Source organism: Chiloscyllium punctatum, chromosome 33, assembly GCF_047496795.1.
Source record: "Chiloscyllium punctatum isolate Juve2018m chromosome 33, sChiPun1.3, whole genome shotgun sequence".
Taxonomy (NCBI): Eukaryota; Metazoa; Chordata; class Chondrichthyes; order Orectolobiformes; family Hemiscylliidae; genus Chiloscyllium; species Chiloscyllium punctatum.
The window spans coordinates 12,821,196-13,322,480 of record NC_092771.1 but is presented as its reverse complement, the minus strand read 5'-3'; the positions used below and the strand labels follow the sequence as shown (position 1 = coordinate 13,322,480).

The following is a 501,285-nucleotide window of genomic DNA, read 5'->3' as shown; positions in this document are numbered from 1 at the left end:
ATGACCCTCTCTCACTAGAATCCTTACATACAGATAAGGAAGGACACCATTTCGACTGGGACAACACATCCATCCTAGGACAAGCCAAACAGAGGCATACACGAAAATTCCTAGAAGCATGGCATTCCAACCAGAACTCTATCAACAAACACATCGGGTTAGAGCCCATCTACCACCCCCTGAGAAAAATACCAGAAATGACATGAGCCACAGGAAATGATGTCACCAATCCAAGAAAACCTAAACACATAAATAGAAAGCGGGTCATGCCTCCAGTGCTTCGTCCGGAGGCTTACTGAAGATGTTACTCAGTATGGTGACGAAACTTCTGAAAATGAACCTTCCAGCTCAGTGAGCAAACCTACATCCAAACCCTTAACCTGAGCAGAACCTTAAATCTTCTCAAAATTCGCTATGTTCTCCCTGTGTCTGCATGGGTTTCCTCCCACTGTCCAAAGGTGTGCGGGTTAGCCCCTGGAGAGAGGATAATCTTGTGACGATGCCTCCCATGGTGCAGTAGTGCCACGAACTCTCACTGTGAAGACTCACAGCTGAGTGTTGGCCACTGGGAAAAGAGTGAGAGAACCTGTCCTGGAGGTATGACACTCAGCAATAGCTTGACAAGAAAGGACAGGGCGAGAGAAACATTGCAAATCTCAGAGGAGGAAGACATTCCCTTCCCTATCAAAAAAAAAGACATTCTCTTCAAGAAAGGAATTAAGATATTTTCTAGCTGGAATTTGTCCTTCAAAGCAGTGAAGTTAGTTTACGTACATGTACTTTCTTAAAGGTGACACAAGGGGGCTGTATTAGCTCTGCATGTTAGCTATAGTAAGTGTCAAGCATTTGAGCTATTTTTCCCAGCATGCCTTTCACCCTGAGAGCTCTGAACTTGTCCTTGTGTTGGGTATCATGGCAATGGCTGCAAAATGAAATAAGACCAGAAATGAAACTCCTCTAATTCACATAAATGAATGGAAACTAAAACAGTGTCATTGAAACCGAATAATGCATCTTCCATTCCATAATATCAAAACATCCTTGCTGTCAAGGCAATAGGAAGCTTGAAAGATTAGATTAGATACAGTGTGGAAACAGGCCCTTCGGCCCAACCAGTCCACACGACCCTCCGAAGAGGACCCAATTCCCTCTGAATGATGCACCTAACCCTACGGGCAATTTAGCATGGCCAATTCACCTAACCTGCATATCTTTGGACTGTGGGAGGAAACTGGAGCACCCAGAGGAAACCCACACAGACACAGGGAGAATGTGCAAACTCCTTGCAGACAGTTGCCTGAGGCTGGAATTGAACAGGGGCCTTGGGTACTATGAGGCAGCAATGCTAGCCACTGAGCCACCGTGCCGAACAGAATTAGGCCATTTGACCATCAAGTATGGCTGCTAGGTTTCTCAACCCCACTCCCCATAACCCTTGATCCCCTTACTAATACAGAATTACAGTTTGTGTTTTATTGGAAGTCACTGCTTTCTCTCCTGGCTGAGTTACAACTTCTGTTTCTCTCATATCGAGCTCCATGTGATGCAGCCCTGCACCCATGTCTTGTTCTACTGGACTTGAGGCTGTTAATCCTCTGGGATTCCTCTGGAGCTTCCTGGACTTGAAAACTAATCCCTGAACCACCCTTGTTCTTTCCCATTAACCCAGGGGTTACGCCTTTAATAAAATCTTCGCTAACGTAAGCAGAAATCTTCTGAGAATGATTAAACGCGACTAAGATTAACTTTCCCCTGATTTTACTCACAGGCAGTGTCCCAGAAAGTAGCATCGATTGATGGAAAAACCACATCTGGTTCACTAATGTCCTTTAGGGAAGGAAACTGCTATCCTTACCTGGTCTGGCCTACATGTGACTCCAGACTCACAGCAATGTGGTTGACTTTCAACTGCCCTCTGGGCAATTAGGGATGGACAACAAATGCTGGTCACACACCTCTTATCAATTAAGTTAAAAAAGCCCCTCAATTCAAGAGCAATTCAGGCATGACAACAAGGGTGGCACAGTGGCTCAGTGGTTAGTGCTGCCGCCTCACAGCACCAGGGGTTCGATTCCAGCCTCAGGTGACTGTGTGGAGTTTCTGTGTGTTTCCGTTCACAGTCTAAAGATACACAGTTAAGTGCATTAGCCCATGGTAAATGCAGGGTTATAGGAATAAGGTAGGGGGTTGGGTCTGTATGGGTTGCTCTTCGGAGCGTTGGTGTGGACTCAATGGGCCGAATGGCCTGCTTCCACACTGTAGGGATTCCATGGTAAAAAATGGATGAAAATGTCAATGAGTGGGTTAGTAAGTTTGCAGACAATATGAAAGTCGATGGAGTTGTGGATAGTGGAGAAGGTTGCTCATGGATGCAGCGCGATATAGTTCAGTTGCAGCTCTAAGCAGCGAAATAGCAGATGGAGTTTAATCCGGGTAAGTGTGAGGTGCTGCACTTTGGGAGATCAAATATTAAGGAAAAGAATACAGTTACTGGCAGAATCCTGAGTAGCATCGATGTACAGAGGGATCTTGGGGTTCAAATCCATAACTCCCTGAAAGTGGTCACACCTGTAGTTAGGGTGGTAAAGAAGGTGTATGGCATGCTTGCCTTTATTGGTCGGGAAATTGAGTACAAGGGTCAGGATGTCATGTTGCAGCTTTATAAGACTTTGGATAGGCCGCACTTAAGAGTATTGTATTCAATTCTGGTCGCCACATTACAGAAAGGATGTGGAGGCTTTGGAGAGGGTGCAGAGTAGGTTTACCAGGATGCTGCCTGGATTAAAGGGTATGAGTTATAAGGAGAGGCTGGTAAAGCTCAGGTTATTTTCTCTGGAGCGGCAAAAAACTGAGGGGAGATTTGAGAGCAGTCTATTAAATTATGAGATACATAGATAGAGTTGACAGTCAGAATCTTTTTTCCCGGAGTTGAAATGTCTAATAGTAGGGGGGCATGCATTTAATTTGAGAGGGGGAAAGTTCAAAGGAGATGGGGAGGTGGGGGGGGGCAAGTCTTTTACACAGAGAGTGATAGGATTCTGGAATGCACTGCCAGGGGGTGGTGGAGGAGGCTGGTACGGTCGAGCTGCGGAAGGGGCTTTTAGATAAGGACATGAATACGCAAGGAAGGCAGGGATATGGACCATGTGCAGGCAGGAGGGGTTGGTTTAATTTGGCATCATGTTCAGCACAAGATTGTGGTCAGAAGGGACCACTCCTGTGCTGTACTGACCTACATTCTAAGTTCTAAATGCTGGCCCTCTCATTGACGCCCACATGCCACGAAAGAGGTGGAGGGACAAAGGAGGGGGAAGATGGGGGTGATGGAGGGGTAGATAGAAGGTTGAAAGAGTTGGAAATGGGATAAGCTCAACATCCCCTCCCCCTACCCCTTTCCCCTCTGAACAACTGTTGCAGCCCTGCTCCCCCAAACCTTCACCCTGGGGTCACACAGAATTTGAGGCATTAAAGTGGAAGGGGGGGGGGGGGGGGGGCGAGGGGCTGACACTGGGGATCACATGGTGGAAATCAAAACTGAAAGGGATCGGAAGGCGTGCAGGAAACCAGATACACGCCTCTCCGCAAGCAGCAGCTCTTCACAATATCCTCTTCCAAGCCCCGTGAGGGAACCGAAACAAACGTCAGAGCGAGGGCAGTTTGTTTGCAAAATGCTCGTGGATTGTCCATGACTTTCAGTTTGATCAATGGGCTGTTCTGTGCCACTTTCAACAGTCTGAATGTCTCTGCCTCAGGAAAAGCCAGTGGAGTCCCAAAATATTCATAAAGGACAACAGAAATTGTTGGAAAAGCACAGCAGGTCTGGCAGCATCTGTGGAGAGAAATCAGAGTTAACGTTTCAGGTCGAGTGACCCTTCTTCAGAATGCAATCCCAAAAATACCCATGCTTGTCGAGGTGATCTTCAGGTGATTTTTTTTTTATCTCCAGTTCACATGTTTCTCATGTCTGGAAGATCAAACTTCCTAAACGTCAGTGGCAGTATTGTCGAAGAGAGCTGCGCACCACAATTGTACCAGACTCCAGGTCAGCTGTCTGATTGGAGGTGGTTTAACTTGATTGTCACTGCACCTCAGGCAAGAGGAGAGATTGAGAAGGAGAATTTGCCAAGGTGGCTTCCACTGGTGTAGGAATTGAACCAACACTGTCGCCATCACTCTGCATTGCAAACCAGCCAGTCAGCCAATAGAGCTACCCAACCTGACCCAACATAGAGTGGCATGGTGGCTCAGTGGTTAGCACTGCTGCCTCACAGTGCCCAAACAAAGGACTCTCCTTCTCAACATCTCCGCTTGCCAAATGTGCTGGGTGCCAAAGTTGCCAAGTTCCTTTTGGAGACAAGTTTTGTAATTGTGTTATTTTTCTTTGCAAGTGTGGAGCTGCCGCTCTGTTTTTGACCTGGTGAATCAATGACAACTCACACTTCCAATAGTCTGAGTGAGCAACCCAGCTATAGTTGTAGCCTGGACTGGGTGACAGTAAGTGCCCCCCCTCATCGTTTGCAGTTCATCTCCGCAACGTGCTCACATCTGCCTTTCCCCAGAAAGTAGGAAGCCTCTTGAATGTTTGTTCCAAGTTGGTGTAATGGATTTCCTTCCAGAGAAAGCTGGGCTGGTTGGGACAGAGATAGCCTCTCATAGCAGGAAGCCAACATCATGATGTGCAGGGAGTAACCATTGACCAAAGCCTAGCTAGCCTAGTTGCAAACACAGCATAGCTACAACAGCGGCTCACAGGCCTGAGATTCTGCAATGACTAATTGACTCCCCAATCCATGTCCATCATCTACAAGACACAAATCTGGAGTGTGATGGGGTACTTGCCATTTGCCAGGATGTGTGTATCTCAAACAACACTCCAGAGTCTCAGTGCCATCCAGGATAAAGCAGCCCACTTGACTGGCACCACATCCACCACCTTAAATGTTCACTCCTTCAAATCACCAACAGACAGCAGCAAGTCTGTATTCCATCTACAATGCTCACTGCATTAACTCACCAAGGCTCATTAGACAGCACCTTCCAATCCCTACCATCTAAAAGGAGAAGGGCAGAAAGGGAACACTATCAAGTTCCCCTCCAAGCCACTCACCACCTTGATCTGGAAATATATCACTGTTCCTTCACTGTCACTGGGTCAGAATCTTGGAACTCCATCTCTAACAGTATTGTGGATTAACCTGCAGCACATGGACTGCAGTAATTCAAGAAGGCAGCTCACCACCACCTTCTCAAGGGCATTTCAGGATGGGTAATAAATGCTGGCTTTGTCAGGATTGCACACATCCTGGTGAAACAAATGCATTGTCATGAATCAAGGTAAAGTCACCACAATTGTTCCAGACTTCAGGTCAGTTCTCTGATTGGAGATGGTTTAATTTGATTGTCACTGCACCTCAGGCAAGAGGAGAGATTGAGAAGGAGAGTTTGCCAAGGTGACTTCCACTGGTGTAGGAATTGAACCAATGCTGTCACCATCACTCTGCATTGTAAAGCAGTGAGTCAGCCAATGGAGCTACCCAACCCAACCAGATGTAGAGTGGTATAGCTCCTCACAGCAACAGCAGCCTGGGTTCAATCCCATCCTCGGGCGACTGTCTGTATGGAGTTTGCACTTTCCCCGTGTCTGCATGGGCTTCCTCCAGGTGCTCCAGTTTCCTCCACAGTCCAAAGATGTGCAGGTTAGGGTGAATTGGCCACGCTAGATTGCCCCATAGTGTCCAGGGATGTGTAGGTTAGGTGCATTAGTCAGGGGAAATGTAGAGTAATAGGGTGGAGGAATGGGTCTGGGTGAGACCCTCTTCTGAGGGTTGGTGTGGACTTGTTGGGCTGAAGGTTCTGTTTCTATGATTGATGAATCCCAGCTGTATTTGTGTTCAGGACTATGAGCAGTGACAACACATTGGTACCTCATAAAACTAATATTGACCCCATCCTGCTCCAGTGTGTAATTTGTAGTCAGAGGTTAGTGCTACTCACTCAGTTGAAGAACTCTTTTCCAAATTGATCATCCCATTAAAAAAATTATACAATTCATAACGTGAGATTGCTCAAAATGGAATGTTTTAATAATGCTTTTAAGGAAACAGGTATTTTGGACTTCTAATGTGTTTTTGAGAACTGGGTGTACCTACTCTCCAAAACTCAATGTATTCTTAGTTTGAAGTTTCATGCAGTCTGTCCCTACCCTCTACATTCACACCTAGCCAGCACTCACCTACCAGTCATCTCCTTACACTCGAACGGAGTGCAAGTCCCTCGCCTGAGATTGTTGTCCATTCTTAAGGCTCAACCCATAAGCATTTCTCACGAGTCTATGGATTGTAAAGCAGATGCTAAACAATCATGAGTGTGTCTATAGCTACGCTAATAACCCATAGATGATAATCAATTGAGATTGTAATACAGCTCATTCAGGGGAGGCAATGGCTTAGTGGTATCATAACTAGAATATTAATCCAGAAACCCAGGGAATATTCTGGGAACAAGGATTTGAATCCCACCATACCTAATGATAGAATTTGCATTCACTAAAAATCTGGAGCCAAGAGTTCATAGAATCCCTAAAGTATGGGAGCAAGCCATTCAGCCCACTGAGTCCATACTGACCCTCTGAAGTGCAGCTCACCCCCTATCCTAATCCCTGCATTTCTCATGGCCAATCTACCTAACCTGCACATCTTTGGATTGTGGGAGGCATCTAGAGGGAACCCCTGGAGACATGGGAAGAATGTGTAAACTCCACACGGATAGTCACCTGAGGCTGGAATCGAACCCAGGGCCTGTGAGACAGCCGTACTAACCACTGAGCCATTGCTCCACCCAATGTATTGCACATCCTTAATTGTACCTTGAAGTGAGTGGCTTTCTAGGTCACTTAGACGGTCAGTGAATAGTCAACTCCATTGCTGTGGGTCTGCAGTCACATGTCGGCCAGACCAGGTAAGCATGGCAAATTTCCGTCCCTGAAAGACATTATTGAGCCAGATGGGTTTTTACACCACTTGACAATCAATGATGGCTTCCTGAAGAAGGGTTTATGCCTGAAACGTCGATTCTCCTGCTCCTTGGATGCTGCCTGACCTGCTGCGCTTTTCCAGCAACACATTTTCAGCTTCATTGCCACCTTGACTGGGACAGGTTAATTGAATTTAAAATCCACTCTGGTTGGGTTGGTGGGATTTGAGCTCATGTTCCTGGAGCATTAAACTGGGTCTCTGGCTTCGTAATCCAATGCTTCCCCCTAATTGGAATACGGCAGTTTAAAGAGAGACTTCACAGAATTACAGAGCTGGTCCAGTGTACAGTAGGAGGCCACTCAGCCCATCGCGTCTGCCCTGTCTCACCAAATGGGCGTCATGAGTTAGTGACATCTGAAAAAGTGTTCTAAATCATGTCAGAGTTAGACAGAGCAAACAGGAAGAAAGTGGAAAGAGTCTTATTAACTACAGGTGACAGATAGATGGTAGTTGGTCACTCAGCAGAGAGAGGAGAATTCCTACACACTTTCTGGAATGTGCTGCCTAAAAGGGCAGTGAAGCAGTTTCAATAATGACAGTTTCAAAGAGGTGTCAGAAGGGGATAAAGCAATGAAGTGGGACTAATTGGATATTCCACCATTCACATAAGATGTTAAATCAAACCGGGTCTCTCAGGTCAGCAGAAGTGAGGGCTGCAGATGCTGGAAACCAGAGTCTAGATTAGAGTGGTGCTGGAAAAGCACAGCCGGTCAGGCAGCATCCGAGGAGCAGGAAAATCGACGTTTCAGGCAAAAGCCCTTCATCAGGAATACCATATGAAATCCCATGGTACTGCTTTCAGGAAGAACGAGAAATCCTCCGTCATCTCCTGCATGTCCCTTTATCGGCATCAGTGAGAACCAGATTGTCTCGTCATTATCACATTGCTGTCTGTGAGAGGCTGTGTGCAAGTTGACTGTGGAGTTTCCTACATTACAATATTAGCACTCTTGCCTGAGTCATGAGATTCTGGATTCAAATTTAGAACACTCCAGGACTTGAGCACAAAAGTCAAGACTGTTCCTTCCACAGCAGCACAAGGGAGTGCTGCACTGTCAGGGAAACCATCTTTCAAAGGAGCTATTAAACCAAGGCTTCATCTGTCTGCAAAGGGGTTCCCAAGACAGGATTTGGAAAAAGGATCTCCTGGCTAATATTCATCCTTGAATTGACATCACAAAGAGATAATCTGGACGACATCACGTCATTATTAGTGGGATCTTGCTGTGCACATATTTGACACCACGATTCCGACACGATACAACAATGACTGTGCTTGATTCCAGATTTTCAAAAAATTGAATTCAAATTCCACCATTAGCTGAGTTTCTGGATTAATAGTCTAACAATAATACCATTAGGCCATCAGCTCCCCCTTAATATGGGTGCTGACTGTCGGGAGGATTTTCCTTCAAACATAAAATGTCAGAGAGTCCCCGCCAGACAGTGACATAATCTAATGTGTATCTGGGACATTGTCTGTGAGTCTGACTATGGCAGGCTGTTGCTTAGTCTGTGAGACAGCTCTCCCACTGCCTGTAAAACATGTTGAGATGTCCTGAAGTCATAATAAGATGCTGTAAAAAGTGCAGCTCCTCCAGTATCTCAAAGAGCTAGCACAGGTATGATGGGCTGAGTTAACTCCCCGTGTGCTGTTAGCTTACAGATACTTTCTAATCGAAGTGTTCAGCGATGTGACAACGCAGCTCCAGAGCAGGTGGGACTTGAAGCCAGTCCGTGCAATTTGATTGCAAAATTCTTAGAATGAGCACCTCAGGACAGAAACAGGAGAAAATTGTAAATTAAGAGAGGGGAGGAAAAAACAACAGGCTTGGTGAGTCATTTGCCACTGGCAGAGGTTTCTGGCATCAATTACTGCTCTGTGTTACACTAAAACCTTTATAGTTCGCCCACAGTGAGCTGTCATCTTGTACACATTCATCACAATTCCATTGAACAATCAAGCACATTAATAGACAGGAAATGGCTTGAACTGCCATGGAGACCACTGTGAATGACATCAATGCTTAAAGATCTTGCTGGGGAAGCATGTCATAAACTGATTGGAATTAATGAGCCCTTGTTACTGCATTAGCAGAGCAAGGGAGATTCACAGAGCGTTAGCCCTACTGCATCAGGGCTCTTGATTGAGCTGTCAATGTTCTATCCATTTGTTCGTTTCAACACATTACTGGGTTCAAATTCATTTCAATTACTTTGTAGCATGCTATGTTTGTCTGCGTCTTGCCTCTTGGCACTGTCCAAGCAGACAGCAAAAGTATTGGAAGTACCAAAGTATTGAAGGAGGAAGTCTTTTGAGCAATGATAATGTCTCAAGATGCAGACTGCAATAAACAGGTCAATACTTTGCATCCTGGTTCTATTCAGAAGCAAATCAATAAAGGGAAACTTCAGTAACTGATAGCATTAGCATCAACACGTCTTTATTGATGTGTGTATATGTGTATGTGTATATGTGTGTGCTACTGTGATCCCAACTCATTAATAGACCAGACAAATCAGACCCCACAATATATTCCATTTAATATGATGGCCAGTCATTGAAACATCGTCACACAAGGCTGCAGAAGCTCCTTTAACACCAGGACAGAAGTCATTACATTTTTAAAAAAAAACAAAATTAAAACAAAAACAAGCTATCTAAAAACACAACACAATTCAGAAAAAAATAAGAATATACTGAAGAACCACCTGATGAAGGAGCAGCGCTCCAAAAGCTAGTGCTTCCAATTAAATCTGTTGGACTATAACCTGGTGTTGTGTGATTTTTAACCGAAGATCAAAGGTTTCCATCTTTTCCTAAGACCATTAAGTTATAGGTATACTTATCCAGAGGAAGTACATCACATCTCTCAATTCCTTAAGTTTTAAATTAACTTACTCCTGGACGGGTTGGACCGGAGGGTCTGTTTCCATGCTGTACATATCTATGACTCTATGACTCTATAACTCTGGGTCTATACTCAATGGAGTTCAGAAGGATGAGAGGGGGATCTAATTGAAAATTACAATGGTCTGGACAGGGAGGATGTTGGGAAGGTGTTTCCATTGATAGGAGAGACTAGGACCTGAGTAGAGTAAAAGGAACACCTTTTAGAATGGAGATAAGGAGAAATGTCTTCAGCCAGAGAGTGGTGAATCTATGGAATTCACTGTCACAGAAGGCTGTGGAGGCCAGGTCATTGAGTATATTTAAGATGGAGATAGATAGGTTCTGGAGTATCAAGGGGATCAAGGGTTACGGGGAGAATAGGGTTGAGAAACTTATCAGCCATGATTGAATGGCAGAGAAGACTCAATGGGCTAATGGCCTAATTTCAGCTCCTATGTCTTATAGTCTTCTGGTCTTAATTTCTTAGCTATGGACTGTGGAGACAATTTAATGGGTCTTTTGCCATCAACTCTTCCACAAATCTGAAAGCCTAAGCTTTCTCAGTTATAAATCACCTGCAGATTTTGAAACAAACTCTCCAGGTTTGGAGGTTTCACAAACTACCTTCTGTGGGGCTGACTATTTTCCTGTATTAGATTAAATTAGATTACTTACAGTGTGGAAACAGGCCCTTCGGCCCAACAAGTCCACACCGCCCCGCCGAAGCGCAACCCACCCAGACCCCTACATTTACCCCTTACCTAACACTATGGGCAATTTAGAATGGCCAATTCACCCTAACCTGCACATCTTTGGACTGTGGGAGGAAACCGGAGCACCCGGAGGAAACCCACGCAGACACGGGGAGAACGTGCAAACTCCACACAGTCAGTCGCCTGAGGTGGGAATTGAGCCCAGGTCTCTGGCGCTGTGAGGCAGCAGTGCTAACCACTGTGCCACCATGCCGCAAAAGTATTGTATTACTTTTAACTGTCCTACACTGTTGTAAGGAGAAAAAGCTTTGAACATCCCCAGTCAGGTCACCTCCAAACTGCTCTAAACCTTACAATCTCTGGGTTTTCTAAACAAAAATCACTGATTGTATTGTACTTAAAGCAAGCACTGTCTTCTCGATCAGTCAGAAATCCCATAATATTTAAACTATATTTCATGGACATTTCAGGGATGTGCTATCACCTGACAAACTTTGGATTCTGTTCTGATCCAGGAAGGAATCTCTTACATGTTATTTTTAAAGAAAATCCTTCATGTAGTCAACACCCATATGCCACTATTTTGAAATCGAAATTCAGAAATTATATCAGTATGCATTGGAAATTATACAGCTTTCATCACATTTCCCGCCAAAGAATGGAAATTGGTGAATGAACAAGATCCATTTCCATTTCCCATCGAAAAGTTATTTTTAACACTTCTTTACATGCTGCATCAGATCCAACCAGGGATCAGACTATTTTGGATCCAGTAGTGTGGCTTAATAAACGATGATGTGGAGGTGCCAGTGTTGGACTGGGGTGGACAAAGTTAAAAATCACACAACACCAGGTTATAGTCCTACAGGTTTATTTGGAAGCACTAGCTTTCGGAGCGCTGCTCCTTCATCAGGTAACTAGTGGGGCAGGATCATAAGGCACAGAATTTAGAGCAAAAAATTGCATGACAATGTAATCTTTTTCTATAAATTCTATGTCTTATGATCCTGTACCACCGGTTACCTGGTGAAGGAGCAGCGCTCTGAAAGCTAGTACATTACTTTCAAATAAACCTGTTGGACTATAACCTGGTGTTGTGTGATTTTTAATGTAATAAATGATCTCAGAGTTAAGGATCCAAAAAGGTACAGTGACAATAACATAGCTGAATTTAGAAGTTAGTTTTTGAGCAGGAGAAACCTGGGGTCAGAAACAACTATGTTCAACTTAAATAAGATGAATTATAAAAGATTGAGGGTAAAAAAGACTGGAGTGAACTGGGAAAGACAGTAGAGGAACACTAACTATCTAAAATAGGAAAGAAGGACTCTGGGAAGACAATAAATGAATCATAGTTGAAGGGAGGTTGAGTAGGTTAGGTTTATTTTCACTAGAAAAAAGGAGTTTGAGGGGGTACCTGATTGGGGTTTACAAATAATGAAGGGTATAGACAGGGTGGATAGAGACAAGCTTTTTCCCAGGGTGAAGGATTCAACAACCAGAGGTCATGCTTTCAAGGTGAGGGGTGGAAAGTTCAAGGGGGATACACGCCGCAAGTACTTCTCACAGAGGGTGGTGGGCGTTTGGAACACGTTGCCAGCAGAGGTGGTAGAGGCAGGCACGGCAGATTCATTTAAGGTGCATCTGGACAGATGTATGAGTAGGTAGGGAGCAGAGGGATACAAATGCTTAGGAATTGACCAACAGGTTTAGACAGTACATTTGGATCGGCTCAAGCTTGAAGGGCCGAAGGGCCTGTTCCTGGGCTGTAAACTTGCTTTGTTCTAGTTAACAAGGGAAATTAAGGATAATATCAAGTTAAAATAAAAAGGCATACAGTGGAGCAAAACTTAGTGGAAAACCCGGAGACTTGGGAAGTTTTAAAAAGGTGATTAAAAACATAACCAAGAAGGAGAAAATAAGCTATAAGGGTAAAATAGCAAGGAATGTAGAAACAAACAGTAAGTGCTTCTTTAAATTTCTAAAAAGGGAGTGAGAGGCCAAAGTAACAAAAGCATCTTTGAGTTTGAGATTTAGGAATTAGTAAGGGGGAAACATGAACAGAAGTTGAATAAGATACAAAATAATCAAAGGGCTAACGTGGGAGGTGAAAAAACATTAGGGAAATGAATTAGACTAAAGACTGATAAGTCTCTTAGACATGATAGATTACATCTTAATATTTTAAAGAAAATAGCTGCAGAGATAATGCATGTACTGGTAGTAATCTTTTGAGAATCCTTCATTGCTGGGAAAGTTCCAGAGGATTGGAAAACAGCCAAAATACTCCCTTTATTTAGAAATGGAAGGAGACAGAAATCAGGTAAGTCTAGGCCATTTAGCTTAGAATCCTTCATTAGGAAAATGTTGGAGACTGTTATAAAAGGATGTTATGGCAGAGCATTTAGAAATATGCATTCATTTTTTTTTCTGAAGAATAACTGACAGGTCATTTATTTCACTTGCTTGTAGTAAAGCAGCACTCACACAGATATTACTGAGATAGACAGCTAATTTGAATGAACTATGAGTAGTTTGTTGGTGTTTGCACAGCCTTCAAGTTATCAAGTGCATTCTAATTCTTAGGTTCATTCAAATTTTTTGCATTTATCTAATTGATCAAAGGAGCCATTACAGTGCTGAAATTATCAACAAACTTCCAACAATAATCATGCATGATAACATTTGCATAAAATGTTTAAGTTTCGCCTTTAGGGTTGGGAAAAATCCAGAACAGCCCTTGCTTTCGCTGGTTGCAATTATTTCACCTTGTCCCACAATGTGGCCCAAAGGAGTCACTTTTTTTTTGGAAAACACACTTTTAGCTGGTTTGTAATCAAATTAGCTCCTTTTCACAAGTTTAGATGATGGAAAGGCTCTTATTAGGCTTGGCTGAACATAGCCAAGTAATTGATGTAAACCATGGAGTTATATAGTTCCTCGTTGACTTTAGTGATTACTGTTGCTGATGCATTTTTCATTCCAAACAGCACAACTTTGCAACTAGTGTTACAAATGCTGATACTACACTGGCTCTATCAGTCAATGAAATTTTCCAATATCCCTTCAACAAGTTAATTTTGGTGATCATGTCCACTTCGGTAAATTCAGTCTTCATCATGGAATACAATAATACGTTTTTCCTGATTTTCTCACTCTGTATTTAGAACATAGAACAATACAATGCAGAACAGTCCCTTCAGCCCTTGATGTTATGCCGACCTGTGAACCAATCTAAGCCCATCCCCCTACACTATCCCATCATCATCCATGTGCTTATCTAAGGACTGTTTAAATGTCCCTAATGTGGCTGAGTTAACTACTTTGGCAGGCAGGGTATTTTTTGACTGTGTTGACTTTGTAATAATCATTACAGAATTTATTTGATTTCTGCACATTCATGATAGGTGAGCATCAGTGACTATGACTCAGTTTAATAATTAAATTGTGCATCATAAACTTAATCTTGTCCTTCACCTGAGCTAATCTCTCTGAATTGAGTTAGTAAGGATGTTGTTTTACAGGTAATGCATCCCTTACATTTGCATCATGAGCAGCCAAAGAAATTTATCTGTGTCTACTCCCACCAATTGATTTATGAGTCTGTAAGAGTCTTAGTCACTTGTACAGGCATCTGGAAGATAAAATATCATATATTTTAAGCATCTCTATATTATCTAATCCAAATGCTGGAAGATCAGAAATTTAGTTTTCAATTTCTCCAATTATTCCCTATTTAATTTCACTCCCTATCTTCTCCAGTTCCATAAATATGGTTCTCTCTTGGCATTATAATACATATGTAAATATATGCGTAAGCCTAGGTAGGTTTGATGGAAGATTAACAAAAACCTGGTACCTGTGAGATTTTCCTAGGTTCTACAACAATGTTATGACATAGGATGAAGGAAGAGCATGCATTTGTATAGCACCTTTTAAGGCCATTTTTTTTTTCCAAAGTATTATTGCAGCAGTTTATAGAAAGTGTGGTACCCAATGTGTGCACAGCAAGTGTCTACAAACTTCAATCTGACTCATTGTTAAGATGAGCAGGAAGAGTTGGTGAATAGACAAAGTAAGATAGCAATCACAGTAAAAAAGATGTTCTAGTTTCCTTTTTGCATAGTTTGGGCCAAGATTTACAGGCCCTTCTTTCAGATAAGGATCATAAATCAATATATGTAGAATCTACAGTACAGGAACAGACCATTCAGCCCAACAGTTCCATGTCAGTATTTGTGTTCCACACAAACCTCCCCTCAGCTTATGTCATCTCATTCCATTGACATTTTCTTCAAATCCAGTTTCCCTCATATTCTTACCGAGCTTCTCCTTAAGACACCTATTTAATTTCCTCAACCATTCCTTCTAGTAGCAAATTCCAAATTCTAACCATTTTCTTAGCAAAGAAGTTTTTCCTGAATTTCTCACTCTGGATTTAGAACATAGAACAATACAGTGCAGAACAGTCCCTTCGGCTCTTGATGTTGTGAACCAATCTAAGCCCATCCCCCCACACTATCCCATCATTGTGTGCTTATCCAAGGACTGTTTAAATGCCCCTAATGTACCTGATTTAACTACTTTGGCTGGCACAACATCCCACATCCTTACCAATCTCTGAGTAAAGAACCTGCCTCTGACATCTGTCTTAAATCTATCACCCCTCAAATTGCAGCTATGCCCCCTCATACAAGCCGACGTCATCATCCTAGGAAAAAGACTCTCACTGTCCACCCTATCTAATCCTCTGATCATCTTGTACGTCTCTATTAAATGCCCTCATAGCCGTCTTCTCTCCAATAAGAACAGACTCAAGTCCCTCAGCCTTTCCTCATAAGACCTTCGCTCCAGACCAGGCAATATCCTGGTAAACCTTCTCTGCATCTTTTCCAATGCTTCCACACCCTTCCTGAAATGGGACGACCAGAATTGTACACAATACTCCAAGTGAGGCCACGCTAATTTATTTATCAGTGACTAACGTAAATTTGTGGTCCCTAAGTGCTAACATCTCTCGAGCTCAAACCTGTCAAACCCGTTCATAATTTTAATGTGGTCTACAGGATTACCCTTCATCATTCTCTTTCCTAAAGAAAAACATGCCCCAGATATTTCATCCGCTCCGAATAGTTCAAAACCTTTCATTTCTAGCATTGTTCTGGTGGCTCAATGGTAAGTTCTGCTGCCTCACAGCACCAGGGATCCGGGTTCAATTCCACCCTTGGGTGACTGTTTGTGTGAAGTTTGCAAGTTCTCTCTGTGTCTGCGTGGGTATCTGCTGGTATGCCAGTTTCCTCCCACAGCCCAAACTTGCTAAATTGCCCATAGTGTTCAGAGGTGTGTAGGTTAGATGGATTAGCCATAGTCAAAAAGTGTGATGCTGGAAAAACACAGCAGGTCAGGCAGCATCCAAGGAGCAGGGGAATCAATGTTTTGGGCATAAGCCTTTCATCAGGAATGCGCCATAGGAATTAGAAATTTTCGGTTTAGCCATAGGAAATGTATGCTTACAGGATAAAGGGAAGGGTCCAGTCAAGGATAGTAGTGGGAAGTTGCGTGTGGATGCTGAAGAGATTGGGGAGACACTGAATGAATACTTTTCGTCAGTATTCACTCAGGAACAGGACATTGTTGCTGATGTGAATATTGAGTCACAATTAATTAGAATGGACGGCTTTGAGGTATGTAGGGAAGAGGTGTTGGAAATTCTGGAAAGGGTGAAAATAGATAAGTCCCCTGGGCCTGATGGCATTTATCCTAGGATTCTCTGGGAAGCAAGGGAGAAGATTGCAGAGCCATTGGCCTTGATTTTTATGTCCTCGTTGTCTACAGGAATAGTGCCAGAAGACTGGAGGATAGCAAATGTGGTTCCCTTGTTCAAGAAGGGGAGTAGGGATAACCCTAGTAACTATAGGCTGGTGAGTCTCACTTCTGTTGTGGGCAAAGTCTTAGAGAGAATTGTAAGGGATAGGATTTATGAACGTCTGGATAGGAATAATGTGATCAAGGATAGTCAGCATGGTTTTGTGAAGGGCAGGTCGTGCCTCACAAACCTTATTGAATTCTTTGAGAAGGTGACTAAGGAGGTGGACGAGGGTAAAGCAGTAGATGTGGTGTATATGGATTTTAGTAAGGCGTTTGATAAGGTTCCCCATGGTATGCAACTGCAATAAATACGGAGGTATGGCATTGAGGTGGGTTGGAGGTTTGGATTAGGAATTGGCTGGCTGGAAGAAGAAAGAGGGTAGTAGTTGATGGTAAAGGTTCATCTTGGAGTCCAGTTACTAGCGGTGTTTCGCAAGGATCTGTTTTGGGACCATTGCTGTTTGTCATTTTTATAAATGACCTGGAAGAGGGGCTAGAAGGTTGGGTGAGCAAGTTTGCGGATGATACGAAAGTCGGTGGAGTTGTTGACAGTGAGGAAGAATGTGGCAGGTTACAGCGGGATATAGATAAGCTGCAGAGCTGGGCAGAAAGGTGGCAAATGGAGTTCAATGTAGGTAAGTGCGAAGTGATTTACTTTGGTAAGAGTAACAAGAAGATGGGGTACTGGGCTAATGGTCGGATACTTGGTAGTGTGGATGAGCAGAGGGATCTTGGTGTCCATGTACACAGATCTCTGAAAGTTGCCATCCAGGTAAACAGTGCTGTGAAGAAGGCATATGGTGTACTGGCTTTTATTGGTAGAGGAATTGAGTTCCGGAGTCCTGAGGTCATGTTGCAGTTGTATAAGACTCTGGTGCGGCCGCACCTGGAGTATTGTGTGCAGTTTTGGTCGCCATACTATAGGAAGGATGTGGAGGCACTGGAACAGGTGCAGAGGAGGTTTACCAGGATGTTACCTGGTATGGTAGGAAGATCGTATGAGGAAAGGCTGAGGCACTTGGGGCTGTTTTCATTGGAGAAAAGAAGGTTTGGGGTGACTTGATAGAGGTGTACAAGATGATTAGGGGTTTAGATAGGGTTGACCATGAGAACCTTTTTCTACGTATGGAGTCAGCTATTACGAGGGGGCTTTAAATTAAGGGGTGGTAGGTATAGGACAGATGTTAGGGGTAGATTCTTTACTCAGCAAGTCGTGAGTTCATGGAATGCCCTGCCAGTAGCAGTGGTGGACTCTCCCTCTTTATGGGCATTTAAACGGGCAGTGGATAGGCATATGGATGATAGTGGGCTAGTGTAGGTTAGGTGGGCTTGGATCGGTGCAACATCGAGGGCCAAAGGGCCTGTACTGAGCTGTATGTTTCTATGTTCTATGTTCTATGGTCCAGGTGAGATGCTGTTCGGAGGGCTGATGTGGGCTTGTTGGGTCGAATGGCCTGATTTCATGTATGGATTCTATTCAATGGAAAATAGGACGAAACTGAACTAGTCAAGACATATAAGTACAAATAGTTACATGTCTAAGACTGGGAATTCTGCAGTGAGTGACTCACCTCTTAATGGCCCAAAGCCTCTCCACCATCTATAAGGAGCAAGAAAAGAGTGTGATACAATGCTTTCCACTTACCTGGATAAGTGTAACTCCAATAGCATTCTAAGAGCTCAACACCATGCAAGACAAAGGAAGTCCTGAGAGTTGAAGTTGGAAATCCTTGCACACCATGGTGTGAAAACAGTTGTATAAAGTCTCTGGGACCCGAGAGCGACTTTACAGTGATATCAGAGAGCTGCTCTCCACTGGCCATAAATGGCACAGTGTGGGCGGAGTTAAAAGTTTCTGTGAGATTGATTGACAGAACGCTATGAGATCATGCTCTTCCAACAATGTAAGATTACGTTAAGTTTTGAGAGCTTGGTGTATCTCAGATTAACATTATTTACGATCCATATGCAGGTTGTAAAGAAACCTAAAGGTGAGGACACTTCTTAACTTACCTTGTCCTTGACCATTCGGTCTTGAACACCCACTTGTGGATGTGAGCTTAAAACCACACAACAAAGCATGGTCAGGATCCACTGAAGAGACAAACCTGGCAGTAGTGAGATTCAAAAACAAACCTGAAATCATTTGCAAATGAGAAGAACTCAAAACCATTTTCCCCAAAAACGAATCGTTGGTTCAGCTTTATGACTAGCCAGAAGAACCCCAAAGCTGAACAGCTCCTGAGAAGGGAACACTATGAACAGATAAAGCGTGCAAGGAAATAATAAAAGATAGCGTAAGTCAGAAAACGCTTTTGTTTAACAGCCAGTAATAGGGGAAGTAAATTTTTAAAGGTAAAGGAAAAACAGTGGGAGCAGTAAAACATCCACCTGCAGGGAACAAGCACCCACAAAAAGAAGCAGATTACTAGATACTCAAAGCCGATCTAATTCTTGAGGGGAAAATGTTTAAAGAAAAACTTAGACTGAAACAAAGTTAAGCCTTGCCATTTAGCAGTTTAGACAAATTACTTGATGGTAAATTTGTCAACAATTAAGTTAAGAAAATTCTTCAGAATCAGGTTTCAGGAACACTGGGTGGGGAAAAATTGCATAAGAAACGTTTTGTTTGGAATTGCATATTTCAAACCTCTAACTGTAACGTTAGTTAAGTCTTTAATATTTTGACTGTTTAGAATTCTGAGTTCTGAAGAACTATGATGGACTCAAGACATTATATCTGTTTCTGTCTCCACAGATGATGCTGGACCTGCTGAGTTTCTCCAGTAGTCTCTGTGCTTGTTCCTGATCTCCAGCTTTGCAATATATTGTCCTTTATAATGACTTGTGTGCATGTGTAAACATGTTTGTGCATACATTTGTGGGCATATTTGTGTGCATGTGCATTTGTACAGGATTGAGCATGTATACTTGTAGATGCATGTGTGCACAAAGGTGTGTACTAGTATGTGTTGTTGAGTAGATATATATATATATATATATATACACACACATATGTATATACACGCAAGTGTATACATGCAGGCTGGGGGGAAGACTGGTCTATAGAACACATGTAGGGGCAGCATGGTGGCTCAGTAGTTAGCACTGCTGCCTCACAGCAGCAGGGACATGGGTTCAATTCCACCCTCAGGCGACTGTATAGACTTTGCACATTCTCTCCTATTTCTGCATGGGTTCCCTCTGAGTGCTCTAGTTTCCTTCCATAGTCCAAAGATGTGCAGGTCAGGTGGATTAGCCATGCTAAATTGTCCACAGTATGCAGACTGGGTGGGTTAGCCATGGGAATACAGGTGGAGGGTGGGTCTGGGGGGATGCTCTTCGGAGTGTGGGCGTGGCCTCAATGGGCCAAATGGCCTGCGCCACACTGTGGGGATTCTAGGACACAGCGCGTTAACCACTTCTCTCAATACCTGACAACAATGAGGTGTCTGGTGGAATATAAGTTATGTGTGAAGAGGAAGGACACTGGGTCTATCTCGACTTCTTTACCCAACATACACCCTGTGGAGATTGAAATGAAAATCTGAATGTGCAGCGAAAGGAAAGACAAAGTTAGAATTCCAAATTCCAATGCAGCCCACTTTATATGAACTGTAATTCTAACACACTTCCTTTTCGAATGCTTTCATCCCTGTTTTGTATATCCATCATTTTCTATTTTATGCGCAGCCTCAGGCTACCTTTTTCTACAAAGAGTCCAAAGCCACCTGATTAACAAACACCTCTTGGACCAGCGTACCAAGCTGAAACCCTTTGTAGACAGCCTTCTGCAAAGGGGCAGGAGATAAAGGTGTGATGAATTGAGGTTAGAAAATTCATTCCTAGGAGGGATAAGTGAATGTGGTAGAGAAGCTGCTTCCTCTTCTACTTTCTGGCCCCTACTTTTCCCCTCGGAGTGTTTCCTCTGAGCAAAGGAGAGAATGGGTCGGGGAGAGGGTGAATCATACTTTGCTGTTTATCTAAACCTCCCACAGGTTTCTCCAAATCCCTGCTGTAAAAAGCCACTGAATGAAAATCAATTGGACACAGTCAGGCCACAACACCATGGTGATCGGAGGCACTCGCTTCTTTTGAGTTTGCCTCTGATACAGCAAAGATACATTTACTCAGGGAAGCAGAGGTGGATGTCTCCATGGACTGGTTACCCCACCCCACCCAAGCCTTCGCTGAGACTGCGACTTTTCCTTTTACATTGCATCAACTCCTGCTCAATTGAAAGCTGGAAGATTGAAGTTCAGTTTAATTGCAGCAGCTCCTTTGCATCAATGATGAGTAAGTACCTGAACTTAGATTTCTGCTGGCATGTGCCTTAACTGAAACAACTGAATTTTAAAATTCTGACAGATTTGTAATGACAGCTTGGGACCGACAACAAGCTAGAATTTCCATAACTTATTTGAGTTTAAACACATGTTAGCTGCAGTTCATGTGTATAGGGACATCGCTTTCTGCAGTAGCGACTATGTGGAATGTATGCATAATTATTAACCAATTGTGTGTCCTCCATAATAATCTATCTGCTGCTTCACAATATCTGTTGCAAAGTCCTGCATATTTAACTTTGCATATTTGAGCAGAATTACAAGACTCAGTAAATTATGCATTATATTTCTAGTAATAGCTTTTAAGCCTGCATCTCAGAGGTGACTTTTTTTCATAGAAGTGCAGTGTTTAACTCTTTCACTGACATCCTTTTTTACTTAGGCATTGTATTTAACTCTTACACCCATTTGGCTTAGTTTTTTTTGCTGTTGTCATTCACCTTAACTTAAGGTGAAAATTTCCTGTTTGAACAAAGGCATTTGACCTGCTACAGGATAGCTGTTGTGAAACTTGAAAGGGTTCAGAAAAGATTCACAAGAATGTGGCCACGGTCAGAGGGTTTGAGCTACAGGGAGACGCTGTATAGGCTGGGGTGTCAGAGGCTGAGGGGTGACCTTATAGAGGTTTATAAAATCACGAGGGGCATGGCTAGGTTGAGTAGCCAAAGTCTTTTTTTCCCACCGTAAAAGATCCAAAACTAGAGGGCATAGGTTAAGGTGAAGGGGAAGGATTTAAAAGGGACCTGAGGGGTAACTTTTTCACACAGAAGGTGGTGCGTGTCTGGAATGAGCTGCCAGAGGAAGTGATGGAGGCTGGTACAATTACAACATTTAAAAGGCATGTGCATGGGTATATGAAAAGCAAGGATTTGGAGAGATATGGGCCAACAAAAGCAAATGGGACTGGTTAAGTTTGGAATACCCGAACTCCGTGGACAAGTAGGACTGAAGGGTCTGTTTCCATGCTGCATGACTCTGATTCCATGATTACCAGGTGCCAATTTCTGGACATTAAAAAAACGCTATGCATTAAGAGTTGGAATAAATTTAACCATCAGCATTTGAAAGGAAAATGTGGGTTTGAAGGAAGGGGGCTGATATCTCTGATGGCGAAAGGGAGGGACGTCGTGCTAAGTGTCCATTACAAGCATGCAATCTCCAAAAGATCAATGGTATTTTCAGGAATGGCATTAAGAAACATGTAAAACTAATAATATGTCAATTTTAAAAATCATGTGTCTGGGTGGCTTGATACATAATACTTTAACATGCAGCAAGTGATCAGAAAGGAAACGAGAACGTTGGCATTTATTGCAAGGGGACTTGAGTGTAAACATAGGGAAGTGCTGCTACAGCAATCCAGAACTTTGATGAGACCACATCTGGAATATTGTTCACAGTTTTGCTCTCGTTATTTAAGGAAGAATATAATTGCATTGGAAGCAATTTATACAGGGTTTAGGCAATTGTTTCCTGGCATTTAAGAGTTAATTTATGACCAGAGATTAAGGAGGTTGGGCTTATCAGTACTGGAGTTAGGAAGAATGAGAGATGTTCTGAGTGAACCATAAAAGATGCTGAATGGGGGTTGACAGGACAGATGTTGACAGGATGTTTCCCATTTTGGGACAGTCTAGAACTAGGAGACATTGTTTAAAAATTCGGGTCTCCTATTTGAGACTGAGGTGACAAGAATTCGTTTCTCCAAGTCAGTAATCGGTGGATTTCACTTTCCCAGACAGAAGTCGAGTCTGGTTCATTGAGTTCCTTCATGGTGAAGGCAGGGTCAATCGAGCCAAAAGAGAATCAGATGGTTACATGAAAAGGAGCAATGTGAAGGGTTACAGCAGGAAAGTGGCCCAAGGTGAGATGTTCATTCAGGCAGCCGGTTTAGACACGATGGGCTGAAGGGATGTTGTCTGCTCTGTAACAATAGGCAGCCTGGTGGCTCAGTGGTTAGCACTGCTGCTTCATGGGACCTGGGTTCGATTCCAGCCTCATGTGACTGGCTGTGTGGAGTTTGCACATTCTCCCCATGTCTGCGTGAGTTTCCTCCAGGTGCTCTGGCTTCCTCTGCAGGAATTGATGGATTGGCCACAGCAATTTTAGCCAGTCCAATTTTCTGTGTCCTAACCCAGTGTGACCACAGCGACCTGACTCCCCACATTAAGATCACCAGCTATAGAAAAGTGAGAACCTCGCTTTACATTCACTCGGACTGTAGCAGATTACAATGTGGCGTGGAACAATATAGCATAGAAAGATGTCATTCAGCCCATCATGTGCATCTGTGCCAGCTCTTTGAAAATGTTACCTTATTTATCCCACTCCCCTGCCCTCTCTCCACCAGTCTGCTGAGTGAACCCAATCCTTTTTCAAAAAACTATTAAGTCATGGATATGTGCATGCCTGGCCAGGCCAGCATTTATTGCCAATCTCTAATTGTCCAGAGGGTAGTTAAGAGACAAGCACATAGCTGTGGGTCCAGAGTCATATGAAGTTTTAGATTATAAGAGAATGGAAGTGATAATGCAGCTCTACAAAACTCTAGTTATCCCACAGTTGGAGTACTGTGTGCAGTTCTGGTCACCAAACTATAGGGAGATGTGATTGCACTGGGGTGGGTGCAGAGGAAATTCACCAGGATGTTGCCTGGGATGGAACATTTTAGCTTTGGAGAAAGGCTGGATAAACTCAGATCAGTTTTTATTGTAGCAGAGAAAGTTGAGAGGGGACCTGATAGCGGTGTGTGTGAGGGCAGGCACAGTGTGGACTGGAAACTGATCCCCTTAATTAAAGGGTAATTAGAGGGCATAATTGTAACAGAGGGGATTTGAGAAAAAAAATCATACCACAAGAGAAGGTGAAGGGAATCATGAATCAAGAGAATAAGAGTTCGGAAACTTCACAATCTTTAAAAAAATAAATCCATAGATGAGCATTTGAAATGTCATAACGTTCAAGGGTATGGGTGGAACACTGAATGAGTGTGGATAGATGCAGAAAGGGCAGACTCATTGCATGGAAGGGTCTCTTCTCTGCTGTATGATTAGGTAAGGATTGCTGATTTCCTTCCTTAGAGAACGTTACTGAACCAGATGGGTTTTTACAGCAATTGGTTAGATGGATGTCGTGAGGCCAGATTTTTATTCCTCAGTTTTTAAACTGAATTCAAACTTCACCATCAGTTATAGTGAGTTTCGGAACCCAGGTCTCCAGAACATTAGCCTGGGGTTCTGGATTTCCTGTTCAGTGATGTTACCATTTCATCGGTACCTTCCCTCTTGCATACTGCTATTAAATGGTGTCTTTCAGGCAATGCATTCCAAACCATAAGCTGGCAGTAAAAAACACTATTCTCTGAACGTAGAGGCTAATTTCAAATTTGGAGGCTTTGTTTTAGCGGCTTTGACGTGAGCCTTATGGTAAAATTAGTGTGCTTTTATACATTTCACCCCTTATTGGAGCGAGAGTCTTTTAGAGAAATGAATGAAGGAAATGTCAGAGGATAATTAGTAATTAGTTACAGAAAGCACACACCTTTGTGAGATGGAAATATCAAGCATTAAGGGATACGAGAATGGCTTTCTAAAAATAGACTCTATTCAGAAAGACATGTTTTTCCAATTGTTCCCATCGATTATTGTAAAAACAGAGGCAGCTGTCAGAAGCTAAATTCCAAGGAAAGGTTTCTGAAGTTCTGGCTTTTTTCTTTTTGGAACAAGATATTGTGTGGTTCAAGTTAAAAACTGTGAAGGAAATTTCTTTTGTTATGTGGTTTAATGCCAACACTGAGGAGTTTAGATCCAAGACAGACTGATCAAAGAGAAGGCAAGAACTGTCTTCAGACTTGAGCTTATTTCTAACACTTTCCATAGAATCCCTGCAGTGTGGAAACAGGTCATTTGGCCCAACGATTCCACACCGACCTTCCAAAGAGCATCCCATCCAGACCCATCCCCATCTCACTATCCCATGCCTGTAACCCTGCATTTCCCATGGCTAACGTACCTAACCTACACATCCGTGGGCACTATGGGCAATTTAGCATGGACAATCCACTAAACTTGCAAGTCTTTGGACTCTGGGAGGAAAGGGGAGCACCTGGAGGAAACCCACACAGACATGGGGAGAATGTGCAAACTCCACACAGACAGACACCCGAGGCTGTGATCCCACAAGCTGCTGGACAAAGGGCATATATGAATGTTAGACTTGATTCATCTTCTCCGTTATGCTCACTTGTCAAGATAACGGATCCTCTGCTGAGTAGCCTGAGCACTAGGAAGGGAACAACCCTTTCAAGGAAGGAGAAATGTAACAAGGGTAAGATTATTCTTAAATGTAAGAAGTCACCATTGTTCCACTGAACCATGAGGCTCCTGTCTCATCAGAGAGAAGCAACTGATGGTGGTTTAGCCTGAGGGTCACCACACTACAGGTGAGGGGAGAGGTTGAGAAGGTGGGGACCTTCAGGTTAACCTCAGCCAGTGCGGGGAATTGAACCCAGGCTGTTGGCATCACTCTGCATCACAAACTAACCATTCAAGCCACAATCCCCCTTGTTTAAAGATAAGCCGTAGGAAGTTATTGTTTAATGACAGCAAACGATAACATTATTATGGAATGGATATAGGTTTGCTCGTTGCACTGGAAAGTTCATTTTCAGATGTTTCATGAAGGTCCCCACCTTCTCAACCTCTCCCTTCACCCGTAGTGTGGTGACCCTCAGGCTAAACCACCATCAGTTGCTTCCCTCTGATGAGACAGGAGCCTCATGGTTCAGTGGAACAATGGTAACTTTTTAAATTTAAGAATAATCTTACTAGATAACATCTTCAGTGAGCCTCCGGATGAAGCACACAATGGTGTAGCCTGCTTTCTATTTATGTGTTTGGGTTTCCTTGGGTTGATTATGTCATTTCCTGTGGTGACATCATTTCCGGTTATTTTTCTCAGGGCGTGGTAAATGGGATCCAAGTCAATGTGTTTGTTGATAGAATTCCAGTTGGAATGCTATTCTTCTAGGAATTCTCGTGCGTGTCTCTGGCTTGGCCTAAGATGGATGTGTTGTCCCAATTGAAATGGTGTCCTTCCTTATCTGTATGTAAGGATACTATTGAGAGTGGGTCATGTCTTTTTGTGGCTAGTTGGTGTTCATGTATCCTGGTGGCTAGTTTTTCTGCCTGTTTGTCCAATGTAGTGTTTGTTACAGTTCTTGCAAGGTATTTTTTTAAATGACATTAGTTTTGCAAACTAAAGTGTAAAAGTGTAACTTCTCTGTCCAACTGACTGCTGTACCTTCATTGCTCCAGTATGTTAACCTATTAAACAGCTTGAAGTCAATGCTTTATAAGCAGTTAATCGGGTCTTGCTCAGCTTAAATGTATATTTGCTCCTGGCTGCACCTTTTCGCTGTCTGGTCAGTTCTGGTCTCCATCTTATATAATAGATTAGATTAGATTAGATTATTTACAGTGTGGAAACAGGCCCTTCGGCCCAACAAGTCCACACCGCCCCGCCGAAGCGTAACCCACCCATACCCCTACATTTACCCCTTACCTAACACTACGGGCAATTTAGCGTGGCCAATTCCCCTGACCTGCACATCTTTGGACTGTGGGAGAAAACCGGAGCACCTGGAGGAAACCCACGCAGACACGGGGAGAATGTGCAAACTCCACACAGTCAGTCGCCTGAGGCGGGAATTGAACCCAGGTCTCTGGTGCTGTGAGGCAGCAGTGCTAACCACTGTGCCACCGTGCCGCCGTAGATACAGAGTCATTAGGGAAGATGTGGGAAAAAAGAACAGATACACAAGGATGATCTTGGAAATGAATGGATGTACTTACTAGGAAAGACTGAACTGAGAATTTCAGCCAGTTGGTGCATTGAAGAGTAGGTACAGAGCATAATCACAGAAACATCGAATAGAATCCCTACAGTATAGAAGCAGACCATTCCATCCATCCCAATCCTCCAAAGAGCACCCCATCCAAAGCCTACTCTATCCCTGTCACCCTACATTTCCTCATGGCCAATCCACCTAACCTGCACATCTTTGGACTGTGGGAGGAAACTAGATTAGCTCCAGAGAGAATGTGCAAACTCCACACAGACAGTCACCCAAGGTTGGATTTGAACCCAGGTCCCTGGTGCTGTGAAGCAGCAGTGCTAACCAGTGAGTCACCTTGCCACCCTAAAAACTGCTGCTCTAAAAATTAGAACCATATAAGAATGGATTGCTTGGTGACATTGGGCTTGTTTTTAAGAATCAGAATGAGTTTTGAAGAATCAGAGGTGATTTAGTTGAAACATAGAAGATCCTGAGGGGACATGACCAGGAGGATGTGGAATGGATGTTTCCTCTTGTGGGAGAATCTAGAACGAAATTGTTTAAGAACAAAGTGTCACCGAATTTAAGACAGAGATGAGGAAGCTCTCAGAGAGGTGAGAGCCTTTGGGATTCCCTTCCCCATAAAGGAGTGAAATCTTTAAATAGTCTTAGGGCAGGGGTAGATAAATTCTTGATGACCAAGGTTATGAAAGATTAATGGGGATATGCAGGACAGAAGAGTTGAGGGTAAAATCATGATCTTGTCGAATGGGGCAGGAGGGTTGAAGGGCCAAGTGGCCTACTCTTGCTTCTTGTTCTTTCAAGATCAAAGTCAGGAAAAATTCCCATCCACAAAGCTCAGTGGTGGTCTGGAACTCTCTTTTGAAAATTAGTGATGTTAAATCAATTTTAAATGTAAGACCAATAGATTGTCATTATCCATAATTATTAAGGGCTATCGGGCAAAAGCAGGGCTCTCGACAGAGTTTGGACATCAGCCATGTGAATAGACAACTCCTACCTTCCCATCTGATCTGACAATGGACAAGTTACTGAATCGAGTCGTGTCAATTAAGGGACCGTTGTTATCCCTGGATGTCAGGGGGAGAACTCTATTGCCTTTCTTTGATGCAGTACCATGTCATCTTGTATCTTCATAAGAGCAAACTAACATAATCAGCACCAAGCTAAATAAACAGTGGCTTCAGTTGTTATCATCAAATCAGGACAAAACATGTGAGTAAATGGAGACACTGTGGGTAGCATGGTAGCTCAGTGGTCAGCACTACTGCCTCATAGAGCGAGGTTTGATTTCACACTTGAAATAGGTTTTCACGTTCTCCCTGTGTTTTTATGGGTTTCCTCCGGGTGCTCCGATTTCCTACCACAGTCCAAAGATGTACAGGTCAGGTGCACAGGCTGTGGGAAATTGCCCTGTCCAGGCAGTCCTTCCAATAACACAATGATTGTGTTCTTGTACAAACCTTCGCTACATAAAAATGGCACTTAAGATATTGATGATGCAGTTGCGTTATAGCCAACACCTGTTTTAAAAGTTAGAAACAGCATCCCCTATTCGTCAATCGCCTTCGAGCAAATTTGCATTGACGTAATGTGTGTTACAACAGAATGGCCTGTAGTGGTTTAGCCATGGGAAATGCAGGATTATAGAGAGGGAGAGGGTCACCAGAGAGTGAGTGTGGTCTTGATGGGCTGAATGGCCTGCTTCCACTCTGTAGGGCTGCTATGATTCACATTCGTGGGTGGGTGTGTCACGAATGGGTGGGGAACTGTATGTTTGTACTGCTGGCTTACCTGCACATTGGCTCAAATGCATAATTTAGAGACATTACCTCAACAATCATTAGCTGACCACATATCAATTGTTTCAATCAGCTCCTGTTACTGATATAGATCATGGCATTTATTTACAAGCTGCAGTTATAGCTCCTTTACGTTCAATCTCTGGTCACTAAAACTTCTAAAAGTAATTCACTGTAACAGTGTTAATGCTACCGCAATCCTACACATGACAAAATACACAGAGATTGCAATAGTGCTACTCAAGCCCATGACAACAAAACACCCACTAAAGTTAATTAATTTTGAACATCGGAAGTGTGCAATCGTTTCAGATTCTGTATAAATCCGAGTACAAATCATTTCTTACCTTCCAGTTGCAAAGCAGAATTATCTATAATTCAATGCTCTCCATCCATTTGCATGAAGAATGGGTTCTGAATAAAGGTCATTGGACCTAAAACATTAACTCTGATTTATGTTTACAGAGGTTGCCAGACCTGCTGAGTTTCTCTGGTAATTTTTGTTTTTGTTTCTGATTTGCAGCATCCGCAGTCCATTTTTTTTTCTTGTTTACGCATATTTATGACCTGGTTCTTTGAATTACCCCTGAGTTATGATATGATTGTCTGTAGAGCCTCGAAACTTCTACATTAACAAATAATGCCCTTGATTAATTGATGATCTCGAATGTTGTTTTTGGCTCTTTCTGCCCTTCTCCAGTTGATGAATCAATTGTTTTCTGAGCAGATTGCTGACAGATGCATTTCTTCCTTGACTTTTTGGAATGCGAGCCATCCTCTTGGTCTCTTCCAGAACTTGGTTTTATTCTTGATGTTTAAATTGGCACTGCTGGCAGAACAATAATAATCAATTTGCTTCACCGTCATGTTGGCTTTAGTAGTAACAGCAAGGAGGTACTGGGCAGATGGTAGTGTACTCTGGAGGACTTTGCTGTCTGCAGTAATTTGTTTCTGCATTATAATGATAACTACACTTCAAAAATGCTATAAACTGATATCCAGCACAGTTGGATAAATGCAAGTTTTCCTTCTTTTCCTATATAGTCATAGAGATGTACAGCATGGAAACAGACCCTTTGGTCTGACTCGTCCATGCCGACCAGATATCCAAGATTAATCTAGTCCAATTTGCCAACTCAGTCCATATCCCTCTAAACCCTTCCTATTCACATTAATCTCATTCCATTTGCCAGCATGTAGTCCATATGCTTCTAAACCCTTCCTATTCATACGCCCATCCAGATGCCTTTTAAATGTTGTAATTGTACCAGCCTCCACCACTTCCCTTGGCAGCTCATTCCAAGCATGCACCACCCTCTGTGTGAAAAAATTGCCCCTTAGGTCTCTTTTAAATGTTTCCCCTCTCACCTCAAACTTATGTCCTCTGGTTCTGGACTTACCCACCCCAGGGGAAAGACCTTAACTATTCACCCTATCCATGCCCCTCATAATTTTATAAACCTCTATAATGTCACCCCTCAGCTTCTGCCACTGCAGGGAACATAGCCCCAACCTATTCAGCCTCTCTCTATAGCTCCAAACCTCCAACCCTGGCAGCATCCTTTTCTCAACCCTTTCATGTTTTACCACATCCTCCCTACAGCAAGGAGACCAGAACTGCACAGTATTCCAAAAGTGGCCTAACCAATGTCCTGTACAGCCATAACATGACCTCTCAACCCCTATACTTAACGCACTGACCAATTGTTACCTATGCATTAGCAATTTATGAAGAGGTGAATTCCCTGTGGGTGATAATGTGCCTAACACTGTGACAGTTCTAATGGAGAATCATCCAGATCCAAAATGTTAGCTTGCTCTGTCTCTATGGATACTGCTTGACCCACTGTGATTTCCAACATTTTTTGTTTTCAGTACATTATTCAGTTTTTCACTGACTTAAAAACCTATATTCCAGACAGGGAAGGGATAGTAGGATGATTCCCTCTTCCTTCCACCTCTTAACCAACCACAGAAACATGCATTTAAAAATGAAATTTTGAACCCTCGGGTGCTGTGACTCAAAGGAACAAATACAAGACAGGTCTTCTCATTAGATGTTTTTAGAAAGAAAGAATGTATCTTTATTTCTAAACACCCGAACATATTTCCCACAGCACCTACTCACACTTGCATATGAGACATATGCACATAAGAGTGGTTAGCACTGCTGCCTCACAGCACCAGAGACCCAAGTCTGATTCCAGCCTCGGGCGACTGTGTGCGTGTGGGGAGTTTGCACATCTTCCCCCTGTCTGTGTAGGTATCCTCCAAGTGCTCCGGTTTCCTTCCACAAACCAAAGATGTGCAGGTTTGGTGGATTGGCCATGCTAAATTGCCCATAGTGTTAGGTGCATTAGTCAGAGGGAAGTGGGTCTGGGTGGGTTACTCTTCAGAGGGTCGGTGTGGGCCAAAAGGGCCTGTTTCCACTCTGTAGGGAATCTATTCTAATCAAATCAAAAAGAAAAAGGTGATGACAAAAGAAATAACATGCAATGAAGTTTTCTGAATTAAAAAAGTCCTGTAAGTTCAGCCACAAGTTGCAAACATTGCAGGCCCAATAATTCACCTGGCTAACTGAGGATTGGTGGTGACGGATACGATTGGCTTGTTCCTTGCAGCGGTCGGTTTCAATGTTGCTCCAGTCGATAGAAAGTTATCCCCGAGATGGTGGCAGAGCAGGGGACAGTTCCACTGGAGTTTGTCAGCTCCATCCGCTCCAATTCATCCCTTTCTTCTCTTCTTTTCCTCCTCTTCTCTTGTCTTCTCTGTACTTTTTCCCTCCATTCTATAATTTATTCCTGAATCTGTAATGCTGGACTTTTCTAACTTCTCTGTTTTTTCCAAGAACTGTAACTAAACAAGTTGTGCCTGGGGAACTTTGTATTTAAGATGGTGCTATAAGTGGCAACTTGCACACTTCTCACTGCACCCATTTGAGACAATAAAGCTAATTCATTAATTGTGATGATTTGGCTCGGTTCTTCAAATTGGTAAGTAAATAATTAGCCCCACTTCCCTCCTGTCAGTGGATTCTGCAGAGAGTTATTCATGTGGTGCAAATGATCAATGGCCCCATGATTCCATGGCCCCCTTTTCTGCCAGACTGACTCACATGGGTTTCTGTAAAAGAAAATCTTAATAAATGCTGTTGTTAAAAGATTCAGAAAAGATCTACAAGGCTGTTCCCATGATTTGAGGGTTTGAGCTTTAGAGAGTCTGAATAGGCTTGGTCCCTGGAACATCAGAGGTTGAGGGGTGACCTTACAGAAGTTTATAAAATCATGGAGGTGAATAGGGTGAATAGTCAGGGTCTTTTCCCCAGAGTAGGGGAGTCCAAAACGAGAGGGCACAGGTTTAAGGTGAAAGGGGAAAAAATTAAAAGGGACCTAAGGGGCAAACTTTTCACGCAGAAGGTGGTGCGTGTATGGAACGAGCTGTCAGAGGAAGTGGTGGGGACTGGTACAATTACAACATTTGGATGGGGAATGAATAGGAAAGGTTTAGAGGGATAAGAGCCAAATGGGACTAGATTAATTTCAGATACCTAGTCAGTATGGATGAGTTGAACTGAAGGGTCTGTTTCGGTGCTGTGTATCTCTATGACTTGAAATGGCTCTCATCACAAGTTGATTTGGTGATCATAATTATTGGTGTTTCCATTGTCTAATGCAAGGTCATCATGTTAGGATAAGGGGTAGCAGATTTAGCGATAAGGAGAAGTTACACCTCTTAAAGGGTTGTGAATCTGTGGAATGCACTACCCAGGGTGTGGCAGATGCTGGGATATTGAATAAATTTAAGGAGGAGATAGACTTTTTTAAAATTAGTAATGGGCTCAAGGGTCATGAGGAGAGGGTAGGAAAGTGGTGTTGAGGCCGAGATGAGATCAGCCATGATTGTGTCAAATATTAAAGCAGTCTCAACGGTAACAAGTTTTTATCACAGCAAGTCAGGCAGCATCCCTGGAGAGAGCAGGCCAGTGTTTTTCATCAAAGCTGTGATGAGGAGTCATCCAGACTTGAAACATTAACCTGCTCTCTCTCTCCAGGAATGTTGCCTGACCCACTGTGATATCCAGCACTTTTTTTTCTTTTCAGTAACGATTCCAGCATCTGCAGAAATTTGCTCCTCCAAGTTCTTATGTTGTAATGTTCCAATAATGTGAGCATTGAGACACATGGGGTTTGAACCTAGACTATTGCAGCACAGTGGCTCAGTGGTTAGCACTGCACCCTCACAGTACCAGGGACCTGGGTTCAATTCCAACCTCGGGTAACTGTCTGTGTAGAGCTTGTACGTTCTTAAATTAGATTCCCTACAGTATGGAAACAGGCCCTTCGGCCCAACCAGTCCACACCGACCCTCCGAAGAGGAGCCCACCCAGACCCATTTTCCTCTGACTAATGCACCTGACACTATGGGCAATTTAGCACGACCAATTCACCTGACCCGTACATCTTTGTGACTGTGGGAGGAAACTGGAGCAAACCCACGCAGACACGGGGAGAATGTGCACACTTCACACAGACAGTTGTCTGAGGCTGGAATCGAACCCTGGTGCTGTGAGGCAGCAGTGCTAACCACTGAGTTCTTCTCTTGTCCGTGTGGGTTTCCTCTGGGTGTTCTGGGGTTTCCTCCCACAGTTCAAAGATGTGCAGGTTAGGTGGATTGACTACACTAAATTGCCTTTTAGGAAATTCAGCCTCTTGTCTGACCACAAAGCGAGACACCCCGGTACCGATGGGTCAGACGGAGCATTACCCTCGCAGATGAAAGGGTGTGAGAGCACACGCCAGCCGAAACCAGCCGTGTGCGCGAGCTCAGAGGAGAGAGTGGGGGCTCCACCACTAAATTACCCATAGTGTGCAGAGATGTGTAGGTTAGGTGGATTGACGACACTAAATTGCCCATAATGTGCAGATATGTGTAGGTTAGGTGCATTATTAGGGGGAAATGTAGAGTAAAAGGGTAGGTGAATGGGTCTAGGTGGGTTATTCTTGAGAGGGTAGGTGTGGACTTGTTGGGCCAAATGGCCTGATTCCACACTGTAGGAGTTCTATTGCATCTCCTTGTGATAGAACAGCTTTTCCTCATGCCCATGTTTTGGAATTTCATTCTGTGGCCACCGACATCATTGCGCCATGTGTACATTTGGTACATTGGCAGCCAATAAATCCATGGGTGACATCGCCTTGTTGCATTTTTAACATTTTCTCTCAATGTTTCAAAAGGTAATTTATAATTTAAGGTCCAACCAGATCAGCAGGTTCGTTCCTGCCTCAGGGAGATTGCTATACATCGACATTAGAACTGTCTGACTTTAAATAATCCTGACTGTGCTAATGTTGATTGTGACTAGAGCAAGTCCTGTGTGATGTAACTTTTGTACCTCTTTCTAAATGTTTTTCATCCTATGATCTGTATGTCCTTGCTTATTATGACCTGCCTGTACTGCTTGTAAACAAAGCTTTTCACTGTACTTAGGTACGCATGGCAATAATAAATCAAATCAAATATTTTTCATTCTGCATAGATAAAAGCAAAATACTGCAGATGCTGGAAATCAGGAACAAGCACAAAAAAATGCCGGAGAAAGTCTTGATCAGTTTTCATGTTATTTTTAACTCAAGAAATGTTCACAGATAAACCTGGCTGGATGAGACACCTATCAGTGACTTCCTATCTACAATCAATTTGTCAACAGTTCTGTTTAGAAGGAATTAAATAACAAAAGTTACTCAGCCAGATTATTTGGAAAAAAAAACCCACAAAAGTGCTGGGAACTCCTGTTCTGAGGAAGGGTCACTGGACCCGAAAACATTAACTCTGATTTCTCTCCGCAGATGTTGCCAGACTTGCTGAGCTTTTCCAGGAATTTCTGTTTGTGTTTCTGGACAAACTCAATGGGTCAGGCATCATCTGTTGACAGGGAAGCAATTAATGCTTTGAGTCTGAGAAGTCTCTTTATTGGAACTTGAGTTGAGACCCCAGCTTTCTCACAATATTTTTCATTTATTAAAATGTGAACAAATTGATTTCCTACAGGGACAAACATTAAGCAATCAATGATAGTGAGTTTGCTTTAGTTACTCAACAGAACTGTGGCAGTTCAGAGAAGGCTATTCCTGGCAAAGAATTAATATTTACAGGGAATTGACAAGAGCATGCTAATGTTAACTGGAAGCATTTGAAAGAAAGTTAATATTTGAAGGTGTACTCTAGACAGGTGTTAATATTTAGAGGAAGTTCTGGAGAATTTGAGAATATTTGCAACTGGTTTTTGGGAGTATATGTTTGCAGTAAAGACAAATATTGGTCGGTACCCTGGGATCAGTACCTCAATTTTGCAAAATCATTCCATGAAACCTTTCTTGCCCTCCTCAGATTATAAGTAGGGCCCCAATGTAAAGTTTTATCTGAAAGATGGCACCTCTGATAATGCAGCACTTCTTTGGTCCTGCACTGGATTGGGGCTTGAACCCTCTAACTCAGTAGCAAATGTTCAGCACGATGAATTCCAGTTAACACGATAATCCTTTCAGCTTTGTCAATCTGCTTTACTACACAGAGACTTCTTCAATTTCCCTGTCAGAGAACTCCTAAACAGTCACTCCTTCATTAATACAATGCAATTTATAGCAACTACTTTATCTATGGCGCTGCATTATATTTTGAGTTTGGAAAGTTCAGTTGGATTGTAATGTGGAGTAGCACAAACAGCAATGGGTTCAATTCCCACACTGGCTGAGGTTACTATGAAAGATGCCCCTTTTCAACTTCTCTCTTGTCTGAGACATAACCTCAGGTTAACAACTACCAGTCGTTTCTCTCGAATAAATAAAGGGAAGACCCTTTAGAACAGAGATAAGGAGAAACTCCTTCAGCCAGAGAGTGGTGAATCTGTGGAATTCACTGCTACAGAAGGCTGTGGAGGCCAGGTCATTAAGGTAGGTAGAAAGATAGGTTCTAGATTGTCAAGGAGATCAAGGGTCACAAGTAGAAAGCAGGAGACTGGGGTTGAGAAACTTATCAGGGAGGAGAAAGTGAGGACTGCAGACGCTGGAGATCAGAGTCGAGAATGTGGTGCTGGAAAAGCACAGCAAGTCAGGCAATATCCAAGGAGCAAGAGAATCGACTTTTTGGTCATAAGCCCTTCATCATGCCTGGCCTGCTGTGCTTTTCCAGCACCACACTCTCGACTGAGAAACTCATCAGCCATAATTGAATGGCCGAGCAGACTCGATAGGCTGAATGGCCTAATTTCTGCTCCTATGTCTTATCGTCTTATGAGCGAGCAGCCCAATAGTCCAGTAAGACTACAGTGACCTTACTTTTAATATAATAAAACATCGAAGACATTTCACAGGTGCATGAGCAAAGTCCAATCCTGAGCCATATGCTGAGAAATTAAGTCAGATGACCAATAGTTTGATTGAAGAGATAGGTTTTAACGAGTGTTTTGAAGATGGAGAGAGGGGACTCCAGAGCTTTGGGCCCAAGCAGCTAATGGTGTGGCCGACCATGGTGGAATGATTAAAACAGGGATTTCACAAGAGTCAGAAACAGAGGAGCACAGAGATTTCAAAGCCCCACCATCAAGAAACTGGGCCTTCATTAGATGTGAACAGAAACTGGACATAGGACCCAAACAAATGCTGTACTCTTGCAATATCTACCTCACGACACACAGTGCCATTTTTCATTAGTCTTACTTTTGCCCAGATGGAAAGAATAAAGACAAGAACAGGGTCTAGGTGAAGAGAACCCTGTCTCCTGCTCTGTTATCACCCTGTCTCAAGTATCCCTTTCTTTCCAGTTGATGTCCCATTCATATTGTGCACCTTATGCACCCCTTTGAACAATTCGTTCTGATTACTATATAAACGCTGCAGTGTCGGATTTAAATAGGGTCTTCTCTCAGCTCTGTAGGACTTGGAGTGATGCAAGATTGAGAAGTGTGTGGTCCAAACCCAGCGAAACCACTAACCTACGAACCAAATGGCTTGTGCAAGAAAATAACCTTTCATCGACAACTGAATAGAAGGTGCACCATCAATTACAACAAAGCCCTTGTGGCTGACTTTAACTACGGAATAACTGATTGAAATAAAAATATATAAACAGTTGTTAAAACAAATCGATGGGTAATGGAAATGACAGAATGACGTAAATGTGATAAGGTAATTTACTCCTATTAGGGATGGTTTTGATTGTTTGTAATCGGCATGTTTGCACTAAGTTGGCCAAAATAGTTCTGATTGTTTGAAGACTGCAATTCCTTTCCATTTACAGACAATCATGACGACCATTTTTACGGCACCTCTTCCTTGCAGGACTTTCAGAGTACAAAAACAGTGGAGTTTATTGCTCGGGGGATTATACATAAAAGCAAGTGTTGCGACAGCATTATGATCAGCCTCTGACGTAAGCTGTAACCTCAGTTGTCATGAGAGAGAACGACTGTGGGGAAAATGGATCTAAAGAGCTTACAACAGAAATATCCGCTGCAAAATCCCGATGTAGGGTAAAGTTGCCATAGCCTTACTGGGGCGTGGGGCAGACTGGTGGAGGTTTGACCTGGAGGACACCATACCTCAAGCAACAGAGAGAGACTGAGAAAGAGACACCTTTATAGCAACCTCACTTGGTGTGAGAATTGAACCCACATTGTTAGCATTACTCTACATTAAAAATTCTTCATTGCTAGAGGGATGGAGTTTAAAAACAGGGAGGTTATGCTGCAGTTGTATAGGGTGCTGGCGAAGTCACACCTGGAGTACTGCATCGTTTTACTCTCCTTACTTGGCAAAGGATGTACTGGCATTGGAGGGGGTGCAGAGGAGATGGAATATGAGCCAAATGCTGGCAAATGGGACCAGATTGAGGGGATGCAGAGGTTCACTAGATTGATTCTGGCGTTGAGAGCATTGGCTTTTGATCTGAACAGCCGAACCCAATCTGCTGGAAGGATAATTATGAACAGTATAGTTAAACATGGCATGTTTGAGAAAGGCAACAAAGTTGATGAGCCTCTGTGACCAGCAATGGGGTTAAGTGGAGCAAGCAGCAGTGAAGAAAACTAGAGAATAAAATGATGCCTTTGTATATTCACTCCATCCTGTGTACACCAATGCATGTCACACTAGTGTGCACCATCTACACTGCAGAAGGCTCCTTAGGCAGCACCTTCCAAACGCACAACCTGTGCCCTCAGAGGGACAACCTAGCACTTCCAAATAAACCTGTTGGACTATAACCTGGTGATTTTTAACTAAGAGGGACAAGGGCAGCAGATACATGGGAACACCACTTGCTGCAAGTTCCCTTCTAAGCCACTCACCATTCTAATTGGAAAAATTATCATCATTCCTCCAGTGTCACCAGGTCAAAATCCTGGAACTCCCTCCATGACAGCCCTATGAATGTACCTGCACCAAATGGACTTCAGTGGCTCAAAAATGCAGCTTGCCTCTGCCAGCTCAGTTGGCTGAAAGGCTGGCTTGGAACGCAACATGATGTCAAGAGCATGGGTTCAATTCTTTCACGTAGAGGGCAAATAGTCAAGGTCTTTTCCACAAGACAGGGGAGTCCAAAACTAGAGGGCATAAGGTTAAGGTGAGAGGGGAAAGAGATAAGATGGACCTAAGGGGCAATCTTTTCACACAGAGGGTGGCGCATGTATGGAATAAGCTGCCAGAGGAAGTGGTGGAGGCTGATACAATTACAGCATTTAAAAGACATCTGGATTGGTATATGAATAGGAAGGGTTTAGAGGGATATGGGCCAAGTGCTGGCAAATGGGACTAGGTTAATTTAGGATATCTGGTCAGCATGGATGGATTGGACCGAAGGGTCTGTTTCTGTGTTGTACATGTATGACACTGAATGACCCCTGCATTGGTTGATGTTACTGTGAAGGTACTGCCTTCTCAACTTTGTCAGAAGTGTATTGAGCCTCGGGTTAAATTCACTGCCAGACCATCTCACTGATGACAGTGTGGAACTGTGACAGTACCTACCATCGCAGCAGTTTTAAACAATTCGAATTGATAAAAACTAAACTTAGAAAAACTGTAGCTATTTGTTTACCCATTTGCAGTGAAATCCATTTGGCTAAGCTGTAGAAGAATATTTGTAAAGAGATGAGAGGATGCAGTATCTAATGAAGAATCTCACCCATCCGATGAAAGACACGTTAACAATAATTTGTTTTATATTTAGCTTCTGCAGGATTCTGAAAAATTGGGATTTGATCCAAGGCTGAACTTTCCGTAAGAGATATGAGAAAGAAGGCAAACTTTGAAACCAAAAAGATCATGGGCTCATTGTTAAGTACTTGATTCTTATACAGCCTGTACTTTATGTAAAATTACTGTTTTAAAACAGCCGGCCTGAAATAATCTAGATCTCACAATCTATGACTTTAGATGCATTACAGAAAGATGATGTTTCCTTTTCCTGTCCAACTTTCTCCCATTTCCAGAGCACCCTGACACAGTGCCAAATGGGCCATTCTTTATCAGTGAATTCAGTGATTCAGCCTTCATCCAGGCAATGTCTATTCTGACCTCTCATTATAGTTCCAGGTGGAGGATAATGTTGGCACTTCTCTCTGCTTTATGTTGCAGAGCTGGCTCTCTCTCTCTCCACCTCCAAGCCATCTGAGGTGCTGCTTTGTCATCCTGTGTTTGTGGTGGGAGGGAGCTGAGCCTGTTGTCTGGTTCCTTACACTGGTTGCACACAGCAGGACACAGTTGCCACTCGCTCTAACCAGAGCCCCTTATTAAATTACCTGCGGATACCGAGTCATTCAGGACACTGTTCCAACTCTCAAGTTTCTGAAAATGCGTCATCCGGAGGCTGGCTTGTCCTATAAATCTGGAGAGTTTTTTTTCTCCACCTGATGTGTAAAATCGGGAACTCCGTGCATCCAGTCTGCTCCCCGCTTTTCTGAGATTCCTTTCAGATGAGGATAATTCTGCAGAACCTTCTGCGTGCGACAGTAAGTCTAACTCTCACTTTTACCTCGCTATCCTTCTTCAGGGCATTATCTGACTGTTTTTCCTTAAAGGGATTAATACCTTACAGCTTGACAGAGATGTACACCAGAGAAAGAGGGCATTCAGCCCATCCTGGCTGTGATATCCACCTGCCACCTCATCCCACTTGGCTCCTTACCCTTGTAGCTTTCTCTTCGTTAAATATCCCTGGACCTTTTTTCTTTTCGCCCAAAAGTTTATTGCCTCCACCAACCTTTCAGACAGCTCCCTGCCATCCTCAAATCTTACAGTCTAAATCCGTGTGTGATATCAGGGTCTGATATTGGGGATGGCACTTTCTAAAATATAATCCTTGTTGTAAATCTCTAAAAGCTGGTGGATCCTCATAGGTCTGTCGAGACGGTGCAGTTCTTTCAATGAACACGCCCCGTGGTCCAGGATAATCGGTACAACCCAAGTTAGGAAGTTTCCGACGCTCCATGGGCACTGCCCGAAGGTGGACCCTCTCACCCAGACCCTATTCCCTCAGTCTGAAGTCGTCCTTACCTGATTGGCTGGCCAGGAAATGATGGAAAAGTTCAAATCGAGTCTAACTCCTGCGTAACTGCGGAATTCAGTCCCCTTAGCAGATGCGTTTCCTTCCTTTAAGTTTTTTTTTTCTGCTTGAGAATTGGTGTCTAGTTTATGCAAAGCTGCGAGAAAGGGAATTAAAGGGGAGATTATGACGATCAGAGGACAGGGACTGTTTGGCCCATGGAATCCCTACTGCGCAGAAAGATGTCTTTAGGTCCATCAAGTCTATATCAACGTCCCCAAAGAGCACCCCAGCCAGATCCCCCATGCTTGTACCTGGCACTTGCCATGGCTAATCCACCTAGCCTATACATCCCTGCACACTCTGGGTAATTTAGCATGACCAAACCACCCTAACATGCACATCTTTGAACTGTGGGAGGAAACTGGAGCACCCAGAGGAAGCTCATGTAGACACAGAGAGAACATGCAAACTCCATATAGTCTGCCAAGGGTGGAATCAAACCCACGTCCCCTGGTGCTGTGAGGCCATGGTGCTAATTACTGAATCACTGCACTGTCCACCTGGATGATGCTTCCAATGAGTTTCATGGGCAACAAAAGATTATTCAAACTGCCTATTAAACTATCTTACTTTTCTTTGCCTTCACCACCCTTATGGAGAAGGCTATGAGCTAGTAACTGGCTCAGTTGGTAGAGCTCTCACCTTTGAACTCCAATGCTAGTGAGAACAAGTACAAAGTAAAGGTTAGCATTGCAGTGTAGTACTGAGGCTATTCTGGATAAGATCTTAAACTGAGACCTTGCCTGCTCTCCCTGGTAGGTGTACAAGATTCCATAGCATTATTTTCAAGAAGAGAAATTGTACTCAATATTTATTTGTCAGTCAACATGGCAAATGTTTGAACTTTCAACTTATATTTCATTATTTTTCTACTTAAAACTAAGAAGGTCTGCAAATTTAACCTTATTTTGTATGTTTTACACTATACGATAATTACTGCAACGTTTAACTTTTAACTTTGTTCTTCCTTGTACCTGCAATGGTGCCTTGTGTGGGACATTATACATTTTTCACCAGACTCCTGTACTTGAGTAGAAAGTGAGGACTGCAGATGCTGGAGATCAGAGCTGAAAATGTGTTGCTGGAAAAGCGCAGCAGGTCAGGCAGCATCCAAGGAGCAGGAGAATCGACGTTTCGGGCATAAGCCCTGCTTCAGGAAACAGAGCATAAGCCCTTCCTGAAGAAGCCCTTCCTGAAGAAGCCCTTCCTGAAGCAGGGCTTATGCCCGAAACGTCGATTCTCCTGTTCCTTGGATGCTGCCTGACCTGCTGCGCTTTTCCAGCAACACATTTTCAGCTCCTGTACTTGAGTACATGTTACAATAGAATCTAAATCAAATCAATCGATCAATCAAACAGATGAGACAAAAAACAGAAATTGTTGGAAAAGCTCAACAGGTCTGGCAGCATCTGTGGAGAGAAATTAACATTTCGGCCGAGTGATCCTTCCTTTGAAGGAACTGAGGAAGGGTCTGCATTCTGAGGAAGGGTCGCTGGACCTGAAACATTAACTCTTGCTTTCTCTCCATAGATGCTGCCAGACCTGCTGAGATTTTGTGACAATTCCTACTTTTATCTCTGATTTACAGCTGCCGCAGTTCAATTGGTTTTTAATCAAACAGATGATGTGGTAATTATATTGTTGTTTTGTGTGGTCCTCCTGTCTATAAATTGGCAGACTCTGGTTCCCATCTTACAACACTTCAGCAATAGTTTGTTTTGGCTGTGTAGTTCTGTCAGGTGTCCTGAGGTTGTGAAAGGTGCTGCATTAATATAAATAATTGCTTGCTTTTTTACCCAAATATCTCAACAATCAAATGTAATAAATATTTTGAACCAGTGGGTGGATCTCTCCAGATAATGCTGTGTGTAATCAGGTAATTTTAGCCTTGTGTGTTATTTGTGTACACAGCACACAAATATAAGGAAATCATAATGCAGTCAGTGAGCAGTTTATGTGCTCAAAGGTACCCTGCCAGTGTAAAAGACTGTTCGACCTTTACAAAAGTATAACAGGGAAGCTCCCGCACTCATTCGTTCATATGTTGAAGTCAACATTCTGTACAACGTTCCAAAGAAGCTGGACTCAAAAATTTAACTCTGTTTCTCTCTGCACAGATGCTGCCAGACTTGCTGAGTTTCTCCTGCATGTTCCATTATTATTTCAGTTTTCCGGCATCTGCAGTATTTTATGTTTATTCCACATACCGTCTCCCTCTCTAACATCACTTCCCAGGAACTCCAAAATGTAGAATTCCATACCTCCTCCAGTCTGCCTCTCATCCTGGATATGGTGAAATACCAGGGAAAGGGGCTGGCCAACCCAACAAAACCTCCCCCCTTCCAACCATCAAACCGACTGTACGCTGTCCATTTGAAGACTCAGTCTCCTAGTGGGTTTAGTTATGACTATCTCTTGAAAGCAACAACACCAACATTGTCTGATCTCTATGAATGCTCTACACACCACAGAATCCTTACAATGTGAAGCAGGCCATTTGGCCCATCAGATCGACACTGACCCTCCAGAGAGCATCCCCACAGAGACCCAACCCCCTAAACTTTTCTTGTAACCCTGCATTTCCTACAGCTAACCCGTCCAGTCTGCCCATTTTTGGATCACATGAGGAAACCCACGCAGATGCAGGGAGAATGTGCAAACTCTATAGAGACAGTCGCCCGAGGGTAGAATCAAACCCATGTCCCTAGTGCTGTGAGGCAGCAATTCTAACCACCGTGCCACCACAGAGACAAATAATACATCACCTCCCTTCATGTAGGTCACTAAGTCAAAACCTGGAACAATTAGGAAGAGCTCTGAGGGCCAAAGGCATCAAAGGGTATGGGAACAATGTGGGAGTAGGGGCTGAACAGGATAATAGCCATAATCCTATTCAGTCCTCAAGGATCCATTGGCTTGATCTTGCTGCTATTTTCTATGTTTCCTATGCTCCTGACTCCCTTAGTGACAGCCTTGTCAGTGTTAGCCACATCAACTGGACTGAGTTGATTCAAGAAGGTGGATCACCTCCTCAAGGACAATGAGGCCCAGCTGGTCTAGCCAGGGACACTATCCAATTGTTTAAAACATCTCTAACAGACAAGTTTTGACCAGCAACTTTCAGAATACATTCAATATTTTAACACCACATTCAACTGTTGTTATAGAAGACAATGGCTTCAGGACCATAAATAGAAGCTCAGTGAATGGCAGCTAGATAAATGCGAGGTGCTGCATTTTGGAAAAGCAAATCAGAGTAGGACTTATTCACTTAATGATAAGGTCCTGGAGAGTGTTGCTGAACAAATAGACTTTGGAGTGCAGGTTTCATAGTTCCTTGAAAGTAGAGTTGCAGGTAGATAGTGAAGAAGGTGTTTGGTATGCTTTCCTTTATTGGTCAGTGCATTGAGTACAAGAGTTGGGAGGTCATGTTGTAGCTGTACAGGACATTAGTTAGGCCACTTTTGGTATATTGTGTGCAATTCTGGTCTCCCTCTTTTAGGAAGGATGTTGTTAAACTTGAAAGGGTTAAGAAAAGATTTACAAGGATGTTGCCAGGGTTGGAGGGTTTGAGCTATAGGGAGAGGTTGAACAGGCTAGGGCTGTTTACCCTGGAGCTTCAGAGGCTGAGGGGTGACCATGAGGGGCATGGATAGGGTAAATAATCAAGGTCTTTCCCCTTCGGGTGGGAGAGTCCAGAACTTGAGGGCATAGGTTTAGGGGGAGAGGGGAAAGATATAAAAGGGACCTAAGGGGCAACTTTTTCACTCAGAGGGCGGTGCGTGCATGGAATGAGCTGCCAGAGGAAGTGGTGGAGGCTGATACAATTGCAACATTTAAAAGGCATCTGGATGGATATATGAATAGGAAGGGTTTGGAGGGATATAGGCCAAGTGCTGGCAAATGGGACGAGATTAGGTTGGGATATCTGGTCGGCAAGGACAAGTTGGACGGAAGGGTCTGTTTCTGTGCTGTACATCTCTATGACTCTATGACTCAATGACTTCCTCACAAAAATTATCTGATTTCCAGTGACATTTGCAGCATGCTTACTGTCCATTCCTAATAGAGAAAGTCTTAGAGGTGAACACAGAAACAGACCCTCCAGTCCAACTTGTTCATGCCAACCAGATATCCTAAATTAATCTAGTGCCATTTTCTTAAATATCTCCATATTTAAAAAAGGATATATCAGCATAGGGGGAAATTCAAAAGAGATTCACTAGACTGATTCCTGGGGTGAAGAGGGTGATTTATCAAGAATGGCTAAACTGGTTAGACCTTTATTCGTTAGCATTTAGAAGAATGAGTGGTAATCCTATTGAAACATAGAAGATTCTGAGGGGGGTGTTGGGATAGATATTAGTCAGGGACATGAAACTATGGGATGTAGCTACTCAATGTGCGGGCACTCAGTTAGCACAAAGATACAAAGAAATGTCTCCTCCCAGATGTCATTGAATATCCGCAGAGTTGAGAAATTACATTCTGTATGGAAATAGGTGGATAAGAAAATTCCAGGCAACTTTTCTGGAAGATCAGAAGAAAGACCTCAGCCAGTCATTAGAATTTTAGGAATAGGAGCAGTGTAAGACATTCAGCCCCTCTATTGTGCTCTGCTAGCCAAAACGATTATGGTCGATCTGATTAACTCAACTGTCACTCTTGTCTCCCCTCCATGTTTGAGTCCCTTGTCAATCCAAAATCTGACCGCCTCCTCTATGAATATATTCAATGACTTAGCCTCCACTTCTGCCCAGAGGGAAATAATTCTGAAGATTAGATTAGGTTCTCTACAGCATAGATACAGCCTATTTGGCCCAACAAGTCCACACCAACTCTCTGAAGAATAACCCGCCCAGACCCATTTCCTTCTGAATAATGCACCGAACACTATGTGCAATTTAGCATGGCCAATTCACCTGGCCTGCAACTCACCTGGCCTGCAACTCACCTGGCCTGCGGGAGGAAACCGGAGCAAACCCATGCAGACACGGGGAGAATGTGCAAACTGCACACAGACAGTTGCCCGAGGCTGAAATTGAACCCAGGTCCCTAGCACTGTGAGACAGCAGTGCTAACCACTGAACCACCAAACCATTGTGCCACCTCTAATTAACTAGTAACCACTGGAAGACAAGAAATTCCTCCTCATCTTTGTCTTAAAAGGGAGGTCCCTTATTTTGAAAGGCTACAAGAACGGATTTGCAAGAGATGAATAAAGCACAGGGTTATCCGATGTACCAACAACACACAGCCCATAAAATCCCTGCTTTTGTTTTGACAGCTAATGCAGCAACAGTGAGGGTTGACTCACATCCAATACATTAATTAATAACCCTGCAATGACATTTCTCTTTAATGCTGGCCAGAATTGCTAATTGCATTGGAATAGCTCGTCAGTGAAGCATTCAGGAGAAAACTCAAAGAGGAGCAACCTTTGATTTCGAGTGAGGAGATAACACATTCAGAGAGATGAATCGAGTTGACATGAAAGACAATTGGTGCAGCTGATGATGTGGCCCAACACATGATGTGCAGGTGTAACATTTGCTCATCTTATTATTGCGTATCAGAAACGTTTGATCATCCTGCCACAGATTCAGATTGACACCCATCCCCACATTTAACACTTTAAGTGCCAGTGTCGCTTTCCTTTCAAGATAGAAAATGGTAAAGATTCAAGTAATAACAGAGAAAGTTCCGCATTTATGTAGCCCGAAAAGTGTGGCGCTGGAAAAGCACAGCAGGTCAGGCAGCATCTGAGGAGCAGGAGAATTGACATTTTGGGCATCAGCCCTTCATCAGGAAGTTTTCCTGCTCCTCGGATGCTGCCTGACCTGATGTGCTTTTCCAGCGCCACACTTTTCGACCCTGATCTCCAGTCCTCACTTTCTCGTAGTTGCATTTATTTAGCACCTCTAATTGAGGTATGTGAGACACTCATGGGGATTGAATTGAATTTATTGTCGCGTGTACCGAGGCACAGTGAAAAGCTTTGTCTTGTGAGCAATATAGGCAGATCACAGAATTAGGTAGCAGATAGTAAATAATAGGTAAGCAGCGGAAGAAACACAGGTAAGGGCAAATGTTTAAGAGTTTCAGAGTCCAATCAGTATTCTAACAACAGTAGGGTAGAAATTGTTTTGAAACCAGCTGGTGCATGTGTTCAGGTTTCTGTACCTTCTCCCCGATGGCAGAGGTTGTAGAAAAACATTGCCAGGGTGGGATGGATCTTTGAGAATGCTGGCGGCCTTCCTTGACAGCGGGCCTGGTAGATGGGAGGTTGGCCTTTGTGATTGTCCAGGTCGAGTTCACCACTCTCTGTAACCCTCTCTGATCTTGAATGGTACAGTTGCCATACCAGGTAGTGATATATCCAGACAGAATGCTCTCAATGCCGCACCTATGAAAGTTGGCAAGGGTATTCGCCATTCTGCCAAATTTCCTCAGCTGCCTGAGGAAGAAGAGACGTTGTTGGGCCTTTGTAACCAGTGCAACCACATGAAGAGTCCAAGAATGCTTGTTGTGGATGACCACTCCCAGGAGCTTGACACTCTCCACTCGTTCCACCTCTGTACTGTTAATGTGTAGGGGGCATGAGTAACATCCCGCCGAAAGTCAATAATGATTGACAAAGTAGATGTAGAGAGGATGTTTTCACTTATGGGGCAATATGGAACGAGAGGTCATAGTTTGAGGAGAAGGGTTAGCAAAGGTCAGGATGAGTTCCTGTCTCCAAGGGTAGAAATCACTGCCCCAGAGCGCGGTGGATGCCAGATCATTGAGTAAATTTATGGAGGAGATGGGCAGATAGTAATGGCAGGTGGAAGGGATATGGAGAGCGGGCAGGAAGGTGGGGTTGAGGCCAGGATGAAATTGGCCATGATCGTGCTGAGTGGAGGAGCTAGAGGGGCTGTATTACCTCCTCCTGCTTCTAATTCTTCTGTCCTTATGTTCTGTGTTTCACACGTTACCCAGCCCACAGGCACGCTGGCATGCAAGCTGCGTGGGAGATGCTGGTTGAGTTGCCAACTCTTACTGTCACCCCCCCCCCACCCCCAACAGCTTGGCAAATGCATGGGAATTATGGCAGAAATTAGAATCTTAACTATGACTAACAGCAATCTTTCACAACTGGAATAGAAGCCGTCAAACAAGACTTACCTGACGTAGGGTGAAAGCGAAATACTGCGATTGCTGAAGATCAGAAATAAAAACGGGAAGTGCTACAGAAACACAGGATACTCGGACTCTGTTCCTCCCTCAGGCCTTTCTTCAGCACTTTCTGTTTATGCTAACTTACTGAGGATCCAACTTTCTGAACTATTCAACTCTGAATTAACATCTTTTTCGGATCTCTTGTTTCCCACTTGGCTGTGGGAAACAACAGCGGCACCTCCTAGTTATTTTCTCCATCTGTTTTAAGCCCATTCTGTCACCCATATGCTGCTGCTGCCAATTGCAACCATTTCCCTCTTGATCCATGATGATGTTTCATGCTTTATTCCTGGTAGGGCTGTGTTTGACTCTGTGCATCAACATGTAGTAGGTGCCATGGACTCTTGTGACATAATGGTAATGGAGGTCTGTATTCGAGTCCAGAGGTGTGCCATGTTCGAACAGGTTGGTGCACAATATTGAAAGTAGCTGTCAGTGAATTATAGAGTCACAGAGATGTACGACATGGAAACAGACCCCCTTGGTCCAACTCGTCCATGCTGATCAGATATCCGAAATTAATCTAGTCCCATTTGCCAGCATTTGGCCCATATCCCTCTGAACCCTTCCTATTCATGTCCCCATCCAGATGCCATTTAAATGCTGTAATTGTACCAGCCTCCACCACTTCCTCTGGCTGCTCATTCCAGACACGCACCACCCTCCGTGTGAAAAAGTTTCCCCTTACTTTCACTTTACGTCTTTTCCCTCTCCCCCTTAAACCTATGCCGCCTAGTTTTGGACATCCCTATCCTGGGACAAATACCTTGTCTATTCACACTATCCATGCCCCTCATGGTTTTATAACCTCTGTAAGGTCACCCCTCAGCCTCCAGTGCTTCAGGGAAAATAGTCCCAGCCTATTCAGCCTCCCAAGTCCTCCAACTTGGCAACATCCTTGTAAATCCTTTCTGAACCATTTTAGGTTTCACAGCATCTTTCCTATAGCAGGGAGCCCAGAATTGAACGTGGTATTCCAATAGTGGCCTAACTAATATCCTATACAGCCACAACATAACCTCCCAATTCTTATGCTCAGTTTGGCAGTGCATTTTCTATCACAATCCACTTGTATATTTATTAACTTGGACATGACATATGGAAGGAATGTACATTAGGTTGCCTACTCACCCTCAACCACTTTATATTATTGGACAGCACCAAAATATACTTGAGTACTCTCTCTCTCTCTCTCTTCCACACTGCTATTTACTCCTCCAGGGTTCCCAAGCTCCAAATTCTGCTGCCCATCCTTTTCCTGCGTTTGCCCAGTGAGAAAAATCAGGGATGAGTCTGGAAGGTGAGTTAGAACATAGAACATAGAACATAGAACATAGAATGCAGACCAGTACAGCTCAGGAACTTAGTCCATGATGTTGTATCAAACATAAGCTAATCAGTTCTGCCTACCCTTGATCCATATCCTTCCATTAGGTTTATATTCATGTGCTTATCAAGAAGTCCCTTAAATGCCCCTCCACCACCACCCTCCTGGCAGTGTGTTCCAGAGTCCTAATGCTCTCTGTGTAAAAAAATTGGCCCTCACATCTCCTTTGAAGTTTCCCCCTCTCACCTTAAATGCATGCCCCCTACTATTAGACGTTTCAACTCAAGGGAAAAGATTCTGTCTGTCAACCCTTATCTCTGCATTTCATCATTGTACCAAGTCTCCCCTCAGCCTCTGCTGCTCCAGAGAACACAACCCAAGTTTTTCTAGCCTCTCGTATACCCCATACCCTCTAACCTGTCTCCTGAGATTCTAATCACCAGACGTTCATTCATTTTCAACCTTTGGTATTTTTCATCTCAGAAAGCAAACAATGATTATTCTAACAGATGCAGCCACAGCAATACATCCCTGAGTGCAACTGTTTAAAAGTGGCTGCTTTTTTTCTCCTCTGGCCCCACCAAGACACTCCTCCCCAAACGTACAAAAATGCTGTAAATGATGGTCAATTTGAGGTCACCCAAAATTCTGCTGCCCACATTCCAACTCACACCAAGAGCCCATTCATCCTCCTGAGCGTGTTGATCTACATTCACCCCTGATTAAACTTCTCCTCTCTTTCTCTCTTGTGCCTGCTTTGAAATCTATTTCTTTGACCTAGCCTTAATATGGCTTCAGTGGCTCAGTACTATGTTCTGTTTTATAATGCACCTGTGGAGAGCTGTGGGATCAAAGGCACTACATAAATACAAGTTTTTGTTGTTTCTTGTATGCGATTATAAAGTTAAATATGGTACAGTGCTTTCCAAATACGTTTACAATTCTATCCTGTTTCAAAAGTAAACATTACTTGGGTATGAGTTACTGCCCTCAAGTAACCTGTGCTCCAATATAAATGGACAAGACCCAACAAATTATGAACATTGGCAAGACTCTACTGTCTTAGTCTTTAACTTAACTGTGAGAAATAGCTGGTGTGCAGTGGAGTCTGCTCTCCTCCTTGCAAACAGTGTAATGCCTTTCTTGTTTTAACTAACAGAAAGGGATTATATCACCATAGTATCTGGTCAAACTGTTCTCGTTTTTCCGCCAGTCATAGGCTGAAGGTGTGTTTAATTGTCCACTTTAGCAAACAAACAACTGTCAAGCAACTAATGCAATCATTGTCATGTGGCAAGTTGGCAGGAATTTCTGATTTCCCAATCCGTTTATGAGTTGATCTTAAAAGTGTCTCAGAGCTGAACGGCCAATTAAATAATATTGTGACCGTAAAGCACAGCGCTGGCAAATTGATAACAGTGAGAGTTGTATTTGTCTTTGAAGGCAATGCTGTAATTCCAGGTTTGAGTCAGAGGAAAGGGTACCTCAGGTTGTCAGGCATCTCTGACTGTTAACACCTCAAACTGCCATGTATAAGGTGTCATCTGTGGACGAATAGATAGTACTTTGGCTTGAGTCAGGAGGTTGTGCGTTCAAACCCCATTCTCCATAATTAAAACAGATCATCTGTGATAATCTGTGCAATACTGTCAGTGGTGCTGTCTTTTAGATGAGTGCTTGAGCCAAGTCCATGCTTTTACCTGTGGGTCCTGTGACAATGTTTTGAAGTCACGTTATAGTCCAAAAGGTTTACTTGCAATCATAAGTTTTCTGAGCGCTGCCCTTTCATCAGGTGAAGTAATTTGGACAGTGACTGCATTTCCTTTTTTTAAGGAAACAGGATTTTTTTCATTCATTCACAGCATGTGGGCCTGGCCAATGTTTATTGCCCAGAGGGAGGTTAAGAATTGACAACATTTCTGTAGGCAACACCAGGTAAGGATGACAGTTTCCTTCCCTAAAGGAAATTAATAAACCAGATGTTTTTTTCCTGACAATTGGCAATCGATTCATAGTCATCATTATACTCTTAATTCCAGATTTTCATAGAATTCAAATTCCACCATTTGCCCCATTGGGATTTGAACCCAGGTCCCCAAAGCATTGGCCTGGGCATTGGATTAACAATCCAGCGATAATAACACTGGGCCAGTGCCAGTCCAAGGATTGCACCCATGAATGTAATTCCAGTGAGATGGGGCATTGGAGAGTATTCACAACAGGAAACCAGTTCCTACAGTCAGGAACACCAACCCACCTGAAAGGTTTTGAGAAATGAGCAGCAAAATTTAAATTGCCATTGGGAAGCTGCATTTGTGCCTTCCACTCAATCAAGATCACACTGCTCCCTTCCCCCACTCCCGCCACTCGCATTCTGCCAGCTCCAGAGAGGCCTGGTCAATTCCCCCAGTACTCCTGATCACCTTTCCATGTTGCAGTGTAGATAAACCCTCTGCTGAATCTCCTTTGTTATTCTCCCATGTTCCACCTCTATCATTCCTGCTCAAAGGGGCAGGTTTGCCTGTTTCCTAAGCAGGGATGTAAAGAGTGCAGTTATAAATGATGGAGACCAATGTTACGCAAATCTTCAGAGTCATAATAAATCAGCTATTCGTGGGAATTCATCAACTCATTGTGTAACTCACCCACACCTTCGGCACACAGGCTGTTTGGTTTGGTACTAGTTGCATGCAAGAAACCAAACAAAGCTTGGAGTGGGCTGCAGCTGGAAGCGTTTGCAAATAAGGTTGAGTGGCCATCACTTTGGGAGCCATGTTGCAGATGCGAGGAGACTGCCTATGATGTTACAGCATTACAGGGGGGGGCTGCAATATATATTGTGATAAAGGTCACTGCAGTCTTACCAGACTGTAGAGTAACTGTCTGATTGGAGAAAGAGATGACTACTGGTGGTTTAAACTGAGGGTCCCCACATTATCAGGTGAGGAGTGAGGTTACCTTTATGGTAACCTTAGCCGATGCAGGAATTGAACCCCTCACACTACATCACAAACCAGCCATGCGAGCTAACTGACCTCCCAGTATGCTGTGTCACATTCACTTCATTGACTTTTTGAGGAACTAAATGTAAAATCTCTTCACACTCATGTTGTTTTTGATTCAGTTCAGTTTAGTGTACAGCTTGTAATTCTCATCTGGACCGCCATCTCAGCATCTAGCCCCAGTATCCTGTCTGATGCTTCAGAGTCACATTGTGTCATCTGAGACTGTTCATAGCAGGGGTGTGTGTGTGTGCATTGTGTTGTACGGTACAATACACGTATAGCACATATTTTAGTCGCTGGGTATGAAACACAACATTTCCCTAAGTCACAGGCCCTATCCCTATACAGTCATAGAGTCACAGCACGGAAACAGACCCTTCGGTCCAACCAGTCCACAATCCCAAACTAAACTAGTCCCACCTGCTTCCTCTTGGCCCACATCCCACCAAACATTTCTTATTCACATACTTATCCAAATGTCTTTTAAATGTTGTAACTGTACCTGCGTCCATCACTTCCTCTGGAAGTTCATTCCACACACGAGCCACTGTCTGGGTAAAAGAGTTGCCCCTCAAGTCTTCTTTAAATCTTTTTCCTCTCACCTTAAAAATATGTCCCCTCATCTTGAAATCCCCCACCCTAGGAAAAAGACAATACCATTCACTTTACCAAACTTTTCTATTTTATTCCATTGTTTTGCACAGCAGAAATTGCCCCAGTGTGAGACACTGTAATGCTTTTACTGTCGACATTCCCTCATATCAACATTATTCTTATGAGTAAAAGGTCCACATATAAGTTGTTTTGATATAAGTTGCATTTTTCTGGGAAATAACCACATAGTTTATCAATAGCCCCCTGTATAATGTGGAGACAGTGTTCTACAAGTGATGTTACTGGATTACTAATCCAAAGGACGAGCAGCCACTGAGGTGTGAGAATTGTGCCCAGCAGTGTATTCATTCCCTGATCTGGTATGTTCACACAAAAATTAGACATGGGTAATGTGATATTGAAAGATTCAACAGATGTTTGTTATGGCTGCTGGTACATGCCTAGATTACAGACACTTCACTGTCTTGGTTAAAACTAAGATATTTGCTTATAAACAGCAGTATGCCACACTTGTAGTGGCCCCAGTTAAAATGAAGTTTGAGATCTTACCACTCTCAGATCACAGTGTATGACACAGTGATAGTATCATGAATATGTCTCTTAATGGGATATTGGTATGAGCCACAGACAGGGTCCCAGAGGACTCGAAAATCGCTAATGGAACACCCCTGTTTAAAAAGGGAGTAAGGCAAAAGAAAGGAAATTACAGGCTGGTTAGTCTGACCTCAGTCACCGGTAAGATTATGGAGTCCATTGTGAAGGATGAGATTTCTGAATACTTGGAAGTGCATGGTAAAATAGAGCAAAATCAGCATAGTTTCAGCATCAAAGAGAGGTCATGCCTGATAAATCTGTTAGAATCCATTGAGGAAGTAACGAGCAGGTTAGACCAAGGAGAGCCAATGGATGTGATCTACCTGGAATTCAAGAAGGCCTTTGACAAGACGCCACACAGGAGGCTACTGGGTAAGATAAGGGGCCATGGTATTCGAGGCCAGGTAATGGATAGAAGCCTGGCTGTCTGGCAGAAAGCGGAGAGTGGGGATAAAAGGGTTCTCCTCAGGTTGAAGTCGGTGACTGGGGATGCTCCACAACTTTTCACTTTATACGTTAATCATCTTGAAAGAGGATTTTGAGATTTGAAAGGGGTATTCAAAATTCACGAGGGTTTCGATTGAGTAAATTAGGAGAATTTTTATTAAGATGTTGGTAACTAGAGGATACCAGTTTAAGATAATGGGTAAAAAAAAAACTAGAGAGTGCTGAAAAGAGATTTCCAGTTAAATCTTGATGTTGAGAGGGTGAATATCATTCTGTTTTTAGCTTCAATTGGTAGAATCATCATTTGCAACTCAAGTTCTGTTAGAATCAGCAATTTGAGGTATTTGCAAATTGACAAGACAAGATTTAAGCGTCATACTGTCTCACTATGAGACCACCATCAGTGTATCTAAGACGGTGGTAGCAGTAGACTACAAATTGACAGGGTAATGGGGAAAAACATAGGACAAGGGATTAATTCAGTAGCCTTTTGAAAGAGCTGACACAACCACAATGGGGTCAAATTGCTGTGAGATTCTATGATTAGCACAATTTAATTGATCTAAAGGTAAAATATTGATGTTGACTCATCTTGAAGGCACTACAGTGTTCATTGAGCACATCTTATTTGTTAAGTGAGTCACTAGTATTAGAATCTATTTATTTTCCATCTTTCATCTTCACACAATGGGAGTCACTTTAAGTGCTAACCTGGTGATTTTTAAAACATCTTTCCACAAGATGTTTCCACATCTTTCCAGGTCGGATTTTATTGTCCAGCTCTAATTGCCCTGGAGAGCTAGTGAGATGCTTCTTGAACCGCTGCAGTTCTCATGTGGTGTGGGTACATTCTGCCCGTGCTAGTAGGGAGAGCATTCCAGGACTTGGACCCAGCAATAGTGAAGGAACAGTGATACACTTTCAAGTCAGGATGTTATGAGACTTGAAGGCGAACTGGCAGGTGGTGGTGCTTTTCTGCGTGTACTGCCCTTCCCCTTCTATGAGGGAGAGGGTGTGGGTTTGTAAGGTGCTGCTGGAGGAGCGTTGGCAAGTTGCTGCAGTGGACCTTGTAGATTATACATGGTACTGTTGCTCAGCATCAGTGATGAAGGGAGTGAATGCAGAAGCTAGCAAGCAGGATGTTTTGTCCTGGCTGGTGTCGAGCTTCTTGAGTGTTCCCGGTGCTGCACTAATCCAGGCAAATGGGGAATATCCCCTCACACTCCTCTCTTGTGCCTTGTGGTTGGCGAACAGGCTTTGGAGAGTGAGAGGTGAGTTACTCATCACAGAATTCCCAGCCTCTGACTTGTTCTTGGTATTTGCAATATCGTTTCCGGTCAATAATAACTTGCTGAAAGTTGGCAGATTCAGCAATGATAATGGTTTTGGCTTCTGTAGAAACAGATTGTAACCCTGTTCAGTCTAAAGCCAGATGTATGTACACACTTCATATGTAGAAGCCAGCAATGAATAGAACAAGCAACAGTGACTTCCATTTTAATAGCCTCTTTACTGTAAGGAAACACTACAGAGCATTTCACATGAGCATACTTCAACTAAATCTGATATCAACGCCACAGGAGCAATCTAAGACAGCGAGCTTTGTCATTGAGGGGGTTTTAAGGAGAATCCTACAAAAGGAGAAAGTCATAGGTGGAAAATGCAAATCTGTAGCACCTGTCATAGAATCAGGTCATGATTAGAGTGGTGCTGGAAAAGCACAGCAGGTCAGGCAGCATCTGAGGAGCAGAAAAAAAAATCGATGTTTCAGGCAAAAGCCCTTCATCAGGAATGAGGCTAGGGGCCTCCCCATTCCCGATGAAGGGCTTTTGCCCAAAACATCGATTTTTCCTGCTCCTTGGATGCTGCCTGACCTGCTGTGCTTTTCCAGCAGCACTCTAATCTTGACTCTAATCTCCAGCATCTGCAGTACCCACTTCTGCATAGAATCAGGCCATACCAAGAACCTTCTGAAACACGGGCATGGTTGTAATGCCACCAGGTAATGTAGTCAGTTTTCACCGTGCAGAAGATGATGGCCCAGTGGTATTATGGCTAGACTATTAATCCAGCGACACAGGTAATGTTCCAGGGAATGGTGTGCCGATCCCACCAAGTCATGGAATTTGAGTTCAATACATTAAAAACAATCTAAAGACAGCCAAGAAACCAAGTGTTGGGGAAAAGCCCACCTGGTTCACTAATGTCCTTCAAGGGAAGGAAATCAACCACCCATATCTGGTCTGGCCTACATGTGACTCCAAGCACACAGGAATGTGGCCAACTCTTAACTGTCTGCTGGGCAATGAATAATAAATGCTGACCTAGCCAGTGGTGCCCACATCCTGTGAATGAATGAAAATAAAATGGTATTGACAGGAATAGGATCCAGTCTGGTGGAGCGGTCCCTCCAACCCAATGTGGCGGTCTGTTGGCGGCCCGGAATGGCCTCAGCATGGGCCTCCAGCCTCGAGGTGATTCCAGCATGGTCTCCAGGCCTCGTGAGCCTCGGGGTAGAGTCTGGCACGGTCTGGAGCCAAGGCCTGGTGTGGACTGGGTTAGATGGACCGTTGGTCTGAACGTTTTACTTCGCATTTTCTAATATATTCCTATGACCTGTAATGCTGGGCTACTTATGTCTTTATTTTTCTAAGTTCTTTTCCTGAAGAACTTTTACTTAAGAATTTGCACCCAAGTACTTTGTACCTGAGATGGGAACAGTGAGTGGCCATTTATAAATTTTTCACTGTACTCATTTGAGTACATGTGACATTAAAGCTCATTCTAATTCTAAATAGATATTAATTGGAAACCAGACCAGCACACACTGGGAAATCTTCCCTCTCAGAAATAACAGCCCTTGGAACTGTGAGGGCAGACTTGGTTCAATACCTCATTTAAACAGCTGGCACCTCTGACAATGCAGCACTCCCCTGGTATGCTGCAGGGAGCATCATTTTTCAGGCAGTCTCTGGGTGGGATTGGTGCTCCTGGTGTGCTGTCTCAGAGCCAAGTGCCAACTTGACTTGCCGACAGCTGGCCAATTCCGAAAGACTCTGATGAACCCAGTGGCTCTGGGTTACTTGTGAAAAGGTTTAGGGAGGGAGTTCGAGAACCTTAGCAGCTGAAGCCATCACTGTCAACAGTGGAGTGATTAGGAGCAGAGCCAAGCTAGAACCCAAGAAAACGTAGATATTCGGAAGGATGCAGGACTAAAGGTGATTATGGCAGTAGGGAGTGGTGAGACCATGGAGGACATTGAAGGCAATGTAGAGAATTTGAACCTGGAGTATGTGCCAGAGCTGAGCTCTCACACACTCAACCATCAATGGAACTAATAAATTTAAGCATTTGAAATTAGTTTACCTTAGATTTGATCTGTAAATATTAACACTCTGTTTTATGGACACAATTACATAATAGAATGATAGTCATATTTATCATGTGCATGTCAAAAAAAGGTCAAAGCTGTATAAGAACCTCCTCCAGCTTTCATTTCTCTCTCAAATCAGAAGAGAAAATATAAATTCACGTTCATTGTTCATTTCAGTCAAATACAGCAACAGGTACCCAGAGCATGTTCCTTTGAACCGCAGTTATACTTAAATGCGTTTTCCTTTTTGTTTTATTTCCTGAGATTGTCAGTGGAATGTGTTTCCAAAGGCTGTGCTGATATGAACAATATTCAGGAGTAACAGCTGAAGATTTTCACAGGAGCTGCTGATGTAATGGCAGGTTAGTGTGTGAGCGGTTTGCCATTAGCTAAGGTTTCCTTCAGTCTCATCGGCCCACATCCCTGCCACTTGTACTTGCTCTCCTGCACTACGAGACCGCAAGGTGATGGAAGACACAGTGTACCTTAACACTGCAGGTAGGAGATTGAGTGACCACATATTTCTGTGCTTAGGAGCTCAGGAGGTATCACTTCTTCAGTACGCTGATCAGTTTTTAAGATATGAGTTCATTTTCATTTTGTACTTACCAAAAATGCTATGGGTCCAATCCCTACTCCAAACGGAGCACAAAACTCAAGTCTGGGCTGCACTGTTAGACGTTCCCTCTTTTAAATGCGATGCTACTTGAGTGCGTTTGAACCACTTGTGGTGCTACTTCAATGAAGGGCAAGGGATGTATCCCCAATGTCTTGGTTAATATTTATCCCTCAGCCAACATCAGGTTATTTGGTTAGTACTTTTTTATGGGAGTTTGCTGTGCCCAAATTGGCTGCAACGTTCCCTACATGGAGTGAAGGTTCTTGACAGTGGAGTTCCATGTAGACAAGGTGATGAAGAAGGCATTTGATACACTTGCCTTTATTGGTCAGTGCAATGAGTAGGTTATGTTGTGGCTATACAGGATATCGATTAAGCCATTTTTGGAATACTGCATTCAGTTCTGGTCTCTCTCCTATAGGAAAGATGTTGGGAAACTTGAAAGGGTTCAGAAAAGATTTATAAGGATGTTGCCAGTGTTGGAGGGTTTGAGCTATAGGGAGAGGCTTGTTCGATTAGCTGGAGCATCAGAGACTGAGGGGTGACCTTCTAGAAGTTTATAAAACCATGAGGAGCATGGATAAGGTGAATATCCAAGATCTTTTCCCAAGAAAGAGGAGCCAAAACCAGATGGCAAAGGTTTAAGATGAGAGGGGAAACATTTAAAAGGCACCTATGGGACTTTTTATGCAGAGGGTGGTGTGTGTATGGAATGAGCTGCCAGAGGAAGTGGTGGAGGCTGGTACAATTACAGCATTTAAAAGGCATCTGGATAGAGACATGAATAGGAACGGTTTGGAGGATATGGGCTAAGTGCTGGCAAATTAATTTAGGATATCTGGTCGGCATGGACATGTTTGACCGAAGAGTTTTATTAAAACAGTATACAATAGCATACACTTCAAAAGTACTTCATTGGTTATAAAACACTGTGAGACGGATATGGTCAGAAAAAGCACTATTTAGATGTAAGTTTTTTTTGGTTTCTTCATTTAATTAGTGAATAAAATGAAAACATTTACAGCAACTTTAAGGAAGAAAATTACATGGGGAAACACTTTATGGAAAACACGTCCAGAGAAAATGGGTGCCAAGAGCAAAGAAGGCGATGAGGGTTGGTCAGAGAATAGATGGAGTCTGATTTAAGGATGGCCCTAAAGGCAATAGAGAGGGTTAAGGGAAAAATCTATATCCACAAAGCCTAGGCAAAAAAAGGCAAGGGCATTAAAGATAGGGTAAAAGAAAACCTGAAGAGGTCGTGTTTGGAGGGATGGTGGGAAGGCTACAGAAATAAGGAGGTTTGAGTTTGGAAGGGAATATGTAAGGCTGGAAATTTTACAGTGAAGGTGTCAGGAAAGTGGGGGTTGATGTGGAAGGGGTGGGGTGGTGGGATGGCAAGTGAGCGGACATTGGTCCAGACAAGACTGTGAACAGCAGAAATGGAATGGACAAAACTTGGAGAGAGACTGGGGATAATGCCCAAGCCCCACTGAGTTGATTCTGCAATCAGCAGCAAGGTGGACTGTCAGACATGACAGGGGGAGACAATGGCCTGGTAGTATTATTCCCTCGTGGACGGGTAGCGATAAGGTGAATGGCAGGTGTCTTTTCACAAGGGTAGGGGATTTTGAGATTTCAAGACTAGGGGGCATACTTTTAAGGTGAAAGGAGAAAAATTTTAAGAAGACATGGGGGCAATTTATTTTATACATAGAGTGATTCATGTGTGAAATGTACTCCCAGAGGAAGTGGCGGATGCAGGTGCAATTGTAATATTAAAAGACATTTAGGTAAGCACATGAATTAGAATTATTTGGAGGGATATGGGCCTAGGCGGGACTAGTTTAGTTTGCGATTATGGTTGGCATGGACTGGTTGGACCGAAGGATCTGTTTCTATGCTCTATGACTCTAGATTGTAATTCTCCTGGCTATTGTAAGAGCATAGGAACAGGAGGCCATTCAGCCCCTCAAACCTCTTCTGCCATTCAATGACTGGGTCTGGATGAAACTCCTCAGTAGATATTCCCGCAGCTTGAAGAGAATAGCAATTGGATTTACTGAGTATTGGAGGCACATGATTAGATGTGACAATTTCAGTTTTACTGATATGTAAAAATTCATTAGGATAGGAAAGCATGCAAATTGGTGGTTTAGGAAGGAGGTTGGTCAGCTCAGATGGATGGTTTGTAATGCAGAGTGACACCAAGAGTATGGGTTCAATCCCCACCACTGGCTGAGGTTAAAGTGAAGGACCCATCTTCTCAACCTCTCTCCTTCCCTGAGGCAAGGTGGTCCTTAGGTTAAACCACCACTAGTCGTCTCTCTCTCTCTCTCTAATGAAATGGCAGGCACCTTTGTACAAAGAGTGTAAAATCCAAAATCTAAATAAATTTCAAAAAGGTAACCAATTATTATTTACACGGGAGAATCCAATATTCAAATTTTACCCATTACAGATCCAAGAATCTAACAGAGAGGAAAGAATCTCCAATGAACATTCAGCAGATTCCTGAAAATGTGAGGAATCGCTCAATTCTGAATAAATCTTAAGGGATTAACTCCAAATTATTCAAGTTATTTTGTGACATTTAGCATGGATTTGTTTGGTGTTGTGTCACTAATTAAATACTTAGTACATAAAATTAATCAACAACCAATTAATAAAATTGACAGTGCGATTGTACTGGGGAGGGTAACAGAGGAGATTTCCCAGAATGCTGCCTGGGTTGGCGGGTCTCAGATTGAAGATTGGATAGACTAGGGTTGTTGTCCTTGGAAGGCAAACAGAGATGTTTAAAGCTATGACAGACACAGATAGAATGGGTAGGAAGTTACATTTTCCCCTTGGAGGTAGTCAATAACTAGAGAGCATTGATTTAAGTCAAAAGGCAGAGGTTAAGAGGAGAGTTGAGAAGTCATTTTGTCACTCACAGGGTATCAGGAGACTGGAAATCCCCTTTATCCATGAGTAGAGGGGTAAATACAGAGGCATAGACTTATGGTGAGAGGTAGAAGACATATTGAAGAGATTTTCCACGCATGTGGAGGTGTGAGTCTGGAACTCACTGCTTGAAAGGGTGGTTGAAGCAGAAATTCTTGCGACATTGAAGCAGTATTTGGATTGGCATAACCTCCAGGGCAATTGGCCAAAAGCTATAAAATGTGATTAGTGTAATCAGACCGCCACTGTCCGGCCGAATGTCCATCCTCCTTCTCTTCTGTAAACATCCATGAGCTATAAAAGGTGGTGTGCAAAATAATCTTTCAAGCCACAAACAGAGACATAGTGAAAATTAAGCTTGTTTTACAGATCTTTTACCAACATTAACATTCCCTTTATCTTTTGCTCTGGGCAGCATCACAATCTGTTCTTCCTCCCTCTCTCTGTCAAAAGCATAAAAAGCATAATTTTCCAGCTCATTTAATAGAGACATAGAGTCATAAAGATGTACAGCATGGAAACAGACCTTCTGTCCAACTCACCCATGCCAACCCAATCTAGTCCCAACTGCCAGCACTTGACCCATATCCCTCCAAACCCTTCCTATTCATATACCCATCGAAATGCCTTTTAAATGTTGCAGTTGTACCAGCTTCCATCACTTCCTTTGGCAGCTCATTCCATACATGTACCACCCTCTGCATGGAAAAGTTGCCCCTTAGGTCTTTTTTATATCTTTCCCCTCTCACCCTAAACCTATGCCCTCTGGTTCTGGACTCCCCAACCCCAGGGAAAAGACTTTGTCTATTTATCCTCTCCATGCCCCTCATAATTTTGTAAACCTCTATAAGGTCACCCCTCAGCCTCCGACACTTCAGGGAAAACAGCCCCAGCCTCTTCAACATCTCCCTATAGCTCAAATCCTGCAACCCTGGCAACATCCTTATAAATCTTTTCTGAACCCTTTCAAGTTACTTCCATCGGGGAGTCATATTGGACTCAAAGCGTTAACTTTCTTTCTGTTTCCACAGATGACCAGCTGAGCTTCTCCTGCACTTTCTGGTTTTATTTCAGATTTCCAGCACCCGCAATATTTTGGTTTTATTCCAGTATCGTACCTTTAGTGCAAAAGTCATTGTAAGAAAACCCAGGACGTTGCCCGTAATTTTTGTCGGCATCTTGATATTGTTGCAAAGAGGGCTGATTGTGTTATGCTTGCAAGCAACACGTAGCCTTTGTCGAAAACTGTGTTTGCTAAAGGTTTTGCTAAAAAGCAGCTTTGGAACTTGGTTTCGCCATCTCAATCCCTTTGGAACTTGGTTTCGCCATCTCAATCCCTTTTGCTTTCTTTGAACCTTACTTCTCGGACAGAGCGGGGGAAATTTCTAGATGGAATTTCAGAGCTTAGAGCCCAGGTTGCTAAAAATAATGCCAAAGGCAGCATTATTAAAATTGTTAATGATGGGGTGCTTGGAATTGGACGAGACATCTTCTGACAGATCAGGCTTACACATTTCAAAATTAGCTCTAACCTGCGATCTCCTCCAGGCATATAATCCTCCAGACTATCTGCAGTTCTCCCAGTCTGGTCTCCCGTCCTGCTCTAACTTGTCAATGGGGAGTGTGTTGTCACCTACCTGGGCCCAAAGCACTACAATTCCATCCCTAAACCTCTCCACCCATCTAACTCTCTCTTCTCCCTTTATGACACTCGATAAAGCTGACCTCCTGGCTTTAAGTTCCTGGTTGTCGGGCTGTAATGTGTCAAGACATTGTTTGCTGACATTCCACTGCAGCACTCCCTGTCTCTTTCCCCGCTGTGAGCCTCCTGTCAGGGGCTTATCACAGAATCCATATGCCATGGAAGTAGGCCATTCAGCCCATTGGCTGCACACTGACCTTCTGAGGAGCATCCCACCCAGACCCACTCCACCATCCTCTCCCACCCTATCCCTGCATTTCCCATGGCTAACACACCTAGCCTGCACATCCCTGCACGCTATAGGCAATTTCCCATGGCCAACCCACGCTAACCTCCACATCTTTGGACTGTGGGAGGAAACCGGAGAACCCGGAGAAAACGCACACAGACACAGGGTTCCCTGGCAATGTGCGGCAAGAGTGCTACCCACTGAGCCACCGTGCCGTCTTGTGGAATATATATTGTCGCAGCCCTTTGGAGAGCGATGGGGAAGATGGAGAACGGAAATCAAAGCAGGTAGGGAGGGGGTTAGTGTTGGCCATTGCTGATGTAGAGCCCAGGACCCCAGAGTATCAGATTGTGATCCAACTTCGAGAATCCCTGCATGACAGTGAAGCACCTTGAAACAGTTTACTGTGTTAAATGTGCTGACAGAATTGCAAAGGTAAAATCACCATGGCCTTACCAGACCATTGGGCTACTCTGTCATTCAAGAGTAAGAGATGACTGGTGGTGGTTTAATCTGAGGGTCACCAAGCCTCAGGGCGAGAGCAGACGTCAAGAAAGAAGGTCCCTCATGGTAACTTCAGCTGGTTTGGGCAATTCAACCCATCTGTGCATCACAAACCAGCCGTCCAAGCTAACCCACCCCAATGTAATTGCAACATGAGTCAAAGGCCAGGACTAGACCAGCATATCGAGGAGTACATTTAGGCCATTTGGCCCATCGGGTTTGGTCTGCCATTCAAATATGGCTTATATATTTCTCAACCCCATCCTCCTGCCTTCTTCCTATAACCTTTGATCCCCTTACCAATCAAGAACCTATCTATCTCCATCTTAAATGCACTCAATGACTTGACCACCACAGCTCTCTGCAGGAATGAGTTCCACAGATTCACCACCCTCTGGCTAAAGAAATTCCTCTTCATCTCAGTTCTAAAAGGTCATCCCTTCACTCTGAGGCTGTGCCCTCGGGTCCTGGTCTCTCCTACTGGTGGAAAGGTCTTCCCCGTGGTCCACTCTATCCGGGCCTCTCAACAAAATTGTTTCCAGTATTGGCGGATGCGGTAAAGGTTCCTTTTGAAATATGTGAAGCGCTTGGGATGTCTATGCTGCCATTTCTGTGTTGCCTAGCGCTGCCGTGTGAGCTATCTTTTGCGGTGCATTAACGTCTCGCTCTTGACTCAGTGCCTCTGCAGGTCCTCCTTGGAGTGGGTCTGGCCTTTCTCTGCTTCTGCCTGACACTTGGCTGCACCCTCTGCTGGCGGAAAAGGAAACGTCGGGGCGTCCCCTTTGGCAAGGACCCAGCCTCCGAGCGGATCATCATGGACCCCAGCTCACCTCTGCCAGGGGGCGCCAGTACGCCCATCAAGCAGCAGTACGAGGAGGTGCGCGGCTTGGTGCTGGACTACCCTACGGGCATTGTGACCTCTCTACCTGACAAAGAGCCTGACCCCGGCTACAAGCACAACCCCCACGGCAGAGCGTCGCTGCCCTTTATCCCCGTTGTGCCGAGAGCCAGCCTGGCCGGCCGAACCAAGAGGATCCTGGAGAGGCGCTGCACCGTCTCGGGCGACTGTTCCGTCTACAACGAGCACGGCGCCCACCCGAACCCAGGCGCCAGGCCCTCGGTCCCTAGCCTGATGGGCACCAACGCCCTCACTGCAGCGCCCGATGACACAGTGGGCGCCAAGTCCAAACCGAGACCCGTCCTGCGTTTCACGCTCTTCTACTTGCCGCGCGAGCTCACCTTGACGGTGACCGTTCTGGGCGTCTCTGGCCTGCCCAAGAAACTCGGCGGTGGCTGCGACTCCTTCGTGAAGGTCTACCTGCTGCCCAGGTTCATGGAGCCGCGGCAAACCAGCATCTGCAGGAAGAGCCTGAACCCCGAGTTCCGGGAGAGCTTTCAGTTCTCGGGCTACACCCTCGAGGAGATAAAATGCTTCACGCTCCGCTTCACCGCCTACACCAAGGAGTTCCACAACCTGAAGGACACCTTCGTTGGCGAGGTGCTGTTTGCCTGTGAGCAGGGTGACTGGCAGCCCCATTCACCCTCGGCTTATACAAGAGAGCTCACCACCACCAAGACGAAGCTCAAAAAGGTAAGAGGCTGGCGGGGCTAGGTTTTCAGGCTAACTCTTGAACGTCTGGGTGGAAGATCTCTGCTGTTTTCATAGAGTCATAGAGATGTACAGCATGTAAATAGACCCTTCGGTCCAACCCGTCCATGCCAACCAGATATCCCAACCCAATCTAGTCCCACCTGCCAGCACCCAGTCCATATCCCTCCAAACCCTTCCTATTCATATATCCATCCAGATGCCTCTTAAATGTTACAATTGTACCAGCCTCCACCACTTCCTCTGGCAGCTCATTCCATACATGGACCACCCTTTGCGTGAAAAAGTTGCCCCTTAGATTTCTTTTATATCTTTCCCCTCTCACCCTAAATCTATGCCCTCCAGTTCTGGACTCCTCAACTCCAAAGAAAATACCTTGTCTATTTATCCTGTCCATGTCCCTCAAGATTTTATAAACTTCTATAATCAGCTGGACTGAAGGGCTCTGATTTGAAATTTGGCATTCTTGCATTGGGTCCTGAAGACTGGAAGCAAAATGTTTCAACAAGTCTCTCTTTTCATGTCCTGTATTACCATGTGACTCTTGAGAAACATTATCTAGAACAATGGGGCGAACCTTCCTATGATTATTCAAGATAATACCGGAGAGGGGGGGATGGCAGGGTTAGGAGGTGGTCCGCTACACAAAATGAATGATACAGGCCTCACTCTTATGTCGCATTCTGAAAACATCACCTGTGACAGTGCGGTACTCTCTCATCAATTTAGAATGCACACTCAAGTCTTGGGAGTGAGATACAAACTATCAACGTGCAAACCAGAGAGGTAGTGATGCTAGTCCCAAGTGAGTCCTGATGGTTGTGTCGCGACCTCTGAATCAGGAGGCTTAGGTTCAAGTTCCACCTGCTCCCGACCTCTCTATACAGGCTGATTGGTAAATATACCACAGACTGTGCATACAGCCCATCCCCTTTTTATATCTAACCTTTCAGTTTACGACTAGAGCTCACTTGGAGCTAGCATTATTATCTCTCTGGTCAGCATGTAGCGAGGTCACATTCCACTTGAGTCTCTCTTCTCCGTCGATGTTCTCCATACTGTACTAAGAGAATGCCACACTGTCAGAGGTGATATTTTCAGAATTAGACATTAGAATGAACCATCTGTCCTTCATCTCAAACAACAGACCCCTCCCCTAGCTTGAAGGATCATAGGAACGTTCTCCCCATTGTCCTAATTAATGTTCCTCAATAGTCACTTGGTAAAACAGGACTTGAAGATTACTGAAAAGTGAGACATGTTTAAATATTTCATTTCCAATCATCAGGACAATTGCAAGAATGCCAAATTCCAAACAATCCCAACAATTAGTATTACAGGAGAAAATGGTGCTGTTTGGTTGGCAATATGTGTGAACAGTTTTCATCAGCAATTTTATGATGTTGCAACAGAAGTTGACCACATTAAGCTTGCAAGTTACCCTTGTCCAATTTTAATAAGCCAAGGCATTGCCATGGAGAATGTAGCAAGAGACTGTCACCTCACTGACTTCCTGCTAATTGATAAAAGGCACAAGGTGTGATCATATTCCTTTTGTTTATGGAGAACAGCGCCTACTATAATGTCATTTCCAGGAAGCGTAAATGGGTCACATCACAATACTAGGGTATAGGGAAGGGCACCCTGTCTGCCCTGTGCAGTACGAGTATAGGTAACAGAGCAACAATTCTCACTTACACCATTTTCCAAATGAGATAAGTACCTGACCAGCATTTAATAGGAGCATAATGGGCTGCACCTTGAGAAAATGGAAGTCAAGACATGATCAGTGAGTTGTTTTATGAGGATTTATAAAACCTACCCATCTCTTGACAGAATTCAAAATGAGTTCCTAAGAGTAGAGGAGCAAGTAGAACATTAGTGGAGGGCTCTGAGGAAGAATTCTGCACCAAGGATTTTGTCATTAATACTCTGAGAAAGAACAACTTTGGCTTTTTTGATCTCAGGATGTCCTCAAGCGCTTTACAAACAATTAAGTACTTTTGGAGGCATCATTATTGTTGTTGGAACAAACAATAAGAAATAGGAACAGGCCCCTCCAGCCATTTTGGCCCCTCCAGCCATTCAATAGAATTATGGCTAATCCGATATTCCTCAGTCCACTTTCCTGCTCTTTCCCTGTAACCCTTGATTCCTCAACTGATCAAGATTTTTCCATCTCAGCCTTAAATATACACAAGGACTCTGCCCCCACAGCTCTCAGTGGCAAAGAGTTCCAAAAACTCTCTGAGAGAAGAAATTCCTCCTCATCTCAGTCTTAAATTGGTGCCCCTTAATCTGAGACTATACCCTCAGCTCTTAAACTTTCCCATTTGGGTTAGGGTTAGCATTTACCTCTCAGCATTGACCCTGTCAAGCCCTTGAGAGTCTGATATGCTTTAATGAGGTCACCTCTCATGCACCTAAACTCCAGTAAGTAGAGCCCCAACCTATTTACCTTTGCTCAAAAGACAATACCTCCTCAGTCAAGGGATCATCCTAGAGAACCTTCTTTGAACTGCTGCCAATGGAAGAATATCTTTGCATTCAACAATGTAAGAAAAGCCTATTTGTGCACAGCAAGCTCTCACAAACAGCACTGTGATAATGCCAGCTGAACCACGTTAAATATTGAGATGCTCCATCTTAAACTGTGTCATGAAACTGTTTAGGTTTGATGTTAGACCAGACACAGAGTCGTGTTTCATCTGAGCAATGGGCCCCTGAAAGTCCAGCACTCAGGCAGTTCTGCACTCCCTCAGCACCGCACTAAAGGGCCCGCTTCTTCCCACAGGAACCTCAACCTTTCACCTCGGAGATGAGAGAGCTAACCCCTGAGCCACGCCTGAAAGTTGGCGAAGCTTAGCAAGAACTGTGTTTGCAGAAGCCATCTTAGAGGAAAACAAACAGAGGTTGTAAGAATGCAAGTGAGAGAGCAAACAACTTTCAAATTGACAGATTTGAAGGGCCAATTCTCTGATTAAATGACTATAAGACCATAAGATGTGGGAGAAAGGTAGGCCATTCAGCCCATCAAGTCTGCCATTCAATAAGATCATGGCTGCTCTGATAATCCTCACTCCTTCCTGCTCCCCACAGCCCCAATTCCCTTACTGGTTAAAAAACTGTCTATGTCCGCATGAATATATTTAATGTCTCAGTCTCAACAGTTCTCTGCAATGAAGAATTCCACAGATTTACCGTCCTCTGAGAGAAGGAATTCCTCCTCATCTCTGTCTTAAATGGGTGACCCTTTATTCGACCCTCTAGTCATAGACTCCCACACAAGGGAAGCAACTGCTCTGGATCTACCATACAAGTCCCCTATGCTTCAATAAGGTCACCTCTCATTCTTCTGTACTCCAATCAATACAGGCCCAACCTACTCAACATCATAAAGCAGCCGCTCCGTACCTGATGTCAACCCAGGAACCTTTCCTGGACAACCTCCATTAGCCCCCCAAAAAGAGAGAAGGCTTTCCGAGGAACTCCCATTGGGAGACCCTCAGTCTGGAGCTCATCATCCATTTTAAACAGACCAGGAGACAGCAATGCTCAGATGGGGAATCAGTTTGATGGCCCCAAGTTATAGAATGGACCTTAGGAAAGAATCGTTTCAATGTATATTCTGTTATTGGTCACCAGGTCTAACAATGTCTGTGTTCCACAAGCAGGGAAGTTGATTTGCAGATGTTCTGTCCCCCATCTAGGTGACATCTTCAGGGCCTCCTATGAAGTGCTGCATCTTCTGGAATTTATTTGGTTCCATTCCTGCTGCTTCTGGTTACTAGTTCTGGTTCATCGTTGTAGTGACCGGTCCAGATCTATGCGTTTGTTGATCGAGTCCATGGGTGAGTACCATGCTTCTAGGAATTCTCTGACGCTTCTCTGTTTAGCTTGTCCTATGATCATTGTGTTGCCCCAGTCAAATTTGTGGTCCCACTCATCTGTGTGTGTGGCTACTAGGGACAGCTGGTTGTGACAGTTAGTGGCTAGTTGGTTTTCATGGATGTGGATTGCTAGTTGTCTGCCTGTTTGTCCTATATAATGTAGCCACACACACAGATGACAGGGACCACAAATTTGACTGGGACAACACAATGATCATAGGAAAAGCTAAAGAGAGGACAACTTCAGAGAATTTCTAGAAGCATGGTACTCAGCCATGGACTCAATCAATAAACACAACAACCTGGACCCAATATACCGGCTACTACAACAACAAACCAGAACCAGGCAGGAACAGAACCAAATAAATTCCAGAAGACACAGTACAGCAGCACCTCATAGGAGGCTCCAAAGCCCTGAAGATGTCACCCAGCCGGGGGGGGGGGGGGGGGGGGGGGGGGGGGGGGGGAAGGTTTGCAAATCAACGTCCCAGCTCGGGGAACACACCCACAACCATGGCAACCAACACCCGAGCTGCAAATCTTTACACAAACCTCGAACAAGGTGTCATTTCCAGTCACCCAGGAACACCAACATTGAATCCATGTGTTCAACATACTGATTCATCAAACCCAACCTAACAATCTTACATCAAAAATAACTCGTATTTCAAGAAGATAGTAAAATTCCTTCATGCTTTGAGCCTTGAGTATAGGAGTTGGGAAGTCATGTTGAGGTCGTACGCAACATTACCTCTTCTGGAACACTACTTCCAGTTCTGGTTGCCCAGTTATAGGGAGGATATTATTAAACTGGAGATAGTTTGGAAGAGATTTAGCAGGTTATTGCTGGGTATGGAAGGTTTGAATTATAAAGGAAGGTTGAATAGGCTGGGACTATTTTTCACTGGGGCACAGATGGTCGTGAGGTGACCTTGTAGACGTTTATAATATAGTGAGCAGTAAAGATAGAGTTAATAGTTGTTGTCTTTTCCCGAGAACGGGGGGATTTCAAGACTAGGAGGCATTGTTAAGGTGAGAGGAGAGAGGTTTAAAAAGATATGAGGAGCAAAATTTTTACACAGAGGTGGTTTGTGTGTGGAATGAACTTCCTGCAGAAGCAGTGGATTTGGGTATATTTACAAAATTTAAAAGACATTTGGATAAGTACATGGATAGGAAAGGTTAGGAAGGATATGGGCCACAAGTGGGAAGGTGAGACTAGTTTAGTTTGGGATTATGTTCGGCATTGATTAGTTGGACCCAAAGGTTTGTATCTGTGTTGTTTGACTCTGAGTGGCATCAAACAGTGTTTGGCATGGAGATACGTAAGGCAATTTTGGAAGAGGATTTAAAAGTTCAGTCCAAGACGTCAGTCTTAAGGAGGTGAGAGTGAAGTTTACTGAGGGAGTCCAGGGCTAAAGACCCCAAACAGCTGAAGGCATGGCCATCAATAGTGGAGCGATGACAGTTTTTAATAGAAATATTTGTTTATGGAATGTGGGCTGCGAAGCCAACATTTGATGTCCATCCTTATTTACCCTTGAACTGATACACTTGCTGAGCCATTTCAGAGGGCATTTAAGAATCAAATACTTTGCTATAGGCCTAGAGTCTCACTTTGGCCAGACTAGGTAAATTCAGTAGATTTCCTTCCCCAAAGGAGCCAGATGTGTTTTTGTAACAATTAGCTGGGGTTACACGCTGACAATTGGACTACCCAATTTTTTCTTTAAATTCTGTTTAGTTCCACATTTTTATTAATTTAGAATTTGACCATCTGCCATGATGGGGATTCAAAACTACAGTCCCAGATTGTTAATCTAGTCTCATCACCACTACCATTACGTGACCCTAGCCCTAACCTTAAACACAACGCTAACCCTAAAACAATCCTAACCCTAATCCTCAACACAATCCTAACCCTAACCCCTAAACATAATCCTAACCATAACCCTAACTTAACCCTAATCTTAACCCTAACCTTAACCCTAACTCTAACTCTAACCCTAACCCTAACCCTAACCCAGACCCTGCAGGAATTGACAAAGGGGCAAGACCAAGGAAAGATTTGAACACCAGCTGAACAACATAAAAACTAAGTTTTCAACTGCCTATAATTTGCAGTTAAGTTACATGCTTGTCATTGATACCCTTGTTGACAGTGTTTGCAAGCAAACATTTAATGTTTATTTAAGCCACATTGTTCCCTTATTACATGCCACTCCACTGGGGCGAACAGGATCATAAGTGCGAACATAACATGAATTATTAGCCTCTGACCGGATATTTTTGGAAAGCACACACGTTATCTTTTATCAATTGACCTGAGTCATGCAGGCAGCAGTAAGTTGATAACAAGAAACATTATTTCTCATTTGTGACGCACTTGACTTGAACCCTGGTTGTGTTCCAATTCTGCTTCAATGCATTTGAATGGTCATTTATCTACGTTAATGTTGGAACTTATCAAAGTGATGGGCAATGCAATACTTGTTTTCCGGCACTCGGTATCAATCTGAAGTATTGTTATTGTCTTCGCTACAGCGTGGTCCAGGAAAGAGTTGAGTTTCCTGTATTCCACTGCAGCTATGCCGACCTCAATACTGGATTATTACTCAGATGCTCTGCTTCCTCCATCAGCCACCCTGCAGTCGCTAAGATTGTGGATTTTCATATTAAATTAGACAAGGTTTCGTTCATGTTTTAGGTTCAGGCCTTCTCGGCTCTGAATTGAAATTGAAGTAACATGTGGCATTGGCATTTATTGCCCACATGGGAATAGCTGTCTCTGTGCCTTTGTCCCTCTTGGCACTACAGGTCACGGGATTGGAAGGTCCAGTCACAGGTGTTTTGGTAAGTTGTAGCAGTGTGGCGTCTATATGGCACACCCTGGAGCCAGAGTACCAAAGTATGTGTTGACCCTGGAAAGAGTTTGAGTAGGGGGGATTAATGGCCTAGTGGCATTATCACTGGGTTATTAATCCAGAGACCCAGGTAATGCCCTGGGGACCTGGGTTCGAATCCCACCACAGCAGAGGGTAGAATTTGAATTCAATAAGCATCTGGAGTTAAGAGTCTAATGATGACCATGAGTCAATTGTCGGGGAAAAACCCATCTGATTCATTACTGCACTTTAGGGAAGGAAACTGCTATCCTTACCTGGTCTGGCCTACATGTAACTCCAGACCCATAGCAATGTGGTTGACTCTTAACTGCCCTCTGGGCAATTAGGGATGGGCAATAAATGCTGGCCTGGCCCATTAATGCATAATTTTAAAAAACTTCTGGGTGGCACAATGGCTCAGTTGTTAGCATTGCTGCCTCACAGCGCTAGTGATACAGGTTCGAGTCCAGACTTGGGTGACTGTATGGAGTTTGCACATTCTCCCCGTGTCCGTGTGTGTGTGTTCCTTCGGGTGCTCCGACTTCCTCCAACAGTCCAAAGATGTGCCGGTCAGGATGGATTGGCCATGGGAAATTGCCCATACTGCTCAGGGGTGATGTAGGTTAGGTGGATTAGCCGTGAGGAATGTAGGGTTACAGGTATAGGGTTGGGGGGCGCGGGTGGAGTCTGGATTGGATGTTGTTCAGAGATTTGATGTGGACTTGTTGGTCCAAATGGCCTGTTTCCACACTGTTGGGATTCTATATTTTTTTTAAATTTCGTTATTCTCTATGATATTTCTTCCTGGCAGAGTTTTAATATTCCCAGTTACATTAATACTCATATTCTATTTCTCTCCCTTCTCAGTTTTTTTCGTGGTCCTTTACTGGCTTCTAAGATACTTGCATCTGCAAAAAATTAAAGCTGTCCTTTTAACCCAGTGCAATCCTTAGCTTTCTTCTTTCTTGGTCATCTCTGTCCCACAGAAGATCAGAGGTGACCTAATAGTGTTTTGAGGATGGCAAGATGGTTTCATTGAGCAGATGAAGAAAAAAAATGTTTCCCCGTGATAACTGGGACAAAAACTTGAGGTCATGTATTTAAAATCATTGACAAAAGATCTGAAGGGGAATAAGGTGAAAAGATTATGCTTAATTGTTAGGATTTTGAACCTACCACCAAAAAAGGCAGTAGAAGCTCATTTGATAAATACATTTAGTAGTCAGTACTACTGAATGCAGCTGAACAAAGACATTTTATTGAAGCTTTTCATCCTGGAGTCATAGAACCCCTACAGTGTGGAATCAGGCCATTTGACCCATTGAGTTCACACTGACCCTCCGACGGGTATCTCAGCTAGACCCACTTCCCTACCCTATCCGTATGATCTCACATTTCCCGTTGCCAATCCATCTAACCTGCACATCTTTGGACTGCGGGCGAAAACCAGAGCACCCAAAAGAAACCCACACAAACACGGGGAGAACGTGCAAACTCTACACCGGCAGTTTCCCCAGGCTGGAATCAAACCCAGATCCCGGGCTGTGAGGTAGCAGTGCTAACTACGAAGCCACCCTACCACCTCCCGCAGACAAATTGTAAGACATTTCTGTGTAGATGGAAAAATACATGCACATACACTGCGTGTGTTTTAACTGAACACAATTATCTTATTTATTTCCCAAGCAAGTGCCTCAACCAATCAGAGTCAACCTATTTTGTATAAAATCTAAACAAGATTGGAAGTTAACTGTCAATTATTGTCAAACTGGTGCATTCTCCATGACAGCACTTTCGTCAATATTCATTATTGTGAACCAATCAGCACTCAACTCTCATACAGTATGAATGACATTTTCCCTTTACGTTGGTATTTCTTGCAAATTATCCTAAAGAGTGTAAGACAGAGTGCTTCAACACATGTGTCCTTTCTTACCCACGCAAAGTAATTTCACAAGCAACTTCAGAGGATGAGGGTAACAGACAACACATAGGTTTAAACATGCTGGATGTTTGAAGGACCCATCACAGGCACACAATGGGCCAAATGGCCTCCTTCCTTTAAGTTTCAATGCCTCTCTGATAACTAATCAGTCTTGCCTTATTTTCAGTGTCTCAGCTCCCAAGATGTGGTGGGACCCTCGAGCGGCACAGGTCAAGCCAAGCTGTTGGGCCAGCTCTTCATCCTGCTCCAGTATCAGACCCTGGCTAACCGGATCAAGGTGATGGTTCGAAAGGCTGAGTCTTTGGCCAGACTGACCCGCATGCCAGGGTCGCCAGGTGAGATGTCACAGGGAGATTTAACCATCGGGAGGGGTTGGGGGGGGTTTACATCCTTAGAGGTCGTCCATAACATTTCTCATTCCACACATCTACATGGGGAATTGTGAATTGTCATGAGTCCCATACGTGGAACTAGAACGAAAATCAGAGAAATGTTCTGGGCTGTTTGGCTTTGACTCACTTACACTCGCTTTTAAAATGTCGATGCTGTAAAATCCAAACCCCTTTGCCAGAAATCTGTCAGTCAATGGCCAGGAGCTGTGAGTGGCTCCCTGGTCTTAGGTCAAATGGATCAGAACAAACCCTTTCAAATATATCAAGGAGATAGCCTGGACCCTAACATTTATCATATTAACAGGCTGTATTCCAGATCTGATTTGACTGATCAAGTTATTAAGCTTTAAGCAAAATGCACTTTATATACAAACAAAAGAAAGAAGAATTGATCTACCTTTAACTCAAATGGAAAGTTTTACATAATTATAAATTACTTAGGTACTGTTCCAATATAGTAACACCGCATAAACATAATTCCCTGGCCCATCCTCCACATTTTTCACTCTGGGGACACAAGCAGAAAATGATCTACAAATTGGTGACTGAGGAAGGGTTGTCCTCTTCCTGACTTTGGGGCAACCCTTTGTTTTTGTCACAAAACATAACTCCTGCAATGCAAACCTCTCAGCAACGCGGACAGAATATCATGGAAGGTCATACCCTACTTCATGAATGTGAAAGGCAACTTAGTTCAGTCAAACATCCCAGGGACGTTTCACAGGAACGTTATCAAGCAAACTCTGAGCCTAAGGCACCTCGGGCTGTCTGAGGACTGCGCATGCAAATGTTTGGTATGAGGGTTAAGTCTTAAGGACAGGTCAGGTCTTAAGGAGAGGCCACAATAGCAAGAAATAAGCCCTTCCTATCCATTCTACCAAACCCTCAATGCAGTCAAATCTCCCCTCAGCCTCCTCTGTTCCAAGGAGAACAATCCCGATGTGTCTATTTTTCCTCAGAGCTGAAGTTTTCCAATCCCGGTAACATCCTTGTTCATTCCCTCTCTAGTGCAGTTACATCCTTTCTCTAATGAGGTGATTAGAACTGCACATAGGTCTCAAATTATGGGGCCTAGCTGCTAAATCATGCAACTCCAGCCTAACCTGCCATCACCTTAAACCTTTTATCATTCTATTCCAATTGCCACATCATCGACCTCTCCTGCCACATTCTAGCAGATGTGAACATTCACTCCAAGGCCCTTCGCTCCTTCCACATTTCTCAGTAATATCCCATTAATTATGTCTTCCCTCCATCTTCATCACTCTCATGTGCCCGTTCTCACATTTGCAGATCATTATGTCATTATAAGCCTCTACCAAGATGATAAAGTTCTCTCAACCAAGGAAACCAAGACATCAAGTGGCTATAACCCAGTGTGGAATGCACCATTTCTGTTTGATGTTCCTTCAGGAGATATTGAAAACCTACAGCTCTCTCTGGAATTTATAGTCATGCAGGTAAGGGCAGTGCAAACCTCGCACTTTTGACTACTGTTATAGACCAGGCCAGACCCCCTCAAAACGTTTTAAGAAGGTCGCGTTTGGTGCTGGAAAAGCACAGCAGGTCAGGTAGCATCTGAGGAGCGGGAGAATCAATGTTTCGGGTGTAAAGCCTTTCATCAGGATCTCTTCGGATGCAGCCTGACCTGCTGGGCTTTTCCAGCACCAAACTCTCAACTCTGATCTCCAGCACCTGAAGTCCTCAATTTCTTCCATTTTAAGAAGGTAGCCCAGTCCCTAACTTTACGAGTTGTTTTCAGAAGATGTAAGGTGAGTATTCCAGGAGTGACACAGCTGGTCACACCACTCCGCTTTAAACAAAACAGAATTTATTTACACACGAACAAAAGAAAACCAGATTTAGAATAACGTAACTATTTGAAAACCCAACCAACACAAAAGCGCAACTGAACAAAGAGCTGTTCCGATTTCCTGCAACTTCCCAGAAAAACGCCCCTGGAAAATTCAAATACAGGTTCTTACAGGAGAGAGAAGTCAGAGAGAGAGAGAGAGAGGATCAGCATAGAGCTGTTTCATTGAGTCCCCAGCTAAAAACTAACCCAAAACTAGAAAAATCCCTGAACTGGGAGAACTGGCCACTCCTCGTTCATTGTACAAGCATTTTAAAAAGAAACCTGAAAGCCTTTTCTGATGGTTAACTTAGACAGCATCTGTTAGCCATTCTTAAAGTCACGAGTTCAGACATTTCAGCACCTCTGCCTTTACAACCCCTATTGAAAAAAAACAAGGATAGAATAACCCTGGTAAAGGAGCAGCATTGTCACACACTTACTCATCACTTCCAACAGAGTCATACCCCATTACTAGGGCTTTACAGCAGACATGGAATGGTAGCCGAGGTGATCTGCTGAGGCCAAAGCACTTGACTCATTAGGGGGTACATGTAAAGGAGAGATGTTGAGCCTGACATTGTGAACCCCCCACACTCACGTTGACCCAATCTGCTTTTTGCAAAAGCCCGATGAGTGGAACCCTGCAACCAGCTCTTGCCCTTTCTCCATCTTAATATTACAATCTGATGCAGACTGGTTAGGGCTGAGAACTGAGTTCAGACATTTATCTTCAGAACGTGATTCTTGGTGAAATGGGAGATGGGTTGCTGAAGCTTTTACTCTTGCACTCATCAGGACAAATGACACATTTCTAATGGTCACAGCAATGTACTCGAGGGAGTAAAGGATGCTGATCAGACTCTGATTGAGGCAAGCAGGAGGCTGGAAGAACACAGCAAGCCAAGCAGCATCAGGAGGTGGAGAAGTTAATGTTTCAGTTCTGAAGGAGGGTTCTACCCAAAATGTTGACCTCTCCACCTTCTGATGCTGCCTGGCTCGCTGTGTTCTTCCAGGCCCCTGCTGGTCTGCCTTGGAATCCAGCATGAACAGTTTTTTTTTGTCTCTAACCAAGTTAATTCTGAATGGCTGAGCTATTGTCATAGAGAAAGCAACAGGCTCCCCAAGCTCCTGGGTAATTGAAAACGTTGCAAAATTCTCAACTTGTATTTACAAGGTTATGAATACATCCTCTTTTTTTTACATCCCTGGGATGTGGGCATTGCTGGCTTACCCATCCCTAATTGTCCAGAGGGCAATTCAACATCAGACACATTGCTGTAGGGCCTGGACCCAAATGTTTTCATGATTAATGAGTCTGGAGTTACGTGTAGGTCAGTCCAGGTGAGGATGGCAGCTTCTTTGCCTCATGGACATCAGTGAACCAGATGGGTTTTTCCCTGATAATTCGATCATCATTAGACATTAGTAGAGGAGGTGCACAGTGCCTCAGTGGTTAGCACTGCTGCCTTACAGCGACAGGGATTCAGGTTTGATTCTACCCTCGGGCGACTGCCTGTGTGGAGTTTGCACATTTCCCTCGTGTCTGTATGGGTTTCCTCCTGGTGCTCCACTTTCCTCCCACAGTCCAAAGATCTGCAGGTTAGTGTGGATTGGCCATGGAAACTTGCCCCGTATTGTCCAGGGATGTGCAGGCTAGGTGTGTTAGCCTGGGAAATGCAGGCATTAGGGTAGGGAATGGATCAGGCAGGGGCTGCACTTCAGGGGGTCAGTATGGTCGCAATGGGCTGAATGGCTTGCTTCCACACTGTGAAAATGAACTCTTGACTTCAGATTTTTCATTAAATGCTAACTACATCATTAGGCATGGTGGGATTTAAATCCTGGTTCCCAGAATATTCCCTGGGTCTCTGGATTAATAGTTTAGATATTATACCACGAAGCCATTGTCTCTCCGAATGAGCCATATTACAATCTCAATTGATTATCTTCCATGGGTTATTAGTGTAGCTATAGACACACTTCGGATTGTTTAGCATCTGCTGTGGAGCCAAAACCAATAGCTCACTAGCAATTAGTTCGGTATTGTCCTGTCTGTTCTGTTGAATGCAAGACAAAAAGCAATTGCAACACATCACGTTTCAGTAAGATTCAAACAGTGTTACCACATTACAATCCTGAAAGAGTAAAGGTCCTAGATGGCAGGACGCAGAATAGCTAATGTAATGGAATTATTTGGGGTGGCTCAGTGATTAGCATTGCTGCCTCATAGAACCAGGGACCCAGGTTCAATTTCCATCTTGGGTGACTGTCTGTGGAGTTTGCTCATTCTCCCTGTGGGCTTCTCCTGGGTGCTCCAGTTTCCTCCCACAATCCAAAGATGTGCAGGCCAGGTGAATTAGCCGTGCTAAATTGCCCATTAGTCAGGGGTAAATATGGGGTAGGGGAATGGGTCTGGGTGGGTTACTCTTCTGAGGGCCGGTGTGGACTTGTTGGGTTGACGGGCCTGTTTCCATACTGTAGGGAAGCTAATCTAATCTAATCCCATAATAGTGAATGAAAGATATAGGCTTTTCATTAGGAATCTGAAACAGTCAAGAAAGCGAGTCACAGCAGACACAGTTTGGTGGTTTCATATGGTCATTTTCCATTATGTATCAGATTATTCTTGACGGTGTATTACTGTACAGCTTGGAAACAGACTCTTTGGACCAACTCGTCTGTGCCCAACCAGATATCCTAAATTAATCTATTCCCCTTTGCCAGCATTTGGCCCATATCCCTCTAAACCCTTCCTATTCACATACCCATCCAGATGCCTTTTAAATGTTGTAATCATACCCTTCTCCACCACTTCCTCTAGCAGTTCATTCCAAACACGCACTACCCTCTGCGTGAAAAGTATGCCATGCAAGTGCCTTTTAAATCTTTCCCCTCTCATCTTAAACCTAAGCCCTCTAGTTTGGGACTCCCAGGGAAAAAGGTCTATTTATCCTATGCATTCCCCTCGTGATTTTTCTAAACCTCCAGAAAAGGTCACTGCTCAGCCTCCAATGCTCCAGGGAAAACAGCCCCAGCCTATTCAGCCTCTCCCTGTAGCTCAAACCCTCCAGCCCTGAAAACATCCTTGTAAATCTTTTCTGAATCCTTTCAAGTTTCCCTACATCTTTTCGACAGCACAGAGACCAGAAGTGGGCACAGCATTCCAAAAGTGGCACCACCAATATTCTGCACAGTTGCAACATGATCTCCCAACTCCTATACTCAATGCACTGACCAATGAATGTTGATGAATTTTGTTTTTAAATGTTCAGAGTCGCATTTACACCCGAAGTGGAGTCCTTGGCCGTGTGGTAATTGGGGCGAACGCTTCAGAGACGGGAAGAACACATTGGAGGGAGATGTCGAATCGAGGACATGTGGAATCTGCCAGGTGGCATACCATCCAACCAGACACTTTCTAGACACCCGCAAACACATCTGTTCTGTCGCTCCTCCCGCTGTCCCTTAACTGTTCAGTGAAATGTAATAAAGTGTACAAAAATCCCAGTGTCCTTTAGGAGCTTGGTGTTGCTGGAGCACAGTCAGTGGTCCCAGATATTACCCTCCCATTTCTGAGGCCTAGCACAAAAGGTAACCATTGTTTCACAGATGGCCTGTTGCTAAGGGATACATGATAAGTTGAGGTGGATTCAGCATTGATCCGAGACTCTCAGTGTGAGCCCATATACCTCACACTGGGACAAATCAAAGTTCCTGAGAACTGTTTAAAAAGACTTTTTAAATAGCGCGAACTACATATTCTTTCTACAACAAAGCTGCAGCAGCACAAACTGACTCAACTTATTAAAATATTTCAAGGGGCTTAATATGCAAGTATTATTAACCCACATTGACACCAAATCACAACTGGAGATATCAAGAAAGCTACAAACAGGTAGGTTTTTAGGAGTATCTTAAAGGAACAAAGCAAGGTGAAGAGGTTTAGGGAGGGAAATTCCAGAGTTTGGAGTTTACGTAACTCATAACCTGGTGAGATGATAAAAAATGAAGGGCTTTGGAAGTGTGGCAGGAGCATTTTATTGTCACTGTACCTAGGTACTGTGAAACATTTTGTTTTGCGTGCAGTACAGGTAGATCATGCCATACAATTGATACAATGTTGCGGCTGCAAAGGTGCACAGAGAGCAAGATCAACATTAGATTTGAAACTTGAGAGGTCCATTCGGAAGTCTAATAATATCGGGGAAGAAACTGTTCTCGAACCTGTTGGTTCCATTGACGTTGCCAGGTTTAGAGGGAGATACTAAATAGGCTGGGGCTGTTTTCGCTGGAACATCAGAGGCTGAGGGGTGACCTTTTAGAAGCTTTTGAAATCATGAAGGGCATGGATAGGTCAGATAGCCAAAATCTTTTCCCCAGGGTAGGGGAGTCCAAAACTAGAGGGCATAGGTTTAAGCTGAGAGAGAAAAGATTCTAAAGGGAAACTTTTTCACGCAGAGGATGGAGCATGTGTGGAATGAGCTGCCAGAGGAAGTGATGGAGGCTGGTACAATGACAGCATTTAAAAGGCATCTAGATGGGTACATGAATGATAAGGGTGTAGAGAGATATGGGACAAATGTGGGCAAATGGGACTAGATTAATTTAGGATACCTGGTCAGCATGGATGAGATAGATTTAGGGTCTGTTTGCATGCTATACAACTCTATGTCTCTATGATTTGGAGGTGCCGGTGTTGGACTGGGGTGTACAAAGTTAAAAGTCGCAAAACATCGGGTTATAGTCCAACAGAGTCATTTGGAAACAGTAGCTTTCGGACCACTGCTCCTAATTAACCACCCAGTGAAGGAGTAGCACTCCGTGCTTCCAAATACACCTGTTGGCCTATAACCTGGTGTTGTGCGATTTTTAACTATGACTCTATGGCTGTATGTCTTTAAACTTTTGTATCTTCTGCCTGATGGAAGAGGTCAGAGAAGAGATGATATGGGGTGGCAAATGGTGAGGATGACACAAAGAATCTGCAGAAGGATATAGACAAGTAATGGAAGTGGCCAAAAACTAGGCAGATAGAATATAAGAAAACGTGAGGTTATGCAATTTGACAGCAAGAGTAGAGAAGCTGTCTATTATTTAATTTAAGAAGAACTGCAGTAATTTGCAGCAAAGAGAGATATGGGCATCCTTGTACATAAGTACCAAAATGCTAGCATTGAAGTTCAAAGGTAAATGGGGCAGTTTGTATGGGGCCTTAATTTCAAAAGGAATGGAATGTTGAGTTAGAGAAGACTTATTAATGCTATACAAAGCACTAGCTAGACCGCACCTGTGAACAGTTCTATTTGTCTAAAGAAAGATATATTGGCATTGGAGGCAATTCCAGACAAAATTCACTAGTTCGATCCTGGGTATAGAGAGATTTTCTTATTAGGAGAGGTTGAGTCCGCACTCATTGGAATTTAGAAACATGTGGGCCAACCTTATTGAAATGTACAGGACACCTGCAAGGGTAGCTGCAGAAAAGCTGTTTCCCCTGCGGGAGAGTTTAGGATCAGAATGCATAATCTCAGGATGAGGGTTTCCCCTGTTCGAACAGAGGTGAGGAGGTATTTCTTCTCTGAGTGAATCTGTAGAATTCTTCACCACAAAGGGCAGTCCAGGTTGTCTCTTTAAGTAGATTCACAGATTTTTAATCAGGAGGGTTATAAGGAAAAGACAAGAAAGTTGAATTGAGGATTCAGATCAGGCATCATCTCATTGAATTGTGGGGCACACTCAGATTGAGTGACCAACTGCTTCTACATCTTTAGGATGTTCTGTTATAGGCTTAGAGGAGATTAGAGAGTCAGTGTTGTGGTAGGGGTGAACAAGCTATGGAGAATTGTGAATGTCAAAAGTAATATGAGGAATGGTTGAGGATTCTGGGTCTGTACTCGACGGAGCTTAAAAGGATATGGGGGAGATTTGATTGAACTTTACAGAATACTGTGAGCCTGGATGGACTGGACGTGGAGAAGATGTTTCCACTAATAGGAGAGACTAGGACCTGAGGGCACAGCTTCACAGTGAAGGGACGACCCTTTAGAACTGAGATGAGGAGACATTTCTTCAGCCAGAGGAAATCATTGCCATAGAGGGCTGTAGAAGCCTAGTCACCGGGTGTAGTTAAGACAGAGATAGGCAGGTTCTTCATTAGTAAGGGGTACAGGGAGAAGGCACAAGAATTGGTATGAGAGACATATCAGCCATGATCAAATGGCAAAGCAGTCTTGATGGGCTGAATGGCCTAATTCTGTTCTTATATCTTATGGTCTTATGGTGTTGTGGGAAAATAAATGTTTAATTTGAGGCATCGGGAGCCAATGTAGTTTAGCAAGAATGAGGGCAATGGGTGAGACTTGGTAGATTCACTCCAGTCACTGAACTCAATCTTACTTCGGGCAGAAACTGAGTGACCAGCCTGGGGATTGGCTCAACTTCCTGAGACTCATGCTGTGCCTGACCATAATCCCAACCCTATTGCAGGGAAAGAAGCCCCATTGAAAGATTAATGCCATTACAACAACAACAGGGAGGTAAAAGCCGAGTGGGATTATCACTGGACTGTTAATCCAGGGACCCATGTAATGTCCTGGGGACCTGGGTTTCAATCCCACCATGGCAGGTGGTGAAATTTGGATTCTCTTAAAATCTGAAATTAAGATTCAAATGATGAAACCAATGTCAGGAAAATCCATCTGGTTCACTAGTGTTCCTTAGGAAAGCAAACTGCAATGGTCTGGCCTACATGTGACTCCAGACCCACAACAATTACAGCATTTAGGGATGAGCAATAAATGTTGTCCTGCCTAGGGACAGCTTCATCCTGTGAATAAATTTTTAAAAAACTTTGACATGGGGGAGTGTTTCTTGGCTCTTCACAGAAGGGTTTCCTTTTATCACCTGATACCAGACTACATTATGTATCATACTACAGAGTGCAGGAGCAACGCACTCTTGTTTCAGTTGGATAGAACACTGGGGGTGAGACTGAACTTGGAGGGTTGTGTGTAGTTTTGGTCCTCTTGCCTATGGAAGGATGTACCTGCCCTAGAGGAGTACAGCTGAGGTTCAACAGATTGGTTCCTGGGACTACCCAGCAAGGCCAAATTCAGGAGACTGGGCCTATATTTGAAAGATGACAAACAACTTGATAGAATTCTACAAGAATCTTAAAAGGGGCAGACAAAGTGTAGTTTCCCCGGTTGTAGGATTTAGATCCAGTGGGAGACAACCTCAGAATAAAAGACTGAGACCGAATAAAAGTCAGTTAGGCCAGAGGCAAGAAGGAACATTTTCTCTCAGAGGATGGAATTCTCTACCCCTGGTAACTATAAAGACTCAATCACTGCATACGTTTAAGGCAGAGACTGAGAGATTTCTAGCTACTCGTGCCTTGAAGGGATATATGGCAATACAAGAACATGGCGTTGAGGTGGGTGATCATCCAGGATAAAGAATGACAGAGCAGGCTAGAGGGGCTGAATGGCCTGTTTGCTATGTCCAACTGACCCGAGATAAACACCCATTTTTATCAGAGATTGCACACACATCTGAGCATGGAATATCATTCTCTCAAATCTCAGCTTATAAACGAATGAGAACATTTTAAGGTTTTGTGTTGCAAGTGCAGGTGCACGTTTCCATCAATCTCTTCATTCCAAACGACGACATTTGGGTGGGTGTAAGTCCGTCATCAACTGTAGCAACTTAATCACATCAGTCAACATCACAACGGTGTGCCTTAGATACAGTGTTTACTACACTGGGGTTTGCTTGTGTTTGATGTGTGCCTCCTGTGCTATTTCAAGTGAGATCATGAGCCCTTTAAATTGGTGTCAGAAATTGAACACAAAAATGTTTCACAAAGTCAATAAAACCTTGTACTAATGGAAACATAAACAGACTTAACAGGAATATAGATACCAATACCAGCTCCAATTGCACTGTAAAGTTGCTATAGTCCAAAGTTGAAAGTCACAGGCTAACAGGTTATACTCCAACAGATTTATCTGAAATCACAAGCTTTCGGAGCACAGCCCCTTTGCCAGTAACCTTCCAACCCATCCCCCCCAGCCATCTTTCCAGCCCCACCTCCTCCCTTCCATTGCACCTGCCAACCCTTCCTTCCAGCTACCCATCGGATTCATCCCTCCCATGGACCAACCAGGTCTTACCCACTACCCATGTTCACCAATCACTACCTCACCATTCCGTTACTCTTTTCACCTCCCCTCCCCACTTTATCTGTAGCTCCCCTAGCCCCACATCCAGTCCTGAAGAAGGGTTATATCCAAAATGTTGACTTCTCTACCTTCTGATGCTGCCTGGCTTGCTGTGTTCGCCCAGCCTCCTGTTTGTCTACTTTGTATGGGCTGCATTCACAACTCTCTGAAACTGATGGTCGCTAATACCCTCCAAGTTAGTTCCATTGACATGAAAAAGGTGTATCAAGCAGATGGCATTACATTTGTATCTGTACTGATACTCCTGTTACTTTACCAGATGAAAATTCCATCATAAGCTGCCTCTGAGGCCCAGTTACATTAAATACAGAGACCTTTTTTGACAATGAGATAATGTGACCACATATTTACTGGAGGATGCATTGTCTGAAAGCATTTTTGGGAGGAGTTGATCGTATTACTGGACAGAGTCACAGAGAGTTCCTTGTATTCACAGCCTGCACCTTCGTCCACGTCTTTTAATACCAGTTACAGTGCAAGTGAAGTACTTGGTAATGTGCAAAGTTAATGATCTGTTCCACATTAGGCATAAACGACAGGCAATGCAATATCACGAGCTTTGCTAGCGCACAAACAGAAATACCTGCTGTGTTTTTGGTTAGACACTGATACCTAGGAGTCTTTCTTTGTGAACCTGAATATCTCAATTAATAAAGTGCATGGGTGTAATTGGTCTAAGTATGTACATATTTTTGGACTCTGGCTTATATATTGCTTTAAATTAATATTTGTGTAAATGTTGTCTCCTAAATAAATCTTTTGATTGCAAACTGATGCTGTAATCGTTTGTTTGTCCACAGAAGTCTCTGTGTAATTCTCGTTTCCTCTTCTCCAGGAGGTACTGAGTCACATTAGGAAGTAGGTCCATCATGATTATCTCTGTTCCTCTGTAAGCGGGTACATGGAAGTGAACATTAAACACAAGCTCATCACTGCTTGTGCTGGAGATGGATTGGGTGGTAGCATGGTAAGGACATTAATGGAGTAGGGACCAGAACTCAAGACTAATGCTCTGAGAGACAGATTCAAATCTCCACCATGGATCGTGATGAAATTTGAATTCAATAAGATTCTGGGATTAAAAGCTAGGCTAATGCCAACCATGTGGAAACTTATATGGTTCACCATTGCACTTTAGGGAAGGAAATCTGTCTTCTCACCTGGTCTGGCCTACATATAATCCACCAGTAATGTGGTTGATAGCCAATCAGCTACTCAGTTAAACAGCAATTAGTGGTGAGCTTGCCATGATTATTTTTTTTAAAAATGTCTTCCTGCAGAAACCATCTTCTATAAGGATGTGATATCACTAGAGGGGGTACAGAGGAGGTTCACTAGGATGTTGCCTGGGATGGAGAAATTCAAATTTAAGGAGAGACTAGATAGGCTTGGATTATTTTCATTCGAGAGGAGAAGACAGAGGTGGGGACAAGACTAAGGTCATAGAGTCATAGAGATGTACAGCATGGAAACAGACCCTTCGGCCCAACCCGTCCTTGCTGACCAGATATCCCAACCCAATCTAGTGCCACCTGCCAGTACCCAGCCCATATCCCTCCAAACCCTTCCTATTCATATACCCATCCAAATGCCTCTTAAATGTTGCAATTATACCAGCCTCCACTACTTCCTCTGGCAGCTCATTCCATACACGTACCACCCTCTGCATGAAAACATTGCCCCTTAGGTCTCTTTTATATCTTTTCTCTCTCACCCTAAACCTATGCCGTCTAGTTCTGGACTCCCCGACCCCAGGGAAAAGACTTTGTCTATTTATCCTCTCCATGCCCCTCATAATTTTGTAAACCTCTATAAGGTCACCCCTCAGCTTCCAACCCTCCAGGGAAAGCAGCCCCAGCCTGTTCAGCTTCTCCCTATAGCTCAAATCCTCCAACCCTGGCAACATCCTTGTAAATCTTTTCTGAACCCTTTCAAGTTTCACAACATCATAGGATGGAGACCAGAATTACACACAATATTCCAACAGTGGCCTAACCAATGTCCTGTACAGCCGCAACATGACCTCCCAACTCCTGTACTCAATCCTCTGACCAATAAAGGAAAGCATACCAAACACCTTCTTCATTATCCTATCTACCTGCGACTCCACTTTCAATGAGTTTTGAACCTGTACTCCAAGGTCTCTTTGTTCAGCAACACTTCCTAGGACCTTACCATTAAATGTGTAAGTCCTGCTAAGATTTGCTTTCCCAAAATGCAGCACCTCGCATTTATCTGAATTAAACTCCATCTGCCACTTCTCAGCCCATTGGCCCATCTGTTGAAATCTGAGGTAACCCTCTTCGCTGTTCACTACACCTCCAATTTTGGTGTCATCTGCAAACTTACTAACTGTACCTCTTATGCTCGCATCCAAATCATTTATGTAAATAACAAAAAATAGAGGACCCAGCACCGATCCTTGTGGCACTCCACTGGTCACAGGCCTCCAGTCTGAAAAACAACCCTCCACCACCACCCCCTGTCTTCTACCTTTGAGCCAGTCCTGTATCCAAATGGCTAGTTCTCCCAGTATTCCATGAGATCTAACCTTGCTAATCAGTCTCCCATGGGGAACCTTGTCGAATGCCTTACTGAAGTCCATACAGATCACATCTGCTGCTCTGTACTCATCAATCTTCTTTGTTACTTCTTCAAAAAACTCAATCAAGTTTGTGAGACATGATTTCCCATGCACAAAGCCATGTTGCATATCCCTAATCAGTCCTTGCCTTTCTAAATACATGTACATCCTGTCCCTCAGGATTCCCTCCAACAACTTGCCCTCCACTGAGGTCAGGCTCACCGGTCTATAGTTCCCTGGCTTGTCTTTACCGCCCTTCTTAAACAATGGCACCACGTTAGCCAACCTCCAGTCTTCCGACACCTCACCTGTGACTATCGATGATACAACTATCTCAGCAAGAGGCTCAGCAATCACTTCTCTAGCTTCCCACAGAGTTCTCGGGTACACCTGATCAGATCCTGGGGATTTATCCACCTTTACCCGTTTCAACACCTCCAGCACTTCCTCCTCTGTAATCTGGACATTTTGCAAGATGTCACCATCTATTTCCCAACAGTCTGTATCTTCCATATCTTTTTCCACAGTAAATACTGATGCAAAATATTTATTTAGTATCTCCCCCATTTTCTGCGGCTCCACACAAAGGCCACCTTGCTGATCTTTGAGGGGCCCTATTCTCTCCCTAGTTACCCTTTTGTCCTTAATATATTTGTAAAAACCTTTTGGATTCTCCTTAATTCTATTTGCCAAAGCTACCTCATGTCCCCTTTTTGCCCTCCTGATTTCCCTCTTAAGTGTACTCCAACTTTCTTTATACTCTTCAAAGGATTCACTCGATCTATCCTGTCTATACCTGACATATGCTTCCTTCTTTTTCTTAACCAAACCCTCAATTTCTTTAGTCATCCAGCATTCCCTATATCTACCAGCCTTCCCTTTTACCCTGACAGGAATATACTTTCTCTGGATTCTTGTTATCTCATTTCTGAAGGCTTCCCATTTTCCAGCCATCCCTTTACCTGCGAACATCTGCCTCCAATCAGTTTTTGAAAGTTCTTGCCTAATACCATCAAAATTGGCCTTTCTCCAATTTAGAACTTCAACTTTTAGATCTGGTCTATCCTTTTCCATCACTATTTTAAAACGAATAGAATTATGGTCGCTGGCCCCAAAGTGCTCCCCTACTGACACCTCAATCACCTGCTCTGCCTTATTTCCCAAGAGTAGATCAAGTTTTGCATCTTCTCGAGTAAGTACATCCACATACTGAATCAGAAAATTGTCTTGTACGCACTTAAGAAATTCCTCTCCATCTGAACCTTTAACACTATGGCAGTCCCAGTCGATGTTTGGAAAGTTAAAATCCCCTACCATAACCACCCTGTTATTCTTACAGATAGATGAGATCGCCTTACAAGTGTGTTTCTCAATTTCCCTCTAACTATTAAGGGGTCTATAATACAATCCCAATAAGGTGTTCATCCCTTTCTTATTTCTCAGTTCCACCCTGGATGTATTTCTGGGAATATCCTCCCTCAGCACAGCTGTAATGCTATCCCTTATCAAAAACGCCACTCCCCCTCCTCTCTTGCCTCCCTTTCTATCCTTCCTGTAGCATTTGTATCCTGGAACATTAAGTTGCCAGTCCTGTCAATCCCTGAGCCATGTTTCCATAATTGCTATGATATCCCCGTCCCATGTTCCAAACCATACCCCGAGTTCATCTGCTTTCCCTGTTAGGCCCCTTGCATTGAAATAAATGCAGTTTATTAATCATACCTTGTCCCTACCTGCCCTGACTGTTTGACTCACTTCTGTTCTCAACTGTACCAGTCTCAGATCGATCTCTTTCCTCACTATCTCCCTGGGTTCCCCCCCAGCCCCCCCCCCCCCCCCAGAAAATAACACCGTCTTATTCCTCTACAAACATTGCATCAGGTTAAATTAATAGCTATGGCTTATATTTTAAGTTTAATCAAGAGCCTTATCTCCAAAAACATATAATCAAGAAAGAACCCACTGTATTCACTAATACAGCCTTTCTCTTGGACAGAATTAAAACAACAATTAACTTATCTGATTCTGTGTTGTGAACTTCGCCCACACCAGTTCCTCCAAGATTAGTTGTGAAATTCACTGTTTGCTAAGTTTCCCAGATGCACTCCGATGTCCAGCGACACGTGAATTCAAAAAACAGCAAAGGCAGTAAATGTGCAGGTTCTCTCTTTCTCTCTCTCTCTCTCTCTCCTGCACTGTCCTCACCATGTGCTTCCGTTGTCTGCTCTTCTCCTTTTTAAACTGCTGTTGTTTTGACTTTCTTTTTCCAAAGTTCCAAAGCAATGCAACAGCATATAAAACAGTAATTGCTGCTTCTGGAATTCGAGGAAATCACCTCCAGCACCTAAAATACCCCCAAAAAAAAGGAGCAGCTCTTACAGCCAGAAATTTTTCCCGTCCTATATAAGATTATGAGGGGTATGGACAGGATGAACAGAGAGCAGCTATTCCCCTTGGTTGAGAGGTCAATCACGAGGGGGCACGGTTCTAGTCTAAGGAGCGGGAGATTCAGAGTGGATTTGTGGAAAAAGCTTTTTCACTCAGAGGGTAGTGGGAAACTGGAATGCACTGCCTGGGAAGTAGTGGATGCTGGAATCCTTACAACCATTAAAAAAGATTTGGATGAGCACTTGAAATATCATAAGATTCAAGGAACAAGTGCAGAAAAGTGGGATTTGAATGCATTTAGTGGTAGTTCAGTCAGTGCAGACTTAATTGGCTGAAGGGCCTTTTCTGCACTGTATGACTCTGTATAGGAAGCTGGAAGATGGTGGTATAGTGGATGTTAATAGAGTCATAATCCAGAGGCCATGCTCAGGGATGCAGATTCACTCTGCTCACAACTCCTCCCCCCCACACCCCCAATGACAGCTGGTGGTTTTAAATATAATGACTAAAACCTGAAATTTAAAGCTAGTCTCCCTAAGACCATCAGAAATTGGAACAAAGGACCAGGCCATTCAGCCTCTTGAGGCTGTTCCACTGAAGTCTCAGTAATAGTGACCATGATAACTATCACAAAACCATGGTGGTTCACTAATGTCTTTTAGGGAAGGGAATCAGCCATCATTAGTCATTCCGGCTACATGTAACTCCAGATCCACAGGAATACGATCGACTCTTAAATGCCCTTCAAAATGGCCAAGCAAGCCATTCAGTCCAAGGGCAGTTAGGGATGGGCAACAAAGGCTGGTCTTGCAAGTGATACCCACCTTCCATGGTAGAATAGTTGATATTATCTTTTCTTTTCCCCACCCCCTTTCTGGTGTCTATGTTAGCCTACATTCCCTTTCTCTACATCACCCCCCACCACCCCTCTGCCACCTTTACATCTCCACACTGTATAATACAGAGTTCTCACAACAAATTAGTGGATCAATCGGTATTTCGAGTACAGGTCAAAATGGATGCAGTCCACTGAGCCAGCCTTACACTGTAAAAGATTTGGAGTTGCCCACAGTTGGAAGTCTGATGAGGAATCATTGGACCACTGGGTGAGTTAGACAGCCAATCCCTTACCTGTACAATGCGTCTTGCCAACCAAGGCAGAAAACTGACAATTGTACCTCCTTTTCCAATATTGATTGGAACCTCATTTGAGCAGATTGTTTGGAAGGAGCTGTTTTTGTAAGGTGTGTTCAGGAGGGTTTCCTAACTCAGTACGTTGACAGGCCAACGAGGGGAGAGGCCATTTTGGATTTGGTGCTCAGCAATGAGCCTGGGCAGGTGTCAGATCTTGTGGTGGGAGAGCATTTTGGTGATAGTGACCACAACTACCTCACATTCTACATAGCTATGGAGAAGGAGTGAAGCAGGCACAATGGGAGGATATTCAACTGGGGAAAAGGAAACTATGATGTTATCAGACATGCATTGGAAAGCATGGACTGGGAGCAATTGTTCCATGGAAAGGGCACTATAGACATGTGGAGACTGTTTAAGGAACATTTGTTGTGAGTGATGCACAAATGTGTACCTCTGAGACAGGCAAGAAGGGATCTTGGATGATGGGAGCGGAGGAGCTTCTCGTCAAAAGAAACAAGGCAGCTTATGTAAGGTGGAGGAAGCAAGGATCTTGCTCAGCTCTAGAGGATTACAGGCAGGCGAGAAAGGAGCTCAAAAATGGTCTGAGGAGAGCCAGGAGGAGGGGCACAAAAAAGGCTTGGCAGGAAGGATTAGAGAGAATCCAAAGGCATTTTACATGTAGGTGAGGAATAAGAGAATGATCAAAGAAAGAGTAGGGCCGATCAGGGATAGCATAGGGAACTTGTGTATAGAGTCTGAGGAGGGACGGGAAGCCCTAAATGAGTTTTTTGCTTCTGTCTTTGCTAAAGAAAAGGACCTTGCAGTGAATGAAACCATTGAGGAGCAGGTAAACATGCTGGAACGGTTAGAGATTGAGGAAGCTGATGTGCTGAAAATTTTGACAAACATTAAGATTGACAAGTCGCCAGGCCCGGACCAGATTTGTCCTCAGGTGCTTTGGGAAGTGAGAAATGTGATTGCTTCGCTGCTAACGAAGATCTTTGCATCCTTCCTCTCCACTGGAGTCGTACCTGAGGACTGGAGGGAGACAAATGTAATTCCTCTCTTCAAGAAAGGAAATAGGGAAATCCCCGGCAATTACAGACCAGTCAGTCTCATGTCGGTCATCTGCAAGGTGTTAGAAAGGATTCTGAGGGATAGGATTTATGACCATTTGGGAGAACATGGCTTGATCAAATGCAGTCAGCATGGCTTTGTGAGGTGCAGGTCATGCCTCACAAATCTTATTCAGTTCTTTGAGGATGTTACTAGACAAGTTGATGAGGGTCGAGCGGTTGATGTGGTGTATATTGACTTCAGCAAGGCATTTGATAAGGTTCCCCAGGGTAGGCTCATTCAGAAGGTCAGGAGGAATGGGATACAGGGAAATTTAGCTGCCTGGATACAGAATTGACTGGTCGACAGAAGACAGCGAGTGGTAGTGGAAGGAAAATATTCTGCCTGGAAGTCAGTGGTGAGTGGTGTTCCACAGGGCTCTGTTCTTGGGCCTCTACTCTTAGTAATTTTTATTAATGACTTGGATGAGGAGATTGAAGGATGGGTTAGCAAGTTTGCAGACTACACAAAGGTTGGAGGTGTCGTTGACAGTATAGAGGACTGTTGTAGGCTGCAGCGGGACATTGACAGGAAGTAGAGATGGGCTGAGAGGTGGCAGATGGAGTTCAACCTGGATAAATGTGAGGTGATGCATTGTGGAAGGTCGAACTTGAAAGTTGAGTACAGGATTAAAGACAGGATTCTTGCCAGTGTGGAGGAACAGAGTGATCTTGGTGTGCTTGCACATAGATCCCTTAAAATGGCCACCCAAGTGGACAGGGTTTTTAAGAAAGCATATGGAGTTTTTGCTTTCATTAACATGGGATTGAGTTTAAGAGCCATGAGACCTTGTTGCAGCTCTATAAAACTTTGATTAGACCGCACTTGGAATACTGTGTCCAGTTCTGGTCGCCCTATTATAGGAAAGATGTGGAGGCTTTGGAGAGGGTTCAGAGGAGGTTTACCAGGATGCTGCCTGGAATGGAGGGCTTATCTTACGAAGAGAGGTTGACTGAGCTCAGACATTTTTCATTGGAAAAAAGAAGGAAGAGAAGGGACCTAACTGAGGTGTACAAGATAATGAGAGGCATAGATTGAGTTGATAGCCAGAGACTTTTTCCCAGGGCAGAAATTGTTAACACGAGGGGTCATAGTTTTAAGCTATTTGGCGAAAAGTATAGAGGGGATGTCAGAGGTGGGGTCTTTCCGCAGAGAGTTGAGAGAGCATGGAATGCGTTGCCAGCAGCAGTTGTGGAAGCAAGGTCATTGGGGATATTTAAGAGACTGCTGGACATGCATATGGTCACAAACATTTGAGGGTTCGTACATTAGGTTTACCTCACATGAGGGTCAATGGCCAGCACAACATCGTGGGCTGAAGGGCCTGTTCTGTGCTGTACTGTCCTACGTTCTTTCAAACCTCCAGTTCCAACCTCAAATGTATTGATCACAATAAAATCCCACATCTTTTATTATTGCCTCTGTGGCACACATCAAATAATTTACTTTATGAATGGAAGCAATTCAGGATTGTACTTGAATTTTGTCACCTAAATCATAGAATCCCTACGATGTAGAAAGAGGCCATTTGGCCGATTGGGTATACACCCAATCCTGGCACCCCATCCAATTCCTGTATTTCCTATGGCTAATCCACCTAGCCTACGCATTCTTTGACACTATGGGCAAGTTAGCATGGCACATCTTTCAGGCTATGGGAGGAATCCGGAGCACCCAGAGGAAACCCACACTGACACAGGGAGAATGTGCAAACTCCACACAGACAGTCGCCCGAGGGTGGAACTGAATCCAGGTCCCTGGCATGTGAGGCAGCAGTGCTAATCACTGAGCCACCCATCACATAGTCACTGTCACATAAACCAAGGTACAGAGAGAAGTCACAGCAATGAGGTCACATCAAATGCATCAAAATCATTGAAAACTGGAGAAACGTGAGCTGTTTCCACATGGAGGTGGAGGGAGGGGCATACAATGTATTAAATGGAATAGAGGAGGCACAACTAGGAAATCCCTGACACTTCAGTATAGATTACCCTCCATTGCACCTCAGATCCAAGAGGAGAAATAACAGTTTGGAGAATTCCTCTTTGACACACACCTCTTTGGTCATCTCAGTCCATCCAGGAGATGACAAAGATGCACCTTCCATGCTCTTGCTCTGAAATGTCTCATGTCAGTGAAAAGCCTTGAGGTGTTTAGTTTTCCACAGCAATGTTGTAACTTGTGATTCCACACGGAATCAATGTGTGAGGACTGCACTGGTCTAGATATATCCAACTCACCATGATATAACGGAAACATTCAACATCTGGCATCTGTTTCAGAGAAACATCACAACAATTAACCCAGGTACTGAAAAGATTGAAATACAAAACAGGAAATGAAATTGAGAAACCTGGGCTGTGTTAGTCTTGAAATGTAATGGCAGGAAGATGTTAGAGGATGTTGAGTGATACAGGAGGAGTAGGTTAACTTTAAAATAGAGAGACGTTGATTAAAGACCTTTTTCCATAAGATTACCCGACATGCACAAAACACAGAAACAAGTCCACAAGCCTCCTCTCAGCCCTCAACATTGACAGACCACAGGAGGAAATCTTAAAACAGAAAGTGAACAGGACAGTGAAATCAAACAACTGTACATCTCTAATTGTAGGTTTTAACCAAATGCTGACTTTCAGTCTTAAGCGTTACATGCCAAACACAAGACACTAGACAGTCACACTCCTTCCCCAGGAGAAAAGGGAAGTACAATGAAATTATTTGCATTTGAAAAGACAAAGTCTGGATGTTCTTTAGTATTTTATCATAAAAGAAACAGCATTCCAGCAAAACATAATTTGACACATCAATATAGATACAGCTCTGGTTATTATTGTTACATACATATCACAATCCGTAAAAGAATCTCATGCTAAATATGTATCTTTACAAAACTAGGAATCAAACACTATTAGTATGATTGTCGCAAACCATGATTTCTCATTAGTGGACAGAACATGCTTGAGGAGCTCAATGGTCAACTCCCATTCCTATTCTGCCAGTGTGTTTTGCAAAATACACAAGTGCAAACTCAGCACCAGACTGGGGTAAATTAAAATAAATTCATAATTCCTGATATTATGCTTTCCTCAGTGACAGTTCCCGCAGAGTGTATGCGCATATCATGATAATTCCTTTTCGATCAGAACTGAGAGACCCTTTATTTAGAAATAAAACTGACAAATTTCCAAACTCAGCACAACCTACATCTTTGGCACTGCACAAATATCGGCAACAAATTTCATTGGAAAATGCCCGATTATTCCTGGGACTTTTAACAAGCCTTTTAAGGAATTGCATGCTTTAGGACAAAGAATACTCTCAATATTATTAATATGCAGCTAATCACAGAGAAGAAGAAACACTGAACTTCCTTTTCCTGGCTGAGACGCTTCATCGCAATCTGTTAAATTGACCTCCACTGAATGTTCAAAACTAATATTGTCTATAAGGAAAGATGGTTAGGAAATTGTGGGAGGTGATGCATCCATAGTTTTGTCACTAGACTAGTAATCCAGGGGAACAAAATAGAAATTGCAGGAGAAATTCAGCAAGTCTGGCAGCATCTGTGGAGAGAAAGCAGAGTTAACAGTTCTAATCTGGTGACCCTTTGACAGAACTACTACTAATTCTGATGAAGGGTCACTGGACCCGAAACGTTGACATTACTTTCTCTCCCCAGATACTGCAAAACCTGCTGAGTTTCTCCAACAATTTCTGTTCTTGTTTCAGATTTCCAGTTTGTTTTAACGTCCTGGGGACCCAGGTTTAAATCTTTCCATGGCAGATGGTAGAATTTGAACATAATGAAAATTTGGAGTTAAAAGTCTAATGATGACCATGAAAGCATTGTTGGGAAAATGTACCTGGTTCGCTAATGGCCATTAGGGAAGAAATTTGTTGGGTCTGGACTAGTGTGATTTCAGATCAACAGCAACATGGTTGGCTCTTAATTGCCTCCTGGGTAATTAGGGAGGGGCATCAAATGTGATCTAACCAGATTGTTGATGAATTCAAAAAAAGTGAGATATTTTTAAGGTGGGAGGAGAAAGACTTTAAAAAGACACAAGAGGCTTTTTTTTAGACAGAGTGTGTGGTTCACGTGTGCAATGAATCGCCAGAGGAAGTGTTGAATGCAGATAGTTACAACATTAAAAGACAGTTAAATAAGTACATGAATAGAAAATATTTGGAGGGATGTGGGCCAAGCGCAGGCAGGTGGGACTAGTTTAGTTTGGGATTATGGTTGGCATGGAGTGATTGGACTGAAAGCTCTATTTCTGTGCTGTATGACTCTGACAGTGAAATTAAGAACTAACCATAATAATAGCCTTACAACAGCTGGGAAATCGGGAAGAAGAGGGCATCAGTTTAAGGTTAGAGGGGAAAGAATAAAAGGGAATCTAAGAGGGCAACTTTTTTTTTTACACAGAGGGCGGTACGCATATAGAATGAGCTGCCCAGAGATGTGGTTGATGGGGTAACATTAACAGCATTTAAAAGGCATTTGGACAAATATGTGGATAGGAAAGATTTAGAAGGATATGGGCCAAGTGCAGGGAAGTAGGGTAAGTGTGGATGGACATTTTCGTTGGCATGGATCAGTTTGGGCCAAAGAGCCAGTCTGTGTGCTGTAGGGCTCTATGACTCTAACAGTGACTGATCATTTGTACATGGAGCTGTACCATCATGCTGCTGTTGACACGAAACTGACACCTCGTGAAACCCAAGTCCCACCTGCTTATGCACACAGTTTGTAAGCAATGAATGTCAACAGTTCACACCAGCATAGTGCTTTGGAAATGTCTTTGGATATTTCCAGGTCCTAATGGCAGTTACTGGATTCTCTGAGGGGGTCAAGTCATATCCTGTCATTTATGATAAAGAAAACTGTAAGATTAAAATAGTTAGATATTTAGTTGGATGGTACAGTTTTTGACTGGGAGCTGAAATGTATGAAATTTAAAAAGCAATGCAGTAGGAATGAAAACTAGTTTAATAGACTGGAGCAACTAACAAGGTATAGTTGTTCAAAAAAATACAGTAACCTAAGCAGCATCAAGGTTGTCTAATCTCCCCTGCCAATCTATCCCTGGCACTGTGAGGCAGCAATGCCCACCATTGTGCGACCCATGTACACTAGTTCATGGCTCCCCTAGTAACAAAAATATCTTTTGAATACGTACCACTTGTCAAATCCCCTCATAACCTTGCATAGACAATCGAGGCCTAATCAAATACCTGCCCAATAGGAAGGCACTCAGGTAGTAACTAGGACCAGTCAATCAACTCAGAGTATAAGCAAAGTGCAATGCACCCAATGAAATCAGGAAAGCACAAAGTGTGCAGCAGACACTGCTCAGACAGATTTGGGGTATTGCTGGTAGCAGTATGCTTTATTTCACTTCAGGCTTCCCCCCTGCACAGTAGGAAGAAAGAGAAGTGTAAATTCTCTGCAGATTGCAGCCTTCTTTGATCCCAAAGCTAAGTGTTTAATCGTTTTTAAATAAATCATTTGCTTATTACTGTAATGGACTACACGTTGACAAAACTTCTTGACTTGCTCTCATCAGGGCCAATGCAAGAATGTCAAATTTGAAACATTTTATACTCCAGGAGAAAAAGGTTGGAACTTAAATAATTGGACGAAATTAATTTAGCATATAAAGTTCAGGAATTGTAAATGAGGAAAGCATGATATGTCTAATTACACATTGATTTTACCACAGTTTATAGGCTGCATGCACATACGATTGACACGCTGGCAATACATGAACGGGAAGAGGGCTCTAATGGTGCAGTGGTATTGTCTCTACCTCTGGGTCAAGAGGTCCAAGTTCAAATACAACCTGCTCCAGAGGTGAGTCCTAACATCGCTGAACAGGACGATTAGAAAATATCCATATGAACGGGAGGAGGCCATTCAGCCCCTCAAGCCTGATCCAATATTCACAGTTGATCTGTTTCTGAGCTCCCTCCAGCCAACTTGTCTCTCAGTTGGCTAGGCTAGCAAGAAAGCCATTGATAGGTAGGGCAACCTACACACCTATAGACTGCTACCATCCAGTCAGCTGGCATAAAAGTCACGTGTGAGGCAATCGCACTGACTTCACAGATATTATTACACAGAATCTTACAGCAGAGGAGGAGGCCACTCAGCCCACCGTACCTATCCAACTCGTCAACAGAGTTCAAGCATCTGCTAACTTCCCTTTCAAGGATTTATCCAGTTCCCATTTGGAGCCTCCTATTGTCTTGAGTCCACTTCCACCAAGATTTCAGGCAGCGCATTCTAAATCACATCAGCTCCTATACAAATCTGGTTCCCATCACCCACCCTCAGTGCATCTTCTAGATTGTACACACTGCTACTGAGCGTCACTGGTGGGGGAAGTGAGGGTTTGCGGATGTGGTGCCAATCAAGCAGACTGTCTTATCCTGGATGGTGTCAAGCTTTTTGACTGCAGTTGGGGCTGTACCCATCTAAGTGAAGAGTATTCCATCACACTCTTGACGTGCGGCTTGTAGGTGAGAGACAGGCTTTGGGGGAGACAGGACACGAGTTACCTGCAGTATTTCTAGCAGGAAGTGAGGACTGCAGATGCTGGAGATCAGAGTCGAGAGTGTGGTGCTGGGAAAGCACAGCAGGTCAGGCAGCATCCGAAGAGCAGGAGAACCGACGTTTCAAGCATGAGGATGAAGAGTTATGCCCGAAACGTCTGTTCTCCTGCTTCTCGGATGCTGCCTGACCAGCTGTGCTTTTCCAGCACCACACTCTCGACCGGTATTTCTAGCGTCTGACCTGCTCTTGTCACCACTGCGTTTACTGTATATGGCGAGTCCAGGTGAGTTTCTGGTCAATGGAAACCCTATGTAAATCTATAATTGTAACTGAGGGATTGTCTGGCATTAATTTAGTCATCAACTCCTATTTCTTGTACTTTGGAGATCTGTTCTCATCAGGAAGTGCATTCCTGCTCCTTGCAATGCATCATGGGGAAGCGGACATGATCAGGAGCAAGCACCAAGAATCAGGCTGTGCTCCCTAAAATGAAATCTCGTGCAAGTTTTTATTGGGAAGGAAGGGTAAACTTGCATTTCTATAGTGCCTTTCATGTCCTCGGGACATCATTTCACAACGTATCCAACTTTCCCCATCACAAACATACAATGAAAGTACCTTCTGTTCACGAGAAGTCCGTCGTGGATGCGTCTTTAAATTTATTCAAGATTGAGTTAGAATGGTGGAGCAGGCTTGATGGGCCGAATGGCCTGCTTTTGTCACTCAGTCCTATATAAGGTCCAGGTAAGTTAAAAGGCAAAGGAACCAATTAATGGAAAGGATGGGGAAAACTATACAGAACATTTGGTGGACAGATGGGAAAAGTGCTTTGGGGTTTTCATGTCCATCTGAACAGGGTAACTACAAATGGTACTGATATACCTTCAGAAAACAGCTATGCCCCTTATATCTTTGCATAGAGTTACTCAAAATGTGGGGAAATAATTATACCCTTTTCGGATGATGGGGAGGGTGGGAATATTAAACATATCCGTTTTATTCATATTGGACTGGTCATGTTTGTTCTCAACTCATCTATCCATAACCAGTTATTACATTGAGAATGACTATTCAGAAGTGACAAAGATTCATCAATTAATAAGGAATTGAGCAACCATGCATTTAACATTGTAAAACCATTATTCCACCCATTGGCACCGCCCTCTGCATTGCCAAATTTTGCAAAAGAAGCCATTTTGAGATAAAGAGAAAAGACCTTTTCCACACGGTGAGTGGTCCCAGTTTGAACTGCGCTGCCCGGAAGCGAGGTGGAGACAGGATCAGCCGAGGCGTTCAAGAGGAGGCATTGGGTGATTATTTCAATGGAAACAGGGAGATGGGAAATGGGAAGGAATTTGGCACAAAGTCAAAATGCTCAGAGAGAGTTGGTGCAGGACTGAATGGTCTGAGATTCTGCGAACATGCAATTTATCAAAGGTCGAGCAACCGAGATGGAGGAACATTTCCCAAGTCTGTCTCACTCATAAACCAACCAACTTGCAGCACACTGATGTGTGGAGCCATTCATAATTGTGTCCTTAAACATGAGCAATCCTTTCCAAAACAAAATATTCCAGCACATTAACGCCACATAATATGACACGAAGGCAGTGCCCCCTTTAAGAGTATTGAGTTCCGATCATTTTTGGTTCTTAAAAGGATGCAAAGGTTTGTCGATTTAAAAATAATTTGGTTCTTCACCAAAGGATGTCATTTTTTATTCCTGTTCGACCTGTGCAATCTAAAAGGCCGAGGGGATAGCAGAAGCGAACACTTCATTGCAGGAGTCATCACTGTTCCCTGCGACTTCTCGTCCTCACTCTGAGCTTCTGAGGAGAAATCACGCAGTGACTTGCTAGTATTCGGCGGTGCATCTGGACAGTTGGGTCTGGGAGGAGATGGAGTCCTGCTCTGGGTCATAGCAGGAGATGACCAGTCTGGCGAGCCAGCCCGTCTTGAATGTTTGTTGAACCTTGTCGACATACCACTGAGCCAGGTCTCAGCGCGGGTTGCACCGGCTGAGGTGCAACCCACGTGCCGTTGCTCACCCTTGTCACTAGGGGTCACTGTGGGCGAGATCGAGCCCCCCATCCGACAGGGAGATGGCTCCCTCACTCCTTGGTTACCGGGTTGGAGGTCCTGAAACAAGTGCATCGCCCAAGGGTTGCAGTGCTGCCCATCGGATGGCCTCGGAACTGCCCCCAGGATGGCGGTGATCAATGAGTCATGACTTTGCTCCCTCAAGCCCTGGACCTGTTGCCAATCCTTCATGTTTGCTGTTGGGGAAGGGGGTTAGGGATAAGGAGGATAGCGTCAGAGATCAGCACAAGCCTTGAAAGGAACGGCAGCAATGGAAGAGAATAGAGCGGCTTTACCTGTCATGAGACATTCATTCTTGTGTCTTAGCGCCTCCATTTCACAAGCCATGGCAGCCATCTGCGATGCAATTATGACAAGTGTTAAGCAAGTCAAGAAGCGAACTTAACAGAATCACTTAACAGAACTGGAAGAAGAAACATTTTTTAATCGATGGAATCTTTTGCTTACTATGGCGAAAGTGCAGAAAGAGGCCATTCGGCCTGTCGAGGCTGCACCAATCCTCTACAAAGCATCCCAAGCAGACCCATTCCCTCCCCCAAAAAATCCTTGTAACCCCATATGGGGGTTTTTACTGTGGCTAATCCACATAACCTGCACATCCCTGGACACTATACAGCAATTTAGCATGACCAATCCACTTAACCTACACAGCTTTGGACTATGTGAGTAAACTGGAGCACCCAGAGGGAACCCACAAAGACACAGGGAGAATGTGCAAACTCCACACAGACAGTCGCCCGAGGGTAGCATCAAACCCAGGTCCCTGGTGCTGTGAGGCAGCAGTGCTAACCACTGAGTCACCATGCTGTAGTGATACCATTGTAGCTTGGAGGCTAATGCTTATTCAGTCTGTAAATAAATGTCGGTAGAGTAAGTATTGATTCCAATACTGAATTTTTGGGTTATAACACCTATGTACATGAATTCTGAACTCCTGCCAAGATTTTCATATTTAAGTTCCTTAGTGAGAACTTTGTTAGGAAGATTCACACAGTTAACTCCCAGCAAGGACAGATTCTCTGTAAGAATTATACGCAACCTTCACTGATCGCAAGGCAAGCTGCTGAGATGGTTACCTTTTCCGTTTTCACATCCAGGTGTTGCTGCAAGCTCTGAATCTCTTTTTCCAGCTTCTGGAAGCTTTGAAAACCAGGGTCTTCCTTCAGCTTCCGATTCTCTTCCTCCAAGTGCAGTTTCTGATCCTCCTGGGACTTCACCATTTCAACCACGTTCTGTGACATGTAGACAGCGGCAGGTTAATCCAGTGAGATTTGCGCAGATCAGACAGACGCCAATCCTAATCGCTGTCACACTAACTCAATGACTCCTGGTAAAATACATGAGCCTGAGTGGCGTTGACAATTATTTTTCTCAGTTGTGATGCCTTGCACAGTTGAATAGCCCACAGTGAACAGGGATGAAGAATCAAAGGTTTTTTTTAAAACAATCCCTACAATGTGGAACCAGGCCCTTCAGCCCAACAAGGCCATACCGACCCTCAGAAGAGTAACCCAACCAGACCCATTCCCCTACCTCTGTATTTACCCCTGACCAATGCACCTAGTGTACACATCCCTGAACACTATGGGCAATTTAGCATAGCCAATTCACCTAACCTGCACATCTTTCGATTGTGGGAGAAAAGCAGAGCACCTAGAGGAAACCCATGTAGATGTGAGGAGAATGTGCAAACTCCACACAGACAGTCATCCGAGGCTGGAATCAAACCTGGGTCCCTGATGCTGTGAGGCAGCAGTGCTAACCACTGAGCCACCATGCTGCCCAATCGTTATGATCATCATGAAACAAGGGATAGATTCAAATGCTGTTGATAAAGAATAGGAGCCTATTTCTTGTCGTCAGGAGAATGAGTGGGTTATGACTGAACACCGGATGATTAGATTAGATTAGATTACTTACAGTGTGGAAACAGGCCCTTCGGCCCAACAAGTCCACACCGCCCCGCCGAAGCGCAACCCACCCATACCCCTACATCTACCCCTTACTTAACACTACGGGCAATTTAGCACAGCCAATTCACCTGACCTGCACATCTTTGGACTGTGGGAGGAAACCGGAGCACCCGGAGGAAACCCACACAGACACGGGGAGAATGTGCAAACTCCACACAGTCAGTCACCTGAGGCGGGAATTGAACCCAGGTCTCTGGCGCTGTGAGGCAGCAGTGCTAACCACTGTGCCACCGTGCCGCCCGAATCTTTTTGATGGACAAGTCAGAAGACCCGCAGCGGAATGATTGGAGAGGTAGTGAACATCATAAATTAAATGTGGATGGTTAATCCAGAACATTAGGTAAAAGAGATCCAAACTGGCAACTGTACCTTCTGGGCTGATATCAAGAGTTTATCACGATGCAGAGAACAAACACTGGACTTGAGTGTAGGTGAAAACCCTGGATGCATTTAACTACTAGAAACAATTTGATTTCATGGATCAAGCAGAAGCAAGCCTTTGGACACCACGTGTTTTATGTTTTTGTATCTAAATTAATCTTCATAGATCCTCTCGATTCCCCTCTCCCATCAAATGTTTTGATTTAATTAAATTTATTATTACCACATGTACCGAGGTACAGTGAAAAGTTTTGTCTTGCGTGCAGTACAGGCAGATCATACCATAAAAGATCAGAGGGTGACGCATCAGAGGGAGGAATACAAAGTTATGGCTGCACCAAAAGCAAGATCAACATTAAATTTGAAATTTGAGAGTTCCATTCCGCAGTCTAATAACAGCAAGGAAGAAGCTGTTCCTGAACCTGTTAGTATGGGTGGTTAAGCTTTTCTATCTTCTGCCTGACAGAAGAGGTTGGAAGAGATTATAACCGGGGTGGGACGGATCTATGATGACACTGGACGCCTTTCTGAGGCAGTGAGAAGTGTAGATGGATTCAATGGATGGAAAGTTGGCTTCCGTGATCGATTGAGCTGTGTTCACAGCTCTATGTAATTTCTTACAATCCTGGGCAGAGCAGTTGCCATCCCAAGCCATGATGCATCCAGATAGAATGCTTTTTATGGTGCATCCATAAAAGGGATCTTATGGCCATAAGAGTTGGAGAGGATGCTTATACATGCTGAATTCCCTAAGCCTCCTGGTAGTTGTAGAGGTGTTGTGCCTTCTTGAGCATTAAGTCAGCGTGGGTGGTCCAGGACAGATTGTAGATGATCGTCACTCCGAGGAACTTAACTTTCTTGAGCATCTTCACCTCAGCTCCATTGATGTGGATGGATGTGGGGGGGGGGGGGGGCGTTTCTTCTTCCTTTCTTTCTGAAGTTGATGACCAGCTCTTTAGTTTTGCTGACGTTGAAGGAGAGATCATTATCTTTACACCACAACACAAAGCACTCGATCTCATCTGTATGGCTTCACCTTAAATGTGTCCATATTCTTCACTGCGATTGGCAAATGAAGAAAGGCAAATGCAACAGTACCACTCATTTCCAGAAGGCTAGAATACAAGAGCAGAAATATACAGCAGCTGCATAAGGCCACTCGTCAGACCGCATTTGGAAAATTGAGAGCAGGTTTGGGCCCCGTATCTAAGGAAAGGGTGTGCTGACCTTGGAGGGGAGGCTTACAAGAACGGATGATGGTCTTGTCATGTGAGGAGCAGTTGAGGACTCTGGGTCTGTACTCGACGGAGGTTAGAAATTGAGTGGGAGGATGGGAATCTCACTGAATACTGAAAGGTCTGGAAACAGTGGACATGGAGAAGATGTTTCAACTAGTAGACAAGATTAAGACCTGAGGGCACAGCCTTAGAGAGAAGGGATGACCCGTCAGAACTGAGATGAGGAATTTCTTCAGCCTGACGGTGGTGAATCTGTGAAACTCATTGCCACAGAAGGCTGTGGAGACCAAGTCACTGAGTGTATTTAAGATAGAGATAGGTTGGTTCTTGGTTAGTAAGGGGATCAAAGATTACAGGAAGAAGGCAGGAGAATGGAGTTGAGAAACATATCAGCCATGGAGCAAACAGCGTAATTCAGCTCCTATATTGTACGGCCTTATGCTATAAAGGCTGAGACAGGACCCGCTGGAAGGGTATAGGGTTATGGGGTGCATGGACAGAGTGGATAATAAGCAATTGTTCCCCTTAGTTGAAGGTTTGATAACAAGGAAGCAATATTTTACAGTGAAGGGCAGGAGGTTCAGGGGGGTTTTGAGGAAAGGTTATTTCACCCAAAGAATGCTAGGAATCTGGAATGAGAGGGGAGTCAAGGCAGGAAACCTCACAACCTTTAAAAAGTATATGGACAATCACTCAAAATGTCATAAAATTTGAGGTCATGAGCAAGTGCTGGGATTAAAGTAGATAGGTCGGGGCAAGACATGATGGGCCGAAGAGCCTCTGCTGTGCTGTGCTGTGCTGTATGACTTTACGATTTCGCAAACACTAAAGGTGTGAAGAGAGGGAGAGAGCAGGTGTATGGCATTGAGATAGAGGATCAGTCATGATCATGTTGATGGCAGTGCAGGCTCAATGGGCCGAATGGCCTGCTCCTGTTTTTCTACACCTCAACAAGAGCTGGCGGTACCAGCTGGCCTTACAGATGCTACGTTGAGTCGCGCTGGAATTTGATCCATCCCAGTCCTGGGTAAACCTGAATTTGACAATAACTGGTTCAGGAGCCTTCACACAGTATTGTAAACCCATTAAAAGAATATTGAAGTTCCTGAGACAATGGGCAACTGTCTTCAGCCAACATCAGAATGTAATTTAGCCTCTCTGTCCTACTTGTTGCAAGCAAAGTGAGGCAAGTCATTGAGCTCGCACAGACTGTGCTAAACTCTCCGTTTGGTCATTTATCCTGCCGGTGGAACTAACGTACTCATTCACTTTTCAGGCACGCCATTCTGAAAGTGAGCTTTTCTTTTCAATTTACCGTCACGTTAGAATGCTCTTTGCTTAAATTCACTAAGAAATCATTATGAACATGTTTACCTGCACAAGGTGTGATCGGGGCACCCAGTAATCAACAGAGGCATTCCCTTTCCTGCTCTCTGGGAGCTTACTGTAAGCTTTTGTCAAATCTTCTTGCTCTTTTACCAGAGTGGCCAACTGTTGAAAGGCACAGAAATTATTACAGACTCCTGGTAATGTCCTCTTGAAAACAGATACAAAAGAATCAGTGTGCTCTCCCTCTACACAGAATGAAATAAAGACTTAATTACATCCTTGACTGATCGTTGTGCCCCTACACAATTGAATTGAATCTAGTTTGTCATGTTTATAACACTCTGAAGGTGGCCATTCATCCTGTTATGTCTGTTCTGGCTTGTTTCTGAAGCAAACAACAAAAATGTAAGACATAGGAGCAGCAGCAAGCCATTCGGTCCCTCGAAGCTGTTCTGCCACTCAGTGGCATCATGGTTGATCTGAAGGTAACCCTCCTGCCTGTCCCCTTGATTCCCTCGTAGATCAAAAATCATTCTGACTCAACCTTGAATCTATTCAATGACCCAGCCTGCATTGCTTGAGGAAGAGATCTACACCGTATGTAATATCCTGTGAGGAAGGAAATCTGGCATGCTTACCCTGTCTGGCCTACATGTGACATACCATGTGGTTATAATCAACTAGGATGTGGTTGACTATTAACTGTCTCCTGGGCAAGTAGGGACGGGCAGTAAATGCTGACTTAAGTCACCTTCACCCACATCCTTTGAGTGAATATCTTCCTAAATAATGAACAATAAAGACCACATTGGAAGAGCAACTTGGTCCTTTTACAATGTAAGAATGCAACTCCAGGCTTGCACACCTCCTACCTTAGTCTATCTTTGGAACAGTTCTCTCCATTACCATGCCTCTCGATTACAGAGTTACTTCTGCTATTTACCTTTCACCCTTTCCTTCAAAACCTCAATCTCCTGTTTCTTTGGCCTTCACCTGCTCTTTAGATTTTCACTCCCCCCACACCCCAAATCTCCACTTCTTCCCTTTCGGAAGGAAATGCGGAGGATTCTGACACAGGGGAGATCCACAGATGGAATGCAAGTTACCGAGGGAATGCTAACACAGCGTCTGCTCAGTCAAAGTTCACGCATTTCACCCGAGGGGGAGGTCGAGAAGGATCAATCGGCCTGGCAATATTCCCAGAATGCCCTACCTGTTCAGTCATTTCTTGGCTGCGTCTGCTGAAGCTATGGTTCTCCCTCTGAAGAGTTTGAGACAACTGGTGTTCAAGCTTCAACGTCTCCTGCAGTCCCTTCAAAACAGATGACTCCAGTTTATCATCATGTACCAATTAGTCAGAGGCTGAGGGGTGACCTTATAGTGGTTTATAAAATCACGAGGGGCATGGATAGGATAAATAGACAAAGTCTTTTCCCTGGGGTGGGGGGGGAGTCCAGAACTAGAGGGCATAAATTTAGGGTGACAGGGGAAAGATATAAAAGAGACCTAAGGGGCAACTTTTTCACGCAGAGGGTGGTATGTATATGGAATGAGCTGCCAGAGGATGTGGTGGAGGCTGGTACAATTGCAACATATAAGAGGCATGTGGATGGGTATATGAATAGGAAGGGTTTGGAGGGGCCGGGTGCTGGCAGGTGGGACTAGATTGGGTTGGGATATCTAGTCAGCATGGACGGGTTGGACCGAAAGATCTGTTTCTGTGCTGTACATGTCAATGACTCTATGATAATTGCTCACTCATAGAATATCCTAAATTATCCAAATTCAAAAGTTGAAAGTCACTTTTTATTTCATTGTCTTTTCAGTGCACTGTTCCTTTGCAATGTTTCATGGTGTACTTTCAAGGGAATGGCTTGTGGTCAGACTGTGCTGGAAAATCCACCTTGATTCATAGCCTGTCTACAGGAATATACAGGTATCCCTCACTATCCAAAAGTAGAGCGTTCCTATGAAACCTTTTTTAAGCTGAAATGGCGTAAATCAAAGAAGTATTAATTTACATGGGAGAAAATTTGCATTTTCTCATAAAAGCGAAAATCCTCATCGGATTTCTTTCGGTTAGCAAAAACAGGTACGAATATCGGTCTTTCGTAAAAGCAAAGTGGCATAAAGCAAACTTGCGAAAATAAGGGGATACCTGTACAATGCTTCCCCCGTGCAGGAGAGACTAGATCTAGGGAACACTGAATATAAAGGGATCACCCATTTACAATGTCAATGAGAACTGTTTTTCTCTCAAACAGTTGCCGGTCTGTGGAGTTCACTCCAGGATGAAGGACTTCCAAAAGCACAACTTTTGCCATCTAGACAAGCGGTGGGGGGGGGGGGGCAAAAGGTACATTTGCAAGCTCCCCTCCAAGACACTCACCATCTTGGGTTGGAAATAAGGAGCCGATCCTTCACTGTCACGGAGTCAAGCTCCCTCCCACTGCATGATGGGTAAACCTACACCAAATGGAATGTAGCTGTTCAGGGACTTCTCCAGGGGCAATTAGAGATGTACAAGAAATAGTGACATTCTTTACTGCAGAGGGCTGTTGATGTTGGGTTATTCAGTATATTCAAGGCTAAGACAGACAGCTTTTTAATCTATAAGGGAATCAAGGGGTATGCATAAAGATGGGAATGTGGAGTGGAGGATAATCAGGTCAGCCAAGATCTCATTGAATTCAGGAACAGACTTGATGGGCTGAATGGCCTACTTCTACATCTAATGGTCTATAAATGCTGGTCCAGTCAGTGACACCTACATCCCGCAAAAGGATAAAAAGAAATGAACAAGTTCAACTTCTCGACTCGCTCAAAGGGATAGGGCACCATGGTGGCTCAGTGGTGAGCACTGCTGCCTCTCAGCACCAGGGGCCTGGGTTCAATCCCACCCTTGGGTGAGTGTGCAAAATCCACACAGACATTCTCCCTGTGTCTGCATGGGTGTCATCTGGGTACTCCGGTATCTTCCCACTGTCTAAAGATGTGCAGGTCAGGTGGTTTGGCCCTGGGAAATGCAGGGTTACAGGGATAGGGTAGGTGGGAAGGCTCTGGGTGGGATGCTCTTCAGAGGAGCAGTGTAGACTCGATGGGTCTCTTTCCACACTGTACGGATTCCATCCTAGTGCCTAAAGTAAACTGGTCACAATGGCAGTGAACTGCAGGATTAAAAATAGGCAGCCAAAGCCAAGTGTCTCGCCTCTGGGACGCATCACTGAAATCAAACAACAGGTTAACCTTTCCAGGTACTCAATGTACTTTTGAAATTTGCACAATCACTAACGACTAAACAAAAAGCTTTGCCTTCACTGTGTAACTCAGTGACTTGGATCTGATCACTGAGGAGAAGTGATTAAAGTGGAGGAGTTCTCCACTGCTCGATGGGGAGCATGTGGATGCTCCACTGCTCCCTTGAAGTTAACAAATAAAAAGTTTGCCCAAGGCTTTAAGAACTTGAAAACCTGCTCCATGGATCATTTAATCTGAAACATGGCAATGAATATGGATAGCTCGATGTTCACTTTCTGGTAAATAATTGGAATTCAATTTGATTCTTTGAGTCATTGGGTGAGTACTTTGATGAGTCATTTGAATCAGCCCATACATCTCTCTAACAGACTGTCAATCTGTGAAGACACAATGCAATGACTAATTGCAGCAATTTATTCGTCAGATATTCAAAAAACATTACACACAACTATAAAGCTGCTCTGATGACCCAAGTTGGTGAAAGGATTATTTCCTGCTGAACTAAATCTGCTACAGGAAAGATGTTGCGAAACTTGAAAGGGTTCAGAAAAGATTTACAAGGATGTTGCCTGCGTTGGAGCTAGAGGCAGAGGCTGAATAGGCTGGGGCTGTTTTCCCTGGAGTGTCAGAGACTGACAGGGTGGCCTTATTGAGGTTTATAAAATCATGAGGGGCATGGAGAGGGTGATTGGTCAAGACCTTTTCCCCAGGACAGGTGAGTCAAAGCTGGAGGGCATAGGTTTAGGGTGAGAGGGGAAAGATATAAAAGGGATCTGAGGAGCAACTTTTTCACACTGAGGGTGGTGCATGTATGGAATGAGCTGCCAGAGGATGTGGTGGAGGGTGGTACAATTACAGCATTTAAAAAGCATCTGAATGGGTATATGAATAGGAAGGGTTTACAGGGATATGGGCCAAGGGCTAGCGAATGGGACTGGATTAATTTAGGATATCTGGTTGGCATGGACAAGTTGGACCAAAGAGTCTGTTTCTGTGCTGAACACCTCAATGACTCTATATTTACAGAAAGATTCCAGATTCAGCCTCGGGTTGAAATTTGGGTGAGCTTGCTCCACCTGAGAGGCTCAAATTGACATAATAGTCAATGCGAATGAAAATTAAAATTGATGCAGGAGTCCCTGTTGCAATGTGCAGGTAGAGGGTGTCCTCAGCGACCTGCTAAAATGGATCCTTAACAGAGTACAATCACTCAGTGGGTAGCAGACTCACAAGGTTCCGGGTCTAATCCTGTAGTCCAGGGTTCGAGCACAAAAGTCTCGGCTGACAGTCAAGCAACAACACTGGGGGTGTGCTGCGCTGTCAGAGACACTGTCTTTTAGATTCCCATCTGCCACTTGAGTGGATATAAAGCATCCCTCAGCACTATTTTGACAAAGAGTTATTATTCTGGGCAATACCCATCCATCAATCAACATGTCCAAAAAACAAACAGATTACCTAATCACTATCTCATTGTTGTTTCGGGGAGCTGACTGCGAGTAAATTGGTAGCTGCAATTCCTACATTATCACAGTGACCGCACTTCAAATGTGCCTTCCTGGTTATAAAGCATTTTGGGATGCTTTGTGGTTGTGAAAGGCGCTGTATAAATGCAAATAATTGCCCATTTAGCAGGATACTTCAAAAAAAAGGAGGGAGCTATAGATCAGGAATTGGGAGGCGATTGGAATAGATGGGTTTTCAGTGTCTTTTTGAAGATGGGGAACAACATGACAAGAGAGAGGAGTCTTGGAAGACAGTGCAAGGCAGTGATGGCTAAAGGTTTCAGAACAGACAACTGGGCAGAGGGAGAGTTGGTGGTAAACATGATCAAGCTTAGCATGTTACAGTCACATAGTCTGCACTCGATCACAGTGTAGGTGCAACCTTAGACTCTCATTTAGGGAAATAACTGCAGAAAAGCTAATGCCCATGGAGATCCATCGGGAGAGGCGGAAGGGACACTGCAAGTTGATGCGGATGAGGGAAATCATTTACAGCAGCTTTGACATACATTGAAATTCACTGCAGGTCACAGAACAGCAACATAAAATGTCTGAATGGTAAAAGTTCCTCCTGCCATCGCACAATAACTATACTAATTAACTGCAGTTAAACTTTTGCCATTTAATTTCCAGTTAGATTAGTGAATCAGTCAGGTCAAAAGAGGATTGAAATGTCAACATTCTCATTTACGATCACAAGACTCGGCTGCATTATTATAGCTGTCAGTGTGAATCCATTATCAAATCGCCCCCATGAGTCCAGAAGTTAAGCTAATATGCAAAACGTCTTCCACTGATGGTCTATACAACATAAGAACATAAAAACACAGACAGTAGAAGCAGGAACCCTTTGAACTTGCTCCACCATTCTCTATAATCAGGGCTGATCGTTCGCACTTTCTCCCCATACCCTTTGATCCCTTTAGCTCTTAGACTCCTTCTAGAAAGCTTTCAAAGTTTTGTTCTCAACTGCTTTCTGTGGCAGAGAATTGCACAGGGTCACCACTCGCTTGCGTGAAGAAATTTCTCCTCACTCAGTCCTAAATGGCCAACCCCGTATCCTCAATCTGTGACTCCTGGCTCTCCTCTCCCCAGTAATCAGGAACATCCGTCCTATGTTTACATTGTCCCGTTGCATTAGAACTTTCTAGGTTTCTAGGATATCCTCCTCTTTATTCTAAATGTCAGTGAACATTATCTGAACTGATTTCTTTCATACATCAGTTCTGCTCTCCCAGGAGAAATGAAACTTGCTCTCTAATTACCAATATAATGCTATTGTTGTTGTTTCCTGAAGCATCCCAATCTGAAATGACTATGACTGTTGTGATGAGCATTTTGCAGCATCATTGAAAGCCGCATTGGAATGATTAACCCATTCCATACGCAAGGCAAAAGTGAGGACTGCAGATGCTGGAAATCAGAGTCTAGATTAGAGTGGTGCTGGAAAAGGACAGTAGGTCAGGCAGCATCTGAGGAGCAAGAGAATCAATGTTTTGGGCAAAAGCCCTTCATTAGGAGCCGCTAAAGCCTTTGCTAAGGGGCACTGGAACAGTCTGGGTCCACACACACGGTACTGAGAACACGCTGAGAGAGGTCTACAGGGGCACCACTCAGACACAACCTCCAGTCTGAGCAGTCCCTCCAGGGCTAAAATAAAACAAAGAACTGCAGATGTTGAACATCTAAAACAAAAACAGAAATTGCTGGGGAATCTCAGCAGGTCTGGCAACATCTGTGGAGAGACAGAAACACACTTAACATTTCTTGCCTTCAGTGAACCTTCAGTTCTGAAGATGGGTCACTGGATTCCAAATGTTTCTCTCTCCACAGATGCTGCCAGAAATAGATGCTGTCAGCACTGAAATAAACCCTTCAGTCCAACTCATCCATGCCAACCAGACATCCCAGTCTCACCTAGTTCCATCTGCTAGCATTTTGCCCATATTCCTCCAAACCCTTCCTATTCGTATACCCATCCAGATGCCTTTTAAATGTTGCAATTGTACCAGCCTCCACTACCTCCACTGGCAGCTCATTCCAAGCACGCACGACCCTCTGTGTAAAAAAGTTATTCCTCCATTTCTTTTTAAATTTGTCCCCACTCATCTTAAACCTATGCCCTTTAGTTTTGGACTCCTCCAACCTTAGGATAAAGAGCTTGTCTAATTATCCTATCTATGCCCCTCATGATTTTATAAACCTCTGTAAGGTCACTCCTCAGCCTCCAACTATCCAGTGAAAACAACCCCAGCCTATTCAGCCTCTCCCAATAACTCAAACACTCTGGTTGCAGCAACATCCTTGTAAATCTTTTCTGAACCCTTTTCTGAACAGGAAGGATGTGGACGCTTTGGAGAGGGCGCAGAAGAGTTTTACCAGGATGCTGCCTGGATTGGAGGGTATGAGCTATAAGGAGAGGCTAGAAAAACCTGAGTTGTTTTCACTGGAGAGGTGGAGACTGAAGGGACAGTTGATAGGAATCTATAAAGTTATGAGATGCGTAAATGGGGTTGACAGTTGGAATCTTTTTCGAGTTGAAACGTCTAATAATAGGGGGTTTTCGTTTGATACGAGAGGGGGAAAGTTCAAAGGCGGTGTGAGGGGGAAGTGTTTTTACACAGAGAGTGGTTGGAGTCTGAAAGGCACTACACCAGGAGTGGTTGTGGAGGCAAGTATGATAGGGGTGTTCACGGGGCTTTTAGATAAGCAAGGAATGGAGAGATAGGGGCCAAGAGCATGCAGAAGGAATTCATTTAATTTGGCATCATGTTCAGCAGAACAACAAGGACTGAAGGGCCTGTTTCTGTGCTGTACTGTTCAAAGTTCTAAGCACCTAATGGGTTAAAAGTGGGATATAAGTAGCAAAGACTATCTGAGCTACAGTTGGAAGGACAGAGGCAGATTAAGAGCAATAGCAATGGCTAACCAGCGGGGTTATCATGCAAAAGGTCATATATCTGATCTGATTATTCAGCTTTAAGCATCTAGCTGACTGGACCTCCTCCAGTGGTTAGGAAACTTCATAAATTTATTGAAGCTTCGCATAAATTTCGAAGAACAGCAGGTGGAGAAAAATCGTCATCCATTCACTTGGGAGTACGAGACCAGGATATCTACTGGGTGTTTAAATTGTGAGGTACAGGCGTAGGAATTCAAAGTTAATCAGAAAATCTAATACACAGGACAAAATCTCCTCAGTCTAATGCTGAGTCACAAGCCAGGGTGTTAACAAGATCAAAAGCACAAGTTCCTCTTTAGTCAGTGCCTCAAACAATTTCATTACTTTGATCTCCTCCTTTTGTAACAAGTGGGAAGATATAAGCAAATGCACATTAAAGCCACTTTTAACTCAATCAAGAGAATATTCATCGCAAAACAGTGCAGGGACACAAAACAGTTTCCTTCAGATTTCTGTTGCTACCAATTTTACAATACCTTTGACTTTGGTACAGAGGATCTTAAGATGACAATAGCTAAGAGAGAACCAAAGCCAAGGGACTGGACTACAGTTTGTATTTTATATGGAACCTTTACAGGAATACAGAAAAGAAGACCAGGCGACACAGTCAAAAGCTTGATCGTGTGTGTGTGTGTGTGTGTGTGTGTGGAATGGTTTAAAGAGGTAGTGTTCTGTGGTGTTAATGATGTCAGGCCCAGTTTGTTCCTATTCTTTCAACGTCTCGTGTTTGCGAGAAGAAGGACAATCTTTGCCAAATGGAAGAGACAGGGACCTAAAACTTGGAGCCCAAAACACAGATCAATGGGTGCTACCATTGAACTCCCGTGTTCTGATGTATTTACAGCCTCCTTGGCTGATGGTATTGGCACAAGAATGGGTAGTTTCTTTCATTCACTTACAGAATGCTGGCTCAGTCAGCATTTATTGCCTATCTCTAGTTACCCTTGTCCTTGAGAAGGTAATAGAATCATCAAATCCCCACAGTATGGAATCAGGCCAGTTCGCCCATCAAGTCCTCGGAAGAACATCCCACCCAGTCTGAACCACCCACTCTCTCCTTGTAACCCTGCATTTCCCATGGCTGGTCCACCTACCCTTCATATCCCTGGACACTATGGACAATTTCACATGGCCAATCCACTTAACCTGCACATCCTTGGACTGTGGGGGAAGACCAGAGCACCCAGAGGAAACCCACGCAGACACAGGGAGAACGTGCAAACTCCACACAAACAATCGCCCGAGGCTGGAATCGAACACGGGTCTGTGTTGTGAGGCAGCAGTGCTAACCACTGAGCCACCGTGCCGCCCTGTGGTGGTGAGCTGCCTTTTGGAACTGCCGCAGTCCCTGCACTGTCGGTAAGCCACAATGCCATTAGGGATGGAGTTCCAGGATTTAGTGAAGGAATAGCCAAGTCAAGATGGTGAGAGACGTGGGAGTAGACATTGGAGGGAAGAGATCTGAGCCTTCTAGATGAGAGTGAGTCTACCCACCAGTATCTGTCAAGCAACAGTCTCATTGCTGGAACCACCGGTTTCTCTTGATGGCTGCTGGCCCTTACATAGAAGCAGGGCCATTTTAAACGGTTTGAGGTCTCCATTGAGGAGCTACAATGGAGTTCAACATACCTGGGTGAGGGCCTGCACCTCATTCAGTGAATTCAGGGCCGTGTCCCGCTGTTCCTGGAGCCCGCTGCTCCTGGCATTGTAATCTGAAGAGCAGAAACAACAACATCTGCTTTTAAAACTGAAACACTGATTCATGCACGACACATCCCTACTCCTGGCTGCAAGTGATGTGCACCCAGAATTTAGGTTGTAAATCTCTGGGGCTGGTGGAAGTGCAGACCTCCTACTGGATCTACAGACCTCAGCTACAAATTACTCATGCCACAGATTAAACCTCAGATAGATGACTCATGGTTAAACATTCATTTACCTGGCACTGACAGTCCTAGGCTCTATGCAGCAATGACCTACATCGATGTAACAGCTATAGGAACTGAGCATCCCAAGTCATTTCATAAGAGCATTATTGAAACAGATCTTAAAAACAGATAAGATGGAATGGACTGGGTCAAATAGCATCCTCCTAATAAACATTAGTTTTATGTCTCTGTTAAACATACAGATATCATACTGTTAAGAGTGTCAGTAATGCAAACCCTGCCAAATTAAACATACCTGCACAAACATTAACTAATGAAGGCACTATGGTCAGGAAAGCAAAACAATAAATCTACTTCCTCAGGAGGCTAGGGGAATGTGGCATCTCTGTAAAGACACTTGTCAACTTTAACTTTGTACACTCCAGTCCAACACCGGCATCTCCAAATCACAACTTTTACCGATGCACCACGGAAAGCATTCTATCTGGATACATCACGGTTTGATACGGCAACTGCTCTGCCCAGGACCATTAGAAACTGCAGAGAGTTGTGACCACAGCCCAGTCCATCACGCAAACCAACCTTCCAACCATTGACTCCATCTACACTTCTCATTGCCTCAGGAAGGCAGCTGACATCATCAAAGACCCCTCCCACCCCGGTTATAGTCTCTTCCAACCCCTTCTGTCAGGCAGAAGATACAAAAGTTTAAACACACATACCAACAGATTGAAGAACAGCTTCTTCCCCGCTGTTATCAGAGTTCAGAATAGACCTCTCAAATTTCAAATCTAATGGTGATCTTGCTCTTTGAGCACCTTCTCTGCGGCTGTAACATTGTATTCCTCACTCTCTTCTATTACTCTAATGCACTTTGTATGGTATGATTTGCCTGTACTGCACACCAAACTGAACTTTTGGCTCTACTTAGGTACAATAATAGATCAAATTTCACATTCTTGATATATCCTTGAAATTGCATCAGCCAGCAAAACTTCACTGTTAAGATCTCAAAGTGAAAGAAAAACTAACAAATCAGAAGGGAGAGAAAGGATTTGCATTTGTATAGTAACTTTCATAACCTCAGAATATCTCAAAGAACTTTATAAGCAATGATGCACTTTACTGGAGTAGCCGCTATCGCGTGTAGGAAAAGTGGCATCCGATTTGTGTGAGGTGTTTCTTCAATGCAGTGTTTAAGATATTTTTTAATCAACCTGTTCAGAGATGCTATGACACACTTCTGGATTAGGTGGGACTTGAACCCAGGCCTCCTGACTTAAAGTACAAACACTACCAGAATGACGAGAACAAGGGTAGGTCCGATCAAGGACAGTAGTGGGAGATTGTGTATTGAGTCGGAAGAGATAGGAGAGGTCTTGAACAAGTACTTCTCTTCAGTATTTACGAATGAGATGGACCGTATTGTTGAAGAGGAGAGGGTGAAACGGACTGGTAAGCTAGAAGAGATACTTGTTAGGAAGGAAGATGTGTTGGACATTTTGAACAACTTGAGGATAGACAAGTCCCCCGGGCCTGACGGGATATATCCTAGGATTATGTGGGAAGCAAGAGAGGAAATTGCAGTACCGTTGGCAATGATCTTCTCGTCTTCACTGTCAACAGGCGTGGTACCAGGGGACTGGAGAGTAGCGAATGTTGTGCCCCTGTTCAAAAAAGGGAATAGGGATAACCCCGGGAATTACAGGCCAGTTAGTCTTACTTCTGTGGTAGGCAAAGTAATGGAAAGGGTACTGAGGGATAGGATTTATGAGTATCTGGAAAGACACTGCTTGATTAGGGACAGCCATCACGGATTTGTGAAGGGTAGGTCTTGCCTTACAAGTCTTATTGAATTCTTCGAGGTGGTGACCAAGCATGTGGATGAGGGTAGAGCAGTGGATGTAGTGTACATGGATTTTAGTAAGGCATTTGATAAGGTTCCCCATGGTAGGCTTATGCAGAAAGTCAGGAGGCATGGGATAGAGGGAAATTTGGCCAATTGGATAGAAAACTGGCTAACCGGTCGAAGTCAGAGAGTAGTGGTAGATGGTAAATATTCAGCCTGGAGCCCAGTTACAAGTGGAGTTCCGCAGGGATCAGTTCTGGGTCCTCTGCTGTTTGTAATTTTTATTAATGACTTGGATGAGAGAGTCGAAGGGTGGGTCAGTAAATTTGCAGATGATACGAAGATAGGTGGAGTTGTGGACAGTGAGGAGAGCATTTGTCGTTTGCAAAGGGACTTAGATATGATGCAGAGCTGGGCTGAGGAGTGGCAGATGGAGTTCAACCCTGCCAAGTGTGAGGTTGTCCATTTTGGAAGAACAAATAAGAATGCGGAATACAGGGTTAATGGTAGGGTTCTTAGTCAGGTGGAGGAACAGAGGGATCTTGGGGTCTATGTACATAGATCTTTGAAAGTTGCCACTCAGGTGGATAGAGTTTGTAAGAAGGCCTATGGAGTATTATCGTTCATTAGCAGAGGGATTGAATTCAAGAGTCGTGAAGTGATGTTGCAGCTGTACAGGACTTTGGTTAGGCCACAGTTGGAGTACTGTGTGCAGTTCTGGTCGCCTCACTTTAGGAAAGATGTGGAAGCTTTGGAGAGGGTGCAGAGAAGATTTACCAGGATGTTGCCTGGAATGGAAAATAGGTCGTACGAGGATAGGTTGAGAGTTCTCGGCCTTTTCTCGTTGGAACAGCGAGGGGTGACTTGATAGAGGTTTATAAGATGATCAGAGGAATAGATAGAGTAGACAGTCAGAAACTTTTTCCCCGGGTACAACAGAGTGTTACAAGGGGACATAAGATGGCAGATAGATGGGTGACAGTGAGGGGGACTGGGAGAAAGCAGCCAGTGCAGGGACCCCCTGTGGTCGTTCCCCTCAAGAACAAGTATACCGTTTTGGATACTTGTGGGGGGGACGACTTACCAGGGGTAAGTAACGGGGCTCAGGCCTCTGGCATGGAGCCTGTCCCCGTTGCTCAGAAGGGAAGGGTGGAGAAGAGCAGAGCAATAATAATTGGGGACTCGATAGTTCGGGGCACAGATAGGCGGTTTTGTGGGAACGAGAGAGACTCACGTTTGGTATGTTGCCTCCCAGGTGCAAGGGTACGTGATGTCTCTGATCGTGTTTTCCGGGTCCTTAAGGGGGAGGGGGAGCAGCCTGAAGTCGTGGTCCATATTGGCACCAATGACATAGGTAGGAGTGCTGAGGATGTTAGACAGGCTTTTAGGGAGCTAGGTTGGAAGCTCAGAGTTAGAACGAACAGAGTTGTTGTCTCTGGTTTGTTACCCGTGCCACGTGATAGAGAGTCGAGGAATAGGGAGAGAGAACAGTTAAATGCGTGGCTACAGGGATGGTGCAGGAGGGAGGGATTTCGGTATTTGGATAACTGGGGTTCTTTCTGGGGAAGGTGGGACCTCTATAGACAGGATGGTCTGCACCTGAACCTGAGGGGCACCAGTATCCTTGGGGGGAGGTTTGCTAGTGCTCTTGGGGGGGGTTTAAACTAACTCTGCAGGGGCATGGGAACCCAGACTGTAACTTTAGGGTGCAGGACCTGGAGTGTAGGGAGGGTAGGAATATGGTATCAATCTTAAAGGATCGTGCCTGTAAACAGAAGAGTGGCTTGAAGTGTGTATACTTTAATGCCAGAAGTATACGAAATAAGGTAGGTGAACTCGCAGCGTGGGTTGGTACCTGGGACTTCGATGTTGTGGCTATTACGGAGAAATGGCTAGATCAGGGACAGGATTGGCTGTTGCAGGTTCCAGGGTTTAAATGTTTTAGTAGGGTCAGAGGTGGGGGTAAAAGAGGGGGGGGTGTGGCTTTGCTTGTCAAAGATAGTATTACAGCGGTGGAAAGGAAGATGGATGAAGATTTGCCATCTGAGGTAGTTTGGGTTGAGGTTAGGAATAGGAGAGGTGAGGTCACCCTGTTAGGAGTCTTTTACAGGCCTCCTAATAGTCCTAGAATCGTTGAAGAAAGGATTGCGAAGATGATTCAGGAGAAGAGTGACAGTAATAGGGTGATTGTTATGGGAGACTTTAACTTTCCTGATATTGATTGGGAAAGCTATAGCTCAAGTTCGTTAGATGGGTCAGTGTTTGTGCAATGTGTGCAGGAGAGTTTCCTGACACAATATGTAGATAAGCCAACAAGAGGTGAGGCCATACTGGATTTGGTTCTGGGTAACGAACCAGGCCAGGTATTAGAACTAGAGGTAGGTGAGCACTTTGGGGACAGTGACCACAATTCGGTGATTTTTAGTCTCGTGATGGGGAGGGATAAGTGTGTACTACAGGGCAAGAGTTATAGCTGGGGGCAGGGAAATTATGATGCGTTGAGGCATGACTTAGGATGTGTGGATTGGAAAAGTAGATTCCAAGGCAAGAGCGTAATTGATATGTGGAACTTGTTCAAGGAGCAACTATTGAGTGTCCTTGATAAGTACGTACCTATCAGGCAGGGAGGAAAGGGTCGTGTGAAGGAGCCGTGGTTTAATAAGGAGTTGGAATCCCTTGTTAAATGGAAGAGGGCGGCCTTTGTAAAGATGAGGCGTGAAGGTTCAATAGGGGCGATTGAGAGTTATAAGGTAGCCCGGAAGGACCTGAAGAGAGAGCTAAGAGCAGCAAGGAGGGGACATGAAAGGTCCTTAGTTGGTAGGATTAGGGAAAACCCTAAGGCTTTCTATAGGTATGTTAGGAATAAAAGAATGACTAGGGAAGGAATAGGTCCAATCAAGGATAGTAATGGGAAGTTGCGTGTGGAGGCTGAAGAGATTGGGGAGGCGCTGAATGAATACTTTTCGTCAGTATTCACTCAGGAACAGGACATTGTTGTCGATATGAATACTGAGGCACGAATAAGTAGAATGGATGGCTTTGAGATATGTAGAGAAGAGGTGTTGGAAATTCTGGCAAGGGTGAAAATAGATAAGTCCCCTGGGCCTGATTGCATTTATCCTAGGATTCTCTGGGAAGCAAGGGAGGAGATTGCAGAGCCATTGGCCTTGATTTTTGTGTCCTCTTTGTCTACAGGAGTAGTGCCAGAGGTCTGGAGGCTAGCAAACGTGGTTCCCTTGTTCAAGAAGGGGAGTAGGGATAATCCTAGTAACTATAGGCCAGTGAGTCTCACTTCTGTTGTGGGCAAAGTCTTAGAGAGAATTATAAGGGATAGGATTTATGCACATCTGGATAAGAATGATGTGATCAAGGATAGTCAGCATGGTTTTGTGAAGGGCAGGTCGTGCCTCACAAACCTTATTGAATTCTTTGAGAAGGTGACGAAGGAGGTAGATGAGGGGAAAGCGGTAGATGTAGTATATATGGATTTTAGTAAGGCGTTTGATAAGGTCCCCCATGGTAGGCTACTGCAGAAAATACAGAGATATGGCATTGAGGGTGAGTTGGAGGTTTGGATTAGGAATTGGCTCTCTGGAAGAAGACAGAGGGTAGTAGTTGATGGCAAAGATTCATCTTGGAGTGCCGTCACTAGTGGTGTTCCGCAAGGATCTGTTTTGGGACCATTGCTGTTTGTCATTTTTATAAATGACCTGGAGGAAGGGTTAGAAGGTTGGGTGAGCAAGTTTGCGGATGATACGAAAGTCGGAGGAGTTGTAGACAGTGAGGAAGGATATGGCAGGTTACAGCGGGATATAGAGAAGCTGCAGAGCTGGGCAGAAAGGTGGCAAATGGAGTTCAATGTAGCTAAGTGTGAAGTGATTCACTTTGGTAAGAGTAATAAAAAGATGGATTACTGGGCTAATGGTAGACTACTTGGTAGTGTGGAAGAGCAGAGGGATCTTGGTGTCCATGTACACAGATCTCTGAAAGTTGCCACCCAGGTAAATAGTGCAGTGAAGAAGGCATATGGCGTACTGGCTTTTATTGGTAGAGGAATTGAGTTCCGGAGTCCTGAGGTCATGCTGCAGTTGTATAAGACTCTGGTGCGGCCGCTTCTGGAATATTGTGTGCAGTTTTGGTCGCCATACTATAGGAAGGATGTGGAGGCACTGGAACGGGTGCAGAGGAAGTTTACCAGGATGTTGCCTGGTATGGTAGGAAGATCCTATGAGGAAAGGCTGAGGCACTTGGGGTTGTTTTCTTTGGAGAAAAGAAGGTTTAGGGGTGATTTGATAGAGGTGTACAAGATGATTAGGGGTTTAGATAGGGTTGACAGTGAGAACCTTTTTCCGCGTATGGAGTCAGCTATTACAAGGGGGCATAGCTTTAAATTAAGGGGGGGTAGATATAGGACTGATGTTAGGGGTAGGTTCTTCACTCAGCGAGTCGTAAGATCATGGAATGCCCTGCCAGTAGCAGTAGTGGACTCTCCCTCTTTATGGGTATTTAAGCGGGCATTGGATAGGTATATGGAGGATAGTGGGTTAGTGTAGGTTAGGTGGGCTTTGATCGGCGCAACATCGAGGGCCGAAGGGCCTGTACTGCGCTGTATTAAAAAAAAAAAAAAAAAAATAAGTTTAAGGTGAAGGGTGGAAGGTATAGGGGAGATGTCAGGGGTGGGTTCTTTACCCAGAGAGTGGTGGGGGGATGGAATGCGCTGCCAGTGGGAGTGGTAGAGTCAGAATCATTGGCGACCTTTAAGCGGCATTTGGATAGGTACATGGATGGGTGCTTAATCTAGGATAGAAGTTCGGCACAACATCGTGGGCCGAAGGGCCTGTTCTGTGCTGTATTGTTCTATGTTCTATGTACCAACTGTGCCACACTTCCCAGTGCAGTGTTCAATGCTTCTGCCCTTGATTATGTGAGTCTATTTACAATTGATGTGCACTGTGCTTGATTGGAGTGGACTGTGATGAAAGTAACCAAAGCTGTAGAGAGAACCAGAAGGGGGAGCAGTAGCATGGAACAGATATTGTGAGCCATTCTGACTAAAAACTATTACACACAGAGGCTGGAAAGTGAGACACTTATAGATTTAGTATACTTTTGGCCGAATAGACTTGATGGGCTATAGGGGCTTTTCTGTACTGTATGATTCTATATCAATCAATGTCATCTCTGTATTGCTATGTGACCTAAAACAGACACCATAATTTACCAGCAGGGTGGATAACCTGGGGAGGCAAAGGCCTAGCGGTATTATTGCTGGATTGTTAATCGAAGTAATGTTCCAGGCAACTAGGTTCAAATGATGCCATGGCAGATGGTAGAACTTTATTTCAACAAAAAATTTGGAACTAAGAATCTAATGTTGACCATGAAATCATTGCTGATTGATGGTGAAAGTCCATCTGGTTTATGAATGAAAGAAACTGCCATCCTTATCTGGTCTGGCCTACACATGACTCCAGACCTACAGCAATGTGGTTGACTCTTAAATGCCCTCTGGGCAATAAATGCTGGCCCAGCCAGTAACACTCATCCCGTGAATGAATTTTTAAAAAAATGAATAATCTACCATAACGTTGGAGGAAGGTACATGTCCTCACGTCATTTCATTGGCCTCTTACTCTGCTACTACAACATATTAAAACAGAATTCATGATGGAGGCACCCAGTAACAGGAACTATTGAGATTGTGATAGGATGGAAGTTAGCTACAGGTGAGAGACCGAAGCAGCCGATAAATTTAAGAAATAAAGACAGCAGGAAGGACAGGTGACCAAAATAAACAATGATCTGCAGGAACGAAACAGGAGATGAAGGAATAATGAAAGAAAGAGCGAGTGAGAAAACTAAAGGGAGAAAGAGAGCCGCAAGAAACATCAGGAATGAGAGAGGTGATTAACAATGGAAAAACCAAGAAAGGAGGGAGAGAGAGAAATAACAAAAAAAAATCAGGGAAAATAAAAAGACACAACCAAGGAAGGAGATAACAAGCATTCGGTAAGAAAGAGGTTTAAAAATGAACCAATAGCAGTGACTTAGGAACCACAACAATCAAGCATCACTATCATCTCTCATTGGCTGAAGGGTGATCTGTTCAGCCAATCTCATTCAAGGGAAGGAGGGACAACGATAAGAGATTACAACTTCGGGAATAAATCACACAGGGTGACCACAACAACACGGTGAACTGTACCTTGCAATTTGGAGCTTATTTCTTCCAGAAAGGAGTCACAACGAGCACATTTCCGAATGGGAGAACTGCAACAGAAGGGGAAACATTAATAGTTTCTGAAGAGCTACAGCCAGCGACATTACCAGACAAATGTTCTCATATCCAAATCCTTTTCACATCATTTCAATTGAAATTTGAATGTGGTTATTTAAGAGGGCAGTGCCCTTAATGTGTCTAATTGCATGTGTTACAGTTCAGGGGGAGCCTGTGTTGCACTTAACCCTGCATGTTGTAACCTGGAGCTGTGGATGATGAAGGTACAGAGGGTCCAACAATATTTTCATCTCATGGCTGACCAAGAATTCATCTGGCTCATACCATTTGCCACTAGCTTGTGTTGGAAGGATTTGCAGGATGCTCCGTAACCAAACAGGTTGAGTAGATAGTGATGTAGAGGGTGGCGCTGGAAACGCACAGCAGGTCAGGCAGCCATCAAAGAGCAGGGGAGTCAACACTTCAGGCAGAAACCCTTCATCAGCAATGTGATGAAGAGCTTATGTCCAAAACATCAACTCTCCTGCTCCTCTGAAGCTGCCTAACCAGCTGTGCTTTTCCAGCACCACACTTTTTGACTCTGATCTCCAGTATCTGCAGTCCTCACTTTCTCCTAGATAGTGATGTAGTGTGACAATACTGTGGCTTTAAAAGGTGTATTTATGGCGGCACAGTGGCTCAGTGGTTAGCACTGCTGCCTCACAGTACCAGGGTCCCAGGTTTGATTCCAGCCTCGGGCAACTGTCTGTGTGGAGTTTGCACATTCTGTGTGGGTTTCTTCCGGGTTTCCTCCGGCTTCCTCCCACAGTCCAAAGATGTGCAGGTCAGGTGAATTGGCCCTGCTAAATTACCCCACAGTCTTAGGTGCATCAGTCAGAGGGCAATGTGTCTAGGTGGGTTACTCTTCAGAGGGTTAGTGTGGACTGGTTGGGCTGAAGGGCCTGTTTCCACACTGTAGGGAATCTAATCTAATCTTATTCCTCGTTTTTTTTAAAGAGAGAGGTAACAAGCAGTCTACCAGAGTCATGAGAACATACAGCTTGTAAGACCATTTGTTTTAACGTTGGAACAACAGAAGCAGCCTGAATGGGTGGGGTCAAGCTCCCACAGAACCAGGAGTTTTAGTTTCGCTTTCCATAGTTGAAGAGATGGAAGCTTTATTTTCCCCCTCTCTCTCAATTACAGACAAAACCTGGGGGTCCCCTTCCTGCTGGGATTTGCATGTGAAACAATCTGTTTTCTGCATGTGGCTTCTTGCCAACAGTGTATTTATGGAATGTTGCTATGTTGGAACAGTTAATTAGCAATAGTTACTGTATTTATTATTCTGTTAAGTTTTCCAACAGAGTTAAATTATTCAAATTCTTTGTTTCTTTTGTTGTATTTTAACTATAGTGGATGAATAAACCGTGCTTTGCTTTAAAATTTGTTAAGTTGAAAAATCTGGAATGTAACACCTTATATTTACCTTTAAAATAAGAAAATGTTGGGGTCCAGGTTATCTTCTTAATATTTTGAGAGGCTTTGGTCTGGTCCATAACATATGGAGATAGGGGCACTGGACTGATAATCAAAAGGACTCAGTTGATGCTCTGGGAATATGGGCTTAAATCCCAGAGCAGCACTCGGTGAAATTTAAATTCCTGGAATGGAAAGCTAATCCTAAAACCCGATTTGGTTCATTCACATCCTTCAGGGAAGTGAACTGCCAACCTTAGCTAGTCTGGCTTACATGGGACTCCAGACCCACAGCAATGTGGTTGACTCTTAATTGCCCTCTGAGATGGCTGAGCAAGCGATTCAGTTCAAGGACACTTAGGGATGGGCAACAAATGCTGGCCTTGCTAGCGATGCCCACATCTCACAGAAGAATAAAAGGGAAACAAAAAGTTGGCAAATCAAATCCTGAATTGAGACTTGAAGCCAGAATGCCAGGCTGAGAAGCAGGAATATGATGAACTGTGTCCAGTGTATTTGTTTACATTTCCACATGAATGACAGTAAGGGAAGGTTGGATGAGCAATCTGGAGTTCAGATCTCATAATAGCAAAAACTAATCGTGATTATTGTCATAGAAACCCAACATCAGAAAAGGGAACCGCAGCTCTCGTTCCTAATCCAGCCTCCACATGCTTCTACTTCGGACAATCAGCTTGATTCCATAAAAGACAATCCTCTACAAATAGCACATACAGAGGGGAACTCAAACTACATCGTAGGCAGTTTGTTCCTTTGGAAGGATTTGCAGTCAAAACCCTGCAGCCATGAGGCAAGGTCAGGTTATGAAGGTTGAGGGAGAAACATGACGTAGAACACCAGGGAGAATTCCACCATTTTTCAAACAGTGCCACATACTATTTTGCATTCACCTGAGAAAGTGCAATGAGATGTTGGTGTAAGTGCCCATTGAAAGAAGGTACTCCAACAGCACAGCACATACTGACGGCTAAACTAAACTGGGAGTGGAGTTGAAAGTGCCAGGTAAAATGCATATTGAAGTGGCCTTGTGTCTCAGGACACAACTCGAACATTAGCAATAAATCCGGCTGTGCTACATGCCAGGTTAGGGTGATCTGCTCAAAGGGATGACGTGGTGGTGCAGTAGTTAGCACTGCTGCCTCACAGCGCCAAGGACCTGGGTTTGATTCCAGCCTCAGGTGACTGTCTGTGTGAAGTTTGCGCACGCTCCCAATGTCTGCGTGGGTTTCCTCCGGGTGCTCAATTTCCTCCCATAGTCCAAAGACGTGCAGGTTAGGTGGACTGGCCATGCTAAATTGCCTGAAGTGTCCAGGAATGGGCACGCTAGGTAGATTAGCTTAAGGATCTTGCGAAGAGTTGTAGCTTGGGTTGTGGAGGTGGTTGTAAGTTTGTTCGCTGAGCTGGTGGGTTGTCATGCAAACGTTTTGTCACCGTGTTAGGTAATATCATCGGTGTGATTTCCATGTAGTGATGATATTCTATTCTGCTTGATATCGAGATGTCCCAGTCTGTTAAGGTGGCTGATATCACTTCTGGTTTTCCTTTGTTGTGGTTTGTATATGGGGTCTATGTCAACATGCCTGTTGATGGCATTGCAGGTTGATAACTAGGCCTTAAGGAATTCCCGTGTATGTCTCTGTTTAGCTTGTCCTTTATGTTGTCCCAGTCAAATTGGTGGTCCTCTTTGTCTGCACATACTGAGATGAGGGAGATCTGGTTATGCCATTTTGCTGCTAGTTGGTGTTTGTGTATCCAGATTGCTAGTTTTCTTCCAGTCTGGCCAATGTAATGTTTGTGACAGTCATTATATGGGATTTTGTATATCATGTTGGTCCTGCCTGTTATGGGCATGGGATTTTTCATTCTTATGAGTAGTTGGCATAGTGCGGCTGTGGGTTGGTGTACTGTCATGATTCCTAGTAGTCTAGTTGTCATTTCTGATTAGACATAGGAAATGTGAGGTTATGGGGATAGAGTAAGAGGTGGGATTCTCTTTGGAGGGTCGGGGTGGGCTGAATGGCCTGCTCCCACACTGTAGGGATTCTAAGGTGGATGTCTTGGTTTATCAAGTCAAGAACAGACTTTATTTTTTCCACTTGCAAATTGTGTATCATGAATCAGTAATTGGTTCAGAGGTTATGGTTTCAAGACCAACTCCACAAATCTAAGTCAGCAGGAGCGAAACAAGCCATGAGGGAACAAGTGAAAGAGAGAGAACATTGCAGGAAGAGAATTGGAGTGAGAAAACTAAAGAGAATTGCAAGTGACATCAGGAATACGAGGGCTGTTTTATTTAGTCATTAGATGAAAGCATCGCTGGCAAGACCAGCAGTCATTACCCATCTCAGAAGGCAGTTAAGAGTCAATCACATTGCTGTGGGTCTGGAGTCACATGTAGGCCAGACTAGGTAAGGATGGCAGTTTCCTTCCCTCAAAGACATGGGTGAACCAGATGGCTTTTCTTAACAACGGATTCACTGTCACCATTACACTTTTTCTTTCAAAAACTGAATTCAAATTTCACCACCTGACTTGGTGGGATTCAACCCTGGTTTCCAGAACACTCCCTGATCTCTGGGTTAACAGTCCAGCAATAATACCACTAGGCCGAAGCCTGCTTGGGTGGTTAATAATGAAAGAAACCAAGAAAGGAGGGAGAAAGAGATAACAAATAAAATCAAGGAAAATAGAAAGTCACAACTAAGGATGAATATGACAAACACTGGGTATGACAGAGGTTTAAAAATGAATCAATCGAAGTGACTCAGGAACGACAACAATCAAGTACCACTCTCATCTTCAGGGCTGATACTGCGGTGCAATACTTGAGGGAGTGCTACACTGTCAGAAATACTGTTGCTCAAATGAGATGTCAAACTGAGATCTCCTCTACGTTCTCGGTTGGTGTAAAATAGCCCGGGGCACTTTTGCGAGGAAGATTTCACCAAACTGTCCTTGTCAACATGGATCCCTCAACCAGAAACAGCAAAAAGCTCTCATCTGTTCACGGTCCCATTGCAGGATCTTGCAGTGAACAAAATGGTTGCCAGGTTTCCTACAGCATTGGATCCTCGTCCAAGGGGTTATCAGTTACGACTCTCAGTCTCACCTCTGGTGCTTCTCGGATTCTTCACGCGTGCTCCTTTGCTGGTGAGGTTTTCCCAAAACTTCCATTTCGGCCAACTGCAAAACATCAACAAGAACAGAGGGACTGTATTCAGGACCATGGACCATCAACTACAACAACTCACATTGACATAGCACCCTGAACTTTGGAAAATCTCCAGGTGCTGCACAGAAACATAATTTCACATTGGCCCACGTAAGGAGATGTTAACAAAGGTGATCATTAGCTGGGTCACAGAGATCTATTTTGAGGAGTGTCTTAAAGGAGGAAAGGAAGAGAGATTCAAAAACTAAATTTCACAGCTTAGGTCCCAGACAGCTGAAGGCATGAGCACCAATGGTAGGCCCAACTTGGACATGTGCAGAGATTCCAGACTTAGAAATCTTCAAAGACCCCTAACACACCCAGTGAGAGTTACATTGTTCCTGGAGTAAGCCTTTCCCGTGAGCAGGAAGTTGATACTCCATGAAGAATGCTGATGGGATCCACCAATGAAGTTTTTTTTTACCTGGAATCACAAATTCTGTCCCAAATTCAGACAGTGATGTGTCAAGACTGGGATCCTGGGCTATAATTGTCACTGCCCTGTGGCCATATGCTTCATATACAATTAATTAATATTATCATTTTATACGTAAGGTTGCTCGCAGCAATTGGCCAATTCAGAGAGGTCTCACATTGGAGGCCTGTGATAGCAAATCCTTTTGTGTGTCAATAATGTTAGAGTGATAAGTTGAACTTGAATCACAGCACGTAGAAACTCGACAAGAGAGAGGAAGAAACCTTTAACCAACTAACCTTCAGTTCCAGTGACGAAATCTTAATTTCAAGTTCAGTCTTCTCGGTCTTTCGGAGCCTTTCAATTTGTCTTAATGCTTGTTCCCTGGAAACAGGCCCAGAAACAGTTAGGGGAGTCATAGCGATGTACAGCACGGAAACAGACTCTTCACTCCAACCCGTCCATCCTGACTAGATAACCTAAATTAATCTAGTCCCTTTTAGAGTTATAGAGATGTACAGCACTGAAACAGACCTTTTGGTCCAACCCGTCCATGCCAACCAGATAGCGCAACCTAATCTCGTTCCATTTGCCAGCACTCAGCCCATATCCCTCTCAACCTTTGCTAATCCTATACTCATCCAGATGCCTTTTAAATAATGCAATTGTACCAGCCTCCACCACCTCCTCTGGCAGCTCATCCCATACACAGACCACTCTCTGCATGAAAAAATTGCCCCAGAGGTCCCTTTTTAATCTTTTCCGCATCACCTTAAACCTGTGCCCTCTAGTTTGGACTCCTGACCCTGGGGAAAAGACCGTATCTATTTATCCTACCTACGCCCCTCATGATTTTATAAACTTCTATAAGATCTCCTCTCAGCCTCCGACTCTCCAAGGAAAATAGTCCTAGTCTATTCAGCCTCTCCCTACAGCTCAAACTCTCCAACCCTGGCAACATTCTTGTAAATCTTTTCTGAACCCTTTCATCTTTCCTATAGGAGGCAGTCCAGAACTGAATGCAGTATTTCAGAAGTGGCCTAACCAATGTCCTGTATAGCTGCAACATGACCTCCCAACAATCCTGGGGCAGTATAGCATCTCTTCAGATGTACCCGTGTCCCTCAAAACACTTTGGCCAAGGCAACAAACTAGTCCCAAGATGGTTAGCATATTTATTCTGGAGTGTGGGAGTCCCTGGTCTTTATTGCCCATCTCTAAAGGAGGCGATATTGTGCCAATTTTTCGTTGCATTCCTTGCACTGAATATCTCCCTGGAACTATCCGGCAGGCAGTTACAGGATTCTGACCCAGTGACGATGAAGTAACAGGCTGCCCAGGAGCACTCCAGTACTGAATGTTTCCTTCCATTTCTCCCTCGACCTGCCTATCAGAGACTTGAGTGTACTTAACGACCAAGCCTCTAAAGAATTCCACACATTAACTCCCCTTGGAGAGAAGGAATTCCGCCTCATCTCTCTTAAATGGGAGACCCCTGATTCTGAGATTGCCCCCTCAGATCCTCGACTCTCAAATAAGGCGAAACAACCTTTCCACATCTACCCTGTCCAGTCCCCGAAGAATGTTTTAATAAGGTCCCCCCCTTAATTTTCTAAACTCTGTGTTTAGTGAGTACAGGCACAACCCATTCAACCTCTCAAAAGAAAATTTTCCCATGAGCAGAGCCAACATGGAGAATCTTCTCTGGACTGCCTCCGATATATGTTCCCTGACATAATGGAACCAAAACTGTGGACAGCAGTCTGGGTTTGATCGGACTGGTGCCTTGTCTAATTTAAGCAAAATGTCCCAATTTTGCAGGGAATTCTTTCAGTGTGGAAAGAGGCCATTCAGCCCATCGAGTCCACACTGACCCTCCAAAAGAGCATCCCATCCAGACCTAGCCCACCCCACTACCCCATCCCTGTAGTCCCACTTTTACCAATGTTAACTCGCCTGGCCTGCGTGCCTCTGGAGACTATGGGTAATTTAGCATGGCAAATCCACCTAACCTGCACATCTTTGGACTGTGGGAGGAAATTGGAGCACCCGGAGGAAACCCACGCAGAATATGTGCAAACTCCTCACAGACAGTCACCCATTGAACCCAGGTCCCTGGTGCTGTGAGCCAGTTGTGCTAACCACTGAGTCACATACCACCCATTAATACTCCATTTCCTTTGGACTGCAGGCCAACAGTTTGTTTGCCTTCCCTTTTACGAAATGAATCTAGATGCCAACTCACTGTGATTCATACATAGGCACCTCCAGATCCCTGGGTGCTGCAGCTTTCTGCAATCCTTCCCCATTTTTCCCTCAAGAGGTTGTTAACATGTGGATATCTCTCCCCAGCGTAACTGTTGAGACTGGGTCATTGAATTGGATCAAGGTTGAGTTAGATTTTAATCAATAGGGAAGTCAACAGTTTTGGGGATCAGACAGATCAGTGGAGTTGAAGTCACAATCAAATCAGATCTCCTCGACAGACCAAGCAGGATCAGTGGGCCGAATGGCCTAATCTTGCCCTTAAATCTTGTGTCCCTGTAGATCACAGCAAGGCAGATAGAATGCCAATTTCTAAGTGTGCAACAGGTTTATTTATTGTGCTTTTAAAAAGTCACTACAAACACAAAATGTTTGTACTTATCACTATCTCAGTTTCAGTATCTGGCAGCTTCTGTGCTGTCTGATGACTTTGGTTCTGAGTCAACACCAAGTTTTAAGCAATCAAGCACCATGAACATTGGTTCTGAGAGTCTGGTCACTGATCTAACAGTGAACAAATGAATACCCAGACCTCTATATCACATCACATCTGTTGTACAACTAACCAACAATAAACAAGCTGGATAATGGATACCGCCCTGCCCCTTCCTCCTGCGAGACGTTTCAATCAGCCTGGTACTTAGAGCTAGATCACCCATTCTATCTGCCTTACTGTGATCTACAGGGACACAAGATTTAGGGGCAAGAGTAGGCCATTCGGCCCACTGATCCTGCTCGGTCTGTCGAGGAGATCTGATTTGATTGTGACTTCAACTCCACCGATCTGTCTGATCCCCAAAACTGTTGACTTTCCCTATTGATTAAAATTGGACATAATCCTGAAGGTTTAATTATACGTCCTCATGGCTCCAACCTCATAGAGTTAAAGAGGTTTACAGCATGGAATCACCCTTTGGCCCAATTTGTCCATGCTGTCCAGTTTCAGTTAATCTAATCCCATTTGCCTGCATTTGGTCCATATCTCTCCATACCTCCCTGTCAAAATGTTCCTTCAATGATGAAATTGTACTGGCCTCCACCACTACCTCTGGCATCATGTTTCAGATACTCACCACCCTCTTGTGAAACATTGCCCCTCTGAACCATTTTGTATCTCTCCCCTCTCACCTTAAACCTATGCCCTCTAGTTTTAGACTCCCCTATCCAGGGTAAAAGCTGTAGGCTTTCTACCTTATCTATGTCCCTCATGATTTTATAGACCTCAGTCTCCCATGCTCCAGGGAAAAGACTCCCAGCCGATCCAGCCTCTCCTTATAACTCAAACCTTCCAGTCCAGGTAGCATCCTAGTAAATCTTTCAGCACTCTTTATTCGGTTAATTATTATCCTTTGTATGGGAGAGTGGCCAGAACTGCACACAGTACAGGTAGACAATCCTTTATCCGAAATGCTCGGGACCAGCTGTTTTTCGGAATTCGGAACTTTTCGGTTTTCAAAATAAGTGGCAGTTTAATGGTGAAAGTTTTAAAATATCTTACCAGAGGAGCAGACTTCTAAGTAAGAATGTGCTTGGCCACACCCCAGCCCCATGTTGCATCTGAGTGACACGTATCAAGTGGGTGTCTACTCGGATTAACTGTTTGCAGGCCAAACTCCCTCTTTAATAAGAAAATACTTTTTAAAAAACTTCAGATTTCGAACCTTTTCGGTTTTTGTATGTTCGAGTAAAGGATCTTCTACCTGCATCCCAAATGTGGCCTCGCCAATGTCTTGTAGCCTCCCATTAAAACTACCGTTCACTCCATCTCCAATATTTTTGTTGACAACGAAATGTTGCCAAGAAATTGAAAGGGGTATTTTGTTTTTGTGCCATTAGATTAGATTCCCTACAGTGTGGAAACAGGCCATTCGGCCCAACCAGTCCACACTGACCCTCGGAAGAGTAACCCACCCAGATCCATTTCCCTCTAACTAATGTACCTAACACTATGGGCAATTCACCTGACCTGCACATCTTTGTGACGGTGGGAGGAAACCCACACAGACACGGGGAGAATATGCAAACTCCATGTAGACAGCTGCCCAAGGCTGGAATCCCACCTGGGACCCTGGTGCTGTGAGACTGCAGTGCTAACCACTGAGCCACCGTGCCACAAGTGATCGTTCTCTTGTATTTGCTCAATCACTCTGAGCAGGAGCTTAAAGTTAAGAATCTGGAGGAGCTGGGGCAACTCAAATCTTTACAGAGCTCCTGTATAGACACAGACCAGCCCATGGCTCAAACCCAAACTGCTTGCCACCAGAGATACAACTCCTGGAGAGCATTAGCAGTCTGCACTTTATCTACGTTGATCCCAATAATCCAACTCGATGGAATTAGAAAGAACTCAAGAATAGGAAAAGTGCTGTGGAAAATTACTGCAAGTAAGAAGGCCTTTCAACTCATCATGACCGTGCTGACGGACAATGAGACTTCAGCTGAATCCCGTTTTCCACCTCTTGGTCAGGAGCACTGTGGGTTATGTCACTTTAAGGGTTTTTCCAAGACTTCCTTCACTGTGTTGTGTCCTGCCTCTGCCACCCTTTGAGACAGTGAGCTCCACACCTCTCCTACCCTCTGGATTAAAGAACTTTCCCTTGAATCCTTTTGTCCTCAATCAGAATCTAACTTTCGTAAAAGGAAAGAACTGTAGGGGCTTGAAATATGAAACAAAGCCAGAAACTGCTGGAGAAACTCAGCATCTGTGCAGAGAGGAAGCAGAGTTAATGTTTCTAGTCCAGTGACCTTTCTTGAGACCCAGACACTGGTCACTGGACTCGAAACGTTAACTTTGTTTTCTCTCCACAGCTGCTGTCAGAACTGCTGAGTTGTTCCAGCAATTTCAAAATCAACACTGTTTAGTTGTGGAACCCTCAAAGAAGAGGAAACAGAATACTCATCTCCAACCCGTCTCAACCTGTTGTAATTTTATGGACTTTAATTCAATCCCCACTCAACCTCCTCAGTTCAAAAAACGACTCTTTATTCTGACAACTTAAAAGTCAGCCAGGTCAAACTGCAGTGATTCACTCACTGACATTATAAGAAACTGTTCCTAAAAGGAGACTATTGCCAAAGAAAAATGTCATTTCTCCATGACCTGTATTCATCTTTGTTTAAATCAACCCTTTTCAAAGTGGAAGACGACAGCACGATCCACTTGCTAATCACAATCACACAGCCTTATCTGAAAAAAAAACCTCAGTGCACTCTCCATTTAATGTATGGGCGATGGGGGTGGAAGGAGATGGTATGATTCACGCAACTTACTTTTCTGCAATTTCTTGCTTTAATGAACTGACCAGGAGTTCCAACCTTTGATTCTCCAAGCTACATTCAGAGTACTGTGGGAGAAAATGTGCACTGTTAAGTTGTGCAAGACGACGCAACACAGAGCCTGATACTTTGATCTTGAAGTGAATGCATGGTTTTAGCAAAATGAACTGTCTGTCACCTTCCCCTGCTGGTTTGATTTGGAGTCATAGAGCTATACAGCATGGAACCAGACCTTTCAGTCCAACTGGTCCATGCCAACCAGATATCCTAAATTAATCTAGTCCCATTTGCCAGCATTTGGCCCATATCCCTCTAAACCCTTCCTAGTCATCCCTTTTTTAAATTCATTTACAGGATGAGGGCATCTCTGGCTGGGCCAGCATTTATTGCCCATCCCTAATTACCCAGAGGGCAGTTAAGAGTTAGCTTGGCTGGCTGGTTTGCAATGCAATGCAGAGAGGTGCCAACAAGCATAGGTTCAATTTCTGCACTGGCTGCGGTTACTGTGAAAGATTCTCTTTTTTAACTACTCCTCTTGCCTGAGGTGTGGCGACCCTCATGTGAAACAACCACCAATCATCCCTCTCTCACTAATGAGAGAGTAGGCCTCTGGGACCATGGTAACACTAGCTTTTTGTTTTGTCGTAGCTTTATGAGTGATTAATTCAGCTCAAGGAACCTTGCTGAATCTAAATAGGTTCACGGTTGTAAATCTGGGAAAAGAACAGTTGGAGGTCTCAAGGCTTCAGAGAAAGGATGGAGCCCCCTGTCTGCAGTCATGACCTTTAACATTATCACTTAGGACCACCAAATTACATCACACACGCATTTGCAGACCTTCCTAAAATCACCAAATACTTTTTGCAAACTCTTCAGGAGCCAAAGTGCCTCAGCTCACCCATTTCCAAACTGATGATCACAAAACTTCCCGTGACTTTTAATTCACCACTGACCGAAGTGATTCACTGAATAAGCTGATGCAGTCCCCACAGTTCAGTGAGCAACCAAGGCAAATGTCCCAGCTGAATTGTAGATCGTAAATATGCAGTGGAATGACAAAATGATTCATTATGGATTTGATACATTAGAAATAAATGAATTGCAACCACACGGCACACAGTGCTCTGCATGTTAAGGGAATGACCGCAAGACATGCAATATCAAGTAAGGACAGAAGACAATATTAATTATTGGTACGTTGTCAGTGCTGATTGAAGGAAAAGGTGAGGGAAAGGAGAAAAATGGTGGAGAGGGTGAAGGAAAGGGAAGAGATAAATGGGAAAGAGTGGAGGAAAGTGAAAAAGAGCAAGAAAAAGTGAGAAGGAACAAGAAAAGGAGGGAAAGAGCAAGAAAAGGAGGGAAAGAGTGAAAAGGGAAAGAGGGAAAAAAGAAAGAGCAAGAAATGGAGGGAAAGAGTGGAGGGAAAAGAGGGGAGGAGTAGAGGGAAAGAGTGAGAAAAGAAGGGTAAGAGCGAGAAAAGGAAGGGAACAATGAGAACAGGAGGGAAAAAGTGAAGGCAAAGACTGAGAAAAGGAGTGTAAGAGTGGAGGGAAAGAGAGAGAAAAGAAAGGAAAGTACAGTGCAGATGAACAAAAAAAAGGGACAGAGAACGAATATGTTAAGACGCACATTGGAGTAACAATATTTTTAAACAAACTTTTCTTTGCACTACACTCAGTTCTGCTCCGATCAGAAAAATATTGGAGAAAAAAAAGAATTAAACACAACAGTAAAATTTCCTTAAACAAGTGTGTCGACTGAAGTATTTCCTCTGTAGTCTGAGGCAGAAAAAAGACGTTAAAATAGCAAACAGCCAACACTTCTGAACAGTTCAACATTTCCGGCAATATTTACACTGAAACAGAACCTGAAAAAATGACGAATTGCGTTTTCACCATCATCAATATATTTCAATAATAAAACGCTTGGCTCATGCATCTTGGTGATGGGGAATTGAAGTGGTTATAGCAAATGAGGAAATTATGAGGAGTTGAAGCCAGAAAGAGGAGTAAAGCAGGTTTTTTTGGGTGAGAACTGAAACGGCAGGAGTCCATGTTTGCTGTTAGTTTGGAATTCATGCAGCAGTTTGCGACTATAGCAGCAGAGTGGCTGCTTTTGACATTATGCTGGCATCACAGTGTAGGTTATAGAGAGTGAGAGTCAAAGAGCTTTACTATAATGGAATCTCACTGTGCACTGGGGGCCATTCCTGGCTGTCATCAATGGCCTCTTCACCAACCAAGAATCAACCTGATGAAGGAGACCAGACATGAGAGATGGAGTATTTTATTTCCTTGCCTCATTATTTTATCCTAATAGTGATATCATCAAAGAGCATTCAAGACATCATGGTGCATTGCCATGTGAAACCAGAACAGCTTATTGGTTAAATGCACCACACACCACCAAAACATTATAGAAGTTAAATTGAGAATGCTTTGGGCCCATGGAGTGAAATCTCAGTGAGCTTTCAGTGTATGGAAGCGAAGCGAATATCACAGCTATTACAGAGATATGCTGCAGCACTGGGACCTGAACTTTGAATGGAACTGGACACCTAGGAATGACAGGACACGAGGAAAAAGTTGAGGGGGGGGGTGCTCTGTAAGTTAATGATGGGTTTCACACAATGGAGAAGAATGACCTAGGTTCATAAAACCAAGAGGTGGAAACGGTTTGGAAACTGTGGTAACAGAAATGATGACGGCATGAGTCACTTGTGGGAGCGGTGTACAGGCTCCTAACAGTAACCACATGGTAGTTGGGAGCTTAAAGGAAGAAATTATGATAGCTTATCAAAAAGGCACAGCAGTAACCATGGGAGATTTTGATTTTTATAAAAGCTGGACAAATCCAATAGGTAAAGGTAGCCTAAATGAGGAGCAGATAGAATGGTGTCAGGATAGTTCTAGGCTTCCTGATGAAGGGCCTTTGCCCGAAATGTCAATTTTCCTGCTCCTCGGATGCTGTCTGATCTGCTGTGCTTTTCCAGCATCACTCTCATCTTACTCATAATTCTAGGCTTTACTGGAGACCACATTTGACCTGGTATTGTGTGATGAGTTAGGACTGATTAATTATCTCATCGTCAAGGTATTCCTAACCAGCAGCAAACAAAATATGATTGAATTTTATAGTCACTTTGAGGGAGAGAGGAGTGGATCTTATTTGCTTAAATTTAAACAGGAGGACATTAAAGCAGAGTTGGTCAAAGTGAATTGAGGTCAAAGGTCAGGTCAGTAAGAAGGCATCATAGTCCCACCAGACCATAGGGCTGCTCTCTCATTAGAGAGAGGCGACTGGTTGTAGTTTAACCTGAGGGTCACTGTGCCTCAGGTAAAGGGAGAGTTTGAGAAGGAGAGTCCTATGAGGTAACTTCAGCTGATGCAGAAATTGAACCCACGTCACTCTTGTGTTTAAGTGGGTATTAGAGAGTACACAGAATACATACACTCCAATGAGAAAGCATAGTTCCATCATCCATGATTGGCTAGAAATGTTAAAGATAGCATCGAACTGAAAGAAAAGACAGATCACCTTGCAATGGCAGGCAGCAGGTCAGACCATTGAGTTTTAAAGAAACCGCAAAGAACCACCAAAAAAATTAAGAAAGTGGGACAAATTAGACAATCCAGGGTAAGCTAGCCAGAAATATAAAAACAGACAGTAAGAGTTTCTATGATTATTTAAAAAAGAAAAGAGCTAATAAAATGAATGTTGATTCTACAGAAAGTGAGACTGGAGAATTAATCATGGAAAATAAAGAGTTGGCAGGAGAAATAAACAGGTATTTTGGCAGGAGAAATAAACAGGTATTTTGGCAGGAGAAATAAACAGGTATTTTGAATCAGTCTTCTCTACAATGGACACAAGTAATATCCTGGATCTATCTCAACTGCTCCTCATATGACAAGTCCTTTATCCCCAAACATCATTATTGTAAATCTCCTCCAATGCCAGCACATCCATCGTTAGGTACACGGCCCAAAACTGCTCACTATATTCCAAATGGAGTTTGACCAGAGCCTTATACAGCCTCAGCAGTACATCCCCGCACCTGTATTCTAGTCCTCTTGAAGTGAATGCTAACATTGCATTTGCCTTCCTAACTGCTATCTGAACCTGCATGTTAACCTTCAGGGAATCTTGAACTAGGGATTCCAAATTCTTTTGTGCTTCAGATTTCCAAAGCCTTTTCCCTAATTAGAAAATGGTCTACACCTCTGTTCTTCCTGCCAAAGTGTAAAACCTGAACATAGGAACAGGAGTAGGCCATTTGGCCCTTGAGCCTGTTCCACCATGCAATGAAACCATGGCTAAACTGTACTCTAAATCCATATATCTGCCATATATCCCTTAATATCTTATTATAGATCCAATATGTAAAACTAAAGATGATATATAAATGTGAGTAGGTGGTGAAAATAGGATCTCTCCTGGAATCCCAGTGAAACAGGATTCTGATGCACTTTGGAATCAATGTAAATTGCATTTGGATATCCGTCAGTCAGTCACTGACTGAGGCCAGCAGCACTGGCATTGTCGTAAGACCAGCCTGACCCTTCTGCAAACCTACAGAAGACCCAGGCTCGAGCCCAGCAATAAATGAGCCGCATGTCTCTAAATCTGTGGGCAAATGCGGGAAAGCAGCTGTGCAACATGTAACATAATCTGATCAAACAAAACCTCGCATCAAGAGGAAGCTGGTATAATGTATATCAATAAACACATTGGTGCTCCGCTCCCACAATTCATCCCTGTTTACACTGAGCTCAAAAGGAGCCCCTTCACGAAAGGAGAGAGAATAATGGCCATTCTGTAACATAATGTGCTTCACATCCCTTTATGTGCTGCTAATGTCGCTCAACCATTCAGCAAAAGCAACATTAAAACAGGTTTAGTCACGTCTGTTCCATGTATCTGTGATTTGGTCTTGGAGGTGTTTGCTCTGTATTATTACAAAATTATAAGAAAGCTGCTTAATTTTGTTTACCAGCTCACTGGCGAGTTGGGAGAGTAGGTTAATGCTTGAACTGACCACCATGTTGGTAAGTAGATTCAACAACCCCCCCCCCCCCCCCACCCCCACCCCGCCAATATCTGCTGCTCTGTCCTTTAAGAGGGCTGCTGTACAAGAGGTGATGGGAGTTATATGACTGTTACATAATGCTCTGATCAGACCCCATTGGAGGAACCGCTTTTAGTGCTGGACCCTACACCCTCGGATACAGAACTGGCTTAGTCATAGGAGACAGAGGGTAGCGGTGGAAGGAAGCTTTTCAGAATGGAGGGTTGTGGCGAGTGACGTCCCATAGGGATCAGTGCTGGGACCTCTGCTGTTCGTGATCTACATAAATGATTTGGAAGAAAATGTTGCTGGTCTAATTAGTAAGTTTGTGGATGATTGGTGGAGTTGCCGATAGTGAGGAGGATTGCCAGAGGGTACAGTAGGATATAGATCAGTTGGAAGCATGGGCAGAAACACAGCAGGTGGAGTTTAACTCGGACAAATGTGAGGTGATGCATTTTGGAAGGTCAAGTACAGGTGAAAATTATACAGTGAATGGCAGAACCCTTCGAAGTATTGATATGCAGAAGGATCTGGGTGTTCAGGACCACAGATCACTGAAGGTGACTGCACAGGTAGATCAGGCAGTACAAAAGGCCTATGGCATATTTGTCTTCATTGGAAGGGGCATTGAGTTTAAGGATAGACAAGTTACGCTGCAGCTTTATAGAACCACATTTGGAATATTGCATACAGTTCTGGTCACCACACTACCAGAAGGATATGGATGTTTTGGAGAGGGTACAGAAAAAGTTTACCAGGACGTTACATGGTATGGGGGATTTTAGCGATGAAGAAAGCTTGGATAGACTGGGTTTGTTTTCAGTGAAATGCACGAGGTTGAGAGAAGTTTGTCAGATTATGCGTGGCATGGATCGAGTTGGCAAGTGTGAGGCTTTTTTCAAGGGTGGATGGGGTCAATTACTAGGTTCAAGTTGCAAAGGGTGGGGATGGTGTAGTTTAAAAGAGATGTGTGAGGCAAGTTTTTCCACATAAAAAGTGTAGTGAGTGCCTGAAACACGCTGCCAGAGGAGGTGGAGGAAGCAGCATTCAAGAAGCACCTGGATGAATATAGGAATAGGAAGGGAATAGAGGGATACGGATCCTCTAAGGGAAGACAGTTTTAGTACAAAGGGCAAAGTGTGTCGGCATTGGCTTGGAGGGCCGAAGGTCCTGTTCCTGTGCTGTATCGTTCTTTGTTCTTGTAAAGGCCACTTTTCTTTATTTGTAGTGTAGGCTACAACATATAAAACCATACTGCTTTAGACCAAAGGAGAAGATGTTGCAATAAAAAACAACAAGTAAGCAGAACTTCTTGTGAGCTGCATTGACAACATTACCTTGTTCAAACAGTGGGGGAGGTGGCTACATATCGCAGTTCAGGGGCTAGACGTTGAGGGCAGATTTGCCCAGTGTTAGAACCCTCGCTGAATTTTTATTCATTTTACTTTTAATTATTTTACTGATTTTTGGTTTGGATTTGAAGATGTCTTGTGGATGTCGTGAAACAATTTGTGGGGAAAAATAAAAGAAGGGACCAAATAAGCTATAGTTTGTTTGACAAGTCAGGTTTAGAGGTGAATTGCAAGCAGTGCTTTGATAAAAAAAAGATTCTTACAGCCACAGCAACTCCAAAAATTGTGTTTAAACAGAAAGCAGAAGTTGGCATTGAATGACTCATTGCCTAGGAAATTGGTTCCAGCAAGTCTGGAAGAGACCCTATCTTCAAGCAGATGGCAGCTGTAGAATGGTAATTGAGGCTTTAGGAAGAGATGTTCAGTGGAATCACAATAGAAGTTGTCTTTTATTTAAACTATGTTTTCTGGGAGAGCACAGTGTGAAGATTTGAAAGCTTCCTGCCGAATGTACCATTTCAGCTTGTGAATGAGTAGAAAGCGGAGTTACAAGGAATCCTGCCTTAGCCTGGGGGAACTGAAAAGCTGACTCTAATCTGCAGTTTCAGGAAAGCAATCAACGAGTCCTTGGTTTATACCTATGATACAATGCATCACTAAAAGCATTTATGGAATGTGACCAGTTTTATTATTTTCTATTATTTATTCCCTAACTGTGTTTGTTTGTCTTTCTCTGTGACTAGGAGCTGAAAACAAATGTTTCGGGTTGAAAGTTTAGACATTAATTAGCCTCCCTTGTTATCCAATTTTTTTTCCTATGCTAAGGTTATTGTGCATTTAATAAATATTGAAGTCTTCTACAATGCCAGTGTGTGGACTTAATTATCCACAAAGTCTGAAATTGGTTCTCAAAAGTCTGCTTACGAACAACTGGTGGAATGCTTGGGGCTTTAGTTGTATGGGTGGTGAATACAGAGGTAGATAGGCTGACTTAGTTTGCTGCCTGCCCCGAGTCCTAACACCAGAGACAGACTTTGGATTTGTTGTCATCAAGGATAGTGAGAATGAGAGTGTGTGTGAGAAAGAGAGAGAGAGAGAGAGAGAGAGAGAGAGAGAGAGAGAGAGAGAGACAGTGAGAGTGGGAGTGAAATAGAGAAAGTGAGAGTGAGAGAGAGAGGTTGAGAGAGCGAGAGTGAGAGAGAATGTGAGAGAGTGAGGTAGAGAGAGTGAGATAGAGATAGAGAGAGAGAGGGAGAGTGAGAGAGAGAGAGAGAGACAGTGGGAATGAGAAAGTGTGTGCGTGTGTGAGAGAGAGAGAGAGAGAGAGAGCAAGGGTGAAAGAGAGAAAGTGAGAGAGAATGGGTGAGAGAGAGTGGTAATGGGAGAGTGTGAAAGAGAGAATGCGAGTGAAAGAGAGAAAGTCAGTGAGAGAGAGACTGAGACAATGCAATTGTGAGAGAGAGAGTGGGAGAGAGAGTGAGAGGGTGAGAGAGACTGGGTAAGAGTGAGAGTTGATGAGAGAGTGTGGGTGAGAGGGAGTGAGAGGGTAAGAGTGAGAGGGTGAGAGGGTGAGAGGGTGAGAGGGTGAGAGGGTGAGAGGGTGAGAGGGTGAGAGGGTGAGAGGGTGAGAGGGTGAGAGGGTGAGAGGGTGAGAGGGTGAGAGGGGGTGAGAAGGTGAGAGAGAGTGAGAGGGTGAGAGAGAGGGAGAGACAGTGAGAGTGAGACAGTGAGAGTGAGAGTGAAATAGAGAAAGTGAGAGTGAGAGAGAGAGACAGTGTGAGACAGTGAGAGAGTGAGATAGAGAGAGAGAGTCAGTGGGAATGAGAAAGTGTATGTATGTGAGAGAGAGAGAGCAAGGGTGAAAGAGAGAAAGAGTGGTAATGGGAGAGTGTGAAAGAGAGATAATGTGAGTGAAAGAGAGAAAGTGAGAGAGAGAGACTGAGAGAATGAGAGCGAGAGAGAGTGTGGGAGAGAGTGAGAGGGTGAGAGAGACTGGGTAAGAGTGAGAGTTGGTGAAAGAGTGAGAGTGAGAGGGTGAGAGTGAGAGTGAGAGTGAGAGTGAGAGGGTAAGAGAGAGTGAGAGAGTGGGTGAGAGTGGGTGAGAGTGGGTGAGAGTGAGAGGGTGAGAGAGAGTGAGAATGAGAGTGAGAGAGAGACAGTGAGGGTGAAACAGTGAGAGATGGTGAGAGTGTGAGAGTGTGAGAGTGTGAGAGTGTGAGAGTGTGAGAGTGTGAGAGTGTGAGAGGGTGAGAGGGTGAGAGGGTGAGAGGGTGAGAGGGTGAGAGGGTGAGAGGGTGAGAGGGTGAGAGGGTGAGAGGGTGAGAGGGTGAGAGGGTGAGAGTGGGCGAGGGTGAGAGTGGGCGAGAGTGAGAGTGGGCGAGAGAGAGAGTGGGCGAGAGAGAGAGTGGGCGAGAGAGAGAGTGGGCGAGAGAGAGAGTGGGCGAGAGAGAGAGTGGGCGAGAGAGAGAGTGGGCGAGAGAGAGAGTGGGCGAGAGAGAGAGTGGGCGAGAGAGAGAGTGGGCGAGAGAGAGAGTGGGCGAGAGAGAGAGTGGGCGAGAGAGAGAGTGGGCGAGAGAGAGAGTGGGCGAGAGAGAGAGTGGGCGAGAGAGAGAGTGGGCGAGAGAGAGAGTGGGCGAGAGAGAGAGTGGGCGAGAGAGAGAGTGGGCGAGAGAGAGAGTGGGCGAGAGAGAGAGTGGGCGAGAGAGAGAGCGGGGGCGAGAGAGAGAGAGCGGGTGCGAGAGGGAGAGAGCGGGTGCGAGAGGGAGAGCGGGTGCGAGAGGGAGAGCGGGTGCGAGAGGGAGAGCGGGTGCGAGAGGGAGAGCGGGTGCGAGAGGGAGAGCGGGTGCGAGAGGGAGAGTGGGAGAGAGGGAGAGTGGGAGAGAGGGAGAGTGGGAGAGAGAGAGTGTGGGAGAGAGAGAGAGAGTGGGAGAGAGGGAGAGTGGGAGAGAGAGAGTGTGGGAGAGAGAGAGTGTGGGAGAGAGAGAGTGTAGGTGAGAGAAAGTGGGTGAAAGGGTAAGAGAGAGAGAGAGAGAGAGATAGTGAGTGAGAGAAAGAGTGAAAGGGAGAATGTGAGAGAGAGTGTGAATGAGATTGGGAACGAGAGAGAGATAGAGAGTGTGAGAGTGACAGTGAAAGTGAGAAAGTGAGAGTGAGTGAGAAAGTGAGAGTGTGGGTGAGAGAGTGTGGGTGAGAGAGTGTGGGTGAGAGAGTGTGGGTGAGAGAGTGTGGGTGAGAGAGTGTGGGTGAGAGAGTGTGGGTGAGAGAGTGTGGGTGAGAGAGTGTGGGTGAGAGAGTGTGGGTGAGAGAGTGTGGGTGAGAGAGTGTGGGTGAGAGAGTGTGGGTGAGAGAGTGTGGGTGAGAGAGTGTGGGTGAGAGAGTGTGGGTGAGAGAGTGTGGGTGAGAGAGTGTGGGTGAGAGAGTGTGGGTGAGAGAGTGTGGGTGAGAGAGTGTGGGTGAGAGAGTGTGGGTGAGAGAGTGTGGGTGAGAGAGTGTGGGTGAGAGAGTGTGGGTGAGAGAGTGTGGGTGAGAGAGTGTGGGTGAGAGAGTGTGGGTGAGAGAGTGTGGGTGAGAGAGTGTGGGTGAGAGAGTGTGGGTGAGAGAGTGTGGGTGAGAGAGTGTGGGTGAGAGAGTGTGGGTGAGAGAGTGTGGGTGAGAGAGTGTGGGTGAGAGAGTGTGGGTGAGAGAGTGTGGGTGAGAGAGTGTGGGTGAGAGAGTGTGGGTGAGAGAGTGTGGGTGAGAGAGTGTGGGTGAGAGAGTGTGGGTGAGAGAGTGTGGGTGAGAGAGTGTGGGTGAGAGAGTGTGGGTGAGAGAGTGTGGGTGAGAGAGTGTGGGTGAGAGAGTGTGGGTGAGAGAGTGTGGGTGAGAGAGTGTGGGTGAGAGAGTGTGGGTGAGAGAGTGTGGGTGAGAGAGTGTGGGTGAGAGAGTGTGGGTGAGAGAGTGTGGGTGAGAGAGTGTGGGTGAGAGAGTGTGGGTGAGAGAGTGTGGGTGAGAGAGAGTCAGAGAATGAGAGTATGAGAGGGACAGTCGGAGAGAGAGAGCGTGTGAGAGGGTCAGGGTGAGTGTGAGAGAGAGAGACCGCGCAGGTGAGAGTGTGTGTGAGAGGGAGAGTGGATGAGAGAGAGAGTGAGAGTGAATGAGTGAGTGAGAAAGTGGGAGAGGGCGTGGGAGGGGGAGTGGGAGTGGGAGACACAGTGTGAGAGTGAGTGAGAGACAGTGAGAGTTAGAGTGAGAGATAGCGAGTGATAGAGAGTGAGTGAGAGACAAGAGAGAGAATGAGTGTGAGTGTGAGTGTGTGAGTGAGTGAGTGGGTGAGAAACAGAGTGGGTGAGAGTGTGAGATTGTGAGAGAGTGAGTGAGAATGTGAGAGAATGAGTGTGAGAGAGTCAGTGTGAGAGTGAGTGAGTGAGAGGGAGAGTGAGGGTATGAGAGTGTGTGAGAGAGTGAGCGTGTGAGAGAGAGTGTGAGAGAGTGAGAGTAAGTGTGAGTGTGAGCGAGAGAAAAAGAGCGAGAGCGAGACTGAGAAAGAGAGGAGCAGAGCACGTGCGTTTGTGTGTGAGTGTGTGAGAGAGAGTGTGTGAGAGTGTGAGTGTCGTGTGTGTGTGTGTGAGAGAGAGAGAGAGAGAGAGAGTGTGAGAGAGAGTGTGTGTGTGAGTGAAATTAATTGTATTCTTACCAGCAGAAGTCTGGGTTAGCTCAGTTGGCTGGATGGCTAGTTTGCAATGCAGAGTGACACCAACAACATGGGTTCAATTCCTGCACCACTCTCCTTCTCAACCTCTCCCCTCACCTGAGGCACGATGACCTTCAGATTAAACCAGCTGTCTCTCTCAAAGTAGTCTGGTAAGACCAAGGTGACTTTTTATTTGGAGGTCAACAGCTATCCTCTTCATTATCAACTATATAGTTGGTCATAATAGGGATTCAATGATTCTATTCTATGTGGAAACAGGCCATTTGGCCCAGCAATTCCACACTGACCATCTCACCCAGAACCATCTGTTACCCTATCCCTATAATCCTGCATTTCCCATGGCCAACCCACCCAACCTGCATATCCCTAGACACTATGGGAAATTTCCCATGGCCAATCCACCTGACCTGCACGTCTTTGGACTGTGGGAGGAAACCTGAGCACCCGGAGGAAACTTACGCAGACACAGGGAGAATGTGCAAACTCCACACAGTCACCCAAGAGTGGAATCAAACCCGGGTCCCTGATGGAGCGAGAGACAAGAAAACTGCAGGTACTGGAATCCAAAGTAAAGAAGCAAGAGGCTGGAAGACCACAGCAAGCCAGGCAGCACCAGGAATTGGAGAAGTCAACGTTTCGGATGCAATCCTTCTTCAGGAAGGAGAAGGGTTAGACCCAAAATATTAACTTCTCCACCTCCTGATGCTGCCTGGCTTGCTGTGGTCTTCCAGCCTCCTGTTGGTCTACCCTGGTGCTGTGAGGCAGCAGTGCCAACCACTGAGCCATCATGCTTCCCCACCTTTTGTTTTTTCTGCAAATTTCCCAATCACACCTACCATGTTTAACACTGAAATCATTAACATATGCTACAGAAAGCAACTGTGTGGAACGCCATAAGAAACTTCCTTCCATTTGCAAAAACATCCATTTCACCACCACCCTTTGTTTCCACCCTCCGAGCCAACTTTGGATTCAATTTCTCACCCTCCCCGACCAGCTTGAATTCTCTTGTCCAATTTGCCATGTGGAACCTTGGTCAATGCCTCATTCAGACCCATGTGGACAACTTCCACTTTAATGAATAAAATAATAAGACAGCATCCAGTAACTGGATTGGCAAAAAAAAACTCATCTGGTTCAGTAATGCCAGCATGATGACACAGTGGTTAGCACTGCTGCTTCACAGCGCCAGGGACCCGGGTTCGATCCCACCTTGGACGACTGTCTGTATTGAGTTTGCACATTATCTCTGTGACTACATGGGTTTCCTCCAGGCGCTCCGGTTTCCTCCCACAGTCCAAAGATGTGCAGTTCAGATGAATTGGCCATGCTAAATTGCCCTTAATGTTCGGGGATGGGTAGGTTAGGTGCATTAGTCAGGGGTAATGGTAGAGTATTGGGTAATGGGTTTGGGTGGGTTACTCTTCGGAGGGTCGGTGTGGACTTGTTGGGCCAAAGGGCCTGTTTCCACACTGTAGGATTCTATGATTCTAAAACAATGTCCTTGGACAAAGGGAATCTCCTGTCCCTACCTGTTCTGACTCCAAATCCACAGGGATGTGGCTCTTAACCACCCTCTGAAAGGGTGAGTAAGCCATTTAGGGGGCAAGTAGACTTGGCGTGTACTCGCCAGTAACATTCAGATTGTAAAAAGGGTTTTCTTTTTTAACAGAAGACATTGAAAGACTGAAGGGCCTCCTCCTTTTCCTATGGTTGTCTTTTTGCCACCTGTGCTAGAGGTTAGCTGAGAGCTCCATCCACTTTCAGGTTATATGTTCTCACCTGGCCTCTGGCAGACTCCAATTCCTGGTTTTGCTCCTCCAGCTCACTATTCCGAGTCTGCAGCATGTCCCAAACCTTCTGTAACTCCTCTCGCACCAGAAAGAGCTCACTATCCACTTCCTCCAGCGATGCCTGTTAATGTAATACAGCGTGCTGGGATTAGAATGTACGATCACAGGACCATAGCAGGCCATTCAACCCGCCCTGCCTGTCTCAGCTCATCACAAGTGCCATCCAATTAGTCGTGTTCTCTATCCCCAGTTTTTCCTTTTCAAATATTTATCTAATTTCCCTTCTGAGAGAAATGGTTGAATCCCTGTCAGAAAGTGACTGTCAGATTACAGCAACTCACTGCCCAGAACGACAGGCTCATATCTTTTAGATTTTGCCGTCTATCTTAAATTGATAATCTCCGGTCACCAAATCTCCGGCCTGCAGAGACGGATTCAACTCTTGGGAATTGAGAATGCTCAGCTGCAAATGGTTCTCGATTACTTTAGGATATCTGGTCAGCATGGACGAGTTGGGCCGAAGGATCTGTTTCCGTGCTGTACATCTCAATGGTGCTAAGTGCTTCCAAAAACTCTCCTGAACAGTCTGGCCCTAATTCTCAGACTATCCCCTAATTGTAGAATCCCCAAACAGTTTACCTTCACCTACCCTTAGGAATTGACCGACAGGTTTAGACATCACGTTTTGATCGGCTCAGGCTTGGAGGGCCGAAGGGCCTGTTCCTGGGCTGTAAATTTTCTTTATTCTTTACCTTATTTTTCCTGTTAATATCTTGAAGACAGTTTAATTAGATCACCCCTTAATCTTCTAAATTCCCTGCTTACCTGTAAAGTATTTATTTGCTAGCACACCCCAAATCACGCTGAGTTCAATATTTCAAACGGTGCTTGAGGAATTGGAACATGGAAACAGGCCACTTAGCCCATCATCTCTGTGTCAGCCTTTCCCTCAGTGCTAGCAATACAGCTGAGGATGGCCAATTGCAGGAAAATTAGCAGACTGATTAAAGATAATTATTTGAAACAAAAATGAACATGCAACTAATTTCTTTACTGCCCTGTGTCGTTTATGCAAGTTTCCAATGCTTAGAAGCAAGTTCAAAAATACTAATGTTGAGAGTGTGGTGCTGGAAAAGCACAGCCAGTCAGGCAGCATCCGAGGAGTAGGAGAATCGATGTTTCAGGAATAAGCCCTTCATCACCCTTCCTGATGAGGGGCTTATGCCCGAAACGTTGACTCTTCTGCTCCTCGGATGCTGACTGACTGGCCGTGCTTTTCCAGCACCACACTCTTGCCTCTAATCTCCAGCATCTGCAGTCCTCCCACTCTCTCCTCAAAAAAACTAGTGACCATTTAACTGTTGTCAATTAGAGTCATACAGCACGGAAACAGACTGTTCGGTCCAACTCATCCACACCGACCAAGTTTCCCAAACTAAACTAGTCCCATTTGCCTGTATTCTGCCCATATCCCTCTAAATACTCAATTGTTGGAAAAACGCATCTGGTTCACTAATGTCCTTCAGGGAAGGAAACTGCCATCCTTCCCTAGTCTGGCCTACACCAGGTGACTCGAGACCCACAGCAATGTGGTTAATTCTTAACTACCCTCTGGACTATTAGGGATGGGCAATAAACATTGGCCCAGCCAGTGACACCCACATTCCACAAGTGAATATAAATAATATTGCTTTGGTTTGCGCAAAAGCTAGGTTGGAAACCAAAACAAACTTATTTACCAGGTTTAGGGTGTAGGTTTGCTCGCTGAGCTGTAGGTTTGATATCCAGACGTTTCATTACCTGGTTTGTAATTTTTATCTGTTTGTAATTTTTATCTGATTGTAATTTTTATTAATGACTTAGATGAGGGAGTCGAAGGGTGGATTAGTAAATTTGCAGATGATACGAAGATAGGTGGAGTTGTGGACAGTGAGGAGGGCATTTGTCGTTTGCAAAGGGACTTAGATATGATGCAGAGCTGGGCTGAGGAGTGGCAGATGGAGTTCAACCCTGCCAAGTGTGAGGTTGTCCATTTTGGAAGAACAAATAAGAATGCGGAATACAGGGTTAATGGTAGGGTTCTTAGTCAGGTGGAGGAACAGAGGGATCTTGGGGTCTATGTACATAGATCTTTGAAAGTTGCCACTCAGGTGGATAGAGTTTGTAAGAAGGCCTATGGAATATTATCGTTCATTAGCAGAGGGATTGAATTCAAGAGTCGTGAAGTGATGTTGCAGCTGTACAGGACTTTGGTTAGGCCACAGTTGAAGTACTGTGTGCAGTTCTGGTCGCCTCACTTTAGGAAAGATGTGGAAGCTTTGGAGAGGGTGCAGAGAAGATTTACCAGGATGTTGCCTGGAATGGAGAGTAGGTCGTACGAGGATAGGTTGAGAGTTCTCGGCCTTTTCTCATTGGAACAGCGAAGGATGAGGGGTGACTTGATAGAGGTTTATAAGATGATCAGAGGAATAGATAGAGTAGACAGTCAGAAACTTTTTCCCCGGGTACAACAGAGTGTTACAAGGGGACATAAATTTAAGGTGAAGGGTGGAAGGTATAGGGGTGATGTCAGGGGTGGGTTCTTTACCCAGAGAGTGGTGGGGGCATGGAATGCGCTGCCCGTGGGAGTGGTAGAGTCAGAATCATTGGCGACCTTTAAGCGGCATTTGGATAGGTACATGGATGGGTGCTTAATCTAGGTTAGAAGTTTGGCACAACATCGTGGGCCGAAGGGCCTGTTCTGTGCTGTATTGTTCTATCTATGTTCTATGGTTAGGTGACATCATCAGTGGCGACCTCCAAGTGAAGCGAAGCTGTTGTCTCCTGCTTTCTATTTATATGTTTGTCCTGGATGGGTTCCTGGGGTTTGTGGTGATGTCATTTCCTGTTCGTTTTCTGAGGGGTTGATAGATGGTATCTAGATCTATGTGTTTGTTTATGGTGTTGTGGTTGGAGTGCCAGGCCTCTAGGAATTCTCTGGCTTGTCTTTGCTTAGCCTGTCCCAGGATAGATGTGTTGTCCCAATCGAAATGGTGGGTGTTTTTTAGGGGGATCTCCGCTATCAGGATTCGTAGCAGAAGTGGTAGTGCAAAGACAAACAGCCCAAGCAACCATCAAACCAAAAATCTGGATCCAATAAGTAGATGGCACCGTTGTCATCACAAAATGAAACAAGATAGAAGAGACATTTAACATCATCAACAACACCCTCACAGGCATAAAGTTCACCAAGGAGGAAGAAACTGACAAAACACTCGCATTCCTGGACAAAAGAAGGGACAATGGAGAACTACAAACCTGCGTATACAGAAAACCAACAAACACTGACCAAATACTTAACTACACCAGCAACCATCCCAACACACACAAACGAAGCTGTATCAGAACACTATTCCAACGAGCCACCTCTCACTACAGCACAGACGAACTTCGGAAAACAGAGGAGAATCACCTATGCGACGTATTCAAGAAGAACGGATCCTCAAAAAATACAGTCCGCAGATTCCTCAAGAACAAACCACGACAAGCAGACCAAACACAGCCAGAAACCCTAACCACCTTACCATACCTCAAAGAAGTTTCAGAAATGACAGCCAGACTACTAAGACCCCTCGGAATCCTAGTAGCACACAAACCCACCAGCACTCTCAAACAAAAACATACAAATTTAAAAGACCCAGTACAACCCATGGACAAAACCAACGTCATCTACAAAATTCCATGCAAGGACTGCCACAAACACTACGTAGGACAAACAGGAAGAAAGTTAGCCACCAGGATACACGGACACCAGCTAGCCACAAAAAGACACGACCCTAACTCCCTCATAGCCCTACATACGGAGGGAAAAAAAACCACCATTTCGACTGGAACAACACATCTATCCTGGGACAGGCTAAGCAAAGACAAGCCAGAGAATTCCTAGAGGCCTGGCACTCCAACCACAACGCCATAAACAAACACATAGATCTAGATACTATCTATCAACCCCTCAGAAAACGAACAGGAAATGACATCACCACAAACCCCAGGAACCCCATCCAGGACCAACATATAAATAGAAAGCAGGAGACAACAGCTTCGCTTCACTTGGAGGTCGCCACTGATGATGTTACCTAGCCAGGTAATGAAACATCTGAATATCAAACCTACAGCTCAGTGAGCAAACCTACACCCTAAACCTCAACCTGAGCTACAAACCTCCACAAACCTTGCAAAAATTATTTACAAGGTATTCCACATCTGAAATACCAGATTGTATTGCAACAAAGTATAAAAATCATGACTACTTTATAGGAGTCATGTGCATGCATATACACATATACCGTATGTATACCTGTATAGATTGATCTCACGTATAAGTCACCCCCTTATTTCGCCACAAATCTTGTATTTTCCATATACCTCATGTAAAAGTCAACCATAGTTTTTCACAGTCACAGATCAACATTTATGAGTCAATGTGCCTGCCCGTTGCGCTCCACTCCAGCTTTCCAGTCTGCTGGCTGTACTGCTCTGTTCCAGGTCTTCCAGTCTGCCAGCCATCATGCCCCACTCCAGGTTTTCAGAATTACTGTAATGGTTCAACTGTACAAGGCGACCACTGTATCCATGGAGTTGGTTTCAGTTACACACAGTTCACCGCGGCCTGAACATATTACAGGGAACGTTCCAGAACCAGGGAACGGGGGGCTACCAGGAAGGTAAATTTCCCATTTTACCTATTTTGTAGATAAATATTCATTCCCTCGAAAACAATACCTTGTGTATAAATCAATCCCCTAATTTCAGATTTTAAAAAGTCTTCAAAATTCGACCTATACACAAGTATATACGGTACGTGTGTGTGTGTGTGTGTGTGTGTGTGTGTGTGTGTGTGTGTGTGTGTGTGTGTGTGTGTGTGTGTGTGTGTGTGTGTATATACACACACAGTGCTTTGTCACTACAGCAAGACACAACCACAGAGGAAAAACAGCGTTAACGCTTCGAGTCCAGTGCACCTTCATCTTGAAGAGTTCCAAACAAGGGTCGCTGGACTCAAAACGTTAACTTTGTTCCTCTCTCTACCATTGCTTCTGGTCCACCTGAGTTTCTCCAACATTCTGAGGTGCAGATCTCCAGCATCCAGCTGGTCATTGTTTATTAGACAACTCCAGACATGGAAGGTAACCTCTCCCCACGGTTAATTGCCTATTGAAAACTTGCATATGTTTCGAGAATGAATTTGCCTGAAACAACATCTTACCTTAATTTCTCCTGGCTTGCTCAATTTGACTTCTTCAAGTTCCTGAAAAAACACAAGGCCAGAAGATAAATTGTTAAAAAATAATAAGCTCTCCAAAAGTTGCAGAGGAGCACCGACCTTCTCACCACAAGGTAACAACGTGAAATCTTGATTGACAGGGATCGTCCTGGTGAACTGCCTCCCAAGAAAGGAATCTTTCCTTAAATAAGGGGGTGAAAACTGCTCACACTGCTCCAAATGGGATCGCCTGTGCTTGCTTCACATTGCGCTTGTGGGATTCCTTATAGCCACCCATGAGGGTGGAGGGGCCCAGATTAAAATCTCAGCTGACAGATGGCACCTCCAGCTGGAGTCATAAAACGTGGCAGGAGAGAAATTAAATGAGTTCCTTGCTCCTGATCCTCCCTACCCAAGAGCATTCCCATTGGAAAGTGTGATGATGCCGTCACTTTAAAAGATTATTTTGTCCTTTTTTTTTTAAAAAGTGAGGTTGTAAGGTAGAGGTGAAGAACTGGCTACTGAGGACAATTTAAACAAACAACTTGCAATGCCTTGAGGTGAAACATTGGAAGCAGCCTGGATGTGGCCAGATCTCTCATACCACACTTTCTCGTTGCCTTTAGCTTTAGCAGCAGAAGCCGTTGTAGTCTCAAAAAAGTCAGAAGCTTCAGTGAATGTCTCTTGGTTGTAACACACTCCGAATATTCTCTTGATATTTCTTCCTCCTGGATTGGAGATCTGCATCTAAGGATATATGTCTGAATTTGCTTTTTTGCCAAGGGGTGTGTTTATGGGATGTTACTGTATTGGAACAGTTCATTAATAATAGCTCCTGTATCTATTATTCTGCTACATTTTCCAATTGTTGTTATTCTGAATTCCTCTTATGTTTGTTTGCATTTTAACTGCAGTTTTTAAATAAATTGTGTTTTGCTTAACATTTGGCAAGTGACATTGCATCTGGATCATTGCACTTCACATTTGCCTTCAAAATTAAAAAAAAATGTTAGGGTCTAAGCTATTTAGAGGGGGTTCTGGTCTGGTCCATAACAAAAGGCCATGGGCAAACTTCACATGGGTTTGGGGATATATTCAACTGTGATGCTCCCACACTGTTATCCTCTTAACTCATCATCCATACTTGTCAAGGAAAAATGGTATCCTGGATAAATTATCGCAAGATAACCCTGAACACCAACCCGAGTTAGAGTATTTTGAGGAGGTAATTGGAAGGCAAAGCAGTGAGGACCTGCTCTGAAGTCAACTCAATAGCAGCCTGCATTGTTTATTAGCCCATAGCAAGTGCATTCAGAAAACGCACTCACACAATGCTAATTCCCTTGGTGGGAACTTGGGATATATCATGAGAAAACGATTCATCTCCCTCAATGCTTCAATGGGAGTAGGATAGAGACCGTGCGAATGGGCATCCAGGAAAGCTGTCAAGGCTGGATGGACTGAATGGCCTGTAATTACTACGCATCCTGCTCTTTGAACTTCATGCAGCTAGGAGGATATTAAACTCTGTGGTTCTCATCTTCTAAATTAAACTTGGCAGGTTTCAGGGAAAGTTGCTACTTTTCAACAAGTTTGCATTTAGAGGAGAGAGCAGGAAAATGGCCAGGAAGCTGGAATCAAGCAGCTCACTGATAGTAGGTGAAAGTGAGGACCGCAGATGCTGGAAACCAGAGTCTAGATTAGAGTGGTGCTGGAAAAGCACAGAAGGGCAGGCAGCATCTGAGGAGCAGGAAAATCAATGTTTCGGGCAAAAGCCCTTTATCAGGAATTCCTGAAGGGCTTTTGCCCAAAACATCGATTTTCCTGCTCCCTGGATGCTGCTTGACCTGATGTGCTTTTCCAGCACCACTCTAATCTAAAGCTCACTGATAGTAACCAGCAGTTCCTGGGACATTGCTACACAACCTCTCCCTCAAAACCTGGAAAAGGCACCTTTGAGTCAAAAGGTGTGGTGCTGGAAAAGCACAGCTGGTCAGGCAGCATCCAAGGAGCAGGAGAGTTGACGTTTCGAGCATAAGCTCTTCATCAGGAATGGGTTCTGACTTTCCTCAAAGTCACCTTCGAGGTAACCCATCAACCAAATAAACCTCTCAAGGTGCAGCAAGGCTTCACTGATTCTTCCCACAGCCAACCCAACGCTCCTCATCCTCACAGTGAATACCACTATCAACTGGGGGCGGCATGGTGGCTCAGTGGTTAGCACTGCTGCCTCACAGCGCCAGGGACCCAGGTTCGATTCCAGCCTCAGATGACTGTCTGTGTGGGGTTTGAACATTCGCCCCGTGTCTGTGTGGGTTTCCTCCAGGTGCTTTGGTTTCCTCCCACCATCCAAAGATGTGCAGATCACATGAATTGGCCTTGGGAAATTGCCCAGTGTGTGCAGGGACGTGGAGGTTAGGTGCATTAGTCAGGGTATAAATGTAGGGGATTGGGTCTGGGTGGGTTACTTTTTGGAGGGTTGGTGTGGAGTTGTTGGGCTGAAGGGCCTGTTTCCACACTGTAGGGAATCTATGAACTGTATCAAAGAGGTCACCATCTCCTGGTCCATGAGTTTTCAGCTCATGAAGCATTCAGATCGATTAGTGCGATTCCACTCAACATGTGCTTGCCCTGTCTTGATGCGTCCAGGCTGATTGATTGGCCTTGGTTTGCTAGTCCCCGGGCTCTGTCTGCTTCACTTGTAGGCAGTCTGTCTGTCGTTCAGATACCAACAGTCCAACCTACACAATCAATACATCACTGCTCAAAACTCTGCCCTTGAATTAGCCACTCGCCCTACTGAAACAAATTCGACAAAACCTTTCTTCCAAGTGGCCGCTCTGAACTATGTTCATTATCAAAGTTTGTTCAGTTTATTCAGGCCGAGAGTGGCTCTACGGAGCAACATTGGAGGGGGCTTCTTGATCGCAAAGCAGCAGATAACTCTTGCTAGCTACTTATCTGCAGCAGTAGTAAGTACTAATGGCTTATCCCCCACTATGGGCGGCTCGGAGGCTCAGTGGTTAGCGCTACTGCCCTACAGGGCCAGGGATCCAGGTTCGATTCCTGCCTTGGGTGTCTGTCTGTGTGGAGTTTGCATATTCTCCCAGTCTCTGTGTGGGTTTCCTCTGGGTGCTCCGGTTTCCTCCCACAGTCCAAAAGATGTGCAGGTCAGGTGTACTGGCCATGCTAAATTGCCCATCGTGTTAGGCGTGTTAGTCAGGGGTAAATATAAGGATAGGGGAAATGGGTCTGGGTGGGCTACTCTTCAGAGGGTCGGTGTGGACTTGTTGGGCCAAAGGGCCTGTTTCCATACTGTGGGGAATCTAATCTAATCCGACCATAGAAGCTGAAGGAGGTAACTTCAATTTACAGTCAAACATAGAGTGACATTCACTCACAAACACACACTCACACAGACACAAAGACAAACTGACATGGACAGACACAGATAGACACACACACACTCACATAAACAGAGACAAATAATTTCCCACACACACAGACAGATACTTACACAGAGACAATACACACAGACAGGCACAGATGCGCACACACACACACACACACACACACCATTGAAGAAGTCATATCAGATTCGAAATGATGACTCTGTTTCTCTCTCCACCAATGCTACCAGACCTGCTGGAGTTTCTCCAACACTCTGTGTTTAACAGGCATCCTCTTAGCTTTTTCTCCCAAACCTACTGAAACACTGAGATGGTGGTGTGGTGATTACGTCCCTGGACTCTAGTAACCCAGAGACTCAGGCTAAGGTTTTGGGGACACGGGTTCAGATCCTCCCAGGGCAGCTGACAGAAATTAAATTCAAAAATTAAAGATTCATCCCCTGGTCTCTGCTGTGAGTTTACCAAGAATGACAGAACTACCTCCCTTTCAGTAACATTACTAGGTTTCTAAAGCCGATTTATACTGGACTCAAAACGTTAACTCTGTTTCTCTCTCCACACGTGCTGCCAGACCTGCTGAGTTTCTCCATCGCTGTCTGTCTTGGCTATTAGCCATCGGTTGGTCGGGGAGAAGGCTGTGAGAATAAATGAGTTGGCTGGAGAGGAGGAGTGATTCCATGGGCATTCCAATCAGAGCTGGAAAACCCCCAGCCAGTTCCTCTCCCCAGCCCCTGCCTCCAACATGGAGGTACTTACAGATCCTTGACCATACTCTGGCTGAGATCACATGACCCAGCATTGGTCAAGTGTCAAACCTGGACCCTTTCTCCTCTGGACACTCAAAACAAAATCAGGAGGTGTGACCACCCAAAGAGGTAAGGCCTGTGACTGTCTCAAACACCCACTATGTAAAGAAATGTAAAATAATACATTAATATTGAAAATGTACAGTGAATTGTCAAGGCTTTGATACTCCTTCACTTCAGAACTGGTGTGAGGAAACATCCTTTTACAAAGCAGTGATCAATCCATGAAGAGAAAGCCACAACCATTGGATTTCTTAATAATTAGTTAGCGAGTCTTTAACCCACTTAACCAAGAAGGCTCTGAGACCATCTTTCGTGCAGGTTTACAGAGCTTGAATGAAAGGGTCACTTAATATGCATTTTGTCAATCAGCCTGTTCAGAGATACCATTACACACCTCTGGAGCAGGTGGGACTTGATTCTCGGTCTCCTGCCTCAGAGGTATGGACACTTCCACAGCAGGGAAAAAAAGTGAGGACTGCAGATGCTGGAGATCAGAGTCGAGACTGTGGTGCTGGAAAAGTACAGGCGGTCAGGCAGCATCCAAGGAGCAGGTGAATTGACGTTTCGGGCATAAGCTCTTCCTCAGGGTTTAAGCCCGAAATGTCGATTCTCCTGCTCCTCGGATGTTGCCTGACAGGCTGTGCTTTTCCAGCACCACAGTCTCGACACTTACAGCACCACACCAGCGTCATTCAATATTATAACATGGAAAGAAATCTGTTCAATTGGAATTGGTTTCATATCACATTATTTAAAATTGAAGAGTCTCCCACTCAAAATATAGAGGAGGCAATTTTTGTTCTGTCTCAGAGGGCCGTTAGAGTGAGGAATTCACTTTCCCAGAAATCAGTGGGGGCTGGATGGTCAGATATATTCAAGGCTGAGATGGATAAACTTTCAATGGACGAGCAATCGCAGCAGGTTCCTGTGCAGGTACAGCAAGTAATCAGAAGAGCTAATAGAACGTGATGTTTTATTCTGAGGGGGACTGCGTACAGGAATAGGGAGCTGATATTTCAGTTCCACAGAACATTGGTGCGACCACATTCACCGCGACTGGATGCGGGTTTAGTTGGCTGGACGGCTGGTTTGCGTAGCACAGTGACAGCAACAGCATCGGTTCAATTCCCACACTGGCTGTGGTCAATATGAAGGCCCTACTCTCACCATCGCCCCCTACCTGAGGCACGGTGGCCTTCAAGTTAAACTCGACAACAGTCATCTCTCTTTCATGTGAATCGTCCACTGGGACTATGGAAACTTTCTCTTAGCTTTTCACAGTACCAGTCACTGTACTTACAGAGAGACATTAATGCATTGAAAGCAGTTCAGAGACAATTAATCCCTGGAATGAGTGGATTGTCTTGTTAGCCAAGGCTAAACCTATATCCACTGGAGTTTAGAAGAGTCAGAGATGGCTTAATTGAAACTTAAGTGGGTACTGCAGATGTTGGAGATTAGAGTCAAGACTAGAATGGTGCTGGAAAAGCACAGCAGGTCAGGCAGCATCCAAGGAGCAGGAAAATCGATGTTTCCTCTTATAGCAGAATCTAGAACGAGGGATTTAAAAACTAAGGGTTGCCCATATAAGACAGAGATGAGGAAATGTTTTCTGTCAGAGGGTTGAGAGTCTTTGGAATTCCCTTCCACAAAACGCAGTGGGCGCAGAACCCTTCAATAGTTTTAAACCAGGAGGTAGATAGATTCTTGATAAAAGATTATCGGCAACATGCAAGAATGCAGCCATTGAGGTTAAAATCAGATCAGGCACGATCTTAACGAATGAGACAGCAGGCTCAAAGGGCTGAGTGGCCACTCTCATTCCTTGTTTGTAGATTAACAGGGGGGGGGGGGGGGGGGGGGGGGGGAACAGGAAAGTGGACGGACAAACAGGTGAACCGAGGGGAGTAGGTCAATCAGACGCTCGGGCCTGCTCCCCATTCAATAAAACTTGTAGCCATCAGATCAACCAGGAGGGGCCAAATGGCCTACTCCTGCTCCTGGTCCTGGTCCTTGTGATCAGTCCATCAAGACAATTTGCAGAAAATGAAAATCTAAGGGTTGAGAGGGAGTGATGAAGATAGGAGATGCTGTTGTTGACTTAATCACTAGAAATAACTGGACATTTCTCAATCCTTTTGGCTTGCTTCTTTCATTTATGCTATATTTTTTATTCCAGTTTTGGAATCAAGTGTGTAACCAAGATGGCGGCAGTTACATCGGTGGAGACAAGATGGTGCCGAAGAGCAGTGACTTTGTTCCAGCGGCAGCGAAGGGGTCTCAGGCCTAGCCACCAGGCCCATGACAGAGCACTTAACGAGAACAACTTTAAAGCTGGACCCTTCTTCTATTTCTTCGTTTTTCTGCCTTTATTTTCTAACTTTTGGTTTCTTTTCTGTGTTTTAAGATGGCTCTGGAGAGTATCGTGTCACAAGATACACATGACAACGAACAACTCAAACCAAGAGTAGTCTGGATCACCGTATTTTCAATATTCCTGATGTCATGGACGTCCAGAACTAGGGGTCACAGTCCCAGAATAAAGGGTAAGCCTTTCGGGACTGAGATGAGGAAGAATTTCTTCACTCAGAGAGTTGTGATCCTGGGGAATTCTTTCCCACAGGAAGCTGTTGGGACCAGTTTGTTCAATATACCCAAGAGGGAGCTGGATGTGGTCCTTGTGGTTAAAGGGATCAAGCGATTTGGGGAGAAAGCAGGAGTGGGATCACAAGATTGCATGATCTCACAGAATGGTGGTACAGGCTTTAGAGACTGGATGGCCTACTCCCGTGCTTACTGTCTATGTTTCCATAAGAGGTACAGAAATGTTTCCCTCATAAGGTCTGTGCCAGTCCCTCTGACTGCCATCTCACTAAAACCACAACACCCATCCCTCACCAAAACCACAACACCCACCCCTCACCTCTCTCAGTCCCTGGATGATGGTATGTTGCTGTCGCTGAATGACCTTGGCATCTTTAAGCTCTTGCTGAAGTGACGATACTCGAGACTGCAGCTCCTGTGGCAAAAGCGAGGAGGGACTGCGAGAGACAAAATCATGAGTCACTCCTAGAAATATGACTTTGGTGCACTGGCAATGCCCAAATTTTTACAATCAATAACACCGGATTTCCATCAACAAAGCGCTCATTAAAGGTGGAGATACATCTGTTCCATTCAGACAGAAACTAGGTTTTATCATCGAGTTACACAGGGCTAGAGAAAGATAAATTGTCCAACAGAATTCTAGCTATAGGTTTCAGAGTATTTTCAAATGGGGTATCACTTTATGTCTGAGGGTGCAAGTGAGGAGTGCAGGGAATGTCAAAGTGTTACAGTGAGGGGTGTGGGGTATATCTGAGTGTTACAGTGAGGGTGTGGGGTATATCAGAGTGTTACAGTGAGGGGTGTGGGGTATATCAGAGTGTTGCAGTGAGGGGTGTGGGGTATATCTGAGTGTTACAGTGAGGGGTGTGGGGTATATCTGAGTGTTACAGTGAGGAGTGTGGGGTATATCAGAGTGTTACAGTGAGGGGTGTGGGGTATATCAGAGTGTTACAGTGAGGGGTGTGGGGTATATCAGAGTGTTACAGTGAGGGGTGTGGGGTATATCTGAGTGTTACAGTGAGGAGTGTGGGGTATATCAGAGTGTTACAGTGAGGGGTGTGGGGTATATCAGAGTGTTACAGTGAGGGGTGTGGGGTATATCAGAGTGTTACAGTGAGGGGTGTGGGGTATATCAGAGTGTTACAGTGAGGGGTGTGGGGTATATCAGAGTGTTACAGTGAGGGGTGTGGGGTATATCAGAATGTTGCAGTGAGGGGTGTGGGGTATATCAGAGTGTTGCAGTGAGGGGTGTGGGGTATATCAGAGTGTTACAGTGAGGGGTGTGGGATATATCAGAGTGTTACAGTGAGGGGTGTGGGGTATATCAGAGTGTTACAGTGAGGAGTGTGGGTATATCCGAGTGTTACAGTGAGGGTGTGGGGTATATCAGAGTGTTACAGTGAGGGGTGTGGGGTATATCCGAGTGTTACAGTGAGGGGTGTGGGGTATATCCGAGTGTTACAGTGAGGAGTGTGGGGTATATCAGAGTGTTGCAGTGAGGGGTGTGGGGTATATCTGAGTGTTGCAGTGAGGGGTGTGGGGTATATCAGTGTGTTACAGTGAGGGGTGTGGGGTATATCAGAGTGTTACAGTGAGGGGGTGTGGGGTATATCAGAGTGTTGCAGTGAGGGGTGTGGGGTATATCTGAGTGTTGCAGTGAGGGGTGTGGGGTATATCAGAGTGATACAGTGAGGGGTGTGGGGTAGATCAGTGTGTTACAGTGAGGGGTGTGGGGTATATCTGAGTGTTACAGTGAGGGTGTGGGGTATATCAGTGTGTTACATTGAGGGGTGTGGGGTATATCAGAGTGTTACAGTGAGGAGTGTGGGGTATATCAGAGTGTTGCAGTGAGGGGTGTGGGGTATATCCGAGTGTTGCAGTGAGGGGTGTGGGGTATATCCGAGTGTTGCAGTGAGGGGTGTGGGGTATATATCAGAGTGTTGCAGTGAGAGGTGTGGGGTATATTAGTGTGTTACAGTGAGGGGTGTGGGGTATATCAGAGTGTTACAGTGAGGAGTGTGGGGTATATTAGTGTGTTACAGTGAGGAGTGTGGGGTATATTAGTGTGTTACAGTGAGGGGTGTGGGGTATATTAGTGTGTTACAGTGAGGGGTGTGGGGTATATCAGAGTGTTACAGTGAGGAGTGTGGGGTATATCAGAGTGTTGCAGTGAGGGGTGTGGGGTATATCCGAGTGTTGCAGTGAGGGGTGTGGGGTATATATCAGAGTGTTGCAGTGAGAGGTGTGGGGTATATTAGTGTGTTACAGTGAGGGGTGTGGGGTATATCAGAGTGTTACAGTGAGGAGTGTGGGGTATATTAGTGTGTTACAGTGAGGAGTGTGGGGTATATCAGAGTGTTACAGTGAGGGGTGTGGGGTATATTAGTGTGTTACAGTGAGGGGTGTGGGGTATATCAGAGTGTTACAGTGAGGAGTGTGGGGTATATCAGAGTGTTGCAGTGAGGGGTGTGGGGTATATCCGAGTGTTGCAGTGAGGGGTGTGGGGTATATATCAGAGTGTTGCAGTGAGAGGTGTGGGGTATATTAGTGTGTTACAGTGAGGGGTGTGGGGTATATCAGAGTGTTACAGTGAGGGGTGTGGGGTATATATCAGAGTGTTGCAGTGAGAGGTGTGGGGTCTATTAGTGTGTTACAGTGAGGGGTGTGGGGTATATCCGAGTGTTGCAGTGAGGGGTGTGGGGTATATCAGAGTGTTGCAGTGAGAGGTGTGGGGTATATTAGTGTGTTACAGTGAGGGGTGTGGGGTATATTAGTGTGTTACAGTGAGGGGTGTGGGGTATATCCGAGTGTTGCAGTGAGGGGTGTGGGGTATATCCGAGTGTTGCAGTGAGGGGTGTGGGGTATATCCGAGTGTTGCAGTGAGGGGTGTGGGGTATATTAGTGTGTTACAGTGAGGGGTGTGGGGTATATTAGTGTGTTACAGTGAGGGGTGTGGGGTATATCCGAGTGTTGCAGTGAGGGGTGTGGGGTATATCCGAGTGTTGCAGTGAGGGGTGTGGGGTATATCCGAGTGTTGCAGTGAGGGGTGTGGGGTATATTAGTGTGTTACAGTGAGGGGTGTGGGGTATATTAGTGTGTTACAGTGAGGGGTGTGGGGTATATCCGAGTGTTGCAGTGAGGGGTGTGGGGTATATCAGTGTGTTACAGTGAGGGGTGTGGGGTATATTAGTGTGTTACAGTGAGGGGTGTGGGGTATATCCGAGTGTTGCAGTGAGGGGTGTGGGGTATATTAGTGTGTTACAGTGAGGGGTGTGGGGTATATCCGAGTGTTACAGTGAGGGGTGTGGGGTATATCCGAGTGTTACAGTGAGGGGTGTGGGGTATATCCGAGTGTTGCAGTGAGGGGTGTGGGGTATATCAGTGTGTTACAGTGAGGGGTGTGGGGTATATCCGAGTGTTGCAGTGAGGGGTGTGGGGTATATTAGTGTGTTACAGTGAGGGGTGTGGGGTATATCCGAGTGTTGCAGTGAGGGGTGTGGGGTATATCAGTGTGTTACAGTGAGGGGTGTGGGGTATATTAGTGTGTTACAGTGAGGGGTGTGGGGTATATCCGAGTGTTGCAGTGAGGGGTGTGGGGTATATCCGAGTGTTGCAGTGAGGGGTGTGGGGTATATCAGAGTGATCCCTCCTGCCTTTATTCCTGATGAAGGGCTTTTGCCCAAAATGTCGATTTCGAAGCTGCCCGAACTGCTGTACTCTTCCCGCATCACTAATCCAGAATCTGGTTTCCAGCATCTGCAGTCATTGTTTTTACCTTATATCAGAGTGTTGCAGCGAGGGGTGTGTGCTATATCAGAGTGTTGCAGTGAGGGTGCGGGGTAGATCAGAGTGTTACAGTGAGGGGTGTGGGATATATCTGAGTGTTACAGTGAGGGATGTGGGGAATATCAGAATGTTGCTGTGAGGGGTGGGGAGTATATCAGAATGTTGCTGTGAGGGGTGGGGAGTATATCAGAGTGTTGCTGTGAGGGGTGGGGAGTATATCAGAGTGTTGCAGTGAGGGGTGTGGGGTATATATCAGAGTGTTGCAGTGAGAGGTGTGGGGTATATTAGTGTGTTACAGTGAGGGGTGTGGGGTATATCAGAGTGTTACAGTGAGGAGTGTGGGGTATATTAGTGTGTTACAGTGAGGAGTGTGGGGTATATCAGAGTGTTACAGTGAGGGGTGTGGGGTATATCAGAGTGTTACAGTGAGGAGTGTGGGGTATATTAGTGTGTTACAGTGAGGAGTGTGGGGTATATCAGAGTGTTACAGTGAGGGGTGTGGGGTATATTAGTGTGTTACAGTGAGGGGTGTGGGGTATATCAGAGTGTTACAGTGAGGAGTGTGGGGTATATTAGTGTGTTACAGTGAGGAGTGTGGGGTATATCAGAGTGTTACAGTGAGGGGTGTGGGGTATATTAGTGTGTTACAGTGAGGGGTGTGGGGTATATCAGAGTGTTACAGTGAGGAGTGTGGGGTATATCAGAGTGTTGCAGTGAGGGGTGTGGGGTATATCCGAGTGTTGCAGTGAGGGGTGTGGGGTATATATCAGAGTGTTGCAGTGAGAGGTGTGGGGTATATTAGTGTGTTACAGTGAGGGGTGTGGGGTATATCAGAGTGTTACAGTGAGGGGTGTGGGGTATATATCAGAGTGTTGCAGTGAGAGGTGTGGGGTCTATTAGTGTGTTACAGTGAGGGGTGTGGGGTATATCCGAGTGTTGCAGTGAGGGGTGTGGGGTATATCAGAGTGTTGCAGTGAGAGGTGTGGGGTATATTAGTGTGTTACAGTGAGGGGTGTGGGGTATATTAGTGTGTTACAGTGAGGGGTGTGGGGTATATCCGAGTGTTGCAGTGAGGGGTGTGGGGTATATCCGAGTGTTGCAGTGAGGGGTGTGGGGTATATCCGAGTGTTGCAGTGAGGGGTGTGGGGTATATTAGTGTGTTACAGTGAGGGGTGTGGGGTATATTAGTGTGTTACAGTGAGGGGTGTGGGGTATATCCGAGTGTTGCAGTGAGGGGTGTGGGGTATATCAGTGTGTTACAGTGAGGGGTGTGGGGTATATTAGTGTGTTACAGTGAGGGGTGTGGGGTATATCCGAGTGTTACAGTGAGGGGTGTGGGGTATATCCGAGTGTTGCAGTGAGGGGTGTGGGGTATATCAGTGTGTTACAGTGAGGGGTGTGGGGTATATCCGAGTGTTGCAGTGAGGGGTGTGGGGTATATTAGTGTGTTACAGTGAGGGGTGTGGGGTATATCCGAGTGTTGCAGTGAGGGGTGTGGGGTATATCCGAGTGTTGCAGTGAGGGGTGTGGGGTATATCAGAGTGATCCCTCCTGCCTTTATTCCTGATGAAGGGCTTTTGCCCAAAATGTCGATTTCGAAGCTGCCCGAACTGCTGTACTCTTCCCGCATCACTAATCCAGAATCTGGTTTCCAGCATCTGCAGTCATTGTTTTTACCTTATATCAGAGTGTTGCAGCGAGGGGTGTGTGCTATATCAGAGTGTTGCAGTGAGGGTGCGGGGTAGATCAGAGTGTTACAGTGAGGGGTGTGGGATATATCTGAGTGTTACAGTGAGGGATGTGGGGAATATCAGAATGTTGCTGTGAGGGGTGGGGAGTATATCAGAATGTTGCTGTGAGGGGTGGGGAGTATATCAGAGTGTTGCTGTGAGGGGTGGGGAGTATATCAGAGTGTTGCAGTGAGAGGTGATGGAGTGTACTGTTCTGGGATTCCCTGTCTCACTGTAACTCTCTCTGAGTGAGCTCTGAAATATCAATATCCTCTTACCAGGTTTGATCAGGGTCTTTTGACTTACCTGTTTGTGATCTTTTGTTTGGAATGATGATTGACCAGCTCCCCATTATCTGCAAAACATGATAAAATGTGGAGATCAGATTGTAAACACATAGCATTCAGCAGGTAACATACATTAGAAATGGAGGAGGCTATTCAGCCCTTCAAGAATGCTCTGACACTGAACGAGATTGTGGCTAATCTGACATCTTACTCTACATATCCATCTTTGCTTCGTGTAACACACTTCCTTCATGTGAAGGAGTAAGTTTAATTTTCACTGAAAAATCTGACTCTAATAATTGACCCAGTCATGCTAGATTCCTCAGCTACTAGACATAGTTTCTCTCCATCCACCTCTCAACTCCTTTTAATATTTCTGAAATGTTGATACCAGGGTAAGAGCCCCAGTTTAACAGTGTGATTATTATAAATAGGAGGGGGAATAGGTCATTCGACCCCTTGAGACTGTCTGCCAATCAGTTAGACAGTTGCTGTTCCGAGATGCACTTACCCACAATTCCCTGCCTGTCTCCCTTAACCTTTGTCCCTTCCCATCCAACCGTCCCGTCCCCACTCCCACTCAGAAAGACTGTGTTGGACAATGACCCGGGTCCACTGCTTTCTGGGGAGGGTAAATCCACAGAGCAATAGACCTGTTAAGGAAAAAGCTTGTGCCTATGTGTATCTTATTTCATCAAGAGCGAACATCCTCTCAGCATCTGGCCCATCCAGAGCTCCAGAATCTTATACATTTCCACAGGATCACCTCCCTTTGAAACAAAGCAACATTTATGGGAGTTAACAGAAATTGCTTTCGTTAATAACGTGCATGAAAAGACAGTTAAATGTCAATAGATTGGAGAGGTTGCATAAAAGGAATTACAAGTTGATTTTCATAACTTGCTATTCTGACCCAGACAGTGAGCGTAGGTGTTTAAGCAGAGCTTTGTCACAACTCACAGTGACATGACCCTTCAACTGAGCTTGGTTCTGAAACCAAGGTCAGTGTTCATCACTGTGGGAGTAACACACCCACACACACACAGACACACCTACACAGACACACCAACACAGACACAGACAGTCATACCCACAGACACAAACACACGCATACACACACCTTCACACACAGACACACACATAAACACACACACACCCACAGACAGACATACCCACAGACACAAATACACACCCTCACACACAGACACAGACACACCCTCACACACAGACAGACACAAATGCACATAGACTCACTTTCACACACAGACACAAACGCACACAGACATACACAGACACACACTCACACACAGACATGCACAAACGCACACAGACATACACACATCCACACACAGTCACACAGACATAAACACACACAGACATTCTCACAGACAGACACAAATGCACACATAGACACTCCCTCACACACAGACAGACACACACATACATTCTTGCAGAAACACCTACATACACATCAGGTGCACCTTAGCACGAATCCACTGGCCTGGGGCCATACTGTTCTCAGCTGGAGAAAAAAAGTTGGTGTATGAACACACACCCCAGAATCCCATTGGTAAGGAAAAGAGGCGAATCAATTCAGGTTCCCACCACCAAGTCCTATTTGGCATTCCCTTCAGCAAGAGATGGTGAAAGAGGGAAGAAGTGAGACAGACAGAGAGGGGAGAGAGAGAGAGATTGGGTCATGTACCAGGAGTGGGGTTGAACTTGGAGGAAAATAAAACAGATTGTTGCACACAATTTAAAGATATCTTCAGATACCAGAACAGAACCAGATCGGAATTCTAATAAGAAAGCTGAAGTGAATGCAGGGAATTTTTTTTATATATACACACACACACACACCACTCTCTCCACTGTAATCTCCTGCATCTGCAGCCCTCACTTTCACCTCGATAGGGGAACTAACTCAAGAGATAGCTGAGCCAATGCTGCCACCCTGTGGCAATGTCATACAATAGCAGCAGTTTAACAGCAGCAAGTTCTGAGGCTCAGGAATAGAGTTGATAAAGTGCAAAAAGTAAAAGAAAGGAAACACAGGATCATGACCAAACAAACACGAAGATGAGGGACAGGAAGTTGCGAAGAAACCTTATCTTATCCAGTAATTCATTCATTGAAACAATGTCAATTCACTGAAAGGAATAATGGCTTCTTTTTATATTTTTCATGCCATCAAAATAATCTGAAGTGTTTTACATTCAGTGAGCTCCATTTCTTTGAGGTATGGAAACTGATGTGATGCAGCTGCCAATTTGCAAAGGACCAGCTCCCACAAACAGCAACATGGCAATAAGAAACACCCCAGGATGCTGGAGAAACTCAGCAAGGCCTGGCCAAATCCATGGAGTGAGAGTTAGCACTTTGAGTCTGGTAAAACTCATTCAGAATTGGAGGACAGATCAAAGAACAGTCTCTTCAGTTCCAAAGAACAGTCATTCTGGACTCAAAAGGTTAACTCGGTTTCTCTCTCTGCAGATGCTGCGAGACCTGCTGAGTTTCTCCAGCATTCTTGGTGCTTGTTTCAGATCTGCAGAACTTAGCCTTTACTTACAGATCATTATTGCTGCTGTAACAATCTTCCAGATGGATTTTCCTTCATTACCCCTGACTTAGAATCATAAAGGTGTACAACATGGAAACAGGCCCTTCGGTCCGACTGGTCTATGCCGACCAGACATCCTGAATTAATGAGTCCTATTTGCCCGCACTTGGCCCATATCCCTCTTCACCCTTCCAATTCATGTACCCATCCAGATGTCTCTTTAAATGTCTCTTCCTAGATTGCCTGTACTCCCAGCAGTGGCCACTACTCAAACCTGGCACTGTTGGGATGAATCAACAGCAGGACCTCCACAGAAAGAGACAAAAGCAAAAAGGTCTTGCCCCTGAGCCAATGGCCGCCTCTCTGAGCGTAAAATGACCATGGGTCAGCAAGCATTTTAGTAAGAGGACTCAATGCAGTCCTCTTGGCCAAGGTCGGGACCAGGAAACAGAGCACACTGTTAAATCCAACCCATTACCTGAGTATTGATCACATTGCTGTTTGCGGGAGCTTGCTGTGGCTCCTGTGCTATAACAGTGACTACATATCAAATATAACTCACTGGCTGTAAAGTACCTTGGAGTGCCACAAGGGGGTGAACTGTGCTATATAAATGCAAGTGTAATCTTTCAGCCTGTTATCATTACTTATTGTTCAAGAGTGTTCTGATGAGAAATGTTTAAAAATGGATCACCCCATCATCGGTGAAAGGATTTCCAGAGAAAACTAGAGGCAGTGTGGACATTTTAAAAGGGCAAATATATTTATTGCGGTCCTTCAAATCCCCCCCCCTTAATTAACCTTAGAGGTAAAATTCAGACACTTACCATCTGACCCTGAGGACAGCTGATCTTCAAATAGCATCCTGTCATCATCGTCATTGCAATGCTTATCGCTGGCAGGACAAGAGAACAAGCAGAGTGTCGGTGTGAATATGTATGAGATAACTGGATGCAGAAACAGCATAACAGAGAAAGAGGGAGACACTAAATCACAGGCAAATGTAAAGAAAAAAAGAAAGAGAGGGAAGGGCAAACAAGAGAGAGGGAGGTGAGATTCGTGGTGGAAAAAAAGAGAGAGAGAGACAGGAGTAGTAAGACAAACGAGGCATAGGAGTAGAGCTAGGCCATTTGGCCCATCGAGTCTGCTCTGCCATTGATCATGGCTGATATGCTTCTCAACCCCATTCTCCTGCCTTCTCCCCATAACTGTTCATCCCCTTTCTAATCAAGAATCTAAATTGAAAATGCTGGAAAAGCTCAGCAGGTCTGGCAGCATCTGTGGAGAGAAATCACTCTGAGGAAGGGACACTCGACCCAAAACGCTAACTCTGATTTCTCTCAGCTGATGCTGCCAGACCTGCTGAGCTTTTCCAGCATTTTCTATTTTTGTTTCTGATTTACAGCATCCGCGGTTCTTTTGGTTTTCAATCAAGAACCTATCTATCTCTAACTTTAATGCACTCAGTGACTCGGCCTCCACAGCCCTCTGGGGCAATGAGTCTGACAGAGTCACCACCCTCAGGCTGAAGAAATTCCTCCTCATCTCAGTGTAAAGGGCCCTCCCTTCACTCTGAGGCCATGTCCTTGAGTCTTAGTCTCTTCGGCTGATGGAAACATCTTCGCATCCATTCTATCCAGACCTCTGACTCCCCCCTCATCCTTCTAAACTCCACTGTGTACAGCGTCCTCACCCACTCTTCATATGACAAGCCCTTCATCCCCAGGATCACTCTTGTAAACCTTCTCTGGACCCCCTCTAAGGTCAGCATATCCTTCTTTAGATAACTGCTCACGATATCCCAAATAAAAAGAGGGAGATAAAATAAAACTGAAAAGGAAGAAAGAGAGATTGCAATAAATACAATTCTGATGAAGACGACAAATTAGACTGGAAATGGTCATTCTCCACAGATGCTGCTAGACCTGCTGAGATTCTCCAGCATTCTCTCTTCATTTCCCATTTTTAGCACCTATGGTATTTGGCTTTTATTTAAAGAGAGACCACATTCGGTTTGTGAAGGTTACCCTTTAATGCCTTGAAGTCCAATTCTTCAAATATTGGCCACAGATAACATGTGAAAGGCTGTCAAAGTGATAGACAATAGACAATAGACAATAGACAATAGATGCAGGAGTAGGCCATTCAGCCCTTCGAGCCTGCACCGCCATTCAATATGATCATGGCTGATCATTCCCAATCAGTATCCTGTTCCAGCCTTATCTCCATAACCTGCTGCTGCTCCACTAAAGCCCTGATGTTCAGGTGACAGACAGCGGTAGGCCACTCGCAATCGTTTCAAAGCACAAGGGTTGGAAAATGATAAAGGATGACCGACATAAAACCTTAACCCAGTCTCTCTCTCTCTCTCCAAAGACATTAGCTGCGTATTCCCAACATTTTTAGTTTTCCTTCTAGTAAAACACTTGACAATCCAGCATGGTCACAGACTCACCGAGCGGTGAATGTTGGTGAAGATATTGTTGATAAGGGCATAATAAATCTACCAGTTCAACAGTTGGATATCAAAAACTCACCAGATACAGTCTAACATTCGAAACAAAATAGAGTAACTATTCATTCACAGGGTGTTCATTGGAAAGATGGGCAGTTATTGCTACTTATGTCAAGAACAGGAAGGCAGATTACTATCTAAATGGAGTCAGGTTAGGTAAAGGGGAAGAACAAAGAGATCTGGGTGTTCTTGTACACCAGTCAATGAAGGCAAGCATGCAGGTACAGCAGGTAGTGAAGAAGGCTAATAGCATGCTGGCCTTCATAACAAGAGGGATTGAGTATAGAAGCAAAGAGGTTCTTCTGCAGCTATACAGGGCCCTGGGGAGACTGTACCTGGAGTATTGTGTGCAGTTTTGGTCTCCAAATTTGAGGAAGGACATTCTGGCTATTGAGGGATGCAGCGTAGGTTCATGTGGTCAATTCCCGAAATGGCGGGACTATCACATGTTGAAAGATTGGGCTTGTATACCCTTGAGTTTAGAAGATGTGAGGGGATCTGATTGAGATGTATAAGATTACTGAAGGATTGGACACTCTGGAGCCAGGAAACATGTTTCTGCTTATGGGTGAGTCCCGAACCAGAGGACAGAGTTTAAAAATGAGGGATAGGCCACTTAGAACAGAGTTGAGGAGAAACTTCTTCAGCCAGAGAGTGGTGGGTGTGTGGAATGCTCTGCCCCAGAAGATAGTGGAGGCCCAGTCTCTGGATACTTTCAAGAAAGAGATGCATACAGCTCTTAAAGATGGTGAAATCAAGGGTTATGGGGATAAGGCAGGAACAGGATACGGATTGTGGATGATCAGCCATGATCATAATGAATAGTGGTGTTAGCTCGAAGGGCAGAATGGCCTACTCCTGCACCTATTGTCTATTGCCTACCTCTAATTCCTTTTGAACTGAGCAGCTTGCTCGACCTATTTGATTTTCCCTGCTTTAGGAAGGATTTTGTGAAACTTGAAAGCGTTCAGAAAAGATTTACAAGGATATTGCCAGAGTTAGAGAGTTTGAGCTATTGGGAGAGGCTGGATAGGCTGGGGATGTTTCCACTGGGATCCATCCATCAGGGTTGAACCAGAAAAGGTGTCGCCCATCCAGCCCTTAGACCATGTTTCACCATTTAACCTAGTCTGTCATCCAACTCCCCACAGCTCATTCACCACCCTGGTATTCCTCAATATATTTTACTCACAAAGTTCTATCAATCTCATATGTCAAAATAGCAACTGATCAATTGAAATATGATTGGAAGGAGAGACACATTGCCAAGGTTTTTCGACTTGCTTTCATCAAGCTAAATGCAAGAATGCCGCATTTCAAACGATTCTGGTCTCCCTGCGATAGGAAAGATGCTGTTAAACCTGAAAGGGTGAAGAAACGACTTACAAGGATGTTGCCAGGGTTGGAAGGTTTGAGCTACAGGGAGAGGCTGAATAGGCTGGGGCTGTTTTCCCTGGAGCGTCAGAGGGTGAAGAGGTTTATAAAATCAGGAGGGGCATGGATAGGGTAAATAGACACGGTCTTATCCCTGAGGTGGGGGAATCCAAAACTAGAGGGGCGTAGTTCTAAGGTGAGAAGGGAAAGATATAAAATGAACCTAATGGGCATTTATTTTTCACACAGAGGGCGGTGCGTGTATGGAATGAGCTGCCAGAGGAAGTGGTGGAGGCTGGTACAATTACAGCACTTTAAAAGGCATCTGGATGGGTGTATGAATAGGAAGGGTTTAGAGGGATATGGGTAAACTGTGGTAAATCTAGTGATTAATCTAGTCCCATCTGGTCAGCAAGCACGAGTTGGACTGAAGAGTTTGTTTCCATGCTGTATGTATTTCAGAGTCAATCCCACTGCTTTAAATCTGGAGTCACATGGAGGTCAGACTAGGTAAAGACGACAGATTTCTTTCCCTCAAGGGCATTAATGAACCCAGTGGGTTTTTACAATAATTAGCAAATGGTTACATGGTAATCATTAGTTTTCAATTCCAGATTTTTAACTGAATTCATCCTTCTTTGACGACAGGATTCAAACCCTGAACATTCCTAGGGTCCCTAGGGAGTAGTCAGTCAGGAGCAATTGCATTGCCTCCCGTGTGGAAATAAAAACAGAAATTGCTGGAGAAACTCAGTTGGTCTGGAGAGAGAGACAGACAGAGTTAACATTACAAGTCCAGCACTCACTGATTTCATTGCTGATTTTCAGTGTCCATGTAATCTGGCTTTTACAGAATAATATTGGAGGGGAGTTAGAGCTGTTAACACACAATATTGGAACAGATGAATCAGAACTGGTGGTTTTTTTCTAGCTGAACATACCAATTGCAGTCTGGATCCAGGTCAGCAGAATTCCCTTCAGTCAGGGCAATTTGGCTCCGATAAAACGCTTGCATTCCTGTAGCCTGGGAGGAAATTCAAAGGGCAGTTAGAGAGGACTGCACCCATTCTGTTTATCAAAGAGATTATTCCAAATGCTAACAAGTTATCAGTTTTGCAGTTAACACGGCTTGCATTTATATAGTGCCTTTATCAGCCTCAGCGCATCCCAAAGCAGTTTGCAACCAGTGGGGTAGTTTCCGAAGTGAGGTGACTGTTGACTGGTAAGAAACACCATCACAATTATGATCAGAAAACTGACCATACCAGTGGCCAGAAACTGAACTGGACTCATTATATAAAAACAGTGGCCACAAGAGCAGGCCAGAGGCTGGGAATCCTGCAGTAGGTACTTCACCTCCTGACTCCCCCAAAGTCTATCCAGCATTTCGAAGGCAGAAGTCAGGGGTATGATGGAATACTCCCCTTTTGTCTGGAAAAGTGCAACAACACGCAAGAAGCCTGACACCATCCAGGACAAAGTAGCCCGCTTGATTGGAACCACATCCTCAAATATTCAGTGACTCCACTGCCAATGCTCAGTAGCAACAGTGTGTGCTATCTGCAAGATGCAATGGACAAATTTGTCAAAAATCCTTAGACCTTCAAAACCACAACCCACTTCCATCTAAAAGATCAAGGGCAGCAGAGACATGGAACACCACCTCCTGCAAATTCCCCTCCAAACCACACACCATCCTGAGCTGAAAATGTCACTGGGTCAAAATCCTGAAAATCTCTCCCTCATGTCATTATGGGTTTACCTTTGGCACATGGACTGCAGCGATTCAAGATGGCAGCTCACCCCCACCTTCTCAAGGGGCAGCTAGGGATGGGCAATAAATGCTGGCCTAGCCAGTGACACCCACATCCCACAAATGAATAAAAAACATAATCTACTGCAATGATGTTGATTTAAGGATCAAATATTGGTTCATAATATTGCAAGCTCAAAGTGAGAGTCCTACCAACTGAGCAACAATCTAAAGGTATATCAGGAACAAAAGAATGACTAGAGTAAGATTAAAGCCAATCAAGGATAGTAGTGTGAAGGTCTAAATGAATACTTTTCATCAGTATTCACACAGGAAAAAGACAATGTTGTCAAGGAGAACACTTTAGAAGGAGTAACAGGAATAAAGACTACTGGTAAGTTTCTTGGTAGTGTGGATGAGCAGAGAGATCTCGGTGTCCATGTACATAGAGCCCCGAAAGTTGCCATCCATGTTGATAGGGTTGTTAAGAAGGCATAAGGTGTGTTAGCTTTATTAGCAGAGGGATTGAGTATCGGAGCCAAGAGGTCATGTTGCAGCTGTACAAAACTCTGGTGCGGTCGCACTTGGAGTATTGCGTACAGTTCTGATCACTGCATTATAGGAAGGATGTGGAAGCTTTGGAAAGGGCTCAGAGGAAATTTACCAGGATGTTGCCTGGTATGGAGGGAAGGTTTTATGAGGAAAGGCTGAAGGACTTGACGTTTTCATTAGAGAGAGGAAAGCTGAGAGGTGACTTAATTGAGACACATAAAATAATCAGAGGGTTGGATAGGGTAGACAGTGAGAGCCTTTTTCCTCAAATGGTGATGGTGAAGAGACATAGCTTTAAATTGAGGGCTGATAGATACAGGACAGATGTCAGAGGGATGTGGAATGTGGACCTGGAATGCTCTGCCGCAACAGTTGTAGACTCGCCAACTTTCAGAGCATTTAGATGGTCATTGGATAAACATATGGACAAAAATGGAATAGTGTAGGTTAGATGGATTCAGATTGGTTTCACCGGTCGGTGCAATATTGAGGGCAGAAGGGCAGTACTGCACTGTAATGTTCTACGTTCTATGTAGCAGTTAACACCATGCAATAATATTACTGCACCTTACACATTATCTGAAGAGCACTTTAAACTGTACTACAAAACAAGATTTAAACATCCTTGGTATGATATCTGTGTTGCCCAGGGTGGGGTGTATTGTATTAGTCATGATGCCTGTGTCCCCACCTCAGAGTTCGGAGGCTGTGGATTCAGACATCACTGTCAAGACTCAAGCATTAAATCTTTTGTATAGCACCTTCAGAATCACTAATCCTGCTTTACTGCACTTTCAACTGTAAATGGACAATATTTATCCCCCAGCCAACATCCCAAAGAACAGAATCTACAAGGTATAGGAGCAGATTTGGTCCGTCCAGGCTTCTCTACTGTTCAATGAGATCTGACAATCCTTGACTCTACTTTCCCGCATTTTCTCTTACTAATTATCACATGGCTGCGTGTGGGAACTTGTAAATTGGCTGGAGGGGTTTCCCACGTTACAACTCTTCTTTGGCTGAAAAAGCATTCCAGGATATATAGTAGGCATGAAAAAGTATTATGTAATTGCCAGTCTTTCTGTCTTTTGGTTTAACTTCTTACAAGAACATACTTAACGAAAATTAAAGTTAGAGTTGCTGTCTCAGCATTTCCCCAGGTACAGACTCCCAAGAGTTCTCAGCGGCAGAGCGGGTACGTACTTGACTCGGCTGGTTCTGCTCCAGGAGCTCAGCGGTCCGTTTTAACGCGTAAACTTGATGCTGCAGTTTTTGCCTCCGGCTTTTCTCAAGCTCCAACTCCTGCTTGCAAGCATCAAGTTCCACCCGGGCTAGAGGGGGACTCTCTGACTGAAAACATCGAGAAATTTCATATTATTTACATCCATCTGGGCTGAACCAGAAAAGGTGTCACCTATCCAGCCCTTAGACTACGTTTCACCATTCAGCCTAATCTGTCATCCAACTCCCCACAGCTCATTCACCCCTTTACTCCTCAATATATTTTATTCACAAAGTTCGATCAATCTCATATTTCAAATTAGCAACTAATCAATTGAAATGTGACTGGAAGGAGAGACATGTTGCCAAGGTTTCTCGACTTGCTTTCATCAGGATAAATGCAAGAATGCCGCATCTCAAACGATTCTGGTCTCCCTGCGATAGGAAGAATGTTGTGAAACTTGAAAAGGTTCAGAAAAGATTTACAAGGATGTTGCCAGGGTTGGAGGGTTTGAGCTACAGGGAGAGGCTGAACAGGCTGGGGCTGTTTTCCCTGGAGCGTCGGAGGCTGAGGGGTGACCTTATAGAGGTTTATAAAATTATGAGGGGCATGGCCAGGGTGAATAGACAAAGTCTTTTCCCTGGGGTGAGGGAGTCTGAAACTAGAGGGCATAGGTTTAGGGTGAGAGGGGAAAGATATAAAAGGGGCAACTTTTTCACACAGAGGGTGGTGCGTGTACGGAACGAGCTGCCAGAGGAAGTGGTGGAGGCTGGTACAATTACAACATTTAAAAGGCAACTGAATGGGTATATGAATAGGGAGGGCTTAAAGGGATATGAGCCAAATGCTGGCAAATGCAACTAGGTTAGTTTAGGATATCTGATCAGCATGGATAAGTTGGACCAACGGTCTGTTTCCATGCTGTACACCTCTATTACTCTACATTAAGCCACAATTAAGAAAATAGTTGTGAACTTATGTGGCCACACATTCATGTGCATGGTCAGACACACACATACATAGTCACACATGATACACCCACATATATCCACCCAGGCTGAGAGAGCCCTATCCTTATAATGCTGAGTACTCACAGGGTCACAGCGGTTATGAGATTTGTTCCAAGTTTTAATTTGGAATAACACAAGTCACCGGTGGCAGTACCTTGAATTTCTTCAATTCCGTTTCCATCTCAGTCTTTTCTTTTTCAAGTTCGCATATCCTGTCACTGCGTAAAAATGAGAGGAACCGTAATGTCTTAGTTACCACCCTCTTCCACTGCTGGCTCACCCCACCTTCAATTCAACAGAGAAGCAGAGATGGAGGGATAGAGGAAGAAAGAGAGATGGAGGGAGAGAGAACGATGGAGGGAGAGAGGAAGAAAGAGAGAGGGAGGGAATGAGGGAGGGAGAGAGAGAGGGAGAGAGGGAGATGGTGAGAGAGATGGAGACAGAGTGATGGAGGGAGAGAGGAAGAAAGAGTGATGGAGGAAGAGAGAGAGAGAGAGGTGGAAGGAGAAAGACAGAGAGAGAGAGACGGAGGGATGGAGAGAGGTGGAGGGAGGGATAGAGAGAGAGAGAGTGAGCTGGAGAGGGAGCAGGAGAGGAAGAGGGGAAGAGAGAGAGATAATTGCCCAGGGTGGACTTAAGGAACTTACTGGCTCTTCTGGAGTTCAGAGTGGAGGCTCTCCAGGTTACTGGAAACCTTCAGAGAACCTTGCAGTGCCTGAAGGGAGAAAGACAACTGATGAGCCAGTGATCAGGTAAAACAGAACATTCTCAGAACCAGTGATGGTTTGGATGCGAGACACTTACAGAGTCACTGGCGATATCTCGCTGGAGCTGGAGGAGATGAATAATCCGCTCACTCTCCTCTTGTTGCTTTTTAAGCTGCACCTTTTCTGCTGTCATCCTAAAACCAGGAGGGAGAAGATCAGTCACTGCCAGACTTATATCCATGAACCGACTAATAAAAGCAGCAAAGACCCCACTGACAGTCACATTGGGTCGCAAAGTGCACCCACTAGTGACACTCTCCTCATTTGCACTCAGTATGAGTAAAGTAGATCGCTGCCTCTCTTACCTCCTCTTCCCAAAGTTAACAGCCACAGCTACCTGGGCCCTAAACTCCATAAATCGCTGTACTTTCTGAATGACGCTGCTGAAATCCTGTTTCGCTTTTGGCCATCTGTCTGAATATTATTATTTTTTGTAATCATTCACAGTCATCGCTGACTAGGCCACCATTTATTGCCCATCCCTAATTACCCAGAGGGCAGTTAAAAGTCAACCACATTGCTGTGGATCTGGAGTCACATGTAGGCCATACCAGGTAAGGATGGAAGATTTCCTTCCATAAAGGACATTAGTGAACCAGATGGATGCTCCTCCCAACAATAGTTTCATGGTCATCTTTAGACTTTTCAGATCATTAATCAGTGAGTACGTGGGACTTGCTACAATTTCAAGGGGTCATGGTGAATAGCACAGATGGTTTTACAGGGAAACAAGACAGACGCATGAGGGGGGAAATGATGGATCTGACATTTTCTACAAGTTGAGCAGAAATTCCTGAATTTTATCTCATCATAGCCCAAATTGAGGGTTAAAAACAGTTGTGACCCTACAACGGGCAACAGCAGGGTGAGGAAGAACATATTGTCATCGACCAGACCTGATCCCCTCAAAATATTTTAAAAAGGTAGCCTAGACACTAACACTTTCTTATTTTTAAAGGAAAATGTAAAGTGCTGTGTTCCAGATGCAATACAACTGGTCAAACTACTCAATGTTAAACAAAACACAATTTATTTAAACACTAGCAATACAATACAAATGAGAATAACTTAACTCAACTGGACAACTTAACAGAACAGTAGATACAGTACCTATTATTAATTAACTGTTCCAATACAGTAACATCCCATGAACACACCCCTTAGCAAAAAGGAAAATTCAGACACAGATTCTGACATGCAGTTCTCCCATCCAGGAGGAACAGAAAATTCAGAGAGCAGCAGCAACCAGGGCACATTCACTGAAGCTTCCAACTCTGTTGAGACCTCAATAGCTTCTGCTTAAAGCTAAACCAAAAAAAAACAGAACTCTTGATTGGTGAGAGCTGGCCACGCCCATTCCAGCTGCTTAAATAAACCCCAATGCCTCCCAAGCTGAATACTCCAGCAGTTCAGGTAGACTGGTTGGCGTTCGGCCCTACGACCACACTTCAAAGAAAAAAAATCAAGACATAAATAACTTCTGAACGTCACAGCATCGTCGCAATATCTTGATAGTAGCAGAAGTGGTGCTTGGGGGATAGGGAAGGTGGATATTACAAGTTCAGCTTCAGAGTTTGCAACCTCAGAAGTTGAGCTCGTGGCCTGACCCTCCCACTTCGGGAAGTCTTGGGTTAGAGGAGATAGGGTGGGAGAAGGCTAGTGGGGAGCTTAAGCACATTCACGCCTGGATACAGCAGGCTGTATCTTAGACAGGACCTTAAATTATTACAATTATTGTGCATTTGACGTTTTAATAATGGTTTAAAAATAGGTGATTACAGATTAACCTTGTCTGATAAATCAATGTGATGCAGTATTACTCACAAAGTCTTCTGGGCATGGTGAAATGTCCATGAGTGACAAAAACATGCATGTGCAAATACATGAACATACAGACATGTGCATACATACACAAACACACAAACACATGCATAGAAATACATACACACATACACATAGACACAAACACATGCACAAACACAGACACAAATATACATGTGCACACACAAATGCGTGCACACACACAGAATCACACAAACACACTCACAGAGACTAATAGACAGACACAGACAAACACACACAATTTATACCTGGTTAAAGTGGCCCTCAGCTCAAACAACTCCTCCAGATCAGCTGCAAAGCTCTCACAATCTCCCGGTGAATCGGCCTGCGGGGTGGGGAGGTGGGGAGGTGGGGGGAGGGAAGGAGCCAGCAGAAAGACAGCGATCAGTCTAACACAGCACCACACGGCCACTTCTGATTACTTCAAAACCAAAAACGTTCGGGGCAGAGCGAGTGAACTGACACTGGCCTGGTAACCCTCAACGCCAGTACATCGAGAGTAGGTGAGTCAGAGCTCCCAGCCTGGGAACTTGTAAAATGGAAATAAAATCATACGACATAGGAGCAGAAGGTAGGCCATTCAGCCCATCGAGTCTACTCTACCATTCAACAAGGTCATGGCTGATCTGCTTTTTTTTAAACTCATTTGTAGGCCATGTGTCGCTGGCTGGGCCCAGCATTTATTCCCCATCCCTAGCTGCCCCTTGAGAAGGTGGGGGTAAGCTGCTTTCTTGAACCGCTGCAGTCCACCTGCTGTGAGTTGACCCATAATGCCCTTAGGGAGGAGTTTCAGGCTTCTGACCCAGTGACACTGAAGAAACCGCAAAATATTTCCAAGTCAGGATGGTGAGTGGCTCGGAGGGGAACTTGAAGGGGGTGGTGATCCCATGTATCTGCTGCCGTTGTCCTTCTGGGTGGAAGTGGCCGTGGGTTTGGAAGGTGTTGTCTGAGGATCTGTGGTGAATTTCTGCAGTGTGTCTTGCAGATGGTACGCACCGCTGCTCCTGAGCGTTGGTGGTGGAGGGAGTGGATGTTTGTGGATGTGGTGTCAATCAACTGGGAGCTGCTTTGTCCTGGATGGTGTCAAGCTTCTTGCGTGTATTTGGAGCTGCCCCCATCCAGGCAAGTGAGGAGTATTCCATCACACTCCAGTCCTTTGCCTTGTAGATGGTGGACAGGCTTTTGGGTGGTGGGGTGGGGGGGGGGGGGGGGGGGAGGTGTGGGGGGTAGGTGTTCAGGAGGTGAGTTACCCTCTGCAAGATTCATAATCTCATGGCCTTCACATGGGGTACAACAGTTAGCCGTACAACAGGTTTTCATTATTGTTCCCTCTCACCCAGGCCAACCTTGAAAATAAGAGCTCCAGACCTTCTCATTCTTTTGTGAATGCTTCCCAATGACCAATCGGAGCTCTTTCTCCTTGGCATTCAGAGCTGTTGAGGCTTCTTGCCATTTTGCCTTCCAGTATTGAGCGATCTGATGCTGCTCCAGAGTCACAGCAGTCAGCTCTTCAGCCTTCTGCTGTAACTCGACCTCCAGGCGCCCCCTGTCTTCCTTCAGTTCAGCTTCCGAGGCCCTGAGGAACACAAGGACTGGGCGTAAATTGGAGAGAATTAGCATTGAGTACAGAGAACATGCGAGAGAGAGGGTGACAGCGAGAGAGTGGGAGAGAGATAGAGAGAGTGCACGACCATGAGAGATCCCGAGAGAGCCTGAGAGAGCACGAGAGCATCCAGGAGTGCGTGAGAGAACCCAAGAGCAAGAGACCGCAAGAGAGCCCAAGAGGGCACGAGAACACGTGAGAGAGCCCGAGAGAGCACAAGAGCAAGAGTGCGCGAGAGAGTGAGTTAGAGGGATAGAGCGAGAGCAAAAGAGTGAGACCAATAAGGCGTGAGAGAGACAGCGTGAGAGAGAGAGAGAGAGAGAGAGAGAGAGAGGGGCGGGTGAACAACTATTAACAGACCGTATGACAGAAAAGAGACATAGATGACCACGGGGCATCTCAAAGTGCTGAGCAGTTGATGAAGCACTTTACTATTACAATGCCAGAGATAGGGCAGCAAGCTCCCACAAACAACAATGTGATAAGGACCAGATTCGGCTGTTTCCTGGTGAGGTTGTTTGGAAGATAAATACTGGACAGAAATCCCCCTTGCTCCTCTTGTTCAGAAAGGGATCCTTTATGCCCACCCAAGCAAGCAGATGAATAAGTTACTCATGAGTTCCTTTCAAGTAGGTTCCCTCAGAATAGCCCTGGTCAATTAGTTATTTTTAACCCTCAAACCTCCAAGCTGACAGACGTTGTTTATAAACCACTATTTCCTTGTAAGATTGTGACTGATCGCTGTCTCGACTCCATTTCCCCACCTTACCACTCAATACATCAACAAGAACGGTTTCATCTCAGCCTCTGAATTTTCTATTTCTTCAACATATAAGCCTTGAGGAGCGTGAGTTCCAAATTTCCCACCTCTTTGTACGAAAATGTACCACATATTTCCACTCCTAAAGAGCCCAGCTCCGAGAGACGGGTTAAGTGCTGAAGTGCCACCTTCTCCCCCAGAGAAGATACTCTCTCAGTATCTCCCTCATTGAATCCTTTCAACATTTTACATGGCTTGAGCAGGTCAACTTTCCAATTTCTTTAAGTCAAGGGGAAACAAATTATGTTTATGCAGCCTCTCTTTGTAATTCAATATTGTGAACCCCGGCATATTTCCCGTGAATGCAGGCTACGCCTTGTCTGAAACCAATCTGTCCATCCTTAGGTACAGTGTGCTTAAGACCATGAAACATCAGAGCAGACTTAGGCCATTCAGCCCATCTAATCTGTTCTGCCATTCAATCATGGTTGACATGTTTCTCAAACCCATTCTCCTGCCGTCCTCCCCCAAACCATGATCCCCTGACTATTCAGGAACCTATCAATTTTGGCCTTGAAGACACTCAGTGACTTGGCCTCCACAGACTCACCTCCCTGCTGCTGAAGAGGTTCCTCCTCATCTCAGTCTAAAGGGTCATCCCTTCTCTCTGAAGCTGTGCCCTAGTGTTCTAATCTCGCTGGCTGGTGGAAACATCTTCCCCAAATCCACTATATCCAGGCCTCTCAGTATTCTGTGAGTTTCAGTCAGGTCCCCTGCCTCATCCTTCAAAGCACCATCAAGCACAGACACAGAACTCTCAACTGATACTCCTAATGACAAGCCCTTCATCCCCAGAATCATCCTCCTCTGGACCCCCTCTGAGGCCAGCACACCCTTCCTTAGATACCAGGCCCAAAACTGCTCAAAATGTCCCAGATGCCAATATTCTCAATGTCAGACACTGTCATAAGGACATCATATCTTACCAATTGCCTTTCACACACAGATACTAATGAATCTGCCAAAAAGCCAAGGTAAACTGAAACTCAAAATGTCACTCGAGTCACTTGCGTGATAAATGGGAACCCAGGCTGCTCGGCTGGAAAAAGTCCAATGATGCTCAAACACAATATTCAACTGTCAACAGATGTGGTGCTGGAAAAGCACAGTAGGTCAGACAGCATCTGAGGAGCAAGAAGGTCAACATTTCAGACTGAAACCCTTTATCAGGATTAATGAAAGGTTTCAACCTGAAACGTTGACTTTCCTGTTCCTCGGATGGTCTCTGGCCCTGCTGTGCTTTTCCAGCTCCACATCTATTGACTCTGACTTCCAGCGTCTGCAGTCCCCCACTGTCTCCAAGTCATATATTCAACTGTGTTCCTTACAGAATTCCAAATTTTCCCTTCTACAATCCTACAAACAAGTTCATTCCATTGGTTGATCACTCAATCTGTAAAGCCCTGGCACTGACATTAAGGAGCAAGAAGGTAAATGCTATGTTGGCCTTCAAAGCGAATGTATTAGAGTAGCAGAGCAGGGATGACTCACTGGATCTAGAATAGAGTGTACAGTTTCAATCTCCTTATCAGAGGAAGGACGGTCTGACTATGGAGGGAGCAAAACAAAGGTTTACCAGACTGATTCCTGGGAATAGCAGGACTGACGTATGAGGACTTAGAATTATGTTCATTGACATTTAGAAGAATGAGGGGGAATCTCATAGAAACCTATAAAATTCTAACAGGACTGGGCAACATTAACACAGGAAGGATTTTCTCAATAACTGGGGAGCATCAAACCAGGGATCACAGTTAGAGGGTATAAGGATTTAGGATTGAGATGATGGGAAATCCCTTCACCCAGAGAGTGGGGAATTCTCTGCCACAGAAAGTGGTTGAGGCCAAAACAATGAATGTTTTCCAGAAAGAGTTAAGATATAGTCCTCATGGCTAAAGGGGTCAAAGGGTATGGAGAGAAAGCAGGAACAGGGGACTGAGTTGGATGATCAGCCGTGATCACATTGAATGTCGAACAGGTTTGAAGGGCTGAATGGCCTATTCTTACCCCGATTTTCAATGTTTCTATGTTTCTAACCCCATGGAGTCGCATGGTGGCTCAGTGGTTAGCACTGCTGCCTCACTGCAACAGAGACCCAGGTTCGATTCTACCCTCGGGTGACTGACTGTGTGGGTTTGTACATTCTCCCTGTGTCTGCGTGGGTTTTCTCTGGGTGCTCCGGTTTCCTCCCACAGTCCTAAAATGTGCAGGTTAGGTGAATTGGCCATGCTAAATTGCCCATAGCATTCAAAGGTGTAAAGGTTAGGTGCATTAGTCAGGGTAATTGGAGAGTAATGAGGTAGGGGAATGGTTCTGGGTGGGTTACTCTTTGGAGGGTCGGTCTGGACTTGTTGGGCTGAAGGGCCTGTTCCCACACTGTAGGGATTCTATGATAAATGTGCCTCTCAAGTTTAAGATTGGAACACAGTCTCAGATTAAGGGGCAAAACATTTAACACTGAGGCATAGAGTCATACAGCAAGGAAACAAACTCTTCGGTCCAACCAGTCCATGCCAACCATGTTCCAAAAACTAAACCAGTCCCACTTCCCTGTGTTTCGCCTATATCCCTCCAAACCTTTCCTATTCATGAATTTATCCAAATGCCTTTTAAACATTGTAACTGTATCTGCATCCACCACTTTCTCGTTCCATATACAAACCACTCTCTGTGGAAAAATGTTGCCTCTCGTGTCTTTTTTAAAATCTTTCTCCTTTCACCTTAAAAATATGCCCCAGTTTTGAACTCCCCACCTTAAGGAAAAGACCTTTTCTATTCACCATATCTATGCCCCTCATGATTTTATGAGTCGAGAATGTGGTGCTGGAAAAGCACAGCAGGTCAGGCAGCATCCGAGGAGCAGGGGAAATCGACGTTTTGGGCATGAGCTGTTCATCAGGAATGAGAACATTCCTGAAGGGCTTATGCCCAAAACGTTGATTCTCCTGTTCCTCGAATGCTGCCTGACCTGCTGTGCTTTTCCAGCACCACATCCTCGACTCTGATCTTCATCATCTACAGTCCTCACTTTTTCCTCATGATCTTATAAACCTCTATAAGGTCACGCCTCAACCTCCTCTGCTCCAGTGAAAAAAATCCCAGACTATCCAGCTTCTTGTTATAACTCAAACCCTTCAGTTCCAGCAACATCCTGATGAATTTTTTCTGAACCCTCTCCACTTTAATAATATGCTTTCTATAACAGGATGACCAGAACTGTACACAGCACTCCAGAAGAGGCCTTACCAATATCCTTTAACAAGACATTGGGTGAGGCCACTTTTGGAGTACTGCGTTCAATTCCGGTCTCTCTGCTACAGGTAGGATGTTGTTAAACACGAAAGGGTGCAGAAAAGATTGACAAGGATGTTGCCGGGACTGCAGGGTCTGAGTTTGAAGGAGAAGTTGGGGATAGTCTGGGACTTTTCTCACTGGAGATTCGGAGCCTGAGGGGTGAGGGTTCCTCAGATCCCTTTCAAATTTTTCCCCTTTTCCCCTTAAACCTATGCCATGTAATTTCGAACTCACCCATCCTGGAGAAAGGTCCTTGGCTATTCACCTGACCTACACTCATGATTATACAAACTCCTCACCCCTCAGCCTCCTACACTCCAGGGGAACATAGGCTGACTATAGGCGGCACGGTGGCTCAGTGGTTAGCACTGCTGCCTCACAGCGTCAGGGACCCAGGTTCAATCCCTGCCTCAGCCAACTGTCTGTGTGGAGTTTGCACATTCTCCCCGTGTCTGTGTGGGTTTCCCCCGGGTGCTCCGGTTTCCTCCCACTGTCCAAAGATGTGCAGGTTAGTTGAATTGGCTACGCTAAATTGCCCATAGTGTTCAGAGATGTGTAGGTTAGGTGCATTAGTTAGGGGTAAATGTAGAGTAAAGGGTTGGGGAATGGGTTTGGGTGGGTGACTCTTTGGACGGTCAGTGTGGACTTGTTGGGCCAAAGGACCTGTTTCTGCACTGTAGGGTTTTGATTCTTTGATTCAAATGGTGATTGTAAAAGCCCATTGGGTTCACCAATGTCCTTTAGGGGAAGGGGATCTGACTCCACGTGACTCCAGACCCACCGCAATGAAATGGCTGGCACCACCAATCAGATTGAGAACGAGTAAAGATCGGCGGTAAACGCTGGCCCCACCCGCACCCCAGGGTAAACGAAGAGGAAAAGAATTCCACCAAAAGGCTGAGCAACCTTCCCGCGTTTACCGGAGCTCCTCGCAGTTTCGCCGCAAGGTCCGGAGCTCGTCCACCTGGGTCTGGTCATCCGCCTGGACGGCGGTCAGCAACATCTCCCTTTCGCTGACCAGGTGGCCGCGCTCCGTCTGCAGGGCCTCGATCTGGTTGCTGAAGATGGTCTTCTCGGCCTGGAGGTGGTGGAGCTGGTCCTGGCACAGCTCCAGCCTCTGCTGAGACTGGCCCAGCTCTGAGGTCAGCCTGTCGTTCACCTGAGGATGAAAGAGCACAGGGAGGGGGTGGGGGGGGGGGAGGGGGGTGAGACAGCACCTAGGGTCCCTCAGCCGCTGAAAGAGAAAACCGGAAGCTCCAGCTACACCTTGAGGAAAGGAATCTGGTCTGGCCTACATGTGACTCCAGACCCACAGCAATGGAGCTGACTCTTCACTCTGGGCAATATCGGTTGAGCAATGAATACTGGCCCCGACAGCAACACCCTCATCCCCTTGAGTGAGTAAATAAAACTTCCACTTCATCCACCTAATCCCTCAGTCCTGGTGTAAACCTTGCAGAAATTTTCTGCACCTTATCCATGTCCTTTTCAACAGATAACGACCAGAGCCAGGAGGCCAAGTATGGCCCAAGCTTTGGTTTCACAACTTCTCTGTTCAGCTCTATCTGACTAAAACAATTTGGTTGATTTGTGCTTAAATGTCGCTAATCCATTCTTTTTGTTTAAACATTACTTTTGTTACATTAAAAAAAAACCAAGGTAAAGCTGTTGTACCTGTTTGATGGTGGCTAGTTTTTCTTGCAGCAAGACCTTTTCCTGATCTTGTCTGTTGGCCTGAGATTTGGTGCTCACCAACTCTGTATGCAGGTCAGCAACTTGCTCATCGAAGCCCTCCTTCCCTCTCAGAGCACGCTCTAGCTCCAGAGTCAAGTGCCGGACCTGTTTGTGTAATTCCAGCTTCTCCTGTAAAACTCAGCCATGTTAGAATCAGACTCTCACATCGCCCTGGCATCACACCCTCCACTTCAAAAACCAAAGATCGCCAGATTTTCAGGTGATCATTCATCCCCCCCCCAATCTCACCCATCCTAATTTTTGGTTTCCTGAGAATATGGAAGATGTGGGAGGCTTCATGACGGCACCAGCTCTGTGAAAGAGCTATTGAATTAATCATAGGAATTTGGACCCTTTTCAAATATTTATCCCATCCCCTTTTCAAAGTCACGACTCAACCTGCTTCCAACACAGGCAATGCCTTCCAGCTCAGATCGCACCAACAGTTCTCCTCATTCTCCTGTGCTTCCTCTACCAATGACCCTCCATCTATGTCCTCTCGTTACTGCCAATGGGAACAGTCTCGCATTATATCTACAATATTTTCGGTGGTCAGTGAGTTCAGTTAGCTGAACGTGACGTGGAGTGAAGCCAATAGCACAGGTTCAATTCCCGCAGTGTTCCTTTCTCAACCTCTCCCCTCGCTTGAGATGTGACGACCCTCAGGTTAAAATAACCCCCAGTCATCTGTCTCTCTAGGGAGAGAGCAGCCCTCCAGTCCTCTGTCAACTTTACACTCATAGACCCTTGAACCATCACAGATTTTAGTCGTATTTCAATGATCACTATAAGCGCCACAGTATGCAAGACTACAAGCTAATTGCTGGACAGTGGAACGGTAGTAGATAGCTGCTGGATACTGGCGTGGACATAATGGACTGAAGGGTCTCTTTACAAAGCTATATGATTTTATGGCTCTAAGTAATCCAGAACAGATTACATTCACTATGGCTGTTACAATCTCACTTGGGTATCGACTTTGTGACAAACTCATGCTACAGCTGCTAAACCCTACTTATCTTTTGACCTGTTCTGGAATGGGGGCATTGCTGGCAAAGTTGGCATTTGCTGCCCATCCCCTATTGCCTTCGAACTGAATGGCTCAGTCAACCATTTCAGAGGGCAGTTGCAAGTCAACCGCACGGCCCTGGCTCTGGGGTCACTTTCCCGCAGTTACCAGACTGTTGAACAGACCTCGCAGATGTTAATTCTGATCTCTGACTCTCTGTGTGTTCTATGTGGCTGTAACACCATAATCTGCACTCTGTTCTGCCACCCTGATGCATTTTGTTTGGTATGATCTGCCTGCATGGCACACAAAACAATATTTTTCACTGTATCTCGGTGCACGTTACAACAATAAATCAATCAACGTGCAGGCCATTCTCCTACCAATGCCAGCAGCCTTGCCAGTGAACATGGGAAAGATACTTTATATTCTTAAGCATTTGCCAGATGTTGGAATACAATGATTGCATAAATTTAGAACAGATCAGTAATGAATGTCCAAAAACATGAGATTCTGAATCAAATTAATATCACATTGAAAGGTATCTAACAGGAGGCTTTATTGATGTTAAAATCTTGAAGGTATTAAAATCATACAGTGTGGCAGTAGGCCATTCAGCCCATTGAGTCCATACCAACCCTCTGAAGAGCATTCCACCCTGACCGAACCCGCTACCCTATCCCTGTAACTCTGCATTTCCCATGGGTAATCTGCGTAGTCTGCACATCAGTCTCCCGAGGGCAGAATCGAACCCGGGTCCCTGGTGCTGCGAGGCAGCAATGCTAACCACTGAGCCACCGTACCACCCCTTGATCAGAGCAAATGAGGAGAAACTCTTTCCACTAGCAGGAGAAGGAGTCACCAGAGGGGACAAACTCAAAAATAATTGTGAAAAGAGCTGAAGGGAAGACACAGACAAAATTATTTACATACAGTCTAACAAAGCAAAGGACTGCAGATGCTGGAAATCGGAGATGAAAACAGAAATTGCTGGAGCAACTCAGCAGGTCTGGCAGCACCTGTGGAGAGAGAGAGAGAGAGAGAGAGAGAGAGAGAGAGAAACAGAATTTTGAGTCCAAAATGACTCTACTTCAGAACCTTCTTCTGCTTGAAGAGTCACACTAAACTCAAAACATTAACTCTGATTTCTCTCCACAGATGCTGCTAGGCCTGCTGAGTAACTCCAGCCATGTCTGTTTTGGAATGGCTCTTTCATCTCTATCATTCCACAACTGGAGAAATTTGGGTTGACACACAACGAAAGAATATGGAACAACACCATCCTGCTAATTACCACTTTAAAACCAAGGAAGGGCACATTATATAAACACATGTGACAGATTCTCCACCTTGGCAGATTGGCGGATACAAGCTCTGTTGGGTGAACGGATCTGTCTTGACGAGGGACCTCATATTAATCAGAGCTTCCATCAGTTTGCAAACATTTCAAATGGCTGATGCCAATAGGGCTCAGGTTTTTCACTGAGGAACGTTGGAACACTCAGGAGGCCATTCAGCCCCTCGCATCTCTATGGCATGCAATGAAGTCATGGCTGACCAGGACGCTAACCACACCCCCCTATCCCCATCCAACTCCTTTGACTCAACACCTACAGATGCCTGGGTTAGCGCAATTCTATTGCTCTCATGATTATGGCTATTTAATGGTGTAAAACTATCCAAGACCGATCTTTGCATCACATCTACAAAACATGAAAAACCATCAAACATTTGGGAGGTGGGACAGGAGGAAAAGGAAGAGATGCTGAATTGTAAAGAGGGTGGAGATTGTTGCAAATGGCCAGTTGGTCAGAGTTTGACACCTTTGCTCAGATTTGATTAAACTCTGTGGTTTAAAGTCAGTACCTGCAGGAATCGATCTTTGTCTGCTGTTGCAGCTGCTAGTTGCGTTCTCAGGTTGGCCACGGTCTCTTCCAGTCTTACAGATTTTGAAGAGAGCACATCCCTCTCCTGCAAAGATGGACAAGGGGTTTTTAAAATAGGAGCCTGCCTTCCAGGACATTCCATCAAATACTTTCAAAATTGGAAAGCCCTATCTCAGGCCCCTCCTCAGCCTTCTCTTTGTAGGACGTAGAGGGGTCAGTGTTCGACTAGGGTGTACAAAGTTAAAAATCACAGAACACCAGGTTATAGTCCAACAGGTTTAGTTGGAAGCACTAGCTTTCAGAGCGCTGCTTCTTCATCAGGTAGCTAGTAGGGCAGGATCATACAACACAGAATTTATAAATACGGAAATTAATAAATTAATAAGTACGGAAATCCCAGAACTTCTTTCAAGGTTACATTCCTGAGATAACTTAAAGTTTTACGAAAAGTAGGTGACATCTCCGCTCAGACAACGTATTATTAATCAAAATCTGCAACTCCATTCTAAGTGATTAAAGACTTAATAGCAATCTAGGTTTGTTCAACACATCACATCAGTTGTATGACACTTTGATCTTTTACTATAAATCCTGCCCTACTAGCTACCTGATGAAGGAACGGCGCTCTGAAAGCTCGTACTTCCAAATTAACCTGTTGGCCTACACCTGGCGTTGTGTGATCTTTAAACTTTCCCTTTTCACAACAGTCGCTGTGCTCCGCATTGTGGGAAACGATGAGAGTTGGAGCAGGAAGTTAGAAAATGACAACAGTCGCCCGGACTGAAGGGAGACGGACAAAGGCAGGAAATCCTTGATCCCAGAAGGAAAACGTGTGCATGAGTCTTCTGCAGTGGGAGAGGACTCACGTCTTGGTGGCAATATCGTGCCCCCCCCCCCACAGGCGGATGATTTAACAACCAAGAGGAGGCGGCTTTCCTTACCTGGGTCAGCTTTGGCCACTCTGTAAGTAACATTTTGTGAGAGTGTAATTACCAAACTGGCTTCACTGTACTTGAGGCGCAGCTGATTCACCTCATCATGTAGATCTGTCTGTGCTCGCAAGGAATCAGTCAGTCGCTGGTTGGCCTGATTGGTCGTCATGAGTGCTGAGTGTTGAGCCTGAATGAAGGAAACTGGGGATATTACTGGGATAACAATGTTGCTTAAAAGTATTTTTACAGCTAACGTCAGTGTTAACACCCATCCAGTCCACTGAAGTCATTGAGGGAAGGAAACCTGTCACCCCTTACCTGGTCTGGACTCCAGACCCACAGCAATGAGGTGCACGGGGAACTGTCCTCTGAGACAGCCGTGGGGCCACTCAGTTGGGGCAAAGCCACTAACAGGTCTCAAAGGAGTAAAACCAGACGGACCACCCAGCCTGAACGTAGACATTGGGAATGACAACTGCAGAGGCAGCCCTGCTGCCAATCCTGCAAAACCCTCCTTCCCAGTAACGAGGGAGTTAGTGCCAAAACAGGGAGAGCTGTCTCACAAGACCGGCTTGATGCGATCATACTCACAGAATCAGACAGTGTCCCAGACTCCGCCAACACTATCTGGACAAGACTGAGGTTATTAAAGACAAGTTGCAAAAGTAGCAGAGTGGAGGGGAAGATTTTCTATTTGTAAATACACAGTGAGTTGTTGGGATTCAGAGCTCACCGATTGCTAAGTCATTGGGAGCAGATTTCGTAGTAACTTTCAATAGAGAATCAGCCATACATTTGAGAAGTAGGAAGGATAAATATTTGCAAGGGTATGAGGAAATTGGAAAGAAGCCAAAATAATTGAATGACTCTTTCAAAGGGCTGGCACAGGTGCGATGGGCTGAACTGGCTCCTTCTGTGTGCCATACCATTCCACGAAACTCAAAAGGACCCCGAGAGCAGGCGCCTGGTAAAGGTAGACCAACCTCCCGAAAGCTTCTCAAGTCTTCCCTGGCTTTATCGCACTCTTCCTCCAGGCTCCTCACCCGGTCTTGGTATACCTGGAGAGTCTCCCGCACAGACTGCAGCTCCCGTAACAAGCCGTCCTTCCCCCAGCAAGCCACCGGGTGAAGTCACCAAATCAGACAGCGAGAAAGGGGACCGGGGTGGGGTGGGGGGGGGAAGGGGGGAATAGGAGTTGAAGGGGGCACAAAACGAAAAGGCTAGTGAGCTTTATCTGATATTCAGATGCAGGAGATCGACGTGGAAGTGACAGAGGTGTACTTCATGAGCTACATCACGTTTCCCAGCCTTGGCTGTAAACAGGAGCTCAACAGGTCAGTCTCTTTGCAAAGGAACAAGCTCAAACATGCCTGGCTCTGAATAAATAGGCCGGCGTGCAAAGGGAGTACACAAAGCCCCCGCCAATTGTAAGGCAAGGCAGGATTGTCTGAGTGACAATGAATGACAGGAATGCAACCTTGGAGTCACTGCAGGAAAACAGGATGTTGTTCCATTTGGTTATCAAGCAGAGTTGAGCACCTTCGTTGACAATGAGCACATTTTCCCAGACTGGATTGATGCACGGTCTACCCTGCATTAATTTCAGACATGATGGCATTCGGGGTATTGTTACTGGCTTTGGCACTCAAACTAAGGAACAAAACCAAAACACTCAGATCTTTTAGAGTGTGTGTACGCAGTGGATAGAGTCATACAGCTGTACAGCACGAAACAGACCCTTCAGTCCAACATGCCCATGCCGATCAGATATCCTAAATGAATCTAGTCCCATTTACCAGCATTTGGCCCATATCCCTCTTAACCCTTCCTATTCATCTATCCATCCAGGTGCCTTTTAAACGTTGTAATTGTACCAGCCTCTACCACTTCCTCTGGCAGCTCATTCCATACACGTACCACCCTCTGGGTGAAAATGTTGCCCCTTAGGTCCCTTTTGAATCTTTTCCCTCTCACCTTAAACCAATGCCCTCTAGTTCTGGACACCCCCACCCCAGGGAAAAGACCTTGGAGATTCAGAACAAAAACTGCGTATGCTGTAAATCCAAAACAAAGAATGGAAATTTCCAGGAAAGCTCAGCAGGTCTGACAGCATCTATGGAGAGAAATCAGAGTTAGCATTTCAGCTCCAGTGCAGATATTCTGAGGTAGGGTGACTCAACCCGAAACATTAACTCCGATTAGCAAACAACAATACTACGAGAAATAGGAGCAGCAGCAGGCCATTCGGCCCCTCGAAGCTGTTCTGCCATTCAGTAGCATCATGGTTGATCTGAATGATTTGGAGGAGCCAGTGTTGGACTGGGGTGTACAAAGTTAAAAATCACACACATCATCAGGTTATAGTCCAACAGGTTCATTTGGAAGCATTAGCTTTCGGAGCACTGCTCCTCCTCAACCACCTGAGGAAGGAGTGGCACTCCGAAAGCTAGTGCTTCCAAATAAACCTGTAGGACTATGGTCTGGTGTTGTGTGATTTTTAAGGTTGATCTGAAGGTAGCCTTAACCCTACTTGCTGCCTGCCCCCTTGATTCCCTCATAGATTAAAGATCATTCTAACTCAACCTTGAATCTATTCATTGACACAGCCTAATGTGCTTGAGGAAGAGCACTATACAGAATAATGACCCTCTGGGAGAAGAAATTCCTCCTCATCCCTGTCTTTAATGGGAGATCTCATTCTTTTAAACCATGCCCCCATGATAGAGAACATTCTCTCAGCATCCACCCTGTCAAATCCCCTTAAATGGTTCAATAAGTCTGTCTCTCCTTTCTCTAACCTCCATTGGTATGCAGACCCAACCATTTTTCTTAAGATGAACCCCTTCATCCCAGGGATTAGCCCAGTGAACCTAGTCCAGTCTGCCTCCAATACAAGAACATCCCTCTTGAAGTAAAGGGCCTAAAACTGTACACAATATGGGCTGTTCATGTATAGCAAGGTCTTTGCCGGTCTCCGCAACACCCCCCTCCCCCCACTTTCTGTGCACATCAAACAAGGGACCTGAACTCACCATTATTTGGAAATAAGGAAGGTTACAGGGATATGACATCCCGCTAGTGCTCACCTGTTTCAGAGCTCCCTCCTCCAGTTTGGTGGAGAACAGCGGGACAGGGGGAGATGAAGAGCCATGGCTGCTGCTGAGAAGATCCAGGGACGATTTTGTCTTTGCCACTTCTGCCTCCAGATGCAAAACCCTGCGCAGAGCAACAACTGGTTCATCTCACAGAGCAACAGTACCATTCACGACCAGACGTTGAATGTCGCCCTGCTTTTTTGTCCCTGACTTAGCAGGTAGCTGTCTCATTTCCAAGTCAGACACTATTGGGCTCACGTTGCTCTGCAGAGGTATCTAACCAAGGCCAACTCTCTCTGCATGCAATACTGAGGGAGGGCTGGACTTTCCGAGGTGCTGCCTTTCTCATGAGATGTTAAACCAAGACTTTAACTGGTTTGTCCGTTAGGTGTGAAGACTCTATGCGGATACTTTGAAGAGAAAGCAGAGGACTTACCTCCATTGTCCTAGCCAGGAATTTACCCTCTGACAGAGAAGAATGTACAATCTGCTTCTTCTCACATTGTTATTGGTAGGACCCAGCTGTGAGCAAATGGACAGCTGTTGTATAAATTACAATATCGTGAAGTACAGAACTCTGACATCTGTTTTAGGGCACTTCAGTTTGTCCAGAGATCAGGAAAGTCTTTACTTAAATGACTATTCTTTCTTATAGGATATGGATAGGCTGAGAAATGGCCTGGTCGGGCTTAATTTGGACAAGCACAAAGTGATGTAAGGTCAAATACAGGCGGGAAGTATATAGTAAATGGCAGAAGCTTTGGTAGCATCAACATACAGAGGGATCTAGACAAACAGGTCCACAAATCCCTGAAAGCGACAACACAGTGGAAGTGATGAAAGCTGGTACAATTGCAACATTTAAGAGGCATTTGGATGGGTATATGAATAGGAAGGGTTTGGAGGTATATGGGCCGGGTGCTGGCAGGTGGGACTAGATTGGGTTGGGATATCTGGTCGGCATGGACAATTTAGACGAAGGGTCTGTTTCCATGCTGTACATCTCTATGGCTCTTTGACCAGTGGTTAAGGTGGTCATGAAGGCATATGATTTGGAGACACTGGTGTACAAAGTTACAAATCACACAACACCAGGTTATAGTTCAACACGTTTATTTAGAAGCACTAGCTTTTGGAGCACTGCTCCTTCATCAGGTGATTGTCCTGAATCACCTGATGAAGGGGCAGTGCTCTGAAAGCTAGTGCTTCCAGATAAACCTGTTGGACTATAACCCAGTGTTGTTTGATTTTTAACTATGAAGGCATATATCTGGCATTGCTTGCCATCATTGGTTGAACCACAGAGTATAAAATTGGCATGTCATGTTGCAGCTGGATAAAACTTTAATTAGTTGGGATATTGCGTTCGGTTCTGGTCACCGCACTACCAAAAGGATATGGAGTCTTCAGAGACCACACAGAAATGGTTTACTAGACGTTGCCTGGTTGGGGGGGGGGGGGGGGGGTATTAACAATGAGGAGAGATTGGACTAACTCGGTTTGTTTTCACTTGAACGTCAAAAGAAAAGCTGATAGAAATGTACAAAGTTATGAGAGGCATGGACAGAATGGAGATCTAATCCCAGGGTAGAAATTTCAGTTATTAGGGGCCATAGGGTTAAGATAAAAGGAAGTGAGTTCAAAGGAGATGTGAGAGGCAAGTTTTTCCTTTTACACAGATGGTGGTGAGTATCTGGAACGCACTGCCAGAAGGAGTGGTAGATACAAATACAACAGCAATGTTTCAGAGGCATCTTGTCAGAAATATGAATAGGCAGGGAATAGAGGGATTTGGACCATGTAGAGTCAAAAGGTTTTTAGTTTAGAATGGTGTCATGTGTTGCCCTGGTCTTGATGGGCCGAAGGATCTGTTCCTGTGCTGTGCTGATTTTTTATTCTTTATTCAGATCTCTAGTCCATGATGACACTAGGGATCCATCGATAAGGACAGAGAAGATAAAAGAGAAGATTTAATGGGGGAGATTTAAATCATGAGGTGTCTTCACAGACCAAATAAGATGGAACAATTTTCACTTGGGGGTGGATTCCAGTAACCGGAAGGCATGGATTTAAATGCAACAGAGGAGATTTGAGGAGAACTTTCCTTTTAAATAAACACCACGAATTGTTAGGGTCTGGACTGAGCGGTTTGAAAAGGGAGCAAAGTCAATAATAACTGGCAAAAAGGGTTTGGAAGAATGTTTGGAAAGGAAGACAGCTGCAGGGATTATTGGGGGAGAGCAGAGGGAGTGGGACAAATTGGAAGACACGTTATAGAGCCAGTACAGGCAGGATGGGCCAAATGCTACATCCTAAACCACTGGAAGAGTCAAAAAGTCAAACACTGGGCGGGGTGACCTGTTTCAGAGGGGGTCCAACAATAAGCAACATGGAGACAATGAGCCAAGTGTTAACCCAGTTCAAACCTACACCAAAGAGCCACATGGAACAACAAGCCAACTTACTTATCCTGCAGCACTCCACCTCTCATTTGATCTTCAAGTCGTGACATTTCCAGCATACTCTTCTCCCTTTCCAGTTGAGAAATTGAATTTTCCAATTGCTAAATAAAGTTAACAAAAAGAGAAATAACAAAAAAACCTCTGGGTAATGGACCCTCTCTTCTTTTCCTTCTGAGATACACAAGGAGATGGCTTTGAATTAAGAAAATTCATTTGGCGACAATGGGCATCGCTGGCAAGGCCAGCATTTACTGCCTGCCCCAGTTGCACTCAGGAGCCGATGGTGAGCTGTCTTCTAAAATTACTGTAGGCCTTGGGGATCCTCTATGTTGATGAGGAGAAATACCTTCATCCAGACTGTGGAATTCTCTCCCACAGCAAGCGGTTGATGCCATAACATTGTGTGTTTTCAAGGAGGAGATTGAGACAACGGGGATTTGGGGGACAGGGGGGGTTTAGGGTATTGAGCTCAGTCGCAATCATAATGAATGGCAGAACAGGCTCATGCAGCTGAATGGTCTACAGTTCCTATGTTTCTATGACCCAGCAACAATAAACAAACAACATGGCCAGCATGGTGGCACAGTGGTTAGCACTGCTGCCTCACAGTGCCAGAGACCCGGGTTCAAATCCCGCCTCGGGCAACTGTCTGTGTGGAGTTTGCACATTCTCCCCGTGTCTGTGTGGGTTTCCTCCGGGTGCTCTGGTTTCCTCCCACAGTCTAAAGATGTGCAGGTCAGGTGAATTGGCCCATGCTAAATTGCCTGTAGTGTTAGGTGAATGGGGTAAATGTTGGGGAATGGGTCTGGGTGGGTTGCTCTTCGGAGGGTCGGTGTGGACTTGTTGGGCCGAAGGGCCTGTTTCCACACTGTAAGTAATCTAATCTTAAAAAAAAAATTATTTCCAGTGATTTTGGGGGGCAGTGGCATGAACTTGCTGGTGGTGATTTGTTTCAGAGTTATAGAGTCATTCAGCACAGAAACAGACCCTTTGGTCCAACCAATCCATCCCAAACTAAGCCAGTCCCACCTGCCTGCTCCTGGCCCATATCCCTCCAAACCTTTCCTACTCATGGACTTGTCCAAATCTCTTTCAAACATTGTACCTGCATCCAGGAAGTTCATTTCGCACACAAACCACCCAGTGCAAAAGGTTTGTCCCTCATGTCTTTTTTAATTCTCTCTCCTCTCACTCTAAAATTGTTTACCCTAGTCTCAAAATCCCCCCACCCTAGGGAAAAGACAACTACCATTAACCCTTTGTTCTTCTACATGGTGGAAGTGATGGGTTTAAGACTTAGAGTTAGTTCATCCCCACAGCTTAACTTAAATTTGAAAAAGTGGAAGCAAGGACTGTAGGGGGCACATTCTTAAGGTGAGACAAGAGATTTTAAAAAGACATGAGGGGCAAATCTTTTTTTACACAGAGAGTAGTTCATGTGCCGAATGAATTTCCAGAGGAAGTGGTGGGTGTGGGTTCAGTTACAACATTTAAAAGACATTTGGATAAGTCCACGGATAAGAAATGTTTGTAGGGACATGGGCCAGGAGAAGGTGGGTGGGACTAGTTTAGTTTGGGATTATGGCCGGCATGGACTGGCTGGGGAAAAACAGTTTATTTCTGTGCCGTATGACTCAGAGTGAACAACAGGAGGCACCTCACTTACTTTCTGTTTGGCAGAGAGCAGCTCGATCTTGGCTTTGCTTTCCAACAGTTGGCTATCGCGTTTCCTCAGCTGCTCGGATTGCCCCTCCAAAAGCTGGTGTGCTTCCTTCAGGTGGTCCACCAGCTGTGCCCGCTTCTTCCCGCTGTCCAACAGGCGGGCTGCGAGGTTCACGTCAGACTGGCCCCATGCCAGCCCTGTGGGGGATGAACAGGGTGGTACCTCTGCTTGGCAGGCATCTGGGAGGTGAGATAAAGAGTGCGTCCTCCGGGCTTTCAATTGGTCGTAGGCCCCAAGGACCTCTTCACCATTGATGAGAGGAGAGCTAGCAGAGAAATGAGAAATGCACTGTATTGAATTGAATGATTTATTGTCACATACAGTGAGAAAACAGTAAAATGCAGTGAAAATCTGTTCCAGAGTCATCACAATCCAACGCTATTTTGAATAAATTAAGAATAAGGGGAGTGGGAAATAGAAAGGTAGAGGTTAAAGCGGGTTTGTCAGTCCTGAGGCAGCTCATCATCAACGCCGCCTGCATTGCCATTCCTCCTGCATCACCTCGGCGCTGTCTAAACTGGACCCAACCAACCATGAGGCTGTCGGCACCACCTTTCACCACCAGCCTTACCTCACCAATATCACCTCCGCTGATGTGGCAGCCGCCAATTCCAATGCCAGGTCCCCTGCTTGTCCCACAAAATAAGTAAGGGCTCACTCGAGGCACGCCACGCAAAAACAAGAAAAGAAGAGAAGAGGAAAAGGAAAGCAGCCAGACTGGCCAGGTTCTGGCTCAAGTGCCCAACTCTGCTGCCATACTGTGCCACCAGGTGATGACAGGGAATTGTCTCACTGTAACAACAGCAAATGATGGCTTCCTGCTCGAAACAATGCACTGATATGGTACATTGTACTGCGATCAGAGATCCCAAAGCCCTTTGCAACCAATTAAGTACTTCTCACGTGAAGTCCTGTTCAAGTCCAACACAACCACCTTGGTCTCATTTTCAACGCCCCTATTGATAAAATCAAATATATTTTTTAGATTAGACTCCCTACAGTACAGAAACAGGCCCTATGGCCCAACAAGTCCTCACCAAACCTCCAAAGAGTATTAACGGTTGCCTCACCCTGGGCTGCAACCATCAATGACACCCAGGTCTCTCTGCTCCTCGATTCCAATTACGGTCGTACCCTTTAGTTTATTTTATTTTGTTTTATCTCTCCACTTTCCTCCGATCAAAATGAACTTCAACTTACACCCACTCCACCCAAGTCCTTTCAGAGCTCTACACTGTCCTCCTCACAGGCCACAATACTTCCAGGTTCTGCATCCTCCACAAATGTTGGAGCTGTGTCCTTCACACCAATGTCTAAATCTTTAATACAGATCAGGAAAAGCAAGTGTTTCAGCGCTGATTTCTTGAGAAAGTGAGGACTGTAGATGCTGGAGATCAGAGCTTAAAAATGTGTTGCTGGAAAAGCGCAGCAGGTCAGGCAGCATCAAAGGAGCAGGAGAATCGACATTTCAAGCATAAGCCCTTCTTCAGGAATGAGGAGGATGTGCCAAGCAGGCTAAGATAAAAGGTAGGGAGGGGGGACTTGGGGGAGGGGACACCACTTGAGAACTCCATTAGAAAACCTCCTTCTAGCCCCAGAAAAATCCACAAAGCACCAATCGCCATTTCCTCTCACTTAGCGAATTTCCCACCCATGTTGCTGCCCCTTTAATTCCATGAGTGATAACTTTGGTCAGAAGTCTTTTGAACAGTAGTGCATTAAGTGGCCAGTCACATTACTGCAAAGCCACTGACTTGGCGCAATCTGCCTTTATTTTTGGAACCTTTTCAGCCCACGATCAAGATGCTTGCTTTGATAACCTATACAGGGGAACCTCGATTATCCGAGTGACACAGGTGGGAGTATTTTGCTCGGATAATCGAATATTTGGATCATCAAATGCCGAATAACACAGTTTAGCCAAGCATTGGGCACTTTGCGATCTTGGACGGATAATCCAAAGTTTGGATAATCGAGGTTCCTCTGTAGCAGAATGAGGCACTGCAACAGCGTGCAATAGTTAACTGATTGTTACAACTCAACTAGGTTTAATGCACTGACAGACATGTCCCACTGCTCCACAAACCGCCACAACTCTAGAAATACCACCTAGGTGATCAATTTGCCCAGCAGAATGCTATTCAGGAAATAAAATTCACACCAGGTTTCATCATTAACAAGAAACACCTATTTATTGCAAACAGACTTGTTCTTTAACAGGTGCTTCGGTCCTGGAAAGTGGAGTCACAGGTTGACAGGTTGGTGAAGAAGGCATTGGAATGCTTCCCTGCATTGGTCAGAACAGTGAGTATGGAAGTTGGGACATTATGTTATGGCTGTGTAGGACATAGGTGAGGCCACTTCTTAAATACTGCGTACAGGTCGGCTTGCTATAGGAAAGATATTGTTAAAGTTGAAAGAGCGCAGAAAAGATTTACAAGGATGTTGCCGGGATTGGAGAGGCTGAATAGGCTTGGGGATTTTACCCCCTAGAACATCGGAGGCCGAGGGGTGACCTTACCGAGGTATTTAAATCATGAGGGGGATGGCTATGGTTAGTAGACAAAGTATTTTTCTTGGGGTGGGGGAGTCCAAGACTATAGGTTTGAGGGGAAAGATTTGAGAAGGACCCGAGGGGTAACTTTTTCACACAGAGGGTGGTGTGTGTATGGAATGAGCTGCCTGAGGAAGTGGTGGAGGCTGGTAAAATTACAACATTTAAAAGGCATCTGGATGGGTACACAAATAATAAGAGTTCAGAGGGGTATGGGCCAAATGCTGGCAAATGGGATTAGCTCAGATTGGGATGTCTGGTCAGCGCAGTTGAGTTGGTTGAAAGGTCTGTATCCGTATTGTATGACCCTATGACTCTTAAGTGGTAGAGAAAACAAATAAACTACAATACAGCTTGAACTATATCTCATTAAACCCTCAACACACAAACACTGCCCAGAAAGATTCATCAGACTCCAGGTGTAGGTCTCCCTTATTTCGCCGTCAATTTGAATTTGCTGTCCCCGACAGCTCCTACATATCGAGGGCGAAGGACGACAGAAACCTTCGCTGTCAGGAAATACAAAAATGAAACAGACGGTTCAATGTATCTTGCAAATAACTTAATAAGGTAGTGGAGCTCAATGGTTATCTGGGTGACAACGTTGATTGACCAGTGAGACTAGAGAATCCACATTGATGGCAAAACAGGAAGTGAAAATCAGGAACTATTTGCCATTATGAAAGAATTGATATAAAAATCAGGGACATGCAAGTGGGTGATTAAAAGAGTAACAGAAATACAAAATCATCGAATTTACCCCACAAGGGGCTGGAATAGCACACAGGTAATATTCATTTTTTTCAGGGCCAGAGAGGATGTTCATTAGTAATTATGATGTGCTGTGTTGTTAAAATCATGGAGAATCCTGATTGTTTCAACCTCAAGCTTCATTGTTCTGACCCATGAAGGCAACCGTGCCCAATGCCACCTTCACCACCCTGTTGACCTGTGACTCCACTTTCAATCCTGATTGAAACAGCCTCCCATGTGATAACAGTGGGGAACTAGTTCATGTCTGAACAGTGATGTTTGCCCAAATTCCAGCTACAAAGGCTGTAATAGTGCAGCCCTGATAAGTGAAGTATATTGTGTATTTCAGTGTTTAACTGCATGTGGCATCTGCTGGTGTTAGCCCATCAGCTTGGTTTCCAACCACAGCCAGCAATGACAGCATAAGCATTTTAGCTATACCAGGTACTGGGCCATGGGTAAGGACAGAAGGATGTGGCTCTGATGCCTCACAATCTTCAACAACCCAGCAGCTGGCATTCACATGAAGAGGGATTTTGGGGTGTGTGTGTGTGTGTATGAGAGAGAGAGAGAGAGAGAGAGAGAGAGTGCATCTGTGTCTGTACGTGTGTGTGCGCGCATCTGTGTCTGTGTCTGTGTGTGTGTGCGTGCTTGTGCGCGGGGGGGGGGGGTGTTGCTCTGCAGAAATCTTAGGAGGAATAGGGAGAAACAAATTGACATTTCGGCATATTTCTCAAATTACATCATTAGTGTGTTAAGGACCAGAAATATTCGCAACCCGCAGTGCTAAAAGAGATGGTCTATTATTAAGAATAGAGGCAAATGATGACTTGTGATCCTGGGATGCTTTTCAGTTTTAATCACAGAGTGGGTGGACACACTGCCTCAGTAACACGCAGCTGAGTCATTGAATCGTTTACAAGAATTTGCACCAAGCATTTCCCCAAGTGGGAGGGTAGATTCCAAAGGAAAGTACGAGAACAAGGGACTATTCCAAGACAAAGGCAAAGCACTGCAGACGCAGAAAGTGCTGGAGAAACTCAGCAGGTCTGGCAATGTCTGTGGAGAGAGAAACAAAGTTAAACATTGCAAGCCCATTATGACTATTCTAGAGACCTCTCTGTCTTTCTAGCTGGGACTATCCACTGATAATCTTTGCAAACCTAACTCCCACTGCTATCTGAACAACACTTTCTCTTAAGGTGTTTCCTTTAAGAGTCCATTGTATTCTCCCAGTTTCTCCATTTCTCTCATTATCACAACACTGACAATGATGCCACCTTCCAGCAGAGGTACCTTTTACTTCCTCACTGTCCAAGGCTCCAAATGCTCCTTACAGGTGAAACAGTGATTTACCTGTACTTCTTGCAAATTAGGAAGCTGCGTTTGCTGCTCACTATGCCATCTCCTGGCAATGGGAAAACCCAATGTAAACAAAGTGACCGATTTGCAGACCACTTTTTCAAGCATGACCCAACCTTCTGGTCTCTCGCCATCTAATTACACTAATCTCCCCTCATGCCCACATTAGTGTCTTAGATTTCTGCAAGAAAGACTACCAGAAGCTGGGATAGCAGCATTTCATTTTCCCTTCAGTTACTTTACATCCTCCTGGACATCAGACCAAGAACTTTGCCCTCCATTTTGCCTACTTGCCTCAACATACTCCCTCTCCTCTCCCCCAACTATCTGCATTCCTCAGTTTTGCCTTCAATAGGGAGAGAGGTGACCTAATTGTTTTTTCTATTAACACCTACCCTGCATCTATATCACTTCTCAACACTATCACCACTCCTTTTGCCTTTTGTTCCATGACACCAGTGATCTCAGTTGCCTGCGGCTCCCCTACCTTCCCTTCTATTGGTTCCTCCACCTTTTCTTTCTACTGTATAAAAGCCATCTCTTTTCCACCTCTCTCTTCAGTTCTAAGGAGTCATATTGGGTTCACAATATTACATTCTGTTTCTGTCTCCACAGATGTTGCCAGAGCTGCCGAGTTTCCCCAGCACTTTCTATTTTTATTACAAGTTGGCTGCAAAATAACTGTTACATAAATAACTTGCAGCAAAATATTTCATTCCACACTGTGCTGCAGGAACACTTGCAGACCTACCAGGCTTTGAAGCAGTCTGGGAGCTGCTGTCTAGGTTCCCTGTACAGATGAGGATTTTAATGATCAGAAAGAGTACAGTTTCTTATCCATTGGCACCACTGAGCTAACCAGACAAACAAACACTTCATGTCACAATCCTCTACCCAGATCAACCTGTCCAATCCTGCCCTTGACTAATAAAATTTCATTTAATAGCTCATTCCACAATTAGGATGCCCCAAATTATTTTATTGCAAATAGAGAGTCATTGAGTTGGAAACAGCACGGAAACAAATCCTTCGGTCCAACTTGTCCATGCCAGTCAGATTCCCTAAGTTAATCTAGTTCCATTTCTTAGCATGTGACCTATTTCCCTCCAAACCCTTCCTATTCATATACCCATCCAGATGCCTTTTAAATGTTGCAATTGTACCAGCCTCCACCACATCCTCTGGCAGCTCATTCCATACACTCACCATCCTCTGAAAAGGTTGTCCCTTAGGTACCTTTTAAGTCTTTCCCCTCTTACCTTAAACACATACCCTCTAGCTTTGGACTCCCCTACCCTTGGAAAAGATCTTGACTATTCACCCTATCCACGTCCCTCCTGATTTTATAAGGTCGCCCCTCAGGCACTGACACTCCAGCGAAAATAGCCCCTGCCTATTCAGTCTTTCCCTATAGCTCAAATCCTCCAACCCTATTGTAATGATTGAAACTAGGTGGATTTTGTTGACCTGAGACCCTTGATCGGGGTTGTAAACCTGGGCCAATCAGGGAGCCCTGGCTGACAGATAAAAACAGGGAATGCAACTCAGGGACTGATTCTGAGCTAGCTGGCCACATGTAGATAAAGGGTGACTTGGTGAAGGGGGTATCAGCCTCTGGACAGTTATTTCAAAAGTCTTGTTCTCAGTATTGAGACCATTGTAATTCAGGAAACAAGGCAGCCACATTGTACATAGGAAGCTCCCAAAACAAAAAGCAGTGGGATAACTACCTCATCTCTGTGATGTTGAGTGAGGGACAGAGAACTGTCATGGCATTGGCAAGAATTACCTTGCTCTTTTTAAAACATAGTGCCATGGCATCTTTTAGGTTCGCTTGAAGGGGCAACTGGTCTAACATTGCATCAAGAAAACGGTCCTCCCAACAGTGAGGCTCCTCCTAAGAACTCCATTGCATGAGTCAGTTTGAATTTCTTTCCACAAAATGTCCCTTTCCAAGTTGTATGCCTTATGTTACATAACTGTTCAAATTTGATATTATGTAAAATGCAACACAGATCGCTTGTTGTCGATGCTGTGTGTGTGTGAGAGAGAGAGAGAGAGAGACAGAGTGTGTCTCGGTCAATGTGTGCCTGTGTGTATGTGCATGAATTTGTGTCAGTGTCTCACTGTGTGTGCATGCATATGGTTGTGTACATGTAAGTCTGTGTGTATGTATTTACATGTGTTTGCGTGTGCATGTAGGTGTTTATCTGTGTGCACGTGTTTGCATGTGTGTGTGTTTGCTTGCGTGTGTGTGCGTGTGCGTGTTCTGAGGTGCTCAAGCACGCTTGGAATTACAGGTTCCTTTGCAATATTCATTACATGTCAAGCACACAGCCCGAGAGGTGTTTACAGATGTTTCAGCCCCTCAGGGCTCTGTGTTGAGGGGACCCTAGGTTCTGGCTTTTCCCTGCCTAGCTTCTGCAGCTACACTTTCGGTACATCACTCAGCAAATAACCCTAGACCTTGGCCAGTCTACAGCACCAACAGCTCCAGAAGACGAGCAAGTGTCAGGGAGCCCAGAGCCTGCCTTTCACTGAGCTGCTCATCCTCCAGCCACAGCTGCTGATTGCTTCAGTGCGTCTCCCTGGGAACAGCCTGTGGAGCACAGCCTGTCCTACATCATGGAACTCGATAAAATCCCCTTTCCAGAACTGTGCCAACAGGATCCTAAACTTCTCTCTGCCTGCGTCACTGGAGCCCAGTGCAGCCAGTTTACACAAACCCGACTGATCCGAACCATCTCCTGCCCAATCCATCCTGGTTTCCATCAAATCTGTACCAGATCGGTCGGGCTTTTTATGATTATAGCAGCTCACAGGAGGGAAGAGATAAAAGAGAAAGATCAGGAATTTGAATGTGTTAATTCTCTCGGATACACTAAAGCAGGCGTGAGCACAAATACATTTTACTGAGATGGCAGATATCATCCAACAAATTCACGCTCCTACCTGCCACTGTCAGACAGATCATAGCAGCGCCTCCAAGCTAACCGCAGAGAGTTGTTTCGTGTCGCATTAACAGCTCCCGGACCGTTCACCGTGCAGCAGGGACCCGTCGGATCGAAGCATTTCAGGTCCTCGGGCAGAGAATCCTAAAGTGGTCGGAATGAAAAGGAGGGCTCAGGTCAGAAAGGAACCGTTCAGCACTCAACAGAGCTCCCTCCTCCACAATCTGAGAGTGAGGTGCTGTGGTTACTGTGCACACTATCAAGATGACAGCTTGCCAGCTTACTTAAAGCTGCACTGCTTATATAACGGGTTCAAAATGGTGAGGCAATTTAGGGCCCAATATCTGCCACTGAGTGAGTGTCAGGTTCGCACACATTCGATTGGGGTCCGCATTCTCGTCCTACACTGCACAGATGCCAGGAGTTGAATTGGACTTGGCACCAAGGGCATGGCCGACATTGTGAGTAGGGGTTTTGTTGGCGGATTGGAGCAGTGGCTGAGAGATGGTGGGGATGGAAGCGAGGGAGAGGAGGCGTGGGTGTGGGGTCAGTGAGGGCAGAATGGGGGGTTGGAATTGGGGCTGGGGGGGGGGGGGGGGAAAGTGGGTTTGGTGGGGGTAGGGACTGGGGAAGGTGTTGACGGGAAGTGGGGGTGCGGAGTGTGGCTTCAAGTGGGGAGTGGAGAGTGAGGTGGAGAGTGGGAGTCGGGTTGTGGGTGGGAGCTTGTGGGTGGGATTGGGGATTGGAGAGTGGGGGTGGCGGGTGTGGGGGTGAGGACGGGGTTTGTGGTTTGGGAACTGTGGGGCTGGAGAGTTGAGTGTGGAGTGGAAAGTGGGGGAGGGGATGTAGAGGTGGGGAGTGTGGAAGGTGTTGATGGGGAGTGACTGTAGTGTGGGTGGGGAAGGCTGTTAGAAGTTGGTGGAGAATGTGGTTGGGGAGTGAGGGGGGTGTGGTTGCGGAGAGAGGGGGGGTGTGGGTGGGGAGTGGTGGCGATGTAGGTGGGGAGTGAGGGCAGTGTGGGTGGAGAGTGAGGAGGGTATGGGGGCAGTGTGGGTGGGGAGTGAGGTTGGTGCAGATGGGGAATGAGAGGGGTGCGGGTGGGGAGAGAGGGCGGTGTGGGTGGGGAGTAAGAGGGGTGTGGGTGGGGAGAGAGGGGGGTGTGGGTGGGGAGTAAGGGTGGCGTGAGGGGGAATGGGAGGCGGTTTGGGCGGGGAGTGAGAGGGGTGTGGGGGGGGAGTGAGAGGGATGTGGGTGGGGAGTGGGGACGGTGTGGGCGGGGAGTGGGGGCAGTGTGGTTGGGGAATGAGGTGGTGCAGGTGGGGAGTGAGGGGGTGTGGGTGGGGAGTGAGGGGGTGTGGGTGGGGAGTGGGGGGTGTGGGTGGGGAGTGGGGGGTGTGGGTGGGGAGTGGGGGGTGTGGGTGGGAGTGGGGGCTGTGTAGTTGGGGAATGAGGTGGTGTGGGTGGGGAGTGAGGGGGTGTGGGTGGGGAGTGGGGAAGGTGTGGGTGGGGAGTGTGGGTGGGGAGTGAGGGTGGTGTGGGTGGGGAGTGAGGGTAGTGTGGGTGGAGAGTGGGGGTGTGTGAATGGGGAGTGAGGGCGGTGTGGGTGGGGAGTGAGGGCGGTGTGGGTGGGGAGTGAGGGTGGTGTGGGTGGGGAGTGAGGGTAGTGTGGGTGGGGAGTGAGGGTAGTGTGGGTGGGGAGTGAGGGTAGTGTGGGTGGGGAGTGGGGGTGTGTGAATGGGGAGTGAGGGCGGTGTGGGTGGGAAGTGAGGGCGGTGTGGGCGGGGAGTGAGGTGAGTGTGAGCGGGAAGTGAGAGGAGTGTGGGTGGAGAGTGAGAGGGGTGTGGGTGGGGCGTGGGGGCGGTGTGGGTGAGGAGTGAGAGGGGTGTGGGTGGAGAGTGAGAGGGGTGTGGGTGGGAATGGGGATGGTGTGGGTGGGGAGTGAGAGGGGTGTGGGTGGGGAGTGAGGCGGTGTGGGTAGGGAGTAATAGGGGTGTGGGTGGAGAGTGATAGGGATGTGGGAGGGGAATGTGGGCAGTGTGGGTGGGGCGTGGGGCAGTGTGGGTGGGGCGTGGGGGCAGTGTGGGTGTGGTTAGGGAATGAGGTGGTGTGGTTGGGGAGTGGGGACGGTGTGGGTGGGGAGTGGGGACGGTGTGGGTGGGGAGTGGGGACGGTGTGGGTGGAGAGTGAGTGGGGTTGTGGGCGGGGAGTGAGAGGGGTGCAGGCGGGGAGTGGGGACAGTGTGGGCGGGGAGTGAGGGGGTGTGGGTGGGGATTGAGGGCGGTGTGTGGGGGAGTGTGGGTGGGGAGTGAGAGGGGTGTGGGTGGGGAGTGAGAGGTGTGTGGGTGGGGAGTGGGGGTGGTGTGGGCGGGCAGTGGGAGGGGTGTGGGTGGGGAGTGAGGGGAGTTTGGGAGGGAAATGAGAGGGGTATGGGTGGAGAGTGAGTGGGGTGTGGGTAGAGAGTGAGGGCGGTGCGGGTGGGGAGTGAGGGGGCGTGGGTGGGGAGTGAGGAAGGTGTGGGTGGGGAGTGAGGGGGGTGCGGGCGATTAGTGAGAGGGGTGTGGGCGAGGAATGAGAGGGATGTGGGTGGGGAGTGGGGACGGTGTGGGTGGGGAGTGGGGGGTTTGTGGGTGGGAAGTGAGGGGGGAGGGACGGTGGTGAGGTCAGGGAGTGGGGACGGTGTGGGTGGGGAGTGGGGACGGTGTGGGTGGGGAGTGGGGACGGTGTGGGTGGGAAGTGAGGGGGGAGGGACAGTGGTGAGGTCAGGGAGTGGGGACGGTGTGGGCGGGGAGCGAGAGGGGTGTGGGCAGAGAGTGAGGCGGGTGTGGGCGGAGCGTGAGGGGGGTGTGGGTGGGGAGTAAGGGCAGTGTGGGCGGGGAGTGGGGACGGTGTGGGTGGGGAGTGGGGACGGTGTGGGTGGGGAGTGAGGGGAGTGTGGGCGGGGAGTGAGAGTGGTGTGGGTGGGGCGTGGGGACGGTGTGGGTGGGGAGTGAGAGGGGTGTGGGTGTGGGTGGGGAATGTGTGCAGTGTGGGTGGGGAGTGAGGCGGATGTGGGTGGGGAGTGGGGACGGTCTGGGTGGGGAGTAATAGGGGTGTGGGTGGAGAGTGATAGGGATGTGGGAGGGGAATGTGGGCAGTGTGGGTGGGGAGTGGGGGCTGTGTGGTTGGGGAATGAGGTGGTGTGGGTGGGGAGTGAGGGTGGTGTGGGTGGGGAGTGAGGGTGGTGTGGGTGGGGAGTGAGGGTGGTGTGGGTGGGGAGTGAGGGTGGTGTGGGTGGGGAGTGAGGGTGGTGTGGGTGGGGAGTGAGGGTGGTGTGGGTGGGGAGTGAGGGTGGTGTGGGTGGGGAGTGAGGGTGGTGTGGGTGGGGAGTGAGGGTGGTGTGGGTGGGGAGTGAGGGTGGTGTGGGTGGGGAGTGAGGGTGCTGTGGGTGGGGAGCGAAGGGGTGTGGGTGGGGAGCGAAGGGGTGTGGGTGGGGAGTGAGGGTGGTGTGGGTGGGGAGTGAGGGTGGTGTGGGTGGGGAGTGAGGGTGCTGTGGGTGGGGAGCGAAGGGGTGTGGGTGGGGAGCGAAGGGGTGTGGGTGGGGAGCGAAGGGGTGTGGGTGGGGGTGATTGCGGTGTGGGCGATGATTGAGGGGGTGTAGGTGGGGAGTGGGCATGGTGTGGGTGTGGAGTGAGAGGGGTGTGGGTGGGGAGTGAGAGGGGTGCGGGCGGGGAGTGAGAGGGGTGCGGGCGGGGAGTGAGAGGGGTGCGGGCGGGGAGTGAGAGGGGTGTGGGTGGGGAGTGAGGATGGTGTGGGCGGGGAGTGAGAGGGGTGCGGGCGGGGAGTGAGAGGGGTGCGGGCGGGGAGTGAGAGGGGTGTGGGTGGGGAGTGAGGATGGTGTGGGCGGGGAGTGAGAGGGGTGCGGGCGGGGAGTGAGAGGGGTGCGGGCGGGGAGTGAGAGGGGTGCGGGCGGGGAGTGAGAGGGGTGCGGGCGGGGAGTGAGAGGGGTGCGGGCGGGGAGTGAGAGGGGTGCGGGCGGGGAGTGAGAGGGGTGCGGGCGGGGAGTGGGGATGGTGTGGGCTGCGTGTGGGGACAGTGTAGGCGGGGAGTGATGGGGTGTGGGTGGGGAGTGAGGATGGTGTGGGTGGGGAGTGAGAGCGGTGTGGGTGGGGAGTGAGGGCGGTGTGGGTGGGGAGTGGGGGTGGTGTGGGCGGGGAGTGGGAGGGGTGTGGGCGGGGAGTGGGGGGAGTTTGGGAGGGAAGTGAGAGGGGTGTGGGTAGAGAGTGAGTGGGGTGTGGGTAGAGAGTGATGGCGGTGCGGGTGGGGAGTGAGGGGGCGTGGGTGGGGAGTGAGGGGGGTGTGGGCGAGGAATGAGAGGGATGTGGGTGGGGAGTGGGGGCGGTGTGGGTGGGGAGTGGGGGGTTTGTGGGTGGGAAGTGAGGGGGGAGGGACGGTGGTGAGGTCAGGGAGTGGGGACGGTGTGGGCGGGGAGCGAAAGGGGTGTGGGCAGAGAGTGAGGCGGGTGTGGGCAGAGCGTGAGGGGAGTGTGGGTGGGGAGTAAGGGCGGTGTGGGCGGTGTGGGCGGGGAGTGGGGGCGGTGTGGGTGGGGAGTGAGGGAGAGTGGGTCGGGAGTGAGTGGGAGTGGGTGGGGCGTGAGAGGGGTGTGGGTGGGGAGTGAGGGGGGTGTGGGTGGGGAGTGAGGGGGGTATGGGTGGGGAGTGAGGGGGGTGTGGGTGGGGAGTGAGGGGGGTGTGGGTGGGGAGTGAGGGGGGTGTGGGTGGGGAGTGAGGGGGGTGTGGGTGGGGAGTGAGGGGGGTGTGGGTGGGGAGTGAGGGGGGTGTGGGTGGGGAGTGAGGGGGGTGTGGGTGGGGAGTGAGGGGGGTGTGGGTGGGGAGTGAGGGGGGTGTGGGTGGGGAGTGAGGGGGGTGTGGGTGGGGAGTGAGGGGGGTGTGGGTGGGGAGTGAGGGGGGTGTGGGTGGGGAGTGAGGGGGGTGTGGGTGGGGAGTGAGGGGGGTGTGGGTGGGGAGTGAGGGGGGTGTGGGTGGGGAGTGAGGGGGGTGTGGGTGGGGAGTGAGGGGGGTGTGGGTGGGGAGTGAGGGGGGTGTGGGTGGGGAGTGAGGGGGGTGTGGGTGGGGAGTGAGGGGGGTGTGGGTGGGGAGTGGGGGCGGAGTGGGTGGGGAGTGAGAGGGGTGTGGGTGTGGGTGGGGAATGTGTGCAGTGTGGGTGGGGAGTGAGGCGGATGTGGGTGGGGAGTGGGGACGGTCTGGGTGGGGAGTAATAGGGGTGTGGGTGGAGAGTGATAGGGATGTGGGAGGGGAATGTGGGCAGTGTGGGTGGGGCGTGGGGCAGTGTGGGTGGAGAGTGGGGGCAGTGTGGTTGGGGAATGAGGTGGTGTGGGTGGGGAGTGAGGGCGGTCTGGGTGGGGAGTAATAGGGGTGTGGGAGGGGAATGTGGGCAGTGTGGGTGGGGCGTGGGGGCAGTGTGGGTGAGGAGTGGGCAGTGAGGGCGGTGTGGGTGGGGAGTGGAGGCCGTGTGGGTGGGGAATAGGGGCGGTGTGGGTGGGGAATGGGGCGGTGTGGGTGAAGAGTGTGGGCGGTGTGGGTGAAGAGTGTGGGCGGTGTGGGTGAAGAGTGTGGGCAGTGTGGGTGAAGAGTGTGGGCAGTGTGGGTGAAGAGTGTGGGCAGTGTGGGTGAAGAGTGTGGGCGGTGTGGGTGAAGAGTGTGGGCGGTGTGGGTGAAGAGTGTGGGCGGTGTGGGTGAAGAGTGTGGGCGGTGTGGGTGAAGAGTGTGGGCGGTGTGGGTGAAGAGTGTGGGCGGTGTGGGTGAAGAGTGTGGGCAGTGTGGGTGAAGAGTGTGGGCAGTGTGGGTGAAGAGTGTGGGCGGTGTGGGTGGGGAATGGGGGCAGGGAATGGGGTGGTGTGGGTGGGGAGTGTGGGTAGGGAATGGGGCGGTGTGGGTGGGGAGTGTGGGTAGGGAATGGGGCGGTGTGGGTGGGGAGTGTGGGCAGTGTGGGTGGAGAGTGTGGGTAGAGAATGGGGCGGTGTGGGTGGAGAGTGTGGGCGATGTGGGTGGGGAATAGGGGCGGTGTGGGTGGAGTGTGTGGACGGTGTGGGAGGGGAGTGAGGGCATTGTGCGTGGGGAGTGTGGGCAGTGTGGGTGGGGAATAGGGGCGGTGTGGGTGGGGAGTGTGGGCAGTGTGGGTGGAGAGTGTGGGTAGAGAATGGGGCGGTGTGGGTGGAGAGTGTGGGCGATGTGGGTGGGGAATAGGGGCGGTGTGGGTGGAGTGTGTGGACGGTGTGGGAGGGGAGTGAGGGCATTGTGCGTGGGGAGTGTGGGCAGTGTGGGTGGGGAATAGGGGCGGTGTGGGTGGAGTGTGTGGACGGTGTGGGAGGGGAGTGAGAGTTGAGGGGGAGGTGTGAGGGTGGGGAGTGAGGGCGGTGTGGGTGCAGAGTGAGAAGGGTGTGGTTGGGGAATGGGGCGGTGAGGGTGGGGAGTGAGGGTGGTGTTTGTGGGGAGTGTGGATGGAGTAGATGGGAAGTAAGGACTGTGTGGGTGGTGAGTGTGGGCGGTGTAGGTGGGGAGTGGAGGCAGTGTGGGTGGGGAGTGGAGGCAGTGTGGGTGGGGAGTGGAGGCAGTGTGGGTGGGGAGTGGAGGCAGTGTGGGTGGGGAGTGGGGAGTGAGGGCGGTGTGGGTGGGGAGTGGGGGCGGTGTGGGTGGGGAGTGGGGGCGGTGTGGGTGGGGAGTGGGAGGGGTGTGGGTGGGGAGTGGAGGCAGTGTGGGTGGGGAGTGGGGAGTGAGGGTGGTGTGGGTGGGGAGTGAGAGGGGTGTGGGTGGGGAGTAAGGGCGGTGTGGGTGGGGAGTGGGGGCGGTGTGGGTGGGGAGTGGGAGGGGTGTGGGTGGGGAGTGAGAGGGGTGTGGGTGGGGAGTGGGGGCGGTGTGGGTGGGGAGTGGGGGCGGTGTGGGTGGGGAGTGAGAGGGGTGTGGGTAGGGAGTGTGGGCAGGAATGAGAGGGGTGTTGGTGGGGAGTTAGAGGGGTGTGGTGGGGTGTGGGGGTGGTGGGGGTGGGGAATAGGTGTGTGGGTGAGGAGTGAGGGCGGTGTGGGTGGGGAGTGAGAGAGGTGTGGGTGGGGAATAGGTGTGGTGTGGGTGAGGAGTGAGGGCGGTGTGGGTGGGGAGTGAGAGAGGTGTGGGTGGGGAATAGGTGTGGTGTGGGTGAGGAGTGAGGGCGGTGTGGGTGGGGAGTGAGAGAGGTGTGGGTGGGGAATAGGTGTGGTGTGGGTGAGGAGTGAGGGCGGTGTGGGTGGGGAGTGAGAGTTGAGGGGGAGGTGTGTGGGTGGGGAGGGTGGGTTGGGGGGAGGTGTGTGGGTGGGGAGTGAGAGTTGAGGGGGCGGTGTGTGGGTGGGGAGTGAGGGCGGTGTGGGTGGGGAGTGAGGATTGGGGGGAGGTGTGTGGGTGGATAAGGCTGTTAGAGTTTGTATTCAGCCAGCAGCTGCTCCCATTCTGGAGGTGTGGGGGTCTGGGGGTGGACAGCACCCAGCCTGTGAGCAATGATGATGAGACTTCACTCACTCCACCCAATCCAATAGTGAGCAGAGATCACTCAGCGAGGGGTGGCCCGCTGTCCGAGCTGCCACACAGCTGCTGTCCTTTGCAGGTACCCCCCAGTTTGAATCTGGGCAATTAGCTGCTCATTCAGCTGCCTGTTTGCCACACGCAGGTGTGTGAGCTAGTTAGAGATGTTGCTCACAAATAAGGGATTTTAGGAGACACACAATGATACTAGTGAACAAGGCACAGCGGTTCACTCTCAAGCGGCTAAGTTTCAGGAGATTGTTCCTGGAGTTGTGGGGGGAGCAGAGTTTGGGTTGAATCAGCATGGCAGCCAGTAATCACAGCTTACTGATCACAGACAGTCTGTGAAGGGGAGAGAAGAAGTGTGTGGTGTATTAGCGTGCTCTGGATTTGACAGGGAGTTGGAAACCGTTTCAATCAGAACTTTCATCCGAGAGCGAGAGTGTATTTGGAAAGGATGCAGGAATGCAGCACTCTGGCAAGCAAACGGCACTAACTGGATAGCCCATCCCAAGAGACGGCACAGGCTTGATGGGCCAAATGGCTTCTTCGCGGACTATACAGTTGGAAGGTTGTATGGGCAATAGGGAGCTCAAATGTAACCAGGTCATAGTCCTCTGTCGCAACGATCTGATATTTCATTGATAGAGTCTCACACATCAGTTTACCATCAGTTGGTGGCTAAGTGGCTAGCACTGCTGCCTCACGGCACCAGGGACCCGGCCTGGTTCGATTCCAGCTTCAGGCGACTGTCTGTATGGAGTTTACACATTCTCCCCATGTCTGTGTCGGTTTCCTCCCATGTGCAGGCTAGATGAATTAGCCATGCTAAATTGCCCATAGTGCTCAGGAATATGCAAATTAGATGCATTATTCAGTGGAAATGGGGGGTGGGTTACTCTTCGGAGAGTCGGTGTGGACTTGTTGGGCCAAATGGCCTATTTCCACACAGTAGGGAGTTTATGACATTACAATGAGAGAATTCAGTCAATTGGCCTGTTCTTGTCTTTTATTTTCACGTGATTGATGTGTGGGCTCAAATGTGACTCAGTAACTTTCCAAACTTCTATCACCCAGAAGCACAAGGGCAACAGGCATACAGGGACACCACCGCACCCACCTTCAAGATCCCATCCATGCCCCTCAGTATCCTGACTCGGAAATATATCACTGTGGCTGGGTCAAAGTTCTGGATCTCCCTCCATTACAGCTCGGTAGGACAATCTACACCACATGGACGTCAGGGTCCAAGAACACAGCTCCCCACAACCTTCGAGGGTAATAAGGGATGGGTAATAAATAAATACTGCATTTGCTAGACATCTAGAATAAAAACTAATGATTGTTCTTCAGAATATTCTGAAGAACCATAAAGGACTCGACACATTAACTTTGCTTCTCTCTCCACAGATGCTGCCAGATCTAGAGTTTTGCCAACACTGGCTATTTTTATTATGGGCAATTAATATTGGCCCTGCCAGTGACTCCACAAACTGTGAAATGATATCCATGGATATCAGGACGAGGGAACATTTCTATCAGTGAATTGGTGATTTCTGTGGGGTTTTTCTTTTAATTCATTCACAGGATGAGGGCACTGCTGGCTTGGTCTGGACCTATTGCCCATGTCTAACTGCCAGAGGGCAGCTAAGGGTAAATCCCATTGCTGTGGTCTGGAGTCACATGTAGGCCAGACCAGGTAAGAATGGCAGATTTCCTTCCCAAAAGGACATTAGTGAACCAGATGGGGTTTTCTGACAATCAACAGATTCCAGGACATGACCTCAGTCTCTGGATTTAACAATCTAATGATAATACCACTGGACTGTCATCTCCTCGTATAGATATGGGGATAGGATATCTTTGCAGTGCTAGAGGTAGAGGTTTGCACTGCAAGCCACAGAATGGTGGCCCTGAAAGGATCCACAATACATTCAGCAAATGGAATATAATATTGTTATGACTGCGTGGGGTCTTAATAAGCACAAATGGATGTCTTTTCTCATTCAGATCACAAAGTGGTAAAGGGACAAATAATGGACATTAAAGGGCTAAGCATGAGAATTCAAATTCCTGTTAACACATTTACACCTGTAACAATGTTCATTGCTGGATTTAAATCATTGCCACACTGAGACAACTATGTCTGATATCCATTCAGTCTGCCAAACCTCTGAGGGGCTCCACTGTCAGAGACTTCATGGATCATTGCACCACATGGCGTTCCATTGTGTATCACATATGACAGAGGCTTCAGGGTTAATGGCATTAACTCACAGCAATGATAGCAATGGAATGCTCCAACCAAGCTCCAGGTTCCTGGACAAGGCTAGCCAAAATCCAGTCTCCTGCTCTTGATTGTCATCGCTGCTGGAGGGTATGAACATTCAGGATTGGGCCCTTGAAAGATTTTGATGAGAAGAAACTGGTTGTATTGGTCAGGTAGTATTGTGGAAGAATTACTCAATGTTCTATAAAAAAAAATTACCAGGAGACGCAGAAAGTCCTTCACAAACTTAAACTTTAATCTTGCAAAATCAAAGCTGTGGGAGCCAGCAAAACGTCTTCCCTGACTCCACATAAGCTCTTTTGTTCTCCTCCAATTTATACAATTTGTTGGTCCTGCGCTTATTGGATAACATTAGCATAGCCAATCATGCTGGCTTGCTTTGTCTTTCTAATCATCGTCTGTCACACTGTTGCCCTCCATCTCGTTTAACCTATCACATTATAACACCATCATCTTCAGAAGTAGCTTAACTCCTAGTGATTTAACTAACTTATCACAATGTGCCACCATTATCTAACATGATCCCAGGCATACGTTGCAATACTAAAGGTAGCTACATAACTGCCAGAGTAACCGCCATAGGAGCTTGGTAACAAAGAGGTTGAAGATAATTGATTAAGGAAACACAGAAGAAAAAGAATTGTCTTGGGCAGCAAGCGTTGGTCTAGAACCTTCTCCCACAGAGTGAAGCCAGTTCACTGTCAAACAGCCCCCAAACACCTACTGCCAGAGGTCAGACACAAAGATTGAATCGATGAAGTCAATGAGTCCATCCAAGCCTGACCCTTCAGATCATCCTGAAACATCCCAAAGAGACTGTAGGTGTTCATTACCAGTGAGAGTGGCCAATCATGTGTAATGGACTCCAATCTGGAAGGGATATCAACTAGAGATTTTTTTTTTAAACTTAAAAAAGCTGGATTGTTCAATCTTGGCTTTAAAAAATCATTTGGAATTTAATGACAGTTCCCTGAATCATCCAACTGGTTGTTATAGTAACCACTGTAACCAAAGCAACGCAGCTTTCGGAGGCTTTGCTCACCAAATCAACAATTAGTTTTGTGGAAGCAGAGTATTTCTTCAAATTTCAGTTCAGAATTGTCAGATTGTACAACTCCACCCCTCCCCTCCACCCCCCCCACCCCCAGCCACCCCGTAGGTTTTTGGAACTCTCCCAGGTTCACCCCTAACAACCCAGCTTCATACTCCTGCTTGTTGCTATGTCATCAGTGCCTCAAAATCACGACTTTTCACACAGTTCATCGCCCTGATCATGCATCTCCAGATTCTTAACCTTTTAATGGGGAGGAACTGCTTCCATTTGTCAGCTGTGTTACTAACCAGAGCACACAGATTGAGGATAATTGGCCAAAAAAAAAAACCACTGACAAAAAGGATGATCGGATCAGCCATGATCTCATTGAGTGGTGGAGCAGACTCAATGGGCTGAACAGCCTACGTCTGTTCCTAATCCTTCCAGCTTGCTTTTCACTGCGAGACCCGATATGGAATGCCCTGCCTGGAAAAAGGTAGCTCCACCAATAATTTTCAAAGAGGAAGCGGATTAAAGATTCGGGAAGGAAGGGCTGTGGGACCAATTGGATAGGTCTTTCAAACCAGGCACAATGGGACGAAAGTCTTCCTACTGCGCCATCAGATCTCAGGACAACACATGAGCTTACCCCTCCAGCAAATCTTCCCTTTTCCTATCACTTGATCATTAAGGCTCAAGACTTTTTGTTATCCAATTATCATTTCCCAGTTCATCTTATTTTCTCTCTGGACTGATGACATTGATGGTACCTTATGCTTTGAGGTGACGATGAACATGTCAAAAGGAGAGTGCGTGTTTTGGCTCAGGGTTGAGAGGGGATGCAAAACAACGGCTCTATGTTGCTACAGAGATGCTGACATTTGAGCGATGTCCCAGAGCATTTTAACATCAGCAAAGCATTGAACAGATCAATTCGTTCCATTGGGCAGTTGTGTTGCTAATCAGTGGACAGAAATTTAAGGTAATTGGTCAAAGAACCATGGACGAGAAGGATTATCAGATTTTCCTTGATCTCTTGATGGGCTGAATGGCCTATTTCTGATCCGACATCTTATAGAATTCATAGAATCCCTCCAGTGTGGAAACAGGCTATTTGGCCCAACAAGTCCACATTGTCCCTCCAATGAATAACCCAACCAGACCCACTCCCACTCCCACACCCCTACCCTATTACTGTACATATCCCCTGACTAATGCACCAAACCTACACATCCCTGAATACTATGGACAATTTAGCATAGCCAATCCACTTAACCTTCACACCTTTGGACTGTGGGAGGAAACCAGAGCACCTGGAGGAAACCCATGCAGATCCAGGGAGAATGTGCAAACTCCACACAGACAGTCGCCCAAGGCTGGAATCGAACCTGGGACCCTGGTGCTGAGGCAGCAATGCTAAACAGTGAGCCACATTTGCTTTTCAATGAGAGAGACTTAATCTGGAAAGCTGTGCCTGAAAATGCAGAAAAAGATCAGTAAACCAGAAGACTGTAGGAATAGAAGTAGGCCATTCAGCCCATCAAGTCTGCTCCACCACTCAGGAAGATCATGATAATCCTTCCTGTCTGTTGTTCAATGTGATCGTATTTGGGTTGGTTGCTGGATAAAAGTCCCTCAAAACAGCACAGAGAACTCCCCCACTTTTCTTTGAAAAAGTGCCATGGGATCTTGCACATTCACCCGACCTGAAGGGGTTGACTTGAAGACAGGGTTTAACTTTGCATGTGAAAGACAGCACCTTCGACAATGCAGCACGTCGTCCACTCCCATACTGAGGTGTCAGCCTCGTTCAGTGTGTTCGAGTCTCTCTGGAGTGAGACAAAAACCCCCAACCTTCTGTTTTGGAGGAGTGACTGCTAACACAGAGCCACTGAGGCTGACAGTTAATCAAGGGAAGAAAAATGTTTTAGCAATGCTGCAATATTCAAAAGTACAGATGCACCAACTTTATCACAGCGCATTTGAAGGAACACATCCCCATTGTGCTGTACCACGTGCTTCCACTAAAAAGCTGCTATTTCTTCAAAGATATAAGGGCAGTGCCAAATCAGAAACACTAAATAAGTATTTGCAAGGAACAATTTGGTCTTTGCAACAGTCCCTCCTATAAATTAGCATCAGTGATACGCTATTCATGTTTTGAAGATCTAAAACTTTGAACCATGATGGAATTATTACAAGGACCCCATGTGATTCAGAAGTGGCAGTCATGGTACTCAGTTCAGAAGATTATGTTCCACTTCGATCACTTAGCTCCAGACCTGATTATGGTCCTAGTCTAAAAGTGGATGCAAGAACTGAATGCCAGTAATGAAGTGAGAGTAGATTTATTTTCTTTATGAATCCATGGGAAATGGGAGCTGCTGATGAAGCCAGCACACACTGTCCTGGAGAAGGTGGTAGGGGCCTGCCTTCTTCTCCCACTGCATGCCTTTGTGGTGCAAGTACAAAGACTTTAGGGAGGGCATTCCAGAATTTTGGCCCTGTGTTGGTGAAGGAATGGCAAAACAGTTCCAAATCATGATGTGTGAGGCTTAAAGGGGAACTTAATGGAGATGGTATTCCTATATATTCACTAGCTTTGTCCTCCTGGGCTGGAGAGGTCAGAGGAGTGTTGGCGAGGCACTGTGACTCAATGGTCAGCATTGCTGCCTCATAGCATCAGGGACCTGGGTTCGATCCCAGCCTCAGGCGACTGTCCATGTGGAGTTTGCATATTCTCCCTGTGTCTGTGCGGGTTTCCTCCCACAATACAAAGATGTTAGGGTGGAGTGGCTGTGCTAAATTGCCCAGGGATGCACAGGCTGGGTGGGTTAGCTGTGGGAAATGCAGGGTCCCAGGAATGGGACGGGTCTGGGTAGAATGCTGTTTGGAGCGTAGATGGGCTGAATGGCCTGCTTCCACACTGTAAGGATTCTGTGGCATACACTGCTGCTACTGTCTATCAGTGGGTGGAGAGAGTGAATGTTTAAAATGATGGTTGGGGAGCCAGTCAAACAGGCTGCTTTATTCTGGATTGTGTTTTTGGAGCTGCACCCAGACAAGTAGAGAATATTCCACTGCACTGCTGACTTGTGCCTTGTAGATGGTGGGCTGGCAGAGGGTCAAAAATCCTGGAACTCACTCCCTAACAATATTGCAGCAATTCCTTTACCATGGGTACTGCAGTGACTCAATGTGGCAGCTCACTATCGCCTCCTCAAGGACTGGGGAGCCCAATGCATCAGTGGCAGGTTAGGCACAGCATTCAGACAATTATAAGGTCAGTATTCAAGAAGGCAGGAATTTGGGGAGTGTGAGCTGGATTGGTAATCAGACAGTCAAATTAGTGTCTGACAGAATCGTGCTGCTGGAGTGGTTTCACATCAGGGTCAAGAACAGCACAGGCAGCAGAACATCATGGTGCCCTTACCCAATGAAAGAGTTTCTCAGGAAGAGGCAACTAAAGTGCCTGCACTATAAAATTTAGGAGGCAGGCAGACGTTTAGGTGCAGTATTGCTTTTCATTGTCAAGGGAAAATGGCGAATCCTTGAAAAACAAGTAACATCAAAACCTACGTTTTTTTCCTAAATTTATATGTTTGCCTGAAGCGGGGCAGTGTTAAATAGTGATGTGCATATATTCAATGATTTAAAATGTTTATCAAAAGGGCTTGACTGGCATAGTGACCTGTATATAAAACAGACTAATTACCTGGAGTCAGAGCAAAGGAGCTAAGACTAAATACTGTAATCGTCAAAAGCAATAGAACATCCCTGTGCTCTTGGTTAAAAGGTTGGTTTCAGGCTTTGCTTGTGAATGGCTCATTGGTTAAATAAGCATTTTCCTGGTGGTGAAAATGTTGAATAAAGTTTATGCAGGTTAAACAAAAGGAAAAGATGTTGTTTCTAAAAGGAAAGTGAGACACTTCTGATTTACAATGAGACAGAGTTCAATGATGAGTTAAAATTGTCACAAAGCTGATGTTGTCGACTCATCTTCTAATGTAAATTGAAGACCTTTATTACAAACAAGTTGAATATCTTTTAAAAACAAAACTCATTAGTACTTGGAACATTGAGCAATAAATTATATCGCTGACAATGTCCTTGGGTTGGTGGGGAATTACCTTCCTGAATCATTGCAGCCCTTGTGCTACAGCAAGCAACACAACAGGCAGCAGTTCAGGTTTTAATTACAGCAAATGTGATGATAAAAAATTAAATTAAAGTTTCAATGCTCCATTTTAAAGATAATCAGCACATGGGCAACAAGACATCAATTCCACACAGAAACAGTTTTCAAAGTCCTATTCACTTTCCATTTTGGCAGAACACAAGCTATTGCCAACCTAATATATCCATCCAAATATATCATTGTATATACATATCAAGTTATCGATGCAATATGATTACAAAGGAAATAGGTTGAAGAGATCTGATATGGAGGTGAAATCCTACAAAAACTATTGACCACACATCTTGGACAGAGTCAACTGTTCTTAGCCAGGACACTGTTTGGGGCATTTTTTGAAGAGGTATGGTGACGATAAGTTCAAACTCCAGCTTCAGACTAAATAATCAACAGAATCTGTTTGTGTGTGCATGTGTGTGTGAGAAAGAGAGTGCAAGTGCATGTGTGTGTGAGAGAAAGAGAGAAAAAGAGAAAAAGAGAGAGAGAGCGCTTGCACGTGTGTGTGTGTGTGTGTGTGTAGCTTTGTGTACAGCAGGTGAGGATAAAATAGGGCTCAGTTGTAGTAAACTGGGCCAGAGAGAAAAGAGGAAAAAGGAACAGGGTTATGACTGAGGCTGGAAATGTGTACTCTCATTCTAGTCCCACAGCTTCATGAGCTATAACATAGAATCAAAAATAATATTTCCGCTTACCAACCTGACCAATAATATACCTTATCTATTTTTCAGGTTTGAAATAAAAAGATCAAACAGATTTCTTAATACTTCTTGTCAGATGTGGGAGTTTAAAGAGAGTATAAGGGTTACTGTGGATTATATCTGCCACAAATGCTGTTGGATGCGAATCTTATCAGATCGAGTGGTTCGGTGGGACAGACAGATAGAAGCGATGAGGAATTTGCAACAGCAACAATATGTGATGGATGGCAGTTATAGAAAGGGGGGAAAGTCTCAGATACAGTCACATAGACGGGTTAACTCCAGGAAGGGTGAGAGAGGTCGGCACCTAGGGCAGGAGTCTTTTGTGGATATACCCATTTCAAACAGGCACGCTGTTTGGAAAATGTAGGGGGTAATGGATTCTCAAGGGAATGCAGCACGAACATCAAGTTTCTGGTATTGAGACTGGCTCTAATGCAACGAGGGGTACGTTGGCTTCCAAGAGATCAATTGTGTTAGGGGATTCTGTAGTCAGAGGTACAGACAGATGTTTCTGTGGCCAGCAGAGAAAAAGCAGAATGGTGTGTTGTTTCCCTGGTGCCAGGATCAGAGAGGGTGCAGAATGTTCTCACGGGGGAGAGGGGCCAGCAGGAGGTCATTGTCCACATTGGAACCAACAACATAGGAAGGGAAAAGGTTGAGACTCTGAAGGGAGATTACAGACAGTTAGGCAGAAATTTAAAAAGGAGGTCCTAATTGGTAGTAATATCTGGATTACTCCCAGTGCTACGAGCTAGTGAGGGCAGGAATAGGAGGATAGAGCAGATGAATGCATGGCTGAGGAGCTGGTGTACGGGAGAAGGATTCACATTTTTGGATCATTGGAATCTCTTTTGGGGTAGAAGTGACCTGTACAAGAAGGACGGATTGCACCTAAATTGGAAGGGGACTAATATACTGGCAGGGAAATTTGCTAGAACTGCTTGGCAGGATTTAAACGAGTAAGGTGGGGGGTGGGACCCAGGGAGATAGTGAAGAAAGAGATCGATCTGAGACGTGTACAGCTGAGAACAGAAGTGAGTCAAACAGTCAGGGCAGGCAGGGACAAGGTAGGACTAATAAATTAAATTGCATTTACTTCAATGCAAGAGGCCTAACAGGGAAGGCAGATGAACTCAGGACATGGTTAGGAACATGGGACTGGGATATTATAGCAATTACAGAAACATGGCTCAGGGATTGACAGGACTGGCAGCTTAATGTACCAGGATACAAATGCTATAGGAAAGATAGAAAGGGAGGCAAGAAGCAGGGGGAGTGTCATTTTTGATAAGGGATAGCATTACAGCTGAGGGAGGATATTCCCAGAAATACATCCAGGGAAGTTATTTGGGTGGAACTGAGAAATAAGAAAGGGATGATCACCTTATTGGGATTATATTATAGACCCCCACAATAGTCAGAGGGAAATTGAGAAACAAACTTGTAAGGAGATCTCATCTATCTGTAAGAATAACAGGGTAGTTATGGTAGTTATGGTAGGGGATTTTAACTTTCCAAACATTGACTGGGACTGCCATAGTGTTAAAGGTTTAGATGGAGAGGAATTTCTTAAGTGTGTACAAGACAATTTTCTGATTCAGTATGTGGATGTACCTACTAGAGAAGGTGCAAAACTTGATCTACTCTTGGGAAATAAGGCAGGGCAGGTGACTGAGGTGTCAGTGGAGGAGCACTTTGGGGCCAGCGACCATAATTCTATTCGTTTTAAAATAGTGATGGAAAAGGATAGACCAGATCTAAAAGTTGAAGTTCTAAATTGGATAAAGGCCAATTTTGATGGTATTAGGCAAGAACTTTTGAAAGCTGATTGGAGGCAGATGTTCACAGGTAAAGGGACGGCTGGAAAATGGGAAGCCTTCAGAAATGAGATAACAAGAATCCAGAGAAAGTATATTCCTGTCAGGGTGAAAGGGAAGGCTGGTAAGTATAGGGAATGCTGGATGACTAAAGAAATTGAGCGTTTGGTTAAGAAAAAGAAGGAAGCATATGTCAGGTATAGACAGTATAGATCCTTAGAAGAGTATAAAGAAAGTACGAGTATACTTAAGAGGGAAATCAGGAAGGCAAAACGGGGACATGAGATAGCTTTGGCAAATAGAATTAAGGAGAATCCAAAGGGTCTTTACAAATATATTAAGGACAAAAGGGTAACTAGGGAGAGAATAGGGCCCCTCAAAGATCAGCAACGCGGCCTTTGTGTGGAGACACAGAAAATGGGGGAGATACTAAATGAATATTTTGCATCAGTATTTACTGTGGAAAAGGATATGGAAGATTTGGACTGGAGGGAAATAGATGGTGACATCTTGCAAAATGTCCAGATTACAGAGGAGGAAGTGCTGGATGTCTTGAAACGTTTAAAAGTGGATAAATCCCCAGGACCTGATCAGGTGTACCTGAGAACTCTGTGGGAATCTAGAGAAGTGATTGCTGGGCCTCTTTCTGAGATATTTGTATCATCGATAGTCACAGGTGAGGTGCTGGAAGATTGGAGGTTGGCAAATGTGGTGCCACTGTTTAAGAAGGGCAGTAAAGACAAGCCAGGGAACTATAGACCGGTGAGCCTGACCTCAGTGGTGGGCAAGTTGTTGGAGGGAATCCTGAGGGACAGGACGTACATGTATTTGGAAAGGCAAGGACTAATTCGGGATAGTCAACATGGCTTTGTGCGTGGGAAATCATGTCTCACAAATTTGATTGAGTTTTTTGAAGAAGTAACAATGAGGATTTATGAGGGCAGAGCAGTAGATGTGATCTATATGGACTTCAGTAAGGCGTTCGACAAGGTTCCCCATGGGAGACTGATTAGCAAGGTTAGATCTCATGGAATACAGGGAGAACTAGCCATTTGGATACAGAACTGGCTCAAAGGTAGAAGACTGAGGGTGGTGGTGGAGGGTTGTTTTTCAGACTGGAGGCCTGTGACCAGTGGAGTGCCACAAGGATCGGTGCTGGGTCCTCTATTTTTTGTTATTTACATAAATGATTTGGATGCAAACATAAGAGGTACAGTTAGTAAGTTTGCAGATGACACCAAAATTGGAGGTGTAGTGGACAGCGTAGAGGGTTACCTCAGATTACAACAGGATCTGGACCAGATGGGCCAATGGGCTGACAATTGGCAGATGGAGTTTAATTCAGATAAATGCGAGGTGCTGTATTTTGGGAAAGCAAATCTTAGCAAGACTTATACAGTTAATGGTAAGGTCCTAGAGAGTTTTGCTGAACAAAGAGACCTTGGAGTGCAGGTTCATAGCTCCTTGAAAGTGGAGTCGCAGGTAGATAGGATAGTGAAGAAGGCATTTGGTATGCTTTCCTTTATTGGTCAGTGTTGAGTACAGGAGTTGGGAGGTCATGTTGCAGCTGTACAGGACATTGGTTAGGCCACTGTTGGAATTTGCGTGCAATTCTGGTCTCCTTCCTATTGGAAAGATGTTGTGAAACTTGAAAGGGTTCAGAAAAGATTTACAAGGATGTTGCCAGGGTTGGAGGATCTGAGCTACAGGAGAGGCTGAACAGGCTGGGGCTGTTCTCCCTGGAGTGTCGGGGTGACCTTATAGAGGTTTACAAAATTATGAGGGGCATGGATAGGATAAATAGATAAAGTCTTTTCCCTGGGGTCAGGGAGTCCAGAACTAGAGGGCATAGGTTTAGGGTGAGAGGGGAAAGATATAAAAGAGACCTAAGGGGCAACTTTTTCATGCAGAGGGTGGTACGTGTATGGAATGAGCTGCCAGAGGATGTGGTGGAGGCTGGTACAATTGCAACATTTAAGAGGCATTTGGATGGGTATATGAATAGGAAGGGTTTGGAGGGATATGGGCTGGGTGCTGGTAGGTGGGACTAGTTTGGGTTGGGATATCTGGTCGGCATGGACGGGTTGGACCGAATGGTCTGTTTCCATGATGTACATCTCTATGACTCTATGAACCCCAATTATTGGTTTATCAGAACAAAACTCATGCAGTGCATTTACAATAATTGGATAACATACACAGTCACTAATCGAGAAGTATAAAATGTTTATCCCTCTAATTAGCCCCAAACCAAATCAGCCATCATACACGCATCATTCAGTAAAAAGAGAAAAAAGATTTCTCTGCAGAGATGGGCACTCTATGAAAAAAAAAGGGCTGTTGACTTATTTGAGAAGGCAAAAAGAATATAAATCAGAGAATGCTCTGAGGTTCAGGCATGAGTGGACTTCATTAACCTTGCACAGTTGTCTCTGAAGTCTTTGCAATCTGAAGCTTGCTTCACAAAATATGATACTGAGAAGCTTCTGCAATCATTCTTTCAGAAGAAAGAATAAGTTCCACCCTGAACTCAACCCTAAGGTTCTTTCAGAAATAGCAATCTCTCTTTGTAGTTTTAAACGCCTTTATCGAAAGAGTGGTGAGGAAGTGAAACACAACACCACAGATTGAAGTGAGCAACATGGATTCAGTTAAGAGGAAGCTTGTGAGGGAGAAGGGAAGGGGGCATTAGGCTGATAGACTGAGAGGTGAAAACGATAGAGGAGACTTAATTGCCACATAGACCAGTAAGGTCAAATGGCCTGTATATCTGTGCTGTGTATCTTATCTATGCCGTCCTATATATGTAACCCTTGGAGTGCAGACATCATTCTGATCAATCGATACTGCACTTCCTCCAAGGATAACACATCTTTCCTAAGGTGTGGTGACTGAGGAAGAAATCCCATGGCCCCAGTGTTGCTTCTGGCCAGGGCTCCCAAACTGACTACAGCAGTCTCAAACCCAACCCAAGCACATCCTGTCCTCTACATCCAGTGGTCCTGGCTATTGATTTGATTTGATTTGATTTATTATTGTCACGTGTACAGAGATACAGTGAAAAGTATTGTTTCATGAGCTATCCAGGTAAATCACACCTTACATATATATGTCAGGACGATAGAACAGAATGCAGCACATAGTGTTACAGCTCCAGTGAAGGTACAGAGAAAGATCAACTCTAATATATGAGAGGTCTGTTCACAAGTTGTTCAGAGTATTGAAGGAGGTAGCACCCATCTCTTAAAGAAAAAGCTGGAAAACATTCCAGAAACAGTGAGTTCCTGGAAGAGGGGGACATGGGCCTGATATCATTGAATGAGAATCAAATCATACAGGAACACACTGGAAAGGGTGGCATGATGGCACAGTGGCTAGCACTGCTGCCTCACAGCACCAGAGACTTGGACTCGATTCCACTGTTAGATGACTGTCTTATGTGGAGTTTGCACACTTTCTCTGCATCTGCGTGGATTTCCTTCTGCAGTTCAGGTGGGTAATGCAGGATTACAGGGATGGTATGGGCCTGGGTGGGACACGGTTTGGAATGTCAGTGCAGACCATGGGCCAAACAGCCTTTATCTGCACTCCAGGATTTCCACGATTCTTTATGAAATCTCTCAATACTTGCGATGGTCCTGTCTTTCATGTAAGTTCAGGGATCTGTAAAGAGAAACCAGTAGCTGGTGCAACAAAACTGCTGCCTGAAGGGCAGTGACATGGGGACTGACTGTGAGCAAGGAGTCTCTCACCCAGAAGGTTCAGATTTCTTTTCTCTATTGGCTACTGCAGGGTTTTTCCCATTGTTACACTCAATGGCAGTTATGCCAATGTAACACTGGACCTGCATCTACTATGGAAGCTTCAGGCACATCAGAATGAGGTGGTTCATGCCGGCGATGTTAGCTCCCATCCAGCTGTGTTTCAGATGCATGGTGACAGTTTCAGTTCCTTCCAATCGACGTCCTATCTCTCCACAAAGACTAGAAATAGAGCAGAACTATTACTCTGAGATGACACACCCCTGGGCGCATTGGTGCAAATTGTAAATTCGTTCAGCTTAATGTAAAGCAGAGAGCTCTGTTTCTTTTTTGCAGTCTTGCAGTAAGTGAGAGGAGGACTATGAAAAGTATAGTACTGTCTGGCTGAATGCCTGGTTCTGAGGATTGTACATGCTCCTAGCCTTTCAGAGACCTCATCTTAAAGGACTGAATCTGCTGTGTGTATATAAACATTGTGACTCGCCCTGATAGTTAACCTGCTTTGGATTTGGAGGCTGAAAACTGTTAGTCTGCTTCATAACTTATCGTGTTTTATTGTTTTAAATAAACTAGTCCACTGTGTTAATCAGTTCCTGACCAGCAATCATCAGACGATTATTTTTAACATGACACTGTACTGCAAAGACCTTGTTTGTCACATGATCATTGCATTTTCCTTTGACAACTACTTTCGCTTCATGGCACGGGGGCTCAGTGGTTAGCACTGCTGCCCCACAGTGCCAGGTACCCGGGTTTGATTCCACCCTTGGGCACCTGTCTGTGTGGAGTTTACATGTCCTCCTGTGTCTGCATGGCTTTCCTCCGAATGATTCATAGGATCCCTACAGTGTGGAAACAGGCCATTTGGCCCAACAAGTCCAAAGAGTAACTCGCCCAGCCCCATTCCCCGACCCTAATATTCTACATTTAGCCCTGACTAATGGACCTAACCTAGTTTCCTCCCACAGTCCAATAATGTGGTTACTAAATTGCCCATAGCGTCCGGGGATGTGCAGGTTAGGTGGATTAGCCATGGTAAATGCAGGGTTGCAGGGATAGGATAGGTGGTGGGATGTTCTCCGTAGGTTTGATGTGGATTCGATGGGCCAAATGGCCTGCTTCCACACTGTCGGGATTCTATGATTCTAAGTCGCCTCAAATAGAGGCGAGGGAATTATCAATGAAATAACTGGTGTGGGGCTGGACGAAGGCCAGTGAACTTTTCATGTAACTCCGGTATGAATCGGAGAAGTTTGTCAACTCCAGATTTAGTTACTAGCTCAGCATCAGCTCTCCCAGAGCACCATACACAGGGTTTCAGACCTTCAGATGTATGGTTACTTCCTGGCTTGGCTCCAATATCACTAAGCGCCACTTCCACAAAGTTACCTGCGGTGATAACGCTGTGTCAGAACAAACTTTTCATAAATACCTGAAATCGGAGCTGTGATCTTCGGGTCCTACGTAGTGCTTGTGAACCACTGTCCAGGTCAGACAGGGTGAGGGGTGGGGACTGCAACAGCCCGGAGCTCTGCCAGCTCCCGCTTACCCCCACCCTGCGGCGCCGGTCCCTCCGGCTGGCGGTGAAATCAACCATTTGCCAGTTACACACAGTGCCCGGGAGCCAGGCCGGGGAATCACATCACAAATCACATGCAGCACAACTGGGAGGGACCAGCCGGGGATAGAGTGCCCCAATCGCCGGCCACTTTCCCCAGGCACGCTGCAAAAGCGAGGCCGAGAAATCCAGCCACTCGCTGGCTGATCGTGTCACAAATCATTCTTTTGTTGTCACTCTGAAACAGCCCGCCTCCTGCATCCACAGTAACCAGAAACACACAGACAACAGTGACCAGCAACTCTCTTCGTCCTCTCTTCCCGACCCCCAGAATGTTTTCAGAGGGTGTTCTACTCCCTTCCCATTCAGTTACAATGTATCCCAGAGGCCGGATGCTTTGCCTGGAATCTGGCTACAATGTATCCATCTGGAAACAGTCACTTTCTGTTACAATGTATCCAGGGTCCTGTGATTTCAGGCAGACTGCGCCTGCGTGGCTGGCTCTGGCAGCGCGAGCAATCGCGGGAATTCCTCTTTGAATCAAAGGGCCTGGACGAATGAAGAGTTGCAGTTGTCTAGCGCCTTATAGGGGGCCTCCTTTCCACCGCCCCCCCCCCAAAAAAAACCCGACAGCCGCTGAATCACTGTTCTCCTGCAGAAGGCGGCAGCTCCCGCACCTCATGGGATGGTGATCAGAACCTCAGCTTTGTACGCAAACAGGATCCTTACAGCAGGCCATTCGGCCCATTGAGTCCAATCCGATCCTCCGAAGAGCATCCCATCCGGACCCAACCCACCTAGTCTGTCCATCCCTGGATGGGGATCCCAGGATACCTATGGGCAATTTAGCACGGCCAATTCACCCTAACTTGCACCTCTTTGGACTGTGGGAGGACACCCACGCAGACACGGGGAGAATGTGCAAACTCCACAGTTTCCCAAGGCTGGGATTGAACCTGGATCCCTGGTGCTGTGAGGCAGTAGTGCTAACCACTGAACTACCATGCCGTGATGTTAATTGAGCAATAGATATTATTCCCAGGGACTTGAATGGGTGTACTTATGGTACCGTGGTAGTGCTCCTACCTCGAGGCTGGATAGTCCAAGTTCAAGACGCACTTGCTCCAGAGGCGTGTCATAATATGTCTAAGCAAATTGACTGAAAAAAACTTGAAATAACAATGGGAGCTCGTCCAGTCTCGGGTGACTATTGACGTGGAGTTTGCACATTCTGCCCCTGTCTGCGTGGGTTTCCTCCCACAGTCCAAAGAGGTACAAGTTTGGGTGAATTGGCTATGCTAAATTGCTCATACTGTTCAAGGGTGTGTAGGTTAGGTATATTAGGCAGTAAATGCATAGTAAGAGGGTAGCGGAATGGCTCTGGGTGGGTTACTCTTCGGGAGGTCATTGTGGACTTGGTGGGCCGAAGGGCCTTTTTCCACAGGGTAGGGATTCTATGATTCTATTGTAGGTTAATATGGTTTCTTGTGGAGGTCAAATTAGCTCAGCTGATTGGTTTGCAAACCAATGTGATGCTGACAGCTTGGGTTAAATTCCTCCATGGATAAGGTGACCATGAAGAATGCTCCTTCTCAACCTCTCCCCTTGCCTGAGGTGGTGTGTAGGTACAGTAGATCCTCATCAGCGAACAGTAAAGATGATCAGAACAGGCCAAAGTCTCTCTCTCTCACAAAGAAGGCAGCTGCCACCTGCTGGAGCACTTGCACACAGACAGTTCCCAGTTGTAATTTGTTCTGGCCAACCCCTTCTTTCACATCGGCAAACTGCCCAGGGCGAGCAAACCAGTCTCAGGTTTTGGCTATGGAGAGAGTACCATAAAGTATTACCAGACTGATTGCTAGGATGACAGGACCAACTTTCGCAGAGAGACGGGATCAGTTAGGATTAAGGCAGAATTCCTCAAGGATTACTCCTACTGTCATTTACATAGAAATCATAGAGTGCCTATACTGTCAAAACAGGCCATTTGACTCCACACCGACTCTCCGAAGAGCTTCACACCAGACCCACCATAGCCCTGTAACCCTGCATTTCTCATGACTAACCCACCTAACCTGCATATCCCTGAACACTATGGGCAATTTGGTAAGGTAAATCCCCCTAACTTGGACATCTTTGAACTGAGAGGAACCCATACAGTCATAGGGAGAACATGCAAACTCCACCTGGACGCTCACCTGACGTTACGAGTCAAACTAATGCCCCTGGTGCTAAGGCAGCAGTGCTAACCACTGTGCCACTTTATGTTTTAACACTCTACTCTCTTCAAAATATTGTACACAGAAACATATTTTTAACCTTGAAAACTTAATTGACAATTATAAAGTTACTTACACTTCCCTAATCAACACCATCCTTTCAATTTACTACCTCTGAGGATTTCAGTATTTTCCAGTCATAAAATCATTGAGTCACAGAGCGTGCAAACAGACCCTGCAGTCCAACTCATCCATGCCTTCGTAAGTTAGGGAAATGTTAGTTCAACTCAATTAGTTTACAGCTTTCTACTCTCCAAAAAGATTGCGTAATTTCCAGCGATAGAGACCAGGGCATTTGGAAGGTGCAGAACGCTGCAGCAGACGGAACCACCTTCTCACTTCCGGCTTTCTCGGCTGGTTTAATTTTGTTAAACTGGAATGTGCTTTTGCAAAGCAAATCTGCAGACAGGTGCTTTTTTTTTTACTCTTGACTGAGGTAAAACATCGGAAATCAAGCCCCACTATTTCCAGAGTCATTATAAAGTTTAAAATCTTCTCAATTTATGCGAAGTCCCTAAGTTACCTGCTTGATGGATTCGGGTTAACAACTTCAACCACAGGACTGCAGATGCTGAAAACCAAATACTGGATTAGTGGTGCTGGAAAAGCACAGCAGTTCAGGCAGCATCCAACGAGCAGCGAAATCGACGACTTCAACCACGGCCCGAGCCCAAGCCAAAGGGCTGTATGGCCTATTCGGTTTTCTCGGTATTTATGTTTAACCTGTGTATTGAATCTTGTGAACAAATGCTGTTAAACTGTTTCTCCAATATTTTTCTCCACCATTCATAACACCTTTTTAGAAGGGATTTGGAGTTTGAACTGATAGACAGCTCTTCATAGCTTGCCCTTGGCGGAAAACTAGATCTATAATAAATAATAGTTCATGTTCATAGGACATTTTTTTAAAATATTAGAATAGATTAGATTACTTACAGCGTGGAAACAGGCCCTTCGGCCCAACAAGTCCACACCGCCCCGCCGAAGCGCAACCCACCCAGACCCCTACATTTACCCCTTACCTAACACTACGGGCAATTTAGCACGGCCAATTCACCTGACCTGCACATCTTTGGACTGTGGGAGGAAACCGGAGCACCCAGAGGAAACCCACGCAGACACGGGGAGAACGTGCAAACTCCACACAGTCAGTCGCCTGAGGCGGGAATTGAACCCGGATCTCTGGCGCTGTGAGATCTCTAACCACTGTACCACCGTGCCGCCCATCTTGTTTATGTTTGTTAATCTATCTTCCTATTGCTACAATAGTGGGTAACTTCTCATTTATCCCCATTATACTGCATCTACCATATATTTACCTATTCACTGGATTGTACACTAAAGCAACCCTGCATCCTCCTCGCAGTTCACCTTCCTATCCAGCTTTATGCTGTCTTCAAACTTGGAGATATGACATTTTGTTGGGGTCCAAGCATTGATCCCTGCAGTACCTCACTACTTACTGCCACGCAGAAAGTGATCTATTTATTTCCACTTTACTCCTGATTTGTCAATCAGTTCACTATTCATGGCCGTGCACTACCCGCAGTTTCATGCACTACTTTTACATAGGTTCCCACACAAGAAAAGTATCAAAAACCTTCCGAAATCCTTTGTAAATCACAGCCACTGGCTCCCCCTTATCAGCTCTACCAGTTACAGCCTTGAAACTTCCAGTAGCTTTGTCAAACGAGATTTCCTTTTTGTAAATCCGTGCACATCTGTCCAATCCTGTCACTGTCTTCCAAGTGCTCTATTTTAATCACGAACTCGAGCATTTTCCCTACTACTCCTCACACTAGCTAACCAGACTATAAATTCTTGCTAATTCTCTTTGTTAAATAATGGGGTCAATTAACTACCCATCAATTCACAGAAACTGTTCTCAAGGACATAGAATCTTTGAAGATTACCACCAATACATCCACTACTTCTCAGTCACTTCCTTAGGTACTTTGGATATAGATGACCAGGCCTGGGGGATCTATCAGCCTTTAATCTCCATTTCCCAATAGTCAATTCCCTATCAATATTGATTGCCTGCAGTTACTCTCTCATGACATTGTCACAAAATGATTGAAAAGCAATATTTTTGTGTCTGCCTTTGTGAAGGCAGAAACAAATTACATTTTTAATTGATCTACCCTTTGTTTCCATTTCAACTTCCCATCTCAGACTGTAAGAGATCTACATTGTCACTTTTTTTTCCACATTCCAAAAGAAGAGTTTACTAATACATTTGTATATCTGCCACAAGCTTGCTCTCGTCCTTTTTTTCCCCCCCCCACACCGCACCCCATCACACAATCCCTTTGTCCTCCTGTGCTAAAGACTAACCTACTCCCAAAGCTCAGCGCAGCTTTTTAGTTGATTTATATGCCCTGCCCTTGAATCCAACATGATCCCTAATTTCCTCAAGAGCAAGCCACGGTCAGTCCACCTTTCCCACTTTTTTTTAATGCCAGACAGGAAAGAATAATTGTTATAGCTTCACCATGTACTTTTTAAATGTTTGCCAATGCCTATCCACCATCATCCCTTTAAGTAATAATAGCAAGAGCTCATTTTGGTTTCTCAAATTATTCAGTTCTGAGTTTTTCCTTAAGGTTTGTTCACTTCTCAGGTGGCACAGAGCATGTGAGATAAAGTCTCAGATGATGGGCTCCTGATGCACAGTGGTAGTGCTCCTACCTCTTAGCTAGGAGAGCTGGGCTTCAAGTCTTACCTGATCCAAAGATGTGTCATAACATCTTGGAACAGGTTGGATTAGAAATCATCTGTGACTGAGATTGGAGGAGTGCATCATTGCTCCAGTCCCACTACTCCATGGCTCACAACACAAAAAAAAAATCAAGTTTCTGAATCATCAGCTAAAAGCAAGAAAAATAACTGACTTCTTTAGCTTCCAATATTTTACTGGAGACAGACAGATACCATCTCCCATTGTAATGGACCAGGCCAGACGCCCTCAAAGCATCTCAAGAAAGTATCCCAGACCTTAACTTTGCTGGTTGTTTTAAGCAGGATGTATACTAGATAGTCCAGGAGTGATGCAGCTGACCCAACCACTTAGTATTAAACAAAACAGAATCTATTTACAAGACGACGGAATGAAGCACAAACAAGAGAGAACAGAATACCGAATAACTTACCAATCCGAAAACCCAAATTATCCAAACTTCAATGTTGCTGTTCCCAATAATTGCAACAACCCCCATAAACACCCCTTGGCACAAAAGGTAAAATCAAACCCAGGGTCTTACAGGAGAGAAGTCAAAGAGAGATCAGCATGATCTTTGAGTCCAGCAGCTTTTACAACACTATCGCTAAAAGCAAAACAAAACCAGAGTAATGTTGAGCTGGGAGAACTGGCCATTCCCCATTCATTGTCCAAGTGCTGTTTTCAAAGACTTGAAAGCCTGTTGCCTGAGGCAGTATGTGTTAGCTATAATCAAACTGGCCCTAACACAAGACTTTTTGGAGTCTGTGTCTTTGACCACCTCTCTGGAAAAAAAAAGCCAAGGACAGCATAACCTTACTAATGGAGCAGCTTCGTCACACCATTCTGGAAGCTTCTCCTTGTAATCACTCTCAATCCACAAGCTGCTCAGCTCCCTTTGGCATGCACAACTGGTCACAGTTCCACAATCTAATCAGTAACTGGTTGACAGCCAAATCTCCCACTGTATACACATGCTAGCGGAAAGCTGTCTGCTTTTACACCTTCCTCCACTGCTTGCAAGACAACAGTGTTAAGCACACCCACAAATGAGTTTCATTAGCTTGTTTTATAAAAAGTACAGCAATTCCTTAATCCTTTGTTGTAAAACAGTCCCTTCCCAATTCAGTCCAGATTTAAAAACTTAAAATATAAAAAGCAATGAACCATTAATACCATGGGAGACTGGTTAGCAAGGTTAGATCTCATGGAATACAGTGACAACTAGCCATTTGGATACAGAACTGGATTGAAGATAGAAGAGAGAGGGTGGTGGTGGTGGAGGGTTGTTTTTAAGACTGGAGGCCTGTGACCAGTGGAGTGCCACAAGGATCAGTGCTGGGTCCACTACTTTTTGTCATTTATATAAATAATTTGGATAGGAACATAGGAGGCATAGTTATTTCAGTTTGCAGATAACACCAAAATTGGAGGTGTAGTGGATAGTGATGAAGGCTACCTCAGATTACAACGGAATCTTGACCAGATGGGCTGAAGAGTGGCAGATGAAGTTTAATTTACATAAATGCGAGGTGCTGCATTTTGGGAAAGCAAATCTTAGCAGGACTTATACACTTAATGGTAAGGTCCTAGGGAGTGTTGCTGAACAAAGAGACCTTGGAGTGCAGGTTCATAGCTTGAAAGTAGAGTTGCAGGTAGATAGGATAGTGAAGGCGGCGTTTGGTATACTTTCCTTTATTGGTCAGAGCATTGAGTACAGGAGTTGGGAGGTCATGTTGCGGCTGTACAGGACATTGGTTAGGCCACTGTTGGAATATTGTGTGCAATTCTGGTTGCCTTCCTATTGGAAGGATGTTGTGAAACCTGAAAGGGTTCAGAAAAAATTTCCAAAGATGTGGCCATGGTTGGAGGATTTCAGCAATAGGGAGAGGCTAAATATGTTCGGGCTGTTTTCCCTGGAGCGTCGGAGGCTGAGGGGTGACCTCACAGTGGTTTATAAAATCATACGGGACATGGATAGGATAAATGGACAAGGTCTTTTCCCTGGGGTGGGGGAGTCCAGAACTAGAGGGCATAGGTTTAGGGTGAGAGGGCAAAGATATAAAAAGGGAACTAAGGGGCAACTTTTTCACACAAAGGGTGGTCAGTGTATGGAATAAGCTGCTAGAGGAAGTGGTGGAGGATGGTACAATTGCAACATTTAAAAGGCATCTGGATAGGTTTGTGAATAGGAAGGGTTTAGAAGGATATGGGCCAAGTACTGGCAAATGGGACTAAATTAGATTGGGGATATTGGGTGGTATGGACGAGTTGGACTGAAGAATCTGTTTCAATGCTGTACATCTCTATGACTAAGTGCTGTGATTTGGGGCACAGTACCCTATGGTTCCAGGAAAGTGAATAGAAATCAACATCAATTCAGCGAAAGATGTTTCTGGATCAACTCGAAACTTGGACAACCACGTATTGCAGACTGCTGTGTAGGAGCTTGGGACAGCCACCACAGAGTCAAAACAGACTGAAGCCACACACGTAAGGAAATCCCTTCGACTATACGCATCTGATAACAAATGACATGAAAAGCAAGTGTATACTGGAAAAACACGTAATATTTAGCAAGTCATCTTATGCACTTAGTGAAAGAGAATAATCTGAATTGCACTACGCAGTGCAAATTTTATATAACGTACACTTTTATAAATTTCACAAATACAGTGTATCTTGGAAAAGTATTCAGCAACCAAGTATCATTTTATTGGCAATATCAACATTTCCTATACTTGGAATAACATTTGCATTATCACATTCAAAAGAAAAGAGAGCAATCAACAGAAATTTGTCTTTATTTAGATCTTTAGTTCCAGCAATGAGAAATCATGTACCTTCCAGAACACAGGACGGTATCTGCATCGAAAATTGAGACAACAGATTTACATTTTGTAAATGTCAGTCAACACCGAAACAAAAACACATCCACAAAAAACTTCTTGGTCACAATCACTTAGAACCTCATAACTACAATAAACTGGTACAGCACAAGGGTGATGTGTATTAGTTCTAGTGCTCAAGGTCCAGTGTTCAGGTAAACTGGACACCATGCAGGAAGTACAGACAGGAGATGCTGTGCAAATCAAAGTACATTGGTTTCAATACAATAAATTAACTACCACTAACAGCAGCCTGCTTTTGATTGTTATGGAAATTTTTGTTTATTCAAAAGATCACCACGTCACAATGTACCAGTCTATTTAAGTGTACAGTTTGAAAAGCAACTTTGAACAAACATTAAACAGTTGTTTTTCCAAGAGCCATCAGCAACTGCAATATTAAAGAAGCAGGGAGAGGAACAAAAGCAGTACTCGTGATCACTTGTACCTGCACAGTACAACATTTAACACTGCTGTAACACAAACTCCTCAAAGCTTGATTAATAGGAGCATTTCCACTGAGCACACGTGCAATTACCTGGAAAGAAGCTGGAGTTCCTGTTACCAATAAGTTTTTGGTGGTGCAGAGTGTGTCTGTAAGATTTGTAAACATAAAGGAAAATTATGCATTAATGCTGAAATACTATAAGAATCAAGTTTTGTAAGTTGTAGTGATCAAACAAGGCTTTTAGGGAAATGCTGGGGTCCACAGACCTATTATGTTCACTACTTGTTTCTACTTCTGAGCATGAATTTTGAAACTTATGTTCACAGTGAAGAGAGTTATTTTTTTCTTAAATAAAGGATGTTTCACGAGTAATTGGCCACTGTAAAGACGACTGCTAGCAGCATCTCCCACCAAATTACACTGATTGTGCCATTAAGGTGTGGAATCACTTATAAACCTCTCATGTTTCAGCAGAGGGTAGGATTGTCACCAAAACACAGACACCATTACTTCTGGTTGAACAAAACTTTTATAACTTGGTGAGCCACTTCCGATGGCTCTGCAGTCCGTCGAATAGTCATTCATTCCTCAGGAGCCTGCTGGAAAACAGCTGCCAATCTAGAATTCAAACTTGATCTCACTCATCATCCCACAGTAATTAGCAGAGGAGGGTAACTAGGAATTAGTCAGAAGGAGAAAACTGAAAACTTATGTCTTCCCTGATTTTCCTCTACCCACCTGAATTAGCGAAGGAGGTAGAGGGCAAAACAAAAAGGCAATTAGCCACAAGGTTATTCAAGAGAACAGCATATGGCACTGTTAAACAGTCACTGAAGATGCAATGCACAGTAGCACACCCTTTCTTCTTTGTACATTTCAGACAGCAGGGCCTCATGGGGGGAACCCAAACACTAGTGTGGAGATGAACCCCCCGGCCCCCCCACCCACACACCAAACTGAATAGATGGTGGGAACGAGTTAATGCATTTGAGTGCAAAAACAAAGTGAGACAAAGACCGAAATATCTGACAATACAAGTTGTTTGTTATCTCCTTTTAATGCTGATCTGATACTATTCACTAAAAATAACTATTTTGTTCACTTTCTAGATCTAAAATTACTGCTTCCAAACTTCCTGGCACCTCAAGTCAGTGCTGTCATAACACAAAATGACCTGAAAGGTTGAGGATTCCCAAATTCTATTCCGCTTGCCAGATTTATTATTTTGTTAAATAAGAAAAAAAAAAATCCAGGCTGGTCTTCTTCCTCTCATTCTGCAAGCAACTCCACCACAGGGACTTGTTAAAACCCCTGTCCAAGGGAAAAAAAACACAATTATGTCCATATACAGGGCCATTATGTTACTCTGGAACGGGGAAGAAAGGAAATTCAGTGCTGTGGCATTAGACCAGACAGCCAGTTAAAGTATAGGGTGGTATACATTGGAGAATGGCCCATGTTTTCTATCTGCCTGGAACAAAAGCACCAGGATGTTTGAATTCCGCTTGTCTGCTGTGAACAATCAGTAAAGGGTATGGAGGGCTCAGAGTTGTTGGAGTACTACTTAAAATAACATGATCGACCTGGCTTGCATTTTCACAGAGGCGGACACTAAGTTTGGTTATAGTCACTGCCATGTTGTAGAGTCTTTTTTTTTTAGCTTGTGGGAATCACTCTAGTGAAAATTAAATGGTTTGAACAATACATGATATTTGGCTTTTTCAAAAATGGATAGGATTGACAAAGGCAGCCCAATGCCCAAAGTCTAAATGGCACAACACTTACATGCAGAAGAAACTTTCCAGAAATACTACACATTTGTTGCATTGAAAGTACACCTCTAGCACTATCGTGGTAGTTTGTTTCAGATATTCAAATGCCACTGCATTGTCCAAGCCCAGCATGTATATTCTCACTCAGTATGTGTCCCGTTTTACAAGTGATAAATTCACTTCCTGACATTTGTAGAAATGTACTTTGTAAGCAATGCTTATCTACATTCTTTTGTCAATGAAAAATATGCACAAACTTTTTGTCCTTTTATACACTGCAGTCGTAATATTACACAATGACTGCATAAGACTGCATAAGATGCGCCTGCCATGGCCTGAAAGAAAACTCTATTGTTCAACTCGAAGCTCAAATAACATCACAACAGCAAGTAAATGTTCCTCAATGAGCCGAAACCCTGCAGTCACAAAGAATTGGATGCCCTGAAAAATGGGTATATTGCTGATGTTGCATCAAATCTGAACAAGAGAGTTAAATATCGCTGAAGCCAACTTAATCACATTAAACCAGGTCCTCCACCAAAGTGATCACAGCAGGGGTTCAATGTTAATTCAGGCCCTTTAGTGATGCCCAGCATCTAAACCCTTTGCCTTCATCTATATGCACTGCTTGAACAAAAACAGCCCTCCTCCAAAATGAAACCAAAAGGTACATCAAGTAAACAAAAAGTTAGAATTAGCTTAATTCTTTGCAATGGCTTGATTCAAGCTACTGAACAAATTTTACTGGCCACTATTGCTCAAAGCAGAGGGAAGCTTGCAAGACTGTAGATTCCATTAAAGAATTAAACTGTTTCAAAGCACTAACACATTGTGTAGGCAGCCAGACTCTTCGGAGTTGCACAAAAAATAATTTTTGCCTTATTCTAACAAACATCTGAGCAAATAGTAAAGCGCAGAGATCTGTCATGTACTATAGGAAGCAGCTTCCAGAGGCTTCAGTAGAACTTTAAATAATTACAGTTGAAGATAAATGCTTGCAAATTAAAAAATTATATTCAGCCTCTTCGAACAGTGATAAATGCATTATTGTCAACTCTCACCAACTGTGAGGAGCACTGCAGGGGGAAGACTAAAGGAGCATCTTCAAGGAAATATTCTAACTCTCTCATTACCAGAACATGGTCAGCAGTGAAGGTGCAATGTATTTCTGTCCCCAAAAAAGAATTTAAGCCATGGATGATCCTGCTGCAGTCACAAAACTGCATTTGAATAATGATCTCTAATCGATGGGCATGAGTAAACTGAGTTCTCCGCAATTACTGTCCTATCTCTAGCTCCAGTATTTTCCAGTGATCAAATAAGATTGTCCAAGCAATAAACAAGATGGGAAATGAAATACTGGGAGCTGAGGAACAAAGTATTTATCGACACAAGAACAGATACACATTTCAATTGGAACCTTGGACACTGTTTGACTGACCAACTCTGATCACATTGGAAAACCAAATGGCAGCCAAGTCAAAAATAATGATACCAACTTTGTCTATTATTCTAGAAAAGAATGGAACACAATATAACCAAAGCCTAAACTTGAGGGTTGGTGGCAGTGGATATCTCTACCAATTTTTTTTTTAAAAACAGGAGTGAAAATAACAAGCAAAACTCCCACCCCACTTTGGTCAGTTTAGTTCAAATGCTCATCTATGATACCAGAAAATATGTTTTCTACACTACTCTGGTCATGCATTATAAAGCAACTAGAAATACTTCAACACATCAGGAGTACAAGGAAGAGGGTGTTCATTCAGCTGGCTCCAGTTCACCACATATCCTAGCGAAAGCTTTTGGAGCTCAATTCCAAGCTAACCCAACATATTGAGGTTCTGCTCAACTTTCAATACAATATTGACACTCCTTTTTCACTATCTTACTTCTTCCCAGCGGTTGTATTTATCAGTCGGATCTTCGCCAGTGCTTTTGCTTGGAATACAAATATCCAGGTGCCAAAAGTTCCCAATTCACTACTGGCTTTAAAATAACAAAAAATCTACTGATCTAATGGTCCCCAATTGTTCTGCGAGCACATGAGATTATTTTAAATAATGAGGTTGGCAAACAAATCAAGAGCCCTACTTATTTCTTCAACTGGTAGGTTGAAGAACTTAATACTTGACAATATAAAACAAAAACATTCAGTGCAATGGACCCATCTAAAACTCAACATTAATAAGGCATACACCTTGCTCAATGTAAGACATGGCAGTCCATTCCATTCAGAACAGTATCACATTAAATAGAAATTTGAACCTAACATTGGCAAAATGGAGCTGACATATTGTTTGAAGCTCTTGTATTTATGGTTTTTTGAAGTGGGGTGGGGGGGGGGGTATGGAGCATGTCTATGGGAACTACTGAAACTGTCAGAACTTCAAGCATCCATCAGCCATTAAGTTCAGGAAAGCAGAAGGCCCTTTATAACTACCCAAATTGCGTCACCACAGGGGCTGCTCTTAAGCCTTGGCTGCACAAGGGGGCGCCATTAGTGCACGTTAAAGATCACAATTACAGGCATTTTGATATTCTGCAAATATTGCCTTTCACCACAAATAAACACATTTAAGCTTCATGAAAAACCACAAGGTTTGAAAACATTATCTTAAGCCGTCTGCTCGTGGGAAAAAAAACCCAAGAGTGATCATTTCTAAACGGTGCATAGAATTTAAAAGGAAACCACAAGTGTGATAGTTACTGCATTTCTTAATGAACATCTTCCTACTTCAAAGATCCTCTCAGCAGTTGCCACCCCCTCTCAGAAAAAAACTGGTTGAATAGTAAAATTACTATTCTACATGGGCAAACTCATTCATGAGTGGGTACCCATTTCAACCCTGCCTATAAAGAAAGTCTTGAATGTCACAAACAATACCATGCACAGCCTTCACAGTAAAGGCACAGTAATGCGCACGGGGACAAGGCAAAACTGCAAACCAGCAGTAACCTTTGGTGCTGTCACCCCTTAGCAGATCGTGGTACGGCACCAGTCGCAACAGGACACTTGTGATGCTTTCTCTGCTTCATAAACCATTTCCTGCAACTATATTATTGAAATCCAAGTGAGTTGTCCATTAAGGCTTGTAACACTTCTCCATATTCTTCTCCACAGGTTGCTGAGCTGTTTTACGGCCTGCACGGTTATCCTCTAGTGTATTAAGCCACCACTACGCACAGTGCAAAGGTATGACAAACTTGCAACCAAAAGGTGAGTGATAGGAGATTCCCACTTCCTGGAAAACCTTCTTTGGTATCCCAATATCACAGAGATACACCCTGCCAGCACTTTCCCCCAGTGGCAAAGGCAGGCCCACGGCTAGAGACCACTTGGCATCAATGACATGCTCCAATTCGCCCACAGGTGGGTCAATGCTCAACACCGGAGCTCGATTCTGGTTGGCCCATTCGACTGCTGCTCTGTACCATGGCTGCTCGCGAAGAAACGGGTTCTCGTGGCAGTCAAGACAATTGATCACCAAGTCAACAGGAGTGTCAGGCAAGTCTGGAAGTTTAGCAAGCAAAAAGAAAACGTTACTTGAGAAAGATACGGGAAATAATTTTGAATGCAAATACCACCTTGTGTCAAGTCTAAAATTTAATGTTGAAATCTGCTTCACTATATGTGGCAAAAAGTGGAAACTGGGAAATACCAACCAAGTTGATAGGTGCTGGATGAACAGGCAAGATAGATCTGGACCGAGAATCAAAGTAAATTTGGATCTAGTACCAAGGTCTAGCAATAATATAACTAGGCCATCATCTCCCCCTTCGCCTCTCTATTATAAAATAGACAGTGAGTGTAGAGTCATATAACTGTGTTGCAGTACGGCAGAGCCCCTCAGTGTGCAGTCTTCCACCTTAGATATCAATCCTCCGCCTGCACAGGTGAATGCACAAGATCCTACAGCATTACCTGAAGAATAGCAGGCAATTCTTTCCAGTGCCCTGGTCAATATTTATCTCCCAATCAGCATATAAGCATTTTTTAAAATTGGTGGTCATCAGATTGCTAATTAAAGGACTTTGGTATGTACAAACTGGCTGTCAGATTTCTCTAATATAATAGAAACATTTTAAAAAGCAGTCAATTTAGCTCGGAAGCACTTTGGCGTACCGGGAAAGTCAGAGCAGGCATGATATGGCTAATTTTCTTTCATTCTTCTCTGCAAAGGGTAGTTTCAGCTGACAATCATCTCATACATAACGTGCCCCAATTTAAACACAGTTGAAAATCTTACAGAGTGTGCAAATCACCAAGAAACTTTAAATGATAAGAGGTTTACATTGAAGGAACACTTAATAAAAAGTTCAAGCAATGGAGTTCCTCATCAAAAAAAATCCCTTTCCATTTCTAAGAACTGTATCCATGCCTTGGGGTATATACTGGTGTCAATCAGAAATGGAATCTATTTATGTGCCAAGCTATAAGCATTCGCAACAGGTGGGCAAAAAACTGTGCCAAAGGCAAGATTAATGTTTCTGATTAACATCTACTGATTGAGGGTTGCAATGCTTTTGAGATCTTAGCGTGAGAATGAAAGAGAGTTTAAGAGCCCTCAGGCGTGAGCAGTTGAGACTGTGGTTGAATGAAACTGCATTTGCTAGGAGCCAACACATTCTCCTCTCCCAGAATCCAAGCTGGAACATGACTTGGCCATCGTACCCTGATTGCATTCTTTAGAGAGCCATTTCCTAAATGACCTTAAACCGGAGGTGCAATTCTTTTAGGAACCAAGGGCATGATGTTATAAATGGCTTCCAAAACTTAAATCAATTTTAACCCTTTATGAATGTACAGAATATTTAGCAAAGCAACTCTTAAAAAGGAACAGCATAAAAATACTAAATGACTAATAGAAAAGACTTTCTCCTCTAGGCTCAAATCACATTAACAATGGCTATTTATGGTGAGGTGAAAAAATTATCAATGGTGCAAATGAGAAGATTGATTTTAAACAGGAGGAAAGAGAGCACTGGAAGAGGATGATACAAAGATTTGCAAGTGACAGTGTCTTTTCACTAGGGAGGGAGAAAAAAGCATCAAACTGGATCTCTATTCATTGTTGGGAGCTGTGAAGGGGGGTGGTGGTGGTGGTTGGGTGGAGGGTGGAGGAGAAACTGCAGAGATGCACCAGAAATGAGAAAAGGAAAATGCCAGCCCAACAGTAAACTGCCCACAGAGAAAACAGGAAATTAGATTAGATTCCCTACAGTACGGAAACAGGCCCTTCGGCCCAACAAGTCCACACCGACCCTCCGAAGAGTAACCCACCCAGACCCATTTTCCTCTGACAATGCACCTAGCACTATGGACAATTTAGCAGGGCCAATTCACCTAACCTGCACATCTTTGGACTGTGGGAGGAAACCGGAGCATCCAGAGGAAACCCACGCAGACACTGGGAGAATGTGCAAACTCCACACAGACAGTCGCCCGAGGCTGGAATTGACCCTAGTGCTGTGAGGCAGCAGTGAGAACCACTGAACCACCGTGCTGCCCATTATTCATAGATCTAAACAGCTGGTTAAATGAAGAGCAATGCTGAACCAGGATTTGACTGTTCTAGATAGGTTTCAGTGTAACTCAAAAGAAATCACTGTAATACAAGAGGTGGCTACTTAGCAACCAACAACGTTCTTGTCAAAAGTTTTTATTTTTTTTTTTAAGAACAGCACCGTTCAGAATGCCAACCTAAACCAATGGATCAGTCTTGAGATTATTTACAATATCTATTAATTACTTGGATGAGGAAAGTGAATGCACTTAGTCATGTTTGTGGATGACAGAAAGTAGGTGGAAAGGCAAATGGTGAGGATGACAGTTTGCAGAGGAATATACACAGGTTTAATGAAGAGGCAGAAACTTGTCAGATGACCTATAATGTGGGAAAATGGAAGTTTTCACTTTGGCAGGAAGAACAGAAGAGTTGGATATTATTGATACGGACAAGACTGCAGAAACTCAAAGCACAAAGAGATCTGGCAGCACTCATGCATACATAAAAAGCTAGAATCCAAATTTAGAAGAAAACAGGGAGGGAAAATGGAAAGTTGAAAATGGAATGTTTCAAAGGGAATGGAGTATAAACATGTAGAGGTTTTGCTTAATCTACACAAGGCACCAGTTAGATCACACCTGAAATACTGTGAACAGTTTTGGTCCCCCTATCCAATAGACTGTCACTGGAGGTAGTTCAGAGACGCTCACTGGGTTGATCCTGGCTATGGAGGAGTTGCCTGATCAGGAGATGTTGGGCATGCATTTATTGAGTTCACAGAAACGAGGGCTGACCTTATTGAAACATACAAGATTCTTAAGGAACTTGACAGGGTAGACATGGACAGGTTGTTTCCCTTTGTGGTACAATTGAAGACCAAAGGACATAATCTGCGCAAGGAGAAATCGATTTAAAACAGATGCGAAGAAATTTCTTCTAAGAGGGCAGTAAATCTGTGGAATTTTTTTTAATCATACAGGACTGTCACGACTGGGTTATTAAGCATAATCAGTAAGGAAATCAAGGGTTAATGAGGAAAAGGCAGGAAAGTGGAGTTCAGGATTATCAGATCAGCAATTATTAGATTGAATAATGGATCAGACTCAATGGGTTGAATTACCTACTTTTAATCCTAGGTCTTATGATCTTGTAATACTGATTAATTAACCCTCTACAGACATAACGGTACAGATTTTCTGATCGCCTGTCAATACTGCAGTGTAGTCGGGAGTTGCATATGGGAATACTGCAGAATCTCCATCAAAGCAGCCTGGCAACTGGATTTTCTGCTGGCAATTCCACTACACCTTGAATCCTCCAGGAGTCTCCATTTAAATCAGAGACTTGAGCTCAGCTGAAATTACTCAGGAAATGTTAAACTGTTGAATACATAGTCTAACTCCCAAGTATTCGACTGACCCCAAACTTACCTCCCTCTCACACCCCCACCCTCAAATATACATCCCCCAAATCATTTAACCCACCAATCAATCCCTAAACCAAAATCCCCGGCCCCATTTTGCACCCTATCGTCCCTACTCTCCCAGTACCCCAACCAGAGAAGAATTGTGAATCAGCAAGATTGGATGTATATTTTATACTGCCAGACCATTGATCTAGCATAGACAGCTCCTGAAATGTAAATCTGGGGGCAGAGACTAATATCCTGAAGAAATCTATCAATTTTTCTTTGGCGAAACCCACACATCCGGGATTGATGACGAAATAGTGCAGAGAGTTCAAGATAAAAGCAGCTACACTCTTAAGTGCTCAAATTTAGGACATTTTGAAGGTATGAAGTACATGTGTTAATTTATCCAAGCAAGCTCTGGAAACCTCTCATGCATCATTGGCACCAGTGAGCTGAGGGGACAATTACATCTGTAATTAGCTTAGTCCAACCAGCAGTGGTAGGCCTGCATTAGGCAAAAAAGTGAGGACTGCAGATGCTAGAAACCAGAGTCTAGATTAGAGTGGTGCTGGAAAAGCACAGCAGGTCAGGCAGCATCGGAGGAGCAGGAAAATCGGCGCATCGGGCAAAAGCCCGGTTTTGCCCGAAACATTTTCCTGCTCCTCGGCTGCTGCCTGACCTGCTGTGCTTTTCCAACACCACTCTAATCTAGGCCGTATTAGGTTGTATTTCACATGATCTGCAAATATTGCTAAGTGCTCTGGACAGATGCAGCTTGCGTTTGAGGATATTTAAGAGACATGCAATCATTAAAATTAAATATTAAAATATTTAATTTGAAAAGGCTAGTGATTAATGCTGTTGACACCAATTCAGAGAATACAATTGCACAGGGCTGACATTCAGTACGCGATTCTTCCAAACTTCAACATTTCAACTTCAGTTCACATTATAAAATTAATTACTTTGAAGCATAGGGGTTTGCTAATTGGGAAAAATGTAAGTTATTTTTCACACAGATTAATTCAACAAAGAGGCATCAAGTTAATGGTCAGTTAATCTTTTCCCTTCAGTTTCAACAATGTAGCACTTCCTCTGTACTATGCTGGGGTTTCAGGCGAGATTGCATACTCAAGTTCTGGAAAGGGACTTGAAGCAGCCATTTTGGCTGCTGCCAGAAGCAGACTCCAAAAACTAATTATAATTATCTTACATGTGCCTGGTGAATTTACTATCCAAACCACCAAAATAAAAGTTTAGAATTAAAATAAGTAGGACCTTAGCCAAGACCTGATTACTTATATGGCAGAAAGTAAATAGATGCAATCCTATGCTGTGAAGATCTCCAATTAGTGCATGCGCTTTGTAATAGGCTTCTCAAAAACTAAGTTCAAGGCTGGGCTGGTATTCAGTACCTTTACACACACAGATTCATGTACCACAATAAATAAATAGGGCAAAAAACAAAATTATACAAGCTTGATGACGACGCACCTTTCACACTGGCCACTTGTTTGCTTTCTGTCTTGCTGAAGAGTTGCAGCTCAGTGGTGATACACTCCAGCATCTTCACAAAGTTAGGCAGGAACAGGATAACTTGTACCTGGTGGTTGGCAAGGTGGCGGCCACAGCTGATCCCCTGAGCACCCTTCACATGTGGTCCACACAACAAAGCAACGGTTGGACGCTGGTGAACATTCTTGGGGTTTAACCTTGAATATAAATACCTTGATTTAACTTTTAAGCAAAACCACACTTGCAATCACATTAAAGTATTGCATGACATACAAAAAATGACAACTACTATCTGAAAAGAGAGTGTGAGAGAGAGAGAGAGAGAGAGAGAGAGAGAAAGAAAGAGAGAGAGAGAGAGAGAGAGAGAGAGAGAGAACGCACTTGGGGGTAGGGGAGAAGAAACAGAGGGACTGCTGGTAGGCTAACAATCCAACAAGCTAAAGGTCATGACCGACAGGATGACGCATATCGATTCAATGGTAACCATCAAAATGGGGGAATGGAACAAACAGCTGATGTAAATGATGACAGGGATATGTTGAAATGCTGTTTTCCGGACAGGGGAGAGCGACTGACTGAATTTATCAGAAAGCAGCCCAGACAGACTGGCCAATCTGAATGACCCCCTTTTGTGCTAAACTAACATACGCTTCTGTGTGTTTCAGGACCTCTACTTAACGAAGACCAAATATATCAAGGCCAAATGATTACAATGGATTCACGGAACTTGCACTGCAGCAGTAGTCCACTTTCCCCATGAAAGTCAGCAGCTTCAACCATTGCCATACAGGCAAGTGTTACTCTTTAAGAAAACACAAGGTTTACAGAGCTAATTCTGAAATTCACTGATGTATAAAAGATTGTATCTTTCGAATGTTCAAAATGTTCTAAATGTCAAAGCATTTGATAAACGTTCCACACATGTGCATAGTCTCAATAAAGGATCCAATGTTACTGAGTAGATTGAAGGGACCCCCAATGATGTACAAATAGACAAAAACAAGGCAGCAAAAAAAAAAGTCATTGATACTCCCAACCCCAAAAATTAATCATAAACTGACAGGATCTCCCATTATTTGGAATTCTGATATGTTCGAGTCCCACACCCAATGAGGAAATTGCCCATTAAAACATCCTGCACCATAAAAAATCATTTCCTTCAACCTAGTCCCAAAAGGCAGCAAATCACAATTGGAAGAAGTTAATATTTGCTAGTGCCAGCTCATGCCCTGCATTAAAAGAATTTGGAACATTAGTCCTGCCCCTTTTTCTTTTTTAAAATGTTTGGCATCAGAATCAGCACACAAATCTGAGATTGTGCTGTTTTTGTACTGGGTTTGGCGAAGGTGATCAACTAACTTCAAAAATACAGCTCTCATGCAGTCTTTTTGTCCCCTTGTGACCTAAACCAAGAAGGATTGCATGCTTGGGACCAGCGTAATGAGGGTTAAAGCTAAGGATGGTTGTATACAGAGTGCGCTGAACAGCTAGTGCGACAAGTATGTCACACACCACCAGGGACAATATCAGCATCTCATGTGGAAGCATAAACTAGAGATAGCATCAAGTGAAAAAGTTGGCCAGAAAGAAACCAAATGCAGTCATGCCAACTGAACAAGGTACTTCAAAGTGGAAGTAAGGTAATCCTTCACTGAGGCAAGGGCATCTGTAATGATCATTTTGAGGGTAGAAGGATTGAATTTATTTTTGGTATTTGTAATTTCACAGTGTCAAAATGTTTTTAAAAACAAAATGGTTTGTGTATTTTGTTTTATCATACGTAATAAATGTTGATATTCTTCTGATAAATGTACACTGGCAGCCTCTTATATGTTCAGTGATCAACCAGTACAGTAACAAAATGGCAAAATTAAACTGTCGGTCGATTAAGTCAGGTTTCACTCTGGAACATGACTTGTCCAGTATTACTATCAGCTGAGGTCACTATACAACCCTCAAAGTGATGGAGGGGTTATCAGCAAGTCACACTTAACAAATATCACTGCTGACGCTCAGGTTGGGTCCTGCCAAGACAACATTATAGCCTAGGTTCAAACTGCTCTTGACACAAAAGCTTTATTTAAACAGCATGAAACATCACAGAGCCCTAACAGTACTGAAGTCAATGGGAATAGGGGGAACTCTCTCTACTAGTTGGAATCACAGCACAAAGAAAGATCATTCTTGCCACTGGAGGTCAGTCATCTCAGCAGTAGTTCAAAGTAGCATCCTAAGCCCAAGCATCTTCAGCTGCTTCATTGAACTTCCATCTGTCATAAGATCAGACATGGGGGTATTCATTGACAATTGCTTAATATTCAATACCACCAGCAACTCATCAGATACAAAAGCAATCCACATCCAAGTTCAACAAAATTATGACAATATCCAGGTTTGGGCTGACAAGTGGCAATCAGGATTTTGGCCACATAAGAGCCAGACAATTATTGTATCAAACAGGAAAATACGACGTCGGCCCTTGACATTCAACCACATTACAATAGCTGAATTGCCCCACTAACAGCATGCTGGGTGAGGGGGAGAGGAGAGAGCGAGAGCGAGAGCAGAAGCAGGTTACCATTGACCAGAAACTGTACTAGACTAGCCATATAAGTACTATGGCTACAAGAGCAAATCACGGGTTAGAAATTCTGGACTCACTCACCTCCTGATTCCTCGAAGACTGTCCACCATCTATATGGCACAAATCAGACAAGTGATAGAATAGCCCCCCATTTGCCTGGATGAGTGCTTTGCCAAAACTCAAGGCGTGTGACATCTAAAACAAAGCAGACAGCTTGACTGGCCTCCCACATTCATTTACTTCAGCATACAATGGCAGCAGTGTGTACCATCCACAAGATGCACTACAATAACTCAAAACTCCTTCAACAGTACCTTCCAAACCTCAACCACCTATAATAGGGCAGCAATTATAATGGGAACTCTTCCAGCTGCTAGATCCTGTCCTCATCACACGCCATCTTGTCTTGGAAGTACATTGTTATTCTGGAACTCTCTTTAGAGAGAAGCTCTCTCTAATAACAGCACTGTGGATGTCTGCACACCACGTGGACTAAAGGAGTTCACAAATGTTAGGTCACCATATCTTCTCAATGGAGAAGATATGTTGGCCTAGATACCAATGCTCACATTACATGAATGAATCATTGAAATAAAAGAAGTAAATTTTCAAACCAAAGCAGACCACCACAGATTGTAAAGTATCAAACTTCTGAGAAAAACGGGTGGGAGAATGGTGAGACAAAAGGAGGACTTCTTGTAAAAGGAAGTTTAAAGGCACTTTATATTTTTTCACAAGATGTGAACATTATTGGCTACGACAGCATTTATTGATCATTTTTATAATCACCCTTTAGAGAGTGGTGGTGAGCTGTCTTTTTGAATAGCTGCAGTTCATTCAGCATTATGAAAGAAATCTCAGGATTTTGATCCAGCAATGGCAAAGGAAAGGCAATGTAGTTCCAACTCAGGACGGAGAATGGCTCAAAATAACTTGGCTGTGATGATGTCTCCATGTATTTGCTGCCCTTATCCTCCTTGGTAGTAGAGATGTTGCAGGTTTGGAAGTACTGTCAAGAGAGCTTTTGAGAGTTTTTACACAACCTCTCATACACTGCTGGCACTGTGTATCAGTGGTGGAGCAAGTGAATGTTCAAAGTGGTCGTGAATGGGATGCCAATCAGGGTTGCTTTGTCCTGTACAGAGTTGAGAGACTTGAATGATATCAGAGCTCATAACATCCTGGCCAATAGAGCATATTCCATTGCAATCTTAGTATATCACTTGCAGATAACTACTAGGCTTCAGGAAGTCACAGTGAGAACTTTCAGCCTCTCACCTCTTGTATTTACACTGGCCCAGCCCAACTCAAATAGTATATTCAAATAGCCAGCACAGGAAAGCTGAAGGGAGGTGCATAATTTTCTCTTTGCTTTGTGATGTTGCTGCTGCAAACTGGGTAATCCGTAGGTGCTGGCTGTTACTTTGAGGAAATGGGTTTGAATCTCACCATGACACCCAGTGATATTTAGAGCTTTATGAATTAAAAACTAGGATGAAACATAACCTCAGTACTGATGACCCTGAAACTATCCCAGCTGGTCATAAAGATCCATCCAGTTCACTACTATCCTTCAGGAAAGGGAATCTGCCATCATTACCTGGTCTGGACTACAAGTGGCTCCGCACCCAGATCAATGATGTTAACAGTTAATTGCCCTTCAAATGGCCTGGTAAGTCACTCAAGGCAGTCAGGGATTGACAAAAGCTCACCCTCATTTCAAGAATATCACAGTGGCTCAAGTGTGTATTTCAGACTAATGCTCATTAGGTAGAGACTCACTAAAACTGCTCATGCCAAATGAATGCAGCAATTGAAGTTTGCTGCTACCGCTAGAAACTCAAACCAACAGTGAAAGGGAAGGTCCATTTTTCCCAACAAGCACAGAAGTTTCTTGCTAAGACAAACTGACTGGATACAAAACAAAATGCGCATTAAAAAGAATGACAGCACTTTTCATAAGCCCTAGAGGTACCTGTTAGGTCCCCCAAGCAGTGTGAGTGTCATTTGGCTCGCACACACTCCAGCCATTTCCAGTCTGCGCTCCAGTGACAGGCCATGCCTTTCAGCAGTAGCCAGCAACTTCTTGTGCAAGTCATAAGAAATACTGGGGACAACCAATCCTGAATCTGGAAAACAAGCAAAAACAAGGTAATTGCAACATGTAATAAACATCACTACATTCCCTCAAACATCTTGGTAGTAGAAAGACAAATTTCAAATCATACTTTAAACAGTTAGAGAATTTTAATTTTTCATTTAAAATGTCAAAGCAAGTGACCATTTCAATATATAATAGGTGCAGGAGTAGGCCATTCAACCCGTCGAGCCAGCACCACCATTATGTTCATAGATGATTATAATGTTCATAGATGACCATAATGTTGGCCTAGATACCAATACTCATTACATGAATGAATCATTGAAATAAAAGTAGTAAATTTTCAAACCAAAGCAGACCACCACTGATTGTAAGAATTTCAAACTTCCATCTGAGAAAAAAGGGTGGGAGAATAGTGAGAGAAAAAGGAGGATTTCATGTGTCCTGTTCCTGCCTTATTCCCATAACCCTTGATTTCACCATCTTTAAGAACTGTATGCATCTCTTTCTTGAAAGTATCCAGAGACTTGGCCTCCACTGCCTTCTGGGGCAGAGTATTCCATATATCCACCACTCTCTGGGTGAAGAAGTTTCTCCTCAGCTCTGTTCTAAATGGCCTACCACTCATGTTTAAGCTGTGTCCTATGGTTCGGGACTCACCCATCAGCGGAAACGTGCTTCTTGCCTCCAGAGTGTCCAATCCTTTAATAATCTTATGCGCCTCAATCAGATCCCCTCTCATCCTTCTAAACTCAAGCATATACAAGCCCAGTCGTTCCAATCTTTCAACATATGATAGTCTCACCATTCTGGGAATTGACCTTGCGAACATACGCTGCACTCCCTCAATAGCCAGAATGCCCTTCCCCAAATTTGGAGACCAAAACTGCACACAATACTCCAGGTGTGGTCTCATCAGGGCCCTGTACAGCTGCAGGAGGACCTCTTGTTAGGAAGGCCAGCATGCCATTAGCTTTCTTCGCTGTCTGCTGTACCTGCATGCTTGTTTTCATTGATTGATGTACAAGAACACCTAGATTTTGAAAGACTCTTAAAAATCTACCTACTCTAGCAATAACTTTCAGGGAAGACGATCTGCTATCTGTACTTAGTCTGGCCTACGTGTGACTCCAGACCTACTGCAATGTGATTTCGAATGCCCTTTGAAATGGCCAATCAAACCACTCAGTCTTAACAACTAGGGGTAGATGGGGAATTCCAACCTTGTCAGCATTGCCCATGTTTTAAAAAGGATACTGCACGACAATGTCTGCAAATATTCACGCTTTCTGCAAAATTTCTTCAAGTTGTGCCCGTCAGTTCAAAACAATCCATTAACTGGTGTTCCAATTGTTACTTAATGCGAAGAAATCTTGTGAAATTGCAAATGGGCAAGATACCAAAATACAAAACATGCTTCACATCGGTCTCAAGCAAGACTCACTCGTAACGCAAGGTGAAAAGAATCAAAGATATGGTTGAGTATTAAGTTTACTTCACTGCCAATTGAGCTGCATCTGATGTATTGAGGGCCATTGATAACTGGAGCACTTTGTGGTTTGCAAAGTTAACTGGGCATGGTCAAGTCCAGAACCAATGGGTTCATTAGAATTCAAGCTTTATAAAAGCAGTTAGCCAACATTAGTTTCATCCAGGCATGTTACAATACAGTGAAATGTAAGTACAATGAACTCCTGCCCAAATTTATCATTTGGGCAGATAATCAATGGGGACTAACCATTTCCACCTGTTTCATATATATGTGGGAAAATAAACGTGTGTGTAGCACCTTTACTTGCATTAACTGCACAATACAAGTATTTAAAAGTTGTTGGACGTTTAACATATCACCTGAAATTGCAACAGTTCCATGAACAGCTGCATGCAATGAAACCAGGCATAGTTTTTTGGAGTGCAGAAAAAAATGCTTATATAATTGTAGAACCGAGTGAGGCACTGGGGAATCCTGGCAATTTAAATTGAAGCCAAATGCAGCATAAACTAAGTCGAGAATTGGAAATACTGGGGAGCAGATACAAACTGTTACACTTTTGATAGAACTATATTGTCGAAACATTTTTTCAAAGAAACTCCATGATATAAAAGGTAGAGTCTGGGATACATGCCTATAGTTCATAGCTGTAGAAGTACACATTGTGCTGAGACAGGGGAAAGAAAAGGCCAGACTTAAAAAGGACAAAACTTTGGAGAAAAAGAGAAAATCAATAGCAATGGCACAATCTGCTCAATCCTCACAGTCAAACAGCCACACCCCAAAGGTTAGGAGGAATTGCTGAGCAGAAAGCATGAACTACATCAGAAAAGCAGGAGAAAGAATGGATCATAGGACGTTTTTTTGGCGAGGTAGCTGGTGTGGAAGCAAGTCGCCAGTCAGCACCTTTGGCTGAACAGCAATTGCTTCACGGGTTGACGCGAGAGGAAATCTAATTCCAAAAAGGAATTACAGGGAATTAAATTGAAAAAAAAACCATGCTGATGGAATACATTACTGAAACATATCCAAAATTAAAATGCTTTACAGAAATGGCCCACTGTGGAGCCTGACGCCCCCGTAATGATGTGGAGTCCGCCAGCATAGTTTTCCAAAGCCTCAGATTCAATGTTAAATTTTATTGGTTATGTCAGCCCTTTGCAATGGATAAAAAGTGATGAGTTTCTAAATATGTTTCATTGTTATAACGAGCATTCCTTGGGAATTTGCTGCACCAAATTTGAGAAATTTACAGAAAGGAATGCTTAATTCCCAAAACTAAACCTGACTTTTTTTTCCTTCTTACATAAAACAGGAATGGAGGGAGGGATCATACACAATTGCTTTTAAGAAAACTAAATTTTACCAACACTCAAAACCTTTAAAAAGCTAACAGTTGCAACAGCATGCCACATTTTTGAACGATTGGATATCTCAGATATGACAGAAGGCACCTATTTCAAAAGTAAAATTTTAAGCTCATAACCGTACCTTTGTATTCGTATGTAACTTCCACTTTAACTGAAGGGGCAAGATATTAAGTGTGAAGGTAAAGTCACCATAGTACCAGAAGACCACAAGGCTGGTCTCCGATGAGAAGACAGTTTCACTGAAGAGTTTTCACACCCCAGCAAAGGGGGAGGTTGAAAAGATGGGACCTTCAGGATAACTTCACACGTGAATTGAACTGCAAACACACAATCCAGTCAACTGAGCAAATCGACCTCTAGGAAGAAGGTATCAGGGTTGTGGAAAAGTCATTGATCTAGCAATCCAGAGACCCAGACTAATGGTCTGGGAACACCAATTCAAATCGCATCACGAGTGCTGGTAGAATTCAACTTCAAATAATAAAGAATTTGAACTGAAAGCTAGCATTAATAATGGCAACCATGGAATATCCAATTGTAAAATGCCATCTGGTTTGCTAATATCCTTCAGGGAAGGAAGTTGCCATCCTTACAAGATTTGGCCTAAATGTAACTCCAGATCCGCAGCAATGTGACTGGTTCCCAACCACCTCTGAGAATTGGCCAAGCAGGACACACTAAGTCAAAGAATCACATACAACATGGAAACAGGCCCTTCGGGCCAACTCACCAAACTAATTCCAAACTATTCCAAACTAATCTAGTCCTATTTGCCAGCACTTGACCCATATCCCTCCAAATCCTTCCTATTCATGTATCCATCCAGATGCCTTTTAAATGTTGCAAATGAACCAGCCTCCACCACGTCCTCTGGCAGCACATTCCATACACCCACCACGCTATGTGAAAATGTTATCACTTAGGTCCCTTTTATATCTTTCCCCTCTCACCTTAAACTTTTGCCCTTTAGTTCTAGACTCTCCCACCCCAGGGAAAAGGCTATGTCTATTTACCCTATCCATGCCCCTCATGATTGTATAATCCGGAGGTCACCCTTCAGCCTCAGACACTCCAGGGAAAACAGCCCCAGCCTCTTCCGATAACTCAAATCCTCCAACCCTGGCAACATCCTTGTAAATCTTTTCTGACTCTTTCAAGTTTCACAACACCCTTCCAAGTAGGATGGAGACCAGAACTACACACAATATCCCAAAAGTGGCCTAACTAATGTCTTGTACAGCCGCAACATGACCTCCCAACTCCTGTAGTCAATACTCTGACCAATAAAGGAAAGCATGCCAAACACCACCTTCACTATCCTATTTACCTGCGACTCCACTTTCAAGGAGCTATGAACTGCACTCCAAGGTGTTTTTGTTCAGCAACATTCCCTAGGACCTTACCATTAAGGTATAAGTCCTGTTAAGATTTGCTTTTCCAAAGTGCAGCACCTTGCATTTATCTAAATTAAACTCCATCTGCCACGTCTCAGCCCATTGACCCATCTGATCAGGATCCCGTTGTAGTCTGAGGTAACCTTCTTCAATGTCTACTGCACCCTCAATGTTGGTGTCATCTGCAAACTTACTAACTATACCTATTATGTATACATCAAAATCATTCCTATAAATAACAAATAGTGGTGGACCTAACACCGATCCTTGTGGCACTCCACTGGTCACAGGCCTCCAGTCTGAAAAACAACCCTCCACCACCACCCTCTGTCTTCTACCTTTGAGCCAGTCCTGTATCCAAATGGCTAGTTCTCCCTGTATTCCATGAGATCTAACCTTGCTAACCAGTCTCCCACAGGGAACCTTGTTGAAGGCTTTACTGAAGTCCATATACATCACATCCACTGCTCTGCCCTCATCAATCCTCTGTTACTTCTTCAAACAAATATCAAGCTTGTGAGACATGATTTCCCATGCACAAAGCCATGTTGACGATCCCTAATCAGTCCTGGCCTTTCCAAATACCTGTTCATGTCAGGATTCCCTCCAACTTGCCCACCACCGACTTGCTTAGTGATCTATAGTTCCTTGGCTTGTCAGAGTGACACAATGCAAATAAGATGGAAAACAAACATTGATTTTGCCAGTGATCCTCTCGCCCCATGAAACAAGAAAAATCTTAGGATGCTCCCTCCCTTTTTGTGGCAAAGGATAAAAACACCATAAAAATTCAGTATGGCCTGAACACAAACTGATTGAAGTTCCATAACCCAAAACATTATTTCATTTGCCCAGTCAAAAAGGAAGGTAGCATGGAATTGGGAATATAATTAAATTGATATGTCCTATTTACAAGTGACATGTGTTAGAAGTAATGATATTTTCGCCACCTACAAATGAACCCCACCACCAGGAATATATTTCACTCCATGCCCCTATCCACTTTCCGCAAAGTCCATTCCGTCAGTGACTCTCTGGTCAGGTCCAACCCCCCAACAACCCGACCTCCCCTCCTGGCACCTTGCCCTGCCACCTCAGGAATTGCAAAACCTGCACCCACACCTTCCCCGTCACCTCCAAAGGCCCCAAAGGAGCATTCCGTATCCAAAGTTTCACCTGCACTTCCACAAATGTCATTTACTGCATTTGTTGCTCCCGATGCAGCCTCCTTTACACTGGGGAGACTGGACGCCTTCTCGCAAAGCGCTTCAACCTCACCACCCCATGGCAAATCATTTCAACTACACCTCCCACTCTGCCGAGGACATGCAGGTCCTGGGCCTCCTCCACTGCCACACTCTCACCACCCAAAGCCTGGAGGAAGAATGCCTCATCTTCCACCTCGGTACCCTTCAACCCCAGGGCATCAATGTGGACTTCACCAGTTTCCTCATTTCTCCTCCCTCCACCTTACCCCAGTTCCAAACTTCCAGTTCAGCACCATCCTCATGACCTGTCCCACCTGTCAAATCTTCCTTCCCACCTATCCACTTCACCCCTTCCTCCATTCACCTACCGCACTCTCAACTACCTTCTCCCCAGCCTCACCCCCGCCCATTAAATATTTCCACCCCCAAGGATCCCAGCCTCATTCCTGATGAAGGGCTCGTGCCAGCAACGTCGATTTTCCTGCTCCTCGGACACTGCCTGACCTGCTGTGCTTTTCCAGCACCATTCTAATCTTGACTCTAATCTCCAACATCTGCAGTGCTCACTTTCCCCTATGTAGTAGGGGTAGCTTTATGTCGTTTTTTGAAATACTTGCAGTAAAGGTTATGAGCTTATTAAATACTCAAAACTATTCACGCTATGGAGATTAAAATCTCAGTGCACTAGCTGGAATTTTTATTTAAAATCTTTTACCCAAGGTCCGATTTCCTGCCATCCTACTGAATGCATTGATTCCTTAACAAGAAAGATGGAGGCACACCATCACAATCATATACTCCTCCAGAATTCGATCTGGATCTGCAAATCTAGACAATAATGTGTCCAGGTACTGAACTGTGGAAGACGACATTATAGCAATCACAATCTTGTCCATAACCTATCAGAGCACATATCAAATCTTCCACCAATGCAGGCTGCAACTCTAACATCCCCTACACCTGTTCCACCTGAAAAGAGGAAGCAAATGTTCCTGATCTGATGGGTACACCCCTCAGTTTTAAGTAGCTACAAGAGTGGGCAAGTTACAGTTTATTCATTCAACTGAACTTATAAGCAATAATCAATAATACTCAAGGCAGCTTTTGAAGAACTTTTTGAAGGCTATGCTTTGATGTGACAGCCAACCAAAACGATTAACTTCAAATAGCATGAATCCCCTTCAAGTACCTGATGCTATAATTTAATTTCTCCCTGGACATACTTTGCCATAGCAACTTGTACTTTCCAACAGTTCTGGTATTTGCAAAAGTAACCCAAGAGATGATAGTAGTCACTTAAAGAGCATTAAGCCTTCAGGGATCGAAACAGTCTGATGGCTCCTGATACACACATTTAAATAGAACAAAAAATGTGTGTTGGTCAGTCAGGTGTATTTATATTGTTTGCCGCAGCCTGCTTGCACGCCACTGGAGAAATTCTGAACATGCAGCTCAAACTCAGCACATACCAATTACATAGCAACAAAACGAAAAGAATGAGGAAACTGCTACTGTTTATTTAAGTCTAAAATACACCGTTTTGTAAACTATGGGTTGCCAAGAAACAGTGATACTTAACACGCAACGAATTGGCACAGATGCTTTCCCTTCAGAAAAAGGAACAATATTTTTGAAGGTTCCTGTCACACAAATGTAGCCCACCACAAGATAGAGATCTGTAAAGTGGAGACTACGTGGTTATAATCAATTACATTAAAACAATGACACTTGGCACTTTGTGGCAAAGTGGATTTTCTATCAGCTCTGGAACCAGAGCTTTCATGCTCTAGAGAAACAGAAAACTTCAGGAATCAATCTGATATGCTACAAATTCAGAAATAAAATATATGCCCCTTACATCCAACTAAGCAGGACATGCTCATTTACCTCCAAATTTAAAAATAATTTACAAATAATTTATAATCTGGAGAACACAAGTGTGCAAATCATAATCCTGAGAGCACTTGTGGGTGAACTACCATGGCTGAATTTCAGAGCTCAGGTACTTGTATTGGTTTGAAAGCAATGACCATTTTGTTTTAACTCTCCCTGCTCATTAAGAACAGCCCAATCAGGAAAATTAACAATGAACCTTAAGTGCAAACATAGTTAATGCTGGCAACTGTAATAATCTTACACATTACAATACATAATATTAAATTCTGTAACAAAATGAATTAGTGGTGCCAACTAGTAAGTGTAATATATCATTTTATTATGGACACAGCCTCTTTGCAGGTTCTGAACAATGGATACTGGCCAGATATTAAACAAAGCAAATCGCGCTACATCTAAACTTGTGTGCCATAAGAAACACTTAGTAAAACAATACATCGGCTGTTGAATAGATCAAAGCTTCCCACTGCACTTGGCAAAAATCTTGATATGTGGTACAATGCAACCTAGCAATCGCTTTGAAACATGACAAGACTGCACCGGAGCAACAAACAACAAAAGAAAATTAGTTGAAAACATACATTTCCTGAAGCATATATAGAATCATAGAGATGTACAGCATTGAATCCTAAGGAGGAGAAAGAACGACATTAGTGTAGTCATTGTAGTGTAGCCATTGTAGTGGAGCCAGGTGGACGTCATAGGAGATGGGTTCAGTGCTTGGAGATGTTAATCTGGTCTGATCAGGGAGCCCTGACTGACAGATAAGAACAGGGGTGTCAGACATTCTGTCCGAGGGATCCAGATCAGTCTCACCTATAGCTTCAGGCAAAATTCAGTGATGGACTCCAACATGAAGTGCATATAATTAGAAGCTGGAATATTACCCAGGAGGTCAAGTAGCAAATGGAGATGCAATGATCTGCCTCCCACTGACAAAAACACCACTGGTAGTACTGCCACTGCAAGAGTCTGTAATGGCTTTACATTTTCTGGACACCCTTGCAGTTACAGCTGACAATATCAGACTTTGGATGCAGAATGATCTGGTGCTGGCAAAACAAACAGCTGGTAGTCATGGGGAATCCAACAGACTGTCACAACCAGAACTGCAGCCATTTTGGACCCAAAGAGACCAGATTACAGTACAGGATGGCATAATACTATGGGGAGCAAGAGAGATTGTTCCAAGCAAAGGTCATCACCAGATATTGGCTGACCTCCATAAGGGTCATCCAGGGGTTTCCAAAATGAAGACGTTGGCAAGAAGTAATGTCTAGTGGCCGTGACTGGATGCAGACATAGCCACATTGCAGGGGCAGTGTCCGAGTGCCAACAGGGATACAAATCGCCAATAGGCATCCAAATTACCACCAGCAACTCCCCCACATTCTTGGGAATTACTGGGTAAACCCAGTCTTGGTTACACATCGACTATGCAGGTCCTCTCGTGGGGGCTTAATGCTCTTAGTCACTGTAGATGTCTACTCAAAGTGGCTGGATGTGGATAGTGTTCAATTGTCAAACATGGGGACAACAGAAAACTGTACATATCTTTTGCAATACACATTCCCCCAGAAGTGTCAATCACAGATAATGGGCCATCATTTACCAGCAGGGAATGAGTATGCCTGAAGTTGAATGGTACCGGTCATAGAAGGACAGGTATATACCATCCAACGTCCAATGGTCTGACAGAAAGAGCAATCCAAACTTTGAAGGCAGGCAGGCTTAAAGGAACAGTCTACAGTTTCACTAAATCCCAAACAATCCTGGTTCCTATTTGATAATAGGACCACCCATGTAAACTACAGGGCTAGCTCCAGAGTTGCTAATGGGGAGAAGACACTGCACCAGGTTAAGTCTGATCTCTCTGGACCAGGGGGCAGAGGCGAAATGGCATCAGGAACCCTAATGCCAGACTCAAGACTCTGCTAAGCAAGAGAAACAGCTCACTTCAGGGGACAAAATTTGGCGTGGCAATGACAGGAATGACCCAGCACGGATAAGAGACATGATTGACACAAGGTCAGGTCCAGTTCTGATTGGTACGATGGTCCTGAGCAAGCACATGAACCATATGAAAGCTGTAAACTTGCAAACAGCGCAGGAGCAAAATGTGTCCGGCTCGTCGACAGCCTTTCAGACTATTCCTGAACCTATAGGTTCTCCCTTTCCATCACGCTTTGAAGATACCTTGGAACCTGCGATGGACACTCTCGATGTCACTGCCTCGACACCTTTGTTGCCTGAAGAGGGGAATGAATTCCTTCAGAGACGCTCCAGGCATAAGTAGTAAGTTACCGTGTGTTACATGCTGCCCATATCAAAAGGTAGAGTTGGAAGAACCTGACCCGATGCAAAAATGGCCCAGTAAGGGGTACAGAAACAAAAAACCAGTCCGTGCCCTTAAACTCAGAGGTGGAGGAATGTAGTGATTCTGTTAAGGTCAGCCTCAGAAGTGATTCCCTGATTGGGCCAGATTGGCCCCAATCAGGGAGCCCTGACTGACAAATGGGAACAGGACTGAGAGACATTCACTCAGTGAGCTGGCTCTAAGGGGGTTGGATCTGTGTCAAGGACTCGCCACGTTTAGATGCAGGGTGACTTGGTGCCAGGATACCTGCCTCTGTGGAGTTATTTCAAATCACCACTTACTGGAAGAAGGAGGGTATAATCTTGGAGGGGGTCATACAACACAGAGCACTTGTGGGGGTGATTAATTAGTTCATCATGGTGGTGGGCATCAGGGTTATACAGTATAATGGTCTGCAGTCATTTGTACCTCTGGGCAAGTCTGAGCCTTGCAAGTACTTCCCAAGTACCTGGTTCCAACAAAGCCAGAAGCATGGGAAGGGCCAGATACAAGTAACAATGTACTGCTGTAGCACCTGTTGGACAGCAAGTGGAATTTGAACAGTTTGGGTGAGGTGAGGTGAGGCATGTGCAATTAATTGTTTTAACATGGCCCTTGCACACTCTGTGCATAGTCTCAAAAGAATGATTGTTTCATTCAGCTTTCTTGGCACGTCAGCGAACAGCCAAGACCACAAAATGAAATGACCAGAATTCCTGCATGAACTCAAAAGAACATTTCTACCTGATTAAATGAGAGTACTGCTGCAAAGAACAAAATCCTCCAAATACTTCACCTCCAGAATCAGAAGAATGATGACTTATACTAACCTGTGCAATGCTTTCATTACTGCTTCTCTCAAGAATGGAAAGACTTGCATTTGTCTTATGAGACCTCAGGATGTGAAAATACACTTATAACCAATTAGGTATATTTGATATGCAATTACTATTGCAATTCAGCAACTAAATAAGCACAGCAAGGTCCTTCAAGCCATGAGATATGAGGGTCTGATATGATCCTTTTGTTTTTACAAGTTACACATTAGGCACAGGAAAAGAGCACCAGGCTGTTGGGTGGGAGTTCAAAGCAGCATTACAAATTGGACCGTCTACACATGGGCCGGACTGGAAACAATGTCTTGGGGGTGCTTTTGCTAACGCTGTTGGGAAGGGTTTAAACTAATGCGGCTGGGGAACAGAAACCAAATGAGTTGGTTAGTGGACAACAAGGAGAAAGTAACTACAGCCTGTAAGGAGCTAGATAATTAACTCAGTGTGATTAAGGGGAAAGGTAGGCAGGAGCGGATATTGAATGCAAAGACACAGGTGGTCTGAGGTGCACTTATTTTAATGCAAGTGTCGTAGGTAAGGCAGATGAACTTAGGACTTAGATTAGTACCTGGGAGTATGATGTCATTGCTATTACTGAGACTTCGTTGAGGGAAGGGCAAGTTTGGCAAATAAATTTCCCGGGATATAAATGCTTCAGGCAGGATAGAGAGGGAAGTAAACGGGGTGGAGGAGTTGCATCATTGGTCAGAGAGGATACCACAGCTGTGCTGAAGGAGGGTACAATGGAAGACCCAAGCAGTGAGGCAATATGGGCAGAGCTCAGAAATAGGAAGGGTGCGGTAACAAATGTTGGGGCTGCACGACAGGCCTCCCAACATCGAGTGTGAGATAGAGGTACAAATATGTAAACAGATTATAAAGATGTAGGAGCAACAGGGTAGTGGTGATAGGTGGTTTTAACTTTCCCAACATTGACTGGGATTCACTTAGTGTTAGGGGTCTAGATGGAGCAGAATTTGTAAGGAGCATCCACGAGGGTTTTCTGGAGCAGTATGTAAATAGTCCAACTCGGGAAGTGGCCATACTGGACTTGACATTGGAGAATGAGCCTGGCCAGGTGGTTGAAATTTCAGTCAGGGATTACTTTGAGAATAGTGGTCACAATTTCATAAGTTTTAGAATACTCATGGACAAAGACAAAAAAGTGGTCCTAAAAGAACAGCGCTAAATTGGGGGAAGGCCAACGATACCAAAATTCAACAGGAGCTGGGGAATGTGGATTGGGATCAGCTATTTGAAGGGAAACCCACATTTGGTATGTGGAGACTTTCAAAGAGAGAGGATGACCTACACAGGTACTGTGCCCCAACTCTTCCACCTTTACATTGATGACTGCATCAGTGCAGCATCCCGCACCCAGTTCATTGACTTCGCCTACAACTTCCACCCTGCCATCAAATTCTCCTTTCTTGACCTCACTAATTCCATCTCTGGCGACAGTCTCCAGACAGACTTTGACTACAAACCCACAGACTCAACAACCTGGACTACACCTCCTCCCAGCTAGTATCCTGCAAGAACTCATTCCCATTCTCCCAATTCCTCTGCCTCATCTATTCTGACAAGGAGGCATTCCACTTGCAAGCATCCCAAATGTCTACCTAATTTTCAATAATGTGCTTTTCCTCCTCCTGTCATTCAGACAGCCCTCCACCGCACTACCTCCATTCCCGGTTTCACTGCTGTAAACACTCCTCGCCTCCCAAACGCAATAAAGACAGAGCTCCCTTATCCTCACGTATCACCCCGCCAGTCACTGCATCCAACATATCATCCTTAAACACTTCTGCCAAGTTCAACTAGATCCCACCACCAAGAACATCTTCCCCTCCTGACCCCTCTGACAGTCCTTGATTTATGCCACTCTTCCCACTGATGCCCTGCACCCCCAGGGACTATCCCCAGCAATTGGAAAAGATGGAAAACCTGCTGGTACTCCCCTCAGCTCCATTTCAGGCCCCAAGCAGCCCATCTAGGTGAAAGAGGTTCACCTGCTGCTCTTCCAACCTAGTTTGCTGCATCTGTTGCTCCCGATGTGACCTTCACTACACTGGAGAGACCAAATGTAAACGCAGGAAATGGTTCACTGAGCACTGCAGCCAGGCCCGCAAGGGCTGACTGGACCTCCCAGTCACCGCCCATTTTATTCCCCTTCCCACTCCCTTTCCAACATGACCGTCCTTGGCCTCCACCATTGCCACAACCAACCAAGCACACCATAGATTGGAAGAAAAACACCTCATCTTCCACCTGGGCAGCCTTCAACCTGGAAGACTCAACACTGAGTTCTCCAATTTGATTAGATTACATTCCCTACAGTGTGGAAACAGGCCCTTTGGCCCAACTAGTCCACACCGACCCTCCGAAGAGTAACCCATCCAGATCCATTCCCCCTAACTAATGCACCTAACTATGGGCAAATTTAGCATGACCAATTCACCTGACCTGCACATCTTTCGACTGTGGGAGGAAACCGGAGCACCCAGAGGAAACCCACGCAGACACTGGGAGAATGTGCAAACTCTACACAGACAGTTGGAGGCTGGAATTGAACCCGGTTCCCTGGCGTGGTGAGGCAGCAGTGCTAACCACTGAGCCACCATGCCACCCAACTCAAATAACTTTGCCTCCTTGACTCCCTTCCCAGCCCCTCCCCCTCCCTTCCACTGTTTGATAAGGAGTCTTCATGATGGAGAACACAATCAGAGTCAACAAGTGGTTTGTGTGGAGAAAAACATGAATATTTGATGAGCTAAAATTGTCAATATTCCAGCACTGAAATGGACCGTCTTTTAGCAAGTTTTAGCACAAATGCCAACATGCAAGACTTTAACACAACTTTATTCTTCCAACAAGTACACTGTTGAAACTGCATGTGACTAAAATTCTCATGGACTTCTAGCTTTCTCAATAAAGGCACAAGTTAACAAATGCTTCCAGTTAAATTGCTGTGATTCAGCAACATAGAAAAATACATCTGTTCACCTTCACAATAGCAAGAGAAAGACCAGAAATAGATTCCAGTCTGGCAACTCTGCTTTCAATGCATCACCTTTCAAGGTGAGAAAATAGCATGTTACCACAGCTGAGTAATTGAAGGTAATTTTCTTTAAATCAGGGATATTTTAGAAAATGAAAATTATCTCAACTTTATCTGCTTTTATAATTAATTGGTGGTTTAAATTAGCTGGTAGGATTTTTTTTTTAAAAACAAATTCATGCACGGGATGTGAAAATCACTGGCTAAGCCAACATTTATTACCCACCCGTAATTGGCCAAAGGGCAATTATTAGTCAACAACATTGCTCTGCGTCTGGAGTCACATGTAGGCCATACCAAGGAAGGATGACAGTTTCCTTCCTTAAGGGAAAATAGACTAAAGGACTCATGGTCATTATTAGACTCTTAATTCCAGATTTTTATTGAATTAAAATTACATCTGCCATGATAGAGTTTGAAGCCAGATTCCCAGAACATGACCTAGGTCTGTGAATTAAGAGACCAGCAATAACAAAAGGCCATCAGCTCCCTGTCTTGCTGAAAAGCTTTGAATTCCACAGAGAAAGTCTGACACTGACAACTTAGTTGACACTTGTGTGACTGCTGGTGCATTATACAAACAATTTCAGAGAACCTAGATACTAAAAAAAATTTAAATACAATTACAAGAGCTCATTTTGCTAAATCTGCTGTAAAACACAAAACACATGACTGTGAGACCATCCAACTCATTACGCTTTTGCAGGAATTTCAGAGCATATCACATTAGATAAAAGCTCTTCGTTATTTCATACACTCCTCCTCCGGACTCCTATCTTGCTTCTGTACTTGCCCCATTTATTACCCTGGGTACAACCTAAGAGTTCCTATGTCATTTAACCTCTTCCATTCTATCACAGACCTCTACTTTTCGACTTCCAACCTCCCACATTTTACACACTTAAAGTTCAAAATGTTCTAACTTTTAAGTTAGACAGTAGGGCAGCAACGTTATTCTGAAATGTTTGTTTCTCTCCCCATAGATACTGATGGAGTATTTCTAACATCTTCTATTGTTTGAGTTACACACAGACTTGGGTAGACTATGTTAGGTATTTAAATTAGTCATATTTTCATGGATACAATATGGTTTCAACTTCATCACCTCACCTTTGAATTTCAAACCAAGTGTTTACAAATACGCTAACACATATATATATATATATATATATATATATATATATATATTACACATCTGTTGCTTAAGCAGGTTAAGTGAACCTGAATTAAATTTATTATCTGCACATGCTTGCCAATACTTGACAATTGACAATTCTTTGCTCCCTTAGCCAAAAAAGAGTGACAAGCAACTTGAAGTTCAAATTAAAATACAGGTAGCTACAAAGGTTATTAAAACGCAGAGATGCTTCCTCTGGCTTCCATTTTGGAAGAATGCGATGACAACAGTGGATTTCAAATATAGTTATTTTAATCTAAAGTGATAAATGTAAAATACTCATGTGATGGGAAGGGGTGTAAGAAAAATCATTCAAGGCTACCTCACACGTAAAAGTCACGGATATTTTTTAATGCCATTGGCCATGCGTCTTACAAAGCAAGGATTTGGTGAAATGCACCTTTCAGTTCATTTGTAAAACCACAACTAAAGCAAGTTATATTAAGAGAGATGTCAGGTCTGTGCCAAATATTTGATGCACCTTTAAATGTTAGCTTGTTTCCAATATATCCAGAATCTCTCTTTCACAGAGGCAACACTTTAAAATGGTTGTGTCAAGTCTGTCAATATACTACGATCATGACTCTACAACTACAGAAGCATAGAAATGTTGTAGCACAGAAGAGGTCAATCTGCCAATCCTGTCCATTCTGACCCAAAGATGCTCTTTATAATCCCATCTTCCGGGATGTGGCGTATGGTCTTTGCAGTTTACAGCATTTAAGGTGCTGATCCTGGTGCTTTTTAAAAGAAGAGTTTAATGTCTCTGCCTCCAACACAAACTCAGGCAGTGAATTCCAGCCAGCCACCAAACTCTCCATAACAAAAAGATTTTCCTTAAATCCTCTCTAATTTTTCTGCCACTTGGTTTGAATCTGTGACCCACGGTTTCTGAACCCTCTGCCAAGGGAAACTGGTATCTTGACCCCTTATAATTCTGTCTATCTCAATCATGTCACCCTTCTCTGCTCCAAAGAAAACAATCTCCATCTCTCCAATCTTTCCTCGTAGCTACAATTCTCCAGCCCTGGCAACATTCAAGGAAACCTTCTCTGCACTGTCCAGAGCAATTATGTTCTCCTTGTGATGTGCTGACCAGAACTGCACATAATACTACAGTTGTGGTCTCATCAGTATCTTATAAAGTTGCACTACATCCTTACTTTTGTATTCTATACCTCGGTCACTGCAGGAAAATATTCAATCTGCCTTCTTTACAACCTTAACTACCTGTACTGCTACCTTTAGCGATCTGTGCACTCATACACTAAGACTTGTCACTTCATCTCTATATATTCCCATTCATTGTATATTCCCTTTTACTGTGTGACCTCCCTAAATGCATTATACTCGAGTGCAACTCTTCTGACACTTTGCTGCCCACTCCACTAACCCATCAATCTCATTTTTGAGCTTACATTGTCTACACTATTCACAGCATGGCCAATTTTTGTGTTGCCTGCAAATTTCCCAATTGTGACACCCACATTCAAGTCCAAATCATTACTGTATTAAACAATAAGCAGGGGTCCTAACACTGAGCCCTGTGGAACAGTCCTTGAAAGAGCTTCCCATTCTTCAGGACAGCTATTGACCACTAAACTTTCCTGTCACTAAGCCAATTTTGGGAACAATTAAACACCATATCCCACAGGCATTTACTTTTTTGACCAGTATGCCATGTGGGACCTTGTCAAATGCCTTACGAAAACCCTTGCAGACAACATACACTGTGCTACCTGGTCAATCCATGTCACTTAGATCACAGAATCTCTGCAGTGTAGATACAGGCCATTTGGTCCCTTAAAGCTGCATCAACCTTCCGAACAGCAGCCCTCTGTAACCCCTGCATTCCCCATGACCACTTGACCTAACCTGCGCATCTTTGGATCATGGGAGGAAACCAGAGTACCCTATGGAAATTCATGCAGACGTGGAGAGAACTTGCAAACTCCTCAAATAAATCAAAATTTGTAAAGGCATTACTTTCTCTTAAAGCCATGCTGATGATCCCCTTCTAATCCATGCCGACATGACAGTCTGATCTCTCAGGATTGATTTTAACAATGAGCCCACCATCAAGGGAAGTCGAATTGGCCCATAATTGTCTGACTTGCTCTTTTTACACTTTTTAAACAATGAAACCACATTTGCATTTATCCAGTCCTCCATCAGTTCACCTCTGTCATGTGAAGATTGGAAATTAATACCCAGCATCTGCCAGTTCCTCCCTAACCTCCTTCAACATCCTGAGGAACAATTTACCCAGCCCTGGGAACTTATGCGTTTAAGGATTCCAACGGTTCTAACACGTTCTTTCTCGTCATGATTGTGCCCAATAAATCACACTGCTCCTCTTGGATTGCTATATCTACATCATCCCATTTCTTTGAGAGTACGGAGACAAAAATGTCATTTAAAATTCTTCCTATACCCTCTGCATCTACAAACAAGTTGCCTTCTTAAATCTCCGATAGGTCTCACTTTTCTCTTAGCTGCCCTTTAGCTGTTTAAATAATGGTAAATCATCTTTGCGTTTCCCTTCATCTTGCTTGGTAGTTTTTTTTCTAAAATTTGTTCCCTATACTTTCTACCCTCCTCTAGGTTATCTGCAGTGTTGAGTCATTTTGTGACTATCCAACTTAATATTCCCCTGCATTTTTCCAGTCAACTATGGGATTTAGAGGGGATAGAGCTGAAAATGTGTTGCTGGAAAAGCGCAGGTCATGGCAGCATCCAAGGAGCAGGGGTCATGCCCAAAACGTCGATTCTCCTGCTCCTTGGATGCTGCCTGACCTGCTGCGCTTTTCCAGCAATACATTTTCAGCGCTGATCTCCAGCATCTGCAGTCCTCACTTTCCCCTTTTAGAGGGGATATACCTGCTTTGTGCCTTAAGGATCTCACTCTTTAATGCCTCCCATTGGTTTACCACTGATTTGCCCTTTCGCAGTCCTGTCCAGTCCACCTCAGACAAATCACATGCCTGTACTGTAAAATTTGCCTCCCATTAAAAATTTTTATGCCTGATTCATCTGTGCTTTGCAATAATATTAAATCTAGCCAAATTGTGGTCACAAACGGTCACTTTTCCCATTAGCCCACCTTCATTTCCCAAACTAAGTCCAGAATTGCATCACCTCTCATTGGGCTTATCAGTTATATTTAAAAAGAAATTCCTGGATGTACATGTTGTTTTCATCCTCAAAGCCCTTTTTATTGTTCAAAATCTAGCTGATATGGGGATAGTTCAACTCTCCAACTATTGCGGCCTTATTCCTACAGGCAGAAATTTGTCTACATTTATGCCCATCTATCTCCCTCCCACTACAAGGATTATGGTATTGTACTAGTAGTGAGACTGCCCTTTCTTAATTCCTACGTTCAACCCATAATGCCTCAATTATTAAGCTGTTTAGTATATCATGCCTTCTCACAAATGTAATTGATTCTTTAACCAATACTGCTACCCCACGCCCCCTTTTTTGCCACCCACTCTATCCCCCTGAAAACTGAGCTGCCAATTCTGCCCCTCTTTTAGCCAGTTTTCTGTTATAGCAACAACATTGTGTTGCCATGTGGCTATCTACACCCTTAGTTCATCTGTCTTGTTTATAATAACCTTTGCATTGAAGAATAAGCAGCTTAACCCTATCAATTTTCATTGCTGGACATTTTTGGAAAATCCTCATTTCTTTTCATCTTTGAGTTGCTGACTACACCACTAAAGTTCCACCTCCTATTTCCTGATCTGAATCGGAACAATCTTGGTCTACAAACTGGTTCCCAACCACTACTATACTCATTTAAAAACCACACCAACGGAGCTAGCAAAAGTCCTTGCAAGGATGTTTGTCCCACATGGTAAACAGAAACAACTGTCTCCACTGTTCCGTCAAAAATCTCACAACCCTGAATTGGGAATAGATCAGTCTTCCTTCAAAATCATTGGGTCTGGAAATTTCCACCAACAGCACCTACACCAGTTGGACTAAAGTACTTCAAAGTGACTTGTGACTACCTTCTTGACTTTAAATAGGGTGGAAACATTTTGTCACTGTCACTGATACCTTCATTTCATCTTGTGTTGTGGGTAAGAGATGACAGATCTATACATCTTTCTCTCTGTAGTACAGAGCATAAATAGCACAAATATAACAAATCAACATTTGCTAAAAATAAATGCAATCTGATTCAGCTCATTTCTAAAAGGCCTTAAAGAAAAATTGAACAACAATTGCAAAGATATAACTGTTGGATATTGAATATGCAGCTCACTTCAACTTGAAAACTTAAATGTACACAAGTTTAAATCATTTAAGCAGAAAGGTAATAGTGAAGAATATAAACCAAGATTTCATTGCATTTTGCTACAATTCACTTTAAAGAGGAACACATTCTAAAAATTACTTTGAAGTTGGGACAGATCTTGTACATAGAAAAACTTTTGGTAAACTAAATGCAGACAATGTCAAAAGGTGGAGGCAAAAAATCAATTTTCAAACATTCACACACAAAAAAAAACGATCAAAGTGCTTCCCTTAAAAAAACAGGAGTAAATAGTTTAAATAATGTCAATATCAATACCCACTGAGGTTTTGTAGACTTTGACAATTATTTAGTACTGCCATATTGGCTTGTATTTCTCAGAATAGACACAGTTCCTGAGTTCAATACATATTATTGAACAGTTGATTGATGATAATCTAGCTGATGGTAATGCTCGATAATTGGCTCCCAGATAATCCAATATTTTTATTTCTTTTAGTTTAATATGGAGGTCAGTCATGTTGACAAAAGGTTGCCAACGTACTTTAAGCAGAAGAATGCGAAAGCTTATTATACAAAATCAAAACACAAATTAGTATGAATCAAAGAGTCTGGTGCTGGAAAAACACAGCCAGTCAGGCAGCATCAGAGGAGCAGGAGAGTCAACGTTTCGGGCATTAGCCCTTCAGCAGGGATGAGGCACGCGGGCCAAGGGGGCTGAGAGATAAATGGGCGGGGGGGGGGAGCTGGGAATTTGATTGGTAGATGAAGGTGGGGGTGAAGGTGATAGGTCAGAAGGGAGGGTGGAACACCTAGGTGGGAAGGAAGTTGAGAGAGGTAGGACCATTCAAGACGGTGGTGCCAAGTTGGGCAGTTGGGACTGGGATCAGGTGGGGAAGTGGAAATGGGGAAAGTGATGAAATCCACATTTATCCCGTGTGGTTGCAAGGTCCCAAGACAGAGATGATGCGTTCTTCTTCCAGGTGTCACGTGGCAAGGCTTTGATGAGGGAGGCAGACCAGGACCTGCCTGTCGTGGCGAGGTGGGAGGGGGAGATGAAGCGTTCTGCTACAGGGCAGTGGGGTTGGTTGGTGATGTCCCAGACATGTTCTCTGAAATGATCCACAAGTTGGCATCCTGTCTCCCCAATGTTGAGGAGACCACATCAGGTTTAATGGATGCAGATGACGACATGTGGAAGTACAGGTAAATTTCTCTTGTATGTGGAAAGATCCATTGGAGCTTTGGACGGAGGTGAGGGGGGAGGTGTGCACATAGATTTGGCAATTCCTAGGGTGGCAGGGGAGGGTGGGTCGATGGAGGGCATGGACCTGACAAGGGAGCTACTGAGGGAATGGTCTCTCCAAAACACAGATAGGAGTGGGGAAGGAAATACACCCCCACCTTCATCTACCTATTGCATTCCCAGCTACCTTCCCCTCAGCCTCACCCCCTCCCACTGATCTCTTAGCTCCCTTCGCCTACATTCCTAATGAAGGGCTTATACCCGAAACGTCGATTCTCTTGCTCTTCAGATGCTGCCTGACCTGCTGTGCTTTTCCAGCACCACACTGACTCTGATCTCCAACATCTGCAGTCCTCAGTTTCTCCATAAACTAATAGGAAACAAATTAATTTCAAAAATCATGAATATTCAACCTTTTTCCCCACTTACCTCCACTGCTCCCTCCCAAATAGTCTTAGAGACAATACCTCAGTGAAGAATCAGCCCACATCAATGCTCCTTGCTCTGCTAGCATAGCCGCAAATTATTTCCTTTTCAGCAGATTTCTTTGCATTCACTTGATGGGATATTCCTCTAATGTTTCTCCCTAAGCCTTTAGGCAAGCTTCAGATCACTATTGCTACATGACATGGGATCCTAAAACCTGTACCTTTGATTAAATTGTGGGATGGCTTCTGCTTACATCTCCAAAGTTTTCTACTGCTGACGTTTACTCCTGGGCAACTCAGGACTTCTCCCTAGCCTTGTCCTGTCTATTTTTGGAAACCATTATGAACTACGCTGATCATCAGCCTCTTCCCTCGAAATGAAGCCTTTTCAGGTCTCAATCAAGTCTGCCAACACCATAGTAACATTATCCCATGTGTCTGGCTATTAACTCAGTCAAAAATTAAATTTTTTTGAAAATGCTGTTTTAACTCATTTTTCAAAAAAAAAATCAGTCAAGCCTTCACAGAAGGAATAACATTTCTGCCATTTCAGGACCCAAATTCCCCCCCCAAAAATTGTGAACCTTCATCATAGGATAAATAAGACATCAGAAATTTATTACTTGTTTTGAAATTCAGATGAAAATAATTTTTTGAACAACAAATCTGAATATTGTTCTAATTTAATAAAAATTCACAATGTGTACGTTTGACTAAAAATTACATTTTAATGCAATGAGTGGCATGAGGATATATCTTGGAAAAGATTATGATGCAACACATTGGTGTCTCTGATGCTGTGTCACATTGCAATTGCACAGAGTTTGTAACAGGAGTAACACGCAAAAAGTAACACCAACATAGGTAGTAATGTTATCACAGTCTGAACTTCTATCAGAACAAGTGTCACATGCTATGACTGAGAAAACAAAAGAGTATATAGAAATTATTTCTCCTTCAAAAAACATGATTAGCATAATCATGATTCTCCTTATTTCTTCAAAGTATTCAAGAGATAGACAAAAAAATTAAATGGCCATCTTGATTGAGTAAACTGTCTTGGATCCCAAACACACCTTCAAGGTGAAGCAGAGAAATTTACTTGTATTTCTTTCAACAGTCCTCTGCATTCACTGCTCAGAGTATAATCTCCTCTGCATTAGAGAGACCAAATGCAGACAGGTTGACTGCTTTCCAGAACAATCCTGACCTTCTAGTTGCTAGTCATTTCAATACATCCTCTTGAACCCATACTAACATTTCTGTCCGAGGCCTGGTGCAATTTTCAAGCAAATAAACCGGTTGACCTATAACCTGGTGTCGTGTGACATCTGACTTCAGGATTCAATACCGACTTCAATCACTTCAGAAACTGTCCTTGAATCTGATTACACTCCTCCACTCCAGTACCTGGTTTGCTCTGAGCAAACCCAACCTATGTTCGACTTTCCACATCTATTTTCATCAAGGTCATTTCTTTACAACCATTAGCACTCCCTTATCATTTGCTCAGGGCAGCCTCACCAACTGTTACTAGTTACTTCTCCGCCCTCTTTGCCAACATAAATACCAGAATTTCACAGTCCTCTCTAGTTCTGAAGAGGAATCATCAGACTATATTAACTTTTCTCTCCACAGATATTGTCAGGCCTGCAGAGGTTTTTCCAACATTTTGTTTTTTGATTTAATTTCAAATGTCCAGTATCCGGTATCTTTTGCTTTTGTTTAACTCAATTAGCATTAAGTTGTGTCAGGAAATATTCTTTCAATTTGTTCAAGAAAAACAAATTGAAAAGGTAATTTTAATTACATAGTACAGTCAAACTTGGGTTTTAAGGAACCATCAGCCAAATTTTCATTTCAAACATTCGGAAGAATTCAAAGAGTTCCCGTTAGATGCACCCTAACATTACAAAGCAAGAATGCAACCCAGAGCAGATTTTCAAACAGAAAAAATTTGGCTAATACTTAGTAACAAGAAAATAAATAAAATCCTTCAACAATAAGTTGTTTCAAATGATCAGTTCTCCCTTCCAGTATGCTTGCGACTAAAGTTAACAGCTCTAAATAGTTGGCAGAACAGAGGTTAATTAGCCAAGCAAGTATCCAAAAATTTGTTGGAACAAGTTCTTAGTTGCACTGGTAATATCCGCAATAGCGATCCCTTGGAGCTAAGCTAGGACTTAATAAGTAATTAAAGTGAATTCCCAAATGCCACGAGAATTTTTCAAATTTAACCCTACAGACAATTGCTTCAGTATTATGATTGCAGCTCAAAGTAACACTGCACAAGTCTGACACCAGAAAGAAATGTGGCTTGATAGATCATGGCTTAATGTTTGCAGGTAGTCACTGAAACCTATTCAATGGAGGCCCATGTTTCTAAAAAGAAGAACATCAGTTTATTACACGAAGGAACTAATCAAACCCTCCCAGAATGGAAGCACCACTGGCTCAAGTAAAGCTTTTATTTCAAGGAAAGCAGTAAGTTCGCCTGCTAGTAGAAGTGTTTTACCTCTGTTCCTGTGCTATACTGTTCTATGTCGCATATTGAGACATTGAAATTTCCGTTCAGAGTCAAAACTAAGCCTGTGATTGGCACATATGAATATCACCACATGCTTTCCTGGACTGACGCATTTAGGTCACTATTCCAAAGGACTTTCTGACTAGTTGAACAAACCTTTCCTTCAAACTGACTCACATTCAATTGCCTCTATCACACTGTGGGACCCTGGTCAAACAATGACCGAAATCAGTGAGTGGCGAAAATAGCGTCTTTATTTTGCAAACCCAGCACAAGTTCGGGGCTGCAATAGAATCCAAAAACAGTTCCTGCAAGAGCCCCTTTATACACTGTTAGAGCCGTAGAGATATACAACATGGAAAAAGACCCTTCAGTCCAACCAGATATCCCAACCCAATTTCGTCCGACCTGCCAGCACTTGTCCCATATCCTTCCAAATCCTTCCTATTCATACTGAGGAAGTCAATCTGGGTGTTCCCCAACAAGAAACCCTGGATGAATCAGGACATACAGAACCTGCTAAAAACCGGGTGCAAGGCCTTCAGATCAGGAGACCCACTCAAATATAAAGGAATCCAAGTGTGACCTTCGCAGAGCCATTAAGACAGCCAAGAATTGATACCGATCCAAACTAGAGACCCAGACAGACAGCCGGCAACTACAGGACTGAATGACATCAAGTTCAAAAAAGAGACAGTGCAAGATAGCAGACGATGGCAAATCCTTCCCATATCGTCTCAACACCTTCTATGCTCGCTTTGAGAAGAATTTCTACGGAGAGGTAACACCTATCCCAACAGTCACTGCAGAGGTCAGATCAGTTTTCTTTCGTGTGAATCCAAGGAAAGCAATGGGACCAGACAGAGTAGCAGACCGTGCACTCAGAGCATGCGCAGATCAACTGGAAGAGGTCTTTTCAGACATTAGATTAGATTACTTACAGTGTGGAAACAGGCCCTTCGGCCCAACAAGTCCACACCGTCCCGCCGAAGCGTAACCCACCCATACCCCTACATCTACATTTACCCCTTACCTAACACTATGGGCAATTTAACATGGCCAATTCACCTGGCCTGCACATCTTTGGACTGTGGGAGGAAACCGGAGCACCCGGAGGAAACCCACGCAGACACGGGGAGAACGTGCAAACTCCACACAGTCAGTCGCCTGAGGCAGGAATTGAACCCGGGTCTCTCCCTGCAGCAGGCCACTGTCCCTGCCTGTTTCAAGAGGGCCAACATCCCTGTGCCTAAGGCAACTCATGCAGCATGTCTTAATGACTACTGCCCAGTGGCCCTAAGTTCAGTGGTCATGAAGTGCTTTAAAAGGCTGGTCATGGCATTAATCAACTCTGACCTCCCCGCTACTGTTGACCCATTCCAATTTGCATATCGAACCAACAGATTCACATCAATGACATATCACTTGCCCTTCACTCCTCCCTAGAACATCTTGACATCAAGAATAGCCACGTAAGAATTCTACTCATTGACTACAGTTCAGCCTTTAACACTATTATCCCCTCAAGACTGATGACTAAAGTTAGTGCTCTTGGACTAAGCCCCACTCTCTGCAACCTGGATCCTGAGTTTCCTGACCCACAGGGCACAGAGAAGATTGGGGACAATATTTAGAGTGAGAGAGATGTACAGCACGGAAACAGACCCTTTGGTCCAACCCGTCCATGCCAAACAGATATCCCAACCGAATCTAATCCTATCTGCCAGCACCCCGCCCATATCCCTCCATACCTTTCCTCTTCATATATCCATCCAGATGCTTTTTAAAATGCTGTAGTTGTACCAGCCTCCACCACTTCCTCTGGCAGCTCATCCCATATACGGTACCACCCTCTGTGTAAAAAAGTTGCCCCTTAGGTCTCTTTTATATTTTTCCCCTCACCCTAAATCTATGCCCTCTAGTTCTGGACATCCCCACTCCAGGGAAAAGACTTTGCCCATTTATCCTATCCGTGCTCCTCAATTTTGTAAACTTCTATAAGGTCACCGCTCAGTGTCCAAAGCTCCAGGGAAAACAGCCCCAGCCTGTTCAGCCTCTCCCTATAGCTCAAATCCTCCAACCCTGGCAACATCCTTGTCAATCTTTTCTGAACCCTTTCAAGTTTCACAACATCCTTCCGATAGGAAGGAGACCAGAATTGCATGCAATAATGCAACAGTGGCCGAACCAATGTCCTGTACAGCGCAACATGACCTCCCAATTCCAGTACTCAATACTCTGACCAATAAACGAAAGCATACCAAACACCTCCTTCACTGTTCTATTCACCTGCAAATCCACTTTCAAGGAGCTACGAACCTGCACTCCAAGGTCTCTTTGTTCAGCAACACTCTCTACGACCTTATCATTAAATGTATAAGTCCTGCTAAGATTTGCTTTCCCAAAATGCAGCATCTCACATTTATCCGAATTAAACTCCATCTGCCACTTCACAGTCCACTGGCCCATCTGATCAAGATCCCATTGTAACCAGAGATAACCTTCTTCACTGTCCATTACACCTGCAATTTTGGTCTCATCTGGAAACTTAGTAGCTATGCCTCTTATACTCACATCCAAATCATTTATATAAATGAAGAATCTATTCCAGTCTTAAATATACTTAATAGCCTGGCCTCCACAGCCTTGTGTGGCAGCGAATTCCATAGATTCACCACTCTCTGGCTAAGAAGTTTGTCTTTATCTTAGTTCGAAAAGGTCTTACTTTTACTCTAAGGCTGTGCTCTTGGCTCCTAGTCTCCCCTGCCAATGGAAACATCTTCCTAACATCCACTCTGTCTAGGCCATTCAGTATTCTGAAAGTTTCAATCAGATTCTCCATGCTGAACAGATCAGTTTCTGCTAAAGATGGACCTTGGAATGATAAAAACAGGAGGGAATATTGTTACCATCTACTGACACTTTAAACATTAAGATATGAAGATCTTCACATCACTTAATAAAAGTGAATACAATTATTTCAGCTTGATTGCATAATTTTAGCATTGCTCATTGTTGGGGTCAGTCAGCATTGCACAATCCTATTAAAATTAACTAGCACTATTATTTAACAATTGCTTTTATACTCCATTTCCAGCTTTACATTTTAAAAAGAAGTGACTGGTGGTTTCACAGTAGTGCTGATTGAAAGAAGCAGAAAACAAATTTGCGCATCTGCTTGCTCAACTCTAACCCAAATTTTCTTTAAAATGTCTCATGTTTATCATCTGTATCTCACCAGTAGTCAACATTCTGCCACTTGCTCTTTCAGTTTCATTAATTTCACTTGCAATTCTGAGTCTCTCAATAGTTTTCTCATTGCATATATTAAATCCTCAGTTGACGTGCAAAGCATTTTTGTACCCTTGTTTTTATCACATTACATTTTAGTATCCTTTTACGCATTGTGAACTACCTTCAAACTCAAGGTATCATGTACATAGTTGAAGTCACTAAAGTATTATTTCTTGTAGAGAACTGTAATATATTGAACAGTGTGAAAGTTCAAGACTTAAAACTGAGTAATGAAGCAAGCTACCTTTTAATATTGCACAGGGAACAGCAAAGTGGCATACTTCAAATTATAATGCTCTGCTAGAAAAATGTACTGATTAACATTTTCATAATGGATGCTACAAATATTTAAGTTGCAGCTACACAAAGCCATTGCTTTAGAGCTGGATTATTTTCAAATCCACTCCATCTTTCACAATGGGGATCAATATTTGAAACTCAGAACCAATCTGCAAGTACCTACCGCAGAAACAATATTCCTGGCTGAGTATAGCGCAGCACTGCTCAAAGTGAATGAATTTCGCAACTCTGGAGCAATGCTTTAGTTTGACTTGCAGGATTTTAATTGAACTGAACAGAATGAGTCATTTTAGAATGCAAGGAATGGTGAATAGAAGAAAAAGGAAGCCTTTCCTAAGGCTCAGCTTGAACTGGAGTCATTAGGGGTGAATATTAAGCAATGAGAAACTCAATTCCAGATGAAGCCATGTCATTGTCCACTGTAACAATGAGGTTAATTTTGTACGTCATTGCTAGGATAGTCACCAGCTCAGCATGTTATATCAATCACGGTAACAAGCACCTCATGCACTTAAAACAGCATGGGAGCTGACACACCAAGTCTTGCAATTTTCATGGTGCGCACTCAAAGGCAAAGCATTCCAACTTTCAGAACTTTTCTTCCACCTCAAACAAGCAGTATAAAAGAATAACCATTCCTATACAATGCCAGGTAGCATGCATACCTGAACACATTAGACACAGTACAATAAACATGTGGGAATAATTAAAAGTTAGTATGTTTGGAAAACTTGAGATTTCATTTCAAAGCAGCTGAAGAGGTGTCAAATATTACACAAACATTCAGAAAAATACCTTTCAGTTTTAATAATGTGTCGTGTTGAGGACATGTCTATCAGACCACAGGTAACTGACAACAACATAAACAGATTGGCTGTAAGGCACTTTTGGAAACTGAGGACATGAAAGGTACTCTATTAATACAAGTTCTTGCTTTCTCATTTTCTTGCATGGAACAAATTACCATATGTGTGAAATGTGGATTCGGAATTAACTTCATAATATTTATCTAAATAATTACTTAGGTAGATGTACGAATTGTAATTCGCGTGAATGTGCGTGATGCACCACAAATTGTGTCCGGTAAACAGGGCAAAAGCCTGTACAATTTAACCAAAAAGGAAACAGAGAAACAATGCACTTTGCTCTAATTGATAATGAATAGTCTGTCTGGATGGAGGTATTGGCTGCCAAGCCAACTTCCCGTCAAGTACACACGCAATGTATAACCTGCCCTGAGAGGTTATCGGTAGACTTGCAGCACAACCCTAAAACTGCAAGTATGATAAACTATAAAAGGAAAAGAATCAAGGTCATACCACAGCATGCATACAACAGTAACACTCCACCTCATTGAAGGAAATTTACTTGACTCAAAGCCAATAACAACTACAACTGGATTAGTGCTGTAAAGTTTTCACCTCACGAAAGATACTCATTGCATTTTCCATTACAGGACAAGTTTATCATATCATTTTGTAATAAAAACAAAATGCCTTGATAGTCCCAACTTCGTAAATGCAGCACAGAGCTGAACAATACAAACAGGGCATTCAAGGATTAGTGATTGGGGACAGAGTGCTGCAAAAAGCAAAACTTCTCTTTGCCAACAGGATTCAGCTTTGCATAGAGGTTTTGGACTCAGGGATAATGTCCTCTGTGATTAAATAACCCACCAAAATTCTATTTAAAAAACAGCCATTTGGACCAGGTATAAAAACACTGCTTTAAGGAGGCAAAGGGCAGAGAAGTGGAAGCAAATGTTCCACAAATAAATTTTGGTCATATACTAAAAGTTTATCAGCTTATGGAAGAAAAAGCAATATGCTTATTGGAGTACCTCAGATGCATTTTCAGTCATTTGTCTTTTAGTCATTCTGGACTTTGATGTGGAAACACCAAACAGCACTCATCAGAAAATGTTGGGCTTATATGATTATGAACTTTAAGCCAAACAATTAATTTGCGGTGCCACTAAAGGCACAACACTGATTTTGAAAAGGCAGAGGTAGAATGCAACTTAATATGGAAGAGATACAATGATCATAGTCTGCTTACACTGAAGATAATGGCAAGGCTTATTGTAGGAAACTGCACTCGCATTTTTGATGTTACGTTTCTCGTGAATCTAGACTTCAAACAGAAGAGACTTGATCCAAAGGAGCAGAAAGAAAGCTCTCCTCTTTCATTTACTATCTTCAGATTTATAGAGGGTTGAAGATCCATTACAAATGAACCTTTCATGCACAGCTTATATGCAGAAAGATATCTCAAACCACTTCACAGGATGAGATAGTGAAGCTTTGAAGGAGGTGATTTCGGAAACAATTGTCAAGTCTGGCAGGAAAGAGAAGCTTTGAGTTCACACAAAGGACTCAAGAAACTGCTACCAATGATTGCACGTTCCTCCACTGGGTGCATGGTTGAAATTCCCACAGGTGAAAAATCTCTAACATCCAGTTTGACGTGAACTTCCATTTTTACGTTATTACTCTTACTGTAAAAACCCTTGAAATCTACTTTGCAAAGTAATTTAAAACAAAAGAGAAGGATAATCAATGGTTTACATTTGCTTAACAGTTTCATTCATCTCTGTTGCTGGACAATCAAAGTTGAGGGTTTGATTAAGAAGAAGCAGCATGTGTCAGGTACAGACAGGATAGATCGAGTAAATCCTTAGAAGAGTATAAAGAAAGTAGGAGTATACATAAAAGGGAAATCAGGAGGGCACAACAGGGACATGAGATAGCTTTGGCAAATAGAATTAAGGAGAATCCAAAGGGTTTTTACAAATATATTAAGGACAAAAGGGTAACTAGGGAGAGAATAAGACCCTCAAAGATCAGCAAGGAAGCCTTTTGTATGGAGCCGCAGAAAATGGGGGAGATACTAAACAAATATTTTGCATCAGTATTTACTGTGGAAAAGGATATGGAAGACATAGACTGTAGGGAAATAGATGGTGACATCTTGCAAAACGTCCAGATTACAGAGGAGGAAGTGCCAGATGTCTTGAAATGGTTAAAGGTGGATAAATGCCCAGCACCTGATCAGGTGTACCAGAGAACTCTGTGGGAAGCTTGAGAAGTGATTGCTGGGCCTCTTGCGGAGATATTTATATCATCGATAGTCACAGGTGAGGTGCCGGAAGACTGGAGGTTGGCAAACGTGGTGCCACTGTTTAAGGGCGGGAAAGACAGGCCAGGGAACTATAGACAGGTGAGCCGGACCTCTGTGGTGGGCAAGTTGTTGGAGGGAATCCTGAGGGACAGGATGTACATGTACTTGGAAAGGCAAGGACTGATTCGTGATAGTCAACATGGCTTTGTGCATGGGAAATCATGTCTCACAAACTTGATTGAGTTTTTTGAAGAAGTAACAAAAGATTGATGAGGGCAGAGCAGTAGATTTAATCTATATGGACTTCAGTAAGGTGTTCGACAAGGTTCCCCATGGGAGACTGATTAGCAAGGTTAGATCTCATGGAATACAGGGAGAACTAGCCATTTGGATACAGAACTGGCTCAAAGGTAGAAGACAGAGGGTGGTGGTTGAGGGTTGTTTTTCAGACTGGAGGCCTGTGACCAGTGGAGTGCAACAAGAATCGGTACTGGACTCTCTACTTTTTGTCATTTACATAAATGATTTGGATGCAAGCATAAGAGGGACAATTAGTAAGTTTGCAGATGACACCAAAATTGGAGGTGTAGTGGACAGCGAAGAGGGTTACCTCAGATTACAACAGGATCTGGACCAGATGGGCCAATGGGCTGACAATTGGCAGATGGAGTTTAATTCAGATAAATACAAGGTGCTGCATTTTGGGAGTGTAAATCTTAGCAGGATTTATATACTTAATGGTAAGGTCCTAGGAGGTGCTGCTGAACAAAGGCCTTGGAGTGCAGGCTCATAGCTCCTTGAAAGTGGAGTCACAGGTAGATAGGATAGTGAAGGCGGTGTTTGGTATGCTTTCCTTTATTGATCAGATTGAGTACTGGAGTTGGGAGGTCATGTTGCGGCTGTACAGGACATTGGTTCGGCCACTGTTGCAATATTGCATGCAATTCTGGTCTCCTTCCTATCGGAAAGATGTTGTGAAACTTGAAACGGTTCAGAAAAGATTTACTAGGATGTTGCCAGGGTTGGAGGATCTGAGCTATAGGGAGAGGCTGAAAAGGCTGGGGCTGTTTTCCCAGGAGCGGAGGCTGAGGGGTGACCTTACACAGGTTTACAAAATTGAGGGGCATGGATAGGATAAATAGACATAGTCTTTTCCCTGGGATCAGAGAGTCCAGAACTAGAGGGCATAGGTTTAGGGTGAGGGGGGAAAGATATAAAAGAGCCCTGAGGGGCAACTTTTTCATGCAGAGGGTGGTAAGTGTATGGAATGAGCTGCCAGAGGATGTGGTGGAGTCTGGTACAATTGCAACATTTAAGAGGCATTTGGATGGGTATATGAATAGGAAGGGTTTGGAGGGATATGGGCCGGGCGATGGCAGGTGGGACTAGATTGGGTTGGCATATCTGGTCGGCAAGGACGGGTTGGACCGAAGGGTCTGTTTCCATGCTCTACATCTCTATGACTCTATCGTTCTAAGTAAAAGAGGAACTCTCACCAGAGTGAACTCTATAGTAATGACAGCCCAGCCTTTGAGGTCAGCAGTGATGACAGTTGCTTTGCTGCTGCCCACCAAAAACCATTAACTTTACATAGCTTCTAATTCTTCACCTAAAAGTAACTCCCAGTAAATCAATAGTAGCCACTGAAATAACTACCTTTTAAATGTTAGTCAAGTGCTAAATTTGGAAAGATAAAAAAAGCTGTATAGTTGCATATTTCACACTACCATGTTAAAACACACACAAATCATTATTTGTTAGCCAAAAAATGTGAATGAAAAATTGTATGTGGTATTGGTATGGCAAAGTTTCAGATTTCATATCACATTTTACCAAAGTCCCCATGACTATACTAATATAGGTACAAAGGGCAAATGAGCAAGTGAAGAGTTCAGCAAGGTTTTTTTTTAAAGCATCAAGGTAACTGAGAACTTTAATCCATAGATTAAAACAAATGCTGGAAATTCAAGTTCAACATTTCATTTTCTCCAATTGAATTTTGTTAAGAGTGGAACAATGTGATTACATATAGTACCTGAAGATGTAGGTTAGTGATAGAAAAGTAAAGATATACATGACCAACCTTCAGTAGCAAACTTTCACTAAAAATAAAATTAGCTTCTTTGGAATACCAGCTTCTCAATGAATTTCCACCGGCCACTATATTAAGCTAACACTCCATTACTATCTCTTGCCTTCCTCTATAGAAGACTTCAAGTTTGAAGTAATCATCTAACTAAAGTCCCCATACCAGAATTTCAAAATGGCGATTAGGAAAAAAAACTGTTTTGATGAGCCATGCTGCACTGTCCGTATCGCAAAAGTGAAGGTGTAATAACCACTTCACTGAACACTGCAGCTTCCAAAATTTAAACTCTGCAAGCTGAAAATTGTAAACAAGCCAGTCACTTTCAACATCATTTATCATACATTGGGCTCAGCAACCAGTGAAAGCTCACTCAGTCATTTAGAGTGAAGTTTCCCTCTTGATGTTTTCAACAATATGCAAGTCTGCAGTTCGGCTGTTGTTTCTCAGCACATCTTGGTGTCAGCTCATTTATTTACTTGCCCTAGTCTGGTCAACTTCATTTAATAAGCTTTAATGCTAGTTTGACTGGCTTAATTTTCAATGTTATCTGTAATATATAAAGGTTAATTTTCAAAAATATAATGATGGTAGCCATCCCCAAACTTTTCACCTCATCTTTCAAATTAGGAAACTTTCATTTTCCCTGCACGTCACTGATGTCACTCTTGCACAAATAAATGGATTCAATCCTTTGAAATCAGTTTTTTAAGCAAAACGGCATTGCAATATTTAATATTACATGGCACAAATATCAATGCAACACAAAACAAATGGTATTTTTAATAAGGAATAAAAGAATTTTTGGCTTTCATCAATGCCTTTTATTGACAAGACAACTTAGAAACTAACGTGCACCTTTCTTTCCTGTGGGATAAGCCAGTTGTGGTTTTAAGTCAGTATTCTTGCAGTTCTCATTATAAATGCAAGACTATAAACTTTGGCACCAGTTCTCGCTTTTCAGCAATATTAAAGATAAAATGGGGTTGGAATGAATTGACAAATACATGATAACGAGGTAAAAACAATGACTGCAAATGCTGAAATCCAGATACTGGATTAGTGGTGCTGGAAGAGCACAACAGTTCAGGCAGCATCCAAGGAGCAGCGAAATCGACGTTTCGGTCAAAAGCCCTTCATCAGCCCTTTCTGATGAAGGGCTTTTTCCCGAAACATCTATTTCGCTGCTCCTTGGATGCTGCCTGAACTACTGTGCTCTTCCAGCACCACTAATCCAGAATCCAAATACATGAAAATGGCTTGCTGAATATGTTGTTAGCACATGATAGGCATTTTTAATTAAAAAGAGTCAGAGGGGTCTTGTTGTTTAAGAGGTATTTTCTCTACCTCTGATTCAGAAAGCCCAGACTTAAGTTGCAGCTATTCCAGTGGTGTGGCTTGTCTGAGCAGCACCATTAAAAACACCAGTGATAGTGTGGCCAATTAATAAAGCATCCAACTTCTGTGGACAGTACTTTTAACAGAAGACTATGTCGAAATCTACAATTGTTTGGAAGCCTTGTGGTTTGAAAGCACATGTTTTATGAGCAAAGAGATCATGAGCTTGACTTTCAACAACACCACTATTGTTTCTAGGGTCTCCTGTGGTGCAGTGGTAATATGGAACAAAAGGTCAGAGTTCAAGTACTATCCAGGATGTGATGTGCAGAGGTATCCCACAACACATCCAGGCAGCTTCACCAGATAGATTGAGAAAAGAAATTCAAAGAGGGTCAGGTGCTCATGTGGCGCAGTGATAACAGTCAATGCTTCAGTTTAAGAGTGTCATGCAATGCAGTGGCAGTGACCCTACTTCTGGGTTGGAAGGTCCAGATTCAAGATTGGACCAAGTGCTCAAAAATGTGATCAGAATAGTTTTGTGGTCTTTTTGACTGACGTGGACACAAGGGCCTTTTTCTCAGTGCTGTCGATCTCAGTGACTAACATTCTCCCCTTTCCTCTCCTCCCTCAACAGGTTGATGAAACATTCTTGTAAAGAGTATCAATTTGGACACTGGATTTTAATTGCTCTATTTTAATTGCAGCGAGGGCAGATAGAACAAGGACCAGGACGCTGCCAAGAAAGTAAGCAAAACGTTTGAAAAGCTTCCCTTGGGAGTCTGCAGCCTCCATTTTAATTGCAGCGAGGGCAGAAAGGAGGACGACAATGGGGCTGTCAGGAAGGTAAACAAACCTTTAAAAAGCTGGTATATTTAGGCAGTAGCTGAATTAGAGACACTACCACCTACTCCCCCTCCTCTAATCAAAGAGGAGGTCTCTGTGGTGTGTTGACAAGGTAAGGATTTTGGCAAGTACAGGTAAGTTGATTAAAAAAAACTTTCCTTTTTCATAACTTCAGTCTCAACTTAGTTAAAGCTTACGAATAAAAATGGCAGGAGATCTCAGACCCATGTCATGCTCCCCTTGCTGAATGTGAGCACTCAGAGACACAGCTGGTGTCCCTGGCTCCTTCACGTGCAAGTAGTTTGTCCAGTTGCAGCTCTTGTTAGACCACATAATGGCTCTGGAGCTGCAGATGGACTCAGTTTGGAGTATACGTGATGCAGAGGGGGTCATGGACAGCACGTTTAGTGAACTGGTCACACCGCAAATTAGGACTGCTGAGGGAGAGGGGGAATGAATGACCAAAAGGCAGCGCACGTGTCCCCTGCAGTCATCTCCCTCCAAAACAGGTAGACCATTTTGGATACTATTGAGGGAGATGGCTCACCAGAGAAAGGCAGCAGTAGCCAAACTCAAGGCAACGTGGCTGGCTCTGCTGTTCAGAAGTGTGGGGGGAAAAAAGAAGTGGAAGGGCTATAGTCAATGGGAATTCATGTGTAAGGGGAATAGATAGGCGTTTCTGTGACTCCCAAATGAAATGTTGCCTCCCACGTGCAAGGCTCAGGGGTGTCTCCGATCACCTGCAGAAAATTCTCAGAGGGAGGGTGAACAGCCAGTTGTCATGGTGCATGTTGGCACCAGTGATATAGGTAAAAAAAACAGAAGTCCTACAAGCGGAATTTAGGGAGTTAGGAAACAAGTTAACAAGTAGGACTTCAGGAGGCAGTAATCTCAGGATTTCTACCAGTGCCACGTGCTAGTCAGAGTAGGAAGAATAGAATAACCAGGATGGATGTGTGGCCTGAGAGATGGTGCAGGAGGGAGGGATTCAGACTTTTGGAAATTTGGGACCAATTCTGGGGGAGGCGGGACTATTACAAATTTGATGGTCTACACCTGGACCAGTCTGGAACCAATCTTCTTGGGGGTGCTTTTGCTAATGCTATTGGGGAGGGTTTAAACTAACATGGCAGGGGAATGGGAATCAAATGAGGAGGTTGGACGACAGGAATGAGGCAGTAACTAGAGCCTGTAAGGAACAAGATAATGAAGTCAGCGTGACTAAGGAGAAAAGTAGGCAGGAAGTGGAGGATGAACACAGAGGGACAGGTGGTCTGAGGTGCATTTGTTTTAATGCAAGAATTATAGTAGGCAAGGCAGATTAATTTAGGACTTGGATTAGTACCTGCGAGTATGAGGTTATTGTTATTACTGAGATATAGATATAGATGCATCAAGTGGGATAGACAGGGAGGTAAAAAGGGGTGGAGGAGTTGCATTACTGCTCAAAGATATCACAGCTGTGCTGATGGAAGACTTGAGCAGTGAGGCAATATGGGCAGAGCTCAGAAATAGGAAGGGTGCGGTAACAATGTTGGGGCAGTACTACAGGCCTCCCAACAGCAAACATGAGATAGAGGTATAAATAGGTAGAGAGACTTAGGAGCAATGGGGTGGTGGTGATAGGAGATTTTAATATTAAAGGTCAAGATGGAGCGGAATTTTGTAAAGAGCATCCAGGAGAGTTTGAGAGCAGTATGTAAATAGTCCAACTTGGAAAGGGAACATACTGGACCTAGTTTTGGGAAATGAGCCTGGCCAGGCGATTGAAGTTTCAGTAGGGGATTACTTGGGGAAAGTGACAGAATTTCAAAAGTTTTAGAACACTTACGGACAAAGATGAGAGTGGCCCTAAAGGACGAGCGCTAAATTGGGGAAAGGCCAACTATACCAATATTTGGTAGGAGCTGGGGAATGTAGATTGGGATCAGCTGTTTGAAGGGAAATCTACATTCAATAAGTAGGAAAGATTTAAAGAAAGGTTGATTCGACTTCAGGAGAGAGATGTTCCTGTGAAAACGAGGGATAGAAGTGACAAGTCCTGGGGAAAATTAATGTATGGAGAGATCTAGGAGTTCTGGTCCATTGTTCCTTGAAGGTGGCACACAGGTCATTAGAGTGGTCAAGGCGGCACATGGCATGAATTCCTTCATCGGACAGGGCATTGAGTACAAGAGTTGACAAATGGCCACATTTGGAATACTGCGTACAGTTCTGGTCGCCACATTACCGAAAGAATGTGGATGCTTTGGGGAGGATGCAGAGGTGGTTCACCAGGATGTTGCCTGGTATGCAGGGTGCTGGTTAAGAGGAGAGGAAGAGTAGATTAGGATTATTTTCATTAGAAAGGAGGAGGATTGGGGGTGGCAGCGAACCTGATTGAGGCCTACAAAATCTTGTGAGGCGTAGATTGGGCAGATAGCTAGAAACTTTTTCCCAGGGGGAGAACTCAATTACTAAAGGTCACTAGGTTCAAAGTGAGAGGGGAAAAGTTTAGGTAAGATATACAGGGCAAGTCCTTCATGCAGAAGGTGGTGGGTGCCTGGAAACTGTTGCCAGTGGAGGTGATGGTGTGGGAATGATAACATCATTTAAAATGTATTGCGACAGATACATAAATAGGCTGGGAACAAAGGGATGCAGATCCTTAGAAAATAAGTGACAGATTTAGATAGAGGATCTGGATCGGCACAGGCTTGGAGGCCCTAAAGGCCTGTTCCTGTGCTGTAAGGTTCTTTGTTCTCTTTGTTCTTTACAGTAATAGTTAGGAGGCAAAAGATCTAGAAGACTGCAACTTGCAAAAATACCTACCAAGGAAAAGAATGGTCTTTTTTCAGACATCACCTTGCTTGGATCCATTTAACAAAGTATTCCCTAATAGAGAATTACCGACTGAAAATGTAGCATTTTGGAATTAAGGTAGAATCAAACATACTAGGAATTCTCTTGACAAATCAAAACTTTGAACTGAGAAGTTACCAAGACTGAAATCAAGCTGCCTTGAAGATGCTAACATATCAATCCACCAACACGTGGTGTTGCATCTGTACAAAGGGCTCAATACATTTTAGAAGCAAACAGTCACAACAAAACCTTGATCCCATCATTGGACATTAGACTTAAAATTTCCCTAGAATTTTAAGTAAACATTAAACATTAGCTTGCATGCTCAAGAGACAAACTTTGGTTTTGAATTCATGAATGCAAACCTAGTCAGCCAAATACAACAGCAACTAATTTAAATAGTTACATGCACACGCACTTACAAACTAGGAGCAGTAGGCCATTAGGCCCCCTCAAGCCTGCTCCACCATTTGAAACTATCAAATATTGCAGCAAGTTGAAATCTTACAAACATTCATGCTTTTATTTGACACCTACAGATCATTTTGCTTTTCCCGAAGTGAACAGAATACGTGAAGTCTTGGACAGCAGTTATCTATCAAAGCTAGAACGCTTTCAGTGTAGCACTGATACATTACTGGATTGCTGAGGATGATTTCAAGAAGGATGCCCCATCTGCCTGTTTCCCTGTTTTAGAACAATAAGCATTTCTATTCAAACTGACATTAGGTCTTACAGAACTAAAAATGGCTGAAAAAGACATTGCTTCAAATCTTTTCATTTTACACTCATCAGGACATTTTGCATGCAAACCTTTCAAGGGAAACATTTCCACTGCAGGAGAGGAAGTGCTGATTGACTGGCAGGGGCATTGACTGGTAGAGGCATCATCATGGAGAATGCACTAATTAATGGTGGTCATCAGTTAACTGCCAGAGTTTAAATTTTAAACTAGGCCATTGATCCTGTTTGGTCAGCGCATTGCCTAGGGAAATGAGCTATCAAATAACTCTACTACTTTCAGATAAAGCAGATGCAACAGGTGTAAATGCTATTTTTGTCTGTATATTACTATGCAGACATATCTCAATGTTGATTTTCCAAATACAGATGTGCAAGAGAGGGAACAGCTTTTACAGCAATACTCAAATTCTATGCAAGAGGGGGGAAAGGTATTCTCTATGGTCCTGCCTGGGCAACATTTACCATCTAGAAGTATCAAATCAAATTGGGATTCAACTAATATCCTGTTCTGTGATAACTCTGCAATGCATAAATTACTTCAGTCTGCTGAAGACGACAAATAACTAGATGTCGAAAGCAATCTTTTCAATGTGCAGCAGCTACAGATGTCCTGAGGGCACAAGGTGCCATTAAAACTGCAAATTGTTCCCAAAGATCAGCAGAACTCAAACATGAGTGATTTCAATCCCACTAGATACCAAGAGCTGTTTACCATTTAAAACAATGCCAGACTAATTACAGCACTACCTTTCTATAGTTATAGCCTCAACTTATACCATCATTTTTACTGTATAGCAGCTACATTGATCATAATATGTATATGATGCTTCAAAGCTCAGTCAACCTGTCAACATTATTGCCAGCCATGCATGAACTGTAACTGACCAGTCAATAATAGTCCACAAATGTAGCCTGAAACACAGCATCTTCTTTACGCTGTGCAAAAGTAGCAAACATTCATAATTTAAATACTTAAACCTGTATAGGTTTTCAATTTAAGGCTGGTATCTGATTGAAATGGATAGATTTATTCCATAATATAAAGAACCCACAGAACAAACAACGTTCACATCTCCTGAACTGAGAACATTCCACAAGCAAGGACAAAAACATTGTCTGACAGTTCAGCATTAACAGTTCAGCAAACATCCACAAGATTATCTTTTCTCACTCACTGGCAGTTCTTGAAAACAAAGACGGGGGAGAAACAAGGAAAGAGAGAAGACAGGAGGAACAAGGGGTTAAAAAGGGGAGGAGTGAGGATTTTTTTTTAGATTAGATTCCCTACAGCGTGGGAAACAGACCCTTCGGCCCAACAAGTCCACACTGACCCTCTGAAGAATAACCCACCCAGACCCATTTCCCTCTGACTAATGCTCCCTAAGACTATGGGCAATTTAGCATGACCAATTCACCTGACCTGCACATCTTTGGACTGCGGGAGGAAACCGGAGCACCCAGAGGAAACCCACGCAGACACGGGGATGTGCAAACTTCACACAGACAGTCACCAGAGGCTGGAATCGAACTTGGGTGCCTGCTGCTGAGAGGCAGAAGGGCTAACTACTGAGTTACCATGCCGCTCTCGAGCAAAGAGAAAAAAAACAAAGAAATCCTTCTTGGTCAAAAGCTAGAAACAGCAGGCATGGTTGATGGAATGAACAGCAAAATGGTAAACTAACAATAGTTTAGCATCATGAAGCATGCAATTAAAATCCTTATATCACATGCATCAGTTGCTGTGGTCTGCTAAGTTGATATGCATTCCCATGGGATCAATTTTTTTATAACAGGATATAGTACTGCTCCGAGCTGATCTGCTCTGTAGTCTGCAATTCTCAAATTTCAGACTACTAATTCCAAGCAGATTAATCTTTTACATAACATTCTAGATACCCAATTGGCTTTAACGTATATTCTGTAATTAAAAAGACATCTTAGTTGCCAATGCACACAGCTGCATTTGCCAGATGACTGTTCTATTTTGCTGATGGCAGGTGTCAGTAGTGGATCCTAATGAATGGCAAGCACCACTGATGAAATTAAAACTTTTAAATTAAAAATGCAAAGTCTTACTCTGCAGTAGGTTTGCCAGCAGAAACAGAGGAGTGGAAGTAAGGCCATTCGGCCCATCGAGTCCACTCTGCCATTCAATCATGGCTGATGGGCATTTTAACTCACCTTACCTGCATTCTTCCCATAGCCCTTAATTCCTTGTGACATCAAGAATTTATCAATTTCTGCCTTGAAGACATTTAGCATCCCGGCCTCCACTGAACTCTGCGGCAATCAATTCCACAGGCTCACCACTCTCTGTTCTGAATTTACCCCCTCTAATTCTAAGGCTGTGTCCATGGGTCCTAGTCTCCTCGCCTATTTCCTAGCGTCCACCCTTAAGATATGTCAAGAGCTTTGCTGACTATGAAGTGTCAATGGAAATGCAATATTGAATAAAGCCAAGGCTTTGTTTTAGAATGCTGCTGTGAAGTGCCTTTGAATTTGCTATATAAACACAAATTGCTGTTATAGAGTCAGAGAGACGTACTGCACGGAAACAGATCCTTTGATCCAACCTGTCCATGTCAACCAGATATCCGAACCTAATCAAGTTTCACCTGCTTTGAAGCACCCAGCCCATATCCCTACAAACCCTTCCGATTCATATACCTATCCAGATGCCTTTTAAATGTTGCAATTGCACTAGCATCCACCAGTTCCTCTGGCAGCTCATTTCATACACACACTACCCTCTACATGGAGAAGTTGCCCCTTAGGTCTCTTTTATATCTTTCCCCTCTCACTCTAAACCAATACCCTCTAGTTCTGGACTCACCCACCCCAGGGAAAATACCTTGTCTATTTATCCTATCCATGCTCATGATTTTATACACCTCTAAGGTCACCCCTTAGCCATCAACGCTCCTATCCTCCAATCCTGGCAACATCCTTGTAAGTCTTTTCTGAACCCTTTCAAGTTTCACAATATCCTTCAGATAGGAAGGAGACCACAATTGCAAGCAATATTCCAAAAGCGGCCTAATCAGTGTCCTGTACAGCCACATCACCACCTCCCACCTCCTGCACTCAATAGTCTGACCTCAGTGGTGGGAAAGATGCTGGAGTCAATTATAAAGGATGAAATTACGACACATCTGGATAGCAGTAACAGGATAGGTCAGAGTCAGCATGGATTTATGAAGGGGAAATCATGCTTGACTAATCTTCTGGAATTTTTTGAGGATGTAACTCTGAAGATGGACAAAGGAAATCCAGTGGATGTAGTGTACCTGGACTTTCAGAAAGCCTTTGATAAAGTCCCACATAGAAGGTTAGTGAGCAAAATTAGGGCACATGGTATTGAGGGCAAAGTACTGACTTGGATTGAAAATTGGTTGGCTGACAGGGAACAAAGTAGTGATAAACAGCTCCCTTTCGGAATGGCAGGCGGTAACTAGTGGGGTACCGCAGGGATCAGTGCCGGGACCACAGCTTTTTACAATGTATATTAATGATATAGAAGATGGTATCAATAGTAACATTCGCAAATTTGCTGATGATACAAAGCTGGGTGGCAGGGCGAAATGTGATGAGGATGTTAGGAGATTACAGGGTGACCTGGACAGGTTAGCTGAGTGGACAGGTGCATGACAGATGCAGTTTAATGTGGATAAATGTATGGTTATCCACTTTAGTGGCAAGAACTGGAAGGCAGATTACTACCTCAATGGAGTCAAGTTAGGTAAAGGGGCAGTACAAAGAGATCTGGGTGTTCTTGTACACCAGTCAATGAAGGCAAGCATGCAGGTACAGCAGGTAGTGAAGAAAGCTAATAGCATGCTGGCCTTCATAACAAGAGGGATTGAGTATAGAAGCAAAGAGGTTCTTCTGCAGCTGTACAGGGCCGTGTGGTGAGACTGCACCAGGAATACTATGTGCAGTTCTGGTCTCCAAATTTGAGGAAAGACATTCTGTCTATTGAGGGAGCGCAGCGTAGGTTCACGAAGTCAATTTCTGGAATAGCGGGAATATCTTATATTGAAAGATTGGAGCGACTGGGCTTGTATACCCTTGAGTTTAGAAGAATGAGGGGGGATCTGATTGAGACGTATAAGATTATTAAAGGATTGGACAGTCTGGAGGCAGGAAACATGTTTCCGCTGATGGGTGAGTCCCAAACCAGAGGACACAGCTTAAAAATAAGGGATAGGCCATTTGGGACAGAGATGAGGAGAAACTTCTTCACCCAGAGAGTGGTGGGTGTGTGGAATGCTCTGCCCCAGAATTCAGTGGAGGCCCAGTCTCTGGATTCGTTAAAGAAAGAGTTGGATAGAGCTCTCAAGGATAGTGGAATCACGGGTTATGGAGATAAGGCAGGAACAAGATACTGATTGAGGATGAGTAGCCATGATCATAATGAAAGGTGGTGCAGGCTCAAAGGGCAGAACGGCCTACTCCTGCACCTATTGTCTAACCAATGCAGGAAAGCATACCAAACGCCTTCTTCACTATCCTATCTACCTGCGACTCCACTTTCAATGAGCTATGAACCTGCACTCCAAGGTCTCTTTGTTCAGCAACAATCCCTAGGACCTTATCATTAAGTGTATAAGTCCTGCTAAGATAGGCTTTCCCAAAGTGCAACACCTTGCATTTATCCAAATCAAACTTCATCTGCCACTTCTCAGCCCATTGGCCTATCTGATCAAGATCCCTTTGTAATCCAAGGTAACCCTCTTCACTGTCCACTACACCACCAATTTTGGTGTCATCTGCAAACTTACTAACTACACCTCCTATGTTCACATCCAAATCATTTATATAAATGATGAAAAGTAGTGGACCCAGCACTGATTTTTGTTATACTCCACTGATCACAGGCATTCAGTCTGAAAAACAACCCTCCATCACCACCACCTTCTGTCTTCTACCTTCAAGCCAGTTCTGTATCCAAATGGCTCGTTCTCACTGTATTCTATGAGATTTAACCTTGCTAACCAGTCTCCCATGGGGAAGCTTGTCGAACTTTTTATTGAAGTCTATATAGATCACATCCACCGCTCTGCCCTCATCAATCCTCTTTGTTACTTCTTCAAAAAGCTCAATCAAGTTAATAAAACATGATTTCCCACGCACAAATCCAAACTGACTATCCCTAATCAGTCCTTGCCTTCCCAAATACATGTAAATCCTGTCCCTCAGGATTCCCTCCAACAACTTGCCCACCACCGACGTCAGACTCATCGGTCTATAGTTACCTGGCTTGTCCTTATCTCCTTTCTTAAATAGTGGCAGCATGTTAGCCAACCTCCAGTCTCCCGGCACTTCACCTTGTTGATTAATACTTTGTCAGTCAGCTCACGAAGACACAGCAAAACTGCAATAATACCTTTACAGATAGCAATGATCAAAAAAAAGGAAAATACGTAGAGAACAGCAGCAGTAGCCCATTCGTTGCTATGGTATGCTCTGCCATTAGACTATAAACACCATAAGAAATAGGAACAGAAGTCAACTACTTGGTCCCTCAATCTGAATGAATAGTGGATCAGGCTCATGGCTGATCAGACATTGTTCACGTCCAATTTCCTGCATTTTCTCTGAAACCCTCAACTTCCCTGTTATCAAGAATCTATCTCAACCTTAAATACACAAAAATTCTGCCCTACGGCTATGTGGCAAGGAGTTGCAAAGACACTCAACCCTCCAAAAAAATTTCTCCTCATTTCAGTCTTAAATTGGCACTCTTTTATTCGGAGGCCATCCCGTCTGGTTCCAGATTCTCCCACAAGGGAAAACATGTTCCCAGCATTTACCCTGTCAAGTCTCTTAAGAACCCTATATATTTCAATGAGATTATCTTTCTTCTAAACTGTAGTGAGTAGAGTCTTAATCTGTTTAGGCCTTGCTCATAAAACAATGCCTCCATAATAAGGATCATTCTACTGAAGGAGCAAATTATTGCAGATGCTAGTTTCCTTACTAAAAGCAACAAGTGCTGGTGATCATATCGGGTCAGAAAGCATCCAAGGAGAGTGAGCAAGTTAATGTCAAGTCTAGAGGGCTATATCTAATGGAAGAGCCATCCAGATTCTAAACATCAGCACATTCGAGTGAACCTTCTCTGAATTGCCTCCCATGAAATGTTACATCATTTGCTATTGGACTCTTTAATAGCCAATTGTTTTATGAGATATGGATAAGTGGAATAGCAAAGATCATTCCCCCAGGGTAGGAGAATTCAAAAATACAGAGCATAGTTTTAGTATGAAAGGGGAAAGATTTATAAAGGGACCAGAGGGGCAACGTTTTCCACACAAAGGGCGGTGCGTATATGAAATGAACTGCCACAGGAAGTGGTAGAGACCAATACAGTTACAATATTTAAAAGATATTTGGATAGGTATGAACAGGAGAGGTTTAGAGGGATATGAGCCAAATTCAGGCAAACGTAACTTGTTTGGTTTGGGAAATCTAGTCTGCATGGACGAGTTGGGCTGAAGGGTCTGTTTTCGGGCTGTACAACTCTATAACTAACTTTCTTTAAAACATTAAATTGTTTTGGCTTCGTGAGGCAGAGAATTCCACATGCTCACCACACTCTGGGTAAAACATGACCTGAAAAATCAAATGACTTGACTTATGAAGAAACAATCTGCATTGAAACCAGTTTCAGGAATTAAGATTTCACATAATGAACACAATGTGCTATATATGGATGTTTGCTGCCACTAGCTATGATCCGTAAACACGATGAGCAGAAAAGCTATTTGACACCAATAGACAGATTATACTAGTTTTAGTTACTTTATTCCTGTATGGGAAATCTGAAAACTGAGCTTGATGTCTTAGTGGACATCTCGAATTACCTGCCTCAGATTACAAACGCCTTGAAATTTGGCAGCTCAACTGTTAGCGTTCACTTAACAACAGTAGCACAGCAACAGTGTCACGAGGAAGGGACATCCTTTGGTCCATGGAGCCACCCAAGGCATCCATTTCTCAACCTCCACTGTCCACATTTTAAACAAAAGCAGGGAAGTATAACTTAAGCACTTTAATGATTCACATCTACTTCAGCATAAAAAAGGGTAAATAAAATGGCAGACAGGTAGAGTGAGCATTCACATGTTAAGATGCAAAGAGCTGACTTTCAAAGACAAATAAAAACTGCTGCAAAACCTAGGGCATAGTTCAGGAAATCTCACTGGGCATCAGAGGAAGCCAAGGCTGAATTTGGAGTTAAAGAGCATGATCAAATTAATATCGGAAACTCTGCCCTGCTCATGAAAACTGTTACAGAAATTTCAGTGGAAAAGAACTACATTTATTTGTACAGTAACCATGAAATGTCCTGAGCAGAAATTAAAACAGGCTAAATTATGAAGCAAAGTAACCCTAGGACAAAAGTCGGATTCCACTGCAATCTGATTTAGCAATATAATTACCAAGGGATTTATGACACTAGACTTGCCAATACTATTGCACAGTTATCATGTACTACAAGGAATTGTAAGTGAAAGGATTGGAAAACACAACTGTGAATCTTAGTCAACCACAAACATGGTAAGCGCACCATGTCAGATGGACAGCATCTGGTGCTCATTACACTGTTGCTAACAAGACAGAACTACCCACATGCAGTTGATTATTTTACCGATTGTTATAGGTATAAAAGCCATATTTAATCACTGATTTCTATGGTACACTAGGTGAAGGGAAAACAAATCCAGACATTGCTACCAGATTTTTTCCAGGGATAAGCTTTCAGCACAAAGTTAATTTCTTTTTTTCCTCTGAATGCAGATATGTCAAAACCTCAGATGTATCATTCATTACTTCTTTAGCAGAGGTTTAGTTTACAAATCTAGAGATTACTGGCTGCCAAATTTTCAAGACAGCTTGTGAAAAACGTATTTGTTCCCATCGAATTTTGGCAGCTAGTGCTTTCGGCATATTAAATTACAAGCACACTCAATTATCAGTGCACAAAATGCAGCTATATTGGGGTGCCACATAACACAAATACAGAGGACATTTCAGAATTCAGAGGTAGCTTTGGATTTGTTTCACTTGATACCGATCAGTTTGATAGAAAACTTTACATGATTTTATGAATAATGAACAGCTCCAGTTACCTAGAATTGGAGAAACACAGCATTCAATCTGGTTTTATGAAACATGAAAAAAAGGGAGAGAAAAGGCACTTTCAAAATACATTTCGGGAAATGTTTCACAAGAGACCAAAACTCTAGTCTTGCAGTGAATCTGAACAGAAGAGATTTCCCATTGGCTCCAAATTGGTTTAAAAAATGATTCCTGCACATGAAAATATAAAACACAAATTTCCCATTTGTGTTCAAAGAGCAAGTCTTTGCTGATATAAGTCATGTTCCAGAAAGGTTTATATTAAAAGTTCTATGCTGCATTTAGATGATCTGCTTCGTGGGAACAAGAGTCAGTGACTTAGCCTCTGGAGCATACTCAGAGATATTTAATGAGATCATGGATATCCACCAATCTAGTCCTGAAACCCCTCTGTGTATTAGTAGGAGTATAGTTGTTTTTAGGAACACTATTGCTACTAGAAATTTTCAAAAGCTGTTTCTGGAATACCATTAAAATTTCAATATTCTTTCAGGGATTAAAGTATGCTTGCAAGCCCAGCATGTGTTGCCAGTCCCTAATTGATCATCGAAAAATATATGCACACACTTGCTGTTTTGAAACACTGGTTTCTATGACACTATCTTTACCTTTTCTACTTTTAATTGACATCGCTAATTGGAATTCTGCATTACTAGGTCTCCAAAGTAGATGGTGCTGTTGCCTATTTATCGCCCAGAATCTGTCTCCACCCGAGAGGAAAGGCGGGGTCAAGACTTTCAAACAAGGTGATATAATTTAGAAGTCATTCTGAATGGTCTCCAGTTACCATTGTTCGTCATAATGATGATCCAATTTCGCTGTCATTAACCTGCTTTGCTGGCCCTCTCTCCTTCATCCAACCGTATTAAGAAATTGGCTTTAGAACAGGCAAATAAAAAGGGAGAAAGAGATTAGAGAGAGGCATTAGAAAAGAAAGCAGACAGGGTGGAGTGGTAGAAGAAAGGATGATGGTGAAGGATGAGATTGGGTTAAAGGTTTTCATTGAAATATTTTGAAAACAGGTGTTAGGATTCATTGCACAAAGCATCTAACTGCATAATTTGTGACAGTAAATTTTTACAGGTTAAATACAGGATGGCTTTTGACAACATGAAAAAATATCTAAACCATTCTTCAGAAAATTGTTAATAATAAAGTTCTGTGAACTCTATTTAAATAAAGCTGCCAAACCCTTGAGAGCAGTCAACAGGGCAGCTCTCACTACTTACAGGAAAACAATCATTCCTCTCCACAACACTGCAGCCCTACCCATAAGAAACATACGAATGAAACACTTGTATCATATGCATGAGACAAAACAAGTTTAGCCATTGCCTCAAACAAGCAAGGTGGCATAGTAGGAACCCTGAGGCAAACCTGAAGCAAAACTCCTCCAAGCAAATGGCCTCACAGGTGACAGAATATAGATCAAAAGGAGGGTGTAGGGAATCTCTTTAGAGTAACTCAGGATGAAGCCCTTCCCAGCAAGGTTATCAAGCAATAAATGTGCACACGATTTCCAAACGTACAGCACTGTTTCGTTGCTGTGACCAAACGAACACTGCATCTATATTGCATACAGTAGCCCTTTGGAGATTTGTGACGGCTTAACAGTTAGCAATACATAGCAAACTACTAAATCGTTCAGATTAAAGCAAGCTCCAAGTTTAATCCTCAGGCTTTGATTATCTCAACCAATAATTTGCATTTATACACAGCACTTTTAAATACTACAAAGAAAGAAGGTGCAGCCCAATCCTCAGATTTGAGAGTGTGCAAGGGCAGGGGTGATTGGCATTATCTATCATCTCGAAGCACTGGTAGGCAAGAATAGACATCGCTCTGAAACTTCCCAGAGGCAAATGGTCAACCACACAACAACTTAGGTTGGACACCTTAAATGCTTCCAAAAGTGGTCTGGAATGGGGAGAAAAGGGGGAGGGATGAGGGAAAGAGTAGGATACACTCGTCAGTACTGCTATTCTGTCACTTTTGTTTGGTGGCTTCCATGGAGACAAAAATATTTCAATGATGACCAATTGTACATCTTGCCTTTGCAACCAAATGAACATATCAAGAGCAGACCACAAAAGAATCAAATGCAAAAGTTGCTTGAGCAGCAACCACACACCACACCAAACTGGTTTTATGGAAATTCTCTCTCGTTAATATTCTCTAAATAGCTTGTGATTTTTCATTTGGCCCAAGGCGCCTGATGTTTTGCAGCAATGCCATTTTACACTGCATTATTTGTGAACCAGTTGTCACAGACCCCATTAAGCAGCAAAACCATAATATTTAAAAACAAATCTAGTCCAAATGAAACCATTGTTTTAGCAAATGTCATGAAGCAAACAAAAAAAAATCAGCCTGGAGGGCAAACAACTGTTCAAGGGAATTCCAAACCATTCCTCAGTTTAACAAGTAACTTTAGCGTTCCACCCTCTACTTAAGGTGCAAGGCAATAATGGGATGTGTTATCACGTGCCATCCTCCACATGCTGCATGGCAATTATTCATGCAAGAACCTGGACAAACACACTGGAGAACTATTTGTCTATGGCAAGCATGATACCCAATTCTGTTCTCATCCACATGTTCTACCAGGAAACTTGGGTTAGATTTTTAATCATATAAATCTAAACCAAGTCTCCACCCTCCTGAACAACAAGAGCAAAAACATCATTCATAAATTATCAGCAATTCTACCAGCAGAAATTAGCTAAATCATGATTCAAATTGAAAGACTATTGAACATGTGATTAAGTTCACAGAATAACAAGTGGATCATGTCACATCTCCTGAATTGAATTCTTCTAGGCCATGGGAACAGAGAAAGAGTGGGGAACACAGAAGACAGCACTGGTGAGTTAGTGGTTAATACTGCTGTCTCACAGGACCAAAGACTCAGGCTTGATACCACCCTTGGGCAACTGTTTCTGTCTGTGTGGAGTTTGCTCATTCTCCTGGTGTCTGCGTGGATTTCCTTCGGGTGCTCCAGTTCCCTCCCACAGTCCAAAGATGTGTAGATTGCATGGATTAGCCATGGTTAATGCAGAATTGCTGGCTTAGGATGGGGAGGCTGGATCTGGGTTTATTGCTGTTTGGAGGCTTCCTGCACACTCGATGGGCCAAATGGCCTCTTTCTGCACTGATTCTATGATAAGAATACGGTTTTGGATACTGTTGGAGGGGATGACCTACCAGGGGAAAGCCATTGTGGCCAGGTCTCTCACACTGAGCCAGGCTTGGAGACTCAGACAGGATGCAAGGAGAATAGAAAATCAGTGGTGGTGGGAGACTCAATTAGTTAAAGGAACAGTCAGGAGATTGTGCGGTCGCGAATGGGACTCCAGGAAGGTATGCTGCCTCCCAGGTGCCAAGGTCCAGGATATCTCTCATTGAGTCTACAAGATTCTGAAGGGGAGCGTGAGCAGCCAGAATTGGTGGTGCAAATTGGCGCCAATGACACTGCCAGGAAAAGAGATGAGGATCTAAAAAGTGATTCCAGGGAGTTAGGTTGGAATCTAAAAATCAGGATGAGGATTTAGGATTAGGATTAGGATTAGGATTAGGATTAGGATTACTAGGATTAGGATTAGGATTACTACCAGTGCCATGTTCTCTTGAAACGAGGAATAGGGAGCGAGTGCAGCTAAACGCATTCCTACAGGGCTGGTGCAGGAGGGAGGGCTTCGGATACATAGATCATTGGGGGTACCTTCTGGGGAAGGTGGGACCTGGACATGAAGGATGGGTTGCACTTAAACTGGAGGGGCACCAATGTCCTGGGCGAGAGATTTACTAGAGAGAACACAGTGGACCAGGTTAATAGGGTTGAACAGATTGATATTAAGGAAGTAGATGTACTGGAAATTCTGGGAAACATCAAGATAGACAAGTTCCCAGGGCCAGACTAAATACACAAGGTTATTACAGGAAGTGAGAAATGAGATTGCTGCACCTCTTTGCATCCTCACTCTCCACGGGAGTAGCACTGGATGATTGGGAGGGAGGCAAATTTTCTCCGTTCAAGTAAAGGAATAGCGAAACCCCTGGGAATTACAGACCAGTCAGTCTAGCATTTGTGATAAGCAAGGTACTGGAAAGGATCTGAGAGATGAGATTTAGGACTATTTGGAAAGAACTGTGTTTGATTAAAGATGGTCAGCATGGCTTTGAAAGGGGCAGGTCATGCATCACAAGCCTTATTCAATTCTTTGAGGCTCCGACGAGGCAGGTTAACAAAGGTCAAGCAGTGGATTTTGTGTATAAGAATTTCAATTAGGCATTTGAAAAGGTTCCCCATGGTAGGCTCATTCAGAAAGTTAGGAGGTATGTGATTCAGGGAAGCTTGGCTGTCTGGATACAGAATTGGCTGGCCGAAAGAAGACAGCGAGTGGTAGTGGATGGAAAGTATCCTGCCTGGAAGTATTCTGACCAGTAGTGGCCTGCAGGGATCTGTTCTTGGGCCTCTGCTCTTTGTAGTTTTTACAAGTGACTTGGATGAATCCCAACTATAAAGTTTGAATAATTTAGTCTCCGCAAGTTGTACTTCTAAAAGTTAAGAATGCACTTTTTGATACTGTATACCCACTACTAACCTCATACTTAACATGTGCCAGTCTGCCAAGAATTAAGGAAAAACAGGTGGGTTCAGCATTTCCAACCTAAGTATCTGAGAACAAGTTACCAAATACTTGTGTCAATCCCACAAAGACAAATTCAATTTACTCTCTCCCTTTAATTCCTAATTAAACAGCTTTAAAACTATTGATTCTCACCAGTGCAATATTCTTTGCCACTATGCTGTGGCACTGTGATTTGCCTGTAGACAATAGGCTCCGACTCCAGAATATTCTCATCATGGCGATATCTTGCCGGCTTCTCATTTGGTGTTCCTCGGGAGCGTGTTCCATTCCTCCTTTCAAACGTGTCTATCTCTTCAAAGACTGCTGCTTTGTCAAAGAGTGCTAGATTACCTTCAAAATCAAAGTCTGTGTCAAGGATTACTTCAATTCCATCCCCAAAGCACTCATCATCTTTACTTTTCATTGGTCCATTCTTGACTCCATTTTTCTTTGGCGTTGCTTGATTTGGAATCTTGCTACTTGAGGACCCTGGGAAAGGACAATATTGAGATTAATACATTGAAACAATGTATAGTATATTAAAACAATCGCAGTTTCCCTCCACCTTAAGAGCTTTGACTATTCTATCTATAAACGGTTGTATCTTTCTAAAAGGTAGTAGAAGAATGCAACTGCCCAAATAACGTTTTAAGGACATAAATAGAAACAGCAAGCTATGCTGTCTCTGGAGCCTCCTGCGCCTGCAGCATGATCAGGGCTGATACTTTACCTCAGTTCGACTGCCCCTCCACCTCTATTCCTGGATTCCCCTGCTAAATGTATGGAAGCTTGTAAAACCAGTTCAGTCTAAGTTTAAAATAATTTCTCTAGAGAACACAAATTAATCCAAATATAAGTGCTTCTATCATACCTCACTGAACTTTCAACTTTAATTTCTTCATTGCATGTGTATAAATTAACAATGACTTAATTATTAAAACACCACTGACAAACCAGGTGGATTGAAAAATTCCAGCAGAGACCAGAATCACCTGCTTTCCAAAATTGTGGGACAGGCCAGGTCTTCGAAGCCATTGCCATCACCCAGTGAAGGAATAATGTTAAAAAGTTACTCAAATACCCAACGACACTGCTCATAAGCAAAAAGATTTATCTTAATATATGGAAGCATATAGTCGAAAGTACATTTTGTTTGTGCTCATTGTCTTATTAGGATTCCAGTAATTTACTTTGATAATGACACTTTTAAAAAATTCAATGGTAGCACTGTATTACAATAAAAGGACAGCTGCAAAGTGCACATTTTCAATAATTCACTTTATCCTTAACATTCAAGATAATCTGGGGCTAATTACATTTGGCATATTTCCACTGTACTTCAGGAAAAGGATAGCATGAAAGATACGCTGGCATTCAAAGTCAAAATAAGAGAACCAGAGTTTGGAACATGAGCTGATCTGGGAAGATGCATATCAAAAGGGCAAACAACAGAGGAAGGACTCATGAGAGGTGCTTGTGGATTGAGCGGATACTACAAGTGTACATAGGACAACAGGCAGATGGAGAAGACACACAGCCAAAGGTCGTGAGGAAGGACTGTAGACTGTGCTGCAGCCTGGCAATAGGGGGGGGGAAATGAACTAAATTTCAGACTCTGGGTTTTGTCTGGAAAAAGTGGAAAATGAGCTTCTTTCCAATCCCTGCTCATCTCAGTATCCATATATTCTAGTATGTTACATCAGTCTAACAAAACAAGTGCATTTCAGGACATGCACTGTTATGGAGGCTGGATGATATCGTGACCTGGAGTTGTGTGTTTGCTTGGCTCAGGACTAGTCCTCAACTCGGCAGATTGCTTGAAGTACCAAGTGAGGCTGTACTGTAACTGGAGATGTTCCAGGCATCTACTTAAGTTGTATTTTGGGGTGGAGTTATTATACTAATCAGGATATGATTTAGGAAATTTAAAAAGGCACAAATTTATGTTTGAGTCATTACATTTCTGTAACTGAGTAGAATAGGAAGTTGTTGTGGTTCTGTTCGCCGAGCTGGGAATTTGTGTTGCAGACGTTTCGTCCCCTGTCTAGGTGACATCCTCAGTGCTTGGGAGCATCCTGTGAAGCGCTTCTGTGATCTTTGCTCCGCCATTTGTAGTGGTTTGAATCTGCCGCTTCCGGTTGTCAGTTCCAGCTGTCCGTTGCAGTTGCCGGTATATTGGGTCCAGGTCGATGTGCTCATCCACAGATTCAATCAATAAGCACATCGACCTGGACCCAATATACTGACCACTGCAACGGACAGCTGGAACTGACAACCGGAAGCAGCAGATTCAAACCACTACAAATGGCGGAGCAAAGATCACAGAAGCGCTTCACAGGAGGCCCCCAAGCACTGAGGATGTCACCTAGACAGGGGATGAAACGTCTGCAACACAAATTCCCAGCTCGGCGAACAGAACCACAACGAGCACCCGAGCTAAAAATCTTCTCACAAACTTTGAAGAATAGGAAGTAACCAAGTAGGGGAAAGAAGAACAAGTGTTAACACTTCAACAAGGTAGATCGACTAATAGTGCGACACAGATGTTTGAAGAATATTTTTTCTTTGGACAATTTGGACCCTGCTAATAGCAAAGAGTTGGAGTTAAAACAAATTGCAGGAATGCTAGTAGATTAGGCCAAAGTGCAGGCTGTTGGGAGGAAGCCATTGGGGGTTTCCATGGAGTACATTGCAATGAAACCAGCCCATAAATGGGGCATGTTCCAGAATCAGTGAAGGATGCTGAGTCACACTATTGTCCAATGCCAAATGGAGTGTTGAGAACATTCTTCAATTAAGTACATTCCTAATGAATGCTGCAGGGAGTTGAAGAGATGTGCCATGATGAATGATTCCCCAAATGTCCTGGTCAGATAAAGTTTCCAGCCAGTTATATGGCACCAGCACAAGTGAACTTCATATTATAAATAGTTACAACATTCCAAACAAAATCTCAGCACCAGTTTCTGGTCTCAGGAGAGAAAACATGGAGAAATGCTTAGGATAAGCTTTCAACTACCATTATGCCTCTGCAGAAATGTACATCAAATAAGTATTTCAGTTATACGTTTTGCAGTTTCTGCTCAACAAATAAATTAACATTCCAGAAGTGAAGGTATTTCAGTATATATTTTATAAATTAGAACTTTCGACTGCTAGGTTTCATTCAGTAGTGATTGTGCCTTTGTCTCAGAAAGCTGTGGTTTCATGTCCTTCTCCAGAGTCATAACATAAACAAAGCTGACATTCCCAGTGCAGTACACAGGAAAGATTGAGGTTCCTTTCTTTCAAAAGAGATTCTATTAGATGGAATCACTCCCATTTCACTGGTTCCAAGAATCAAACTCTGCTGTCCTTGCCAATATTCACCCCCTCAGCCAACGTCAGTCCAACAGACTTCTGGACATAGCTATGCACAGCTTGATGGTCATATTCCTAACATTACAACAGCGATTGGACTGAAGTATTTCATCTGTTGAAAAGCACTTTGGGATGCTCCAAACCTGAAGACAATATATCGAAACACACCTTTTATCTCCCCCAACTAAGTTTAAAGATTGAATTTAAAGCGGAGTTAAAATTCTGTCAGTTCTGTACTTTCCCACACAATTCTCATCAATACAGAAACATCTAAAGATTGATTTTAAAAAACCATGCACAAAAAGCTTGTGAAACAAAACTGAATTCTGATTTACATTTATATAACCTAATTTTAATGTTTTGAAATGAATAACTGGATTTAATTTTAAAAAAAGACTTCATTATGAGGACTTGCGTCATGTCTGTTGTTTTATACTTTCAACCATCTCAGGCCTCATTTGAAAGGGATAGAGCTTTATAAATCACAATTAGATACTGATTTCTTTTGCTTAAAAATTATTTGAAGATATTTATTGACTCACTCATCCACAGTGCAGAAAGGCACGATGAGGTTTTCTCTTCCCCCTACTCACTGATAAACCAGCTGGATATTTGTTTGTTGTGCTATGAATTATTCAATGCTTTGTATTGTGAAATTCTGATAAGCAATCAGTTTGGTTTCAAAAACCACACTGATTAGATACAAATACTATTAAAAAGGTGTCATATATGGAATGGAGAAAAACCAGGAGATGCAGAGCCACTTTCCACCAATGCAACGACCCACAATCAGCAAAGTATTGAGGAGATAAACCATACATGTCCTCCAAAGAGCTCCTGGCAGCAACAGGAATGTTCCAACCATCTTTGACCATAATCTTTAAATACAAATAAAAAGTTAATTTTATGATGCAAGTCGCATATTCTGTCCCCCCCACCCCTAAAGAATTTGTACTTAAGAATTCTAAAAAGGTATCTTTTATCTACGATGGTGCCATAAGTGGCGACTTGTAAACTTTTCATGGTACTCATTTGAGTACATGTAACAATAACGCTAATTCTAAGATTCTAATTCTAAATTACAAAATATGAACTATCATAAAAATTACAAAATTCAAAACGAAGTTCATCTGACACAATGCTAACTAAGTATGCTGAGGCGTTGCAGTTCAGCTCATGCAAAATAATTATTGAGGCAACATTCCGTTTACCAGCAATGACAAGCCCATGACCACTGCGACTATAATTCCACAAGGCATGGTTCAAATGGCTCACTCCAAATAAAATTTATAAAGTAAATCCTAAATGAGCTCCTGTGAAATTGAGCTCAAATGAACAAATGAAAACTGTTAAAGTCAATATAATTACTGGGCAGGGCCTCAAGGTGGAGGAAAACTCACCATAGCAATTTTATCCAGTAAGGTGGAGGAGGCACAGGATGCTCCAACCAGAGCTCCTCCTCCCTGCCAGTTCTTTTTCCCTCTCTATCCTACCTTGTTGTTGCGTCTGGAGCATATTCACCGTCATCCAGCTGCCCAGAGTGGGAGAGGGTATAGCGGCCCGGGTGCAGAACGCTGCAGCAACCAGCAGTCAGACAACAGGGAAGCCCTGTGTTAGTCTGCTGCAGGTATCCTTTGGAGAGGGACTGTGATATTTGTCTTTTTAACTTTACTTGCTTTTTCTGACCTATGGTCATACTATGAATAGCTGTAATTTAGTTTTATTTTCTCTTCTTTCCTCTATTCTGTAACTAAGGATTGTATCTAGGTACCCAAGATGGTGCTGTAAGCAGCAACTTATTATTTTACACTGTACTCATTTGAATACGTGGGTCTGGATTAGAGTGGTGCTGGACAAGCACAGCAGGTCAGGCAGTATCCAAGGAGCAGGAAAATCCATCTTTCTGGCAAAAAGCCCTTCATCAGGAACAGAGGCAGGGTGCCTGCAGGGTGGAGAGATAAATGAGAGGGGGGGGGGGGGGGGGGGGGGGGGGGGGTGGGATGGGGAGAAAGTAGCATAGAGTACAATAGGTGAATGGCGGTGGGGATGGAGGTGATAGGTCAGAGGGGCGGGTGGGGGAAGGTGGCAAAGAGTAGGAGCTTCAGGACAGAGGAGATGACCTGGGGGTTGCAGTGAGAGAGGGACTCGCTGAGATTCTTGTAGAGAGGAGGAGGAGAACTTCAAGGCAGGCATCCTTGCAAGAGGATTCACAGTAAAGTTAAAATCAACTAGGCAAAAACAAGGACTACAGATGGTGGAAACCAGAGTCTGGATTAGAGTGGTGCTGGAAAAAACACAGCAGGTCAGGCAGCATCTGAGCAGGAAAATCGACATTTCTGGCAAAGCCCTTCATCAGGAATAGAGGCAGGGAGTCTGCAGGATAGAACCCCACCCTCCTCTATGACCTTTCACCTATTGTACTCTATGCTATTTTCTCCCCACTCCCACCCCCCCTCTCTATCTCTCCACCCTGGAGGCTCCCTGCCTCTATTCCTAATGGAAGGGCTTTTGCCCAAAACGTCGATTTTCCTGCTTCTCAGATGCTGCCTGACCTGCTCAGCATTTCCAGCACCACTCTAAACCAGACTCTGGTTTCCAGCATCTGCAGTCCTCATTTGAATACGTGGCAAAGCTAACTCAACTCAAATATCAAACATTTTTTGGAATGGTTTTCAAAATCAACTAGTGCTGCTTTCCCCATATCGCAAAAATTCTATGTTCTGCTATTGACCTATTTCACATTTTGCATCTTTCATCACTTTCAACTGCAAGTTACTGTTACAGATATTCCACAAAATATTTTGCATGCTGAATTGTTGACAGATACAAATCGACTGCCAGTCTTGCTCATAACCAGTTACTGTACAAGGCAAATACCTACATTCAGTGAATTTTCACAAAACTTTGTGTTTTATAATCAATTTTGCAGTATTTTCCAGGTTCTTCTTGAAAGTCATCAACTTCCTCTCCCTTTGAAACAGATGCATTGGTTGCTCACAAATTAAATGTCTCCATTTCATGATTGCAAGCCAACAATGCAACACTAACAAAAGGCAATAATAATGTTGACATGGAAGGAAACATTGAAAATGCAGCATAGAATGTCTACAGAAAGGGAGCTCTATTAAATCAACAAAGCAGAAATGACCTGTTAACTTTGCCAAGTTCAATGGATCTTAGAAAGATACAGACCGCAGCACAACAGAAAATATCAGTAATATAAACTTCAGCAAGATGTTAGTGCAATGATAGAGATTCCTGGATACTTAATATAACAATAAACAAGTTCCACAACCGTTTCTGCTACTGATATATTTATTCCAGTATACTTGCAACATTTTTTCATAGCCCTCACTGCAAATACTGACAATCCCACTGATGATCCACAAAAGGCAGACAAACTCTCCAGAAGTTCAAGTCAAGCAGCTCAAAAATACAAAATCAAAGCAAAATAAAAAAAGTGAAGCACTGCTGTCACTGCAAAATTCATTTCCAATTAGAATTCAGCAAGAGTAGTTAATAGAGAAAATACAGTACAAAGCATGAGCTAATGCAGATATGATACAAGCCATTAACTGTGCTTCATGCTGTTCAAAGCAGTTTCCTCAGGCTGCCAGCAAAATGTCCACCTAGAGCTAGGCAGGAATGACAGACCTTACAAAACCTCCAGAGTGGATATATATATGACCTGCACATCAGAGAAACACATTTAGTCACAACTGAGCAGCAGAAATCTAAAGGAACGTAGACCCATTCTAGCTTTTTGTGGCATCTGCTAATGTTTCTGCACATCTTTATTTTCAGAATGACAACCTCAGAGTATTAGATGAAAGGTGAGCATGGGGAAGAGAAAAAAAAACAGGTGAAAAGATAACATGCTTCAGTTTATGGAGTCAGCAGTGAGACAATTCTGCTTGCAACTAACCTTCACAAAAGTTGTCCACAAAGATTTAAAACATTGTGGTATGTATTTCCCCCTTCTCAATGTCTGTTTTAATTTGTTGCTGGAATCTTCAGGAGTGCAGCAATAGCATTGAATAAGATAAAGAGCCAATTAATAGACGTATTTTAACAGATAGCAAACCAATTTTTAAAATACATTATTATTTTAAAATGAAAAAAAATCACTATTAAACCAATCAAGATACATACTCAGAATGAGAGTAAAATGCCAAACTTAAAATTAAAAAATGTAAATTTCAGATTTGGAGAAAACTGACATTCCACAGCTTAACTTTCCTTCCCCCAGTGATGGCAAGGTTGTTCAGTAATAGTCATAAAAGAAAACTTTTTGACCCAATTTTACACCAAATTCTGCAAAGATACAACAGCAAAATGACTGGTGTAAAGGACAAATGTGCATTAGTTTAGTGATTTCTCCCCAAATGTGATAGGAGTCCAGCACACTTACAGGCAGCAGTAAAATGACAAATTGAATACCTTTTAAAATTGTATTTGGCAAATGTGACAATTGTTCTTTTTTCATCTTTTTTCCAGTGATGTAACAGAACATTAAATTAGAATTCTAAATCACTGGCAAGTCACACTCTGACACAAGTCAGAGTTTTACAGCATGGAAAAGAAGCCCTTCAGCCCTGTGTCATGCCAGTCTTCAAGCACCTGTCTGCTTAAGTCCTCTTTTCCTGCATTTGGCTGATAATCTTGTATGCCATACTTTAAATGTTCAACCAAATATTTCAATGTTGCGATGGTTCCTGCATGAACTATCCTTTCAGCCAATGAATTCCAGATACCCGCTATCATTTGGGTGAAACAAGTTCTTTAAATCCCCTCTGAACCTCCTGCTCCTTACTTTAAATCTAAGCTCATTACGAATTCCCATACTAAGGGGAAAAGCTTCTCTCCAGCTCATGACGACCCTCGATTTTGCACACATCTATCAGGGTTCCTCTTCAGTCATCTCAGCTCTGAAGAAAGCAATCCAAGCCTATCCAGCTTCTCTTCATAGCTGAATCAGTCCAGCCCAGGTAATATCTTGGTGAATGTCTCCTGCACCATCTCTAGTGCAACCACATCCTTCCTATAGTATGGAAATCAGAAGACAATATATTCCAGTTGTGGCCTAGAAGCTCCATTACAACCTCCCTGCTCTTGTATTCAATGGCTCTACTAAAAGGCAAATATTCCATATGCTGCCTTAACCATTTTACCAACTTGTCCTGTTGTCTTCAAGGATCCATGGATATGTGCACCAAGGTCCCTCTGATCATCTGTGCTTCCTGTCATTGACCACGCACTCCCGTTGAAACGCATAAAGTGGATAAGTCCGCAGGACCTGATCAGGTGTATCCTAGAACTCTGTGGGAAGCTAGAGAAGTGATTGCTGGGCCTCTAGGTGAGATATTTGTAGCTTCGATAGTCACAGGTGAGGCGCCGGGAGAGTGGAGGTTGGCTAACGTGGTACCACTATTTAAGAAAGGTGTAAGGAAAAGCCAGGGAACCAAAGACCAGTGAGTCTGACGTCGATGGTGGGCATGTTATTGAAGGGAATCCAGAGGGACAGGAGGTACATATATTTGGAAAGGCAAGGACTGATTAGGGATGGTCAACATGACTTTGAGCATGGGAAATCATGTCTCACAAACTTGACTCATTTTTTTGAAAAAGTAACAATAAGGATTGATGAGGGCATTGCGGTAGACGTGATCCATTTAAACCTCAGTAAGGCGTTTGACAAGGTTCACCATGGGAGACAGGTTAGCAAGGTTAGATCTCATGGAATACAGGGAGAACTAGCCATTTAGATACAGAACTGGATTGAAGGTAGAAGACAGAACGTGGTGGTGGTTCAGACTGGAGGTCTGTGATCAGTGGAGTGCAACAAGGATTGGTGCTGGGTCCACCACTTTTCGTCATTTATATAAATGATTTGGATGTGAAGATAAGAGGTATAGTTAGTAAGTTTCCAGATGACACCAAAATTGGAGGTGTAGTGGACATAAAAGAAGGTTCTCTCTGATTACAACAGGATCTGGGCCAGATGAACCAATGGGCTGGTGAGTGGCAGATGGAGTTTAATTTAGATAAATGCGTGGTGCAGCATTTTGGGAAAGCAAATCTTAGCAGGACTTATACAGTTAATGGTAAGGCCCTAGGGAGTGTTGCTGAACAAAGACCTTGAAGTGCAGGTTCATAGCTCCTTGAAGGGAGAGTCACAAGTAGATAGGATACTGAAGGCGGCATTTGCTTTTGATTATGTGCCACAGCATTGAGTAGAGGAGTTGGGAGGTCATGTTGCAGCTGTACAGGGCACTGTTTAGGCCACTTTTGGAATATTGCGTGCAATTGTGGTCTCCTTCCTATCGGAAGGATGTTGTGAAACTTGAAAGGGTTCAGAAAAGATTTACAAGGATGTTGCCAGGCTTGGAGGGTTTGAGCTATAGGGAGAGGCTGAACAGGCTGGCTCTGTTTTCCCTGGAATGTCAGAGGCTGAGGGATGACCTCAGAGGTTTATAAAATCATGAGGGACATGGATAGGATAAATAGACAAGGTCTTTTCCCTGGGGTGGGGGGAGTCCAGAACTAGAGGGCATAGGTTTAGGGTGAGAGGGCAAAGATATAAAAGAGACTGAAGGGGCAACTTTTTCACGCAGAGGGTGGTACGTGTATGGAATGAGTTGCCAGAGGATGTGGTGGAGGCTAGTACAATTGCAACATTTAAGAGGCATCTGGATGGGTATATGAACAAGGAGGGATATGGGCCAGGTGCTGGCAGGTGGGGCTAGATTGGGTTGGGATATCTGATCGGCATGGACGAGTTGGACTGAAGGGTCAGTTTCTGTGCTGTACGTATCTATGACTCTGACTCTCGTACTTCCAAAAAGGCATCCTCTCTCACTTTTCAGGATTAAATTCCACTTGCCCTATTCTACCCATCAATATCACACTGCAGTTCGAGGCTTCTCACTACCTAACACATTATGAATTTTACAGTCATCTGCAAACTTACTGATTAAACCTCCTACATTCATTTCCAGATCATTTATGTATAATGCAAATAGCAAGGGACCCAACAACAAACCCAGTGTAAGACATTGGGCAAGTTTCCAGACTCAAAAATAAAAGGTCTGAACATTACCCTCTGCCTCCTGCCACTAAACCAATTTTGGATCTAATTTGCAAAGTTTTCCTGGATCCTTTTTGTCTCCCATGCAACATCTCAGCAGAAACAGTACTGAAGTCACACAGACATTAACTGCACTACCTTTATCTACACATGCTTACCTCCCCTAAAAATGCAAAAATCAAATCATATCAGATATGACACCCTGCGCTCCCTCAAACTGTCTTTCAAGTAGAGATTGTGCCCCTCAATTTTTTTTTGAGGTTTCCCTATTACTATGTTAAGCTCACTGGTCTGTAGTCCCATAAATGTTCTCCAGTCCTCAGACACCTCTCCTCTATCCATAGAGGATTTGAAAATTTGTCAGGCCCCCTGCAATCTCCTCCCTGTCTCTCAAAACAGCCTAGAATACATTTCAACTGTGTTTGGGAATTAATCCAATTTTAACCCTGCTAAAACCCCCTCCCTTCTCAGTTGTAATTTGTTCAAGTATATGACAGTCATCCTCTCCAATCATCGTTCTACTATATCATGAAGAGAGATGAAAAGTGTTCAATTAAAACCTCACCGTCTTCAAACTCTTCTCTGGGCTCTACTCACTCACTTGTTATTCCAAATACATTTTACATTTACAAAACACCTTTGTTAATCTGTTACATATTGGGATAGTTGAAATCCCCTATTACCAGACAATTATTTTTATACTTCGAATTCTAACTATCCTACTCTCTCTTCCTGGCTATCTGGTGGTTTCTTGTACACTCTCAAAACTGTGACAGCTCCCGTTTTGGTTTTTTTTAAAATTGTACCCACGTGACATCATTCTAGAAATCTTCAAAAACATAATCCCTCCTTACTGCTGTAATTCACTTGTTAATCAAAGGTTGCAAGACTACCTCCTCTTTTTCATTCCTCACCTCACCTGAAGATTCTAAATACCCCACAATATTGAGGAGCCAACGAGGCCTTCATGAAAACTTGACCATATCCCCACATTAATAAACACCTAACTCTTTCTTACAAGACTCCTTCCATCAAAATAATTGTCATCCAGCCTTGCCATGCTCTCATGTTTTAATTTAAATACAGATTTGCTGCATTCCAGGCTGACTTGGTGATTCTTCTTCCATTTTTATCTGTGCGCCACCAACTTCAGCACCTCCATTTCATACCCCATTCCCTACTAGAGGTTGAATAGCTACTAACAGCACTAGCAAAGGCAACATTCTTTCACAACTAGGGTCACAGACAACTAGTTAGCAGGAGTAAGTTTTAGAAACAAAATAATTAATAGATACTAGAAGATAGCATAGAGTTACAGAGATGCACAGCATGGAAACAAATCCTTCGGTGCAACTTGTCCATGCTGACCAGATATCTTTAAATAATCTAGTCGCATTTACCAGCTCTTGGCCCATGTCCCTCAACTCTTCCTAGTCACATACCCAACCAGATGCCTTTTAAATGTTGCAACTATATCAACCTGCATCACTTCCTCTGGCAGTTCATTCCACACACGTACCACCCTCTGCATGAAAAAGTTGCCTCTGAGGTCCCTTTTAAAGCAGTCCCCTCTCACCTTAAACCTATGCCCTCTAGTGTTGAACTCCCCTCCCCTCCCCTCAGGGAAAGACCTCGATTATTCACCCAATCCATGCCCCTCACGATTTTATAAACACTGCAAGGTCACCCCCTCAGCCTCCAAAACTCCAGGGGAAATTCTGCCAGCTTATTCAAACTCTCCAACCCTGGCAAGATCCTTGTAAACCTTTTCAAGTTTCACAACTTCCTTGCGAGAGCAAGGAGACCAAAACGGAATACAGTATTCCAAAAATGGCCTAACCAATGTCCTGTTCCACCACAACAAGACCTCCCAACTCCTATACTCAATGCTCTGACCAATGAAGGATATGTACAGAGATAAATAGGGGGGAGTGTGTGTGCGCGCGCGGACAGAGTGGAGGGCAGATTGGATAGGTGGAAAGGAAGATAGACAGGTAGAACATTCAAGTCCTGGGCCCCATCCACTGCCAAACCTAAGCCACCCAATGACTAGAGAAAGAACGCCTTATCTTCTGCCTTGGGACCCTTCAACCACATGGCATCAACATCAACTTCACTAGTTTTCTAATCTCCCCTCCTTCCATCTCATCCCAGATCCAAACCTCCAACTTGGCACCGCTCTCTCGAACTGTCCACCCTGTCCATCTACTTCACCCTCCTCTCCAACTTAACAATATCACACACACACCCCCCGCCCCACCCCCCCACCTATTCTACTGATCACATTCCCAGCTACTGTAATGTTAAAATATTTATTGTACTCTCTGTCTGGACACTAATGTAATGTGAAAGGATTAAACTGCGCTGTCTTTCTCCAAGAAGCTGAACAGTCCAGAAGTGAGTGGGGGCGACATTCTGTCTCACAAAACAGCCTGCAGGAATGTGGATAACTATCCATTGTAATTCACAATTCATTTGGGCAGCCATTTACTACCATTCTACTGCCATTATCAAATTAAACTCTCATTCAGTCCCTTCCATTCAGAAATGCTTTCATTGCAATCACCCTGAAGCTAGGACAGTCCACACCTACTTGTTTTGGGAATCACAGAATCAGGGAATCGTTTGCATACGATTCCTAGGATTAGGGCATTTACTTTTGCATTATCTCTGAGGATGACCTCATCCTACCATTATACCTGGGGTAATATGGGGCCAGAGCATTTGCGAGCATGACCAACTGACTTGTAGAAAGGGGATGTGTTTCCTTTGTTCGGGGCCTCTTCTGACTCAACTTTGCACACCTGCGAAGAGTGTCAAAGGCGGTCACCTGGCTTGTAGAAACTTTAATAAACTTTAGCTGCTTGCAGAAGTTGGTGTGCAAACTACATCCCATGTGACACCTTGGGAAAAGAACCAATAACTATCTCTCCTCCACCCCCACACCCAACCTCCAATTTATCTCTCAGCCCCCTTTCTCCTCCCACTGAAACATGGACTCTCCTGCTCCTTGGATGCTGTCTGACCTGCTGGGCTTGTCCAGCGCCACACTTTCAACATGACAGAAACCAGTCTCAATATATCTTTTCAAAAAACTTCTTCTGTAAATTCACAACATACAACTACTTTGCATGGAGATGTGGTGTAAGAAATGCAAAAAAAAACAACCAAGGAGAGAAATCACAATTCTGTCATTTCAACCTTTTTTTAAACAAAGTGTGATATGTAACATCACCACAACCATAAAAGGAAAAATAAAACTTCAATGTGACTTTTTAATAAACGAGTTTCCTAAAGCAGTCATACTGGAACATTGACCTACATTTGAAACACCTATAAAACTTACCTTTAAAAATACATATAAAAGGCAAATAAAGATTTTGTAAAAGAGACATCAAATTTGGTCAACTTTATGATTCAATGGTAGCTGAGTAATCTGTCACCCAACACAAATCAGAAACTAAACCCTTAAAGCATATATACCTTTTATTAGTGTTCACAAAGTCAATGAATTACCTTGGCTTTTCTCAGAGATACTATCTTGCTAGCACAAAGTCATACATGCTGTTTGCTTGGAACTTCAGAATTTTATATTAGGTCCATTATCCCACAAAAAATCCAGATAGCAATAAATTATTTGACAATTTTAAACATGTCAAGAATACTATCTCCTTAATTCAAAATTGATGACGGGCAACTCATATCCCAGCACAAGCACAATGGGCCAAATAGCTGCCTACTGTGCTGTGTCATTATTTTCTTCTCCTTTTTGTGGCTTTGTACAAGTCAGTTGTTCATTATCTTAGATAGTATTGATTCATTCAAAGTATGTTGCCAAGTGTCTGGTGTCATCATTACTTAATGAGAGCAGCAAATCAGAACACCAGGGTTCAAGTTCTGTTCTTGATACCTGAACACCTCACTGCAATACAGAGTGCATTCTCAAAGATACAGTCTTTTGTCTGTGAAGTTAATCAAAAAGATATTTATCTGGATTTTTAGACACATGTAAATGACCATATGGGCACTCGGCAAAAAAAAGCAGTGAAGTTTTCTTGTGTCTGATCAAGATGTATTACAATCAACACTACCACTGAGACAACTTCCTGAACAGGTAATACAGTGAAAATAGCTTTATCCAGAGAATGGCTCAAAAGTGGAATTTGCAGCCACACGGAGCACACAACCTTAAGGGAAAGTTAACTAAGTAGATAATGAAGAAAGGATACAAGACAAAGAATAAGGATATGCTCAAAGGGTGAGATGAAACAGCGCGAAGAGACAGCTCACGTGCTGGGGCATTCTCACCACCCTGGACCAAATAAGTTGCATGATCTATTTCAGCTCTTTAAATTCTGTAATAACCTAATTTCTTAACTCAGTGTTGTGCGTGGGACTTTGCTCTCCACATTTTGTTACCTTACTTTTAAAATGCAGCCACTGCTGTAATTCAATGGCTGAGAAGGATTTTAAGATGTTTTCAGGGCTTAAGAGATTAATATTGTTGGTCAACAGCCACCATCAAAATCTTAATCTTTCAAATACTGATAGACCCAATGCATGCAGCCCCTTATCCTTTCCACTTGTTCTGCAGTCATTTGAACCTACATACTGGCAAATTGGACATCTCAAAAGAAAAACAGTGCCATTCTCACGCATACGATGTCAGGCAAGAAACCTAAGTGAGCAGCAGACTTTAAATTATAGGTTGCACAAACCACGAGAAAACAAAACACGAATAATGCCAACAAATTCACTTGATTGGTTTAGATGACCTAAATAGAAGCCATAAAAATAGTTAACAAGTGGTCAAATCTACAGCTCTGTTGCCTTCCCCATCATAAACTTAACAGATTTCCCACAGATATATCACTTTATGGTTAAAACTATCTTTTCAAATCTTTTTCATGCGAGCAGCAAGCACACAGAGTGAGCAGGTCACGCAACCTGAGTAGTGTACAAACACAACCTTTGAAAAACTAAGTACATTCGCCCTCCAACACTCAGCAATGATCTTAACAGAACAGTAAGCAGCTTAACATGAAGCTTTTAATAAATAAGGCATTATCTATGTTGAGTTAATAAATACATCTAGTATTTATACTTTAATTACATTTTAGGAAAACTACAAATGTAATCAGAGCTATTGCCTCTAGGCTGCTTTTCCACAACTGCCAGTAGCGTGATAAATTAAGTGAAAGAACTGCATGAAACCCATGGTTACATAATTTGCTTTACTATACATTGTTTATTGATTTTTGTCACACAAGTATTACAAAGTAGAACTTTGGACTTCATGTGGCACGCTAAGGGACTTTGAGGTCAACAGCAGTAATTCTCATTTAACCAAAGATCTTGCATGAAAGACTGCATGCAACTGCAGGTTTTTACGACTTGCAAAAAAGGACTAGTCTTTCTTAGCAAATGAAACCACCAGTGTTTCATGAAACCCTCTGCATGACAGAACAATGTCTCCCATTTTAACACTCAATGATAAAAGAGTTTTTTGTGTTTATGGGATGAAAATGTTGCTTCTTCATTCATGGTTGTTCTAGGAAAGGTGGTAAGCTCCTTCTTGAACCACTGCAATCCACGTGACATAGGTACGTACTCAGCACTGCTGGGAAGGATTAACACCCTGCAACAATGACAGAACTATGACAGTTGCATTTGGAGAGAAACTTGCAGCTGGTGGTATTCCCACATTTGCTGTTGTTGTCCTCAGAATGGTAGAGGGTTAGCATTCAAAAAGCTGTTGAAAGAAAGTTGAGTTGGTGCAATACATCTTGAAGACGGTACACACAGTGCTACTGATGGAGTGAACATTTAAGATTGTGGATGAGGAGCTGACTAAGCAGGCTATTTCGCCTTGGTGTTGAGCCTGAGTGTTGGTGGAGCTGCATTCAACCAAGACAAGTGGAGTGGATTCCATCATACTCTAGGCCTGTACTTTATACATGTATCTGGGCAGCTATCTGATCACTCCTTAAAATAAGGTTAAGGGTAGGAAAGAAGCTTTTTGACTTTGAGAGGCGTTTCCGTGCTTCACGTGTGATACTCATACTCCAGGGTCTGCACTCTTCAACTCTGCTCTCCAGCATCTGCAGCCCTCACTTTATCCTAATTCCTTACATACTTGTTTAGGTTATAAGAGACAGCAGACTTGGATGTCACAGGCATTGCTTTTAGCAATCTTGCAAAGGCAGGCCACTGAATATCCATTGTCATTTAAACATCAGTTATTACAAAAACAAACAATAAGAGGAGCACCTATTAATAAAAGAAAGTGTGGAATACAAGATCCCCCAGAATAATGCACACCCACCATATTCCAAATCCTTAACCAACGAGATTTTATTGGTTGTACATGCAAGACATGATAAATATTATTGTTAGTGAGCTACAAGCTAATAAAGATTTAAAAGATTTGTATTGAACTAAGAACAGATTCAACAAATTACATTCTACTCAGCAGTAAGCTGTTACAGCAGGAAATGAGAGAAATCAGATGGCAAAGAAACCCATTTAAGTGCAGCTATTGCTGTAACAAACAGGCTCCTATCGAAGCAAACAGTGAACTGGTTTTGTTGTATGGAATACTCTAATCTGCTGAGCAGCACCACTGCTGTTGTGTTTATCCAGCACAATTAAAAAATAATCATTTCCAGATTCAGCTCTCTCTAAATACAAGATAAACTTGCTACAAATACTGGTCCCGAGATGAAAAATCTAGAGACCATGGTTCAAACACAGCTTTCTTCATCATTGAGTTTTTGCCCATTTTATTTGGGACACCAAAGTGCAGATTAATTACACTTCTCCATCTTTCAGTCTCCCATTCTTATTCCAAACCCACTACACTCCGGTCTCTTGCCACAACATCTTCAAATCTGGCACTTAGGCCTTCTCCTATTCTTCCTTCCTGATCTTTCATCTCTTCCATTGACCTCAATGCATTTCTTCCGACAAGAAATGACCAGATCACTTCAATACTAAATGTAAGCAGACATAGCTTGAGAAACTCAGCAGGTCTGGCAGCATCCGTGAAGACAAAGCAGAGTCCAGGTTTCGGGTCCAGTAACCCCTCTCCAGCTATTTCTGTTTTTGTTTCAGATTTCCATCATCCGCAGTTGCTTCAATCTCATCTTGGCTACTACCTTCAATGCTCCCACATCATTACTAACCCCAGAATGTGCTGGTTTCTGCTTTTGTCCTTTTTCATTACTCTACATACCCATCTTTAATGGATAAAGATAAAAACAGAAAATGCTCCAGCTAATATTGTATGCAATTCTGGTCTCCTTCCTATCGGAAAGATGTTGTGAAACTTGAAAGGATTCAGAAAAGATTTACAAGGATGTTGCCAGGATTGGAGGATCTGAGCTACAGGGAGAGGCTGAACAGGCTGGGGCTGTTTTCCCTGGAGCGTGGGAGGCTGAGGAGTGACCTTATGGAGGTTTACAAAATTATGAGGGACACGGATAGGATAAATAGGCAAAGTCTTTTCCCTGGGGTCGGGCAGTCCAGAACTAGAGGGTACACGTTTCGGGTGAGAGAGGAAAGATATAAAATGCACCTGAGGGGCAACTTTTTCACGCAGAAGACGGTACGTGTATGGAATGAGCTGCCAGAGGATGTGGTGGAGGTTGGTACAATTGCAACATTTCAGAGGCATTTGGATGGGTATATGAATAGGAAGGTTTGGTGGGTTATAGGCCAGGTGCTGGCAGGTAGGGCTAGATTGGGTTGGGATATCTGGTCGGCATGGACGGGTTGGACCGAAGGGTCTGTTTCCATGCTGTACATCTCTATGATTATGACAGACCTTCCTGTTTGTTCTTCTAGCCACACTCACTTGCTCAAAATCTATTACAAGCTTCCTTGACCTGAAATGTTAATTCTGTTCCTATTTGCTGCCTGACCACCAAAGTTGGACTAAAGAATCTGTTTCTGTGCTGTATAAATCTATGACTAAGTATTCCAGCATTTTCTATTCTTAGTTCAATTTTTGATAGCTGCTGTCCTTTTGGTTCATGAAGTATAGATCTCAAATGGACAGTCCAAGTTAATACATAAGAAATTACTTCAATGTTGCTACTACTGCTCAAGAATCCATTTCTCAAAGTGTAACAGCAAGTTTAGCATACCAACAGCTTATACGAAACCTCCCCCTCCACTTCATGCCTGGAAAAAAAGAATTATGGCATGGTAGGGCTCCAGTGATATGAACAAACTTGCAATAACTTGATCAAGTAATTTCCTTTTATATTTCAATAAAAAGGGCTTGGAAAGTGAGGTTGCCATTGTTATCAATTTTGTGGCTGACAGCATGCAGAAATACTCTTGATAGAGTTGAGTTCGCCCAGCATCAGCAAGCTGATCAAGCTAGTTTGTAAGGCTAGTCATTCACATCACTGTTTAAATACCTCTAGTTATGCCACCAAGGGAACCATAACCAAAAGTCTTGACAGGTAAGTCAACCTCTGCCAACTGCCTTCTAACAGACTTGCATTATTTAGCCATATGCTTCCAATATGATTTTCATTTGTTGAGGATAATTGCTTTCATTATGCATAAAAGCACTAGTTTAACAACATGCAAACAACTCCAGTAAATAAATTAATCTCACAAAGACACAATTAAAGGCACAAAATGGTTAAAACCAAAAAATGGAAAATGTACCACCCGGTTTCTTTATTCTTTTGTGGGCTTCACTGGCAAAGTCAACATTGGATGACCATCCCTTGAACAAAGTGGCTTGCTCAGACATTTCAGAAGATAGTCAGGAGTCAACCACTTGGCTGTGGAGGCCAGACCAGGTAAGGATAGTAGATTTTCTTCACTAAGTACATTAATGAAACAAATGGGTTTTTTTGTGGCGATCAACAATATGATGACCAATAACAAGACTAGCTTCCAATTCCATTTTATTAACTAAAAAGCACATTTCAATCAATTGTATGCTTGAACCTCTTCAATCAGGTTTTCACCACACCCACATCAAAATAGAGGAGCACTGAGAGAAGGACTCCAAAGTAGGCAGTCAGTATCACCTAGAACAGATGGAGTGAGAATCCACATGACAGGCAGAGACAAGACTAGACTGATTGAATGGATTAGAATTGGTTTTTGCTCCACTACAGAGAAAGGAACTAACTATTCAATGAGTCTCTGGTCAGTGGTCAAGGTCTTTTCTATTCTTAACTTGGCATCAAAATTAATGGTAAACTTAATATATAAAAAGGCAATGTTAGTATGTGCATAAAATAACTTAATAATTGAAATTCTAAGGATTGGAAGACAGGTGATGAGTCATGATTGCAGAATGTGGAAGCTCCTTGACACCATTTTGATCTAGGACACAATCGCTTTGGTTCAATAATGAGCTGAAGGCTGAACTACAGATGCTGTGATGCATGAGAGTAGAAGAGTTACCTTCATTCTTTGTACGAGGAAGCAGCCAAACTATTAGGTTGGGGTAATCTAATTTGATCGATGGTCAAGGACAGGAAGATGTATGAAGGTGGTAAGGGGACCAACAGGACACAAGTGTCAGCTTCGTCGGTTGTCCAATAAGTCTGGGGTTCTCTCAGCCTGTTTAGATAAAAGCATGGTGGATGAGAAAACTAACCTCAGCACTACGGTACAGAAAGCTTTTCAACTGCTGGGAGCAGCAAGGAATGTTCTAGTAGAGCAACATATAGTAAGGGGATTGGCATGTTCGCTGCAAAGAGCAAGAGTCCAGACAGTTGTGTTGCTTGCGTGGTGCCAGGGTTCAGGATATCAGCTCAGGGCTGGAAAGGAACTCAGTGCAAAGAGGAGGATCCAACACCGGTAAAACTAGCAAGAGGTTCTGCATAGGAGAGCTACAGAAGGTCCTAGATTTACATATAAATCGAATTAATCGCTTCTTCAGGAACAAAAGTGAAGCTTTTAATTCTCTTACATTTTAAACTTTTACTTCTATTATTTACCATTACTGCACTTTTAAATTTTTGGACAAGCTGACATCTGGAACAACACTTTATTACAACACAAGTCTCTTATTTGATGAAAAAGGTCATTCCACAACTGTGTCCAACATTCAGCATCAGAGGCATTCCTTACATACAATCAATAACAGCAAAAGATCAGTGTCTATTTCTTTAGAATTTCCCTTCCCGCTCAACACATAGACATGCCTAATATTCTTACTGCTGTGTATTTTAAATGATTACGCAATCCAAATTTTTTAAATGTAAGTGTTTTAAACACTTTCTCAACAAGGTTGAAAAGTAATTGCCATCATAATCAGCAGTTCTGGCATAGAGCAAGTCCGATAAGATTATACTGTCAAAACCTGTTGAACTTGTAGTGATCGTATTGTGCTGCCTTTAATTGCATGAAATGGGTAGACATTAAAGGGGCTTTTTAATCATAAAACAATTAACACTACTAATTACTTTATCAGGATAAATTACTGAGAGCTGATAGAATACACATTCATCAAATATTTGGACATTGGTTTCAGCGTACAATGAAGGACCTGCATAGTTGAGTAAATTACTGATCCTTCACTCATGGTACACTGGTCAGAAATCCAGTACATATTCATGACATGCAATCTTCTGTGCACTAACCACACAGACAGTTTGCAACAATTCTAGATTTCATTCAGTGACAAAGCACATGGTCACACATCATAATTTTGCTTTTAAGCTTACACTAAACTAACAAAGGGATAGTCCAGTGGATAAAGAAACTGAAAAATGGAAAATTGCAACACTTTAAGGAGAAGAATATTCTTCTGATGGGAGGGCTGAAGTAAATCTGTACAGCAGAAAAAAAAAAGGAGTGTTTAGTTCACTTAGCTACGATTAAAATCTGGGTTTGCTGGTTTGACAGGTTGTCTAAAATCAAAATGAACTCGAAACCACCACCTAACTTAAATACATTTAGCCCGGTATTCAGCCTTAGTAAAAGGAGCAAATATAAGCCAAAAAAAACCTTTCAATAATTCTGGCACAAATTAGACATAAAATCACCAATACGTAATATTCCAAAACTCTATTTTTCACGTATTAAATCAATTTCATTTTGTTCTGTGAATGAAGTTTGATGCTCTGTCAGTCATAAAATATAGATCTTCACATCAATTCCTCACTGCCATAACGAAACTAGTTTCTTAAAGTTTTTAAACCATGTATTTCCCAATTGAATACAGGAATGAGAGGAGATATGTAGAAGATACACAAGATAAATCCCAATTTTTAAGGAATTGGTGAAACTCTAGAGATTAAAAATACTACTTCCGAAATATCACTGGCAACTATTGCTTTATTCAAAGAAACTCTTGTTAAGAGATTTAGATTGCCTTTCAGAAAGCTCAATTATGAGACTCAAATCTAAAGATGAACTTCAAACCATAGTAAAGATACTCAGCAATAGGTAGGATTTCTAGTTTGAAGCTGACCTCGAAACTTTGATGAAATAGAAAAAGAGAGGCTGTGACAAAGAGCCCAAACCCATTCATTCTTCTGGACTTCCTCCTGAACTATAAATACACCATTCAGCAATCACTTACTCTCTGCAATCTCACTGTATTGAAATAATTGCATATTGAATTCTTGGAAACTTCAAGTTTCCCACAATCCATAAATATTTCAAAGTAGATGCAAACTTGTTTTTTTTTCCAAGTTTCAGTTCTTGGCTTTCAGGATCTTTGGGAAAAAAATTGGCTATGTCCCCCATGTTTCTTAGAAATAGGTGCTAAAGACCCATTTTGAAAAGGTTTTATATGGAAAATATTGAATTTAAGAAACAAAAAAGTGTGCACCAGATAATTTTACATCAGGTTACTTTCAAATAGTGGATGCGTAGAATGCTAGTAGTCCCATTTTAAGCTGCAGCAATAAAATTGTACCAGGTTATCACTGTTGAATACATCAAGGAATATGTCTGAATGAAGAGGGGGAAAAAAAACACAGTTGAGCTCTGTTTTACTGCCTCATGAATTCACATTTGTGCTCACACAAATTAGATTGCTGCCAAAGGTTCTGCAAGAATCAAATCAGTACAATTTCCTCAATTCCACCCAAGAAAGGACATACTGTCCCACTGAATAATTTAATTTGGGAAGACAGTCCCTGTTGCAATTCCATCTTTAAGAAAATAATTTTATATTCAGTGTAGCATGTAGCAAATCCCAGTATTTTGCACCATTAAATTAGACCATTTTATCGGATTTATATTTCTGCTACCAGAAAAAGGTGGCTTTAGAAGTGCAAAAGGAGCTGTACCGGACTTAGTATCCAAACTAAACAAGTGCCAGTCAAAAAACAGGCTGCAACTGTTCCACCATGATAAACTGCCATTAAAATAAATTAATAAAGGAAACAGAAAAGATGGAAGAAGCAGAATGAAGAGTCAAAAACAGGGATGATATATACATTCCCTTTGGGGAAACTAAATTAAAGTTCATTTCAAGGGGAGAACTGAGATTATACAACGTCAATTTGTATTAAGATTCAGGCCTGACTGGATCCTAATACTTCACTTTAAAATTAGTTTCCATATCTAATCCTGAAACGCTAGAATGGCATTGCGCACTTATGCACTGTAACATTCTAAATCCCAAAAACATCCTATGCATTACTAGCTGAGTTATTTAAAATTACTTGCAGAACAGCGTAAAAATTGAGCTCTTCACTGTATTAACCATTATTCAAACATGATTGGAGGTGCTGGTGTTGGACTGGGGTGGGCAAAGTTAAAAGTCACAACACCAGGTTATAGTCCAATGGGTTTGTATGGAAGCACTAGCTTTTGAGCCGCTGCCTTTTCATCAGTGGTTGTGGAACAGGACCATACAACACGGAATTTATAGCAAAAGGATTAAAGTGTCACAGAGCTGTAATGATATATTAAACAAATTTAGATTAGGTCTTTCATCTTTTAGAATGGGATTACTAGTTTTGGTTCTTTAATATGTAAATCTTGAGAATGTAACTTGAAAGGAGTTTGGTGATTTACATATTAACAAACCGAAACTAGTATATCCCATTCTAAAAGATGAAAGACCTAATCTAAACCAGTTTAATATATCATTACAGCTCCATGACACTGTAATCCTTTTGCTATAAATTGTGTCGTGAGTCCTGTTCTTCAATCACCTGATGAAGGGGCAGCACCTTGAAAGCTCGTGCTTCCAAGTAGACCTGTTGGACTATAACCTGGTGTTGAGTGACATTTAACATTATTAAAACACTTAGTTTTGGACATTTAGTTGGTTTCAAATCTACAACGATGAAGTATGTTGACTTTTCATTATGACTAAAATTATAAAATATTGATTCATAAAACCTATCTACAGCCAGGTGATTTAACACAATCAAAGACTAAAACCATGTTATATACAGTCCTGTTAAAAAGCAAAGTAGTACACTAACATCTATGAATACTCAGAGTTCCTCTGATACCAGATTCCAACAATAACACTGACATAAATCTTTCTTAAAACCAAAAGGAAGTACAAAATGGAAGAGCATATTAATGTCTGCAGACTACTTCCAGTCTGGTGGGAATTTTGCCTCCAAAAAGTCCTCAGCCAGATATCCTGTCTGATAGTGTCAGTCATACAGGACAAAAACAGATCCTTCGGTCCATCCACTCCATGCCGACCATAATCATAAACCAAACTAAACTAATCCCCACCAGTCTGCGTTTGGTCCATATCCCTCCAAACATTTCTTATTCATGTACTTATCCAAATGCATTTTAAACATAACTACCTGCATCCATCACTTCCTCACTCTACGCATGAACCACAGTTAAAAAAATTGCCCTCGTATCTTTAAGTATTATTCCCCTGATCTTAAAAGTATGCCCCCTAAAAATAATCCCCCATCCTAGAGAAAAAAACACCTGGCATTCACCTTATCTATGTCCCTCATGATCTTATAAGGTATAAGATAAGGTCACTCCAGTGAAAAGAACGCTGCACCTTTCCTTATAATTCAAACCTTCCATTTCCAGCAACATTCTGGTAAATCTCTTCTGAACCCTTTCCTGCTAATATTTTTCTTTTAACATGACAACCAGAACTGGACACAGCACTCCAGCCAATGCCTCACCAACATCCTGTACAACCTAAACATAACATTCCAACTCCTATACTGAAAGGTTTATGCAATGAATGCAAGCATGCTAAATGCATTCTTAGTCACCCTGTTTACATGTGATGCAAACTTCAAAGAATTATATACTTGAACCCCTAGGTGTCTCTGTTCTACAACACTACCTGAGGCCCTACTTAAGCAATTAAAACTCCTGCCCTTGATTGTACATTGTGGTAAATCATCGAACCATATTAAAAATTTCACATCTGGGATCCAAGACGACAGCGTCCTGTTAGGGTTGTATTTGCTGGGCTCCGTGCTGCAACACTGACCAGAGAGCCAGCACCCATCTCAAACATTTCAGGGAGAGTAAAAACACCACAAAAGGAGCCAGAAACCTGAAAAAAATTAACTTCCTTTGTCCGTGCAGCTGGAGAAAGCCTAAATAAGGAGGAAGCTCATACAGGACCGGGGCCATGGCCCAGCTTTCTGAAGCAGTGGGCTCCATTATTTACCAGACCCTGGTTGAGGAGGTGGCCAAATCTTGAGGCCCTGGGGAGGCAGATCCAGGGGGAAAAAAAAAAGAGGCCGGCTCCTGTGTCTGCTATGCTGCAAGACTTGGGAAGCACTGGGCTGCAGGGGTAGAGGCAAAGACTGACTCCTCCAAGTGCCAGATTGAAACCCTGGAGAAACAGGTCCGTGGTCCGCTGGACATGGAGGACAATCTCTAAAACAGGAGCATAAGAAAGGACCTACGTGTTGTTGGCATACTTGAGGGCATGGAAGGTGAACAGCTGGTGGGGTTTATCGAGAAGTGGTTCCCAGAATTCCTCGGTTTGGAGGCTGAGAAGGGAAGGATAACAATTGAAAGAGCCCACTGGATCACTGCACAAAAGCCAGGTCCGGATCAGCGGCCATTCCCTGTCCTGGTCAGGTTCTGGGATGGATAGAGTATTTAAGTTTAATCCCTAAGTTATGTCAGGGGATGGGTGATGTATTTATTTTTAGTTTACTTGACTACAGTACTAACCTTGATCTTGGTGGGTTCCTTTCTCTACTGGGCGGTCAATATAAGTGGCGCAACCCTAGCTGGAAGGAGTTGAGGGTGTTTGGGATGGTTCATAGGGTTGTAGGATGTGTAGGTACCCTCTTTGAATAGGTAGTAAATTAGTTCTATCGGTCCCTTTGGCAATTTTTTGTTTTTCTGTTTTTGCTGTATATAGTTTCTGCAAGCTTCTTAGATTTGTTGGCTGTAGTTATTTTAGTCTGTGCAGTTTTTGGGTTATGTGGATTCTTTTGCATTAAACCTCAGCGATCTGTGGTTCGGGTTCTTCCTCTCTGGAGTCTAAATGGTGCTATAGAAGGTTATGGCTAAGGATGTGTTTAAGTGGTGCTCCTGGAATATTAAGGGGAGTCTGTCACCTGTCAAGAGGAAGGAGGTACTTTCCAGCCTTAAAGGAGAGAGGGCGGATGTTGCCTTATTACAAGAAACACACTTGGATGATACAGAGCATTTGAAGCTACAACAGAATCGATATGACTGGGCTTATTTTTCATCTTTCAATACAAGGAGTAGAGGGGTAGTCATTTTAGTTAGAAAGAATCTCTCATTTAAGTTTTTAAGAGTGCATTAAAGACACATGGGAGATTTGTAATCGTTAAAGCTTTGATACGTGGGGAAGAATACAGGATCGGAAATGTTTACTGTTCCCTGGCCCACTCCCTTAAATTCTTGACAGATGCACTTTCTAGTCAAGATATTATAGTAGGAGGAGATTTCAATTGTCGCATAGACCCTATTGTAGACAGATTGCCCAAAGGCCCGCTGATATCTTCTTTGCGATCGAAACAATTAAGGGATTTGTGTAGATGTTTGGAGGCATCTTCACCCTACTGGCAGAGATTTCACATTCTTTTCAATCCCACATAAATGCTATACCAGGATTGATCTTTTTCTGACCCCCACAGCACATCTGTGCTCGGTCGCATCACGTGCAATTGGCAATATCACTTTTTCCGATCACGCCCCAGTGTATTTAATGGGAAGAATAAGGATACTGTGGTAGGCTCAAGGCATTGGCAACTGGACATCTTCATCCTCAAATATAGCAAGTTTATCGAATACTTTTCTACTGGGTTCAGGGCTTTTTTGGATATTAATTCAGGTTCAGCCAATAGCCCATCATTCTTTGGGAAATTGCTAAAGCCTATTGCTGGGGGTTGGTTATTTCCTATTCAGCCATTAAGAAGCGACTGACAGGTGAGCAACAATGCTTGCTCAAGACACGTCTGAAAGTAGCTGAAAAGACATTGCTTTTCACATTGGTTATTAACTGCTGGTGGAGGCAATACTTATGGATTACAACGTAACCACTCCAGAAGTGGAGATGAAGTCACATAAGATCGCATTGTATGCGGATGACATTCTTGTCTTCTTATCAAACCCAGCAGTGTCAGTGCTACATCTGATACAATGCATCAATCTATTTGGTGGCTTTTCGGGTTATAAGATCAACTTTGCAAAAGAGGCCATGTCCATGGGTGGTATCCCGAGAATGCCTGATCCTGAGGGTGGATCTCTGTTCCCCTTTAGATGGCCGCAGGAGGGCTTTCTCTACATGGGTATGTTTGTTACTCCTGTTTTTGATTGGCTATTTAAAGCCAATTTTATCCATTTATTTGACAAAATCAAGAAGGACCTTCGTAGATGGGAGACGCTTCCGATCTCTTGGTTAGGTTGGATAGCCCTCATAAAATGAGCATTCTGCCCCACCTATTGTATCCTATACGAATGCTTCTCTGCTTTACTAGGCAAATATTTAGAAGACTGAACGGCTGGTTCGGTTCTTTTATCTGGTATCGCAAGCGGCCCCTGATTAAATTTACTAAATTGCAGTTACCTTACAGACAGAGGAGTGAGCCTCCCAAATAGCAAAAGCTATCAATTAAGCTTGTTGCTATCTTACGTGAATGATTGGGCCTGGGGAGACCCTAATCACTTTGGTTGGACAACAAAGCATCTCAGGCAAGATGCTCCCTTATTAGCCTGAGAACAGTTCAGGAATATTGCCACAGCCCAAAAGTCATCAATTCTGTCAAGACGTTGACAGCAATATTGCCAAAATATAATTATTGACACCCATAGTTGGTATGCCAGGCTTTCAGCCAGAGATGATGGGTTTAAACTATGGGCAACTAGAGGTGTGTCTTGCCTGGGTGATTTATTCAAAGGGGACATATTGATGTCTTTGACCAGTTGGCCTGGAAATATGAATTGCCCAGTAGGGACCTTACATTTATTTCAAATTAGAAATTTCATACAAAAAGAGACCACACTTCTAGTTGTTCCTTTAGGTCTGACATGGAAAGGATGACATTGAGTACTGAGGGTACATCATCTGTTAGCAATGCTTATCGATTGGGAGGGGGTCCCTTGGATGAGGCCACACAGCTCTGTAAGGTACGGGAGAGGGAGTTGCATGTTGAGATCTCTGCTGAAATATGAGAGGATATCTGGGAAAATGCAAGAAGCATCTCGATTTGCAACAGAACTCGTGCCTTACAATTGAGGATTCTCCACAGGGTTCATTTGGCCCCAGACTGCCTTAGAGTATTTGAATTGTGCTACATAATGACCACTGATTAGTTTTTCACATGTACAAATATTGTTCAGATATTCCTTGATGCCACATATTACACAGTGGTTTCCCACATTGACCAAGTCACTACGAAAAAGACGCCAGTTAAAATTCCACGTAGGGGTAGTGCTGAAATCAGAAACTGCACCCTATCATGCAGTCAATCACTTACAACACAACGTACTGCCAATCACCTACAGACTCATCATCTAACCTCCCATGAATGAAAACAAGTTGACAAAAAAAGATGACCAAAACCTCAACCACCTAATAAAAATAGAAAAAAATGCAAGAGAGCATTGACAACAATGAAAGAAGTAATTTAACAGAATTTAACCCCTCCCTTCAACCAGAGATAAACACATTCAATTTTGTGCTATTGGGTAAAACCAGAGACACTTTTTTGCTCAGACAGAAAGTCTTGCCCAAATGATACAAGGATGAACTGAGTCTACAAAATTGGTGGTCAAGGTAAATTGCAACTCTTCACTTTGTACTTTATAATACAGAAAAACAGAGTAAAATGCAATTTTTTTTCAATAATACTTGCCTTCCCTGCAACTTTTCCTTTCAGATTTCCCATTGGCTATTGGTCTGTATATTACAGTGTAGTTCCTTAGCTGGAGCCTGACCTTTAACCTGATTCTGACTTTGAACCCTCAAACCTCCTGTTTCCAGTGTTGCAATGCTCTCATTAAACAAAAACGCTACCCCTGCTTAGTTTTATCTTTCCTATCTTTTCTGAACACCTTTGTAACCTTTGAATATTTAAAACCCAGACCTGCCCGTCCTTCAGCTACATCCTTGTTATTGTGGCAATATCATAATCCCACACCTATAACTTACCAATCTTATTAACTGTACTTCATATATTCACAAATACACAGTAGAGCTAATGTTTCACTTTATTACTTTTGCTTTTACTCTGACTCTGCCCACTAATTCACCATTCTCTATTTCAGTGCTACTTGCCTCTCCTCCATTTTGTGTACACTGATATTACTTTCTAATATTACCTCCTGGTTCCCAGACCCCAGAGAGTTAGTTTAAACCCTCCCCAACCATTGATAGGCTGCTAAGTGAACACGGGAAAAACTAGATCAACTCTAATGTTTATTGCATTGAGTAAAATTAACACATGCTAAATTGCACGTAGCCATTACGGAATTATCTTCATTTACGCATCCATTTGGATACAAAACCAACTTGAAGGTAAAAGACAGTGGTGATGGTGGTAGTAGTGGTGCTTTTCAGATTAGAGGCCTGTGACCAGCAGTGTGCCACAAAGATTGTGCTGGATCCATTGCTTTTTGTCAGTTATATAAGTGATTTGGGTGTGAATGCAAGAAGGTATGATTACAAAGTTTGCAGATGACACCAACGTTGGAGGTGTCGTGGACAGCGAAGGCTACCTCAGATTACAATGGGATCTTGGTCAGATGGGCAAATGGGCTGAGGAGTGGCAGATGGAGTTTAATTTAGATAAATGTGAGGTGGTGTATTTTGGAAAAGCAAATCAGAGCAGGACTTATACACTTAAATGGAAAGGTGCTGGGGTGTGTTGCTAAATGAGACCTTGGAGTGCACATTCATTGTTTCTTGAAAGTGGACTCCCAGATAGATGGGATAGTAAAGGCAGTGTTTGGTACGCTTGCCTTTACTGGTCAGCGCTTCAAGTATAGGAATAAGGGGATCATGTTGTGGCTGTACAGGACATTGGTTAGGTCACTTTTGGAATACTGCATGCAATCCAATCTCACTGCCAAAGGAAAGAAGTTGCGAAACTTGCAAGGGTTCAGAAAAGATTTACAAGGATGTTACCAGGGTTGAGCTATAGGGAGAGGCTGAACAGGCCGGGGCTATTTTCCCTGGAGCGTCAGAGGCTGAGGGGTGACCTTATAGAAGTTTATAAAATCATGAGGGGTGTGATTAGAGAGAATAGTGATGGTCTTTTTCTGAGGGCAGGGGAGTCCAAAACTAGGCAAGCCGAGGGTGGGGAGGGGATTTAAAAGGGACCAAAGGGGCAACATTTTTACGCAGAGGGTGGTCAGTGTAGTGAATGAGCTGCAAGAGGAAGTTGTGGGGATTCATACAATTACAACATTGAAAAAGGTATCTGGGTGGGTACCATAAAAGAGGAACGGTTGAGAGAGATACAGGCCAAATGGAACGAGACAAAAGGAGGCAATAACCTAGTGATATTATCGCTCAAATATTAATCCAGAAACCCAGAATAATGTTCTGGGAACCTGGTTCAAATCCTGCTACAGCAGATGGTGGAAGTCAAATTCAATTTTTAAAAAATCTGGAATTAAGAATCAAATGATCGTGAAACCATTATCAACTATCAGAAAAACCCATCTGGTTCACTATGTCCTTTAAAGGAAATCTGCCACCCTTACCTGGTCTGGTCTACATGTGACTCCAGAGCCACCATGGGGTTGACTCTCAACTACCATCTGAAATGGCCTAGCAAGCCACTCCGTTGTATCAATTGCCAGAAAGTCACAAAGAAAGAAACAAGATGGACCACTTGGCATTGACTTTGGAATCAGAAAAGACAATGGCAAAAACACAAACTGCCCTGTCGACCATGCAAAGTCCTGCTTAGCAACATCTGGCGGCTAGTGCTAAGATTGAGAAAGCTGTCCCACAGACTAGCCAAGCAACAGCCTGACACAGTCACTCTTACACCACCATTACAGATATGCCCTGCCGCACCGGAGGGATAGACCCAGCAGAGGTGTGGCACAGTGATGTATGAGAGCGAGGGAGTCGCCCTGACAGACTCCAGACCCCATGAAGTCTAATAGCTTCAGGTTAAACATGGGCAAGGAAACCTCTTACTGGTTACCACGTACCGTTCTCCTTTGGCTGAAGAATCAGTACTCCTTCATGTTGAACAACACTTGGAGGAAGCACAGAGCAGCAACAGCGCAAAATGTACTCTGGGTAGGGGATTTCAATGTCCAGCACCAAGAGTGGCTCAGCAGCAGCATTACTCATCGAGCTGGTCCCATCCTAAAGGGCATAACTGCTAGACTATGTCTACGGCAGGTGGTGAAAGAACCAAGAGGAAAAAAACGTGACCTCATCCTTAGCAATCTGCCAGCTGCAGAAGCATCTGTCCATGGCACTGTCAGTAAAAGTGACCACCTCATCATCCTTGTGAAGATGAAGCCCCACCTTCACATTGAGAATAACCTGCATTGTATTGCGTGGCACTATCGCCATGCTAAATAGGACAGACTTTGAACCAATTTACCAGCTCATGACAGGGCGTCAATGAGGTGCTGTGGGCCAAAGACGAGAATTGTACTCCAGCACAATCTGCCACCTTGTATCCTGGCATATCCCCCACGATCAACCATCACCATCAAGCCAAGGGATCAACCCTGGTTCAATGGAGAGGGCAGGAGAACATGGCCAGAAGCAGCACAAGGCATACCTAAAAATAAGTTGTCAACCAGGTGAAGCTACGAAACAGGTCTACTTGCATGCCAAACAGCATAAAGCAATCCCACAACCAACAGATCAGATCTAAGCTTTGCAGTCCTTCCACAGCCAGTTGTTAACATTGGTGCACAATTTAAAACAACTCACTGGAGGTGGCAGCTTCACAAATATCCACATTCTCAATGATGGAGGAGCCCAGCACATCAGTGCAAAAGATAAGGCTGATGCATTCGCAACAATCTTCAGTCAGAAGTGCTGCATGGATGATCCATCTCAGGATCTTCCAGAGGTCCCCAGCATCACAGCCAATTCGAATCACTCCATGAGATATCAAGAAACGGCTGTAGGCACTGGATACTGCAAAAGCAATGGGCCCCAATAACATTTCGCCATAGTACAGAAGACATGCTCCAGAACTTGTCGCTCCCCTGGCCAAGCTCTTCCAACGCAGTTACAACACTGGCAACTACCCGACAATGTGGAAAATTGCCCAGCTTTGTCCTGTACACAAAAAGCAGACAAATCCAACCTGGTCAATTACTGCCCAGTCTACTCTCCATCATCAGTAAAGTGATGGAAGGTGTCATCAACAGGGCTATCAAACAGCACCTGCTCAGCAACAACCTGCTCAGTGACACCCAGTTTGGGTTGCCAGGGTCGCTCAGCTCCTGACCTCATTGCAGCCTTGGTTCAAATGCAGACAAAAGAGCTGAATTCCAGAGGTGAAATTAGTGCGACAGTTTTTGACATCAAGGCCGCATTTGAGTATGGTATCATGGAGCCTTGGCAAAACAGGAATTAATGGGTATCGGGGGCAAACACTTCGCTGGTAAGAGTTATACCTGGCACAAAGGAAGATGATTGTGGTTCTGGAGGGTCTGTCATCTCAACTCCAGGTCATCTCGGCAAGAATCCCTCAGGGAAGTGTCCTAGGCCCAACAATCTTCGGTATCTTCATCAATGACCTCCCCTCTGTCATCAGGTCACAAGTGGAAATGTTCGCCGATGATTGCACATTGTTCAGCACCATTCACAACTCCTCAGATACTAAAACAGTCAGTGCTCAAATGCAACAAGATATGGACAATATCCAGGCTTGGGCTGACAACTGCTAAGTAACATTCCAGACAATGACCATTACCACTAAGAGACACTCTAGCCACCACATCTTGACATTCAATAGTATTACCATCACTGAATCTCCTGTCAACATCCTTGGGGCTACCAATAAACAGAAACTCAACTGGACAAGGGTTTTTGCCCGAAACATCAATTTTCCTGCTCCTCGGATGCTGCCTGACCTGCTGTGCTTTTCCAGCACCACTCTAATCTAGACTCATCACAAACACAGCGGCTACAAGAGCAGGTCAGAGACTAGGGATACTGTGGCGAGTAATTCACCTACTGACACCCTAAAGTCTATCCACCATCTACAGTGCACAAGTCAGGAGTGTGATGGAATACTCCCCACTTGCCTGGATGGGTGCAGCTCCAAAAGCAAAAGATGCTTGACACCATCCAGGACAAAACAACCCACTTGACTGGCACTACATCTACAAACATTCAATCCCTCCACCACCAGCATTCAGTAGTAGTGTATACTATCTACAAGATGCACTGCAGACATTCCCCAAAGATCCTCAGACCTCCCAAACCCATGACCATTTCCATCTAGAAGGACAAGGGCAGCAGATACATGGGAACACCATTTACAAGATCCCTTCCAAGCCACTCACCACCCTGACTTGGAAACATTTCACCACTCCTTTACAGTAGTTGCGTCAAAATTCTGGAATTCTCTCCCTACCGGCATCGTGGGTCAACCCAGAGCAGGTGGACTGCAGTGATTCCAGGAGGCAGCTCACCACCAGCTTCTCAAGGGCAAATACGGATGGACTATCAATGGTGGCTAGCCAGCGACACCCAAGTGCCACAAATTAATTTTTTATTAAAAAAGACTTATTTAGGATCTGGTTGGCATGGACAAGTTGGACCGTGCTGATTCTATAATTTTCCAGTTAGGTTTGAGTTAAATGCGAAACACAAAACTACTTTCAACCCAACTCTAAAGGGATGGAATACATTTCACCCATTATAGTCGGATCAATTATTCCACATTGAGGTACAAAGAAAGCGCAAAACAAAAGTAGTCCAAAACAAAAAAAAACTTCCTCACTGAGCTATCTGGGTTTAAAAAAAACCTCTACTGCCGCAGGAGTATAAAGCACTGTATACCATTCAACACCAAATGATCAAAGGAGTTTTTGTAAACTATCCAGTATTGAGGCAGATCTATTAAAGAACACACAAAGAAAAATTCCTTCTTAAAAAAAACAAAGACTAAGAGCAACTATAAACATTTTTTTTGATTCCTATAAACTAATTAAAACCTATGCTCCACCATTATAGATGCCAGTCTTGGTGCTGATTCACTCCATGGGATAGCAAGGCACAGTGGTCTGCAGTCATCACTATGGGTCCTGACAATACTCCCCCAATATTCTTACATTGAATACCTGTGATCCAGAAATTCTGCCCTCCAGCCAAATTGCTCCAGTAGATCTCCAATATTAGCATCGCCCCAATATACTCCTATCTGCACAAACAAAAGCCAATCCAAGCAATTCCTATCTGACCATCAGCAAAACGTATACACAACCATCAGCAAAACGATAGAAGGAAGTGTCAATGCTGCTACCAAGTGGCACTGACTCAACATTAAGTGTTACTGATGTTTAGGTCAGGTTCAGTAAGCTCCACTTTGAATCTAGAAATTGTGGGTGGAGGAGCAGTTTAAATACAAGGAGTCTCCCATTTAAGATCGAAATAGGCAGGGTTGTTAGTCTTTGAAATTCCCTTCTAGGGAAGCAGTGGAGGGTGGGCCAGTAAATGTATTCAGAATTGATTTAGACAGATTGTTGATTGACAAGGGGTTATTTTGGAAAGACAGGAAAATCAACCATCATCTTATCAAATGGCAGTGCTGGTTCAAGAGACCAACTGACTCTGGATAATCCAAGATGGAAAACGGGAAAAGATTGTAGCTGTAACAGCTGCTCCTTTTTGGAGGTAGTGTGTGTGTTGGAGGCGATTTCCTCAAATTCCAAGAGCAACAATTACTGTTTCATAAGCTGTTGCATTGTTTTGGAACTATGGGGGGGGAAAGAAAATCAAAACAATGACACTTTTAAAAGAAGAAAATCTGAAAAGGCAGTAATACATGGTCAGTGAAGGAGAGAGCAAAAGAAACCTACACTGCTAATTGACAGAGCAGTGAATCTGCAGTTACTGCCTTTGCTATTTGAGTTCATGTATCTCTGGACATCAGAGTGTGACTAGGAAACATTAACAAACAGCGAAATTCACAGCTGACCTTGGAGGAACTTGTGTGGGAGATCTCACAGCACAGGAACAGATAAGTGCAGTTTTTAACGTGTAACCTTGCCATAAGGCTACAGTAATGAGTAGAGTGGGTTCTTTCTTGATTATATGTTTTATATGCCTCGTTTAAATTTTAAAATTATAGACCATAAGCACTAAGTTAGCCTGGAGCACTGCCCTTAGAGCAAAAAGATGGTGCAATTTTCTGGGTCTGTAGATTGTGAAGGAGCAAAGAAGGCCTTTAATAGTATGATAAACTCTTCCTGTTGGACGTGCAGAGTGTTTTCAAAGGGGAGGGGGACCAGGAGGTCATTGTACACATTGGCGCTAATGACATAGGAAAGGAAAAGGATGAGATTCTGGTAGAATATGGAAACTTAGACAGGAATTTCAAAAAGAAGATCCTCGAGGGTCATAATATCTGGATTACTCCCGGTGCTATGAGCTAGTGAGGGTAGGAATAGGAGGATAGAGCAGATGAATGTGGGGTTGAAGAGCTAGTGCAGGGGAGAAAGGTTCACATTTTTGGATCATCAGAATCTCTTTTGGGGTAGAAGTAACCTGCACAAGAATGGGTTGCACCTGAATTGAAAGGGGACTAATATACTGGCAGGGAGATTTGCTGGAGCTGCTCAGGACAATTTAAACTAGTAAGGTGGGGGGATGGGTTGCCACCAGGGAGATATAGTGTGGAAAGAGATCAATCTGAGACTGGTAAAGTTGGGAAAGGAAGTGATTCAAACACTCAATGCAGACAGGAACAAAGCAGAGAACAAGGTAGGACTGATAAATTAAACTGCATTCACTTCAATGCAAGAGGCCTTTTAGGGAAGGCAGATGAATTCAGGGCATGGCTACGAACATGCGACTGGGATACCATAGCAATTACAGAAATGTGGCTTAGGGATGCACAGGACTGGCAGCTTAATTATCAAGGATACAAATGCTACAGGAAGGACAGAAAGGGAGGCAAGAGAGGAACGAAAGTGGCATTTTTCATAAGGGATAGCATTACTGCTGTACTTGGGGAGGATAGCCCTGGGTATACATCCAGGGAATTTCTTTGGGTGGAACTAAGAAATAAGAAAGGGATGACCCCCTTAGTGGGATTGTATTGTAGACCCCCAGTAGGTAGAGGGAAATTGAGAAACAAATTTGTAAGGAGATTTCTGTTATCCGTAAGACTTATAGGGTGGTTGTGATAGGGGATTTTAACTTTCCAAACAGACTGGGACTGCCATAGTGTTACGGGTTTAGGTGAAGAGGAATTTGTTAAACATGTACAAGAAAATTTTCTGATTCAGTATGAGAATGTACCTACTGGAGAAGGTGCAAAACTTGACCTACTCTTGGGAAATAATGCAAGGTAGGTGACTGATGTGTCAGTGGGAGTGTACTTTGGGGCCAGCGACCATTATTATATTAGATTTAAAATAGTGATGGAGAAGATCTAAAAAGTTTAAGTTCTAAATTGGAGGAAGGCTCATTTTGACGGTATTAGGCAAGAACTTTCAAAAGTTGACTGGGAGCAGGCATTTGCAGGTAAAAGGGACAGCTGGAAAATGGGAAGCCTTCAAAAATGAGAATGAGAATCCAGAGACAGTATATTCCTGTTAGGGTGAAAAGAAAGGCTGGTAGGTGTAGGGAATGCTGGACAACTACGGAAATTGAAGTTTTGATTAAGAAACAGAAGGAAGCATATGTCAGCTATAGACAGGAGAAATCTATTGAGTCCTTAGGAGAGTATAAAAGGGGACATGAGATAGTTTTGGCAAACAGAATTAAGGAGAATCCAAAGGGTTTTTATAAACACATTGAGGACAAAAGGATAACGAAGGAGAGAACAGGGCCCCTCAAAGATCAGCAAGGCAGTCAGCGTGTGGAGCCACAGGAGATGGGGGAGATACTAAACAAGTATTTTACATCAGTGTTTACTGTGGAGAACAACGTAGAAGATATAGAATGTGGGGAAATAGATGGAGACATCTTGTAAAATGTCCATATTCCAGAAGTGGTGGTGCTGGAGGTCTTGAAACACATACAAGTGGATAAATCCACAGGACCTGATCAGGTGTACTCTAGAACTCCGAGAAGCTCGGGAAATGATGCCGGGCCCATTTGCTGAGATACTTGTATCATCGATAGTCACAGGTGAGATGCCAGAAGACTAGAGGTGGGCTGACGTGCTACCACTATTTAAGAAAGGTGGTAAAGAAAAGCCAGGGAACTATACACCAGTGAGCCAGACATCAGTGGTGGTCCAGTTGTTGGAGGGAATCCTCAGGGACAGAATGTACATGTATTTGGAAAGGCAAGGAATAATTAGGGACAGTCAGCATGGCTTTGCACGTGGAAAATCATGTCTCACAAACTTGATTGAGTTTTTTGAAGAAATAACAGAAGATTGATCAAGGCAGAGCTGTTGACGTGATCTATTTGGACTTCAGTAAAGCCTTCGACAAGGTTCCTCATGGGAGACACTATAACAAGGTTAGATCTCATGCAATAAGGGAGAACTAGCCATTTGGATACAGAACTGGCTCAAAGGTAGAAGACAGAGGGTGGGTGGTGGAGGGTTGCTTTTCAGACTGGAGGCCTGTGACCAATGGTGTGCCACAAGGATCAGTGCTAGGTTCACTACTTTTCATCATTTATATAAACATTTCAGATGTGAACATATGAGGTAATAGTTAATAAGTTTGCAGAAGACACCAAAATTGGAGGTATAGTGGACAGTGAAGAAGGTTACCTCAGATTACAATGGGATCTTGATCAGATGGTCCAATGGGCTGAAGAGTGGCAGATGGAGTTTAATTTAGATAAATATGAGGTGCTATTCAGCCTCCCTATAGCTCAAATCCCCCAACTATGGCAACAGCCTTGTAAATCTTTTCTGAACTCTTTCAAGTTTCGCAACATCCTTCTGATAGGAAGGAGACCAGAATTGCACGTAATATTCCAGAAGTGGCCTCAACCAATGTACTGTACAGCCACAGCATGACCTCCAACTCCTGTTCTCAGTACTCTTGACTAATAAAAGGAAAATATGTCAAACACTTCCTTCACAATCCTATCTACCTGTGACTCTACTTTCAAGGAACGGTGAGCCTGCACTCCAAGATTTATTTTTCAGCAACACTTCCTAGGACCTTATCGTTAAATGTATAAGTCCTTCTGATTTGCCACCTAGACCCATTCCTCCACCCTCTATTTACCCCTAACTAATACACCCAACACTATGGGCAATTTAGCATAGCCAATTCATCTGATCTGCACACCTTTGGATTATGGGAGGAAACCCACACAGACACAGGGAGAATGTGCAAACTCCACACAGACAGTCACCCGAGGCAGGAATTGAACCCGGGTCCCTGGCGATGTGAGGCTGTAGCGCTAACTACTGAGCCAAAAGAGGGAGTCTCATCATTCTTCTGCGACATGCAGTCACATCACCATATCCTGCAAACATGCAGTAGCTCCCCAGTGAACAAAAGTTCAAATGGTCCAACCACAGATCGACAGTGGTGAACTCAGTCAGGTCGGATACTTGACAGGAAGTGACACAATCTCAGAACAGACGGGCACTAATTTAAGATGGGGATGTTGAGGAATTTCTTCAGAGGGCTAGATGTCTTCAGAAGTCCTTGTTATAGAAAGCTGTAGATATAGAATCCTTGTGTATATTTCACGCTGGGGTAGATAGATTCTTGATCAGTAGGGGGAATCAAATGTTACAGGGAGGGGGCAGGAAAGCAAATGGGAGGAATGATAAGTCAGCCATGATCCTATTGAAGGGGCCAAGCAGCCTACACCTGTTCCTATTTCTAATGGTGGCTCATTTTCTGAAATCTCAAAGTCACTCTTCAATCTTAAAGCATCCACACATCGTCACCATGATGACATAGTTACAGTGCCTGCAATTCAAAGGTTAGATTGCAGCAAGATTTCAAAAGCACATCTCTAATCCACAATATCTATCACCAGAGGGTTATGGGCTGCAAGATTGCAGGTCCTCAATCTCAGATATGGTAAAGTACCGTAAATCAGCAAAACAGTCAAACTTAAAGGGAACCACTTCCCTTGTGTCCCATCCAGCACCTAGGATTTCACAACAGTAGTCCCCTCAACTCTCCAAGATAAAGCAATTCACACTTGGATGTAGTTTGTAATATTTCATGTCTGATTGCATGATTACCTGTTCAATTATGTTGGTTTAAAAACTGTCTCATCAGCAACTTGGCAGCAGAAAATGCTAACATCACAATTCATTCAGCTTACTGGACAACAGGTGACATTGCATCATTCAGCAATAATTGAAAGTTGGTGGAGCAAAATGAGGCAAGAACAAATTGCAGACATTTGTACAAAAGTCTAAATTAACTAATGTTTCTTCATAATCCAGTGTGTTCATCTTTATAATGCAGTATGTTAAGAGCAAAACAGCAACGAGAGAGTAGGGTCCATTTTAAAAAAATCAAGTTGCATTGTGTTGAACCTCAGGAGAGATATTAAATGAATATTTTGTGTCAGTTTCACAGTCGAGAAAGAACAGAGGCAGAAGAACTCAGGGAAATAAACACTGATGTTTTTGAAACAAAGTGCTGGAGGTCTTATAAAGTATAATAGTGGATAAATCTCTGGAACTGGATCTACTGTATCCCAGGACATTGTACAAAGTTAAGTAGGAAATCGCAGGGCCCCTTGCAGAAATATTCGTATTTACTCTATAACTACGCGCGAGGTGCCAGACGGCTGGAGCAGGGATTTCAAGACAAAAGAGCGTATTTTAAAGGTGAGAGAAAGATTTTAAGAAGACATGAGGAAAAACTTCTTTTTAATACAAAGTACCTGGAATGAACTTCCACAGGAAGTGGAGGATGTGGGTACAGTTACAACATTTAAAAGACATTTGGATAAGTACATGAATAAGAGACATTTGGGGGGGATATGGGTCAAGTGTAGGCTGGTGGGACTAATTTAATTTGGGATTATGGTTACCATGAACTGGTTGGATGGAAGGGTCTATTTCCATGCTGCATCACTTTATGGCAGTTCTTTAAAATTCTAACTTATTCTAAGTCAGGGCCTAAACTAAGAAAGCAAGAAACTAAGATTCCTGATGCAAATTAAGTTTAAACAATTGCTTTTATTATACAAGTGTACTTATAGAGTCATAGAGACGTACAGCATGGAAACAGACCCTTTGGTCCAACCCGTCCATGCCGACCAGATATCCCAACCCAATCTTGTCCCACCTGCCAGCACCCGGCCCATATCCCTCCAAACCCTTCCTCTTCATATACCCATCCAAATGCCTCTTAAATATTGCAATTGTACCAGCCTCCACCACTTCCTCTGGCAGCTCATTCCATACACATACCACCCTCTGTGTGAAAACATTGCCCCGTAGGTCTCTTTTATATCTTTCCCCTCTTACCTTAAACCTATGCCCCCTAGTTCTGGACTCCCTGACACCAGGAAAAAGACTTTGTCTATTTACCCTATCCATGCCCCTCAATTTTGTAAACCTCTATAAGGTCACCTCTCAGCCTCCGACGCTCCAAGGTCCTTCAAATTCAGAATATGCACTTTGCAGTGTGACCCATGAGGCTTTCAATGCCTCGGAAATACTTATTTTTGGAGACATTGATATAGTATTCGTGACAACCACCCTGCAATCAAATTTCTGTGAATCCCTTCTGTACTATCGACTGGAAGTGATTTTTTTCTGTTAATGTCTAATAAATTCAATTTCTTGCCTTAATAAATCATGACCAGAATAGTGCTGTTAACATATTTAGTGGGGCAATCAATTAAAAATTACGAAGAATTTGGGCAATTGGCGACAGAAAAGCAAGAACATACTACTGAAAAGGAAAGTAAGAGTCTGGATGATAAGCCAAGAGAGACTGGGTTGGAAATGGGATGGCAGTGCTGGGAGTCACCCAGACCAAGAAAAACACAATGGGGACTGTGGGATGGAGGGTATTCACCTTATGAAGTTGTGGAATTCAAATATTGAGTCCTAAAGGCTGTAAGGTACCTCAACAGAAAAGGTGGTTTTCTTCCAGCTTCCATTGAGTCTTATTGGCGCATTTGCCATGATGCTGCTCCTTTAACAGGGTTATGCTGTCCTTTGCTTTTTTTTTTCCCCAGAGAGGTCATAAAAGAGACAGACTCCAAAAAGTCCAAGTTTGAAAGGTTTTAGGGCCAGTTTGATTATAGCTAACAGATTTTTGCCTCAGACAAAAGGCTTTCAAGTTTTTAAAAAAGGCACTTGCACAATAAAAGGGGAGTGGCCAGTTTTCCCAGCTCAGCTTTTCTCTGGTTTTTGCAGCCTGGCTATTCACTGAAACCAATCAGGCAGTTTTTGATGATGCTGGTCCAGATTGAGAGTAGTGAATATGGTAGAATAGATTGAATGAAGTGCAGGCAAATCACTGCTTCACTTGGAAGGTTTGTATGGGGACTTGGTTGGTGAGGAACAGGGTGGTAAATGAGCAGGTCTTGCACTGTTGGTGATTACATGGGAAAGTGGGGGTATAAGTGCAGTGAAGTTTCAGAAGTGGAGCAGAAGTGAAGAAGCATGCTCTGGAGGGAACAGTCTGTGCTCAAGGTGAACAAGGAGGGGATGGGAATGTGCACCCAGTGGCAGCATTCCACAACAGATAGTGGAAATAGTGGCCAATGATCTTTTGGACATGGAAGTTGGCAGCATGAACAGTAAGGACCAATAGGATTCTATCACTGTTCAAAATAAAATTGAGAATCTTTAAATATTGCAATGCAACTCTCAAATAAACTAATCCCAAGCTACTCACATGAATTATGCCTCCGACGAAATGCTTTAGATGGGGTAAGGGCAGAATCAATGTGACGGTCCACATAACTTTTTGAATGCTGTTGAGGAGACGTGACTAAGTCCTGAACCTTGAGTTCTGCGCGGCGTGGAATGGTTTGTGGGGCACTTCCTGAAGTGTTTAGTTTCTTTATACCCTTGCTGGCACCATTCGGAGATGAGTAAGTACTGTGCGGCAAACTGGTGGATGCGAACACAGAAGGCTGAACCAAGCCTGTGTTTATCTGTGTATGTGGGATGTCTAATATCTTCAGGTCCTTGATATCAATTGCGCTGGGAAAAACAAAAGAGAAAGTGGAGTTTAGGTCTTTGATATCAATTGTACTGGAAAGACAACAAAGTGGAATTGCACAAAACTAAACTTTGGCTCTAAAGCACTAATGTATGCCACTTCTATATGGTTGCAATGCTTTGAAAAATTACTGTGGCTTTCCTTGATAATATCCATGAAAATCACAAGATTGATTTATGTTCAGCAGTAGATCAAGATGAAGTTAAAAACACTCTGAACATAAAACAATAATTGTCTTTGCTAATTAACATTAAATACAGTTTCTGACAGCACAGACACTTTCTTGAAACCCAAATCATTCAAAGTATTTTCCTGCTGTACTGTTTCCTGGCTATGTAATAAAGCATTCTTATAAATGTTATATTAATGCATGCAAAGATTTCTCCTTCTATATTTTGGTTTGCCAATGCCAACAGCTGTTAAAACATAATATTACAGATAAAGCTTTGAAACTCTAGAGCTTGAGTTGAAAATAAAAATGCCAACCTACAAATAACTTGAATTTAAACATGAAGGGGTCACTGATCAAAGTTAGCAAAAAACTTCGACAAGACGTTTTGGGAGAACTGCAAATTTCAGTTCAAGAAATATCAAGGGTTTGCTTATCAGGCAAAGTCTGCACAGAATTTTAAAGTACTGCACTGTTTCTCTCGCGCACTATCCCCAATTTCTTTGCAAGTCACATCACTAATGCCATGATGATGCAAGCACAAATATGATCTGGAAACAGTCATACTACAATTGTTTCAGGTGCATTAAAAGCAAAATCTGCAGTAGAATTACAAATACAGCTGATCGAAAAAAATCAAATACAGACTGGAGAAAGCAATTTCTGCTGTATAACTCTGGAATAACATACTGATAGCTCTTATCAGCTAGGGCTGGCAGTAGCAAGTTGACAAAACCTACTTCCTGTTCACGGTTCTGTGTTGACTTTTTCATTAGAAATTTATAAGTCCATAATTATTGGAAAAAACTGTCACTCTTTTAAACCTGTCAACACTTAACAATGGAGTGGCTCAAGAGCACCACAATTTTCCATCTGCGAGCTCCTCAAGCTGCACAGCAGTGAAAATATCTGTGTCAACCAAGTTGCTCTTGAAGAAGTGTCAGAAATTTGGGTACTTACCTACAAATGGAAAAACATGATGAAAGTGAGGGGAAAGCATGAGAAACAGCAAGAGCAGAAGAAAGAGCGAAGAAAAAAAGACTTGGAGAGACAGAATGAGATAGGAAGAGGGGTGGGAAGGGAAAGAAAAGGATAAGCAGAGTGAGGGTGAGAGGACGAAAAGAGACAGAGGGCTAAGTCTCATCAACTTAAGATGTGGCTCAATGGTAGCCAATCTTGGTCAGAGTACAGGAGTCACAGGTGAACATGACTTGGTCCAAGACAAGACACAGGAAACAAACTGGAAGTTAAAATATTTTAAATTAATATGTTTTGCACACTGTAGTTAAGAGTATAAAATGAAGTCACAGAGGAATGGAGGCATTCAAAAGGGTACTGGATGATTATTTGGATATAAATAATGTGCAAGGGTATGGGAATAAAGCAGGAAATTGGTAGCAGGTAAATGAAGCTCATTTGAAGAGTTGGTGCAAACAGAATAAGTCAAATGCCCTACTGCACCATAACACTTGTGTGATTTTGCAAACTACTTGAATTAGTGACTGAAGTAGAAATCAGAGAAACACCTAACAATAGATTAGATAGAAAAGAGAATAAATGCATGTGAGAATATGACACCCACATCGAGGTCAGACATTTTGTGGAAGATAAACAATGGACTGGGTTGAGTCAAGCAGACTGTTTTCTTCGTGTTATTTATTTCAATGTAACCTGTTTTTCCAAGCACATAACCAGGATTTCTGCCAGCACAAAAAAGGTGTTACACAAACTTGGCCAAGCATCTGAACTAAATCAGATTTTCCATGTACCACATGGCTGCCATACAGCAGCCAATGTCTGAAACAATGCAGACAACTATCAATTGAAGAAGTTAAGTTTAATCACAATCTTTTATACACCAGGTAAAAAAGTCTGAAGGCATTAATTATGAAATCTTAATTCACAGGTGAGGGGCCTGGAGGCACAGGTGGCCATACAAACATTGTTACTGCATGCACTAAGAAAGCAGAGACAGTGAATTGCCCATCAAAAACTATGAAGCGATATCACTTAACTGCATGTGTTAATAACTTCAACAAGGATAAATGATTTGAGAATTAAACAGGAACATGAAGACATTCTATTACAGTACAATGAGATGCATTAGGTTCTTGCTTCACCTGATCATATTATTTACACTTAGGCTGAATAACTGGCTGAATTTTATAGAACTACACTTTTAACCCAAAACTTTCCATTCGCAGAACATGAAGGGCATTTTGGTAAAACCATCAGTTTTACTCTCTCAAATTGGTGACTTTAAAACAGTCTTAATCAAGCTAGTCTTGTGTGTTTGAATAAAAAAGTCTTGCTGAAAAGAGACATGCCATCTACGCAAACAAGAGGAATATGTTCAATTCCTGCACCCATTTTTAACCCAAGAGCTGGGGAAGCCTACAGTTCCCCATTGCTTTGTCTGTGTGAATATCTCAGCTAATTAAAGTTGACTTGCCAACCTACCAATCACCACCCTGTTCTCTTGTCAAAGAAACGTTTCTTATTGTTTATAGTTGAGCATCATATCTGTCTAATTAGTGTAAGAAAGAATTTCCGATATATGATCAAAGTGCATTCTGCTGAGCACAAGACTTGGATACGCAGACATGAAGGCTTCAATAAACACCAGAACGGTAGGAACTATGAACTGTTAAAACTAAATATATTTAGAATTACATAGCAATGGGTATTTTACTCCTGATTATACCACCAGTTAATGGTCTTGTCTTATTTCCTGCACTTCAAAATTATCTGAAAAGAAATTTATCATTCTGACAAAAATACATTTACATAGTTGTAAGGACTGTTCAGTGGATATTAACTCTTAAAATGGCTCAAATGAGCTCCAATTCAAACAAAATGAATGAAACTGCTTTCTCTTTTAACCTAACCAGCAAGATTTCAAACTAGAAAGCATTTGTTCAGCAAATTCCCAATTATCAGGAGACATACTTTAAAAAAAAGGTTGTAGCCCTCTTCCCATAGGATGGGGAAGGAAACTGCAGAGGATGGACACACTTGAAACGTTGAGTTCATTCAAGGAACAGATACTGCGGGTCCTTGATAAGTATATACCTATCAGGCAGGGAGACAGTTGTCAAGAGAAGGAGCCATGGTTTACTAAAGAGGTTGAAGCTCTTGTCAAGAGGAAGAGGAAGAGGAAGGCTTATGTGAGGATGAGGAGTGACGGCTCAGTAAGGCAGCTTGAGTGTTATAAGTTAGCCAGAAAAGATCTAAAGACAGGGCGAAGAGGAGCCAAGAGGCAACATGAGGGGTTGCTGGCTGACAGGATCAAGGAAAACCTTTCCATAGGTATATCAGGAATAAAAGAATGACTAGACTAGGAGTAGGCCCAATCAAAGATAGTAGTGGAAAGTTGTGCGTGGAATCTAAGGACATAGGGGAAGCGCTTAATGAATACTTTTCATCAGGATTCACAATGGAAAAGGGCGATGTTAGTGAGAATATGGAGATACAGGCTACAAGATTAGATAGGATTGAGGTTGTCAGAAGAGGTTTTATCCAATTTCACATCTTCCAAAATTGCAAAGACACCTGGGTCAGATGGGGAGGGGGGAGGATTGCAGAGTCTTTGGCTTCAATTTTTATGTCGTCATTGTCAACAGGAGTAGTGCCAGATGACTGGAAGACAGCAAACGTTGTTCCCTTGTTTAAGAAGGGGAGTCAGGACAACCCTGGTAACTACAGGCCAGTGAGCCTTCCTTCAGTTGTGGGTAAGGTGTTGGGAAAGATTATAAGAGATAGGATTTATAATCATCTGGAAAGGAATAGTTTGATTAGAGATAATCAACACGGTTGCGTGAAGGGTAGGTCGTGCCTCACTACCTTATGGAGCTCTTCAAAAAGGTGACAAAACAGATGGATGAAGATAAAGTGGTTGATATGGTGTATACAGACTTCAGTAAGGCAATTGACAAGGTTCTACATGGTAAACTATTGCACAAAATACAGAGTTTCTGGATTGAAGGTGATTTAGCGGTTTAGATCAGAAATTGGCTAGCTGAAAGATGACAGAGGATGGTGGTTGATGGGAAATGTTCACCCTGGAGCTCAAGTTACCAGTGGTGCACCGCAAGGATCTGTTTTGGGGCCACTGCTACTTGTCATTTTTATCAGAAGATCTGGATGTGGGCTAGAAGAATAGGTTAGTAAATTTGCGGATGACACTATGGTAGGCAGAGTTGTGGATAGTACGGAAGGATGTCGTGGGTCACAAAGGGAAATAGATAAGATGTAGAGCTGGTGTGAGAAGTGGCAATTGGAGTTTAATGTGGAAAAGTGAGAGTTAGTTCACTATGGAAGAAATAACAGGAATGTGGAGTACCGGGCTAATGGTAAAATTCTTGGCAGTGTAGATGAACAGAGATCTGTGTCCAGGTGCATAAATCTCTGAATGTTGCCAACCAGGTTGATAGGGTTGTTAAGAAGGCACATGGTGTGTTGGTGTTTATTGGAAGGGGGAGTGAATTTTGGAGCCACGAGGTCATGCTTCAGCTGTACAAGACACTGGTAAGACCGCACCCGGAGTATTGTGTGCAGTTCTGGTTACCACATTGTAGGAAGGATATGGAAGCTTTGGAAAGGTTTCAGGGGAGATTTACTAGGATGGTGCCTGATAAGGAAGGGAGGTCTTAAGAGGAAAGACTGCGGGAACCGAGGCGGTTTTCTTTGGAGAAGATGATGATGATTGAGAAGTGACGTATAAGATAATCGGGGGTTAGATAGGGTGGACAGAGAGCTTTTTTTCCCCGGATGGTAAAGGCTAACACAAGAGGACATAGCTTTAAATCAACGGGTGATGGATTTAGGACAGATATTAAGGGAAGCTTCTTGACTCAGTAGGAGGAGCGTGGAACGGCCTGCCTGCAACAGTAGTAGACTCACCGACGTTAAGGGCATTTAAATGGGCATTGGGTATACATATGGATAATAATGAAACGGTGTAGGTTAGATGGGCATCAGATTATTTTCACAGGTTGGCTGAAGGGCCTGTACTGCACTGTAATGTTCTATGTTCTTCATCCTGACACCTTCCAAGTGAGAACCAAGGGCAACAATTATAAGCCCCAGCTAAGATGACTGAGGCAGTTTTGGGGTGTGGTGCAACAGCAAAAACATTATCTCCATTCATTACCCTTGTCTGACGACAAGACCTGCAATTATACTGACTAGGTACCTTTGTCCAAGTATATGGTCGAGTACAAGTACATTAAATGGCTGCAATTAGTTGGCACTGAAGTCACTAAATTAAGAATACTTACCTAAACGTTAGCTCAGGAACTGAACATTTCACTCCATTGCGGAATGGTTGCGTTAGAGAGATTGTCTGACTGGTTTGATCCACTGCAGAAATTTTTCCCTGATATACTCCAAGTGTCTCGCCACAGTTAATAGAAACAAGGCTCCCAATCCAATTTACAGCCATCCTGTACAGCATAACTGGAAAACAAAAGTCAAGAAAGTAGTCATTTGTTTGATTCTGCACCTATCAGCTTTTATTTCCAAACTTATCCTCAAATTATCAGTACTACTATAATCAGGCAATGTAATCTGAATCAAGATATAAGTAGATAAGGTCAGTAGCAAAGGTCTTTTCCCTCTGGTAGAGGAGTTCGAAACCAGGGGACATATTTTTAAGGCAAGGTTTTCAAAAAAGGACATGAAAGGCGACTGTTTGTATACAGAGAATGGCTTGTCTGTGGAATAAACTTCCAGACGAAGTAGTGGATGTGGGCACAATTGCAATGTTTAAAAGATATTTGGGTAAGTACATGAATAGGAAAGATTTGGAGGGATATATGCCAAATGCAAGCAAGTAGGACTAGTTTAGTTTGGGAACATGGTCAGCGTGGACTAGTTGGGCTGAAGGGTCTGTTTCCATGCTGTATGACTATGACTCTGTATTGGTGCCATATCAAAATAAAGCAATTTCCTGTTCGACTGTATTAACTATTCTTTGTTTCCAGTTGAAAGTATGCCTTGGACATTTACCTTTTAAACTATTTAAGGAGGAAACACATTGTGGCATTTTATAGAACAGCATAATACCAGCTTTTAGTCAATAGTTCAAGTACATGTTCCAATTCCATGAGACAGCAATGTCAAATAATTAAAGCTAAGTTACAGAAGAGCAAAAAAACAATTTTTGAAAGTTGTTCTTTCAGCAACCACACATCATTTATCAAAAAAAATGCCTCATCAGGTCTGAAAGTTTGCTTACTCAGTAGCTGGACCACATACACTTCAAACCTCCAAGATTTAATGTGCAACCTGTGTTCAGTCAGTTCATGTTGCTGGGACAAAATGCTGGATTTCCATCCCAACAGCACTAGGATTGCAGCAGTTCAAGGACTACAGCTCACCACCACCTTCAAGGGAAACTAGGGGCAGACAATAAATGTTGGCCCAGCCAGTTATGCCCCACCTCAAGCGAGAAAGAAGAAATGAGAACTGGAGCGGTTTTTAAAATTACTATTAATATTATCAGGCATAATGTCCACAATTCTCATTTCGGAGCATGGTTCTTATTATCTACCTCAAGTGTAGACAATGAGCTAACCATGCAGCCAAATAGCTCTCTACCACATTGCATCAAACCTCATGATGAATGGATATTTGGATTGAACACAGACACAATTTTAAAGCCAATGCTTTCAAGGAGGACATTTTAAAAAAGGCAAAGGAGAAAACCTAAAAACAATACTGCTTTTAACTTTTAATTTCATTTCACTTCCAAAACTTAAATGAACTAAAAAAAACATTGCTCAAAACAATTAACATTCACCAAATTTTGGTGTACTTTTCCCACATTGCTTGTATGAAGATCAAAAAATATTGTCTCCTTTAGCTCCATACCAAGTATTGCTCAATTAAGGTAAGCAGGCAACTAGCCTACCCCTTCATGTTCCTCCTTAGGCAATCCCTCTAAAAGGAGCAAGATTTTCTTCCACTCCAACATTATGGGTCCTGAAATGACTGAACAGTTCAATGTCGGGTCTGCAAAATCTGTCACAGGTGGGTGCTCAGCGTTTTGCTCCTTCAGTTGCTTGGGACTGTCAGAGCCCTGCAAAAATTGATGCCGTCCAGATGTTTCATCTACAGGTTGGACAACCTTGAGCAAGAAATGCTCCATAAATTGACAGGGATATTGCATTTTCTTTCCAGTCATACTTTGGAACATTAGCACTCTAGTGAGTCTGGAGTTTAAAAATCATACTACACCAGATTATAGTCCAACACGTTTATTTGGAAGCACTAGCTTTCCGAGCACTGCTCCATTATCAGGTGGTTGTCAACCAGCATCTCCAAATCATTTAGTCTATACAGCCACTGAATCAAAAAGAGTGAACCCTGCCACAGGTGTGCTTGGCCTCCAGTGCTGGCCTCATCTAGTTTCTGCCCAGGGGGGAAGTCTTCAAACACATGCAGTTACTTATGCAGTGTACGGAACTATTTAACACCTTGAACTAGAAATATATTGTTTTAAAACAGTTTCCAGTAAACTATTGCAACAAGTCATTTAAGTAAAATTAGACTGCACAATTAATATCCCACAGTACCCATCTGTGAATGTCACTGATCCCTGAAGTTTCAGTAACCTTGAAAATTACTGCAATCTAATTCAAATGTTGAGTAATTAATGTAATTGTGAAAGGAAGTCTTCAAATTTATAAAGACCACAAGACATAGGAACAGAAATTAGGCCATTTAGTCCATCAAGACTGCTCTGCCATTCAGTCCAGGGTCAGGATATACTTCCTGAGATATTGGGCCCAAAATTGCACGCAATAGTCCAAATGTGGCCTGACCAGAGCCTAAGAGGTACATCCCTAATTTTATAATTCAAGTCCTCTTGAAATAAATGCCATCATTGCATTTGCCTTCCTAACTATTGACTCAACCAGCAAGTTTACTTTGAGACAATCATGGACTAGGACACTCAAGTCTCTTTGCACTTCAGAATTTACTCCCCATTTAGAAAACAGTCCATGCTTCTAATCCTCCTACCAAGGTGCATGACCTCATAACTTCCCATATTGTACTCCATCCACCATTCTTTGTCCAGTCTCCAAACCTGTCCAAATACATCCGCAGCACTCCCACCCCTGCCTCCTCAATGCCACCTGTCCCTCTACTTATCTTTGTATCATCTGCAAAGATTAGCCAAAATGCCCTCATTCGTTAATGTATAAGTGAAAAGTTGTGGTCCCAATGCTGAGTCCTGGGGAACACCACTTTTCACCAGCCACCAGCCACCACCCAGAGAAGGACCCTTTTACCCCCATTCTCTGCTTTCTGCCAGTGAGCCAAGCTTCCATCCATGCTAGCACCTTGCCTTTGGCACCATTGGCCTTTTTTGTACTCAGTAGCCTCCTCTGTGGCACGTTATCAAAGGCTTTATTGAAGTCCAGGTAGATAACATCCATTGGTTCTCCTTGGTCTAATCTGCTCATTACTTCCTAGCAGATTTGTCAGGCATGACCTCCCCTTGATGAAGCCATGCTGACTCTGCCCTATTTTACCATACACTTCCAAGTACTCAGAAATCTCATCCTTCATAATGGATTCCAGAATCTTACACTTGTCTGAGGTTAGGCTTTTCTGTAATTTTCCATCTTTTGCCTTACTCCCTTTTTAAACAGGGGTGTTATATTAGTAATTCACCAATCCTCTGGGACCCTCCCTGATTCTCAGGTGATTCCTGAAAAATTGCCACTAACGCCTCCACTACCTCTTCAGCTCCCTCCTTTAGAACTCTGGGGTGTAGTCCATATGGTCCAGGTGATTTATCCACCTTCAGGCTATTTTGTTTAGCACCTTCTCCTTGGTGATTGCCATTATACTCGGCTGTGCCCCCTCACTCTTGAAGTTTTGGGAAATTACTCATGTCTTTCACTGTGAAGACTGAAGCGAAGTCATTCTTCAATTCCTCACCCATTTCTTTGTTCCCCACAACTATCTCTCCTGCATAATTTTCCAGCAGCCCAATGTCCACTTTTGCCATTTAGATATCTAAAGCAGCTCTTACAGTCTTCCTTTGTGTTACTGGCCAGCTTAACCTCATATTTAATCTTCTCCCTCCTTACTTCTTTTTTGTTGCCCTCAGTTGGTCTTTATCAGCTTCCCAACCCTCTGGTTTCCACTTCCTCGCTACTTTATATACTTTCTCTCTTGCTTTTATGCTAAGCCTGAATTCCCCAGTCAGCCGTGGTTACCTCATCCTCCCTGGACCATGCTTCTTTTTCCTTGGGATTAGTCTCTACTGTGTCTCCTGAATTATTCCCAGAAACTCCTGCCAATGCTGTTCCATTGACTTTCTTGGTAGGCTCCTGTAGTCAATTTTGCCCAGCTCCTCACTCATACCTCTGCAGTTGCCTTTATTCAGGTGAAAAACCACTACCGCTGACTCCAACTTCTCTCTCTCAAATTGAAGAGTTAATTCAATCATATTATGATCATTGCTTCCTAAGGAGTTCCTTCACCTTAAGCTCCCTTATCAAGTTGACCTCAAATTTGCTCTGCACAAAACAAAATAACTCATTCAACACTTGTCAAAATTGGAAAAAAATTGACACTTAATTCAGATATGAACCATTCCTCCATACCATTTCAAAATTTTTAGAACTTACCACAAAATGCTCAATGACAAGCAATTTTATAATCAAAATATTACATTCCATCACTTCTCTCATCCACAAAATTTGTGGCATAAGGCACCAATATGAATGCTGAAACCATGCTACAAAATCTGGAGTAAAAAAATCATACAACCTCTATTAAAAATGCTACCACCTCCAAACAAACTATTACATCCTTACTTAGAATGCATTAGTACAGTATCACATTAAAAATTAGTACTCCTTGAAAAATTTACTTTTAAATTAAAGTACAGTATCAGTTTTAAGTCAACATTTCTGGCTCCTAATATCTAGTTTGTAACACAGCAAAACTCTAAAGCTGGTAAAGTTGCATACATCATAATTCAATATAAAATATGAATTGATCATTTCAAACTGAAAATACTAACAGCTAAAGACAGCATGCAGCATTGTGACTGTGATATACATTGTCTGTTCCAATGTTGAACCTGCACTCTCTCACTGAAGTGTAAGCACATAAATCCTAAAATGAGGATTCAGACACAGTAGTGCATGGATTTGTCTCTTCTCTCCCACCACAACCACAAGGTCAACAGAAACGTAGCGGGGAGTTGTCTACATTTGCCTGGTTTTGAGGGCTCTGCAATAGAGTAAAAAGGCAGAATATGGCAGTTGGAATGAATATTTGCAGTAGCTCTCTCCTAGTTATCCACATACTTACAGTCATTACCATTTTTATAGCAAGATTATAGTTGGGGAAGGAGATCAGTTTGAACTTTTGAAGTGGCAAAAGCACCAGTTGCTAGAGCTCCATGGTGATGAAAGAGGCTTGTAGAAGCACAAAGAAACCAACCAACCATAATTCTTTTCATTGAGATATGGGCATCATTGACAAGACCAATTTTTACTGTGTATTCCTAACCGCTCATAAACCAAGTCAATTAATAGGCCATCTGAAGGCAGTTATGAGTCAACAAGTGTAAACCAAAGCAGGGAAGGATGGCAAATTTATTTTCCTCATAAAACCAGGTGAATTTTTGAGAACATCTATGACAGTTGCCACGGACACCATTGAGATTAGCTTTATATCCCAAGTTTGGATAACTGAATAGGCATCCCACCTATTGGGAATTTTAACCCAAACCTTCAGAGCATTAACCAGGCTTGCTGGATTATCAGTCCATAGTGTCAATTTCATTATGCCTCCATACTCTTCCCTCACCATGACCGAAAGAATGGGCTGCTACAAAAAAAAAGGACCAGACAGTTGTTGCTGACTGGATTGAAGTGGATAGTAGGCCCAATCCAACTCCCAGGCCGAGCAGCATCCAATCTCCTCAAACACCCGTAACACTTTTTAAAAAATGACGCACGTTTCCCGTTAAACACATCCGTCACAAACTCGGCAGCATCCCTTACGTCGTGTTAAGAGAGGGGTACGATGCGAAAGTGGGCTAACCAGCGACCCTCACTGACGCTCAGCGACCACACATCGCTACGCCATTGCCCGTCTCGCTCCTGCGCTTGCGCGGGCCATGCCCTGACTTCACTTCCTCTTAGCGACCAGACTCCCTTCCGGTTCTCTCCTCCGTCCCCTGGCAACGGAGGGACACGCTCCATCGCGGGGAGGAGAGGTAACCCTGACTGCATTTCTTAATGAAAACCGCTTAGTCATCAAAATATTGTCGGATCAGCCTGTTCAGAGATGTCTCTTTATTGTACCCCTCTGGAATTTGAACCAGCGTCTCCTAGCTCAGAGGCAGAGACACTACACCACAAGAACTCGCAGAGCCTAGCTAGCCACTTCCAATCATCAGACCGCACTAATTGATCAGTGTGTAAGATATTTTATAATCATCTTGTTCAGAGATGTTATCGCACACCTCTGGAGCAGGTGGAACTTGAACCCAGGTCTACGGGTTCAAAGATAGGCTTTCTGCGACTGTACCCCAAGGGGCTTTGGTTAGTTATCAATCCTTAATTGCAAATTACTATTAATCATTCAAGTCGTTCATTCTCCGTTTAATTACTTCCAGCCCTTTAATGCAGTTATAGCAACTCTGTCACTTAATGAAAGTTGTCCGACCAGATACTTTAAGTTCATATATACAGTATATCTTCACAATTATGAAAGCTATAATGTTTAATCAATTCAGGCTGGTAAATGTCTTTTTAATGCAGTAGAACATCCAAAGAGGTGAAAATAAAACTGATGTTGAACCACATAATGGTATTTGGAAATGTAATTAAATGCTGAGTCAAGGAAATAGGTGTTAAGGAGCATTGTAAACAGGAGGGAGATGCAGAGAATATTGTGGAGGGAATTCCAAAGCTTAAAGCCCAGGTTCCTGAAGGAGGACATGTGAACAATACAATAATTAAAAAAAACTTGGAGTGCAAAAAAGGCTACAATATGGGAGGGTGCAGATATCTTGGAGGATTGTAGACCAAGCATAATGTCAAATTTAGGGATTTATTTGGAATTCATGTAGGATTTAGGGTAAGAATTATTTAAATGAACCATCAATCTTTAACCACAGAAAAGAACAAATGCTCATTTATATAATGAAATGACCTACTGAAAATGCAAAAATCAATGAAAAATTGTAACAGAAAATGCTGCAAATACACAGCAGATGAGTCAGCTTGATTACAAACTTGAATTTGGACTATTTATAATTTTAATGATAAGAAGATGAAGGGCAAAATTATAATGAACTAAAATAATAATGCACCTTATAATTCAGATTCACATGATTCACCACACTGCAGTAGCCACCGGACATGGATGATCTCCAACATACTGCGCACATTCATCTAGGACCATGGACAAGCCGACAGAAGAAAGGAGATCCAGAGAAACCACCCTCAGAAGCTATATCTGACCTGAAGTTTGAGCTGAACCATGAGATTTGACAAAGATAGCCAAAAGACCATGAACATGGGACTGTAGTGGACCAGAATCATAATAGATGCTGTGTTGACTTGCAACAAACTGCCAGCATCTTCAGACTATTATGGGTGGAAAAATTACATTTCTGTCATGCTTTGTAAAGTACAAGACATCCAAAGTAATTCACAATCAATGGAAGACTTTTGAAATGAAATTACAGCTTTTTTTGCATGGACAGTTCAGAAAAAATATATAAATGTTTTAGGAGTAAATATTGCCCAAGACAGGGTCACAGAAAGTTTTATGGACAACTGAGAGGGCACACAAGCGTTTCATTCAATAAATCATCAAGTTAATGTTCTGAAGAAGGTTCACTGGACTCAAAACGTTAACTCTTCTTTCTTTCCAGATGTTGCCAAACATACTGCACTTCTCCAGTAATTTCTGTTTCTGTTCAGATTTTCAGGATCCACATCTCTTTGCTTTATTTACATCAGTTTAATGTGTTGAGCTCTCTCACTAAAGTATCAATTTAGACAGTGCTAAAGTTTCCTACTTTCTGGTTCCATGATGCCACGGCTTATAGAGTCATAGAGATGTACAGCATCGAAACGCATCCTTCAGTCCAACTCATCCTTACCAACCTGATATCCCACCTCACCCTAGTTCTAAACTTCCAGCTCAGTAACTGTCCCCATGACTTGTCCGGACTTGTCCTACCTACCTATCTCCTTTTCCACCTATCCACTCCACCCTCTCCTCCCTGACCTATCACCTTCATCCCCTCCCCCACTCACCCATTGTACTCTATGCTACTTTCTCCCCACCCACACCCTCCTCTCGCTTATCTCTCCATGCTTCAGGCTCACTGCCTTTATTCCTGATAAAGGGCTTTTGCCCGAAACGTCAATTTCGAAGCTACTTGGATGCTGCCTGAACTGCTGTGCTCTTCCAGCACTACTAAACCAGATATCCCAACCTAATCTAGTCCCATTTGCCAGCACTTGGCACATATCCCTCTAAACTCTTCCTATTTATATACCCATCCAGGTGCCTTTTAAATGTTGCAATTGCAACGGCGCCATGAATTCTTCTGGCAGTTCATTCCACACATTCACAACTTTCTGTGTGAAAAAGTTGCCCCTTAGGTCCCTTTTATACCTTCCCCCTCTCACCATTAAAATATGCACTCCAGTTCTGGATTCCCCCACCTCAGAGAAAAGACTTTCTCTATCCTATCCATGCCCCTCATGATTTTATAAAGCAATATAAGGTCACCCCTCAGCCTCCAACGCTCCAGGAAAAACAGCCCCAGCCTATTCAGCCTCTCCCCATAGCTAAAATCCTCCAACCCTGGCAATATCCTTTTACATTTTTTCTGAACCCTTTCAAGTTTCACAATATCCTTCCATTAAGAAGGAGATCAGAATTGCACGCAATATTCCAAAAGTGGTCTAACCAACATCCTGTGCGCCGCAACATGACCTCCCAATTCCAAAACTCAATACTCTGACTAATAAAGAAACGCATGCCAAATGTCTTCTTCACTATCCTATCTACCTGCGACTCTACTTTAAAGGAACTATGAACCTGCAGTCCAAAGTGTCTTTGTTCAGCAACACTCCCTAGGACCTTACCATTAAGTGTATATGTCCTGCTAAGGTTTGCTTTTCCAAAATGCAGCACCTCACACTTATCTAAATTGAACTCCATCTGCCACTCCTCAGCCCATTGGTCCATTTGATCAAGATTCCATTGTACTCTGAGGTAATCCTCTTCGCTGTCCACGACACCTCAAATTTCAATGTAATCTGCAAACTTACTAACTATACCTCTTATGTTCACATCTAAATCATTTATGTAAATGATAAAAAGTAGTGGACCCTGCACCGATCCTTGTGGCACTTCACTGGTCATAGGCCTCCATTTTGAAAGCAACCCTCCATCATCACCCTCTATCTTCTACCTTTGAGCCTGTTCTATATCCAAATGGCTAGTTCTCCCTGTATTCCATGAGATCTAACCTTGCTAACCAGATGCAGTGGAGAGCATCATCGACCAAGTCGGAGGGGAAATTGCGGTCTTTAAAGAAGGAGGCCATTTGGGCTGTTCGGTAGGGGAATTGGTCCTCCTGGGAGCAGATGCGGCAGAAGCGAAGGAATTAGGAATATGGGATGGCGTTTTTACACGGGGAAGGGTGGAAGGAGGTATAATCTAGGTAGCTGTGGGAGTCAGTCGGTTTGTAGTAAATGTCTGTGTTGAGTCGGTCACCCGAGATAGAAATGGAGAGGTCTAGGAAGCGGAGGGAGGAGTCTGAGACGGTCCAGGTAAATTTGAGGTTGGGGTGGAAGGTGTTAGTAAAGTGGATGAACTGTTCAACCTCCTCGTGGGAGCACGAGGTAGCGCCAATACAATCATCGATGTGGCGGAGGAAAAGGTGGGGGGTGGTGCCAATGTAGCTGCAAAGATGGACTGTTCCACATATCCAACGAAGAGGCAGGCATAGCTGGGGCCCATGCGGGTGCCTATGGCTACTCCTTTGGTTTGAAGGAAGTGGAAGGATTGGGAGGAGAAGTTGTTAAGAGTGAGGACCAGTTCAGTCAGTGGAAGGACGGTATCAGTGGAAGGGTACTGGTTGGGTTGGCGGGAGAGAAAGAAGCGCATCTCCTCCACTTCCTGGAATTTCCTCTCCGACGAGGTCGACAACGCTCTCCACCGCATCTCCTCCACTTCCCGCATCTCTGCCCTTGAGCCCCGTCCCTCCAATCGTCACCAGGACAGAACCCCACTGGTCCTCACCTACCACCCCACCAACCTCCGGATACATCATATCATCCTCCATCATTTCCGCCACCTCCAAACAGACCCCACCACCAAGGATATATTTCCCTCCCCACCCCTATCAGCGTTCCAGAGAGACCACTCCCTCCGCAACTCCCTCATCAGGTCCACACCCCCCCACCAACCCAACCTCCACTCCCGGCACCTTCCCTTGCAACTGCAAGAAGTGCCCACACCTCCTCCCTCATCTCCCTCCATTGCCCCAATGGATCCTTCTATATCCATTGCAAATTCACCTGCACCTCCACACACATCATTTACTGTATCCGCTGCACCCGAGGTGGTCTCCTCTACATTGGGGAGACAGGCCGCCTACTTGCGGAACGTTTTGGGGAACACCTCTGGGACACCTGCACCAACCAACCCAACCGCCCCGTGGCTGAACACTTGAACTCCCCCTCCCACTCCGCCAAGGACATGCAGGTCCTTGGCCTCCTCCATCGCCAGACCCTGGTCACACGATGCCTGGAGGAAGAGCACCTCATCTTCCACCAAGGAATCTTCCAACCACACAGGATGAATGTAGATTTCTCCAGCTTCCTCATTTCCCCTCCCTCCACCTTATCTCAGTCCCAACCCTCAGACGCAGCACCGTCCTCTTGACCTGCAATCTTCTTCCTGACCTCTCCGCCCCCACCGCCTCTCCGGCCTATCACCCTCACCCTCACCTCCTTCCACCTATCGTATTCACAGCACCCCTCCCCCAAATTCCCTCCCCCATACCTTTTATCTCAGCCTGATTGGCAAACCAGCCTCATTCCTGAAGAAGGGCTTATGCCCGAAACGTCGATTCTCCTGCTCCTCGGAAGCTGCCTGGCCTGCTGCGCCTTTCCAGCACCACACTTTTCAACTCTGGTCTCCAGCATCTGCAGTCCTCACTTTCTCCTATTCCTAATCAGTCCTTGCCTTGCCTTTCCAAATACATGTAAACCCTGTCCCTCACGGTTCCCTCCAACAACTTGCCCACTACCAACATCAGGCTCACTGGTCTATAGTTCCCTAGGTTTTGCTTACCACCTTTCTTAAATAGTGATAACAGGTTAGCCAACCTCCAGTCTTTTGGCACCTCACCTGTGACTATCAATGATAGAAATATCTCAGTAAGAGGCCCAGGAATCACTTCCACAGCTTTCCACAGAGTTCTAGGATACATCTGATCAGATCCTGGGGATTTATCCACGTTTATGTGTTTCAAGACATCCAGCATTTCCTCCTCCTGAACATAGACATTTTTCAAGATGTCACCATCTATTTCCTCACATTCTGTATCTTCCATGTCCTTCTCTACAGTAAACACTGATGTAAAATACTCATTTAGTATCTTCCCCATCTTCTGCGGCTCTACATATGGGCTGCCTTACTGAACTATGAGGGGCCCTATTCTCTCCCTAGTTACCCTTTTGTCCTTAATGTATTTAGAAATACCCTAGGTGTAGCATTTAATTAAAGAACAGATTGCTTGAAGTCTCCATGATTTCTTTATGGATCATCAATGTATACACCCTAGTTACCCTTTTGTCCTTAATGTATTTAGAAATACCCTAGGTGTAGCATTTAATTAAAGAACAGATTGCTTGAAGTCTCCATGATTTCTTTATGGATCATCAATGTATACACCATGAGTCTTTCATGGCTGAGAAAGTTTAAACACATATCACCGTTAATTTGCACCTATTTTAAGTTCCTGACATTAACAGGCACCAGGAAGGCTCCTTTCCAAAGAGCGGAGCCAAGCTTTTAAACTATTTTAAAGAAGGGAAATTGATAACTAACTTTAGAAAAAGGAATGTTGAAAGATAAAGGGACTGATTTCAAGAGTGTGATTAGACTGTATGTCTCGCAGAAAGAAAACATTGGCATTGATTGGACAATTTCTATTATGATTCTGTGATAAAGGTTTTTTGGATTTCTTATCTTAGACAATCGTCTTATCTAACGATGAGTAGTAATGCTAAAGACAGCTTCATTAAAACCTCCAAGATTACAAACCAAAACTAGAATATGCAGTAAATAAAGAAAGAAAGACATTTATATCATGACTGACAGACATTCCAAAGCATTTCACACACTGAAGTAATTCTGAAGTGTGATTCCTGTTTTAACATAGGAAATACAGCAGCCAGTTTGCATACAGCAAGATCTCACAAACAGCAATGTGACAAGGGCGGCACGGTGGCACAGTGGTTAGCACTGCTGCCTCACAGCGCTAGAGACCCGGGTTCAATTCCTGCCTCAGGCGACTGACTGTGTGGAGTTTGCACGTTCTCCCCGTGTCTGCGTGGGTTTCCTCCGGGTGCTCCGGTTTCCTCCCACACTCCAAAGGTGTGCAGGTCAGGTGAATTGGCCATGCTAAATTGCCCCTAGTGTTAGGTAAGGGGTAGATGTAGACGTAGGGGTATGGGTGGGTTACGCTTCGGCGGGGCGGTGTGGACTTGTTGGGCCGAAGGGCTTGTTTCCACACTGTAAGTAATCTAAATCTAATCTAATCTAAAGGGCCAGTTACCCTGTTCATGATGTTGATTGAAAGATAAATATCAGCCAGTATCTCTTGTTCTTCCACAGAATACTTCCAAGTAGATAGGCATATCCTCAGTGTAACTGAAAGGCAGGCCCACAAACAGTGCAATTTTAACCTCAGTGCTGCAGAGGTCTATCAACCATGAGTTTTGTGTGGAAACCCTGGAATGAGACTTGAACCAGACCCTAATGGTACCAACTAATGAAATTAGAATTGAGTTGTGGTTAAAACAGAAAGAGCTGGAAATACTCAACTGATCTTGTAGCGTCTGTAGCGAGAGGAACATATTTTGTTTTGAGTCAAATATGCTTCTTTTGCTGAGCTGAAGAAAGCTAGAAATGTGATGGTTTAAGTGCCATTGAAAGGCAGGAGGGAGTGGATGAACAAAAGTGAAGGAGAATTGAAATAACAAAGTTGTTGTGAAACAAAGGCAAAGAGCATAGTAATGGTTATAGTGAAGAACAAAAGCATTGGTCCAGCCCAAATGAAAAAATAATGAGCAGCTGTCCAAGGGCAAAGCACAAAAAACAAAGAACAGCGCCTGACAAAAAAAAATCAGAATGGAGGAGCAGTGTTCATGGCCTGATATTGTTGAACACAGTATCAAGTCCAGAAGCCTGTAAAAAGTGCCTCATTAGAAGATGAGATGTTCCTCAAGCTCCACTGGAACAGTGCAACAGACAAAGGGCTGAGATATTAGCAAGATGAAATAAAATGACAAGAAACCAGAAGCTTATGGTTATCCTTTTGGACTGAGGCAAAAGCATTCCATAAAAGGGTCACTCATTCTGCATTTGGTCTCCCTAGTGTTAAAAATACCAGATTACAAGAGTGAATATAGCATTCTAAATTAAAAGTACGCCAGGTAAATTGCTGTGTCACCTTGAAAGAGCTGGGTCTTGGACAATGGTTGGGGGTGGGAGGTAAAAGGAAACGTGTTCCATCTCTTGTGACTGTTCGAGTATTTGCCATGGGAGAGATAATGGCTGTGATTTGAAGAGGGGATCAGTGTGTTTTAACAAAATAAAAGTCTCTTCAAAATACCCACACAAGAGGGGGAAGTGAGGGCAACATGGTGGCTCAGTGTTTAGCACTGCAGCCTCACAACGCCAGGGACCCGGGTTCAATTCCAGCCTCGGGCTGTCTGTGTGGAATTTGCACATTCTCCCCGTGACTGCGTGGGTTTCTTCCGGATGCTCCAGTTTCCTCCCACAATTCAAAGATGTGCGGGTTAGGTGAGGCCATATAAATTGTCCATAGTGTTCAGGGATGTGAAGGTTCGGGGTAAATGTAGAGTAATGGGGAATGGGTTTGGTTGGGATACACTTCAGAGGGTCGGTGTGGACTGAAGGGCCTTTAAATATAAGGATAAAATGATGCTAAATTAGTGCAAGGCGATAACTAGATTGCAGCTGGAGCATTGTGATTGTAAGAACATCAGACCATGAATGGTTACAGAATTATGACAAACAAAATGTTATAATTATACAACAAGCTTTGAAACAGTGGGCTTTTCCCCCCAGAAGAGTGAACATTAAATGGGATGTAATGGGTTTTCATAAGTATAAATAGTCTTGATGTGGTAAGTAATGAAACATTGTTTCAACTAGCTAGTGAATTAATAACAAGGGAGTGCACACTCAAACTTGCCATTACATGAACAAAATTAGACGTTGAATGAAGCATTTCACAGTTAGTAGACTATGAAATATTTTAGGAGACGGCACTGTTGATAATATAATAGAAATTTGGTTAAATGTTTGAAAAGAGGAGACTGCAGAAGGTCCAATGGAAATGATAAAGACATTGTTTTTGACTTGACAGTTCCAGTTCAGGATATAAGACAGGAACATAAATGTGAGACAGATAAGATGCACAATAATTTCTATATGAGTCATGAACATCAAATGACTTTAAAATATATTTCTATAGTAATTATCCTGTGCTAAACAAGAGTACACAAATAAGGTTCACACAACACCAGGTCATAGAGTCATAGAGATGTATAGCATGGAAACAGACCCTTCGGTCTAACCTGTCCATACCTACCAGACATCCCAACCCAATCTAGTCCCACCTGCCAGCACCCAGCCCATATCCCTCCAAACCCTTCCTATTCATATACCCATCCAAATGCCTCTTAAATGTTGCAATTGTACCAGCCTCTACCATATCCTCTGGCAGCTCATTCCATACATGCACCACCCTCTGCGTGGAAAACTTGCCCCTTAGGTCTCTTTTATGTTTTTTCCCTCTCACCGTAAACCTATGCCCTCTAGTTCTGGACTCCCCAACCCCAGGGAAAAGACTTTGTCTATTTATTCTGTCCATGCCCCTCATAATTTTGTAAACCTCTATCAGGTCACCCCTCAGACTCCAATGCTCCAGGGAAAACAGCCCCAGCCTGTTCAGCCTCTCCCTATAGCTCAAATCCTCCAACCCTGGCAACATCCTTGTAAATCTTTTCTGAACCCTTTCAAGTTTCACAACATCTTTCCGATAGGAAGGAGACCAGAATTGCACGCAATATTCCAACAGTGGCCTAACCAATATCCTGTACAGCTGCAACATGACCTCCCAACTCCTGTACTCAGTACTCTGACCAATAAAGGAAAGCATACCAAACGCCTTCTTCACTATCCTATCTACCTGTGACTCCACTTTCAAGGAGCTATGAACCTGCACTCCAAGGTCTCTTTGTTCAGCAACACTCCCTAGGACACTAACATTAAGTGTATAAATCCTGCTAAGATTTGCTTTCCCAAAGAGCAGCACCTCGCATTTATCTGAATTAAACTCTATCTGCCACTTCTCAGCCCATTGGCCCATCTGGTCCAGATCCTGTCGTAATCTGAGGTAACCCTCTTCGCTGTCCACTACACCTCCAATTTTGGTGTCATCTGCAAACTTACTAATTGTCCCTCTTATGCTCGCATCCAAATCATTTATGTAAATGACAAAAAGTAGAGGACACAGCACCGATCCTTGTGACACTGCACTGGTCACAGTCCCCAGTCTGAAAAACAACCCTCCACCACCACCCTCTGTCTTCTACCTTTGAGCCAGCTCTGTATCCAAATGGCTAGTTCTCCCTGTATTCCATGCGATCTAACCTTGCTAATCAATCTCCCATGGGGAACCTTGTCGAACACCTTACTGAAGTCCTTATAGATCACATCTACTGCTCTGCCCTCATCAATCTTCTTTGTTACTTCTTCATAAAACTCAATCAAGTTTGTGAGACATGATTTCCCACGCACAAAGCCATGTTGACTATTCCTAATCAGTCCTTGCCTTTCCAAATACATGTACATCCTGTCCCTCAGGATTCCCTCCAACAGCTTGCCCACCACTGAGGTCAGGCTCACCGGTCTATAGTTCCCTGGCTTGTCTTTACCGCCCTTCTTAAACAGTGACAGCATATTTGCCAACCTCCAAGTCTTCCGGCACTTCACCTGTGACTATCGATACAAATATCTCAGCAAGTCCAACAGGTTTATTTGGAAGCACTAGCTTTCGGAGCGCTGCTCCTTCATCAGGTGTGTAACCTGATGTTGTGTGCTTTTTAACTTTATCCACCCCAGTCCATCACCGGCACCTCCAAATCATGACAAATAGGATTGTTGATAAATAACCAGTTAATTAGTATCTCCATTGGTAGTATTTGAAGAAGGAACATTATCCAGGAGAGTTCTCTTTTTTTAAAGAAAATACTATGGAATCACCGTGGATTTTGCCAGCATTTGGGCCATATTCCCCTAAACCCTCCCTATACATATCGCCATCCAGATGCCTTTTCAATTTTGTAGTTGTACCAGTCTCAACCACTACCTCTGGCAGCTCGTTCCTTACATGCACTACCCTCTATGTGAAAAAGTTGCTCCTTAGGTTCCTTTTAAATCTTTCCCCTCTCACCTTAAATATCTGCCCTCTAATTTTTCCCTACCCTGGGGAAATGTCTGTGAATATTCACCTTATCATGCCTCTCAAGATTTTGTAAACTTCTGTAAGGTCACTCCTCAGCCTTCAATGTTCCAGGGGCAAAAACCGCAGCCTATTCAGCCTCTCCCTCTAGCTCAAACCCTCTAACCCTGGCAGCATCCTTGTAATTTTTTTCCGAGCTCTTTCAAGTTTCACAACATCTTTGTCATATCTGGGAGACCAGAATGGAATGTAGTGTTCCAAAAGTGGCCTAACCAATGTCCAGTATGGCTGCAGCATAATCTCCCAACTCTTATACTCAGTGCACTGAGCAATAAAGGCAAGCGTATCAAATGCCTTCTTCATTACCCTGTCTACCAGGGACTCAATTTTCATGGAACTGTGAATTCCAAGGTCTGTTTGTAAAATCACTATTTACAATGTTTAAAATAAGCTGAGACTGAAGGTTTGTTACGTCAAATGTTAACATTTCAAAATAAAGTAACGTCAATATAACTAATTTGTCAGACGGTCAATTGTCCCAAGCACTCTGATTGTTACATTTCTATCTGCTGCTGAAGCCCTCACCCATTCTCTGTTTCCTCCAGACTGGAGTTTGTCAATACCATCCTAGCAGGTCACACAAACATAAGATTATCCAACGCACTTAGTGAGTTTTGAGAAGATTTGTTGATCAGGTTGAGGTTCTGGGTGTAAGTTTGGTCGCTGAGCTGGAAGTTTCATTTCCAGACGGTTTGTCACCCTACTAGGTAACATCTTCAGTGGGCCTCTGGGCAAAGCACTGCTGATGATTCCTGCTTTCTATTTATATGTTGGGGTTTCTTTGGGTTGGTGATGTCAGTTCCTGTGGTGATGTCATTTCCTGTTCTTTTTCTCGGGGGTGGTAGATGGGGTCAAACCCGATGGGTTTGTTGATAGAGTTCTGGTTGGAATGCCATTCTTCTAGGAATTCTCATGTGTGTCTCTGTTTGGCTTGTTCTAGGATGGATGTGTTTCAGCAGTCAAAGTGATGTCCTTCCTTATCTGTATGTCAGGACACTAGTGAGAGAGAGAGACATGTCATTTTGTGGTTAGTTGATTTTCATGTATCCTGATGGATTCCAGAATTTTACCAACAACCAAGGTTAGGCTAGTTGGCCTATAATTTTCCATCTTTTGTTTTTATCCTATCTTGAACAAGGGGGTTACAACAGCAATTTTCCAATCATCTGTCTTTCCCTGACTCCAGTGACTTTTGAAAGATCACAACCAACACCTCTACTATTTCCTCAGCCACCTCCCTCAGAACTCTAGGATGTAACCCATCGGGACCAGGATATTTATCAATTTTTAGACCTTTTAACTTGTTCTAGCACTTTCTCTTTTGTAATGGCTACCATACTCAACTCTGGCCCCTGACTCTCCTTAACTGTTCGGATATTACTCATGTCTTCCACTGTGAAGACTGACACAAAGTACTTATTATGTTCTTCAGCTATTTCCTTATCTCCCATCACTAGCCTTCCAGCATCAGTTTGGAGCAGCCCAATGTCTACTTTTGCCTCTTGATTGTTTCTTTTGTATCGAAAAACTTTTCCTATCATTTCTAATATTACTGGCTAGCCTCTCCTTCCTTATTTCTCTCTTTGTTATCCTCTGTTTGTTTTGTCGCCTTCCCAATCTTCTGATTTCCAAGTGCTTTTGGCCACTTTCTAGGCCCTCTCTTTTTCTTTGATACATTTCCTGACTTCCTTCGTCAGCCATGGCTATCTAATTTCCCCCCCAGATAATCTTTCTTTTCTTTGGGATGAACCTCCGTACTGTGTCCTCAATTACACTCAGAAATTTCTGCCATTGTTGCTCTACTCTCTTCCCCACTAGGCTCTGCTTCCAGTCGATGTTCGTCAGTTCCTCTCTCATGCCCCTTTATTTAACTGTGCCACCATTACCTCCGATTTTTGCCTTCTCTCTTTCAAATTGCAGTCGGAACTTTACTATATTATGATTGCTGCCTCCTCCGCGTTCCCTTACTTTAAGCTCTTTTATAAAGTCCGGCTCATTACATAGCACTAAGTCCAGAATAGCCTGCTCCCTTCTGGGCTCGATCACAAGCTGTTCCAAGAAGCCATCCTGTAAACATTCCATGAATTCCCTTCCTTTGGGTCCACAGGCAACATTATTCACCCAGTCCACCTGCATATTGAAGTCCCCCATGATCACCGTGACCTTGCCTTTCTGACATGCCCTATTTTGCGCCCCTGGTCCTAACCACTGCTGGGAGGTCTGTATATAACTCCCATTATGTTTTTTTTACCCTTGTGGTTCCTCGACTCCACATCATCTGACCCTCTGTCATTCAGTGCCATAGATTTAATTTCATTCTTAATTAACAAGGCAACCCCGTCCCCTCTGCCCACCTCTCTGTCTTTTCGATAAATTGTAACTCCTTGGATGTTTAACTGGCAGTCCTGAATCCCCTGCAACCACGTCTCTGTGATGCCTTCCACATCATAATCATTCCCGATGATTTGTGTGTTAATTCATCTACTTTGTTACGAATGCTATGAGTACTCAGGTAAAGTCCTTAATGCTAACTTTCTTATCATTATCAAAGATATTGGAAATCATAAGACGTCCTAAGTTATCCTTCCTTTTTGCTGCATTCCTAGTCTGCATTGAGTTTAAAACCACCTGCACCTACACTATCCTGCTGCTTATCTTTCCATTTAACTCCATATTTCCTGTCACTTTCGCTTTTCCCTTCCCTCCAACTCGGAAGTTTAAAGTCCTCCTGACCACCCTATTAATCTTTCTCATGAGAACACTGGTTCCAGATTGGTTCAGGTGGAAACCATCCCAACAGTACAGATCCTCCCAGTTTCAAAACTGATGCCAATGCCCTGTGAAATGGAATCCCTCTTTCCCACACCAATTCCTTAGCCATGTGTTTACTTCCCTAACTTTCTTTTCCCTATGCCAATTGGCATGTGGTTTGAGCAATAATCTGGAGATTATGACCCTTGAGGACCTGTACTTCAATTTCCTTCCTCATGCTTGATAATCCCCAAACAGGTCCTCCACCCTAGCTTTGCCTATATTGTTAGTCCCAACGTGGATCACAACAACTCGATCCTTCCCCTCCTGCTCCAATATCCTTTCAAGCTGGTCGGAGATGTCCTGCACCCTGGCACCGGTCAGGTAACACACCATGCGGGACTCCCGAACCAGCTTGCATAAGATACTATCCGTCCCCCTAATTATAGAATCCTCTATAACAGCTACTTGTCTTTTTGCTCCCCCCTCTTGAATGGCCTTCTGTACGCTGGTGCCATGGTCAGCTGGCTCGTCCTGTCAACAGCCCTTTCCCTCATCCGTACAGAAAGCAAGAATCTCATACCTGTTGGACAAGGTCAAGGGCTGAAGCTCCTGCCCTCCTGAACTCAGAATCCCCCTACCTGCCTCACTTATAGTCACACCCTGTTGTCCCTGAACACTTACTGAATTTGAAATACTTAATCTACTGGGTTACCATTGACCAAAAACTGAACTAGATAAATAAATATTCTTGTTACAAGAAATCAAAGACTATGAACCCTGCAACAAGTCACTCATCTAACTTCCCAAAACCCATCCACCATCTACCAAGCACCAGTCAGGAAAGTGATGGAATATACCCCACTTATGTGGATGAGGGCAGCTCCAATAACTCTTGAGAAGCTCAATACCATCCAGGATAAAGTAGGTCACTTGATTGTATCTTCCCTTCTACCACCAAAACTCAGCAGCAGCAGTATGTACCATCAACAAGGTTCACTGCAGAAATTAACCAAGGCTCCTTAGACAACGCCTTCTGAATGTATGACCATTACCATCAAGAAGGAGAAGGGCAGCAGATACATGACCTCCTGCAAGTTCCTGTCCAAGCCGCTCCTCGTTCTGACTTGGAAATGTATCGCCGTTCCTTCTGTGTCACTGAGTCAAAGTTCTTAACTCCCAAACAGTATTGCCGATGTACTGGCACTGAATGGACTGCAGTGGTTCAAGGCAGCTCAGCACCACCTTCTAAAGGACAAATAGGAATGGGCAATAAATGCTGGACACCCATATCTGATTAATAGAATATTTAAAAAATTGATGACATTCTCTTGTAGTTATAGTTTTCGCTCTAAAAAGCAGAACCACTCTAATGAGTCAGGCTTATTTCCATGAAAATGGCCTTCCACAAACTATAAAATGTGGACTAAGATCTCCTGTGTATAAAAACAACCAGCAACCTCCCAGTGCCTCTAGTAAAAATTCACTGAACTTCCCCTGCTATGCAATCACTTTTACTTTTTTAGTTCACATCAAGGTCAAGCCTACCTCTTAAAGTGGCAGATCACAGAACAATCAAAAGCTTGGTTAAGGATGAATTTCTCCACATTGATTTGTAAAATGTGATCCTTTCAAATCAAGGAACTACAGGTACTGATTTTGTTGAAACACATTGTTGGGAATGCCGCCACTAATAAAAATGGAATGGAAAAGTGAAGGTTTGAGAAATGAAAAAGATAAAAATCAAATTGCATGGAGAGGATTTATTTCATCAGTAATGTTTTCAGTCATTCTAATCACCCTTGAGTCATTAATCTGCTACTATAAGAGTTGCAAACATCTTATACTTTTACAATGGGGATGAATAAATGAGATCCATATATTTGAGTAGTTAATTTGAAAAAATCAATCCTAGCTCTTATACACTGATCAGTGCTTGATCCTTTCCAGACCTCTGGAGAATGTTGAACAACATTTTGCTGTATTAAATCAGTAAGCGCCTTCAAGAGAATAAAGGGAAAAAAATTCAGAGAAAATATATGTCACTAAATGAATTGTAGAATTACTCTATGGTAAGACAATGTCGATGATTGAACGCACAAAATGAAATTGCCTGTATCTTTGCACTATGGCTATAAAGGGTGTATAAAATTTTGGTTCTTTTCTAAATGCAGTGTAATCTTTGAATACAGAAGGGTTTGCAATTGCAGCTTAATGAGAAACATATGCGTGCAGTGGAAATAGAGCAACAGGAACTACAGCAGCTAGCTTGAGGCGGTGACGTCCTGACATCGGTAAGAGAGACACGCAACAACCTGATAAAAAAAATTACTTCAGTTAAATCTACTCAGCAAAACTGATTAACTGACCTCATTTGTTATGGTTATTGCTACTACCATTTGACATTGTTCATTATGATGTCCGATAAAGATCTATATTTTAGCTGTAATACACAGGACATTCTGTATCCCTCTAACATATGAAAAGGAAATAATTTTACGTTTTACATGCAATATACTAGGGTTAGCAAGGTAAAAGAACGATAAGAGAAATGGGGTAAATTCTGGTCTCAGATGGTTTTCAGATGTCAACTTTGAGCTCTGTAGCCAGCTCACATCAGAACCTGGAAGGCCTTAACATCAATGGAAACTGAGCCTTGCACCTCCAAGGTATTTGTCCTAACAGGCATCGCAGCCAAATGAAGACTGTGATGGACTATCTGACTCATTGGCGGCAGACTTTGGGGAAGTCCCAGGAGCAAAGACCGGAGTGGGTGACAGCAGCACTTCCAGAACTGTGGGTCATGATCCTCAGTGGAATTTCAAGATACGATAAAAACCAAAAGAACTGCGGATACTGTAAATCAGAAACAAAGATAGAAATTGCTGGCAAAGCTCAGCAGGTCTGGCAGCATCTGTGGAGAGAAATTAGAGTTAACTGTTTTGAGTTGCGTTTTGATCCAGTTGTGAGGAAGGGACACCAGCCCCGAAATACTAACTCTGATTTCTCTCCACAGATGCTTACCAGACCTGTTGAGCTTTTCCATCAATTACTGCTTTTGTTGCAAGATATGATTTGGGGTTGCAAGCTCTGAGGCAGCAAGGGCTATTTGAAGCTCAGAGTGATTTCTGACAGCTGCAAGGTCCCTTGGAATATTTTGCATTTTCTTTGTTGATGGGTGTGACCTTAATAGTCTCCGTTTTGAGGTGTGATTGCTGCAGCTGCAAAAAAAGAGTGGGCAGGTGTTTGTGTTTTTCTGAAGAAGTCACTTCTTCCTCAACTCCTTTCACACTACAGTCCTCCTATTCTCCTAACCACCCCAGTCAAGAACTAAAGCCTAATCCCTCCCTTGCTCAACAACTGAAACCTTCCTCCACGTCTTATCATCCCAACCCAACCCAACAACTCTTTCACCTCCCAGCTTTTCATTCTGGGTCACACAAAGTCTGAGGCATTAAGGTGGGGTGATACTGGGAAAAGTTCAGAAAGCACTGGGCTACAGGTTAAGCCCATTGTGAGTTCCATTGAGTCACAGAAGTACACCTCCTCTTCCTGACTCCAGGGACTGAAGAAGAAAAAGTTAACTCGTCATTTTCAACAATTTTGACGATTAATTACTTGGATGGCACCTTTCAAAAGGTTTGAAAACAGTTTGAATTTCGACGCAGTTCTTTTGTATTAGCCAAGAATGTCTAAAAGGCAAAAGTGACGACTGCAGATGCTGGAAATTAGAGTCTAGATTAGAGTGGTGCTGAAAAACCTGGATCCATTAATTTTGTGGTAAGATCCAATCTTGTGCAAATTGGACACAGGCTGACCACTTTAAAGTTGGCACACATTGCATTCATTTCAGAACCCAAATCAGGAGTAACACATCCCAATTTCATCATCACAAAATGACAATTTAAAAAATCTAAATTCCTGGGGCATTAAATGTGTTTTAAGGCAAAACCGAGTCTGCAATTTCAGGGAAGTTAACTAGAGCTGTGTGGAGAATTTAATCTTGTGCAGCAGGGAAACAAAGGGAAAAATGATGTATCATTGGAAACTAAAGGAAACCTCATTTCATTATTTATACAAAAAGGAAAAAGAATTGAAAGAGGCTAAGCTGCCTAACCCCTGAAAAGTCCATTTGCAAAGATGTTCATTCTGAATCAAACCCACTTATTCATAAATCATCCATTTATAATCTTTCTCACATAGACTTGTTTTTTTAGCTGTCACTGAAGTGTGAGCAATGTATCCTGCATCTGTGAAAGGGAAATCTTGCTATGCTAATAGAAAGGTCATGTGACAGTAGGACAAAATTGATAAAAATCACACTACTTTAAACCACAATTCCATCCTGTCCTAAAGAAGTGATATTATCAACTTTTGATTATATCTAATGCCACAAGTTGAGTTGTCACACAGATAAACAATAAAATGTAAGACACAATCTTGATTTGTGGTGGCAAGTTATTCGAAGGTGAAATGTTGCTTTCAAAAAGGCCCATATATCTCTTGGGTGATTAATATTATCCCTTACATCAAAATTGGTTTAAGATTGTTAAATAGAGTGAGGACAAATTAACATAGGCAAAATTACATACACAGTTGCACAGTCATTTTCATGCTGATGTAAACTTGCATTTAAACATAAAAGGAAGGAAGTACATTTAAATAGCATCTTCACGACCTTAGGTATTGCAAACTGCTTTAAAGTTAATAAAGTATTTTTTGAAGTATTTAGTTACTGTTATATTATTGTAAATATAATTGCCAAATTACACATAGCAAGGTCCATAAACAGTCCTGAAATTAGTAACCAGATAAACTGTGTGTGGCATTGGCTAAGGGATAAATATTGGCCAGAACAGTAGGGAGTTCCCCCCCTCCCCCCACCACCTCCCCCCCCCCCCCCCCCAAGCTGTTCTTCAAATACTGCAATGGTGTCTTCAATATTTATCTGAGTCCAAAGATGGGACCTTAATTTAATGTCTGATCCAAAGCAAGATTTCCTCAGTACTGCACAGGAGTGCCAATCAGGCTTAATCAAAAAAAAAGAAAATGCAGAGGATACTCAGGACAGATAATATCAATCGAGAGAAAACAAAAGTAACATTTCAGCCAAAAAAGGTTACGGCAGCGCGATGGCACAGTGGTTAGCACTGCTGCCTCATAGCGCCAGAGACCCGGGCAACTGACTGTGTGGAGTTTGTACATTCTCCCTGTGTCTGCGTGGGTTTCCTCTGGGTGCTCCGGTTTCCTCCCGCTGTCCAATAATGTGCAGGTTAGGTGAATTGGGTGTTAGGTGAAGGGGTAAATGTAGGGGAATGGGTCTGGGTGGGTTGCTCTTCGGAGGGTTGGTGTGGACTTGCTGGGCCAAAGGGCCTGTTTCCACACTGTAAGTAATCTAATCTAATCATCAGAAATGGGAGAAGCTAGAGATGTAGTTGGTTTTAAGCAAGTGAAACATAGAAGGGAGAAATAGAATAAAAAGGAAAGTATGTGATAACGTGGAGAGGAGGTAGTTAAATGACAGAAGAGTTCATAATGTAATACAAAAGAGAGTGGAAATAGAACATTAAGAAACAGGATGTGCCTGGGGGGGAGGTGTGAGTGGCAGAATGTATAGCTGCCATCCTAAAGCAAAAACAAGTGAAAAATGAAAATAAAACTGATGTCTTCAATGAGAAAGATATCAAAATTGGATCAGAGATCATGGTTTAAGATTGTTGAACTCATTGTTGTGTTCAAATGCTGGAAAGTGCCAAATGAAAAGAGAGGATGCTGTTCTTTTTGCCAAAATAAATTATTTGTAGGCCGTGGGTGTTGTTAGCTTGACCAGCATTTAATGCCCCAGAGAATGTGGTGGTGAGATTACTTCTTGACCTGCTGCAGTCCGTTTGGTGTGGTTAACCCACAATGCCATTGTGGAAGGAGTTCCCGGATTTTGACCCACCAACACTGAAGACACGGTGATATATTTCCAAGTCGGGATGGTGTGCATCTTGGAAGGGAACTTGCAAGTGGTGCTCACATGAATCTACAGCTCTTGTCTTTCTTGATGGTAATTGTTATGTGCTAGGAAGATGTTCTGTCAAGAGCCCTGATGAATCTCTGCAATGCACCTTGTAGGTAGTCCACACTGCAACTGTTCAGCATCCATGGTGGAATGTTTTTGGATGTGATGCTATCATACAGTTAATCTTCTTGGATATGATTAGATTAGATTAGATTACTTACACACGCAGACACGGGGAGAATGTACAAACTCCACACAGACAGTTGCCTGAGGTGGGAATTGAACCCGGGTATTTGGCACTGTGAGGCAGCAGTGCTAGCCACTGTGCCACCGTGCTGGAGCTAAACTTATTCATGTGTTATGGACCAGACGAAACCACTTTCAAGTATTCAAGGAATTAGCCTACACCATAATTTTTATCTTATTTAAAGGCAAGTGTAAGGTGCTATGTTTCAGATGTGATTCACACTACTAAGCTTTAAACAAAACACACTTTATTCTTACCCCAGGTTAAAAAACACACAAAATAAAGTAGGATTGGTATAACATTAAATCTATTGGAAAACTTAACAGAATAACAGATTATTTAACTAGTAAACAGTAACTTTTCCAATGCAGTAGCATCCCATAAGCACATCATTGGTGAAGGCAAAGTCAGTAAAACAGATTGTCTCCCACTGGATTCTGGGCAGCAGAAAGAGACCCCAAATTTTTAGCTGTAAGAGAGAGAGAGAGAGAGACAGCTTCCACATCCAGCTTCAAAACTCCAGCAACTGCTGAAACTTAAACTAAATGAGAGCCTGACTCCACCCATTCATGCTCCTTCTGTTGTTCCAGGATCTTTAAAAATCTGCAAGACATCTTGAGCTATTTGCTTTATAAGCTTGGAAGAGACCACTCATTACCTATATCTCAATCTCTCTTTGTAAAAAAAAATCCAGAGGTCATGGTACATATTGGCACCAATGACTTGGCTAGGAAAAGGGATGAGGATCTAAAAAGTGATTCCGGGGAGTTAGGTTGGAAGCTAAAAAGCAGGACAAGCAGAGTAGTACTCTCACAATTACTACCGGTACTAGTAAGGTGAGGAACAGGGAGCTAGTGAGATGAGGAACAAGGAGCGAGTGCAGGTAAACACGTGGCTACCGGGCAGGTGCAGGAGAGAGGGCATAGATCATTGTGGTACCTTCTGGGAAGGTGGGACCTGTACATGAAGGATGGGTTGCACTTAAATTGGAGGGGCACCAATGTCCTGGGCAGGAGATTTGCTACAGCCTGTCAGGAGGATTTAAAATAGTTTAGCGGGGGGTGGGAACCAGAGCTGCAGATCAGAGAGGGTAGTTGTTGAACGGGCAGAAATAGAATGCAGAGAGTCTGTCAGGAAGGATACACAGTTGATAGGGCAAAGGGATGAGTTAAAGTGTTTCTGTTTTGATGCAAGGAGTGTCAGGAATAAGAGTAATGAACTTAGAGCATGGATCAGTACTTGGAACTACGATGTTCTGGCCATAACGGAGACATAGGTTTCACAGGGGCAGAAATGGTTGTTGGATGTTCCAGGGTTTAGATCTTTTAGAAAGAACAGGGAGTGGGGTAAAAGAAGATGTGGAGTAGCAATGTTAATTAGAGAGTGCATCACAGCTGCAGAAAAGAACGTTGTTGAGGAGGGTTTGTCGACTGTGTCAGTCTGTAACAGGAAAGGAGCAGTCACTTTCTTGGGTGTTTTCTAAAGATCCTCCAATAACAGCAGAGAGATGGAAGAACAAATTGGACAGCAGATCTTGGAAAGTGCAGATGTAACAGGGTTGTTGTTGTGGGTGACTTCAACTTGCCTAATATTGATTGGAACCTCCTTAGTGCAGATGGTCTGGATGGAGCCGATTTTGTCAAGAGTGTCCAGGAAGGATTCCTGACTCAATATGTAGATAGGCTGACTTGGGGGAGGCCATATTGGATTTGGTGCTAGGCAACGAGCCAGGTCAGATGTCAGATCTCTCAATGGGAAAGCATTTCGGTGACAATGACCACAACTGCCTCACCTTTACCATAACCATGGAGAGGGATAGGAACTGGATGTAGGTTTGCTCACTGAGCTGGAAGATTCATTTCCATACGTTTCGTCACCCTACTAGGTAACATCTTCAGTGGGTCTCCGGGCAAAACACTGTTGATAATTCCTGCTTTCTATTTATATGTTTGGGTTTCTTTGGGTTGGTGATGTCATTTCCTGTGGTGACATCATAGGAACAGACAGTATGGGATGGTATTTAATTGGTGGAGGGGAAATTATACTGCTATTAGATGAGCCGTGGAATATAAATTGGGAAAAGTTGTTCTACGGGAAATGCACAACAGAAACGTGGAGTCTGTTTAAGCTTCTGGTCAAGAGGAAGAAGGAAGCTTATTTAAGGTTGAGGAAGCAAGGATCTGGCACAGCTTTAGAGAATGGAAGGGTAGCTGGCAAAGAAATCAAAAATGGACTGAGGAGAGCTATGAGGGGACACGAAAATGTCTTGGGAAAACCAAAGGCATTCTATACTCACGTGAGGAATAAGAGAATGATCAGAGAGAGGGTAGGGCCAATCAGAGATAGTGAAAGGAACTTGTGCCTGGAGTCTGAAGAGGTAGGGGAGGCCCTTCAGTCTTCACCTGAGAGAGGGACCTTGTTGGTAATGAGAACACTGTGGAGCTGATTAGTAGGCTTGAACTGATTGATATTAAGAAAGTAGATGTGCCAGAAATTCTGGGAAGCATCAAGATGGATAAGTCCCCAGGGCTGGACCAGAGATATCCAAGGTTACTAAGGGAATCGAGAAATTAGATTCTTGCACCTCTTGTGATGATCTTTGCATCCTCACTTTCCATGGGAGTTGCACTGGATGATTAGAGGAAGGTGAATTTTATTCCTCTGTTCAAGAACGAACTAGGAAAATCCCTGGGAATTACATACCAGTCAGCCTTGCATTTGTGATAAGCAAGGTACTGCAAAGGATTCTGAGAGATAAGATTTATGACTATTTGGAAAGAACTGTGTTTGATTAAAGATTGTCAGCAAGGCTTTTGTAAGGGGCAGGACATACATCAGTATCCTTATTGAGTCCTTTGAGGATGTGACAAGACAAGTTGACAAAGGTCGAGCAGTGGATATAGTGTATATGGATTTCAGTAAGGCTTTTGATAAGGTTTCCCACAGTAGGCTCATTCAGAAAGTTAGGAAATATGGGATACAGGGAAATTTGGCTGCCGGATACAGAATTGGCTGGCTGAAAGAAGACAGCGAGTGGTAGTGGATGGAAAATATTCCACCTGAGATCAGTGACCAGTGGTGTCCCGCACGGTTCTGTTCTTGGGCCTCTGCTCTTTGTAGATTTTATTAGTGACTTGGATGAAGATGTGGAAGAGTGGGATAGTATGTTTGCCAATGACACAAAGGTCGGTGCTGTTGTAGATAGTGTTGAGGGCTGTTGCAGATGACAACAAGACATTGACAGGATGCAGAGCTGGGCTGGGAAGTGGCAGATGGAGTTCAATCTGCATAAACTTTGGACGGTCAAATTTCAATGCTGAAAAAGGGTTAAAATAGGATTCTAGGCAGTGTGGAGGAACAGCGGGATCTTGGGGTCCACGTACAAAAATCCCTCAAAGTTGCCACCCAAGTTGGTAGGGTTTTTAAGAAAGCTTATGGTGTTTTGGCTTTCATTAACGGGGGAGTGAGTTTAAGAGCCACGAGGTTTTGCTGCAGCTCTATAAAACCCTGATGAAACCACACTTGGAATATTGTGTCCAGTTATGGTCACCTCATTACAGGAAGGATGTAGATGCTTTAGAGTGAGTGCAGAGGAGATTTCCCAGGATGTTGCCTGGATTGGAGGGCATGTCTTATGAAGGGAGGTTGAGTGAGCTAGGGCTTTTCACACTGAAGAGAAGAAGGAAGAGTGGTGACTTGATAGAGGTGTACTCGGTAATGAGAGGCATAGATAGAGTAGGTTGCCACAGACTTTTCCCTAGGGCAGAAATGGCTGTCATGAGGGGTCATAATTTTAAGGTGATTGGAGGAAGGTATGGGGAGATGTCAGAGGTAGGTTCTTTACACAGACAGTGGTGGGTGTGTGGAATGCACTGACAGTGGTGGTAGTAGAGTCAGAGACATTAGGGACATTTAAGCAATTGCTGGGCAAGCACATGGACTGCAATAAATTGAGAGCTGTGTAGGTTAGGTTGATCTTAGATTAAGCTAAATGCTCAGTACAATATCATGGGCCGAAGGGCCTGTACTGTGCTGTACTGTTCTATGCCCTATGTTCGATGTATAAAGTTCACCTGTTAAAGCCTTAGTATTGTCACTTAGGCAAGTGGGAGTATTCCATCACACTTCCAACTTGAGCCTTGCAGATAGTGGGCAGACTTTGGAGTGTCAACAGGCAAGGTATTCACTGAAGGTTTCCCAGCCTCTGATCTGCTCTTGCAGCCACAGTATTTAATATAGCTCATCAGGTTTAGTTTCTGGCCAATGGTAAACCCCAAGCCATTGATACTCGGGGAATTAAGCAGTGGTAACCCTAGCTTATGTCATACTTTTTAAGAGCACTGCTTGAGGTTTTTGAAGAAGTAACAAAGAAGATTGATGAGGGCAGAGCAGTAGATGTGATCTATATGGAATTCAGTAAGGCGTTCGACAAGGTTCCCCATGAGAGACTGATTAGCAAGGTTAGATCTCATGGAATACAGGGAGAACTAGCCATTTGGATACAGAGCTGGCTCAAAGGTAGAAGACAGAGGGTGGTGATGGAGGGTTGTTTTTCAGACTGGGGACTGTGACCAGTGCAGTGCCACAAGGATTGGTGCTGGGTCCTCTACTTTTTATCATTTACATAAATGATTTGGATGCGAGCATAAGAGATACAGTTAGTAAGTTTGCAGATGACACTAAAATTGGAGGTGTAGTGGACAGCGAAGAGGGTTACCTCAGATTTCAACAGGATCTGGACCAGATGGGCCAATCAGCTGAGAAGTGGCAGTTGGAGTTTAATTCATAAATGTGAGGTGCTGCATTTTGGGAAAGCAAATCTTAGCAGGACGTATACACTTAATGGTAATGTCCTAGAGAGTGTTGCTTGGAGACCTTGGAGTGCAGGTTCATAGCTCCTTGAAAGTGGAGTCGCAGGTGGTTAGGGTAGTGAAGAAAGCGTTTGGTATGCTATCCTTTATTGGTCAGAGTATTGAGTACAGGAGTTGGGAGGTCATGTTGCGGCTGTACAGGATATTAGTTAGGCCACTGTTGGAATATTGCGTGCAATTCTGGTCTCCTTCCTATCAAAAAGATGTTGCGAAACTTGAAAGGGTTCAAAAAAGATCTACAAGGATGCTGCCAGGGTTGGAGGATTTGAGCTATAGGGAGAGGCTGAACAGGCTGGGGCTGTTTTCCCTGGAGCATCGGAGACTGAGGGGTGACCTTATAGATGTTTACAAAATTATGAGGGGCATGGATAGGATAAATAGACAAAGTCTTTTCCCTGGGGTTGGGGAGTCCAGAACTAGAGGGCATAGGTTTAGGGTGAGAGGACAAAGATATAAAAGAGACCTAAGGGGCAAGTTTTCCACGCAGAGGATGGTGCATGTATGGAATGAACTGCCAGAGGATGTGGTGGAGGCTGGTACAATTGCAACATTTCAGAGGCATTTGAATGGGTATATGAATAGGAAGGCTTTGGAGGGATATGGGCCGGGTGCTGGCAGGTGGGACTAGATTGGGTTGGGATATCTGGTTGGCATGGATGGGTTGAACTGAAGGGTCTGTTTCCATGCTGTACATCTCTATGACTCTATGACTCTAAGCTGTAGAGAGCGAAGTCAACGTGAAAGGAAGGTGAAAAACAATTAAAATAATAGACAAGTAAATACCTGGCATCACAGGTGCAGACTGTATTAAGCATTCTGTAAAGTGGTCAGCCAGTCTGAGTTTGTCTTTTCAGCTCAGAATAGATCACATTGTAACCAGTGAATATTACATGCCTTGTATAGTGAAGGGAGACCAAGCAAAGGACAGCTATCGAAATCTCTGTGATTGTATGGCGAAGTGCAATTGGCAGGGAGGAATCTTGGGGGAGTGACAGAAGGAGTATTCCCTTCAAAATGGTATGAAGGGAGAGGAGAAGGAGAAGAGAAGGAGATGGCATCAATGAAAGGTTATGGGCTCAAATCTCTGGAATGGGTCTTCAATCCACGACCTGCAAACAAAAGAACCACTCAATGAGCCACAACTGTCATATCATGTTAGGTGGAACAATGTTGCTTGAGTGTTAGATTCTAAACCTCACTCTTGAGAATGACAAGATTTGATAGAGGTGTTCAAAATTGTGAGGGGCCCAGACAATATAATGAAGGAGAAACTGTTCCTGCTGGCGGAAAGATCCAGAACCACAGCATGCCAATTTAAGGTGAGAAACAAAAATTCCCACAAACATGTGTTTTTGGCAACAAATTGTTTAAGATCTGTTTTACACTTGAGTATCATTGAGATAGATTCAAGGCCTTCAAAAGATAACTGAATAGCTATCTGTCAATAAGTTGTAGAAAAAAGTGAAAAAGTGGGAACTAGGGTGAGTTTCTCTTGCAAAGAGAGACACAGGCAACATGCTAAATGGTCTGCTACAGGTAGTTCTTGTATAAAGCATGTTTCAGCATTGCAGTTTGGCTATAACATCACTGAAGAATTAGGGACTGGTATTTTCGAAAATGCAGTCCTGGCAGTGAATATTTTGCATGCTTCATTTTGTGCATACGCTGATGTCAGCTGCCATCAGAGCATGTGAGAGGTTCTATACATTGAGCAGCTTCATCTCAAAAATTAAACCAATGAATGCTCATTGCTCTCCCTCTGAGACAAGAATATTCTTGACAGGGAAGTGGAAGTTAGCGATGAAAAAGTTCAAGTCCAGGATGCAGCACCACTTCTCTTTTGTCTTCTATCCTGAGCGAAACTGAGAGATAGTTGGAGGATGATTACAACAAAGAATGCAGCAGTGTAGAAGGTTCATTCAATAAGATATTAACTGGCACCCTATGAACAGCTTCTGAAGACAGAAGAAAAAGGGCAAAACAGCAAAAAACTGGATGTCTTTTTTAAACCAACCCCAAAGAAACATCAGAAGACAATGAACCACAGCCATCCACTTCTGCAATCATTACTGCTCCTGAAGTTCGTGATGATGACGACCTTCTGTCTCTGCATTAACAATATTTTTTTTCAGTGTACTGTGTTAAATTTACTTTTGTTTTGTTAAAAAAAAGTATGATTTAAACGTTCATTCAGGCTGTGCTATGCTTTGTTAGGCTTTTGGGTGATATTTGAGCGATCGTAAGTGATATTTTTTCCTGGCCTGCCCTAACCCCACTTTTCCCATAGGCCCCATCACTACTATTAAGTGGTTTTCTATTAAGGGAAATTTCACTGGAGTGGGAGAACTGCCAATATTTTGCATTAATAATTCTAGAAGGCAAAGACGATGTGGGACTCACTAACAGCTTTTTTTACAATGTTGCCCTACCCCACCAATTAGGAACTTGTAAAATTTTGTACAGAATCTGATCTTTTATTAAAGGGATGCACGTCCTTGCTACGTTCTCCTTGTATTGAAAAGAGGCAGAATGGAGTTTGCACTTTGCATAAGATCATAAGACATAGGATCAGAGATTAGGCCATTCAGCCTATTGAGTCTGCTCTGCCATTCAATGTGACTGATAAATTCCTGGAACCATTCCTGATTAAGAGCTTGTGCTCGAAACATCGATTTTCCTGCTCCTCGGATGCTGCCTGACCTGCTGTGCTTTTCCAGCACCACACTCTCGATTCTGAGCGCCAGCATCTGCAGTCCTCACTTTCTCCTCCCATTCTCCTGCTTTCTGTAATCCTTGATCCACTTTACAATCAGGAACCTATCTATCACCGTCTTAAATAAACTCAATGACCTGGCCTCCATAGCCTTCTGTGGCAATGAATTCCACAGATTCACCACTCTCTGGCTGAAGAAGTTTCTCTTTATCTCTGTTCTAAAAGGTCTTCCCTTTACTCTAAGGCTGTGCCCTCGGGTCCCAGTCTCTACTACCAGTGGAAACATCTTCCCAGTATCCACTCTGTCCAGGCCATTCAGTATTCTGTATATTTCAATTAGATATCCCCCATCCTTCTAAATGCCATCAAGTATTGATCCAAGTCTTCAAATGTTCTTCATATGTTAAGTTGTTCGTTCCTGGGACCGTTCTCATGAATCTCCTCTGAATATGCTCCAAGGCCAGTACATACTTCCTGAGATATGGAGCCCAAAACTGCACACAATACTCCAAATGTGGCCTGACCAGGGCTTTGTAGAGCCTTAGAAGTACATCCCTGCTTTCATATTCAAGTCCTCTCAAAATAAGTGCCATCATTGCATTTGCCTTCCCAACTACTGTTTCAACCTGCAAGTTTACTTTGAGAGAGTCCTGGACTAGAACTCCCAAATCTGTTTGCACTTCAGACTTCTGAATTTTTTCCCCATTTATAATGTAGTTCATGCTTCTAATCTTCCTACCAATGCGCATGACCTCACTTTCCCACGTTGTACTCCATCTGCCATTCTTTGCCCTCTCTCCTAACCTGTCCAAGTCTTTCTGCAGCCCCCTCCCCTGCCTCCTCAATGCTACCGTCCCTCTACTTTGTATCATCTGCAAACTTAGCCAGAATGCCCTCAGTTTCTTCATCTGGATCATTAATGTATAAGTGAAAAGTTGTAGTCCCAACACTGAGCCCTATGGAGCACCACTTTTCACCAGCTGCCACCCTGAGAAGGACCCTTTTCTGCTTTCTGCCAGATAGCCAAGCTTCTATCCATGCTAGCACCTTGCCTTTGACACCATTGGCCTTTTTTGTACTCAGTAGCCTCCTTTGTGGCACTTTTCCTGAAGTCCAGGTAGGTAACATCCATTGGTTCTCCTTGGTCGAATCTGCTCGTAACTTCCTCAAAGACTTCTTGCAGATTTGTCAGGCATGACCTCCCCTTGATTAAACCATGCTGACTCTGCCCTATTTTACCATACACTTGTAAGTATTTAGAAATCGCGTCCTTCATAATGGATTCCAGGATCTTACCCACGACTGAGGTAAGGCAATTGGTCTGTAATTTTCCATTTTCTGCCTTACTCTTTATGTTTGTGATTTTCCAGTCCTATGGGATCCTCCTTGCTTTCTCGCATGATTTCTGAAACATTACCACTTACACCCCCACCATCTCCTCACGTATCTCCCTTAGAATCTGGGGTGTAGTCCATCTCGTCCAGGTGATTTATCCACCTTCAGGACATTCTGTTTTTCTGATATCTCCTCCTTGGTGATAGCCACCATACTAAGCTGTCCCCTCTCACTCCCCTTCTCACTCCCTTGAATTTTTTGGAAATTATTTGGTTTTCCACTGTGAAATCTGATGTGAAGTAATTATTCAGTTCCTCAGCCATTTCTTTGTTCCCCACAACTATATCTTCAGCGTCATTTTCCAATAGCCCAGTGTCCACTTTTTTCCTCTCTTTTGCCCTTTATATATCTAAAGAAGCTCTTCCTTTATGTTACTGGCCATCTTACCCTCATATATAATTGTCTCCCTCCTTATTTCTTTTTTTTTGTTGCCCTGTGTTGGTCTTTGTAAGCTTCCCAATCCTCTAGTTTCCTACTGTTCTTTGCTACTTATGTGCTTTCTCTTTTGGTTTAATGCTGAATTCCCTAGTCAGCAATGGTTGCCTCATTCTCCCTGTACCATGCTTCTTTTTCCTCAGGAACAATCTCTGCTATGTCTCCTGAACTACTCCCAGAAACTCCTGCCATTGTTGTTCCACTGTCTTCCCTACTACACTCATCTCCTAGTCAATTCTGCCCAGCTCCTCCCTCATTCCTCTGCAGTTGCCTTTATTCAACTGAAATACCATTTCCTAAGATTCTATCTTCTATCTCTCAAAGTGCACAGTACAATACATCATGTTATGATCACTGCTTGCTAAGGGTTCCTTCACCTTAAGCTCCCTTATCAAGTCTGCCTCATTGCATAATACTAAATCCAGTATTGACTCGTGGGCTCCATCACAAGCTGTTCCTAAAAGCCATCTCGTAGACATTCCAGAAATTCCTTTACTTGCGACCCACTCCCAACCTGATTATCCCAGTCCACCTGCATATTGATATCGCCCATCATCACTGTAATTTTGCCTTTCCTACGCATCTTTTCTATCTGCTGGTTTATCTTGCACCCCAACTCCTGACTACTGTTTGGAGGCCTATACATGACTCCAACTGTGGTTGTTTTACCTTTTGTGGTTTTTCAATTCTTCCCACACAGATTCTACACCATCTGACCCTACATGGTTTCTTGCAGTTGATTTAATTTCATTTCTTGCTAATAGGGCATGTCCACAGGGGCGGCTTGGTGGCTGAGTGGTTGGCACTGCAGCCTTACAGCACCAGGGACCCAGGTTCAATTCCCACCATGGCAACTGTCTGAGTGGAGTTAGCACATTCTCCCTGTGTCTGCGTGGCTTTTTTCCGGGTGCTCCAGCTTCCTCCCACAATCAAAAGATGTGCAGCCAGGTGAATTAGTCATGCTAAATTACCCATAGTGTTAGCTGCATTGGTCAGGGGTAAATTTAGGGTGGGGAAATAGGTCTGGATAGATTACTCTTCAGAGGGTCGGTGCAGACTTGTTGGGCCGAAGGGCCTGTTTCCATACTGTAGGGAATCTAATCTAATCTCCCACTCCCTTCTGCCCACCTGCCTATCTTTTCAATAAGATGTATATCCTTGAATATTCAGCTCCCAGTCCTGATCCTCTTGCAGCCACGTCTCCGTGATGCCCACCACGTCATACCTGCCAATTTTGATCTGTGCCAAAAGCTCATTTACGTTGTTCCTTATACTGCTTGCATTCAGATAGAACACCTTGAGTCCTGTTTTAACCTTCCTTCTTTTCACTGTCATTCATTTGTCCAGTGTGCTTGAAGTTTGATTGCTAACCCTTTCCACACACTGTCCTATTTGTGTCTGTGCTGAAGATTTTAATAACATGTCTTGGGTTTTGCATTCTAACCTCCTGTTTTAATCAGGTTTTCTAATTTTCCCTGTATCTTAACATCCCCCCAGCCCCAATTTTATTTAAAGCCCTATGTCCAGATCTAGTTATGAAATTTGCTAGGACTCTGGTCCAAACACGGTTCATAAGAAGACCATACCATTGGAACAGATCCTTCTTCCCCAGTACTGGTGCTAATGCCCCATGAATTAGAACCCATTTCTCCCACACCAATCTTTGAGCCATGCATTTACCTGCTTAATCTTATTGACCTTGTGCCAATTAGATTAGATTAGTTTAGATGAGATTTCCTACAGTGTGCAAATGGCCCTTCGGCCCAACCAGTCCACACCGACCCTCCGAAGAGTAACCCACCCAGATCCATTTCCCTCTGACTAACACACCTAACCTATGGGCAACTTAGTATGGCCAATTCACTTGACCTGCACATCTTTGGACTGTGGGAGGAAACCAGAGCACCTGGAGGAAACCCATGCAGGCACGGGGAGAATGTGCAAACTCCACACAGACAGTCGCTCGGGGCTGGAATTGAACCTGGGATCCTGGTGCTGTGAGGCAGCAGTGCCAACCACTGAGCCACTATGCCACCCCTTAGCTTGTGGGTTAGTTTGTAATCCAGAGATTATTACTTTTTTGGTTCTAATTTAGCTCCTAACTGTTCATACTCCCTTAGTAAAACCTCTACCCTAGTTTTATCTATGTTGTTTGTACCTACAAGGTCCATGACCATTGCATCATTATCCTCCCATTCCAAGTTCCTCAGCAGCCCAGATGAAATATCCCAACCCAAGCACCAGGCAGACAGCACAAACTTCGTGACTCTTGATCCTGGCTCATAGAGAACAATGTCTATTGCCCTAACTGCATTATCCCCAATTACAACAACATTTGTCTTTTCTCTCCACACTTGAAAGCTCCCTGCACCACAGCTCATCCTCCCTGCAGTTCCCATTCCCATCCACATGGGGAGCAATGCTCATGAACGTGTTGGACAAGGAAAAGGCTGAAGCTCCTGCAACTCTTTGGAATGAACAAATTGTAACCAATAAATTAACAAGATTCAATTTAGCACAGATTCAAACTTAGTAGACCCCTTATTTGCCAATCAAATCACAGCCCTCTTGTAACATCACCTTTCTGTTTCCCACTCAGATTCAGAGACAGAATCACTTACCTTTCCAGGCTGATCTCCGTTCGGCTCCTCTTCCGAAGTAAAGGCCCCAAGTCCACATGGTAAGTTTTTATACCACTTACCTTCCTAGACTACTCTTTGCTCAGCCCAGAGTGAAGCTCCCAAGTCCATGCAGTAAATCTTTATACCACTGACCTTCCCAAGTTGCACTCCGCACAGCTCCTCTCCCAAATCATTGATCTTTCACTTAAAACATCCAAGCTAAATAGACAGGTTCTTTGCCCTAAGTAGGGAGAATCCAGAACTAGAGGGCATAGATTTAGTGTGCGAGGGGAAAGATTTGAAAGGAACCGAAGGGCAACTTTTTCACACAGAGGGTGGTGTGTGTATGGAAAGAGCTGCCAAGGGAAGTGGTGAAGGCTGGCACAAATGCAACATTTAAAAGGCATCCAGAGGGGTACATAAATGGGAAGAGTTGAGAGGGATATTGGGCCAAGTGCTGGCAAATGGGACTAGATTAATTTAGGATATCTGGTTGGCATGGACGGGTTGAATCAAAGGGTCTGTTTCTGTGCTGTATATCTCTATGACTCTATCTCTACCCCTGCATGGATACACTTATCGCCAACTCTACCTGGGAATCCCAGAAGTACTGATAATGAGCTGCCAGTGCAGTCTCCAAGTTAGTTTCCAAAAGCCACAGTAGATAATCTGCTCCTGTAACTTGCTGAAAACAAGGACTGTGTTAATGAATATACCGTGATTGTAAAAGGCAAAGAAGACACTCATTGCTTGGATTCAAGTGTAGAGGCTTGCCATGTGGATGAGGTCAGAGTTCTGCTGAAACCTAATGAAAAACTGCAATCCAGCACAAACCAATGTTCTCAAAAAAAACAGGAGGTTGCTCTTGGGAGAATAAGAAACACAATATAGAGAAAATCAGATATAATTTTCTTTGTTCCTGCTTATGATTTTGAGGAACTCCTTCCAAGACCAACTATAAATGACTCTTTAGATTATAAAATGCTGTCTAGGATTTTAGAAACTGATCTTAGTTAAACTTTGGAATCCAGGTGGGTTAGCACAGTAAATGTGAACTCACTACAGAAATAAGGATTGGAAGATCAAATATCATCAGTGCAAGATATTTAATTTCTGTTCATGCAATCTGATCCAAATGCCTTAAGTAAACAATTTAAATCCTATTGTGCTGTATAATCTGTCACAGTTTAAGAATTCCTTTACTGTACTCAAAGTCATGTAGAGGACAATTGAACAATGTATGTATTCCTTTGATTTCAGCATTGTGTGTTGAATCATTAATAATAGGTGAATGACTTGGATCCTTTTGTTTATGTTTAATGAAGTGAATCTTTCATATGTTGAAGATTAATTTATTGTTTTCAATCTATGGTCAGCACTGCTGAGCCCTTATTTATTACCCATCTCTAGTGCCCTGAGAAAGTGATGGTGCTTCTTATTGAAGAGGCAGTTTATTCTCTTCTCTGAAAGTTACTTGTGAACTAGTTGGTTTTTCTAACCTTGAACACAAATTTAAGGAAGCACATTGACTGAGCAGATTTACTGTGCTGAATTTCACAATTAACCATGGTTATCACCACAGTGGGATTCAAGCTCAATACTTGTAACCATTCAGTACGAAAGCCACGATACCCAGTGGACCTTCAAGAACTCTGTTACATATCTGAGCAGATTAAAGAAATGAATCTTTATAATAAATACTTTAAATTAAGCTCAATCTGCCAAAAGTGTATTCAAGTTGGAGCCTGTGGGCTACATGCAGTCCCTGAAGTCCAAGCAAGTTCATTTTTTTTTAGAATTAGATTAGATGGAAATGGGCCATTTGGCCCAACAAGTCCACACTGACCCTCAAGGGTAACCCACCCAGATCCATTCCCCTACTGTATATGTTTTTATTGGAATATTGCCTGCAATTCTGGTCTCCTTCTTATCGGAACGATGTTGAAAGGGTTCAGAAAAGATTCACAAAGATGTTGCCAGGGTTGGAGGATTTGAGCTATAGGGAGAGGCCGAACAGGCTGAGGCTGTTTTCCCTGGAGTGTCGGAGGCTGAGGGGCGACCTTATAGAGGTCGACAAAATTATGAGGGGCATGGATAGGATAAATAGGCAAAGTCTTTTCCCTGGTGTCGGAAGTCCAGAACTAGAGGGCATAGGTTTAAGGTGAGAGGGGAAAGATATAAAAGAGACCTAAGGGGCAACTTTTTCACACAGAGGGTGGTATGTGTATGGAATGAGCTGCCAGAGGAAGTGGTGGAGGCTGGTACAATTGCAACATTTAAAAGGGATTTGGATGGTATATGAATAGGAAGGGTTTGGAGGGATATGGGCTGTGTGCTGGCAGGTGGGACTAGATTGGGTAGGGATATCTGGTCGGCATGAATGGGTTGGACTGAAGGGAGTGTTTCCATGTTGTACATCTCTATGACTCTACCCCTGACTAATGCACCTAACACTGTGGGCAATTTAGCATGGCCACTTGCACATCTTTGGATTGTGGGAGGAAACAGGAGCACCCGGAGGAAGTGCATGCAGACACGGAGAGAACATGCAAACTCTACAAAATCAAACCTGGGACCCTGGTGCTGTGAGGCAGCAGTGCTAACCACTGAGCCACCGTGCCGCCCCAGTTTTGGTGGATGTTTCTTATTCTTTTGATCAACCCTATTAAATTTCATGAGTCTGAGGGTTTGTAAAGGGCATTGTAAATATTTGTATTGCTGTTGCATTCATATAAAACCCTACAAAGTTTCAGCTACATGTAAGTTAATGAGAATATTAATTTGAACTTTTGACATTGGCCGTAAAGTTCCATGCATCTACAATAACAGCTCATTCAGGCAAAATGCTCAGATAAATGTCTGCAAATATAGCTTTCAAATGCATGTTGCCACCAATTGCAGCCTCTGATAATTTGTTAGTAAATTTGTTTAAAATGTTACCATTGACTGGTTATTTCCCATTAAAAATACTCAGTTGGAAGTATTGGTTGTTTTAAAACAATATAGCAAAAACAATTTAAATTGACCAAAGATTATTCATTGATTTTGTAGAATAGTATCAAATCTCTTACAAACAAATACCTGATTTCTCACGGCCAAACCTTTCCAAAATTAGTAAACACTTGAAGCACCAATGGTAAACTCAGGATGTTTGTGTTAAGTACTTAGTACTAGGTGAAAGGAATGGACTGTCGTTGTTGGAAATCTGATTAATTAAGATTGTTAAAAATTTTTTTTTTGCTCACATGAGGTAACTGTTAGCTTTTTGTCACATCTACCGAAAGTACTTCTAAAATGTTCAATTACTGAAATATAGAACACACTTTTTAAATTATTGAAAATATCAACTTCGGTGAAAACAAACACAAGTTCCACTTGCTGTATAAATGCATCTTCAGGAGCTTAAAAAAAAGGTTCAATTACTGAATAAAATACTTGTGCATTTTAGTTCCATTTGTTTTTAATTTACCTGAGGATGCAGCATCCTCATTAGAGTTCAATTCTATTATACCCACCAGCCTTCCAATAGTGTTTGCAAATGGCTACCTGCTTATGTAAATCCAGATACTAAAATTATGGGTACGCTACTAGACCACAAAAACTCAAACTTATTCAGTCCTCACACCCGCAGTTTTCAAAAGGTCACTCGATAGCAACCTGGATCATAACTCCTTGTCAACTGCTCATCTCTTATTATGCCCCTATTCCCAATGCCAGCATCACCACAAGTTCAGTATCTCATAACTCATTGGCTGAGACTTAGACTTTAAAATGTGGAAAGAATCAAATCAAGTACCGCAAAAAAATTACAGAAATTTCACCGCGAGTGATTCAGGACCCTAACTACCTTATGTTGTGGTACCTCAAGGCTTTTAACCGAGTTCAACAGATCATTCCTCCAAAATTGTCTGTACTCATAAACCAGGCAGTCCCCTAAGTTGGAAAGTGGATATTATAATTGCACTGCTCCAGGCTGAGGGTAAGATTCATCGCTTTGTGCCAGAGTTCAGCAACTGTGGTCAAATGAAGACAATGTTGATCTTGTGACCAGTATCCAAACCTCTGATCAGGTTCACCAAATACAGCAATTAGCCTAAAAAGTAAGTCCAGTGGCATTAAATCAGCATTTTAAATCAGTCGCTTTCTGTGTATAGATTTTTAATAGTTTGCTACATGGGACAGAGGAGGGGGCATTTCTTTCTTCTGTACTTTTTATCTTTTCGCGTATAAGTATCCTGTTCCAGTCATGAATCTTTTTTTTCAAGTGTGCTGCTTCTTGGAAGATTTTATGTTTTAACACGAGTTTGTTCAGAACCTTATGGAAATGTGTTCGCTTTAGCAAAGCAGTGCAGGGCCAGCATTTCTTGGGTGTATTTTTCACACTGAGTTCTTTTGGAAACTCTAGGGCTATTCTTTAAGAATGTTTGGCTAAGAAATACGGCTTCAGAAACAACATGAGGAAAAAAGCAGACTGTTAAGGAAGCCTTCAACAAGGGAGGCAGCATATGTGTTCTGAAGTTAGGAATCCTGGGAGAATGGATTGCACAGTTCTGGGATGAAATCAGAATCTGAGTTTGATTTCTTGTTGTCACATGAATCAACATGTAGGGTTTTATATGAAGTGTTGTTTTACATGCTATACAGGCACATCATTCTATACAAAGTGCATCAGGGTAGCAGAACAAAGAGCAGAATGCAGTTTAGGGTGTAGGTTTGTTCGCTGAGCTGTAGGTTTGATATCCAGACGTTTCATTACCTGGCTAGGTAACATCATCAGTGGCGACCGCCAAGTGAAGCGAAACTGTTGTCTCCTGATTTCTATTTATATGTTTGTCCTGGATGGGGTTCCTGGGGTTTGTGGTGATGTCATTTCCTGTTCGCTTTCTGAGGGGTTGATAGATGGTATCTAGATCTATGTGTTTGTTTATGGCGTTGTGGTTGGAGTGCCAGGCCTCGAGGAATTCTCTGGCATGCCTTTGCTTAACCTGTGTTGAAACATGTGGTGCTGGAAAAACACAGCAGGCCAGGCAGCATCCAAGGAGCAGGAGAATCGATGTTTCAGGCATAAGCCCTTCTTCAGGAATGAGGCTGGTGTGCCAAGCGAGCTGAGATAAAAGGTAGGGGGGAGGGAATTTGGGGGAAGGGCGCTGGGAATACGATAGGTGGAAGGAGGTGAGGGTGAGGGTGATAGGCTGGAGAGAGGGTGGGGGCGGAGAGGTCGGGAAGAAGATCGCAGGTCAAGAAGGTGGTGCTGAATCAGAGGGTTGGGACTGAGATAAGGTGGGGGGAGGGAAAATAAGGAAGCTGGAGAAATCTACATTTATCCCATGTGGTTGGAGGGTTCCTAGGCAGAAGCTGAGGCGCTTTTGCTCCAGGGTCTGGCGATGGGGGAGGCCAAGGACCTGCATGTCCTTGGCGGAGTGGGAGGGGGAGTTAAAGTGTTCAGCCACGGGGCGGTTGGGTTGGTTGGTGCGAGTGTCCCAGAGGTGTTCCCTGAAACGTTCCACAAGTAGGCGGCCTGTCTCCCCAATGTAGAGGAGACCACATCGGGTGCAGTGGATACAGTAAATGATGTGTGTGGAGGTGCAGGCGAATTTGCGACGGATATAGAAGGATCCATTGGGGCAATGGAGGGAGATGAGGGAGGAGGTGTGGGCGCAAGTTTTGCACTTCTTGCGGTTGCAGGGGAAGGTGCCGGGAGTGGAGGTTGGGTTGGTGGGTGGTGTGGACCTGACGAGGGAGTCGTGGAGGGAGTGGTCTCTCTTGAATAGGGGTGGAGAGGGAAATATATCCCTGGTGGTGGGGTCTGTCTGGCGGTGGCGGAAATGACAGAGGATGATACGATGTATCCGGAAGTTGGTGGGGTGGAAGGTGAGGACCAGTGGGGTTCTGTCCTGGTGGCGATTGGAGGGGCGGGGTTCAAGGGCAGAGGTGCGGGAAGTGGAGGAGATGCGGTGGAGAGCATCGTCGATCACATCAGAGGGGAAATTGCGGTCTTTGAAGAAGGAGGCCATTTGAATTGTTCGGTAGTGGAATTGATCCTCCTGGGAGCATTCCGGAGGTTGGTGAGGTGGAAGCTGAGGACCAGTGGGGTTCTTTGCGCCATCTCCAGATAGATCGTATCATCTTCCTTGTCCTATGATAGTAGTGTTGTCCCAGTCGAATACGTGTTGCTTGTCACCTGCATGTGTCGTTTTGTGGTTAATTGACAACACTACAATTATAGGACAAGCCAAACAGAGAACAGCCAGGGAATTCCTAGAGGCATGGCACTCATCCACAGATTCAATCAATAAGCACATCGACCTGGACCCAATATACCGACCACTGCAGCAGACAGCTGGAACTGACAACCGGAAGTGGCAGATTCAAACCAATATAAATGCCGGAGGAAACATCACAGAAGCGCTTCACAGGAGCTCCCAAGCACTGAGGATGTTACCTAGACAGGGGACGAAACATCTGCAACACAAATTCCCAGCTCGGCAAACAGAACCACAACAATGATGTAGGTATCCTTGTTAACCAGATGTTCCAGGGATGAGTGGGGGGCCAGGGAGATGGCATCTGCAGAGTAACTGTTAGAATTAGTATTAGGTTTATTGTCATGTCTACTCAGGTGCAGGGATACAGGAATACATTGAAAATTTTAGTAAGTCACCATTCAGGGCACCATCTTAGGTACAAAGGTACCTAAGTACAAAATCTTACAAGAAAATAAATAAGTTAGAAGTTAAACATCACACTTCTTGTCAGTAAAAAGTGGTAAATAACAAATCAAGTTTAAAGTTCCAAATTACAGTCCTTGTTTAACCATGAGCCTGCAGTCACCCCATGCTGCGTTTCTCCCGGAAGGGCTTAGTCAAACTCCCATGCTGGGCTTGTTTTCTCTCCCATGCTGGGCTTGAGCTTTCGATCCCTGCACTTCCATGCTGCCATGTTGCCTCCAACTGCCATCCAGGCTCGCCACAGGCCGTCAGAATCCTACTCTGGTGTTGCTTCCACAATGCATTATTGGCCAGTCCACCAACTCTAAACAGTCCTATAGAAGACCTTCCGTTGACCAACATTGCATTACTTTCTGTACTGGGTCCACAGACATCAATTTCTGCTTGTAAACCAGAAGGAGGAACTCAGCATTGTGACCTGATTTTCCAAATTGCAGACCAAGAATGGAGCGGTAGGCATCTTTGGTTGAGTGACAATGGTCAAGGATGTTCCGAACCCCTGGTGGAACAGGAGATGTGTTGATGGTATTTTGGTAACTTACTCTTGAGGTTGGAAGTGTTCATTCGATTGTTAAGCAAATGCAGGCACTTGATGGCCCAGATGATTGTTTGCCATTGGTTAAATCATATCACAATGTAATTGTGATGAAGACATTGGTGATCTATGTGGTGATACCATTCAAGAAGCAAATTGAGATACTATATTTAGTTCTGAAGATCAGAATAAGGGTGACTTCTTATGGATTTTAAAATAAGATCTGTGCTCACCCTTCTTCTAATATGCTTTTCTGTATGATGAAGAAATTATACAAGTTTGTTCATATTATGGTTGCTTTTGATAAAATTGATGAATTTTGTTATTAGACAGAAATGAACGTCTGTCTCATGGAAGTTGTTATTAATAAAGGATTCAATAATAAAAATGCATTTGGCTCACTTTGTGCTATGTTTCATGCTGGGTTTGGCACGGACAGTCCCCAAACTGGCAACTCTGCAAAAGCAAGGTAATGGGAGCAATGGCATTTCAGCCACTACAAAATGTTAGATGCGTAAGAGTCAACCCCTTACTTCTTGAGTAGAAATTCAGTTTTGGAAACTTGACTTGTGTACGAATATATATGGTGTCTGAACACTGGCATATTGCAATTTTTGTATACAAAATTGATTGCCACATTTCCTGCAAAATAGCAGTGACTACATTGTTGTGGTTCTGTTCGCCGAGCTGAGAATTTGTCTTGCAAATGTTTCATCCCCTGTCTAGGTGACATCCTCAGTGCTTGGGAGCCTCCTGTGAAGCGCTTCTGTGCTGTTTCCTCCGGCATTTATAGTGGCCTGTCTCTGCCGCTTCCGGTTGTCAGTTCCAGCTGTCCGCTGTAGTGGCCGGTATATTGGGTTCAGGTCGATGTGTTTGTTGATAGGGTCTGTGGATGAGCGCAATGCCTCTAGGAATTCCCTGGCTGTTCTCTGTTTGGCTTGTCCTATAATGGTAGTGTTGTCCCAGTCGAATTCATGTTGCTTGTCATCTGTGTGTGTGGCTACTAAGGATAGCTGGTCGTGTCGTTTTGTGGCTAGTTGGTGTTCGTGTATACGGATCGTTAGCTGCCTTCCTGTTTATCCTATGTAGTGTTTTGTGCAGTCCTTGCATGGGATTTTGTACACTACATTGATTTTGCTCATGTTGGGTATCGGGTCCTTCATTCTGGTGAGTTGTTGTCTGAGAGTGGCTGTTGGTTTGTGTGCTGTTATGAGTCCTAGTGGTCGCAGTAGTCTGGCTGTCAGTTCGGAAATGCTCCTGATGTATGGTAGTGTGGCTAGTCCTTTGGGTTGTGGCATGTCCTCATTCCGTTGTCTCTCCCTTAGGCATCTGTTGATGAAATTGCGAGGGTATCCGTTTTTGGCAAATACCTTGTATAGGTGTTCTTCTTCCTCTTTTTGTAGTTCTGGTGTGCTGCAGTGTGTTATGGCCCTTTTGAATAGTGTCCTGATGCAACTTCGTTTGTGTGTGTTGGGGTGGTTGCTTTCATAGTTTAGGACTTGGTCTGTGTGTGTGGCTTTCCTGTAAAACACTACATAGGACAAACAGGAAGACAGCTAACGATCCGTATCCATGAACACCAACTAGCCACGAAACGACACAACCAGCTATCCTTAGTAGCCACACACACCGATGACAAGCAACATGAATTCGACTGGGACAACACTACCATTATAGGACAAGCCAAACAGAGAACAGCCAGGGAATTCCTAGAGGCATGGCACTCATCCACAGACTCTGTCAACAAACACACCGACCTGGACCCAATATACCGGCCACTACAGCGGACAGCTGGAACTGACAACCAGAAGTGGCAGAGACAGGCCACTATAAATGCCGGAAGAAACAGAACAGAAGCGCTTCGCAGGAGGCTCCCAAGCACACCTAGACAGGGGACGAAATGTTTGCAAGATAAATTCCCAGCTCGGCGAACAGAACCACAACAACGAGCACCCGAGCTACAAATCTTCTCCCAAACTTTGAGCAGTGACTACACTCAGAAATTTGCCATTCACTGTAAATCGCTTGTCATGATGAATGTGAATTGTGCTATAACAGTGTAAAAATTCTTTCTTTTGAACTTAACTGTTAATTTAATCACAGTGCAGAAGACCTTTTTATCTCATTATGCTTATGAGACTTTTGAAAGAACTACATTTAGTCCCATTTACTTGCTATTTCTCTAATGTTCTATAAAACTTTCCATTCATTGGTCAGAACATTGAATACAGTAGTTGGGAATGCCATGTTGCAGCCATACAGGAAAATTAGTGAGGGCACTTTAGTATACTGCATACAACTCTGGTCGCCTTTCTATAGGAAGGCTGTTGTTAATCTTGAGAGGATGCAGAAAACATATTGCCAGGATTAGAGAATTTGGGTAAGAGGGATATGGGCCAAATGCTGGCACATGGACAAGGTCACATTGTGATGTCTGATCGGCACAGATGAGTTGGACCGAAGGGTTTGTTTCCATGTGAATGACTCTAAGTACATAACAAACTGTCTTTCCAAAATAATGACAAAAGTCGGCTCCTGACAGCCTTTCTAACAATGCATTCCAGGCTATAACAATTTGTCTAGTGAAAAAAATTTTGCCCTGGCTTTTTGCCAATATATTAAATCCGTATCCTCTTGTTACCACTCCTCCTGCCGGACGAAACAGTTTCTTCCTATCTATGCTATTAAATCTCTTGACAATATTCAACACCTCTGTGAAATCACCCCATAAACTTCCCTCGTTATTAAGAGAAACCACAGTTTCTCCATTCTCTCCCTGTAACTCAATTCCCTCACTGTTGAGGAGTTGTATAGTCGACACAGTATTCCTGTCCTCTCCAGTTTTGAAGAAGGGTCTTTTCCTAAACAGTTAACGCATTTTTTCCATTTCAAATGCTGATGAACTTAATGGGTGTCGGTCTTTGGCCTAGTCCATGCATTTCTATAACTTTTCACATTTTGCTGTTCGAAGACCAGTAACTGCACTTCAATGTAATCTGTTGATTTTAAATTATTTCACAATGGGGTTAAGATATAGTAAGACATTCAAAAAATTCACATTCTTTTATTTGTTTATAACAAATTATTCTGTTGGATCTGACATTTCGTCAATATAAAAATTTTTACATGTTCCTTTATACAGTAAAAAGAAGCATGGCAAAAGTGAGGACTGCAGATGCTAGAAACCAGAGTTTAGATCACAGTGGTGCTGGAAAAGCACAGCAGGTCAGGCAGCATCTGAGGAGCAGCAACATTGACATTTCGGGTAAAAACCCTTCATCAGGAATAGATGAAGGGTTTTTGCCCAAAACGTCAATTTTCCTGCTCCTCAGATGCTGCCTGATCTGTGCTTTTCCAGCACCACTCTGGAGTAAAAAGAAGCAGTCTAATATCAGTCTAAAATAGTGAAATTTTTTATACTTTAAAAAATACATTGTTACATGAGTTACATTTGAACACAGCTTCTCAAACTTCATTTTCTTTGGCTCTGCTTATATGGTAAAATAATTCTTCATTGATATTTTAAATACAAGGCATCAGTGGCACAACAGCATAATACATTAATTATAACAGAACATACAATTTAAGGTATAACTATTACCTCATACCATTGGTATGTATTTGTAATCTACAAAAATATAGAGTTCACTTCTTTATTTAGCTCCTGCAGAATTAAGACACTGTCAGCTCATTCAGTAGCTGGGAAACGGTGCACCACTTGCACTTCACATCTCTTGTGTTTCATAGTCAATCCATACTGTGGGGTCATATCAATGTCCTGACCTGGCTTTTTCTCGAATTGCAGCTGTTGGACAAGAGCAGTGAAAAACAAGAAGATTTCTATGCGGCCAATGGATTCTCCAATACATCTCCTTTTTCCCATGCCAAACAGTAGCAACTTTTCACTTTCTGCTTTGTTGATGCTTTTTCCATCAGGGTTTAAGAACCGTTGTGGGCAGAAAGTAAATGGGTCTTTCCAGAGTGACCTAAAATACACAAGTGGGAAAAATGAATGAAATTTTCTATAACCTCAAGAGAAAATGGCATATGAGAGTTTGTTCATTTATTTCAGAGCTAAACATTATAAACGTTTGCTGGAATCAGACATCAAAAATAAAAGAACTGACAGATTTAATACTGAGAGCTGGAAGTTACAGAGATCTTCAAAGAACCTTTGTCCAAATGATGGCCTGTCATTTTATTTCAGACAGTCGAATTTGTTACACATTTCCAGTTGTCAGCTGTTGCAATTAACTTTAAAAAGCAATTCAATATTTTTGGTTTGGTTTTATTTGGTGAACATTTCTCTCACTTCATATCTAGCCCTTTTGCATGATTCATTGAAAAAAAATCTCACTTCCGACTCAACCAACCCTGCAGACCTTGTACACTCATTGTGGATCATTCAAATAATAGTGTGTAAAATTTGCTGTCAGACTGTTTCAGAAAGGAACACAAGAATTACACAAGAATTTATTTATTATTTACAGCATTGGGAAAATAAATTTCATCATGTTGTTTCACTTGACAAAATTAAAAGAAAACAACAATTTACATTGAAACCTAATATAGAATAGGCTATTGTCTGAAATTAACTCAGCACTCACCAAAACTAATTTCAACCTTGGGCTATGGTATTGTACGGGTAAAATGGAATTAGCTGGCCACTGTACACTATGCCCAATTCTATTAATGTCAATGGAAGGAAAAGTACTTGGATGTTAATATTGTCATCACCCATAGCTAAATTATTTCCATAATCCTTCCATTGTTTGTTTCTTCTTATCATTTCCTGACACATTGTGTCTTATTTGTCACATTATCATCTCTCCAAGCATTCTTTCAAACCTCATTTTGAGATGATGAAATATGGTAGTGAACAATAGAATATCACTACTGAATCTAATACATGTGTAATGTCAAAGAATGGAGAGGGGTGGAATCTCCACTAAAACAGCCTCTGGAAATGGAACTCTGCCAACTTAGGTTCCTGTGGGAATGGAGGTTGGCATATTTTAACTTTCATGTGACATTGCTGAGCAAGATAGGAATTAACATCTTATTTAGATTTCTTTTACACTAATGGATGTTTTTCCACAAATAAATAAAGTGAAAAAAATTGATTTGCATATCATCAATGAATTGGAAGTAGGTGGAGTATGATCATATTGATTTTGGGAACAGTGACAAAGTCAACAGTAGCTCCCAAACCTCCAGCCTATACCACCTAGAAGATTAAAGGTGACAGGCATCTGGAACACCATGATCTACAAGTTTCCTTTCAAGTGTCACACCATCCAGAGTTGAAACTTTCATGGATCAAAATCCTGGATTCCATCCATAACAGCACCATGGATACAGACATACCCCATAGACAAGAACAGTACAGGGTGATAGCTCACCACCCTCCACTCAAGGTTAATTAGGGATGGACACCAAATGCTGGCCTTACTAGTGACCCTGATCCCATGAATGAATTAAAATGTAAAATGCCCTGGATGGGACCAGAGATGTATCATCAGCTTGTGTTTTAGGGATTTTAAAAATAGCACTAAAGACTGCTCCGAGACTGTTTCAAAGAAGGACCATAAGGGCTGCAATAAATGTATCATTTACAGTAATGTTAAAAAAAACTCCTCGTTCTCAAGTTCTCATTAATTACAAAGTTGTAATAACAGACAAATAAGGCACTTTCGGAAGCCATTATTCATTCCTTTCTAGTCTTATAATTCTGTGCTGTTTTCCCATGTTAGAACAACATTTGTTTCAAAACTCAGTTGAAACAACTTCTAACCAGCAGTCAAACATCAAAGCCCAGCACCTAGAAGGGCCCCATGAAGGTTTGCTTTATTAAACCATCTTTGTAAGAAGGTAACTAGTATCTAATGCTGTAGGTTTTGCTGTGTATCTTACATGATTTGCACACATTCCGTGATCATAAGCCAGAGTGTATGTAGCTGCAGTGAAACACTGCTGAAGTTGTGCCAATTCTTTAGGAGGTACTTTCACACTGCCGATGATTATGCTTTCAGAGCTTTGATGCAATGTTGAACCACGAAGTGTGGGATTAAAAAAAACAGCTGCCAAGGCAGCCTACGTAAACAAATTAGGAAAAGAATACCTTGATTAACAACAAAGAAAAGAGGTGGTCATCTCTGGATACAATTACTGTACATTGCTGTGTTCTCTGAAGTTCAGGTCAAATAGTTCTGCGTAGGCACTCATGCTAAATGTAGCAGCACAATCTGGGAGTCAATTATAAAAATAGAAATTGCTGGAAAATCTCGGTTCTTCTTCAGTTCTGGGTCATTTGGCCCGAAACATTAACTGTGCTTTTTCCCTACAGATGCTGCTATACCTGCTGAGATTTTCCAGCAATTTCTGTTTTTGTTACTGACTTCCACATTCACAGTTCTTTTGGTCATTTTGTCTGAAAGTCAATTAGTTGAAGTATTCAAGTAGAAGTCTTCTAGGTCATCCAAAAAAAATTGAAGCAACAGGACTTTAAAAAGGCAGTGACCACATGGCAAGTGAATCAAATGGAGCAGAATAGCTGTCTGACCAGGCAGTAACCTGCACAGCGAACTACCTGTGCTGTTTGGTTTTAAGTATCTCTGGACAGAGTTCTTCTAAGAAAAATTAAACAGCAAAATTCACAACTGACCTTGGAGAAACCTATGTGCAGGCATTCACAGCAGGGGAGCAGCTAAGTGGCTAGTTTTTAAATGTAACTTTACTGTATTTTGTAAATTTGCAATAGTGAGTAGAGTGGGTTCTTTTTTGATTATATGTTTTTAATTGAGATCTGTCTCTTGTTTAAACTTTAAAAATATAAGGACGTAGGTGCTAAGCTAACCTGGAGCAGTGTCTTTAGAGCAACTAGACTGAGTTACTTTGTGCGCCTGTAGATTTTTAAGGTGCAAAAATGGCCTTTAGTGCTCTTCCTGTTGGGTTGAGGGATGAGGGAGAGTTTCCATCTTACTGATGATTATGTCTGCAGGAAGTGTGTTTGGTTGTGAATCCTATTGGATTGCATAGATCGGTTGGACTGGCAGTTAGAGGCAATGAGGAATTTATAGGAAGTAGGGCATGTGATGGAAGGGAGATAAACCAAAGATACAGTAAGGCATATGGTTTACCTCCAGGAAAGGTAGGAGAGGGAGGCAGGTAGTGCAAGAGTCTCCTGTGGCTATCCCCACCTCAAATAAGGATGCAGTTTTAGAAAATGTGGAGGGTAATGGGCTCTCAGGAAAATGTAGTACTGACAGCCATTTCTGGCACCAAGACTGGCTCTAATTTTATTGAAGGGTATGCCAGGTTCCGAGTGATCGGTTGTGAGAGGAAACTCTGTAGTCAGAGAGACAGATAGGTGTTTCTGCAGCCAGTGAAGCATCAGATGTCTCAGAGAGGATACAGAATATTCTCAAAGGGAAGAAGCACCAGCAAGAAGTTGTTGCACACATTGGAACTAACAACATAGGACAAGAAAAGGATGAGATTCGAGGAGAGAACATAGGAAGTTAGGCAAGAATTTAAAAAGGCAGATCTCAAGGGTAGTAACATCTGGATTACTCTAAGTGCCACGAGCTAGTGAGGGAAGGAATAGGAGAATAGACTAGATGAATGCATGGCTGAGGATCTGGAGCAGGATTAATATTTTTGGATCATTGGAACCTCTCTGGGGTAGAAGTGACCTGTACAAGAAGGATGGATTGCATCTGAATTGGAAAGGGGCTAATATACTGGCAGGGAGATTTGCTAGAGCTGCTCAGAAGGACTTAAACTAGTAGGCTGGGGGATGGTGAGGGTGGGAGCTGAGGAGATGGTGAGGAGAGCCATCAGTTTGAGACTGGTACAGTTGGAAAAAGGGTTAAGTCAAACAATCAGGGCAGGCAGGGACAAAGCAGAGAACAAGGTAGGATTGATAAATTAAACTGCATTTATTTCAATGCAAGAGGCCTAACAGATAAGGCAGATGAACTCAGGGCATTGTTGTGAACATGTTACTGGGCTATCATAGCAATTACAGAGATGTGGCTCAGGAATGGACAGGACTAGCAGCTCAATGTTTCAGGGTATAAATGCAATAGGAATGAAAGAAAGTGGGGGCAGGAGAGGAGGGGAATTGGTGTTTTTGATTAGGGATAACATTATGGCTGTAGTTAGGGACGATATTCCTGGCAATACGTCTAGGGAAATTATTTGGGTGGAACTGAGAAATAAGAAAGGGATGACCACCTTATTGGGATTATACATAGGCCTCCCATCAGTCAGAAGCAAATTTGTAAGTTATTTGTAAGATCTCCATTATCTGTGAAAATAATAGGGTGGTTATGGTGAGGGATTTTAACTTGCCAAACATAGACCAGGACTGCCATTGTGTTCACGGCTTGGATGGAGAGGAATTTGTTAAGTGTGTACAAGAGAAAGTTCTGATATAGTCTGCATATGTAGCTACTAGAGAATGTGCAACATTTGACCTATTCTTGGGAAATAAGGCAGAGGAGGTATCTGGGGTGTCATTGGAGGAGCACTTTGGGGCCAGAGACCATACTTCTATTAGTCTTAAAGTAGTGATGGGAAAGGATAGACCGGATCTAAAAGTTGAAGTTCTAAATTGAAGGAAGGCCAATTTTGACAATGTTAGGCAAGAACTTTCAGAAGTTAATTGGGGGCAGATGTTTGCAGGGAAAGGGATGGCTGGAAAATGGGAAGCCTTCAAAAATGAGATAATGAGAGTCCAGAGACAGTATATTCCTGGTAAGGTGAAGGGCTAGACTGGTAGTTTTAGGGAATGCTGGATGACTGGAGAAATTGAGATTTTGGTCAAGAATAAGAAGGAAGCATTTGTCAGGTATAGACAGCAGAGATCGAGTCAATACTTAAGAATATAAGGGCAGAAGGAATACACTTAACAGGGAAATCAGGCACAAAAAGGGAGCATGAGATAGCTTTGGCAAAAGGGGTTAAGGAGAATCCAAAGGGTTTTATAAATTCATTAAGGACAAAAGGGTAATGAGGGAAAGAATAGGACCCCTTAAAAATCTGCAACGCTGCCTTATGTATAGAACTGCAGGAGATGGGGGAGATACTAAATGAGTATTTTGCATTAGTACTTACTGTGGAAAAGGATTTGGAAGGTAGAGAACGTGGGGAAATAAATAGCAACATCTTGAAAAATGCCCATAATACAGAAGTGGGGATGCTGAATGTCTTAAAATGCATAAAGGTGGTTAAATCCCCAGTTTCTGATTACGTATACCATAGAACTCTGGGAAGCTAGGGAATGATTGCAGGGCCACTTGCTGAGATATTTGTATCATTGATAGCCACAGGTGAGGTGCCAGAAGATTGGAGATTGGTTAACGTGATGTCAGTACAGGTATTTCAGAAAGGTGGTAAGGATAAGCCAGGTAACTATAGACCGGTGAACCTGACATTGGTGGTGGGCAAGTTGCTGGAGGGAATCCTGAGGGACAGCATTTACATGCATTTGAAAAGGCAAGCACTGATCAGAGATAGTCAAGATGGCTTTATGCATTGAGAATCATTGGCTCACTAACTTGTTTTGAGTCTTTAAGAAGTAACGAAGAGGATCCATGAGGGCAGAGTGGTGGATGTGATCTTTATGGACTTCAGTAAGGCACTCAACAAGGTTCCTCATGATAGACTGATGAGCAAGGTTTGCAAGGAGAACCAGCCATTTGGATAGGGAACTGGCTCAAAGGTAGAAAGCAGAGCGTGGTGGTGGAGTGTTGCTTTTCAGACTGGAGACCTGTGACCAGTGGTGTGCTACAAGGATTGGTGTTGGGTCCACTGCTTTTTGTCATTTATGTAAAAGAGATAGCTTTGGCAAATGGGGTTAAGAAGAATCCAAAGGGTTTTTATAAATTCATTAATTCATTAGCAGAGGGATTGAATTCAAGAGTCGTGAAGTGATGTTGCAGCTGTACAGGACTTTGGTTAGGCTACAGTTGGAGTACTGTGTGCAGTTCTGGTCGCCTCACTTTAGGAAAGATGTGGAAGCTTTGGAGAGGGTGCAGAGAAGATTTACCAGGATGTTGCCTGGAATGGAGAGTAGGTCGTACGAGGATAGGTTGAGAGTTCTCGGCCTTTTCTCGTTGGAACGGCGAAGGATGAGGGGTGACTTGATAGAGGTTTATAAGATGATCAGAGGAATAGATAGAGTAGACAGTCAGAAACTTTTTCCCCGGGTACAACAGAGTGTTACAAGGGGACATAAATTTAAGGTGAAGGGTGGAAGGTATAGGGGAGATGTCAGGGGTGGGTTCTTTACCCAGAGAGTGGTGGGGGCATGGAATGCGCTGCCCGTGGGAGTGGTAGAGTCAGAATCATTGGCGACCTTTAAGCGGCATTTGGATAGGTACATGGATGGGTGCTTAATCTAGGTTAGAAGTTCGGCACAACATCGTGGGCCGAAGGGCCTGTTCTGTGCTGTATTGTTCTATGTTCTATGTAGAATTGGATGTGAACGTACAAGGTACAATTAGTAAGTCTGCAGATGACGCCAAAATTGGAGGTTTGGTGGACTGCGAAGAAAGTTGCCTCAGAGTACAATAGCAACTTGATCAGATGGGTCAGTGGGCCAAGGAGTGGCAGGCAGAGTTTAATTTAAATAAATCTGAGGTGCTGCATTTTGGGAAAGTAAACTTAGCAGGACTTATACACTTAATGGTAAGGTCCTAGGGAGTGTTGGTGAACAGAGACCTTGGAGTGCAGGTTCATAGCTCCTTGAAAGTGGAGGTGCAGGTAGATAGCATAATAAAAGAGGCATTTACTATGCTTGCCTTTATTGGTCAGTGCATTAGGAGGCCATGTTGAGGCTGTACAGGACATTGGTCAGGCCACTTTTGGAGTACTGCTCAATTCTAGTCTCCCTGCTGTAGAAATGATGTTGTGAAACTTGAAAATGTTCAGAAAAGATTTATAAGGATGTTACCATGGTTGGAGAGTTTGTGCTATAGGGAGAGGCTGAATAGGCTGGGGTAATCTTCTGGAATGTCAGAGGCTGAAGGGTGACCTTGGAGAGGTTTATAACATCATGAGGGGCATGGACAGGATGAAGAGTCAAGGTCTTTTCCTTGGTGTGGGAGAGCCCAAACCTAAAGAGCATAGGTTTAAGGTGAGAGGGGAGGTTTAAGAGGGACCTAAGGGGCAATATTTTCATGCAGAAAGTGGTGCGTAAATGGAATGAGCTGCCAGACTAATTTAGGATATCCGATATATCTAATTGGCATGGATGAGTTGGATCAAAGCGTCTGTTCCCATACTGTGCAACTCTATGATTCTATGACTCTTAAAAGGTTGATTTCACCCCATAGCTTTTGTCATCTGGGCACCTTATCATCTTATTTTTTTTCATGTCAGCACAGAGCTGATTTGTGCGTAAAGCACTATATTCTTAAGACATTCAGAATACCTTTATCAGTAATTTCAGGGCCAATAGTCAGCAATGTAACTGCAGTCTGAAGATTACATATTACACTCCATTGGAAACTGCAACATTGATTGAGGCCACAAAGCCAAACAATGAAAATTATAATGAGTAATTGGTCTAATTGAAGCAGTTGAAATGACTACCAAACTACGCATGCTGTCTGCTACATTCAGCCACATATATATATGTGTTGCAACATTAACACTGTCGTTACATTATGAGATTCTTGGAATCTTTTCAGTAGCATTTACTGCAAACAGAAACCATAATTTTACTCCCACCTTGCAAGAATGCCAATTAAACAACACAATAGCAGTATAATAATCCTATACATATAGTTACAGTGCAATTGTCATTGGTGTTTCAACAACTGGTTCCATGTTTCAACCATCAGAAGTAGCCGTACTATTAAAGGTAGGATTGTTTTGCTTTATTTGACCATTTTATAGGTAAAATTTATCAACACAAGCATATGTTTTCACTGCCCTCCAATGTGAACTAAAGAATAAAAGCTTTTCAAACCAACCATTCAACTGCTGCTGGAATTTTAACTAGAACTTCTCTTCCCACATCACATTGTTTTGTACATCAATTATCTGCCACCTTGTTTATATCAAGGCCAAAGCAGCCTTTACAGCAGTCTTGATTAGGGCTGTAGGCATCGTTGATAATTGAAAGTATGTTGCATTAATAAAGACCTATACAAGTTCATAGGAGTGCTCTTATGTTTAGGGAATCAGCTGAAAATCTCTTCAACAGTAGATTTTACAGGCTAACTTTTGGTGGCAGCAAATCCTAGCTAAAGTGAAATAGGTATTCAGGAAAGAAATCCAAATGCATATTGGAATGAGAAAGTTACCCAGATGTTGAAGTGACAGTAGTTGTTCTATAGTTCAGATTTCCAATCATTTTCTAGTCACAACATGGAGCTAATTGTAACAACCAATTCAAATCCCTGAACTTCAAGACTAAGAAAATCATACTTACGAGTCATGATTCACTTGCCACTGGTTCACAAAAACACATGTATTTTTAGGGATAAAATATCCATTCAGCGTTGTGTCTTTTGTTGTGCTGAAATTAAAAAAAGACGACTTAAGTACCATGTATTCACTTAACATCCTGCATCATAATAGACCACAAGCTTATCGGTGAGCACTGCATGTAAAGTCTGCAGGGAAATTTGGATGGTAGAGAGGAAAACAGCTGGAATGATACACCCCACAGCCCACACATCCAGGATTCATAGCAATTTTGACCAGACCCAGAAACAGAGCCATGAGGAGATCCTCTGAATGGATATGCTCACTCTCTACATACCCAATAAACCATGAGAGCGAGCGTTAGACAAAGATTCATCAGGAAGTTTAGAAGCAGTGATCTTTTAAAAGGATATTCAAGGGAGAAGTGCTGCAACCCTTATTATTTTAAATAAAAGTTAAAATACATTAGTTTCCAGGTCAAAGATTAGACCCACAACTTGGGTTTCTGGGAAATGGCTCGCTAAGTCATTGGAAACCACATCACAGTGCAGCTCCACGTCTCTAATCACACAGAAAAGGATCCCAAACATAGGAAACAAACACAGAAGATTCTGGAGAAGCTCAACATTTAGAGATTCTGAAGAACTCAACACATTAACTGTTTCTCTATCCAAGATGCTCCCAGATCTGTTGAGTTTCTCCAGTATTTTCTATGTATGTTTCAGATTTCCAGCATCTACAGTATTTTGCTGTCTAAATATAAGGGTTCACATTATTAAGAATTGTGAAGTTGGTCTGCACTGACTAAGAAACAATTTTGCCATGCTGTGCCCAAGTGAAAGACTGCAAAGAGGTGGTGAATCTGCAGTAACAGCATATTACAATTTCATCCATTTGCAATGTTCAACTTCAAGTAGGGAACCTCTCAAGAAAAAGAAAGACAGCTAGACGGACAGGTTAAAGGAAATATGCACACAACAATGTGCCACAATGACCAGGTCACCTGTTTGGTGATGTTGGTCAAAGGATAAAAATTGGTCAAGACACCAGTCAGAACTCTGCTGCTCTTAAGATGGTATCTAAGAAAGCAGACGGTATTTCAGAATATTCTCATATGGAAGACCAAAGACTCAAGTGGTCAGGTGAAGTTTCAAAAGGAGAGCTTTAGCTTGATGCTGGATAAAGCATAATGATTCTGTGCTTCATCCTCTTCTAGATTCCCAGCAGATTCAACCATCTGAATTTAATCTCTAGTATTGTTTTTGAAGGAATCTGTTGTTATCAAATGGAGTGCATCGTACCAAAAAAAGCAGTGGCAACATATTTAATTGTAACTTCAAACAAAAACTGCACAACGGTTTCTAATGTAAAAAGAAAGCAAGAAACATTAAAAAATGCTAGTTGGTTCTAACATTCTGTATCTGGGAAAATGCTAGATTCCAAGTAAAAAGTAGAAGGATACTTTGGATGTCATCATGTAGTCTACAAGATTTTGTGAAAGTAAAATAAAATTTAACAAATTTATTAGAATTCTTGGTGAATATGGAACAATCAGTAGAAGCAATGTATTTCAATTTTGAAAAGACATTACAAGAAGACAAAAGCAGCACATGAAAAGAAAGACAATAGCTCATGTTGTTGAAGTGTTCTATTCGCATGGAAGGAGGATTGGCTAATGTCAGAAACAGAATCAGAACAAATGGGTCTTTTCAATTCGGCAAACTGGGAGGCCACAGAGAAAAGGGCTGGGGTCTCAATTATTTACAATTGACATAAATGACATGGACATAGGAACATTCTGTGCTGTAGCCAAAATTTGCTCATGATACAACAACAGGAAAGCTAATTTTGAGAAGGTTATAAAGGTCTACAGTGATGGGTTGAATGAGTGGCCAAAAAAAATCCAGGAGATGGAAATAACACAACAAAGTGTGAGATTATCCAGTTTGGTGGGGAGCATTGAAAAATTTTATAATATAAATGGAGAGAGACTGCAGAATGCTTCAATATCGAGGAATATGAGTGTCCTTGTACATGAATCACAATAAGTTAGCATGTGGATACAGTAATTACCTGGGGTGGCAAATGGAATATTGGTCAGTATTGGAAGGGGAATGGAGTATAAACGTGGGTAGATCTTGCTACAGCTGCACACAGCATTTGGTGAGACCAAATCGGTGAGTACAGTTTTGGTTATTTGAGGGATATATGTACATTGGAAGGAGTCCAAAGAAGATTCATTTAGCTGGGCTCTGTTTTATAAGGAAATGATGAGTATAAGGGAGTTGAGAGCAATGAGAGCTGATCTGATTGAACATCTAATATACTTGGGAGTATTTGACAGGGAGATGCTGGGAGGATTTTCCTTTGGGTAGGGTGAACACAGAACGAGGGAGTCAAGAATAGAGTGGTGCTGGAAAAGCACAGCAGGTCAGGCAGCATCCGTAAAATTGACGTTTTGGGCAGGAACCCTTCATCAGGAATGAGGGAGTGCATGTTCAAAATGTGGAATCTCCTATTTAGGATGGAAATGGGAGGGATTTTCATGAGGATCTCTTCCATGGAGAGCAGTAGAGGCTGAGTCTTTAAATATATTCAAGATTGTATTCAACAGATGTTCAATTGACAAAGGAGTCAAGGGTAACAGGGAACTGGCAAGAAGATAGCCACAATCAGATCAGGCCTGGTTTTATTAAATAGTAGAGCAAGCTAGCGGGACTAAATCAACGACTCCTGTTCCTAATTCTCACAATTTTACAAAGTAATTACAGAGCCATGAGAAACAAAAGGTAAGGGTTGAGATTAATTGGATAGTTCTTTAAAAAGATTGCATAGGCAAGATGAGCTAAATGCCTTCTTTGGAGCTGGTTGATTGTGAACCTGAGCTGCCTTACCAATGAGGAATGGTGAATGGGACAAAGGATGAGTGGCGGAAGCTCTCCAATATGAAAGCTTCTGTATATGGCAGTAGTAACTTGTCCGATATCTGTGGGCTTCGAGCTCTGCCAATGTTTTCATCTGAAAAGAACAAAGGAAACACAAACAGAAGTCAGTCTTGGCAGTGACCAAAGCCAAGTTGAAAAATCGCAGCCCATTTTTATAAGAATAAAAGCTTTTACTTTTACTCCCCCTCTGCAATTAGACTCACCTATTTCCTCTTGCACTTTCTTCTGAATGTCAGGATATTTAACCAGGTACATAATGGTCCAGGACAGCCCTGTGGTTATGGTGTCAAAACCTTCAAAAAGAACAAAAACTCATCAGTACCACTGTGGAAAAGCCTTCTCCAATCTTCTGCATTATTCTTTCTGGGGAGGTGGGCTCACTGGCTCGGCCAGCATTCCTAACTTCCTTGAGAAAGTAGGTGAGCTGCCTTCTTGAACGGCTGCAATCCACTTGGTTTGAGGTGACCCACCCTGGCCGGACTGAGTCCCAGTCACGCTGGAGGAAAAGAGCGATTTGTTTCCAAATCAGGATAATGTTGGTGCATACAGGACGAGATGACTTTTTTTGTTTGGAAGAAAAACAACAAAGAAAAACAAAAGAACAAATGTCTTCCCTCAACAAGGGGAAAGAAAAACTCTCCTCCTCCAAAACAACAGCAGAAGCCAACAACAGCAGGAACGCACTGACTGTAGCACCAGCCAGCACAGAGTCAGTGCCCTAAACTGACATTCTAAATCTCCTGTTAATATTTCTTTCCCCCCACACTACCGCCTAATTGTGGTAGTGCTTATATTATCCCCAGCAACCATGTTGTGTGTGTGTGTGTGAGCAGGTGTGGGACACAGTGAAAGACACAAAGTGTACCAATCTTTATTCAGTTTCCACCACCAGGAAGAAAAGAAACATCTAAGTGGTCAGTGACAGGCAGTGCCCTTCACATCAAAGGGGCAATGCTGCATGACCAAACAGTGAAGGGGAGGGCAGGGTTTAAATTAGAGTAGAGTTGGAGGGGGAAATAATACACTCCACTCCCTGCGATGGCCACCTTTCACTGAAAATCTGGAGGGTGTCGGTTGACACCGAGTGCTCCTTCCCCAAGGACGCCCGGGCTCTGACATACCTGCGGAAAACGAGGTGGCTTCTTTCCGCATCTTAACAATTCTGTGATTGGTGCGTGTGGCTTGAGCATGTCAATTTAGACTCTTAAAAGGACGTTAGTTGAGCTGGCAGTTTGCACAGGGTTTGAAGGCACTTCGATTGTCTTCAAGCCATTTTACTTTTTATTTAAGTTAATGAAATGCTGCCTGTGCATGGCGACGCCAAAACTTTTCAATTGAATACACGTGACAATAAATGATTTAATTCAAAAAAAAACTTTCACGGCAAAAGAAAACGGATCCAAAACCTTCCCATAACACTACAGTTGAAAGTTTTATCAATTAAACGCACGAGTGACAGACTCACCAGCTCCAAATAGATCATTAACCAGGCCGACGATTTTTTCATCAGATATCTGAATGTTAGCATTCTCGTCCACTTTTTTGTCCTGACAGTGATCGATCAGGGAATCGGTTATATCGCGTATATTATCCTGGAAAAGTGAGATGAGTTTTAAAAAAAATAATAACAGGAAGTGGACGAGAACTGCAAAAAAGGGCTACGTTTTACAGGGGAAAAACACAAAGGTGGGTCCTCACCTTGTCAAAGGTGTTGTAATGTTCCGTGACAATCTTTTTGATGAAGTTCGTGAACTGGATGTTGATGTTGATGAATTTCCTCATGGAGCAGCCGGGCAGGTAGCGGAGGATGGGGACGAAGTCGGCCAGGTTACCGGACGCCGCGGTCTTCACGAACTCGTCGGCCACGCTGAGGACGCCGAGGAACTCCTGGTCGTCGTGGGCGTACCGCTTCCCGAAGCACAGGGCGCAGATGACGTTGGCCACCGACACCACAATGTAGCGGACCGGGTCGAAGGCGCCGCGATTGCGGGTCAGCTCGGTGAAGATGCCGACCAGCCGCTGCGCCTCGCCGCTCACATGCTCCTCCAGCAGGCACGAGTGCGTGGAGTTCCTGCACTCGTCCGTGGCGAAGGTGCGCAGCGCGCTCTGCGCCAGCTTCCGACGGATCCTCCACACCTCGGTGTACTCGTGGCTGAAGGTCAGGCTCTTGCCTTCGTTGATGAACCTGAAGCTGTAGAGATCCGGCCTCCCGGCGAAAGCGTCCCCCTGCCTGATGAGCGCTTGCTTGAGAGTGTCCTGCCCGCTCAGCACCACCACTGGCCGGCTCCCGATCTGGATCTGGAAGATGTCTCCGTACTGCTTGCTCAGAGCGGTCAGTCTCAGGTGCGGGTTCGGTCCCAGCTGCAGGTTCCTGCCGATCAGAGGCAGGCTGGACGGACCCGGCGGCTCCTTAAGCCCCGGGGGGATTCGGATCCGGCGCCTGTGGATCACCAGGAAGATGAGCGAGAAGACGGCGAGACTCAGAAGCACCTCGGTGACCGACAAGGCCAGCAGCCCAGCACCAAGACTCCCGATCATCTTAACCTGCGGGAGAGCAAGCAACTTGAAAAACCACCATGAGACATACGCACAGATTCCTTGCAACTACCGCCGAAGCGCTGACCATCTGCTGAATCAAACTGCATTGAAAGTAGCATAACTATCACCTCAATAATCTGTTTAAAATTGGTTTCTTTTACTGAGCAAATTTGCTGCATTTTTAAAAAAAAACCGAAAGTACTGCGGATGTTGTAAAGCTGGAAAAGCTGAGCAGGTCTGTCTGCAACATCTGTGGTGAGAAATCAGAGTTAACCTTTCAGGTCGAGGGACCCTTCCTGGGAAAAGGGCGATTTGTTTCCAAGTCAAGATAACACCCTGACAGTGATCGATCAGGGAACCGGTGATATCGCGCATATTATCCTGGAAGAGAGAGAGATGCGCAAAAAAAAATGAATAACAGGAGGTGGACGGGAAACAACGTTAACTGCAAAAAAAAGCAACATTTACAGGATTTTGTCAAAGAGGAAGGGTCCCTGGACCCGAAACGTTAACTCTGATTTCTCACCATAGATGCTACTCGGCTTTTCTGTTCTTGTTGCTGCAGATTTGTCAGACAATAGCAAAAGCGGCGCAGGTAAAACTGCACCTCACGCGAAAAGCAGAATATAAAAGCATCCAGTTCTGACTTCTGTGCAGTAGGACAGTCCAAGGCACCGGGCGGCGGGTCCTGCGCGCTTCGCTGCATCTTTACAACATTCTCCCCACTCCCCGCGCCTCCAAACACGCACACACACACATTTACACAGTCTCAATTCTGGAAAGTATGGCTTGCTATCGGTGGGGGTGGGGGCAGGCAAGAAAGGGGGAAAAGCACAGACACGCGGAAAGTACACCCTCAGCCCGTGCATACCTGCTCCCCTCTTCAAGGTACAGTGTCTGCGCTGAACTTGGCAAATTGCAAGCTGGAGCTAACGGCTAGCACTACAAGAAGCACTGGCACCGTGTAAGGTACAGTTAATGCGTGCCTTTTTTTATAAGCATCTTCTGTGCGCCTGATTGGCTGCGGGTCACATGCACGAGTGTGACCGGGCTCCTTCTGTGCCAGCCCTAAACAAATTTCGCAACTTGTGCCGAGAGAGAAAATCAATAGGATGCGGCGCGAGATTGGAAGAACTCAGACCAGTACCCCGAGCTTGGCCCGGGGCGAGGACGGAGGGGTGGGCTGGGGGAATCTCTTTGAGTGTCCCGCCACGGCCAGACCTTCTCTGTAACTAGGTTCCAAGGCAGATCGCTTTCCAAAGGCAAGAAGGAAACCTTAACCCTTGCCTCTCGCTTTACACAGGTGAGCTTCGTGTTTCCGATCTTAAGGTGAACAGGCTGGTAAAAGCCACCAAATCGCCTTTAAATGGCGCCGACCACGAGCACAGGATGCCCCGAAGTATCTCTTGGGCAAGGAAAGAGCCCCCACTGTTGCAAGCTCCCATAAAACAGCCAATGCCGCAAGGAGGTTTTGTGATTGTGGAATCCCAGCAGCGCAGATAGAGGCCAATCGGCCCTAAAGTTAGGAACTAACTTGCTCACAGGCTCAGGGAGAACGCGCAAACTCCCCACAGATGGTGGAATCAAACCCGGGTCCCTGGCAGCAGTGACCTCTGAGCTACCCGGCCGCTCGCTGATGGGGATGGAGGGATGAATATTCGGTCAGGAGAAAGGACCCCCCCCCCCCCCCCCCCCCCACACACACACACACACACACACACTCCCACACAGTGTCACTGTTCCTCTTTTTCCAAATCACCTTACATTTTTTGTCCCCGGTTCTCCATCGTTCCAAAAATGGGCAGTTTCTTCCAATCCACTCTATCCAGAACCGTCTTCTCTAATCCATCCACATCATTGAAGTTCTCCATCACTGTCACCATTCTCGCAAATCTTTTTGTGAGAATCCCTACAGTGTAGAAACAGACCTTTTGGCCCAACAAGTCCACACTGACCCTCCAAAGAGTAAACCACCCAGACCCATTTCCCACACCCTGTTATCCTATATTTACCCTTGCCTAATGCACCTAACCTACACATCCCCTGAACACTATGGGGCAATTTAACATGGCTGATTGGATTGTGAGAGGAAACCGGAGCAAACCCACGCAGACACAGGGAGAATGTGCACACTCGACACAGACAGTCGCCCAAACCCAGGTCCCTGGTGCTGTGAGCTAGTAGTGTTTTACCGCTGAGCCACCGTGCCTACTCCCCATGCATACTCTCTAAGTCTGGTCATCTTTCCTGAGTTGCAAGGCGCAGAACTGGACACAATCCTTCAGCTGAGGTTATAAAGTCATAGAGTCACAGAGATGTACAGCATGGAAACAGACCCTTCGGTCCAACCCGTTCATACCAACCAGATATCCCAACCCAATCTAGTCCCACCTGCCAGCACCCAGCCCATATCCCTCCAAACCCTTCCTATTCATATACTTATCCAAATGCCTCTTAAATGTTGCAATTGTACCAGCCTCCACCACTTCATCTGGCAGCTCATTCCATACATGTACCACCCTCTGCATGAAAAAGTTGCCCCTTAGGTCTCTTTTATATCTTTCCCCTCTCACCCTAAACCAATGCCCATTAGTTCTGGATTCCCTGACCCCAGTGAAAAGTCTTTGTCTATTTACCCTATCCATGTCCCTCATAATTTTGTAAACCTGTATAAGGTCACCCCTCAGCCTCCAACGCTCCAGGGAAAAAAGCCCCAGCCTGTTCAGCCCCCCCCACAGCTCAAATCCTCCAACCCTGGCAATATCCTTGTAAATCTTTTCTGAACCCTTTCAAGTTTCACAACAGCCTTGTACAGCCTCAATATGGCGTCCCAACTCCTGTACTCAATACTCTGACCAATAAAGGAAAGCATACCAAACGCTTTCTTCACTATCCTATCTACCTGTGATTCCACTTTCAATGAGCTATGAGCCTGCACTCCAAGGTCTCTTTGTTCAGCAACACTCCCTTGGACCTTACCATTAAGTGTATAAGTCCTGCTAAGATTTGCTTTCCCAAAATGCAACACCTCGCATTTATCTAAATTAAACTCCATCTGCCACTTCTCAGCTCATTGGCCCATCTGGTAAAGATCCTGTTGCAATCTGAGGTAACCTTCTTCGCTGTCCATGACACCTCCAATTTTGGTGTCATCTGCAATCTTATTAACTATACCTCCTATGCTTACATCCAAATCATTTATACGAACGATGAAAAGTAATGGACCCAGCCATGATCCTTGTGGCACTCCACTGGTCACAGGCCTTCAGTCTGAAAAACAACTCGCCACCACCACCCTCTGTCTTCTATCTTCTACAGAGCCAGTTCTGCTTCCAAATGGCTAGTTCTCCCTGTATTCCATGAGATCTAACCCTGCTAACCCATCTCCCATGGGGAATCTTGTGGAACGTCTTTCTGAAGTCCATATAGATCATGTCCACCACTCTGCCCTCATCAATCCTTTTTGTTACTTCTTCAAAAAACTCAATCAAGTTTGTGAGGACATGATTTCCTACACACAAAGCTTACAGGGTAGGAATGTGGGTCTGGGTGGGATGCTCTTTGGATGGGCTGAATGGCCTGTTGGGGTTATAGAAGTCTGGAATACTTTTGAGTGAGGGCCAGGCTGCTAATCGTATTGGCTAAGAGACGAGCAAACTGAGAATGTTAAATCTTGATTGTTACTCTGACTCCAATCGAATTATACGGAAAGGCCAATAAATAAGTGTCATATTCCAACTACACGACGTTAATGACCAGGCGGTATTCATGAAATGATATAGACAGAGTTTGGTTTGAGTCAACCAAACAGAAACTGACAATATTCTAATTAGAAGACAATGAAATATTAAACAGAAATTACTGGAGAAACTCTGCAAGTCATACAGTTGTCCAGCATGGAAAGAGACCCTTTAGTCCAACTCGTCCATGCCGACCAGATATCCTAAAGTAATCCCGTCCCATTTGCCAGCATTTGGCCCAAATCCCTTCAAACCCTTCCTATTCATGTACCCATCCAGGTGCCTTGAAAATGCTGTAATTGGACCAGCCTCCACCACTTCCTTTGGCAGCTCGTTCCATACACGTCGCCCCTTAGGTCACTTTTAAATTGTTCCTCTCTTCTGGCAGCATCTGTGGGGAGAGTGTTGAAGAAGGGAGGTCACTGGACGCGAATCGTTAACTGTTTCTCGCTCCATAGATGCTGCTAGACCTGCCGAGTTTCTCCAGCACTTTCTGTTTCATGTATGTGTGTGTGTGTCAGATCTTCAGCACCCGCACGTCTTTGTTTTATGCAATAAATGTAATTTTCTTGGGATCTGGAACTGAGATTTAAACACGATGAATGTATACTTTGAATCAACCATCTGCCGACACAAAGGCTAAGATACTTTATGCAATTGATAATATCCCATTCCGCCTTCGACAAATCTTTGAGTATGTGTGAATTGCCCGCTTGAAATATTTGGAGACGACTGAAACATGACAGTGTACACCTGTTACCCTGCAGTTCTGCTGAGAAATCGCGTGACTGCTCCTGTGTGTTAACCAGATGCATTTTGTAACTGATGATTACAAAGTTCTCGTCCTGGAAAGGGTGAAAGGGTTACGTGCTTCGCTTGACCCTTTGTGCAGTGGTGTGTTCCGTGCGACCTGGAGTTGCGTGCCAATTGCAGATGGAGATACGGGATGTCATAGTCGCAGGAATGACAACCCCAGCTTCTCTGCTGTCCAGTCACGCAACACTCTCAGACTAAGACAATCGAGTCGTACAGGGGAAAACAAAACTCGGCATTCGAGGGGGTTAGCACCGTGCCATAGGGGAAGGAGCGATTACTTCTTTCTCACTCCATACCTCCCTCAACTAGTTTCACCATCCATGTGACAATAACATATTAGCAATGCTGCACATGGTTTAGAATGAGTTCTATGGGGTGCAGTTAGCGATATAAAACATGATCACTATGGACGGAGCATTCACAGGATTATCTATTGGCTGATATGAGCACCACGAAAGCTTGAATTAGAGTGCATGTAGCAAAATATCTTAATAAAGCCCGAAAGTACTGCGGATGCTGTAAATCAGAGACAAAATCAGGAATTGCTGGAAAAGGTCGGTAGGTCTGGCAGATGCTGAACCTTTCCAGAAATTCCTGTTTCAGTAAAGTGCCTTTATTTCTCTCTGTGAGAGATGATCGACTGAGGTTGTCTGCTGTCTTGCTGCGGACTATTCAAAGATAGCGAGTGTTCTGACAATGAACGAGGTTCAGGATAACAGCCGGCGGATCCTCAATTAATTGGTGGGAAAATACGATTGATCAAAAGACTCCTCACTAAACCATTCTTTGTTTTAACCTCTAGCACGGCCGAACAGTTTCTTCTAGAAGAGAGACTCACCCGAAAAGGCACAAATAGTTCACTTTTAGTTGTCTTTTCGCGATTCCTCCCCTCCCACCCCACCCCCAAGTCTGAATGAAGTGCTCAAAAGTTAAATGATAATGTGCAAGCCAACGTTTGTTCTCAGATTTTGCAAGATTGCGGGCCAGCAATGCAAACAGATTGATTCTGTCGGCCGCGCTGCCACGCACTGGTAACTCCTTGTGCAAAGATAGCGTGTCGTCCGCCTGTTCTCGCTCTTCGAGCTGTTATCTCTCACGGCCGCTCAATCATTTCGTGGGTCAGAGGCGATTACCGTTAATATCCAGGTAGAGAGTGTGGAGTCACGCAAGGCAAAGGCTGGTTCATGCCTGGCCCACAATGGAGAGAGAGAATCAGCTATCACATAAAAATCCCTTGTGTGTGTGAGAGACAGACCCGAAAACAAGAGGGGGTGCAGGCGATACACTCAGGCGCATTTTAATAACCTAATAGACTCTTCACATCTCTCCAGTGTCCCATCAGATTCATGATTAAACAACACTAAAGCATCCCTTCACATGCTGAACCTGCGCTCACTGCTTCGTGTAGAGGTTAATAAATGTATAAATAAGTGTGTTTTCTGACCCATTTTAACACCCAGGAGGGAGAGCTAATCTCCGATCTCTTTAAAAGTGCGTGAGAAGTTTAAATAAACAAAGACTTTATTTTTCCTCGAACAATCCAAGAGTCATAAACCTTCTAAAAATGATTTACCCTGCATGTAAACGGAGCCTCCAGTAATCACAGCAACAAACCCATTCATTACTCCGTGCGAAGTGCCAGATCACACGCTCTCGCTCGGAGCGTCGTTTGAAATGAAAGATTTGTTCATCTCAAAACGCCACCGAGATGGGTCCCCCGAATACGGGCTGTGAGGCGAGTAAGGGAAACGCCACGGGGCGGGGGAGGGGAGTAAATGGCACATTTTAAGACACGCCAAGTGTAAATAAAGCGTGTCATTTGCCGCTCGAATCTTCAATGCTGCAGCGAGGGCCCAACTTTGGCAGGTCGTGGCGGACTTGTGAAGCACCCGTCGGGGGGTTTTGTCTATTTACAAACTTTGATAGAACACTCGCAAAAATCTCTGTCTATGCACATGTCCAGTGACCCCCGCCCCGCCCGCTCTAAAACCAACCATTTTAGATTGCAAGAATCACTCTTCTGCTGGAAACTGGCGATATAATCAATGTTCATACTCAAAGCATGGTCAAGTGGCCCCCTCCCCTTCCAAAGGCTGACCTTCTGTTTGTCAGAGAGCTTGCACTGTTAAATTATTCTTCAAATGCTGCAAATCCCAACCTCATTGTGAATATCAATAGTGTGCTTTGGGAGACTAGACAGGGCTGGGTGGGGGAAATCAGATTAAACCGTTTACTGTTTTACGAGCATTTATATCACTTGTTAAATAATGTTCTCCGATCGCGTGTAAACTAGCAATCTGCTCGGCTGGCCGAGGCGTGCTAATAAGTGGGGGGGATGGAGAATGCGACCCAGGAAAGGTCCTGTCGGATTTAACCTATAGAGATTGCGTGAGAGGCGGCTGTAAATCTCCACTCGCCAAGTAGTGAGAGAGCAAAAGTCAGTCTGAGCAAGTTTGCACACTCGCCTGCAAGGAGCTCAGCGGAACCTGCTGCAAGACACGCAGCTGATTTCCCTCCTTCGGCTTCCAATCTGACATGGAGCAAATTAAAATAGTTCAAACATGGGAGCAGCAAAGAAAACAGGTGAACACCGGACTGAGGGAGATTATGGACTGCTGCCTCTGACAAACAAGCACATTATTCGACCATTCGGGGTCGAACACATTTGCAACCCCTTTCCTGTTTGTGGATTCCCCCGCCCACACCTTAAATTTGTCCTCAGAATAAGAATGAACAGTAAGAAAATTGTAGAGAGCAACCACCTGATGAAGGAGCAGTGCTCCGAAAGCTAGTGCTTCCAATTAAATCTGTTGGACCATATACCTGGTATTGGGTGATTTTTAACTTTGTACATCCCAGTCCAACACCAGCTCCTCCAAATCATTAAGAAAATAATATTGCATCTTCCCTTTGTATTGCACTTTCACTTTTGAAAACAAGCCATGACCATCTTGGCACGTCTTTTCGTACCAAAGTCGTTTGTTTTAGTTATTTTCTGGTGTAATGGGGCAGGGGTGGATTGGCGGATGGAAAGAAGGTTAATGGGCTCTCCAATCATCACTGGTTGCACTGGGGATGGACACCATCATATTGACTTTGACTGCGACGATTCAGTCAGTCGTCACTTGTGTATGTGTGGGCACTTGTGCCAGCTACTGGATTAGTGGTGCTGGAAGAGCACAGCAGTTCAGGCAGCATCCAACGAGCAGCGAAATCGACGTTTCGGGCAAAAGCCCTTCATCAGGAATAAAAGGTGGCACCCCATAGGACTATTTTCCAATGACAGATAGTCAAGAGTCAAAAGTGGTGAGGGAGTGGGTATAGAACTGTGATTAATTTTGGCTCCACTGACCCTGACTCACACTCACAGATAGAACACTATTAAAGGGAAATGCAGGGTTACAGGAATACTGTAGAGGGGTGAGTCTGGGTGTGATGCTCTTTGGAGGATCAGTGTGGACTCAATGGGCTGAGTGGCCTGCTTCCACACTATAGGGTTTCTATGATTCAGAATGAAGGAACAAGACAGGCAATAGAGAGGCGCTGGATCAGGAATTTGTTAGTTGTACAGACTCTCAACCTCTTGGGTATCTGTCTACTCCCATTGCAAACATCATATATCCTCAATCCTTCCCTTCAACAGAAATGACTCATGGAGGAGCTTTGTCACTGTGATGGAGGATATCAAATCAGCTGCTTCTGCCAGTTCAGTTCCTCTCCTTAGCCCAACAGATAAAATTCCCTCTAAACTTCCCCTGTCCTCACACTTGCACTCAACTTACATCCTTCTCTACATTTTTGGAGAGACGTTGGCACAATTACTGTATCATTGGATTGTAATCCAAAGGGCAGGCCAATGTTCCAGGGACCCGGGTTTAAATCTCACCATAGCAGTTGGTGGAATTTAAATACAATTAATAAAGCTTGACTATAAACATAGGCTCTGTGATAGCAATCAGAAAACTACCATTTGTTCACTACTGTGCTTGAGGAAAGGAAATCTGCTGTCTTTTCTAGGTCGAGCCTACATGTGACTCCAGATCTACCACACAATGGGGAGGTAGTGGCCTAACAACGTTCTTGTGGATGGTTCATCCAGACACCCAGACATTCGTCAAACTTTTGAACCACCAACAATTTTGCTTTCCTTTCACTGTCCTTAAAATAGCAATATTTCCAAAGGAGCTTTGACAAAGGGTCAGTTAGACTCAAAACATCAGCTCTTTCCTCTCCTTACAGATGCTGCCAGACCTGCTGAGATTTTCCAGCATTTTCTGTTTTGGTTTAATATTTCCAAAGGCTTTTGACAGATTTTTTTTGTGTCATGGATCTTCAGGAGGTATCAGGACAGGTGCCTAGAAGCTTCATAAAAGTTGCAGGCATCGAGGATTATCTCAAAGGAGAAAAGGGAGGTGGCAAGCTTTGAGGAGAGAATTCCAGAGTGTAGGGCCTGGACACCTGGATATGTGATAGGCAACTGTAGATGGAATAAAATAAGGGATGCATAAGAAGCCAGAAAGAACAGAGCGAACAGTAATGAACTGGATCATAGAATCTCTATAGTATGGAAGCAGGCCATTCAGCCCATTGGGTCCACACCAACCCTCTGAAGACCATCTCACCCAGACCTACCCCCAGACCCTATCCCTGGAACCATAAATTTCCCATGGCTAATCCACCTGGCCTTCACATCCCTGGACATTATGAGCAATTTAGCAATCCGCCTAACCTGTAGACTTTTGGACTATAGGAGGAAACTGGAGCACCCGGAAGAACCCCACACAGACACAGGGAGAATGTGCAAACTCTACACAGACAGTTGGCCAAGTCCCTGGTTTTACAAAAGTCACTGATAGATGTCATAGTCAGGTTCAGAGTTTTCATATTGCAATATATTTTAAAAAAAACAGAAACATTGATGGAAGTAGAATTCATGTGGCTTTCAAAGGAGTGTGGAAAAATATTTGGATACTTTTCAAGAGGTATGGGAAAGGTGGAGTAGAATAATTGGACAGATTTTTCAGAGTGTCTGGGAGGAGTTAAATTACATTTTTCCTACTGGAAAAGTTTATCAGCTACATATTGGACATGGATATTGCTTAGAATGTGAAGAAATGGAACAAGGTATAATATGGAGGTGCTCCCGTTATAGGTACATACATCCAAATTATATGGTGTAAAATTGTATGTTAATGCCTTTTATTAAGTTACAAGAATTACAAGTTGGAAGAATGACAACAGACTAATTATAATTGACTCACCAACGTGTGGCATGCCATGTTTAGATTAAAAGCACAACTATATTTCTACCAAAACATGTGATATTCGAAACGCAGCTGATGTATTCTGAAATCGAATGCAAAAGAATTGAGAAAATGTTTCCCTTGCAGAGCACAGCCTGAGAAAATTAAGCAATAAAAAAGGGAAATTCTGAATTTTAACAAGCATGAAAAGAAAGGCATAAGAGAGCCCAAATGATGTAAGTGCATAAATACAATCAAAGCTCTAAAAGTTTGCATTTATATAGCAACTTCCATTACCACAGGATCTGCCAAAAGCATTTTGCAGCAAATAAAGTAGCTTTGAAGTACTGTTCTACAGAATGAAATGCAGCAATTGATTTGTACCTTTTAAACAAAAAAGGAAATAATGACCAGATAAGTTCTAAAGAAGAGTCACTGGACTGGAAACGCTAACTCTGGTTTCTCTCCACTGATACAGCCAGATCTGTTGAGTCTCTCCAGCAATTTCTGTTTTTGTTTGACCAGATCATTTGTCCTGATAATATTGGCCAGTCACTGGGGAAAAGCGTCCCTGTGCTTTTCACTACAGCAATTTATATCCACCTGAACAGGCAAATTGAGCATCTTATCCAGGCACCACTGGCTCTGCAGCAATCCTCAGCACAGAGTGAAGTGTGAGCTTGATTCTTGTGATCAAGTGTCTGGAGTTGGATTTGATTCCAACATTTTCTGACTTAGAAGCAAAAGTGATATCAGCTGCGTGTATATTGGCATAAAATTACGAGGCTGGCTACACATGGTCATTGCCAAAAACATATTTACATTTCTTGACAAATATTTATACACTACTATCTAATTCTATCATTAGTTCTGGTGCAGCATTTAACTTTCTAACAAAACCCATAACAGCACCTCATTGCTTTTATACAGTGTCTCTTAATGTACCTAACATCCCACCCTAAGGCATTTAACAAGAGCTTTATTTATTTTTTTAAAAACCTTCAGCAAGCCACAGAAGATCTGGGGGGAGGGGGGCGGGGGATGGTGGTTAATGGAGCAATTTGAAAGAAAGGATGAGAATTTTAAATATAAATAGAAAATGCTGTGGGAATCTCAGCAGGTTTGGCAGCATCTGTGGAGAGAGAAACAGAGTTAGCATTTTGAGTCTGACCTGACTCTTCTTCAGAATGTTAACTCTGTTCCTCTCCCCACTGTTGCTTCAGACCTGCTGAGTATCTCCATTATTTTCTGTTTTTATTTCAGTTTTCCAGCATCTGCAGTATTTTGTTTTTATATGAGGATTTTTGAAATTGTGACATAGTAGATGTGTCAATGTAGGTCAGCACACAAAGCAGTATTGTCCAAATATGACCTGATACAAGTTTAGATATGTTTAGCAGAATTTTGTATGAGTGCAAGTTGATGCAAGATGGAAATGAGGAGGATGGTCAGGACAGCATCAGGTCTAGAGGGACGAAAGGCACGAGTGAGAGTTTCACCAGCAGAGAATATGATGGGTGGCATGGTGGCTCAGTCATTAGAACTGCAGTCTCACAGCACCAGCGACTCAAGTTCGATTCCCCCCTCAGGCAACTGTCTGTGTGGAGTTTGCACGTTCTCCCCATATCTGTGTGGGTTTCCACCAGATGCTCCAGTTTCCTCCCACAGTCCAAAAATGTGTGGGTTAAATGGATTGGCCATGCTAAGTTGCCCACAGTGTCCAGGCATGTGTAGTTTAGGCATGTGAGCCATGGGAAATGCAGCCCTAAAGGGATAGGGTAGATGGATAGATCTGGGCGGGATGCTCTTCAGGGGGGAGGGGGGGGAGAAACAGAGGGCGAGAAACAGAGGGGCTGAAACAGAGGGGCTGAAAAAGAGGGCGAGAAACAGAGGGGCTGAAACAGAGGGCGAAAAACAGAGGGGCTGAAACAGAGGGGCTGAATCAGAGGTGCTGATTCAGAGGGTCTGAAACAGAGGGGCTGAATCAGAGGGGCTGAAACAGAGGGCGAGAAATAGGGGGGTTAAACAGAGGATCTGGGTCAGGCCATGTTGTCAAGGTAGTAATATTGGGCAGGCTGAAGATGCAGCTGACTCACACGTCAGGACTCAGTGGCACCGAATAACCTCACACAGTCAACTAAAACAAATACATTCAGCAGCTCAGTCTCACAGGTTAAGTTCTGATTATGCTTAATACAATGGGTAAAAGCTGTCTGAAGCCTGGTTCTTAGAAGGTCTGCAAATCTGCATAAATGTAAATGTAAATTTATATTCGGATTATGCTTCAATGTCTTGTTACACAAGTAAAATTGAAACTAATAGTTGATTGTATGCCATCAGCCCAACACAGGATCCTGGTTTCCATTTATCACATTCTGATTTTGGATATGACGGTTATCTAATTGAGTTTTAACTTTTTTAAAATTCATTTGTGGGATATGTGCATCCCTGTTTGGTCAGCATTTATTGCCCATCTCCAGTTGCCTGGGACAGGAGATAAGATAAACTTTTTTTATACAACAATTTGCTACAATCTAAATTGCATTTTCAGAAAAGCTGGTGAAAGCAAATTCACTTGTAATTTTTAAAAGAGAAGTTTGTGCAGGTTTATAAAATGGACAAAAAAATTTTCAAAACTATGGTGCAAGATCAGGAGAGTGGGACTCATTGGTTAGCATTCAAAAATGTAACACAGGCGTTTGTCTGATTTGGCTCCCTTTTGTACTGCGTGATATTAGGGTTAGTAAATAATACTTTGCTCCCCTCAATCCTACCTCATTTTAAAATGTCTGAAAGTTTTCCTTTTTTAGATCGAGTCTGAAACATACTTTGCAAGAAGCTAACAAAATATGCCTTCAATCCTTACAGCAACAGCAAGATGCATTACATCATGCCTTTAACATTAAAATCCCCAAGATGCTTCGGAGGACTATTATTGGACATTTGACACCATGCCACATATGGAAAAATTAGGAGAAGTGACTAAAAGCCTGGTCCAGAAGGCCAGTTTTAAGGAACATCTTAAGAAGTGGAGATTTTTGCAGGCGATTTCCACAGCTTGGAGGTAATAGGCAGCTGAAGTCACAATCACCAATGGAGGGGCAAAGAAAGTCACAGGTGCACAGGAAGCCCAGAATTGGAGAAATGCAGGCATTTTTGAAGGTTGTAGAATAAAGTTGGAATGGATGAGTGTTTGGACAGATTTAAGCATACAGATGACTTGTTTTAAATTGAGGATTTGCTGGGCTGTCCTCATCAATTGCAGTTTCCTAACAGATCTGCCATAAAAGCCATTTAGACTGTTTATTCTGTCATTCTGCAGAATGGAATGCTTCCTGTTTCCAGAGGCAGCAGCTTACAAAGCTCTGTTGAACCAATGTTGATTTTCCCTGAAGCAATCCAAACTCGTTTCTTTCAGACTCCCACTGATTTGCAGTTTGGTACTAGCTTGTAGCCAGTCAGCCAGATTCACCCCCATATTGTTTTACACAGTATGTTAAGAACCAGAGTTGAAATTCTATGGAAAATAAACCTATTTCTTTCCCTAACAGCCATAATTCAGGGATGTCAGTTCAAATAGCCATTTCCAGTTAATAACAGAAAATACTTAGCACCTTACATGACTACCAGATGTCTCAATATGGTGAATTAAATAGTTTTGATGTACATAATAGTCGTTGTTGTAATTTAGAAAAGCTGGAATTTGCACACATCAAGTTTCCACACACAGCAACATGATAAAGACCAAACAATTGGTTCTTGTGTTATTGATTGAGGAATAAATACTGACAATGTTACCAGAGATAACACCACTGCTCATTTTTGACATTGAACCATGTGATCTCTTACATCCACCTGACAGAGAAGGTAAGGCCTCAGTTTTGCATCTCATTTGAAGATTAGAACTCCCAACAGTGAAATAGTATCTTTGTACCTCCCTTGTCTGTCAGCCTTGATTTTGGTGCACAAATCTTTACTTTGACACGTGAACACAAAAGCTTCTGGTTTAAGGATTGAGAGATCCACTATCACCTTATGGCTTAAATGATGAAGCTCAACCTTCGCATAAATGTGTTCAACTTGGAGGGGTTAGGTATGGGGTGTTAAACAATGGACAATTCGCTGATGAATTGTTTGACTTGAAAATGCTTCCAATCCACTTCAGTGTTATTGGCAGCAATAAGAACAAGAGAGATACTTGGCTGCCCGTGTGCGAGAGAGAATGTTGTACCCTCTACCATCATTTTCATAAGTCCAGACTACAAGGTGCCGCTAAATGTTGCAGCAGAAATCCAGACTCCTTGAGTGGAACTGTAACCTTGTTTCATCACTTTAACCCACGGGTGCTGACGCCAACTGTAGAAAATTCTTTTACTTTGGGAAGGTTAATTAACTGTTATAGATCCAGGACATTTTTGGTTGTGCTCTTCATAAAAAAGTTTTCTTTTCCTGGCATGACATTACATTTATTGTACATCCTTTAACTGAACTTGGGAAGTAGGTGGTGAGCTATTGCCTTGCCTGCTGCTGTTCATGTGGTGAAATGCTCAAACAGCTTTGTTAGGCAAGGAGTTCCAGGATGTTGAACCAACATGATGAAGGGAAGGAGATATATTTGCACAGTGGAATGTGGTGTGGCTTGAAGGAAATTTACTAGTGGTGATCCTCCTGTGTATCTGGTGTCTTTGTCCTAATCACTGAAAGTCATGGATTTGGGAGCTGTTGTCAGTTAAGCCTTGGTGACTAGATACAAATGGCATGGCTCACACCCAGTGATGCATTGATTCAGTGTGGGATGTTTTTTTTAAAACTATGATTTCATGTCAGCTGAGTTCTGGAGCTCATAGAGAATCACGTAGAGCTATGAATCAGTATGGAGTGAAGGGACTTTCCAGAATGGAGTTAAACTGAAGCTTGAATACTCGTCCAGTTCCTTGAAACCCACTTAAAACAGTATTAGTTGAAATGGGTAACATGCTATCCTTGGCAGGACTGCTTTTGAAACTGCAGACTTCACAGGATCAGAGACCAACAGTTGTTTAGTTTCACAAGCAGCTATTGAGAGTCATTAAACCTTTTGAGTAGAGTTTAACTGCATGTAATAGAGTTTAACCGCAAGTTTTTTATTCACTCATGGGATGTGAATGTTGCTGACTGGAATAGCATTTATTGACCCACCCCTAGTTGATCTTGAGAGATGGTGGTAAGCTACCTTTTTGAACCACTGCAATTCACATGCTGTAGATAGGCCAATAATATCATTAGAAAGGGGATTTCCACGATTTTGACCCAGGGACACAGAAGTAACAGCAATTTATTTCCAAGTCAGAATGTTGAATGGCTTGGAGGAGAACTTGCAGTTGGTAGTTTTCCCATGCTTCTGCAACCCTTGTCCTTCTAGATGAAAGTGCTTGTGAGTTTGGAGGGCCTTTGGTGAATTTCCGCAGTGCATCTTGTATATAGTATACACTGCTTGTATTGGGCAATGGTGGCTGAGGGAGTGGATATTTGTGAATGTGAATCAAGTGATCTGCTTTGTCCTAGATGGTGTCAAGCTCCTTGAGTGTTATTGGAGCTCCCCCCATCCAGACAAGTATCCTAAATACAATATTTTCTGAGGTACATTTGCACCATTAAACACAAAGAAAAGCAACTTGTGATGGTCCTGAATCTCATTTTTGGTGCTTGCATTCTCAATACCTGCTAGAAAGGTTTCTATTGAGAAAGATTGTAACACAAACGCTTTGCACTTTGAGGTGATATCATCACCAGTTAATGATGATTGACAGCTAACAAGCAGACTCTGCAAAGCATGCAACAAAGTGTTCAATATATGTGATTCTGCAAATGGACCACAGTTCCTGGATAATCCTAAGTGTGCAGAGAATTACATTAACAACTGATTTAGAATTGTCATAATATTGTGCACTGGACTGTGCATTGAAGCTACATATATTGTAACAGTTGGCCTTTGCAGACAGAAAGAACATATACATAGACTGTGCTTGTTTCAAATCAATAAAGTATGGTGAGAACTATTCTCCAGTTCATTTCTAAGACAATATTTTGATAGTTCACAATTAACCGGCCTGTTTTAATAGTTAAACAATGCCTGGCACTTAACTGTCATTTATCATTAACTGATGCCTTCTCCATGGCAACTGGTTGGGAGGTTAGACTTGTGCTGATGGGAAGTGTTAGATTTTTCCTCTTTATACCAACCTATTCAGAGACAAAGTGTAAAATCACACACCAGGTTATAGTCCAACAGGTTTATTCGAAATCAAGCTTTCCCAGTGCTGCTCCTTCATCAGGTGGTTGTGGAGCAGGATCAGAAGACACAGAACTTATAGCAAAAAGATTCTGTGTCTTATGGTCCTGCCCCTTAGCTACCTGGTGAAGGAGCAGCTCTCCGAAAGCTAGTGTTTGCAAATAAACCTGTTGGACTATTACCTGGTGCTGTGTGATTTTTAACTTTGTCCACCCCAGTCCAACACTGGCTCCTCCACATCATGGCCTGTTCAGAGACGTTATCACACTCACTTTGAACCCAGGCCTCCTAGATCCGAGGCTGGGATACTACCACCAGAGGCCGAGAGTGTAGTGCTGGAAAAGGATAGCAGGTCAGGCAGCACCCGAGGAGCAGAAGAAACTGCGTTTCTTCCTGATGAAGGGCTTAAGCCCCGACACGTCGATTCCCCTGCTCCTGGGATGCTGCCTGATCTACTGTGCTTTTCCAGCACTACCCTACTCTTGCCTCTGATCTCCAGCACCTGCAGTGCTGACTTTCTCCCATCACCAGAGGCCCCAGAGTGTAAGACTTGAGCTGAGCTCCCAATGTAAGTCAGCCCTTCAGTGATATTTGAGTTTCCCGTGTACATTGCAGCTCTACACTGTGTGATCTCGCCCCATTTACGTTGCCGGAAATTCTCAGCCATAATTAGGCAGCAATTAAACCAAGAGTCACTGGGCAAGATTGAAATTTGGCTGCAATAAACTCAACCCGTAAAGATGAAGTTGTTGGGATACATGCACAGAGGCGTTTTGTTTTCAGCCGTTAATGTTAGTATTCCAATGTTTTGTTTGTGTTTTTTCTCTCTCTCTCTGCAAACATTCCACAGTTGTGAATTAGAGGCTCTGTGTGTACTTAGTCATGATTTTTATAGGAAATTATATCCTTGAAAAAAGTTAAGCAAAATAAAAAAACGAACTGAGTGAGCACTTTTTAAAATTAACTATCCCCCCCCCCCCCCCCACCCAGTTACAGAGGGAACAAAAGCACGTTGCATTTCTGTAGCGCTTTTTCAGGATGTGCCAAATTGCCTTTGCAGTCAATGGGAGCCTTTGGAATTGTCATCACTTGTTGCAATGTCGGAAGCTGGTGCTTCGCGTGAGAGGGCCGCTGCGTGTCCGGCCCAGCAGCCGAGTGACGAGTGATACTGCTTGGCGTGCGGTTTCCGTGTACCTTCCCAAGCCAGATTTCTCACTCACACGAACCTGACCCTCTTCCAACCCGGGGCTCACCGCTCACTTTCAAAAAAAAACACGAGCGAGTCCAAAGCGAAACCACTTCTGCGCCTCTCCCCCAGCCTTTACAACTGCGGCCCCCAAGGCAACTGAAGGGTAAATAAATCCCTCTCATCTCTGGCTGAACCACTAAATTTGAAAAAAAATTGCAAGAGTTTGAATTGAGCCAGAGAGAACATTAAGGTGACCTCCAATGCACTTGATCTGGTTTATATTTATTACCCAAAATTACTAAAGTGACTTGTTTGTTTTTCAATGAAAGGAGCTAAAAACCAAATCGCTTTTGACAGTGTGCAGTGTGTGTGTGTGTCAGCCTGTCAGAAGGGGTTACTGAACGATCACGCACTGTTGAGTTAGCTCCCTGCTGCCGGACGCGGTGGTTGGGAGCTGCGTTCGACAACTCTGAGCAATGATACACTATCGAAGGTATGTGTTGTGCACTGGCGGCTTGCATGCCAGCCACTTTGCTGACAAAAGTTTGTCTCGCACCAACCCCATTAACTCCGCAAAACTTAAAAAGGAATGCCTCGTCTCTTGCGATGTCTGAAGCGGCAGGAACTTTCCACACACGCTCAGGGGGGGGAAAAAAAGCAAAACAAAACTCTCCCTCCTTTTTGCAAAGGCGACTTTGGGTTTCTTCTCATTTATAAAACTTTATGTAAACTGATGTCGCCCGAGGCTGAAAGAAAGCTATTGGCACTTTAGTTCCTCTGGTGCTTTTTTTTAACAATTCAGCAAATGGCATGTTTCCAAGTGGTAGCAACAATAGTTGGAGGTGTATTTCGAGAGTGCAAACAGCTTTTGAAACTGCCGCTTCACTCCCTCCCCCTGGCCATTCTCCTCAATGCTTGCGTGCGACCAGTTCATCACTATTCTCATCTCCCTCCCTCTCTGTCTGTCACTTCTGGTTTCGGACAGAACATGACCTTCAGCGAAGTTTTCTTTTTTCCCCTCTTGCCTAAAACATTTTCTTTCAAACCTGTGCATCGTCTGGGAGGCACAACCAAACCAGCAGCCACCCCACCCACAACCATCTCTCACAAACCTTTTTTGCAAAACATGAATATTCAGAGTGACAAGGGAGGAGGGGGGGGGGGGAAACAAGACTTGCCGTTCATCACACCCTCCACTACGCACAATAAAAGCCTATTTACATAGAAACAAAGAGAAAGGCCATTCGGCTCTTGGATCCTGCTGGGTTATTCAATTTGACCACGGCTGATCATACACCTCAGTGCTCGGTTTCCGCTTTCTCCGCATAATCCTTTCGTCGGAAGAACGATGTATAATCTCCTTCTTGAAAGTCAGTTAAGTATTTTGCAAGTCTTGCTCCTGGAGTTAGTATGGGAATTCCATTCGTGCACTGCAAGGTGCAATGACAGCGAGGAAGGAACTGACCAGATGATATTCTCAATCAACATGTTCAGACATGTTTCAGACCTTTGGAGCAGGTGGGACTTGAACCCAGACCTCCTGGCTCAGAGGTGGTGCCTCAATCTCTACAGCACAACAGGCCCCTACTGGCATGACCAGATAACATGTGTTGAAATTTTATTACTGAGCAGGGTACTTGAATGGGATGGGAAAAGCACAGTGTGTCAGGCAGCACCTGAGGAGCAAGAAAATCGTTTTGGGCAAAAGCTTTTTCCTGCTCCTTGGATGCTGCCTGACCCACTGTGCTTTTCCAGCAAAACACTCTCAACTCTGATCTCCAGCAACTGCAGTCCTCACTCTCGCCCACTTGAGGTCTTTATATGAGCTGGTATCTAACGAGTCTATTACATTCACCTGAAACTGCTGGTCGGGCTTGAAAATCAGGGCTCTTCGGAATGACAGGGTCTCCAAAACTGCAGCTCTCGCCTCAGTACTCAATTTCTAATGTCAGGCTGAATTATGTATTGACATCTCTTGGATTGGGAGAAAGTGAAGACTGCAGATGCTGGAGGTCAGAGTCGAGAGTGTGGTCCTGGAAAAGTCCATGAACCCTGCACCAACTGATTCTACCTCCCGAAGATTCACAAACCTGACTTCCCCAGTCAACCCATTGTCTCAGCTGGCTCCTGTCCCACTGAACTCATTTCTGCATGCCTTGACATCATCCTGTCCCCCTTAGTCCAGGAACTCCCCACCTACATTCAGGACACCACCCACACCTTTCACCTTCTCCAAGACTTTCGCTTCCATGGTCCCCATGCCTTACCTTCACCATGGACACTTAGTCCCTGTACACATCTATCTGCCACAATGAAGGAATCCAAGCCCTCCATTTCTTTCTCTCACGCTATCCCAACCAGTACCCTTGCACTGGCTGAACTGGTCCTAACCCTTAACAACTTCTCATTGCATTCCTCCCACTTCCTCTAAACCAAAGGGGTAGCCATGGGCACCTGCATGGGCTTAAAAATGTGTTGCTGGAAAAGCACAGCAGGTCAGGCAGCACCAAAGGAGAAGGAGAATCGACATTTCGGGCATAAGCCCTTCTTCAGGAATGAGGAAGGTGTGCCAAGCAGGCTAAGATAAAAGGTAGGGAGGAGGGACTTGGGGGAGGGGCATTGGGAGTGCAATTGGTGGAAGGAGGTTAAGGTGAGGGTGATAGGCCGGAGAGGGGGTGGGGGCGGAGAGGTCGGGAAGAAGATTGCAGGTCAAGAAGGCGGTGCTGAGTCTGAGGGCTGGGACTGAGAAAAGGTGGGGGGAGGGGAAATGAGGAAGCTGGAGAAATCCGCATTCATCCCCTGTAGCTGGAGGGTTCCTAGGCAGAAGATGACTCGCTCTTCCTCCAGGCATCATGTTGCCATGGTCTGGCGATGGAGGAGGCCAAGGACCTGCATGTCCTTGGCGGAGTGGGAGGGGGAGTTGGTTGGTGTTCCGCAAGTAGGCAGCCTGTCTCCCCAATGTATAGGAGGCCACATCGGGTGCAATGGATGCAGTAAATGATGTGTGTGGAGGTGCAGGTGAATTTCTGATGGATATTGAAGGACGTTTCAGAGAACACCTTTGGGACACCCACACCAACCAATCCAGCCGCCCCATGGCTGAACACTTTAACTCCCCCTCCCACTCCACCAAGGACATGCAGGTCCTTGGCCTCCTCCATCACCAGACCATGGCAACACGACGCCTGGAGGAAGAGCGAGTCATCTTCTGCCTAGGAACCCTCCAGCCACAGGGGATGAATGCGGATTTCTCCAGCTTCCTCATTTCCCCTCCCCCCACCTTATCTCAGTCCCAGCCCTCAGACTCAGCACCGCCTTCTTGATCTGCAATCTTCTTCCTGACCTCTCCGCCTCTCTGGCCTATCACCCTCACCTTAACCTCCTTCCACCAATTGCATTCCCAATGCCCTTCCCCCAAGTCCCTCCTCCCTACCTTTTATCTTAGCCTGCTTTGCACACCCTCCTCATTCCTGAAGAAGGGCTTATGCCCAAAACGTCGATTCTCCTTCTCTTTTGATGCTGCCTGACCTGCTGCGCTTTTCCAGCAACACATTTTTAAGCTCTGATCTCCAGCATCTGCAGTCCTCACTTTCTCCCACCTGCATGGGCCCCAGCTATGCCTGCCTCTTTGTTGGGTACATGGAACAGTCCATCTTCCACAGCTACACCAGCACCATTCCCCACCTTTTCCTCTGCTACACTGATGACTGTATCGGTGCTACCTCGTGCTCCCACGAGGAGATTGAACAGTTCATAAACGTCACAAACATCTTTCACCCCAACCTCAAATTCACCTGGACCATCTCAGACATTTTCCTCCCCTTCCTGGACCTCTCCATCTCTGACGACCGACTAAACACGGACTCCCACAAATACCTGGACTCTACCTCCTCCCACCCTGCCTTGTGTAAAAGCACCACCTCTTCTTCCCAATTCCTCCACCTCCGCCAAATCTGTTTCAGGATGACGACATTACCACTAAAGCTAAAGTCAAAGGAAGGCTCCAAAGGATCCTTCCACATCCGATAGAAATTTACCTGTGCCTCCACAAATGTTGTCTACTGTTTCCGTTGCACCCAAAGTGGTCTCCTCTACATCGGGGACGCCAACTTGCGGATCATTTCAGAGGATATCTCTGGGATACCCGCACCAACCAACCCCACCGCCCCTTGGGTGAACATTTCAACTCACCAACCCCCCCCCCCCCCCCCCCCCCCCAACTCCACAAAGGACATGCAGGTTTGCCTCCTCCATTACCAAACCCTAACCACCCGATGCCTGGAGGAAGAATGCCTCCATCTTCCGCCTTGGGATCCTACAACCACATGGGATTAACATGGATCTCACCAGTTTCCTCATTTCCGCTCCCCCGACCTTATTCCAGTCCAGAGCCTTCAACTCAGCACCACCCTCTTGACTTGTCCATCGTTTTTCCCATCTATTCACTCCACCCTCCTCTCCGACCTAGCACCTTCTCCCCCACCTTCATCTACCTGTTGTATTCTCAGCTACCTTCCCCCAGCCCCACCACCTCCTATTTATCTCTCAGCCCCCCCAGCCCACAAGCCTCATTCCTGAAGAAGGGCTTATGCCCGAAATGTCGATTTTCCTGCTCCTCAGATGCTGCCTGACCTGCTGTGCTTTTCCAGCACCACACTCTCAATCTCTTGCAGTGGGGTTTGAACTCACAATCTTCTGTAACCTGGAGACAAGAGTTCATCCAGTGAGACAATGCCAACATTGTGCTGTTGTATTATCCGTTTGTGATGGGGGAGAGGGGCTGCAATGCCACTCTTTGGATGAGATGTTAAACTCATGCTTTAGGCAGGGCTTTAGGCCATCCCATGGAACTATTTGAACAGTCAGTGGCTGCAAGATGTTGAATTGATTGATTAGCATTCTCTTTTTTTTTGTCTGTGATCTTGCTGTGCAGCCAGTTGCCTCATTGGCCCACAGAAGAGGTCAGTGCACTCTATTTAATGCGATTCATTCTGTGTGCAGCAGTTTCAACTGTTTCTTTCAGACAGGATGTATGATTCATCAAGCAAGGCTTCAGTTCCCATGCATGTCTCCTATTTCTTCATTTTTGAAGATTCCCTGTGTTTTCACATTGAAGCAGACACCGTCTATGAAGTCCTGCGCCAAGTAGAGTTTCCTGGCATCAGACTTGGACTTCACAGAATCACAGAATGGTTAAAGCTCAGGAGGTGGCCCTTTGGTCCATCATGTGTGCTCACTCCCCACAGGAGAAACTTACTCTGTGTCACTCCTAATTACCCTGTAAATTCTTCCTTTTCAGATAATAATCCAGATTACTCTTGAATGTCTCGGTTGAGCCTGCTTCAACCACAATAAGGCAGCACATTCGAGATCCTAAACACCCACTGTGTGAAATAGTTCATATCTCCCTTGGCTTTTTTTGTTAATCACCTTAAATCTGTGCCCTCTCGTCGCCATTCACTAATTTGAATCTGCTATTTCTTGTCTTGAAATGTTGATTTAAGTTGCAAATACCTTCTTTAAGCTGTCTGAAAACTCAGGCAGGTAGCTGAAGTTTGGGATGCAGCCAGGCAGAACCATGTTTACATAGTTTGGCTCCAGCCTGACTGGAATTCTGATGGTCCTTCTCAGGAGAGAGCTGGTGCATACGTGCACTTCTCCAGACAACTGGAAATTTAAGCTGAGGTCAGGTAGGCTAAAAAAAAATGCCATTGGTCCAAGGGAATACTTACTGTAAATCATATTTTGATGCCACAGTTGATTGACAGCCCCATGTGGTTTCAAGTCAAATTGATATGAGTCTGTGGTCCAGGGAGCCTCTTTGCTGCCTCTGTCCAGAATCACAACCGGCCCCAGACCCCAGATCCATATTGTAAATTATGAAGTGCAATGGAAGGCATCAGACCTACAGAGTGCTTCTCTTAAGGTCAGTTCGGTCACCTTCTGAAGATTGTGAAGCATGTTATTCCAATCTGCAAGCACTTTGTTTCTTGTATTTGAAAGTCATAAAATAAAAAAAAGTGCTGAGCGAAAAATATGTGGTAAACTTCTTTTTTGACAGAGACCTTAAGGTTATGGATCAGTGACTTCAGCAATGATCTTCTCAATAGATTTTGATGGGATTGTGCTTTACATGACCTCCATTGGCTTCACATTAAAAGACCTTGATGCTGCTTTCAAAACAATGGTTAATGATTAGTGCCTTGCTGGAGTATTGCCTGTGGATCAGACTGCACTGGCTTAGCTTCTCACGCAACAGGTCAAGCAATTCAAGGACAGCACTTCAGTTAACTACCAAACCGTTGTTCTAAACAAAACTTTATCATAACCGCTGCAACCCTGTAATTCTCTGGCTGTGGTGTGGTGTGCTCAGATTAAAATTGGTTTTAAGTAAGTCAGGATGCTCATCTGCAATGAATGAAAAGTCTCATCAAACTGGAATTCCAAATTACTGTTATACCACTTGCATGTGAAAGGAAAGGGATGTTACTCAATGCACACACCATTCTGTAGAATTTAATTTGATTTGATTTATTGTTGTCACATGTATATAAGTTCAATGAAAAGTTTTGTTTTGTGTGCAGCACAGGCAGATCATAGCAAACAAGGACATATAGATCGTAGGTTGAAAGCAGAGTTCCTGAATATGAACGTTAGTGAAATATGTTTTTTAAGGAATTTGCCGATTTCCTGTAAATTATGATGGAACATAGAATGGAAAATTAAACCCGTGACTGTGGTATGAATGTTTTTGATCTTTATCCAGATTAATTTAATGTCAGGACTGGGCAAAGCAGCTTTGTCATGTCCAGATTCCCAGGATCTGCAAACGAGGTTTGATTTTGAAGAGAATGGAATAAGCATCACAATATTCAGTTGGTGTCACTTGTTGTGATGAGGAAGGGGAGACCATGGAGAAATGTGTAGATAAGGAATGTCCATTATCCTGTTGGGGCGCAGGAGAAACAGTTAATCGAGATTGCTGAGGACAGGAGTGAATGGTAAGCTGGACACAATGCAGGATAAGATGTTGACTGCAGGACTTTGGACAATCTGTGGCTCACGAGCAATGAATCTTGGGCAGAGCATTGAAGAAATTGAGCCAGGAGATGATTAAAGAACGCATCCGAATATCACTGACAGAGAAGTATGTGGGAATGCTGTGGAGCTAGAATCAGAAAGCTTTAATGATGAATATGATAGGAGTTTGAATGATCAGTACTAAGCCAAGAGATGACAACGGGATTGTATACTGTTGGTTTCAGCTTGTGAGAATTACTGGGAACAGGATCAGGATCAGGTTTGGAGTTTAAAGCCTCCAGGTGCAGTATGGCCAACTAAGATTTCCTCTGATCTTTTCCAACCTCAGAGTGTACCTAAGTGATGTACTTTGCTTCCAAATCATGCAGCATCACATCAGCATTGCGACAGCCTTCCCAAACTGTACATGAACTTGCAAGTGTTGGTGTTGCTGGAGACCTGCATATATCGACATAAAAAACCTGCATGGAACTCTTGACCGATCAGACAGGCACTCCAACACCAAATGAAAGTTTTTAAACTTAACATTGAACTTTCTGCCCCTACTCATTCCTGTCTTTACACTAATTAAGGTGGTCATCTGAATGAAATTTCATGATGCATGGCTCCAACTTGTGAGGAGGGCTGAGCTCACTTTTAATGTTCCTTTCCTTAGTGATTCAACTGGATGTGTACAATCCCATGGCATGGTGCAATGAGCAGTAAATTGTTCATTATCTGTCTTGACCTATGTCCTGAACATTTGAGCAGCCCCACCAAAAATATGTTCAATGTCAGTGCACAGAAACGTGTACAGAAAGGTTGATGTGTCTGCTTACAATATAATTTTCTTTTGCACTTCAAAGTAATTCATTATACATGAGGTGCTCTGACATTACTGACAGATGAATAAAAAAAAACTATGTAGATATTGTTCTGAGGAAGGGGTCACTCAACCCGAAACATTAACTCTGATTTCTCTCCACTGATGCTGCCAGACTTGCTGAGCTTTTCCAGCAATTTCTGTTTTTATTTATTTATATAGGTGCACTGTTTCTCTCAAAAGGTCCCATTTTCCTTTTCATGCCCCCTTTTGGCAGCCTCCTATATAATCCAACCTCTGTGAGTTAATCATTGGAATAAAAACTCTTTTATGAGTAATCTACCATTCTGTTAATGTTCAAGTAAGAAGACAGATGGGATGAGTCTCAAGGTAGTAACAGATGTGAGTATTCACATGATCCTAAAGCACTTTCAAGGATTATTTTTGAAGTTTGTAATTTTATCTGGCAAAGACTTATTATGAATTTGCTGTGGACTTGCAGTTCATTTCACATGACCCCAACTTTCAGTGTAAACTTGTGTTTTTGCACTGTGCAGCTGGCAAGGAAATTGGAGGTCTGTTGTCTCGAAACAAAAACAGAAATTGCTGGAAAAGCTCAGCAGGTCTGGCAGCATCTTTGAAGAGAAATCAGAGTTAATGTTTTGGGTCTGATGACCCTTTTTCAGACACCTCCTCACCTATTGTCTAGAAATCCCAACAAGGCACAGAAAGCCATGCATTCATGTAGACAAACTCCACAAAGGAACCATGTAAACCTGTTAGTCAAAACAAATGTGATCTGTCATACTGTTTATGGTTTGCCTTGTATATTCAGTTGTAGCAGCTTTGGATTGTTTCAGATTACTGAGGGACTAATGTACGGTACTCTTGTACAGTGGAGCAAAGAACAGGAAAGTGCAGAGATTTCTCAGCAGCCTATTTAACAAGTGATTTGCTTTAGTTTGCATATTAAATATGAGTTGTGCTCATATTAAGGAAAGTGAAATTGAACCAAACCCATTCATACTATGAAATCCAGTTGAGAATAAATGCAAATTGAGTCAACTAGGATACAAACATGACAGAAATCCTACAGGGAAGGTCTGTTTACACTTTAGAATCTGCAAAGATCAGGTTCTGCCGAGTCAGCTTGACAAAAACTTTAATGCAATCTCCAGTGTTTTCCCTTGTGCATGTGGAGGATTGTCCATAAGTACCAGTTGGAGAAAAATAGATCAAGAGAAATTAATTGGGAGAGTCATAGATGGAAAATATTTCAGGATTGCATAGATCTCACTGTCTATAATGATGAGACTGTCTTTCTATTGTGATTCCAACTTTCAATAATTTGTTTATACTTTGTTTCTGGCATTCATAACCACTTTATCTTGGTTGCCAAAACTGATGCCAAATGCAAATATAAATCAACCTGGAGAGCAGTGCAGAAACAGCAATATGATTGCTTGAGATAGGTGGACTCCTGCTGATAAGTTGGTCTCACACTGATAACGACAGTGTTCGTGAGAAACATTACTCATTTGGCGCCAGTGTGAATGTGACAGTGAATAACTCTGTTGCATCACTGAGATATGAAAAATGTTCCATTCTGACTTGTGTGGTGTGCAAAATGTCTGGCAGTAGGGTCACCATTTTTATCCACTATACTGATGCCACAAAGTCTATCCAGACAACATCATTAGATTTCAAAATTGACACTGAGCCAAATGAGGAGACTTTATGGAAGATTATGAAATCCTTGGTCAAAAAGTTAGGTTATAAGAATCATCTTAAGGGGAATGAAGTAGCAAATCCATTTGAGGCTAAGTCCCATATATTTTGACCCTATTCTTTAAGCTATGTCCCTGCATGCTAGCAATCACCATTCAAGGAAAAAAAACTCTCACTGTTCACCCTATCTGACCTTCTGATTATCTTATACGTCTCAATTAAGTCACCCCACAACCTTCTTCTCTCCAACGAAAACAGCTTCAAGTCCCTCAGCCTTTCCTCATAAGACCTCCTTTCCATACCAGGCAACATCCTAGCAAATCTCCTCTGAACCTTTCCCAAAGCTTCCACATCCTTCCTGTAATGCGGTGACCAGAGTTTTGTGTGTGATATTCCAAATGCAGCCGCACCAGAGTTTTGTGCAGCTAAAGCATGACCTCGTGACTCCAAAACTCAATCCCTCTACCATTAAAAGTGAACATACCATAGGCCTTCTTAACAACCCTTTCAATCTGGGTGGCAACTTTCAGGGATCTATGTGCATAGACATCAAGATCTCTCTGCTCATCTATACTATCAAGAATCTTACCATTAGCCCAGTACTCTTTATTCCTGTTGCTCTTTCCAAAGTGAATTACCTCACACTTTTCTGCTTTGAACTCCATTTACCACCTCTCAGCCCAGCTCTGCAGCTTGTCTATGTCCCTCTGTAACCTGCAACATCCTTCAGCACTATGCACAACTCCACCAACTTTAGTGTCATCTGCAAATTTACGAACCAATCCTTCTATGCCCTCACCTAGGTCATTTATAAAAATGACAAACAGCAGTGGCCCCAAAACAGATTCTTGGGGTACACCACTAGTAACTAAATTCCAGGATGAACAGTTTAATATAATATGTGCTAACCATCCCTTCTACATAACAGGATAAGAGATGAGCTGTCTCCATCTTTTAATAGCTCATGAATCCAACACATTCAGGGGAGAGATTTGTCTTGGGCAATTAAATGAAAATCGCTACCAGGTCAGTTGGCTGATATTCAGTTCTATTGTAGTGGAAGAGAGTATTTTATACTCTCAGTATTTTAACTACTTTAGTGATGACATTACAAAGAATTATCAAATGAACCTTGCCCAGGTAGTAGTTTTATGGCATTAAAATTCACTTACCTAAACTTTGTTAGCTCAGAGTATGTGCTCACCCAAGGAGCAATCGTCTTCTTCAGCTATACGCTCATTACAGCCAGCTGAGGTTACCATGAAGGGTTTGCCATCTCAATCTCTCTCCTCACCTAAGGAAATGGTGACCCTCAGGTTAAACCACCACCAATCAGCTCTCTTTAATGAGAAATGGTAGCACAGTGGTCTGGAAGGTCTATGCTAACATAACTTTAAGGGGGTTGGTTTAGCTCAGTTGGCTGAACAGTTGAGTCAGTGTGGGTTCAGTTGCTGCACCAGTTGAGGTTACCATGAAAAATTCTCCTTCTCAACCTCTCCCCTTTGTCTGAGCCATGGTGACCCTCAAGTTAAGCTAACACCAGTCGTATCTCTGTAACGAAAAAGCAGCCCTCAGATCTGGTTAGACTTTGATGACTTTAACTTGACATTCTCCAAATGCTGGTTTCCTTCAATTACGAAGAAAGTGATTCTCAGTTTCAAACTGTTGTCTGATTTAACAGAGTCAAAAAGGGTAGTGCTGGAAAAGCACAGCTGGTCAGACAGCATCTGAGGAGCAAGAGAATCAACATTTTGAGCATAAACCCTTCATCAGGAATGAGCCTCATTCCTGATGGAGGGCTTATGCTTTAAACATCGATTCTCCTGCACCTCTGACGCTGCCTGACTGGCTATGCTTTTCCAGCACCACACTTTCTGACTGTGATCTCCAGCATCTGCAGTCCTCACTTTCTCCATCTGACTTAATAAACAAGATTGAAAAACTGCCAAATTGTAACTCAATATTTGCCAGTTTACAATGATGATTTTGTACTGGCTGACCTACTATTATTTAGCTATTGATTGAAAACAAAGTCAGTAGATCTCTTGCTGTACATATTCTATTTCCAAAATTTGTAAATATTCACAGACATTTGATGCATTTGTTGATATAGCACAGATTTTTTTTGAAACTCAATAGATATAGGGTAATTAGCTTCTCTTGTTAAAACATATTAATATTTCTGTCCTGGAATTGCACTGGTTCCTTGTCATTCATTTTTGCATTATAAAAGGGCCTTTGTCCGTGCAAATCTCCCAATTGTTGTGGAGTCATTGTGGTGTAAGAAGTGAAAATGAGTTACCAAAATTTAAACCCTAAAGAATTAGAGAATTGAATTGGCTTGGATTTCTGAAGAGTTTACTAAAAGTAACATAGATAAGAATATCATTGTAAAAAACTTAATTTTATAAGCCGTATGTGTGATAAGCTGTGACCTCTTTGGCAATTTGTTTTCTCAAACAAGCAAGGATGAGTCAACAATGCTCTTGCTTTTTTCACATTGTAAATGGCAGGGATCCAAGTTAATTTGCTCGCAGAGTTGGGAATGAGAATCAAGTTTAAGACCAACAATAATATTTTCACTAATGGGTACAATAAAACAATTTTCTGCCTAGTGTGGAGCATAGTCTAAGTTGACAACTATGATTACACTGTATTTTGCCAATAAGATAGAGGATGTTATGGACCAGACCAGGCCCCCTCAAAATGTTTCTATGAAGGTAGCCTAGATCTTAACTTATTCTTATTTTAAAGGTGGATATGATGTCCATGTTCCAGATGCAATGCAAAGAGAAGTGATTGCTGGGCCCATTGCTGAGATATTTGTAGCATTGATAGTCACAGGTGAGGTGTAGGAAGTCTTGAGGTTGGCTAATGTGGTGCCACTATTTAAGAAAGGTGCTAAGGAAAAGCTAAGGGACCTATAGACCAGTGAGCCTGACATCGATGATGGGCAAGTTGTGGGAGGGAATCCTGAGGGAAAGGATTTACATGTATTTGGAAAGGTAAGGACTGATTAGGGACGGTCAACGTGGCTTTGTGCATTGGAAATCATGTCTCACAAACTTGATTGAGTTTTTGAAGAAGTAACAAAAAGGATGATAAGGGCAGAGTGGTGGACATGATCTATATGGGTTTCCGTAAGGCATTCGACAAGTATCCATATGGTAGACTGGTTAGCAAGGGTAGATCTCATGGATTACAGGGAGAACTAGCCATTTAGATACAGAACTGGCTCAAAGGTAGAAGGCAGAGTGTGGTGGTGGAGGGCTGCCTTTCAGACTGGACGGGAGTGGTGTGCCACAAGGATCGGTGCTGGGTCCACTGCTTTTCATCATTTATATAAATGATTTGGATATGAATATAGGAGGTATAGTTAGTTAGTTTGCAGATGACACCAAAATTGAAAGTGTAGTGGACAGCGAAGAAGATTACCTCAGATTACAACAGGATCTTGGTCAGATGGGCCATTGGGCAGAGGAGTAGCAGATCGAGTTTAATTTAGATAAATGCAAGATGCAGCATTTTGGAAAAGCAAATCAGAGCAGGACTTATACACTTAAGGGTAAGGTCCTGGGGAGCATTGCTAAACAAAGAGACCTTGGAGTGCAGGTTCATAGCACCTTGGAAGTAGGGTCGCAGGTAGATAGGATAGTGAAGAAGGCATTTGGTATGCTTTCCTTTATCAGTCAGAGGATTAGTACAGGAGTTGGGAGGTCATGTTGCGGCTGTACAGGACAGTGATTCAGCTACTTTTGAAATATTGTGTACAATTCTGGTCTCCTTCCAATCGGAAAGATGTTGTAAAACTTGTAAATCTTTTCTGAACCCTTTCAAGGATGTTGCCAGGCTTGGAGGATTTGAGCTATAGGGAGAGGCTGAATAGGCTGGATCTGTTTTCCCTGGAGCATCAGAGGCTGAGGGGTGACCTTATATAGGTTTATAAAATCTTGAGGGGGGGGTGGATAGGGTAAACAGACAAGTTCTTTTCCCCAGGGGAGTCCAGAACTAGAGGGCATAGGTTTAGGGAGGGAGGGGAAAAATTTAAAAGGGACCTAAGGGGCAACGTTTTCACGCAGAGGGTGGTGCATGTATGGAATGAGCTGTCAGAGGAAGTGATGGAGACCAGTACAATTACATTTAAAAGACATTTATATGGACACATGAACAGGAAGGGTTTAGAGGGATATGGGCCAAGTGCTGGCAAATGGGACTAGATTAGGTTAGGATATGTGGTCGGCATGGACGAGTTGGATCAGAGAGTCTGTTTCCATGCTGTACATCTCTATGACTCTACTCAATGTTAAACAAAACAGAAATTATTTAAACACTATAGTTAGAATAAAAACAGAAGAATGAGGAATTTAGAATAATTTAACAATTGGAAAACTTAACCAAATAATAGATACAGTACCTATTACTGATTAACTGTCCCAATGCAGTAACATCCCATAAACACTCCCCTTGGCAAAAAGGAAACTTCAGACACAGATTCTTAATGCAATTCTTCAATCCAGGAAGGAAAAAGCATCAAGAGAAAATTCAGACAGTGTAACAGCCAGGAGACATTCACTGAAGCTTCCAATTCTTTTGAGACCACAAAGCTGTCTGCTTAAAACTAAACATAACAACTTAGAAAAAAAACTGGAAAGTCTAATCTTTGAGAACTGGCCACACCCAGGCTGCTCCCATTGTTCTAACTTTAAAAAAAAGCCCAAAGGCCTCACATATTATTGGTTTTCTCTGAGACAGCTCAGCACCTCTGCCTTACAACTTCATTTAAAAATCAAGACAAAATAATCTCTTAAAGTGACAACATCATCACAAGGAGCATAATTGGTTTTGGTGAAATCAGTAATAAATACTTAATATTTCTGATCTTAACACATTTTTAATTCATTCTGAAGAAGGGTCACTGGACTTGAAAACCTTAACACTGCTCTCTATTCACAGATGCTGCCAGACTTGCTGAGTTTCTCCAGCAATTTCTCTTTTTTGATTGTTTCTCCAGTACCCTCCAGGTTTCTGTTTTACCTTACTTAATAAATTCTTGTGTCTTACTTCTGATGACTCAGTTAGAGGTATTAATCCACTAAAATAGGAGGCAAAAAATTATCTTATGCCATATGAAACTTCTATTGATTTTCGTATTGTTCACAGTCAATGTAAGGTGTGCCTATATCTTTATGTGGTTTAGGCATTAATGGTAGCACGGTTGTCTCCCAGTTGAGAAAGGTTTAAGCCTCACTCCAGAGATTTGAACATATAATCTTGAGTACAGACGAATACCTTGGTGCAATAATAAAGGATTGTTGCACTGTTGCATGTATGGTTTCTTAGCTGTGACACTAAACCATGACACTAAGAAGAGCAAGGAAGATTCCAGATGTTTTGACCAACATCTATCCCTGAACAAACATTGTCAAAAACAAATTATTTGGCCATTTTTCTCTCTAACTCATTTGGCCACATTACTATTGGCCGCTCTACATTAACCGATATTATAAAGTAACCACTTCAAACTACTTGATTTGCTGAGAAGCATTTTGGCAGAGTCCATTGTAGTGAAAGATGCTATGGAAGTGGAAGTACTTTTTCTCTACTTGGGAGTTCATGTCTAATGAAACACTCTTGTAACTTCTTGTCTGACATTAGAAAACGAATTAATAAGAATGTCCATAGAAAGGATTGTGTTGACATTTGAAACCTGTAAGTGATGTTCTTTGTAGACCCTATAATGCAACTATTGCGTAAAGGTTCTCAATTAGAGTCATAGAGGTGTACAGCATGGAAACAGACCCTTCGGTCCAACCCATCCGCGCCGACCAGATATCCCAACCTAATCTCGTCTGAACTGCCAGCACCTGGCCCATATCCCTCCAAACCCTTCCTATTCATATACCCATCCAAATTGTAATTGTTGCAATTGTACCAGCCTCCACCACTTCCTCTGGCAGCACCAATCATACACGTACCACCCTCTGTTTGAAAAACTGGCCCCGTAGGTCTCTTTTATATCTTTCCCCTCTCACCCTAAACCTATGCCCTCTAGTTCTGGACTCCCCGACCCCGGGAAAAGACTTTGCCTATTTACCCTATCCATGCCCCGCATAATTTTGTAAACCTCTATAAGGTCACCTCTCAGCCTCCGACACTCCAGGGAAAACAGCCCCAGCCTGTTCAGCCTCTCCTAATAGCTCAAACCCTCCATCCCTGGCAACATCCTTGTAAATCTTTTCTGAACCCTTTCAAGTTCACAACATCTTTCCGCTAGGAAGGAGACCAGAATTGCACGCAATATTCCAACAGTGGCCTAACCAATGTCCTGAAAGTTATTATTAATCAGAAACTCATCTGGAGTCACCACATAAACACATTGGCTACAAGAGCAGGTCAGAGGCTAGGAATATTTCAGTGAATAACACACTCCTGAATCTCCAAAGTCTGTTCACCATCCACAAGGCCCAAGTCAGGAGTGTGATGAAATGCTCCTCACTTGCCTGGATGGGGGCAGCTCCAAAAACACTCAAGAAGCTTGACACCATCCAGAGCAAAGCAGCCCACTTGATTGGCACTACATCCATAAACATCCACTCCCTCCACCACCGATGCGCAGTAACAGCAGTGTGCACTATTGACAAGCTGCACGGCAGAAATTCACTGAAGATCCTCAGACAGCACCTTCCAAACCCATGACCATTTCCATCTAGAAGGATAAGGGCAGCAGATATACGGGAACATCACTACCTTCAAGTCCCCCCTCCAAGCCACTCACTGTCCTGACTTGGAAATAAATCAGCATTCCTCCACTGTGGCTGGGTCAAAATCCTGAAATTCCCTTTCGAAAGGCATTTTGGGTCAACCCAGACCAGGGGGACTGCTGCGGTTCAAGAAGGCAGCTCTCCTCAAGGGCAACAAGGGACGGGGAATAAATGCTGGCCCAGCCAGTGAAGCCCACATCCCACAAAATAAATACATTTTTAAAACTTTTGCCAATAGATCTGAAAGCCCCAATTTAAAAGCTTAAATGTTCAGTGCAGTAAAACAACTGCGTCATCCTCCCTCAGTTTGCTCAGTCTTTGAATTCTTCACAAGACAATGAGGTTCTTTCCTTCAATGTGATATTGTGTGGCAATTTTATTGTTTTCAATGACAAAAGATAAAGAAGATTTATGGGCATACGAAATGCCCCAAACATTGTTCATCCACATATATTATCTGGCTACTGTCTCAGGGGCTTTTCCATAAATGTCCCTGAAAGTTTACCTGCTGACTATGAGATATGGTTACTGGCTCAGGATATCCTTCGTTCCTGATATACTGCTTGGTGCATTGCCAATCAGATACCGCCTTCAGCAATAACTAGTAACAGACATATATCTCTATTATTGATTGTGACCAGTTTCACCATAATATGCCAGTCTTGACAATAATGAATTCATTTCAAAAATGCTTTAGTTCAGAAAAATGACCCAAAACATGTCAGAGGCCTAATCAGACTAAAAACACATGACAAGCCAAGAAAGGGATTAAAAGGGAGGCAGGAATGTGAAGATAAAGGCCAAAGGCAGATCTGCCACAATCTTATTGAATACAGCATCAGGCATGAAGGTCTGAATGGCTTACTCCTCCTCTTAATTTAAATATTCACAGGAGCTGTTGGCTTGGTCAAGGAGCCAGTTTTAAGGAAAATCTTAAAGGAGGTTTGAGAAAGAAATCTGAGAGCATAGGCTGAAGGCATAGTTGCCAAAGCTAAAAAAAGGTGAGGGACTGCAAAGAGCAGAACACAAAGAAATGTTTGGAGGGATATGGGCCAAATGCAGGCAGGTGGGACCAGTTTATTTGGGATTATGGACTGGTGGGACTGAAGGGTCTGTTTCTGTGCAATATGACGGTATGACTCTCTGACAAGAGCTGCACAAGAGCAGAGAGTGAGAGAGCAGAGACCTGGTAGGATTGAGGGGCTGGAGGAAGTTACAGTAATTCAGAGGGGAAAGGGCATGAAAGCAGGAAATGGAAGGATGGGAGGTGCAGGAGGACTGGGGCCAGTCCAGGTTAGTTTAGGCAAGGGAGATTAGTGAATAGGACTTGGTGTGGGTTTATATACAAAAGCAGATTTTTGGATGAACTCAAGTTTATGGAGAATGGGAGACTTGGCCAGAATAGCACTGAAATAATTAGGTCTGACAATGAAATGGGCTGAAGACTGATGAAAGTAGGTGATGTTATATTGAGCTGGATGTTGGAGGCCAATGTGAGAATGTGACAACCATTTGTGGCCCCTAATATTCTCTAACTTGATTACAATTATATTTGACTATCCAATTAGACATGTTTAGGCAAGTTCCTTAAAATGCTTTCCATCAACAAAATCTTCTTGTGTCTTTTAGCCTCCAGTCTCTTACTCATTCACAAATGATCTCAAGGCAATCTTGCTCTGCTTGTTGCATCTTTCTGGCCCTTCTCCCTTATTTCTTCTGAAATGCAGAAAGATCTCCATGATCCTCTTTCTGTCTGAATACTATCACTAGTCAAATGAGTACTACATGGATTCCTACAGCAGTTCCTTCACAGGACTGGAAAACAATAACAATCTGCATTTATGCAGCACATTTAACACCGTAAAAAGATAGTAAACTACATCACAGAGTGTTGCCAAGTAATATTTGACACCAGGCTATTCGAGGACAGGTGAAAGGTAAGTTTTGAGGAGCAAATCTCAAGGAGGAGATTGAGTCACAAGGTGATTAGAGAAGGAATTCTGGAGTATAGGGCTAGGTGGATGAAGGCATAGCTGGCAGTGGTAGAGTGATTAAAATCATGAAACCAGATTTGCAGGAACTGTCAAATTCTTTGCCTCATATGAGCCTCTCTTCTATCAGCTAGCCACAGGTCTTTACAATTCAAGCTTGGTGTCATCTAGCAGTTATTATTTGAGTTACCTTTCCTTTCCACCATTCTGTTCAAACTCAGTGTTGTCTTGCTGTTCATTGTGCATGCTGTCAACAAATTCAAAATGATCTACAGAACATACAACATTAGCAAAAAACAAGTAAAAGCATGTCTGAAACTTTCCTGTACTGTGAGGGAAATGAAAACTAAAATTGGATGCATGTGCAATGGCTATTCTATAGTTTGAGGCAATGAAGGTGAAATTGGATGATGGTTACAAAACTATTATTACTTCACCTGTCCAAACTTGGGTTTGAATTCAATCCAGGGTTATATAATGAGCGTCAACGCTCTCTATCACAGATTAAGCTTTCAAATGAAAAGACCTTTGATCATTCATGATATAAATTGCTCTGGGTATCAACCTACAGGGTTTCCTTTCACCATTTTAAAATTGTAATTTGTTTCCCTTTAACCATGGTCAATATTCATGCATAACAAATAGGATGTTTATGAGATTATTTCAGGACTGTGTACATAACTTTGGATAAATTGGAGAAATGAAGAGATAATGTGACCTGTTCTAAATTCTGAGTGACTTGGCTGCTAAAGGTTAAGAGGAGGATTCAGCTTGGTCTCTTGGTAAGAAGTGTAACACATTTATATCTGTAAGCAATGATTAGAGGGGCTGTGTTGACAGTGCATAAACTGATAGTCTCTGAGTCCCATATTAGGAATTTCAGGTTTTGCCAACAGTTATACTTTAAACAATGTATTTAATTCCATGAAAGAATGCAGTTGAGGTATCCACTGGGTGGTTAATTAGCTGTTTTACCTGGATACAAAGCTCCTGGAATTCATGTTGCTATGTTTTTGGGGCTTTGAGAAAGGATAATCCAAAGGAAACCATTGTTGAAAGAAAACCAGAAATTGCTGGAGAAATTCAGCAAGTCTGGCAGCATCTGTGGGGGAAAAGGAGAGTCAATATATTGTGTCCAGTGACCTTTCTTGAGAAACTATTGTTGGATTGGGTTCCTAAAATATACTGAACCTTATAGACAGGCAGAGTTGGTTGGAAGAATGACGGAGGAGAGAGGATAGAGGTAGAGGCAGTTTCAATTGGTCATTCTGCATAATGCACTTAGGAGCTCATATTGACCAAGTTGCTATGGTTTAAATGAAGCTAGAGATTTTCTGAGGCTTGACCGGGAGTGGGGGGGCGGGGGGGGGGGGGGGGCGGTGGGTGGGAGAGAGAGGTCTACAAGGCAACCCACAATATGAAAGTTGATTCTGGGAAGAGAGGTTATATGGCTGGAAAAAGGAGCTAAGAATCAACTGGGAGCAGTGCCTGGTAGAAGAAATGTACAGGTAGGAGCTAAAATATAACCACAGAAGGAGATTTTGATCATTTTTAAAGGGAAACTATTTTCTGTAGTTTGAAATTTCCTCCCGAAATACTGTTTAGTCAATGTAGCTTTTACTTCAGTTGTTACAGTAAAAGTCTGAAAAAATGTCTGAATCTCATGATTTGATCATTTTATTATACACTAGGAACTTGAATTTCATTTGAAGAATTGCTTGTCTCAAAAGAGATTGTACCCCATATCTCCAAATAGTAGCCACAATCCGTCCTCAGTCTGAAAGTTGCGGGATCAAGTCATACTCCAGAGAGCAAAGAAAATTGGGGGAAACTCCAGTGAGGTATCAGGGATGGATACATTGTGGACAGTATCACCTTTTAAATTATATGTTAAACCAAGACTCTTGTGTATAAACAATCTCAGAGCATTATTATGAAGTAGAGCAGTGGAATTGACCCTTGTGACCACACTAATACTTTTCCCTCAGTCAATATCACATTGACAGTCAGGATGTCACATCACAACTTTATAAGACTTTGGTAGGCCATATTTGAGTATTATGTTCAGTTCTGGTAGCCACATTACAGGAAGTATATGGAAGCTTTGGAGAGGGTGCAGAAGAGGTTAACCAGAATGCTGCCTGGAATAGAGGGTATGAGCGATAAGGGAAGGCTAGGAAAACTGGCTTGAGTGGCAGAGGCTGAGAGGAGACTTGAAAGAAATCTACAAAATTATGAGATGCATTCATAGGGTTGATGGTCAGAATCTCTTTTCCCAGAATTGAAACATCTAAAACGAGGGAACATGCATTTAAGAGGAAGGGGGGAACGTTCAAAGGAGATGTGAGGGGCAGGTTTTTTACACAGAGAGCAGTTGGAGTCTGGACTGTGCTGCCAGGGGTGGCACTGGAGGTAGATATTATAGAGGCGGTTAAGGGATTTTAGGTAAGCACATAAATATGTAAGGAGTGGTGGGATATGGACCAAGGGCAGGCAGAAGAGATTAATTTAATTTGGTATCATGTTCAGCACAACATTGTGGGCTGAAGGGCCCACTCCTATTCTCTGTAGTTCAATGTTCTGGTTTCTACGTTCTATGTTCTAATATCTGGTCCTGAACACATTGCGCTTTGTAAGCTCTTATAGAACATAGAATATTACAGCGCAGTACAGGTCCTTTGGCCCTCGATGTTGCACCAACCTGTGGAACCAATCTGAAGCCCACCTAATGTACACTATTCCATTTTCATCCATGTGTTTATCCAATGACTATTTAAATGCCCTTAAAGTTGGTGAGTCTACTACTGTTGCAGGCAGTGTGTTCCACACCCCTACTACTCTCTGAGTAAAGAAACTACCTCTGACATCTGTCTTATATCTATCACCCCTCAATTTAAAGCTATGTCCCCTCGTGCTAGCCATCACCACCCGAGGAAAAAGGCTCTCACTGTCCACCCTATCTAATCCGTTGATTATCTTATATGTCTCAATTAAGTCACCTCTCAACCCTCTTCTCTCCAACAAAAAACTGCCTTAACTCCCTCAGTCTTTCCTCATAAGACCTTCCCTCCATACCAGGCAACATCCTACTAAATTTCCTCTGATCCCTTTCCAAAGCTTCCACATCCTTCCTATAATGCGGTGACCGAAATTGTACACAATACTCCAAGTGCAGCCGCACAGAGTTTTGTACAGCTGCAACAAAACTCATTCCCTGTACCAATAAAAGCTAACACACCGTATGCCTGCTTAACAACCCTATCAACCTGGGTGGTAACTTTCAGTGATCTATGTACATGGAGACCGAGATCTCTCTGTTCATCTACACTACCAACAATCTTACCATTAGCCCAGTACTCTTTATCCCTCTTGCTTTTTGTAAATTTAGTGTCGCATTGCTGAATTACAAAAATAACTTTAAAAGTAATTAATCGACCCAAATATATTTGGAACATCCTTGGCTCACAAACAACAACACTTAAATACAAGGTTTTCTTCCTTGCCTCCACCAGAACCATCAAAAAATATTATCCTCCCACTTATCTCATTTACAGTGTCTGAGATCTGCTTAGAGTGTTGGAATATACCTGTCTACCAACAGCTAAGAGAAAGATTTGCACTCATAGAATGTCTTACAATGCTAGCCTGTTTCAAAGTGTTTTGTCGTGACTTAAGTCTTTTTTATGTATGTGTACTTTCTTCTGGAATGACAGCAAGCAATCGTCAAATTCCATAAATTGAGGTTCCATAAACAGCAATTTTAAAAAATGACAAGTCAGTCTGTTTTAAGTGTTGACAAAGAGAATGTGAGATCTGCACAACTCCTCTTTGAACAGTGCTATATTGGTGCTTTGCTACTGGTGCTTTTCCAGCCACCTGAGAGGAAAGAGGAAGTCCTCTATTTAATGTCTAATCCAAATTTCCTCAGTACAGTCACGGAGATTCAGCTTATGTATGTGTTCAATATATATTTTATGTATAGGTACATAGGTAGTATTCCTGTTAGGACATTAATTCATAATCAATAAATTACTTTTTAAGCGCAGCAGTGTCAGCGGAAAGAATCAAAGAGGAGAAAGGGAGAAAGACAGAGAAGGAAAAGAAATAGAGGCTGTAAGTCTCAATTGGTCATTATATAAAATGCAGGTGGGAACTCATACGAGGATTGATGTGACCAAGTGGCCTGGGTTTAAATACAGTAGTGGTGCTGTACAGAGCAAATCTGACAGCAAAGAATGCAGCTTGATGGACAGCTGTCACCATTTTGAAGGGTTGGTAGCAAATCCCTCCCAGTTATTAATGTCAAAGTTGACAGGTTTCAAGGAGAGCCTAAGGATGCCTTTGCTGTGCCCGACCTGTAATGCTGGCCATTTGAAAGTGGAGGAAAAGGACCTGGCTGGAGTCATGTTTCTCAGCCATATGGGCACTGTATCAAGGCCACAAGCTGAACTCCAGTCTCGTTGATCCTCTCTCCCTAACCCCCTTTCTTTGATAGGTCTCCTCCCCGCACTCTCTACCGCTCAGTTTTCCCCAAGTGGGTCACAACAATTTTCAAAATTTGAAATGGGGTCACGGAGGGAAAAGGCTTGGAATGTTGCCAGGGTTGGAGAATTTAAGCTACAGGGAGAGGTTGAACAGGCTGGGGCCTGTTGGAGCGTTGGAGGCTGAGGGGTGACCTTATGGAGGTTTACAAAATTATGAGGGGTTTGGACAGGGTAAATAGGCAAAGTCATTTCCCTGGGGTTGGGAAGTCCAGAACTAGAGGGCATAGGTTTAGAGTGAGAGGGCAAAGATACAAAAGAGACCTATGGGGCAACTCTTTCACACAGAGGGTGGTACAAATGTGGAATGAGCTGCCAGGGGAAGTGCTGGCAGGTGGGATTAGGTTGGGTTGGGATATCTGGTTAGCATGAAGTTTCCATACTGTACATCTCTATGACTCTATAAGACAAATGAAGATAGGGAGAAATTGTATTCATTGGCAGAAGGGTTGAGGACCAGAGGACGCCCATTTAAGGTGATTGGCAAAAATGCCATGGCGAAATGAGAGATGAAAGCTATTCACAAAAATGCAGTAAGAGGTTAGGATGTAGAACACACTGTCTGTGTGTGTGGTGGAGGCAGACTCAGCTCAAGCTTTCAAAAGGAAATTGGATAAGCTCATGAGGGCAGAAGAAACATTCAGGATGACGAAAAAGAGTAAGGTTGCCCAAGTTGGTCTTGCAGATAGACACACAAATGGACCAAATATATTATAACCATTCTCTGGAGTTGTGGTTCTGTTCGCCGAGCTGGGAATTTGTGTTGCAGACGTTTTGTCCCCTGTCTAGGTGACATCCTCAGGGCTTGGGAGCATCCTGTGAAGCGCTTCTGTGATCTTTCCTCCGCCATTTGTAGCGCTTAAGCACATCGACCTAGACCCAACATACCGACCACTGCAACGGACAGCTGGAACTGACAACCGGAAGTGGCAGATTCAAACTACTACAAATGCCAGAGGAAAGATCACAGAAGCGCTTCACAGGAGGCTCCCAAGCACTGAGGAGGTCACCTAGACAGGGGACGAAACGTCTGTAACACAAATTCCCAGCTCGGCGAACAGAACCACAACAACGAGCACCCGAGCTACAAATCTTCTCACAAACTTTGAACATTCTCTGGAGTGCCTTTCATCAGCTTGGTGAAAGATGCTCTTTCGTCTGCCTGAAACGTGATGGTCTTCCAGGAATAGACTTTGACAAAATGTTGCAGACTGGCATAGTCCAAGGTCCAGCGCTACATGCTGAGGGACATACTAAAGCTTGGGGCAGCTGCCACCAAAGCACAGTGGGGAAACACCACTGTCTGAGGTCTTGCTGCCGAAATTGAATGGGGGTCTGTTCAGTTATTGGACACCCCCTCCACCCCACGTCAAATATATGTAAATACAGTCTTGTACAAGTAAGAAATGCATTAGGTTTTGTTGTTAGATAGAATCAAACTCCAATGCTTGTTTGTTTCTTCACATGCTACTGTACAAAACCGAATTGTTTTAGTGACTATGTATGTGAAGATATTTTAATGAATAAATTAGATTTTCAATTTTTTTTCAAATCCCTGATTTGAAAAGTTTGCAACAATCAAGTTGTGGTTGGTCCAGATGTCAACAACAATGAGCACGGGCAAAGTAAAGATTTAATTTGTCAGCTACTTTCGGGAGTTTGTTACTTGGACTAAAAAAAAGTCCCTGAAACCTGCCTTTGCGAGGAGAGACTGTGTTATCATCAGGTCTCATTGACATGCTCAGTGTAGCGTGATGAAGCCACACACAGACAAACACACCAATTTCATTCACACGCGAGACTCCAGCCTTTGAAAGGCTTGATGTGCCTGTTCAGCAACAATGCGGTCAGAGCCAAGTGTGTCAGGTATGTTGTGTCGAAAGGCAATTGGGAGGAACCAGAACATCAAACGCCACTGGTCCTCTCTCTCTCTCTGAAGCTTTGGAAGTAAATAAGCTTACGGTAGACCGCAAGTAAACCACGCAAGTATGGGGCCACGCTTCCAAAAAACCCAAAAATTCTTGATGACAAAGTCATGTGCAGAGATCCCTCTTTGACTAGCATGACAGAAAATAATTTGCGAAATGCAACTTCTTTACAACCCGCCAGAAGTTGCAATATTAAAACTACAACACATCTGGCGGGGCTCGCTATCTCAGTTTATAGTTATTGCAGGTGCTAAAAGACCTTTATTGTTGATTGTATCTTGTAACAGTGTTTCCTTCTTAATTCCAGGCGTGTAATGGAATCGAGAATCTTAAATCTTGGCTTGAGTCCCTGTATTATACATGATTTTATTTTTAAAATGCGATAGCTTAACAATAGGAAGTTGATTGTGTACTTTCCATAGTTGGTAATTGACAATTGTTGACAAGGTTGTTCTGTAACCTGAACCTATCCCCGTCTCACCAATTACCACTCAAAGAGGAGGTAATTTATACGTCAGGGAACCATGATTCGGTGCAAAAGCTTCCTTCCCCCCCCCCCCCCAAAGCTTCTGTAGAAACAAAAAAAACACAAAAGTTGCTGGAAAAGCACAGCAGATCTGGCAGCATCTGTGCAGAGAAATTAAAGTTAACGTTTCGGGTCCGATGAAGGGCTTTTGCCCGAAACGTCGATTTCCAAGCTCCTCGGATGCTGCCTGAACTGCTGTGCTCTTCCAGCACCACTAATCCAGAATCTGGTTTCCAGCATCTGCAGTCATTGTTTTTACCTCGTTTCGGGTCCGGTGACCGTTCTAAGGAAGGGTCACCGGAGCTGAAACGTTAACTCTGATGTCTCTGCACAAATGCTGCCAGGCCGGTTGAGCTTTGTCAGTATTTTTTTTCCCCTCTGATTTACAGCATCGACTGTTCTCTCGGTTTATCTTTTCTGCAGGTGCAGCCTTTGACATTTTAAAATAACTTTCAAGGGACAGATCACGTCATTGTAATATGCTGTCAAATTTTGCATTCGAGCAGTTTCTATGAAGTGCCCCTTGGGAAATGTTACTCTTTTAAAGTCAAAATGCTGTTGCAGAGCAATATCTGGACCCAGATAAAACATTTGACTTTTTGTGCCGTCCTTATTGCTGATAAGATAATGTTGTATTGTGCTAAATCAATTTCAAAACACTATAAACAGGAATACTAAAGGAGTGCAAAGAGCAGACTAGAATCACATTGAAGGAAGCCGCTGAGTGAAGTTCAAGTTAATGATGTGTAAAACTTGCCAAATGGCACGGTTTTGGTGTGTTCAGTCAGTATATAATCAAATGATGCCGGGCCTAACCCTGATGAAGCCACCATTTCACCTGCTAGTGTCCTCATTTTTTGAGGGAGAAAGGAAACGTAGATGGGAGCAGAATCATAGAATCCCTACAGGGTGGAAGCAGGTCATTTTGCCCATCGAGCCCACACTGACCCACCCCCATCCCTGTAACCCTGCATTTTCCATGGCTAGTCCACCAAGCCTGCACACCCCTGAACACTATGAGCAATTTAGCATGGTCAGTCCATCTACACTGCACATCTTCGGACTGTGGGAGGAAAGCCACACCAATATTAGCAGAATGTGCAAACTCCATGCAGTCGCCTGAGGGTGGAATCAAACTTGGGTCTCTGGCACTGTGAGGCAGCAGTGCTAACCACTAAGCCACAGTGCCTCCCAGAAATAGTCATGATTTGGAGATGCCGGTGTTGGATTGGGGTGTACAAAGTTAAAAATCACACAACCCCAGACTATAGTCCAACAGGTTTAATTGGAAGCACTAGCTTTCGGAGCACTGCTCCTTCATCAGGAGGTCAACCACCTGATGAAGGAGCGGCGCTCCGAAAGCTAGTGCTTCCAATTAAACCTTTTGGACTATAACCTGGTGTTGTGTGATTTTTAACTTCCCAGAAGTAGGTGATTCCTCCTGTTAAGCCTGTTCCACCATTCAGTGTATCTTGTCATTGTCAGATTTCTAAATACCAATCTCTAAACATACTCAGTGACTGAGTTTCCACAACAATCCGTGGTAGACAATTGCAAAGTTTCACAAACAAAAACAGAAACTGCGAAGAAAAGCTCAGTGGGTTAACGTTAACTCAGCAGCATTTGTGGAGAGAAGTCAGAGTTAACGTTTCGGGTTCAGTGACCCTTTCTCAGAACTTTTTCTAGCATCTGCAGTTCTTTTGGTTTTTCCAAAGTTTCACAACTGTCCACGTTAAAAAAAAAGTTCTTTTCTTCTCTGTACTAAGTGACCTTCTCCCTGTGAAATTATTGAGAAGGGTCACTGGACTCGAAAGATTAACTCTGCCTTCTCTCCACAGATGCTGCCAAGCCTACAGAATTTCTCCAGCACTTTCCGTTTCTGTTTCAAATGATGTCCCCTGTTGGCAGGTTGACAAACAAGAGAAACATCTTAACTGCATCTATTGCTCTCTATCTATTGAAATATTTTGTAGGTTACAATGAGTCAGAGTCATAGAGATGGACAGCACAGAAACAGACCCTTCATCCAACTCGTCCATGCTGACCAGATATCCTAAACCTTCTTCACTGTCCACTACACCTCCAATTTTGGTGTCATCTGCAAACTTACTAACTATATCTCTTATGCTCATATCCAAAACGTTTAAATAAATGACGAAAAGCAGTGGACCCAGCATCGATCTTTGTGGTACTCCAGTGGACACAGGCCTCTGGTCTGAAAAACAACCCTCCACCACCCCCCTCTGTCTTCTACCTTTGAGCCAGTTCTGTATCCACATTGCTGTATTCCATGAGATCTAACCTTGCTAACCAGCCTCCCATGGAGAACCTTGTCAAACGTCTTACTGAAGTCCATGTAGATTACATCTACCACTCTGCCCTCATCAATCCTCTTTGTTACTTCTTCAAAAAACTCAATCAAATTTGTGAGACATGATTTCCCACGCACAAAGCCATGGTGACTATCCCTAACCAGTCCTTGCCTTTCCAAATACATGTACATTCTGTCCCTCAGGATTCTCTCCAACAGCTTGCCCACCACCTACATCAGGCTCACTGGTCTATAGTTCCCTGGCTTGTCCTTACCATCTTTCTTAAACAGTGGCACCACGTTAGCCAACTTCCAGTCTTCTGGCACCTCACCTGTGACTTTAGATGATACAAATATCTCAGCAAGAGGCCCAGCAATCATTTCCCTAGCTTCCCACAGAGGTCTAGGGTACACCTGATCAGGACCTGGGGATATATCCACTTTTATGCATTTCAAGACATCCGGCACTTCCTCCTCTGTAATATGGACATTTTGCAAGATGTCACCATCTATTTCCCTACATTCTATATCTTCCATATCCTTTTCCACAGTAAATACTGATGCAAAATACTCATTTAGTATCTGCCCCATCTCTGCTGCTCCACACAAAGGCCGCCTTGCCAATCTTTAAGGGGCCCTATTCTCTCCCTAGTTACCCTTTTGTCCTTATTATATTTGTAAAAACCCTTTGGATTCTCCTTAACTCTATTTGCCAAAACTATCTCATGTCCCCTTTTTGCCCTCCTGATTTCTCTCTTAAGTATACTTCTACTGCCTTTATACTCTTCTAAGGATTCACTTGATCTATCCTCTCTATACCTGACATATGCTTCCTTCTTTTTCTTAACCAAACCCTCAATTTCTTTAGTCATCCAGCATTCCCTATACCTACCAGCCTTTCCTTTCACCCTGACAGGAATATACTTTCTCTGGATTCTTGTTATCTCATTTCTGAAGGCTTCCCATTTTCCAGCCGTCCCTTTACTTGCGAACATCCACCCTCAATCAGCTTTTGAAAGTTCTTGCCTAATACCGTCAAAATTGACCTTTCTCCAATTTAGAACTACAACTTTTAGATCTGGTCTACCCTTTTCCATCGCAATTTTAAAACGAATAGAATTATGGTTGCTGGCCCCAAAGTCTCCCCCTCTGACACCTCAGTCACCTGCCCTGCCTTATTTCCCAAGAGTAGGTCAAGTTTTGCACCTTCTCTAGTAGGTACATTCACATACTGAATCAGAAAATTTTCTTGTACATACTTAACAAATTCCTCTTCATCTAAATCTTTAACATTATGGCAATCCTTGTCTATGTTTGGAAAGTTAAAATTCCCTACCATAACCACCCTATTATTCTTACAGATAACAGATATCCTTACAAATTTGTTTCTCAATTTCCCTCTGACTATTGGGGGGTCTATAATACAATCCCAAACAGGTGATCATCCCTTTCTTATTTCTCAATTTCACCCAAATAACTTCCTGGATATATTTCCGGGAATATCCTCCCTAAGTACAGCTGTAATGCTATCCCTTATCAAAAATGCCACTCCCTCTCCTCTCTTGTCTCCCTTTCTGTCCTTCCTGTAGCATTTATATCCTGGAACATTAAGCTGCCAGTCCTGTCCATCCCTGAGCCATGTTTCTGTAATTGCTATAATATCCCAGTCCCATGTTCCTAACCATGCCCTGAGTTCATCTGCCTTTCCTGTTAGGCCCCTTGCATTGAAGTAGTTTAATTTATCCGTCCTACCTTGTTCTCTGCTTTGTCCCTGCCTGCCCTGACTATTTGACTCACCTTTGTTCTCAACTGTACCCGTTGATGAATGCATGGCTGAGGAGCTGGGAGAAGGATTCACATTTTTGGATCCCCACTATCTGGTCTATCCTTCTATTCCTGTACCAGGTGTAATTCAGATATTACTACTCTTGAGGACCTCCTTTTTAACTTCTTACTTAACTCTCTATAATCTCCATTCAGAATCTCAACCTTTTCCCTTCCTCTGTCATTGGTTCCAATGTGTACAGTGACCTTCTGCTGGCCCCTCTCCCACTTGAGAACATTTTGCACCCTCTCGGAGACAACCTTGATCCTGGCACCAGGGAAGCAACACACCATTCTGATTTTTCACTGCTGGCCACAGAAACGTTTGTCTGTACCTCAGACTAGAGAGTCCCCTAATACAATTGCTCTCTTGGAACCCGACATACCCCTCATTACTTTAGAGCCAGTCTCATTGCCAGAAACATGGCCGTTTGAGCTACATCCCCTGAGAATCCATCACCCCCTACATTTTCCAAAAAAGCATACTTGTTTGAAATGGGGATAGCCTTTGAAGTTTCCTGCACTACCTGCCTACCTCTCTTACCTTTCCTGGAGTTAACCCATCTATGTGACTGTAACTGAGACATTCCCCCTTCTTTAATTGCCATGCGTCACATCCCCTTGCTCTTGTAAATTCCTCATTGTCTCTAACTGTCTCTCTAACTGATCCATTTGATCCGATCCGATTCGCAACCAACGGCATTTATTGCAGATATAATCCTCAGTTAACCGATAAACTCTCCCTAAACTCCCACATCTAACAAGAAGAGCTTATCACTCTACTAAAGGCCACTTTTGCTTCTTTCAATCCACAGACCCAGCAAATAGCACTGTCTTATACCTCTACAACACACTTCTCCAGGTTGAATTAATACTTCTGGCTTATATTTTAAGTTTAATCAAGAGACATAGCTCAACAAAACATATAATCAAGAAAGAACCTACTCTACTCATTACTGCAAAATTATCGTAAGGCCATGCTTAAAATATCCACTTATCTGTTTCTCTGCTGTGATCTCTCCTAAACAGGTTCCTGCAAGATTAGTTGTGAATTTCACTGTTTGATAATTTTCCCAGACGCACTCCGATGTCCAGCAATACATGAATTCAACAGCAAAGGTGGTTACTGTGCAGGTTCACTGCTCTGTCAGTTAGCAGTGTGGGTTTATTTCTCTCTCTATTTATTTCTTGCACTGACCTCACCATGTGCTTCCTTAGTCTGTTCTTCTCCCTTTTAAAACTGCTGTTGTTTTGACTTTTTTTTCCTCCAAAGTTCTAAAACAATGCAACAGCATATAAAAAAAAATTGCTGCTCCTGGAATTCGAGGAAGTCGCCTCCAACACCTAAAATACCTCAAAGAAGGAGCAGCTGTTGCAGCCAGAAATTTTTCCCGTCCTCCATCTTGGATTACATGCTCATGTTCATTGGACATGATTGAACAAGGAGTCTACCGCCACTATGTCCAAATGAGAATGTGGACAGTTTCTTGGTTTAGCACTCCTTCCGAAAGATAGCCTCTCTGACAGTGTAGTGTATGCTCAGTATACAGCACTGAAGTGTCAGCTGTGATTCTTGTGTTCAATTCTTGGCATGGGACGTGATCCCACCATTATTTGACCAAAATGAGAGTTCTACCAAATGAGCCACAGATGTCACTGTCAGGTGGAGAGAAACCGACAAAGCAAAAGAGTGCTGAGAAGTTCACATCAGGTGTAATAACATCAGAATAATGATTCTATTCTAAGATCTGATTAGATGTAATAACTAAGCGACCATACCAGATTCTGTCCTCAGTCTTGACTCACCTGTGGTAACACGATTGTGTTCATTCTGAAGCTTTCTATGTAAATCTAAGGATTCTGTGCTTTCATTTCATGATTGTCATAAAACTAAGAATGCCATTTTTAGAAAAAAGCATGACCATTTTTATAACCTTAAAGCTGAATCCCCAGAAAAGAGCAGTTTCCAACACTTAACACAACTGTATTCTGAAAATAAAACAAAGAGCTACAGTTTGTGAAAATCAGAAACAAAAACAGAAATTGCTGGAAAAGCTCAACAGATCTGGCAACAGGTCTGTGGAGGGAAAGCAGAGTTATCTTTTTGGATCAAGTGACGTTTCTTCAAGATCTTTTTCAGCAGTTTCTAGTTTGACAACAGTTAGCAGGTCATTTCAGTTGGTGGGGTGATCTTTAATTCAGCTGCTCCAAGGCTGACAAATCTGATACTGCATTGAACTGGCTGAGTTTAATATTGTATGTCATGGGAAAGTGAATTCTAGTTCCTTGTAATATAAACCAAACATGCACTCTTGAAAAAAAAAATCTTTAGAGTTTAGATCCACAGTCTGCTGACCCACACTGAAAACTGGTCAGATCGAATCACAAACAGAACTTGTTGCAAAAGCTCAGTAGGTCTGGCAGCATCTGTGGAGAGAAATCAGAATTAAGATTTTTGGGTCCAGTTAACTCTGATTTCTCTCCACTGATGATAGCAGACCTTCTGAGCTTTTCCAGCAATTTCTGTTTTTGTTTCTGATTTCCACTATCTGTAGTTCTCTCGGCTTTTATTTGGTCAGATAGAATGTTTAGTATTCAATCTGCAATCTCTTGTATTTATCCAAAGTTAGTGTTTTAATTTGAGGGAACAGCTTATTTTGGCTTGGTCAGGAACAGACATTGTCATTTTGTATGCAAGTTTTTTGTAAATTAACCCATATTTCCTTATCAACCTGTTCAGAGATGTTATTGCATTCCTCTGTGTCAAGGGCGATATGGTGGCTCAGTGGTCAGTACTGCTGTCTCAGGGTTCCAGGTTCAATTCCAGCCTTGGGAGACTGCCTGTGTGGGTTTCCTCCCGGGTGCTCCGGTTTCCTCCCACAATCCAAAGATGTGCAGGTCAGGTGAATTGGCTGTGCTAAGTTGTCCATGGTGGTCAGGGATGTATAGGTCAAGTGCATGAGTCAGGGGTAAATGCTGGGGAATGGGACTGGGTGTGATACTCTTTGGAGGGTCAGTGTGGACTTGTTGGGCCGAAGGGCCAATTTCCACACAGTTGGGATTCTAAGTGGGACTTGAATCAACTCCTCACAGTCCAGGGATAGGGACATTAGCACTGTGCCACAAGAGGAATGAAGGTGAAGTATGTACACCTGTGTGAGGTATTAATGCTAAGCTTTCTATGTTGTCATGTGTGAAATTGAAAAGTAGAAAAGTTGGCACTGTTCAGGTTGGAATTTGGCCTCAGTTAAGGCTAAATGCAACAGTGGTTCTCTGTGCATTGCATTTTTGTCCTCTGGATCCAGAAATTGCCACCCCAAAATGCAAAAGCTGTCTGTATAGTGTGAAGGCTTAGTTGGGGTTCTGTTCTGTACTTTTTCTTTGGATAACTGTCTTCAAAAAATACAAAATATCCAACACCATAATTCACAGATGAGCCATGGAGATGCTCCAGGTGGCCAATATTTATCCCTAAATTAGGTCATTTTCACATTGGCCATATCACATTTAGTGGGTCAAAAACAGTTAACATATTACAGCAATGACTACGTTTTGAAAAACATCACACTGGTTAAAGCCACTCCCGGACATCCCAATCTCAAAACTGGTGCCATATAAATAGACATTTTTGTTCTTTAGATCATTAATTTATGTTTTTATAAACACTCGATGTCCATTTTCCATCTTACTGGTGTTACAGCTTTCAACATTCTTGCATCACTAGCTCATAATAACTTCCTCCTTAATTGAAAAAAGTTTGCTTCTGTCTGCAGTACAGCTGATAGAACTTCCTTGTATTATAACAAAGTGTTAGCATGTTTTCATTAGCACATTGTAGATGCTAGTACATTTTGAAGTCTATTGCCATTATTTAAAATTGCACAGTGGGAAGACACTAGAGTTTGTTCTTAAAGTAGTTTGTAACAATTTACTTGAATAAAAAAAAACTATAACTGAATGAAGTACAGGTTGAGATGGATTTAGGAATGGAAATAATATGCAGTGGCATTTTTAATTAAGCAACCAAGTTAGCATTGAAAAATATGAACTTTGTACTGTACATTGTGATTTTCCTTAGGTATCAGAGCTAGACTGCTTACAAGTGTGAAAATTCATGGAATAACTGAGGAGGTGGCCAATCAAATAGAAAATTGGCTTGAAAATCAATTGACATAAAACGCACTACTTAAAGTGGCAGTGACTGGTATCGTCTCACAGAATCTGTGTCCTAAGCCACTCTGCAGTGTTGACTCAGCGTAGATTCATAGAGTCACACACTATGGAAACAGACCTTTCAGCCTAACTCATTCATGCCGTCCATGTTTCTGAAGCTGAACTAGTCTCTTTTGCCAGCATTTGGCCCATATCCCTCTAAACCTTTCCTATCCATGTACCTGTCAAAATGTATTTTAAATGTTGCAATTGTACACACCTCCTCTGGAACCTCATTCCACACATGCACCAGATTGATGTATTTTTAAAGAGAGGAGACAAATCAGTCTGAGTCCAGAAATTCCAATTGAAGATTATTGACCAGAGTATTGAGTATAGGAGTTGGGAGGTAATGTTGCAGCTGTACAGGACATTGGTTAGGCCATTTTTGGAATATTGTGTGCAATTCTGCTTTCCTTCCTATCAGAAGGATGTTGTAAAACATGGAATGAGCTGGCAGAGGAAGTGGTGGAGGCCGGACCAATTGCAACATTTAAAGGGCATCTGGATGGGTATATGAATAGGAAGTTTTTCGAAGGCTATGGGCCAAGTGCTGGCAAATAGGACTTAGATTAGATTGGGATATCTGGTCAGCATGGACGAGTTGGACTGAAGGATCTGTTTCCATGTTGTACATCTTTATGACTCTATGACTCTATATTTCTTTGTTATTACAGTGCCAATAGCACAAATGTAACTGTTTTTAAACATTGTTGAAGAGAAAGGCACATTTTCTTCTTGCAGCCATCAAGACAGATGTATTATTCCATCCCTCAGCAAATCAGAGCTGACTTTGCAGCACCTCTTTCCTCCTGAATAATTATGGTTGTTTAAAATGTACATTTATGTAGCTATGCATTGATAAGAAATTTGAAGTTTAGAATGTTTTATTCTTCGATTGAAGATGTGTGATCTTACTTGTTTAATGTGGAGACACTTTGGAAGAGAATGAAGAAGGGGAAGAGTGGGTTAGTAAGTTTGCCGATAACACAAAGGTTAGTGGTGTTGTAGATAGTGTGGAGATTTGTTGCAGGCTAAAACATGACATTGACAGGATGCAGAGCTGGGCTGAGAAGTGGCAGATGGAGTTCAACCTTGATAAGTGAAAAGTGATTCATTTTGAAAGGTTGAATTTGAATACACAGTTAAAGACAGGATTCCTGGCAGTGTGGAGGAACAGCAGGATCTTGGGGTCCATGCATATAAATCCCTCGAAGTTGCCACCCAAGTTGATAGGGTTGTTAAGAAGGCATATGGTGTTTTGGCTTTTATAACGAGAGGATTGAGTTGAACAGCCACGAGGTTTTGCTGCAGCTCTATAAAACTCTAGTGAGACCACACTTGGAATCCAGTTCTGGCCGGTTCATTATGGGAACAGAGACATTAGGGACATTTAAGCAATTGCTGGACAAGCACATGGACGGCAATAAATTGAGGGTTGTGTAGGTTAGGTTGATCTTAGATTAAGATAAATGCTCGGCACAACATCGTGGGCCGAAGGGCCTGTACTATGTTCTGTAAGACTGCTTTTCGTGATGAGTGCAAGATGAAAAACTTTGACCTTTTCAATAATATTGATGTCTGTTGGATCATTGTAAGTATTTACTTACTACATTTCTAAAAGGTCTGGATCAGCATATGGACCAGTCAGTTTGACCTCTGTAGTGGGAATGTTGCTGGAGTCAATCATAAAGGCAAAAAGCTTTGCAAATTACTTGTCATTTTTCTAATACAACTGAATTGTGTAGGAAAAGTAGATAAGTATCAAACCAGCTGATAAATGCATTGTCAATTACATAGGCCTAAGCTCACTCCCCAGTCTTCTCCTGCTCTGCCTAACCTCCTTTAAAAGGCTCTTTAAAATTTACCCTATTGACCCAACCGATTCCAATTGCTGTGATTGGATAAATGCATTGGATATGAGGCTTTCAGCTATTAATTGTGTCTGTCCTTTAAAGACTTTTGTTTTCTATTGCCAAAACCAGGTAATTGATCTCACCAGTTTACAGATATAATCAGATGGTGACTAGCTTGTACTCTTTAGGCTGCAAATGTAATGGAATGCTCTTTTTAAGAAGACTATTTGTAATCTCATTTTAGAAGCATATATTTGTCTTTGAATTGCATTGATCACACTATATATTTTGGAATCATAGAATCCCTACAGCAAGGAAACAGGCCATTAGGCCCAACAAATCCACACCGATCCTCTGAAGAGTATCCCACCCAGACCCATTCCCCTACCCTATTACTTTACATTTCCCCCTGATTAATGCACCTAACCCACATATCCCTGAACATTCTGGGCAATTTAGCACAGCCAATCCACCTAACCTGCACAGCTTTGTACTGTGGGAGAAAACAGGAGTACCCAGAGGAAAGTCACACAGACACGGGGAGAATGTGCAAACACTGATCTTCAGTTGTAGCAAGACTTTTTATATTGTTAGTCCAGTTATATTCAGGCCAATAGATGCTGATGGTGCTGAAGTCCAGAGAATACACAAACCCTACACAGACAATTGCCAGTGAATATGGAATTCACAGTGGAAGGTCTCAGTGGCTGAAGAAGGGTGATGTACAACAGACTTGAATTAGATTAGATTACTTATAGTGTGGAAACAGGCCCTTCGGCCCAACAAGTCCACACCGACACTCTGAAGAGCGACCTACCCAGACCCATTCCTCTACATTTACCCCTTCACCTAATGCAACAGGCAATTTAGCATGGCCAATTCACCTAACCTGCACATATTTGGACTGTGGGAGGAAACTGGAGCACCCGGAGGAAACCCACGCAGCCACGGGGACAATGCGCAAACTCCAAACAGACAGTTGCTTGAGTCGGGAATTGAACCCGGGTCTCTGGCGCTGTGAGGCAGCGGTGCTAATCACTGTGCCACCGTGCCACCCAATCAAAGAATGCAGAGACTGGGAGCTGAAGACAATGAATAATCTCAATCTCAATGATGGCACAGCTCTGCACATCAGTGCCAAAGCCAAAGCTAAATCATTTGCAACTGTCTTCTGCTGGAAGTGCTGAGTGGACATTGTGTCTCATCCTCCTCCTAAGGTCACCATCATTAAAAATGCCCATCTTCAGCTAATTTGATTCACTCCATATAATATCAAGAAATGCTGAGTGAACTGGATAAAGAAAATACCATGGGCCCCCGCACAATTCACAGGGCAGTTTAGAGTTGTCCTGATGAAGGGCCTATGTCTGAACCATTGACTTTCCTGTTCCTTGGATGCTGCCTGGCCTGCTGTGCTTTTCCAGCACAAACTTTTCGACTCTGCAGTCCTCACTTTCTCCGAGTCCCTAGCATACTATAGGTGCAGTGTGTTGATGCACTGGTGCAATTTGTGAAGGTTACGTCAACAGTCCACAATCGATACCATCCTAAAGGACAAGGGCAGCAGACGAATGGAAACCCCGCCATCTCCAAGTTCCCCTTCAATTTGGACATTATTCTGATTTGGAGCCAAACTGTCATTCCATCACAGTAGGTATGTCAGAACCCTGGGACTTCTTCACTGACAGGATTAGGGAGCACCTTCAGCACAGAGGTGGAAGCAGTTCAAGAAGTAATGCTCACCACAAGTTTCTCAAGGGCAATCAGGAATGGACAATAAGTGCAGTCTTGCCAGGGGCAGCCACATCTTATAGTCAATTGTTTAGAAAAAAAAGACCACACAAAAATAATTGTAGCTGTCAGGCCTTGGTGGGAGATAACCAGTTTCTTGTGCTTCTTTAAGCATTCAATAAAGTTAAATATTGAAGAATTGGCTGATTATATCAATGGAAACAAAGGAAAGAATTTATCCCTGGATATTGTTTCAAAATATTCTTATCTCATATTACAGTTCTTATTCCAGTGCTGTAGACGATGATTTATTCGATGTTGGAAAATCAAGCTGCTTTGTGTGTATCTAGCTATAAAATGATTTGATTCTTCCTTTGACCTATTGCCTTAAACAATGTTCCATTGTCCTGTCAAAATAACAATGAAAAACAGTGTGTTACAAGATGCATTTGTTTTATGATTCAGGTGATGTTTATGACCCATTTGTGTTTTGTGTAATCACAGCATCTTGGCATAGTAATTTCCCCATAATTTAGTCATTTTATAACTGTTTATATCCCTGAAGTTAGAGAAGGAACTTGCATTTATATAGGATGTTTTTGTAAACCTTCAGGATGTCCTAATAGCACTTTAAAGCCAACCAACTCTTTGAAGTATAGTGACTGGGAGAATCATAGAATGATTTAACACTAAAGGAGGCCATTTAGTCAATTCAGTCTGTGTTGGCTCTTTGATAACGCTCTCTAAGTAGTCCTATGACCCTGCTTTTTTTTCCCCCACGTCACGGCATATGTTTTTGATTCAGACCTGTCAGGAATCAGAGGACACAGTTTTAAAGTAACTTTCAAAACAGAGGTGATGTGGAAATTTCGATAATACATAAGAGTCATACAGTCATACAGCATGGTCCAACCAGTCCATTGCCAGCCAAAATCCCAAACTAAACTAGTCCCATCTGACTGCGCTTGGCCCATATCCCTCCAAACATTTCTTATTCATGTACTTATCCAAATGTCTTTTAAATGTTGTAATTGTACCCACATGCACCATTTCCTCTGGAAGTTCATTCCACACACGAACCACTCTGTGTGTAAAAAAAAGGTTGCACCTCATTTCTTTGCAAGTGACATTTGAATTGTTTGTGAAAGCTTAGTGGTTTCAGTAAAAAAATAATATTTAATTGCAGAAAGAAATACAGAAAATGTGAATCAATTGATGAAGCTAATCATTTTGAAAGAACAATCTTTCTCCACTCACCTTAAAAACATGCCCCCTCTTCTTGAAATCCATCACCCAAGGGAATAGAACCAGTCATTCACCTTATCTAAACTCCTCATTATTTTACAAATCCTGATAAGGTCACCCTTCAACCTCCTATGCTCCAGGGAAAAAAGTCCCAGCCTATCCAGCCCCTCCTTAGAACTCAAACCCTCCATTCCTGCCAACATCCTGATTGATCTTTTCTGAACCCTCTGAGCTTAATAATATCCTTCTTCTAACAGGGCAAAATGGAATGACTGAAAAATATTGGAAGTATAGGTGTTGGAATTGTGCAGAGCTATGGTCAAAGGTGAGGGAGTGGAATTAATTGGAGTTGATTAACTTTGCTATCAACCTTTTTCAATCCTTGATACTATGCACTACTACAGATGGGGATCTTGGCTTTTCACCTTGAGGTGGATTTCTGCTCTGACATCCTGGAAGGTGACTAAAAATGTACAAAATTGATCAAAACCCATTGTCTCCAAATACAACATCCATGGACAGACTTCCATCGAGTTACACACGGAAAATGTTCACCAATGGTAACTATTACCTGTGGTTTCAAAGAGTATGAATGACTGACAAACATTGAATATTGTACAAGTTGATTACTTTAGAAAGTATGGAGCAGGTTTCCCAAGAAAAAAAAGATAAAAGCCAGCTGATTTAAAGGTTTCTGCCTGAGCAATTGAATGTAAAATTCACTTTCACATCTTAACTGAATAAGGCAGCGGATAGGATATCTAGAAGATAAGGATAATCTCATGTAAAATGTAAGACTTGTAGTTTCAAATGAATGTCTTTGCAAGTGACGCTTGAATTGTTTGTGAAAGCTTAGTGGCGACAGCAAAAAAATTAATATTTAATTGTAGAAAGAAATATAGTGATGAACAGAAAATGTGAATCAATCAATGATGCTAATCATTTTGAGAGAACAATTTAGAATAATGTAGTGCCTTTGTCATAGAATCATAGAGTCGTAGAGATGTACGGCAATGGAATCTTGATCAGGTGGACCAATGGGCTGAGGAGTGATAGCTGGAGTTTAATTTAGATAAATGTGAGGTGCTGCATTTTGGGAAAGCAAATTAGGGCAGGACTTACACACTCCATGGTATTGTCCTGGGAAGTGTTGCTGAATATCCTTGGAGTGCAGGTTCATAGTTCCTTAAAAGTGGAGTCACACATAGATATGATAGTGAAGAAGGCGTTTGGTATACTTTCCTTTATTGGTCAGTGTACTGAGTATGGGAGTTGGGAGGTCATGTTGCAGCTGTACAGGATATTCGTTAGGCCACTTTTGGAATATTGTGTGCAATTTTGGTCTCCCTCCTTTCAGAAAGATGTTGTGAAACTTGAAAGGATTCAGAAAAGATTTACAAGGATGTTGTCAGGGTTGAAGGGTTTGAGCTGTAGGGAGAGGTTCAATAGGCTCTTTCTGTTTAGCTTGATGCCTTAAGGTGCCTTGGGAGGTTCAAATGTGTTAACATTAATAGATAAATGCAATCTTGTGTTGTCATAGAACATCCCAAGGTGCTTCCCAGGATCATCATCTAACAAAATTTGACATGGAACCAAAAAGGAAGTAACAGGATGAACGACCAAAGAGAGGGAATTCTAGGACCCAGCTGCTGCAGATTGGTGAAGACAACATAAAAGGTGGAGGAATGGAGAAGAACATGGAACAGCCATCAAACAAAATACCAAATTGGTGAAGAAAATAAGCAAATGGATAGCAAGTGAAGACAAAGATTTATATTCATAAGACCTTTCTTTGATTTGATTTGACTTGATTTAATTTTTTGTTGTCACATGTACCTAAGTATAGTGAAAGGTTTTGTTTTGCAAGCTGTACAGACAGATCATAACAAACAAGGATATACAGATTGTTTAGACAGAGTGAGGCATACAAGCTTACAGTGCACTAAATCAAGATCGACATTAGATTTGAAATTAGAGAGGTCCATTCAGCAGTCTAATAATAGGGAGAAGGAGCTGTTCTTGAACCAGTCGGTGTGTAAGCTTCTGTATCTTCTGCCTGACGGAAGAGGTTGGAAGAGAGTATTACTGAGGTGGGAGGGGTGTTTGATGATATTGGCAGCCTTTCCACTGCAATGAAAAATGTAGTTGGAGTCCATGGATGGGAGGTTGGCTTCCATGATGGTCTGGATGTGTACACAACCTTCTGTAGTTTCTTATTGTCCTGAGCAGAGTACTTGACGTCAGTGAAGTGTTTTTGAAGTGTAATTACTTTTTTAATGTAAGAAGTGCAGCAGACAGTGAACTTCCAGAAACAACGTGATAGCAATCAGATCATCTGTTTTTGGGAAGTTAATTTGACGCATAAATATTGACCAAGTCACCAAGACGTCTTGCTCACCAGAAGCACTATTTCAAGGTGTAATATGGAAATATCAAACAGCTTGAATAGAATGATATGTCTCCCTGGACTGGGGCTGCAGCTTAGACCAGGTGTAGAATAAGTGCCTGATCACTTTGCCAGGAGGCTATTATTCCAACTCTCATCATGGAGACAGTTTCACATTTGTCTTCCTGTCATTGATCTGCACAACAATCAAAGTCAAATACATAACAGCCTTATTTAATGCTTCAACATTGCACAGCTTGCAGGAATTTTCTTTTAATAACAGTTATTTATGATTTTTCAGAGAATTCTTGCAAAAATTAACCCTTCCAGAACCGTGGGTGAATTTATTTGTCCTGGGAGCTGCTGGGTTTAGGGAACGAGGTTGCAGGGGGAGGGAGGCAGGGAGCTATGTGGATTGATGCATCTTCCTCTACATTTAGCGTATACAACCACACCTAAAGATGGATCAGGCTGCAACAGATTGGGTTAGTTTAAATCGGCCAACAGATTTCAAACTCACAATGTTGAAATAAAAACAAGGAAATGTTGGAATTATGCAGAAGGGCAAGCCGTAAAAAGGGTTAAAGTTGGGTTATGACAGAGTGGGTGTGTTACCCTTTATTAGAAAACAAACATTGTCTGAAAATCACATTTAACGTTGAACAAAAAGATTTCGTTCGAATCATACTTTGGAAGTGAACAATAGGTTTCAGGAAGAATAAAGAATAAAGAAGGGAAATGAATTAAACATTCGATTCAATCAACGTAAAATGTAATGGATAAGGGGATCAAGAGTGTGAAGGCAAAGAACAAGAAAGTGAGAAGCGTTTGTGACGTAGGAACAAGAGTAGGCAAAACTGCTGCTTGTATTATTTCTAATTAAATTAAATGATTAACCTGTAATCTGTAGCAATATCATCTGAGAAGATAATAGTTACACTGTGATGGTGAACACTGTGTTAAGTATTGCCTGATCAGGCACAGAATTCCCCATTTTGGCATGGCAGTCTCTGCTGCACTCACTGAAGAGAAACACAGAGAGCTGAGAAGGGGCAGGTTTTGTCAGTGTCCACTTTGTCTAGACCTCCTCAACCAGTTGAGCTTTTTGCTTTCACTTGCCTCCACCATAGAACACACCAGATGGCCTCCTTCTTTAGAAACTGCAATTTCCCTTCCCACGTGGTTAAAGATGCCCTCCAACGCAGCTCGATCTCGTCCACATCCCACACCTCCGCCCTCAGACCCCACCCCTCCAACCGTAACAAGGACAGAACGCCCCTGGTGCTCACCTTCCACCCTACCAACCTTCGCATAAACCAAATCATTCGCCGACATTTCCGCCACCTCCAAACAGATCCCACCACCAGGGATATATTTCCCTCCCCACCCCTTTCCGCCTTCCGCAAAGACCGTTCCCTCCGTGACTACCTAGTCAGGTCCACACCCCCTACAACCCACCCTCCCATCCTGGCACCTTCCCCTGCCACCGCAGGAATTGCAAAACCTGCGCCCACACCTCCATCCAAGGCCCTAAAAGAGCCTTCCACATCCATCAAGGTTTTACCTGCAGATCCACCAATATCATTTATAGTATCCGATACAGTCTCCTCTACATTGGGGAGACTGGACACCTCCTAGCAGAGCGCTTTAGGGAACATCTCCGGGACACCCGCACCAATCAACCACACCGCCCTGTGGCCCAACATTTCAACTCCCCCTCCCACTCTGCCGAGGACATGGAGGTCCTGGGCCTCCTTCACCGCCGCTCCCTCACCACCAGACGCCTGGAGGAAGAACGCCTCACCTTCCGCCTTGGAACACTTCAACCCCAGGGCATCAATGTGGACTTCAACAGTTTCCTCATTTCCCCTTCCCTCACCTCACCCTAGTTCCAAACTTCCAGCTCAGCACTGTCCCCATGACTTGTCCTACCTGCCTATCTTCTTTTCCACCTATCCACTCCACCCTCCCCCCGCCCCCGATCTCTCACCTTCATCCCCTCCCCCACTCACCTATTGTACTCTATGCTACTTTCTCCCCACCCCCACCCTCCTCTCACTTATCTCTCCACCCTTCAGGCTCTCTGCCTGTATTCCTGATGAAGGGCTTTTGCCCGAAACATCGATTTTACTGCTCCTCGGATGCTGCCTGAACTGCTGTGCTCTTCCAGCACCACTAATCCAGAATCTGGTTTCCAGCATCTGCAGTCATTGTTCTTACCTCTTTCAATACCCTTCCAAACATTCAGCGTCAGAAAGTCAAAGTGACTGCCTCCCAGTTGTCATTGAAAAATGTTGCCCCATCTTCACAGCTTGTTTGTTAGTGATCCTTGGAGGTCTGGACATCAGGAATTTGTCACCAGTGGAAAATTCACATTCTTTGAGTAGACAGCTGCCACCCCAGCCAATGGACATAGTCGAGCTAGAGCAGATTTTATTTGCTTAGCAATGAGCATACACTGAATGGAATTAGCATCATTTTTTTAGCATTACTTTCACAATATCAACCCTCTTCCACCATTGTATGTTGTACCGACTTCTAGCATTCTGCATTGCATCCACTCTTGATAGTGTGTGTAATGCCAATATGACCCTTTGATTTAGCATCACCGTGAAATAAAAGGTCTAAGCAGGGAGACAAGAACCTCCTTCATTCTCTTCTGATGATCCTTAGGCAATTCCTCAGGATTGAGAATGTTTTGTTTCCACTCCAGCTCAAGTGGGTTCTAAGATGTGTAATTAATCCAATGTGCAATTCATGGACTGCAATTTGTGGTGTAAGTGGGTAGATGAATTATTTGAATGTTTACGTGCTCCCTTCCGCACCTTGACTCTCTTCTACATATTCCCAAGTACATCTTTTGATGTGTTCAATGCCTTCTTTAGTGAATCTTCCCTACTTTGGTCTATCACAAGCCAAAGTCTCTCGTGACTCAGCAGATATATTTGTCATCTTGAGGGTTGCTTCCTGGAATGTTTCCACTCTGCTTCTGAGAGTTTCCTGCCATGACATCATTCTGGATGGAGCAGTTACTTCAGATCTCTGGTGTCAGCCCCTATGAACAACATGTTCTTTTGGGCAGAGCTGTCTTTGAGAGATTCGCACCTCAGTGTTGGATAAGTTGGTCGCCAAAAGGACGTTGCTGTTGGTCCACCTTCCTGGTCACTGGATTTAGAGGATGTTGTGGATCCCTACAGAGTGGAAACAGGACCCTTGGCCCAGCAAGTCCATAGTGACCCTCCGAAGAGTAACCCACCCAGACCCATTCCCCTACATTTATCCCTGACCAATGCACCTAACTTATACATCCCTGAACACTACGGGCAATTCAGCACAGCCAATTCACTGAACCTGCACATCTTTGGATTGTGGGAGGAAACTGGAGCACCTGGAGAAAACCCACACAGACACGGAGAGAAAGTGCAAACTCCACACAGACAGTGTGGAATTGAACCCAGGTCCCTGGTGCTCTGAGGTAGTAGTGTGAACCACTGAGCCACTGTGCTGCCCATTACTAGATAGTAATGATGGTAGCTCTCCAATGCATTTGAAGTGATTACAATATTTTATCTTAGCCTCTGAAGCATATAGGACTATGTGGATCACTGCTCCATAGCAAAATATGTCCATAATCTTGGATTTGAGTCAAATGAACACTGAACTTGCACAATGAAAATGATAATGTAGTAGTTCAACATCAATGTCTATTCTGCATCAAGAGGAGATTTTTGATGGGGAAAACAGTCTACTTTTACAATTTTTCCTAGATCTCACCTCAATCTTAAGAGTAGGATTAGACTTTTTTGTGGGAGTTGGTTGGAAGAGGATGAGAGGTTTTTGGGTGTTTAGGGAAAAACTAATTTTCACATATGACTCACAGAATGAATCGACATTGTCCCAGAGATTAATATATTGAGATCTGTAGGAAAGATGTTTTGAAACTTGAAAGGGTACAGAAAAGATTTTACAAGAATGTTGCCAGGGTTGGAGGGTTTGAGCTACAGAGAGAGGCTGAATAGGCTGGGGCTGTTTTCCCTGGAGCATCGGAGGTTGAGGGGTGACCTTAAAGAGGTTTATAAAATCCTTGGGTCATGGATAGGGTAAATAAACAAGGTCTTTTCCCTGGGGTGGGGGAGTCCAGAACTAGAGGTATGGGTTTAAGGTGGGAGGGGAAAGATATAAAAGGGACCTAAGGGGCAACTTTTTCATGCAGAGGGTAGTGCGTATATGGAATGAGCTGCCAGAGGAAGTGGTGGAGGCTGGTACAATTACATTTAAAAGACATCTGATGGGTACATGAATATAAAGGGTTTAGAGGGATATGGGCCAAGTGCAGGCAAATGGGACTAGATTAATTTAGGATATCTTGTCAGCATGGATGAGTTGGACCGAATGACCTGTTTCCGTACAGTATATGTCTATGATTCCATGACTCTAAAAGGGAAAACACAAAAGAAAAATGTGGCAATTCCTGTCTTTGTGTTCCAAATTTAAAGTAATTCCAACCATTCTATCACTTTTGAATTCTAACAGTTGTCAACATACGGAAGGGTGAACCTGTTGAATGGGGAACATAGGAACCTTTCCATGTCCCTTTGGTGCTGTTAAACTGTTCATGAGGAATAGGTCCAACAAAGCCCACTGAGGAAATATTCCCTGACTGTGACCGATGTTCCATATCCTCCTCCAGAGCCGGACTATAACTCACTCTGATTTGGCCTTTCCTGCGTTTGCAGGTCATCTGCCTGTTCCAATTGGAACTATGTCCTCCTGGTCGTGTATCCTGCCTGTGTGGAGCTAGCTGCTGGGTGCACTGGCCTGTGACACCTTTCCATTTAAAAAAAAATCAGAGTAAACGGAAATGCGTGTATTTTTCATTTTTGGAAAAAAATACATTTTCTTTTGATTTTTTTTTCTTTTAAAGTCATTCCCAGGTGTGCACTCTGATGACACGCAACTCATTAAACTAACTCCCCTTCCCAAAAAAAAGCCCTGTCTGACACACATCCTTCACACCTGCCTGTGCAATATTACAAACACGTTTCTCGTTCATTTGGGAACAATAGAACAACCCTGGATATAGACATTTAACTTTTTTCTCTCTAAAAAATTGTAAGTACAGGAGCTGATTGGCTGATGGTCGCGTGCGAAGCCTCCCGTGCTTTGGGTTTACCTAAGGGGAAAATTCACAATGAACTTTAAATCCTTTGCACGCAACTTTCAAAACCTTACTCCCTTCGATGAGGCGAGACAGAACTTTTTTTTTCCCTCTCTCTTTTGGAAACACGATATCACATTTTTTTCCTCCTCCTCAAAACATTTGTCCGCTTCCTTTTATTCCCCCCTTTGTTGGTGGTCTTAGAAATTGCATTTTCCTTTTCTCCAAAGCTTGGCTGTTTAATGACTCTGAAATGTGTCACTTCAATGAACAAAGATTGTATTTTCATAAAATAAAAGAAATATTTAAAATAATGGTATCAAGTGAAAAATATTTAGTCAATTAAAATAATATGTAAAATAATATAAAAATAAAAATGTTTAATAAATACAGTAAGCATTTAAATAATATATAAGAATCTTATGAATAAAATGAATATTCAAAATAATATAAACTATAACGTTTCTAATAAAATAAATATTTAAAACAAAACTATAAAATTAAAAATACTTTAAATAGAATAAATAATGTAAACAATATACTGTGAAACATTTTAATAAATAAAATAAATATTCAAACATAAAATAAAATATATTTTAATAAAATAAATATTTAAAACACTATTAATGTTAAAATATTTTAAATAGAACAAATAATTAAAATAATATGATATATATTTAAAATAAAGTAAATATTCAAAATATTAAAAAGAATATTTTAATAAAATACATATTTAAAACACTTAAAAATAACAATTTTAGTATAAATATTTAAAACAATATTATAAAATAAAAATTATTTTATAAATAAATAAATATTTAAATTAATACTATGAAATAAACCTTTCTTTGTTTTGTATAGATCACCAGTAACATCAGACGAGATCGGGAGACACCAAAGTTTGGTTTGTTTTAACTTCTCACTGCCTGATTTAAATGCAAAATCAAATTCGTTGGACGCCTCAACCAAATTCCTGATCCACAGTTGGTGATTTGATCTTTGTTTTCCAAAGTTTTGTTCAGGTTGCTCGTTGAATGCACACAGTTTCAGTTAAAGTCCGCTTTTTTTGTTTCCTTGAGACCTTTTGTGCTCCTCTTGCTAATTCCTCTGTGCGGGTGATTTCAAAATTCGCTTTCAGCTCTGCTGGTTCTATTGAACAAACTCTTTAACTGGGCGCATTCTGCGTTCGTTGCTTAACGCAGCTCAGTATCGCTTTCAAGGCAACAACTGAAACTCTGCGGGGACAAATGTCTAGTTAAATTCTAGACTTTTCGGAACACGTTATGAACGAAAAAGTGGATAATTTGCAAAACCCGTTCCCGAAGATGAATCGAAGTGAGAAAGAGGGAAACGGGACACAAAATTGCACAAAGTAAATTTGTGATTTCCTTTTCCCCACAATGCGTACATTGGCAAATGTTAATCGGTGACTTGCCGATAAAACAAAAATCTTCACGCCTGTCTTTTTCTGTTGTTTATTTTTTTATTATTTTGCAAAGAATATGCCTCGGAAAAGCGAATATGTGATAGGGAGCGAAGGCGCGGAGAGGAATATTTCGCAAATGATTGATGAGGTTGCGAATCCGGACCCAAAACGAGTGAGGGAACAGTAAGAAATTCTTGGTTATCGCATCAAGGTCGATCAGAGGGACTGTCACAGAAAGACAAGCCTGATCTCAGCTATGACCAGGGCTGATCCAGAGATTCTTGTCTCCGCTTATAGACTTGTAAGGTCACCCCCTGTAGAATTCAACTACAAGATGCACCAGCTTCAGTAACCATCCCTCCTGATCTCAATTTCTCCAGTTGGCTCAGTTCCTGGAGATACTTTTTAATCAACCTGGTCAGACATCATGCCACACCAGAGGAGCATGTGAGACTTGAACCCAGACTTCCTGGCCCAGAGGTCATAGAGATGTACAGCATGGAAACAGACCCTTCGGTCCAACCCATCCACACCCACCAGATATCCCAACCCAATCTAGTCCCATCTGCCAGCAAACCCTTCCTGTTCATATACCCATCCAGATGCCTCTTAAATGTCGCAGTTGTACCAGCCTCCACCACTTCCTCTGGCAGCTCATTCCATACACGTACCACCCTCTGTGTGAAAAAGTTGCCCCTTAGGTCTCTTTTATATCTTTCCCCTCTCACCATAAATCTATGCCCTCTAGCTCTGGACTCCCCAACCCCAGGGAAAAGACTTTGTCTATATATCCTAGCCACGCCCATCAAGGTATTAGCCCTCTCTACAGTTTCTGTATCTGGCTCTTCTCTTGTTAACAGATTGGGACTTTGGAACTGAAGAGTCAAGAAGAAGGGGAAACTTTCATTGAAACTTTGTTTTCTTCCAAAAATATACTTTATTCATAAAATTTTCTTTGTATACATATATATCTATATATAGTCACAAATGCAGTTCAGTTCTGCACAGTAACATAGCAAGGAAACGAACATTAGAGTTTGACTCGATCCAAACAAACTAAAGGCTTGAACCAGACTATATTCACATGACACCAGGTTATAGTCGAACAGGTTTTATCACAAGCTTTTGGAGCAGAGCTCCATCATCACCCAGTGCAATACCGGTACCTCCACATCGTATTTACATGCATTGGAGGGTCTGCACACTTACAGTTCACTTTGCTACGTAACAGGGAGGCAGTGGGGAGAAAGGTTACAAGGACATACCAGAAATGTGTAGGGATAAATATTAGAAAAGAATCGACAGGTTAGGTCTGTTCTCCAGGGTTGACCTTGAGGTCTTTGAAATTACTGAAGATTTTGATGAGCGTGGACACAGAGAGTATATTTCCTCTTGCGGGGAAGAATGGAACCAGAGGCATTTTTTATATCCAGAAGTACTCTTACACACATCTGCTTGTTTTTTTTCCTCCATCACCAAATCACTGGTGGTATTTCTTCAATCTATTCATGACCACCAGTAAATCACTGGTGTTTTCCAATTGATTAATTGACATGTAAAATCCATTTTAAGGGCAGAGGTGAGAGAGCATGGAACGGCTAAATCAAAATGGAGATTGATGGAGAGATAAAGCACTATCCCATGCAGGTAGTGAGGTATTGAGAGTAATGGTGGACTCTGCATGCTCTGTCTCAAAGGATACAAAGCATAAATGCAGCTGCAGAAGAGGGGCTGACTGTCAGCAGTTATGATGCCTTCCGCTGCCCACTGGACCTGTTAATGACCAACTTGTCCAAGCCCAGGAGCTGCCCACAAGGAAATCCGCTGACTTGCCCACACCCTTTCACACACCAGATGCTCAAAGATAGAGAGCATGGGGTTCAAAGATATCCAAAAGTACAACAATAGATTTTTCAAATAACTAAAAGATAGGTGGCCAACAACCAATATATACATGTCCATGGATTCCAAAGCATCATAGAGTAAACAGTTGGGCTGGGAGTCTAAGCACAAGAGGCTAAGTGACCTGGTCAATATTTACCCTTCAATTGACAACAGTGAATGTGGTTTCTTCCTCATTATCTAATTTCTGTGGGATTTGCTGTACTCAAGCTGGCGTCTGAGTTTCCTACAATTGTAACAGTGACTGATCACATCTTTTGAACTTTTCAGCATTATTTCCTGACATGATAAAATGCTGTGTAATTCTGATTAACAAGACAAAATCAGAAGCAATTTTGTGCCCAACATGATCAGTTATTAGTAAATGGTGAGGTAATGTGCCTTTGGTGGGCCTGGAGGGGATGTTATCTAGGACAAGAGATTTGGAGACAAGGGCTCCTCTTCAATCCCTTTCATTGTGCACAACATATGACAGGGCCTTGTTTGAGAGGCAGTTTCCTTTTGGAAAGACTTGCTGAATAAGTGCTACTCAAGCACACAACTGGTCAGTGGCAGATCTTTTCTGCTACTCACTAACAACTAGGAATGGCCCAGTAAGCACGCAAACAAACTCAACGGGATTTGCCTTTTGGAGTTCCAGTGTAGCCATTTTCCATTGCCTGAATATCAACAGTGGTAGGAAAAGACCCTTTGGTGGGCATTAGTACCCATAAGGACCTCCATGAGACCATAACGCATAGGAACAAAAGTACACCAATTATTCAATTGAGTCTTCTCTGCCAATCAATGAAATCATGGATGATCTGATAATCCTCAATTCCATTTTCCTGGCTATTCTCCACAACAGCTGATTCCTTTTCTGATTAAAAATGTGTCTATCTCAGCCTTGAATCACCTAACCTCTTGTGGTAAATAATTCTCTAGATTCACAATCCTTTGACAGAAGAAATTCCTCCTCAGCTCCGTCTTAAAATAAGACCCATTACTGTGAGATTATTCCCTCTGGGCCCAGATTCTCCCACAGGGGAAACAATCTTTGTGCATCTATCCTGTCAAGTCTCCTTAGAATCTTGTATATTTTAAGAAGATTACCTCTCAGTCTTCTATATTCCAATGAGTACAGTCCCATTCTATTTGTCGTCTCCTCATGAGGCAGTCCCTCTGTACCTAGTATCAGCCTAGAAACACTTCTCTGAACTGCCTCCAATGCCTGTACATCTTTCTTTGGATTAAGGGCCCAAAACACTAATCCAGGTGTTGTCTGACTAGTGCCTTGTATGGTTTTAGCAAAACCTCCCTGCTTTTAAACTCCATTCTCTTTGAAATAAAGGCCAAATAGTAATTTGCCCTCCATATTACCTGATGAACTTGGATGCTAGCTTGTTATGGTTCATGGACAAGGACTCTGAAATGCCTCTTATGTAGTTGGTGGTATGGCAGGAAGGCTGTCCACAAGTCTTCCTGCCTTGGACTTGATCAGTATAAGGGTGAGATGGGATCAGGGTGTTCACCCACCACCTTCCAACTAAATTAAACGTCCCAAAAGAGCATTAGATTCCAAGCCCTTGCATTTATATCGTGCCTTAAGCTTAACAAAATACTCGCTGGAGTTTCCCCACACATTAAAGCAAGACTCCGTCACTCTAAGGCAAAAGTGAGGACTGCAGAAGCTGGAAATCAGAGTCTAGATTAGAGTGTTGCTGGAAAAAGCACAGCAGGTCAGGCAATATCTGAGGAGCAGGAAAATCGACGTTTCGGGCAAAAGCCCTTCATTAGGAAGAGCTTTTCCAGCACCACTCTAATCTAGACCCCCACCACTCTAACCCTGCCTGTAGTTGAATGTGGAGTAACAAACTGCAAGACCACACTGCACATTCATAATAGGAAACATTTAATGTTGTTGACTTCCTTAAAAAATTAGCACTGCGCTTTTAATGCAAGCTTGTCCTTTCTTTCACTTCCTTTTTGCACCATAGTTTGACAAGTTTGTGTGTTGCTTATTCATAAAAGTGTGTGAAAATGCGAAAGTGATAGGCATGAATAATGGTTTTCAAAGTGCAAAGGGTTCATCAGAGCAGCAGGACAGTATAACTCCAGTCTCTTTAACTATTCACATGATTCATGGAGAATGACCGCACCCTTGTTGATCTTTTCGCTGCTTCTGTAATGCCAAATTCTTTTGTTTATTATTATTTTTCTATTGTTATTTGCTTTATTTCAGTTTGTGAAGGATGAAATTTGGAGAGTTTTGCACGGCACAGGGTGCAGTATGGAGTTCAATTGCAGAGCAACCAGGATATCACTGAATGGCAGAACAAGCTTCAGGGACTGAATGCTCTCCTGCTGTACATTGGTACATCTTTCAAGCTTTGAATAATTTGTCAAATTTAGAGTGCAGTTCAGTTTGCTCAGTTAACGAGCTGACGAGAATAGGATGCCAATGGCTCAGGTTCAATCTCCATACTGGCTGTTGTAGCTCAAGGATGTCTGCCTTCTCAGGTAACCCCACACTTGCAGAGTTGTGCCCTTAAAATTATGCATATTAAACCAGTTGTGCATTCTCATGGAAAGAGGTGCCTATGGACATTTGTCGGCTAGGGTTAAATACCTTACCAAATTTGATTAATCAATATGAAAATCAAGGACTCCCTACAATGTGGAAGCAGGCCATTCAGCCCAATGAGTTCACACCGCCCCTCTGAAGAGTATCCCACCCAGACCCCTATTCTATCCCTGTAACCCTGCACTGGTCGTGGTTAATCCACCTAACCAACACATCCCTGGACATATGGGCAATTTAGCATGGCCAATCCATCTAATTTAGACAAGTTTGGAGTGTGGGAGGAAATCAGAGTATCCAGGGGAAATATACCCAGACATGGGGAGAATGCGTAAACTGCACACGGACAGTCACCCGAGGCTGGAATCAAGCCTGCATTCCTGGTGTGGTGATGCAGCAGTGCTAACCACTGAGCCATTGTGCCGCCCCACTAGTTAATTTTATACTCGAAAAGCTTGACGACATCTAGGACAAATAATCCTGCTCGATCAGCACCCTTATCCTTCAACATTCACTCCACTGACTGTACAATCTGCAAGAGGCACTGCATCAACTCACCAATGCTCTTTTGGTTGCACCTTCCAAACTCACCACCTGAAAGGGCAATGGCAGCAGACTCATGGAAACACCACCTGCACACCTACCTCCAAGCCACACCTGCCCTAGAACTATATCACTGTTCCTGGGTCAAAATCCAGGAACTCCTTTGCTTGCAGCGCTGTGAATGCTTCTACACCACACGGACTGCAGCAGTTCAAGGAGCCATCTCACCACCATGCTCTCAAGAGCAATTATAGTTGGGCAATAAATGTTCCCTGAGCTAACAATGCCCACATCCCCGACCGAATAAAAGAACAAAAAGCTAAATTTGATCAAGTTACGGTGCATTTGGATGTTTCCGAAGGATGAGCTATATGGAGGGATTGAATAGGCTGGGGCTTTTTTTCCCTCGAACATCGGAGGCTGAGGGGTGACCTTATAGAGATTTAAAGAACAATGAGGGGCATGGATAAGGTAGATAGCCAACATCTTTTTCCTAGGGTCGGGGAATCCAAAAGTAAAGGGCATAGGTTTATGGTGAGAGGGGAAAGAAAGGGATCTGAGGGACAACTTTTTCACACAGCGGGTTATGCAGGTATGGAATGAGCTGACAGAGGAAGTGGTGGAGGTTGGTACAATTGCACATTTAAAAGGCATCTGGATGGGTATATGGAAACAAAGTGTTTAGAGGGATATGGGCCAAATGCTGGTAAATGGGACTAGGTCAGATTGGGATGAATGAGTTGGACCAAAGGTTCTGTTTCCATGCTGTAAGACCATGACGATGAGCAGAAAGATCAAATAGCTTTCTGAAATAAAAATAGAAAGTGCTGGAGAAACCCAGCAGGTCTGACAACATCAGTGGAAAGAGAAACAGAGTTAACATTTGGAGTCTGGTATGACTCTTCTGAGGAACCTTTGTTCCAAATCTTAGCTTTTTCTAATTCTCTGACAGTCTGTGTTAAAATTCTCAGGGAAATGCAAAGGGACTGTTCTCCAAAATAGTTCTCATTGACCATTTTAACCAAGTTTATAAACAAGTATGTTTAAAGTGTGATGTGTTATTACAGCAACAATTTTGGCAAAGAACATTTTTGGAACATTCTTGGGGGAATGGAGATTTCCTCCAGTGCCTGTTTTCATGACACTGTAAAAGGAGCTAGAAAATTTTCCTTTGATCACTCGCTAGAAAAATTTAAACATTTTTACTGGAAATAGCAATCACAGGAAATAGTTGCTATGTTAAGACGAGATCACAAGATAAATACAGATGAGGTGGATAATTCAACTCATCCATCTAAAAACATCCTACAATCTCTGTGCACTTTCAATTCAACAATTTAAAGAAGAAAAATCATTTCAGGCTTTCATTTCCATGACATTACCAAACTGAAATCCATTTCCAAGTGTTGATTACTCTGTATGAAGACGTTTCCCTTGGCATCTATGGTAAAGGAACTATTTTTAAAATTCACTCTTGGGACAACACGACCATTTTCCTGTGCACCAGATGTGACTCCAACCAGTGGAGAATTTGTCCCCATTGACTCCAGTTGGTCAAATGCAGCCTTGACATTAAGGGCTGTCACTCTTACTTCACCTCTGGAATGCAGCTCTTTTGACCATCTTTAAACTAAGGCTATAATGAGGTCAGGAGCTGAGTGGCACTTGTGGAACCCAAATTGGGTGTCACTGAGCAGGTGCTGCTTGATAGTACTGTAGCTGACATCGTCCATCACTTTACTAATTTTCGAGAGTAGATTGAAGGGCCAGTAAATTGGCTGGGTTGGATTTGTCCTGTTCTTTGCGTGCAGGCCATTTCTCGGCCATATTGTTGGACAGATGCCAGTGTTGTAATTGCACTAGAACAGCTTGGCTTGGGGAGCAGCAGGTTCTGGAGCATGGGTCTTCAGTACTATTGCTGGAATGTTGTCAGAGCCTACAACCTTTGCTGTATCCAGCATCTCCAACCATTTCTTGATATCGCATGCAATGAATAGAATTGGCTGAAGGCTGATATCTGAAATGCTGGGGACCACAGTGGAAGGTCATCCTTCCACAGTGGAAGATAGATCATCCACTTGACACTTCTGGCTAAAGTTTGCTGCAAAAGCTTTAATCTTATCTTTTGCACTTACGTACTGGGCTCTTCCATCATTGAGGATGGGAATATTTGTGGAGCCTCCTCCTCTAGTCTCCAGCCTCCTCCTCCTCCTCCTGTCCACCACCATTCAAAGTTGGATGCAACAGGACTGCAGAGCTCCATTGGTTTTTTTTATTCCCTAGCTCTGTCTATCACTTGCTGCTTGTACTGTTTGGCATGCAAATAGTCCTGTTTGGTAACCTCACCAGGTTGACACCTCATCTTCAGGTATACCTGGTGCTGCTCCTGGCAGGTCCTCCTGTAGTCTCCATTGAATCGGGGTTGATCCCCTCGCTTAATGGTACTGGTTGAGTGGGGGATATGCCGGGCCATGATGTCACGGATTGTGTTAGAGTACAATTCTGCTGCTGTTGATGGTCCACAGTGCCTCATGGATGCCCAGTCTTAAGTTGCTAGATCTATTAGGGGCGGCACGGTGGCTCAGTGGTTAGCACTGCTCCCTCACAGCACCAGGGACCAGCCTCGGGCGACTGTCTGTGTGGAGTTTGCACATTCTCCCTGTGTCTGCGTGGTTTTCCTCTGGGTGCTCTGGTTTCCTCCCACAGTCCAAAGATGAATCAACCATGTTAAATTGCCCATAGTGTTAGGTGCATGAGTCAGAAGGAAATGGGTGTGGGTGGGTTACTCCTCAGAGGGTTGATGTGTACTTGTTAGGCCGAAGGGCCTGTTACTACACTGTAGGGAATCTAATTTTTAAAAAAATGAGAAGTCTGTCCCATTTAGCACTGTGATAGTGCCACACAGCATGATGGAGGGTATTCTCAATGTGAAGGTGGGAGTTCATCTCCACGAGGACTGTACAGTGGTGACTCTTACCGATACTGTCATGGACAGATGCATCTGCAGCCGGCAGATTGGTAAGGATGAGGTGAAGTGTGTTTGGGTGGGATACTCTTCAGAGGGTCAGTGTGGACTTGTTGCGCCAAAGGGCCTGTTTCCACACTGTAGGGATTCTATAGAGATACTGTGGCATCATAAAAGGTGCTACACAAATGGAAGTCATTCTTTTAAGCAAAGAAAAGGGAAAACAGGGTAAAATAGCCAGAGAGACCTGCAAAAAGGATTTAATGAAAAGGGTATAGTACTCTGCTCCCACAGAATGCCCTCTACCAGCTCCAGTGAAGTAAATGTAGGAAATGCATAAAATTTGAGTTAAAGCTGCAATTGTATGTTAAAAGTCACAAGAAAACTGAATGTTCTGGTTGACCAATGACAGCCTAAAAAGTGTGTGTGTGTGTTATGTATGGTTTTGTTTTTGCTATTCATGCATAAAGTCTTTTGCAAAATGATGAATTATACTGTATGATATATGCAAGATAATTGTATAATTAAAAGCACAGAAAATAAACACATGTTTTGATCTGGATTCAGACATGGAATAAGCAGACACGGTCTGTGTTCACATCTGCTTCCAACATAATTTGGCCTGAAATAGCAACAATTGTTTTCTTCAAGTATCATCCTGCAGGCTTGTATGATCAATGACACCAAAATGAAATTATATGTCTTTGAAAGTAGACTAGACTAGCATTAGAAATTAGATATCAGACATCAGTGACGTTGGCTGATGCATTTTAATAACTCAAATAATCTTACACGACAATTATTCGTCAAAGGAAAAACAGAAAGTGCTGAGAAACTCAGCAGATCTGGCACCATCTGTGAGTAGAAAGCAGAGTTTACATTAAGAGTTTCCAGTGTGACTCTTTGTCAGATGAGTTAGTTCCGACAGTTCATAGTAGTAAGAAAGAAATGAATCCAGACGGACCACCCATCATCGAACTAGGCACAGAAATAAACAACAGAAACACATCTGTCAACCCTGCAAAATCCTCCTTACTAACATCTGGGAGCTAGTGCCAAAATTGGGAGAGCTGTCTCACAGAGTAGCCAAGCAACAGTGTGATATAGTTACTCACAAAATCATACCTGTCAGACAATATCGCAAACACCAACATGACCATCCATGGGTATCTCTTGTCCCACCGACAGGACAGACCCACCAGAAGTGGTGACATGGTGTTATACAGTCCATAAGACCATAAGACATAGGAGTGGAAGTCAGGCCAGTCGGCCCATCGAGTCCACTCTGCCATTCAATCATGGCTAATGGGCATTTCAACGCCACTTACCTTCACTCTCCCCGTATACCTTAATTCGTTTTGATAATAAGAATCTATCAATCTCTGTTTTGAAGACATTTAAGGCCTCCATTGCGCTCCATGGCAATGAATTCCACAGGCCCACCACACTCTGGCTGAAGAAATGTCTCCTCATTTCAATTCAAAATTGACCCCCTCTAATTCTAAGGCTGTACCCACGGATCCCAGTATCCCTACTTGACGATAACAAATTCTCAGCATCCACCCTTTCTAAGCCACGTATTATCTTGTAAGTTTCTATTAGAACTCACCTCAACCTTCTAAACTCTAATGAATACAATCCCAGGATCCTCAGTCATTCATCGTACGTTAGGCCTACCATTTCAGGGATCATCTGTGTGAATCTCCGCTGGACACGCTCCAGTGCCAGTATGTCCTTCCTGAGGTGTGGGGTGCAAAATTGAATACAGTATTCTAAATGGGGTCTAACTAGAGCGTTATAAAGTCTCAGTAGCACATCACTGCTTTTACATTCCAACCCTTTTGAGATAAATGACAACATTACATTGGCTTTCTTAACCATGGACTCAACCTACAAGTCAACATCTAGAGAATTCTGGACTTGCACTCCCAGATCCCTTTGTACTTTGGCTTTATGAATTTTCTCACTGTTTAAAAAATACTCCATGCCTGTATTCTTTTTTCCAAAGTGCAAGACCTCACATTTGCCCTCACTGAATTTCATCAGCTATTTCTTGGACCACTCTCCTAAACTGTCTAAATCTTTCTGCAGTCTTCTCAGAACTACCTGCCTGTCCACCTAACTTCGTATCATTGGCAAACGTCGCCAGAATGCCCCCAGTCCCTTCATCCAGATCATTAATATATAAAGTGAACAGCTGTGGCTCCAACTCTGAACACTGCTGGACACCACTTGTCACTGGGTGCCATTCCGAAAAAGAACCCTTTATCCCAACTCTCTGCCTTCTGTCAGACAGCCAATACTCAATCCATGCCAGTAGCTCACTTCGAACACAATGGGCCCTCCCTTACTCAGCAGCTTCCCGTGAGGCACCTTATCAAAGGCCTTTTAGAAGTCTAGGTAGATAACATCCACTGGGTTTCCCTGTCTAACCTACTTGTTCCCTTACTAAATCCATGCTGACTTGTTCTGATCCGAACAGTCGGGAAGGTGTTGCCTTCTGAATCCTTAACATTGAATTTGGACCCCATGAAGTTTTATGGCCTCAGATTAAACATGGGCAAAGAAACTTCCTGCTAATTACTATGTGCTACCCTCCCTTGTCTGATGAATCAGTACTCGTCCATGTTGAACAACACCTGGAGGAAGCAGTGAGGGTGGCAAGGGTACAAAATGTACTCAGTTCGGGATTGTACTTGAATTTTGTCACCTAAATCATAAAATCCCTACAATGTGGAAAGAGCCCCTTTGGTCCATTGGTTATACAGGGAGAAAGTGAGGACTGCAGATGCTGGAGATCAGAGCTGAAAATGTGTTGCTGGAAAAGCGCAGCAGGTCAGGCAGCATCCAAGGAGCAGGAGAATCGACGTTTTGGGCATGAGCCCTTCTTCAGGCAACGTTGATTCTCCTGCTCCTTGGATGCTGCCTGACCTGCTGCGCTTTTCCAGCAACACATTTTCAGCTCACCATTGGTTATACAGCTAGTCCCAGCACCCCATCCAATCCCTGTATTTTCCATGGCTAATCCACCTCGCCTACACATTCTTAGACACAATGGGCAATTTAGCATGGCCAATCCACCTAACCTGCACATCTCTGGGCTGTGGGAGGAAACCCATGCAGTTACAGGGAGAATGTGCAAACTCCACACAGACAGTCACCTGAGGGTAGAATTGAATCTAGACTTGAACCCGGGTCTCAGGTGCTGTTAGTGCTAACCACTGAGCCACCGTGTCATCCCTCAACAGTTTACAACCATTGCAGGAATCTTTAAGTTCATCACTGATGTAATGTAGAAACTAAAGGTCTTGTGATGCATTGGGTAATGTCCTTGTCTCTAAGCCAGAATCCCTGGATTCAAGTCCCATTCCAGAAGCATGCACACATGTCGTGACCAAACAGATTGATTAGCATCCTGCAAATCTTTCTGCAATGCTAATGTCAGGCGGGTATTTTCTAATTGACTTGTTCAGAGATGTGATTGCAAACTACTGGAGCAGGTAGGATTAAAACCTGGATCTCCTGGTTCAGAGTTAGGCTGCTTTGGCAGCGGCTGAAGGCCAGGTGGGTCTGGACTCAAGATACCAATGGCCTCCGGGTTTCCTTGAGGCTTCTGCAGTGTCTTTGCGGTGGCATGGTTGGTCTGGCCTGGCCTGGGACTCCTTTCAGCCGCTTTGGTGGCTGTTTTTGTAAGCGTCAGTCTGGGTCTCCTGTGGCAGCTTCAGTCAGTCTGTGACACCACGTGGCATTTTCTTCAGCACTATGTTGGGACCAGCCTGGGATTCCAACTGGGATTGGGTCCTTGAACCCAGAGTCATGAAATGGACTAAATAGACTTTGTCTTAAGTTCTCATTTTTTTTGAAATTTTTGTTTCTTTATTGCATTACCGTGGAGGATTCTGATTCTGAATTTGTTATTTCTTTATTTTTCTAATATATTACTGTGATTTTGTATTTTTGAAGGTCTGTAATGCCGGACTTTTATTTCTTTACTTTTTTGATATTTTTTCCCTGGAAATTTGTACTCAAAATCTGTACCTAGATACCTTGGAACATAAGATGGCGCTGTAAATGGCGACATGTAAACTTTTCACTGTACTCATGGGAGTACATGTGACAATAAATTGGAATTCCAATTCCAATTCCAATTCAGTTAATTCCTGGAGAGTCTAGAAACATGTAGTAACTGCAATGCAACAGCCTCTCTACACTTTTGCAAATAAATATTAGAAAGCCACTGAGGGCCGCAGTTAAAAAAAATCAAAAGATAAACGGAAACTTATCAAAATTAAATCAAAGCATTAATTCCAGGAGTGAAGATGTGCCCCCAGCCCCTGCAATAATGTATTGGGTTGTTTTTTATCCTGAAAGGGTAGCCTCAGTTCATTGTCTGAAAGGTTGGCATTGCCAACAGCAAAGTGATCTTCTATAGCATAAACATAATTATTGTGTGGGATTTGAACATACAGACTTCTGACTTTGAGATGAGAGCACGAGCCACTGAACTACTGCTTACAAACAAGAGGTGCATCTTCAACTTTGGTCATTCCAGGATGGAGACTGCAATAGAGAGCAGCCAAATGCTGAATGCCAGTTAGTGCAGGACAGGTGTTCTGCAGGCAGGGACCTGTTTGGCAGGTGTGCTAACATTCTTTTCCGTTTAAGTATGTACTGTATAGAATCATTAAACCTGCAGACTGAAGCCAAGGAAGAATAGTAATCATGAATTTGGGTATAGACAAAATAAATGTAATGCTTTCAAGTTAAATTATTCCAGATATAAACAGGCAGAGGTAGTATTGACATGTTTGAAAATGGTAAATACTCCAAATGTTCTCTTTTTGCATGTATGATTTGGAGGTGCCAGTGGACAAAGTTAAAAATCACACAACACCAGGTTATAGCCCCACAAGTTTATTTCAAAGTACTAGCTTTCAGAGCGCTGCTGCTTCATCAGGGGCAGGACCATAAGACACAGAATTTATAGCAAAAGATCACAATATATATTGAACAGTTGTTTTAATTGCATGACACTGTAATCTTTTGTTACAAATTCTGTGGCTTATGGTCCTGTCCCACTTGTTACCTGTTGAAAGAGCAGTGCTCTGAAAGCTAGTGCTTCCAAACAAACCTGTTGGACTATAACCTGGTGTTGTGTGACTTTTAATTTTGCATGTATGATGGCAGCCACGTGCATTGCAAATTGCTTCAATTGAGAGCTCACCTGGTAATATACTGAAATAGCACATGATCAGAGGACATATCTTGACAAGCACAATTCTTTCCACATTTAATTGTCACACGTAAACTAAAATAAATCTAACATATAAATCTAATGTAACAGTTTTGATTGGGTCGCTGGCTGAAATCGAGAGAAATCCTCAATTATAATTTTAACCCATCATATCGACCAGGTACATGAATCACTCACTGCTGTAGCATGGATCCAATAATGTAGCAATGGGCAAGAGATTGATGGTCACTTCAGTGTCTGAAACAAAATCAACATTTTTGTTGGATTGGTCAGCATCATCAAAGTTCAAGGCTAACAAATGAGCAGATTAATTCAGGTGACCTCTTCACATTTTCCATTGTATCAGTGTTCTTACTTGATTTAAGTTTCATATAGGTTTTGGGGATTACTTGTGACTTATTAATCCTCAGTCCTCATCCTTGTTTTCAAATTCCTCCATGGCTTTGCTGTGAGCTTATCACTGTGATCTCCTCCAGATTCAAAAGCCCCCAAATTAGATTAGATTACTTACAGTGTGGAAACAGGCCTTTCGGCCCAACAAGTCCACACCACCCCGCCGAAGCGCAACCCACCCATACCCCTACATCTACCTCTTACCTAACACTACGGGCAATTTAGCATGGCCAATTCACCTGACCTGCACATCTTTGGATTGTGGGAGGAAACCAGAGCACCCGGAGGAAACCCACGCAGACACAGGGAGAACGTGCAAACTCCACACAGACAGTTGCCTGAGGCGGGAATTGAACCCGGGTCTCTGGCGCTGTGAGGCAGCAGTACTAACCACTGTGCCACCATGCCACCCAAAAATTATTTCTGCTCTTCTATATCTGGTCTCTGGGACATCCCCAATTTTAATCGTACTGTCACTGGTGACTGCAGCTTCAGTTGCCTAGGCCTGAAACTCTGAAGCTTCCACTCTGCCCCTCTCTGCTTCACTTTCTCCCCATTAGGATGTTTCTTAAAAGCTACCAGTTAGATTGAGCTTTGGCCAACTAACAATATCATCATACGTGGCTTAGTGTCTTTTCATTTAAGAGTCCTCCTGTAAAGTGCTTTGTTATGTTTTTCTACTTTAAACATGCTGTATAAATGTAAGTTGTTATTATAATACCACCTGAATGCCCCCTGCTGTTTCACTGGCCCATTGCATTCATTGGTATATTACAATTTTCAGGACATTGTCATATGGCGTGGAAGCAGACCCTTCAGTTCCAACCAGTCTATGCCAACCATAATCCCAAACTAAACTAGTCCCACCTGCCTACACTTGGCTCATATCCCTCCAAACATTTCTTATTCATGTACTTATCCAAGTGTCTTTTAAATGTTGTAGCTGTATCTGCATCCACCACTTCCTCTGGAAATTCATTCCCCACATGAACCACCCGCTGTGTAAAAAGAATTGTTCTTCATGTCTTTTTAAAATTTTTCTCCTCTTACCTTAAAAGTGTGCCCTCTAGTCTTGAAAGCCCCAAACCTAGGGAAAAGACACCTACCATTCACCTTATCTGTACTCCTCAACCTCCTAATACCAGTGAAAAAAGTCCCAGCCTATCCAGCCTGTCCCCATAACTCAAAACCTCTGTTCCTGACAACATCCTGAGATCCCTTTCTGAACCCTCATCAGCTAATAGAATCCTTTCTATAACAGGGTGACCAGAACTGGAAACGTACTCCAGAAGAGGCTTCAATGTCTTGTACAACCTCAACATATGTTTCCAACTCCTGAATTCAAAGGTTTGAGCAATGAAGGTAAACATACTACATGCCTTCTTAACTACCCGATCTATTTGTGATAATAAACTTCGAAGGATTATGAACCTGAACCCCTAGGTTTCTCTGTTCTACAACACTGCACAACGTCAGTTTGTTTTTTAAAAGATGATTGAATGGTTTTTATAGATCAAAAACCAGCAAAATATTAATTTAGAAACCATTTCAGATTTAATCAACAAACCAATTCTTGAAGAAATACTAAATAATTCCTGCCTTCATGTTATGCAAAATCAGATTGACAATCAGCTTTGTTTTATTCCCTCATGGGCATGGGTATTGCCGACTGACTCATCCCTAGTTGCCCTTGAGAAGGTAAGCTGCCTTCTTGAACTGCTGCATGCGTTTTTACCTTATGTCACCCGTTATATTCCTTAATTTCACAAAAGACTTTGCTTCAACAGCAAAGAATGCAGTCGATAACATTCCCCTGTAATAATGGGAAAAGAAACTAAACAATGATGCATAGTTTTGGTTTTTATCAGTCACAACTAAATTGGATCTTTATGTGACTTCTGAAATCAAATAACAGTTTCAGCTATCAACATTTTATGTGCTTCTTATGCTTGACTATTTTGCATCTTCATCACAATGTCATGGAAGCTGATTGGGTTTTTGTATGTGCTACAGTGAACTGGAAGTACTTCCTATTGACACTGCGTGCTGGAGCAGATCATATGCTCCAAGTGCTATATAGAGAACATAACATTCGCTGGTCCTGGGTTCTAGAATTTGTCTGTTTGATGATAACCAACTGGCAACTGCTAGTTGTCATCAGATCTGTCTAAGTTCATGCCAAGAAGTGTATTATCTAAAGCGTTCTCATTCATGATTCATAACTCTTAGAAACATAAGCATCTGACCTAATGTCTGAGCTTTATGATTAAGCTATGAGGTAAGTCATTATATATAGGGCTTAAACGTATACAATGTGTGAGGGAGATCTCCACTCTATATCTCATCATTAAAAATCACACAACACCAGGTTATAGTCCAACAGGTTTAATTGGAAGCGCACTAGCTTTCAGAGCACTGCTCCTTCATCTGGTGACAGAGATCACCTGATGAAGGTGTGGCGCTCCGAAAGCTAGTGTGCTTCCAATTAAACCTGTTGGACTATAACCTGGTGTTGTGTGATTTTTAACTTTGTACACCCCAGTCCAACACCAGCATCTCCAAATCATGACTATATCTCCTCAGTATCCTATAGGAGTTCTCAAGACCATGGATCACATCACTGTCAAAATTCCTGACATAAATGTCTTGATGAGTATCCCTAAACTAGCAAGCCATAATGCTTCCAAGATATAGGTTCAAATCTCACCATGTGACATTAAATCTGAATGTTTAGGAACTCAGGAATTCTGACTTAGGCTAAACTCTGCTGAGAATGCATGTCCATTCTACAGCTCTGAAGCCAAAGTTCTGGCATAAGATAATATTACCTGGAAAATGTATTTGTGAGTATGGCTCACATGATCTGATGCCAGTCATAATGCATTGCAATGGGATGAGTAGTTGCTACGTCTTTCATAATACTCATAGTTGGGTGAGTGATGAGATGCATACCAATGATATATAACAAATAAGCTATGGGCTTTAATTGATAGGCTTTCTTACAAGTGGAGATCTCCAGTTTGTATATTATCAACCAATATCTAAACATTCTAGATTTGGGTAAGTAGAGTGTGAACATACATGAAGAAACTGTGCTGTCCATATTTATTCAGGAGAATTCTTGTTGGAAAATGTCAATCTCAACAGGCTCCAATTGATTTCTCCTGGAAGATTTCCACAAATTTGTCTTCATAAAAAACAAAACTCCAATTAATGAAAATAAATATGGTTCATCATTTAGTCCAATAAGTGGAGGGATGGTGGTGATATCCCTAAATTAATAAGCCATAGGGTTACACTAGTGCTCCCAAGACATCTGTTCAAATCTCACCATTGCAGTTGATTAAATTTAAGTTCAATTAATTATGAACATCTTTATCTGGAAGCTAGCCTCAGTAATGTTGACTTTGAAAGTATTATCAATTGTTGTTTTATTGTAAATCTTATTCTTACATTTCCTTTCGGAAGGAAATCAGCTATGCTTCTGCGATCTGGGGCTTAGGTGGGATTCACAATCCACAGTAATGTGGCTAATTTTTTTAACTGCACTCTGAAATAGCAAGTCATTCAGTTCAAGGGCAATTAGGGATGGACATCAAATGTTGCCCTCACCAGTGACATCCATATTCACATGATATTTTTTAAAAAAAGCTTGTGTTGTTGTTTTATCCTCCCAGCAGGTTTTTGTTACTATCCAATTGGTCCCACTCACACTTACTATCTCCCCCAGTCCTAAAAACAGTTCCCTTTCGATTCATATTCTGAACTCTTTTGGAAGTGGTTCCATCCCTCTGTCATACAATTAGAAGTCATTGAGTAGAAACTTTTCAGAACATCTCATCGCCAATTCCTTTGCCAATCATTTCCGTTGTTGCTGACCCCTTTGCCACTGGAAACAGTTTCTATTTGTTCTCTCTAAGAATCTCACCATAAACTCAAATCCATTAAATCTCCCCTTTCAGTTCTCTGCTCTGAAGTAAAATACAATGTTACTTTTAGGTAAAATAAAAAGATCCACAGAATGGTTCGAGTGCATTCAGCTGATCATGTTCATGCACACTCTCTGTTCCAGCAACTCACCGAGAGGGTGATTATTAAACTTAACATGAGAGTCTTAATTTTTTTTTCAACATATCACTTCAAGGGATGTGGATGTCAAACCTAACTGTCCTTGAATTAAGTGACTGGTCTGGTAAATTCTGAGGTTAGTCATATTCAGACAGCAGGGTAGTAAACCAGATGGTATTTTGCCACAATCATCGATAGTTTCACACTTTTATGAACTGAAATGAAATGAAATGTTCTTGGCTGCAAAGATGGAATTGACTTCACGTCCCAGAGCTTTTCAGAATTATTAACGATGTGAGCCATTGTGCCATCATCTATCAGAGGGACAATGCTTCGGAAATGCTCAATAAAAGTCAGTGCTTTGTACCGTTAGGCTGAAAGTGCCTCATGGATCCTTTAAGGTCTGCTCAAATTAAATACCAGATGACACATGCACTTTGATGTAAAATAAATGTATTCGCTGAATCTAATTTAGATATGTGCCAACTAACGAGTGAATCTGTTAGTTTAAACTATTTAGATATATTTGACTGGCGAGTATCACTGACTTCTGCCCACGAGGGACTCCTGGGTGACGGCTCAGTGTAAGCGAAACCCCTATCAGATAGTGAAAGGCAGTGAGACACAGCAGTTTCTGTATGTATAAAGCAGTTTAAGTTAATGGTTTCGCCTATTAGTTTGTATATATTAAGTCGATTAAGGTAATAGATTTGCTATGTATCAAAGCGCACGTGTCTTGCATTCATTTTGATTAGACCTTAAATAACCGATTAGGTACTTTCAGATCAACAATGCATACTCCAGGACTGACACATCCAAAAAAAATGTTTTCAGATTAATATAATCAAATAATTTATTTAAACAAGGCGTTTTCCTTTTGGATGAGATATGGAATGAAATAATGATACAGCACGGAAGGAAGCTATTCTGTTTCACAAAAACGGAAATGGCTGGAGAAACTCAGCAGGTCTGGCAGCATCTGGGCAGAGAAAGCAGAGCCAACATTCGGAGTCGAGCGACCCTTCCTCAGAACGCAGCTAGGCTGCAGTTTCTGATTTTGTTTCCGGTTTCTAGTGTCCAGAATTGTTTAGTTTTATTAAAGTTATCCAGTGGGTGAAGCCGATGTGTAGGGGTGACTAACTTGAAAGTGCAAAAGAAACTATCAGACGGTTAACACGGCATAAATTTTAACAGCCTGGTAATTTGTGACATTGACACGCAATAATGTTGGACCACAGCCACCATTCCCTGATCTTTACCCACAAGATTATTGGTTCTTCTGCTTTGACTGACTGTTTCAATGCAAAGGTTTGTTTGGCATAATCCTGTCAAAAGGGCAAACAAATGAAGTTCAGCTGAATAGTTTAATGTGAAGAAATCTTATGTAAACTTGCAATGCTTTAGGGGATCGTGTGTACGTCCTCGCCTTCTGTATAATTTACAGCTTGAGAGCCCGGACCAGGACTGAGCGCCCAAGTGAAACATTGAGGTGCTCTCTACAAGTTACGTCATTTTTCTTCGCGGCTTAGCCCCGAGCACTTCTTCTTAGACAGCCTTGCGTGCGGGAAGGTTATCTTTCTTAATCTCTTCCCCGGGACAACAAATCAAGTATCTGAAAGGGGAACTGGTTCTGATTTATTGTCTATTTACCAATGGATCCAGAATGTGCAGAGTCACCGGCCGTCTCACTAACGACAAAAGGAGAATGCAAGAGCATCGCAATCTCCAATTATATCCGGGGCAATTTCATCTGAAAGGGATGGAGCTCCTTAATAGATTTTAACGAGCACTGCCAGAAAAGCTAACGCCCCCCGCGGGAGCTCCAGTTTCAGTGCTACACGCGTCCCCAGGCCTGTAAAATATTCCATTTTTTCTTTTTTGTTTTTTTTTTATTTTTTTTCTATCCCCACACTACCGCCTAAGTGCGGTAGTGTAAAATATTCCATTCTGGGGTAGCTGGATTCGTTCATGGGATGAGGACATTGCTCCCCAGGCCAATATTTATTGCCCATCCCTAATTGTTAAGAGTCAGCCACATTGCTGAGGGTCTGGAATCACGTGTAGGCCAGGTTGTTCCCTTCCCTAAAAGACGTTAGTAAACCAGATGGGGTTTTCCCAACAATGGATTGATTAGACTCTTAATTACCACACTTTCTTAAAAAATGCAGTCTCCAGAACTTTACCTGGGTCCTTAGGTTAACAACCCATTGGTGATACCATTAGGTCATTACTTCCCCAATAAAGGCATTAATTGCCTTTCTTCAAGTCTTACACCAAAAGTTCTGGATTACCAGGCTGATTCCTGGGGTGGAAGGATTGATGTGTGAAGAGAGACTGGATCAGTTCATGGAATCCCTACAGAGCAGAAAGAGGCTATTCAGCCCATTAAGCCTGCACTAACCCTCCAAAAAGCATCTGACCCAGACTCAGCCCTCTTTTTGTATCCCTGCATTGACCAGGGCCAATGCACCTCGTCTACACATACAAAGTGACTACCAGCAATTTAGTATAATCAATCCCCCCCCCCCCCTAACCTGCACAGCTTTGGATTGTGGGAGAAAACTGGAGCACCCAGAGGAAACTCACACAGACACGGGGGCAACCTACAAACTCCACACAGTTACCAGAGGGTGGAATCAAACTGGGTCCTTAATGTAATGAGGCAGCAGTGCTAACCACTGAGTTATGTTGCCTTTAGTTAACACTATATTTGCTGGAGTTTCGAAGAATTGGGGAGTGGGATCCGAGAGAAACACAAAGGATGCAGCTAATGATTTGGTAGTCCAGAAACATAATTTAAAGATATGACATTCCGGGACTGAGATGAACAGAACTTTCTTCAGAGAGTAGTGAGCCTGTGGAATTCTCTGCCATGGAAAGTGATTAAGGCCAAAAGCACTGAATGTTTTCACAAAGGACTTTGATATAGTTCTTAAGGCTAAAGGGATCAAAAGGTATGGTGAAGAAGGTAACTAAGTTGGATAATCAGCTATGATTATATTGAAAGGAGAAACAGGGTTGCAGGCTAACTGTCCTACTCTTGGTTCTATGTTTCTCTGATGTTGCCAGGTCTGATTTTAAACTTACTGACTTTGAATGAAACTGACTGTTCGGCTGAAACAAAAATGGCTCTTTCTCTTCACCCACCCCATTTCTTTCAAACTCCTGGCCTATTTCTCCCTTCATCTTTCACAGGATTAGGGGCAGCATTGGTTACCTATCCATCCCCAATCACCTGTACAGCTGAGCAATTTGCTCATTTGGCCATCATAGAGAAGCTGATCAGAGTCAAAGGCACAGCTCTTGCAAGCCAGCTTTGCAAATTTGGATGGCTGGTTGTTGACCTCCACGTGTTTTTTAAGTTCCAACAGGTATCCTGGTTGGACTCGTATACATCCCTGTAGCCTCACCTGGCCTTCTAGAGAATTTCCTTTCATGAAATTAATTTGGCTTATTGTATCTCTGAGACTTTTTTGACTGCTAAATTATCTTTCTTTTTCATTTAGCAGTGTTTCGTACAAGGTGTAATTCTTCTGATAGTGAGAACTTAGAAGTTTTGTGGGCATGGTGGGCTGAACAGCCTGTTCCAGTGCTGTCCCATTGTCCTATTTCTGGCAGCATCTGTGGAGAGAGAAACAGAATTAATGTTTCAAGTCCAATATGACTCTTCTTCTGAAGAAGGGTCACTGGACTGGATAGGATGAACAGCAATGGTCTTGTTCCTAGGGTGGGGGAGTCCAAAACTAGAGGGCATATGTTTAAGGTGAGAAGGGAAAGTCTTAGAAGGGCCCAGAGGGGCAACTTTTTCTGGATCAGGTACAGGTATGGAACAAGCTAGCAGAGGAAGTGGTGCAACTGGGTACCATAACAGCATTTAAAAGGTATCTGGATGGATACATGAACAGGAAAGGTTTCAAGGGATGTGGGTGAAATGCTGGCAAATGGATCCAGATCAAGCGGGATGTCTGGTTCTGACAAGTAAGATGGAAGGGTCCATTTCCATGTGATATGATTCTGACTCCAAATGTTAACCCTGTTTCTATCTTCACCATCACTGCCAGACCTGCTGAGTTTCTCCAGCATTCTCTGTATTTGTTTTGGACTTCCAGCGTCTGCAGTATTTTATCTTTACCAACCTGCTCTTCTAGCTGAACAAGCCAGCGACCTTATGGCTGTGCCTTTGAGCGTTAAGAAATGTATTTAAAAAACCCAGAAAGAACTGTAGATGCTGTCAATCAAAAACAACAAAAAAAAACACCCCAAAATTGCTGGAAAAGCTCAGCAGGTCTTGCAGCATCTGTGGAGAGAAATCAGAGTTAATGTTTCGGGTCGATTGACCCTTCCTCAGAACTGGTCACTGAATCAGAAACGTTGCTGCTAGACTTTGCTGAGCTTTCGTAGCAATTTCGGTTTTTGTTAAGAAATTTGGGTTGGCGTGTAGTATCTATGGTGCTGTCACACAGAAATTCCCTGCATTTCTGGAGAGCTGTTTGTTTAGGGCTTGAACAGGCGTCTTTGCAGCGTCCCTGGCGTGTAGCTAACCTGTCAGCCAAGCTAGCGTGCGACTGGGTGCTCACTGACTGATTACTAGAGGCAAAGGGGTCAGGAAACTATAAACACTGAGAGTGACCTGGGGCAGCGTTGGAAATGAGAGGCTGAGATCAATTGCTCAGAGAGACTCATTGATCTAGATTGTTGACGTGACTGGGAACAGTAGCGTGCTGGGAACAAAAGCTCAGTGGTGTCTCAAGTTTACAAGCTGAAGGTAGCTGAACACAAGAAAAAAAATCACAAAAATGTGTCGTTGATAGGACGGGAGAAGAATTAGGAAATCCTGGTTTCACCACTCCTTGTAGACACGTACTACTATTCATTACGATTAGCCCGGTGTGTCTTTTTTTTCTCCCCCTGTCGCTTTCCAGTTTATTTCCAGGATGGAAACAGCAGCAAAACCTTCAGGGCTGGGGGCAACAACTTTACAGACAACCAGCACCCCGCTCAATTTTCAGCAGCTTCTGGAAAGGGGTTAGCGGCGTTTGCATTATTGCGGGGAGTCGGCTTCACACACATTGGATGGCTTATGGAGTGCACAGCAAGATCCCACCGGGCTCACTGCTGGAAGGCTTCCTGCAACCGAGGAGATTCGTTTCCACGAGACATTGACTCCCCCACCCCAATCCCAGCGTGGCAATTAAACATAGCGTCTAATTAACAACAGTGGTAATATGGCACGCTTGGCTTTTGTGTTTGTACCATTGGAATGTGCCGGTCAAATTGAGGCTTGGCACGTTGCATTGGAAGGTTGTGCAGGCACCCTGCCTGTATTCCTGATGAAGGGCTTTTGCCCGAAACGTCGGTTTTCCTGCTCCTCAGATGCTACCTGACCTGCTGTGCTTTTCCAGCATCACTCTAATCTAGACTCTGCTCTACGCAAGAGTGCACTCTCCTCAGGTCAGCATCCTCACTCCTTCAACACTGCCTCCATCACCTCTTCTCCCCCCCCCCCCCCCCAACACGTGTGAACCAACACTTGATCCCCAATGGAGGAAGTGAGGAATGCAGATGCTGGAAAAAGCACAGCTGGTCAGGCAACATCTGAGGAGCAGCAGAGTCGAAGTTTCAAGCATAAGCTCTTCATCACAAATGTGGGAGTAAGGCCAAAGAGGGCTAAGAGATAAATGGGAGGGGTCTGAGGCTGGGGGATGGTAGCTGGGAATGTGATACGTAGATAGAGGTAGGGGTGATAGGTCGGAGAGGAGGATGGAGTGGATGGGTGGGGAGGAAGATGGACAGGTAGGACAGTTCCAGAGGACGGTGTGGAGTTGGAGGGTTGGATCTGCGATAAGGTGGGGGGAGGGAAGATGAGGAAACTGGTGAAATCAACATTGATCCCACGTGGTTGGAGGGCCCCAAGGCCGAAGATGAAATGTTTTTCTTCCAGGCATCAGGTGGCTAGAATCTGGTGGTGGAGGAGGCCCAGGACTTGCCTGTCCTTGGCAGAGTGGGAGGGGGGTTTGAAGTGTTTGGCCACTGGATGGTGGGGTTGTTTATTGTATGTCCTCTGAGCCTTTCTCTGAAACATTCTGTAAGTCTTCCCGATGTACAGGAGGCCACATCAAGAGCAACAGACACAGGAAATGAGGTGTTTGGAGGTGCAGGAAAATCTCTGCCGGATGTGGAAGGATCCTTTGGGGCCTTGACAGAGGTGAGGGGTGAGGTGTGGGTGCAGGTTTTACCTCTTATGGTGGCAGGAGAAGGAACACAAACAGGACTTGTGATCGTGACACAGATGCTGTCCCTCAACAACCATGCATCATAATGCTGGGAAAGGAGGTGATTCACAGAGGCTTGTGACACTGATATGCTCTGGGCTTTGCTAGCACTCAGACCATGGTTCTGTTCCTAAGACAAACTTGGAGGGGAGATCCTGAAAGTTGGCTTTTGAGACTGATTAAGGGTGTCAGTTCTGTGATGGCACCTTCCAAACCCATAACTTCAACCACCCGGAAGCTCAGGGATATTAGAGAATTGGAAAATCCTTGTTTGAATGTTTCTCTTCAGCCACCCACCAACCTATATGGAATTGTACCACCATTTCTTCACTTGTTACTGAGTCAAATACTTGGAACTCCCTCCCTAATAGCACTGTGTATGTATCTGCACTGCATGGACTGCAGAGGTTCCAGAAAGATAGCTCACAATCTCTTTCCCAAGAGCAATCGGGAATGGGCAAGAAATGCTGGCCAACCCCATGACACACGCATTCTATGAACAATTTATTATTTTTTTCTAAATGTTCTGGATTTGGAAACACTGGTTCTGTTACTTGGCAGCAGTTGGATGAGCAATCTGTGGTTTGGCAGAACAGTGGGAGGAAATATGGGATTTGAGTGTGAATTTTTGGAGTGTAATGAATGATAGAAGTGTTTGGCAATCATTGAAGTAAATGAGGGAATCGTGAAGATTTCATTGTCTGTTCCTCATTATTTGGCCAAATTCATTGTCAGGGTAGATATGTGCCCATTGTTTTACAAATCATTCAGAAAAATGGTCCCTGCTTTTTGAACAAACATTACTTTTACGTTTACAAAACGCTGTCCAGCAGTCTTATTATGCATTAAGAAAATTCTAAAATTTGCATCAGGAAATGACATTTTTCAAACAAGTTTCAAAGTTCATACTGCAGGTTTTCGATTCCCTAAAACTTTGCCCGACGTAAACCAGACTTTGCTGTTCATTAAAGGTGAAGGAATGACAAACAACACATGCCAATGCTGCAGCTGTGAACAATCATAATGAATTTTTTGATCCTGAGTGTAAACAATCCGAAAATGGTGTCATTTCGCAGAGCAATTTTGAAATCATTCATGAAAAAAACACAAAGAAACCCATTCTTCTGCAACTTCTCCCCATTCTCTTCAGCAAACATGAGGTTATTCAAAACTCTGTCTGACTAGCACCAAATCCTGTTCACCCATCATTGTGTCCTGTTCTCATCCTCGTTACAGGAAGGATATCATTGAGCTGGAGAGGGTTCAAAAGCGATTTACCAGGATGTTGCCAGGAATGGAGAGTTTGAGCTATAAGGAGAGTAGGCTGGGAGTGTAGGAGGTTGAAAGGTGACCTTATGAAGGTTTATAAAATCGTAGGAGTATAGATAAGGTAAATGGCTGGTGTCTTTTCTCTAGAGTGGAGGATTTCAAGATGAGAGGGCTTTTTTTAAGATGAGAGGGGAAAGATTTTAAAAAGACATGAGAGGCAACTTATACACAGAAAGTGGTTCGTGTGTGCAACGAGGTTCCAGAGGAAGTGGTTGATGCAGGCACAATTACAATGTTTAAAAGTAATTTGGATAAGTACGTGAATAATAAATGTTTGGAGGGATGTGGGCCAAGCACAAGGCAGGTGGGACTAGTTTACTTGGAGTTATGGTCAGCATGGACTGGTTGGACGGGAGGGTCTGTTTCTTTGCTGTATGACTCAATGGATGGACAACACAAACTCCTCATCTGAGGAAGCAATCCAGTGAATCCCCTCTGAACTGCTTCTTGTGCAATTACATTTTTCCTCAAGTAAGGAGACCAAAGTAATAAATGCAATACTGCAGGTGCTGTCTCGCTAGTGCTTTACAAAACTTCCCTACTTTTATACTCTATTCCTTTAGCAATCCAAAATTTCTGCACTCATCCAATCCTGGACTGTTGAGCATCCCTGATTTTAATTCCTATAGTTGCTAAGGCCCCAAGTTCTGGAATTCCTTTCCCTGCACCTCTCTGCTTCTCAACTTTTCTTTAAGATGCTGTTTAACTAATCTCTTGAGTCATGTTGAAAGACGAGCAGAAGCAATTTACGAGAATCTTGTCAGTATTTAGAAACTGCAGTGATGGGAATAGATTGCAGAAGCTGGAACTGTTCTCCTTGGAGAGCAGAATGCTGAGAGGAAATATGTTTGAGGTTTGAAATCATGAGCAAGCTAGACAGAATCGACAGGGAGAAACTGA

The 501,285-nt window shown here is 43.5% G+C and overlaps 4 protein-coding genes across 13 annotated transcripts; 1 reads left to right on the top strand and 3 right to left on the bottom strand.

Moving 5' to 3' along the window:
• The first annotated feature begins 20,645 nt into the window (after window positions 1-20,645).
• On the top strand, window positions 20,646-84,250 carry LOC140458445 (synaptotagmin-11). Of its 4 annotated transcripts, none has more exons than XM_072553025.1 (6): window positions 20,646-20,804; window positions 56,961-57,058; window positions 63,382-64,284; window positions 73,189-73,357; window positions 74,708-74,874; window positions 78,542-84,250. In XM_072553025.1, the coding sequence occupies exons 3-6, from the start codon at window positions 63,508-63,510 to the stop codon at window positions 78,689-78,691; spliced, it is 1,263 nt and encodes a 420-aa protein (XP_072409126.1). In that variant the 5' UTR covers window positions 20,646-20,804; window positions 56,961-57,058; window positions 63,382-63,507; the 3' UTR covers window positions 78,692-84,250. The 4 variants fall into 4 exon arrangements, with proteins under 4 accessions (XP_072409126.1, XP_072409124.1, XP_072409123.1 ...); XM_072553023.1 differs by having other exon boundaries at window positions 63,371-64,284; XM_072553022.1 differs by lacking the exon at window positions 56,961-57,058 and having other exon boundaries at window positions 63,371-64,284.
• Window positions 84,251-98,269: 14,019 nt separating this feature from the next.
• On the bottom strand, window positions 98,270-226,592 carry LOC140458444 (uncharacterized). 6 transcript variants are annotated; one of them, XM_072553016.1, is made up of 33 exons: window positions 226,000-226,592; window positions 203,225-203,367; window positions 195,547-195,868; window positions 193,884-193,981; window positions 191,410-191,539; window positions 189,307-189,426; window positions 188,385-188,510; window positions 187,372-187,476; window positions 184,437-184,625; window positions 183,683-183,921; window positions 178,414-178,621; window positions 177,294-177,370; window positions 175,241-175,337; window positions 175,084-175,151; window positions 174,591-174,654; window positions 173,408-173,554; window positions 170,841-170,923; window positions 166,838-166,905; window positions 163,470-163,518; window positions 157,964-158,081; window positions 150,825-150,866; window positions 145,569-145,700; window positions 134,864-134,923; window positions 132,668-132,741; window positions 127,432-127,516; window positions 126,616-126,689; window positions 121,995-122,059; window positions 113,681-113,763; window positions 105,540-105,638; window positions 104,372-104,488; window positions 100,482-100,637; window positions 99,681-99,741; window positions 98,270-99,581 (listed from the first exon to the last, which is right to left on the bottom strand). In XM_072553016.1, exons 1-33 carry the CDS (start codon window positions 226,162-226,164, stop codon window positions 99,016-99,018), a joined length of 4,230 nt encoding a protein of 1,409 aa, XP_072409117.1. In that variant the 5' UTR covers window positions 226,165-226,592; the 3' UTR covers window positions 98,270-99,015. The 6 variants fall into 6 exon arrangements, with proteins under 6 accessions (XP_072409117.1, XP_072409118.1, XP_072409121.1 ...); XM_072553017.1 differs by having other exon boundaries at window positions 188,424-188,510; XM_072553020.1 differs by lacking the exon at window positions 226,000-226,592 and adding an exon at window positions 211,891-212,009.
• Window positions 226,593-233,909: 7,317 nt separating this feature from the next.
• Window positions 233,910-353,445, bottom strand: edc3 (enhancer of mRNA decapping 3 homolog (S. cerevisiae)). 2 transcript variants are annotated; one of them, XM_072553014.1, is made up of 7 exons: window positions 353,330-353,445; window positions 347,573-347,750; window positions 341,795-342,105; window positions 300,109-300,444; window positions 249,227-249,380; window positions 244,647-244,864; window positions 233,910-239,745 (listed from the first exon to the last, which is right to left on the bottom strand). In XM_072553014.1, the coding sequence occupies exons 2-7, from the start codon at window positions 347,746-347,748 to the stop codon at window positions 239,411-239,413; spliced, it is 1,530 nt and encodes a 509-aa protein (XP_072409115.1). In that variant the 5' UTR covers window positions 347,749-347,750; window positions 353,330-353,445; the 3' UTR covers window positions 233,910-239,410. The 2 variants fall into 2 exon arrangements, with proteins under 2 accessions (XP_072409115.1, XP_072409116.1); XM_072553015.1 differs by having other exon boundaries at window positions 353,284-353,428.
• Window positions 353,446-395,497: 42,052 nt separating this feature from the next.
• On the bottom strand, window positions 395,498-411,333 carry cyp1a (cytochrome P450, family 1, subfamily A). The gene is made up of 7 exons (XM_072553013.1): window positions 411,245-411,333; window positions 409,534-410,379; window positions 409,301-409,427; window positions 408,039-408,128; window positions 407,785-407,908; window positions 404,895-404,981; window positions 395,498-396,435 (listed from the first exon to the last, which is right to left on the bottom strand). Exons 2-7 carry the CDS (start codon window positions 410,371-410,373, stop codon window positions 396,138-396,140), a joined length of 1,566 nt encoding a protein of 521 aa, XP_072409114.1. The 5' UTR covers window positions 410,374-410,379; window positions 411,245-411,333; the 3' UTR covers window positions 395,498-396,137.
• Window positions 411,334-501,285: the final 89,952 nt, after the last annotated feature.

Coding starts and splice junctions, on each gene's coding strand:
- LOC140458445 (XM_072553022.1), top strand. CDS start 20,657: ATGTCTCCATGGACTGGTTACCCCACCCCACCCAAGCCTTCGCTGAGA. Junction 64,285..73,188: donor CCAAGACGAAGCTCAAAAAG/GTAAGAGGCTGG, acceptor CCTTATTTTCAG/TGTCTCAGCTCCCAAGATGT. Junction 74,875..78,541: donor TGGAATTTATAGTCATGCAG/GTAAGGGCAGTG, acceptor TTAAATGTTCAG/AGTCGCATTTACACCCGAAG.
- LOC140458444 (XM_072553016.1), bottom strand. CDS start 226,164: ATGGTTGATTTCACCGCCAGCCGGAGGGACCGGCGCCGCAGGGTGGGG. Junction 189,427..191,409: donor AGGAGGGAGCTCTGAAACAG/GTGAGCACTAGC, acceptor TGCTGGGGGAAG/GACGGCTTGTTACGGGAGCT. Junction 134,924..145,568: donor TGGAGTCTGCCAGAGGCCAG/GTGAGAACATAT, acceptor CTCCTTCATCAG/GTTGATTCTTGGTTGGTGAA.
- edc3 (XM_072553014.1), bottom strand. CDS start 347,748: ATGCTGTACAGGATGGCTGTAAATTGGATTGGGAGCCTTGTTTCTATT. Junction 342,106..347,572: donor GTTCCTGAGCTAACGTTTAG/GTAAGTATTCTT, acceptor TGTTTTTCCCAG/CGCAATTGATATCAAGGACC. Junction 244,865..249,226: donor CTGCTTGGGGGACCTAACAG/GTACCTCTAGGG, acceptor TTTATATTCAAG/GTTAAACCCCAAGAATGTTC.
- cyp1a (XM_072553013.1), bottom strand. CDS start 410,373: ATGATCGGGAGTCTTGGTGCTGGGCTGCTGGCCTTGTCGGTCACCGAG. Junction 407,909..408,038: donor GAAAGTGCAAGAGGAAATAG/GTGAGTCTAATT, acceptor TGTTCTTTTCAG/ATGAAAACATTGGCAGAGCT. Junction 404,982..407,784: donor CCATTCACCATTCCTCATTG/GTAAGGCAGCTC, acceptor TTTTAATTTCAG/CACAACAAAAGACACAACGC.